The 443110-nt window shown below is 33.4% G+C and overlaps 4 protein-coding genes and 1 long non-coding RNA gene across 5 annotated transcripts in view; 3 read left to right on the top strand and 2 right to left on the bottom strand.

The window, feature by feature from the left end:
- The first annotated feature begins 18216 nt into the window (after positions 1 to 18216).
- On the top strand, positions 18217 to 51930 carry LOC114331695 (lysosomal acid phosphatase-like). Its single transcript, XM_028281318.2, has 6 exons — positions 18217 to 18341; positions 19216 to 19332; positions 22279 to 22383; positions 31162 to 31449; positions 45513 to 45777; positions 51248 to 51930. Exons 2-6 carry the CDS (start codon positions 19246 to 19248, stop codon positions 51709 to 51711), a joined length of 1209 nt encoding a protein of 402 aa, XP_028137119.1. The 5' UTR covers positions 18217 to 18341; positions 19216 to 19245; the 3' UTR covers positions 51712 to 51930.
- A 13379-nt stretch (positions 51931 to 65309) lies between these two features.
- LOC126887088 (uncharacterized) lies at positions 65310 to 68723 on the bottom strand. Its single transcript, XM_050654423.1, has 2 exons — positions 68495 to 68723; positions 65310 to 67809 (listed from the first exon to the last, which is right to left on the bottom strand). The coding sequence occupies exon 2, from the start codon at positions 67788 to 67790 to the stop codon at positions 65397 to 65399; it is 2394 nt and encodes a 797-aa protein (XP_050510380.1). The 5' UTR covers positions 67791 to 67809; positions 68495 to 68723; the 3' UTR covers positions 65310 to 65396.
- Positions 68724 to 70858: 2135 nt separating this feature from the next.
- LOC114330315 (protein Wnt-1-like) lies at positions 70859 to 388118 on the top strand. The gene is made up of 6 exons (XM_050654422.1): positions 70859 to 71029; positions 349987 to 350122; positions 355158 to 355278; positions 367976 to 368244; positions 380308 to 380570; positions 381249 to 388118. The coding sequence occupies exons 1-6, from the start codon at positions 70950 to 70952 to the stop codon at positions 381448 to 381450; spliced, it is 1071 nt and encodes a 356-aa protein (XP_050510379.1). The 5' UTR covers positions 70859 to 70949; the 3' UTR covers positions 381451 to 388118.
- LOC126887087 (uncharacterized) lies at positions 105238 to 108200 on the top strand. Its single transcript, XR_007698956.1, has 2 exons — positions 105238 to 105595; positions 107725 to 108200. It is a non-coding gene; the product is annotated as an uncharacterized LOC126887087 (long non-coding RNA).
- Positions 388119 to 429259: 41141 nt separating the features above from the next.
- Positions 429260 to 443110, bottom strand: part of LOC114330316 (uncharacterized) — a 29986-nt gene continuing 16135 nt past the window's right edge. Inside the window, exons 3-4 of the mRNA XM_028279641.2 lie at positions 442186 to 443110; positions 429260 to 431529 (exon numbers count right to left, since the gene is read on the bottom strand). The exon at positions 442186 to 443110 is cut by the window's right edge and continues 1831 nt beyond it. Of these exons, the coding sequence (XP_028135442.2) occupies positions 431151 to 431529; positions 442186 to 443110 (1304 nt within the window). The 3' untranslated portion in view covers positions 429260 to 431150. The remainder of the gene's footprint in view (positions 431530 to 442185) is intronic.

The raw sequence follows: 443110 nt of genomic DNA, 5'->3' as shown, positions 1-443110 counted from the left end.
AGTATGGTTAGAACGACCTCTAACGATGACAGATGAAATAAGTGTCGATAACGATTCAAGTAAACTGTATCCAGGTATAAAGATATCAATCGGGCTATGCTTAAGAAAATATTCCACCAACGCATCTCAGTTTACCCGTCTGAATCGCCATTATTTTGTACTCTGTCTGTCTGGATCAAAACTAATCCGGCTATTTTTATTTTGTTTTACACTATACTCGGTATTAGAGTACACAATGATAGCGGTTCAGATGGGTAAACTGAGATGCGTTGGTGGACTATTTTCTTAACCATCGCCCGATTGGTATATTACCTGGCTGAGGAGTTTACTTGAATCATTATCGACAGTCATTTCAAGAAAAAAAGCTCAAATTATGTAAAATGCGTACTATGCGAAAGCTATCATCCAGCCCAATATTTCAATAGTTCAATATACAAAGAATAACAGCAGAAAAAATATCCCGCAGTTCGTCCAAAGCAAGCTAACTCTAACAATATTAAATCTAAATAATATATCATTATACAGCCCAGTATCACATATGCTCAGGTAACATTAAACAAAACACAGGACCTTCCTAGCACAAGTACGCAGCAACTTCAAAATTAGACATCACACAAAACCAACGAAGCTATGTTCGAGCTGAAACAAATGATGGAGGAAATCATTGAACAAATAATTATTATGATGATAAAACTTTTGAGTCCAGTAATCGCTACAAACTGTCCAACAAGTTCCTCAAATTGGACTCTGGAATTCTAACAGGCTAACCTAACATGTCCAAGAGCTCAAACCCTTTATAATCAACAGGCGGATCTGTAGTCATAATCAGGAAATAAATTAAGCATCGCGAGCATAGAAATACCACTAAAGGACTATTTGCAAGCCACTAGCATATCCCTTGAAGATAGGGAATGGCAATTAAGAATAGCAGCTATCTACAGCCCACCACAACATAATATAAACAAAAAACAATTCACACAGTTCTTTAGATCTCCTGGAAACAGATTCTTGGCAAATGAAGACTACAACGATAAATATAGTCACTGGGGATCTACTAGACTCATTTCTCCAAAAGGAAGAAAACTTTATATTGTATTTTATAACTTATACACTGAGAGAACAATTTCTTTTCTCCTAAAACACCGATTTCTTTGAGCAATATTTCTTAAAAGTTAACATATCCTATTAACCTAAACATACCGGTTCACATATAAAGAAACGAGTTTTTTAAACACAACTCAATAATTTCTTACAGATAATTTCTTCAATACTAAGAAATACATTAATGGTTAAATTTAATTTTCTTATCCTAAAGTTTTTATTTCTTAAATTGAAAACTACAAATATTTTGCAGTATAAGAAATATAATGTTAAGTTAATCCATATTTATATTTGTGAACAAGAAATTTTCTTGCAATCAAATAAATATTTTAAACCACAAGAAATAATTCTTCAGAAATACCCTCTGTAGTAACTGTGGTTATAAAATAAAAACTTTGTCATTAATGATGAAATGTTACTTGCAAAGAGAGTTTCTTCCGCAAAAGAATTGCGCAGATTAACTATTTATGATTTAGTCGTCAGTGTTTGTCAAGATGGCGTGATATGTTCATGTTCATATATATGGATGTTGGATTTATTGGTGTACTTTAAAAATTAACGGATATTTTGAAGGTACGTACATATATATAGGTATTAAATAAAAGTAAATTGAGTAATTTAAGATGTAATAATAATATTGTTGCGTATCCGAATGGTTAAAAAATAAATATAATAGTATCTTTATATGCTTTTTAGGTATAATGATGGACGACTCTGAAATAAAGGAGCTTATTATTCTAACTGGGAAATATGCCACAATTTAAAGCTGGGACAGAATGATATAATATATAGTTTCAGAACAATATTAAGAAAGGAGTTATTAACCAACTGCGGGACCTTCCAGAACTTCATACATGTAAGTACCTTTTTAAAAATGTGTATACATGTATCAACTATAATAGGTTTCTTGAATGTATCGTCTTCTATAAAAATATACAATATAACGCTATATCAAACATGGCGGGTGCAACGCTGAGGATTTTTTCTGTTAATTTATTTGAGATAAAGAAATCAGTTAGTCGAAAAGAAATATATGTTTATGGTTAAGAAATGTTATTGCCGAAAACCGTGAATTAGTTAATATGTATTAAATGACTTAGATGTAAACTAATAATACATTCCCGTAATAAAATTTCTTAATGATTAGGTATGCTGTCTCTTTTAGATTATAAAAAGTAAGAAAATTACATATTTTTATGTCTGCTTCAATGTTTTACATTGGTTGTATTTTCCCTCTTGTTTTAGCTAACAATGTTTATTGTGTGACTTAATATTATACAGATAAATAATTAATATTTCATTAACAAAAAGAAAAAAATAAACAAATATATATGTAGGTTAAATAATGCCATATGTTTGAACTAAATATGATTGATTATTATTAGTATTAATAGTTCTTACGTGGGGCCGTGTATTTATTTTTTTTGTATTTCCTAAATTTGTCAAAATAAATATCTATATCTTTATAAAAAAATTTTATTAAAGTAAGTTTACTCTTTCTACATAACGATTTTGTTTTAGTGAATTGCTGATATACAAAGTGCTATTAACAAAAGAAGGAAAATTTGAGGAAGTTGGATTTGCCTCTCCATCCTTTTATTGTTGTGTAGAAGCCAGTGGTTTAAGGGTGGAGAAAATATTTGTATGTAATAATAACGTTTTATATCTTGTTTTATTAATAAATAATGATTTTACCTTAACACAATGATTTATTTCGCCGTATGTAATATCACTTTATTTTCAAGAAATATTAACTTAACTCTAAATATACGTTTATCTCTGCGAAATATATTTCTTAACATTAAATAAATAAATTATTAATAGTAAAATAATAATATTCCTTACTAAGAAATATTATTGCTCAGAAAGAATAGTTTTCTAATGTGTAGAAAATATATTTTTATGACTAATAAAATTAATTAACATCAAGTGTAATTTCTTTCTGATAAATGGGTTTGAAGTTTGCCAGAAAGTGATAGTTCAATCATGTTTAAGATATATTTCTTTGGCTATAGTAGAATTTATTTGAAATATTTTAGAAAATTATATCTTACATACAAAGATATATTTCTTAGGCAATATGCCAAGTCGATCTTTCTTAAATATTAATAAAGTTTCTTTATGTCAAGAATTTTTTTCTCTCGGTGTAACAATAATTATTTGGAGATAATGGATTACGAGGCCCAGCAAGACAGACTTCTTCGTCTACTGGAAGAAGTATCATCTGGCAGTGAATAGAGTTTCACGATATTCGATAAAAATATCGATATGGTATTGATATCGTATCGAAAACCAATACGATACCGATACAATACATAACTTAGTAATATTAATGTCGATACGATACTCATTATCTGAAATCAATACAATACTATTGTATTGTCGATACGCTTGCCTCGATATTATAGAAAATATCGATATCGAGAAAAAAAATAAAACGTAAAAAATATTTAGATCATAATTATTTATTACATAAAAGTATAAGTGATCTGCAACCCAAGCATCAGCTGTTATAATATTTTACACTTGAGTGCATGAACTTGAAATTCTTGAGAGTGAGTAAATGTTTGTTATGATTACACTGTTTATATCATGTGGCATTTGTGGCAATATTATGGAAGTAAGTAATGATGACTCAAAAATAATTTTTAACAAATACTGAATTGCGATTTATTCCGAATCTCCGGGGATTTCCCTATACTTTCAAAAGTAGTTTTCAAACAATACAGAATTAGTAAGTATTTGTCGACTTTCAAAGAAGCATTCAGCCATATTCAATCTTTATAAGAATATACATATACGTTATAAGCAATATTCGTAATTTTTTTAGAAGAATGTCCATTTGCCAAGCATGCAAAAGTGGCTATAAAGGGCCTACACAGCTCAGATGTATAATCCTTTTTATGTCGATATTTTATCGATTATTGTATCGATATCATATCGAAATCAATATCAATACGATAATTTTATAAGAAAGTATTGCCGATATCGATACTCGATACGATACTTCATTGGCATAACCAATACAATACTCAATACTTAAAAAGTATCGATATTGTATCGTATCGTAAAACTCTAGCAGTGAAATAGTGACTGATTCAGAAGATGATTGTTCTGAGACCGGCAACTTCAATCATTGCGAAGTCCAATATGGGTCATCGAATACCGAAGAGGATGCTTCTTAAGTGTAAAAATGACAATAAGTCAAAATACTATTGTAAAAAGTGCCATGCATTTTTATGTCTCAAACCTGTCCATATTTACTGTGATGAATGTTCAACTTAATCGATTATTTTATGATTTTTAGTTTGTTTCAGTATTACTTTTTATATTTCTTTAAAATAAATATGTCATGGTTTATTAGGGGGTAAACAATTTTTTTTTTATAATTAAACATTTCTTTTTTGTATCAGAATGTAGGGTTGTAAAGAAATGTCAAAAAATATTGAAATAATATATTATTTAATATCATTTTCACAGAAACGTATTTATAAGAAGATAGTTAATTAATAAAGACGAAGAAAATATTTGAAAATATACAAAAATATATATTTATACTTACTTACTTAATCCAGAACTCGTCTACCTTTCGGTGTGAGTTGTTACGGAGTTAGGTTCTCCGTCGTTTTCTACCACATTTCCTTCCATTTCCTTCTATCCATGGCCAATGCTTTTGTTTCCTCCCATTTTGTTCCTCTTTTGTCGGCCGCTTCCCTCACTTCTTCTGTCCACGTCTTTCTTGTTCGTCCTCTCTTCTTTCTTCCCATATCTCTCGCTTCATATATCTGTCTTACTATTTTTTCTTCTCCTCTTCTCAGTACATGTCCGAGCCATCTAAGTTGTCCTTGTTCGATTGTTGTTGTAACTGGGTGTATTTTCAGATTTTGTCTAAAGGTTTGATTTCTAATTTTATCTTTCCTTGTTTTTCCCTCTATTGTTCTCAAAAATCTCATTTCTGTGCTTATTAGTCTATTCTTTTGCCTTTTTGTTAATGCCCAAGATTCACAGACATAGGTTAGAGTGGGTTTTACAATCTTTTTTACTATTTCGGTTTTTATATTCTTAGGTATTTCTTTTTTTTTTTAAAAGTTACTCTTAATACTATTGTGCAGCTTACCAGTCTTTCCAATTCTTTCATTTATCTCATCTTCTAATTTTCCATTCCGGCTTATGATTACCCCCAAATACTTATATCTGTCTACCTGTTCAAGTTGCTTTCCATCTACTTCTATTTTGTGTTTTCCGTTTTGTCTTCCAATTATCATTGTTTTTGATTTTTCTTTGTTTATTTTCGTGTTTCTGATTTTTAGCTCTTCATACAAGATGTTTATATTTTCTTGTAATTGTTTTTCTGACTCCCCAATGATCACCAGGTCGTCTGCGTAGCATAGTTCTGTCATTTGTATCATTCTCAACTTCCAATATCCTACATTATATTTTCTCCATTTGTGTTTGCAGTTTTTTATTACGTCATCTAGTACTAGGTTAAAGAGTAGTGGACTCAGGACACAACCCTGTTTTAATCCAATGTTGCTGTCGAATACTTTTGATTTTTCATTTCTTGTCCTTACATATATTTTCGTTTTTTCATATAAACTCTGGATGCATCCTATTAGACCTTGTTCAATTTTTCTCTTCTCTAGTATTTTCCAAATATCTTCTCTTTTGATTCTGTCGAAATCTTTTTCCATATCTATGAAACATGCATGTATTTCTTTTTCTGTTTTAAGAGCTTTTTCTATTATTTGTCTGATTATGAAAATCTGATCATTCGTCCCTCTTTCTTTTCTGAAACCACTCTGGCTCTCCTCAAAGGTGTTCGCTAGTTTTTCTTAGCCAGTTTTCTAGTATACTAGCATAAAGTTTTCCTACTGTGCTTCCTAGTGTTATTCCTCTATAGTTTGAGCATTCTTTGCTATCTCCTTTTTTATACAATGGTGTTCTAATGCCTATCTGCCAGTCTAGTGGTACTTTCTTTTCTTTCTTAGCTTGGTTCATGATGTTTAATAATTCTTGTTGTCTTTCTTCATTCATGTATTTGACCATTTCTGCAGTTATATCGTCATGTCCTGGTGCTTTTCCCAGCTTGATTTTGTTGATTGCATTTGTTAATTCTTTTTGTGTTATATTTTCTATCTGTTCCTGTTGCTCTTGTGGGGTGTGTTGATTTTTGTTTTGTTCTAACTTATTTCCTTCTACTTGTTACACTTCCAAGAGTTCTTCAAAGTATTCTCTCCACCTCTCCGTAATCTCATTCTCTTCTGTGAGTATGGTTCCATTCTTATCCTTCACGTTTTTCAATGTATTTGGTTTTGGTTTTCTCATGCTCTTAAGTGTGTTATAGAATAATTTCTGGTTTTCACCGAATGCTTTTGTTAATTTATTTCCAAATTCTACCCACGTTCTGTCTTTGTTATTTTTAACCATCTGTTTAACTTCTGTTCTTTTCTCTTTGTACTTGGCATAGCTTTCTTTCTTTCTGTCTGTTAAGTATTTTTTCCACAGTTGTTTCTTTTCTTGTACTATTTTTTCTAAGTCTTTTGTCCATCATGCCGTGCGTTTTTTGGGGTTATTACTTATTTTTGTTACTCCACGGCTCTCTTTTGCAGCTACTAATAGACCATGTTTATAATCTTTCCATCTTTCTTCTATATTTTGGTACTTATTTTCTCTTTTCCTATGTTCCTCTAGACATTTCTGGTATCTCTTTTTAACTTCTATTTCTTTCAGTTTGTAGCTTCTGATTTTTTCTTTTATTATTCTAAAGCTCATTTTGACTAGATGTATTTATATTACATTTATATATAAAACGTCGTCAAATTTCCAACCTCTAATCCGCACTGAAGATGGCCCAAGGGCAAAAGCAAAAACAGAAAGCCTAAATTTTCACTGAATATCTTTAAAGAGTTTTCCAACCATTTCCTGCATATAAATATAGATCATGAAATCCAAATTCATCAAAAATCTCTCTATCAAGATAACAACGGGACAATGATTAGGTAACCAACAACCTATGGTTGAACGTCACAAACTGAACTACATGAGCAATATAATGATAATGCGTAATGAACAACGATACGACCTGCTTTGGACTATATAATCCGGTCAACTTAGACATCAAAATACTTGGCAAATAACAAAAATTGCCGGAGAGCCAAATTTTGGTGGAGAGCTAGGGTATACCATAACAAATAAAGTTTAAAAAGTCCCCATCGATCCCATGTGTGCGTCAAAAGTTATTTGGGGTCAAAGGTCAAAATTTGAGATTTTTTGTATTTTTTTCGAAAACGGTAAGTTTTATAAAAAAAAACCTCAAACCAAAGTTGTAGATCTTAACATTCTCTACAAAAATTGTCCTTACAATTTTTTTCCTAAGAGTTACCATTCCTGAGATATCGTGATTTTAAAAGTTACTTTATACATTATATGCACATAAGCCACGTATATACATATGTGGCCCTTAAGACAAGTATAAATGCCTATTTGTGTCTCTTTTATATAGTATAGTATCTTTTCTTCTTCTTAGCCTTCTATCGTCCACGTTTGGACATAGGCCTCTCCCAACTCCTTCCATCGGTCTCTATCCTGAGCAACATATTTCCAATTCGTTCCGGCTACTCTTTTAATATCATCAACCCATCTCATCTGTGGTCTTCCTCTCGGTCGTTTACTTTGGTAAGGTCTCCAATGTTGTATCGTGGCATTCCAACGTTGGTCTTTTTGTCTAACAGTGTGGCCTGCAAAGCTCCATTTAAGTTTGGCAACTTTTGTTGTTATGTCCTCGACTTTTGTTCTTTGATCTTACCCAGTCGCTCCTCTTTTTATCTGACAGTCGTATACCTAACATTGCTCTTTCCATAGCTCTTTCTGTTGTAGCTAGTTTATTCATATTTGCCTTGGTTAGGGTCCAGGTTTGACACCCATATGTCATGATAGGAAGGATGCACTGGTTGAACACTTTGGTCCTCAAATATTGATGTATTTTGCGGTTCTTAAGTATCCAACCAAGTTTTCCAAATCCTGCCCATGCTAGTCTTGCTCTCCTATTAATTTCCGCACTTTGGTTTTCTTTGTCAAGTTTCAGGATTTGGCCTAGGTAGATATATTCCTGGACTTTTTCTATCTCACTGCCATTTATAGTTATGCGTCTGGGGTCATCTGTGTTTGTCATTATTTTTGTTTTCTTCATGTTCATTTTTAGACCGACGTATTGGGAGCTGCCTGCGAGTTCCTCTATCATAATTTGCAGTTCCTCGAATGAGCTCGCTATAATCACAATGTCGTCAGCGAATCTGAGGTGATTTAGCTTCTTGCCATTAACGTTAATGCCATAGGTTGACCAATTTGTCGTTTTGAAGACGTCTTCTAGTGCTAGGTTGAAAAGCTTTGGCGATATTACGTCTCCTTGTCTCACGCCTCTCTTAATAGGGATGGGATTTGTATTTTCGTCTAGTTGTACTATCATAGTTGCATTTTCATATATATTATGTATTAGTTGTCTATATTTCGAATCTATTCTACAATTATTAATAGCTTGTTCTATGGCCCACATCTCGATACTATCAAACGCCTTTTCATAGTCTACGAAGGCAAGAAATACGGGTAGTTGGTATTCATTTGCCTTCTCTATCAATGTTCTCATTGTTAGCAGATGGTCTGATGTACTATATCCTTTGCGGAAGCCAGCCTGTTCCACTGGTTGGTAATTGTCCATTTTGTAGGTCAACCGGTTGACCGGTATAGTTGTAGGTCAATCGGTATAGTATACTATTCTGAAAATATTTCTTCAAAAGGTAATCAGTCCCAAACTGAATTTCCTCTATCCACGTGGCCTTGAAAAACATTTGGCTATACCATTGTTTAAAAAAGAACAGATTGTCTATTATAGGCAATGGCTACAGTATTGTCCGTAGGTCTGGTTCATAATATTATCTGTTTCTTTTAGTGCTAAAGGTTCAGTTCAAGTGAATATAAGTACTTATTACAAGCGTCTACCATTTAGTACCGTTACCGTTATTTGTACAATTTACTACGACACTACGGCTGCGACACTACGTCCGCAATGTACAGAAGGGGCAAAACGTCAGTACTTAAATTATTCGAAAAAAAAAAGATTTCACTGACTGCTGTAAAGTTTTTACAGAACTTGATTCTACACCGCAAACAATAATTACGGAAGGAATTCGCTTTCTTCTTGCGGTTTATGGAGCTCCAAAAAAAATTAATTGTCTTGATAAATACCGATACTTAACTTTTGTAAAAAATACGCGAAACAAGAAACAAGTACAACTATCATGTCTTCCTCCAACATCAGCATCTGCTTTTCAACATTTGTATCGAGTATATTATCAAGTTCAAACATGGCTAGGCAATGAACTGAATCCAGAAGACTGGGGTTGCACTACTCCTTAATTAATTAGGGAAAACTCCTTAACACTATTTTTTTGCAATTGCAAAAAAGGTTGTAGTGCCAAATGTGGATGTAAAAAAGTCGGGTTGCTGTGTTCTCTAGTGTGTACCAACTGCCAGGTCAGTCTTGCTCAAATGTCCAGTTTAGTACAACAGAGGAAGACTCCTGTGATTTTAATTAAGAGACCAATGACTCAGTCACATTTGAACAATTTTTGAACATCCAGCAAGAGGAAGAGGAAGAAGATGAAATCGAAGAAGATTTGACTGTTGAAGTAGACTTTCAAGAATATGAATCTGATTAAAATATCTAAAGAAATCAAAACAATAGTTAACCTAATAATCAATAGCAATATCAATAATAATAAGGTAATATCTAGAACTTGACCGGTATTGTTTCCTTAAATTATCCTAAAATTGTCAAAACAGTTAGTGGAGTAGGCCTACAGGGGAAACCACGGTAAAAAAACGCGCCGAGTACACTACCTCACAGGTGGTGTGGAAACGTGTGCATTTCATGTATAATGTGACTCTTTGAATCGCGATATCTCAGGAATGGCAACTCTTAGGAAAAAAATAGTAAGGACTATTTATGTAGAGAATTTTAAGATCTACAACTTTGGTTTAATGTTTTTTTTTGATAAAACTTACCGTTTTCGAAAAAAATCCAAAAAATCTCAAATTTTGACCTTTGACCCCGAATAACTTTTGACGCACCCATGGGATCGATGGGGACTTTTTAAACTTTATTTGTTATGGTATACCCTAGCTCTCCACAAAAATTTGGCTCTCCGGCAATTTTTGTTATTTGAATGTCTATATAGACCGGGTTAATACTTCAAAGCAAGGTGTATGGGAAAAGAGATCCAGGAAGAAGAAGAATATCATGGCTTCATAACATACGACAATGGTTTAACGTGACCACTACCGGACTTTTTACTTGACCGGCAGTGGTCAAAATAGCAAAATCAAAATAGCCATGTTACTGCTACTGCTCAATATTTGTAACGGATAGGCACCATAAAAAGAAGAAAAGATGTTTCGTTTTCTATTTTAATATTACCCTTTTGATTCCAATACAAATTCAGAATTATTCACAGGACTGTATTATATGATCTTTCTTTCTTAGACTCTAGGTCTCCTAGCTTATCCCACGAACTTTGTCAAATGCTTTTTCAAAATCTATAAAACAGATCCGGTGTGTTTCGTGATTTACATCTAGAAATCTATGTGTCAGCGTGATCAAAGCGAAGAAGGCTTCTCGAAACCTAGCCCTTTTCCTGAATCTCATCTCTGTATATTGCTGATGTCAATTTCTAATATTTAACAAATTCAGCTGTGGGTGAATCCTATTGTAGAAATATTCTTAGCAGTTGAGTCATTAATGATATTGCTCGATGTTCTGAACATTATTTTCCATCTTCTTCTTTTAGTAATGTAACGAATATAGACAACAACCATTATTGAGGTATAATTATTATATTATTTTTGAAGTATAACACGTTATAAAAAGGAAACAGTAAACTGAAAAGTTATATAACATTCTTCATACTAACATATTTGTCACATTTATATAATACTCTAAAGTATCTACACAAATATGTGCAACCATGCATTATTTTCTAATTACTGTTAATTTTATAATATATTAACCTTCGAATACTTTCATACTTTCGACTAGACTAGCTGTAAATTCTAAAACATTATCTTGAATAACAAAAGTATTAAGCGCTGTTGGTCTGGCCCATACGACACTTAAACATTTTATAAACTAAAAACTATTTTTCTATTTCTATGTTAACCCTTCTCAAATTTATTACAATCGTTTATATTTTCTTTTAAGTGTATAGTGCAAGTGATTGAAGTTGTAACTATATAGATTCGTAACTAGATGTCGTAGATTCTTTTTTAAGTGCTGTCTTCTTTAACCCATCAAGGACGGAGTTTAAAATTTTTTGAAATTAGAATAATTTTAAACAAATTTATTAAGTAAATTATTATTTATGCATAAAACAACAAGAAATAATTATGTATTTTATTTATTTTTCTCAAAACAGTATGTTGCCATATGGCAACGCTAGTCTCCTGTAGGATCAAAAAATAAGCACATGCCAAAAAAAAATGAATTTATTTTAATTAGTTACAAAAGTAAATTTTAAATTAAAATCGTGTGTGAAAATTAACGTTGCAGCTTATACATAGTCCAGCCTTGCATTTACTACACATTGTGCGCATGATGGATTTGCAGTTTTCAGCGGCACATCTCTTCTTTTTTCCATCAGGGGTGTTTGTTAATAAATGTCCTATATTGTCAAAACGCACGTCATCGGAAACTCTGCTAAACGATCTACTGGAGATTCTTAAACTTGGACGACCTCCCTGCCTTTCCGGATTCTGTACCCTTGACAAATATGTTTTCACAATATCTCGCTTGAACTGAAGCTGCGTCATAGTATCACCTGATTTTCTTTTTAAATTCCAACTGTTTTGCACTGAACAATCAATTAACCAAGTAAAAATGCACCACCACCATTTTTTTCCACGGATTCCTATACGATATCTGGATATGTTTTTATCCATAAGATCAGTGCCTCCCATTGCGGAATTATATTTCGCAATAACGTGAGGTCTGCCTATCTGTATGTTCTTTATCGGCCTGGGAATAGCGCTTTACTTCATTCACAGGTGAAACCCCATATAAGGTTGATGCGACGGTCACTATGCTGTTATCTGCCCACCTTACTAATATTATCCCGTTTTCCTGTTCAACTGCTGAATCAAACTCACCTCTTTTCTTTTTTTTTTTTTTTTCATCTCGGCCTTTGACATCAGAGGGCAATTTTTCGGTAGACGATTATCTCTAATGGTACCTGTAGCAGCATATCCCATTTGTTTTAGATGCCAAAGTAAACTGAACCCTGTAAAGAGATTGTCAAAGTACAGGGAATAGCGCAATTTTTGTTTGTCTTCGGGCAAATTTTTTAGCATGCAAATTAAAGGAGAAGCTGCTTTACCAAACACTGGGTGATATTTAGGATTAATGTTGGGATCAGTTCCTTGATATGGCATAAAATTTACTAAATAGCCAGATTTTGTGTTTAAACTCCAGACTTTATATCCAAACCTTATAGGTTTGCCCCTAATAAATTGTTTGCATGAATGCTTTCCATAATACTTTATCATGGATTCATCGTAGCACAGTTCTTGTTCAGGAACATAATATTGCATAAACTTATCCTGTAACTTTTTAATTAGGGGTCGTAGTTTGGCAAATTTGTCACCAGGATTTAAATTGTCATTATCCCCACAGTGGAAGTACCGGAAAATAGTCAGAAATCTGTCTCTTCGGATGGCTTCTTTGACCAACATGTTACCCATAGCTCCACAGGAGTCCCAATAAAATTTTTTACCAGGAAGAGTGTTGTAACCTGATAGAATTAGAATGGCAGGAAAAACTCGCATTTCTTCAATACTGGTGTTGAGATCGAAAATATTTGTCAGTTTTGCATACCCTTCAGTTTCCGTTATCAAAAATTTTACTAAGTCATCGTCGAAAAATAGCTCGAACATTTCCGTAGGTGTTAAAGTTTTAAAGTTTTCATAAGTAGGTTGTGGAAAAGGTTTGATTGTTGCTTCAATATCGCCACGAATCCAAATGACTTTTGTCGAATCAACTTTTAAGTATTCTTCTTTCTCGACACTTTCAAAATCTATCTCATCAAACAGATCATCTTTGATCCCCATTCGCTCTTCGTCTGTGTCATCCTTGCTAGAAAGAACAACCTCGGCCTGTGCGAGAAGTTGATTTCTTGATAAGTTATCGACAAGTCCACCACCGTCTTCCTCGCCAGAGTCCTATCTGTCAGATCACCCTCTGGAGGCTCAATGTAGATTTGGTTCACGTCTATGTCATCATCGTACGTAATTTGTAATGCCTCTTCAAGTGTGAAGTCTTTCCTAAAAAAAAAACAGTATATTACAAAAGTCGATAATAGCGCGTCCTAGCGTTGCCATATGGCAACACTGATATTTAGGATGTAATATGACAAATAAAAACAAAAAGAATCAGTCTCACAATGTGAAGTATTTTAAATACGTTATTTTGACTTTATATTATAATATAAAAATCAAACACTTATAAGGAATTTTAATATTATTATTTTACTTACGCAAATCTAACGTCCATCTTGAAGTAACAATTTCACAAACGCTGTCAGAAACAACTGATTTACGAAACTAATTTTGGATTTAGCGACACCATTAATTAGACAACCAACTTAACAACGTTAACGTACTAACTAGTAGCGCCATCTCGAGCTTTCGGTCTCAAATTTTCGTGTAAGAATTAATATTTTAAATAGTGTTTTGCGTTGCCATATGGCAACGCCAGTCTTTGATGGGTTAATAAGATTGGCTATGAGAATACAGTTATCCCTCGCAGAGGGTAAGGATTGTTGCGGGAGGTAATGAGCAGATTAGCTCATACAGCAATGTCATTCAAGATAGCGAGGGCATACAGATACCATCCTGATACTCAACTAGGGGCCGGTTGTTCGAACGCTAATCAACAATGATCACTATCAAATATTTAATTACTGTCACAACTGTCAATGTCAACTTTGGTTGGATTGCTGAAAACGTAATTGATTATAATTATGAGATTAGTTAATCAATTAGCATAACAATTATTATTATAATTGATTAACTAATTTCATAATTGTAATCAATAATTATGTTTTCAGCAACCCAATCAAAGTTGACATTAACAGTTGTAACAGTAATTAAATATTTGATAATAATCATTTTTGATTAGCGTTCGAACAACCGGCCCTAGATCAGCCTCAAGAACACCTGATAATCAGTAAACTAGAACGAGCAGTGGATGAGATTTCTGTTGGAAGTCAAAATCAACTCCTGTAAAAAAGGTCGTTTAGCTCAGGGACCCTAAGGGAAAACTGTGCTAACGAATATATCTCTACTAGTTCAGAAAAATGAGGAAAAAAATATCCTGTTAATGACACAACCCCCTCCAGGCCGAAACCAAATTTTTTGAGTAGTATGGACATAAATAATAAAAACCTATGTTTCCTGCAGCCAATTTTGATGATATACATAATAAACAAATGAAGATCAAAAAACGTTAATTTTTTGCTTTTTTCGTCTATCACCAAAAAGTTAAGCATTTTAAACAAATTTGAGAGTAATAAACTCATAAATCGTATAAAAGGCTTCAATATGGCGTTCGCTGAATATGTCTATCCTTATTGGTTGCTTAGAAAATTGCAAAATAAATCATAATTTTTGAGTTTTTATAAAAATTCATAACTTGTGTAAAAATTAACTTAGAACCTTCTTATTACATGAAATTCCGAGACTTGTGGTGCTTAAATAAAACCCTAAATTTCAAAGCAATCCGTCAAATAGTTTAAAAGTTATTTAATTTGTTTATCCCAAATTAATTTTTTGCAACACTATAAGTCAGAAAATGATGAAGTTACAGTAATACTTTGGATAGTATATGAAAGAAGAAGATTTACACTATTAATTCAATTAAAAAAAATGACAAAAAATAATTCCAAATATTGCAAAATTATTTTGCAAGAACATGTGAATTAAAAAAGGGGGGCTAACTTCGTCCCTTATTGTCCAAGGACAATTGTTTTTCTTTCTAAATGTGTATAAAAATTCAGTCTTTCTAAATATGAAAAAATATTTTTTCTACGGGTAACGGTTAAAAAAGTATTCTAATTGTTTATAAGTAAGCAAAAAATCGACATGTCTTTGCAAAATAATTTTACACTGTTTAAAATTACTTTTTGTCATTTTTTTAATTAAGTTAATGGTATAAATGTTCTTCTTTCATAAACTGTCCGAAGTATTACTGTAACCTCATAGTCTTCTGACTTATAGTGTTGCAAAAAAAATGAATTTGGGATAAACAAAATAAATAACTTTTAAACTATTTGACCAATTGCTTTGAAATTTAAAATAATTTGAAGTTAAACTGACAATTTTTTTGGTATAGACATTTAAAGCGAGAATAACTTGTCAATTTATTCCAAGAGTGTGTGTGTGTTTATGTTTTATTGGCACTGGTTTAAGCAACCAACTGGCCAGTCAATGTGTTTTGAATTCTCTCTTTTACAAAATATATGCTTAGTATCTAAATTTAAAACTATTAGTACTACTGTTTTTTTTTACTCTGTTTTTTTTTATTATTTTTTTTATTATATTTTTTAACATTTTTTTTATTACATTTTTTATTTTTTTTTTAGTTTTTTTTTTTTTTTTGTATATTTTTTTATCGCGCTAAGACCTAAACCCGATTCAACCTCGCGGAGGTTTAGATCTTAGTAACTTTTTATTTTATTTAATTATTTTTTTTTTTATTTTTTTTTATTTTTTTTTCTTTTTTTTCTCAGAGCTTTAATTTTAAACAATTAACATGGTTGTACAAAATTTTATAAACATCTAGATTGTTTGATTGTAAAAGGTATATAAGATTAAAAGGAAATTGTACATTAACTTGAACTAGATTGGCAAAAAAGTTTGATATTTCAATAAAATGTAAAGGACATTCTAATAGCATATGTTGTAGATCAGCTAGCTCTCCACATAAACATTCATCATTATCTACAAGTCCTATTTCTCTTTTGTAGGCTGGAGTCAGACAGTGATTACTTCTTATTCGACAAATAGTTTTGATAAAGCCTTTGTTGGAAACTTGATTAAACCATGTCTTGATGGGAAGTGTAGGCTGGATTTTTTTGTAATAATTTCCTTTGTCTGAATTATTGTATTGTTCCTGCCATTTCGTCCGTTTGATAGATCTCATAATAGAAATTATGTCTCCCATAGGAAGTTGATAAGTATGCAGAGTGGATTCCTTCGTTGTTGCTTTTTTAGCCAGATCATCTACTATTTCGTTGTTTTTTATACCAATGTGTGCTTTTATCCAACACAATATTATATTTTTGCCCGATTTCAAAGCTTCACTGTTCATTGCTATGATGTCACTGATGATATAATTTTCTGCAAAATTATGTACATTATATTTCAATGTCTTTACAATGCTTTGGCAGTCTGTAAATATAACATAATTGAGTTCTTTTTGATTAATACATATTTTGTATGCTTCTTTGATTGCAATGAGTTCAGCTGTGAAAATTGTCATTTTATCAGGTAATCTGTTGTTTATTTTTATACTTTTTTGTGGATAATATATAGCATATCCAACTTTTCCTTCCATTTTTGAACCATCCGTATATAATTTCTGATAACTCCCCCAGTTTTTTTGTACACACTGAAGGTGGTCTATTTTAGTAAGGAAGTCTGTCGCACGAATATTACTTAAATGACAGTTAACTGGAGATAAATAATCTTCATAATTTATTCCAAGAGTAAATATTTATTTGGTAAATAAATAGAATAAATTTTATTTGACATTAGTGAAATGTAGAAGTGTCAGTTTTATAAGTCGGATAACTTTATTCATCGAATAAACTATTATTTTTGTCGTTGGTGCAACAGGCCATTAGTCGTTTAAATATTGTTTACATTTTAGTTTTAGGTAATCTAGGTCTACTAGATTTTGATAATACCGTCGACTCGCGTTAATTCAAACCTGCGATAATTCGAATCTCTCTATAATTCAAAGTTATCACGAATTCCCTACAAAATCTCTTTATATTTCGAACTAAATCAATACATTTTTATACACTTGGTAATTCAAACGAAAAATATCATTACTACATAACAAAACGACGCGTTAATTCAAACTCATAGGCGTCCAACACTCGACAATTCAAGTTGCAGAAATTGTGACAAGCAGCTAACTGCAAATTTCACGGTTCTGACAGCTATTTTACTGATTGACAAAGCATGGAGAGGTGTAACACTCATAACTATTCTCAACTGCTTAAAAAAATCCGGTTTCTTAAAAGAAGATCAGGAAGATGTGTGATTTTTTCTGACTTTGTTCAAGTGGATGAAGATGTTGCTGTCTCAGGTTCACTAACCGACGGCGAAATTTTATCTGCGACATATACGAATGAAAAAAGTCACGATGAAGATGAGTACGATACATCAGAAGCTTTGGCAGAGGTGTCAGTTAAGGAAGCAAGATCCTCATTCGATACCTTACAAACCTTCTGTCTACAAAACGAAAGTGATAAAAAAGCATTTTAGGCACTTTTTATCTTAAAAAAAATGATTGAGCAGTCTGAGCAGCAGCAATGTGTTTGAAGCAAACCCGTATAATACAGTTCTTTCCAAAGATTGATTAAATCACATTAGGAATACATACATGTATGTATGTACACGAACGTACCTCTAAACTTTTGTCATCGTTATAAAATATGTAGCAGATAATAAATAATCAACACTTAATAATTCGAAGTGTTATTTATTTTCTCTCACAAATTTCGAACCATTTGATATTTCAAACACTCAATAATTCGTAATATTTTAAGAGTCCCTAGTGTTTTGAATTAACGAGAGTCGACTGTATTATATTAACTTTGTAGATTTTTAGAACAAATTTACATTTTTCGTATTTAACGCATTTGTGTCCTCTAAAATGTGTGTCAAGTTAGGTACAATATCCTTCTTTTTGAAAAAATAAAATAATTTAAAATAAATGTGCCAAGCCGGTTGTGTCGCAAGTGGTACTTAGTTCAATAACACCCAGTTCTTGAAGAAATGTATCAACTATGTAATCGTGCATTGGTTTAGTTGCAGTTGATTCGGTATTAGAAGGTGTATTATATTTATTTGATTTTATTTAAAGTTAAAGATTAGTACAATTCTGGCATTTTAATAATAAATAAAAGGTAGGTAAATATGAGCCCTAATTGGTCCTAATATGAAGAATCTTTTTTCATACATCTATTTTTGATGCACTTGCCACTATTCTTGCTTTAATTTAGGTTACTTTAATGTCAAAACAGGATGTTTCGGTTAAATTTTACTCTTTATTTATCTTTCATCGAAGATCACTTTCAATTTTTCCTGTCTCTAGTTTTTCCCCTGCCATTCTCTTACTCTTGCCTATATTCTTCAACTTCTTGCAGCCGCTTTTATCTAGGTCTTCCCCTTTTCTTTCTTCCTCCTGGATTCCATTTTAGTAGCATATATCACTGCTTCATCTGCTACCCGCCAGATGCGCCCTAGTCATCTAGGGTTAGTGTTTTTCCCTCAGCTTCCTTCCGTGATTTTCCATTTTTGTATTACTTCCTCCAATTCATCTACTGTTGGCCCTTTTGAGATTTCAATTTTTACTTCTTTTTCTTCTTCCGCTGTGTTCTCTTCCTCGTTTATTTCTTCTCCAATATACTTCTCCAAGAAGAGATCACTGTAGTAATCTGCCAATATCTGCTATATTCGTTGTCATCTATTATGACTATGTATTTCGTCTTTATTTTTTATTCCGTTTGTTTTAATTTCGTATTTTTTGGTTTGTCCTTTAATATTTTTATAAACAAATTTCATATTTTTATTTGTTCTTTCCTGTTATATTCTTGCAGTTTATTTAGCATTATAACCAATCATCTTTTCTTTAGCATTATAATTTTCTTAACGTTCTTTCTAGAGAATTTCGATTTAAAAATGTCTTCTAAAAAGAATATACAACAAGTAAAGTAGTGGGGTCTCACATTCTGTTTATTTTGTTTTTTTTTTTGTATTCTAAATATTTTACTTTTTAAGGGTTAAAAGTAAATAGGATAAGAATCAATAATGTTTAGAACATGTATAAAAGTGCTTATCTGTTTGTTAAGTTTTATTTGGATAGGAGAAACCAATGAACTGATTGCCTTAGTGACGGTGAGTTATAACTACTTATTTTTATTTATTTATATTACCTACGATCTTTCTTAAGGGCGTAGGCGCAAAATTTCGCGCCAATATGTTTTAAACGCATTCATTTTTTTCGAATCCTGAGAAAACTAACAAGTATTTTTGAAAAATTTAAACGCAGAATAAAAATTACATTTTTACCGAGGACAACATGTCCCTTAGAATATCCAAAAAGTTTCTTTTGAATGAGATATTTGAAATTAAAAATCACACTAAATTTTCTCTTTTTTATTTCACCCCTCTAACTTATTAAAATAAACATTATAGAAGTTTTCAGGGACTTTCGGCCCTCGGTAAAAATGCAATCTTTCATTCTAAGTTTAATTTTTCAAAAGTACCTACTTATTAGTTTTCTCAGGTTTCGAAAAAAATGAATGCATTTAAAACACATTGGGAAATTTTGCGCCTACGCCCTTAAGCGTCCAATTTATTCCGCAAAACAGACCTAAAAACATATATTTATGAATTTGGAAAATATTTGTACGAAGAAATAACACCTTGCATTCTGTCTTATTTTGTTTTGTTAATTAGTGCAGTCACTGAAGGTGGATATGAGCTATTACCTCCGATTTCATTGAACCTCCATAGATTTGCATGGAAATTGGTGACTGGTTAGAGGATATCTCAAGGAATAAAGGTGACATGATGCCAACTTGCGCGTTTACCCTGGGGTGGATGCCACCCCTTCTCGGAGGTGAAAATTATTTTATTGAAAATAACCCCATAATTCGATAGAGGGACCAATTCTAAGAAAAATTTGTTATATAAAGTTATTAAAATAAATCAAAACTTTTTGAGTTATTGAAGATCAAAGATTTTAATTTTTCTTGCATGTTTTTAACCAATTTTTCATCAATAACTCAAAAACTATAAGTTTTTACAAAAAGATATTATTACCAAAATTGAAACTAATAAAAAACTAAATAAACCCTGTACTAGAAAAACCTTTTAATGTTAACTAAAAGTGAGTTATAGGTAATTATTAAAGTATTCAAGCTGAAATAACGGGAAAATGATGCATTTTATAACATAAACTTATTAAACATTTGTCAAAGTACTTAAAAATATCTATGAAACGAACCCCCGAACATGTTGATGGCATTAAAATTTATGCACCAAAATTTTTTCAAAATTTATTTTTTAAAAATGTTTCCAAAAAATGTTATTGTTTTTTTTTTAATAACTCCATCTACTTTTAAAATATCAGATTTATCTAAAAACTGTTTGAAATTTAATTCCAAGGGCCATTTAACTACGTTGAATTTAATCTTTTAGACCCCTTATTTTTTTTAAAATAAAAGGTTAAATGGCCCCGGTTGCATGGTTTTCACAGCAAAATTTAAGATTTAAACGTTTCTATCTCGATTATTTTTTACCCTATGGAAATAGTAAAACAGGTAAAATATTTTACACATAAAGAACTAAAATTTGGGTATATATCATTGAGTATTTTTGGAGTTATTATCAAAAGAATATGAAAATTACAATAATTTTAAAAATTATGATTTTTTTTAAATTATATCTTTTTTTCAAAAATATGCATTCAAACTGGTCAAAATTATTGAAATCATTACTTATGCTAATATAAAGAAGTTCTTGTAAGGATTACTATAAATTTTAATTTTTGTGGAAACGGCGTACGTTTTATTTTTCACTTTTTTCTAAAAAAATCGAAAGGGTTCTTTTATTTTCATCAGAACTTGCTTAATTTTGACGCCATTAACTTGTTCTGAAGCTCATTTAATAGCTATTCTGAAGTACGTTGACAAATTATTAGCAGGTATATTTTATACATTGCTTCGTTTTCCCGTTATTTAAGCTTAAATATTTAGATTTGGGTACTCGTCGAAAAAAATTCACATTCAATTGCCAATAACTCACTTTTAACTAACATTAGTTTAGTTCTTTAAGTGAGGAATGTATTCAGTTTTTTATTATCATCAATTCAGTAATAATAACTATTTTGTAAAAGCTTATAGTTTTTGAGTTATAAGTGAAAAACCGATTTAAAATATGCATTTTCTTTACTAAAAAATTAAATCTTTGGTCTTTAATAACTCAAAAAGTGTTATTAATAACTTGATATAATAAATTATGCTTATAATTTGTCCCTCTATCGACTTATGGTATTATTTTTAATAAAATAATTTTCACCCCCGAGAAGGGGTGGCATCCACCCCCAGGGTAAAAGCAAGTTGGCATCATGTCACCTTTGTTCCTTGAGTTATCCTCTAATTACTCACCAATTTTCATGGAAATCTATGGAGGTTCAACGAAATCGGAGGTGAAAACCTTCAGTGACTCCACTAAATATAATACTTACTGAAAAATATTATCTTTTAACAATCTAACATTTTAAACGACCATGCAGTTATACCTATACTGTTGTACGGATTTGAGCCGTGTACTCTCACAAACGCCACCTGCAAGAAAATTGAGGCTTTCATCTCAGTGTGGCTTTATCGTCAAATCCTGAAGATATCTTATACCGACCACGTTATTAATCACATTATTAAGGATACAAAAGAAAAAGAGCTGTTACCATAATACCTGAACCATAATAGAAACAGCCAAAATAGAATTCCGTGGTCACATCATGAGGAACAACGAGATTATATGAACTGCTGCAACTAATTTTACTGGGAAAAGTAGCAGAAAAACGTGCTCCAGGATGGCAAAGGATTTCCTGTCTGAAAAATCTTCGTACGTGGTTCAACACAACAACCACAAATCTTTATGGAGTAGCAGTTTGCAAAGTACAGATTGCCATGATGGTCGCCAACATCCGAAACGGGTAGGTACTACAAGAAGAAGAGCCGCGTACGCACTGAAGTATTTTATGTTGTCATTTAAACATTATTTTGAAATGCATGATTAGTAACTTTGAAATAAAAACTTCTAAAAATATTTTAGCTTTTTCGTCATGGGGCAAGAACACCAATTCGTTTATATGAGAATGATCCCTACAAAGCAGTATCATCTGAAATTTGGCCAGAAGGTTTTGGACAACTAACTAATGTAAGTACACAGAGACCAATAATTAACCGTCCAACGTAATATGTAGCAGCTTAGATCCTAATAATGATGATAGGGAGTATTAGTCCGTTCTTTAACGGTAAAGTATTGCAAAACCTCTAAATTTTAAAGAACCGCTTGGATTGACATGAAATTTGGCACAAACATAGCTAACAAGTCATAGAAAAAAAAGTGATATTGTGCCGATATGTGCTTTTGCCCTGGGGGTGGTTTTCACCCCCTCTCGGGGGTGAAAAAATATTCGTCCAAAGTACGTGAGGAAATGGATAAACTGGCTAATTTTAAGTAACTTTTGTTCTATAGACTTTTTTTCACTACGTCAATACTTTTCGAGTTATTTGCCCGTGAATATGTCCATTTTTCAACAAAATAACCACGCTTTTAGACGGTTTTCGCAAATAACTCAAATAGTAAGTACTTTGTCGAAAAAACAGTCTCAGCAAAAATATAGCCTGTAAAAAACTTAAAAAAATCTTGTATATATCACGTCTCTATACCTAGCAGAAACAGAGTTATAGCTAATGAAAAATAGGTTCATATTCGTCAAATTACAAATGGAATTACAAACGTGAAATAACCAAAAATGAAGCACATTTCGGGGAAAACTTATTAGAACTAATTTAAAGTGTTTATAAAAAGCTTCATTTTAGTTTTATAAAAAAAATTTCTAGCATCAAAAGTAAACAAGTTACGCTCAAAATAAACTTATTCCCTTTTTGTTTTGGTAAAAAAATCGAGAAAATCACCCCTTAACTAGTATCTTAAATGAACTTAATCGTTACGACTTCACCAGTTTCTTGACTCGTGTATGTATTGTTTATATGATCTGTAAGTTTCATCGGTTCAAAGTCCTTATTATTGAAAGGGCTTATTATTGATCACGAATGTATGCAAATTTAGAAACACCAAATCTTAATCAATTTTTGTCTAACAGAAAAACAAAAAAATACATGATATTCAGAAAAACAATGCTGACTTTTTTGTTTTTCGAGATTTTTGGTGTCTCTAACAATTTTTAAGTTATTTTGAAAAAAAGCATATTTTTCAAAATTAAAATTTTTAAAAATTTTACTTTGAAGCCAATTTTTTTCAAAAATAAGCACTTTGAATCGATAAAACTTACAGATCATATAAACACAACATAAGTAAAATAATTTGTGGAGCGGTAACGATTAATTTCATTTAAGTTGCTAATTAGGGAGTGGTCTTCCCGATTTTTTTTTTCCAAAACAAAAGCGACCAACTTTATTTTGAGCGTAACTTGCTTCAATTTAATGCTAGAAACTTTTTGTAAAAACAGAAATAAAGCTTTTTTTAAACTCTTTAAAAAAGTTATAATTGATTTTCTCCAAAAGGTGCTTAATTTTTGGATATTTCACGTCGAAATATTCTATTTGAAATTTGGTGAATATGAATCTATTTTTCATTGCCTATAACTCTGGTTCTACGAGATCCAGAGACCTAACGCGTACACCATTTTTTTTACTTTTTTATAGGTTATATTTTTGCTAAGAACCTTTTTTTCTACAAAATACTTACTTTTTGAGTTATTTGCGAAAAACCGTCTTAAAATGTGGTTATTTTGTTGAAAAATGAACATATTCACTCGCAAATAACTCGAAAAGTGTTGACTTGGCAAAAAAGCTCTAAAGAACAAAAGTTACTTAAAATTAGTCAGTTTACCCATTTCCGGACTTATTTTGGACATATATTTTTTCACCCTCAAGAGGGGGTGAAAGTTACCCCCAGGTCAAAAGCACACATCGGCACAATATCACTTTTTTTCTCTGACATGTAAGCTATACGTATGCCAAATTTCATGTCAATCCAAGCGGTTCTTTAAAATTTACAGCAAAGACCGTAAAAGAACGTACTATATAATGCTCTATTCCCCGCAGCTATCATTGTTGAGACTTCTTTTTCTATACAAGAAAGAACTGCGTGTTTTTTTATCTTCCATTCATTTTTTCATTTAAGTAACTTTCGCAATTATAATATAAATAATTGTTATATAAATTAATTGTTGGAAAGTTATTAAATAATTAAAAAATAGTAAAGATTAAATAAATCAAGGCGTTAAAATGGTTAAAATACTGTTATGGTAAAATTATTACTTTTCTTAATAAAAAAAAACTTAATTATAATAAAAAAAAAGAATATGCATTATCATTAAACCATTTAAATATTTACACGTATAGATTATGCTATTTTTTATTAAGAATATTAGATTACTATAATTAAGTTGAATGACAAACGTTAATATATAGTCCTGTCGCCAGTGGGGGTACAACGGGCTCCTTAATTCAGATGGAGTTATTCAAGTTCTTTTTATGTATTTTGACCCGTAGAACACGAATTTTTTGGGTAACAGTTGATCCGGATGTCGATAAGATTGTTATAAACAAAGAACTTGAGGAATCGCATAACAGCGATAACAGCGATTTGTATTTTTTGGGTCATTCTAAGCAAAAAATGTTTTTATAATACAAGTTTTTTCGTAGGATGCATAGTTTTCGACATAAACTCGGTTGAACTTTCAAAAAATCGAAAAATTGCAATTTTCGGACCCGAATAACTTTTGATTGAAAAATAAAATAGCAATTCTGCTTACCGCATTTGAAAGTTCAAGTCAAATTCTATCGGTTTGGGTTATTTTCATTGCTAAAAATTAATTTTTTTATTGTTAAACAAGCCTATAAACACATAGTGCTTGAATGATGTTTTCAATGCATTTCTCATTTGAAATCGAACGAGTAGGCGAGCATACAGACAATTTCTACGTATAAGTCTGGATCCCGCGTATGAAAAAAAAGTTGATTAATAGCAAGCTGAAAATTTGTTAATAGCTTAAGGGTGTCTAGTCGGACAAACTTTGATATATGGGAACACTGGAGCAGGGGAAGTTTTAATTGTGGAACAGGTTAAAAATTTGGAACGTTCAGACCACGAAAACGGCACATTTATTTTATCCGACAGAACAGACTTAAACTCTCCGAACAGATTTTAAACTCTCATGCAAAAATCAAACTGCTATTTATTACCAAATGGGCGTTTTAATGAGTGGAACATGTAGAATATGTCAAATGACAGGAATTATGACAGGTGATAAATAGCAGTCTGATTTTTGCATGAGAGTTTAATCTCTGTTCGGAGAGTTTAAGTCTGTTCTGTCGGACAAAACAAATGTGCCGTTTTCGTGGTCTGACCGTTCCAAATTTTTAACCTGTTCCACAATTAAAACTGTCCCTGTTCCAGTGTTCCCATATATCAAAGTTTATCCGACTAGACACGCTTAAGCTATTAACAAATTATCAGCTTGCTATTAATCAACTTTTTTTTTCATACACGGGATCCAGACCTAGTAGATTAAGTACATAATGCATTGGGCACGGGAAGAAACACTATGTGTTTATAACTTTATTTAACAATAAAAAAAAAGAATGTGTGTGTACCTTGTACGCACGTAAGGAGTTATACTTCTATTATATGATTTCAGCGAAATAAAATATTTTTAACAGTTTATTTTTATTTTATTAAATATTAAACTGATTTGAATAGTCACCTACCACTTTCCAAAAATCCAAAAATTAAAAAAAAAAGACAGCAATTGTCCGCATTTGAACCCGGTACCTCTCGATTCGTAGTCGAATGCTGTACCAACGAGGCTACGAAGGCATTGTTTTGACGGTTTCTCGGACTTTATGACAAAGCACGGTAACAAATTGACGAAGTGAAGTATTAAATAAAAATGTTTTAATAATACGTATTAAATTACTCTCGAGGAAGACAAATCCAAAGACACAAAAATTATAATAAATATATTTACTAAAAACACTAATATATTTTTTCCACACCTTTTTTGGACTGATACATATAACTTAAAAGATTGAGCAATGAACAACATACTGTCTCTGTGCGCATGCGCGCAGATTAATAAAAAATCACTCCCTATCGCGCCTAAAGAAGTATAACTTCAAAAGTTAATTTTTAGCAATGCAGATAATCAAAACCGATAGAATTGAACTTTCAAATGCAGTAATAAAGCAGAATTGCTATTTTATGTTTTAATCAAAAGTTAGTCGGGTTCGAAAATTGTACTTTTTCGATTTTTTAAGTTCAACCGCGTTTATCTCGAAAACTATTAGACCTGGATCCCGCGTAAGAAAAAAAAGTTGATTAATAGCAAGCTGAAAATTTGTTAATAGCTTAACTGTGTCTAATCGGACAAACATTGATGCACGGGAACACTGGAACAGGGGAAGTTTTAACGGTGGAACATGATAAACGTGTCGTCCTGACAAGTTTATGATGGTGAAAAATAGCAAGTTGTTTTTAAGTTTATTCAACAGCCAACGTTATATACTATAAGAAAAAATGTTTCTCCGACAAAAAGGTTGGGCATTTTAACGAGTCCGACACGTAGAACATGTCACATCACAGGAACTATGTTGGTGATGAATAGCAGTCTGATTTTTGCATGAGAGTTTAATGAAAGGTTAAAAAAGCAATTGGAAGTTCTGTCGGACAAAATTAATGGGAAATTTTCCTAGTCGGACATTCTAAACATGTAAGATATAGACAAAAATGTTGGTGATAAATAGCAAGCTAATTTTGATTTGTTTATGTACAAATTATATTTTGTAACGCAAAAAGTTATATGTCGGACAAAAAGTTTGGGCAAATCGAAGGAAATAAATAAAAAAACATTTTTTCAGAATCACTTAGTCACATATTGATAAAGCTATTTTAGTTGTATGTTATTATTTATATTCACATATTTGCATGTGCATATATATACATGCACACTCCAAAAACAGTGAGGTAAGTATCAATGCATGTATATATTGCAAAACAATTACTTTTTTGGGTGAAGCTTGTTCTAGATATTCTCAAAATGACAATAGAAAATGTCAAAGAACATGTGAAAGCAATCTCTTAGGGTTTTCTAATTAGGTGCATCAGAAAGTACGGAAAATTTCCTACAAAAAACGTTGTATACATTTTTTTCCATACTCAAATCTTAACCCTGTAAACGACATTGAAAAATGTGAAGAGTCTAAAACTTTGGTGCTTATAAGAATAGACGTAAATATGACACATTATGCTTAGAAGTATGTATTAGAAGGCTGCATTTGTCAGTGTGACACTTTGTGCTATACAAAGTAGTATTTGAAAGTACATGGTCTCTGAGTTTCTGTTTGCCACGTGTGTTGGAAATTAAAATTTATATTAACTATGGAGTGTTTTTGTGTCTATTTTTGAGTGTCAACAGTTTAAATTTTAAGTCGCCAAATCAAAAGTGAAACCATTCAACGGAACATTTTTGAGTAATTTTCGAACATTTTACAAAGTTAGTAAAATATTTGGTCATCAATTCAATGATATTCAGTTGCCAGATAATTGTGAAAATTCTATTGAATATTATTCTTCGTGCTATAATGCTTTGCTTGATTGAAAAAGGGTACCTAAATAAATTATTACTAAAATTGTATAACGTAATTTTTCTCAACTTTCTACAAATGAAATAATAATGTAATTAATATGTCACATGGCTAGAAATAATTTGCTGCCAAAATAAATCGAATAGTTTAAATTTGAAGTTACGATTGCAATTTATTATGAATTATTGTCAAAAGTGACAGTTTTTCTTAAATGGAAATGTATTCATAGACATAAGGGTAGACAGGGAATACAGTGCAAAAAGTCGATAGGTGGTCTATCTATCTCTTTTAACCAAGCGATCCCGCGCATGTGGCAGACAAAGATAGCTACACCACTCAATCCATAATATAATTTGCCTGATCTACTATAAATGTATTACAGTGAGGTATCTAAATGATGTTGAGATAAATCGAAAGATATCGATTGTAATTGATTGCAGGTACTTTTGACATAGAATAATCACCCCTTATTGAAATTGCAAAAATTATTTTTTTAAATTGTCCGACTACAAAATCTACCCCTTATTTTTTTCCGACAACAGTCATTCTTGGTAAGGAATAATTTACTTAATTAAATTTCGTCTTTGTCGGAAAGCTATTTATCACCAGCATTTTTGTCTATATCTTACCTGTTTAGAATGTCCGACTACGAAAACTTCCCATTAATTTTGTCGGACAGAACTTCCAATTGCTTTTTTAACCTTTCATTAAACTCTCATGCAAAAATCAGACTGCTATTCATCACCAATATAATTCCTGTGATGTGACATGTTCTACGTGTCGGACTCGTTAAAATGCCCAACATTTTTGTCAGACAAACATTTTCTCATATATTACATAACGTTGGCTATCGAATAAACTTAAAAACAACTTGCTATTTTTCACAATCATAAACTTGTCAGGACGACACGTTTATCATGCTCCACAGTTAAAACTTCCCCTGTTCCAGTGTTCCCGTGCATCAAAGTTTGTCCGACTAGACACCTTTAAGCTATTAACAAATTTTCAGCTTGCTATTAATCAACTTTTCTTTCTTACGCGGGATCCAGGTCTATATGCATCCTACGAAAAAACTTGTAAGAACATTTTTTGCTGAGAATCACCCAAAAAATACGAAAAAATGTTTTGTTTTGCGAAAAATCGCTGTTATGTAATGCCTCAAGTTCTTTGTTTATAACAATCTTATCGACATCCGGATCAACTGTTACCGAAAAAATTCGTGTTCTACGGGTCAAAATGCATAAAAAAATTTGGGTAAGTCCATCTGAATTAAGGAGGCCGTTGTACCCCCCTGGCGACAGGACTAATATTCGAATTTGTAACAAAATGTGTTTTTTGCCTGGTACCTATGTCATTAACTAATCTTATTTAAATTGGTGATAGCATTGACATAGATATTTATGTTTTAAATGTACACTGTTAAAATTTATGACGATATAAAATATACACAAAAAGAGGTTCCGTACGATTACGTGGGTGATCACCATATCATAATAAAGGACGCTTCAAAAAATGGGTGAAACTTGGATTCTCTATGGGATAAAAATGGCCTCTGAATTAGGAGCAGCCTATATTCACCATAGGATAAATTTAGGCTCTAATTGGATGAAATAAACACAAAATTTAATATGCAAAAAAAGCAGAAGATACAAAACTAATCTTACCCTGAAAAGCATCTTAAAACACGTCTAGAACGTCTTTACATCTTGATGCGTTGATTACGTCTACATAACGGAAAATAAGATAGGATTGGGAAGACCCAAAAAATTTGGGACATCTTGGATTTTAAAGCACCCTATGTAACGCACAGCTGGCACAGCTGAATGTGGCTGCATTTTTATGTTTGTGCATCACAGTGTTGCCATGCTGTTTTCTATATATTTCTTTCATAATTTCAATCAATGTTAAATATACCTACAAGAATAATAGAATAATAACATTTACTTCTCCGTCATTATACTAGGTATAATGACAAATGAGGTGTCAAATGAAAGCTTACAATACAAGGATGGTACTAAAGGTGAGAAATTTGACATAGGCTGTCTGTCCGTCTGTCCGTCCGACCGCGAATATAACTCCTTCCTCACTATACCAGGTAGAATGACAAATGAGGTGTCAAATGAAAGCTTATAATACAAGGATGGTACTAAAGGTGAGAAGTTTGACATAGGCTGTCTGTCCGTCTGTCCGTCCGACCGCGGGTATAACTCATCCGTCACTATACCAGGTAGAATGACAAATGAGGTGTCAACTGAAAGTTTATAATCCAAGGATAGTAGTAAAGGTGAGAAATTAGACCTAGGTTGTCTGTCCGTCTGTCTGTCTGTCCGCGAATATAACTCCTCCGTCACTATACCAGGTCGGACGGACAGGCGGACAGACAGCCTATGTCAAACTTCTCATCTTTAGTACCATCCTTGGATTATAAGCTTTCATTTGACACCTCATTTGTCATTCTACCTGGTACAGTGACGAAGGAATCATATACGCGGTCGGACAGACAGACGGACAGACAGCCTAGGTTAAATCTCTCATCTTTAGTACCATCCTTGGATAAGCTTTCATTTGACACCTCATTTGTCATTCTACCTGGTATAATGACGAAGGAGTTGAGTTTGCAAACAGACAGACAAGACGGACGGACGGACAGACGGACGTGGACAATTCAATGTTTTCACATTTTTTCAAAATTGGTGAAAACAACAACATAATAAACTTTACTTAATTGGTGTTTCAAAACTACTTACTTTTAACACATTAGGTACACAATATTACAAGGTTTCTAGCAAGTTAAACGTCACAATGATTTAAAATAATCAAGTAAAAACCTATATATACATAACATATTAGAACATAAATAAAATACACAAAAATGATACATTTCACACACAAATATAATATCACAAAAAATTGTAACGTGATAGTATGAAAAAATATAGGATACGGCAACGGTGTTACATGTGACGGTCGGCCCGGGTCGCATTCAATGCCAATATCTACACAGACATATATTAGGGTGCTTTAAAATCCAAGATGTCCAAAATTTGCCTGGGCAAAATGCAATTTCCGAATTTGACTGAAAAATAGAATTCTAGCATAGTTTTAACGGGATGTTTTTCGGTAGAAATATATCCCGTTAAGGGATTATATGTATAGAGTAAACAGACCCTAACGGAAGTTTAGCGGCTTGTTTTGAAGGAAGTCTGTAGTTATATTATTTGAAAACAAAAGCCAATGGCAAGTTAGCCTCTTTTTTTACCAAATACCGTTAATATCGTCCTTTTCTATATAAAAAATAAACCAAAACACTTTTTCTTAGCTAGGTAAGAATCAGCACTACGAGCTTGGTCAATGGTTTCGTGAACGATACAAACAATTTTTACCAGGCCGATACCACAGTGATTTTCTTGCAGTGATGTCCTCTGACGTAGACAGATGCTTAATGTCTGCTGCGGCACATCTGGCTGGACTGTACCCACCGAAGGATGATCAGGTCTGGAACGAAAGATTATCTTGGCAACCAATTCCCATCCACACAAGGCCGCAGATGGAGGATATGCTTATCGCTTCTGAAAGGCCTTGTAAGAAGCATGATCGGCTTTATCAAGTAAATATCTTTTTTATCAATTTGACAGTTAATTGAAATTTCATTTATTTTTACTCCAATAATAATTTTATCTATACCACTTCATTGCTAGATTATTTTTCTGAGATAGATATAAAAAGGCGTTTTCGTGTTCATCTACCTTTGGTAAGTTCGGTTTGTTCTTAAAGACCATTGAATACGTTTGGCCAACTTCTTCTTTTTCTAGTGCTGACTCCACTAATGAAGTTTGGCTATGCTATAACCATTGCAAATTCGTCTGTATCTTTTGCTTTTTCTTTGCAGGACTACTTTTTCCTTCGATTTTACCCTTCATAATCAGCTGTAACAAATCGTACTTATCATTTTTAAATATGTACCCCAAATATGTTGTCTTTCTCCTTTTAGTGGTGGTCAAAAGTTATCTGTCTCTTCCCATTCTGTTCAAAATCATTTCGTTGATAATATGATTGGTATTTTTAAAATCCTCCTAGAAAACCACACCTCAAAAGCTTCCAGCTTTCTCATTAAGTCAACATTAACATTCCAAGTAGCTTCGCTACCATAGAAAAGAATAAACTGGATATAACATTTTACCATCCGATATCGGATTTGAAGATGGAGTCTTTGGTTACTCAGAAATTTCAAAAAGGTTGCTCTGTATTGCTCTATTCTTGATCGAATTTCTGATTTCGGATGTAGATCTTCCCTAATCCAGACTCCTAAGTATTTCATTTTATCCACTTGTTCAATATCTTCATTTTATATCTGGATCCTTGTTATGATTTTATCCCCCTTACTGATAACCAAACTGTTCACCAGTATCGTTGATTGATGCAGTGCCGGATTTACCACTAGGCCGACTAGGCCGCGGCCTAGGACCGCAAACAAAAGGGAGCCGCAGCGTTTTGTAAAAAAAAACTTTTTTGGTAAAAAAACTTTTACTAATTGAATTGAAATCAGTAAAAAAATTTTCAAATAAGAGAATGGCTATTTTACTAAATCCGTGGTACCTAAGACATTTTACAACGTTTTGACAAGAGTAGCAAAACATTGCAAAAACTGTTACAGACTTGAATGTGACTTGCAACATACAAATCTCTAAAGGAGTACGCATTGAGTCTGAGAGACAACTTTGATTCCAATGAAAAAAAAAAGAGAAAAAGAGTTGTCTAAAAATAAAACCTATATCCTTGAAATAAAAAGACGCCCGAAAAGAAAAGCTCTCCCGCCCAGGCTAAGACAAAGAAGATGAATCCACTCAACCCCACTTTAATGGCAAAGAAGACTTAACGATTAATACATGTAATGTTGTAATTGAGACGCTTTATTTAGAATTGAATGAAAGGTCTTAAGTTTATTTCAGTCTTAATGAAGAATTTGGATTTTTAAACAACTTATCGTCAATTTCCAATGAAGCAATCCGGGTAAAAGTTTCTATTTTGACTAAAAGTATCGAATCGACATAGGTGGTGATCTTGGAGAAGAGTGTGTACAGTTCAAAGGCGCAGTCCTTTTACAAAAATGGCGGAGATTCAAAATGGCGACTATACATTGTGACTAATAGCACGATAACTTTTGAACGAGACCAAAGAGATTTCAACCAAATTTGGTATATAGGTTCTTTTTTGATGTATAAGATCGAGGTCTTAAACCGAAAGAATCGGTTTACCAGAAGTTGTGTTTTTCCTGGTTTTTATGTGAAAATATGCTGTTTTTTTTTTTCAATTCTTTCACCTTGTATATATTAATTTTTCAAAAAGTTAATACCACCATTGAAAAGAGCGTAAAAATATTTTTTAGGAAATATTTTTAACTATTTAGTTATGTTAATTACCATTTAATAAATGCAAAACCTATCTTCACATATGTACCTAAGTGCGGCAGATTGGTGAAAATATTATAAGAATTATTGTGCATTTAGTGGTAGAAGCATATAATTTAGACCAGATATACTACACATATAAAGAATCAAATTTAGATACGAGGCCATCTCAGTTCTTGTTCCTTTTACAAAAATGGCGGGCATTCAAAATGGCGACTATACATATGTGACTAATAGCACGATAACTTTTGAGCGAAACGTCAGATTTCAACCAAATTTGGTATATAGGTTTTTCTTTGATGAATAATATCGAGGTCTTGAACCGGAAGAATCGATTTACCAGAATTTGTGATTTTGCTGTTTTTTTATGTAATAATATGTTGTTTCTTTTTTAATTCTTTCACCCTGTATATATAAATTTTTCAAAAAGGTAATAACGCCATTGAAAAGAGTGTAGATATATTTTTTAGGAAATATTTTGAACTTTTTAGTTGTGTTAATTACCATTTAATAAATTATGCATAACCTATGTTCAGATGTACCTATAGGCGGCAGAGTCATTTTGAATGCCCGCCATTTTTGTAAAAGACTAAATCTGAGATGGCCTCATATCTAAATTTGAATCTTTTTATGAGTAGTATGTGTGGTCCAAATTATATGCTTCTACCATTAAATGCACAATAATTCTTATATTATTATTTGCACGAATCTGCCGCACATAGGTACCTACATGTGAAGATACGTTATGCATGTATTAAATGGTAATTAATATAACTAAAGAGATCAAAATATTTCCTAAAAAATATTTTTACGCTCTTTTCAACGCCGGTATCACCTTTTTGAATAATTAATATATACAGGGTGAAAGAATTGAAAAATAAACATATTTTTACATAAAAACAAAACAGTAAAAACACAAATTCTGGTAAACCGATTCTTCCGGTTTAAGACCTCGATATTATTCATCAAATAAAGAACCTATGTACCAAATTTGGTTAAAATCTGACATCTCATTCAAAAGTTATCGTGCTATTAGTCACATATGTATAGTCGCCATTTTGAATGCCCGCCATTTTTGTAAAAGGAACAAAAACTGAGATATGTCTATTAAGCTAGAAAGACCATTTCATAAGGGAGCCATAAGACACACCCCATATTTTTTTGCTATTTTATTGCTAATTTATTACGCAAATTAAAAATTTATTGCTTCATCCCCTTCAGAGAAACAGGTGGCCATTCCAGCTTAATATTAAGCTAGAAAGGCCAACATTCATATATCCGGAACAAAAGTAGATAGAGAGTTGCTTCTGGTGGCCTATTTTATTGCTAATTAATTGCTAATTTATTACGTAAAACAAAAATTTATTGCTTCATCCCCTTCAGAGAAACAGGTGGCCATTCCAGCTTAATATTAAGCTAGAAAGGCCAACATTCATATATCCGGAACGCAAGTAGATAGAGAGTTGCTTCCGGCGGCCTATTTTATTGCTAATTAATTGCTAATTTATTACGCAAAACAAAAATTTATTGCTTCATCCCCTCCAGAGAAACAGGTGGCCATTCCAGCTTAATATTAAGCTAGAAAGGCCAACATTCATATATCCGGAACGAAAGTAGATAGAGAGTTGCTTCCGGCGGCCTATTTTATTGCTAATTAATTGCTAATTTATTACGCAAAACAAAAATTTATTGCTTCATCCCCTTCAGAGAAACAGGTGGCCATTCCAGCTTAATATTAAGCTAGAAAGCCCAACATTCATATATCCGGAACGAAAGTAGATAGAGAGTTTCTTCCTGTGGCCTATTTTATTACTAATTAATTGCTAATTTATTACGCAAAACAAAAATTTATTGTTTCAACCCCCTCAGAGAAACAGGTGGCCATTTCAGCTTAATATTAAGCTAGAATAGCCAACATTCATATTTCCGGAACGAAAGTAGATATAGGTTAGCTTCCGGCGGCATATTTTATTGCTAATTAATTGCTGAAAGATTGAGTTTACAAAAAATTATTAACTCACCCCCTTCAACCCCTACCGTTATCATCATTCCCTGGAATCCACAAAAAGTGAAAATAACCAGTTTAAAGAGCTAAAACCAAGTACGTATTTTTTGCTCATTAATTACTACATGTCTAAGCCAAAAATGAATGTTTTGCTTCCTCCCCTAACGAGCCACAATGGCTACAGCGGTTTAATACTTAAGGCTGCAATACTCAACACTGCTATTTCAGGAAAGATAGCAGATAGAGGGTCGCTTCTGGCGGAATATTTAATTTTTAATTAATTGCTGAAAGATGGGTTATACCAGTATTTACAAACTCACCCCCTCCAACCCCTACCGTTATCATCGTTCCACGAATTTCACAGAGCGTGAAAATAATCAGTTTAAAAACTTAAAACCAAGTAAGTATTTTTTTTTTCTAATTAACAGCTGCAGGTCTACGCCAAAAACTAATTTTTTGCTTCATCCCCTAACGAGAAACAATGGCTACTGCGGTTTAATTCTTAAGCTACAATACCCAACACTCCTATTTCAGGAACGAAAGCAGATAGAGGGTGGTTTCCAGCGGCATATTTTATTGCTAATTAATTTCTGAAAGATAAGGTATACAACAATTTGCAAAATCACCCCCTCCAACCCCAACCGTTGTCATCATTCCCCGGATTTCACAGAAAGTCAAAATTACTAGTTTAAAAACCTATGACCAAGTGGGTATTTTTTTCCTAAGCAACTGCTGCAGATCTACGCCAAAAACGATTGTATGGCTTCATCCCCTAACGAGCAACATTGGCTACTGCGGTTGAATACTTAAACTACAACACTCAGTTCTCCTGTTTCAGTAACGAAAGTAGATAGAGCGTCGCTTCCGGCGGCCTATTTTATTGCTAACTAATTGCTTATTTATTACGCAAATTACAAATTTATAGCTTCAACCCCTTCAGAGAAACAGGTGGCTATTCCAGCTTAATATTAAGGAACAAAAGTAGATAGAGGGAAGCGGGTATTTTTTGCTTATTAATTGCTACAGTTTTAAGCCAAAAATGAATGTTTTTCTTCATCCCCTAACGAGCCACAATGGCTACTACGGTTTAATACTTGAGGTTACAATATCCAACAGTCCTATTTCAGGAAAGAAAGCAGAGAGAGGGTCGCTTCTGGCGGCATATTTTATTCTTAATTAATTGCTGAAAGGAGGAGTATACCAGAATTTGTAAACTCACCCCCTTCAACCCCTACCATTATCATCGTTTCCCGGATTTCACAAAGACTGAAAATAACCAGTTTAACGACTTAAAACCAAGTGGGTATTTTTTCTAATTAATTAACTTCTACGCAGGTCTACGCCAAAAACGAATTTTGTGCTTCATCCCCTAACGAGCAACAATGGCTACTGCGGTTTAATACTTAAGCTGCAATACCCAACACTCCTATTTCAGAAACGAAAGCAGATAGAGGGTCGCTTCCAGCGGCATATTTTATTGTTAGTTAATTGCTGAAATTTGTTGTATATAACAAGTGACAAACTCACCCCCCATCCCCAATCGTTATCATTCCGCGGATTTCACAGAAAGTGAAAATTACCAGTTAAAACCCTAAGACCAAGTGGGTATTTTTTTCCTAAGTAACTGCTGCAGGTCTACCCCAAAAATGATTTTTTTGCTTCATCCCTGAAGGCCATCGCTGAAGGGCAACAATGGCTACTGCGGTTGAATACTTAAGCTACACAACCCTAGTATTTCAGGGGCGAAAGCAGATAGCTGGTCGCTTCTGGCGGCCTATTTTATTGCTATATTATGCAAAATAAAAATTTATTGAAAAAAATGAATAACCATTTTCAATTTCGAAAATGAATAACCATTTTCAATTTCGTTGCAAAACGAAAATACAGCCGAACCATATTCTAGTCCAATCAGAGAGTGCTGCAAGCACCTCTACCGGTTTCGAAACTTATTAGTCTCTCATCAAAAATTTATTGCTTCAACCCCTTCAGAGAAACAGGTGACTATTTCAGCTTAATATTATGCTAGAATAGCCAACATGCATATATCCGGAACGAAAGTAGATAGAGAGTTGCTTCCGGTGGCCTTTTTTGTTGCTAATTAATTGCTAATTTATTACGAAAAATAAAAATGTCTTGCTTCAACCCCTTCAGAGAAACAGGTAGCTATTCCAGCTTAATATTAAACTAGAATAGCCAACATTCAGATTTCCGGAACAAAAGTAGATAGAGGGTAAGTATGCAACTTCCTTAAAAAAACGAATTTACTAAGAGAGTTGACCATAATTTTTGTACCTATGCGTGCTAATAATAAGCTGCGAAAGAATTTAAGCATAGGTTTCAAAAAATTAAAGCAAGTGTTGTTTATTTAATTTTAATTTATTTTATCTTTAATGTACATTAGTAATCTGGGCGCTATTTTTTTGTTTCTTTAACGAAAAATTATTTTTCTAGTAAATTATCGAAGCCCATCCAAGATGTGTTTCCTCTTCGATAGGTATAGGTTATGTAGTGACCACCTCGATTTTCATTAAAATCAGACAAACTGGTTCCTCCTACACCAGTGTATCCGATAGCACCCATTAATACTAGCTGATGATCGTCGTCGTGGGGTGCTTAAATTTTTATGGAGTGTCTTTAATGGTATGGTTTTAATTTCTTCATGTTCATTATAGACTTGAAAAACCGCAACATTGAGAACTAGAATACATAAGTGGTATGTTTTCTCCATCTTCCTCTATGGGGTTGAAGCCTGGAAAATGACAGAAGTAACACAAAAAAAATCCAAGCATTCGAACTCTGGTGCTACCGTAAAATGCTCAGAATGTCCTACATGAGCCATACGACAAACGCGGAAGTCTTTCGGAGGATGAACAAGGAAACAGAGCTTATGATTATAATAAAAAAAAGGAAAATACAATGTTTTTTCATCGTAAGAAATCAAAAGTATGAACTGCTCCAACTTAACGAACATAATCTTAAGCAAAATTAATAGCAAAAGGAAGAAGACGCAACTCTTGGCTTAAAAACCTACGACAATGGACGAATATGAACAGGATGGCTGCAAATAAGATAAAATGGGAAAATGTAATGGTCAAGGTCCTTAAGGATAAGGCACCTTAAGAAGAAGATAAAATATATGAGTAATTCCACATAAATTCTCTAGATTTCTGTCACCGATTGTGGATTTTTTTGAAATTTAGGGGCATGCTTCTGAAACCACTTTTTGTTCGTTCTCTAGGACCTGAAAGTCAAGCTTTTTTGGGAATTGAAATTGAAACTTATGTCGCAATCTGTCCGAATTATCTTTCCTATCCTTGTTTGCATTCATTAAATGCTATTTTGTAAATTGTTTGGTACAATATATCAACACTCTCGATGTAAACTTGCACGCTCAAGAAGATGGCCTTAACATAATTTGTCTAAAGTCCAAAGTAACGTTCCTATTACCTATTTTTGAAAAAGAGACAAGTGTATTTTAGCATGTTTTTAAAGCGAAGGAACATTCCTACTAGCTATTTTTGAACAAGTGTATTTTAGAATTTTTGCGTTTTTCTGTACTCCGACTATAATTTCAACACAAAAAAAGATACAAGAAATATTTCCATATGGCATAAACAGAATTTACCTAAAACCGTAAGGAACTATCCTATAAGCCATTTTTTTAATGAGAAATTAGAGTATTTTAGCATGTTTTTTTTTCATTTTTATGCATTTATTTGTAGGTACTCTGGCCATAAATACAACGATAAAAAGTAACAGGTAGGTAATTTTTTCGATGTAAAATATTACACTGAAAACATGATACTAACAGAATTTAGCTAAAGCCTGAAGGGAGTTTCCTATAACCAATTTTGGAAGGAGAGATTAGTGGATTTTAAGATGTTTTTTAAGCTTAATTACTTTTTCTACAATCCGTTTTGATGCGCCATTTTGGTGGTGATTTAGTTTGAGATTTTTATCTGAATACAATATTAAGAACAGTAAGGGTATTCTCTTAAATTACTTTTAAGTATAAAAGTATTATTTTTAATCAATTCATCACGAGAACGGCACATCAAGATGGATTATAGAAAAAATCCACTAACATCTACTTTAAAAATAGCTTATATGAATGTTCCTACGAGCATTGTATTAATTATTCCATTAGTGTCATCTTCTTTATCCTGCAATATTAAATCCAAAATGTTACCTGATACTTTTTTTAGGGTTGATATTATGGACAGAGTGCAAATAAATACATAAAAATGAAAAATGATGCTAAACTACACTTGTCTCTAATCTATCCTTCCAAAATTGGTTATAGGAAAGATCCTTCAGGCTTTAGCTAAATTCTGTTAGTATCACGTTTTTCAGTGTAAAATTTTACATCGAAAATGTTACCGACCTGTTACTTTTTTATCGTTGTAATTATGGTCAGATTACAAATAAATGCATAAAAATGAAAAAAAAACATGTTAAAATACTCTAATCTCTCATTAAAAAATAGCTTGTAGGATAGTTCCTTACGGTTTTAGGCAAATTCTGTTAATACCATATGGAAATGTTTCTTGTATCTTTTTTTGTGTTGCAATTATAGTCAGAGTACAGAAAAACGCAAAAAATTCTAAAATACGCTTGTTCAAAAATATAGCTAGTAGGAATGTTCCTTCGCTTTAAAAACATGCTAAAATACACTTGTCTCTTTTTCAAAAATAGGTAATAGGAACGTTACTTTGGACTTTAGACAAATTCTGTTAAGGCCATCTTCTTTAACGTGCAAGTTTATATCGACAGTGTTGATATATTGTACCAAACAATTTACAAAATAGCATTTAATGAATGCAAACAACGATAGGAAAGATAATTCGGACATATGACATAAGTTTCGATTTCAATTCCCAAAACAGCTTGACTTTCAGGTCCTAAAGAACGAACAAAGAGTGGTTTCAGAAGCATGCCCCTAAATTTCAAAAAATCCACAATCTGTGACAGAAATATAGAGAATTTATGTGGAATTACTCATATATTTTATCTTCTCCTTACGGTGCCTTATCCTTAAGGACGTTGACCATTACATTTTCCCATTTAATCTTATTTGCAGCCATCCTGAATAGTCCTGTGGAGGTCATATTCGTCCATTGTCGTAGGTATAAGGTATAAGCATATAAGCTCTGTTTCCTTGTTCACCCTCCAAAAGACTTCCGCATTTGTCGTATGGCTCATTTAGGACATTCTGGTCATTTTACGGTAGCACCAGAGTTCGAATGCTTGGATTTTTTTTGTGTTACTTCTGTCATTGCTGAGGCTTCAACCTCATAGAGGAAGATGTAGAAAACATAGCACATGTATTCTAGTTCTCAATGAGATATCCAGCTGGAGGTTGCATAGAACGTTTTGTATTTTGTAAAACACTGTACGTTCCTTTTCCAGATGTGTTCTTACTTCCAGTGAGTGGTACAAACTTTCATCAAGGTTGCTTTCAAGGTACGTTATTCTTGTTACTCCTCACTCCTTCCAGATCTTTGTTTTGTCACAGTGTGAAGGTCAATGTTTTGTCGACATTGACCTTCACACTTCTGTTTAGGTGCTTGCTAATAACCACCCTTTTTGTCTTTTTTTGTACTGAATTTCATTCCAAATTCTCTACAGGTATTTTATAAAAAACAAAAGTTAATTAATTTACATTCATTGCAGGGGATGTTGTGGTTTTCAAGTCTATAATGAACATGAAGAAATTAAAACCATACCCTTAAAGACACTCCATAAAAATTTAAACATACCCCGCGACGACGATCATCGGGTAGTATTAATGGGTGCTATCGGATACACTGGTGTAGGAGGAACCAGTTTGTCTGATTTTAATGAAAATCGAGGTGGTCACTATATAACCTATACCTATCGAAGAGGAAACACATTTTGGATGGGCTTCGATGATTTACTAGAAAAATCATTTCTCGTTAAAGAAAAAAAAATAGCGCTCAGATTATTAATGTACATTAAAGATAAAATAAATTAAAATTAAATAAACAACACTTGCTTTAATTTTTTGGTACCTATGCTTAAATTCTTTCGCAGCTTATTATTAGCACGCATAAATGCAAAAATTATGGTCAACTCTCTTAGTATATTCGTTTTTTAAGGACGTTGCATACTTTATTTTAAATGTACAGATTTTAGAGAATCTGCCAATATTACCATTTAGTTATTAAAAAACGATATACAAAAACTGAGCATTGGGTCACGTGCTACAGATATGTGATAATGGGTATCGACAATTTAACATGGACTCTAAAGTATAAAAAACTCTACAAATCAATATTGAACTGTACAGATATTCTTAATGAGCATTTAAGAAAATTATAAATGAAATATGAGTGTTGGGTACTGTGGGTTCATTATAAAACTGCAGTAGCCATTCTTGCTCGTAAGGGGATGACGCAAAAAATTCATTTTTGGCGTAGACCTGCAGCAATTAATTAGCAAAAAAATGCACACTTGATTTAAATCTCTAAACTGGGTATTTTCACATTTTGTGAAATTAAGGGGATGAAAATAACATTAGGGGTTGGAGAGTGAGTGTCTGTGAATGCTTCTATACCCCACCTTTCAGTAATTAATTGGCAATAAAATATAGCGCCGCAAGCGACTCTTTATCTACTTTCGTTCCTGAAATATTAGTGTTGGGTATTGTAGCATAAGTATTAAACCGCAGTAGCCATTGTTGGTGGTTACGGGGATGAAACAAACAATTCCTTTTTCGCGTAGACCTGCAGCAGTTGCTTAGGAAAAAAATACCCACTTGGTCAGAGGTTTTTAAACTAGTAATTTTGACTTTCTGTGAAATCCGGGGAATGATGATAACGGTGGGGGTTGGAGGGGGCGAGTTTTTAAATTGTTGTATACCATATCTTTCAGAAATTAATTAGCAATAAAATATGCCGCTGGAAGCGACCCTCTATCTACTTTCGTTACTGAAATAGGAGAATTGAGTGTTGTAGCTTAAGTATTCAACCGCAGTAGCCATTTTTGCTGGTTAGGGGATGAAGCGATAAAATCGATTTTGGCGTAGACCTGCAGCAGTTGCTTAGGAAAAAAATACCCACTTGGTCTTAGGTTTTTAAACTGGTAATTTTCACTTTCTGTGAAATCCGTTGAGCGATGATAATGGTAGGGGTTGGAGGGGGTGAGTTTGTAAATTCTGGTATACCCAATCTTTCAGCAATTAATTAGCAATAAAATATACCGCCGAGAGCTACTCTCTATCTACTTTCGTTCCAGAAATATGAATGTTGGCTCTTCTAGCTTAATATTAAGGTAGAATAGCCACCTGTTTCTCTGAAGGGGTTTAATTTGCGTAATAAATAAGTAATTAATTAGTAATAAAATAGGCCGCCGGAAGCGACGCTCTATCTGTTTTCGTTACTGAAACAGGAGAATTGAGTGTTGTAGTTTAAATATTTAACCGCAGTAGCCATTGTTGCTTGTTAGGGGATGAAGCAATAAAATCGTTTTTGGTGTAGACCTGCAGCAGTTGCCTAGGAAAAAAATACCCACTTGGTCATAGGTTTTTAAACTAGTAATTTTGACTTTCTGTGAAATCCGGGGAATGACAACACCGGTGGGGGTTGGAGGGGGTGTGTTTGCAAATTGTTGTATACCATATCTTTCAGAAATTAATTAGCAATAAAATATGCCGCTGGAAATGCCCCTCTATCTGTTTTCGTTCCTGAAATAGGAGTGTTTTGTATTGTAGTATAAGGATTAAACCGCAGTAGCCATTGTTTCTCGTTAGGGGATGAAGCAAAAAATTGGTTTTTGGCGTAAACCTGCAGCTATTAATTACAAAAAAATACCCACTTGGTTTTAAGTTTTTAAACTGATTATTTTCACTCTTTGTGAAATCCGTGGAACGATGATAACGGTAGGGGTTGGAGGGGGTGAGTTTGTAAATTCTGGTAAACCCATCTTTTAGAAATTAATTAAAAATTAAATATTCCGCCAGAAGCGACCGTCTATCTACTTTCTTTCCTGAAATAGGAGTGTTGAGTATTGTAGCCTTAAGTATTAAACCGCAATAGCCATTGTGGCTCGTTAGGGGAGGAAGCAAAACATTCATTTTTGGCTTAGAACTGTAGCAATGAATAAGCAAAAAATACGTACTTGGTTTTAGCTCTTTAAACTGGTTATTTTCACGTTTTGTGGATTCCGGGGAATGATGATATCGGTAGGGGTTGAAGGGGGTGAGTTTGTAAATTCTTGTAAACTCAATCTTACAGCAATTAATTAGCAATAAAATAGGCCACCGGAAGCAACTCTCTATCTACTTTCGTTCCGGATATATGAATGTTGGCCTTTCTAGCTTAATATTAAGCTGGAATGGCCACCTGTTTCTCTGAAGGGGATGAAGCAATAAATTTTTGTTTTACGTAATAAATTAGCAATTAATTAGTAATAAAATAGGCCACCGGAAGCAACTCTCTATCTACTTTCGTTCCGAATATATGAATGTTGGCCTTTCTAGCTTAATATTAAGCTGGAATGGCCACCTGTTTCTCTGAAGGGGATGAAGCAATAAATTTTTGTTTTGCGTAATAAATTAGCAATTAATTAGCAATAAAATAGGCCACCGGAAGCAACTCTCTATCTACTTTCGTTCCGGATATATGAATGTTGGCTTTTCTAGCTTAATATTAAGCTGGAATGGCCACCTGTTTCTCTGAAGGGGATGAAGCAATAAATTTTTGTTTTGCGTAATAAATTAGCAATTAATTAGCAATAAAATAGGCCACCGGAAGCAACTCTCTATCTACTTTCGTTCCGGATATATGAATGTTGGCCTTTCTAGCTTAATATTAAGCTGGAATGGCCACCTGTTTCTCTGAAGGGGATGAAGCAATAAATTTTTGTTTTGCGTAATAAATTAGCAATTAATTAGCAATAAAATAGGCCACCGGAAGCAACTCTCTATCTACTTTCGTTCCGGATATATGAATGTTGGCCTTTCTAGCTTAATATTAAGCTGGAATGGCCACCTGTTTCTCTGAAGGGGATGAAGCAATAAATTTTTAATTTGCGTAATAAATTAGCAATAAAATAGCAAAAAAATATGGGGTGTGTCTCATGGCTCCCTTATGAAATGGTCTTTCTAGCTTAATAGACATAACTGAGATGGCCTCGTATCTAAATTTGAACCTCTATATGTGTAGTATATGTGATCCAAATTAAATGCTTCTACCATTAAATGCACAATAATTCTTATAATATTTGCACGAATCTGCCGCATATAGGTACATATGAAGATACGTTTTGCACGTAATAAATGGTAATTAACATAACTAAAAAGTTAAAAATATTTCCTAAAAAATATTTTTACGCTCTTTATAATGGCCGTGTTAACTATTTGAAAAATTAATACATTCAGGGTGAAATAATTGAAAAAAAACAACATATTTTTACATAAAAACCAGGAAAAACACAACTTCCGGTAAATCGATTCTTCCGGTTCAAGACATCTATCTTATACATCAAAAAAGAACCTATATTCCAAATTTGGTTGAAGTCTGAAGTCTCGTTCAAAAGTTATCGTGCTATTAGTCACATATGTATGTCGCCACTTTGAATCCCCGCCATTTTTGTAAAAGGCAAAATCTGAGATGGCCTCCCATCTAATTTTGAACCTTTATATGTGTAGTATATATTGTCCAAATTATATGCTTCTATCATTAAACGCACAATTCTTATAATATTTGCACGAATCTGCCGCACTAATTTATTTTCTTAGGCATATTTAGGTTTTCCTCTGTACATCTGTCTATCTATCTATATTCAGGTTTCTTAAGCATACTTGCTCTTCCGGTATGGATCTATTGAGGAGTTAGAGAGACCTATCATCTCTTGCATTATTCTTGTCTGAGTATTCTAGTCTGATTTTTGGATCCATTTGACCTTTACACTACTTCGATAGCCTTTTTGTCTTCTGTCTAGGATCTGACCATCGACCACTAATGAAATTATGGTTTCAGACTGAATCTGCACAGGATATACCTATATTGATTTAGGATTTAAGATCATCTAAAAATGAGGAACCATAACGAATTTTGCTTTTGAACTGATTTTAGACCCATTAAACTGGTCCTAGTTGTATTAAGGTATTGTTGCTATATATCTGGTCTGCTTACTAGGTTAACATAAAGCCAAGATATTTTTGACCCATCTAGTGATTGACTATCATTTTATATGAAATATCTGAAATATTACCTATATATTATTGTGTTTTAGGAACTATTAAATTCGAAATCCTATTTGACGTTTTTAGAACAACAGAGAGAAATATTAGATTATCTGTCATTCCATACAGGAGACAATGTAACAAGTCTACGTGATGTGTTCCTAATAAACGACAATTTATTAGTTGAATCTAAATATTATAATCTTACGTTACCGGATTGGACGAGAAACGTCTTTCCACAATTATTAGCTCCATTGGCACAACTTTTCATTGCGTTGCCTGCGATCACTCCAGAGTTAGGAAGGTTAAGATCAGGTAATTTTACTGTACAATTAATATATTATAGTTGATCCAAAAGATGGCATAACCCAGACATCCAAAGTGAAAGTTATCCTTCAACACCAAATTGTTCTATATGGTCCACACAATGTCAAGAAGAGTCACACCATTTTGAGCGTCGGGTTTGGGGGGGATAGGGGGGAGAAATCGGTAAATTCGTAGTTTTTTAAGTTTTTCTACATTAATTTTAAATAAAAAAGGTCCTATGCATAATCTTTCTAAAACGATTGGTTCCAAAGTTACGGAGGTAGTATAGTATAACTGGTCCAAAAAAAGCCTAACCCAAACATCCAAAATAAAAGTTTTCCTCCAACACGAAAATGTTCTATATGGTCCACATATTGTTCAGTAAAAAGTTACACCAATTTGAGCGTCCGGTTTGGGAGGGAGATGGGAGAGAAGCCGGTAAATTAGTAGTTCTTTTACGTTTTTCGTCAATATTTCTAAAACTATGCTCTAGCGTAAACAATGTTATAAACAAAAATGTTCTACATGAAATTTAAAACAAAAAATGTTTTATACATAATTGTTCTAAAATCAACAGCTCCAGAGTTACAGAGGGTGAAAAGTCGAGGTTTTCGATACTTTTTATATTTTTTGGGCAATATTTATGATATAACTATACCAAAAACCCAGACATCCAAAGTGAAAGTTATCCTCCAACACCAAATTGTTCTATATGGTCCACATAATGTTAAGAAAAAAAGTCACACCATTTTGAGCGTCGGGTTTGGGGGGGAGAGAGGGGAGAAATCGGTAAATATAAAAAGTATCGAAAACCTCCACTTTTCACCATCCGTAACTCTGGAACCGTTGATTTTATAACAATTATGTATAGAACTTTTTTGTTTTAAATTTTATGTAGAACATTTTTTTATAGAACATTCCTTACGCTAAAGCATAGTTTTAGAAATATTGACGAAAAACCTAGAAAAAACTACTAATTTACCGACTTCTCCCCTATCTCCCTCCCAAACCGGACGCTTAAAATGGTGTAACTTTTTACTGAACAATATGTGGACCATATAGAACAATTTGGTGTCGAAGGAAAACTTTTACTTTGGATGTCTGGGTTAGGCCTTTTTTTGGACCAATTATACTATACTACCTCCGTAACTTTGGAATCGTTCATTTTAGAAGGGTTATGCATAGGACCTTTTTTATTTCAAATTTAGTGTAGAACAATTTTGTGTAGAGGGTTGTTCATGCTAAACCGCTTAGTTTTAGAAATATTGACGAAAAACCTAAAAACTACGAATTTACAGATTTCTCCCCCCTCTCCCCCCCAAACCCGACGCTCAAAATGGTGTGACTTTTTTCTGAAAATTATGTGGACCATATAGAACAATTTGGTGTTGGAGCATAACTTTCACTTTGGATGTCTGGGTTTGAGTCTAACTATACCATACTAAATACATTTCGCCTCATATTATCAAGATATAACTATGGAGTTATTGAACTACCACGTCATAGTAAAACTAATCCAGTAGTTTGAAATCTATTTTACTTTTAAACCAAGTTCAGAAACTCAAAGCAAGGAAGAATTCTAAGAGAACTTGGATGTTATTTTATTACAGATTAAAAAATTAAAGAAGTATCAAGAAATATACTACCTTTTTTCTTCTTGATGTGAATATCCATGACAAATGTTGGCGATCATCGTGGCAATATAAGATGTTCTTCTTTTTGCTGGATCCCGCTTTCCAAATATTTTTCCTGACAGGATGGCTTGAAGCAGGCGCGGATACAGGGGGGTCAACGGGTCCATGGATTTATTTTATTTAGTCTATAAGTGTTTTTTTATTATTTAATATTTTTTTCTGTTAACTCTAAACTTTAAGCCATCAGTACAACACTAAATTACACGAAAACCGCTTCCAGAGAATTGAAAGAAGCCATAAAATCTAATAAAACGCCCTTCTCTGAAAAATAATCTGCAGGCTCATTTGTTTGGGTGCCGGTGGAACCATAAACAACGGAAATATGTTTCTCAATTCAAAGAATAACAAAAATGATATTTGCGATACAATAAATATATAAAAATTTGTATTTTACTAGATAATCCATGCGTACCTACCCATTGATGGTAGAAAGGTTAATCTTTATGGTAAATAATGACCAGTGAGATTAATAGTCGTGAATTGTCTATCAATCCTTTTGATACCGTAGGTATCTGGGATTATATAGTGTATTTTATCCTTAGAGTAAGTGTGAGTCGTATGGCTAAATCTGGAAAATATAATTGAGATAAGTCTGGCCCCCTATTATGAATTTCTAGACCCGCGCTTGCTTTTGTAGGACAGCATATCTGGATTCATTTCGCATAATGTGTCCGAAGCATTGTAACTTTGGAGTTTTGATGGTGGTCAAAACCTTTCGGTTCTTCTCCATTCTTCTGAGGACCTCCTCATTTGTCACTCGGTTAGTCCACGGGATTTTGAGTATTCTCCGATAGGGTCACATCTCAAATGCTTCCAATTTTCTGCACATATCTTCGTTCAAGGTCCACAATTCGACACCATACAAAAAGACAGAGAAGACGTAGGATTGCAGCATTCTTACTTTTATACCAAGAGACAGGTTGTGGCTTTTGAAAAATGCTCCCATCCGGTTGATTTCGCGCTCTCATGTCTTAGTTGTTGGGCAATTTTTTATTTATTATGGTGCTGAGATAGTTGTAGTCCTTCACTCTCTCTATAGGGGTTTGGTTGACGTAAAGTTGACCTTTTTATTATCTTTTTCTTGCTAATGATCATTTGCATTACCATTGCGAAAGACCCAATTAGATGTAAGCTCGTGGTAGAGGGGGAACCCATAGAACAGCTAAACCAGTTCAAATATCTAGGTGTAGAGTTATCAAGTTATCATGACCCAGCCAAAGACCTAAGAGGACAAATTAACAAGGCCGCTGTCTTGTCCGGATGTTTGAGAGATGTGGTCTGGAATAACCCATATATGAGAATGGACAGCAAAGTTAGAATTAAAAGACTTGCATCAGACCTGTTATGACCTGTGGCATTGGATCAAGAGAAGACACCAATAAAACCAAAAGCATACAAACAGCCGAAATGAAGACACTAAGAGCAATAGCAGGGAAGACAAGAAGAGATAGAATACGAAACAACATCATCAGGGAACAATGTGGCGTGCAAGATGTAGTCAGATGGGGCAGGCAAAGACGAAGAGAATGGTACAGTCATGTAAAAAGAATGGAGGAGCACAGACTACCAAGAATTGCGCTAGAAGGAAAACCAGCAGGCAAGCGTCCACCGAGGAGACCACCAAAATGATGGAGAGATAGCTGGCAGTCTACCTCTCAAGAAATACTTCAACGTCGGAATTAAAAGATCGACAGATCTACAACAAGTATAAGAAGAGAAGAAGAAGATTTTTCTCTCAAATATACCAAGTGGTCTCTCGTCGATTTGAGATATGTCCATGTTTCAGCCCCATATATGTATCACAATCGGCCTTATTAAGATCTTGTGAATGTTGAGCTTTACTGCACGTTTTAGAATTTTTTTTGCAGATGTTTCTGAAGGCCATGGAGAGTTCTGTTTGCTATTTCTATGGGTCTCTTTAATTTTGTCGTTTGTTGTGTTTATTGTGTGTACTACGGATAAGATATGTGAACTCTTTGGCTTGCTCAAAGGTAGATATAGTTGTTAATTTGGATTATCTGTTAAAGCTTTTGAGGGCATAATTCCAGTACTACGCGAAATGCCAGGAAAAGACTGATCTTATACCCATCCCACGGGGAGAAGAGTGTTCCTCTTAACCTTGAATTTTTAATTTGATCGGTATTTTATACTTTTTTACTTTACTTAATCAGTAGACCCATTTGTACCTTTCGGTGTTGGGCGGTTTATAACACAATTCATTAAATTACAATATTTTACAATCTTCTGAGTTGTCCTAGCTCTTAACGAACTTTCTCCATTCCTTCCTATTGGATGCCATCTGTGTTGCTTCCTGCCAAGTTTTACCCTTACTCTGCAGTATCTGCGAAATGTCACTGTTCCATTCATTAAAGGGTCTTCCTCTTCTGTTCTTCCCTATTGGTTTGGCGTCCCACACTCTTTTTACTTGTCTATTATTGTCCGTCCATCCGGGTTAGATGTCCAAACCATGCCAATTTTTTCTCCTTGATTGAGTCGAGTATCGGTTTGATTTTGAGTCTTTCTCTTATTTCTTCATTTCTGATTCTATCAGTTCTTTTTACTCCGATCGTTCTTCTGAGGTATTTCATCTCTGCTGCCTGAATTCTGCTCTGATGTCTTTTGTTTAATATCCAATTTTCTGCTTCATATGTCACCGTAGGTCTATATATTGTTTTGTATATTGGCATCTTGGTCTTTGTTGATATTTCTTTGTTATTAAGGAATCCTCTATTTAGTGCTTGGAATAGTTTTCCTGTGTTTTCCATTCTGTTGTTAAGATCGTCCTCGATGTCTCCTTTGTTGTTGATTACTGTTCCTAAGTATTTGTATGAATTTGTCTGTATTATTTTTTGTTGGTCTATCATTACTTCTATTTGATCTTCCGTCCCTTGTTTCCTTGATATTTTCATTATCTGAGTCTTCTCTTTGTTTACGTTTAAGTTGTATTTGCTAGCTTCTAGGTTCCATTTCTCTAAGTTGTATTTCAGTTTTTCTGCTGTTTCCGCAATTAATGTCCACAATTACTATGTCGTCTGCAAATATTCACATCTCAGCGTTTATCATATGCATTCTGTTACAACCGATGCAGTATTTCTTGAAAGTGTTCTTACATTCTTTCACTATCTCATCTATTACATTTATGAATAGCACTGGGCTGAGACTTCCCCTTGTCTAACTCCTTGAGTTGTTTCAAATGGTTCTGACTGTATATTTAACATTCTTACTGTATTTGTTGTTTTCATGTATATACTCTTTGTTGCTTCTATCAGTTCTTCACTTACTTGCTTCTTCTTTAGGCTTGTCCATATATCTTTTCTTTTGGCTGAGTCGAATGCTTTTTCCATGTCTATAAAGCTCAGATATATTTCTCTACTTTTCTTTAATGCTTCTTCTATTACTTGTTGCATGGTGAATATATGGTCTTGTGTCCTTTCCTGAATCCACTTTCTACGTCCTCTAATTTATGTTCTATTTCTTTTCTGATTGGTATTTTATATATTTTGATATATTTCGATATCCCCCGACCTTGATTGAAAACTTAGTTATTATTTTAAAATTACTATTGACGAAACGCTGAAAATAAATTTTAAAAAACACAGATACTGCTTTCTAAGTAATTTTGCTGTGTAAATAAACATTGAGATTTTGTTTATTCTTATTCGAAGATTTTAAGATGCAATTATAATGTTTATAAAAAACCCCGAGGAAACTTTTATGATATATAGAGTGGAAAATAAAAATACTACAATTTGTTGGAATTTTATTGATACTTTTTTTTATTTTAGGTCCATTAATAGACTACATAGCGACGTTTTTGGAAAACGCCCTAAAATCAAATAACACCCAAAAGTACCTAATCTTATCAGGACACGATTTTACCATTGGCACCTTGTTAACAACCCTCGGATCAAACGACCACCCCCTAGCAGAATACGCCTCTTCTCTTATTTTTGAACTCAGAAAAACCAAGGATAACGTACCATTTGTAAACTTGATGTTCAGAAATAGTACCAACTTGTACGGAATCAAATTGAAGCAGTGTGTATTCAATTGCGAGTTTAAGCAATTCAGTCAAATCATTGCTCCAGTAAGAACGAATGTGTCTGTCTGGGAAAAGGAATGTTCTGATGTAGTGTTTTCGGATAGACAATTTTTCTTGCCTCATGTTAGCCCTTTTAATCAACTTCTACAATACAGTTCAAGAAGTGGCCTACCACGAAAATTTCATCACGTATGGCCATTTCACTAAAGGCCTTGATTTTCTTTGAGTTGGCCCATTTTTATACTACATTTGATTTTTAACTGAGTAATAGTGCAGGTTTTGTGGCAGAATAATTTTGTCGTTCGAAAGAATATGTGATTAAAAAGTTACCGATATTAAGAATTTTATCTTGATTATTTTAATATAAAGAAACTAATTTAACTATATTTTTAAATAAATATAAACATTTTACTTCGTAAAATATAATATGGTTTTATTTATTCCTCCTTTCTTTTACTAAATAATTTATTGGACATAAATTTTATATTTTGGTGGAATGAAATCGAGCTATTTGTTTCATCCACTATTTTCTCTGAATTTAGACAACCCATATTTCATATACTTGCATTTTGTGTAGCTTATTCGGTATACTAAACTACACTATATTATATAGACATATTTGACGAAATTATAATATGAAAAGTATTAGTAGGGAAGGAAAGTACCTATGCTAAATTTGCAGTTACTCGAGCGTTATGGGAACCTATTGGGTCGTGAAGATTAGGTCCTAAAACCATAAAGTGGGGTACTTTCCATTTTTTAATTTAATTTTCCATTTCCAACAATCCTTTTTTCTGATTATAGCGCCATCTACCCATAATTCGAAAAAAACTTACCTTATCTTAATCTGACGATTTAGAGTTTTTCTAAGGATATATTTTTTTTTCGAGCCCCCCTTAACGAACTCCCCTCTATTATGAGCCAATATATGGTAGAGGTACATTTACAGGGTACAAGGTCTCTCTCCATGTAATAATCTAACGCGCTCGAGTAACAACAAAAATCTCCGCTTGGGCTCCCCTACGATATATTACACGAACGAGATACAGATAATAACAAAAAATTGTCAATAAAAAATATGTAACAGAAATTCACAAACAGGAAAACAATAATCTAGCAAGTAACCGTGACCAGAACAAAAACAATATACAGGGAGGCTCGGAGTTAACCATGAGTTAACCAAAAATTAAGTCTAATTATAATAAGTACCTAATAGATAAGTAAAACAAATGAATAGAACAGAACAGAAAACGATATATAGTCGAACCCGCTTATTGGAATAGCCTTCGTACTAAGCAAAAATATTCTTATAACCGGGATATTCTAATAACCGATCATTGGTGGCTAGCCGTAATAAGTGTACCGAATATACGTAATAATAGAACATACTATGTTAATATGTATATGTATATGGTTTTAGGTCTTTTTATGTCAATAATACAATAGCGTAACGTATAAAAAACCAAATTACATTATATTATGTGGATGCATACAGTAATTAATATGAAATGTATGCAATATATAGATTATGTAAATATTTTCGTATTAAAATACATAATATATTTAATAAGAAAATTACTTATTTAGTCTTGAAAAATAATCGGTAATTGTAGCTTGTTTTTTTTTTGTTACATAAAATACTAGTCACTTTGTTGCTCTGAATTTTGAAAATTAGAAAAATTTACAATGCTTTGGCCACCCCGAAAACGTTTTATAACTTTACAAGCTATTAGGATGGGCGAACTGTTTCTTAAAAATTTTATTACAGTCAATGGATATAATCCTGTTCTGACTATAATTAATTAATAATTAAAAAATGATTTTTTTTCATAAATTTGACTGACGTGTTTAACAAAAAAAATTAACAATATCGGTAAGTGCAAAGCCAATAGGATATGTAAACATAGGGGTGCCTATTTTTATCCTGTCAAAACGATTAGGTTGTCACGTTTAAACAGGTGTCTTGTTCACAGCTATTTGCACCTACTTGTTTAATCTATCAACCAAACACAAATAAAGCACTGTTTAATTGCAAATACGATGATATAGGGTTGCCCTTAAAAAGCCTGTTCTAAATGAGGGTTGCCTAATTTTTAAAATTTTACAGCGTCTACTTATGGATAATTGAACATATTTATGTAAAACTTTGTTATTACTAATTTTACGAAAAAAAGTTATTCTTTATAAAAATTTCTGAATGATGTAAATCCTATGATTCAACCATCAGATGTCAAATTTTGTCAATTTTATACGAGTTATGTCAAAAAAAAATGTTAATTTCGGTCAAGAGTGACTTCGGCCTTTATTTTTCACAAATCAAAAATTGTTATTATGAAAAGGTATTAATAATCAAAAAATATGTTTTAGTGCGCAATTACATCATTATAATTAGAAAAAAAATTTCAAATTTTTCTGAAATTAAATTCCAAACTTCATTTTTATTTCTTACAAGTAGGATAACTCTTTTATTATTAATTTTGCGAAAAAAGCAATTGTTCATAAAAAGCTTTGAATTGTCTAAAACCTAAGGTGCAGCTATCATCAATTTTATAAATTGTATATGAGGTATGTCAAAAAATATGAATTTCGCTCCGGAGAAAATTTATGCAGAATATTATGCAAATTATATCCTTATAATTGGAATATTCTGAAATATAAAGGTATAAAAAAACTCTTGAGCGAAATTCATTGGCAAAATTGCCAAAAAAGAAAAATCACTGGCAAAAACTCGCAATATATGTTTATATTGCAACTATTACAAGTATAATAGGTACCATGAAATATCCAATAATTTGAAAATTTATTTATATTAGATTAATTTAAAAAAAAACTGTAAACATTAAATATTTAAATATATTATAATATATTATTCAATATAGATGCAGCATTTAAATGTTGTTATAAATTGCAACCAGAAAGCAACACATAGTTACTTGAAACTTTTATGTTTTTTCAAGAATGTAAATAAAAATGAACAAAGTGAGTCTTCGAAAATTTTGAATTAAAAAATAAAAAAACCATTAGGTACCAAAGGTATTTTTCCGAAAATCGGTCAGGAATTTAGACATTTTTGACAACTTTTTTAAAAGAAACGTTCGATATTTTTTCATACTTAGATGTTGTCTGGAGACGAAAAATATCTGGATGGAAATATTATTTCCTTACTGTAAGAAATAGTATATTGTACAACAAGTGAGAAAAAAGACATATTTCTCACGAGCGCAGAAATTTGTTAACTAGCCGAGGGCCGCAAATCAAGCGAGGGAGAAATATATCATTTTCTCATGTATTGTACACTGTACTTTTTCTATGGATGCGGTTTTGTCAAGAGTTCAAACTTCAAAATTAAATAACTTAGGTGCTTTTAGGTATATTATTTGCATAAATTGAAATAAAATATATATACATGTAGGTATTTAATATTGTTTAAAATTTCTATACGTTATTTATTTGAAATTCTAATTAACAGTTATTTTTAAGCAGTTTTGAAAGGTGATTCCTGCTAAGTTTTGGGTTTTGTTTTAACACATTTTGTTTGACAACATTAATTGTGTTTGTATTGTACATGTTACCAAGGAAACGGTGATCATACTCGTATGTATGTAAACCGTAGGAGAATCCCTGAGAAAAAATATTTCTCACTGCAATGGCCGACTTTTCTCACTGCATGAGAAATTGTTCGTTTTGAACGTATGTAAGTAGTGAGAAGTTGCACATTGTATAGCATCCATACAAAAATATTTTTACCTTACAGCAGATTCGAAATACTGCCAAAAATAAGCAAATGCCTCACAGACAATTTAATATTTTTGTTTCTATAGTTAAAAAAACCTGTATCTTGTGTAATTTGAGTCAAAATAATAATATGTCTATTTAAAATGTTCGATTTTCGAAAAACAGTATGTATACCTTGCATGAAAAGCCACATTCCCGGATCCTGTATTGCCTTGTCTCGGCTTGCGCCTCGACGGCAATATTTACATCGTCCGGGAATGTGAAGCTTTTCCTACTAGGTATACAATGTACTATTATTCAGTAGAAAGATTTTATTATTCTAAACCATAAGTATAAATATTACATTTGTAAAACATTGGCTCCAGTGATTTTTACTCTACATCAGATTCATTGGAACTAAAATTTTCAATATTGCCTTCATTACATTCTCCATTATCTTCCGTCATTTTTAGAATATCCTGCACTTTCAAAGGCGTTTAGTCCCCCATAAATCCTGTTGGTTTTAAATAATCATCTAGATGCCAACCACAGTTTTCAGGCTGGAGTTTTGTACATTCCGACTCAGTTGCATTAAGCCACATGGAATTAACAAAAATCGTTCGTAAAATTTTTTGTTCTAAAGATTTCCAGCATGGTGGTATAGTGTTGGAGTCAAAACTTTTAATTTTTTTCAAAAACTGTTCGCTGTCTTCTTTAGAAGTATCAGTTTTCATAAAAATACGATTTCTTGCATCATTTACTTTGTTGCATTTATTCACGGCATACATTTTAGCGATAAACTCTAAAAAACATAAAAGTTTCAAGTAACTATGTGTTGCTTTCTGGTTGCAATTTATAACGACATTTAAATGCTGCATCTATATTGAATAATATATTGTAATATATTTAAATATTTAATGTTTACAGTTTTTTAAAATTAATCTAATATAAATAAATTTCCAAATTATTGGATATTTCATGGTACCTATTATACTTGTAATAGTTGCAATATACTTGCAATATAAACATATATTGCGAGTTTTTGCCAGTGATTTTTCTTTTTTGTCAATTTTGCCAATGAATTTCGCTCAAGAGTTTTTTTATACCTTTATATTTCAGAATATTCCATTTATAAGGATATAATTCGATATTGCAACATATTTTTAATGCTGCATAATTTTTCTACGGAGCGAAATTCATATTTTTTGACATACCTCGTATAAAATTTATAAAATTGATGATGGCTGCACCTTAGGTTTTAGATAATTCAAAGCTCTTTATGAACAATTGCTTTTTTCGCAAAATTAATAATAAAAGAGTTATTCTACTTGTAAGAAATAAAAATGAAGTTTGGAATCTAATTTCAGAAAAATTTGCAATTTTGTTTCTAATTATAATGATGTAATTGCGCACTAAAACATATTTTTTGATTATTAATACCTTTTCATAATAACAATTTTTCATTTGTGAAAAATAAAGGCCGAAGTCACTCTTGACCGAAATTAACATTTTTTTTGCCATAACTCGTATAAAATTGACAAAATTTGACATCTGATGGTTGAATCATAGGATTTACATCATTCAGAATTTTTTATAAAGAATAACTTTTTTTCGTAAAATTATTAATAACAAAGTTTTACATATGTTCAATTATTATCCATAAGTAGACGCTGTAAAATTTTAAAAATTAGGCAACCCTCATTTAGAACTGGCTTTTTACGGGCAACCCTATATCATCGTATTTGCAATTAAACAGTGCTTATTTTTGTGTTTGGTTGATAGATTAAACAAGTAGGTGCAGATACCTATGAACAAGACACCTGTTTAAACCTGGCAACCTAATCGTTTTGACAGGATAAAAATAGGCACCCCTATGTTTAAATATCCTATAGGCTTTGGACTTACCGATAGTGTTAATTTCTTTTGTTAAACACGTCAGTCAAATTTATGAAAAAAAATCATTTTTTAATTATTAATTAATTATAGTCAGAACAGTATTATATCAGGCACCCCTAGTTTTTTATAATGTTTAACATCCTAATTTACATACAGGGTGGGGCATTAGTCTGACAAAGGCCAATTACTCGTTTGTCGTAAGAGATGCGAAAAAAAGTTATTTAGGTAAAAGTTGGGACACTGATAGGATCATAATTTAAAAATATTTTCAAATATACAGGGGCGTCCGTATTGACAGGGTGACACAAACTTACGTTTTTTTAAATGGAACACCCTGTATATTTTTACATTTTTGGATTCTCCTCAATGTTTCATTTCTTAAAATATATGGTTTTGTAATATTATACGAGGTAGTTTAAAAGTTAATTACGTTTTTTTGTTAATTTCGTAGCAACATCTACATATTCTACATCCCTGTAGAATTGTAGTGATTTAACATCAAATTTTCTATTTATATTCAAACGATTTTTAATATAGTCTGCTATGGTTAAACATTAACAGTATAGCGAAATGTTAAATTTTAGTATACAGGGTTGGTCGAAACTCGGAATGAGGATTTTCTGAGTTTTCTTAAATGGAACACCCTGTATTTGAGTATTGTAATGAAATGATATTTTATGCTACTTTTTTATTTCTTAGGCATTCCCTATACCTAAGTGCTTTAATTTGTAAGTTATTCGTGATTCTTTAGGCCAAACATTAATTGCAAGAAAAATTACGTGAAATTTTATTAGGTGGCCGTGAAAATATTCAATCAAAAATAATTTTTCGAAAAAAAAAATCATGATAAACTAGCCTGATCCTTAATTTATTAATATTGGATGAGATATCCAAATAAATTCGTAGTTAAGATTGTTGGTGCGCAAAATATTAATAAAAACATACAATATTCTACCTAGTCGGCTATGACACTATTTTTTTTTAAATTTGGCATTATACTATTTTTATAGTTCCAGTCCCAGTTGCTTTGTTACCATTACTAATATGAATTTTTCTAACTAGGAACTGATTAATAAGATTTTTGTGCTAGTAGAGTATAACAAAAATGTGCTACTAAATAGCAATAAGAATTTTTCATCAAAAATTCCCTGATAGACGACAACTAAGAAAAGAAACGTTTAAAAAGATATACTAGAATGGTTTCAATGGACTGGACACTTAGATTGTGATAAATCTGATCGAAAAAAACTATTGTAAGTGAAGAAAGCAGGAATTAAATGTAATCCTTAGTGTCACTCAGGATGTGCATATTAGTACAACCGTTCTTACAATCTAAGTATCTAGTCTGTTGAAACCGTTTTAGTATACTTCCAAAAGTTTCTCTTTTTGGTTATAATTTTGGCTTAAAATTTTTATTTTAAGTAGCTCATTTTTGTTATACTCTCCTAGCACAAAGTCATTTTAATCAGTTCTTCATTAGAAAAATTAATATTTGTAATGGTAACAAATCAACTGGAACTATATAAATAATAAAATGCCAAATGTTTAAGCAAATTTTGTGTCATAGCCAACTAGAGAGAATTTTGTATGTTTGATTAATATTTTAAGCCCCAACAAACTTAACTACGAATGTATTTGGATATATCATCCAATATTAATAAATTAAGGATCAGGCTAGATTATTGTGGATTTTTTTCGAAAAATTATTTTTGATTGGATATTTTCACGGCCATCTATTAAAATTTCATGTAATTTTAGTTGCAATTAATGTTTGACTTAAAGAATCACGAATAACTTACAAATTAAAGAACTTAGGTATAGGGAATGCTTCAGAAATAAAAAAGTACCATAAAATATCATTTTATTAGAATACTAAAATACAGGGTGTTCCATTTAAGAACACTCAGAAAATACTCATTCCGAGTTTCGACCCACCCTGTATACTAAAATTAAACATTTCGCTACACTGTTAATGATTAACAGTAGTAGACTATATTAAAAATCGTTTGAATATAAATAGAAAATTTGATGTCAAATCACTACAATTCTACGGGGTGTAGATGTTGCTACGAAATTAACAAAAAAACGTAATTAACTTTTAAACTACCTCGTATAATATTACAAAACCATATACTTTAAGAAGGAAACATTGAGGAGCATCCAAAAATGTAAAAATATACAGGGTGTTCCATTTAAAAAAACATAAGTTTGTGTCACCCTGTCAATACGGACGCCCCTGTATATTTGGAAATATTTTTAAATTATGGTACTATGTCTGCCCCAACTTTCACCTAAATAAATTTTTTTCGTATCTCTTACGACAAACGAGTAATTGGACTTTGTCACACTAATGCCCCACCCTGTATAACATAATTTGTTGTCCATTAAACAGATCGGTGCAGTTCGACCTTATATCGGATCTTAGACTATGCGTTTTTCTAAATAAAACAAAATCGATCTGACAAGACATTCTGTACCTACAACATTGCACATTGCATAATCAGTGATGGATGACATAAACCAAACTTTTAAACATTCGAATCTGATCTTAGAAAAGTTTATAGAAATCTGTTTTACATATTTTTATCTCTTCTTTGTATGAAAACCTCTTTAAAAACACTTCTCCGAAAAAGCAAAGTTCAAAAGCACCGCCTGACTGTGTGTTTGGCCCTTCGAACATAGGAGTGTGAAGTTCTAAAAGTGCCAAACTATTTCCGTCTTTTCGTCGGTCTTTTTGAAACGTCGCGGTGTTTGAATAATGTAGAAAACGCTTTATTTGACTAACCTAAGATGTTTACATTGGACGAGCTGGAGATGTGGCGAGAGGCGCCCCCCTGTTTTATTTCCCAATTTTACAAATTTTTCATTCGGAAAATGTAAAGCTTGTTGGAACCACATTTGCATTGGTTAAGTCATTACATAACTGTAAAAAATCTTTATGCCTCCTAATTAAAGACGAAATTTTATTTACGTCTCATTTACGCCTCCTAATTAATACAACATTTTAACAATCAGACTAAGATTTGTTGAATGAGTGAAGGGAAAAGAAAAGTATTTTTGAAGTGTGTAAAATTTAATTTCATAGTTGAGCGCTTTCTATTCAATTCCAGTTGAGCCATCTTCACAGCCATGGTCAAATGGTTCAAATACCTACCACTAAAAGGTCCCATTTTTAAATTGAAAAAATTAAACTTGGTCGGAAGTTAAAATTTTTATATGTAAATTTTTCTTAAAAACTTAAAAAACATAATATAACAGCACTTGAGGACTTTCGCAAACAACACATTAAAAAATTTGATCATGGTTAAAAGAGAATACAGTAGAAAAAATGAAAGAATACCCATGAACGAACGAACACATAAAACACGCTGTATTTTCCTTTCAAAGAATTGGCCAGCGCGAGTACATGTAATAATTATTATTACAAGTACTTGCGCTGGGCAATTTTCTTTGTGACACGGTGACAGGAAAATACAGCGTGTTTTATATGTTCGTTCATGGGTATTCTTTCCTTTTTCCGACTGTATAAACTTTTTAATTAAGGTACTAGTACACTTTAGAAGAACAAAAATAAGCATTTTTTCAAGATTTTTTTTTCAGAAACTTTATTAAAAATGAACATAAAAATTTTACATGTTAATATCTAACTCTTAGAGAATACAAAAAATTTATCTTCTTTCATTTATACAGGTACACAAATATTGTAGAGGGCGCCAAATTAGAGGACTCGAAAAAAAGTAGTTGCGATGGCGGACAGTTAATCTCAGGATTGGGATTTCTGAAACAAAAAAAATCGTACAGCATTTGAAAAAGGAAGGTTTCTTACGTGACAATTTACCACGGTTAGTGAAAAATTCCCCAAAAAAAAGATTTTACGGAAGTTTTAAAAAATTTTGTGAAAAATTCGCCCGTTTTTTTTTCAGTTTTTCATGGTTAAAAAATATTTATTTTTTATGTTTTGGTCAATTTGCAGTAAATTGTCACGTAAGAAACCTTCCTTTTTCAAATGCAGTACGACTTTATTGTTTCAGATATCCCAATCCTGAGATTAACTGTCCGCCATCATTTTTCGAAGCCTCAACTTTTGTGCCCTCTACAATATTAGTATACGTGCATAAATGAAAAAAGATATATTTTTTGAACTCTCTAAGGCAAGCCGCACAGCAAAGAAACATGAAACGAAAAACATGAAACATGAAACGTGAAACATGTTTCATGAAAATAAAACACTGCTAAACAAATCTCAAAGTCCGCCTACCAATGAAACGAGTGTGATTCATGCTCATGACACATTTTTATTTTCGGAGAGTTTCATAAATGGCCGGATGTATATTTGTTTAGCAGTGTTTTATTTCCATGAAATGTAATTTACGTGTCATGTTTCTTTAATGTGCGGCCTGCCCAAGAGTTAGATATTAATATGTAAAAAGTTTTATGTTCATTTTTAATAAAGGTACTGAGAAAGAAATTCTAGAAAAAATGATTATTTTTGGTCATCTAAAGTGTACTATAGTCCGTCTAGAAAGTATCCGGAATTTTATATTTTTCCTAATTTTAATATATTTCCTTTTTGTAAAATTTTAAGACAAAAATAATGCATCAAGTAGGTTATGCCGATAGTAGGTTATGGACAAAATCGCATGACAACACCATCTGTCAAATATTGTTGTTTGTAAACAGATTTAAGATTTGTGAAATAATGTCGCAAGTAGAAAAAAGAAAAGTGGTGGAATATTTGTAAGAAAGGGTCCGAAACGTTAAAAAATTAGTGCAATTGACTGAACTCGGAAAAAGTTCAGTGTATGAGACAATAAAGAGGATAAAAAATGGCATAGATATGAGACATAGACCAGTTTCGGGTAGACCGCGTAAGATTCGCGGAATCAATTTAAATGCTTTAGTCGCTTTAGGACGACAAAATCCGCGCCTAGGGTTTCGAAAATTAGCGAACAGATTTGGAAATCCACGAAGAATTAAAAACGAAGAATAGATTTTTGTCAACGTTTTCGAGAAGATAATTTTAATAATGTCTTTATATCTGATAAAAGTTGTTTCCAGCTTGGTGCAAATCATCTAAAAGTCCTATCAAGAGAAAATGTTACCGTTCAAATTTCCAAATTTCCCACTAAAATAATAGTTTGGGGAACAATATCTCAGCGTGGTGCTACACCTCTCTACACTATGGTGTATAGTTAATGGTACTGTTGATAGTGCGAAATATTCTGACATCCTAAATGGTTTTCTTCTTAAAACGGCTCATGTTTTATATCCAGAGGGGTGTCGTTTTGAGCAAGATAATGCAAGATGCCATATTTCTGCTTATACTCAAGCTTGGATGCAAGAACACGAATTGGCAACAATTCCGTGGCCAGCAGCATCTCCAGATCTTAGCCCCATTGAAAACATATGGGGACTGATGAAGACTGAAGTGGAACGAGCAGCTCCACGAGATAAAGAAGGTTTAATTCGGTCAGTTTTACAGGGCTGGAACACCATTACCGAAAATTATGGCCTTGACCTAGTTTCGGGTGTACCTGGACGTTTAGTTAAGTGTTTAGATTTAAATGGAGGTTGTATAAGTAAATGAGATGAATTATTTGTTGAAATTTTATATTTCAAGTGATAGAAATAAATACCGTAAAATTATAATTCTGCTTTCTTTTTTCCGGATACTTTCTAGACGGACTATAGTAATTAGGTCAAAAATATAGCAGTTCTTATTTAAAAATATACTAAAAATAATATAAAAACGCAAAAATTTTGTCGACACACCATGAAACAAGAGAGAATGTCAAACTTGTCTCAAATTTCAAATGTCAATAGAAAAAAACTTTTAAAATCTCTCCAAAGCAATAATAAATTTTACAATGACGTTATAACCCATTTTGCTACTTCGAAACAACATAGACGAAATACGACTTAGGGCCGGTTGTTCGAACGCTAATCAACAATGATCATTATCAAATATTTAATTACTGTCAATTTCAACTTTGTTTGGGTTGCTGAAAACATAATATGAAATTACTTAATCAATTATGTTAATAATTGTTATGTTAATTGATTAACTAATCTCATAATTTTAATCAATAGGGGGAATGATTACACCAATAAGATATCAAAACGATGGAACAGAGGTAGCAGGGTAGATGGGACAATCTCAGGATGGCCGATTACTGCTGGAGTCTTCAAAATGATCGGTTTTTAAAACCTTTGGAAAAATCACATAAAAGGAAGTTTTTAGGTGACGCCAAACAACAGCTTTATGCAATGATGCTGGTTAGGTTAGATGAAAAGGTTCAGGTTTTTTGGCTGAAATGTTTGATGAGTTTTGTGGCTATCTTATTGTAGAGTAAATATATTTCTTTTATTAAACGATTTTCTTTACTACAATAGTTTGCATCAAATCTTTAGATATTAATTTGACTGACTTTTCTTCAATGCAAATGAATGAAAATTTGCAGACATATGCATTCGCGGGACAAATAGAAAATGATATAAAAACCTTAAAAATAAAAAACTGGAGAAAAAAGCACGAAACAGATCAGAGTGGAGAAGAATCCTGGAACAGGCCAAGATCCAGAAAGGGCTGTCGAGCTAATGATGATGATGATGCATTCGCGGGAACAATACACGAATAGTCAATAAATTTTTTAAGATATTCTTCTTTAGCGGCGAATCGATTGAGGGTAAAACTTGATTGATCCCCGCGCATGCGCACACCGACAGTATGGTATTAGTGGTTATACGGGCTCTGATTGGGTGTTGAAATTTTGAAATGATCTGTCAATAATTGTTCAATATGGAGGTTATCGGTAAATAAAAATATTGTATAATATTAGTTTTTATTGATGTGTGGACAGAAATAAAATCAAATTTATAATTATAGTGACTTTTTAAATAGTTTTGAAAAGCCGCAGGTAAGTAATTCTAAATGTTTCAGTTGGAAATACCTAATAGTTTCAATGCCTATCTATTTGGAAAATGTAAACAAAATAATGTAGTTACCTATTAGTAGGCAATGCTTTAATTTACATAATCTGATTACGAACAAACTTTCTACAAATCTTCATCTCATATATCGTTTTCTTACTCTATATTTTGTTGTATTTTATTTCGACAAAAATCAAACTAATAATTTTATTAAATTCATATAAATTTATGGTGTAAACGTTTAGTTTGTGTATATTCCCACATGACGTATACGAGAGTTTGGTGCAGTTTGAAATGGCGTCAACTTTCGTACGGCGCGGTAGACGTGAAGTGGGTTCAAGCCCCAAGCAAGTTATTATTTTTTTATTTTTTTTTATAGATTTTATGATTGTAAGTATACTATTATATAATTTTTGAAGATATTCTTCTTTTTTGAAAGTGGTAGATAAGAAAGTTAGTTTGATTTTTAAATAAAATAAGTACAAATAACCTTTTAAGTATATTTACTTCGTTTAAATTACCTATTATATAATAGAAGAATATCTTCTTACGTGCGTACAAAGTACACACACATTCTTTTTTTTTTAAGATATTCTTCTTTAGCGGCGAATCGATTGAGGGTAAAATTTGATTGATCCCCGCGCATGCGCACACCGACAGTATGGTATTAGTTGTTATACGGGCTCTGATTGGGTGTTAAAATTTTGAAATGATCAGTCAATATTTGTTCAATATGGAGGTTATCGGTAAACAAAAATATTGTATAATATTAGTTTTTATTGATGTGTGGACAGAAATAAAATCAAATTTATAATTATAGTGACTTTTTAAATAGTTTTGAAAAGCCGCAGGTACGTAATTCTAAATGTTTCAGTTGGAAATACCTAATAGTTTCAATACCTATCTAACGTAAGAGCACCGAATTCCGACCGGTTATAAGTGGTATATATAAAATTGTTTGAAAGATCAATTCCGAATCATTGAAATTTAAAGTAATTCTGTCTATAAGCTATTATGCATTATTAATTCTTACTAGAGCCAAATTTATAATAATAACAGTAGTCATTTCAACAAAATTGCTTATTTAAGAAACCAAATGCAAAAATTTCGCAAATAGCCGTTTTCCGTCCACATTAATGATTTTTTCCCAATTCCGTCCACAAGAGTACCGTTATCCGTCCTATTTATTTAGTTATGACAAAAAAAACCCATTATGAATAATTTTTAAATAAATTTGCAAAAAAATGGCCAAAAAACAAAACAAATAATTTAAAAATAAGTTTTATTTAAGTACAAAGTTTTGAAACGAACTTAATGACTGCAAATGAATTAAATAATAAAAAAAAAAGACTTCATTTTTTTAGGTTTTCAATTTCTGGAACTTCATAGGCGCCGCGTTTATTTATGAGTGAAGGTCTCGCAATCTTACAAACTACATCATCAAAGTCATAATTTAAAATGTCATCTCTATCTGGCCATTTCCAGTACTTTCCATTCATAGTCATACTTTTAACTCTCAAAGTATCATTGCTTCGTTCCAGAACTACACCAGGGAAATATTCACTGTCGTACTGAACCAACACAAAATCGTCCTTTGAATATATTTCTATATTCTTTTTATTTATGTTTTCCGTATTATTATTACCAGTATCTATGCCTGGTGTGTGTTTTGGAGGACACTTTTTCTTTTTTGCTTGTTGAATCTCTGTTTTTGCTTTCCTCTTTCGGATTCGTTCACATTTCTCATTTTCTTTTTCCTCTTTTTCTTTTTTGAGTCTTCGTTGATGTTCCATAAATTCATCACTTATAGCTACTGTAGGATAAATCTTTGGTTTTTTCCTTTCCTTGGTGTCTTCTGTGCTATTATTTTTTTTCTTTGCAGAACTTTCCGGCCAAAATAGTGCTTTTTTGAAAGGTGTTGGATATTTACTATTATTCTCTGATGTTGTTGTAATTTGCTTAAGTGGGGTTTTTTCTTGATTTTGTACTTGTCTTTTTTGATCAGAATAAACTATACCTATTGAATCATCTTTTAATGGGCTATTACAAGGAGTTGTGTTTACTATTTTGTTCTTAGGTGGTGTTTTTTCTTGGGGTGAACTTACTGCTAAATAATAGTCTATATTCTCACAATCATTGTTCTTGGATGCTGATGGACCAGGTTTTGGCGAACTAGAATTGCTATTCTGTGAAGGAATTAAGACCAATGCTCCATCTGCTTTGACTGTAGCTTCAATTGTATCATTATTGCAAAACCAAAAGTTTTCATCGAAGTGTATGTCAACAATGGTCTCGTTAGCAGCATTAATTGGCAAATTGTTTTCCAAAGTTTTATCATGATCGACATTTTGTGGATGAAGACTCTTCCAGAAATCATACAATGCTACATATTTTTCTTCTAGTTGGGCCGCTGATTCAGCAATCCTAAAACGGTTAACAACCTCTGGCTTTAAACGTATCTCTACCTCTCGAAGTAGTTTAGAATCATAAACATTAACAGTTGTAGTGGATGTTGATTCAGTTATTTTATCATCAGAATCTTTTTGTTCTATTGGTTTTATTAATTTTGAATAATCAATGCGATTTTCGTTAAACGGAAAGAGTCCACATGATTCAAATGCACTTTTTATTATCGATGTACAGACTGTAGCCTTCAAAGTTTTGTCTAAGAGTTTTGCAAACTCAGCCCGTTGAAGTTTTCTTCCGTTATTCTCCATACGCCAAGATCGAACATCTTTTCGCCAGTTATTTTTAATGGGATAAAAAACACCAACATCTAACGGCTGTAATCGGTGAGTTGCGTTGGGGTAAAATGCTGTTAAAATAATACCTTTTTCTTTGCAGAATTCAGTAATAGGCAGATTGATGTGGGAAGAGTGTCCATCCAGAAACAATATCACTGGGAGTGGAACACTGTTCTTTTCCAACCAGGGAAAAAATACATTTGTAACGTATTCATAAAATGTCTCACTTGTCATCCAACCAGATTCAGAGTGCCCAACTCCCCACTGGTTTGGCATGTTCGTTATTATTGCAGCTGACACATACCGTTTGTAGGGATACAAAACTAATGGCGGAGGTACAGAACCATCAGCTCCAACAGTTAGCAAAACTGTAAGACATTCTTTTTCGTCATTAGCTATGCGACTGTATACCTTTTTTGCACCTTTTCTAACCAACACTTGTTTTTCTTGAGGGGATAAATAGAAACCACTTTCATCACAATTGAATATTCTCTTGGGGTTTTCAAGAATGTGTAAAAAATTCATTTTTGTCATATAATCCCGAACTTGGGTAAACCAATTTCTTATATTTTGTTCCGTAACTGCGGCTCTACAAGAAGATAGTGATTGTGGAACACGTTTTGAAATTTCTGGATGACGAGCGAGAAAACCATTGTACCATTTTTTACCAGGTATGTAATTTTTAAATGGGGTTTTTCGTTTCAAATTTTGAATTAGTTTTGAAACAGAATCAACAAGTTGAGATCTTGTTACCGGGAATCCCACGTTACCCATTTCGATTATCCATTTTATAATCAAGTCTTCTTCGGAACTGGACAAAACTGTTGGCCCTCCAATATTGCCCGGAGTTTTGTACTTTTCTTTCATAGTATCTAACAAAGTACTTTTAGGCACATTGTATATTTTGGAGGCTTGTCGAATACTTAAACGTTTCAAATTAATATCTTCTATAGCTTTTTGGATATTCTCTCGGGGATACTTCATCCGCTTTTTGTATACCATAGTTGCAGATAATAAAAAACTGAAAAAAAAATATTTTATTAGTTTTTATTTTATGGGGTCGGTAACAGGAGTTTGAGGTAGCTCTGTCCGTCCACCATGGACGGATATAGGACAGAAGGTTCCTGTGTCCGTCCAATTCCTTTAAATGAGTTTTACTAATTAGATAGTCATTTTTATCATACTTGATAATACAAACTGAGAGGAAGAACTACCATAAACATTTTTTACAAATAAAAACTAAACCAAACTTACACATTAAATCTAGAATAGGTAATAAATGCATCATTCTTGGGTTAAATTTTAAATTGAATTTTCGAATTCACTTAATAGTTGACACTAATTTTCTTAAAATGAGTTGTACCTATAATAGGTCGTATTTAGGTTTTTAAACGGAGCAAAATATATATTATGGTTAAAATATGTCGGATTATATTATTTAACTAAGACTTATATTTACAAAGCGTTTGAAACTGAAGGAGTTAATCCCTAATACCGTCCGCTAGGACGGTATCAAGAACCCCTTGATATTCTGCATTACCCTATTCCGTCCACTTTAATTTCGGTAATAAAATCTATTGTTCGAAAAAAATTACAAAAATATATGTATATTTACAATAAATAAATATGAAAGATTCTAATAAATAAGTAAAAACATAACTGTTAAACGTAGTATCTATAAAATATGGAAAATAAGTATTCCTTACCTTTATGTTTTTTTGGAATCAGTATAGCTTAAAACAAGACATGCACTTGCAATGAACTGAATCGCACTGACAACAGTAAACGTAAAATGTCTGCGTGCTAAAAGTAGAATGAGTGGGGATATAACCTATCAAAAATTCTACTCGGCCGTCTGATTGCGACGAAACTCTGAGGTATAGAGCGCAATTTCTTTGTCGGACGGAATTGGGAGACCGGACGGTATACGGTGCTTTTACGTTATTTGGAAAATGTAAACAAAATAATGTAGTTACCTATTAGTAGGCAATGCTTTAATTTACATAATCTGATTACGAACAAACTTTCTACAAATCTTCATCTCATATATCGTTTTCTTACTCTATATTTTGTTGTATTTTATTTCGACAAAAATCAAACTAATAATTTTATTAAATTCATATAAATTTATGGTGTAAACGTTTAGTTTGTGTATATTCCCACATGACGTATACGAGAGTTTGGTGCAGTTTGAAATGGCGTCAACTTTCGTACGGCGCGGTAGACGTGAAGTGGGTTCAATCAAGCCCCAAGCAAGTTATTATTTTTTTTTATTTTTTTTTATAGATTTTATGATTGTAAGTATATTATTATATAATTTTTGAAGATATTCTTCTTTTTTGAAAGTGGTAGATAAGAAAGTTAGTTTGATTTTTAAATAAAATAAGTACAAATAACCTTTTAAGTATATTTACTTCGTTTAAATTACCTATTATATAATAGAAGAATATCTTCTTACGTGCGTACAAAGTACACACACATTCTTTTTTTATGTTTATTAATTGTTTAAATAAAAAAAAACTATTTTAATGGAAAATGCTTAAATTCTCTTGTTTTTTACAATGTAGAAACTTGAAACTTCTACGGATTGTAGCTAATGATATCAACTATACATAATTTCACTTTTTATTACGTTAATTGTTTACGTTATGCTTTTAAATCAAAAACAAAACTTCAACCAAAACTCGAATTAAAAAAATTCGTGTTTTTATCGTAGTCTTAGAAAAACCACCGGTAGAGACGTTTTGTGCTACAATTAATATTAGAATTAGTTTTGTCGTATTAATTAATTAAACGGAAAATGCTTAAATTCTCTTGTTTTTTTACAATGAAGAAACTTGAAACTTTTACAGATTGTAGCTAATTATATGAACTATACATAATTTCACATTTTACGTTATGCTTCATAAATAAACAATAAAGTTTCAATTTTTTTGCCGATTCTGACTACTTTTCATGTTTGTAATACATCATACGTTTTATACATATCTTAATAAACATGACGATATATTTTAATGTTTGAAAAGTGTAAGACTAAAAAGTAAAAAATAAAAAAATATAAAAAAAATATTTTTAAGAAACGCCTTTCTTTTGGTTGCGAGTGACTAAAATAAACATAATTATTATAAAAAAATCAACTAAGAAGCAAAAAATAAAAAAAATTGAAAAAATTTAACACATTCGTCAAAGAAAAGCGTGGTGCGAAAACCGTTTATTCGATGAAGGCAGTCACGCTTTTCTTTGACGAATGTGTTACATTTTTTCAATTTTTTTTATTTTTTACTTTTTAGTTGATTTTTTATAATACTTATGTTTAATTTTAGTTACTCGTAACTAAAGAAAAGCGTTTCTTAAAAATATTTTTTTCATATTTTTTTTTATTTTTGTCTTGTTTTTATGATGGGTAGCAGCACTGCTTTATATTATCCGATATTTTAAAACTGTAATCTGTGTGTATTTTGTTAAAATGATCTGATAAAGCAATGCTGATGGCATTTTTAGATTCAGCAGAGCAAATTACCTAAAAACAGTGAAAACATTTCCGGTAGCTGATTGTGTGTTTACCAGTGTAGTAGATTAAAACATATTACAGAAGCTAGGTATTATCTATTTACAAAAATGTGAAAATTGGGTCAAAATATATCGATCAAATTCAGAATTCTGATTCTGCTACACCAAAAGGGTTGGCATCTATTGTTTGTTATACATCTCAATTGACTCCCACTATAACATCCAAATTTCTAAATAGTATAATGTCGTTTCACAGGCATCTTCAGCAGTCAACTTAAAATATTAAATATTTATTATTCAAAAAGTAAAACTTTGAGTATGAGGAACATTTGAATCGAGCTGCCTTTTGTCATAAACTTCGTTCTCGGTTCATAACGATTGTGTACATCGAAAATTGCACGTGCTCCTCTGGCGTGCATCTTCTCGGGGGGCGGGCCCCTCTCCGGGGGCGCCCAATGACACGACGCGACGTCGTCGGAGCGTCCGCCCTCACCGCCTGCGGTGCGTTCGCGCCTCAGCCGCGTCGGGTGGCGGTGGCGGTCAGTTCTGAGCCGGTTCCAGTGCAAGGAAGTACTCCTTGGCTTTGGCTTCTTGTTAGTGCTCGAGAGTGCGTCTCGTGGTGGATTTGTTGGTGGTGGTGAAAGCCGCGGCATGCAGCGTCCCGGCAGCGGGTTTGTTGCTTGCGTCGTTCTGTGGACGATTTTTCTTCAGCACACGGATGCCGATTGGTGGTAAGTCCGGCATTTCCCGAATAAATAATTGCAAAATATGTCCTTAACATTTGACAATTGTTTCTTCGGATGACCAAGAGGGGTAAATTTTGACCCCAATGTATATTTTTATTTAATAAATTCAGAAATATTCTCAATTTTAAACTTATTATTTTTTATTTGACTTTAATATCATTCTAGATACCCTCATATTTTGTAATAAAAAAAATCGCTATATTTTACGAAAAAAAAATCGCTATATTTTACGAAAAAAAAATATTTTCTGAATTTGGGGTCAAAGACCAACTCCCTTGGCCTTCCATGTTCTAATTTTATATTAAGTAAATACCGTCTATTATGTGGAATTGTTTGTAAAAAACATTCCAATATTGAAAAAAAATTGTTTGTTAAACCTGTGGCGACGTAAACTAGTCCATATTTTAAAATTTCTTTAGTTCTAAGTTCAGAATGATTATTCCTGTTTTTGCCAGTTGTAATTAAAATAATGTTTTGCTAATGTTTATTTATCATTTATTGATACAATACCAACATTAAAATTACGAATACATTAGTTTATTTCTTAAAACAACTTAATTTTTTAGTAAATTGTCATTTTTGACGGGGGTCGTTTTTTACCCCCATTAGTCATCCGTGTAACAAAAAAAAAAGGTTGGTCATCGGAAGGTTAAAGCGTCTTTTAAATATCTGCTTAGAAGATACTTAACATTTCTCAAGAAAGTTATCAAAAAGTAATATGTTACAATGAAGTAAAAAACCTTATAATAAAATATTACTATTTTATATTAAAAAATCATCCAAAAGGATTATAAATCTTAAAAGCGCTTTCTATCAAGTCGGACCATCATCAGTGAAATCTAGAAAATATTTCCGCGAACAGTGGCGGATCTAGAAATTTACCTTGGGAGGGTAAATTTGACTTAGAGGAAAGTTTGATGTCAGCTAATATATTTTTATGTTTCAACAATTTTTTCTTTAATATTGTGTTCTTAATGGGGTGTTCACGTAGGTAGGTATCACGTAACGCAATTTTTGAAGATTTTTAAATTCCCGTCCAACCTGCGTTACGTAATACTTGAACGGCCCCTTAGGGGGGAAATTGCCTCGTAGATCCGCCACTGGAATATACAGAATCGTCCTCTTAAGCTTCATTCACTTGGAATATTCCATTTGCAATATTTTCCAAGAAACATGCGCAAATTTTAGTTTGATAATTTGGACAAAGATATAAAGATTATATATCTGAGCTTAACAATGCTTCCTACCAATCATAATTAAATATCTCTTACTCAATTGATTTCAAATTAGTTGATTGTAAGCATACCTTTTTGCCGATGGGGGCGCGGAATCTATATCATGCCGAAAGGCGCTTCTACCATGGGGGTGATTGCCACCCCATCTCGGGGGTGAAATTTTTTTATTATATTTTAATCACAAAAGTTGGTAAAATCGTTCATTCTAAGCAAAAAACGTACCATACATTTTTTTGATAAAATTGATAGTTTTCGATTTATTCGCTATCGAAAAAGTTAGTTTTATATCGACAAAATCAATGTTTTTAATACATTTTCTGCTAATAACTCCAAAAGTTTTCGTTTTATCAAAATAACTTTACTTAACAAAAATGAAAAATGTACCTTTGAAAAAATAAACAAAAGCTTTTTTTTTATTTTCTTTAAGACCAATAGTAATCGAGCTATACTTTATTATATGTTGGCTCTTCTTTAATAAATGCTAAATATTGTAGTTTCATAATCAAAAGACGGGAAAACTATGTATTTTTCGAGGGCAACTTGTTTAAACTAATTTAACGTACTTAAAAATATCTATCTCCAGAAATAAGAAAAAAGTCAATAGCTCAAAAATTAAGTGACTTATAATGAAAATAATGTCAGTCCCTATTTTTTTCAACGAAAAAGTGATCGCAGGCAACCCCCTAATCACCACCCTAATTAAAATTAGTCATTGACCTTATTTAGTATTTTTTATTTATGTATTTTTAATAGGTTCAATAAGTTTGACCGGCTTAGAATGATTAGTTTTTAAAAAAGTGGAGTTAAAAGCGAATAACGAATTTTTGTAGTTTGGAAAAAAATGGCCTTTTCTTCAGAATAGCAAGATTTGCATCAGAGATTCGAAAAAATGTTTAAATATAAAATTATAGCTTATCTAATTCCCAAGAACCTAGTTTGCAAGAAATTTTTCTACGTCAAAAATTGAGTGTGAGCTATTGACAATTAAAACTTGTATTAGTACCATGCAAAAACCACCTTTACCAACCCTTTCAAAGTCACCTCTTTTTGCGACTAAGGATTTTAAAAAGATTTAATATTAATAGACTTATAGACCGTGTAAAAACCTATAAACTTATTTTTTACCAAACTTTCTAAGATAAAAAATAAAAAAGTGACGGTTAAAAAATCAATATATTTTTTTGAAAAAAAAAGGAGAAATCCAATTGGAAGCATAATAATGTAAGTTATCATCGGTGCTTTAGTGCTTTTAGTGATTGGCCTTATTTATTCTTATTTATTTATGTATTGTTAATAGATTCTAGAAGTTTGACTGGCTTAGAACGATCAGTTTTTAAAAACCTGGAGTTAAAAGCGAATAACAAATTTTTGTAGTTTGGTAAAAAATGTCATTTTCTTCAGAATACAAAGATTAGCATCAGAGATACGAAAAAATGTTTCAATATAAAATTGTAGGTTATTTAATTCCCAACAACCTGGTTTGAAAAAAAATTTTCTACTGCAAAAATTGAGTGAATCGTAAATGAGTATATCGAAAAACATTGATTTTTTATATACAAAACTAACAGTTTCGATAGCGAATAAATCGAAAACTATTTTTTTTTTTCCTTACATTACGCATCAACCACGCAGGGTTATTAGCGTGTATGGATTGTGTTACAAAATTATAACTTAAAAATAGATTTTAAACATAACAATAGGAGATTATAAAAAGCTGTAAGTCTATACAAAGTAAAGTAAAATACTATATTTTTGGTAAGAGGTTGCAGTCTTTGAGGAATGTGAAGATGCTTTTTGTATCACTGTCTTTTCCGAGTGCACTATTTAATGTTGGTGGTATGTTGCACTTTTTTCGTTGCACTTTATACTTCGGACACTGCAATAAACAATGCTTTACGGTAAGGACACTTCTACACAAATCACACACAGGTTGATCGGCACGTTGGAGTATGTAGTCATGGGTTAATCGAGTATGGCCAATCCGGAGACGAGTGAAGATTACTTGCTCTCTTCTGTTTTTGAATTGTGGAATTTGATTGTGGTTAATGTCGACTTCGTATAGCTTGGTTGATGAGTCCCTCCATGTATCCTGCCATATTTTAAAAGTATTTACTTTGAAATATGCTTTCAGGTCGGTGTGTAGGGTTTTCATGTTCTCTTCTGCGTTTGGGTTATTAGGTGCATTCTTTGCTATTTTGTCCACAACCTCGTTACCTTCGATTCCAGTATGAGATGGTACCCAAATAAAATTAACTTTAATATCCATATTTTCTGCATATTTCAGTTCCTTTTTAATGAAAAGTAGTAGTGGATGATCAGAATAGAGTTGTTTTAATGCCAATATTGAGCTGAGAGAATCTGTGATAATGATGTTTCTCTTATTATTTTTGTTAACTATCAGAGCCAATGCCTTTAGAATAGCAAACAGTTCAGCGGAGAACGTTGTTGTATATGAAGGTAACTTATAAGCTGCTGTGTAATCTGACGAGTAGATTGCTGCGCCAGTTCCTTCTTCGTTTTTGGAGGCATCGGTGTAAACTTTGAAGCAGCTACCATACTTGCTTAATATTTTAAGAAATTCTTGATTGATTTGACTTGCAGGCGTTTCTGATTTGTTTAGTCGTAATAAGCTGGTATCAGTAGAGGGAAAGCGAATTGTCCAAGGAGGGGTTTGGATTGCGGAAATATCATAGGTGTCTGGAAAATGAATACCTATTTTTGATAAGTAAGTTTGTATGCGGTAATAAAAAGGGTGATCAGTTCTATTTGAGTTTTGGAAACAACTTTTAAAGCGGTCAGCAAATACGTTGTGTATAACTGGGTTATCTTGATTAGAGGATACTGCAGCGGCATAAGAAAGACTTAGATATTGTCTTCTAAACGTGAGTGGGATCTCTCCAGTCTCCCAGTATAGAGTTTGTATTGGACTTGTGTGGTGTGCTCCTAAGGAAATTCGAAGACCTGTATTTTGAATCACATCTATTGTTTTTAAGTACGTCTTTTTTGAGGAGTTGTAAACGATTGAGCCGTAGTCAAGTTTGGAACGTACTAGGGCCTTGTAGATATGTAGTAATGTAGACGAGTCGGCGCCCCATTTTTTGTTTGCAAGTGATCGTAACAAATTTATTCCAGGCTGACATGTCTTTTTTAAATATTCCAAATGTATTTTCCAAGTTAGTTTTTGATCAAATATCATACCGAGAAATCTAACTTCGTCTACATATTTAACCTGTGCTCCATTTAAGTATAAGTTCTTGAGTTGTATTTGGTGACTTTTTGTAAAACACACTGCTTTCGTTTTAAGGGTGTTAAACTGAAGTCCACTTGTGGATGACCATTCTTCAATATGATTTATGGCTTTTTGGACATGGTTATGGATGGTTCTTGGGTTCTTTCCTCTACAAAGTATAACCAAATCATCTGCATATAGCCTAGCTTTTACAGGATATTTAATCTTTGCGGTAATAGAGTTCATAGCTATAAGAAACAGAGTTGTGCTAAGGTTCGAGCCCTGTGGTATACCATTTTGTTGATTTCTTGTTGAGGAATATACGCCATCTACTCTGACTTGAAACTGTCTATTTTCTAATAAGTTTGATATATATTTGAGTATATTACCTCTAATTTTCCATTCGCTAAGAGTTTTTAATATTGATAATTTCCACACTGTATCGTAGGCTTTACGAATGTCGAAAAATATTCCGATACAATGTTGTTTAATTGCAAAAGCCTCATGTATTTCCGATTCTACGTCAATAAGATTGTCTACAGTAGAACGATGTTTTCTGAAGCCACTCTGTTCTGGTATAATTAATTTTTTTGATTCCAGATACCACATTAGTCTGTTATTTATTATTTTCTCTAGCATTTTGCCCATACTACAAGTAAGAGATATTGGCCTATATGTTTCGGGATCTGATTTTGATTTACTTTGCTTAGGAATAGGAATTATTATTGAATTTCTCCACGATTTTGGAAATAAACTTTTCGAGAAGATTAAGTTGAAAATGCTGAGTAAGTGTTCTTTAGATGGGTAGGTGAGGTTTTTTAGAAAAATAGTGGGTATATTATCTGGTCCAGGGCACGAGTTCTTACAGTTTTTTATTACCGCTTCTAATTCATCCATCGATATTGGAAAGTTTATTTCACTATTATTTTGATCTTCATAATCTATGGTATATCTTTCCTCATTTCTTTTGTTGCTTAAGAAATTTGGTGAATAGTTTGCGTCGCTTGAATTTTTTTCATAAACTAATGCCAGTATATTTGATATTTCCTTTTGGGATTTATATATTATATTATTTTGCTCTAACAGATTTATTGACTTGTGTGATTTTGCACCAGATATTATTTTTACTTTTTTCCATACAGTTGTCATTGGAGTAGAACTGTCAATTGTTGAAACGTACGTTTTCCAAGATTCGCGCTTAGCTTTTTTGATAGTAAATCTGGCTATAGCTCTTAATCGTTTAAATTCTAAAGAGTTTTGTTCATTTTTCTGTCGTTTGAATTTATTAAACGCTTTTTTGGATTGTTGTATTACTTGTCGACATTCATGATTCCACCAAGGAACTGGATGGAATTTACTATTGAAGTTAATTTTTCCAATATTTTTATCTGCTGAATCTATTATTAGTTTTGTAATAAAATCTACCTCTTCGATCACATTACTATTTTCATTTATGGCATGCAAGTTGCGTTCGATATGATTTTGAAATTTCGTCCAATCCGCATTTTTTAAGTTCCATTTTGCTTCTGGTATAGCTGTAGATGCATCTTCGTTATGGATTAAAATAGGATAATGGTCGCTGTCGTATGGCTCTGGTAATACATCCCATGAAAGTGTATGCGTTATTGATGGTTCACATATAGATAGGTCGATAGCAGAACCCTCGCCCGTTCTTATGTCGAAACGGGTATGTTGTCCATCATTAAGTAAATTTAGGTTGAGTTTTTCCAGAAGTACTTCTATTTTTCTACCAAGATGTGTTAATTTTTTTGAACCCCATAAAGGATTATGTGCGTTGAAGTCCCCGACAATTAATCGTGGAGTAGGTATTTGTTCTAAAAGATCCGATATTTCGTTATGGTTAAGTTCTTGATTGGGGGGGATGTATATGTTACATACGGAAAAACTAGTTACGTCTTTGATTCTGACTGCAATTGCCTCAATGTTTGTTTCTAGTGGTATTGCTGTGCTATTAATGTCGTCCTTTATGTATATGGCTACTCCTCCACTGGCGATTTTAGCATGTTGTCGATTTTTAAAGAAACAATTAAAGTTTTTTAGTTTATGTGCAGTGTTGTTTTTAAAATTAGTTTCTTGTAAACATAGAATCATTGGTCTGTATTTTGAGATTAGTATTTGCTACATTTCTAAATGGGTGTAATACCCATTCAGATTCCATTGAATTAAACTAGTGAATGATATTGATATTTTAATATGTGTCCGTAGAGGTGTCGCTTTCTGGTTCGGTATGGAAGTCCGGATCCATCTGTCGTAAAATTTTATTTCTTATTCGGGTGCATGTGCTTTTAATTTTTCGGTCAATTAGTTTAGGATAAATTTTTGTCAGTAGGTCTGTAACTTCAGAAATTTCATTGGTATACATTTTTGTAATGCTTATTGGATCGGAAGCGCCTGTACAATTTTCGAAGAAATCTATTAGTTGATCATAGTTTAAGGGATAACTGGAATTTTGGTCTCTAAATAATTCTTCTGTGGGTTTCAGCATTTCCTCTAACGTCTTTTTTGGTTTATTGCCTTGGTTTAATTTAGTCTTTTTCTCTTTGTTTTTTGTTACTTCAAAAGCGTGTTCTGATGAAGGAGTTGGAGAACGCTCAGAAACTGTGCGTTTTTGTGATATTGGATCTGTTTCTATTTGGTTAGTTTGGAGTTCTGTGCTTAGTGTTTCATTTTGTTCAACTTGATCGTTAAGTTCGGTTTTATTTTGTGGGATGCCACTCGTTAGTTCTTTAGTCGCCTGATTGTAATTATTTTCAATAGAGTTCTCACCTGATTCTGTATTTTGAGGAATTGAAGTGGTGTCACCTGATACAGATGCCTTTGTTGGACAGTCTTTTGCTGAATGCTTGGTGTTTTTGCATATATGACAAGTCTGGTTGTCTAAAGATATCCATATTCTATATGATGTCTCCTCGTGGGTTATAATAAAAGAATCGGGTAAGGTATGGTTGGTTAAAGGGGATATATAGGTTTGTCGCCTAAAGCTTAATATATGCTGGAACTCAGGACTGGAAGTCCCTATACGGAGAAATGATAAGGGTGACAAAAGGTTGACACCAAGTGCTTGCAATTCGGATTCTAAGATTGAGTGTGGAATAGATGGACATACGCCTGAGAGTACTAGTCGTTGGCTGGGTGTGATTAGTCGTCGTGCTTGTAGGAGTTGTTGATTAACTTTGATTTTTCCGTGGTTGATAATAAAGTCGTCCACTAATTTTTCATTTGCTAAGTAAATGCACATTCTGTTGTTGGATAACTTTGAACAGAAAATAATATTTATTGGTCGAATAATTTGGCTTAAACTGTGGAGGTAATCTTCAATTTTGGTGTTGTCAATTGCGTCGAACACAATTGCTTGGTTTCTTGATGGAAAAACATTAGCGGTTGGTTGTCTGGTTACGGAAGAGTAGCTTTTAGGTTCTAGAGATTGTTGGTCTGGTGTAGAAGTAGGTTTAGTTGACGTAGATGAGGATGCCATGATGTAGAAATTGATATTTTGTATGCCAAAATATCAATTATTTGGGGCCAGTAAATACTGGCCTATTTTTGAAGTCGTCTATAATATGTATTTAAATAAAGTCACCTTACCAATGTTTATCGTTAAAATAACACATTCACAAAACGCGTTTTTAACTTTTGCAAAAACTGTAAGCGAATATTAATTAGAATTTAACGTCTTTACTCGTCGGCTGGTATGATAAGACTCCCGAAAACTATTAATTTTATCAAAAAACTGTATAGAACATTTTTAGCTTAGAATGAATGTTTTTATTAACTTTTGCGGTCAAAATATAATAAAACATTTCCACCCACGAGATGGGGTGGAAACCACTCCCATGGTAAAAGCGCCTTTCGGAATCATATAGATTTTGATCGTTGGACTATCCACTACTTATTCTCAAATTTTCAAGCAAATCGATCCATTCTGTAAAAATTGCGAGGTGAAAAGCTTCGGTTCCTGGCCTAATTAAGTGCCATTAACGCTATTTTTTATTTTTTTAGTCGTATCATACCTATTATGATACTGCTCAGGCGCGGATCCAAGGAGGGGTCAATTGCCCCCTCCTTGAGACTTCGCCTGGTGTCACCTTTTCTTTTAAGAAAGAGATAATTACGATTGAAAATAAATAGTGGGTTTTGTGTCCTGTTGATAATTGAATAACGGAATGAAACATAAAACAAAATTCCTTCTCCAAAGTACGTGTTCTCGGTCTTACTGTACGGTATCGAGTCTTGGACTGTGAATAAAATCGACCTACTTATCTAAATCGCCTTGAGGCTTTCGAAATGTGGTTCTATAGAAGAATTTTAAAAGTATCTTGGGTGAAGAAGGTTCGAAACTAAACAATACTAGAACGTCTCAGTAAGACTACCGAGATTATAGAAGGCATCAAGAAGAGAAAAGTGGAGTATTTTGGACATGTAATGAGAAGTTTCAAATAAGTATAAGTTGCTACAAAATATTATGCAAGTGAAAATAGAAGGCAAACGCAGTCCAGGACGAAAAAGCACTTCGTGGTTTATTTAGGGTGGCAGTGAATAAAATTAAGATATCTATGATGGTAACCAACGTTCTGAAAGGACATGTTACATGAAGAAAAATAAAGTAACAGCCCATACCGAAAAAGAATCCTGCGTACGCGAGTGACGAGAAAATTTTTAATTCATTGCTCCCTCCTTGCAAGGTTGCTGGATCCGCCGTTGATACTGCTCATATAAAAAAACTGTCTATATAGTAACTAATGTATACAGTTGTATTTGCATGTTGAGTGAGTTAATCTTAGGGTTATCTATCCCAATTCATATTTTATCGTTGTATCTGATTTGCTTTATTGATTTGTTGATAAAAAGTGAACTGTGTATTTACATAAAGTACTAGAAAAAAGCCTACTTTATTGATATTTTATGAATAAAAATCATATTTATGTTTTGTTACACTTTTTCATACCTCGAAAATGAATAATATTTGCATATGCAGGTATGTACATAATATATTAGTAAAATCAATAATAAAAAAATTTAAGGCACTCATGGGAGTGCCGACAGAAGTGAAGACTTCTACTAAAAGTGTGAAAACTAAAAATTTATTTCGCCGAGGCGATGACGGTCGCTAATTTAATACTTTTCCCCATCCAAAAGGTGCACACCGTCCCTAGAGAAGTTTTCACTTCAAAAATATACAATTTGTACATCAATAATTGGTCAAGAAAATAAAAAATCATAAATTTAATATAAACGACAAATAATAAATATGGTCATTAGTTAAAAAGATTAGGATTTTCGTAATAGTGTAATGTAATAGTACATAATAAGGGTACAACTGTAATTTGAATATTTTAGAGTAATTATTGGAGAAAATGAAAAGTTATAGATATTTGTCTAGAATTAAAAATGTAATTCTTTTTTTTTAATATTTTTATTTCTCCTAAATATGTAGCGAAAACTAATGGTAGGTGAGCCCGAGCGGGGATTTCTGCAGTTACTCAAGTGCGTCAGATTATTACATGGGGAGAAACCTTGTACCCTGAAAATGTACCTCTACCATATATTGGCTCTTAATGCAGGGGAGTTCGTTAAGGGAGGAGGGGCGACCGAAGCAAAAATCTATCCTTAGAGAAACTCGAAATCGTCAGATTAAGATAATGTAAGTTAAGTACATGCAAAACAGTGTATATTTAAAAAATCTGACGATTTGAACGGGGTGTAAGGAAATGGGTGAGTCCCAATTTCACAAGAAAAAGGGAATATTTCGCGAAATGAATGACAGATCAAAAAACTAAAAAATACATGCTCAATATTTTTCAAAAATCTATCGAATTATACCAAAAATCCCGCGATATTTCGCGAGATGAACATCAGATCGAAAAACTGAAAAATACACGTATTCAATATTTTTGAAAAATCTATCGAATGGTACCAAACACGACTCTCCACGGAGGTGGGGTGGGGATTACTTTAAAATCATTGCAGAATTTGATTGCTTACGTAAAAATAACTTTTATTCGAGATATTTTTTTGAATTATGGACACATGGCGCTATAATCTAAAAAAAAAAACAATTGTTGGAAATGGAAAATTAAATTAAAAATGGAAAGTCCCCACTAAAATGGAAAACTTTATTTAACTTTTTTTGGTTTTAGGACCTACTCTTCACGACCCAATAGGTCCCCATAACGCTCGAGTGACTGCACATTTAGCATACTTTGCTCCCCTACCATAACTTTTCATACTGTGTAAATTTTATTGCTCTCATTCCACCTATGAATTAGCCGGTAATAAGTAATTTCATGTGTTGAGAGGTGAAAGATAATATGAATTACTTCAAATCATATTAAGTAGAAGGTAAAGTACAGGGAAAAATATCAGCAGAAAGACGCCTGGGCCTCGATTTTTGACCCTTCGCTTCGTTATCGAACGTATGCGCTGCGTATGCTAAACAGATACGAAGCGAATACGTTCGATAACGCAGCGAAGGGTCAAAAATCGAGGCCCTGACTCGTAGTGATGTTGATTATAGTTACTTTCGAGTAATCGTTACAAATCGTTATTTTTGTATAAAGTAATCATTTACAGTATTCGTTTCTTTGATTATTTTGATTACTTTTGTATTTGAGTACCGGTAATCATATGGAGAATCACATTTTTCAGTACATATTTTGTATTAGTAGGACATTTTGATTACTATGACTATGATTACATTTGTATTTGAGTACCGGTAATCATATCGAGAATTGTATTTCTCAGTATTTCGTATAAGATCCAATATAACAACGACCTTCACCGATCTATTTAATGGATAGAAATTAAATGATATGTAATCTATTATGTTAAAAATTATTAAAAACAAGGGGTGCCCGACATAATTGTGTCCAGACTAATAAATATTTTATTAAAAATGATTTTTTTATAAATTCTACTAATTTTTGGTCCGGGCAGATATTATTTTAGATTTTTGGATCATAACAATAAAATACACATAGACACATAGATTTTTAGGGAAATAGTAAAACAGGAAAAAGTTTTCAATAGAGAAATGGGTGGAAATGCATAATTGCAGTATAAAATGCATCTAAAAGTACATAAACATTCATCCATGATTAAATTGAAGAGCATAGGACTCAATGAGTCTCCCTGTCTTATTCCGGTGCCTATATCTATAGATTCTGTAAGTTGTCCATCTATTCTGACTTCCATGTTCTTGTTATGGTAGATTTTTTCAATAGCTTTTATGATATCTAAGGGAAATTCTCTATTATACAGAAGATGGATTACATCTATGAGTCTTAACTCTATGTACTCTGTCAAATGCTTTTTTTTAAGTCAATCAGACATAGAAATGCTGGTCTATTATACTCTAGTGATTTCTAAGTAATTTGCTTTATGACGAATATTGCATCGTTACACGATCTTCCAGTACGAAACCCTGATTCACTAGGTCTTGTAAAAATTTAGTTGTAAGTTTTAGGGTAGTATTTAACAAGTTGATACCTCTGTAATTTTCTGGCTGCTTTTATCTCCTTTTTGAATAGTAGAATTAGTTCGCTTGTTCTCCATTTTTCCCGTATTTTATTGTGTTTTATGATTTTGTTAATTAATGTTGGTAATTGTTCTATCATTGCTGCTCCACAATATCAGTAATCTCGAGTAATCTGTTTGCATCAATTAAGTGTCAAAAACAAACCCTCGAAACTCTAGATGACGTACCTTAGCAGTAACCCTGGGCACCCAGGTGCTTCGGAAGTCGGTTCTGATTGCATATTCGTGTTCAGTGACCCCAAATACCCCAAAATAAGAAAATCTGGCCCTTAATAAATATACTGATTTTAACATGTTTATGCATTTTTCGATGCGTTTTACACACTTTAAAATGTAATACATAATGCATTTCCACCCATTTTTCTATTGCAGACTTTTTTCCAGACGTCATCCTAATCCTAAATACAATGCAAAAAGTGGCAAGTCTCTAGGTACCTACTATATAGGGTGAGGCAGATAACTCGCCTATTAGACATATCTCGAGAACTAAAGGCAACAGAATCATGAAAATTGGAATAAAGGGGTTTTGAAGGATGATCTATTAAATGAAAATATTTTTATCTCTTTTATCTATACCGGAAGTTGCTTATAACTTCGTTTTTTTAAATGGGACACCCTGTATATTTTTACATTTTTGGATTCTCTTCGATGTCTTCTTTCTTAAAATATGAGGTTTTGTAATATTATACAGGGTATTTTAAAAGATAATTACGTTTTTTTAATAATTTCGTAGCAATATTCACACCCTGTAGAATTGTAGTAGTTGGACATCTAAAACTCTACTTACGCTCAAATGATTTTTAATATACTCTACTATTGTTAAGAATCGTTAGTATAGCTAAATTTTTAATTTTAGTATACAGGGTTGGTCGAAACTCGGAATGAGTATTTTCTGAGTTTTCTTAAATAGAACACCCTGTATTTTTGTATTGTAGTGAAATGATACTTTATAGTTCTATTTTATTTCTTAAGCATTCCCTATACCTAACTGCTTTAATTTGTGAGTTATTGGTGATTCAAGCTAAATATTAATTGCAACAAAAAATACGCGAAATTTTATTAGGTTGGCCGTGAAAATACTCAATCCCAAATAATTTTTCAGAAATAAATACATATTAATCCAGACTGGTCCTTAAAATTACCAATAATGGTTTAGCTATCAAAATATCTACGTAGTTAAGATTGTTGGTGCGATTAACAATTAAGCACAAACTAAAGCAGTTAGGTATAGGGAATGCTTAAGAAATAAAAAAGTACTGTATACTAAAATTAAAAATTTAGCTATACTAATGATTCTTAACAATAGTAAAGTATATTAAAAATCATTTGAACGTAAGTAGAGTTTTAGATGTCAAACTACTACAATTCTACAGGGTGTTAATTTTGCTACGAAATTAATAAAAAAACGTAAATATCTTTTAAAATACCCTGTATAATATTACAGAACCTCATATTTTAAGAAAGAAGACATCAAAGAGAATCCAAAAATGTAAAAATATACAGGGTGTCCAATTTAAAAAAACGAAGTTATAAGCAACTAGGAAGTTGCAAAGAGATGAAAATATTTTCATTTAATAGATCATCCTTCAAAACCCCTTTATTCCAATTTTCATGATTCTGTTGCCTTTAGTTCTCGAGATATTTCTAATAGGCCCTTTATTTGCCTCACCCTGTATTTAAAAATAGATTTATTCCTGTGTTTTTAGTGTTAAATGCCCTGGTCTAATAAAAACAATGCCATATCTACATGTAAAATTAAAGTTGATACTCATAGTCTAGAGTCTAGAAATATTATCATTTCTACATTTTTTCCACTCAATCTAATAAAGCTAGGCATTTTTTTCTAGGCCTGATAAGAATAGTATGTATTTTTTATTAAAATCTAATGCGTTGCATTTTTATTTTCAAAGGAACAATCTGTGAATTATCTACCTCGACAAATCGTATTTTATCGTAGACATCTGTTTCTGGGTGCATGCCTTGGTAAATGATTTACCTCCCTCTGCCTCAGCTACTTCTCAGCGCCCTGTAATTCTGTAAAACTCTTCATAGCCTTCGCCTTTCATAGATAAAATTTTAGTTAACTGGACTGATACCGAACACTCGTGGAATACCGGTCCGATTCCGATATCAACCGAGTGTAGATACAATACTCAAATAGGTACTCGCTCTGATACGATTGGTACGAAGTAACGAAGTAAGCAGAGTAATCAAAGTAACGATTTGCCTCTCTGTACAGTAATCGTTACTTTCGGTATTCGTAAGTAACGAGTACCTACTTTGTAACGAATAGTTACTTTTTCAACATCACTACTGACTCATGGCTGAAAGACCTGAAGACATGGTTTGACCGCTCATCCGCAAAAATTTTTCGTGCAGCCGTTTCCAAAGCTATAATTATTACCATTTGGATTGCCAACCTTCGAAAGGAGATGTCGCAATAAGATGAAGAAGTGATTTCAAACAACTTTATGCTTCTTCTAAAAACGCTTTTAGATAACCTTGTATGAATTCATTCATACGATTGATTATTTATTCATAATTTTATTTTAGAATTTTTTTAAAACGATATCCAGATTGGAAGTCAAAATGTCAAAATAAATGAAAAAATGCAATTCTCGTTACAATTAATTTAGTCGAGTTAATGAAACTGAAAAAATGGCAAGACCTCGCAATTTTTTCATCCAGCATCGATTTGTACAAAAATTTGGGATTAGACTCATTACACCCTCTAGTTCATTTTCTATATTGAGCCGTTGCACGCTTTTGGTATTTTAAGGGTGAAAACTACCCCTAATTGTAAAAAATTATAAAATTACATTTAAAACTTTAATATTGTCAACAGTTGGTTCTTATTAATTACATAATGATTGTTTTATGCTTTAAAATATACTATTATAATATATCAACCCTTAAACCACCCTTGTTGGAGCTATATATAAAAAATTTACTAACCTAAAAGAATAATTTCGGCTTAAATCGATTTACATAAAAATTTGGGATTTGGATCATCTCACCCTGTACTTCATATTCTATATCATGCTTAAGGGCGTTGATTATTTTTAGGGTGTGTAAACTACCCATTATTGTCAAAAATTATATAAAAACATTGTAAACTTTAATATGGGTAAAATTTGGTTTTGATTGGTTAAATAAGGATTGTTTTATACTTAAGGATATAATATCATAATATTTCAACCCTTAAAAACCACCCTTATTAACATTACAATTTTTATAAGTAGATAATTTAATAGATCTATACAGAAGAAAAAGTAGAATTAAAGAATTACAAAAACATTTATTTACACAAAAATACGAATTTACAAATATGTACAAATACAAATAGTTTTTAAGTCATCTTCCAGTATACGAACCGGTTCTGGGGCATTATACATACCTACATTGAAAATTATCCATAAGCGGACTATTCGAATTTTTCGAACAAAAAAATTCGTTTTATAAACCTGGCTCCTTTATTTTTGGGGTTAAAAAGTTTTTTCAAAAATGATTTTGTAGGATTTTTGAAGAGTTGTAAGACTATGTAAACTAAATTCCGTAAGATCCCTTAGTTTTTAATTGGGGTGGGTTTAAAGAGCACGAATAAGGGGGTGTTTTCTCGTAAATAGAGGTTTTAAACAGCTATATCTCGCTAACTGTTCACTGTAATGAAAATATATGCACAAGAGAATATTAATTATCAAAAAAGCTACAATTTAGTTGTTCATCATTTTTTTCGTATCTCCAGTATTTTCGGAGATATTTTGAAGTAAACGGTGAAAAATGGGAAATTCCAAAAAATTTATTTTTTTTTAACTCCGATTTTTCTAACATTAGGCCTTTTAGATAGGTCAAACGTCAAGGGTGTATTGATAATACGAATATAAAAAGAAATGCAGAAAGTTGAAGACCAATTTTTAATTAGTAGGGTAGTTAGGGTGTTGTTTTCACTGATTTTTTCATAGAGGAAAGCAGGAACCGATCTTTTTTTGATAATAAGTCGCTTAATTGTTAGGCTAGAAACTTTTTATAATTATTTTTGGAAAGGTCTAACTGTATAATTGAAAAAAGATTATACAAGCTCTCCTCGAAAAATGCACAGTTTTTTTTTGTTATTTGGCTTTAAATATTTCAAATTTTGCATTTGACGAAAAAAGCTAACTTTTAACATGCCGTATTTCGGTTTGTATTAGTCCTAAAGATATTACAGAAAAAGAATTTGGTTTGTGTCACTAAAAGATACAATTTTGATATCCAAAGTTTTTTCGATTAAATGCATATTTTTTGAGGTATTCTCAAAAAACCCTCTAAAAAAGTCGATTTTTTCGTCGAAAAACTGTTACTTTCAAGCGCGAATAACTCGAAAAATATTAGTTTTATGAAGAAAATGCAAAAAACATTTTTTTTTCTTAGAATTACTGTTTACATCGATTTACATGGTTAAAATGTAATTAAAATTCCCGCCCCGAGATGGGGTGGCGACCAACCCCAAGGTTTTAGTGTACAGCGGCATGATATAGAAAATAATCCTTAGACTATTCCCTACCTTCTGTGAAAATTTGAAGTAAATCCATGCTGGCCAAAAAAGTTGCGAGCGAAAATGCTTCATTTTCTCGACTAATTGTGGTTTCATATAAAATAATATTATGTAACCACATGCCACAAGAAAACAGTTTCAGAACCTTTTTGATGGCCAGTTTATAAAATAAGTTATACCCAGTTTATCTAAACTGCCATAACCAGTTATATTTAAACATTTTGGATAATATCATCGTAATTATAACACCGACTTCATTTTTGGGCTCAGTCCGGTTCAGACCACACACCTGAACGCAACCAGCAACCATTGATTAACAAATATTTATATATCAGGTCTGCTCGAAGACTAAGTGGAATGTCATGTCAGATATTTGTCCTGGGTCAAATGTTTGGTTTTATTTCATTGTTTCAGAGCCAGCAACTGAACCTCTCACTTGCGTGCATCTGCCTGCATTTGGTAGGTATGTCGCTTAGCATTTTGTAATCCTAAGCGAAGCAATAACTTTAATGCACTCCTTTTATTTTGACTTCGAGGATAATTTTAAGAATGCATGAATAATCTTATAAATCGATTATAACAGTAATTAGTGTTAAAAATCCACGAGGAAAATAAAATTCCTGTAGCTGGCTATATACCATAAATCACAAAAAATACAAGATCTTTTGTAAAAGGTATATTTAAAAGACCCCAATAAGGGTTACATCACAAAACGTTTTCGGATTAATAGGTAATCCATCATCAGTGTTAAGTCCTAAAATAGTAAGTATAACCTAATTAATAATAGACAATGTTATAAAAGTTGACTAAGGTTAAGAACTGACAGAGGCCATACTTACAATAGCATGCATGCGTGAGCCACCAAAAATTTATGGGTGAGAACCCTTTAAAAGATCTTAAATGATACTACATATTTTTATTAAAACAGATGGATGTTGCAAATATTCCTGAATATAACCCAGTGCAACACAGGACTCTAACCCACGTGGATGTGATATGCAAGGAATGAACCTCACATATTGAAAATTGAGTGTCAACTGAACTGAAAGGTGAAAGAACTTTAGAAGTATGCCAGTGACAGATTGTCAATGCGACGTTGTGAAATGTGAACTATTTTGTTCACAAAATATGTGAACATCAACATAAAATTTAAATTCCTTGGCTGAAGTAACAAAATAGTTCACAACGTCACATTGACAATCTGTCACTGGCATACTTCTAAAGTTCTTTCACCTTTCAGTTCAGTTGACACTCAATTTTTAATATGTAGGGTTCATTCTTGGCATATCATATCCACGTGGGTTAGAGTCCTGTGTTGCCCTGGGTTATATCCAGGAATATTTGCAACTGCAACATCCATCTGTTTTAATAAAAATGTGTAGTATCATTTAAGATCTTAAAACTTTTAAAGGATTCTTACCCATAACTTTTTGGTGGCTCACGCATGCATGCTATTGTAAGTATGGCCTCTGTCAATTCTTAACCTTAGTCAACTTTTATAACATTGTCTATTATTAATTAGATTATACTTACTATTTTAGGGCTTAACACTGATGATGGATTACCTATTACTCCGAAAACGTTTTGTTTTGTGATGTAGGCCTTATTGGGATATTTTAAATATACCTTTTACAAAAGATCCTCTATTTTTTGTAATTAGTGTTAATCATTAAGAAGTACGATCTACGATCTACTTATCACTGGCGAAGCGTCCATGTAACCACTGTTACCATTGGTAATAGTTAAAAATCTTGCAAATAAATATTTTATGACTGCTATGAAATAATTCCATTTATATTTTTTACCAACATAAATATTTGTTAATACGTAGTACCTTCCTAATTCAGTAAATAGCCAACTAGACGCACGAAAATATTGGCGAGATTACATGTGAATACATTTGAATCAGTTGCACGTTATTATACTTCGTTACCACTTCTAGTTCTGGTAACGAAAGATGATTCTCGCTATCGCTCGGGACTGAAAATTTTGAAGGAATGACGGCTCCACAGACGGCGCGGGCACGCTGTGTATATCAGTATTGTAACCATTTTACAATGTGGTAACGTTAGTTTAGTAGTTATTCGTGCATTTGAACATGGAAGAATGTTGCTGCGTAATCGATCAACTACTTGAAAAGTCATTACCCTTGTATATTTTTTTTATATATAATTTTGAAGAAAAAAATGAAATTATTGAAAATAGAAGATTTAAAATATAAACACTAGTTTTCAAAATATGTTCTGTTTCCTACTTGTTTATTTTTTATGTTAATTTTATTGTAGAATAATCTGTTTAGTTTGTTTATTATTTATTGTTATACCTATTACATGCATATAATATATGTATACATAATTACATGCATATGATTTGGGAATAGTGATTTGTTTAATTTTATCCCACATGTTGAATTGATTACATATTGGATTGAAAACAAAAACAAGTTTTTAGTTTGTGAAAACTGTCATTATAGATAGCAGTGCGTGAAGGGTTTAGTTTAAAGTGTGCGTGAAGTAACAATGTATTTTAAATGGGATTTACTTCTTCGCACACTTTCAATGGGTTTTTTGGCACACTTTCATATAATCAAGTATCCTTAACTTTCGCGTTGTCATGGTGATGACAATGACTTACAATATGGTCAGAATCCAAAACAAAAAAAAACTGTCTCTAAAAAATACTTTTTGTTGCTGCAATCTGGAAAACTTCAAAGAATCCTTTTATTTTCTACTAGATAAATATTACATATTTAATATATTGATATATTTTATCCATTTTTACAATTTGTTGTTTTTCCCAAAAAATATTTTTAAAAACTTTGATGCAACAGATAATAACTAATACACGAGTACAGATAAACAACAAAAGCTTATTAATAACGTATGTATTACACAGTAACAGGCTCTGTAGTTTTTGTTTCAAAATATTACACATAAAAGTACCATTTTTAATTTGACTTTTCAGCGCTCAGTGTTGCCAACCCAAATATTTGTTTCCAAAGTTAGCCGTTTTCATTAGGACAATTTGTGAAGATGGCCTGTATTATATTAAACAAGAAAGGCTTAAGTGTATGTTTCTTTTCAGCTGATTTTCAAACAATTTTTACTGTGGTAATGTACTTCCTATTGTCTCGAAATGATTAAGGTAAATATTATTCTGTTGACATTATATTTACATATATGCATAAAATTATACATTCTTCTAAGTACAGTGACACACTCCTTGGAAAACCACTTTGGACGATGACCAAGTCTCAGGAGAGGTATAGTGGAGCGAGAAAGTGATATTTAACGATATATTATAAATATATTTATGTATAAGGATCCTCATAAGACAATGTCATTTTCATAATATATGGGAAATGTAATTCAAACTACTCAGAAGACTACTTTCTGCTTAAATAATGATGATCTTGAGATGTGAGTTTAGAAAGTATGTGCAAATTCAAATTAATTAGTTTATTTGAATACATATAATTAATTCGTAGAGCTATTTTATGTTCTATGTCAGGGGTTGGCAACCTTTTGAGTCGGAAGAGCCAAAAATTACAATTTAAAAAATTTTAAAGTTTTTTAAGAGCCACATTTTTTTGTCAACGATAAATAGTACTCGCATAAAGTTCTTTGATAAAAAAAAATTAATATATTTATTCATAATTATGTATATAGTGTATTTCACATATATATTTTCTTACATTTCATTTATTCAAGTAAAAAATTAAAACAAAAATATTCACTTACTACACTAACTTGTACTTCAATGACAAACAATTGAGCAAATAATGTCAATGGGAGCGTTGGCTTTGCATGGTTTTAAAAAGTGTGGATAAATCTGGCTCATAACTTGTTGTTTTAAGTTCCAAACACGACTCAAAATTATCATTTGTTAGTTGGTCTTTTAGTTTACTTTTAATTATATTCATGCAAGAGAACGCTTTCTCGCAAGAATATGTCGATCCAAAGATAGTTAGCACTCCAAATGCCAAACTTCTTTACCTCACTGTATGTAGTACCAGCAATCTGGAAGACTATTCCATGCGTCGAAATATAAGTCCCTCAATTCGAGATATTTCTTTCAAAGCTGTCCACTTTTATTGCGTTACGTACATACATTTCTGGACCTACAACTCTTCCAACTTGCTTTTCAATTCTTTAAATTTTCCACTCCACAAAGCTTTACTTTTTAAATCGATCAATTGCATTTCTAAAGATCCAGTATCAATTATTCCAAATGGCTCAACGTGGATTTCGTTACTATTTGTGTTGAGAGGATTTACTATGAATGCTAGAGTGGTTCTGAATTGTTCAAATCTGCCAGCAAATTCATCTTTAATTTTTTTTGTAACTGTGCTGAAGTAATCAACAGTTGCACTGGTTTTATCGCGATATTTTGGTATTTATTTATTTTGGTAAAGTAAATAATATTTGCGTGTGGAACTAAAGAGCCGCAGCTTCACATCCAAAGAGCCGCATGCGGCTCGCGAGCCGCAGGTTGCCGACCCCTGTTCTATGTCATTGACAGTAAATGCACAACACTTGTGACAGCACACAAACTGTTGAAGTCTGTTTTGACCCACGATTAGTAGTTTACCGTGAGTATACGTTGCTATAAAATATTACTTTAGCAAATTAAAATAATATACGACGACACTTTTCGATAGAACTCTTTATTGATTACTATATGTGTTTACAGATCTAATTTTCGCTGGCTACTGAATACTACTAAAAATACAAAACGACTCCCCACCAGTGTTGCCGATGTCACGATATGAAATTATGTTAAGCGGTTGCTAAAATTATCAGATTTTGCCAAAAATTATGTTAAAATTTTTTTGGACAGAACTTGGAGAAAATTTCAGTAGAATTGCTCCTAATTTTTCGGTAGAAATCGTCAAATTTCGGTTGATTTTATTTTTTACTTCTTTTGCTATCACATTGCAAAAAAATGATAGTTTATTATACTTCTATAGGTACAAGTATTCAAAAATAAACTACCTTCGTCATAATATGATGATCAATAATCATCATTCATCATAAAAATCACTCATCGGTTTACGTTAAAAATGTATTTTCTCGGCTTTTTATAAAGCAATTGTCTTCATTTTTTTTAATCCATAAGTTATTTAGTTTGATATTAATGATATTTTTTATATGAAAACCACAATCCTCAATAGTATTCACTATTCAGGTAGGTACATTAGTCCCAAAATCAAATATAAAAGGACAAAGGTGGTCATAAAATTGATATCTGTATCTGCTGAACATGTGTCGCAAGTCGCAAGCTAGTAAATGCAAATGCAAACAAATTGAAGAATTCTTGAAAATTTACTAAACTCTATTGCCAAATCTATCCGTATAAAATTATGTTAAAATTATCAATTATGTTAAAAAAATATTTATTATCAGAATGCCATAAAAATTATGTTAAAATCTGATAATTATGTACAAATCGGCAACCCTGCTCCCCACCAGCAATCCCTGATGGTGGGGAACACAAAAATGTCTATTTGTCCTACACAATTTCATCTTGGGAAAAACGTAATTACAAAATCGAAAATCGTCATAACTGTCCTTCACAGAAGCTGACAATAACCGCTTGAGTCGCCTAAGGCCGATGCCACATTATGCGTTTTGACCGGATGCGTTTCCGCCGCATCCGGTGGAAACGCATAGTGTGACAGATCGGTCCGGTTGCGTTGGAAACGGATGCGTTTTGAGTCATCGGTACGCGCTTACAAACTGCACCAGACTAAACGCATAGTGTGACAGGTCGGTCCGGTTGCGTTGGAAACGGATGCGTTTTCACCGCATCCGGTCAAAACGCATAATGTGGCATCGGCCTAACTGTTAATTTCCAAACACCTACTTTCTAAAGAGAAGGATTATGATACAAATGACAAATGTTCCTCAGAAATATATGTAAATAAATGTATTTTAATCTTTTAAGAGATTGCTGGAAACTAATTTACCCAAACTTTAAGAATTACTGATTATGCATTTACATCGTAAAATAAAATCGACAAACAAAATTAACAAATTAACTAAACTTAAAGGAGACGGAACAAAGTCAAAACAGAAACTATGGCATTAGTAAATCTGTAATAGTCGAGTCAGAGTTTCATAAAATATAATTGTCGTATTTCTTCTTCTTCTTCTATTAGTTCCATGACCGCTATCGATCCTTGAATATAATATTGAGACCGGAAAAAAAGAGGAGGAAGAGAGGACTAACATTTCTATAAAAGACCAGAGTTCAGTCGGCTCAGTTAATAGCAGTATGTGAGGCTCCGTTGTCTAGAGTTAAAGAAAAATATCAACGATGGATGGAGCAATGTTTTAGAGGCTCTAACTTCGTTTTTTAAAACCATTTATACCAGCGGACATCTACCTAGTGGTTGGTCCAATTCATTGTTCGTAGCTCTACCTAAGAAGACAACAGCAAAAACCTGTGCTGATTATAAAACTATTAATTTGTTAAATCATTTACTGAAAATTTTTCTCAAAGTAATACATGGCCGTATCTACAATAAATGCTAGGAATACCTAAGTGACATACAGTTTGGCTTCCACAGGGTTTAAAACGAGAGAGACATTGTTTGGGATAAATTCATGTACTGGCTCAAATACCTATGTCGTGATATATGATATATCTGTAGAAATATACAGTTGTTTTATTGACTTCCAAAAGGCATTTGATCGTGTTAAGCACTCAATATTAATCGAAGTTCTAAAAGACATTGGCTTGGATGGCAGAGCCAGTGGCGTTCTGAGCATGGTTCCGCGGGATCCGTGGAACCAGCGCCCGGGCCCCTCAGGGGCTTTAAGGCGCTTTTTGTTTCTTTTGTTTCTAATTTGATGGGGACATTTTGAACTACACAAGTACACACCAGAAAATGCAACTGCTTAATAAATCATAATTTTTGTATAGGTAATTATAAATAAAAACAAAGGATACTTATTCATCAAAAAATTTGAAAACAAAATTTATTAAGAAACACAGGGAACGCTTTTGTTAGGTTCCTTACTCATGTCACCTACTTAACGAAGTTCTTGTTTCAACACTTGTTTAAAGACTAACCGCCGGTGCCTACCTACACGTGCTAACTCAAACACTTGTATTTTTTTTATATTAGCACGATCCATGAATAATTTGTAGGTAAACTACAAAGTTGCAGAAATTCGGAACTGAGAAACTGAGATATTCAATAATGCAAGTTTTATACGTCGTTTTTCATACTGACTTCAAACAATAGTCCATTGTCTCACAATAAAGCACTGAAAAACGTTTGTTTTCTATACTTCCACAAAATTTATTACAACTATGTTATTACTACAGCTGTTTCGGCAAAGTGCCTTTCTCAAGTGATATATTTTACAATGTGTTTGCCTTTTTAAGTCTTTAACTGAAGAGGTTAAGAAGTGGGGAGCTGTTTGTCTCGAGTTGGTCATTTAGAATTATATCTGTATTTTTCAATTTATTAATTTCCATTGATTCTAAAAGTGATAGCTTAAGGCCTTTATTTTAAATATGTAGAATTTGCAACTCTTCATTGAAAGAATGATTATGATCTAGAAGGTGAAGTGCGTATGTAGAAGTGTCTGTTTTTCTATTGTTGAAAGCCCTTTTGTGTTCTGCTATCCGTTTGTCAAAAGTTCTGCCAGTTTGACCGATGTAAGTTTTCGGACAGTCACCACAAGTTAGTTTGTACACACCACTCTGTAGTTGCTTTCTCTTCCGGCTTTTATTGTTTTTAATATGTTTGCTTAAGTTGTTGTTAGTTCTGAAAGCTGGTGTTATTCCTTTCTTTTTTATCTATCTGGCTATTTTTGTTGTTATTTTGCCAGTATATGTGAGAGAGCAGAAGGTACTGGGTTCTTTCTGTGGTGGTGGATACACTAATTTCAAGGCTTTCTTATGGAGTTTTTGGTTTAAAATGTTGTTAACTGTTTGTTCGTTATAGCCATTGTTTACTGCTATTTGTCTAATGATATTTAGTTCTGTCTCGAAGTTATTTTTTGTCATAGGAATTTCTGTCAGTCTATGTATCATGCTATGGTAGGCTGCTAATTTGTGTTGTGTAGGATGGGATGATGAATTGTGTATAGTTGTGTCAGTATGGGTAGGTTTATGATATACGGAGAACTCATGTTTGTTGTGTAGTCTGGTAATCGTTACATCTAGAAAGTTTATGGAATTATTCTGTTCTGTTTCTATTGTGAACTCAATATTACTATGAAGTGAATTAATGTATGATAGAAATTGGTCAAGTTGTCTGTTAGTTCCTGTAAAGCAGACTAGTATGTCATCCACGTATCTCCACCAATATATATAAATTTTGTGGAAGTATAGAAAACAAACGTTTTTCAGTGTTTTATTGTGAGATAAAATGAACTTCCATCAAGTAACGGTCGAATCCATCAATTATAATAGTCCATTGTTTTTTAAAAAAGTTTCTAACGTCAAAAGTAACTAAGTTACGATCAAAATAATGTTGGTATCTTTTTTTGGTGGGTAAAAAAAAATCGTGAAAATCACCCTATAATTAGCATCCGAAATGAAATTAATCGTTACCGCTTCACAAATTACTTTACTTATGTATTGTTTATAAGATATGTAAGTTTCTTTGGTTCAAAGGGCTTATTTCTGTAGTTAATGTGCTTAAACGAGTCACTAATCACGAGTGTATGCAAATTTTGAACAGCCATATCTTATATAACCAATTTTTGTCTTCAGGAAAACAAAAAGTCCAAAATATTCACAATAGTAAAACCTATATTTTTTTACTAGTTGAGATTTTTCGTATCACTAATAATTTTTATGTTGTTTTGAAAAAAAAAACAATTTTCAAAATAAAAAAAAATTAATTTAAAACCAAATTTTTTTCAAAACTGAGCACTTTGTCCGATAAAACTTACAGATCATATAAACAATACTTGAGTCAAGTAACTTGTGAAGCAGTAATGATTAATTTCATTTGGGATGCTAATTAGGGGGAGATTTTTACGATTTTTACTTTATCGTACTACATACGCAGTATGAGTATAATAGATAAAGTTATAGGATCGTGCAAAAAAAAATTTTTCAGATTTCACTTTTTTTCGACGTTTTGAGTCCCCCTGAGTCTAAAAAGCAAATAAAAAATACATGTCGGAAGTATGTACGTACGTATGTACGTACGTATGTCGCCACCGCCCAGCAAAAACTACTGGACCGATTTCGATGAAATTCGGTATGATTAAGTTTAAGAGAATTTTGTCGAGAAACTAAGCTTTTGAAAAAAACCTCTCAACGGGGGGCCGAAATAGGGGGGTTATTTGGGGCCCATTTTTGCAAATTTTGACCGAAACGAATGAAATTTAACTTAAAGTTAGCTCATCGATAGGTAAATAGAAATACGAAATTTGACATTTCCAAATCCAAAATGGCGGCCAGCATGGCCGACCGCCCACCCGATACATTTCCCTACCAATCTAAAAACTTGTTTAAGATAAATTTAATTTGAAAAAACATTTATATAAAGTAAAGATGGGGCTATAACAAGAATATTATCGTTTTTCAGAAAAAGTTATGGGTTGCCTATATTTAAGGGGTCAAAATTTGACATAAATTTGAACTAAATTTTCTCAAAAATGACTCCAAGGAATTTGTTTATTTTTTGATATATTTTTGATATCCTATCAGTAAATTGAATAACATTGGTCAGATTTCTTAACTCCTCATAGGAGAGGAGTTACGAATTTTTTATAAAAAAATATTCGAGTGCCCATAACTACCACTGTAATAGAAACTAAAATTTGAAATTTGGCGGACGTATATAGTACCTTGTTATCTATTAGCACAATAAATTTTACCCACAATATGGCTTCCGGTTTAACCGGAAATAAAAAAAAAATCTTAATTTTTTACATACCCCTGTATATTTTTACATATTTTGAAAGAATGTAAAATTACCTTTCCAATGACATAAAACTCGTTGCTGTAACTCAAAAACTCGAAAAGTTACAAAAAATTTAAATTTTGCTAGAATCTTGTGTGTGTCCCCTCTCACCCGATCATAGCAGAGCATTATTATAGGGCAGTCAATGAGGGTATTTAGCTCCGAATTCCATCCTACTATATCGATGTACTTGATATTTTCACAGTAAGTAGGGAATAGCTCAAGAAACAAAATCTACCCTATATACTATGGCGCTTTTATCTTGGGGCAATTCCCACCCCTTCAAGGGGGTGGAAAATGTATTGGTCAAAATAAGCATGGTTTGGCTAGAGAACCTATTTTTAAGCAAAAACTGATCTATACTTTTTTTTGAGAACTCAATACTTTTTGAGTTATGCGTAGTTGAAAATTGGCCATTTTCATTTAAAAATGACACGTTTTCGGACGGTTTTTTGTGAATACCTTAAAAACTATGCATCAAACTAAAAACGCTATATAATTTTTCTTTTTAATTATAAATAACAAAGAGATTCGTACCTTCGTAAATTTTCTATTTATAATACAAAAAGAGATATGGTAGGTCAAAAGAGTTTGTTTTTTGGTGCATGCTCAAAGTGCTCATGCTTTTGTAGTGTTTGAAAAGGCCTTTAAAACGAGCACCGTTAAATGTCGGTTACATTTAAACTAAGCGAGATATGGTGCAAAAAAATATATGACTAATGTACTTTAAGCAAAAATGAGAAGTACATACATTTAACCCCTCATTCACCAGAATTTAAATGCATTGTTTTTCTTTTGCAATACCTCTTAATGTAGTGTTATTTCTACTTTCAAAAAGTTGGACGGGGGAAAAAATAAGATCAAATTATAGAGCGCATTTTTAAATTTTTTTAAAATTCTTCCTTTTGCTCCATGCAATTCGAAAATAAAAATGTTCTATCCCCGAGAAGTGGTGAGAACCGCCCCCATGATAAAAGCGCCATAGTATATAGGATAGACTTTGAATTAGGAGATTGGGCTTTGGGCTACTCCCAAAATTTCATTACAATCCATGCAGTAAAATGCAAATATTGTAAACTATTAATTTCTCAGAAACCTGGACTAATTTGAAATGAAAGTATGACTAACATTCTATTGATTTATGCAATAATCTATAGTGTGTCCCCGAACATTTTCTCAAATGCGGGAATTAATGATGCGTAGAACCATAAAATATTTTCAAGTATACAAGTTGTTTCTAAAATATCAAAATAACGAGTAACTTTGTTATTTTTATAGAATGCCAGTATCTAGTACGATAACGATAATAGATCGGTACGATAAAGTTCTCGGGCGGCCCTTCCGTCCAGCGTTTTTTTACCAAAAAAAGGGATCAACTTTATTTTGAGCGTGACATACTTAATATTGATGCTAAAAACGAAAAAAAAAAAACAAAAATAAAGCTTTTTTAAATAAAAAGTTTAAAAAAGTTGTGATGAGAAAAGTGCTTCATTTTTCACGTTGAAATATTCGATTTGGAATTTGACGAATAAGAACCTACTTTTGATCCACAGTGTGTGTTTTTATTGGGCGGCGGGCCCGCATCCCAACTGGAACCAGGGCTCGCTGATCTATCGGCACTGGTAACGCCACTGGGCAGAGCCGTTCGCATAATTACTTTGTATTGGAACCAAACAACATCAGTTTTAGTAGACGGTTTGGAATCACAAGATCTTAATATTAAAGGAGGAGTACGACAGGGATGCCTCTTGCCTCTTCAACGTTTACTTCGAAAGAATTTTCAGAAATGCACTCACGGCGAAATTAGATCTAGGATAGAGCAAGCCCGAGCCGCTTTTAGAAGGATGTCCAAGGTATTATGTAACACAAACTTAAAGGACATCGCACACATCTTATGGAAAATATAATGTCACTCAAGTTCAATAAAATTTATACGAATAGATTCGTTTTAAATTAACGGTCAAATCTTATCATTGCGCCAACTCTTAATTATGATTAATTACGGCGCAAATTGCAATTAAAGTTTATCGAAATCACATTTTTGGAGTCAGTAAAAGTGTCACTATTGCTCTGGGTGCTATTCAAAAGGAGCTTAAACCCCGCTGGGCCTAAGCGGATTAGTGAAACTAATCCGCTGATTTATGGAGTACCGACAATTTGGGTATTTTAAAATATTTTTTCTCTCTCTAACTTATGTAGGTACCCATTTGATTTCAGATTTATTTATATCAATTTCTGCTCTTATTATTGAAAATATAGAGTTGGCGCAATGATAAGATTTGACCGTTAATTTAAAACTTATCTATTCGTATAAATTTTATTGAATTTGAGTGACATTATATTTTCCATAAGATGTGTGCGATGTCCTTTGTCATTGAGGATCCGCCTACTTTGCTGCTACGTATTCTCGATTTTACTTTATGGTGTCGAGTGCTGGACTGTGAATAAAATCGATCTAAATCGCATTGAGGCTTTCGAAATGTGGTGCTATAAAAGAATTTTAAAAGTTTCTTGGATGGAGAGGATTCGACACCCCACAATACTAGAACGTTTCAGCAAGACTACTGAGATTATAAAAAGCATTAATATAATCTGAGAAGAAGAGAAGCACCAAGAAGAAAAAGCTGAAGTATTATAATATAGGTTGCTAAAAAATATTGTGCAAGGGAAAACAGCAGGCAAACGCAGTCCAGGACGAAGAAGAACTTCATGGTTGAAGAACTTGCGAAATTGGTATGGTGTTGATACAAGCATGCTATTTAGGGTGACAGTGAATAAAATTAAGATAGCTATGATGGTAACCAACGTTCTGAAAGGACATGGTACATGAAAAGGAAGGTGGATGGAGCAGATGATGTTCTACCCAATGATCTTGATGGCGGAAGAATATTAAAGGGAAGACTGACATCTCAAGTCCTGAAAGACAATCGGTATACAGGAAGAACACTTTGAGAAAAAATTACCAGGAGCTCCAGGTAGGAGGTTTAGACATTGAGCTTGCCCTCCATTACTTGTAAAAACATTTTCTCAAAAAAAACTCAAAATCTATATTTCATATTATGGGTTTTCAAGATTTGGCTCTAATAATGGAAATTCCATAGTGAACGGGCAATGGAAGTGATATATTTTATTTACCTCAGGAGATTCTTAAAAGATGGCAAAAATCGCACAACGTTTATTAAAACGTTATTATACAGGGTGAGTCATGAGGAACTGTACATACTCCTACCTCGTATAGAGGCCCCTATGGGGAATAACAAATGACCATTAAAAAGTATCTGCTCCCATTGTTTAATAATATACAGGGCGAGTTTCGCATTTTGACAAAAACTTGTATTCGTCATAATTTTTGAACGGTTAGATCGATGTGTCTCTTATTTTGGTCAATCGTTACACTATTACCACCTAATCAACTGATTTAGTCAAACTAGAAAAAAATCAGGTCTGGCTTTAAAAAATTAGTTCGTTTTGGTCTTAGAAAAAATTTCACCCTGTATACGCTTTTTGAAAACTCTAATATGAATTTTACAAATAAGACAAATAGGCAATTAAAATGGCATATTTATTGTTTTCCCCACACGACTACTTAATTTTTTATAAAAAAATCAAATTTGACTATGAATTAAAAGTTTGGTAAAGTGAACCATAGATTTAAAAAAATTAACTTTTATTACAAAAATGAGTTTTTTTGAACAAATATTTAATTTATGTTACCACCCAATCAACTGATTTATTCACACTAGAAAAAAATCAGGTCCGGCTTTAAAAAATTAGTTCGTTAGGTCTTAGAAAAATTTCACCCTGTATACGCTTTTTGAAAACTTTAATATGAATTTTACAAATTAGACAAATAGGCAATTAAAACGGCGTATTTATTTTTTCCCCACACGATTACTTAATTTTTTATTAAAAAATCAAATTTGTCAAAATTGCAATTTTACCATAAAAATAAAAAAAATGAAATAACGTTTTTCTTAAAATTAAAAGTTTCACCATTTTTTTTTTTTCTATAACACGTCTAGATCTAAAACTCCCCATACACTTCTCTTTGGACTCTATAGTTTAACATAGACGTGATCAAATAGATAAATTTTAAATTTTTTCTCTTAATTTTTGCAATTTAACTTTGCAATTCACGAATCTGCACCTTTTATTTTTAAAAATTCATAACTTTTACGACAAGAAGACTGAAAGTCTACAACAATTTTCATAGTCTTCACAGTGGTAAGAGATTGCTACCGTAATTTCATTTTTTTTTTCATTTTTAGGTTAAAATTCCGATTTTGACAAATTTGATTTTTTAATAAAAAGTTAAGTAATCGTGTGGGGAAAAAACAAATATGCCATTTTAATTGCATATTTGTCTAATTTGTAAAATTCATATTAGAATTTTCAAAAAGCTTATACAGGGTGAAATTTTTTCCAAGATCAAAACGAACTAATTTTTTAAATCCAGGCCTGATTTTTTTTCTAGTTTGAATAAATCAGTTAATTGGGTGGTAACATAAATTAAATATTGGTTCAAAAAAAATTAATTTTTGTAATAAAAGTTAATTTTTTTAAATCTATGGTTCACTTTACCAAACTTTTAATAATTATTCATATTAAAATTTGATTTTTTTATAAAAAATTAAGTAATCGTGTGGGGAAAAAATAAATATGCCATTTTAATTGCCTATTTGTCTAATTTGTAAAATTCATATTAGAGTTTTCAAAAATCGTATACAGGGTGAAATTTTTTCTAAGACCCAAACGAACTAATTTTTTAAAGCCGGACCTGATTTTTTTCTAGTTTAAATAAATCGGTTGATTGGGTGGTAACATAAATTAAATATTTGTTTAAAAAAATGAATTTTTGTAATAAAAGTTAATTTTTTTTAATCTATGGTTCACTTTACCAAACTTTTAATTCATAGTCAAATTTGATTTTTTTATCAAAAATTAAGTAATCGTGTGGGGAAAAAAATAAATATGCCATTGTAATTGCCTATTTGTCTAATTTGTAAAATTCATATTAGAGTTTTCAAAAAGCATATACAGGGTGAAATTTTTTCTAAGACCCAAACGAACTAATTTTTTAAAGCCGGACCTGATTTTTTTCTAGTTTGACTAAATCAGTTGATTGAGTGGTAATAGTATAACGATTGACCAAAATAAGAGACACATCGATCTGACCGTTCAAAAATTATGACGAACACAAATTTCTGTCAAAATGCGAAACTCGCCCTGTATATTATTAAACAATGGGAGCAGACACTTTTTAATGGTCATTTGTTATTCCCCATAGGAGCCTCTATATGAGGTAGGAGTATGTACAGTTCTTCATGACTCACCCTGTATACTTGGCTTGGTCTGTGTCACTCTCTCCGAAAATTTTGTAATCCATTTTAAAAATAGTTCTAGGCTACCTAGGTACCTGAAATTTTTAGAATAGCTTAGAACTAGCTAGCAATGCAATATTTAACTGCTATTATACAGGGTGATTGATTAGTAGGGTAAAGCTCCGTAGATCCGTTATAGTAATGTATAGCGATAAAAGTTAATACTTAACAAAAATTGTAGCCAACTTTGACCTTCGCATTAGAAAATTAGTTAGAATGTTACAGGGTGTTCGATAACATAGTGGCAGATCAAACTTATGTTTTTTTAAATGGAACACCCTGTATTTTATTTTATATTCGACATCTTCTTAACTTCTCCACTACAAAAATATAAAGGTTTGGTATATGTTATACAGGGTAATTACAAAGTTATAACAAATTTTATATGAAAATCGTAACAAGTTCAATTCCCTGTATAAATAAAAATAAGCACAACGGCCATGGTATATTGATGCCATATTTTTTTATTTATTGTCAAAATTTTCATAAATGATTGATATTCCTAATTTTCTTTATATTAAATACAGGGTGAGTCAAAACGCAAGTACATTATTTTCTCACTAATTTTAAATAAAACACCCTGTATTTTATATAACTATCGAAAAGCACTATTACCGTACTTTAATTTTTATATAACATTCCCTATGTCTAAATTTATTAGGTTTTGAGATATGTTCATTTTTCAGAGCAAATTATTAATTACGGGTCTAAATCTTTCCAAATTTTAGGTAAGCCATGACTGAATTGTCTACAACTGACAATTTACGATTACTGGTTATCAATCCGTAATCAAAGTTGACTACAATTTCTGTTAGTAACTTTTATTGCTATCTATTACTACATATAACGGATCTACGGAGCTTTACCCCATTAATCAATCACCCTGAATGGATAAATCGATTTTTACTTTATCGTACTCCATACGTAGTATAGTATAATAGATAAAGTTACAGGATCGTGCAAAAAAAATTTTTTCAGATTTCACTTTTTTTAGACGTTTTGAGTCCCCCTGAGTCTAAAAAGCAAATAAAAAAAATGTCGGAAGTATGTACATACGTACATACGTATGTCACCACCGCCCAGCAAAAACTACAAGACCGATTTCGATGAAATTCGGTATGAGTAAGTTTAAGAGAATTTTGTCGAGAAACTAAGCTTTTAAAAAAAACCTCTCAAGGGGGGCCGAAATAGGGGGGTTATTTAGGGCCCATTTTTGCAAGTTTGGACCGAAACGAATGAAATTTAACTCAAAGTTAGTTCATCGATAGGTACATAGAAATAAGGAATTTCACATTTCCAAATTCAAAATGGCTGCCAATATGGCCGACCGCTCACCCGACACATTTCCCTACCTATCTAAAAACTTGTTTAAGATCAGTTTAATTTGGAAAAGTCGTTATATAGCCTAAAGATGGGGCTATAAGAGGAATATTATTGTTTTTCAGAAAAAGTTATGGGTTGCCTATATTTAAGGGGTCAAAATTTGACATAACTTTGAACTAGATTTTCTCAAAAATGGCTCCAAGGAATTTGTTTATTTTTTTATATATTTTTGGTGTCCTATGGATAAATTGAATGACATTAGTCAGATTTTTTAACTCCCCATAGGAGGGGAGTTGTGAATTTTTTATAAAAAAATATTCGAGTGCCCTTAACTTCCTCTGTAATAGAAACTAAAATTTGAAATTTGGGAGACGTATATGGTACTTTATTATCTATTATCACAATAAGTTTTACCCAAACTGGTTCCGGTTGAACCGGAAATGAAAAAAAAATCGTAATTTTTTAGATCCGCCCTGTATATTTTTACATATTTTGAAAGAATGAATCTTTTTGATCTTAAAAAATTAATAACATGTTCAAGTTCAGAATGTTTTGATTTTTTTAAAACTATTTTCCTTGTGTGCGATATATCACAGAAAAAAAATGTCAAATTATGTTTTGCTTAAAATGCGTACCGTACCGCATACCTCGTATACGGTAAACAGTTCCAGAAGACAATTATTTATCAGAAAGTATCCATAACAGCTCGTTTGACCGTATCCTATCTTTCTTTATTATGTGTCCCATTTTCAACACAATCGTCGGTATGCAGCTTTTTCAACTTCTACTTAACAAAATCTACGTCTGTGAATAATCTCCTTTTGAATTCTTCCTTATAAATCAGATGGCCTTACCAATAATCAATTTGATACGGTGGCTATTGTAGCTGCGTTATTTATAGTGAAGCGTTTTACATGTCTGCTCTATGGGGACAAGGAAAGACTATCTATAGAGATACTGTGGGGTAGAAATGGGGCTAGTAGAAGGAACAGACACGCAAACCTTCATGCGAACGGCAGCTCATTTTTTTTGTGCGGTGGCGGGTCGTAGATTCGTTGGGAGGGGTAGGAGGGTTTAAAGAAGACTAACTACATAACCAAATAAGCAAAGGATACTTACACAGACTTGAGGACTTTCCTACTATTTAAACAAATTGGGACGCCGTTCGAAAAATCCTCAAATTCTCATATCGAGTACTTACTGGAAAGCAACTGGGGGACATTCATCGTAGATTCCTCGTTGGGGTTATAGTGGGCTACTTATTTATCATTATTGGCTTCTATGCCATTATATTTTCTTCTGTTCTAAAACTTATTCACTTGTATTAGATATCTGTTAATAATTTTTTTAAAAAAAAGGTTACAGAAATAAAGATGTGTACATTTTATAATGTTTATTTAAAACTTACTCCGAGAATAAACATATTCTCAAAAAAGAAATGAATAATAAAAACAAATATATGGTTTTACAATTTTTAACCTTATTTATTTTTAGCAGTGTACCAAAACTAAAATTTGACATGGCTGTCAAAAGTCACTGCCATTTTACATTTACTTTACAATAAAATATTTTCCATGTTGAAAACAAACATTTAATTATGTAAAACCTTTACCATTAATATCCACTTGTGAATTTATTTAAAATAAACATTATCATACCTTAAAACAAAAATCCATGTCACAACACTTGGAACTTCAAAACTTTCCATTCGAGATTGGAGGGAGGGAAGATATTCAAATCATTACTAAACTGGATAAAATCGATACCAAATAATATCATCCGGGCATTTCTTACTGGAACATGAACAAATCCATATATCATAAAAATAGCAACAGCTACATAAAGGACAGGAACCAGGAAACCACGCACTTCTTTTTTATACCACCGGCAAATCTAACTGCATAACAATAGAACTGTTTCACAATAATATATCCATTAAAATGCCGTGAAACTATTGTCATTATATTCGTTGACATTTACTGGGCAAACTGCCAGTCTTTCACTTCTTTTACCATAAAAATAAAACCATTTTGCCGGCAAAGTGCGACTTTCTATGAGTCTGTTGGTTGAGTTCTAACAAAAAGATGTTTACTGAAGTGATGTACTTTTAGAACTAACTTTACATCGTCACGTCTCTCTCGCGTCCAAACGATGCATTTCTTCTCGATCGTTCGGCCAAAACTATTGACCAATCGTCAACTACAACTCAAGGATCTTTCAAAATGCAGACCAATAATAACATGGGATTTAAAGAAGACTAATTAAACATACTATTCTCTTGTACGATACATACAATACAATACCAGTATACTACGGTTTACATAATATGGGGTTATAAGTTAAATACACTATGATGTATGAAATGGTACATGCCTATACAATCAGCAGCATGACCAAATCAACACCACAACAAAATGTGTACATACTTACACCTCTTTGGAAAAATTATTAACATTCGTAAACAAAATTTATAAAAATGGGCTCTTTTGTGGGAACTAAAAGACTGAAACAGTTTCGGGGGCACTAAAAGACTTGAAACAGTTTCTAGGGACAAGACAAGAGGAATCTGGGCTAAACTACTTGGAAAGACTGGGGCGATATTTACTCGGGTCAAACTTCAGGGTGTACGTTACAAGTATTACAAGTGTAACACTAAGTGGGAGTGGCTAAAGACATTGGGGACTAGTAGATAGGCTAACTACTAGTTGAACATGTCTACAAGCTAGACTTGTAACAATGGGCATACAAAAAATGACAAGAGTCGAGCTTCCATGTTGTCATAAACACCTGCACCACAAACTGAGATCGGCTGCCCAAGGGGACGGGCATTGCCTAACAGTTGTAGTACAAATGAGACCGAAAGGAGGCTAAAGGGATATGGTAGTGGGCACATGCTAATGGGATCAGGGGGGCTAAAAATGGATCGAGCCCCACGTACAGGGCGCTATTTGTAGCGTTCAACTGGACAAGACAACAACTGGATACTGAAGGAGGCAGAAAAATGAATCGGCCTCACACGTTGGGTGCCAGTTGAAGCGTTTTACCTGTCTGCTCTAATGGGATCAAGGAAAGACTATCTATAGAGATACTGGGGAGTCGAAATGGGGCTAGCAGAAGGAACAGACACGCAAACCTTCATGCGAACGGCAGCTCATTTTTTGTGCGGTGGCAGGTCGTAGATTCGTTGGGAGGGGTAGGAGGGTTTAAAGAAGACTAAACTACATAACCAAATAAGCAAAGGATACTTACACAGACTTGAGGACTTTCCTACTATTTAAACAAATTGGGACGCCGTTTGAAAAATCCTCAAATTCTCATATCGAGTACTTACTGGAAAGCAACTGGGGGACATTCATCGTAGATTCCTCATTGGGGTTATAGTGGGCTACAAATTATCATCATTTGGCTTCTATGCCATTATATTTTCTTCTGTTCTAAAACTTATTCACTTGTATTAGATATCTGTTAATAATTTTCTTAAATAAAGAGGTTACAGAAATAAAGATGTGTACATTTTATAATGTTTATTTAAACCTTAATACCTTTTTATTTTTATTGAGAATAGACACATTCTCAAACCAGAAATGAATAATAATAACAAAATACATGATTTTACAATTTTTAACCTTATTTTTAGCAGTGTACCAAAACAAAAATTTGACATGGCTGTCAAATGTCACTGCCATCTAATATTTACTTTACATAATATATTTTCCATGTTGAAAACAAACATTTTTAATTATGTAAAACCTTTACCAATAATATCCACTTGTGAATTATTTAAAATAAACATTATCATACCTTGTTAAAACAAAAATCCATGTCACAACACTTGGAACTTCAAAATTTTCCATTCAGACGGGGCTGGGAGGGGAAGATATTCAAATCATTACAAAACTGGATAAAATCGATACCAAATAATATCATCTGGGCATTTCTTACTGGAACATGAACAAATCAAAACATCATAAAAATAGCAACAGCTACATAAAGGACAGGAACCAGGAAACCACGCACTTCTTTTACCGGCAAATCAAACTGCATAACAATAGAACTGTTTCACAATAATATATCCATTAAAATGCCGTGAAACTATTGTCATTATATTCCTTGACATGTTAGAAATCCATTAGTTCTTTTACTATAAGAAGAAAACCATTTTGGCCGGCAAAGTGCGACTTTTTGAGTTCTAACAAAAAGATGCTTACAGAGCTGATGTACTTTTAGAACTGGCTTTACATCGTCACGTCTCTCTCGCGTCCAAACGATGCATTTCTTCTCGATCGTTCGGCCAAAACTATTGACCAATCGTCAACTACAACTCAAGGATCTTTCAAAATGCAGACCAATAATAACATGGGATTTTTATCGCTCAAAACTTAAAGGAAAAACACCAAACCTTTTAGAGGATTCATTCTCGAATAATGAATGATTTCACAATAACTATCTACGTAGTTGGTAAATGCTACTCAAATAAATAGGAACTTTCCTATGATTTTACTTTGTTGCGAAAATATTCTGAAATATTTCGAACAGGAGCGGCTTAGGAAATTTTAAAGATATTTAAACTGACAAAATAAATTAGAAAAATTGATATTTTTCTTGGGATAGGATTAAAATTAATGGATATTTTTTATAAAATATTGTAGTAGAAATCCATCTGCTACAATAGTCGACCACAGAGATACCTTTCTACACACATAGGAAAAGTCTAGGGATATTATTAAAAAGAGGCGTAATTTCTTTTGATTTGTAGTGTTTAGTAGTAATATACAAAAAAATTGTTGAAATATCAAAAATAACGAGAATGTCTTTCAGAAATGTCAAAAGTATCGAGAAATCACAAAATATGTCGCAATAAGAAAAAAAAAACAAAATGACTACAAAGTATCGTGTCCACCACTGGCGAAGCGTCCATGTAACCACTGTTACCATTGGTAACAGTTAAAAATCTTGCAAATAAATATTTTTCTACGACTGTTTAATAACATGCTCATTATTCGCTATTTTTCATAGATAATAGCACCCATTACTGTACCCGTGAGTAATAATTCATTACTCACGGGCTGAAGTTACTCACGGGTCATTACTCACGGCCTGAAGTTAGATTCAAGTGGCGCATACCACTTTTAATATTAATCGTATATAAACTGCAAATAAAATTACTTAAACTTGTTTATTTAATACAATAATTATTATAATTTATACCAATAATTAACTTCGAAAAATTTTTAAAGGAATTTTAACTGTAACAATAGAGAGATTTTGCACCTCTTAAAATAACCGCTGATTTTGGCTCCGCTATGGTTAACTTTATTAAGCATAACGATTACGGCAACGTTAAAAAGCAGAGTTTTTGCAGCCTGTGAAGTAGGTTTTTCGTGTCATCGTTATCGTTATTTAAACATAACCTCACTTCACAACGTTATTGTAATTTTAAGCATAAACTTGAACAGTTTTTAATATTTTAATTTATAGGTCATCAAAATTAGAATCTATGTAAATGCAATTTTACTAATTTTTTTACATTCTGGCAACAAAGTAATTTAACCATTACTATAACGATAACGATAAGCACTACTTTAAATCTCCGTAAATTACGGAATCCCTTATGTTTAATAACGATAACGGATCATATATTCGCTACTGCGCAGACGTAGTATAACGATAACCATAACGGAATTGCAAGATAAGAGGTGCAAAATCTCTCTAATTTCAGTATATTTTGTACGTTTATATCTTGTTTACATACTAAAAATTTTGACGTTTTTCATTTAATTTAGTGACAGTGACATTAGCGCATTTTGTTTATGTTAATTGGAATTTATAACTAATATTGTGTTTGTTTTTCAAGTTATATTGTGTTAAATATGTTATAACATGTATAGTTATATATTATTATATTATATATAGTTAAATGTAAATATACATTATAACTATATATTATGAAATACGTCCACCGACAACAGCCATTTCCTATTTATTAGATTCACTGACAGTAGGTACAAATTTAAGCTTATAATTTTTCGGAAACGAATAGAACTTATATTGACTATTTCTAGTTGTATTTTTATAATAAATAAGAATTTAGTGATAGTAGGCAACCAATTGTTCAGCCACGTACTAGGGGTAAATAGCATTTAGGTATTTCTGTAAATTATTTTTATAATTTAAATCTCGAGTAGTTCATAATTAAATTTTGTACTAATTAAAATAAAAAAAAGTCGTAGAAAAAGTATAGTATTCTACTCGCATGTAATGGCTATTACTCACTCTGATGAATTACGACACTCGCATACGGCTCGTGTCGCAAACTTCATCATCGTGAGGAATAGCCATCATTACAAGCTCGTTGAATAATATACTATTTATGACTACTGTGAAATAATTCCATTTTATTTATTTTTTATTTTTCAATAGAAAAATATGAGTGTTAATAGTAATTCACTAAAAAGCCAACTAGACGCACGAAAATATTGACGAATTTATGCGACTCGGTTGCAGGTTAATGTTACCACTTTTAAATGTGGATACAAATGAAGGTCCATCGGCTATTGGTCGGACGGTCGGAGACAACTCGTGTATGAAAATTTTGAAAGGCGAAGGCGTAAGCGCGCTGTGGACATTAGTAGGCACGTTACCACTTTTTGGAATGGTTACAATGGTTACTTACCTATTACAGTGTGCGTGCAATTAAACATGGATGGGTGTCATTGACGACTTTTTTAAAATTTTTGACACTATAATTATCCAACTTAAAAATAGGTTTTCTAATTTAAAGTAAAAAAATTTCAGATAGGGCCTTTCATCAATTTGTACAGCTATATGGACAAAAATTTGACACAGTAAAGTTAAAAAACAGAATTGACAGTTCTTTATAATGATTCACATTATATTTAAAAAAAAATGTACAAGAATTGTATCAATATTTAACGACTTCAGAACTTGATAATGCATTACTCTCTCCTCCTCCTCAGTAGTTTCCTCATTGCTGAGTGCCGTGATTCCCTATAATACGAGCAACTATCTCTTTCCATCGGCTTCTGTCCTGAGCTTCCCTCATGGATTCAGAGAATGTTTTTCCACTGGCTTTCTGTACTTGATCCGTCCATCGAGTAGGTGAGCGACCTCTACTTCTGCGCCCTTCAACGTTTCTCGAAATTATAAGTCTCTCAAGATTATCATCACTTCTTCTTGCAATATGGCCGAAAAATTTTAAGACGGTGGAGAGGCAAATAGAGGAAAGTCGAGTCTGAATATTAAGCTCTTGGAGGATTGAGTGATTTGTTCTGTGTTCCGTCCATGAGATCCGAAGCATTCTTCTCCAGCACCACATTTCAAAGACGTCAATCCTTTTTCTGTCGCCCGATTTCATTGTCCATGTTTCGGATCCGTAATTAAATATGGGAAAAATTAAGGCACGTACTAATCTTATTTTGGTGTTCTTCGACAAGGAGCGATCTTTCCAGATTTTCGATAATCGACTCATAGCGTTTTTGGCCATGCCTATTCTCCTACGTATTTCTGTTTCACAAGATCCTGTATTACTGATGTAGGATCCTAGATAATTGAACTCGTTAACCACTTCAAACTGGTCCAAGGCTCCTGTTGTCTGATTGGAATTCCTGTTGTCTATTGGAATAATGATTTTGCCTTTGCTAAGGAACCCTTTAAATTGGCAAAACTATTTTTAATAATTCCGTCTAGAAGTGCATCCGTTGAAAGAAGTTTTTCAGCAATGAAACGGATTAAAAGATGCCAAAGAAATACCCTATTGCAAGACCGAATGTCGTCATTTTCTTTAATTTTCATTGAGTAACGCTTATTAAATGGGTTAATGACAGAACCCTCTTTCTACTGATCCCTCTGTCTGATCAGTGTCTTATACATTCTGATTTTTGTTTTTCTGCTGATGTTTTTGGATCTGAGTAACTATAGTATTCCTTCCAAAAGCTTGATTACCCTTCTGGATTCTCTCCTGTATTCTATATTTTTGCTACTAGGGAAACTATTGTCACACCTAGCTAGTTGAACTTGGTTATTTCTTCAAATTTATATTTTCCCGTTATAATTAGTCTCCTTCCAGCTTCCCCGTTGAATTTCATATATTTGTTTTTGAAGTTAAACTTCTTTAGGCGCGATGGGAGTGAAATTTAAATGAAATATATAATTTAATATCAAAAACCTTGTTCCCCGGCGCAGACGCATTATACCTTTGCTCTGATTGGGTGTTCAAATGATTGTTCAATATGGAGGTTACGGATAAACAAATATTGTATATTAGTTTTTATTGTTGTGAGGGCACAGACAAAATCAAGTTTATAATTGTAGTAACTTTTTAAATAGTTTTTAAAAGCAACAGGTACGTACTTAATTTTAAATATTTCAGTATTGTAATAAAAAATTACATGGGTACTTACCTATTTGGAAAATGTGTGTACCTATCTATTAGTAGGTAATGCTTTGATTTACATAATTTGGATTACCAACATGATTACCTTCCCACATGACAAGTACGTGTAAGTGGTCAAGTCGGGTGACGGGTGTGTGTAAGTGTATTTCAACACGCGGGTTCGAATCCCAATGCAAGTTTTTATTTTTTTATTGTTTTTATACATTTTATGATTGTTATATAATTTTTTTCAGAAAATGCGTATTTAGTTAAAATTTTTGCCAACAATTATTGTTCAGAAATCATTTTTTTGGTGCATTTTTTAATGTGTTTGTGTGTATTTTATTCTTTTATTTTTTTAATTTTTGTTATTGTTTTAATAAAAATGTTTGGAAAGTAGTAAGTATTAAAATTAGTTTAATATTTAAATAAAATATAAATAAACTGTTTAAAGTACATATATTAATTTCGTTGGAATCATATAATAGAAGTATAACTTCTTACGTGCGTACAAAGTACACACACATTATTTTTTGTTTTCATTAATTACTTATCCCACCTTTTTTGCTTCTACATTCTACATCTAGCTTGTTTATGGCTTTTATTAACTCTTCTCTTTTCTCTGCTACAACTGTTAAATCATCCGCATAAGCGACAATTTGTGTTCCATTCAGTATTATATCCTTTCCGTTTAGTTTTGCTTCTCTCAAGATATGCTCCAAAACTAGGTTAAAAAGCGTAGGAGAGATCGGGCTCCTTGCTTCACACCACCAATGATATTAACTTCGTCTGATATTGTTCCCTGAAATTTGATTTTTGCTTTGGAATTCTGCAGGCACATCTGCTGTAGTTTTGTCAGTTTGTTTGGGATTCCTATCTTCTTTAATATCCTGCCCATTTGACTGTTTCTATGGACTAATAGGCCAGGGTAATAAGACAAAAATATACCCTGTTCGTGACACTTCAGCAGCCAGGGAACTGAAGCGTTTTTTCGACAGGTAATACCTATAGGAACAAATTATAACTATTTCCTGCGTAGGATCTGGAGGCCATTTTTATTTATAAACAATTAACTGTCAAAAAATGGCATTTTCCCCTTTTTTTTTAAATAAACGAAAAACAGTTAAACTTATGATTTTTTAGTACAAATATCTTCGAGATTATGGAAAAAGCTTTAAAATGACGTATTACAAAGTTTGGTATACTCATTTATTGTTAATATAATTGCGAAAAAAGGTCGGAATTGCAAAAAAAATATTTTCTCAATAACTGTTGTAAAAATTAGTGTACAGCTTTTAAATGTTTGTCAAATGAGGGTTCTTTGGTTCTTAACGTGTGATAAAAATTTCAAAGCGATTCATTCAATTGTTTAAATTTTGTTCAAATTGTTTATCCCAGAGAGCATTTTTTTGCAATAACATAAGTTAGAAAAAAATGACCTTAGAACAATTCCACAGGTGTCAAATGAAAGAGCATGAGGGACCGTTTAAGTATTACGTAACGCAGGTTGGGGGGGGGGTCAAAAATCTTTAAAAATTGTGTTACGCAAAATAGGTAAACTCCCATAAGAGTGCGTTACGTAGGAGGGGAGGGAGGGTTAAAAATCTTCAAAAATCGCGTTAAATAATACTTGAACGCTCCCTGAGCTACATTTTCAACATGGTTTAAAAAAGTGAATTAAAAATGCATTTATTGGTAGTAAATAATTATGCAAAAGTATCGTCAATTTTTCTTTATACACTTTTTAAATAACTTTTTTCCAAAAAAATTAACTTTTTTACCCTGTTTTAAGTGCACAACTACCAAGTAATGTTATCTATATATCATAAGTGATAAAAAATTGTAATACATATGTATAATTTCTTATATAACAAAATAAAATGTTTATAAGGAAAGATTTACGATACTTTTGCATAATTATTTATTACTAATAATTGCATTTTTTATTCACTTTTTTTAAACCAAGTTGAAAATATTGCTCATGATCTTTCATTTGACACCTGTGGAATGGTTCTAACGTCATTTTCTTCTGACTTATGCTATTGCAAAAAAATGCTCTCTCGGTTAAACAATTTGAATAAAATTTAAACAATTGAATGAATCGCTTTTAAATTTTTATCACATATTAAGCACCAAAGAACCCTTATTTGACAAAAATTTCAAAGCTGTACACTAATTATTACGACAGTTATTGCGAAAATAATTTTTTTGCAATTTCGACCTTTTTTCGCAATTACATTAATAATAAATGAGTATATCAAACTTTGTAATACGTCATTTTAAAGCTTTTTCCATAATCTCGAATATATTTATACTAAAAAAACCATAGTTTCCCTGTTTTCCATTGATTTTAAAAAAAAAATCAAAAATACCATTTTTTGAGACTAAATTGTTTATAAATAAAAATGGCCGCCAGATCCTACGCAGGACATAGTTAGAATTTGCTCTTATAGGTATTATCTGTCGAAAAAACGCTTCAGTACCCTGGCTGTTCAAGTGTCATGGAAAAAACCTTATTACCATGTACTATAATAACAAACTAATTTATTGACTTTATGGTAGGGGAGCCCAAGCGGGGATTTTTGCAGTTACTCAAGCGCGTCATGTTATCATATGGGGAGAAACCTGGTATCCTGCAGATGTACCTCTACCATTTGGATTTTAACACAGGGAAGTTCGTTAAGGGGGCACGAAAAAAAATATATCCTTAAAAATACTCGAAATTGTCAGATTAAGATAAGGTAAGTTAAGTATGTACATGCAAAAGAGTGTATATGTCAAAAATCTGACGATTTGAGCGGGGCGTATGGAAATGGGTGAGTCAAAAAGTTTCACAAAAAAAAGCGAATATTTCGCTAAACGAACGTCAGATCGAAAAACTAAAAAATACGTCTTCAATATTTTTCAAAAATCTATTGAATGGTTCTAAACTCGAATGACCCCCACGGATAGGGGTGGGGGGTAAATTTAACATTTTAAATACAAACCCCGCGATATTTCGCACAATGAACATCAGATCGAAAAACTGCAAAATACACTTTCAAAATGTTTTTGAAAAATCTAACGAATGGTTCCAAACAAGACCCCCCCCCCCCCGGAAATGGGGTGGGGGCTAAATCTTAAACAGGACCCCCAAATTTTTATTGCAGATGTGGATTCTTTACGTAAAAATAAGCAACTTTTATTTGAGACATTTTTTCGAATCATGAATATATGGCGCTATAATCGGAAAAAACGATTGTTGGAAATGGAAAATTTAATTAAAAAATGGAAAGTCCCCACTAAAATTTTACTTAACTTTTTTTAACTTTAGGACCTAATAATCACAATCCAGTAGGTCCCCAGAACGCTCGAGTGACTGCAAATTTAGCATACTTTGCTCCCCTACAATTATGTATTCATTAGTTTTTTTTATATAAAAAAATAGTTTTCTTTATATTACTTTTTCTAAATAAATTTCTCCCAACAGGAATAAAACCATACGTTTATTTCAAAAAAAGATAAGATTGCATTATATATACCCGGCTAATAGGTATAAAGGACTAATAAAGAGAAAACGTTCATTAAATTAAATGGTAAAGATGGTTTCGTTCTGATAAGCTTGTTGAATATATAGAGATATGCTCAATTTATATCTACTTAATCTTGAATTATAGTTCTATTTTGTTCTTTTGTTATTTCAGCCAGTTGCTACACTTTTCCGTTTATATAGAGGGTTAAGCTTGTTATAAATGAAGAATTCTATTTCTAGAAGAAAGTAGAAATAACCATGGGTTGTGTTATTTGTGTATATTTTTATAACAAGATAGCAATACAGAGATTCAAGATACTTGAGTTGAATTGAAGTAATAATTTTCAGAATATAATAAATTCATAATTTTCAAAATTTATTAGAACGACTAATACTTAGTAATTAATAATTTTTACTTTTTTTTAACGATAAAATAGTGAAGCGAGCAATAGTAAGAATTGAAAAAGAAACATCTGAAGAAATGGAAATAAAGAGAGGAGTCAGGCAAGGCTGCATACTATAACCTCTATTATTTAACGCTTATTCTGAAGAGGAGGTAATTCGAGAAACTGTAGAAGATGAAACAGTCGGCATAAGAATAAATGGAGTCTTAGTTACCAACATCAGATATGCAGATGATACAGTAATAATAGCCGATAGTTTACAAGACCTGGAAAGACTCATGAGTGAAATAGTAAGGTGTTTTTTATATTTTCTTAAGATTTGTGCTTTAAAGAAAGTAAAAAATTCTAAACAAGTTAGATGGTATTTTTAACTCCTTTTATGGGAGTGACTCACCATAAAAAATGGCTTTTGTACAATCTCACAGAAAACGAACTAAATATGGCGTAGGCTTGCATGTTTATATTTTTGAAGATAAAAACGCTGTAGTAGATTGACATAACGAAAAATAAAGTAGAATGAAATGAAGAACCAGGTTTTTGTTTAGTAAATACAGTTCTATAACGTTTTATTTTTGGCGTATAGGTAGAAACCCCTTTCAATTACTAGTCTTTATTGTAAGCTGTGGTACAATCCACACCTTACATTATTTTTATAGGCCGTACAGTAAATAGTATCCCCCCGTTAAATGCGTAAATTCCTTTTTCGTCGACAAACAAAAGTGTCATAAACTACTTTCGACTTATTTTCTTTGCTTTTCTAAACGCACTTGGTTTATTTTTTCTTGGCAAAGAAATTTTTATTAGATCTCCATAATTAGAGGGGTCAACGCACAGTGACTTGGAAACTGCCATTCTCGCTCTCAGCTTAAAGCAGCTATTGTTAAATAGCGCCTAATGAGATTTAGCACCTCGCTTTCAGCCATTATTGTGCCAGTAAATGATATATTCTCTTCTCTTGAGTTAATTTCCAGACTGTAGATTTGTTGCAAAGGTAAATAAGTAAAATAATTGTCAGTCGACTTTTCTCCCAGTGAAATATACCTTTATAGGAACAATAATTGACATACGTTTATGTAAATATACGAATTGTTTCTTGGATTTTGGGCACATTTAATGTAAATATTTGAATTTTTGCAATATAATAAAGGGGCTATGATGTCAATTTAATTATTATTAAATAAAAGTGTAGACGATTGATTTTTTTTTTTCAATTCGAGCTCCATTATTTTTCAATCCACTTGAGCTCCACCAATATTGAGAAAACTAAGTATTTTGAAAAATTTCAACTCAGAATGAAATATTACATTACCTAGGGCCGAAAGTCTTACCTGAAAATAACCAAAAAGTTTTTTTTACCTAGCAACCCACTTTACAGCTCAGCTCATTTACATATTACATATATAGCTCTTCAAAAAACCCTACAAAATCATTATTGAAAAAACTTTTTATCCCCAAAAATGAAGGAGCTATGTTTATAAAACGATTTTTTTTTCGAAAAATTCGAGTAGCCCAAAATTCGAAAGAAGACGAAGATGACAGCGATCTTGATGAAGATGACTAAAAAACTATTTGTATTTGTATTTGTAAATTCGTATTTTTGTTTAAATAAATGTATTTGTAGGTAATTCTACGTTTTTTCTGTATATATTTATTAACTTACTTATAAACATTGCAATGTTATTAAGGGTGGTTTTAAAGGGTTGAAATATTATAATATTATATCCTAAAGCATAAAACAATCATTTTTTAACCCATCACAACCAAATTTTACCCATATTAAGGTTTACAATGTTTTTATATAATTTTTGACAATAAGTTGTAGTTTACACCCCTAAAAATAATAAATGCCGTTGAGCATGATATAGAATATGAAGTACAGAGTGAGATGAATCTAATCCCAAATTTTTATGCATGCAAGCCGAAATCATTCTTTTAGGATAAATAAATTCTTTATATATAGCTCCAACAAGGGTGGTTTTAAGGGTTGAAATATTATTATATTATATCCTAAAAAGCATAAAACAATCATTATTAAACTAATAAAACCAAATGTTGAACATATTAAAGTGTAAAATGTTATTTTATAATTTTTTACAATTAGGGGTAGTTTTCACCCTTAAAAAACCAAAGCGTATAACGGCTTAATATAGAAAATGAACTAGAGGGTGAAATGAGCCTAATCCCAAATTTTTGTACAAATTGATGCTGGACGAAAAAATTGCGAGGTTTTGCCATTTTTTCAGCTTAATTTTCTGGCCTAAAAAGGCCCATTTTTTGCCAAAAATGTCAAAATTTTGTTTCTATGGTGATGCGATCAATTAAAAACATTAAATGAACCGTTGCTATTGTTATAAATGAACGTTTTTTATTATTAATGTTTATTTCTTCCCAATTAAAACCACTATACAATGACAAAATTTAACAAGCATACAAAATGCAACTGTCCGGATTTTTTTTATTAAGAATAACAAAATATATATAATATGTACGTATCTTCTATAATTTTTTTAAGGCTGCATCTAGCCATCTAATATACTTCTACCAATCTTCTACACCCACAAAATAAATAAGCTGGTATTGATGTTCACGCTAACCACTCAGCAGCAGGTAAATAAAATACATCTATAGTGTGATTTTGTTTCCACTGTCTGTCGGCAGATATTTAAGATCCCATTTAGGAATCGACAAACTTATAACAAGCCATGAAGACAGCCTCATGCTTCTCTACAACTACAACAAAAGCTGCTTAAGAATGTACACGCCGCGCCGAAAGGCAATTTAGTGGTTTTTGTGGGCCAAAGCACAGGGGTGGAGTTTTGGTTTCGATTTTTCAGAACCATTCGTCTTTGTAGATGGTAATAAAAACTATTATTTTAAGGTTACTATTAAGCAGCAATGAAAAGATTTACCCAGCAATCTTCTCTGATTTAAAACTTTTTTGGTATTCGTCTTTTATTTCCTGGGACTTCATAATCAGCTGTTATTTCTATTGATTTATGTTGTGTTTTCCGTAACCATTTTAACCTAAACCTACACACACCAAAACTTATATGGAATCACCTGATATTTCTTATTATTTCGTGCGAATTTAACAAAACGAACACACGAAGTCAAACAATATTTATTTTAAAGCAATTTAATAACACATACATAACAATTAAATAAAACAATAAAGTATTTAACAAACAAATTGAAATTAGTTGTTTTAAAGTCAATAGCATAAAAAATTTCAATGTAAAACGAATTATGTTTAAATTGTTTTTATTTATTGTTTTTGTTTTTTTTTGTAGTCAGTGTTTTCACCTCTAGTCCTTATGCAAACTTCAGTTTGAGTGGGCACGCTCCTAATCAAATTATCAACATTTTGTTGTGGTAGGTTGCTCCATCCTTCAAGAGCAGCTTGTAATAGCCGTGAGGTGTTTTGTGGATTATCCTGGCGAGCTCTAATTTTTCTTTTAAGCATATCCCACAAATTCTCTATAGGGTTAAGCTCTGGTGAGCAAGCAGGCCACTACAAACAAGAGATACATTCTGCTTCATTGATGTCTCTAGTCACTCTAATGGTATGTGGAAGTCCATTATATTGCAAGAAAATTAAATTTTCTCCTGTTGCACCTCTCCAGAGAATAACTACAGGTTATCGACATACCTGTGAGCAGTTAAAGTTGATTGGATGAAAATTAAAGGAGTTTTTTTACGGATCACAATTCCTCTCCAGAACATTGCACTTCCTCTTGTATATTTGCTAACAAAGCAAGGAACAGAAAAGAATGGCGGAAAATCCTAGAACAAGCCAGGACCCAAAAAGGGTTGTCGAGCTACTGATGATGATGAAGACTAGTTGAATATTACGAAGAGCACTCCCGAATTATGATTTACAATATATACACTTTGTACATCTTTATTTGGGATTTACAATGTATAGGTATACGTTATAGTCAAAGCCCGAATTTCAGGCGCTCCTAGGTTTGACTAGTGAATCCTCAGGTTTGACTGATAGTCTTAGTCAAACCCCGAAATAAATTCTATTTTCGGCCTTTCACTAGTCAAACCTAGGAGAGACTAATTTGGTCAGGCAAACGTCGAAACTTAATTTCATGAAATCGGGCTTTGACTAGTCAAACTCCAATCAGGTATTAATAGTAGATTATACCACGAGTCAATAATGATGGCTATTATTCCCGAGGAATATTTACGAACCGAGCCGCGTTAGCGGCGAGGGAGTAACATTCCGAGGGAATGAGAGCCATTATTGCGAGTAGTATACTCTACTTTATCTACGACAAATTAATTAATTTAAGATTTTTAATGAACAACTTTATTTGTTAAAAACATTAAAATTAGTAATAGTACAATTAATAAACTGAATTGGTTGAGAATCATCATTAACTTTAGTAGAGTTTTTAATACAAATATTTACATAAGGTATTAAGGTAGATGCTGTTGCTGTAGCTAGTTCTACAATTGCTGGTGGTGTACAATTAACAGATTCTTCATTTTCGTCCATCTCAACACAAACTGTCAAATATACTATTCGTTTGACAGTGACACTTTTTGAGGTTGATTATTTTGTTTCCGTGGTGAATTTTGTGATTGTTGTGCCAGAGGGATTAATAGCTATTAATCCCGCATTATTAATCCCTAAGGGATTATTATATGGCATTATATTGCAAACACCACAAGTATAATACATATATTATGTATCAGTCGTAGATAAAATATCATAATTTGTTAGATTGGGTTTAATAAAACGTCATTTTTTAATTTTAAAATTAATTTTTTTTTATATTGCCGTAATTAAAATAAAAAGTTGGTCTTTATTCTTACATGGTGAAACATTATATAACACTTAAAATTGCACAATACGTTAACCTTTTACATAAATAGCTTTGAAGAGCATATTTTTATTGAAGTACATAGTACTTTAAAAAGACTTATCCTCTTTAGAATCTTTTGCAATGATTTCTCTTAGAGACATCTGAACGTCTTGCCCTTCTTCGACATTAAGAAAAGTTATATTTGCATTCTTTTATTTTTTGTCTCGAAAAAAATGGGGTTTATTGTATGGTTTTTCATCCCTACTCTGTATAAACCGTCAACTGTTTTATCTTGTATAATACCCAAAAAAATTTAAGCACCTCTTTTAGCTCTATCAAAGCTGGGAATAGGTATGGTTATAGTTTTTTCGATCGTAATGGGCCGAATTTTTTGTTCAGTTCAGTTTTCCCAGTTAATTGTTTCACAACATTAGCCTGATGAAGACCTTCAATCGCCGCTTCTTTATATATTTTATTTTCTATCTGTGCACAACGCATGCATGTAACTTTATTTTCGAAGCCTTCATAGTATGCACCAAGTATGCTACAAGCGCACACAACATGTGCGGAGTTCAGTAGTTTTTTCACCGTTTGAAGTATATTCTTTCACAGTTTACGTCCCCATTACATATCCAAAGTACTAGGTTTATATTGAAACGTTTTTTATTAAGTTTTTAAGGTTCTAGACAAAACTTACTCGGTATTGTCCACTGTACAATAAAACAATTAATTTAGTGTGCACAAAGTTATATAAGAAACATTATAGAAATGAATAGTTAAGTAAATCTAAAATTCCAGCACTTAATAAGAAAGTTGCCACTTACTAGCATCATCATTATCAATTTGTTTCTCACCAGACGAATTCATAGCGTTTTTAACTCTTCCTCTATCTGAAGAACCTGTCTTTACGTGTACGGTACAGTACAGATCGACGTTTGACCGAGTCTGTCAGTCATATCTAGGATTGCCAAGGCAAAGCCCGAAACAGATTATTTTTATTTCGACGTTTGACTGAAATGTTAGGCACTTCTAGTTTTGTCTAAAAATATTTCAGTCAAAGGCCGAAAATGGAATTTATTTCGGGCTTTGACTAAGACAGTTAGTCAGACCTGAGGATTGACTAGTCAAACCTAGGAGTGCCGGAACTTCGGGGTTTGACTATATGTAACATATACATTGTAAATCATGATTTGGGAGGGCTCCTTGTAACATTCAACGTGTCTTACTTTGTTTATTTCTAGTGCATCTTTATTGAGATTTTAGTATAGAGGCTGTATTAAGTCTAGAAAGAACTTTGGCAATCAAAACTGGTTTGAGAGGTACATTCTCTTATTTTAAGCACGTCTTCTGATGAGTCATTGGATACATTTCTAGTTGGTTAGTTCTTGTTGGAAACCGCTGGCTTGTAAGGCTTATCGTACAACGATTTGTTGTGTTCTGTTTCAATCTGATAATTCGTTCTTTGGCACTTTCATTCATTTGTTGTTTTTTATTGTGTCAAGTCTTTGTTTCGTTTTTTATGCAGAAGGAACTTTGGCAGTCACAATTGGTTTGAGAGGTACATTCTCTTATTTTGAGCAGGTCTTCTGATGACTCATTGGATACATTTCTAGTTGGTTGGTTCGTGTTGGAAGCCGCTGGTTTGTACCGCTTATCGTACAACTTATTTCTTGTGTTCTGTTTCAATCTGATAATTTCTTTCTTCAGCACTTTCATCCTTTTGTTGTTTTTTACTGTGTCAAGTATTTGTTTCGTTTTGTATGCCTTCGGGTCTGTTGTTATTATTTTGTATACTAATTTGTTCATTTCTTGAAATATGAGGGTTTTTTTGTTTTGGAATTTTGTTCAATGTTACACTTTCTGTAGTCAATTTTGTTGTCTGTGTAATTTTTGTGGCAATAAAATACTCTCTGTTTTAATCATTTGGATATTTTAATTATTGTTTATTAACTAAAAACTATAAATTATAGAAAAACGATGGTATAATTGATATAGGTGTAGACTGAATATTATTCATTACACTGTCCATCCTTTAACAATACTAAATGAACCCAACAACCAATTATACTGTATTTTCGGCCAACAAGCGCGCAGTTGTTTTAGTTTATTTATCATGTTTGGTAGACAGTTCTAAGAAATTGAAGTGAAATATGTAATTATTTCATGTAATATACGTATATTACCATCACTTACTAACTAGACTCTTTGATCTTAATAATTAGTTAAAAATATGGTGCGGAGGATGCTGTTAACCATGGAAAGCTAACCTTGTACAATAACAATTGGAAAAATGGGGTTATTTATAATCGTGTTGAATTTTACACAGTGAAAATGGTCAGTAACATTATAAGGATGATTTAAGAAGTTTTAGGCTCAATACTGAAATATTTTTTATCTATTGTTTGTTTTTATACCAGGAAGAGTAAACTAAAAACAAAGATTCACACCCAAAAAAGTCTCTAGAAAAATCACCAAATACATTTTCTTTTTTGGTTGACCATGTCGTCATTCGACGGTAATCCATAAATATTATATTATACCTACTAATACCTACTACCAAAGAGAAAACAACTACAAAGTGGTGTTTACAAACTAACTTGTGGTGACTGTCCGAAAACTTACATCGGTCAAACTGGCAGAATCTTTGACAAACGGATAGCAGAACACAAACGGGCTTTCAACAATAGAAAAACAGACACTTCTACATACGCACTTCACCTTCTAGATCATAATCATTCTTTTAATGAACAGTTTCAAATTCTGCATATTCAAAATAAAGGCCTTAAGCTATCTTTATTAGAATCTATGGAAATTAATAAATTGAAAAATACAGATATAATTCTAAATGACCACTCGAGACAAACAGCTCCCCACTCCTCAACCTCTTAGTTAAAGACTTTTAAAAGGGCAAACCCATAGTAATCTAAATCACTTGAGAAAGGCACTCTGCCGAAACAGCTGTAGTCATATAGTTGCAATAAATTTTGTGGAAGTATAGAAAACAAACGTTTTCAGTGTTTTATTGTTATACCTACTAATACGTCGCTAAGGAGTTCTAAAAACAACTCTTTTATATAACAACTCTTTTTAAGGGAATAACGCAGAAAACAAAAAATCGCCGATTTAACTTAATTACCCTATGAAATGCCAGTAGTGTCAAAATTTCATAAATGTTATTAGTGTCAAATTTTGATAACAGTGGAGTAAACTTGCCTGAGGTTGGACCAATTACAAACAAGCATTATGGCATAGTAAATTTGAATTACTCCTCTTGGTTTAAAAACAGACCATAGTGTTATTTAAATCACATCTTTAAACGAACAACCAAAATATCGAGATTAGATAAAACAAAAAAAAAGAGTTACAAAAATAATCAATGAGTTGCAAAATTTGCAACTTCATTTAATGAAAAAATCTTCACAAGAATCTCTGGAGCTTATCACGACCTGAATGCTTACCAATACTAAATGAGCATCGAGGTCAAATAGATGTATTAGAGAAATCAAGTATACAAAGAAAATAGACTGACAGGTTGTCTTAATACTACTATATGGCGACCCTACATATTAACATTGAGATGAAGTCAAGAATTTATAAAGCCAGTGTAAAACCAACAATGACATATGCATCAGAAATAAGACCTGACACATTCACAATACAAAGACTACTGGAAACGGCTAAGATGAAAGTACCTAGTGACAAGAATTACAGGAAATACGCTGAGAGATCGAAAGAGGGAATATATTAGAAGACAATGTAACGTACTGTGTATAAAAGAATGGACACTAAATAGAAAAAAAAAGAATGAAATAACGACCAAAGAAGAATGGGAGATAAACGTGTGGTCAAAATAACAAGAAATAAATCACCAGTCGGTAGAAGAAGTATCGGTCGATCGCGCAAAAGATGGAGTGGCAACCTTCTATAGAGGAATCAATCCGCCAAGGAACAAGCCGAATTGCTTATAACAAGGAAGAAGGTGAAATAGTTGTATAGGGCTAGCGATGTAGTCCTTCTTCTTCTTCTTTTTATATAGACATTCTTCTTCTTTAAGTACCGTGCCCAAATTTTTAGGCGTGGGTAGCTTCCATAACAATCTGCCGATATCGTTCTCGATCTTGTGTGGCATGTAACAATTGATCTGCTGATAAGCCAGTCCATTGACGAAGGTTTCGGAGCCATGAATATTTCTTTCGACCAATTCCTCTTTTTCCGTCGATCTTTCCATTGAGTATTAACTGCAGCATCCTGTATCTGCTACCTCTCATTAGACATTACTCTGTCTGTTTTTCAATGTGCCTCCAGTAAGTTGTCATTCCATATTTTTCGTGGTCTTCCCACTGATCGTCTTCCTATTGGGGAACCGTCTCTCGCCGTCCTTACTACTCTATTTGTTGTAATTCGGCTTATGTGGTCGTTCCATTCTACTCTTCTGCTTTCCACCCAGTTATTAATGTTTCCCCCTTGCATCTCCTTCGTATATCTGCACTTCTAGGTCTATCCCACAGCGCCTTACCATCGATTTTTCGCAATGTTTTCATCTCTGCTGTTTCTAGCATTCTTTTTGTCCTTTCTGTATCAGGTCGTGTTTCTGCCGCGTATGTCATTATTGGTCTGATGACTGTTTTGTAAATTCTGCCTTTCACTTCTTTTCCTATGTTTTTATTTCTCCATATTGTTTCATTCAGGCAACCTGCGGCTCTGTTTGCTTTATTCACCTGATCTTCCACTTATGTTTCGAGCTTTCCGTAGCTGCATAGTATGATGCCTAGATATTTAAACTCCATGACTTGTTCTATTATTTGACCCTCCAGCTCTAATTTACACCTTATTAGATCTGCTGTATAACCATACATTTAGCATTTTTGGGGAAATGAACATGTTAAATTTTCTAGCGGTTATATTAAATTCGTGCAGCATACGTTATAAATCATCGTCACTTTGAGAGATTAGTATTGCGTCGTCTACATAGCAGAATATTTTAAGTTGTTTTTCTCCCATTTGGTATTCTTTTTTTGTTCTTACTTTTTTTGTTATTTCGTCCATGATCAGGTTGAACAACACAGGACTCAGAGAATCTCCCTGTCTTATCCCATTGCCAGCTTCAATTGGGTCAGTTAGTTTTTCATCTACTTTGACTTTTATTGTGTTGTTCTGGTAGATATTGTGTACAATAAATGGATAACGTCCTTTAATTGAACCTTGTCAAATGCCTTCTTAAGGTCCACGAAACATAAGTATGCCGGTTTGTTGTATTCTAACGATTTTCCTTGAATCTGCCTCATTATAAATATAGCGTCGGTGCATGATCTTCCCGACCTAAAACCTTGTTGTTCTTCTGCTAATGTTATAATTTTATTCAGTTTGTTTGTTATCACTTTGGTCGTTAATTTTAGTGTTGTGTTTAATAAATTAATTCCTCTGTAATTCTCCGGGTCCGATTTTTCTCCCTTTTTGAAGAGAGGTATTAGGATGCTTGATCTCCATTCTTGTGGTATTCTGTTTTGTTCTATTATTTTTTGGATCAGTTTTAATAATTGTTTGGTCAGGTCTTGTCCTCCATACTTTAAAAGTTCATTCGATATTCTGTCCTCTCCTGGTGATTTTCTGTTTTTTAATTTCCTTAATGCTTCCGTTACCTCTGCTTCTTCAATATTTATTTCTTCGTTTGTTGTCACTTCAGGTGTTGGTGGTTCGTTATAGGTTATAGTTATCTTTAGCAAACAGAGATCGAAAATAGTCTGCTTAAGTTTCCTTCTGAATGTGTTTCGTTTTTATTAGTTCGTTCATCTCTTTTCTTTGTCCTCTGATCATTCTCCATATTTCCTTTTGCGTTCCGTAGAAGTCGTGTTCCATCTGTTTTGAGAAACTCTCCCAGTGTTCTCTTTTTATTTGTCTGACTAAAGTGTTTTGTTTCGTTTCTAATTCTTTTATAGTGGTTGTATGCCTGTTATGTTTGTTGTGTTCTGTATTGTAAAAAGGCTTTCTTCTTTTCTTCACATTTTATCTTCACTTCCTCTCGAAACCATGGGGTTTTCTTTTTTGATATATTGGTATTCGTTACTTTCCTCTCTCCAAGTGATTATGTTGCTGCGTTAATTATGTTACTTTTGAGTTTTTCCAGCTTTCCTCGATGTTATCGTTTTCTAGTATTTCATTATCAGCAATCTTCTCTGATATTATTTTTCTATATAAGTACTCCGTGGATTCCGGACTTCAAAGTCCTTCGACTTTGATTTTTATTTGTGTTGGTGCCACTCTCTTAGGTGTGAAGCATTTTATGGTGATTCTAATTTTACATAATACTAGGCTGTGGTCACTACCTACATCTGCTGAGTTGAGGCATCTTACGTCAATTATTTTTGATGGATGTATTTCTCTGTTAGTTACAACATAATCTATCATAGATCTTTGTCCACGGGTATTATTGAATGTATATTTGTGTTGGTCTTTGTGGTCAAAAAGGTGTTGTTTATTCGAAGTTCGTTATTCGTGCAGAAGTTTATCATCAGTTCTTCATTTTCGTTTTTGACATTCTCATTATGTTTTTGTTTAATTCCAGGTATTACTTGGTTGCCTATTCGAGCGTTAAAATCCCCCAGTATTATCAACTTTCCTCTAACTTGATCTACTACTTGTTGCAATTGATCATAGAATATTTCCCTTGTTGTTTGGGGCTTACTATTTTCTGGGCCGTATACTCCGGTGATGTTCAGGTCTTCCTTCTCTATTCTAATTTTTGCTGCGACAATCCTTTCTGATATATATTGACACTCTTTGATGTTATTTTGGTATCTTTGGTGTATTAGTAAGGCTACACCCTCTTTGGCCCTGTTTTCTTTTGCTACTCCACTGTAGACTAGTATATATGTACGAGTAGTATATAAATATGTACGATGTAGTCCAAGAGATTAAATCCCAGTGTCTAAGATGGCAGGCCATGTCCATAGACTCCCTAATGACCGCCTTGCCAAGCTAATCTGGGAGGAAGCCCCGACAGGAAGAAGACCCTTAGGATGTCCAAATGTCCATGAATGCGATGGAGAGATAACATAAATATGGTCAGTTTTAAGAATAATGGGCTACCCACTGACTCAACTTTCATGGACTACCGTTCGAGATGGAAGCGAGTTGTGCAGCCAGCCAAGACTCACCCCGGGTTGTAGTGCTACAAGAAGAAGAATAATGAGTTGCAAGAATGATATACGGCCTCTTTCAATAGAAACTTCCGAACATTGGGAAACTTCCGAACTTTGACAATTCTAGTCTTATTGTTTGAAGCTACATCTTCAAATTGGATCTCATTTACCCAGTCTGTTCGTAGTTCGTACCTCCATATTTTTATTTCTATAAAAAAACATTATAAGTTTATCTTCTCTACATCTCGCCAGTGTTTACTATTTGCTTTATTTGTTTAATTGAAACAAAATTTGTCTACAAAAAAGGTAACTCCACCTCTGACGATATCGTACTAACAGGTAGATAAGACGATTTGATCACCCTACTAAATATCTCAGAGAAAGATACCGACTTAAGTCGGGACAATACATAAGATTGTACCTATTCATAATAAAACTGTAATAACTTTAAACCCGGTTGGTTACAATCTGTTGCTATTCTTCTTTCGTTGTACAGATTTATGTTTGAATGGAAATTGTAGTTGTTGCAGGTAGCAATTACATTAGTTGGGTGTATCTGTTGCATTCGTCCAACGATATTTTTTCTATTACTTTTAACGTTCTTTTAATAACGACGTTTCTGATCAAGTATTACCTGCAGTAATTTTTTACACAACACAAAATATATTCGCTTTTTAGTAGTCGAGAAACATCTTGAAAGAAGCGGGTTTAGATGATAGAGACTTAAGCGTCATATATAATTTATATTACGAGTACAACCAAACTGCCAATAATAAAGTGCATGACCAGTTGACAGAGGCAGTCTCCATAGATAGAGGAGTGAGGTAAGGATGCTGTATATCCCTGGTGTTGTTTAATATTTATATTCTGAATATGTATGTATATCTTCAAGCAAGGGCTGAGAGAACTCTCTCTTCAATCCTGACCCCCAGGAGGGAGTGTAGTGGTCGACGTGATGTCGTGTATTGTCCGTCTCCAAAGATCTCTGTCTCTGGTCATTTCTTTTAACTCATGCATAGATCTTTTGCTTATTCCTGTAATTTGATCTATCCATCTTGTTGAGGATCTTCCTCGCGATCTTCGGCCTTCCACCTTTCCTTGTATAATGAGTCTTTCCATGTTTTCTGTGTTGTCTCTCATAACATGTCCAAAGTACATTTTAATTGTTGGAGATGGACTTTACTGGAGAGCCGTTGGCTAACTTTTAGCTCTCTTAAAATCGAATTATTTGTTCTATGGTCGGTCCAAGGAATTCGTAGCATTCGTCTCCAACAGAACATTTCAGTGGCGTCTATCTTTCTTCTTTCCGAATTTCTCAGGGTCCAAGATTCACATCCGTAAGTCAGTATTGGGAATATTAAGCAGTTGATCAACCTCATCTTTAACGCTCTTGAAATTTGACAGTCCTTCCATATTGTGGTCATTTTTGCTGTGGAGACTTTTGCTAGATCACATCTACGTTTTATTTCTTCCTGTAGTGACCCTGTGTTTGTGATTAATGATCCCAGATATAAGTATGAGCTCACAACCTCAAACCGATCAATTGTGGTTATATGTGGATGATTGTTATGTAGTCTATCCACTATCATGATCTTTGTCTATGATATGTTTAATTGGAGACCAAATATTTGACTTTCGTTTTCAACCAGTCGTATAAGATCAATCAGCTCTGCTTGACTATTTGCAAGAAGGGCTGTGTCATCTGCGAAACGTAGGTTGTTTATTTTATGACCATTTATTAAGATGCCTTTTTCCCATCCTTCAAGTGCTCTTCTCATAATATGCAGGAATGCGTATTAGTCAACGGAATGCGTCTAAACAAGATTAGATATATGCTGAAGACGCTGTAGTTTTTACAGATGATAGTCTAGATGGTTTACAAAGAATAATGTCGCGCATATCAGATAGAAGTAGAGAACACGGACTTGATTTCAATACGAAAAAAACAAAGTACATGGTAGTCAATAAGCGCGAAATATTAAATATACAGCTTTTAATTAACCAACAACCAATTGACAGGGTGGAAAGCTACACATACCTTGGTACCAACATAAACAGCCAATGGGACCACTCAAGTGAAATAATACAATGCATAGGAAGGTCTCCCTTCAGAAGTCACGATTTACCACTTGCTACCAAAATCTCTATCATCAGATGCTATGTATCTTCTACGTTATTATACAGAGTAGAGGTTTGGACACTTCCCAAAGCTTTTTTAAGAAAACTCGAGGCATTAGAGATGTGATGTTAGATACGCATTTTAAGAATTTTGTGGGTGGATCGTGTGACTAATGTTGAGGTCCTACTTAGAATGGACAAGGAATGCGAGATAATTAACACCATCAAAGAGCGCAAACTAGAATATATTGGCCATGTTATGAGTAATGAACAGAGATAAATGAGAATATCTTTAGGGAAAGGTATTTGGAAAGAGACGGCCAGGGAGAAGAAGAATATCTTGGCTTCAAAACCTGAGAAAGTGGTTTAATACATCGACAACCGGACTATTCAAGATAACAGCAAGCAAAGGTAGGATAGCCATGCTGATTGCCAACATCCGGAACGGATAGACACCGTAAAAAGAAGAAGAAGAAGTAGTCGAGCAGATGCATAGTAGATGCATAGCCGCGCCGGTCTAAGAAAGCGGTACTTTAGCCCAATAAATGGCCGTTTTGGAGTGTAATTTTCAGGGGCAACTCCGAATTGCATGAAAATTTGGATTTAGGTTCTACTTACCCTCCACTTCAAAGTTGAATTTGTCCCATTGGTTGCTTTTACTTGGGGGGTGACAGTCACCCCTTCTCAGGGGGTAAAAACGCGTGTTTAAAATAAGCCCGGAAATGGATAAATTGACCGATTATAAGCAACTTTAGTTCTATAAAGCTTTTTACGTAAGTTAATACTTTTCGCGTTATTCGCAATTGAAAATGTTGATTTTTCGACAAAAAAACTACGTTTTCAGACCGTTTTTCGCAAATAACTCTAAAAGTAAATATTTTATCGAAAAAAATATTCTAAGCAAAAGTGTAGCTTATAAAAAAGACAAAAAAAATGGTGTATCAGTAAAGTATATAAATTGAGAAAAAGCAAAGTTGTAGCTCATCAAAAATACGTTCTTATTCGTCTAACTCCAAATCGAATAAGTCAACGCGAAATTACCGAAAAATTAAGCACTTTTTGGGAAAAGCTTATTAACATTTTTAAAGTACCTAAAAAAAGATTTATATTTGTTTTTTACAAAAGTTTCTTTGGTCCCTTTTTTTAGTAAAAAAAATTGTGAAAACCCCCCTCTATTTAGCACCCTAAATAAAATTAATCGTTACCGCTTTACCATTTATTTTAATTGTATGTATATTGTTTATATGATATGTAAGTTTGATTGGCTTGAAGTGCTTATTTTTGAAAAAATTTGGTTTTATAGTAAAACAAAATTTTCTAAAAATTTTTGAAAAATTTCTTTTTTTCAAAATAACTTAAAAAGTATTAGTGATAAGAAAAATCTTAAAGAGTAAAAAAATATAGGTTTTGTTATTATAAATAAGCTAGTTTCATTTTGTTTTTCCGCAAGACAAAAATTGGTTAAGATATGGCTGTTCAAAATTTGCATACACTCGTGATTAGTGACCCGTTCAAGCTTTTTTAACTATAACCCTTTCAAAAATAAGCACTTTAAACCGGTGAGACTGACAGATCATGTAAAAAATAGATAAGTAAGTAAATTGTTTGTAAAGCGGTAGGGATTAATTTCATTTGAGGAGCTAAACATGGGGAGATTTCCATGATTTTTTTCCAAAAAAAAAGAGGGCCAACTTTGTTTTGAGCGTAACTCGCTTATTTTTAATGCTAGAAACTTTTATGAACAATTCTAATAAAGCTTTTTATAAACACTTTAAAAAAGTTTAAATAGGTTTTTCCCAAAAAGTGCTTAATTTTTTGGTGATTTCACCTTGAATTATTCGATTTGGAATTCGACGCACAAGAACATATTTTTCATGAGCTACAACTTTGTTATTACTCGATTGATAGACTTTACTGATACATATTTTTTTCAGTTTTTTATAAGCTACACTTTTGCTAAGGATAGTTTTTTCGATCAAGTGTTTACTTTTTGAGTTATTTGCGAAAAACCGTCCGAAAACGTAGTTTTTTGGTCGAAAAATAAACATTTTCAATCGAAAATAACTCGAAAAGTATTGACTTACATAAAAAACACTATAGAACAAAAGTGGCTTAAAATCAGTGAATTTATCTATTTCCGGTCTTATCTTGAATATATGTTTTTTCACCCCCGAGAAGGGGTGACTGTCACCCCCCAAGTAAAAGCAACCAACGGCACAATTTCAACTTTGAAGTGGAGGGTAAGCAGAACCTATATCCAAATTTTCATGCAATTCGGAGTTGCCCCTGAAAATTACACGGTATCGCCGTATTTCCCGTTCATTTACTGGGGTACTTACTGATCACTGCTTTTAAAAAAATATGATACCTTTTCCTTAGTGAACAACTTGGGCTTTTAGGATTAATAATGCACACACACATAGTCATCATCATCATCATCAACAGCTATTCCATCCATCGTCGGACGTAAGCCTCCCTTAGGTGTGTCCATTCATTTCTGTTTGCTGTTTTTTCAGCCATTCATGACCAGCCATTCGCTTGATGTCATTAGTCCAGCTGATTTTAGGACTGTCTCTACTTATCTTACTTGTCCTTGGCCGGCATCCAACAATTCGATCCGTCCAATGGTTTTCTTCCATTCTTCCTGTGTATCCTGCCCAGTTCCATTTTAACATGGTAATCTTTTGGATCACATCTGTTACTATTGATCGCCTTCTTATTTCTTCATTTGATTTGCAATCACTTAGCTTAATGTTGAGCATTCTCAGTTCCATAGGTCTGTATATAGATCCCATATTTCCCTTCCCCCACTGTAAGGGAGAATAAAATAAAGAATTAAATCATTTTTTGAAAAAGACTTTGCTTTTTCGTTTGTTAAAGCGATCAAATTATTGTTGAGATATTAATGCTTGGCTGCACCAACAGATCTTAAGCTTAAGACATACCTTAAGCTCAGTTTATGAAACATACGAACTGCACCATTTAGTCTTAGATCAATTTTTAACTTGAACCGATGTTAATCTCAACTCCCCGTTATTCTCAGCGTAAGTTGCTGTTTGAGTTTAAGACATAGTCCCAGATAGTTATAATCTATAAGCTGAGCTGGACTTAGCAGGAGCTTAAGATCTGTTGGTGCAACCAGGCATAATAGCCTTTAAAAATGTGAAAAAACGAGTGTTTAACGTATTATTTTCTAAATTATTAAATTATTTGTTTTAGCTTAAACTCAGGAGACATAAAATCAGTGTCTCGACTGATTGTGTCAATTTTCTGAATAAATCTGTTATGTTATTGGATTAATGGATTATACCTTAACGCTCATACAATATTCCTAAATCGCGTGTGAAAATTGTGTCATTTTCGAGTTAGTCATTTACAAAATATGTTTGAATAAAAATGATTCATCACATAAAAGAACAGTAAATATGAGCAATATGAAGAAACTTAAAATAAAACATTTTTTATATGTAGGTATATTTTTTATCGTTATATTATTTTTACTCAATAGTGTCTATAAAGTCTGCAAACAAATTGCTTTACATTGTGGAAATAAAATTATATACAAGGTGAGTTAAAACGTTGATTGAATACACGTGTATTCAGCAACGGTTAAAAGTATTTGAACATAGACTAGAGTCTGACATACTAGTGTTTGAACATACAGCGTGTTACAGTTGATTTTTTTTCGTTTTTTGAAGTTATACTTCTTTACCGGCGATAGAGGGTGATTTTTTTATATGTTAAAACCTATCAGCCCGGCGCCTGCGCATTATAACTTTGTTCTGATTGGATGTTCAAATGACATGTCAAAAATTATCCGATATGGCAGCTGTGGTTTGGAGGTAAAAGTAAAGGTAAACAAATGTATAATATATTAGTTTTATTGTTGTGAGGACAGAAACAAAAAAGTTTATAATATTGTAGTGACTTTTAAATAGTTTTTAAAAGCAACAGGTACGTAATAATTGTTAATGTATCATGGGTATAAACCTACCTATTTGATCTGCCAAAATACATAGTATGTAATACTTTTATTTATATAATTTGATTACCATCAAAATTTCTATCAATATTCACCTAATATATTGTTTTTTTACTCTGTTTTGTTGTATTTTTTCAATTCTAAATCATTTCAATTCAAAATTAAAATAATTTGATCAATTTTCAAAATATCAAAATATCACAAGTTTAATCCGTTTAGTTAGTCGATCTTCGTAAATAATGACACAAAGTGTCCGTGGCTAAGCGGAGAAGGCGAATGAATTCCAATACCAACCGCTCTTATCAGCGCTGGTTCGAGTCCCAATAGAAACTTTCTTTTTTGTTTTTTTTAATACATTTTATGATTGTAAGTATATTTATTATATAATTGTATTTTAAGAAAATACGTATTTAGTTAAAAAATTTTTCGACAATTAATGTTCAGACATCATTTGTGGCTTGTTTAATGTGTTTGTGTGTGTTTTATTGCTTTATTATTTTAATTTTTGGCACTGTTCTAATACAAATGTTTGAGAAGTAGTAAGTATAAATTAGTTTAATATTTAAACAAAATATAAATAAAAAGTATATTAATTCGTTTAAATCATATAATAGAAGTATAACTTCTTACGTGCGTACAAAGTACACACACATTCTTTTTTTTTTTTTCTAATAATTTCACTGTTCATATTTTATATTACCAAATTATTTCTTTACTGTATTGTTATATTCCTATTTGACATAAGAAATAAAAGTCTATAGTTATATTTAAAATTCAAATAAAAATAAAGGTTTTCGTTTTTCTCGACCGCGGGCATGTAAATTTGGAACACTCTGTATAAAACAAATTATGTATAGGTAGTTTTTAAGAAAGTGTTTCGGAGAACTGTTTACGAACCCCAGGAACAATGCGACTCAAGTAAACAATTAGAGTGATGTTTAAAAAGAAAGTGTTCGTGGAAAGGTGTGAATAACCACCGATAATTCATATTCTAGCAATTAAGATAATAGGTTATTAAATTTGTAAAGAGGGTTAATGTGGAAAGTAAAATTGAAATGGGGAATATTATTTTTTCTTGAAATCCATTAAGATATTTAGAAAAAGGAAAGTTTGTGTTGGTAAATACGGATAATTGAAAGTTGCTTTGGATTGGTTGATTTTTGATTGCGGGAAGGGGTATTAGGAAGTAGGAGAATGAATGAGCAATGAGAGGTAGTATGTTTTGAGCGATCGAGAGGCGAAGTCGAGAGTTTTCGAGAAGAGTGTACAAAAAAGTGAAACGCCGAGTGATAGACCGAGTCGAGATAGTATATAACTCCTTGAGTCTAGAGTATCCCGGTTTTTGTTGAAGTGTTTGAAAAGGGTAGAACACGGCATCAGGAGAAGGCAGGAACGAGGACTGTACGAGGCTTAGTTTTCAAAGGACCAGAGGCATTACTGGAAGACTTGGACGAGTCTTTGGATCGCAACCCAAGCCAATAGGAAACGTGTTTTGTGTGAAGACATTGTCAAATCATCAGTAAAGGTCAGTCTATTTTGTTATGACATGAATGTATGGTTTGTGTATTAAATAACACATTGAAAATTGAGCTACACAATCACTATAAAAATTTCATCAAACCTCAATCAATTTGTGACTGATAAATCATAATAGTTCATTATAAATAAAATAAATTTGGAGACAAAAAGAAATAAGATTCCCATTTTTGTAACTGTTGTATTAAATAAAGATAGAAAGATAAGATATAAGAAATATTAAGCAGATACTGCCATTTAGATAAAATAAACGATTTTTATAATTTCTAATTGAAATCCGTATGTGTGTATTATTTTACTCTCTTTTATATATCCCGATTAGGAATCCACTGAGAAATACTTTGAAGCCACGAAAGTAAGTAATTGATATTATAATTTAGCCCTGAGATTGACACTACATTGGTATTTGATCTGTTTGATTAATGAGATAATTATTGATTAATTAATTAAGATAAATTACATCTGAGAACATCATTAGATTTCAAAAGTAAGATCACAACAGTATATACCAAAACACTACATCAACTGTGTTACTACTTGAGAACAATCTTATTAATAGAAGTATTAGCAAATATGACGAGACCGTAGTAAAGAGCACTAGGCAGTCTTCAGAAGAGACCAATTTACTACCGACGAGGTCTTCGCTCTATCTAAATCAATTGCTACAAAACAGTTACAAACACAACTTAACCATACATGTTCTGATCGTCATCATCATCTTTGGCTCGGCAATCCTGGATCTGCTGTGGATCCTAGCCTACCCTATTGCTGCTACCTGTACCTTGTGTTGCATATCTATTGTGTATGAGATTTTCGATGATTTCTTCTTCGACTTTCTTTATTCCGCTATTGTTGGTATGTTCTTGTTCTTCTTCGTTTAGTATTGGCAATAATTGCAGCAGTATTTTCAATCCAGCTGGATTTTTGGAAGATTGGCCTAAATCCAGCTGGATCCAGGGCGGATCCAGCAAAATCTCGAATGAAAATAAAAACAAGAGTTTAATGTTTTTTTGTCTGTATTCTAAATTTCTAATCAACAGAAACATGAATTATTTAGATTTTTGGAAGTGAGACCTTAAAAAACATATTTTATCTATCGTCTAACCTACTTCGCACAGAACTGCACATATAGCCGGTGGCGGAGAAAGCCCTTTCAGCCTCTATGCTGGTCATCAAATAGTCATAGACCATGGACAAATGATCGCCTTTCACTCACTGTCTCATAAACGGCCATTTCCTTTTCCAAAATCTTTTCGTAATCTTTTAGAGAACCAGTTTTTTTTAGTTATAAATTTTTTCTCCTTCTCGTTTCAATTAAATCTCAAGTTCTTGTTCCAAATTAAACTTTACGGGCTCCGGATTAGTTGGCCCATCTTCTTCCATTATATCCTCTTGCACTAGTTCCACAATCACTTGTTTATTTATACGACAACAAATTTTTCATCTCTTGTCGCATTGCATTCTTTTTCGGCATGGGGAAATAACCAGGATTGTTTAGTCCTTCGTCATACTTTTTTGGATTTTGTAAGTACACTAATACCCCAGGCTGTGGGTGAAAAAACGTGATATAATTCAGGAATTTTTGAAACCTATCAGGTGTTGTAGAGGACGATGCCAGGAATAACTTCTACTAAAATGTAACCAAAAATATTGTGCGCTTTTTTTTTAATTGCAATTTTCATTTGTTAAATTTGCAATTTTTATTGATTTTTAATTTTGTAGCTTAGGATATTGATTTTCGAGAAAAAGTTTTTAATAGAAAATTGTAGTAAATTGAAAAACCTACAATTTGAGGTACGGTAAGTTTAATTTGGTTAATTGGTTATTGCAAAACAGCCTGCGAAAGGTCCAAAATGGCCGTTTTTTACAATTGCATTATTTATTGTACAAATAATTTTTTTTTATTTTTTAAAGCTTTAAAATGAAGATCTTTCGATTCCAAACATAAAAAAAAATTGTAGAGCCAGATTAACGAATTTGTTGCTTAGATATTATAAATTGTTTATCCCAAGAGGTCAAATGTCGAAGGCTATAACTTTTTGAAAAAAAATCGTAGAAAATTGGTGAAACATCCAATCTTCTTCGAAAGAGTTATATTTTCATATTCTGATGTAAATAAATGCGTAAAACATTTTAAACCTCTAATTTTTGGATTTGAAAATAAGGGGGCAAATTTCGTTATAAACATTTAGAGCTGAAGTGGCCCTGTACATCCTATGAGTTTTTAACTTACATATTATTGTTGCCAAAGATTAAACGAAGATTTATAAAAAAATAAAAAATTTCTACGACCAACTGAAGCCGAGATAATTTTTGGGTTTGAAAATAAGGGGGCAAATTTCGTTATAAACATTTAGAGCTGAAGTGACCCTGTATATATCCTATGAGTTTCTAACTTACAGATTATTGTTGCTAAAGACGAAACGAAGATTTATAAAATCATTAAAATTTTCTACAACCATCTGAATAGTGCCTTTATTTATAACAATTAAGAAATTATTTTACAGTCATTGACTAAAGAAAGACTATTATCTTAAAATAAAAATTATTATAAAATATAATTACATTTAATTATTAAAAATTATTTTTTAAATCGGTGCTTTTGCAAGCGGCCGAATTTTGCAAATCGCCCGGCTCGCTTCAAATCCGCGCGCTCGGAAAATTTTTACGTAACTTGTATTAAATTTTGACAGAAAACAATTTAATAATATTACCATTATAATATTTACTGTCTATTTACCACTGTATTGGTTTTTCTTGATAAACTTTTATATGTGAAATCCAAAAAGAATAGTCACTACAAGAAAAAAAAGTTTTATATTGTATATTATAGTAAGAAGTAACATTATTATTATTATATTTATATAACAATGAAAAAATTAAAAATATAGTTATATATTTCATATATATGTATCATTTTTGTAATATTATTTCTATAATATAAAAGTTTATCAAGAAAAACAAATACAGTGGTAAATAGACTGTATATTATAATGGTAATATTATTAAATTGTTTTCTGTCAAAATTTAATGTTACGTAAAAATTTTCCGACCGCGCGGATTTTAAGCGAGCCGGGCGATTTGCAAAATTCGGCCGCTCGCAAAAGCACCGATTATAAAAATAATTTTTAATAATTAAATGTAATTATATTTTATAATAATTTATATTTTAAGATAATATAAGTCTTCCTTTAGTCAATGACTGTAAAATAATTTTTTAATTTTTATAAATAAAGGCACTACGACTTAAGAAAAAAAAAACAATTATCTCGGCTTCAGTTGGTTGTAAAAATTTTTATTTTTTTATAAATCTTCGTTTTGTCTTCAGCAACAATAATCTGTAAGTTAGAAACTCATAAGATGTGCAGGGCCGCTTCAGCTCTAAATGTTTATAACGAAATTTGCCCCCTTATTTTCAAACCTAAAAATTATCTCCGCTTCAGTTGGTCGTAGAAATTTTTTTTTATCAATCTTTGTTTCATCTTTAGCAACAATAATCTGTAAGTTAAAAACTCATAGGATGTACAGGGCCGCTTCAGCTCTAAATGTTTTTAACGAAATTTGCCCCCTTATTTTCAAACCCAAAAATTAGAGGTTTAAAAATATTTTACGCATTTATTTACATCAGAATATGAAAATACAACTCTTTAGAAGGAAATTAGATGTTTCACCAACTCTCTACGATTTTTTTTTCAAAAAGTTATAGCCTTCGACATTTGACCTCTTGGGATAAACAATTTATGATATCTAAACAGAAAATTCGTTAATCTGGCTTTACATTTTTTTTTATGTTTCAAATTGAAAGATTTTCATTTTAAAGCTTTAAAAAATAAAAAAAATTATTTGTACAATAAATAATGCAATTGTAAAAAACGGCCATTTTGGACCTTTCGCAGGCTGTTTTGCAATAACCAATTAACCAAATTAAACTTACCGTACCTCAAATTGTAGGTTTTTTAATTTACTACAACTTTCTGTCAAAAAGTTTTTTTCTCTGAAATCAATATCCTAAGCTGCAAAATTAAAAATCATTAAAAATTGCAAATTTAACAAATGAGAATCGCAATAAAAAAAAAGCGCACAATATTTTTGGTTACATTTTAGTAGAAGTTATTCCTGGTATGGTCCTTTACAACACCTGATAGGTTTCAAAAATTCCTGAATTATATCCTGAAATCGACCTATTTTTTACCCACAGCCTGGGGTATAATGTACCTATAATTTCAGAGAGGCGCCGTTCTGCGATTCCTGGCTAGAGGAAGTCTCGAGTACTGGCTATTTAGTTTGTCTAAAGTCTAAGACAAATTTCATGGTTGTGTCGGCCGTTATCAAAGTGGACTCTCTTCTCCAAAGAGCTTCTACAGCCAGTTTCACCGGTTAAAGAGTCGCGATCAAGTCATTGATTGTTGACCACTCGCCAGCAGAGAATATTATCGCCGAATCAATGTCTATCAACGTTTTATCTATGCAAACTTTAGACTGTAGAAACTTTCCAGCATACTGAACTACATACTGCAAGCGCGATAGAATGGCAAGTTACCGACTAACGGCTTTGAATAAAGAGGCTAATGAAGACGTTAAGTAGCTTTCTTCGAATTTGACACATTTGCTGATCCGCGTGCTGGATGCAGCACGGTTTGCTGGATCCAGCATGTAAAAAAAGTGCTGGATCCAGCAATTGCAATCTCTAATTGGCAATCAAAGCCTGCTGCATTATTTTCTTTTTTTTTGAGAACGAGTTCCGAAGTTGAAATCGAAACGTCAAACATTAGTTAATGAAAAATGTAAGTTTCATTACACCAATAATTGTGGCTCGATCCTATATAAACATAAGACGTAAATTATTATTACATATAATTGTGGAGAACCAAAGTTTATCTTCAATTGCCAGTGTAATTACCACAAAAAAATAAATACTATATAGCTAATTTCCCAAGAATGTTTGTTGTACCTTGATTCTGGTATTTGTTATTGTTGTTTTTTCTTGATTGTTGTAACATTAACTGACACGCAACCTCATAAGTCATACATAATTGTCATAGTTAGATATTTATAGTTAATATTGAACAAAGTACGTTCACAATTTTTAATATAATATGCTTTTGAAGGTAATATTGCGGAATATCATATTTATTAACTGAATGACATGGACGAAACTTTACAGAATCATAAAACATACTCTTGAAAATTATTTCCAATGGTCCAATGGTGTAGTAATTTATACACTCACCGGCACAAAATTCCGCCACCCAAAATTTGTCATTAAGTTTGACAATTTATAACTTTATTATTGGTGCTCCGATTTTCAAGATTCTTGCACCAGTTTGTAGGTACATGTATTGATATGGTTTAGTATTATTTCGGTAACAAAAAAATTTGGCTTGCATGGCATTATACAGGGCTGAATGGAAGCATTGTATTTTCTCCTAACTTTAAAGAATTCTGTGGAAAAATGGAAGAGCTGATTTTGTTTCATAGTCCTGTCATACTATGCCGGAGGCACCTAAACATTCCGTATATGTATTTGGAACCTAGGAGTTTTCTATTGGTTCGTTGCAGCACGCGGTCATATTTTAACCAATAGGCATCGAGGTTTCAATCGCATATACGGAATGTTATTCGGTGCCAAATTCATATACGGAATGTTAAATATTCGTACACCGAAAAAGATAAGTTTTTATTAGTCTGTTAAAAGGAGATTAATTTTAAAATACTTGTTACTGTATTATTAAATAAAAATAAAACAATTATAGTAATTGGAATGTTATTTGGTGCGAAATTCATATACGGTATTTTAAATATTCGTAGAACAAAAAGACGATTTTTATTAAAGGTTTTTAATAGTATATTATGCACCCAGCATTTCATGATGGTCATTATGAAGTGAGTATAAGGGATACGAAACGAGCCGCCTAGCGGCGAGTTTCGTATAGAGTACGAGCTTCATAATGATAATTAAATGCAAGTTGTATACACGATTTTTTCTATGATCATTCACAAAAAAATATATTCAAATTTATTAATTTTGTAACGCAAACAAATTAAGTAGTTTATCAGTCTGACAGTTTGTTTACATATTGAGAACTGTCAAAGAGAATGTATTTGATTCGCCATTGGTTACTGCGCGTGTGCCACCTTTATCACGAATGTCATATCGCGATTGTATTGGTTAAAAATCTGTATCCTAATGAAAATCTGTATCATAATGAAGTTCATTATGATACAGGTAGTGACATCATAATAAATATATTATAGTATGAGAATAGAAAAATTATTGTTAATGTATTATTAAAGATCCATAAGGAAAAAGGTTTTCCTGTAGTTGACTGTATACCATATAATACAAAAAAACGAATAAAGTCCTTTATAAAAGGTCTATATTTAAAATCCCTAAAAAGGGCTACAGCACAGAACTAGTTTTCGATTGGTTGACCAATCATCATCAGCGCTTTCCTAAAATGAATATATCCATATAAAATGGTGCAAAGGTTTTAAAATTTTGACTACGGTTAAAAAAAGTTGTACGTTATACTCACTTGACCTTACCATGCTAACCACCAAAATATAATATTACAAATTTTATTTACATATATTACATAATTACAAATATTTTGGTGGTTAGCATGTAAGATCACGTGAGTATAACGTACAACTTTTTTTAACCGTAGTCAAAATTTTAAAACCTTTGCACCATTTTATATGGATATATTTGTTTTAGGAAAGCACTGATGATGATTGGTCAACCAATCGAAACTAGTTATGTGATGTAGTCCTTTTTAGGGATTTTAAATATATACCTTTTAAAAAGGACTTTATTCGTTTTTTTGTATTATGTGGTATACAGCCAACTACAGGAAAACCTTTTACCTTATGGATCTTTAATAATACATAAACAATAATGTTTCTATTCTCATACTATAATATATCAATTATGATGTCACTACCTGTATCGTAATGAACTTCATTATGATACAGATTTTCAATGAGATACAGATTTTTAACCAATAGAAGCGCGATATGACATTCGCGATAAAGGTGGCACACGCGCAGTAACCAATGGCGAGTCAAATATATACGCTTTGACAGTTCTCAATATGTAAACAAACTTTCAGACTGCAAACTACTTAATTTGTTTGCGTTACAAAATTAATAAATTTGAATATATTTTTTTGTGAACGATCATAGAAAAAATCGTGTATACAACTTGCATTTAATTATCATTATGAAGCTCGTACTCTATACGAAGGCGGCTCGTTTCGTATCCCTTATACTCGCTTCATAATGACCATCATTAAATTAATGCTCGTTGCATAATATACTATTAAAAACCAGTCTCATTTTAACTGGCTTTAATAAAAATCGTCTTTTTGTTCTACAAATATTTAACATACCGTATATGAATTTCGCACTAAATAACATTCCAAATACTATAATTGTTTTATTTTTGTTTCATTAAACAGTAACAAGTATTTTAAAATCAATTTCCTTTTAAGAGACTCTAATAAAATCTTATCTTTTTCGGTGTACGAATATTTAACATTCCGTATATGAACTTGGCACCGAATACCATTCCGTATATGCGTTTGAAACCTCGCCGCCTATTGGTTAAAATATGACCGCGTGCTGCAACGAACCAATCGAAAACTCCTAGGTTCCAAATACATATACGGAATGTTTAGATGCATCCCTGAGGCATCACTAAAATTTTGTTTTTTGAATTATCCTAATATCTCTTATGTTGTAAGAGCTGTACCATTTTTTGTAAATAAAAACACTGATTGACTCATAAAATAGAGATTGGATTGATAAGATTAGAATGGCCCGCATGCAGCCCAGAACTCAATCCTATTGAGCAATTATGGGATGAATTAAAAAAAGCTATTCGCCGTCATCCTAGGCCTTCAGAAAATTTGGTACAGTTATGGCCCTGGTAGAGGAACATCGGGCTATTCCCCAGGCAAGGATAACACATCTCTATTCGATGCTAAACAGATTGCGAGCAGTCGTTGCTGCAAGAGGTGGACATACCCGCTATTGAATTGTTTTCTTTTGTTGTTAATTTTGTTTTGTTTTGTTAATTTTGTTTTGTTTTGTTAATTTTAGTGCGCTTGATAATTTTAATGAAATAAACCTTCAAAGCAAGTTTTTATTTACAGCTCTTACAATAAAAGAGATATTCGGATAATTCAAGAAACAAAATCTTAGTGATACGTCCAGGATAAGACAAAAGGAGTATGAAACAAAATCAGCCCCCCAATTTTTTCACAGAATTTTTTGAAGCTAGGAGAAATTACAACGCTTCCATTCACCCCCGTATAATGTCATCTAAGTAAAAAAAAATTTGTTACCGGAATAATAACAGAACGACATCAATACATGTACCTACAAACTGATGAAAGAATCTTAAAAATCGGAGTACAAATAATAAAGTTATAGATTGTCCAACTTAATCAAAAATTTTGGGTGGCGGAATTTTGTGCCGGTGAGTTTAGATGAAAGAATTACAATGAATGTAAAAACCACACACTTTTCAGCAATTATTTTTTTAATATAAAGATTTAGATACAGTAGAAAAATATGTATTGGCTCATTGGCTGGTACTTTCAATCGGGTCAGGGAGCGTTCAAGTATTACGTAACGCGGTTTTTGAAGATATTTGAACCCCCCTACGTACACCTTAATGGGGCGTTCACGTATTACGTAACGCAATTTTTGAAGATTTTTAACCCCCCCTCGCCAACCTGCGTTACGTAATACTTGAACACTCCCTCACAAATGAGGAAGTCCTTAGAAGAATGGGGAAGAACCGAGAGGTACTAACCACCATCAAATCTCGAAAGATGGAATACGTTGGACACATTATGCGAAATGAATCCAGATGTTCCCTCTTACAAGCCATCCTGTGAGGAAAAAAATTTGGAAAGCAAGGTCCAGGAAGAAGAAGAACATCCTGGTTAAAGAACCTCAGAACCTGGTTCAACACAACATCTGTGCAGGCAGCTTTTTCGCGTTGCAGCAGGTAAAGTGAAGATTGCCATAATGATCGCCAACATTCGTCACGGATAGGCACAGCAAGAAGAAGGTACTTTCAACTTTCCAATCAGAACAAAGTACTGCTTTACAAACAGATATTGAAACCGGTGTGTACCTATAGCCTACAATTATGAGGCTGTACGAAAAAAAAAAGAATGTGTGTGTACTTAGTACGCACGTGAGAAGTTATACTTCTATTATGTGATTCCAACGAAATTAATTTGTACTTTAAATAGTGTATTTATATTTTATTTAAATATTAAACTAATTTTAATGCTTACTACTTTCCAAAATTTTTATTAAAACAATACCAAAAATTAAAAAAATAAAAGAATAACACACACACACACAGACATATTGAAAAATGCCACAAAGAAATTATTTCTGAACAATAATTGTTGGCAAAAATTTTAACTAAATACGCATTTTCTGAAAAAAAAAATTATATAACAAATATACTTACAAACTAATTTTAATGCTTACTACTTTCCAAAAATTTTTATTAAAACAATACCAAAAATTAAAAAAATAAAAGAATAACACACACACACACACACACAAACATATTGAAAAATGCCACAAAGAAATTATTTCTGAACAATAATTGTTGGCAAAAATTTTAACTAAATACGCATTTTCTGAAAAAAAATTATATAACAAATATACTTACAATCATAAAATGTATAAAAAAATAAAAAAAAAATAAAAACTTGCATTGGGATTCGAACTGGCGTTTATTCGGGTGCTTAGGATTTGAAGTTGAAGCCTTTACTCATTTAGCCGCTTACACGTACCTGTATAGTTCTGAATTTAATCAAATTAGTTTGATTTTTGTGGAATTAAAATATTAAAATACAACAAAACATAGAGTAAGAAAACAATATACTTATTAGATGAAGATTGGTAGAAATTTTGTTGGTAATCAATTTATGTTAATCAAAGCATTACCTACTAGATAGGTACATACATTTTCCAAAATAGGTAAGTACCTATGTAATTTTTTATTTACAATACTGAAACATTTACAATTACGTACCTGTTGCTTTTAAAAACTATTTAAAAAGTCACTACAATTATAAACTTGCTTTTTTCTGTCCTCACAACAATAAAAACTAATATTTGTTTTGTTGATAGGTTTTTGTAATTACCCAATCAGAGCCCGTATAACGTTTGAGCTGCGCTCAGGACCAATACTTTTGATGAATTCGCGCACATATAAATTTACTCCCAAAGCACCTAAAGAAGTATAACTTTAAAAAGCAATTATAGAAATTTAGAAACGCTCCATAACCGAATACTAAGGAATATTGTAGGTGCTCCTTGGTACATTCAGAATGACAATTTACGTAGAGATCTTAAAGACGAATCTATTCCAAATGAAATTAAGAAAGTCGCCAGGGAACACGAAGAGAGGCTCTATAAGCATCCAAACCATGAAATACTGATACAAGGAGTACATGAAAATGACAGCTTCTTGTCAGCCAAGCCCCACATGAGAAGGCTCAAGAGGACTACTAAAGTCAGTGCTGTGCTGTTTACCCACAACAAAGAAGTGGGCATTTCATGTCAAAAAAATGCTAGGATGGATCAGGTGACATCTAGATTCCAAACAATTTTAGGAAAATTAGGTTAAAGAAAAAATGCTGATTAATCTTGTAGATTAATCAGTATATAATACAACCATCTATATAGTGTTGACTTGGCTCTTCATTTCATTTGTTCATCAAATAAATGTAGTCTTTCAGTTCTCTTATCACAATCTCATAGATGAGTATCAAACCAAGTTGAGTTGCTTTTTTAAAAACAATTATTGTTGGAGCAAGTTTAAAAATAATAAAAAAATTAATTTCACAAATTGTGTGAAAAGTGTAACTTTGTTTATGCAAAAAACTTGACTTGATAAAAATAGAGATACTGCAAACATAAAGTTTGGGCGTTAGAATTATTTTGAGGAATACATATTTGTAGACTAACAAAACTAAGTTTCAAACAAATCCATCCATAAATTTGATGTATTATTTATTTACTACTAAGTCAACAAACACTTTTAGTCTGCTGGTGATTGATGGAAAATTTATTTTCAAAATGTTAACATACTTTTAGAATGAAAATGTTATGCAGTTTTCAAAACTAACAATAACAAATCAATTTTGACCATAAAATGTAAGATTGAAGTGCTGCTTATTATACAGCATTTTTTCGGTAATTTGTAATTTTAGGTAGGCCATATTTCGTAGGTGTAATTTCAGGTGATCTTCTTCTTTTTACGGTGCCTATCCATTTCGGCTGTTGGCGATCAATATGCTATGCTTAATCTTTTCTTGCAGCTAGTCGGGACAGTCCGTCTGTAGACGTATTGAACCATTTTCTCAGGTTTTGAAGCCAAGATATTCTTCTTCTTCCTGGTCCACTCTTTCCAAATATGCCAAATTATCCAAATATGCCCTGACGAATGAGTTGCAACAAGCCATATCCCTGTTCATTTCTCATAATATGGCCAAGATATTCTAATTTACGCTCTTTGGTTATGTTAGATAATAGTCTCGTATTTTTCGCTCATTCTACGTAGGACCAAGGACGAATCAAGGACCCCAAAAATTTGAACTTTTGGGGGGATACCGGGGGATCTGTGAAATTTTTTTTTAATTAGTGTTAAAATGGTGAGTTTTTCTGGGGTATTTTTCGCACACTTTTGAGTGTCATAAAGACATTCAAAGCTTATCGTTATTAACATAGAGTTAATAATAGCTTATCGTTGCGTAGTAACATAGAAAACATAGCATCTGATGATAGCGATTTTTGTACTAAGTGATAAATGATGACTGATGTTGCTTTCCATATGTGCGGTTTTATATCAGTATAGTGGTCCCATAGACTGTTATGTTGCACTGCCGAAGCGTCCATGTAACCACTGTTACCATTGGTGACAGTTAACAATCTTGCAAATAAATATTTTATGACGATGAATAATTCCATTTACCTATATTTTACCAATAGAAATATATTATTATATTATGTGTTAATAGTACCTAATTCAGTAAAAACAGCCAACTACTCGTAGACACACGAAAATATTGGCGAGTTTATGTGACTCAGTTGCACTTTATTATACTCTGTTACCAGTTTCATTTGTGGTTACAATGGTTACATCATCGCTGTCGCTCGGGACCGGCTAGTGTCTGAAAATTTTGAAGGAAGCGACGGCCGGTGTGAGCGCGCTGTGTATATCAGTAGCCCTGTTACCAGATTTAAATTTGGTTACAGTGCCTATAAAAAGTGTGCGTGCAGTTAACCATGGATGAGTGTCGCTGGATTTTGAAGAAAAAAATGAAATTATTGAAAATGAAAGACCTATTTTAAACAATTTAAAAAAGGAATCAAAAAAGTAGTTCGATATTTTAAATTTAGTTGGTACAGTGAAAATCGTTGGTTATGTGGTTGCAAGAAAAATAGACTGTATTGTTGGCCGTGTCTTCTGGTTTCTACAGAAAAAATGGGTGGACCAGGTTCACGATTTAAATAGTTTTAGAGTTTTAAAAAGGAGACATGAAATTTCTCCATTATCTACATGTAAGATGTATACCCAATTTGATTCAGTTTGGCAAAACAAGAATCAGAAGTTCTCTTAACCAAGCTTTTAAAGCAAATATTGCTAAACATAATGAGTTTGTTAAAATAATAGATAGGTATATTCTTCTTCTTCTTTCTCGAAACTCCTTATGCCCCTCAGGGGCGTCGGAGGTTTTATTCATCCTCTATCCATATCTTCCATTTCTTGCGGTCCTTTGCTAACTCTTTTATTTGTTGATGTGTTTTTCCTTTTTCCTGTCCAATTTCTATAATCTGATCGATCCATCTCTTCTTTGGCCTCCCTTTCCTTCTTTTACCATATCTTTTTGATTCCATCACCTGCTTTGGTAGTCTTCCCTGGTCCATTCTGTTAATGTGTCCATACCATTTTAATTTTCTTTTTTGGGTCTTGGTTATTATCGATTCCTGTTTCAGTCTTTGTCTAATATCTTTATTTCTTATTTTGTCCAATTTCGTTTTTCCTGCTATTTTTCTTAGCTGCTACATCTCCGCTGCGTTTATTGTACTGTATATTTTTTGCATTGTTTACCCATGTCTCACTTGCATATATTAAAGTTGGTACATATATTGCATTGTATACCTTCAGTTTTATTTCTTTATCTATTTTTGAAGGAAGTGAAGAAACGCATATTAAAGTGTGTAAATAAATTTTAATTTCCTTAGCTAAGCGCTTTCGACATACTTGTCATCTTCGGAGCTAATGGTCAATGTATAAAAAAAGTACCTCTACTTGGAGTTGTGTAGGTGTGCATCATATTAGTAAATTTGTCTGCTGTGGTGGAAAATGAAAACTCCGGATGATGAAGAAATTAATTAAATAACTAATAATTGTCAAACATTAATAATAATTATATGTTGTAACGTTTAAGTGGTTGTTTTATTAATTTTTGTTGTGGTTGTTATTTAATTAATTTCTTCATCATCCGGAGTTTTTATTTTCCACCACAGCAGACAAATTTACTAATATGATGCACACCTACACAACTCCAAGTAGAGGTACTTTTTTTATACATTGACCATTAGCTCCGATGATGACAAGTATGTCGAAAGCGCTTAGCTAAGAAACTTAAAATTTATTTACACACTTTAATATACTTTTCTTCACTTCCTTCATTCATTCAAGTGTGTACAAAACTTATCAGTCTTTCAATTATTTATTTCTTCCCGGTATATCCTTAGCACACTTATAATAGATACCGTATGTTTTTTGGACAAACAAGAATTAGCGTTTCGTGGTCATTTTGAGGGCGACGACTCTGACAATCGAGGCAATTACAGGGAATTGTTAAAAATTTTGCCAACATCTAGAAACATCAATTGTTTTTTCGAGAGTTTGAAGTGATATACAAAATGATATTATTGAAGCTATATATACATTTAGCCATATCTTCATTTTTTTAAATAAGATTTTTTGCATCTGGTTTTGGTAACACTTTAGAAGAAGTCACGCGTCGCCACTGTTATGTTGGTACCAGGGTGTTGGTACCAACCAAAAACATTTTTTTGGTTGACCAAAAGCCCTATTTAATATTTCTTACTTACTAACTGCCAGTCCAGTTACTGACCCAGTCTGTATTCTTTATTTATATCTGATATGTGCGACGGTGTGAATAATAGGCATTCCTCTAGTTCTCCAGGTGCTTGCTCGAACACATGTTCAGGGTACATGCTAGTAACACCGGGGACATAATGCATCCTCTAGCATCCTTTAGCCTTTTTATTTTTATCTTTCTAGCTCTTTTAGCCCCTCTAGCCTCTCCTAGCATCCGTTAGTCTAGCGAATAGAGCATCTCGGGTGCCTAAAGCATCACGGAATCCAAATTGTGTCCATGGTACTTGTTCTTTCGTATTTTTTATAATATATTCTGCTGTCTATCATTTTCAAAAACATAAATAAGTGGCTCATTAGGCAAATTATTCTGTAGTCTTCGAATGTTTTTCCACTTAATTTTTTGCTATACCTAGATATAAAGGACGACTTTAGGCAGTATAGGGGAATTTTTCCAGTCACATACAGTATGGTGCAAATGTCTGGAACAAATTAGATATTTCGTAAGCTGGCAACTTTAAGGAAAAATCCTAAAAAAGGTCGATTTTTATTTTTAAATTATGATTTTTTGACGTATATATCATACTAGTGACGTCATCCATCTGGGCGTGATGACGTAATCGACGAATTTTTTTAATGATTATAGGGGTTGCTGCTAGCTCATTTGAAAGTTAATTCAATTCTCTATGCAGTAATATAAACATTAACATAATTATTTATACAGGGTGTCAAAAAAAAATTTTGACCTAAATTAATTGACACAAAAAGAAGAATGTATGTAATTTATTTAATTCTAAATACATTCTACTACTGTCAGAAAACTAAAAAAAAATTTATTGGACAAATAAACATTGCTCTTCGCCTTAATTCAGTGTTTAAGTGATGTTTAAATATTTTAATTTAAGCAAAAAGCAATGTTTATTACTTAAATAAACATTTTTCTCTGTCTTAACAATTATGTTAATGTTTATATTACTGAATAGAAAATTGAATGGCCTTTCAAATGGGCTAGCACACGACCCCTATTCTCATTTAAAAAATCAACGATTACGTCATCACGCCCAGATGGATGACGTCACGAGTATGATATATATTATGTCAAAAAATCGTAATCTGAAATTAAAAATCGACCTGTTCCAGGATTTTTCCTTAAAGTCGCCGACTTATGAAATAACGAATTTATTCCAAACATTTGCACCGTACTGTATGTTCTGTTAAATGTATGCACAGGATCTTTCGTTTTTCTAATAACTGACTAAACTTTTTCGATGGTAATCGAGATGCTGTTCGGCATTCCGTGACTTCAATAGTATTCTGCCTCTCACCTGCAAAAGTTACTTCCACATATTTCTATATTTCTATACGTATTTCTATTATTTTAAGTTATACTTCTTTACGCGCGATATGAGGGTGAATTTTAATAGGATTAAAACCTTTGATCCCGGCGCAGTCGCATTACAACTTTGTTCTGATTGGATGTTCAAATGACATGACAAAAATTATCCAATATGGCAGCTGTGGGACCGTGGTTTGGTTATGTATGGTTGTTGCGTTTTAAAATTTGTAGGAAGAGAAACAACAAACAAAAAGTTAGTTAATGGTTATACTGCCTTTTTAAATAGTTTTCATATTATATTTTTGGACTTATTAACATAGAAGAGATGATTGTTGCATGCCAATGTGAAAGTCCATCAAACTGTGACTACTATGAGTGCCGCAAAATTACTGATAAAAAACCTATTAGCTCGAAGGCGTAGAGAACTGTGGATAACAACAATCAACCAGGACGATCTACGATCTCGCTTATCCAAAGCTAAAGAATCTTACACTGGTAAGTGTTTTAAAAATAGTTGATCAAATTTTGTTATGATATTTGAACATAGCCACTTTGCACGATGCAAGTGATTGCGAAATTTATTAGTCGTTATACGGGTTCTAATTGGGTGTTGAAATGATCTGTAAATAATAAATAATTGTTCAATATGAAGGTAAACAAATGTATAATATATTAGTTTTGTTGTTGTGAGGACAGAAACAAAAAAGTTTATAATTGTAGTGATTTTTAAATAGTTTTTAAAGCAACAGGTACGTAATAATTGTAAATGTATCAGAGGTACCTACCTATTTGAACCTACCAAAATACATAGTATGTAACACTTTTATTTACATAATTTGATTACCATCAAAATTTCTATCAATATTCACCTAATATATTGTTTTCTTACTGTATGTTTTGTTGTATTTTTTCAATTCTAAATCATTTCAATTCAAAATCAAAATAATTTGATTTACATAATTCAAAAATGTCAAAAGTTTAATCCGTTTAGTTAGTCGATCTTCGCACATAATGACACACTGTCTCCGTGGCGAAGCGTTTAATGCGAGTGAACCCCAATACAACGCCAATACCAGCCGCGCTGGTAAGTTGGTTCGAGTCCCAATAGAAACTTTTATTTTTTTATTTTTTTTTATACATTTTATGAATGTAAGTATATTTATTATATAATTTTATTTTCAGAAAATACGTATTTAGTTAAAAAAAATTCCGACAATTAATGTTCAGAAATCCTTTGTGGCATTTTAATGTGTTTGTGTGTGTTTTATTCTTTTATTATTTTAATTTTTGGCACTGTTTAATAAAAATGTTTGAGAAGTAGTAAGTATAAATTAGTTTAATATTTAAATAAAATATAAATAAAAAGTATATTAATTTCGTTTACAATCATATAATCATATAATCATATTATAATAGAAGTATAACTTCTTACGTGCGTACAAAGTACACACACATTCTTTTTTATTCTCTTAGCTAGTCTGCATTTTTGATCTTTTTATTTATCCTTGTTGTATAACGTCGTGTCCTGATCTTTGAACTTTCACCGCTTCTCCATCATATCAAAAATCATCAAATGGTACCTTTCTACAATAGATCGTTGTCAGCAAAATCTATCAACACCCTGTATAAGACCCCACTGCGTGAAGTGCTTATAAGGTATAATGTTTTATTAAAGATAACAATCTCAATATTCAAGTATCTTATTAACAATCTTAAATAGTTAAGAAAGTTTTGATACAACTTTCATCGATGTTTTGTTGTCTTGTCGGTAGCTATTGATGGCTTCTTTAAAAAATGTTAATTTCCGGTTGTAAATGAATATCTTACCTATATTAATAAAACGCGTCATTTGATAAGGCCTTTTTTATTTTTTACTGTTCTTCGAATTATGGTTTGATAATTATATCGATTAAAGTGATGTTAAGGATAATATTAATTTCCTGTAAGCTAGAGGAAGCTTAATTAACGTGAACTTATTTACGAGTAATGTGTTCATCCAACAGTGTAGTTATTGACATTTTTAAATATTTACAGGAAAAAATGTTAAAGCTATGGCAATAGAAAATATAAAATAAAGCAGAGAGAAGGTAATAATCTACGAAGCATTGAAAATTTGTTCTTATACCGGGTGTTTGGTAAATAATGGGCCATAGCTTAACCTTCGATTCCGGAGGTTAAAATAGGTCGACTTAAGCTAACTTACCTTAGTACGAAAATTGATAATAACCGAAATACAGGGTGTCAAAGTTAAACTTTTATTTTATTTATTCTTGAATATTTCCTAACTCTACATACTTTTTGAATCAAAACTTTTATTCTCTTAATATTTTTACTTAAAAAAGGTATACTACATTCATCTCGTTAAACGCAACCGTTTTCGAGATAAACGTATTTTAAATCTGCGAGGTAACATAATTTTTTGCATAATATCATTGTAGTTACATCCGAAAAATAACTTAAAACCATAAAAATTTACAAAACTGTATCGCAAATTTCTTCAAATGGAATTTGTGATGCAATGACATAAATATGAGACTAGGGCCCAGAGCACGCCAAATAGAATTCTATTTTGCTGACGTCACAAAATAGAATTTCATAATGGGAGAATCGACGGTTGCTAGGCAACGTGACGTCACTAAAATAGAATTCTATTTGGCGTGCTCCCACAGCTGGTACAATTATTATGGTTTCAAGTTTATTTTTCGGGCCTAACTACAATTATATTATGCAAATATTTTTATGTTGTATCGCAGATTTAAAATGCGTTTATCTCGAAAAGAGTTGAGTTTATCGAGATGAATGTAGTATACCTTTTTTAAGTAAAAATATTAAAAGAATAAAAATTTTAATTCAAAAAGTGTGTAGAGTGGAGGATAAAAAAAATTTAACGTATTAAATGAGCGCTGAAAGACTTATGTGGCGCCCTCTGGATAATACATCATTTTTGGTGGCAAATTTAGATTTCCCATCCTAAAAAACCCCCGCTTACCAAATTTCGTGTTGTTATCACATGCCTGGCATGTTATCGGTTATTATCATCTTTCGTACTAAGGTAAGTTAGCTTAAATCGACCCATTTTAAGCTCAGGAATCTGAGGTTAAGCTATGGCCCATTCTTTACCAAACACCCTGTATAGAGAAAAAACGAATAATGTAACTTCTCCTTCTATATAGGTCATACCTACACCACGAACATTTAGAGTTAAAATGGAAATCGAGTACTCTGTTGAGTACGACTAAATCTGCGTTTGTGGTTCATCCTCCGTAGTACTTCTTCATTGGTGACTCTGTCCGTGGTATCTTCAGGATCCATTCTGTACAACCATAGCTCAAAAGCCTGAAATTTCGATAGAGTTTCTGCCTTCAATGTCCACGTTTCTACTCCGTATAGAAGCACTAGTACACGTAACATTTAGGGAGCCTTATTTTTGTTTTTAGGGTGAGGTCATGGCTCTTTAACACAGAGCTCATAGTCAAGAATGCACTTTTGCCTTTCCAATGCAACATCTAATCTCTTGAGTATTGTCCCACGACTCCAGTACTATACCTTTTGTATATCGATCAGTACTATACCTTTTGAATATCGATCAGTACTATACCTTTTGAATATATCTGACATTCCGGAGAGAGAAAACAGAAAACAGTCAACTAGCCACATTTTCTGATGATACAGTAGTCCTCACAATAGGAGCAACTATAGAAGAACGAATGTACGGTAAACCTAAAAAATTTAATTAATGGTATATAACGCTGGTCAAAAAATAGGGTATAAAGTTTAATAAATAAATCAGTTCATATTAACTTTACTAACAAGAAAATCAATTAAAATCATATCTTTCAATTATCTTAAACAACAGCATTGTTCCTAATATGAAAACAGCGAAATACCTAGGTTTAAATCCGGACGTAAAATTAAAATGAAAGGAGCATATTAAAAAAACTGAACAATTGAAGATAAAGTACAAAAATAATAATATGTATTGGCTGATAGATAGGTACTCTCAACTTTCCATCCAGAATAAAGTACTGATGTACAATCAGATATTGAAACCGCTGTGGATATATCTATCTATCTACCTACATAAGGATTTTTACAGCTGTCGCCGCCTTCCTTCTTTCAACCAAAGTCTCCATTCGTTTCTTTTCTGCCATTCTCCGTCTATAAGGTCTCGTCTTTCCATGGCCTCGTCCACTTCATCCCTCCATGATCTTCGGGGTCTACCTCTTCTTCTCTTTCCTATTGGGCTCCAATCCATAATCTTTGATATCCATCTTGTACGATCTGCTCTTATCTCATGTTCATACCAAATTAAACGTTTTTCTTCGATGTATCTGAGTATGTCTTGTTCTACTGCCATTCTTCGTTTTGTCTTCCTCATTTCTAATGCGATCTATTCTCGTCACTCTGCAGCTCTCATAGACTCAATTTCAGTTGCTGTAACTTTGGACCTGTTACCTGTTTCGTTTGTTTATTACCCAACTCTCTGCTCCATAGGTCATTACACTACGTACCAAGGTGTTAATATATTCTCTTCTTTGTATTTCTGGTAATCTGTCTATCCCACAGTACCCCGTTCATCTGTTTAATACATGTTCTTGTCTGTGCTAATCTACTGGTTATCTTTTGCTCGATGGTTCCATTCTTTGAGAGTATGAATCCTAAGTATTTGAATTTTTCAGTGCCGTTAAGTTCCCTATAATCGTCCATTTCAAAGTTTCGCACTGGTTCTTGTTCTGTTGTATTATAAGTATTCTGTCTTTTATAGGTTTATTTCTAGTCCATTTTTTGTGCATTCCTCTTCTAATTTTTGGAGCATATAGGTAGAGATTAAAAATTTTTGGAAAAATTGGGTGCAGGAAAAAACCTGTTTTTTTCCGGAAAAAAACAGGAAAAAATGGAAAAATACGGAAAAATTTACATTTGTTACAATATACTAAACAAATTTTGCACCCCTTAACAAAATCGATAAATTTAGTAGAATTCGATAGATCTATATTATCAGAAGTGCCTTTTGTCTTTAAGTAGGTATATAAAAGACAAAATATTAAAAAAGATTCGCTAATAAGTTAACCAGACTACTTCTCTTATCGAAAGCTTGCTAAAATATGTATGTTGAAAAACGCTATGAATTTTGTTTTAAGCTGATTCACTTTGCAGCCTCTTGATGTTCGCTTTAAAGAAGAATAATTGAATGAAGACCAACTAATGGAAGCCATAGACTTCATTTCTGAAATGGCTTGTTCACTAAGGCCCGGTCTTTTCACCTCCGAATATCTAGTTATCGGGAAGTTTATTTGACAGATTTAAATGTAATCTGCCGGATAAACTTCCCGATAACTATTTATTCGGAGGTGAAAAGACTGGGCCTAAACCTAGATATAGGGAAGAAGGTGGCAAATCTAGCCCAATTTAGAACAAAAACTGAATTTTCGAAGTTATACTTCTTTAGGCGCGATTGAGAGTAAAATTTCATAATACTGCGCGCATGCGCACACAGACAGTATGCCGTTTAGTTGCTAAATCTTTCTAGTTATGTATAAATATATCAGTTCAAGAAAAGGTGCGAAAAGAATATATTAGTGTTTTTAGTAAATATATTTATTACAATTTTTGTGTCTTTGGATTTGTCTTATTCAGGATTAAGATGAGTATGTATTAATAAAACATTTTATTGCATATTTATTATACCTTGTCTGTTTGTTACCGTGAATTGTCATTAGCTACGTCCGAACCGATACAGACACAATCGTCGTAGCTTATTTGGTATAGCATTCGGCCAGAGATCGAGAGGTCTTGAGTTCGAATCTAGTGCAATCCTATACTTTTTTTTTATTTTTTTGAAAGCGATAAGCACAAAATTAGTTTGGTGTTTAAAAAAAATTAAAACAAACTGTTTAAAGTATATTTATTTTTAAGAAATCATATAATAGAAGTATAACTTCTTACGTGCGTACAAAGTACACACACATTCTTTTTTTTAGTCGAAATTCTTTATGGGATAGTGCAAATATGTAGTACTAATCCCGTTATATGGTAGCAAGGTTTATGCACATCGCAGCCACTTATATGCCAATTGCCTCCCGAATTTTAAATGGACCTCCATACTCCATCTTCCGCCTCTTCAGAAAGAAACTGGTCTTTACACGGCCTCATATATACAAGCAAAAAAAAATATGTTATCACAGGATAAAATTTATAAGTTGTTGATATTCATTTAAATTTGGTTATAAACGAAAAACAGATATTTATTTACGATACTAGACTAGATCCACTTTTAAAAGAGACTGACAAAAATCATGTTGTGTTATCCGTTCAGGATGGTGAAGGGGAGATCGAGTCTGAATCAGATGCTTGGTCTGATGATTCAGATTCAGACTTAGATAAAAATATACCACTGAGCAATTTGGTTAAATAATGTGCTTTCTACCTTTGAAGTTTCGGTTTTGACACTTACAATTAAAGTCTCTTAGTTTAAGTACACTTAAGTCTCAATTAAAAAATACTTTCAAATTTTCCCATTTTTTCCAATTTTTCCAATGGTCTGGAAAAAAACGGAAAAAACCTGTTTTTCCCAATTTTTCCCGTTTTTTTCCGATATGTTAATTCTTTACATATAGGACAGATCTTCTTCATCTTGAGCCGTTACCACTTGGTCATCTGCAAAACTTAATGTGTATTACAAGAAGTTGTTCCGGATTGGTATTCCCATCCCTTCATATTTCCTTTTCCATGATTTTAATATTTGTTCCAGGAATATCTTGAACAGTGTCGGATATGTAGACCATCCCTGCAATAAGCCTTTTGTGGTCATAAATTCGCTGGAGTATTTATTGCCGGATTTAATAGTCGAGGAAATAAAGCTGAAAAAATGGCAAAACCTCGCAATTTTTTCGTCCAGTATCGATTTGTACAAATATTTAGGATTAGGCTCATTACACCCTCTAGTTCATTTTCTATATTGAGCCGTTGTACGCTTTTGGTTTTGTAAGGGTGAAAACTACCCCTAATTGTAAAAAATTATAAAATAACATTAAACTTTAAACTTAAACTTAAACTTAAACTTAAACTTAAACTTAAACTTAAACTTAAACTTAAACTTAAACTTAAAAAAAACATTAAACTTTAATATTGTCAACATTTGGTTCTTATTACTTACATAATAAATGTTTTATGCTTTAAGATATACTATCATAATATTTCAACCCTTAAAACCACCCTTGTTGGAACTATATAAAAAATTTACTTATCCTAAAAGAATAATTTCGGCTTGCATCGATTTACATAAAAATTTGGGATTAGGATCATCTCACCCTGTACTTCATATTCTATATCATGCTTAAGGGCGCTGATTATTTTTAGGGGTATCTAAACTACCCCTTATTGTCAAAAATTATATAAAAACATTGTAAACTTTAATATGAGTAAAATTTGGTTGTGATTGATTAAATAATGATTATTTTATACTTTAGGATATAATATCATAATATTTCAACCCTTAATAACATCACAGTTTTTATAAGTAGATATTTTAATAGGTCTATACAGAAAAAAAAGTAGAATTAAAGAATTACAAAAACATTTACTTACACAAAAATACGAATTTACAAATATGTACAAATACAAATACAAATAGTTTTTTAGTCATCTTCCAGTATACGAACCGGTTCTGTGGTATTATACATACATTGAAAATTATCCATAAGCGGACTATCCGAATTTTTCGAAAAATAAATTAATTTTATAAACATAGCTCCTTCATTTTTGGCGATGAAACGTTTTTTCAAAAACGACTTTGTAGGATTTTTAAAGAGTTATAAGACTGTGTAAACTAAATTCCGTAAGAGCCCTCAGTTTTTAATTAGAGTGGGTTTAAAGGGCTCGAATAAGGGGGTGTTTGCTCGTAAATAGAGGTTTTAAACAGCTATATCTCGCTAACTGTTCACTATAATGAAAATCTATGTACAAGGGAATTTTAGTTATTAAAGAAGCTACAATTTAGTAGTCCATCATTTTTTTCGTATCTCCAGTATTTTCGGAGATATTTTGAAGTAAAAGGTGAAAAATGGGAAATTCTAAAAAATTTATTTTTCTTTAAACTCCAATTTTTATAAAATTAGGGCATTTAAATAGGTCAAACTTCTTGGGTGTATTGATAATATAAATATAAAAGGAATTACAGAAAAGTGAAGACCAATTTTTAATCAGGATGGTAGTTAGGGGGTTGTTTGCACTGATATTTTCATAGAGAAAAGCAGGTACCGACATTTTTTTGATCATAAGTCGCTTAATTTCCAGAATAGAAACTTTTTATTATTTTTTTGAAAGACCTAACTGTATACTTGAAAAAAGATTATTTAAGTTTTCCTTTAAAAATGCAAAGTTTTTCCGTTATTTTACTTTGAATATTTCAAATTATGCATTTGACGAAAAAAACTAACTTTTAGCATGCCGTATCTCGGTTTGTATTGGTCTTAGCGATATTCCAGAAAAATAATTTGGTTTGTGCTTCTAAAAGATACAATTTTGTTATCTACAGTTTTTTTGATTGAATGCATATTTTTCGAGGTATTCTCAAAAAACCCTCTAAAAAAGTCGATTTTTTTCATCGAAAAACTGAAAGATATTTTGAAGTAAAAGGTGAAAAATGGGAAATTCCAAAAAAAATTTTTCTTTAAACTCCAATTTTTATAAAATTAGGCCATTTAAATAGGTCAAACTTCTTGGGTGTATTGATAATATAAATATAAAAGGAATTACAGAAAAGTGAAGACCAATGTTTAATCAGGATGGTAGTTAGGAGGTTGTTTGCACTGTTTTTTCATAGAGAAAAGCAGGTACCGACATTTTTTTGATCATAAGTCGCTTAATTTCCAGAATAGAAACTTTTTATTATTTTTTTGAAAGACCTAACTGTATACTTGAAAAAAGAATATTTAAGTTTTTCTCTAAAAATGCAAAGTTTTTCCGTTATTTTACTTTGAATATTTCAAATTATGCATTTGACGAAAAAAGCTAACTTTTAACATGCCGTTTCTCGGTTTGTATTGGTCTTAGCGATATTCCAGAAAAATAATTTGGTTTGTGCTACTAAAAGATACAATTTTGATATATACAGTTTTTTTGATTAAATGCATATTTCTGGAGGTATTCTCAAAAAACCCTCTAAAAAAGTCGATTTTTTTCATCGAAAAACTGTTACTTTCAAGCTTGAATAACTCGAAAAATATTAGTTTTACGAAGAAAATGTAAAAAACATTTTCTTCTTACTTTTTACATCGATTTACATAGTTAAAATGTAATAAAAAATTCCCGCCCCCGAGATGGGGTGGCAACCACCCCCAAGGTTTTAGCGTACAGCGGCATGATATAGAAAATAATCCTAGGACTATTCCCTACCTTCTGTGAAAATTTCAAGTAAATCCATGCTGGATGAAAAAATTGCGAGCCAAAATGCTTCATTTCCTCGACTATAACTCTTACCCTGCCGTTGTTGTAAAGGTATTTTACGGCTTCTATTAACAGTTGAGTTATTCCGATTTCCTTCATCGTGTTCCATAGTCGCTGGGAAACATGAAGAGAGGCTCCATAAGATAAGCATCCCAACCATGAAGTACTCCAGTTTCTTGTCAACCAAGTATCTATCCTCAAACCGTTTATTTGATGAAGACGCGCCCCACGCTTCTCTTTAACGAATGTGTTAGATTTTTTCAATTTTTTAACGAATTTGTGAGATTTTTGTATATTTAATCTGTCTAACAGTTTTTTCGAATAATCCTGAGTTTGGATTTTTTTTTATTTTTTTATAATAATTTTAATTTTAATCACTCGCTTAAACGTAACTAAAGAATAGCTTTTCTTAAAAAATTGTTTTCATATTTTTTTATTTTTTACTTTTTAGTCACACTTTTCAAACATTCAAATATAATATCGTCATGTTTAAAAAAAGGATGTATATGATAGACACATTTTTTGCATTTATTTCAACATTTTATACATACACTGTACATTTTCTGTAATTTCTTCATACATTTCTTAAATCAAAATCCATATTTACACCCATTACAGTTTTCGCAGTCTTTCCATCTCTTCTAATGCTTTACTATTGCACGGTGTAGACCCTGTTAATTTCTCGCAATGCAGTTCTTCGATGCGCAAGCCGTCTAATGATCGCACTCGGCTCAATGCAACGTAAACCTGTCTTTCCGCAAACACTTTCGGGCCCAAGTTAATTGTTTCGGGCCTAAACAATAATTAACGTAGAAAATGAAATTATGTATAGTTCATATAATTAGCTACAATCTGTAAAAGTTTCAAGTTTCTACATTGTAAAAAACAAGAGAATTTAAGCATTTTCTATTAAAATCGTTTTTGTCTGCAAATATTCATTCATTTACATTGAAGAAAAGGCAGTCAAATTAACGTCTAAAGATTTGTCCCAAACGATTGAACTAAAGAAAAGCGTTTAAAGAATTCCATTATAGACCAGGGCGCATCTGTAAAAATATTAGTACATTTGGACGTTGAGAGGTGACTCAAATTTTTTTGCAGAAATTGCTTAAAAATAACTCAAGTAATAATATTTGAGTTATCCTCCCTCTCAAAAAGGTCCGGAACATTGTTTAAATAATCAAGATGTCAAACAATTAAGGAAAAATTCGATTTTTTTCTCCGTTTTTTGATTATAACTTTAAGAGTATTCATTTCCGAGAAAAGTTGTATTGACATAAAAGTTGTGTAATTAAATTTCCTACAATATAGAGTTGGTTGAAAATTTAAAAAATAGTCACCCTTGTTGCAAAATAGCAATAATTGGAAAAAAACTATACAAAAACAAGTATTCGCATTTTACGTTTTTCAACCATTTATGCTAACCTTAGGACCTTCAAATTTCATCCAGAAAAACTGTATGATACAGTTAAACAGTACTGTCAATTTCATTAAAATCGGTTCAATAGATTTTGCAAAATAAATTTTGCAATCCAGCTTTCGCAAAAAAAATTCATTTTTTCAAACTGTTACAGGACTGAAAATAAAGCAGATAACAAGTTGAATTTTTTTTGCTTATAGAAGTGTACTGTACCTTTCATTTGCAATTTGCAAAACTAAAATCGATTAACTACCACGGCGTCAGGAATTTTTTTAAATAAACATTAATTATTGGAGTTGCGCGCAGGACACCGGATAGTTTGCTCTGATTGGGCATTCCAATGACCTTTGATAATTATTGATACATTTTAATTTTTATTACATTTCGATATAAATAAATAAATTTGTTTATTGCAAAATAAAAACACATACTCTATCCTTTGAAATAACACTTTTTTTAGCAAAAACTTTCTTTGTTCATATATTTTAACTTGAGAATAAAAGTTTATTATTTTTAAACATATACAATTGTTTAAACAATATTTCACAAACAATAATAAAATTAGTTTGATTTTTGTGGAATTAAAATATTAAAATACAACAAAATATAGAGTAAGAAGATAATGTATTAGATGAAGATTGGAAGAAATTTTAGTGGAAATCAACTTCATGTGAATCGAACACCGCTGTCCTGCGCGTAGCACCAATAATTAATATTTATTTAAAAAAATCCCTGACGCCGTGGTAGTTAATCGATTTTAATTTTGCAAATTGCAAATTAAAGGTACAGTACACTTCTATAAGCAAAAAAAATTTCAACTTGCTATCTGCTTTATTTTCAGTCCTGTAACATTTTTAAAAAATGAATTGTTTTTGCGAAAGCTGGATTGCAAAATTTATTTTGCAAAATTTGTTGAACCGATCTTAATGAAATTTACAGTATTGTTTTACTGTATCATAAAGTTTTTCTGGGTAAAATATGAAGGTCATAAGTGTAGCATAAATGGTTGAAAAACGTAAAATGCGAATACTTGTTTTTGTATGGTTTTTTTCGCAATTATTGCTATTTTGCAACAAGGGTGACTATTTTTTCAACTTTTAACTAATTCTATACTGTAGGAAATTTAATTACGCAACTTTTATGTCAGTACATCTTTTCTGGGAAATGAATACTTTTAAAGTTATAATCAAAAAACGAAGAAAAAAATCGAATTTTTCCTTCATTTTTTGACATTTTAATTATTTAAACAATGTTCCGGACCTTTTTGAGAGGGAGGATAACTCAAATATTATTACTTGAGTTATTTTCAAGCAATTTCTGCAAAAATTGAAAATTGAAATTTGAGTCACCTCTCAACGTCCATCTCAAAACAGATGGGCCCTGGACTATTATCATTATACTTTAAAAACTATTTTGTATATCTTCGGTATATCATAGTAAATATAAAACCACAAACTGTAGACTTGCATTCGTCAATAAATGATACCGTTGATAGTATCTGGTAAAACGCCTCATAAAGAGCCCCGTCTAAGGCAAAGACGTGGCTCATAAAAAAGTTATGACCACCACCGTCTACCGAGAAAAGGTGATGAATCGTATAAAGACCCCTACTTAGGGAATTTTCGCAGTAAAATCCGTGATACGACGTCGTTAAAGGTAAGTTTTCCCTACAGAAAAGTGCCGGTGCATTTTGGGGTTGCACACATAAACTCTACTTAGTTCTCTATAAATTAGTCATCAAGAAGAAAATAGCATTAGCCGGCAGGTTTACGCTGATGGTACGGCCAGTGACGTACTGGAACTTTTCAAGCGGCCCGGTGATTTTATAGAAAAGCGGCCTCCCGTCCTCATTTTACCTTTTTTACCCAGGATTTTTACTCGTTACAAAAATACAAATAACAAAAATACAAATTATTTGTAAATCAAACATAAAACTTTGAATTCAATGATTTGTTTTTTAAATTTGCTAGTTTTTTTATTTAAGAATAAGCAATCTTACAAATAATAAATATTTATGATCACATGTATGAAAATATTGTTGGCAGTAAGGCAGAAATCATAATTTCCTTCCTGAATATTAAATATGAATTTTTTGTAATTAAGATAAAAGTAAAATAACATTTTGGAAATTTTTTGTTTACGTACCTATTTAGTTGAATTTTAGTAAATCAATTATTATACAAGAGAGTACAAATACAAGTACAGTAGAAATGCTTTAATCTAACAACATTTAAATTGTAATACAATAATTATTTCATGATTTTTAAGCTCATACAAAGCTTCTTTTTCTATAGCCATTAGTAAAAATGTTTCCAAGTGATCTTGTGTTAAAGTACTTCTTAACTGATTTTTTATACATTTCAATGTTAAAAAGCTTCTTTGACAAGATACTTGTGTCACTGAAAGAGTCAATAAATGCTTATATACTATATTTAAATTTGGATAAGTACAATGATATAATGTAAGTTGTGCTTATGAAAAACAGCGTAACAGCAAGCTATATAATCTTTACACTTGTTAGTACCACACGGAGGTGAAGCTTTCACGGTATCAACAACATTGTCATTTGTTCCTTCATGTTCATTATCAGTTACATTAATAATAACATTTTTCATATTCTCTGTAGACTGAATATATTCAGTTTCAGATACGGTTTCAATTGCAGTTGCAGATATGGTAGGATAAAATGTCTTAACTTTTTAGTGAATGATTTAAATGCTGTTAAAGGTATACTCATTTTTTATTGTATCAAAATTTCTAGGATGTAGAGTGCCGGATGTAGATAGATGGCGATTTGTCTTGATCAAATCGTTTTTCGATACTTTTAAAAATTTGAATTGAAGTTTATCATTAAGTTTCTCATAATTCTTGAAAACTCTTGTACAAAAATTGTTCCATTTTTATATTCTGCAGAGTATCTACATATTTACTAGATGTTCGAAGGAAATTGGAAAACCATAAATATACTTGTATGCATAAAAATAAATATTATCTGTAACAATCATTTTTGTATATAGTCTTATTCATTTACTTAAATTGTATTTTACTGTTAAAAAAATATTTAAATTTTTTTTAAATGTTTTGTTAATATTATTTGATTAGAAATTAAAAAAAAGTTTTGTTCCATTTAAATTTTTGTGAAACAAACTTATTTGACCGGCCTCAAGAGGCCGCGGCCTCTCGGTGATTGCACCGTTTGATTTATATGGCCAGCACGCCACTGGGTACGGCGTGTGTTAAGGATTTAATGAATTCCTTTTAACAAAAAGTATAATTTGTAGCTATTCAATTTAAAAATTCTTTAGCTAATTACGATATATGCGCTCCAGAAGCTCTAAGGGTGTCTAAAAATAAAGCCTTTATAGACCAGACAGTATCGTCGCCACCGGTAGCAAAATTATTCCGATTCGATTTTTTTGCACAAACTTACTCAAAAAGAGGTCTTTATAACAGATGCACAGGTAGTGGAGTCACTGAAGGTGGATATGAGCTCTTAGGGGAAGGACGGGGAAGATGACGCAGCGTCTAAGATGACGCACCTCTGTATTTTATCAAGTACTTCACTAAATTCAGTTTTTATACCCGTGGCGCCCTCCTTTAGAAACTACTATTACTTTAAAACTTCATCGGTCAGCTTTCGTACTGTTTAGTATCTGTGAGGCAGAGTAACGCGATACACGTTGATTTCTTGTTATTTTTGACACTGCGAATATTAATGGTAAGTTGTTTAAAAATGGTTCCATTGGATTTTCTTCATATTCATGGGAGTAGGTGATATTTATTTTCAGTTAGCGAGGATTTATCTGTTAAATATTTGATGATGGATAATTTTGATAACCATTTTTTGTAGGTTATGCTGAACAGGCTAAGTTGACGCAGACTGCGTCATCTTTGCTGTTATAGTGCGTCATCTTTGCCTTTTCAGTTCATTACCTTAAATAACAATGGAGTATAGAATATTTATTATTTAGTGTCTATTTTGCATTTTGAGGCATCTTTTTCTTTTTTAGAAATGGGAAAATATATACGAAAAACACAGAGAGGATCATTTTCTGCAGCAGCTCTTAATGCAGCATTGAATGCAATTTGTAGAGATGGTCGTAAAATTCGGGAAGTGGCAAGGGCATTTTCAATACCAGAAGCTACATTGAGGAGAAAACTTAAGGTTAAAAATTTATTAAAGGAAGTCAAATCAGAGTCTCTTGGTAGAGCCCCATTGTTTTCGGCACATCATGAAAAGGAGATACTAGATCATGTTCTCAAGCTGGCCAATTTATTTTTTGGTATCACTTGCATAGAGCTGAGAACCATGGCATTTGCTTATGCAGAACGCAATGAAATTAAACACAATTTTAATAAGAATAAACAAATGGCTGGAAAAGACTGGTATCTAGGATTTATAAAACGAAATCCTCAAATTTCCTTGAGAAAGCCAGAAGCTACAAGCATTAATAGAATAACAGCCTTCAATAAAATAGAAGTAGACCGCTTTTTTAAAAATTTGGAAACAGTGCAAGAAAAATATAAATTTCTGCCAGATCGCATTTACAATGTTGATGAAACCGGTATATCTACGGTTCCTAAAGAATCATGTAAAATACTTGGACCCAAAGGAGTAAAGCAGTTTGGAATCATTTCTTCGTGGGAACGAGGGAAGAATATCACGGTAATAATGGCGTTCAGTGCCTCCGGTAACTACATACCTCCATTATTTATATTTCCCAGGAAGAGGATGAGCCCACAGCTTCAGAAAAATGGACCAAGCGGTGCGATTTACAACTTCACGGATAATGGATGGAGTAATACGTCTATGTTTTTATTATGGCTGAAGCATTTCCAAAAAAAAGTCCTGTCTAGTCCAGATAATCCCGTGCTGTTAGTATTAGATAATCACTCGAGCCATATTTCACTGGATATTTATAATTACTGCAAAGAGAATGGGATTATAATGGTTAGTATTCCACCCCACACATCCCACAAATTACAACCTCTTGATGTGTCATTTTTTTCTGCAATGAAATATGCGTATGGTCGCCATTGCAATTCCTTTCTAAAATCTAAGATCAGCAACTCAGAGTTTGAAGATAAAATTACTCCATATGATGTCGCCGAGATTTTTAAGTTAGCATATGATCAGGTGGCAAATATTGATAAGGCCGTTTCTGGTTTCGGAACGTGCGGAATTTTTCCGTTAAACTCTGATAAGTTCACAGAAGATGACTTTTTTCCTGCTGATAATTTAAACAATGATAGCTTGGATAGAGATGTTTCTCCTGAACCTGCACCTCAGGGAACACCTCCACTAATAACAACACCATCTATAAGAGAACCAGAATTACCACGTCCATCAACCAGCCGACAGTCTCCTTAAAGTCGTCACACAACCCCCACAAAACAAAATGAAATAACCAAACGTCCACATATTTCTCTTTCACTTATTTCTCCAGTTCCTTTGCCCAATAAAAAAATTAAAAGAAAATATGGACGACAAAAGCAACATTCTGAAATTCTAACAAGCACCCCTTTAAAAGAATTCTTAGAAGAAAAAGAGAATAAAAAAAAAGAAAAACTGGCGAAGTCGGAAGAAGGAAAGAAAAAAGTAACCAGACAAGTATTGGTTAATGATGCAGGATTAAAACTAAATAAAAATAAAGGGAAAGCCAAAGTACAAAAATTAATCAAACAAAAAATAAACAAAAAAAATCTTGGAGGATAGCGATACTGAAGAAAGCGATTTTGATGAAGAAGGTCTTTGCAATGACGATGAGTTGGATGACATAATCAACGAGGGAGGTGAAACTGATATCTGCATATTATGTGGAGACTTCGGCAAAAAGACGGAAACATGGTTCAGATGCACAAGTTGTGGACAATGGGTGCATAAAGAATGCAGTGGAGCCAAAAGTCCCGAAAACTACATTTGTGACTTTTGTTAATATGTTAAAAAAGCTTTGTTTACATTTTCTTACTTTCAGTATTAAAAAATAAATTTTCTTTTCATATCACTTGCGCTTTTAATATAGATACCTACATGCGCCATCTTCACCATCACTGTGCGTCATCTTTCCCTCGGTGGAAGGTAAGATGGCGCAAAAGCGTTTTTTTTAAAGCCGCATAAAAAATACTTCCTTTTATTGAATTTAAAAATAATCCTAGAAATTGGTTATAGAAATGTCCAAATTACAGGCTCGTAGCATTCAAAGTTAGCTTAAATATTTTTTACCCTTAAATAAAATGTATTTTGCTTAGGTGCGTCATCTTCGACGTCCTTCCCCTACCTCCGATTTCGTTGAACCTCCATCGATTTGAATGAAAATTGATGAGTGGTTAGAGGATATCTCAAGGATTAAAGGTGACATGGTGACAACTTGCGCTTTTACCCTGGGGGCGGATACCACCCCTTCTCGGGGGTGAAAATTATTTTTTTAAAAATAGCCCCATAATGCGGTTGAGGGACAAATTATAAGCAAAATTTGTTATATAAAATTATTAAAATAAATTAAAACTTTTTGAGTTATTAAAGATCAAAGATTTTAATTATTCGTTAGAAATTTGCATGTTTTTAAACGATTTTTCATAAATAACTCAAAAACTATAAGTTTTTACAAAAAAGTTATTATTACCAAAATTGAAGATAATAAAAAATGAAATAAATTCCTTACTAGAAAAACCTTTTAGTGTTAACTAAAAGTGAGTTATAGGTAATTGAATGTATATTTCTTTCGGCGACTACCCAAATCTAAGTATTCAAGCTTAAATAACGGGAAAACTATATTTTATGACACAAACTTATTGAGCATTTGTCAAAGTATTTAAAAATATCTATCAGATGAGCCTACGAACAAGTTGATAGCATTAAAATTTATGCTCCAAAAATTTTTCAAAAGTTATCTTTTAAAAATTGTTCCAAAAATATTATTGTCTTTTTTAAAAATAACTCCGTTAATTTTTAGACATGAGATTCGCCTAAAAACTATTTGAAAGTAAAAACTAAGGACTTTTAAACCATGTTGAACTTAATCTTTTAGACCCCTTACTTTTTTAAAAATAAAAGGTTAAATTACCCGGTTACATGGTTCTCGCAGGCAATATTTAAGCTTAAAACGTTTCTATCTCGGTTATTTTGTACCTTACAGAAATACAAAAACGGGTAAAATATTTGATATAGAAAAAACTAAAGTTTGATTGTATATCATTTTTTCGTATATTGAGTATTTTTGGGGTTATTATTAAAAGAAAATGAAAATAACGATAATCTGAAAAATTCTGATTTTTTTAAATTAAATCTTTTTTTGAAAAATATGTATTCTAAACCGGTCAAAATTGTCAAAATCATTATTTATGCTAATATAAAGAAACTCTTGTAAGGATTTCTATAAATTTTAATTTTTATGGAAATGGCGATGTTTTATTTTTCACTTTTTCCAAAATAATTCCAAAGGGTTCTCTTATTTTCATCATAACTTGCTTAATTTTGATGATATTACCATCCTATGGAGCTCATTTGATAGATATTCCGAAGTACTTTGACAAGTTTTTAGTAGGTATATTTTATAAAATGCATCGTTTTCCCGTTATTTAAGCTTGAATACTTAGATTTGCGTACTCTTCGAAAAAAATATACCTTCAATTAACCATAACTTACTTTGAATTACCAAAAGTGTAGTTCTTTAAATGAGAGATGTATTTAATTTTTTATTATCTTTAATTTTGGTAAGAATAACTTTTTTGTAAAAGCTTATAGTTTTTGAGTTGTACGTGAAAAACAGCTTTAAAACATGCATTTTTTTTTACGAAAAATAAAATCTTTGACCTTTAATAACTCAAAAAGTATTGATTTATATTAATAACTTATATAACAAATTTTGCTTAGAATTTGTCCCCTTATCGATTTTTGGTATTATTTTTAATGAAATAATTTTCACCCCCGAGAAGGGGTGGCATCCACCCCCAGGGTAAAAGCGCAAGTTAGCATCATGTCACATTTGTTCCTTGAGGTATCCTCTAACTACTCACCAATTTTCATAAAAATCGATGGAGGTTCAACGAAATCGGAGGTGAAAACCTTCAGTGACTGCACTAAGGGTGCCGGGCGGTGCCGTGGTCGAAAAATTGTTTAAACAATTTTTTTAAACAAATTCACAAAAATAATTTTTTCACTTCGAACAATTTTTTTTAGATAATTCTGAGCAAAAAGGTCCCTTGTCATTTTTCTCTAAAATTGATTGTTGTCGAGTTATATACGACTAAAAATTTGAAAAATGCGAAAATGGCCACTTTCAAGGCTTAATAACTCGATTAAAAATGATTCTTATGAAATTCAAAAAATGACCAAATCAAGTTTCAAATCCCTTCTTCACGGTCCTGAAGAGATTTTTGGCATTATTTTATAACAAAGCTGCTATTTTTAATTATTAACAATTAGCGCTATAGTTCAACTGTATCGTCGCCCCCGTTAGCGAAACTATTTCGATTAGATTTTTTTGCACAAACTTACTCAAAAAGAGGTCCTTATAACACATCCACAGGGTGCCGGGCGCGCGGTGCCGTGGTTGAAAAATTGTTTAAAGAATTTTTTTTAAACAAATTCACAAAAATAATTTTTTCATTGCCATAATTTTTTAGATAATTTGGGTTATTCTGAGCAAAAAAGGTCTCTTGTGAATTTTCTCTAAAATTGATTGTTGTCGAGTTATATGGCCATTTCTGCATTTTTCAAATGTTAAATCGCGTATAATTCGACAACAATTAATTTTAGAGAAAAACCTTTTTTGGTCAGAATGTCCTAGATTATCTAAAAAAAAATTGTTCGGAGTGAAAAAATTATTTTTGTGAATTTGTTTAAAAAAAATTGTTTAAACAATTTTTTGACCACGGCACCGCCCGGCACCCTGTGGATATGTTATAAGGACCTCGTTTTGAGTAAGTTTCTGTAAAAAAAAATGGAATCGGAATAATTTCACTAACGGGGGCGACGTTAAATCCTGGACTATAGCGCTAATTGTTAATAATTAAAAATAGCAGCTTTATAATAAAATAATGCCAAAAATCTCTTCAGGACCTTGAAGAAGGAGTTTGAAACTTGATTTGGTCATTTTTTAATTTCATAATAATAATTTTTAATTGAGTTATTAAGCTTTGAAAATGGCCATTTTCGCATTTTTCAAATTTTTAATCGCATATAACTCGACAACAATCAATTTTAGAGAAAAATGACAAGGCACATTTTTTGATCAGAATGACCCAAATTATGTAAAAAAAATTGTTCGAGATAAAAAAATTATTTTTGTGAATTTGTTTAAAAAAAACTGTTTTAACAATTTTTCGACCACGGCACCGCCCGGAACCCTGTGGATATGTTATAAGAACCTCTTTTTGAGTAAGTCTGTGCAAAAAAATCAAATCGGAATAATTTCGCTAGGGGGGCGATGATACTGCCGGTTTATTAGTAGATGGCCCTTCGCATGAAAATACTACTGTTTTACAAATTTCTATAGATACAACAGTAGTCAACCAGTGCTCCCCAAAGAATGTTGACATAAAGAACTTGATATGCCAAGGAGATACATCACGACGATAACCAGAATGAAATTTGGTCATGGATGTTTTCCTTCACATTTACATAAGTTAATCTGAATCTAAATGAAAGTTGAATCTGAAAATTGTGAACACTATGGCCTAAAAGGTGACTTAGACCATTTATTTTTTGGCTGCATATCAAACATTCTCTCTAGTTATTTTTGTCTTGTCAGTCCCCTTCTTGCAGATTTCTTCTTTGCATTGGTTTATCCACTTCATCTCTCAAAGATCTTCGGGATCTGCATTTCTTCCTTCTTCCTATCGGGCTCCACTCTGTTATTGTTTATTCAACGTGTTTGGTCTGCTCTTCTGAGATGTCCATACCAGATTAATTTCGTTTTGAAGCTATTTCCTTGTGGCATTTTTATAATAAACTATTTTTAATGGGAAATAAGCCACAATTTTTCCAAAAAAAAATGATTTGATTAACGTTTCGAAGCCCAAATCGGGTTTCTTTGTCAAAATACAAAATACAAAATACAGATTAATTTCTACTGTTCTATGTAGTCTATTACATCTGAGTTCATTCCCATTCTTTTCTTGTTATTTATTCTAACTCTTCTTGATACTTTGCAGCTTCTCCTTAAAAATTCCATCTCTTTTGCTCTTATTTTGTTTTTGGTTTCCTACTATTATCTAATTTTCACACCCATAAAGTGAGGATACTTCTTGTCATGGTGTTATAATATATTATTTTTTGTTTTGTTTTTATACTGCATGTTCTTATCCCACAAGACCGGGTTTAGTTTGCGTATGAAGTCTCTTGTTTGTCCTGGTCTATTTTTTTTATATTGTCTGTTCCTTTGACTTGTTTACCTTCATCTATTTCCAGCCTTTTTTATTTCTGTATTCTCTGTTGTTAGGTATTCAGTTTTCTTTAGGTTAATTTCTATTAGTCTGGGCTGATTATCGGAGAATAGGCCATTTTTGGGAAAAGTTATTTACCAGCAATTTTATTGCTGGAATCGAATCTTATCATTGTATATATTAATATATAGATATGCAAAGTCCGCAGATAGTGTGCTACTTTTTTTATAAACAAAATGGCGCCCTAAAATCGTGTTTTTTACAATTTTTACTCTATATCTCCAAAGATTTTAACTTTACACCAAAAACACTCAAATAAAAATTCACCGCAATTAAATTCTGCATAGAGACGTGTTTTTTCCGATTTACTTCGACGAAAACTTTCCCCGAAAAAAGCGGGTTTTTCCAACAAAATCTTTAATTTTAAACTAAACTTTTAGATAAGTAATTGTTAATCAATAATTAAATAACTTGGTAATGTAAAAGCCCTTTTTGTATAGATTATAATTCCAGAAGCCGATGGAAATTCAATGAACAGTTTAGCAACAATTGAATTGTTAATTAAAAATTTGCGGTCGCTATAACAACGACAATTATTAAGATGTATAAGAATAACTATGATTTTTTCATAGAAAGACATCATACCTATCTAATGTACTTTACAGAATTGAAATTGGACTATTTAGGCGCTCTCAGGAATATTTTAAAATTAAACAGAATTTTTTGGCTTATAAACAAATAGAATATTTCGGGAAATGTTAAACTAAATTAAATTGTGAAAATGGTATTCGAAAAACAGCGGCAGGACGCTTCTTTTAAAGGAAAAAACGTTTAATTATGATGAATAGTTCCTGAGATACAACCGGTCAAAGTTGACCGAAATTTACGGCAAAGATATAAACAATAGGATCATAATTTTCAAACCATCACCTTTTTATTTTTGCCCTCTTTCTCCACACCAATTTTCATATCCTTAAAATACACATAACATATATTATTATAATAAAAACTATCGATAATACGTGTGAAAATTGCCAAAAATAGCAAGATTCCAATCAAAAATTAGGTTGGAGAAAATGTAACCCTCAAAGTTCAAAATCGGTGTACGTTAAAAAAATGCATTTTCTCAGCTTCCCATGGAGCAATTTCCTTCATTATTTTTTTGTTCCCAAGTAACTCGAGTAGAGCCATCGAACTAACGCATTATTAAATGTCAGACTTGCTTTTGTTTTGTTATAATAAATTAATTTATTTTTATAACACAAAATTTTAATTTGTTTAAATAAAAATTGTTTAAATAATTATACAGCTCTAAAATGAGAATATTTATGTTTTTAACTTTAAAAGGTACACTTGTAGTAAGTTTATCTAAAAAAAAGCCTACAACTGGAAAAAATAATATGTAGTTTTCTGTTCTTATAAATAATTAATCTATTATAACAAAATAAAAGCACGTTTAACATTTAATAAGGCGTTAGTTCGATGGCTCTACTCGAGTTATTAGGGAACAAAAAAAGAATGAAGGAAATTGCTTCATGGGAAGCCGAGAAAATGCATTTTTTTATCGTATACCGATTTTGAACTTTGAGGGTTACATTTTCTCCAACCTAATTTTTGATTGGAATTTTGCTATTTTTGGCAATTTTCACACGTATTATCGCTAGTTTTTATTATAATAATATATGTTATGAGCATTTTAAAGATATGAAAATTGGTGTGGAGAAAGAGGACAAAAATAAAAAAGTGATAGTTTGAAAATTATGATCCTATTGTTTATATATTTGCCGTAAATTCCGGTCAACTTTCACCGGTTGTATCTCAGGAACCACTCATCGTAATTAAACGTTTTTTCTTTTAAAAGAAGCGTCCTCCCGCTGTTTTTCGAATACCGTTTTCACAATCTAATTTAGTTTAATATTTCCCGAGATATTCTATTTGTTTATAAACCAAAAAATTGTTTATAATTTTGAAATATTCCTGAGGCCGCTTATATAGTCCAATTTCAACTCTGTAAAGTACATTAGATAGGTATAGTGTTTTTTTATGAAAAAATCATAGTTATTCTTATGCGTCATAATTATTGTCGTTATTATGGAGACCGTAAATTTTTAATTAACAATTCAATTGTTGCTAAACTGTTCATTGAATTTCCATCGGCTTCTGGAATTATAATCTATACAAAAAGGGCTTTTACATTACCAAGTTATTTAATTATTGATTAACAATTACTTATCTAAAATTTTAGTTGAAAATTAAAGATTTTGTTGGAAAAACCCGCTTTTCCGGGGAAAGTTTTCGTCGAAGTGAATCGGGAAAAACACGTCTCTATGCAGAATTTAATTGCGGTGAATTTTTATTTGGGTGTTTTTGATGTAAAGTTAAAATCTTTGGAGTTATAGAGCAAAAATTGAAAAAAACACGATTTTCGGGCGCCATTTTGTTTATAAAAAAAGTAGCACACTATCTGCGGACTTTGCATACCTATATTATTAATACATACAATAATAAGATTCGATTGCAGCAATAAAATTGCTGGTAAATAACTTTTCCTTGTATTTTGCTAATTAGCCCAGAGTATATCTCATTCTTTGTATATTCCTATTCCAAAACTTATGGTATATAGGCATTCGTTGCTTACTGGTATACCCATTTCTTTGCACTTTCTTTTCCATGGTTTCAGGGTTTTTTTCAGGAATACTTTAAACAGCGTAAGGAATGTGGAGCAGCCCTGTAGCAGTCTCTTTGTCATCTTAAATGGGCTGCATATTCTATTGCCCGTATTGATAGCTACTTTGTTATTCTTGTAAAATGCTTTTACTGACTTTATTAATATTTGTGGAACTTCGATGTCTTCCATTCCTCACCATAGATTGGTTCTAGGTATCGAGTTATAGGCCTTCCTAAAATCTACAAAAGCCAGATGGATGGATCTATTTTTGGCCAATATTTTTTCTATTAGTTGTTCGACCGTGTAAATATGATCTAAGCATGTTATCCGCGGTGAACTCTGCCTAGTCTTCTCCGGTTTTCACCTTGATATGTATTTCTAATTTTTCCTTTATGATATTTTTATACAGTCTGTCCAGAGACGATAGAATGCTGATTCCTAGATAGTTTTTTGGAATATAAGTAAAACTTACTTTATGTCAAAGTCCTGTCTTTTGACACATACTGCAGTTGTTTCTGTTTGGATATATTATGTTTCATATTTAATTTCCTTCTAATGTTGGATATTTTCTTTTATCATAACTGCGCTACCTCATTACTTGCGCTACAAGTAGAAAACCTGGCCACATACTTAAGGCACGTATCCACTAGATTGGCGCTCCGCGCTCCCTGCAACTGTTCGAATCGATACGGCATGCGATCCTCTACATATGCATAAACCGCCACTGATTGGAGCGCCGAGGTGAAGCGCGCACTGTTGCACGGTTCGGGAGCGCCAACGTATCCACAATGTGGAGCAGTTGCAAGAGCGCGGATCGCCAACATAGTGGATATGTGCCTTATATACTCTGTCCCCATGTTTGACAGAGCGGAACACCCCCAAAAAACGCTTATTTCTCGAGATACTGACCACGGAGAGGTTAATGGCCAATTTTAGTCATACTGTATATTTTTGATGGTGCTGAAAGCGAAAATATGGTTTATTTTGAATTTCATTTGGGGGAACATTGTCAAAATCGCAAATTTACCCCAAAAATAAAAAAAAAATAAAATCACGTTTTTTACCTTTACCTCGCTACAACTCTGGTCAGTTATAATATTTTTTTTAATTTTTACAGTATATAGATAGTTCTAACATTTCTGAAGACAACGGTACCTGTTTCAAGCTTTTATTCTTATCCTGATAAAGGTTATGAATTTTTCAAAGGAAAAGGTGCGGATTTGTGCATTGCAAAGTTTAATCGCAAAAGTTGTGTGACGAAGTTTAAAATTTAGCTTCTAAATCACGTTTATGTTAAAACAGAGAGTACAACGAAGTTTTCTGATAAGTTTTAGATCAAAATATTTTATAGAAAAAAAAATAGTGCAACTTTTAATGTCGACATTAGAAATCCTAAATATAACGCGTATTTTTCGAGATACTGACCATGGGTGGTGAATGGCTAATTTTTGTTTTAGATTATGTTTTTGGCCGTGGTGAAAACGAAAATGAAATTTATTTTAAATTTTAGGTGGGGATATATTGTCAAAATTGCAATTGTATCCTAAAAATAAAAAAAATGAAATCACGTTTTTTGCGTTTAGCTCGCTACAACTCTGGTCCGTTTTAATATTTTTTGCTAAAGTTTGTACACTATATATCGCTCACTTTTTTGAAGACAATGGTTTCTGCTTTAAGCTTTTAGTCTTATTCTAGTAAAAGTTATGAATCTTTTAAAGTACAAGGTGCAGATTCGTGAATTGCAAAGTTTAATCGCAAAATTTGAGTGACAAAATTTGAAATATAAATTTTAAATTGAATTATTTTTAAAACATAAGAACAAAGAAGTTTTCTGGAAAGTTTTGGATCAAAATGTTTTATAGAAAACAAATGGTGCAACTTTTAACGTCGACGTTATAAATCCCCAAAATAACGCTAATTTTTCGAGATACTGATCATTGGTGGTGAATGGCTAATTTTTGTCTTCTTTTATGTTTTTGGTGCTGAAAACGAAAATCAAGTTTATTTTGAATTTAAAGTGGGAGAACATGGTCAAAATCGCAATTGTGCCCTAAAAGTAAAAAAAATTAAACCACGTGTTTCCTAAAATTAAAAGTTGCACCATATTTTTTCTATGACACATCTAGATCTAAAACTCCCCATAAAACTTCTTAGAACTCTATGGTTTAACAAAAACGTAATTAAATGGATAAATTTTAAATTTTGTCACTAAATTTTTGCGATTTAACTTTGAAATTCACGAATCTGCACCTTTGATTTTTTTAAATTCATAATTTTTATGAAGAAAAGACTGAAAGACAACAGTTGCTTTCATAGTCTTCACAAAGGTGAGAAATATATGCTGTAGAAATTTTAAAAGGAAATTTAAAAATGGAACAGAGTTGTAGCGAATTACAAGTAAAAATTCGTGACTTCTTTTTTTTTTCATTTTTAGGTTTAAATTGCAATTTTGACAATGTTCCCTCACATAAAATTCAAAATAAACCTTTTTTTCATTGTTAGCACCATCGAAAACATAAAATAAGACCAAAATTAGCCATTCACCGCCCATGGTCAGTATCTCGAAAAATAAGCGTTATTTTGGGGATGTATAACGTCTATATTAAAAGTTACGCCATTTTTTTCTATAAAACATTTGAAACTAAAACTTTTCAGAAAACTTCTTTGTACTCTATGTTTTCACATAAACGTGATTAATAAGATAAATTTCAAATTTTGCCACTCAACTTTTGCGATTAAACTTTGCAATTCACGAATCTACAGCTTGTACTTTAAAAAATTCATAACTTTTATTATGATAAGACTAAAAGCTTAAAACAGATACCATTGTCAAAAATGAATAACCATTTTCAATTTCGTTGCAAAACGAAAATACAGCCGCAACATATTCCAGTCCAATCAGAGAGTACATCAAGCACCTCTACCGGTTCTACCGGTTTCTTACCATTGTCTTCAAAAAAGTGAGCAACATATAGTGTACAAACCTTAAAAAAATATATTAAAATGGACCAGAGTTGTAGCGAGTTAAACGCAAAAAAACGTGATTTCACTTTTTTTTTTTATTTGTAGGGTAAAATTGTGATTTTGACAATATTCCCCCACCTAAAATTTAAAATAAATTTCATTTTCGTTTTCAGCACCGTCAAAAACATACTCTAAGACCAAAATTAGCCATTCACCACCCATGGTCAGTATCTCGAAAAATAAGCGTTATATTGGGGATGTCTAATGTCGATAATAAAATTTGCACTATTTTTTTTCTATAAAATATTTGGATCTAAAATTTTTCTGAAAATTTTCTTTGTACTCTCTATTTTAACATAAACGTGATTAGATAGCTAAATTTTAAACTTCGTCACTCACCGTTTGCGATTAAACTTTGCAATGAACAAATCCGCACCTTTTCCTTTGAAAAATTCATAATCTTTATCAGAATAAGAATTAAGAAATGTTAGAGCTATATACTGTAAAAATTTCAGAAAAAAATATTAAAATGGAACAGAGTTGTAGCGAGGTAAACGCAACAAAACGTGATTTTATTTTTTTTATTATTATTAGGGTAAAATGGAGATTTTGACAATGTTCTCCCACATGAAATTCAAAATAAGTCTCATTTTCGTTTTGAGCACCGTCAAAAACATACAGTATGTCTAAAATTGGCCATTCACCTCTCCGTGGTCAGTACCTGGTCATTTTGGGGTTGCCTGCCGCTCGCCTATAATGTCTAACACCCAGTGAGAACTTCCATATCAATAACAGTAGCTAATAAACCAAAAAATGTTACCGCTTTTGAAACAGTAACTGGTTATAAAGAAAACAAACCCTAATAAAAATTTATGAGTTGATTCCACAGAACAACTTAGACATGGCAGACGACAGTGCGTGTTAGTAACCCATTGATCGTGATCCTATCGAATTAATTACATTTGGAGCAATAAAATACCCCTACACACCTCAATGGAACGCTTAATAAAACATTAGCTGTATCAAATACATCTGCATTTGGTGATCGGATCTTGAACGAAAATGAAAATTGAAAGTAAAGTGGTCAATTTGCATAAATGGACGGTACCTAAGTGGGAAAGGTAATCAGTAGATTACTTTGTTAGAACAAACTACTCAAACGTTTAATTTACGTTACCGAGTACGAAATTATGCAAATGGCAAAGAACGTGGCAAAAATTGGTTTCTTATTTGCTATTTATACTCTGTTTGAAAATTATTGATAGCATTGTTTTTATGATGCAGCTGATAATCATCAACGTAATTTTATAGACCACTAACGAAGAAGACATAGAACCAGTGACCAGAGAAAAAACTGTGGAGGAAAATAATTGAGACATAGAGAGCCTTTCTGATGGTCCTTATAATTAAGAGTAAGAATGTAATGAACACTGTCGGTGTCAGATTTTGAGTCTGAGCTATGCGATTCTGCTTCTGACAGACTAGTAACTTTTCATTAGGAACATAAAGGGAACATTCAGGAGTTAGAAATGAATGAGGCCCACAATGGAAATTTGGAAGAGAACTATAGAACGAAGATTAGGGGGAAGACATTGATAGGAGAAGAACAACTTGGGTTTATGCTAGGAAGAAGGACAAAGGATGCCTTGTTGATAGTTCACAGAGAAATACGGCGAGAAGAAGAAGATATACGAAGAATGAGTCATTACCTGTTTAATTTTGTTATGTATATATTGACAGAGAAGGTAAGGAAGGGTGCACCTTGATTAATGCTATTTGCGTTAATATCGTGTTAGCGAAGGAGATCAAAAAAACGTTGAAGGAGAAATTGGAAGGTTGGAAAGAGGTGTTAAAGAGGGAAAACTTAAGGCTAGTAGGTCGAAAATGAAGTATATGTATGTGATTAAGAGGAACAGGAATGGTTGAGGATATCGAATTGCTTTGAGAGAGAAGAGGACGAATAGGAGAATTTAAATATCTTGGCTCCTAATTAACGAAAAATGGGACACTGGATCAAGAAATTGCTCATAGGATACAGGCTGGTTTAATTGAAATCGAATAAGGGAGTACTATTTAATAGAAGAAACCGGTGCAGGACTGCAAAGAAAGATATACAAGAGTGTAGTGAAGTCTGCGTTGGTGACGGTGGTGACCTGTATAAAGGATTCGGGAAAAGGTAATGGTGATAACTGAAATAACAATATGTCGCTGGATGTGGGATAAGAATAGAAGAGACAAGATCGAGAATGACATGATTAGGGAATGGGCCGAGGCGACTACATTCTCAAAAAAGTTCAAGAAAAAAGACAGCAATGATTTTACCAAGTCAGATGTAGACATGAGAACTATGTAAGACGAAGGATAGACTAGTTTGAAGAAAACCCAGGAGAAAATATAAGGGTTGTGTGGCAGAGGACTCGAGAAAGAAAGGTTTAAATGAAAATTAAGGGACAGCAACCCCTGCAAAGTAAAAAACTGTGTTGCGCCATATAGTGTTATTAAAGCTTCTCCATAGCTGGAAAGTGGTATTTTATATCGATTACTTTTTCAATGCAAATTTGTTCAATTTGTTTAACTCCTTCCCCTTCCAGTTTACATTTATTGGTGCTTTACGGATTACTACTGTTTTAGTTTTTTTTAATTGAAATATACAAGAATATCTATATTTCGTATAAGACATAGATAAGTCTTACTCTGTCAAATTCCTTGTCGATGATCAAATATTATAGGAATGGGGGTCTATTGTATTCTAATGCTTTCTCTGTGATCTATTTTATATGGCGAATATTATTATCTGTACACGACCTTCCCATACAGAAAGCAATGCAAGTTTATGAAGTAATTTATTCTTTCTTGAAAAATTTTAGTTGTAAGTTTCAGGGAAGTTGTTTCTTACGAAGAAAGAAATGTTCCATCATTATTTTTTTGAATAAAAATCCTAATGTGATGTTAAGATCGGTAAGTAGAGCTACATATTCTTATAGGGCGGCATTTGGCAAACTAAGCTACATCCTTAAAAACAAAAGATATCCACAACATCTTAAGACCAAGGTATATAATCAATGCGTACACCCTGTTCTCACTTATGTTTCCCAAACGTGGACGTTTATAAAAGCAAACATCAACAAAATCATAAAAATGCAAAGAGAAATAGAAAGACATAAGTTGTATATAAGACTAATGGATAAAAAGAGAAACGAGTGGATAAGAGAGAAAACAAAAGGGATGTTAGACAAGAAGTTTCACAATTGAAATGTAGATTTGCCGGACACAATATATAAGACAAAAAGAAGACCGATGGAACAAAATTCTTATAAAATTGTAGACCGCGGGAATATAAACGAAGCAGAGAAAGGCCACGAATGAGATAGGCAGATGATATCAAGAAGCATGTGGGCTCTAGGTCGATGACTGTAGCGACAGACAGAAGAACGGAAAATAATTAGGGAGGCCTATATCCAAAGATGAACCGAAGAAGGCTAAAATTAGATAGATAGATAGATATCGCCGCTTCGCGAGAACATAGTAAAAAAACGATTTTAGATGAGAGGCATTTTAAAATTTTATGGATATTTATAATCATATCCATAAAATTTTAAAATGCCCAACTCCGAATAATGGTAGGGGAGCTCAAGCGGGGATTTTTGCAGTTACTCGAGCGCGTCAAATTATCATATGGGGAGAAACCTGGTACCCGGCAGATGTACCTCTACCATCTATTGGCTCTTAACACAGGGGAGTTCGTTAAGGGGGGTCCGAAAAAAAAAATATTCTTAAAGAAACTCGAAATTGTCAGATTAAGATAAGGTAAGTTAAGTACATGCAAAAGAGTGTATATGTATTTAAAAAATCTGACGATTTGAGCCGGGCGTAAGGAAATGGATGAGTCCCAAAGTTTCACAAGAAAAAAGCGGATATTTCGCGAAATGAATGACAGATCGGAAAACTAAAAAATATGTTCAAAATATTTTTTAAAAATCTATCGAATGATACCAAACACGACTTCCCACGGAGAGGGGTGGGGGTACATTTAATATTTTAAATCCGAATCCTGCGATATTTCCCGAAATGAACATCAGATCGAAAAACTGTAAAATACTCTTATTCAATATTTTTGAAAAATCTATCGAATGGCACTAAACACGACCCCCCCCCGGGAGGTGGGGTGGGGGTTACTTTTAAATCTTAAATAGGAGCCCCCATTTTTTTATTGCAGATTTGGATTCCCTATGTAAAAATAAGTAATTTTTATTCGAAACATTTTTTCGAATTATGGATAGATGGCGTTATAATCGGAAAAAACGATTCTTAAAATTGGAAAATTAAATTAAAAAATAGCAAGCGCCCACTAAAATGGAAAACTTTACTTAACTTTTTTTGGTTTTAGGACCTACTCTTCACAACCCAATAGGTCCCCAAAGCGCTCGAGTCACTGCACATTTAGCATACTTTGCTCCCCTACAATAAGTTGTTACTTTAAAGAAATTACCTATACAATTTGGTTAGAAATATATCCAATTACAAACTGTGATAACTAGATAAATTTATAAAGTGTTTTTGTTAACCCCTATTACATTTGAGTCTTTTTCCTCAGAAACATTTACTTCAACTTTGTTAAAACGCTGACCTAACTAAAAAAAGGTCCTTATTTTAGAGATAATTTTCACAAAAACTAATCGTAATTATAAGATCGGTCGTCCTTGACGAGAAATCAACACACAAATTGTTTCACATTGTGCGCTATTCTGCGGCATAACTAACTTGGGTCTGTATTCATACGAAAATGTTAAGTATGTATTTAACTAATTTCGCGCTAAACAAATATAGACACTTGGTGCCATCTTTTAGCGACTATTATTATTAACGTCATAGGTCTTTATTCACGCGATAGATAAGTAGTTTTATTTGTAGTAGATCTGCATTAATAAGTCAATTTCGTCAAATTTTGACTTAAGCCTACGTTCTTGCGAAGCAGCGATATATTCTTAGCAGTTTACTGCGTCATATTATCTAGATCTCTGACCCAAAGTTTTAATGTTTGATTAGGAAATGGTATAGTATACCTACTCGTTTATATGAAAAAGTTTTTCTTTAATATAATATTTCGAAATTGTTCCACGAAATACGTAATTCATTTCAAGAGTTTGTTGTCACCGTTCCATAAGAACTAGTTAGTAAAGTTTAAATAGACGTTCACAAGGTGAATATTTAAAAATTAATTATTATTACGGTTCATGTGTTGCATAGTTGTGAGTTCACAGGCTCACTAACTCCAAATTACTTTACCGAATCCACCGGTTCGACCGACAACACTTATTACCAGCTCCTCTATTATTAACGGTCATGAGTCACCGTGGAAATACAGGTGAGCGGAAAACGTTTTTCTAGGGGGAAAACTCAGTGACGGTGTCGCAGTCATATACCTAATTTCCTTAAATTTGCAGAGTTTGTTTCTTTAATGAGTATTTTTACTTCAAAATTCATTTTTTGATCATGCAAGAGTTTTCGCGGAACTAAAATGTTGCTAATAAGACCTAACATGGATGGTTACTAACATGTGACGTTAAAAAAGGACAATAATTTGTATACCTTTTACAAAAAGTATACCTTTTTTGGAATACGTAATAGGCCTGGATCCCGTGTACCAAAAAAAGTTTATTAATAACCAGCTGAAAATTTGTTAACAGCTTAATGGTGTCTAGTCGGACAAACTTTGATGTAGGGGATCACTGTAACAGGAAAAGTTTTAATTGTGGAAGAGGTTAAAAATTTGGAACGTCAGACTACGAAAACGTCCCATGTATTTTGTCGGACAGAACTTCCAATTGATTTGTTACATTTAACATAATTCCTGTCATTTGACAAGTTCTACGGTTCGGACTTATACTTATTAAAATGCCATATTTGTCGGACAAAAATCATTTCATATACAATATAAATTTTGCTATTGAATAAACTTAAAAACAACCTGTTAGTTTTCACAATCATAAACTTGTCAGGATAACACGTTACAAAATTAAAATTATGTCCTACAATTAAAACTTCCTCTGTTCCAGTATTCCCATACATCAAAGTTTGTCAGACTAGACACTGTTAAGCTATTAACAAATTTTCAGCTTGCTATTAATCAACTTTTTTTTGGTACGCGGGGTCCAAATCTATAACAAATTTTATTTCGAGGTAACTAGTAGTATAGATAATATTGACAGCTGTATAAAGTTAACGTGTTAAGATAAATGACGCATATGGAGAAAAATTGTATTTTGCAACGATGTAATAAAAATGTATTTTTTTGGTGTTGTTCTGAAGCTATTTCCTTGTGGCATTTTTATATTCAACTATTTTCAATGAGAAATTAGCCACAATTTTACCAAAAAAAAAATGATTTTATTAAAGTTTCGACGCCCAAGTCGGGAGTCGTTGTCAAAATGCAAAATAATACTAAATTAAACAAAAATGTTGTTGCTTAGTAAAAAATTATTCTAATAATTTATTTAATCTGACTCGTTTATATCGGCAATTTAGACATGTATTTTAATTAAATTGTACGTTTTAAAGAAGAAGACGACTGGGACGACTTTACTAAAAGATAGTTCATTTTATTACATGAAATCAACCCAACTCAAGAATATCCGCCACAAAATCATAACATGTGATATGTCTTTAAAAAGACAACCAAATGCAACGGTGGCAGTAAAATTCTCGAGCTAGAGACTTCATAGTAAATCACGAGGAAAAACCAGGAAAAACCTCGTGATACTATCCCGACATCGTAAGTATTTGGGCTTACATTTAGTTTATTCTCAAATCTAATACCAAATTCCGACTTTAATATATTATATTATATTTTAATTATAAATAATATTAATAATACATATATATTATATAAATAATACTAAAATATAAAATATGTACTAACTCGATATGTTACTGACTTACTAATCGTGGTATTTTCTTTCTATTGACTTCCTCTTTTAATATGGGTAACCACATCCTACTGCATTCTACCGAGGAATTTGCGACACAATGGGTTTCATTTAGCATAATTAGAGCCGCTTCTTTGATTTTTCTCTTTTTACTATCTGTTTCTTTCAGGACTATACTTGAATCTCTCCACTGAACTCTATGTTCATTATCCCATGCGTGTTGACATATTTGAGATCTATGAAATTCTCTATTTTTATTATAAGACTGGTGTTCACTAATTCTAACGTTTAATGGTCTTGATGTTTCACCTAAATAAAATTGTTCGCATTCACAAGGTATTTTATAAATACAATTCTTTGTTCTTTCTTGTTCATTGTTAGGTTTAGTTTTAGATAAAATAGATCTCAATGTCTTTGTTGTTTTGAATGTTGTTGAAATGTTGAATTTATTTCCTACTGTTTTAAGTTTCTCGGATAGTCGTTTTATACAGAGAGAGTCTGTAAAGTGGAATAAATTCAATATCTCAAATACTAATTGTTTTTTTGGAAAATGCTCAGACCCGTCGATTAGTATTTCAAATTGTCCTTTTTGACATTCAATAATAATGTATACAGGGTGTCCCAATTTAGAGATATGACGTCATCGTCGATTTTCTTAAATGGCAACACTGTCATTTTGATAGCTAATTTGATAGGGTTTGTAAAGTTATACATAACTGCAAAATATCAAATTTTTATTCTCTACCATTTACAAGATAATAGAAAATAACAAAGTTATATCTGTAATTTGGAATATATTCAATAATTAAAATACTAACTGTTTTTTTGAAAAATGCTCAGACCCGTCGATTAGTATATCAAATTGTCCTTTTTGACATATAATAATAATGTATACAGGGTGTCCCAATTTAGAGATATGACGTCATCGTTGATTTTCTTAAATGGCAACACTGTCATTTTGATAGTTATTTTGATAGGGTGTGTAAAGTTATACACAACTGCAAAATTTCAAATTTGTATTCTCTACCATTTAGATGATAATAAAAAATAACAAAGTTATGAAAAAGAAGTAATCAACTAATAATTGAATTTAATTATTTCAATAAATTAAGCAAAAACTCATAATGTTGCCCTCAATTATTGTCAAATTGTCAATGGGCAACGTTATGAGCATTTGCTTAATTGAAATAAATAAATTCAATTATTATTTGATTACTTCTTGTTCTTCATAACTTTGTTATTTTTTATTATCTTGTAAATGGTAGGGAATAAAATTTTGAAATTTTTCAGATGTGTATAACTTTACACACGCTATCAAAATAGCTATCAAAATGATAGTGTTGCCATTTAAGAAAATCAACGATGACGTCATATCTCTAAATTGGGACACCCTGTATACATTATTATTATATGTCAAAAATGACAATTTGATATACTAATCGACGGGTCTGAGCATTTTTCAAAAAAACAGTTAGTATTTTAATTATTGAATATATTCCAAATTACAGATATAACTTTGTTATTTTCTATTATCTTGTAAATGGTAGAGATTAAAAATTTGATATTTTGCAGTTATGTATAACTTTACAAACCCTATCAAATTAGCTATAAAAATGACAGTGTTGCCATTTAAGAAAATCGACGATGACGTCATATCTCTAAATTGGGACACCCTGTATACATTTTTATTGAATGTCAAAAAGGACAATTTGAAATACTAATCGACGGGTCTGAGCATTTTCCAAAAAAACAATTAGTATTTGAGATATTGAATTTATTCCACTTTACAGACTCTCTCTGTATATGGTGTTGATACATATTTTCCTCGTATTATTTCTTTTGGATGTTATAGGATCCCATTCTACGTTGTTCTGTTCTATTCGATCCAATCTTGACAATTCCTGATTTATAAACGATATAGGATAATCATTTTTTTAATAAAACAGATGTTAACGATTGTTTTTCTTCTAACAATGAATTGTAAAGTCATAACTTTAATTGACTATTTAAAAAAAGGCATCCTTTAAGAACATTAGCGATTCCTAGTGGAGGATGCAATTCAGATTCTTAAATTCTTTAGCCAACATGGTCATCATTTTCCTTGCAGAGTGCATTTTAATTAATTATGTTTAAGGAATTATATTCCTCCTCCATATATCGCGAATTTAGTTTAGAGGTAATAATACACTCTCTCCAAGATGACCCACAAATCAGTTTATTAAAAAACACTACTTTAAAACATTTTGGACGCGTTTCAAAACAATACGAGCCATCATTAGCAACAACAAGTAACAACAAACTAAACAGGAACGAGAAAGAATCAGTAGGGTCAGTGTAATTAGAACACACCAGAAACATCATTGGAAAAGATGGATTCTCAACAAGAGGACTACTTCCTTAAATGATTTTCAATCAAATATCTTTTAAACCACAACACGTGAAGGAGTATAATTTTAAAATTTTGACGTTTGTGGTGTGCTGTTACTAGACTGAGCCGACTGATTCTTCCTGCTTCCTGTTTGGTTTATTGTTACCTGTTGTTGCTGATGATGGCTCGTGTTGAACCAAAACGGGTCAAAAATGATTTATATTTGTAAATTTTTTAATGAATTGATTCATCTTGGAAAGAGATTTTTATTAATTTATATTTGGTTTTATTTCTCATTATATTACAAAAATATTCCAATGTTCTACGTTTTGCTGTATACATTATTTCTCTTTCTTCTTTTTTAAGTTTTTGGAGTTCTCTTATGTTTGTTCATCCATGAAATTTTAAGAATTTTGCTATAAGTCGAATGCTTCTATCCTCTTTATTGTTACCTCAGTCAAGGTCTCAGACTTCTATAACATATTGATTTACTTCATATAACAATATGGAGAATAGCATGTCAACATTCTGAGTTTCAATTTCAAATTCAAATTATGTGTCTTGAATAATAAGATTTGGATGAAACCTGCTCTGGCTTTTTTAATGCTTGATTTTATTCGTTGGGATTGCTCCCACTGTTAATTTAATTCTGCATCCAGATATCTAACAATAAAAAACTGAAAATTTTGTTTTCAATACTTTCACAAAATTTATTACAAATGAATTTCACTACAGCTGTTTCGGCAGAGTGCCTTTCTCGAGTGATTTATTTTACTATGTGATTCTGCATTTTAAAGTCTCTAATAGAATATGTTGAGGAGTGGGGAACTGTTTATCTCAAGTTGGTCGTTCAGAATTATATCTGTATTTTTCAATTTACTAATTTCCATAGATTCTACTAGAGACATATTAAGGCCTTTATTTTGAATATGAAGAATTTGAAATTGTTTATTAAAATAATTATTATGATCTAGAATTTCTAGAAGGTGAAGTGCGTATGTAGAAGTGTCTGTTTTTCTATTGTTGAAAGCCCTTTTGTGTTCTGCTATCCGTTTGTCAAAGGTTCTGCCAGTTTGACCGACGTAAGTTTTCGGACAGTCACCACATCTAAGTTTATAAACACCACTCTTTAATTGATTTCTCTTTCGGCTCTTATTAATCTTAATGTATTTACTTAAGTTGTTGTTAGGTCTGAAAGCTGGTGTTCTGAACACCAGCTATTTCATTTAGTTTTTGAATATTCTTGGACCATCATTACTTGTATAATCGCTTAATGTATTCATTAATTTAATTAATATGATTATTGAATATTGAAGTTATACTTCTTTAGGCGCGATTGGGAGTGAATTTTTATTGTCCTGCGCGCACACACAGACAGTATGGCGTTAAGTTGCTAAATCTTTTAAGTTATGTATATATCAGTGCAAAAAAGGTGTGAAAAGAATATATTAGTCATCATCATCATCATCATTCATCAATGATGAATATATTAGTATTTTTAGTAAATATATTTATAATAAACTTAAAGATAAAACCCAAAGCTAAATTAAAATTTATGGTGACGTTTCAATTATTACTTTAATCATCGTCAGAATAATAAGTTTCTTGAGCGGATGCTTTAAAATAATTTTAAAGGAACAAACAATAATTAATGAAAACGTAAAAAATGACATTGACAATCATTGCATTAAGTCAATAATTTCAAACACGCTATGTCTTGTTGCGTGTTTAAGGTTGGCTTCAAAAGAAATATAATGCCTCCTTGATGCTGAGTTCCGTTGGAGAACTTGCATGACCAATGATTGAGAAGTCCTTACGACTAATAGGGTGGTCAGAATCAGTCATATGTTGGAATACCGCTGAATTTGGAACTGTTCTTGATCGTCTTCCTAAGTGAGGAGTGACACCTAAGTGTTCGCAACATCTGACATTAAAGTGACGTCGAGTCTTCCCGACGTACGTAGCTGCACAGCTACTACATTTGAATTGGTATATAATGTTAGATGCGAGATCACTAGGAATCATGTCTTTCACATGGAAACGAGATCCTATCCTTTCCAAAGTCGTGAAAGCAAATCTTAATTTTATAGAGGGAAACTACGGATGTTGCGTCGGATTTGTAAGCTGTGGTAACCAGTATATGGAAGTGTGATATAGATCTTTTCTTTGATTTCTTCTACTTTGCTGTTTGGTTGGAATTTGTTATTGAAAAAACGTTTGATGTATTTTTGTAAGAAGTTCAACGAAAAACTATTTTTACTTAAGATCACCTTTATGTTTTCTAACTCTTCATGTAGGAATTGCCAGGTTGAACAGATAGTGAAAGTGCGGTGAACAAGTATATTGATTAAACTTGTTTTGTATTTGTTGGGAATGAAGCTATCTGCGTTTATATACAGGCCGGTGAAGGTTGGTTTTCTGTATATTAAAGTGGAAAAACCTGAAGGTGATCTGAAGATGTTAGTTCCTAAGAAGGGCAGATTTTCATTGACTTCAATTTCACTAGTAAATTTCATATTGTGGTGTTTCTGGTTGAGATAATCTAAAAAATGTTGAATGTGATCGGTATGTTTGAAGATGAGAAAAATATCATCCACGTATCGTCTATAAAGAAGTGGCTTAAAATCAATTGAACAGTCAGCTAACCATGTTATTTCATGGTGACATAGAAAAGTGTTCGCGAAAACTGGTCCTAAAGGAGAGCCCATTGCAACGCCATCTATTTGTCTATACACTTTTCCGTCAAAACTGAATAGACATTCTTTGGCAGCTAATGTCAGTAGATCTTTAAATTTTGACTGCTTCATTCCTAAAAAGCTTGAATTGGAACTTGGAAAAAGTGAATTTATTATTATGTTGATGGTTTCATCTAAGGGAACGTTTGTAAACAGACTTTCAACGTCGAAACTGACCATAATTCCATCTTTGTGTCTGTCTTTTTTTTTTGTTTTTCGTTGAACTTCTTAGAAAAATACATCAGACGTTTTTTCAATAACAAATTCCAACCAAACATCAAAGTAGAAGAAATCAAAGAAAAGATCTATTATATCAAACTTACATATACTGGTTACCACAGCTTACAAATCCGACGCAACATCCGTAGAACAATTAAAAAAGCATTTTCCTCTATAGAATTAAGATTTGCTTTCACGACTTTGGAAAGGATAGGATCTCGTTTCCATGTGAAAGACATGATTCCTAGTGATCTCGCATCTAACATTATATACCAATTCAAATGTAGTAGCTGTGCAGCTACGTACGTCGGGAAGACTCGACGTCACTTTAATGTCAGATGTTGCGAACACTTAGGTGTCACTCCTCACTTAGGAAGACGATCAAGAACAGTTCCAAATTCAGCGGTATTCCAACATATGACTGATTCTGACCACCCTATAAGTCGTAAGGACTTCTCAATCATTGGTCATGCAAGTTCTCCAACGGAACTCAGCATCAAGGAGGCATTATCTATATTTCTTTTGAAGCCACCCTTAAACACGCAACAAGACATGGCGTGTTTGAAATTATTGACTTAACCCAATGATTGTCAATGTCATTTTTTACGTTTTCATTAATTATTGTTTGTTCCTTTAAAATTATTTTAAAGCATCCGCTCAAGAAACTTATTATTCTGACGATGATTAAAGTAATAATTGGAACGTCACCATGAATTTTAATTTAGTTATGGGTTTTATCTTTAAGTTTATTATTTTTATCAAGTTTAATGGTGTGTCCTTATCTACATAAATATATTTATTATAATTTCTGTGTCTTTGGATTTGTCTTCTTCGCGAGTAAGATAAGTAGTATTATTAAAACATTTTTATTTATACTTCACTTCGTCTGTTTGTTACCGTGAATTGTCATTATGTCCGAGAAACCATGTAAACAGAGAGCTCGTAGCGTTATTGGTAGAGCATTCGGCTAGAGATCGATAGGTCTTGGGTTCAAATCCGGACCATTTCTACTCTTTTTTTATTTTTGGAAAGTGGTAAGCATTAAAATTAGTTTAATATTTAAATAAAATAAAAATAAACTGTTTAAAGTATATTTATTTCGTTTAAATCATATAATAGAAGTGTAACTTTTTACGTGCGTACAAAGTACACACACAGTCTTTATTTTACTATGTATTCAGTGATTACAATAATTTATAATACTATGCAATAAAAACTAATAATCGAGAAAAGAGAAAATTTGATAAAGTGATTTTAATAACATACTGTCACTATCGGAATGAGTAGATAAAGAACATCTTTAGTATAAAGCAATGTTGACGATTTTAGTGCTTCCTTCAGTGTTTTATATCTAATCAAAAACTAAATATTCTATATATTTATTTCTTAATGATGCAGTAAAATTATCTATAATAGTTATTTATGATAAAAGTGTTAAAAGTACACGTTTAAGGCACGCATGTGAAAATTTGCAGAATGAGCGAAGCGAGTTCTGCAATTCACATGAGTGCCTTAAAAATGTACTTTTTAACACTCATATCATACAATATTTTTTTCTACAAACGTAATTACAGGACAATATCTACAAAAGCTTTTACTTGAACTTGACTGACATTCCATTTTTATATTTTTTTGACATTACATCAAAATTGCCTATACGGTCAATACGAACTACAGTGCCATAAAAATTTTAATATAATGCACTAGTGCCTTAAAGTAGAATTTTTAACGCTCGTATGGAGTGCTAAAAATTGCATTTTTAACACGGTTGTAGAAAAAAATTGTTTTAACCCATTAATTTATCTGACGTAAAGATCAGAGTATAACTAGGTTATCCCCAAAGAATAAGAGATAATAATCGACACGGGTAAACAATCCACAAAGCTGCCAAATTTGCCACAAATCATTGGCTAATTCAATATTTACCCTCTAAGTAAACTGTAATAATTGCCAGTAATTAACGTCTTGCTGATTCACGGCTTCGTTACTGTGTACCCAAGTTGATCCTGAACAAATACTTCCTTCCGCAAAGGAAAGAAAGAAGATGATAAAGAATTTTATTACACCACTACAAAAATGACTTAAAGAATAGGTATACAAAGACATTGTAATTTTTTCAAGCACCTAGATATTTTGTGCAAAATCGGTTTGCCTGAGAATTCGTTATTTTTTAGAATAACGAGTTCTCAGACATTTTTTGAGGATAATTGTAACAATTTTGATAATAATAATTTTAACTATTTATTATAGTTTTGAACAATTGTAAAGTCATGAAAAAAACTGTTACGAAACATCGAAAAATGTGATAAAAGTCATATACAGTAGGAAAAATGAAAGAGTGGCCATGAACGAACATATAAAACACGCTGTATTTTCCTGTCACCGTGTCATAAAAAAAATTGACCAGCGCAAGTACATGTAATAATAATTATTACATGTACTTGAGCTGGGCAATTTTCTTTATGACACGGTGACAGGAAAATACAGCGTGTTTTATATGTTCGTTCATGGATATTCTTTCATTTTTCCGACTGTAATAAAAGAGAAAGTTTTCACCCGAGGGACGAGGAATACCAAGAGAATCAGGACAACGTTCTACTCAGATTGACCTCAGGGCAATCTATCGCAAAAAATTTGTTTTTTCGAAAAAAGAATTCTTCTGAGTGACACTTTGCTCTAAAATTTTTAAAAGATTCATGAACATACATTTTCGTCTATTTTTACTTTATCGTACTATATACGTAATATAGTATAATAGATAAAGTTATAGGATCGTGCAAAAAAAAAATTTTCAGATTTCACTTTTTTTCGACGTTTTGAGTCCCCCTGAGTCTAAAAAGCGAATAAAAAAAACATGTTGGAAGTATGTACGTACGTACGTATGTCGCCACCGCCCAGCAAAAACTACCGGACCGATTTTGATGAAATTCGGTATGAGTAAGTTTAAGAGAATTTTGTCGAGAAACTAAGCTTTTAAAAACACCTCTCAAAGGGGGGCCGAAATAGGGGGGTTATTTAGGGCCCATTTTTGCAAATTTTGACCGAAATGAATGAAATTCAACTCAAAGTAAGCTCATCGATAGGTAAATAAAAATACGGAATTTGACATTTCCAAATTCAAAATGGCGGCCAACATGGCCGACCGCCCACTCGACACATTTCCCTACCAATCTAAAAACGTGTTTAAGATAAGTTTAATTTGGAAAAGTCGTTATATAGCCTAAAGATGGGGCTATAATAAGGATGTTATCGTTTTTCAGAAAAAGTTACGGGTTGCCTATATTTAAGGGGTCAAAATTTGACATAAATTTGAACTAGATTTTCATAAAAATGGCTCCAAGGAATTTTTTATTTTTTGATATATTTTTGATATCCTATCAGTAAATTGAATGACATTAGTCAGATTTCTTAACTCCCTATAGGAGGGCAGTTATGAATTTTTTATAAAAAAATATTCGAGTGCCCGTAACTTCCTTCTTAATAAAAACTTAAATTTGAAATTTTGCAGACATATATGGTACTTTATTATCTATTATCACAATAAATTTCATCAAAAATATGGCTTCCGGTTGAACCGGAAATGAATAAAAAATTTAATTTTTTTAGATACGCCCTGTATATTTTTACATATTTTGAAATAATGCAAAATTACCTTTCCAATGACATAAAATTTATTGCTGTAGCTCAAAACTCGAAAAGTTACGGTAAATAGAAATTTTGCTATAATCTTATGCGTGTCCTCTCTCACGCGATCATAGCAGAGCATTATTGTAGGGCAGTCAATGACGGTATTTGGCTCCGAATTTCATCCTACTACATTGATGTACTTGATATTTTCACAGTAAGTAGGGAATAGCTCAAGAAACAAAATCTACCCTATATACTTTGGCACTTTTATCTTTGGGCGGTTCCCACTTCTTCAAGGGGGTGGAAAATTTGTTGGTCAAAATAAGCACGGAACTGGCTAAAGAACCTATTTCTAAGCAAAAACTGGTCTATACTTTTTTTTTGAGAACTCAATACTTTTTGAGTTATGCGTAGTTGAAATTTGGCCATTTTCATTGAAAAATGACACCTGTTCGGACGGATTTTTTGTGAATACCTTAAAAACTATGCATCGAACTAAAAAAACTATATAAAACATTTTTTAGATTATAAATAATAAAGAGATTCGTTCCTTCGTAAATATTCTATTTATTATACAAAAAGAGATATGGTAGGTGAAAATAGTTTGTTTTTTGGTGCATGCTCAAATTGATGTATTCAACTTGAAATAACAGAGGAACGGCAGGTTTTGGGTGTATAATGCTACCAACACCTTTTGTAGTGTTTGAAAAGGCCTTTAAAACGAGCACCGTTAAATGTCGGTTACATACAAACTAAGCGAGATATGGTGCAAAAGAAATATATGACTAATGTACTTTAAGGAAAAATGAAAAGTATATACATTTAACTCCCCATCCACCATAATTTAAATGCATTGTTTTTCGTTTGCAATACCTTATAATATAGTGTTATTTCTACTTTCAAAAAGTTGAACGGGTTTTAAATGAATGGTTTTTGTAAAAAATGTGATCAAATTATAGAATGAATTTTTAAATTTTAAACCTCCCCCATGATAAAAGCGCCATAGTATATAGGATAGACTTTGAATTAGGAGATTGGGCTACTCCCAAAATTTCATTAAAATCCATGCAGTAGGATAATATTCGGAGATAATATCTTGTTCTTAATCTCGTGCATTGACTGGCGTAATCGAAATAGAATGAAATGCAAATATTGTAAACTATTAATTTCTCGGAAAAATGAACTAATTTGAAATGAAAGTATGACTATAATATTCTATTGATTTATGCAATAATCTATACATCTATAGTGTGTCCCCGAAATATGGCATCGAACATTTTCTCAAATGCAGGAATTAATGATGCGTAGAACCATAAAATACTTTCAAGTACAGAAGGTGTTTCTAAAATATCAAAATAACGAGTAACTTTGTTATTTTTATAGAATGCCAGTATCTAGTACCATAACGATAATAGATCGGTACGATAAAGTTCTCGGGCGGCCCTTCCGTCCAGCGTTTTTTTAGATTGTTTGGATGAAAATTGAGCTCAGGAAAAATATTTGAATTTTTCAAAACAATTCTAGGTTATGTAAGTAATTTTTGGCAAACTTCTAAATAAAAATAATTAGAATACCAAGTTTACCCACTTTCTCTTCGGAACATTCTCAAAACTCGTAAAATCGAAAAAACCCATTTTTTGGTGTTCTCCAATTTTTTAGTGCATAAACTCAACAGAACATCAATAAAAAACGATTTTGAGTTTATGTGCAATCGTATTTTCGTCTGAAAGAGAATCGTTTTTTTTAGAGAGAAATTTTGAGAATTTTCGTTCCAGAGAGAAAATGCTAAATCAAACTCAACAATTCAAAATAATGGAAAAAATACACGAAAAATAATTATTACAGATTGGTCAAAAATTACCAACATAACCAAAAAAAATTTTTTTTTTAAATTAAAATATATTTCCTGAGCTCAATTTTGATTCAATAAAACTAAAAAAGAATCAGATTATTTGCGGATATGAAAACGGTCATGAATTTTTTCAGATTTTTAAAGCAAAGCATCGCTCAAGAATTTTTTTTTACAGGATCCCTGGGGCCACCTAAGGGCTTTAAATTTTTTGTCAAATGGATTTTTAAATATATAATTTCGAGTGATCAATCCCAAAAAATAATCCCAAAAAATTACTTCTACCCATAAACATTTTTAAGGCGAATAAGAAAAATGCTCAAATTCTTGTATCCATAATTATATTAACCCATATAGACTACATTTTGAGACATAATAAACATAAATATAAGGTAAAACATATGAAGATTAAAAGAACGTTACCATTCAGGCACCAACCCGACAACAAAAACCTGATTATTTTCAACATGTACCTTATTAACTTCAACAACGTATCCCATTATAAAAGATCGCCATAACCACCCGATCCACCCTCGAAGTCTATTCTCATCCCCCATTCCCAGCCCTGTCTATATAATTAACTGATGTTGGCGCTCGATCTAACGATATGAAATTAATCTTAGGTAGAGGGTAGCACACCACCTTGTTTCCTCTTTCCAGATATTTTTTGATAGTTTATTTATTATTTAATCAACTTTTGAATGAAACTATTGTTGTGGAAAATAATTTTTTTTATTATTTGTAGAAAATTTCTTAGTAAATTTTTTATATCTTTTGTAGTATTGCGTACTCTAAGCTTTATACCAACGACCTATATACAGGGTGTCATAAGGAACTGTACATACTTCTACCTCGTATGTAGACCCCTATGGGGAATAACAAATGACCATTAAAAATTGTTTAATATATATGTTACAGTGAAAGTTGACGTTTCAGGGAAGGTTAACCTTTACTAGTCACGGTCGACTCTCGCTGGGCATCTTAGTGAAAGTTGAATTCTGAAATAACAAGATCAACTTTCACTAGTGAAGGTTGACCATTCTTAGTGAACGTCAACCTCCCCTACAGCAGTCTAGGGAAAGTTACACAGACGTACAAACAAGATCAACATCCACTAGTGAAGGTTGACAATTCCTATAATGAATGACAACCTCCTCTACAACAGTCTAGGGAAAGTTAGAGAGAAATAAAAGACTAATCTTAAATCACGTATACTTTTATAACAAAAGTAAATTTAGAATTTGAAAGATGAACAAATAAGAACAAAATAAAACGTGAAACTATAGTCTACAATTTAAAGACTATAATAGAGACGAAAATACTATAGTCAACAATAATAAAATTATTTGTTGCAACATGATAATGCTTTATGGCATTTGGAATTGCATAAAACATTGTTTTTTATGCAGTAACACTTCTTTGTTTGGCACTTCTTGTTACAACTGCACTTAAAAAATCCTTGCCCACTTCCGGTTGAATGAGTAGTAGCAACTGTTCGTAAAGTAAGTGTCTTTTCCATTGGAATTTCATCTTCTTTTATAATGTTCACTGGACAAGTATTAAACTGGGATCTGCAAATAAAAAGATACTTGCAGGCTTAAATGTAAAATTACTAATTATTATACTATGCGGTATTAAATACGTTCAAACAAGTTAAACTTCATAAAAGTATTAAAAATGTAAACTAAATTGACGACAGGTCAAGGTCGTTCGCCCGCCGTGCACATCCGCCAGATGTTCAACATTCCCTAGGCTGATTCCGTGAAGGTTCACCTTCCCTAGTGAAAGCTGATATATATTTTCTACTATCAACATTCACTGGTCATTTCAGTGAAGGTCGACAATCACTAGCGACGGTACACCTTGACTAATATTCAGCTTTCACTGTAACATATATACAGAGTGCATTGTGAATTTTGACTGTTTCTATTCGTCATAGCAGTGAGATACAGGATTTCCATCCTGTATCCATATAAGAAAACCATCAAAAATAGAAAACTTCAATACTTGGGTCATTTAACACGTGGTGACAGATATGAAACAAATGTCCTGGCTGAGAAATCTCAGAGAATGGTTTGGATGCAGCTGAACTGAACTCTTTCGGGCTGTAGTGTCAAAAGTTAGAATAGCAATGGTGATTGCCAACCTTCGTCATGAAGATGGCACGTGAAGAAGAAGATCCGTCATAACTTTTGAACAGTGTGTTCGATGTTTCTCATATTTTGGTCAAACGTTACACTACTACCACCTAACTAACTGCTTTATTCAAACTTAAGAGAAATCTGGACCGGTTTTAAAAAATTAGTTCGTTTGGTTTTGTCAGTAGGTGGAAACTCCATTGCCAATCAGGGCATAAACTAGAACTAAACGGGATTAAACGTGGATTAAACGTGGACCAAAATTAAGATCTACTAAAGTTTATACCTACTTAAGATTCACTTTGGAATATAGGTACCTGGATCGACACTGAAATAAGCTTAAGATTACGGCAGACTAAACGTTGGACCAACAATGGATCCTAATTACATGAGAAAAAGACAAAGTCAAATAGGCGAAAGAGAAGATAAAAGAAATACGAAAGGTATCAACAAAATATCTTACTCTTTACAGGGGTCTCCAAAATACACTACATACTCAATTATTGTTTTGTGATGCGTATTTTGTCATGTAGTATGGGGGTTTTACAAACGTAGGGTTAATGATTGCTAAGCTATGGAGAGAAGACGGTACTCAAATAATTAGGATAATAATTAACGGTATCATGAGAAAATAAATATTATCAAAAACAATTAATCTTATTTCATACGGTATTGCAACTTTTCGCAATAAGACATTGTTCATATGATACTGCAACCATTTTGGTTCAGGATTCAGGTTTCCATTGAACAGTTTATGTCATCTCTGATAATTACTCGAATAATTTAATGAGTTCTTTAAAAATCATTCGATTTAATTAAAGGAACCGCACGATAATAATCGGCATAAACGTACAAATTTAGTTAACTAACCCATTTGTCGAATTCATTCATTACAAAAACCTTGATTATTGACCAACCTCATCTCAATATAAATTCTTTGTTGCAGGTGAGTATCGAGAGAATACTGTACTTCACGTAGACTTATAAGGACCGAACCACTTCATAGTTAATATTAATGGATTTATAATTATTATTCAATTGGATTTTAACAGACTTTCACAATCGCGATTTGTCAGGTGCAGGTATGTACACTATTAGACCGATGAAATTATGATCTGGTATCTATTTAAATAGTTTTTGTATCTTCATTTTGAAGTAAGGATGTATTGATCTAGGAAGACTAGAGAACCAGATGTACTTTTTTTAGTTTTGGAAAAATATTGGAAAAACAAAGTATGCAGCAGCAAACTGTTTTACTTATTATTTATTTAATAGTTGTTTTACACAAAAATATAATTTTAACTGAACAAAAATGTATCTATATTGTCTTTTTATCAATAATTAGAGTTATAACATTGAATTGCATTAATGCGAGTATTTTTTGAAGTTATACTTCTTTACGCGCGATATGAGGGTGAATTTTTATATGTTAAAACCTACGATCCCGGCGCATGCGCATTATAACTTTGTTCTGGTTGGATGTTCAAATGACATGTCAAAAATTATCCAATATGGCAGCTGTAGCGCAGCTGTGGTTTGGACGGTTGACGGTTTGGTGATGTATGGTTGTTGCGTTTTAAAATTTGTGGGAAGAGAAACAACAAAGGTTAGTTAATAGTTATACTGCCTTTTTAAATAGTTTTCATATTATATTTTTGAAGTTATACTTCAAAATGTTTTAATTTATGTATGTATCAGTCCCGAAAAGGTGTGGAAAGAATATATTATGGTAGGGGAGCAAAGTATGCTAAATGTGCAGTCACTCGAGCGTTATGGATCGATCAGATCGTTATCGTTCAGATCTGCCTTCTTATATAAGTATAAGTAGGTATGTTCTTGAATAGCGTCATGAATAGCTTTGTAGAGACGATGACTCTTTGTCGTACTCTTCGCTGTATATATAATTTATTTGTTTCTTGTTCATAGTCTTACGTCTTATGTGTCGTCTTATGTGTAATGGTAAACTGATAGGACGGTAGTTTTTTATGTCTGTTATGGCTCATTTTTTGTGTAGGTACCTAATAAAATAATGATTGCATTGTCACATTTAGAAGGGGTGTTTTCTTGGTAAATACATTCGGTGAAAAGTTTAGCTGAAGCCTAGATGTCGTTTTAACTTCGTATGGTGTTATTTCTGAAATTTCTTCTGATTGCTGGTTTGTAATTTTCCGAACAAACTTGTTCGCTTTCATTAGTCTATTTTGGATTTCCTATGTCCCTGTACCTTTTGCATTTGCTCTAATCTCGTTTATTGTGAATAGAACATATTCTTGTTCTCGAGCATTAGGTATATGGTAATTGTTCCTCATTCCATATTTTTTCGACTAATGGCATTTCTTCATGCATGCGATTTCCTCGATATTTGAACATCTCAGATGGTATTTGGTCGTTGCCTGGACTTTTGTTTTTCTTTATCTCGATATGTAATATTTTTATACATATTGTCAATATGATTTGGATTTGTCTGTGTACTTGGATATTCTTCCTCGTTATCTAAGTTCACTTCCAGATTTTCTTGTCCATTTAGCAAATGTTTGAAACATTCCTTCCAACTGTTTAATTACCTTTCCCTTTCATTAGACTTTTTCCGAGTTGGTCTCTCATAAATACAATATCCTTTATTTTTAATTTTTTACCCACGAAACAAATTTCTTATATTTTATTTTTTAATTTTTCTTAATTTCTTTTAAAGGGTATGGTCATTACTTAAAATAGAAAATTATTATATTATCATTTTATACTACAACACATTTTGCAAAATATTTGAGGCAAAGGAAATTTTAACTGAACTACACATTTCATTCATCGCCTCCACTGAAATCAATAAAAACGACCTCTATTTAAATTTTTAAAATTGCTGGCCAAAACAACCGCCCAAAAACGTATTCTTAAATACTTCTAGAGAATAATTAAACAAGAAGAATCTTAATAAGTACTAGCTACTTAAAATTGATAATGGCACTAAACTTAAATACCGGACATCTCAAAATGATTTTATACGACCATAAAAGTCAGATAAAACTTGTTTTCATTTCTCTTATGGTGAAATATTAAGTGGGCATGTGAGTGGTCAAAGTATAGTCGAGGTTTGTGCAAGATGTAATGTATCAACCTAAAAATAATGATTCAAAGTTTTATTTCCGAAGAAATAAACTTTCATTGAGACCTATCTACTGGTTACGCCTTCGTGGTTTCTATTACAGTGGAACCCCGATAAGTCGGCCCCCGATAACCCGGAAGTCCGGCTAACCCGGACCGATTTTTATCAGACAAACATTACAACAATAAAAATGTATGTCCTTTATGCCGGATTTTCCAATTTCTTTTCAACATCTTAAAATATTTTCTTTTATCTTTCCTTATAAACATATTGTTCGAATACTATAATATCTTATATTTTTCAGGCTAATTTTATTTATCATAATAAACTTTCTTCGTAAAAATTTGTCGCTTTAGCGAATTCCTATGTAGTTCATTCGTTTCAATTTTCAATGTCAAACACATTATACAATGAGAGATAATGCGTATTTGTGTAATTTGATACATAATATACCTTAGTAAAAATGACTCATGGCATGGCCGACAACGCTCATTGTCGTGTTATCGAAACCAACAGGCATCTGTAGTATCCTTTATTTACTTGAAACTGTCTTAGCATTGTTTAGAAAAGACTATTAAAAAATTATTTTTCAAACAATGGTCTCAGTATTCACTCTTATTAAATAACATAAGTTCGTTCTCGTTGCGAGACGGTATTGTGTGTAGTAAAGTCGCATTGTTCGTTCCGTTCTGTAATCGTTCGTAAATATATTCAGATTTTGTGTTTGCGTGATTTTTTGTCTACATAATGGCAATAAAACTGAAAATGTTGTTTTTGTTTCAAAATGATAACAAAAGACAGTTTGGACAATCGGTGCAAAGCTAAGAAAGCTAAAAATGAGACTCTCGACGACGCTTTGTATGTGTGGAACGCGAACGTGGTTTACAAGTGTCTGTGTGCCAATTATAACGGAGTTTATCTCTAATCATACCATATTTTAATAATTTTTACCATTTTCTCCGGCTAACCCGAATTTTCGATAACCCGGATCGGCCGCGGTCCCGATTAATCCGAGTTAACGGGGTTCCACTGTACTTGCAAACCATATGAATGTTGGATGAAAGAAGACTAAAGGAGAGATCTAAAATTTGCATCACTACCCGTCTATGCAAGGTGGAAAAATTCCAACGAAAAGTAGCTCTACATAATCAGATAGAAGTAAAACTAATACAAAAGAATGTTATCGTGAAACGAAAACAAGAGGTGTATTATATTTCAATTTGTTCAAAGAGTGCCATAAACAATCTTACTAGTTTCATTTAGTTGAATAAACTAAAATAAACCGAGCCTACCAATACCGAATCATGACTACAGTCGAACCCGCTTATTGGAATAGTCTTCGTGCCAAGCAAAAATATTCTTATAACCGGGATATTATAATAACCATCGTTGGTGGCTAGCCGAAATAAATGTACCGAATATACGTAATGATAATACATACTATGTTAACATGTATATGTATATGGTTTTAGGTCTTTTTATGTCAATAATACAGTATTGTAACTATTAGGTACTTATTTATTAAAAAATAAAAATCGCATGATATAATGTGGATGCATACAGGCATTAATATGAAATGTATACAATATACATATACAATAGATGTGTAAATATTTGGTTACAATCGGGTACCCAATACATTATCATGTTGTAGAAATTAATAACGAAAATAAAACTTTACCACAAAAACCACGTGTGCCTGACAGCTGTTTGCTTTGTTTGGAAAACTTTTTCAGAGTAGCCAACATTGATTTGACGTCACGACTATCACGGTCCATTAGCTGTTGCGTTTCAATGCGGGGAAAAGATAAGGATAGAAGATTTAGCTTATAAAAAAGAAAGAGAGAGGGCGCCAACTATGTTTTGAAGAGAAAATAGTAAAACAAGACAGAAAGTTAAGAAATTAATAAATTCAATAGAGATTGGAATAAAATAATTATTTTTTAAATATAAATTAATAGAAAGGAGAAGAATCCAACTGTGGAAACTATAGAAATATATGCCTCTCATCAGTAGTGTTCAAGCTCTATACGAGAATAATAGAAAGAAGATTAAGAACAGAGGTAAAAGAAAAACTTGAAGACGAACAAACAGTATTCAGAGCCAAAAGACAAACCGTTGACAACATAAGCATACTACGAGATATAATAGAAAAAAATAATGATCGGGAACAAACATATATATAACCTTCATAGACCTTAAAGCAGCGTTCGACTCAGTAGACCGGAAAGTATTATGGAATACTATGGAGGAGCTGGGAATACCGAGGAAACTATTAGAGATAATTAAAAGTACGTACAGTAGAGTGGTGGGAAAAGTACAAATGGGAGATAGCAGATCACTAGAATTTAGGATGAACAAGGGGATAAAACAGGGAGATAGCCTAAGCCCACTCCTATTCGTCATAATTATGGATAAATTATTTAAAAATGTAAAAATACGTAAATATATACGTTACAATATGTAAAAATAGAAGGATTACTCCATGCGGACGACGTAGTTCTCATAGCATATAACCCGAGAAAGATGGAACAACAAATTGATGTATGGACTGAGGAAATAGAGAAAATGAAATTAGAAATAAACATCAACAAATGCAAGACGATGAAAATAGGTCAGCAGGAACAGGAGATAGGAGGCGAAACAGGAGTGTTCTGTAGAGGACAATAATTGGAGAGGGTGACGGCCTACGCGAGTACCTGGGCATGATAATATCAAATGACGGAAAGCTAGACCTAGAAATTGCAAATAGGACAAAGAAAGCTCCGAAAATATATTATGCGGTTAATAATACGATACTGGGAAAAAGGAAACTCAGCCACGAAACAAAAATACATGTATATAATGCAATCACAGTACCAACTTTTCTATATGCAAGCGAGACATGGGTCACAAATAAAAAACATGAAAGTGCCATAAATGCAGCAGAAATGAAGCAGCTGAGAAAAATAGCTGCAGAGACGAAGATGGACAGGGAAAGGAACGAAAACATCAGAAACGTGCTAAGTCAGGAACCAATAGAGAAAAAAATTCAAAAAAGAAAACTGAATTGGTTGGGACATATAACTAGGATGAACGAGAACAGACTAGTAAAGAAGGTGGCATATGCCAAAAGACAGGGGAAAAGAAGAATGGGCAGACCTAGAAAGGTGTGGATGGAGCAAATCGAGGAAATCGGGACAAAGAGAGGGAAAACAGTGCAACAGATGAAGGAAATGGCAGGAGACCGGAAGGCGTGGAAGAAATGAGTAAAAGATGGATAGGTGATAGTGATAGGTGATAAGGACCAAAGTCCGACGCTTCTATAGGGCATAAGGACAACGAGAAGAAGAAAAAGAATATAAATTAATAAAGATGTGACCGAACGTTTATAACGTTACATGATATACCATAAAGAGACATGAAATTGGTTGTTTCATACATGTTGCATTTCAGGCGCAACTACGTTAATTAAGAGGAAAATTAGTGAGACCTCTTTAATAAAAAAAACCTTTCTATAATGGCATCTTTACCAACTTACTATCTACATTTTATAATTCCGGACAGCAACGAAAATTATATTTTCAAGTACCGATAATTTGAACAGCCTTAATAACTGGTTTTGAGTTCTTGTAATAAATTTGAACTGGTTATTAAATTTGCCGGCCCATTTGATTTCTTCTTACACGTTACTAATTATACCGGGAGGGAATCGTCGGAGGAACAAATTCAATTATTACATGTTATCTTAGCATACCGAGTGGAACATAAAGAGTAGATGGTGAACTTTCTTTCTTTATTCGTATAATGGTAATAAATCCGCAGTCGAATCTTGTATCCTATTTCTTAAGGATCGTAACTAATATGTAAGGATATTTATGTAAATATCTCATTCTCATTACCCTTTGAAGGCTGATGACGCCTAAAGACGTCATACCGTTAATACTGTCAGGTGCGCATGACGGCTTCAGGCGTCACATGCAGATATGCGCAACATTCGTTTATAGGTTAGTATTTGTTTGACTTTGACGAAAGAAGCAAGTTGTTTTTCTACTGAATACGTAGATTAAAGTATTCTTATAATGGTAGGGGAGCCCAAACGGGGATTTTTGCAGTTACTCGAGCGCGCCAGATTATCATATGGGAAGAAACCTTGTACCCTGTTAATGTACCTACCTCTACGGGTCTATTGGCTCTTAATACAGGGAAGTTCGTTAAGGTGGGGCCGAAAAAAAATATATCCTTAGAATAACTCGATATCGTCAGATTAAGATAAAGTAAGTTAAGTACATTCAAAATAATGTAAGTATATTTAAAAAATCTGATGATTTGAGCGAGGCGTAAGGAAATAGGTGAGTAACAAAGTTTTACACAAAAAAAGCGAATATTTCGCGAAATCAACGTCAGATCGAAAAACTAAAAATAAGTGTTCAATATTTTTCAAAAATCTATCGAATGATACCAAATACGACCCCCACGGAGAGGGGTGGGGGGGTAAATTTAAAATTTTAAATACGAACCCCGCGATATTTCGCGAAATGAACATCAGATCGAAAAACTGAAACATATTTTTGAAAAATCGATCGAAAGACACCAAACACGACCCCCCATAGAGGTTGTGTGGGGGGTTACCTTAAAATCTTAAATAGGAGCCCCCATTGCAGTTTATTGTAATTTATTGCAGTTTTGGATTCCTTACGTAAAAATAAGTAACTTTTATTCGATACATTTTTTCGAGTTATGGATAGATGGCACTTTAATCGGAAGAAACTACTGTTGGAAATGAAAAATTAAATTAAAAAATGAAAGTCCCCTACTTTATGGAAAACTCAATTTAACTTTTTTTGGTTTTAGGACCTACTCTTCACAACCCAATAGGTCCCCATAACGCTTGAGTAACTGCAAATTTAGCATACTTTCCTCCCCTACTATAACGTCAGATTCATATTACGGATGAAACAATTCCAGAGCAATCGTGACCAAAACACTATAATGTAAATGCAAGGAAAAATCGAGTTAGCACCCAGGTCGCGTTAGACATATTTCGTCAGCAGTGAAAAGGTTAAGGTTTATACCAATATTAATTCTTTTTACACTTTTTATCTTTAATGTGACTCTTCTACTCCTTCCAGAAACTTCATACACAAATTGTTATCCTCTGGCTAATTGGCTCTGCCAAAACCCTTAAAAAAAAGAATGTGTGTGTACTTTGTACGCACGTAAGAAGTTATACTTCTATTATATGATTTCAACGAAATCAATATAACAGTTTATTTATATTTTATTTAAATAATAAACTAATTTTAATACTTACTACTTTCCAAAAATTTTTATTAAAACAATACGAAAAATTAAATAATTACACTTTTATAAAAAAGAACTTTTTTATAATAAAACCTTTTTATTATTTACAGGAAAGAATATAAAATTATTTAACGATAAACGATTTAACGATAAAATGTTTAAAATTCCAAAAATTAGACTCTAATAAAAATAGTTATTTTATGAAACAGTTCGTTAAGTATGCTTTTTGCGAACGCACGCTATATTTAGAGCACGAGCGACAACGGAGCGAGTGCTATAAATCGCGTAAGTTCGCAAAAAGTACTTCACGTACAGTTTCATACAATATTTTATCTACGATAAACAAATATAAAAACTGTAACTCTTCGTCACTGGAATTCATTTCTATTCTACAATTTTTAGAACTTTGACATTTAAAAATTCTAACTACTTTCAAACCACAAAACTGTCAAAACTTTTGTTGTAATTCATTGGTCATACTGTCATCACCATGACAACGCGAAAGATAAGGATTGCGACCATGACAACGTGAAAGTTAAAAACAGTGCGAAAGAGTAAATCCCATCTAAAATACATTGTTACTTCACGCACACTTTAAATCCTTCACGCACTGCTGTCTATAATGACAGTTTTCACAAACTAAAAACTTATACATAATATGACATAGAGTAGAAAAAATACTTTTTATAATATCACGGTTTTGTTATTGTACATGTACCTACATATTTATGTAGGGCACAACATATTTGAAAAGAATAATTAACATATAAAATATGAATTTTTAGTAGATGTATTAACTGTTATTTATAATTATGATTCCAAAAATTACACTAGTATAAAATAGTATTTTTTAAAATACCAAATACCACTGTTGTTTAAAACGGTATATATAATTTTAAGTATATAAAGTTTTAATTATTTATTAAAACAAGTAACAAAAAAGGTACGCAACAGCCGGGTTCCAACTGGGGACCTCTCGATCTGCAGTCTAATGCCACTTAGGCACCATCAATTTGTAGATATCGATTTATTAACGTACTTTAAAATATCATTGCAGTAGTCACATTTTTAAAATAGTTTGAAATTAAAAAAAAATGATTTATCCATACAGCGTGATTGGTCAGTAAAGCTTTGTAGATCCGTTATAAGTAATAGATAGTAATAAAAGTTAATAACAAAAATTGTAGCCAACTTTGATTACATATTGATAATCAATAATCGTAAATTGTAAGTTTTAGACAATTATTCAGTCATGGCTTACTTAAAATTTGGAAAGATTTAGACCCGTATTTATTAATAATTTTGCTCTGAAAAATGAAAATATCTCGAAAAATAATAAATTTGCACATAGGGAATGTTATACAAAAATTATAGTATGGTAATGGTACTTTTCGATAATGATATAAAATACAGGGTGTTCTAATTAAAATTACTGAGAAAATAATGTACTTGCGTTTTGACTCACCCTGTATTCAATATAAACAAAATTAGCAAAACAAACATTTACGAAAATTTTGACAATAAATAAAAAATATGACGTCAATAAAACATTGACCTTGTGCTTGCTTTTATTTATACAGGTAGTTAAACTTGTTACGATTTTCATATAAATTTGGTTATAACTTTGTAAATACCCCGTATAACATACCAAACCTTTATATTTTTGTAATCGAAAAGTTACGAAGATTTCGAATATAAAATAAAATACAGGGTGTTCTATTTAAAAAAACATAAGTTTGGTCTGCCACTATTTTATCGAACACCCTGTAACATTCTAGCTAATTTTGTAATGTGAAGCTCAAAGTTCGCTACAATTTTTGTTATTAAGTTTTATCGCTATCTATTACTATAGCGGATCTACGGAGCTTCACCCCACTAATAATTAATCACCCTGTATAATAGCAGTTAAATATTGCATTGTTAGCTGGTTCTAAGCTATCCTGAAAATTTCAGGTGTCTAGGTAGCCTAGAACTATTTTTAAAATGGATTACAAAATTTGCGGAGTCCGTGACACCAACCAAGCCAAGTATATAAAAAGATTTTAAAAAATAAAAGAATAAAACACACGCAAACACATTGAAAAATGAAACCAAAGAAATTATTTCTGAACAATTGTTGAGAAAATTTTAACTAAATACGTATTTTCTGAAAAAAAAATATAATAAATATACTTACAATCATAAAATGCATAAAAAAATAAAAAAATAAAAATTTGCGTTGGGAATTGAACCTGCGTCTATCAAGTTTAGATTATTTTGAATTCACCCCACACAGAATTTAATTACCGAGAGATGTGAATGAAGTGGAAAGATATACCTAGCAACTAAACGTTTTAAAAAAATTTTGACAGTTGCTTACTCTGTTAGTTTAATCAAATAAGTTTGATTCTTGTGGAAATAAAATACGACAAAATATAGACTAAAAAAGCAATATATTCTATGGAGATTTTTGTTGGTAATCAAATTATGTAAATCAAACCATTACCTACTAGCTAGGTAGGTACATTTTCCAAATAGGTATTTACCTAATTTGTAATTTTTTATTACAATACTGAAACATTTACAATAAGGTACGTTCCTGTTGATTTTAAAAACTATTTAAAAAGTCACTACAATTATGAACTTGCTTCTTGTCACTGTCCTCACAACAATAAAAACTAATATAGACAACATTTTGTTTATCCAGTATCTCCATTTTAACAATTATTGATAGATGATTTTAACACCTAATCAGATCCCTCATAACGTTTCATACCATACTGTCGGTGTGCGCATGCGCCAAGCAAAATAATTTACCCTCGTGCCTAAAGAAGTATAACTTCAAAAAAAAAGTTTTTATCCTATTGTGTTTGAGACTCAGTTGAAGTCAAATAACTTATACTAGGTGTATGTATATTAGTGAATCTACTTCTTCTTCTAAAGGTGATATCTTTAGTGATATTGACGACCACACAGTGGCGTAGCTAGCCCCACAGGGGCCCCATATTAAAGTTTGTCGCGTGATTTTTTCCACGACATATATGGAATTGTGCTAAAAAAATGTTCAACAAAAGAAGCAAAAACGCTTGTACAGAATAGAAAGGGAATATACTTTATTATCACAGAAAATTTTATGGACAAAACTTACAAAGAGTTGGAAAAACAATAACAAACACAGTTTACTGAAATTACATAAATCGTCAATATTATTACAAAATAAAAGATAATAAAATAAAACAAAACAATATATTGCAAAATTTAAATAAATTGCACATTACATAATACAACCTAAGAACTACGTAATACATATAACATCCAAATATAGATAATAATAATAAACCTAATAAACTCTACGAAAAATAAATTTGAATTGTTGAGACTCATTGTTTGAAAACAGATTCAGTTTTTCAAACCAAGGATGAATGGGCATTGAAAATGAGCTTTAACACAGAAGTTCTGTTCTTATGGTATAACACCGAGTGGACGGCAAGTAGAGGTACCTAAATACAATTTATAGATAAAGAACAGATCACACGAAAATATACCCAAACAATACACACTGTTACAAATATTCAAAGGTAAAGCGATTACAAAAATTGCAATTTGGCATTATACATTATACAATGTCTCACACACAGCCAAAGGTGAATGGACAATGAAAGTAACTTGAAAAAAAGCTCCGTTGTTATGGAATAACAGCGAGCGGCAGAGAATATAAAATAGATAAATATAATTTATAGATAGATAAAGAATCCATGACACGAAAATGTCGATAACCAAACAATATATACCTACACTATGTTAATAGTGAAATAATTGTTCAATTTTTTTAAATGGAATTTTATATCGACATGCCACGCTGGGGCCCCTGAATGTCGGGGGCCCCGTAAAATTGATACGGCTGATACGGCGATAACTACCTTGCCTTTGCGACCGTTATTGACCAATCTTATTCTATTCACAGCAGCTCGAAATAGACCAGGTGACGTAAGACCAGTCCACTTCCTAAGATGGGTCTGCCAAGGATATATGTCTACGTCCAGGGCCTCTCTTGCCCTCAATCTTGCCTTGTAGAATCAACCTTGTAGAAGTCGGTATTTACTATTAGAAATAACGTGGCTGAAGTAGGCCAATTTTTTGTTGCTTACAGGGTTTATAATTTCTTTGTGTTTTCTTAACCTCTGGAGAATATTTGTGTTAGTTGTGGTGTATATGTTATAGTCAAAGCCCGAATTTCAGGCACTCCTAGGTTTGATTAGGCAATCCTCAGGTCTGACTGACGGTCTTAGTCAAAGCCCGAATTAAATTACAGTTTCGGCCTTTGACTACTTAATCCTAGGAGAGACTAAGCTGGTCAGCCAAAGGTCGAAATTTAATTTTATGAAATCGGGGTTTGACTAGTCAAACCCCGATCAGGTATTAAAATGTCGTAATTTGTTAGATTAGGTTTAATAGAACGTCATGTTTTAATTTTAATATCTATTATTTTTATATTGTCGTTATTAAAATAAAAAAATTAATGTTTATTCTCACATGTTGAGGCATTATGACATTTAGAGTTGCATAATACGTTAGACCTTTTACACTTACATAATTTTGAAGAGCATTTCTTAATGCAGTAGCATTTTATAAAGCCTTGTCCTCCAAATTTGAAATCTTTTATACTAATTTCTCTTAGAGACAGCTTAACGTCGGGAACATCTTCGAAGTTACGAAAATTTTCTTTGCATTCCCTTATTTGATTTCTTGAAAAAAGTATGTTTAGTGTTCCGTATTTCGTACCAACTCTATATAAACCGTCAATTGTTTTACCTTACATGATACCCAAAATATTTTGAGCATCTTCTTTTGCTCTATCAAAGCTGGGGATAGGTATTGCTACAGTTTTCCGATCAAAATTGGAGGAACTTTTTTTTCACTTAATTGTTTCATAGCATTAGCCTGTGCATGAAGACCTTTAATCACCTTTCCTTTATTTATTTTAATCTTTTCTGTCTGTGCACAATACATGCATGTAACTTTTCTTTCAAACCCTTCATATTATGCACCAAGTGTGCTGTCAGCGCACACAACATGTACCACCTGATTACAAATTATGCACGTATGTGTGTCAGAGCTCTCTTTTTGGTAAATACAACAAACTTCCAATTTCGATCGGAAAAACTGCAACAATACCTATCCTCAGCTTTCATACAGCCAAAGGAGATGCTCGAAATATTTTGGGCATCATACAAGATAAAACAATTATTGACGGTTTATATAGAGTTGGTACGAAATACGTAACAATAAACACACATTTTTCAAGAAATCAAATAAGAGAATGCAAAGAGCATTTTCTTAATTTCGAAGATGATCCAGACGTTAAGCTGTCTCTAAGAGAAATTAGTACAAAAGATTCTAAATTTGGAGGACAAGGCTTTATAAAATGCTACTGCATTAAGAAATGCTCTTCAAAATTATATAAGTGTAAAACGTCTAACGTATTATGCAACTCTAAATGTCATAATGCCTCAACATGTGAGAATAAACACTAATTTTTTTATTTTAATTACGACAATATAAAAATAATAAACATTAAATTTAAAAAATGACGTTTCATTAAACCAAATCTATTAAATTACGATATTTGAATAGCTGATCGGGGTTTGACTAGTCAAACCCCGATTTCATAAAATTAAGTTTCGACCTTTGCCTGACCAACTTAGTCTATCCTAGGTTTGACTAGTCAAAGTCCGAACCTGTAATTTATTTCGGGCTTTGACTAAGACCGTCAGTCAGACCTGAGGATTGCCTAGTCAAACCTAGGAGTGCCTGAAATTCGGGCTTTGACTATAACATATATATGAGACTCTTACCATACGTCGGTAGCACCACATTTCAAACGCCTCTAATCGTTTTATGGCATCTTCTGTAAGATACCAGCTTTCTACTCCATAGAGAAGGATACTAAATACGTAACATCTATGAATTCTTATGCGTATATTGATTCTTAATGATAAGTTGCAGAGAATCTTCCTAAGACCGTTAATAGAACTTCCTGGCTCTTACAATATGAGTTTTTATTTCTTAGCTATGATCCCAGGCATCCTTAATATTGCAGCCCAAATAGCTTATTTTCTCCTTCTTCTTCTTAACGTACCCTATCAAGTCCCCTTGACGTTGGCGATTAACATGGCGAAACTGTCTCTGTCTCGAGCTATTCTAAATAGTTGCTCTGCTGTTTTTATACCTGTCCACTCCACCTATTTTCTCCACCAAGTATATATCTAACGGTGTATCGCTTATTGTAATTTGGGCGTTTATGTTGGTATTCTTACTAATGATTATGATCATTATTTTTGTCTTCTTAAAAAAGGTTAAGGCTTCTTTAAAGATGTTTTCAGAATGTATGTGAATGCCGTGTTAATGTTGGGTGCTTCAGGATGGTTTTCAGCTTTGCAAAAAACTGTTTTATCGTGGAGTACTATTTTCGGTCATACGGAAAAGGTTGCGAAAACGATCCAAGATTAAAATCAATAATGATTTTCAGCAATCCGGGGCAACCTGTCACACGGCCAGGGAGTCCCTTCGTATACTGCACGATCATTTTGGTCACCATCAGGTGTAACTAACGCCACCTGATACGTACCTACATATGGGGAATGCTGAAGGAGGCAGACCGATTCACCGTCTGACATTCCGAGATTGCGGACTAGAATTAAACATTATTTTCGTGCCAGAGGGCATCTTTAACATCTGTTTGATCGGAAACGTCGCGTCGTCGTGAATAATGTTTGCAAGGCTATGTTCGTAGTTCTCTGGCTATATCATGTATACTGTATACTAAATATAATTTCAATATTCATTTCAGTACTGTTTATTTTGCAGCGTACTCTAATTTCATATATATCCCTGTTATATCTATGTGACCAGAGCCGGATTTAAGGCAGTGGGGGCCCCTGGGCAGAATTGGTGTGGAGGCCCCTGGGCAGAATTGGTGTGGGAGCCTACCTCCTACCATTAAAAAATTGTTATTTTAACTATGGTATACAGCCAAATATAGAGTTTTCCCTTTTAAAAATTAAAAAAAATGTTGATCTACATTTATAAATATATTTTTAAATAATAAAAAATAAAAGAGGTGTAACTTGTTACCGTAAAATATTAAAAATAAACATTGTAAAATATATGGTTAAAGTCTGGGTACATTTTAGATTTTTGAATTGAAAATTCCTTAATTATGTCTGACATATCTATTAGTTCCTTTAAGACATCGTGTTTAATACTCATTATAGAGAGATAAAACGCTCTTGGCCCATCATAGACCGAAGGCGATTTTTAATTAACTTTAGTTTTGAGAATGATCACTCTCCACTGCAGTTAGAGACAGCAAGACTGGACTTTCTCTCTAGAATTCATACATACCTACACCATTTTTTTCACTTATTCATGATAAGCATTTATCCATGTTAGAACGGCCCTCCAATAGATCCTATCCTGTATTCTATTCAACATCACATTAGAGAAAATAATTAGAGAGTCAAAAGTTAACACCAGAGAAACAATAGTAACAAAAAGTGTACAAATATTGGCATTTGCAAATAATGCTGATATCATAGCTAGAAGCGAAAGAGGGATGATAGACGCATTTAATGCGATAGACAGAGCGGCACAAAACAGTGGCCTAAACATTAATGAAATAAAAACCAAATACATAAAGGCCAGCAAATCGACAGGCCAAAGAAACCTACAGAATCTGTCAATAGGAGACAATAATATCGAAAGCGTTAATGTTTTTACATATCTAGGTTCGTTAGTTACCGCAAATAACAATGTCAGTGAAGAAGTTAAGTCATCTAAGGTCTAACAATATCACAAGAAAAACCAAATGCAAAATATACAAAACCCTGATAAAACCGGTCCTTATATTATATGGATCAGAGACATGGACACTGTCGAAAAGCGATGAGAACCTATTAGGTACGTTTAAACGAAAAATCCTTAGACTCATAATATATAAGGGGGAGGGGGTGAAAGAAAATGACGAATGGCGTAGAAGATCTAATTTTGAATTTGAACTATACGCAGCAAAGAACGAACCCGACGTCATAACATCCATAAAGATCAGACTGCACTGGATGGGTCATGTTGAACGGATGTTGAAAACTGAAACACCAAAACATATACTGAGGCAGACACCAGTAGGGAGAAGGTCAAAGGGAACACCCAAATTTAGATACATGGAACAAGATCTGAAAACACTTAAGATTACCAACTGGAAAAACAAAGCAAGGAACAAAATAGAATGGCGGAAAATCCTAGAACAAGCCAGGACCGAAAATGATTGTCGAGCTACTGATGATGATGAATAACTAAAATAATAACACTACATAAGTATTAACTTAGTGAAAAATGCTATAGAACAAAAGTTGCTTAGAATTCGTCAGTTTATCCATTTCCGGACTTATTTTGAACTTATATTTTTTCACACCCGAGAAGGGGTGAAACTCACCTCCAGGACAAAAGCACAAATCGGTAAAATTCACTTTTCTTCTTTGACATGTTATTATTTATGTGGATGCCAAATTTCATGTCAATTCAAGCGGTTCTTTAAAACTTTCAGAAAAAAACCGTGAGTCAATGGACTATTATAGGTACCAGTAACAATGAGAGCACACAGCACAATTATATTTAATACGCACCTTATGAATAATTTTAGAAATTAGCATTTAAACTTGTATCCCAACTTAAATATTTTCCGGCCTGGCCTGACCATGTTTGTATGAGTAGCATGACTTTATTTAAATTTTTATATTTTAAAAGTCCCCAACCCTCCAAATACTAGATGATAGGAAACTTCTAGGCTATCACAAAAATAAAGTAAAAAACTTAGCTTTTTCAACAGGGGTAACAGTACGAAATAATAAAAACAGGTGAGTAATATTACTGCTTTACTAGATTATCGTAAATTGTATTACAGCTGACAATTATTATTCTTTCTGCAAGTAGCAACAAAGTCACAAAACAAATAAGTGGTTTAGTGCCAGATATTCAGATTTGCTTATGCCACAATTTTTGTCAACGGGATAATTTAAGGTCAAACTGGTAACCAAATTATGACTCAACAAAAAAGACTGAATTCCACTTGATTATGTTCTGAGTATTTTGCAATCCATGTAAAAAGGGTATTTAAAAAATATGCATGATGTAGATGTAGAAAATAAGACAAATAAATTATTGTAGGCGTAGGAGGCAAGTTTGGCTCAAATTTAAGTTCAAACTTTGTAAATGTGGTCAATATTATGGTCAATGTTGTTATACTCAGTGGCGTAGTGCCAAGTCAAGATAACGATAAATAAGAAATTATTTTTGATATACATACATAATTATGTTTGCATAAAACAAAAATTATTTTATTATTTTATGTGAGTAATGTACTGACTTTTTTATGTTTGGGATTTTGTGGGGGCCCCCGGAATGTGGGGGCCCCGGGCAGCTGCCCAGCCTGCCCTCTCTTAAATCCGGCCCTGTATGTGACACTTTAGCACTGGACAAGTTACTCTGATACATTTACGTATAATTTAATTCCGATTCTCATTGTCTGGTTGTTTCAACGATTTCTGTTTTCTGTCGGCACCAAACCTATTATTAACAGTAATATCCCTAAATATCTACGCATTGGTCACTGGTTCTGATATCATTATGTAATTGACTTACCATAAACTAAATTCATCCGAACTGTTCGTTTTATTAATTTTATGAGTCGACTACACATATCCCCATTTAGTAATCATACAAATGGGATGAATTTCATCTACTAAGAATTCGTTAACATATATTTTATGGCTTAATTGATAGGTTTGGGTTATTTTAAGCATGAACTTTATGGGGAGCTGTAGAGAAAACGTTGAGGCTAGCTTTCAATGGCTGTTATATTTGAGTGAGTTGTAGACATTGCGGCGCACGGGAAAGATAATGGTTTCTATACAGGTTGTCCATAGATCTATCGTTTTGGATCATACTCAAAAAAATAACTAATTTGTGCAAGAGAACTGAAATTAGATTTGAGAGTTAGGCTGGCAACGTGTTATATTTTCTCAACTCTGCTTTACGGGATAGAAGCATAGACACTTAACGCGTATAGGTACTGCTAAAAAGTTTTAAGCATTTGAATTGTAGGCATATAGAAGAATCCTGAAAATATCATGGATCGAGTATGTAACAAACAACGAAGTCATGAGAAGAGTCAATAAATTAATGGAAATATTGGAAACCATCAAGACACGAAAGCTGTAATACCTGGGGCATGTTATGCATAATGAGAGGTACAACATACTTCAATTAATTATACAAGGGAAAATCCAGGGCAAGAGAAGTGTAGGAAGGAGAAGAATTTAATGGTTGCGTAACTTGAGGGAATGGTACGGATGCACATCAATCGAATTATTCAGAGCAGCAGCATCTAAGATCGGTATAGCCATGGTGATTGCCAACCTCCGTTGCGGAGATGGCACGTAAAGGAGAAGAAGAAGATAATGTTATGTACTATTTTTGCTCTTATTGTTAAAATATTTTGGCATAAAAATCAAAATAAAAAAAAGAATGTGTGTGTGTGTACTTTGTACGCACGTAAGAAGTTATACTTCTATTATATGATTTCTTAAAAATAAATACACTTTAAACAGTTTGTTTTAATTTTTTTTTAAACACCAAACTAATTTTGTGCTTACCGCTTTCAAAAAAATAAAAAAAAAAGTATAGGATTGCTCCGGATTCGAACTCAAGACCTCTCGATCTCTGGCCGAATGCTATACCAAATACGCTACGAGGATTGTGTCTGTATTGGTTCGGACGTACCTAATGACAATTCACGGTATCAAACAGACAAGGTGAAGTATAATAAATATACAATAAAATGTTTTAATAATAAGTACTCATTTTACTCCTGAGGAAGAAAAATCCATAGACACAAAAATTATAATAAATATATTTACTAACAACACTAATATATTCTTTTCACGCCTTTTCTTGCACTGATATATTTATATATTTCGTCTAATTTACTAACCGTTGCACGTCATCCGCGTCATAGCCTGTGACGTCGCATGGTACCAACACGAAATATTTGGCGGTAGGTGTGTTCTTTTTTAGAATCATTTTGCCGAGTACACTGGAATTACAGCCACTAGATATATTTTATTATATACGAATAGAAATAATATTTGAAGATTTCTATTAATATAAAAATAAAAATGTATACCATTTTTATTCAGTTGCAATGCGAAGGCAAAACAATCTTTCTTTTCAATTATAATGCGGAGCGCAGTCCAGTCTTCTGAATCGCTAAGGGGGATTACCGAGCTGCAGACGGGGGATGTGAATTGCATAGTGTAGAATTCCTTCCCTTTGTCTTCACTGCAGCATCCATTTGGCTTGCAAATTGTAGAAGCCTTGGAGGTGTCACCAGGGAAATGTACCAATAAGTTTTCAATTTAAAAATCTTTTAGTAATATTTTTAATATTTTCAATATTATTAATTTTGCTATTAGGATAGAAAACTAACTTCATCTTTCAATTGCCAGATGACGCTAGTCACCTAATACCTTCACTTCGGTTGCAATGGGTGATAAAAACTCTCGACGCTAGTCAATTGGGGTATGGAGAACAGTGCCTACGTTCTTTCCGATGAGGCTCCAATAAGAGCCGAAAATCGCGATTCAGAGGACTGGACTGCGCTCCGTATTCTGATTGAAAAGTAAGATTGTTTTGCCTTCGCATTGCAACTGAATAAAAATGGTATACATTTTTATTTTATAGTCGTATTACTCCGTAGAGTAACCAGGTGCATTTTCCGTTGGAACTTTACCGAGCTGCAGACGGGGATGTGAATTGCATAGTGTAGAATTCCTTCCCTTTGTCTTCACTGCAGCATCCATTTGGCTTGAAAATTGTAGAAGCCTTGGAGGTGTCACCAGGGAAATGTACCAATAAGTTTTCAATTTAAAAATCTTTTAGTAATATTTTTAATATTTTCAATATTATTAATTTTGCTATTAGGATTGAAAACTAACGTCATCTTTCATCTTTCATATTTCTATTAATTTTAACCTAAAGAAATACACAATAATATGTTTCATTTAATTTGAATAAATGAATTATTAAGCGTTTTTATGAAGCACATTTGTTCGGAACCCACTGTAACTGTAATCGAATGAAGGTGACATTTTAGAATAAATTGGTAACATTTATTTGACAGTTGCGGTGATGACACTTCATATTTGTTTATATTCTTTACTATAAGTATCTGTTCTATTATGTTTACTGTTTTTATTATTTACTTTACTATAAAAAGGTCTTCTACTATAAAAATATAAATTTCACCTAATGTTATCATGACTTGGAATAATCGAGGTATCTGACAACTTTTTTAGTTGTTATTGTAGACATATACAAAGAAACCTATCGGCTTCTCCCAAGAGTTCGGAGCCGTTTTTTAATAATTAAACAATGCAGTGCAAAAACGCTTGCACTGCAAATCTTAAATGATTATAACTTAATTATTGTTCTCTATTTCTTAAGTTCTTATTTATTTACATTGAATATTAATTTGTTTTGTTGTATAATCCACGTTTACAATAATTATGTGATCTATTTGATTTAAAATGGATTCAGGATTTTTTTATATTTTGGCAACTATGTCAACTTAGATCTCTGGAGTAGATAATGACGTGCAACGGTAAGTAAATTAGACGGACTGTACATAACTTGAAAGATTTAGCAACTAAACGTCATACTGTCTGTGTGCGCATGCGCGCAGAATTATAAAATTTTACTCTCAATCGCGCCTAAAGAAGTATAACTTCAAAAATGATTGTTTCTTTTTTAATTATGTTTTGGATATGGCTTCTGATCTGTTCAAACGTGAGAGGTGCGGCTTAAGATTAGCGATATAGCAACACCGATAGAGATACTGCAAATCTGACAAAAAAAATCGCAAAGTTAGTGGTCTAACCAGAGTATAACTTCTTCTCTTCATGTTCAGATTTAGGCTCAAGTTGTAAGAATCTTACATTATTTTCTTATTACATAAAATAGTCGTATTGAATATTTAGTGTCCTTTACTCCTTTAGTTTAGGATTACCTAGTGTGGCAAATTTGTCTTCTATTTTCTTGACTAGTCTGCTTCTTTTTATCGAATGATATGTTTCCTGGAAATCTAAGAAAGTTTTGTGTACATCTCGGTTGTATTCCCAGTTTATTCTAATGCCTGTCGAATCGTAAATATTGTATCTATTGTTGACCTTCCAGTACGAAAGCCGCATTGGTAGTCGTTTAGAATCTAGAATACCTATCTTCCGAATAGAGAGTGAGATTCTGTAGCAACATAATTGATATGACTTTACGTGTTTTGTTAAAAAGCGATGTGTCTTTATATGTAGTTTCTAAATTGTTCTTCATTTCCTTTCTTATGTACATAGGGGTATTATAACGCTTCCATTCCATTCCCTACGCATTTTCTATTGTTATTTACCATTACCATACTCTCACAAATTTGTGAATAATTTAATTTAGGAGTTATTATAAGATGTAATGTGTATGTAATCTCGACGTCAACTAACCAATTAAGTGTTAATGTATTTTTAAAGCATTGATATACATTCTTCCCCTTGATTTAATCAGAAACATGTTTTATCAGATAAATATTTCTTTCCTTGTTAGACCAGTAAGGATCTGTTTTTAGGTGGATGTGAGAGGTGGCATTCAGATTTTTGCGGATAAAGTTAGGTGATAACTTCGTTAATATTAATTGATTTATGCTCCTTCTCAAATATGCCCGGAACATTAATAAAAAAAAATAAAATATTTAAAAATTTCAAAAAATTTCGTTTTTTTTTCTACTTTTTTTGCTTATAACTTTCAAACGATTCATTTTGGAACAAAGTCGTATAGTAATAAAACAAAGATAATTAAATTTTATATCAGATGTGATTGGTTAAAAATGTCTTAATTTATTACCCTTGCTGCAAAATAGCAATACATATAAAATAAGGGGGCAAAACAAGCCTGACCATATTCAATGATTTTCCATCGCTTAGGTTACAGTTGGAACCTTTCTAATTCGCTTAGAAAATTTTTGTAATGTGCTAAAACCGTACACCAAATTTCATTAAAATTGACTTACTAGATTTTGAATAATAATTTTGCAATCTAAACTTTTTTTAAAAAATTAAAATTTTTTAAAATCTTGCACAACAAAAACTAGAACATACAAAGATTTGTCAATTTTTTTTACACATAAATAAGCACTCCACCTATCTAATGCACTTTACAGAATTGAAATCGGATTGTTTAAGCAGCCTCACCAATGTTTTAAAGTTATAAACAATTTTTTGGCTTATAAACAAATTAGCCCTGTGGCCAGGAGAGGGTGCTACGGGCTCCTTTATTTAGATGGGTTTACCCAAGATTTTTATGTATTTTTTGACCCGTGAACACGATTTTTTTGGGTAACAGTTGATCCGGATGTCGATAAGATTGTTATAAACAAAGAACTTGAGGAATTACATAACATCGATTTTTCGCAAAATAAAACATTTTTTTGTATTTCTTGGGTAATTCTAAGTAAAAAATGTTCTTACAAGTTTTTTCGTAGGATGCATAGTTTACGAGATAAACGCAGTGGAACTTTAAAAAATTCGAAAAATTGCAATTTTTGAACGCGAATAACTTTTGATTAAAAAATAAAATAGCAATTCTGCTGACAGCATTTGAAAGTTTAATTCAAATTATACCGGTTTTAATTATATGCATTGCTAAAAATTAATTTTTTTATTATTAAACAAAGCTATTTGTTTATAAGCCAAAAAATTCTTTATAAGTTTAAAACATTGCTGAGGCCCCTTAAATAATCCGATTTTAATTCTGTAAAGTGTATTACATAGGCAGAGCACCTCTTTATATGTAAAAAAATTAGACAACTTCTAAATCGTCTACTTTTTGTTCAGAAAGATTTTAAAATATTTGAACTTTTTTAAAAACATTTAGATTGCAAATTTATTATGAAAAATCTATTAAGTCGATTTTAATGAAATTTGGTACACGGTTTAAGTATGTTACAAATAATTTCCAAAGCGAATTACTAAGGTTTTAAGTGCCACCAAAGTGGTTAAAAACATTGAATAACAACAGGCGTATTTTGTCCCCTTATTTTGTATTTATTGCTATATTGCAGAAAAGGTAATACGTTAAGACATTTTTAACCAGTCGTATATCATACAAAATTCAACTATCTTTATTTTATTTCTCTACGACTTTGTTCCAAAACGAATCGTTTTAAAGTTATAAGCAAAGAAAGCAAAAAAAATCGACGTTTTTCGAATTTTTTAAATATTTTAATTTTTTTATTAATGTTCCGGGCATATTTAAGAAGGAGCATAAGTCAATTATTATTACTGAAGGTGTCACCTAACTTTATCTGCAAAAATCCGAATGCCACCTTTCACATCCAAAAATAGACGTTTTTTCACAGATCCTTACTGGTTATTCTAAAAATTATTATTTATAATCCGTTCTAAACATTTTAGTCTTTAGCTTAACAACATACGGAATGTAACTAAGGTACAACATTAAGCCCGGAAGTAAATTAGCCAAAAGGACGTTAATCTAAAAGAATAATCTAATACCGGCTCTGTGTACAAACATCAGGTTCGCCGCAGCTACACCCTCTGATATAGTGTAACTAACCCTCACCCCAAGACCATGTTTCTTTTCAAATAAAACAAGTGCTAATTCAGTATTCCCTTTCCCTTATTTGAGTTTGCCCTCCGCCCCAATTAAATTATTAACGGAGTAGGCCTGCTTCCCGATACTTTTCAAGACGAAATCGTAAATTACACCTACAGGAAAGCCAGTCAGTCAATGGAAGATTTCTGGACTTGCAGAAAACATTTTTTTTTCATCGATTTAGTAAAATTTTGTGTATATTAGTTATGTGAATCTACGTTTGTGATAATTGTTAAGACAGGTTCGTAAGTTTTATTCCATAGAAAAAAACTCCCTTGACGAAAAAGAAGAAGAATTGATCTAGAATATTCTAACCGCCATCGAAATGTCCCAAAATCTCTCGTAGGATTTGAAACAATATTTGTCACTTTTTTGTTCTTGTTGTAATACTATCTTCAAAAAATGTTTATATCCTTAAACCCACATTAAAGTGGCATTATGGTATTCTTTCTAAGATATGAGCAAAACAGATAATTTCCACACCTGTATTAATAAAGGGAGGTCAGCCATTTTCTTTTCAAGCTTTTCCACAAATTATAAAAAAAAATGGGCCAGGATATCTCAGGCGGTAGCATGTCTGACTTTCACGCAGGTAGGCCGAGGTTCGAAACCCAGCCCCGGCGAGAACACCTAGACATTTTTAAAATGTCTATAGGCCCCAGGTCGACTCAGAATGAATAAAAATGAGTACCTTGGGTAAAACCAGGGGTAATAATATATATACGGTTGAAGCGTAGCACTGGCCCTGCTAACTTCCTTGTATACCGTAGGCGCTAGATATAGCAGACTACCCTGCTATAATCCCAAAGCCGCGTTAGCGGTATAAAACGGGAGACTATTATTATTTATAAAAAAATTAGGACACACTATAAAAAAAAATCTGCAGAATTTAACATCACGGGACATATATCTAGAAGGAATAGAAGGTCAGAGAAAAGATGGAATCAAAATGAGATCAAAAGATGAGATCAGAAAAGGAAATAGCAAAAGCATTTGCCAAAGAAACAGGTAACGGTGGGAGAAAATCTGATTTTAGTTTCATGTAAAATGGAAGAAAATATATAAAGGGAAAATAAGTAACAAATACGTTAAAAAACAAGCGAGAAAGATAGTAGATAGAGTAAAAATGTGGAAGATTGCGAAGAATCTCCTAACAAAAAATAGAAATAATGAAGGTTAGTTACAAACAATGGGAATGGATTAAGCATTAAGCAGAAATATGACCTCCTGCATTTCTAGTCCACCAAAACACAAAGAAACCAGTATATGGCGTCAGAATAGGAGTTTAAAAAAACGATAGAATAGATCTTTATATTCAATGCATCCAAAGGTCTGCTCTTAAGGCCAAAAACACTTTTCACTACGTTGCTTCTTGAAACCAATCTGAATTCCGTGTGGCATAGTCTCTGAAAATTCGAGTTTTTAACGCTTTCCCTTTGATGAAATAAAGATTTTGAGGCAAGAGCTTTCCGATGCATGCATATGCATAGTAGCCATTTAGCACCTATGGCATTACTTGTCCTGTCATAGACTTGGCCCCATTAGCACCTACAATATAGCAATGTATTGCGCCCAGTTGATATGTTATTTGTGAGTAGTTTGCAAAAAAGTTTCCAACAAACACATTCCGGTAATATTGGTTTCTAGTGGAGAACAACATAACACATCTTTCTTGGTGCCATTTTTCCGTTGTATCTCATAATTAAAACCTGGATACAGTTGGAAATATAAATGTATATTCATCTATATGTAGAGCGAAGTAAGTACAATTTTTACCATATGAACTAACAATTTAAGATAGTCATCACTGTACAATCTGTTTTTTCTGATATTGTTTTCATTTACGGACATATAGGCCTGGATTGGGGGCGACTGAATTCGAGTAGGTTTTGTATGCAGAATGTTAGTTACATATCCTATGCTATTTCGGTCCAGAAATTAACTGTATCGGTGTAGGATTTGTAAGCGAAATTTTTGATTATTATTGAGCAAATGTCTATACTGTTTCAGTCATGTAAGTAAAACTAATCAAATATTTACTAAGTGGATTTATTATTATAACATAAAATTTAGATATGTTTGGAAAATTAAAATGAATAACATATATTTGGATAATATTAAAAATTAAAAACAAATGAATAATTACTAATATACGAATATATACAGTATGTCACTGTAAGTTGGAACCATATGGAAAACTTTTTTATTATTGATTTTACGAAAAAAGAAACATATTCTTCATAAAAAGTTCTGCATGGTCTAAAACCGAAGATGCAATCATCTGATATTACTTTTGCATTATTACATCTGATATTACTACTAGTAAGTTTTATTAATAGTATATGAGAAATGTCAAAAAATATGAATTTCTGTTAAGAATAAAGTATTTTTAGAGAAAAAATTTCAATTTTTTTTTCAATTAGAAGAATGTAGTTGCATATTAGAAAATTATTTTTAAGTCCAAACAAATTTTCGTAATAACAATTTTCAATCTTGTGAAATATATAAAGGTACTTTACTCTTGAGACAAATTCATATTTTTTGACATCCCTGGTATACTATTGAAAAAGCTTGATATCAGATGATTGCATCTTCGGTTTTAGACCATGCAGAACTTTTTATGAAGAATATATTTTTTTCGTAAAATCAATAATAAAAAAGTTTTCCATATGGTTCCAACTTACAGGGACATACTGTATATATTCGTACATTAGTAATTATTCATTTGTTTTGAATTTTTAATATTATCCAAATATATATTATTAATTTTAATTTTCAAAACATATCTAAATTTTATAATATAATAATAAATCCACTTAGTAAATATTTGATTAGTTTTACTTACATGACTGAAACAGTATAGACATTTGCTCAATAATAATAAAGAATTTCTCTTACAAATCCTACACCGATACAATTAATTTCTGGACCAAAATAGCATAGGATATGTAGCTAATATTCTGCATACAAAACCTACTCGAATTCAGTCGCCCCCATGACTGAAATAGTATAGGCTTTGTAAATTCGCGGCCTGGATCCCGCGTACCAAAAAAAAGTTTATTAATAGCAAGCTGCAAATTTGTAATAGCTTAACGATGTACGATGTCTAGTCGGACAAAATTTGATGTACGGGAACACTGGAACAGGGGAAGTTTTAATTGAGGAACGTGATTTTATTCAGAGCCCCCGTTACCATATGTGCAAAGTGTGGAGTGCACACGGGCGCCGTCCTTTAGGGGCGCCAAAACCGAGGGTCAAAAAGTGCAAAAATATTTACAAAAAAAAAAGCAAAAATTAATTTTAAAATAAAAGTTGAGAAATTAAATAGTTCAGTTTTATTTTGTTTGGATCTTGGATGAAATTTTTAGTCTTTCTATAAACATAAAATAAAAATACCACTATAAAAATAACAAACACCCAACTGTAGATAAGAAATGAAAAACCTAACTATGCGCTGATTTCGTGTAAAAATTCCAAACACATTGGTTGAGCAATAGTGTGTGGGCGGTAATTCTATCTCATCGATAAGCGAACGATTCTGCGGCGCTCAAATGATGAATCGACAATATTTGAAAATCGCATACCTATCAAATAACTAATTAGACCGGACTGTATCGTCGCCCCCTTTGCGAAATTATTCCGCTTCGATTTTTTTGCACAAACTAACTCAAAAAGAGGTCCTTATAACAAATTCACAGGGTGCCAAGCGGTGCCGTGGACGAAAAATTGGTAAAACATTTTTTTTAAACAAATTCACAAAATAATTTTTTCATTTCGAACAAATTTTTTTAGTTGGGTCATTCTGAGTAAAAAAGGTCTCTTGTCATTTTTCACTCAAATTGATTGTTGTCGAGTTATATGCAATTGGAAATTTAAAAAAATGCGAAAATGACCATTTTCAAGGCTTAATAACTCGATTAAAAATTATTATTATGAAAGTCAAAAAGCGACAAAATCAAAGTTTAAAACCCCTGCTTCACATTCTGAAGAAATTTTTTCATTATTTTATTACAAAGCTGTTGTTTTTGATTATTAACAATTAGCGCTATAGTCCAGGTTTTATCGTTGCCCACGTTAGCAAAATTATTTCGTTTAGATTTCTTTGCAAAAACTTACTCAAAAAAGGTCCTACGATTAATAGTTGGACGATTAATGTAAAATTTGAAGATTTCGGCATGAAATTGGAATTCGAAATTTAGTAAAATTTCGGGAAAACTTTTAGAGAATTATCCGGCAATAAATAATTCGTTGGGATTTTCTGTCCGGGATTTTTTGTGGGGATATTTTGTGCAAAAAAATTGTGGGGAATATTTGTCCGGGATTTTTTGTGGGAATTTTTTGTCCGAGGATTATTTGTCCGGGGACTTTTTGTCCGGGAATTTTTTGTCCAGAGATAATTTGTGGTGATTTTTTGTCCGGGATTATTGGTCCGGGGATTATTTGTCCGGACCCCAAAAAAATAAATAAAAAAACATTATCAAAATACCTATGCCTATAAAATGACAAGGGGCGCCAAAATCCTTTTTTGCACACAGGCGCCAGTAGTTCTTACGGGGGCCCTGATTTTATTTGTGGAACGTGTCATCCTGACAAGTTTATGATTGTGAAAACTAGCAGGTTGTTTTTAAGTTTATTCAATAGCAAACTTTATATAAGACATATACATATAAAAAATGTTTGTCCGACAGATATGTAGTGCATTTTAATAAGTCCGACACGTAGAACATGTCAAATGAAAGGTATTATGTTGGTGGTAAATAGCGGTCTGATTTTTGCATGAGAGTTTACTTAATGAAAGGGCAACAAATAAATTGGAAGTTCTGTCCGACAAAATACATGGGACGTTTTCGTAGTCTGACGAAAACTGTAACCTGTTCCAAAATTAAACCTTACTCAGTTCCAGTGTTCCCGTACATCAAAGTTTGTCCGACTAGACACCGTTACGCTATTCACAAATTTTCAGCTTGCTATTAATAAACTTTTTTTGGTACGCAGGATCCAGGTGTAAGATTTTTTTTATTTATTCACGTCTAATAAAATAGTAAAGGAGAAAAACAAACGCAATACGTTTTAAGTGAACGCAGTTAAGTCACATTTTCCTGCTTATATATAGTTTAATCTAGGAACTAATGTAGTGCCTTCTTGATTAATTATTTATATGGGAAATAAGCCACAATTAAAATGAAAAAAATAATTTTATTAACGTTTCGACGCCCAAATCGGGTGCCGTTGTCAAAATACAAAATATTACTAAAATAAACAAAAGTGTTGTTGCTAAGCAAAAAAATTCTTCTAATAATTTATTTAATCTCACTCATTTATATTGGCAATTCAGACATATATTATACATTTTAAAGTAGAAGACTTTAAAATGATATTGCCAATATTTATGAGTTGCGTTCCTGGGACGACTTACTGAAAGATAGTTCATTCGATTACATGAAATCAACCCCAACTCAAGAATATCCGTCATAAAAAATTATAGCATGTGATCTGTCTTTAAAAAGACAACCAAATGCAACGACAGTAAAATTCTCGCGTTAGAGACCATAGTAAATCACAAGGGAAAACCAGGAAAAACCTTGTGATACTATCCCGACATCGTAAGTATTTGGTCTTACATTAATTTACTCTCAAAAAATAATACCAAACTCTGACTTGTAACATGTTTAAATTATAAATAATATTAATAATACTAGATATATATATATATATATATATATATATATATATATATATATATATATATATATATATATATATATATATAATACAGTGAAAAAGAAAGAGGAACAGCGAATGCATGTGGCGGAAATGAGAATGCTTAGATGGATGAGTGGAGTGACAAAGAAGGATAAAATTAGAAATGAGTATATTAGGGGAAGTCTAGGTGTGGCACCAATTGATGCCAAAATGAGAGAGCATAGGTTAAGATGGTTTGGTCATGTTCAACGTCGAGACGTTAACCACCCAATACGAAGAATAGCTGAAGTGCAGATTCCTGGAAGGAGTAGGAGAGGAAGACCAAAGAAGACCTGGGGGGAGACGATAAGGCAGGACATGTTGGTAAAGGGGATTAACATTGATATGGCCCAAGATAGAATTGTGTGGAGAAATGCAATTAGGGAAGCCGACCCCGCATAGGGATAAGGCAAAGAGAATGATGATGATGATGATTAATAATACTAGATATATAAGTAATACTAAAATATAAAATATGTACTAGCTCGATATTATTGACTTCTAATCTTGGTATTTTCTTTCTATTGACTTTCTCTTTCAGTATGGGTAACCACATTCTACTGCATTCTACCGAGGAATTTGCGACACAATTGGTTTCATTTAGCATAATTAGAGCCGCTTCTTTGATTTTTCTCTTTTTACTATCTGATTCTTTCAGGACTATACTTGAATCTCTCCACTGAACTCTATGTTCATTATCCCATGCGTGTTGACATATTTGAGATCTCTCAAATTCTCTATTTTTAATATAAGATTGATGTTCACTTATTCTAACGTCTAATGGTCTAGTTTTAGATAGAATAGATCTCAATGTGTTTGTTGTTTTGAATGTTGTTGAAATGTTGAATTTATTTCCTATTGTTTTAAGTTTCTCGGATAGTCCTTTTATATATGGTATTGATATTTTCCTCGTATTATTTCTGGTGAATGTTGTAGGATCCCGTTCTAAGTTGTTCTGTTCCATTCGATCCAATCTTGACAATTCCTTATTTATAAACGGTAAAGGATAATCATTTTTTAATAAAACAGATGTTAACAATTGTTTTTCTGCTAAAAAGGAATTTTCGTTAGAACAAGTAATTTTGGCTCTATCATATAAGGATTTAATGATTCCCTTTTTAACGTTGATGTTGTGATTTGACTTGTAATTGAGATATCTGTTGGTGTGTGTTGGTTTTCTATACACTTGAGTCTCATATCCAATATCCTTCTTTGAGATCAAAACATCGAGGAAAGGTAGGCTGTTATTGTATTCCTTTTCCATTGTAAATTTTATTGTCTCTTCTTGATCGTTTATAATATTCAGGAACGTATCCAACAATTCTGATCTATGAGGCCATATTGAAAACACATTATTTACATATCTCCACCATACTGTGGGTTTTAAATTTTGTTTAGAAATAATATTAGTTTCAAAATCCTCCATAAATATATTAGCCAATAATGGAGATAAAGAAGAGCCCATTGCTAGACCAAAATTTTGTTTATAGAATTAATTGTTTAGTTGAAAATAGGTATTATTGAAAAATAAAATAATATAAAAAAATATAAAAAATAAATAAAAAAGCTGAAAATAGTGCCTTCTTGGTTAAATACCGAAGGGAAATAAAGGAAGAATGAAATTGTGTAACGAGCTCATAAATGGTGTAAATAAAACATTTTTCCCTATACAATACGATGTATTGGTAATGTTATTAAATGGCGAATGAACTGGGTATGATAAGATGATGCGGTCGCCAACTTTTTTTGTCAAAAAGGGTCCCCGATTCTAAGAGAGTTTAGGAAACACTGTCCAGATGATTTAGATTAAAATATGTGTATAAACTGGGAAAATAGCATATTTCAGATATTCGGATGATATTATCGGACAGTAACTATAGTTTTAAAAGCCTCATACGCAAACTAACAGAATTACTTATGTAATTACATTAGTAATTTTCAAAAATTATCCAAACAAAAACAAATAATACTAGTATGTATAATATTTAAATATAATTATTTAAATTATTATTATTTAAATTAATATTTATAATTATTTAAATTAATTAATACTAGTATGTATAATATTTTAATATAATTATTCTAAACAAATATTTAAAATTTTTATTTTTCTATACTAAAAATCTCACCTGAAATTAATTATAACTGAAACAACGTTAATATGCCACTTAATTAAAAATTCATGATATTCGATAAATATTTGTTTTCGTAAGTTTATTATTTTTCGTGACCTGAACGATTGCGGTACTTTCTAAGCTAAGGGAGGTCACGAAGGTTAGAGTTTACGCGTGACAAAAAGTGCTAAATATCTACTTTCGTTTTAATGTCCAAGAAAACACAACAATTAATTTAAAAAATAATGACAATTTTTCATATACCGGGTGTGCTAAAAGAAGGGGTACGGTCGAGTATTTCGTAAAATTTAGATCAAATCAAAAAATGAAAAAAGCATGTTTAATATTTTCAAACATCTATTGAATGGTGTCAAACACGACCCCTACCTCGTCCCTCGGGGTGGGGTGGGGGTAACTCTGAAATCTTTAGTAAGAACTACCATTTTTTTATTACAGAATCGTAAAGGACTGTATTTAGTAGGTACCTACCATAAAAATTAGTTTGCAGACTGCTGATCTGTATTTGTTTTTCTATGATTACAGCGCCATCTATAACGAATCCAAAAAAAATCAGATAAATCTTGTATACTTTTTCACGTAGAATGTTAATTTTCAATAGAAATGTGGTTTTTCATTTAAATTTTAAAAGTTGCCCCCCTCCCCATCCCAGGTAATTTCTAGAGATTTTTCAGGAATGTTAAACACGCGATTTTTTGGATTTTTATTTGAAAGTGTATTTCACCGGATATTAGACCGTTTCCATAAGTTTCATAGCGTATTAGGATAACTAGTTTTTTCGATTATAGCGCCATCTATCAAAAATTTGAAAAATGTTTCTAATAAAAGTTCAGTATAAAGGAAAAAGGTTCTCAGTATGAGCGAAATATACAGAAGAGCCCAAAGACACAAACAAAAATAATAAAAATATAATAAAAACAGAAAACAGAAAAAGTACTTAAACGGAAGTCTGCAAAGGCACCATAAAGGAAGCTGAACAAGTAGGTACAAGTGTGCAGATGCAGAAGAAGTATAGAACCCGACAAGCAAAAAAGGAATAAAAAAATCTTAAAAAAGAAAAGAAACTCCTTCAAAACCAACTCCACCAGGACAAATATTATCAAAGAACAACGAAAACTAAGTAAAACAAGAGATAAAAGGAAATTCTACCAGAAAATAATCAAAAAGTAGAAATGGATTAAAACCGAGAGCAAAAACATGTCGAGAAGGAAATAGTTTGACAAAACAGGACAGAAATACTATGAATTGGGACAGCACATTTTAAGGAACAACTTCAAGGAGGCAGAAGAAAACAGAAAAAGGAAACAGATCAGAAAAAGAGGTAGAAAGTTGAATGATAGAGTCAAAGGAAAGTCATGAAAGAGAGAAAGAGAACACAGCTATAGGTAATGGATTTTGGGAAGAGCTATGACCTTGAAAATTTTACATATACTTGTGTACTAAATCGGCATAATTCGTAGCTCTTGTCAAAATCCAATATCTAATAATATAACTAAATATTTTCGATTCTAAAATATTGTAAAAGACTTTAAAGAGTCTGAGTAAGAACAGAGAGATATTGGGTTATATTCTTTGTGACATTTTCAAGGTTTCATTAGACATTTCACATTTCACATCAACTACCTATTGGGACCGTACAAGTTTGGAAAAACGACACCTGGATTCATAGCTCGGCAACTATTTCGCACTTTTATATTGCCTTTTATACTTATTTCGCCTTTTATTTCGCACTTTATATTGCATTTCGCATTATATTGGCAAATCATATTGGTAATGGTTGCTGGATAATTGTCAAGGCCGTAGCCCAAAAACATTATAAGAAGGAAAAGTAAGATTTAGGTTATGTTATTAAAAGGTAAACAATTGTATGTAGTAAATAAAATTAATTATTAAAATGCAGTACTGCAAGCAAAATACAATTAATTAAATATACTTTTATATAATAATTGCATGTCATATCAATATTGTGAGCAACATAAAATTTTTCTTCTTCAATGACAGTAGGTATGAAATATACCTCAATTTGACAATATCAATTGACAATATGAATTATTTAAGAAAGTTGCAAGCTTTCTCCGCTTTTCGCGCACGATCGTTTCTCGTATCCCCTCCAAGTACTTGCACACCGCGAATAGTCTATACAATGATTTGATAATGATTTTTCAAAAAATATATTTTTTAGCAAAACTGTTAGGAAAATTAAAATAATTTGGTCGCTATTGTCACGCCCCTCTTTTCAGATGTTATCGCTTAAAAGTAATCTAGTGACAACATTTTCACTGTCACCAAAAAGAAAATGTCTTTTTTATTTATTGATTGAAGAAAAAATAAATTATGTATATGTAAAAGACCCTAATGATTATATTATACCGCAAAGTACTACATACACCGAACTGATTCTATAACTCAATTTATTTTTCATCTCTGATTACATTATGCATAATCAGTGCTTGTACTACAGACCCTATTAGGAAATCTTGCAAGATACCTATAATTATTATAAATTCAAATGCAGTCAATTGCTTAAGAAATTATGTACTTTTTAATTACGGAGTTATTAAATTAGCTTTTAGCGGTTGTCGGATACATTTTAATCAACATTTTCTAATTTAATGTTTAGGCCAGAACAGAAGATAAATAGTCGTTCTTAATTTTCCTTTAAAGCAATTATTTTACATAATTAATAAATTAATTAAGCAATCATTAACATTTCCTGTCTTTCGAGTAATGCTAATTCTGCACCTTATATAAATCTAAATATTACATATATGATTAGAATAAGAGATCAGATCTGAGAATATAAAATATAAAACAACAGTAATATAGACATTAACGTACACAGCAGAAACTAAAGTCTTAAATACTTATAAAGAATTATTAGTATGATTATGGGACCCAAGAGAATCAACCAAAACGAAATAAGATCATTTTTCTTCTTCTATTGGCATCATAACCCTGGATGTATATTTGCCTGTTCTGCTATGTCCTTCCATTCAGATCCCTCTTGTGACCTTCTCCTCCATTGTTTTATATTCATGGTTTTCAGGTAGTCTTCTACGTCATCCAATTATCTCGTCCTGGGCCTTTCCTTTTTTAGCCTTCCTATCGGCTTCCACTGTAATATCTTTGTCGTTTTAGTATCTTCTTGTCGCTGAACATGTCCCAGCCATGACAGTATTTGCAATATTACAATATACTTTTACTTTTTTTAGCATCTTTCTCTCGAATGTCCTTGATTGGGTGTCCTCGAGTTGGGTTTCATCTGTTTTCGTCATTACCCAGGTTTCACAACCATAGGTTACTACGGGTCTAATCAATGTTCTGTAGATAGTCATTTTGGTTCTTTTATCTAATAATTTCGATGTCATCAATCTTTTATTAGCCTAGTATGTACGATTTCCACTGGAAATACGTGCAATAATTTCGCTACTTACGTAATTCTTCTGATTGCTTTCTGTGTCCAGATATGTGAAGGCATCCACACGTTCAAAAGTATAGTTGTCTATTGCTTTATAATTTTCATTCTCAGGTGTTCTTTTGATGGCCATGTACTTAGTTTTTGTTTCGTTTATTTTAAGCCCTCTTTTTTGTGCTTCAGGATCAATTTCCTTGAACGTCTCCATTAGTCGTGTCTTGCTTCTACTAATAATGGCGACATCGTCTGCATATGCAGTAATTTGTACTGTTTTGGTATTTATGTGGCCAGATACATTGGTTTTTCTGATGACTGTCTCAGGAACTAGGTTTTAACAGAATGGTTGAAAGTGCGATCATAAATGCGAAATAAGATCATTAATGACTGTTTAAATAGATACTATACTGAAAGTAGGAAATACCTAGGAGAGTGAAATACGTAGGAGAATAGAACACCAAAATAAGATATACGTGCCTTAATTTTTCCCATATTTAATTACGGATCCGAAATATGGACAATGAAATCGGACGACAGAAAAAGGATTGACGTCTTTGAAATGTGGTGCTGGAGAAGAATGCTTCGGATCTCATGGACGGAACACAGAACAAATCACTCAATCCTCCAAGAGCTTAATATTCAGACTCGACTTTCCTCTATTTATCTTTCCACCATCTTAAAATTTTTCGGCCATATTGCAAGAAGAAGTGATGATAATCTTGAGTGACTTATAATTTCGGGAAACGTTGAAGGGCGCAGAAGTAGAGGTCGCTCACCTACTCGATGGACGGATCAAGTACAGAAAGGGAGTGGAAAAACATTCTCTGAATCCATGAGGGAAGCTCAGGACAGAAGCCGATGGAAAGAGATAGTTGCTCGTATTATAGGGAATCACGACACTCAGCAATGAGGAAACGACTGAGGAGGATACTGAAAGTATAGCACACGTAATCAGGAAAGCAAAAAATGCAGCTTAAAAAGATTAACAAGATGAACACTAGAAGGATATAGACTAAAAAAGAGAACCAAGATACGATGGCAAGATCAAATTAAAAGATACTTAAGAGCCCTGGATATAAAGATCTGAACACAGACACTACTCAATACACCAATTTGGAGGCAAGATATTAACAAGGCCCAATTTTTTTCAAAAATACAAGCTACATTTAGCCACAATTTCTTTATAAATGTAAATAAAACATTGGTTTTAAGTTCCAGTTCCAACTATTTGTAAAATCCTCCGGCTAATTAGCCTAATCAGCCACTTTTAAAAAACTTTTCTTTAGAATACTACACACAAGATTAATTAAGGCATGTGAAGGGTAGGGATGGGAAAAACCTACCGGTTTTAACCTCAAACCGGTTTTTTACTTCGCAATAACCGGTTTTACAGGTTGTTTTTTTGTCCCGGTTATAACCGGTTTTTCTTTTTAAAGTAAGAACCGGTTATTAGGTTTTTAGGGTGATTAGGATTAGGTTAGGTATTATTTTTCATCGCAATCATAATTATTATTCTCAAGTAATTATTCCAAACAAAACCATAATTCAAATTTTATTTTATAAATACAGAAGCAAACGGAAAGTACAAACTCACATCAGCAAAAACAGTTAAGTTCTATTATAATATTTCGTTGAAAAGGCATTTGTGATCATAATATTTACATAAGAAGTGATCTTGTAGTTGAAGTAGACGCAAACATCATCTATTTTTCACACTTGACTCTTGACATTGAAAGTGGGTGAATGACTTTTTCTGATTACCAAAAATAATGTTTGACTATGAATATCGAATTACCGATTACGAATACGAATCTCCAAGGATATCCCTACGTTTTCAAAACGATACACCCATACAGGAAGTATTAAATAAATGAGTTAAAATGTACCTATTATAATATACAAACGTGTTAAAAGAAATACATGATAATTTTTTTTGATGGTAGTAAAAATAAAATATACATTGCATTATCCAATTTATTTTTAAGTAAAATATTTATGTTGATTTTAAATCCCATTTGAAAGTGTCTGGGAAATTTTTTATAAGTTGAAATGGTTGGGTTAAATTGTATATTATTGGAATATGTATATGTATATTAAACTTACGCTATATTATATTTAATAATTATCAATAAATATATAATAATAATAAAATAATAAATATATATAATAATTAATAGAATAAGAATAAAATGGTTTTATTAAAAATTGTGTTTTATTTATATTGATATTGATGTTCTTTCGATAGTACTAATTTTGATCATATTGATATTGAGTATCTAGTCGAGTGGAGTATCGCAAACTAAAGTGCATTGTAAATGTAACATTGTAACCTATTGGATTAAAAAAACCAAAAACCGGTTTTTCCACAAACCGGTTTTTTTGGCCGGTTATAACCGCCAGGTTTAAAATGTAAGCAAAAAAAAAACGATATAATCGAAAACCGGTGTTTTGTCAAAAACCGCCATCCCTAGTGAAGGGTCAGTTTGGTTTCAAACAAGGACTGGGCACGAAAAAGGGGATTTTTAGCAGGAAAACATTAATACAGCACTGTTTAGGAAAGGATGTTTCCCTGTTTCATAGATTATGAGAAAGCATTCACTAATGTAAAACACAAAAACTAATGATTATAATATCTACAATAGTTGAAACTGGATGCCAAGGATATAAGAGTTATTGCCAATCTGTATTGGAATCAGACAGCAACAGTTCGTTTTCAAAAGTTAAGGCAAGGTTTTATACTTTCCCAGTTTTGAATCCAAGTTATATATTCCAAGTTTTGAAATGTGGTCCTTGCGCCAGATGCTTACAATATCATGGAACAACATAGTTAGAAATGAGGAAGTATCAAAATGATCGGGCCTTCACTCCAGGATAGGAAACTTTTTGATTATGAAAAAAGTAAGAAAACTGCATATTTAGGGCACATATTACGAAGAACAATTCACTATTCAGTGTATATAAATATAATAATTTAAGTCAAATATACAGGGTGTCCAGAAACTCTACCGAAAAACGAAGATAGGAGATTCCACAGATAATTTTAAGATATTTTAACCCAATTCATCTAGTCAAAAAATGCTTCCTAAGGGAGATAGAGCTCTTTGAAGATGGCGTCTTGTAATTAGTTTTTCTTAAATGACTCCAGAACGCTTCTATTGAGAAAAACAAAGATTGGTACACATATTTATCTTCCAGAGATGAATCGATTCCGTATGAATTGCGAATTTCTAGTACCGGTCATAGGCATCCGTTTTGGGTAGGGCAACAGTTATTTTATCTCATAACTTTTTTACCTTTAATTTTTAAGCATTTTTGACTCTATTTAGAAATCCGAAAACTGGTATATTTATTTATATTTCAGAGATGAATCGATTTCATTAATTGCGAATTTCTAGTACGGGTCATATGCGTCCGTTTTGGGTAGGTCAACGGTATTTTATCGCATAACATTTTTGTCTTTAATTTTTAAGCATTTTTGACTCTAGATTATTAAATTATGAGGTATTCTAGTACTAAAAGTTACTCTTGCTTTAAGTTGGTAAAATACACGGTTTTATTCTTGAAAAATGTTTTTAATTTTTTTTCAAATTGAAAAAACTAAAATTTTCAAATCGTTTTTTCTAGAAAATTGTGTGTCCTACCGACTTAAAGCAAGAGTAGCTTTTAGTACTAGAAAGCCTCACAATTTATTAATCCAGTGTCAAAAATGCTTAAAAGTTAAAGATAAAAAAGTTATGTGATAAAATAACCGTAGCCCTACCCAAAACGGACGCCTATGATCGATACTAGAAATTCGCAATAGATGGAATCGATTTATCTCTGGAAGTTAAATATACGCACCGATTTTCGCTTTTCTAAATTGAAGAGTTCTGAAGGTATTTAATAAAAACTAATTACAAGACGCCATCTTTAAAGAGCTCTAGCTTCCTTAGGAAGCATTTTCGGACTAGGTGAATTGAGCTAAATTGTCTTAAAATTATCTGAAGAATCTCCTGTCTTCGTTTGTCGGTAGAGTTTCTGGACACCCTGTGTAATAATTTTAATCTTGACTATCAAACATCTCACCTGACAATACAATGTACTTACGGTGGACGCCTATGCAGCAATGCACGGCATCTTAAGAAGAGGAAGAAGAAGAAGAAGAAGAAGAAGAAGAAGAAGAAGAAGAAGTCGCTAAGTATCTTTATATTTTACTAGAAGTAAAGTAGATACTAATGATACACTAGAGAGGGAATATGTATTATAAGGAAATTTGCAGTTTATAAAAAAATTTCGGTTTCATAGACAATACTTATCGGGCCTAAATAAAAATACGCATTATTTCTTATCTTATCGAAACCATTAGACAGTGACTTCCGGCTTTCGAGCTATTAAAAAGTACAAGACATGGTCGGAAATAATAAATATTTTATGAAGTTTAATTACTTGCACTTTTATAAAGCGCAATATAAGTTCGCATATAAACTGCTCGTCAAAAGTTAGGGATATAGAAAATTATGCTGATTTTCATAGTTGATTTTTTCGCAAACAGACGGATTCTGCTTTTTTTATTTTAGATTTTTCTTTAGTATTTACACAGTTGTGAAAAGGTTTACTCAAACTTATTTTTTGTACTTATACCGGGTGGAAGAAAAGAAATGTTTTTCTTATGTTAAGTTTGAGACACCCTGTAGGGAGAACGAGGTACAAATGTGAGTATACATCAGAATCGTATTGTAGTCTTATATTTTGTGAACATGTTGTTGTTTGAATGTCCCTGATATCTTTAGAAACAAAAAATAGACGGTTTTGTAATTTAACATATTATGTTTTAACCGAAACACAAGTTTGAGACACCTTGTAGGGAGAAAAAGGCACAAAGGTATACCTCGATATTATGTTGTAGTCTCGTATTTTGTGAATATTTTAATTTTTTAATTTCTCTGCAATCTTTAATAACAAAGAAACTAGACGGTATTACTCTTTAATACGTGTTTCTATGTTTCACACGTGTGATGAGATGCATGTCGTCAGTTAAAACACATATTAAAGAGTAATTCCGTCTAGTTTCTTTGTCATTAAAGATATTAGAGAAATTTAAAAAAATAAAATATTCACAAAATATGAGACTACAACATAGTATCGAGGTATACTCACCTTTGTGCCTTTTTCTCCCTACAAGGTGTCTCAAACTATTGTTTCGGTTAAAACACATGTTAAATTACAAAACCGTCTATTTTTTTTTGTTTCTAAAGATATCAGGGACATTCAACAAACAAAATGTTTACAAAACATAAGACTACAATACGATTTCGATGTATACTCACATTTGTACCTCGTCCTCCCTACAGGGCGTCTCAAACTTAACATAAGAAAAACATTTCTTTTCTTCCACCCGGTATAAGTACAAAAAAAAAGTTTGAGTAAACCTTTGCATAACTGTGTAAATACTAAAGAAAAATCTAAAATAATAAAAAAAATAGCGGAATCCGTTAATCTGTTCACGAAAAAATCTACTATGAAAATTCAGCAGAATTTTCTATATCCCTAACTTTTGACGAGCAGTTTAATAACAGTCTCATATTAATAAGGAAACTAAATTAATCATTATAACTATTTTACAACAAGAGGTTATTTGTTAGTGTAAAACTATTTTAATTGTTGAACTAATAATACGTAAGTAGCATCAAAAATGTCTTTTTTCTTTACGATTTTCACCTAGCTAATACCATCATCAGTGGCATCACAGCTCGTTTCGTTTTGAGCCAAAACCTTCTTCAGAACAATCCTTCATTCGTCCCTGTCTCTAGCAACTCTTCTCTCCATGCTCTAACTCCAATAGATTTTCATTCTCTAAGTTGTCTTAAAGTAAGATCAAATTCATGATCATCTCCAGAAGATTGGATGCATTTCAAAACTCCACCATAACATTGAATACTAAGTCCATTGAAAGAGTGAGCAAATTTAAATACCTGGGAACGTGGCTTTTTGAAGACTGGGCATCGAACAGGGAAGTAAAATGTTGAGACTAAGGTTTACTAAATGCTACGTTAGGGCTTACATACATACATACATAATCGGTTGCCTCTTTTACCATTAGTTGTCGAGGATTCCTCCTTTATATAATACTCTCTGCAAATTTACGCCACTTCTTCCTATCTGCTGCTAAAACTTTTGCTTCTTGCCACGATGTTCCTCTTTTCTTGAGTATTTCGTTTACACTAGTGTTCCAGCTTTTCCTTGGTCTGCCCCTCCTGCTTTTACCCACTGCTTTGGCCTCCCATGTCATTTTCACTTGTCTCTCACCACTCATTCTTATCATGTGTCCAGCCCATTTTAACTTCTTTTCTTCAACTTTTTCGTTGAGCGATTTTACCTGTAATTCATGTCTTATATCTTCGTTTCTTCTTTTGTCTAATCTTCTTGCTCCCACCACTTTTCTTAAGTATCTCATTTCTGTAGCTTGTAATCTTTTTCTTTGTCTGTCATTAAGTACCCAGTTTTCTGCCCCATATATTGTAATTGGCATATATACAGTTTTATATACTGTCATTTTGGTTTTCCTCGATATTTCTTTTTTGTTTAGGAAATTTTTATACAGTGAATAATAAGTTCTCGTAGCCAATTTTATTCTGTTTCCAATTTCATCTTCTTGTGTACCTTTGTTGTTTAACATTATTCCCAAATACTTAAAGAGGTCTACTTGCTCGATTTTTTGCCCTTCGATTTCAATATTTACAGTTGCTTCTTTGTTGGCTATTGTCATTACTTTAGTTTTCTCCATATTTATTATTAAGTTGTAGTTTTTTAGTTCTTCAGCCCAGATTCTAATGTTATCTGCGAGAGCCTTTTCAGTTCTTGCAACTAATACAATGTCATCAGCAAATGCACAGGCTTCAATTTTTATTTGTTGCAAATTTCTATACCCTATAGCGCATTTTTTAGTTTTTTTCCAACACTTTTTAATAACTTCATCCATAAGGGAAATAAATAACAGTGGGCTCAACACTCCACCTTGTCTAACCCCGTCGTTATTAGAAAATTCGCCGGAGATTAAGTTACTTGTCCTGACCTGGTTTTTTGTGTTGACATACAAACTCTTTATTACACTTACAAGTTCTTCATCTACTTCCTTGTTTTTCAGGCTTTGCCATATTCCTTCTCTATTGACCATGTCAAACGCCTTTTTCATATCTAAAAACGCCAGGTACAGTGTATCGTTTTTTAACAGTGTTTTTTCAGTAATTTGCTGTAGTGTGAATATATGATCTTGTACGCTGTGTGATGGTCTAAATCCACTTTGTATATCCGCCAGTCGAGGCTCAACTATTTCTCGTAGTTTCTTTTCTAGGATAATTTCGTAGATTTTCAACGCTGAGCAGAGAAGTGATATACCCCTATAATTACTGCACTCTTTCGTGTCTCCCTTTTTGTGTATAGGCAGTATTATTGAAATGTTCCAATCCTCTGGGATTTTTTTGTTTGTCCACGCTAAATTTAGTAGGTCATGTAATTCTTGTTTACCCTGTTGTCCAAGATATTTCAATAATTCAGCATCTATTCCGTCGATCCCTGCTGCTTTACCAACTTTTAGTTTTTCTAGTACATCTTCAACTTCTTCCATCTTTATTTTAGTTTCATAAACGTCTTCTTGCCCTCTTTCAGGTGTTTCGTCTGTTATCTGTGTGCGATTCTCTGCTGTTGTATTTTCATTGTTTAAAAGTTCCTTGAAATATTCTCTCCACCTTTCTATAATGGGCTCATCCTCAGTTATTATATTTCCGTTTCTAGCTTTTATCTGCTGTAGTTTAATTTCCGTTTTACTTCTCATATTCTTTAATACTCTATAAAATAATTTTGTATTTTGGGTACTATTTTCTTCCATAGTTCTTCCAAATTCTTCCCAGGCGTTCTGCTTTTCTTGTTTTATCCTTACTTTAAGTTTGTTGCGCTGTTCCTTGTATTTATCGTATGCCTCTTGATTTCTTTTTTGTATGTACATTTTCCATAGCCTTTTCTTTTCTCTGACTTCTTTTTTAATATCGTTGTTCCACCAGCTTGTCTGCTTTTTATGATTAATTCTACTGGTATACCCGCAAACTTGTCCTGCTGTTTCTAATAGTATTGCCTTAAATCTGATCCACTTTTCTTCCACATTTCTACTTTGTCTTCTCTTTTCAATCCTTGCAAACTGTTTTTCTGTTTTTTCTATATACTCATTTCTTGTTTGCAAGTTTCTCAGCTTATAGGTTCTTATTCGTCCGCTATAGTTTTTGTTTTGTATCTGTTTTCGGTCCTCGACTTTGTTGTTATTCTTGAATACTCCTTCTAGTAGATAATGGTCACTACCTATATCATAGCTTCTTTTCACTCTGACATCTTTAACTTTACTCCTTTTTTCTCGAGGAACAATTATGAAGTCTATTATTGATTTTTCATTTCGCTGGGGCATTGCTCTTGTTATCTTGTGTATTTCCTTGTGTTCAAAGAAAGTGTTGGCTATAACTAAATCATTATCTATACAAAACTCTAGCAATCTTTTCCCGTTTTTATTAATTGTGTGTTCTCCGTGCCTACCTATAGGTCCTTGCCATTTCATGTTTTCGTTTCCCACTCTAGCATTGAAGTCTCCCAATATTATGAGTGTTCCCTCATAATCTTCTACTGTCTGCTGTAGTTGTTCCCAAAATTGATTTTTGTCGTTTGCTTTGTCACTTTCTCCAGGTGCGTATATTACAATCAAAGTTATAATATCGCTTTTACTACAATTCATTGATACTTTCAATAGTCTCTCATTGATGAACTCCCAATTTCTTATACCTTTTACTTTATCTTTGGGTATCAAACAGGCTACTCCTGCTCTGGCCCATTCAGTTTCCTTTACACCACTGTATATTAATAGATTTCCATCTCCTATTATTTGTGTCCCAGCTCCCTTTTTTTTTGTCTCAGTGATGGCTATTGCAGCATAGTTTGTGTTGCTAAGGGTTTCTACTAATTCTAACTCTTTTCCACTTATTCCTCTAACATTCCATGTCGCTGTTCTCCATACCTCTCCTTTCTTATCTATAACTTTCAGTTCCATTTCTTTTTCCGTTTTCATTGCCGAATTTGTCATCGTTTTGTCCGCCTCTGCTTTTATTAGTTTTTTGGATTAGCTCTGTTGCTCTCTTTTTCAATTGTGCCAGTTTCCATATTCCATTTCCATATTTCATCGTTTATAATGATCTTCTGGTATTTAACTTTTACAACATTACCTTTTTGCCTCTGTTCATTTGCATATTCTCTTAGTTGTTTTTGAATCTTTCTTTCTTGGATCGTATAGTCATCATCAATAAAAAGTTTTCTTCCTTTAATATGTCTTAACTTGTTCTTATTTTTCATTATGTCTGCTTTATCACCATATGTACTCAATTCTAACTTGCACATTCTCTTATTCAGTTTCGTTATCTCTTTTATCTCACACTTTGTTCCAAGAAAAGTTTGCAACTGATTCTCTATATCTTCTTTTAGCTCTATAGTATCTCCTGCAGTTTCAAATCCGGTGATAATAATGTTATTTCGACGTTCTTTCTTTTCCATAGCTTCAAGTTTATATTCTAGCACCCTGATTTTAGTTTTCATTACTTCATTTTCTCTTCTAATCTCTTTTACTTCTTCCAAACTCTGCTTCCATTCACTTGTTAAATCTTTGACAATTTTTATTAATTCTTTACGCTCAGTTCTCATTTCTTTCATTTCATTTGCTATCTCTCTCATTCCGTTTGTTACTTCTTTAACCATCTCGCTCATTTCATCCATTCCGTATTCCTCTGATACGCCTATGGAATGTGTAATCTGTGTTGCCTATCTGCTAGCGCCAACGATCATCTACAATTCAACCTTGCGTTCAACCTTACGTTATTTTGATTTCAGCCTACCTCGAATATTATTAGTCCTATTGTGTCACTAACACTCTCAGCACTTTGTTGTAGTATATTATTTGCTCACAGTTCACTCTTACAATTTCTAATTCTCGATATTTCCGAAATTCGGATGAAATATCAGAGCACTCATAATTGCGTTGTTTATCAACACAGTGGCGTACCTCCTGTCTAGGGCTTACAATACCGAGCCAAAATCTCAATACCGGTATTTGGTATCAAATACCGGGATCCCGGTATTAAAACCGGTGTATTATGAATAAAAAATATACACGTTAAATTTATACTATCCTAAGTTATTATATCGACTTGTTATTAAATAATATATATTATGAAACATATTAAATTTTGTTTTGAAATGAGTAGATGTTGTTTATAACATTACATAGAGAGAAGAAATGATAGATACAAAAAATGTGCAAATAGAAAAAGTATATATTTGATTCTAGAATAAATTTTGCATATACATAATAGGATAGTACTTTTACTTATGGAATTTGCTATTTGTAAATTAATTTAACTTTAAAATATATTAATACAAAGATTAATTTACTGTGACAATTATTTTATATGGATTACTTTGTATTTAGACCGCCATATATTTTCAATTATTAGTAATAATTCAGAAAATAAGTGAGCCTAATTTATACACAACAATACACAAAAAAAAGAAAAATAGATCTAAAAATGTAAAACATATTCTGAATAATCTACCCCCTCTGTGGCTCAGTGGTAAGATCGCATACCTTTAGATCGAAAGGTCCGAATGGTCGTGAGTTCGAATCTCACCAGGGTCAGAAATTTTTCGTTTATTATAAATTAATAAATGAAAATAGTTTCTGTCCTTGTGGGATCGGTACTCACCGGAGGGACCGCAGACGTTCGGATACTATTAGCGTCTCTTTGCAAAGACAATGACGTCGACTTTACAAAGTAACAAGACACTTACTCAGCACACACACTACACATGACACTAGGTACCTGACTGCAAAAATTCACCGTACTTATCATGCCAATAGCCATTAGTTGTCGAGGCATTAGCTAAATCTCATTTTATGTATTTGTATAGACGAGATTTAATAATTTGGTTGTAGAAGCTGATATAACCCTTCGCCTTAAATTAACGACATTCACGCTTTTAGAAAGCGCTATACTTGACTTGTATGTGTAATAAACGTGTTTAATAAATATTTTTTACAATGATATTGGTTGTTTATCTTCAAAAATAATTTCTTGTAATAGCAAAAAATATCTTAGAAGAAAGTTTATTGTGCATCAATTCACTTTTTATAAATTAAGCTAATACCGAAATATCGGTATTTTTATTATAAATACCGGTATCGAATACCGGACAAAAATCGTCCGGAATTCCGGTATTCGGGATCCCGGAATTCCGGTATTGTAAGCCCTAGCTACGTGCGTTCGTATGCTATATGGCATAGAGGGCTGGGCACTCAAAACGAGGGATATAAACAGATTAGAAGCCTTCCAAATGTGGCTTTATCGCCGTATCCTAAAGATACCATGGACAGCGAAAGTCACAAATGTAGATGCCCTTCAAAGAATCAACCAAGAGCGCCAACTTTTCGAAAACATCAAGAAAAGGAAAACGGCGTATTTGGATCACATCATGCGAAACGAAAAATACCAGTTCCTTCAACTTATAATCCAGGGTAAAATTGAAGGCAAGAGAGGAATAGGACGCAAGAAAATGTCCTGGCTCTGAAACATAAGGCAAAAGGCAATGGACAGGGATTAACGACATACATTCTCTGATACACATTGCAAGAAATAGAGAGTTAATGGAAAATGTGATCGCTATCATCCATTAGTGGATTTGCATCTGAAGAAGAAGAAGTTGTCTTGATCCTCTAAGTTGTCTTAACTCTCGGAATTTTACGTCATGTTCCCCTTAGTTATATACAACTCAAAGTTGCAACGCCTGTTTTATATGCCTCACAATGTTTTACTCCGTCGATCTTCCTTGGATATAGTTCTATATATTCATTATGATGGTCACATTTACGTCATGAGTCTGGGTATCCTTTTTTTGCTAATTATTTTGTATAGTTTCCTTGGAAATATAAGAATGTGTGTGTGTGTACTCTGTACGCGCGTAAGAAGTTATACTTCTATTATATGATTTCAACGAAATAAATATACTTTAAACAGTTTATTTTAATTTTATTTAAATATTAAACTAAGTTTAATGCTTACCACTTACCAAAAATAAAAAAAAAGAATAGGAATGGTCCGGGTTTGAACCCAAGACCTCTCGATCTCTAGCCGAATGCTATACCAATAACGCTACTAGCCCTCTGTTTTTGTAGTCTCGGACATAATGACAATTCCCGGTAACAAACAGACGAAATGAAGTATAATAAATATACTTAAATGTTTTAATAATAGGTACTTATCTTACTCCCGAGGAAGACTAATCCAAAGACACAAAAATTATAATAAATATAGTTACTAAAAACACTAATATATTCTATTCACACCTTTTTTTGCACTGATATATTTATACTTGAAATATTTAGCAACTAACGCCATACTGTCTGTGTGCGCATGCGCGCAGAATAATGAAAATTTACCCCCAATCGCGCCTAAAGAAGTATAACTTTAAAAAGTAAAGTGTGTATCAAACTATACCGTATAGTTTTACACTCTCTTTTCATATTACTCTTCTACATTTATAATTAAGAGATTTTGCAACGTATGTCATGTGATGAGTGTTGACTAATAAGCCTAATGGGTCAAGTATTCAAGTTATTTCTTAAAGTTCTACATAATCGAATACGTAGAAAATGCGAAGAAGATCTGAGTGAACTACAAATAGGCTTTTTAGAATGATTGGGAACCAGAGATGCTTTGTTTGCGCTGTCAGAACTGGCTACCCTGTAGCCCTGATCTAAATTCCACATAGAATTTGTGGTATATTGTTGATCATCAACTCAGAAGCCGATGACTGCCACCTGTCTCTTCTGATCATATAGAAGTTATGGTGAGGGAAGTTTGGGATGAAATTGATCAAGACCAACCAAATATTACGCTTGATTTTAAGAATGCCTATTCGTTTTGAGGAAATAATTAGAAAGAGAGGCGGAAATACATATTCATTATTATTCTTAAGAGAGGGAACTTTTAAAAACTATGTATGTTATGGTAGGGGAGCCCAAGCGGGGATTTTTGCAGTTATTCGAGCGCGTCAAATTATCACATGGGAAGAAACCTTGTACCCTGTAAATATACCTCTACCATATATTGGCTCTTAATACAGGGGAGTTCGTTAAGGGGGACCCGAAAAAAAACCTATCCTTAGAAAACTCGAAATCGTCAGATTAAGATAAGATAGGTTATAAAGTACATGCAAAAAATCTGACGATTTGGGGGCGTAAGGAAATGGGCAAGTCACAAAGTTTCACAAAAAAAGCGATTATTTCCCAAAATGAACGTCAGATCGAAAAACTAAAAAATACGCGTTCATTTTTCAAAAATCTATCGAATGATACTAAACACGACCCCCACGAAGATGGGTGGGGGGTAAATTTAAAATTTTAAATACCAACCCCGCGATATTTCGCCAAATGAACATCAGATCGAAAAACTGCAAAATACACATATTCAATATTTTTAAAAAATCTATCGAATGGCACCAAATACGACCCCTCACGGAAGTGGGGTAAGAGGATACTTTAAAATCTTAAATATGAGCTCCCAATTTTTATTGCAGATTTTGATCCTTTACGCAAAAATGAGCAACTTTTATTCGAGACATTTTTTCGAATTATGGATAGATGGTGCTATAATCGGAAAAACGATTGGTGGAAATGGAAAATTAAATTAAAAAATGGAAAGTCCCCCACTTTATGGAAAACTTAACTTAACTTTTTTTGGTTTTAGGACATACTCTTCACAACCCAATAGGTCTCCAAGTTTAGCTTACTTTCCTCTCCTACTATTATGATCTCTCAATATTTAGTTATTTTAAATGGCAATAAAGTTTATAGTCCAGGAACCAAAGCTTTTCACCCCGCAATTTTTACAGAATGGATCGATTTACTTGAAAATTTGAGAATAAGTAGTGGATGGTCCAAGGATCAAAATCTATATGATGCCGAAAGGCGCTTTTATTATGGGGGTGGTTGCCACCCTATCTCGGGGGTGGAAATTTTTTATTATATTTTGACAGCAAAAGTTGATAAAAACATTCATTCTAAGCAAAAAATGTTGTATACTTTTTTTGATAAAACTAATTGTTTTCGATTTATTCACTATCGAAAGTGTTAGTTTTATATGGAAAAAATCAATGTTCTTCTATAGTAAACTCATTTACTATTCACTCAATTTTTGTCGTAGAAAAAAATTTTTCACACCAAGTTCTTAAGAATTAAATAACCTACAATTTCATATTAAAACAGTTTTTCTTATCTTTGATGCTAATCTTTCTATTCTGAAGAAAATGGCATTTTTTACAAAACTACAAAAATTCTTTCGCTTTTAACTTCAGTTTTTTAAAAACTAATCATTCTAAGCCAGTCAAACTTCTAGATTCTATTAATAATATTCAAATAAAGAAGAATGAATAAGGCCAATGACTAAAAACACCGCTAACTTACATTATTATGCTTACAATTGGATTTCTCCTTTTTTTCTCAAAAAAATATATTGATTTTTAACCGTAACTTTTTTATTGTGTATCCTAGACAGTTTGGTATAAAAGAATTTTGTAGGTTGTTACAAGATCTAAAAACCTATTAATATTAAATTTTATTAAAATCCTTAGTCACAAAAAGAGGTGACTTTGAAAGGGTTGGTAAAGGTGGTTTTTGCATGCTATTACAAGTTTTAATTGTCAATAGCTCACTTAATTTTTGTCACAGAAAACTTTTTTTTATACCAAATTCTTGGGAATTAAATTAGCTACAATTTAATATTAAAACATTTTTTCACATCTCTGATGCTAAACTTTTTATTCAGAAGAAAAAGCCATTTTTCCAAACTACAAAAATTCGTTAATCGCTGTTAAATTCATATTTTTAAAAACGAATCATTCTAAGTCGGTCAAACTTCTCGAACGTATTAATAATACATAAATAAATAAGATCAAATAAGGTCAATGCCTAGTTTTAATTAGGGTGGTGATTACGGGGTTGCTTCCGACCACTTTTGCGCTGAAAAAAATAGGGACTGACATTCTTTCCATTATAAGTCACTTAATTTTTGAGCTAGAGACTTCTTTTTTATTTCTAGAGATAGATATTTTTAAATTATTTAAATTAGTTTTAACAAGTTATTCTCGAAAAATGCATATTTTTCCCGTCTTTTGACTTTGAAACTACAATATTTAGCATTTGACAAAGGAGAGCTAACATATAATAAAGTATATCTTGATTATTGTTGGTCTTAAAGAAAATTAAAAACACAGTTTTATTTATTTTTTCAAATAGTACATTTTTATTTAGTAAGGTTGTTTTGATAAAACGAAAACTTATGGAGTTATTAGCAGAAAACTGATTAAAAACATTGATTTTTCGATATAATACTAACACTTTCGATAGCGAATAAATCGAAAACTATTAATTTAAAAAAAAAATGTATAGAACATTTTTTGCTTAGAATGAACGTTTTTACCAACTTTTGTGGTCAAAATATAATAAAAAATTTCCACCCACAAAAGGGGGTGGCAACCACCCCCATGGTAAAAGCGCCTTTCGGCATCATATAGATTTTGATCCTTCCACTACTTGATCCACTACTTATTCTCAAATTTTCAAGCAAATCGATCCATTCTGTAAAAATTGCGAGGTTTTGTCCTATTTCAAGCTCCATTACTTGGACTATTATGTGAGCAATGTTTTCTTTGTTTAAAGGTTCATAAAAACTTGTTACATTTACAGTTTTTTATAATCTTTGATAACAGAGATATCGAGATGACTTTTTTACGAAGAGCAATGAGAAATTATTATTATAGAATTATTTAAAAACTCAATGACTAGATGATGATGATGATTATCCATCAGTATTTCGTATTTCACTGTTTCAAACTTGTTTTATTTCTTAAATTTATAAAACGATGGTATAATATGCTCCTTGGAAAGTATCGACGCACCTGCCGTTTGGAAAACACGTAGACTTAACAAATCCTAGTAATTATATAAACAATATCTAAACTAAAATCTGACTTTGAATTAATAAGAAAAATCTTTTAGATTATCACGAAGTTAAAGCGGGGTGTCGAGTGATGAAGAAAACAAACACATGCTTCTAGTTACATCTGTTTCAACAAAAACTAGATTTAGGCACCTCTATATGAATGTGATCAATCAAACATTTATAAATAATGTTTTATGAGTCGTAAAAGCCGAATTTGTTATTACACTTAACCGCAACAAACATCGATGAAAATGTACTAAAACTAAAATTCCAAGATGTCGGACTGATTCACGGTAGTGAAGACATTAGCCAGATGTAAATACAGCTCAACGGTTCTTCTAAGTATTTTTTCTATTTTTGTTTTGTGATATATTGATTTTGGCTCTTCTTTAAGTATTTAAATATTTTATTTACAATAAACTATTAAATAAACTATTTCAAAAATGACAAAGCATCGGGAGTGGATAAAATACCACCAGAATTAATGACGGCGCACTTACCCTGTCAGTGGATATGGTTTACCTATTATTGAAAAAAATATGGACGGATGAAAATATACCTATGGAATGGAAAGAAGTAATGATCGTAAAATTGCCAAAGAACGGAAACCTCGCTTTATGTGAAATTTGGAGACCAATCACCCTATTAAATGTTGCTAGCAAAATAATTGCGAGGATCATCCAGAAACGAATAAAATACCCTATAAATGAAAAACTCAGAATAAATCAAGCAGGATTTCGACTGAACAGCTCTTGTATGGATCGTGTAAATACTTTAAGAATCATGTTTTAAAGAGGTAACGGAAAAAATGGAGAAATTTTTAATAATTTTATAGACTTTGAAAAAACCTTTGATTCAATAATTAACCGCAAAATGATGTGTACAGGGCCGCGCCGTCCATAAGGGCGAAGAGGGGAGGCGCCCCCGGCGACGTATTGAAAAGGCGCCGGCAGGTGCTGAAAAAATTTTTTTTGGCAATATGTACCGAACTTACCAGAATTTTTTTTATTATCAGAAACAATAACCAAAAGTAATGACATTGACTAAGGACAAGAAGGATTTTACCCATTGGTAAAATCAAACCAGAAATATTAGCAATATTTTATTGTAAAATTGAAAACTTACCAATCGTAGGTAAATAAAAATAGCAACTAATATTACTTTGATCCCATAAGTATACGAAACCTTATTTATCTCAATAATCTGAACTATATGTTTGTTCTCTGATAGTGTAATCGTTGTTTTTTGTAAATAACGAAGGAACAGCAGTTGGAAAAGATGATATTTCTGGGGAAGTGTGGAGAACATTACAAGAGACAGGAACAAGGTGGCTAACAGGTTTATTTAATAGAATTAGAGAAGTTGGACAAATGTAAGACGAATGGAGAAGCAGTAGGTATATTAGTACCTGTTTACAAAAACATGGGATATACAACAAAGTACAAACTACAGGGCCATAAAACTACTTAGTCACACCATGAAAATATGGGAGAGAATAATTGATAGGCAGATACGTGCAGAAACCTAAATATCCGAGAATCAATTTGGGTTTATGCAGGGCAGATCAACAACAGATGCAATTTTCATTATAAGGCAGCTGATGAAAGGAATAAAGAAACGCTTATATGCTAAATCTTGAGAAAGCATATGATGATAAAATTCCTCGAAAGATTCTGTGGTGGGCACTCAATAACAAAGGAGATCCGGATGAATATGTAAATATTGTGAGGGATATGTATGAGGGAGCAACAACTAGTGTTAGGGCAGGTGTGGAAGAGACTGATAAATTTCATGTGGGATTGTGTAAATAGGATTGCACGTGTACCAAGAATCATTGCTTAGTCTTTATTTGTTCTTATTGGTTTTGGATCAGATAACAGCGAAGCTACAGGGTAACATAGTGTTAGTATGAACTAGTAAAAGCGACTTAGAACAAAAGCTGGAACAGTGGAGACAAGCTGGAAAAGAGTTTAAAACTTTTTGAAAAGTAATAGTTTTAATTTAATTACCTGCGATCGGTATTACAGACTAATGGGGAAATAGATGGAGATGCATGTAGTGGAAGTATCTTTTATAGAGTTGGATGGATCGATGGATGAAGTGGAATGAAGCTGAAGGGAAAATTATATAAAACAGCTATAAGGCCGCTATGATGTACGGAACTAAGTGTTGCACAGTTAAAAAAAAAGAAGAACAACGAATGCATGTGGCGGAAATGAAAATGCTTAAATGAATGACTGGAATGACAAAGAAGGATAAGATTAGGAATGAGTATATTAGGGGATGCCTAATATTGGGGACACCAATAGATGCCAAAATGAGGGAGCATAGGTTAAGGTGATTTGGTCATGTTCAACGTCGAGACGTCAGTCACCCAATACATAGAATTCTTTAACTGCATGTTCCTGGAAGGAGTAAGAGAGGAACACCAAAGAAGACCTGGGGTGAGACGCTTAGGCAGGACATGTCGGTAAAGGGGATTAATATCGATATGATCCAAGACAGAAACTTATGGAGAAATGCAATTAGGGAAGCTGACCCCACATTGAGATAAAGACAAGCAGAATGATGATGAAACAAATAGTTTGTAGGTTTTCGCTTTGTGCATGACTGTCGCGACACCTAGCGCCTTCATCTGACGTTTTTGTATCTCATAACTTGACGTTAAGCATATGATAAATAGGTAACAGTTATATACCATTTTTGACAAAAATTTTTATACAAACAATGACAATGACATTACAAAGATAGCTAAAATATTGACATATTTCGTCACTACTCACGCTGGCATCGTTTCAAGGTACCCCAAAGCCTTGGCGCGGCCCTGGATGTGTAATAATACTGAAATAAACTTACGTGCATAGAAATCGGTCCACTTAAAAGTTTGGTCATTTTTGATGTCTCGTATTTACTAAACCTGTTGACCGATTTAAGTGATTTTTTTAATATGTTATAGCCTGATTCTTTAACAATATCGCTGTAATAATATTGTTGCTAAACAGGAAATTTTTATTGTATACCGGGTGTACGAATCAAACTGTGTTTTTTTCTCAAAGTTCGCATCACCCTGTGGAATATTCTAGCATCTATAAAATACTGAAATTAAAACCCAACTACAGCTTCAGGTTTTCTTAATATTATGTTTTTTTACTCATTCGTTTATGTTGGATAATAAAAAATTTATGTACTTTAACAACTAGACATGTTCTTCATCAATACACGGTATTTCTAGATAAATGCGACAAACTTTAAGGGGTAATTCTGCATGAAAAAATAATGACAGTTTGCTTTATAAACGTATGTTTGCAAATGTTTCGTTTCCGAGATACGGGATGTTGAATTTTTTCTTACAAACTGACGATTTATTTATTGTTTTAAAACCGGTTGAGATATGCAAATGAAATTTAGTGGGTTTTAAGACGTGGTTATTGCACATTTTTTTACATACAATAAGAATTTAATATTCACCATTAGCGCGCATACGGGTAATATCACCGATCGTATTACCCGTATGCACGCTAATGGTGAATATAAAATGCTTAATTTTATGTCAAAAAATCGGCAATAACTACGTCTTAAAACCCACCAAATTTCATTTGCATATCTCAACCGGTTTTAAAACAATAAATAAATCGTCAGTTTGTAAGAAAAAAATCAACATGCCTTATCTCGGAAACGAAACATTTGCAAACATACGCTTATAAAGCAAACTGCCATTATTTTTTCATGCAGAATTACCCCTTAAAGTTTGTCGCACTTATTTAGAAACACCGTGTATTAATGAAGAACATGTCTAGTTGTTAAAGTACCTAATTTTTTTATTATCCAACATAAACGAATGAATCAAAAAATAGAATATTAAGAAAACCTGAAGCTGTAGTTGGGTTTTAATTTCAGTATTTTATACATGCTAGAATATTCCACAGGGTGATGCGAAATTTGAGAAAAAAACACAGTATGATTCGTACACCCGGTATACAATAAAAATTTACTTGTTTAGCAACAATATTATTAGAGCGATATTGTTAATAATTTTGAAAGAATCAGGCTATAAAATATTAGAAAAATCACTTAAATCGGCCAACAGGTTTAGGAAATACGAGACATCAAAAATGACCAAATTTTTAAGTGGGCCGATTTCTATGCACGTAAGTTTACTACGAAATATTAGTTAAATATATTAGGACAATAAGGTCCTCCTTCACGACGGATGAACTGCAAGAGTTGAGCATGGAGGTGAACTATCCAAACAAATAAATATTAAAAAATGAGTTAAACAGGGATGCGTTCTGTCACCTACGTTGTACATAGTAATAATGGATTGAATAATGAAGCAACCCTAAAATATAAGAAAAGGACTACTATGGGGATTATTTAACAAATTAGAGGATCTATACCTAGCCATTGGGAGATGCTAGGAATCTATTCCATTAATGCATCAACCATTATTTACCCATCTAAACCGCTATCATTTTGTACTCTGCACCGAGTAAGAGCATGAAACATAATAAACATAGACGGTTGCGTTTCGATTCAATTCGAGTCTATTACCATCCTCTGACACGTGTTTCTAGTAGTGATGTTGATTATAGTTACTTTCGAGTATTCGTTACAAATCGCTACTTTTGTATAAAGTAATCATTTACAGTATTCGTTACTTTGATTACTATGATTACTTTTGTATTTGAGTACCGGTAATCATATCGAAAATCGTATTTCTCAGTAGGTAGGTATTTTGTATAGGTAAGCAAAGCACAGACAGCATACTATATGTTAAATAATATATGGAAATCTAATGAGATAAAACTGAACACCAATGTAAAAATCTTCAATAGCAATGTAAAGGCAGTACTTTATATTAGGCAGTATAAAGGCAGTATTATACGGATCACAAACTTGGAGAATAACAAAACACAACACTGGAAAGATTCAATCCTTCATCAATAAATGCTTACGAAAAATTTTAAGATTATTTTGGCCCAACCGAATCACAAACTCATGACTTATGAAAAAAAAAACGAAACAAGAACCAATACAAAAAAATCAAAACAAGAAAGAGAAGATGGAAATTGGTGGGCCATACTCTGCGGAAACCAGACACAGATATAACAAAACAAACATTGGAATTCCAACCTCTAGAAAAACTTAAACAGAGGAGGCCGAAAAATACATGAAAGAAAACAATTATTAAAGAAGCAGAAAACGTCGGCCTAACTTGGAAAGAAGTCAGAGAAAAAGCACAAGATCGGAAAAAATGGAGTGTGACAGTAGATGCCCTATGTTCCAGTGGGAACGAAGACGATAAGTAAGTAAGTAAGGTATTTTGTATAGGTATTCCGATATAACAACTACCTTCACCAATCTGTTTAAGGGATAAAAATGATTTGATTACTATGATTACTTTTGTATTTGAGTACCGGTAATCATATAGAAAATCGTATTTCTCAGTTTGTATAGGTATTCCGATATAAAAACGACCTTCACAGATCTAGATAAAAATATGGGGTTCTCTCATTCGATCTTTGTTAATGACATACATTACATATTTTACGTATACCAAGATACCTCCCTCCGTTTCATCTTCTATCTTCTCCTCACCCTCACACCCTTAAAACGCTAAAACACTTCATACCGATAACGATATTCGATAACACTCGTAAAATACTGGTCCCGTCCGTTACTCGCTGGGATACGATTGGTAGAAAGTAATCAAGTATACTGGTTGTACCAGTACACTTACACTATACAATAGTCGTTACTCGCTCTGATACGTTTGGTACGAAGTAATCAGAGTAATCAAAGTAATCAAAGTAATCAAAATAGATATAATAGTCGTTACTCGCTCTGATACGATTGGTACGAAGTAATCAGAGTAATCAAAGTAACAAGTCGATATTCGTAAGTAACGAGTACTTACTCTAGTTTCTAGGCCTACCCGTCATCAGAGAGGCTCGTAAGAAGACTGAACTTAATCAAAACGCGCCGGCTGGTTGTAAATATATTGAAATATTATACCAACGCATGCCTTTAGCGACCTCTAACGAGGAAAGATAAAGTTGGTGTCGATAACGATTAAAGTAAACTGTATACCCACGCTTAATCAAGACGATGCTAGGAATATATTCCACTAATGCAGGTAATTAAATGTTATAGAGATAATAGCGTAATCATGTTTAGACAAAGGCTTACCAATATGCCTGTTATTTCACTCGACATCGGTAATCGTTACCTATGCAGGTTTCACACGCGGGTAATATTTTAATGTGACTTTCCCAAACCAATGTTTTGTCAAATATAAAGGTGAGGAATTTTATTTCTTTCACAAAGGTCACACTCTTCTTGATTTTTTGTTGAATATTCTTGCTGTAGTCGGTAGAAATACAATTATTTTAAGAAGGAACCGTTATTTTTGAGGCTATTTTATTTTCATTTCCTTAAAAAGTATAAAACATTAAAGTTTTTCGAACAGAAGAGACTTCTTGAAGCTAGAATTTTATTCGAAACGTTTTTCCAGTCGGTAAAAGGCAACTCTCAAAAGAATTACACATATCTCAGATTTGGAACGCTTTGTGATTCTTCCGATTCAAGATTATATAAATAATGTCGGCTGGCAGTGAACGAGCAAAAGAAAAGTGGACACAGTCTAAGGACAAGGGTGTATTGTGGGGATCATTACTTTTTACGACTCTCGTAAAATGTAAAGGAAATAATTCGAAATCCCAGTTCCCTCGAACGTTTTCTGTAACAAAACCGTGGACAATGGCATTTTTCCCGGTACAAATCTTATATTGAAATGTAATATTTTCCAGAGGCGTATCCAAAAGAACAATGTATTTATACGGCTCATACAAAGTAATGTTATTACATTACTTTGTAAGCGAATCATTGAGAGGTCAGTTAAATCAATTAATAAGTTTTATCTCACGGATCCTTTAAATTTTAATGGGGTATATAATATTAAAAACTTACACAGTAAAATTAACAGGCAAGAACTGGACAATATTAAAGCAAATTAACTGCGAAATTATTAAAATAATTTCAGAGTTGTGTGAATTGTATTATTAGCGATATAGATAGCAATATAGAGAGAGGTTCGCGGTATTTTTCACCACATCTATTACCTTTAAGTGGAGAAATCAGAGAGAAATTCGTCCGTTCGGAACATTTCGAAGGAAAAGCAACGGAAAATGAAAACAACGTAATTGGCGGATCAGAGGAAAATATTGAGGAAACAGAAGCTATATAGGAAGAACTAGAGGAAGCAATGGAAAGATAAAAACTGGGAAAGATCTGGGTGCAGTGAAAATAGTTCCGAAATGGTAAAATATATAGGAGAAAGGCCAAAGAAAAGTGTATGCGTGTAAAATTTAAATCTTTGTCAAAAAGGAACGAATATACAGAAACAATTCTACTACCGACAATATCTTCTTAATTCTCTTTATTGTATAACAAATAGTCGAAAAACTAAGAAGATTTGACCTTATTTTCGATTAAGTACGATAGACACGATAGACATAAACTAATTGAAATTTTGGAAAAAAAAAGGAGACGGTATACAATAATTTCATATTTTTTGAAACATTACCTTTACGTGAAACTCTACTTCAATTTTTTCGGATATATGGCTATAATCGTATACAGGGTGTAACGAAAATACAGGTCATAAATTTAATCACATATTTTGGGACCAAAAATAGTTTGATTGAACCTAACTTACCTTAGTACAAATGTGCATATAAAAAAAGTTACAACCCTTTGAAGTTACAAAATGAAAATCGATTTTTTCCAATATATCGAAAACTAATAAAGATTTTTTATTGAAAATGGACGTATGGCATTCTTATGACAGTAGCATCTTAAGAAAAAATTATAGTGAAATTTGGACACCCTATAAAAATTTTATGTGGGTTTAGGTCCTTTAAACCCCCCAAACTTTTGTGTACGTTCCAATTAAATTATTATTGTAGTACCATTACTTAAACACGATGTTTTTAAAACTTTTTTAGCTCTTTGTACTTTTTTGAAAAGTCAATTTTTATCGAGATATTTTGAATATTTGTCAAATCCACCACATATTTGTATATGGTTAAGTACGATTATGGAGACTTTGTAATAATATTAAAATTTATGTATGATTTAAATTTTTAGGTATATTTTGAACTGTATTAAAAAAGAAGCCATATCTCGATAAAAGGTGCCTTCTCGAAAAAATACAAAGAGGCAAAAAAGTTTTAAAAACACTGTGTTTAACTAATGGTACTGCAGCAATATTTTAATTGGAACGTACACAAACATTTGGGGGGTTTAAAAGAACAAAATCCCCATAAAATTTTTATGTAAACATATTAAAAAATAAGTCTTAACTCGATAAAAACTGCCTTATTGAAAAAATACTAAGAGGCAAAAAAGAATATTAAATTTAACTAATGGTACCACAATAATAATTAAATTGAGACGTACACAAAAGTTTGGGGGGGTTTAAGGGAACAAAACCCCCATAAAATTTTTATGGGGTGCACAAATTTCACTATAATTTTTCTTTAAGATGCTCCTGCCATAAGAATGCCACATATCCGTTTTCAATAAAAAATATCTAATAGTTTTTGATATATTCGAAAAAATAGATTTTCATTTTGTAACTTCAAAGGGCTATAACTTTTTTTATGTGCATATTTGTACTAAGGTAAGTTAGGTTCATTCGAACTATTTTTGGTCCCAAAATATGTGATTTAATTTATGACCTGTATTTTTGTTACACCCTGTATATCACGTTGGGCGCCAATAAGTAACATTCGAACTACCACAGGTATGGAAAGTTGGGGAGTTAATGTATAACAATAAGACTTCAACTAACTATGACAACCAATAGGGAACTTGACAATTTTTTTTTATTTATTTATTATATTTGTCTACATATAGAAACAACACATATCAAATATCAACCCTCAAATCACAATATTTAATTTACAATCAACATTTAAAGTTGTGATCGCCAGCTATCCAACACGAAAAGCGCAGCACGCTATGGGACGTCACGCTGCTCGTTCCAGGATAAGAGAACAAAGAACTGCCAACACTGGAAGATTGTTTGTATTTAATTCTTTTTATCTGTGCTTTAATATTATTAATAATAATAATGCAACACAAAAACAATATTACAAATATTATATACTTTCCATCTGTTCCAATACCACTTATAAAACGCCCTGAATACTATGTATTCCTGTAACTCAAGATCAAAATCGTCGTTTAAAATGGTTAAAGGCATGCAAAAGAAATGAGAAAGATATTTCACAGAAGACATGTGAGCAGACTATTTTCATCTACATATCAGTTCAGTAAGTACTTATTTTATGTTCACTTATTTGCTACACAATGCAATAATAATATATGTAATGCAATTATATAATACCTAATATAATATATTATATTAATGCAATATACAATATAACAGGTATTTACTATAGTATTACAAAGAACCTTATGTTTTTAATACTTATGCTTTTTTAATTCTTTACGATTTTATGATTCCTTATGATTTTATCACATAATGTACCGTTGCAGCGTTGCAATACTTATCGCTTTCGCCCGTTTATAGGGACGACCAACAAACTGTTTGACGTCACAACCGATTCTGCCCGTTGAAAGAATAATTTAAATTCTGCAGTTTTTAATTGCTTATATTTATTTCATAAAAATAAAATATGAGTTTTTTTGTAAACTGGGGTCCTTTTAACAGCATTAAATAACGTTTATCAGTAATATTTCTGGAATATAATTTTTATGCAAGTTTTTTATTGTTAAAGCTTCACTTAGCTAAGTCACGCAGGTGTAAGTTCGTCTTATCTTAGTCGAAAATTAACAATGAACCTTGGAAGGGACAAATGAAGTATAAAATTGAGTAATCATATTTATTTAGTATAAAAAAAGTATAATGAAATGACATTCTAATATTAATTAGCAAATCTCTGCCTATAGCTTTACAATAAAATGATACTTCTGGCAATGTTGGATTGCTTGCTTGCTGTGGAGGATGAATATGGACGTAGTTGGCTTCAGACGATGTGGGTAGATCTAGGTGTTAGCCATATGAATGACTTCAAGTAAGCTTTGTGCTCTTGAAGACAGCTGCAGTCTTTAGTTCGTTAGGTTGGTCGGTTTATTCCACGTGGTTACCCATCGTCGACTATGTAGGCTTCACGGGGCTTCAGGTCTTTCCGAAACGGGGGACAGAAATTAATTATTAAGGCCAAAAAGCTCAAGAGATATTAGACGATATAGATGAATTTTGTAGAGAACCAGAGTCTTAAGTAGACAAAAGATATGAAAATTATAAAAACATTCCTTACCATAAACTGATACTAACATGACGGGAGGGAAGGGAAGTCAAGAGTTGCCAACTGACAAATAGAGTGTGCCAGTGTGGCGTAGAAAATTTATATATGACTATGTTTAAGTTAGTCAAGTATCTTTGAATACGGGTAAGATAGGAATAGAATAGTTAGCTGATAAAAGAAAAGGGGGCCAACTATTTTTGGATGAAAAATATTAAAACAAAACAGAAAATTAAGAAATGAATGAAATTAATAGAAATTGCACGTGACGTTTATAACGTCTTTATTTATACGTCCATGGTTACAACGCATATTGAGAATTAGCGAATACTTAGTTCTTTTAAAAAATATACGCCTCTGCTCTTCTAACCTGTAGCCGTACGAGAGGAGAGCTAGGACACAGCGATCATTTTCCTTCTCGGTATGTGGCAGTGCAGTATTCCCATCTAAATTGTGAATGCCTGCGGGAAGTTTATGGAAAAATGATGAAAAGAAAAAACAAATGGGCCGTATAGGGTGGCTACTCCGCAATCAATTATCTCGGTAGATAAAACAAACAGTGTGTTGTATATTAATAACAAAAATACCGAACACGCAAGGTAATTATGGAGGTGAGATGTTTTCAGAACAGTTTTTTTATATAAGTATATGTTATAGCATAACACACATGTTTTCAATACTATGCGAATAATCTAATTGTTTTTAATTATCTTCGCATTATTCTCTTTGGTAAATAATAACCTGTTATCCATCATAACCAAAATACGTTATTGGGAATTCTTAATCTAATATTTAGTAACTTATTGTATATTGGCAGCTTACATTTCCGTCCAAGGAACAAATACATTTTTTTTAATGAATAATCATTTTCAATTTCGTTGCAACCCGAAACTGTAGTCGTATATTGTAATTATTCTAGTTCAATCAGAGAGTACAGCAAGTAACTCTACCATTGTTTTTAATGTGGTAGAGTGTAGAGATGTTGAAAAAGTATCTATTCGTTACAAAGTACTCGTTACTTACGAAAACCGAAAGTAACGATTACTATACAGGGAGACAAATCGTTACTTTAATTACTTCGTTACTTTGTACCAATATATATACAGAGAGGCAAATCGTTACTTTGATCACTCTGATTACTTCGTACCAATCGTATCAAAGCGAGTAACGACTATTGTATCTACAACCATTACACTTTCTGCCAATCGTATCCCAGCGAGTAACGGACGGGACCGGTATTTTATGAGTGTTATCGAATATCGCTATGAAACGTTTTAAGGGTGTGATGGTGAGGAGAAGATAGAAGATGAAACAGAGGGAGTTATAATGGTATACGTAAAATATGTAATGTATGTCAAACAAAGATCGAATGCGAGAACACTATATTTTTATCTAGATCTACGCGATTTGCCCGATGTAGATTAGATAGTAGATAATTCACAAATTCACAAAATGAAAATAAAAAAAAGCCGGGCATTTTAGATTGTAATATTTTAATAATAAACCACATTATCCTTATATTATCAGGTTAACACAAACAAATAGCTTAGACTTACCGGAAAAATGTGGAAATAATAATGTTTCTACAGTATGATCAACAATTTTAATTTTGTATTGTATGTATTGCATTGGGTTTATTAGAATTAGACCCTACGAGCTTACCTACTGGGAAATACGATTCTTGATATGATTACCGGTACTCAAATACAAAAGTAATAATAGTAATCAAATCATTTTTATCCCTTAAACAGATCGATAAAGGTCGTTGTTATATCGGAATACCTATAGGTACAAAATACCTCCCTCCACGATTTTCGATATGATTACCGGTACTCAAATACAAAAGTAATCAAAGTTACGAATACTGTAAATGATTACTTTATACAAAAGTAACGATTTGTAACGAATACTCGATTTTATGTGCTATTAGACTAAAAACTTAAACTTTTTTCTTTTAAACATTTTTTTTTTAATTTGAGCTGAAGGCTGAAGTTCTTTCCTTTTCTTTTTAATATGTTCTTTCCATTTTAAACGAACATGCCAAGGTAGCATGCTGAGTTGTAGCTTTATTGTTTATTACTAATGTCTACCTGGTTGTTTTTCAAATAGGTAAAACCAACAGGTATGTCAGAAGAATGTCAGAGAATGGACCAGGATACGAAAATTCGAACAACTGTTCAGAATAGCTCAAGACAGAGACAGTTAAGACAGAGATTTGATAAGGCGTGTTAAGAAGAAGAAAATCAACATGAACTGATTTGCCTTCATTGATTTTTATTTTCTATTCTCCTGTCCATTGGTTTATCTTGTTGCATGACTTTTGAAATTTTTCTCTACTTTCTCTATAATTTTTCCCACATTTTCCCATTTTAGTGCGTTTATTGATGTCACAAATTAAATGGAACTGGGTAGAACGTAGGACACGTGGTACGGCAAAACAACGACAGGTGGACGAGAAACATTGTACATTGGAGACCACGCGAGCACAGCCGTAGTAGATGAAGACCACAAAAACGATGGGTAGACGACATTAAAGCCAAAGTGGGGAGAAACTGGCACCAAATGGCACAAGACAGAGAAGAGTAGAGAGCTCTTGGGAGGCCTTTGTCCAGGAGTGGATGCAAACAGGCTGAAGAAAAAAAAAGATCGATGTCTTGGAAATGTTTCGATTTTGAATACTTATATTCCGAGCTTTTTGTTATGATTATATTTTTATCGTAGTTTCGTTGATTTTGACTAGATATTGGACCTCGTGGCTCAAAGCGGTTACAGGAATAAACCGTGTCTGACTCCTCGCTTGATCCCTATATATCTTAACTTTTGCCGTTTATTGCCAATAGAGATATAGACCAGTAAGGATCTGTTTTTAGGTGGATGTGAGAGGTGGCATTCAGATTTTTGCGGATGAAGTTAGGTGATAACTTCGTTAATAATAATTGATTTATGCTCCTTCTCAAATATGCCCGAAACATTAACAAAAAAAATCAAATACTTAGAAATTTCAAAAAAATTCGTTTTTTTTTTCTAATTTTTTTGCTTATAACTTTAAAACGATTCATTTTGGAACAAACTCATATAGGAATAAAACAAAGATAATTAAATTTTCTATCAGATGCGATTGGTTAAAAATGTCTGAATTTATCACCCTTGCTGCAAAATAGCAATAAATATAAAATAAGGGGGCAAAACAAGCCTGTCTTTATTCAATGATTTTCCATCACTTAGGTTACACTTGGAACCTTCCTAATTAGCATAGAAAATTTTTGTAATGTGCTAAAACCGTACACCAAATTTCATTAAAATTGACTTACTAGATTTTGAATAATAATTTTGCAATCTAAACTTTTTTTAAAAAATTAAAATTTTTTAAAATCTTGCACAACAGAAACTAGAGCATACAAAGTTTTGTCAATTTTTTTACATATAAAGAAGCACTCCACCTATCTAATGCACTTTACAGAATTAAAATTGGATTATTTAAGCAGTCTCAGCAATGTTTTAAAGTTATAAACAATTTTTTGGCTTATAAACAAATTAGTCCTGTGGCCAGGAGGAGGTGCTACGGGCCCCTTTATTTAGATGGACTTACCCAAGATTTTTATGTATTTTTTGACCCGTGGAAAACGATTTTTTTGGGTAACAGTTGATTCGGACGTCGATAAGATTGTTATAAACAAAAAACTTGAGGAATTACATAACATCGATTTTTCGCAAAATAAAACATTTTTTTGTATTTGTTGGGTAATTCTAAGCAAAAAATGTTCTTACAAGTTTTTTCGTAGGATGCATAGTTTTCAAGATAAACGCAGTGGAACTTTTCAAAAATTCGAAAAATTGCAATTTTTGAACGCGAATAACTTTTGATTAAAAAATAAAATAGCAATTCTGCTGACAGCATTTAAAAGTTTAAGCCAAAATATACCGGTTTTAATTATTTGCATTGCTAAAAATTAATTTTTTTATTATTAAACAAAGCTATTTGTTTATAAGCCAAAAAATTGTTTATAAGTTTAAAACATTGCTGAGGCCCCTTAAATAATCCGATTTTAATTCTGTAAAGTGTATTAGATAGGTAGAGCACCTCTTTATATGTAAAAAACATTAAACAACTTCTAAATGGTCTACTTTTTGTTCAGAAAGATTTTAAAAAATTTGAACTTTTTTAAAAACATTTAGATTGCAAATTTATTATGCAAAATCTATTAAGTCGATTTTAATGAAATTTGGTACACGGTTTAAGTATGTTACAAAGAATTTCCTAAGCGAATTACTAAGGTTCTAAGTGCCACCAAAGTGGTTAAAAACATTGAATAAAAGCAGGCGTATTTTGACCCCTTATTTTGTATTTATTGCTATATTGCAGAACAGGTAATATGTTAAGACATTTTTGACCAGTCGTATAGCATACAAAATTCAATTATCTTTATTTTATTTCTGTACGACTTTGTTCCAAAACGAATCGTTTTGAAGTTATAAGCAAAGAAAGCAGAAAAAAATCGACGTTTTTAGAAATTTTTAAATATTTTAATTTTTTTATTAATGTTCCGGGCATATTTGAGAAGGAGCATAAGTCAATTATTATTACTGAAGGTGTCACCTAACTTTATCTGCAAAAATCCGAATGCCACCTTTCACATCCAAAAATAGAAGTTTTTTCACAGATCCTTACTGGTCTAATAGTAGAGAGAAAGTTTCTATGATATTTTGATTAATAACGCAAAACAATACCTTCAGTAGAGCTAGTGGTGCTTAAACAGGAATCCTGTACCAAGTTATAAATAATATCTAACGGAAGGGTGCCATAGATTTGTGAATCCGTTGGCAGTATTCAGAATGTGGTTGCCGCTCACAATCTAGTATCTCGTAATAGTCAAAATATGTTTGACTATTTCAAATTATATATCACAGAGTCTGCTGCTTAAACCTCTTCATGAAACAATTTCAATGTGTAGAGGCGTTGTCTTTCGACTAGCCAGTATTAGCTAAGGAAACCTATTATGTTTCTGAGCCGGTTTCTGTCTATTTTCCGCGGTACTTCAGCACTAGTGACCTTACGTTATTAATAGCAGTAGCAATGCAGTCTTCCGTCCAGTCACATACAGTGCTTTTGGGTACTCCTAACACTTCGTCAGTTCTTTCATTACCTGTCTTCTTAGATGTCCTATCACTCATCAGGACACCATTATGCTCCACCAGGAGAAATTCTTGACTGTGAATTAATTTACTATTAAGTTCATAGTACCAATGGAACAACAAAATTTTATGCTAGACAGAAACGACAGAGATGAGAATACTCCGAAAAATATCAGGCAAAAGATTATGTAATGTAGAAGACATTAATATACACGAGTAACAAAACAGAAACAAGAATGGAACAAACACATTAGCAGAATGGCAGAAGATAGAATAGCAATAATAGCATGAGACATATTAGCCAATGTCGAAGAAATGTTGTAAGACCAAGAGATGTTGTGATAATTTAAACAATGTAGGAGGCTAATATCAAAGTTAGGAGTTTATATTTATAAGAAAGAAGAAGAAGCCTTTTTATTGCGGTTATTCAAAAAATTGTACTCGTTTAATGAGTCACAACTTTTAACTGATGTTAACTAAGTTACAGTTAAATGAGATAATTAAGTTTTACTTACTTTTATTCAAATCGAATTTTTTCCCGCTACATTAGTTCCATAATATTTTCCATTCCAATTTTTATACTTTTCGATGAAAATTATATTTTGGATAATAAATAGTCAGCCAAAATATCTCTAATACAGCTTCTAATATTTTTATCATTTCTCGTTGTAAACATACTTGAGCTAAAAAGAGCAAGAAATAATCCAATTTCCTCGTAATGGAGTTGATGGCTTTCGGTTGTTTCCTCTTTATACGTTGTTTTTAATCTTTGGAAACTGATACACAATCGGATTAACTCAACAATATCAGGAGCTTATACGCTACCCTTAATTTCTATTTAATACTCTACTTATAGGGGATGAGCATGAAAGTAGCTTGTATTCTTTAGCAACACATCACTTTTTTGTTTGTTTGTGGACGCCCCAATTTAGATTCGAGATATTATAATCCGATGGGTTAATTATAATATCTATTAATGCTGTAAAAACTACACCTTGTTCAGAGTTTATGTGGATATTATTTCATCATATATATTGTTATGATCTGCTTCTTATTAATTTTATATTAATTATTATTTATTTGATTAATTATTTAATTGTCGCAAATCATACATAAAAAATGAATAAAATAATCTCAGGGTGCCTTTTTATAATATTAAAAAAATGTCTCAATTATCTTACGTTATACTTATCTTCTCTCGTGGTTTCAGTATCTCTTAGTTGATCCTAATCGGGGTAAAAATAGGAAAAAGAAATAAAGCAAAAATATAAAATAAACATACAGAATTGTCTTTTATTTATCAAATCAATACTCTAAAAATCTATCAAATCTAAAACCTGTGGACACAGATGTCCGAATGAAATTTTTACCACTTAAATTTATTCTAGTTATAAAAAAAACAATTTATCGGTTTGTTCCCGATGACTTTGGTAAAACAAACTAAACAAAACAAATTTATGTATTCGCAAGATTACCTATATTTCCTATTTACTTTTTGAAATATTGGAATTTTAATTCATATGCTTTTTACTCAAAAGTTTAGTTTCCGAACATAAAAATATCTTTCACATAAATTGACTGACCTTTTGCTTCACTCACTCTGATGTCTTCTCGTGACCCAAAACAGCTCTCCCTCGTTGACTATGTTAAAGGCTACTCATCAAAGCCCTCTCCGTTCTCCAGCTTCAAAAACTATCAGCATACCAGCACCAATTCTCCAACAAGCCGGGCCTCTTTTGACACGTACTCGATTCAAACAAAACTCCAAAATTTCTCTGCTCTCCTTCTCACAATAATACAGAATCAAAGAGGTATTTCATCTCAATTTGATCTGTCTCTCGTTCCACTTTTCAACACTATTCTCCACTATCAAACAGCCACTGGTACTTGCTAACTATCTATCCACGAAAACGTCGTACTGCTCCTCAGCGATGCCAATAACATAATGCCTTCTTTTTCAAATTCACTCAACATCCAAACCACTTTTCCCCTTCCAAAATGCCAAGAATCAGAAACATTTCTCTTTTCCATTCGACAAACAAACAGTCATTTTCAAAATTATTCCGACCATCCTAATTACTTTCGGGGAACCCTACAACATTTACTCGGGGTGAAACAAAGATATTAAAATTCCAAACTTTCTTTTAAACCATTTTTCTAGAAAATGATAATTACCTCTACCTGTGGATTCTATAGTTCCCGTAATAAACAATCTTTTTCCATTTTAAACCTGAATACATCGTCCTTTTCACTTTAATTATTCACAAAAGTCTTTAATGGTTCATCGGAAAGCTCATTAAAAAAGAAATCCACTTACATCCAAACTAAATTCTAATAAATATTTACAGATCAATATACAGGGTGTATCAAATTTATGTGCCCGCGTTATTTAAAAAAAATTTAATTTAATTTTTATTTTGCCTTTGATTGATAAAATTGAAAACACAATAATATTTATATCATATTATTTGAAGACATTGGTAAGAAAGCAAGTAAATAAGATATAATAATACATAATAAATGAAAATGAGAGACATCATATATTTCAATTCGTTCAGAGACGACCATAATCCTCTTAATAATGTTTCACCATCCTTAGGAATCATCGGAGAGACTCTATGGTCTGCTCTGAACGAAAAGACAAATAATTTATCTTCCAATTCCGAATTAAAACAAATAATTCGATGAGGAAGCTCTAGCGACACCTACTTAAAAAGTTCGTCTGCTTTAAAAAGCAACGAAGTATGTTTGTATAATTTAAATATTTGTCAAGAAGATCTAAGGAACGAAGGTACAAAAGCAATTCTACTAATGGCATTGTAAAGCAGCTAGTCTAGAAACTAAGAGAACTTGACATAATTCACGATTACGATAGATACGAATCCGATAGACTCAAACTATTTGAAATTATGGAAAATGAGGAGGCAATACCTAATAATTCCTTATTTTTGAAACATAACCTTTACGTCTGCTTCAATTGATGCGCTTATTGTATAAAGAGAACAAGTCCGCAATACTTAGTTTTGAGAATGACAAACAAAACTAACTAGGTTAGAAACCTGAAAATCTATCAAATTTTATTATACAAGTGAAATATAGAACGAAACTAATAAAGTGACATGTGATAGAGCAAATTTGGCTTTGAAAACTATTGACTTGTTGCCTTTATAAAATAAATGAATAAAAGACGATATAGTGCTGCTTATCTACAGGTAATAATAATTGTTCATTTATTTAGAAAAAAAATACGTTTATTTTTACAAACCAGACCTAAAGTACATCTTAAGACTTAGAACTTAAAAAACTAATCAATATCATATTGTTCATTGGTCGTCGGCCAGTCTTTAAACTGCTCAAAAAAAATTTATCTGCTTCGGGAGTGTAAGTCAAGACTTTCATAAGATCGCCCAGTTTTTTGGCACTTTTCCTTCGTAAGCCATTTTATTTGATAGATGAAATAACTTCATCTATGAACTCTAATGCTGTTAATAACTCCAGGACTGTCACTTGAATAAGTTAAATGCTTGTATGTATTTTGATATCTCAATTTTTTTTGTACCAATGACGATTTCCTTTGCATTTTTTTTTAAATAGGCTGGCCTCCATATTGTAAAGTCTGGAACTGTATGTGTATCTACCACTATTAGAGTAAGATCTGGTCTCAATGTTTTTGTATTTACTATTAATTATTTAATATAAAATATAAAAAGACTTAAGTTAAACAAAGCAGCAGGATATGATCTCATTACTGCAGACGTCTTGAAGCATCTTCCGGAATGTGGAGTGAAAATATTACATCGATTGTGTAATGAAATATGGCACACAGGCGTCTGGCCTGAGGATTGGAGAAAGACCATAATCATACCTCTTCATAAGAAAGGTTCAACAAATAATTGTAACAACTACAGGCTATTAGCTCTAATATCACACGCCAGTAAGGTGATCCTCTACATACTGCAACGGCGTCTAGAAAACTTCATAAGTTGGCAAATAGCACCTGAGCAGGCTGGACTTGTAAAGGGCAGAGGTACTAGAGAACAAATCCTTAATGTAAGAAACATCATAGAAAAAGCCAGAGAATACCAGATCCCGATATTTATATGTTTCGTAGATTATACAAAGGCCTTTGATAATGTTAGATGGGACAAACTATGGAACATATTGACGACAATCGGTGTACCTAAACACTTGACTCACCTTATTAGCAAACTGTACCAAGATAACCTGGCATATATTCGAATGGACGGATACCTGTCTGACAAATGCCCTTTGGAGAAGGGAGTACGCCAAGGATGCGTTTTATCTCACTTATTATTTAACATCTATTCGGAGTTCATAAGGCGCAGAGTCTTGGATGGTTGTGAGGGAGGAGTAAACCTAGGTGGTGTTAAGATATCTAACTTGCGTTTCGCAGACGACACTACGCGCAGAGTCTTGGATGGTTGGGAGGGAGGAGTTAACCTAGGTGGTGTTAAGATATCTAACTTGCGTTTCGCAGACGACACTACACTTCTAGCCTCTACTCCAGAAGAAATTATTGAATTATTAAAAAAACTCGAGGTAGAAAGTGCTAAATTTGGACTCATGGTTCTTCTTCTTTTGCCCTTTAATTCGTCCAATTCTGAACATAGGCTTCCCCCAGTTTCCTCCATTCGCTTCTGTTTAGTGCTTTCTGTTTCCAGTGCGTTCCTCCTATCTTTTTAATGTCGTCTCCCCATCTCATCTGGGGTCGTCCTCTTGCTCTCTTTCCTGTCCATGGTCTCCATTGTTGTATCGTGCTATTCCACCTATTGTCCGTTTGTCTAGCGTTATGACCTGCGAAGCTCCATTTTAGCCTGGTTATATGTTGACCTGCGTCTTTGACTTTTGTTCTATTTCTGACCCAGTTGTTTTGCTTTTTATCTGTCAATTTTACTCCTAACATTGCTCTCCCCATCGCTCTTTGTGTCTTTATTATTTTATCCATGTTTGCCTTGGTCAAGGTCCATGTTTGGCATGCGTATGTGAGAATTGGGAGTATGCACTGGTCAAACACTCTTGTTTTTAAGTATTGTTGTATTTTTTTATTCTTTAGGACCCATTTTAATTTTCCAAATCCTGCCCAGGCTAATCTGACCCTTCTTTTTACCTCCGCTGTTTGGTTTTCCTTATTTATTTTTATAATCTGTCCCAAATATATATAATCATTAACCGCTTCTATTGTGGTGTCGTTTAGTATTACGTTTCTATTGTCTTGTGTGTTTGTCATTGTTTTTGTTTTTGTTTTGGCAAAATTCATTTTTTTTTTATGGACTCATGGTTAACTACAACAAAACCAAAATCATGGTTATTGATCGCCAACAACAGTTTCCTGAAACCCAAACTATTGCGGGATGCGAGGTAGTCTCATCTATGATATATCTTGGAGCTCTAGTTAACAACACAGGCAGTTGTGAACCCGAAATTAGAAGACGCATTCAACTAGCAAGAGCAGCAATGAGTGAACTAAACGGGGTCTGGCGTGATCGTCACATTACTATGACAAACAAAAAGAGACTCGTTTCAACTCTGGTCTTTTCCATATTTTACTATGCATGCGAGACATGGACAGTCAAAGAATCAGATAGACGACGTATAGACGCCTTTGAAATGTGGACATGGAGACGCCTGCTTCGAATTCCATGGACGGCTCGCCGTAGAAATATCTCGGTTCTGGATGAAATTAAACCGGATCAGCGTCTCTCCAGTACCGTTTACTCTAGAATTTTAAAGTTCTTTGGTCATATCCATCGAAGTGATCACAAAATGGAGCGGTTGGTGGTCCAAGGAAGGCCTCAGACTCAACGCCAACGCGGAAGATCTCCACAGCGATGGGCGGACATTACTAAAAAGCTTCTCAACAAACAGTATACTGAGGCAATACATGTAACTGATGACCGCGACCAGTGGAGAAATATTATCAATCAAACTGTCCGAGCTGCTGAAGCCCAATTATGAACCACAACACATCTACTAAGATGTTAATGACTATGATGATGATTAATTATTAACACATTTTGCATTGTATGTGTTACGGCTAACCGAAGTAATAAAATAAACAACTGTAAACAAAATGACAGAAACGACGGTGGCACCACAAGAATTACTGTATAAAAGTAACAACAAGTCCCAGACTAGTTTCCTTTCTTCTTCTTCTTAAAGTGACGTTTCCTCAGTGGAGGTTGGCTACTACAATTGCAAACTTTTCTCTGTCTTCAGATGTTCTTATTAGTTGTTCAAAATTCAGCCTTGTCCATTGTCGGATGTTTCTGAGCCACGATAGTCTTTTCGTTCCTAGTCATTTCTTTCCCTCGATCTTTCCTTTTACTATAAATTGAGCATATTGGTACCTATTATTTCTCAGTATGTGGCCTAGGTATGATGTTTTTCTACAGACACAGAGCATCTACGATGATTCCTAAGGCAGGTGAAACGTACGTAAGGGGATGATGGTCATCTCTCAACGAATTGAAACTCCCATTTTCAATTTATATTAGCTTACTTCTATCTGAGTACAAGGAACCAAGATTCGTTGGAATTTTTACTTAGATGAGTAGACAGGTAGTGAAATGCAATTTTAAGTTTCCCCTAGTATTCTTTCATTCATCATTCGTCTGCTTTGCAAGTATTAGGAAACAAGAATACGGAATTTACCAGAAAAGCTTCGGACTTTTAAAATAAATAAAATTCTTCTTTATTATTTTCTAAAACTAGCAAATAAAGACCAATAATGACATACGCATCAGAAACAATAGTCGACACAGCCACAACACAAAAGCTACTGGGAACGGCAGAGATGAGAATACTGAGAAGAATTATAGCAAATACAATGAGAGATCGAAAGAGGATTGAAGACATTAGAAAAAATGTAATGTTTATTGTATAAACGCATGGGCACTAAATAGAACAAAAGAATGGAATAACCACATCGTCAACGATGAACTAAAAGTGCAGCTGCCTTTTAAGAGCACAATGGCTACGTAAAGAAACTTACATGGCAAACATCTAGAGATCTACCTATATCCAAGCCAACAGCTACACCAATGCCATAAGTATCATTTCTTCTTGTAAAGCTATGGGCAGGATTTGCTTCATCATCATCAGTAGCTCGACAACTCTTTTTGGGTCCTGGCTTGTTGTAGGATTTTCCGCCATTCTGTTCTGTTCCTTGCTTTGTTCTTCCAGTTGGTAATCTCAAGTCTTTTCAGATCTTGTTCCACTTGTTCCATGTATCTAAGTTTGGGTCTTCCCTTTGACCTTCTCCCTACTGGTGACTGCCATAGGGACCGTTCAAGTATTACGTAACGCAGATTGGGGGGGGTCAAAAATCTTCAAAAATTGCGTTACGTAATAGTTAAACTCCCATTAAAGTGCGTTACGCAGGAGGGGAGGGGAGTCAAAAATCTTCAAATATCGCGTTACGTAATACTTGAACACTCCCATAGGCGTAACCAGGGGGTGGTTTTGAAGGTTATAACCCCCCCTTTTGGATGTACTTTGAGCTCTACACGCTTAACACCATTATTATTCCATACAAACCCAGAGACCTTCAAGTAGATGTAACCCCCCTTAGGATCATCCTGGTTACACCTCTGGTGTCTGCTTTATTATATGTTTTGGTGTTTCAGTCTCCAACATCCGTTCAACATGGCCCATCCAGCGCAGACGTCCGATCTTTATGGATGTTATGACGTCGGGTTCGTTGTATGCTGCGTATAGTTCAAAATTATATCTTCTGCGCCATACTTCCTTTTCTTTCACCTCCTTATATACTTGTCTAAGGATTTTTCGTTCAAACGTACCTAATAAGTTCTCATCGCTTTTCGACAGTGTCCATGTCTCTGATCCACAATTTGCTAGGATTTGCTTGTTGATGTTAAAATCTCATTCCATTTTATTTTTTAATGTAAAATAAATCTAAAATATCTAGGCATTATACTATCTAGCTACGGAAGGCCCCAAACAGAAGTGGAAGATCAAGTGAATAGAGCAAACAGAGCCGCAGATTGCCCGAATGACACAATATGGAGAAATAAAAATATCGGAAAAGAAATCAAAGGTAGAATTTACAAAAACAGTCATCAGACCAATAATGACATACTCAGCAGAAACACGACCCGACACAGAGAGGTCAAAAAGATTGCTCGAAACAGCGGAGATGAAAACCCTTCGAAAAATCGATGGAAAAGACTCTAAGGAAAAGAGCTAGAAGTACAGATATACGACGGAGATGCAAGGTGGACAACATTAATAACTGGGGAAGAAACAGAAGAATAGGAAGACGATCAGTGGGAAGAGCACGAAAACGATGGAACGACAACTTACTAGAGGCACATTGAAAAAACAGACAGAGTCATGTCTATATAAAAAGAAGAAGAAAAAGAAGAATGTAAAATAAATATGCATTTTTCAGTTTTTCAGTTAAGATAAGACCTTAAGAACTTACACCTGAGTGACTGAGCTAGACCAAAGATGGGCGCTAAAAGCAGCAACTATAAAAAAATTATAGATGTAGAAATGTAGGTGTATCGTATCGAAGCAAATTCAGGATACCTTGCACGTACAGAGTAATCAATACAGATATATTGAAATGAATGGGTAAAAAGATGGAATTATAAATAAATGTTTAAGGAAGATAGCGTCATACTTGGAGTAGCCTTCTCCCACTTGTATGTAGTAGAAGGGTTATGTAAAAGAAAAGATACTGGCTGCCACTATTACATGCCGCTCAACATAAAGTAGCATATCGTATGATGGTCATTAATCTTTGGTAGAAGATGGCACATGAATAAGAAACTACAAACATTTTTGTAACTAGTATGTGTTCCTGTATAATTAAATAATAAAATACTGTCCTCATATTTTACACACTGATTTCCATCCAGCTCTCAGTCTATCACTAAATCTGTCATATGTCCCTCTTTTCATCACCCTTCAGTTCATTGCACTTTTTTATTAATACTTATCTTGATGGTACATCATAACCTGCTACCAAATCGGTGGTAACCAAATAAAAACAAATCTTATCTTAAATCCCGGCACCAACACCAACACCTTACATCAAACTAATAAAGACAATAAATCACATCTGGTTTACATCGTCTCAACAGAACCTGTCACTTTTGTGTGTAATTTGTTACTAGCTATCTCTACTCATTAAAGAAATGCTTTAGCTTTAGAGGGTTAATAGACAAAGTGCGTATATATGATAAAGACATAAAGATACCTTGTTGGTATAATAAATGTGTTTGGACTTAACGTTAATATAATAATTGACAAAGTAGGAAGATATAAGCTTTGCATTTAATTGTCTAGTACAATTTAAAAATAATTGTCCAAATTGCACAGTTTAACAGTTTCTATATTAGTCCTTCTCCTTCTTCTTCTTTTTGAGTACATGACATGACTCTGTCTGTTCCTTCAATGTGCTTCTAGTAAAGTCTAGAGTACGGTTTGAAATCGGCCTAGCTTCTTACTTGGCGCTTCTTCCGTATTTTTCCGGATTTAATCTTCCAATTCAACGTAGCAACAGAAATTTCGTGTTGCATAGCAGCTTCATTTTGGCAAAGTCCCCCGTTCGCAAAGATTTGATTCCAGATGTCATTGGCTCACCTGGAAATACACATATTCTTTCTTAATGGTAGCAATCAAGTATAATTACAAGTGAGGCGAACTGAAACGATAGTTCACTTTGCCCCATCTATTAACATTTCACATTGCCCCAAATGGATTTAAAAGCAAACTTGCCCAGTAAAATTTTTTAACCCTAACCTAATAATCTATATTTTATATAAAAGATAGCTAAGTATGATTGCTTTTGTGTGTTGCTTTCAAAAATATGTTTAGTTAAATAAGATAGAAGAACTAGAAATTACACTCACCTGTAGATTTTACAAATAGTCGTCCAAAAATGTATATATAGTGATATTTTCAATAACATCGACAGACGACCGTTAAAAAATGATCGATAAGCACGTACTACTTCTAAACATTGATTGGATTGTAAACAGTGATGGCTCCGTTTGCGGAAGAATTTGAAAACGAGCTATTTCGCTTTACCCCACTATTTCACTTTGCCCTTCCCTCCCCTACTTCTAACTCTGTCCCATAGTATCTTACCATCGATTTTTCTAAGCGTTTTCATCTCTGTCTTTCTAGAATTGTTCTACGGCTCTGGTTGCTTTATTCACTTGATCTTCCACTTATGTTTCGAGCTTTCCGTAGCAAGATAGAGATAGTGTGCAGCCTAGATATTTAAACTTCATCACTTGTTCTATTATCTAATCCTCCAGCTCCAATTTGCATCTTAGTAGATTTGCTGTCACAACCATACATTTTGTCATTTTTAGAAAAACCATGTTAACTCTTCTGTCGGTTATATTAAATTGGTGCAGCATACGTCGTAAATCTGCATTGCAGATTATTTTAAGTTGTTTTTCTCCCATTTGCTATCCATTTTTAGTTCTTACTTTTTTTATTATTTTATCTATGATTAAGTTGAACAATAGAGGACTCAAGGACTCCTTCTGTCATATCCCATTGCCAGCTTCAATTGGGTCAGTTAGTTCTTCTTCTTTCTTCTTCTCTACTGTTACATGGAGGTGAAAAATGGGCAATTCTAGAAAGAGATAAGTCTAAATTTCAAACTAGGAAGATGAAAGAAGAAGATTTTCTTTTCTTTAGGAAGTAGTAATTAGTAACTGGTGAGTAACAATAATTAGAAAAACATAAAAATGTTTGATGGATTCGACCGTTACTTGATTGAAGTTCATTTTATCTAACAATAAAACACTGAAAACGTTTGTTTTCTATTCTTCCACAAAATTTATTATAACTATGTGACTACAGCTGTTTCGGCAGAGTGCCTTTCTCAAGTGATTTAGATTACTATGGGTTTGCCTTTTTAAAGTCTTTAACTGAAGAGGTTGAGGAGTAGGGAGCTGCTTGTCTCGAGTTGGTCATTCAGAATTATATCTGTATTTTTTAATTTATTAATTTCCATAGATTCTAATAAAGATAGCTTAAGGCCTTTATTTTGAATATGCAGAATTTGAAACTCTTCATAAAAGAATGATTATGATCTAGAAGGTGAAGTGCGTATGTATAAGTGTCTGTTTTTCTATTGTTGAACAAATAGGGCTTTCAACAATAGAAAAACAGACACTTCTACATACGCACTTCACCTTCTAGATCATAATCATTCTTTTAATGAACAGTTTCAAATTCTGCATATTCAAAATAAAGGCCTTAAGCTATCTTTATTAGAATCTATGAAAATTAATAAATTAAAAAATACACATATAATTCTGAATGACTAACTCGAGACAAACAGCTCCCCACTCCTCAACCTCTTCAGTTAAAGACTTTAAAAAGGCAAACCCATAGCAAACTAAAGCACTGAGCCGAGGCATAACTCTAGATGGTGAAATCTATAATGCCGAACTTCCTCATGGCTCCGACCCTACAATCCCCACCCCAAAATATTGCAGCAAATGCTGCATTAACGGACACTCCATCGACGAATGCCCTCAAAAAGCATTCGTCTGCTCCCACTGCGGCGGCAACCACAAATCCAGCGCCTGCACCAAACAGCAGGAACCCAAATGCCCGAATTGCGGCGGTGACCACCCCGCATACTCCAACAAGTGTCCACAAAGACACACCATCCCCTCCGCCCAACACGAAATACAGCCACTTACGATCGAAAGATCATTCCCCCCTTTCGAACTCCCTACAGAAACAAAGAACATCTTGTCTATTCAGACTGCTCTGTTGCTTAACTTGTTGCCCGAACTTCGTGAACATATCGCTGCAATCACGGCTAATCTGATTAGCCAAGTCTACGACCACTCGACAGTGGTCCACGGGTACGGGAGCAATGTCACGGTGACTTTCCGCTCCAACCACTAAACACCCTCCCTTTATGGATTTCACCCTAGGCACAGTCAACTGTCAGGGTCTCTCCAAAAAGAGACCTCTCATCAAGAATATCCTGTCGAAGCATAACATCCAGATCCTCGCACTCACAGATACTCTGTCGAAAAACGATCCACACTTCGCAGGATATTCGATCATCCATCGAAGCCGCTGTCAGGTTTCACGTGGGAATGGTATTCTCGTGAAACACGGAATACCGCACAACACACACACATTCCCACAAAATTTTCGTCCACCTGATGTGGACTTCCTGGCAATTGACGTGCATATCCCCAATAACGAAACCCTCACGATAGTCTCTTACTACAAACACCCGGATCAACCACTCAACAGGCATTTGCTAGAGTACTTTTCGAGGCTCGGCAAGGCTGTGTTGATGGGCGATCTAAATTGTAGACACACACAGTTTGGTGATCACCGTCAAAACCCAGAAGGCATCCGCCTCACGGATTATCTACTAGACCTTCCCATTTCAAGAATCACCAACACTGAATTCACGTTTTTGAACGCCAATGGGGCCTCTATTGTCGACCACATCCTAGTTACTAGTAACATTCTGGATCGGTTCGGGGATAGATGCCACATAGGCGATTCAATAACGTCAGACCACGTACCTCTTCTTGTCGACACCGACATACTCATTCCAAAACAACCAAACCCTCCAAGATCTATAAGAGACTATCGTCACGCTAACTGGACTGAATTCCAAAACTTCATCACACAAAATCTCCCTATGTTAGGCGAACTCGATACTAACGATAGTATCGACACCAGTGCAACCGATATCGAGAACCTCATCACTGAGGCGATCACGCACGCAATTCCACTCAAACAAATAACCCATACGTCACCGGCACTTCCACAATACATCATTGCCAAAATCCAACAAAAACGACGTCTTCTACGTCAATACAAGGCCAACAGAAACCCACTAATCAAAACAGAGTACAACCGGATCTGTGCCAGGATAAAGAGGGAGATATCTGTCCTAACGGCTCGCCGATGGGAAGATGCTACCTCAAAACTGGACTACAGAGACGGAGGTAAATTCTGGCAAAAATTCAAAGTCCTAACAAAACAAAAAGTATCTCAACCATCCCATCTGTTGGTCAATAATCACATAGTCAATTCCCCAGAAGGGAAAGCCGAAGCATTCAGAAATTCGCTTCAAAACAATTTTCAAACCCCAGATAACCCGAACTTTGATCGCATATTTAAATTCAACACAGAATACATTGTAAATGTTACTCTCAACCACTACATTCCAGTCTATGATCCTATCATGGACCCCCTCACAGACAGGGAAACGGAGAGCTTTTGCCAAATCGGCAAAAACAGCGCTCCCGGACCTGATGGCATCAACCGAAGGTGCCTCAAAAAACTTCCAGAGAGTATCATTCCTCTTCTAACTAAAATATTCAATGCATGTCTCAAAAACAGCCACTTTCCTACTCCTTGGAAAGTGGCCAACACCATCATGCTTTTGAAAAAAGGCAAACCCCCAACCGACGTGGAATCCTATAGACCAATTTCATTAATCAATACTCTGGGTAAAGTTCTTGAGCTAATCCTAAAAGAGAGGCTCAATGACTTTCTCGAAAACCACAATATCATACCAAAGTTCCAATATGGATTCCAGTCAGGTAAATCTACTAAACATGCATTAATAGATTTCACTACCAAAGTTACTCAAACCATCAACGATGGTTCATTCGCCATAGCCACATTTCTGGATGTGCAGAAGGCTTTCGACCAGGTCTGGCACGACGGGCTTGTTCGGAAACTTCTGGACATCGGGCTACCATTGCAATTTACCAAAATTGTACACTCCTACCTCCACAACCGTACTGTCAGAGTTAAAATAGGTGATCAAAAGTCCACCCCCTTCACTCCACAAGCTGGAGTTCCCCAGGGTTCAGTCCTAGCACCGCTGTTGTACATCATCTACAACAGCGACATCACTAACCAAAATATCCCAGGTACTCGGCTGTTTCTCTATGCAGACGACACGACTCTGCTCTCAACAACCTCTCGATACAACCCACGACTCCTCTTCAGAAGAGCCCAGGCTCTGTTGGACGGTGTCGGCGAATGGTGTTGTAAGTGGAGAGTCACGCTGAACGCGAACAAAACAACAACAATTGTGTTTCGCGCCCCTTCTGTGTCAAATAGAATCATACGCAATGAAGACGACCAATATCCACTGAGACTGTTGGGAGAAAGACTTGTTACTAGCCCGACTGCAAACTATTTGGGAGTACTGTTTACCAGGACTCTCAACTGGGACGCAGATCTAAAAGCAACTTTAGATAGGGTAAGGAACAGGGCCAGACTTCTCAACGCTCTCTCGGGAAAAATTGGCAAGACACACAATAAGACTCTCATTCACACTTACAAGACCTTTATTCGACCCGTCATGGAGTACAAATCGTGTATCTACTCTCTTTGTTCAAAACAAAAACAAGAGAGGTTGTTGAGAACAGAACGAAGAATCTTGCGTAGATGCAACTATGAGCACTGGCGATATCCCTCAAACGAAATCCATAACATCTCGAACACCCCCAAAATCACCGAGAGAATAAACTCTCTGAACAGGAACTTCACAATCAAAGTAATCAACGGCCCCCCTTCCGACACACAAGAATCTCTCAAATGTTCCTGTTCATCTTCCGGCCACGTACTCCACCGAAAGCCCAAACGCAAAAAGATTCATGTACCGTCCGCTCTAATGCAAACATGCATTGACGAACTCCCGGTGGAGTACGAAAACATCCTTGAGGCTACCCCGTTAGCCTACCGTACCCACCTCTAACATTTCCTCTTCCCTACCCCGAACAGGGAGAAGTTGGTTTTTTGCGGTTTCCCAACTTCATTGCACAATTATACCTGTTCGTCCCAAGAAAATAGCCGCAACTATTTTCTCCACTCGAACGCACACTGTCCACGCTGCACTCAAAGCCACCTCCTGACCGCCGACGAGGGACGCAGGTTCGCCTGTCGTTGTACAATGGTTTCTAGGGAGACTGGTCGTGAAACACGGAATACCGCACAACACACACACATTCCCACAAAATTTTCGTCCACCTGATGTGGACTTCCTGGCAATTGACGTGCATATCCCCAATAACGAAACCCTCACGATAGTCTCTTACTACAAACACCCGGATCAACCACTCAACAGGCATTTGCTAGAGTACTTTTCGAGGCTCGGCAAGGCTGTGTTGATGGGCGATCTAAATTGTAGACACACACAGTTTGGTGATCACCGTCAAAACCCAGAAGGCATCCGCCTCACGGATTATCTACTAGACCTTCCCATTTCAAGAATCACCAACACTGAATTCACGTTTTTGAACGCCAATGGGGCCTCTATTGTCGACCACATCCTAGTTACTAGTAACATTCTGGATCGGTTCGGGGATAGATGCCACATAGGCGATTCAATAACGTCAGACCACGTACCTCTTCTTGTCGACACCGACATACTCATTCCAAAACAACCAAACCCTCCAAGATCTATAAGAGACTATCGTCACGCTAACTGGACTGAATTCCAAAACTTCATCACACAAAATCTCCCTATGTTAGGCGAACTCGATACTAACGATAGTATCGACACCAGTGCAACCGATATCGAGAACCTCATCACTGAGGCGATCACGCACGCAATTCCACTCAAACAAATAACCCATACATCACCGGCACTTCCACAATACATCATTGCCAAAATCCAACAAAAACGACGTCTTCTACGTCAATACAAGGCCAACAGAAACCCACTAATCAAAACAGAGTACAACCGGATCTGTGCCAGGATAAAGAGGGAGATATCTGTCCTAACGGCTCGCCGATGGGAAGATGCTACCTCAAAACTGGACTACAGAGACGGAGGTAAATTCTGGCAAAAATTCAAAGTCCTAACAAAACAAAAAGTATCTCAACCATCCCATCTGTTGGTCAATAATCACATAGTCAATTCCCCAGAAGGGAAAGCCGAAGCATTCAGAAATTCGCTTCAAAACAATTTTCAAACCCCAGATAACCCGAACTTTGATCGCATATTTAAATTCAACACAGAATACATTGTAAATGTTACTCTCAACCACTACATTCCAGTCTATGATCCTATCATGGACCCCCTCACAGACAGGGAAACGGAGAGCTTTTGCCAAATCGGCAAAAACAGCGCTCCCGGACCTGATGGCATCAACCGAAGGTGCCTCAAAAAACTTCCAGAGAGTATCATTCCTCTTCTAACTAAAATATTCAATGCATGTCTCAAAAACAGCCACTTTCCTACTCCTTGGAAAGTGGCCAACACCATCATGCTTTTGAAAAAAGGCAAACCCCCAACCGACGTGGAATCCTATAGACCAATTTCATTAATCAATACTCTGGGTAAAGTTCTTGAGCTAATCCTAAAAGAGAGGCTCAATGACTTTCTCGAAAACCACAATATCATACCAAAGTTCCAATATGGATTCCAGTCAGGTAAATCTACTAAACATGCATTAATAGATTTCACTACCAAAGTTACTCAAACCATCAACGATGGTTCATTCGCCATAGCCACATTTCTGGATGTGCAGAAGGCTTTCGACCAGGTCTGGCACGACGGGCTTGTTCGGAAACTTCTGGACATCGGGCTACCATTGCAATTTACCAAAATTGTACACTCCTACCTCCACAACCGTACTGTCAGAGTTAAAATAGGTGATCAAAAGTCCACCCCCTTCACTCCACAAGCTGGAGTTCCCCAGGGTTCAGTCCTAGCACCGCTGTTGTACATCATCTACAACAGCGACATCACTAACCAAAATATCCCAGGTACTCGGCTGTTTCTCTATGCAGACGACACGACTCTGCTCTCAACAACCTCTCGATACAACCCACGACTCCTCTTCAGAAGAGCCCAGGCTCTGTTGGACGGTGTCGGCGAATGGTGTTGTAAGTGGAGAGTCACGCTGAACGCGAACAAAACAACAACAATTGTGTTTCGCGCCCCTTCTGTGTCAAATAGAATCATACGCAATGAAGACGACCAATATCCACTGAGACTGTTGGGAGAAAGACTTGTTACTAGCCCGACTGCAAACTATTTGGGAGTACTGTTTACCAGGACTCTCAACTGGGACGCAGATCTAAAAGCAACTTTAGATAGGGTAAGGAACAGGGCCAGACTTCTCAACGCTCTCTCGGGAAAAATTGGCAAGACACACAATAAGACTCTCATTCACACTTACAAGACCTTTATTCGACCCGTCATGGAGTACAAATCGTGTATCTACTCTCTTTGTTCAAAACAAAAACAAGAGAGGTTGTTGAGAACAGAACGAAGAATCTTGCGTAGATGCAACTATGAGCACTGGCGATATCCCTCAAACGAAATCCATAACATCTCGAACACCCCCAAAATCACCGAGAGAATAAACTCTCTGAACAGGAACTTCACAATCAAAGTAATCAACGGCCCCCCTTCCGACACACAAGAATCTCTCAAATGTTCCTGTTCATCTTCCGGCCACGTACTCCACCGAAAGCCCAAACGCAAAAAGATTCATGTACCGTCCGCTCTAATGCAAACATGCATTGACGAACTCCCGGTGGAGTACGAAAACATCCTTGAGGCTACCCCGTTAGCCTACCGTACCCACCTCTAACATTTCCTCTTCCCTACCCCGAACAGGGAGAAGTTGGTTTTTTGCGGTTTCCCAACTTCATTGCACAATTATACCTGTTCGTCCCAAGAAAATAGCCGCAACTATTTTCTCCACTCGAACGCACACTGTCCACGCTGCACTCAAAGCCACCTCCTGACCGCCGACGAGGGACGCAGGTTCGCCTGTCGTTGTACAATGGTTTCTAGGGAGACTGGTCGAGAGCAAAGCACGGACAGTACACGTAAATGTCTATGGAACCAACAACAATCCATCAAACTTTCTTCTCTGTTGACTTCTAAGCCTTCTGGACACCACCGTCCGGCATAACCCAGGATCCAAGAACACCAGGACACGGCGCTTGCCCCAGTGTGTTTTTCGGACTGTTTGCTTTTGCTGCCAACACAATACATTCACCTCAAACCCTGAAGAGGACAAAATCCTAAACGGGGAAGCACATTGAACGCATTTCTTCTAAACATTATCTAGACAAGCAAATCAAACAATGTGGCATGGCAAACTAAATCACTTGAGAAAGACACTCTGTCGCAACAGCTCTAGTCACATAGTTATAATAAATTTTGTGGAAGTATAGAAAACAAACGTTTTCAGTGTTTTATTGTTAGATAAAAATGTTTTAGTTAAAGACTGGAAATATGACAAAAAAATGATCTAAACGCCTTTACACTACTCATTTAAAAAAACATTTCAATTAAAAATAATACAAGATACAAGATACACTATAAAAATAGCTCTTTTATGTTGTTAATTTCAATTAGGTGACTCTGTGCAACATACATCAAACCATTTAAGATCCGATAATTTATATAAATAAGTTGGATGAGTGATGAGTAGAATGATATATCGCAGATTTAACAGATTTATAAACATCACGTCGTTCTTTATACCGCAGGGAAGAAAGCTGCTTTCAAACACAGCAATTAGATTTCTAGACTAATATACGATTATAACGAGATAGTAATTTTATCAAATAAAATTGTAAAAATTAGGCCACACATAGTGCAGAATGTGTATCAAGGGTTGCGTTATTCGTGATTCCTAATTTGTTTATTCATCATCAACCCGTACGCGTCCACTGCTGGACATAGGTCTCCCTCAGATCTTTCCATCTGTCTCTGTTTTGTGCGGCTTGCATCCAATTATCGATAACATGCTTCAGATCGTCGGCCCCTCTGGTTGGTGGTCGTCCTCTGCTCCGTAGTGCTTCTTCTCATGGCCTCCACTCGACAATACGTTTTGTCTATCGGTTGTCTGACAATCTGGCGACGTGTCCTGCCCAATTCCACTTTAGCGACGCGATTTTTTTCGACAGCGTCTGTTGTTTTTGTTCTACGGCGTATTAGGTCTGGATCCCGCGTATGAAAAAAAAGTTGATTAATAGCAAGGTGAAAATTTGTTAATAACTTAAGGGTGTCTAGTCGGACAAACTTGGATATATGGGAACACTCGAACAGGGGAAGTTTTAATTGTGGAACAGATTAAAAATTTGGAACGGTCAGACCACGAAAACGGCACATTTATTTTGTCCGACAGAACAGACTTAAACTCTTCGAACAGAGATTAAACTCTCATGCAAAAATCAGACTGCTATTTATCACCAAATGGGCGTTTTAATGAATGGAACATGTAGAATATGTCAAATGACAGGAATTATGACAGGTGATAAAGACAGTCTGATTTTTGCATGAGAGTTTAATCTCTGTTCGGAGAGTTTAAGTCTATTCTGTCGGACAAAATAAATGTGCCGTTTTCGTGGTCTGACCGTTCCAAATTTTTAACCTGTTCCACAATTAAAACTGCCCCTGTTCCAGTGTTCCCATATATCAAAGTTTATCCGACTAGACACCCTTATGCTATTAACAAATTTTTAGCTTGCTATGAATCAACTTTTTTTCATATGCGGAATCAAGACCTAATTTTTCCGTTTGGTATTCGGTCTCTCAGGGAGGCACCCAAGATCTGACGCTCCATAGTAGAGTTGCACAAGTTTGACTTGAATGTTTGAACTTGACTTGAGTTTGACTTAATTTCAAGTCAATCCTTCTGACAAATATTTCAAGTCAAGTCAAACTGGTCAATCGTACAGGTTTGAAAATTCAAACTGTTTGTCAAACTAGTTTGAAAGAGTTTGAAAAATAATTTATTTAATAGATATACTTTTTTATCGAGATAGACATATTAGTTGCCAATTAAGATAAGAAAATTAATAATACAATGAGTGCCACATAAAAGTCAGAATTTTCAATGTGTTTTAATTTAAAACTTTTAAATGTAGATATTTATTTTTTTCAAATCCTGAGAAAACTAACAAGTATTTTTGAAAAATTTAAACGCAGAATGAAAGGTTGCGTTATTACCGAGGGCCGAAAGTCTCTTAGAATAAATAAAAAGTTTGTTTTAAATGAAATATTTGCAATTAATAACAACACTAAATTTTCCTTTTTATGCTCACCCCCGTAACTTATTAAAATAAACATTATAGAAGTTTTCAGGGATGTTCGTCCCTCAGAAAAAATGTAATCTTTCATGCTGCGTTTAATTTTTTTTTAAATTCTTATTAGTTTTCTCAGGATTTGAAAAAAATTAATACATTTAAAACACATTGAACATTTTGATAAGCGACATCTTACGCCTATGCCCTTAAGGGTTACAATAAAATAAGACTATTTGGTTTTTCAATGGACAGCTCAAAATAAAATGATTTGGAATTTTTACGACTTTCTTTTATTAAAAAACGCATTTATTTATCTTAGGACCAGTTCGAAAAAACATGTGGTACCAAGCTGCTAGTTCACTCGAAAATATGTACCACAATACAAAAGTTAGTATTGCTGTATATTCGTTAGTATTTCTGTAAAATTCAAAACTAACCATAGGGTTATTAGACCTGAATCCCGCGTGCCAAAAAAATGTTGATTAATAGCAAGCTGAAAATTTGTTAATAGCTTAACGGTGTCTAGTCGGACAAACTTTGATGTACGGGAACACTGGAACAGGGGAAGTTTTAATTGTGGAACAGTTTAAAAATTTGGAACGTCAGATTACGAAAACGTCCCATGTATTTTGTCGGTCAGAACATCCAGTTGATTTGTTACCCTTTCATTAAACTCTCATGCAAAAATCAGACTGCAAAAATTACTAACCAACATGATTCCTGTCATTTGACATGTTCTTCGTGTTCCACTCATTAAAACGCCCAGTTGGTGATAAACACCAGTCTGATTTTTGCATGAGAGTTTAATGAAATGGTAACAAATCAATTAGAAGTTCTGTCCGACAAAATACATGGAACGGTTACGTAGTCTGACGTTCCAAATTTTTAACCTTTTCCACTATTAGAACTTCTTTTGTTCCTGTTCCAGTGTTCCCATACATCAAAGTTTGTCTGACTAGACAGCGTTAAGCTATTAACGAATTTTCAGTTTGCTATGAATCAACTTTTTTTTTGGTACGCGGTATCCAGGTTTTATATCTACAATTAAAATTTTTTTCGGATACAGGCTACAAATGTTGAATGTAAATTAAAAAAAAATTAATGTATAAATATGCATTAAGTTTTCTTAATAATTATCCTAACTGGCGCGTTAATTGCGTTTTATTTGTCTGTCTGCGGTTTAAATATCGTATCAGCCAATACATTTCTATGTTTATTGAAATTTGTCAAAAAAAATTTTTTGGACCTTGTTGGGAGGGGGGGGATTTCCCCTACCCCTTCCCAACCCCCGTTGATTGATCCACCACTGAACAAATAAAGGCGTAGGCGGTCTCATTTAAAATTGAAAATAAACACGTTGCGTAATATTCAAACTTTTCAAACTGTTTGAAGATGTTTGAATTCAAGTCAAACCTAAAGATATCTAAATCAAGTCAAGTCAAACTTTTTTATACAAAAAGTTTGATGTTGAAGTCAAGTCAAGTTTGTTGAGTAAAATCAAACTAGTTTGACTTGATGCATCTCTACTCCATAGTTACGCAAATCTTGTTCACTACTTTTTTTGTGAGTGTTAATGTTTCGACACCATAAGTGAGTACAGGCAACACGCACTGGTGAAAGATTTTCCTTTTGAGGCATATGGGTAAATCCGATTTGAATACATAGTCCAGTTTACCAAACGCTGCCAGGCTAATCCTATGCGACGTGGAAGTTCGCACGTCTGGTTATCACAGACCCGCAATATTCTATAATGAACATTTTGACAGACAAAATGATATTCGTCTCATGGTCACTAAATTTTTGGAAACTAATTAGCTGAAAATTATGTTCTTCTTCTTCTTCTACGGCACTACAGCCCAAATTGAGCCTTGGCCTCCTTTATTTTTTGCCTCCACCCTTGCCTGTCTGTGGCTGCTCTTCTCCATACACGGACTCCTAAAAGGGCTTGTGCGTCGCTGTTTACTGTGTCTTCACAGCGCTTTCGTGGCTTCCCAACCGGTCTTTTTCCTTGCATTCTAGCATTCAGTGCTCGTTTTGGTAGTCTATCCTCTCCCATTCTTATCACATGTCCGGCCCATTGCAATCTATGTAATCTAATGAAGTTTGACAGGGGCGTTTCCTTATAAAGTTGATAAAGCTCGTTGTTGTATCGACTTCTGAAGATTCCGTTTTCCCTCACAGGTCCTAGTATTGTCCTAAGTACTTTCCTTTCGAATGTGTCGAGTTGGTTTTTGGATGTTTCTTTCAGCACCCAGGCTTCACTGCCATAGCATGTTATTGGTCGAATGAAGGTTTTATAGATTCTCATCTTTGTATTTCGGTGGACACTTTTAGACCGAAATATATGGGAGAGGGCAAAATAAGCTCTGTTCGCCTGCGTTATTCTCTTCCGTATTTCTTCATCTTCTGATCCGTCGGTATATATTTCTACTCCCAGGTATGTAAACTTTTCAACCGTTTCAATGTCATCTTCATGTATAATGTTTTCTGGGACTATATTTCTTCTCGTCTGAGTCATTATTTTTGTTTTTTCTGTGTTAATTTCCAGACCTAGTATTTTTGTTTGTGTTTTTAACTCTGCATATGTTTCCTATGCTCCTGTTGATGTTCTACTCATAATATTAATATAATCAGCATAAGCGGCCAGTTGAACCGTTCGGTTTGTCAGTAGATTTCCTCGTCCAGTTTGCATTTGCCTAACCGCATACTCCAGTGCCAGGTTAAACAATGTTGGGGCCAGCCCATCTCCCTGTTTTAGTCCCTGCGAAATGTTAAAAAAGTCTGTCCGGTGGTTTTGTATTCGTACACATGCCTGAGTTTCATCCATTGTGGCTTTAATGAGTCTTATTAACTTGTGTGGTATTGCCAATTCAGCCACTATATAGTATAGTTTGTTCCTTTTGACTGAGTCGTATGCCTGTTTGAAGTGTACAAACACGTTGTGAACATCAACATCGTGTTCCCATGCTTTACTCAAGATCTGTTTCACTGTGAATATTTGCTCCAGTGTCGATCTTTCCCGTCGGAAGCCCGTCTGATACTCTCCAATAATATTTTCTGCTAGTGGTTGGAGCCGCTGGTTTATAATATACGTGAGGACTTTATATGCTGTACATAGTAGAGAGATTCCACGGTAGTTTTTGCACTGAAGTTTGTCTCCTTTTTTATATATCGGGCATACTATACTTTTCTTCCAGTCGTCGGGTATTTTCTCTTCTTGCCATACGTCTTTGATGAGCGCGTGGATGTGACTTGCTAGGTGGTCGCCACCTACCTTATATAGTTCTGCTGGTATTTCATCAACTCCCGGAGCTTTATTGTTTTTCTGTGCCTTAATGGCTTCGAAAACTTCCTCTATGGTTGGAGCTTCTACTCCATTCTCTTCTACGTAGATCATACCTATTTCATCTTCCATGTCTACTTGAGTTCCAAGTAGTGTCTGAAGATAATGCTTCCAGGTTTCTGTGACTTTCTGTTGGTCACTGATTATTTGCCCACTTTTTTTCTTTACATAGACTGAAAATTATGTTATTGAAATGTTATTCTGCTACATTCACACCTGTAGGTACTTATTGCTGCCCACTACGAAATGTTAGTTGGTTGGTATTAGTATTTCAGGAAAAACTAATCTTCTATGGTTTTCTAAAAATGTAACTGCATATCAGGCCAATACTTCCAAATATGTTCTAGCGTAAAAAGTTAGACCTGAAGATAATATCCATGTTCTTCTTTGGTCAACACAATCTCCATACTCGAACCCAATTGCACATGTATAGGAGGCTGAAGGAAAGAAAAATGAACTACTCTGATCACATACTAAGAAATGAAAAATATGAGTTAATGCGGTTAGTTATACAAGGGAAAGTGGGAGGAAAGAGAGGACCGGAGAGACCACGTCCTGGTTGAAAAATTGAAAGCATTGGGGTGGAAAAACAAGGATAGAACTCTTCAGAGCAGCTGCAGACAGAGTTAAATGGGCCATGATGATCGCCAATGTCCTTAAAAGATGAGTCACATGTAGAAGAAGAAGGAGACTGGTTATATGTAAGAATTATTGTTAATGATGGTAAAATTATGTTTTTGTTTACAGATGTGATGAATTGCAACTAATTTTCAATATAAATAGAAGGTGTAGGTATGTGTTATACAGTATTGGGGGTATACCAGATACAGAATCTTTTGGTTATATTCTAGATGTTTTTTAATAATAATGTGTGCAATTATAATAATAAATGTTTTTTTATCGTTATCAAACTTTGATCTTAGTTTTATTAGAATAAAAGCTTTATTATTTAAGGTTTTTCAGTCACAATTTGTTAATTCATGATTTAATTCCCCGTTCAATAATTTTTTAATATTAATTTGTAACCTTAAACACCCTGTATTAATAAAAATAAAGAGCAATCTTAATGAATACCTTCCATCATAGTTTATTATTTGTTGATTGACGTAATGAAAAGCCTTTAACAATACATCCCGGTTAGAAAATTCTTAAATCATATTCATAATAATTAGAGAATATCATATTGTTAGGAAGCTGTTCTCTTCCTTTGTACCTCTGGCCAATCTTCAATTAAAAAGCGAATTTTAAAAGTGAAACAGGATCGTATTCAGATAACATATTCTGTTTCAATATTTACAACCATAAAATTCATCCGCTAGATGCTACAATTTATTGTGTCTTAGTTTATATTTTTTGAAATTATACTTCTTTAAGCGCGATTGAGATTGAGGGTGAATTTATATTGATCTGCGCGCATGCGCACACCGACAATATGGTATTAGTCGTTGTACGGGCTCTGATTGGGTGTTGAAATGATCTGTCAATAATAAATAATTGTTCAATATGAAGGTAAACAAATGTTGTATAATATATTAGTTTTATTTTTGTGAGGACAGAAACAAAAAAGTTTATAATTGTACTGACTTTTAAATAGTTTTTAAAAGCAACAGGTACGTAATAATTATTGTAAATGTATCATAGGTACCTATTTGAACCAACCAAAATACATAGTATGTAATACTTTTATTTACATAATTTGATTACCATCAAAATTTCTATCAATATTCACCTAATATATTGTTTTCTTACTCTATGTTTTGTTGTATTTTTTCAATTCTAAATCATTTAAATTCAAAATCAAAATAATTTGATTTTATTCAAAAATGTCAAAAGTTTAATCCGTTTAGTTAGTCGATCTTCGCACGTAATGACACATTGTCTCCGTGGCGAAGCGTTTAAGGCGAATGAACACCAATACCAACCGCGCTGATAAGCTGGTTCAAACCCCAATAGAAACTTTTATTTTTTTATTTTTTTTTTATACATTTTATGATTGTAAGTATATTTATTATATAATTTTATTTTCAGAAAATACGTATTTAGTTAAAAAAATTTCCGACAATTAATGTTCAGAAATCATTTGTGGCATTTTTAATGTGTTTGTGTGTGTTTTATTCTTTTATTATTTTAATTTTTGGCACTGTTTTAATAAAAATGTTTGAGAAGTAGTAAGTATAAATTAGTTTAATATTTAAATAAAATATAAATAAAAAGTATATTAATTTCGTTTAAATCATATAAGAGAAATATAACTTCTTACGAGCGTACAAAGTACACACACATTCTTTTTTTTTTTAATAAATATAAACTAATGTACAATAAGTTATAGACTATAGACAATCCACAAGAAAAAAAATTCGTGTAGTCGGTTGTAGACCATTCATCACAAAAAAATTATTAAAATCCTTTATAGTAAGGTATAGTTAGACCCAAACCCAGACATCCAAAGTGAAAGTTATCCTCCAACACCAAATTGTTCTATATGGTCCACATAATGTCAAGAAAAAAGTCACACCATTTTGAGCGTCGGATTTGGGGGGGGGGAGAGGGGGGAGAAATCTGCAAATTCGTAGTTTTTTACGTTTTTCGTCAATATTTCTAAAACTAAGCGGTTTAGCATGAACAACCCTCTAAACAAAATTGTTCTACATTAAATTTGAAATAAAAAAGGCCCTATGCATAAACCTTCTAAAATGAACGGTTCCAAAGTTACGGAGGTAGTATAGTATAATTGGTCCAAAAAAAGGCCTAACCCAGACATCCAAAGTAAAAGTTTTCCTTCAACACCAAATTGTTCTATATGGTCCACATATTGTTCAGTAAAAAGTTACACCATTTTGAGCGTCCGGTTTGGGGGGGGAGATGGGGGAGAAGTCAGTAAATTAGTAGTTTTTTTACGTTTTTCGTCAATATTTCTAAAACTATGCTTTAGCGTAAGGAATGTTCTATAGAAAAATATTCTACATAAAATTTAAAACAAAAAAGGTTCTATACATAATTGTTATAAAATCAACGGTTCCAGAGTTACGGAGGGTGAAAAGTGGAGGTTTTCGATACTTTTTATATTTACCAATTTCTCCCCCCTCTCCCCCCCCCCCCAAACCCGACGCTCAAAATGGTGTGACCTTTTTCTGAACATTATGTGGACCATATAGAACAATTTGGTATTGGAGGATAACTTTCACTTTGTATGTCTGGGTTTTTGGTATAGTTATATCATAAATATTGCCCAAAAAATATAAAAAGTATCGAAAACCTCGACTTTTCACCCTTCGTAACTCTGGAACCGTTGATTTCATAACAATTATGTATAAAACATTTTTTGTTTTAAATTTCATGTAGACCATTTTTGTATATAACATTGTTTACGCTAAAGCATAGTTTTAGAAATATTGACGAAAAACATAAAAAAACTACTAATTTACTGGCTTCTCTCCCATCTTCCTCCCAAACCGGACGCTCAAAATGGTGTAACTTTTTACTGAACAATATGTGGACCATATAGAACATTCTGGTGTTGGAGAAAAACTTTACTTTGGATGTTTGGGTTAGGCCTTTTTTGGACCAGTTATACTATACTACCTCCGTAACTTAAAAAACTACGAATTTACCGATTACTCCCCCCTCTCCCCCCAAACCCGACGCTCAAAATGGTGTGACTTTTTTCTGGACATTGTGTGGACCATATAGAACAATTTGGTGTTGAAGGATAACTTTCACTTTGGATGTCTGGGTTATGCCATCTTTTGGATCAACTATACTATACTATTATATAAGGTATATTTATATTAAAAAGGCCCTTTCAGGCTACATTACAGAACGTTTTCGAAATAAAAATTTTAGCATCAGTGCTAGTTACAGCCAAGGCCTATAAGTACAATGTTGAGGGCCCCGGGGCAAACATGATCTGGGGGCCCCCTACCGGTGAGTCTGAAGAGTTCACCCCCCGGGTCCGGAGAAATGTTTGTTGACCAACGCAGAGTTACCAGTCTTGACCAAGAGTTAAATAATTTTGCAAGTGCCATCAATATAACAGAAAGACAAGAAAAGGCTTTATAGCGACAAACAAGTCAAATACAAGCAATGAAAGAAGAAAATAAATGGTTTTAGTGCGACGAAATAACTAATTTCACAAGTTAGAATTTAAATATTTATGTTAAGGTCTCGAGGGCCCCAGCTTAGCTCAGGCCTCAGGGGCGCCTGTTCTGTTCCAATTGCATTTTAGTCGAAAAGACTAATGTCCCATGCGAAAAATGAAAACTTTATGTTCAGGTGCCCCTGTAACATCTTTTTAAAATTATGTCGTTTGAAAATATTTCTTTGGGATCGGCTTTTAAAATAGGTATATATTTTTATTTTTCTTGTTAAAATCTATGTACGGCCAACAAACGGGGCCCCACTTCTTCGGAGGCCCAGTGGCACTTGAGCCACCAAAATATATGGGTGAAAACCCATCAGACCAATAATGACATACGAGGTAGAAACACGACCTGACATAGAGAGGACAAAAAGAATGCTAAAAACAGCAGAGATGAAAACCCTTCGAAAAACCGACGATAAGACATCTCGGGATGGAGCTAGAAGTGCCGATATACGACGGAGATGCAAGGTGGAACATAAATAACTAGATACGAAACAGAAGAGTAGAATGAAACGACCACATAAGCCGAATGACGACAAATAGAGTAGTAAAGGCAGCGAGAGACTATAGGAAAATGATCAGTGGGAAGACCACGAAAACGACAATTTACTGGAAGCACATTGAAAAACAAGCAGAGTCATGTCTACCAAAAAATAAGAAGAAGAAGAACACTTTCACTGAAAACTAGGTATCGATTCGTGAAAATCTATATTCTCAAACATGTATTATATACTTTTATATGGAATAGAGAAATGTACAATTAATCTAAGTACTATGAGAAGGTTGGAGGCCTTCGAAATTTGAGTATTTGGAAAACTTCTGGAAATACCATGGACTTAACATAGAACTTTATAACATTATCAAGAAGCACAAAACCAGTTATCTAGAACAGCGTTTCCCAAACTGTGCTCCGCGGAGCATCTACAGGTGCTCCGCTGTATGGCGATAATAAACCGTTGGTATTTTTGACCGGTGAGTTATTCTTATGGTGGCTACCAACAGGTAGTGATCAGATCCCCATTCTGGTCCCCGGTATACCCTCACGTCTGTAGTCTTGAGTCTAGATCTTTCTCATTGGATTATGTAGTCAATTATTGACCGTGGTTTTTTTTGTAGATTGCGTCCATATGAATTTGTGGATATTCTTGTGTGAGAAGAACCCATTCATTATTTTTAGCGATAGGAATTGTCAAAAATCTCTCAGAATCGGTGAAAAATATAAACCTGGATAGCTTTCCACTAATCACAGAATTTAGAGAAGAATTGGAATCGGACATACCTGAAGCTGTCTTAAACGAGTTCCACAGTCATCTGCTAAATTTACTTGAAAACTTCTATAATTATTTTCCTGAGGAATTCCACGACAAAATTAAAGACAATTTCTGGGTTGCAGATCCATACCTTGCAATGTTAAAAAACCATTTTCCTTAACATCTCAACAGTATGAATGCCTGATAGATTTGCTAGTAGATTTTTGGTGACAACTCAAAGACGAATTCAAAATTTTGTCAGATAAAGCGAAAATTATTCTTCTCCCTTTTTCAACAACATACTTACGTGAATCAGCATTCTCTGCCTATGTGGCCACTAAAACAAAATATAGATCTCGACTGAATACGGAACCTGACATTCGATTGCAGTTATCCCAAATTTAACCGGATATTACTAACCTGTTCAAATCAAGGCAGCCTCATTCTTTACGTTCTGAAGCTATTTTCTTGTGGCATTTTTACAATTTTAACTATTTAATGGGAAATAAGCCACAATATTATTAAAAAAAATGATTTTTATTAACGTTTCGACGCCCAAATCGGGTGCCGTTGTCAAAATACAAAATACTACTAACATAAACAAAAATGTTGTTGCTTAGTAAAAAAATTCTTCTAATAATTTATTTAATTTGACTCATTTATATCGGCAATTCAGATACATATGATACATTTTAAAGTAGAAGACTTTAAAATGATGTTGCCAATATTTATGAGTTGCGTTCCTGGGACGACTTTACTGAAAGAGAGTTCATTCGATTACTTGAAATCAACCACAACTCAAGAATATCCGTCACAAAAAAATCATAGCATGTGATATTCTTGAGTTGTGGTTGATTTCAAGTAATCGAATGAACTATCTTTCAGTAAAGTCGTCCCAGGAACGCAACTCATAAATATTGGCAACATCATTTTAAAGTCTTCTACTTTAAAATGTATCATATGTATCTGAATTGCCGATATAAATGAGTCAAATTAAATAAATTATTAGAAGAATTTTTTTTACTAAGCAACAACATTTTTGTTTATGTTAGTAGTATTTTGTATTTTCACAACGGCATCCGATTTGGGCGTCGAAACGTTAATAAAAATAATTTTTTTAATAATATTGTGGCTTATTTCCCATTAAATAGTTAAAACTCATTGTTTACATTAAAATGAAGACATTACGTTTTTTAAGATTTTAGAAATAGGATCTGTGAGTTTATTTTATTTTTGTTTTTCGTTATATGTAATTAAGTTTGGCTCGCGTGCCGGTGCCGGTGGTTCGGAGTTCAAATCCTACCGCAGCGCGCCGGCAAGAACAACTAGACATTTTTAAAAATGTTTATAGGCCCCAGGTCGACTCAGTCTGAATAAAATGAGTACCTTGGGTAAAACCAGGGGTAATAATAGGCGGTTGAAGCGTAGCACAAGGCGTAGATATAGCAGACTACCCTGCTATACTCCCAAAGCCACAGCGGTATAAAACGGGAGACTATTATTATTATATATGTTTGCGATTGAAAAAAAAAATTAATTAAGTGAATAGAAAATGTAAGGGTTAATATACCCCCCCCCCACTAATATCTCTCGTTCTCTGTGGAGGATTCAAGCGCAATATGGTAAGTGCTCCCTACAGAATGTCTGTCCTGAATAGTGCTCCTCGACCAAAAAACTTTGGGAAACGCTGATCTAGGACATGTAGTCCGGGGAAGACATTATGAACTCTCGAGGTTGTTGATGAAGGGGAAAATTGAAGGAAGTAGAGATCCCGACAGGAGAATATACTCATTGTTCAAATACAGCAGAGAGAGGAAGGGTCTTGATACTCCGTCCATATTGAGAGCCGCACAACATAGAGAAAGATTTGACACAATTGTTGCGCACCTTGCGACTTACAGAGAAGGAGAAATATGAAAAAAGATTTTGTTTTAGATTCAGCTATTGTATATATGGAGTCAGGTGATAATATGTTCTGACCGCGAAAGATGTTTAGAATTTGACACTTAGGTTTAGTAACTGTCCGACCAATCGATATATTTACGAAGTTGTACTTCTCTCTATTTTGGTTAATAAATTTTCTATTAAAACCATATCATTTTATCTTAGAGATAAAAATGTAAGTACTTCCTTTTTTTATATGCCTTTCCCTATATATAAATTGACCAATTTGATCAAAATTTCTACTTCTGAAGTTGTAACTGAAAACAACGATTCCTACGACTTCTTACGCTATGTTTTAAGGCTCGTTCTCTACAGTTTTCTCCTTCCATCCTGTTGCGTTTATCTTCTATGTATTCTCTTATTTTTGTAATTTTTGGAATTGCAAAATGTATGTAATATTACAATACGGTTTTTTGGACGGTAAACTAATTTGTGTAGATTATTTACGCCTGAAGACGGTCCTTGATTGGTTTGTATTTCGGAACGGAAAGTTAAAATATATGTTGTGGCTAACAAAGAGCAGCTGCACTCTAATTCTATGTTATCGGTATTAATATATGTATTAGGCCACTATTTAGATCTTTTAGTACGCAAATAAATTATAAGTAGATATAACTGTAGTCTTAAGATCTTTCCACTAGGTGTACATAAAACATTTCATTTATCAATGTATGCGTTTCTGTTGCCTAACAAATTCATTTCTAATTGTGATAGATAGCTCAGAAGAATAATCAAAATAACAATTTTGGAGGGTATAAAACAGCTTTTATGGTACGGGCATGTAATGCGAATGAATGATGAACTTTGGCCAACACGGACCTTAAACTATGTTCCATGGAATAGGAAAGGAAAATCAGCATTAGAATGGAGAAAGGGATTAATCATGGATGAAATCGTCAAAGGCAGTGGACATAGAATGGGAAACAAAAAACTAAAAATACTCTGTTGCACACTCGATGCAACATTAATAGCCCAAGGTGAACATAGTCTGCAAATATTGGTCCACAGATTTAATACAAGAGCAAACGAATTCAATATGACAATTTCATTTCAGAAAACTAAAACAATAGTACCTAATCAGTAAAGAACCAATATGTAAAATAGAAATTGATGGCATCAGTATTGAAAAAGTAATGGAAATAAAATACTTTGAAGTTACATTGTCCAGCTACAGAGACTTGCACAAATAAGTAATCAATTAAGTACAAATAGCAAATAGACAGGCAGCATGACTTATTTAATCACACTAGTACTCCCATCTCTTCCGTTTCCAGTAGTCTTTGTGTTGTGACTGTATCGCAGTGTTAATATTATTAACACTAAGATGAAATAAAAAATTTATAAAGTCAGTGTACGAACAATAATGACATAATCATCACTATTCTCTTTGCCTTATCCCTATGCGAAGTTGGCTTCCCTAATTGCATTTATCCACACAATTCTATCTTGGGTCATATCAATGTTAATCCCCTTTACCAACATGTCCTGCCTTATCGTCTCCCCCAGGTCTTCTTTGGTCTTCCTCTCCTACTCCTTCCAGGAATCTGCACTTCAGCTATTCTTCGTATTGGGTGATTAACGTCTCGACGTTGAACATGACCAAACCATCTTAACCTATGCTCTCTCATTTTGGCATCAATTGGTGCCACACCTAGACTTCCCCTAATATACTCATTTCTAACTTTATCCTTCTTTGTCACTCCACTCATCCATCTAAGCATTCTCATTTCCGCCACATGCATTCGTTGTTCCTCTTTCTTTTTCACTGCCCAACATTCAGTTCCGTACATCATAGCCGGTCTTATGGCTGTTTTATAGAATTTTCCCTTCAGCTTCATTGGAATTTTTCTGTCACATAACACACCACTCGCTTCTTTCCACTTCATCTATCCAGCCCTAATTCTACTGCATGCATCTCCATCTATTTCTCAATTACTCTGTAATACCGATCCTAGGTACTTAAAACTATTGTTTTTCACAATCATTTCACCATCCAAAGATACCATTTTATTTGTAGTAGCTCCATCTTTAAATGAACATTCCAAATACTCTGTTTTTGTTCTACTAAGTTTTAAACCTTTTTCCTCCAGAGCTTGTCTCCACTGTTCCAGTTTTTGTTCTAAGTCTCTTTCATTATTTCCTACTAACACGACATCATCAGCATACATTAAGCACCATGGAATGTTACCCTGTAGTTTCGCTGTTATCTGGTCCAAAATTAATGAGAATAAATACGGACTAAGCACAAAGCCTTGGTGCAATCCTACTTTCACATGAAATTTGTCAGTCTCTGCCACACCTGTCCGAACACTAGTCGTTACTCCCTCATACATATCCCTCACAATCTTTACATATTCACCAGGGACTCCTTTCTTATTGAGTGCCCACCACAGAATCTCTCGAGGAACTCTATCATATGCTTTCTCAAGATCAATGAATACCGTATGAGCGTTTGTTTCTTTACTCCTGTATTTTTCCATCAACTGCCTTATAATGAAAATTGCATCTGTTGTTGATCTACCCTGCATAAAGCCAAATTGATTCTCGGATATTTCTGTCTCTTCACGTATCCGTCTATCAATTACTCTTTCCCATATTTTCATGGTGTGGTTAAGTAGTTTTATAGCCCTGTAGTTTGTGCATTGTTGTATGTCTCCCTTGCTTTTGTAAACAGGTACCAGTATACTGCTTCTCCATTCGTCTGGCATTTGTCCGACTTCCATAATTCTATTAAATAGACCTGCTAGCCACCTTGTTCCTGTCTCTCCCAATGCTCTCCATACTTCCCCAGGAATATCATCTGGTCCTACCGCTTTAGACCGCTACCAATAATGACATAATATGCATCAGAAACAATATCCGATACAGTCACAAGACTACTGGAAACGGCAGAGATGCGAGTACTGAGAAGAATTACAGGAAATACGCTGAGAGATCTAACGAGGAGTGAAGACATTAGCATTAGAAGACAATGTAATGTCTTCTTCTTCTTTACGTGCCATCTCCGCGACGGAGGTTGGCAATGATCATGGCTATTCTGATCTTAGATGCTGCTGCTCTGAATAGTTCGGTTGATGTGCATCCGTACCATTCCCTCAAGTTAGGCAACCATGAGATTCTTCTTCTTCCTACGCTCTCTTGCCCTGAATTTTCCCTTGTATAATTAATTGAAGTATGTTGTATTTCTAATTACGTATAACATGCCCCAGGTATTAAAGCTTTCGTGTCTTGATGGTTTCCAATATTTCCTTCCATTCATTTATTGACTCTTCTCATGACTTCGTTGTTTGTTACATGCTCGATCCATGATATCTTCAGGATTCTTCTATACACCCACAGTTCAAATGCTTCCAACTTTTTAGTAGTCGACGTGTTAAGTGTCCATGCTTCTATCCCGTAAAGCAGAGTCGAAAGAATATAACACCTTGCCAGCCTAACTCTCAAATCTAATTTCAGTTCTCTTGCACAAAGTACCTTTCTCATTTTATTGAAGTTTGTTCTTGCTTTCTCTCTTCGAACTTTGATTTCTTTGGAGTAATCGTTTATGTGATTAATTATTGTGCCAAGATAGTTACAGTTTTCAACTTGTTCTAAAGTTTTACCTTTAATTGTCAGGCTTTTATCATTATTTTGGGTCTTTAATATCCTCATATATTGTTCTTCATACTCAACTATCTTTTTCATTAGCTTTTGGAGGTCGGGAAGGTTGTCTGCTATTATGATAGTATCGTCCGCATATCTAATGTTGTTAATTGGCGTTCCATTTACCTTTATTCCAGCTGTTTCTCCCTCAAGAGCTCTTTTCATAATTTCTTCAGAGTATACATTGAATAGTAATGGTGACAATACACTCCCCTGTCTCACTCCTCTTCTAATTTCGAACTCTTCTGATGTGTGTTCGTTAATGCGTATGTGTGCCTGTTGTTTATAATATAGATTTGTTATAATTCGAAGGTCATTGTATTGTAATTGTTTTGCTTTGAGGACGTCCATTAGCTGTTTGTGGCGGACTTTATCGAAAGCCTTGTTGTAATCTATGAAACATACGTACATATTCTGGTTCACATTCAAGAATTTCTGGATTAGTACGTTGAATGCAAAGAGAGCTTCACGGGTACCTACGCCTCTACGGAATCCAAATTGGGTTTCTTCGATATCCATATCAAGTGTTTGGTAAATGCGTTTATAAATGATCTTTAAAAACATTTTAAGTGTGTGAGACATCAGGCTTATCGTGCGATGGTCGGTGCATTCTCTAGAATTTTTTCTTCTTTGGGAGGCAAATAAATGTTGAGGTCAACCATTCATTGGGGTGTCACCCGATAATGTAGCGTACCATTGTACAGTGATAATTTGTATAACGACAATTTGTATAGTGATAATTCATAGCACACCAAAGCTAAAAACCATGACCTGGCAGGCATCAGCCCTAAACGTGTATCTACCAGGTGACTCGAAAAGTGCATAGTTTAGGGGAAAAATAAACTTTCTCCTGTAAAGCTTAAAGGGTACCCCCCGTTAAGATAGGCAAAATGCCCTCACTCCCAGAATTCAATTTTATTAATTTTTTTACGTTCTATGCAACTAAAAAATGAGATAACGCGGATTTTTAGCTCGTCACCCCCCTTACCCCTCCCCCACAGCCAAAAACGTAGATTTTTAGATTTAATTTTTTTTAGTTGGGTTTAAATTGATTTAAAAATTTCAAAAAATTCACAAGTGTAGCTGAGGCTTTTACGAAACATGTCCATTTTTTATGGACCCATAGGTCGAGTGTACATAACCTCAAATTTTTTTTTAACTTTTTTAAAACCTATAACGTTTTTTTGGAGGGGGCTACAGGTCCATTTTTTTTTGCATTCTATGTATTTTATCAAAACCTATCTCTCTGATTTTTTTCAGATTTTTTCGTCAGGTGCGCCATGTTGAAAAATCAAGAAAACTGGTTTCTTAGGGGGTTTTTGGGGATTTTTTCCATTTTATAGACTGCAACATAGATCAACTCAAGGTTTTGTTAATAGATTATGTATAATTTAAAGTAACTAAGTATATTAGGATATTCAAAAATTAAGCGAAACACTTTTAAACCCCCCAAAAACCATGCTATTTTAAAGTTTTGTAAGGATTTTTGCGGGTCTAATTATATTTTTTGAGATCGATAGAGCCTGAATATTTTTTTTCGTTATATGTGATTGAAAAATAAGACTAATCACATTTTTAGCCCACCACCCCCCTCCCCCTACCCCACAAAAACTTCAATTTTTCTCTTTTTTTTTGTTTAGTTAGGTTGCAATTAATTTAAAAATTTTATGAGGCTTTTACAAAACATATCTATTTTTTATAGACCCTTAGGTCGAGTGTACAATACATATAACCTCAAAATTCCTTTTTTATTTTTTTAAAACGCATTTTTGACTTCCAATCGATATTTTTTTAAAACGTCTAATGGATTTACATCTCTCTCGCGGACGGCCGGTTCAATATGTGCTAGCGCTCATTTTTAATTGTTAAAAATAATAGTAATAAAATCAAAAATTTCTTCAGGCTCCTCCAGGGGGGGGCGACTTTAAACTTTGAGTTGGTCACTTTATGACTTTCATAATAATAATTTTTAATCGCGTTATTAAGCCTTGAAAATAGCCATTTTCGCTTTTTTCAAATTTTAAATTGCATGTAACTCGACAACAGTCAATTTTATAGAAAAATCACAAGAGACCTTTTTTGCTCAGGTTGATCCAGAGAATCTCAAACAAATTTGTCCTAAGTGAAAAAATTGATTTTTTGAATTCGCTTAAAAAATTGTTTAACAATTTTCCGACCGCGGTACTGCCTGGCACCATGTGGATTTGTTATAAGGACCTGTTTTTGAATAAGTTTGTGCAAAAAAATGAATCGAAATAATTTACCTAATGGGGACAAGCATACAGCATGGACTATTTGCATTATGAGCCAAACGAAGATGGTTCTGAAAACATTAAACGATAGATACTGTTGTAGATGCGAGTTGCGCAAACGGCAACATAACCATAGGCTGTTGTTCGCATGTAGCTGCCATAATATAATATTTATCGCATGGAAGATATTTTACAAAAATCATCAAGCCAGCAGAATATCTTACAAAACTCTTTGACAATACAGATGTTATACCTGTAATAGACGAAGACAGCGATGAAGACTTTAGAACTGAATTGTAATACCAACGAATATACTCTCCGAATACTCTACGAGTATATACGGAGCTATATTTTATATTCTTTGGTAATACTTTCCTTATTCTTTTATGATGTTTTACGTGGCAGTAAACGTGAATCAGAATGACATTAAATAGGCGGAGCAGAGATATAGGTTATGTAGATGGAACAAGCACATGTTTGATGAATAATTAGAATATGTATAATGGAAGGTAATATTAGGATCCCTACTAAATACAAACTAACAAAGAACAAAATGTTTTGATTCACAAAACGACAAGAAGTAGGATATATTAAAATAATGTATTTTTCTTAAATTGATTATTCTGTTTTATTTTTGTTTTTTGTATCCTACCCAAAAGATATCACAATGACATCTTTACTTTATATAAAAATATTGCAAAAATTTGAAATTATTTTGTTAAATGTAGTTTACTTGAGGACAAACTGAGCAACATATATACTGAGAAAAAAATTAAAACGAAAAAATGATGATTTATTGGGCAGGTTGAAAGGGAGGAATGCTAAAATTGGGCTAAGGCTTATTTTTTAAACACATCAAACGTAAAAAAATGGAAAAATATTCAGGCTGTATTGATCTCAAAAAATATTAGACCTGGATCCCGCGTACCAAAAAAAGTTGATTAATAGCAAGCTGAAAATATCTGAATAGTTTAACGGTGTCTAGTCGGACAAACTTTGATGTAGGTATGGAAACAGGGGAAGTTTTAATTGTGAAACGTAATTTTAATTGTGGAACGTGCCATCCTGACAAGTTTCTGATTGTGAAAACAGGTTATTTTTAAGTTTATTCAATAGCAAATTATATAAAATATTATATATATACCTACACTACCTAAAAAAACCTTGAATTAATCTATTTTGAAATCTATAACATGGATAAAATCCCTAAAAACCACCGAACAAACCAGTTTTGCGGATTTTTGAAGATGGCGCACCTTACGGGAAAATCTGAAAAATGTCAGAAATATAGTTTTTAATAAAATACACAAAACACAAAAAAAATAGACATAAATCCATCACCAAAAAATATACGTATTAAAAAACAAAAAAAAGAGATTATAATAATGTACTTACACTCAACCTTCGGGTCCATAAAAATAGATGTTCTGTAGAAGCCTCAGCTGTGCGTGTGAATTTTTTGTAATTTATAATTTTTAAAAACATTTTTAATTTATAATTTAATAATTATTAACTATTCTAAATGGGAAATAAGCCACAATTTAACTAAAAATATGACCATTTAGAATAGTTAATTACAAAATTGCCACAAAGAAATAGCTTCAGAATAACATTCATAATTTAATTGCAAACCAACTTAAGAAAAAATTGAAAAATTGATATTTTTGGCTGTGGGGGAGGGGGAATAGGGGAAGTGGGCTAAAATTGCGATGAGTCCTAATTTTTTAAAATCATATAGAACGTAAAAAAAATATTCAGGCTGTATCGACCACAAAAAATATAATTAGACCCGCAAAAATCCTTACAAAACTTAAAAAAAAAACATGGTTTTTGGCGGCTTTAAAAGTGTTTCGCCCAATTTTTGAATATCCTAATATACTCAGTTATTTTAAATTATACATAATCTATTAACAAAACCTTGAGTTGACCTATGTTGCAGTCTATAAAATGGAGAAAATCTTCAAAAACCCCCTAAAAAAGCAGTTTTCTTAATTTTTCAAAATGGCGCACCTGACGGAAAAATCTGAAAAAAATCAGAGAGATAGCTTTTGATAAAACACACAAAATGCAAAAAAAATTGGACCTGCAGCCCCCTTCAAAAAAAAGTTATAGGTTTTAAAAAAGTTAAAAAAAAATTTGAGGTTATGTACACTCGACCTATGGGTCCATAAAAAATAGACGTGTTTTGTAAAAGCCTCAGCTACATTTGTGAATTTTTTGAAATTTTTAAATCAATTGAAACCCAACTAAAAAAAATTAAATCTAAAAATCTACGTTTTTGGCTGTGGGGGGAGGGGTAAGGGGGGTGGCGAGCTAAAAATCCGCGCTATCTCATTTTTTAGTTGCATAGAACGTAAAAAAATTAATAAAATTGAATTCTGGGAGTGAGGGCATTTTGCCTATCTTAACGGGAGGTACCCTTTAAGTATGTGTTTGAGTAAGTCATTTAAAAGAAACTGTACAATGACAGGCGATTCTGAACAGCATAAGACCTTGGCAAGCGAGGGGAAAGATTAGGGGTTTTACCTAAAATTATTTTTTTGCCTCGAACAAAGTGAGGACGTTTGAGTTTGCATAAATTCATTATCTCGAGAATGGACAAATTTGAAGAAAAATTCTCAGACATTAACATAATTATTTATACAGGGTGTACAAAAAAAATTTTTTTATTAAATTAATTTACACAAAAAGAAGAAAATATTTTTTGTACACCCAGCATAAATGATTATGTTAACGTTTATATTACTGAATAGAGAATAAAATACCCTTTCAAATGAGCTATTACACAACCCCTACTCTCATTTAAAAAATCATCGATTACGTCATCACGCCCAGATGGATGACGTCACTAGTATTATATATATGCCAAAAAGTCCTAATTTAGAAATAAAAATCGACCTGTCTGAGAATTTCTCTTCAAATTTACCCATTCTCGAGATAATGAATTTATGCAAACTCAATCGCCCTCACTTATACTACAGTATCGCGCCCGCTTGATTAGCAATGAAAAATCAAAGGGGTTTTCGATATTGTATTACAAAAAACTCTTCGAGATTTCATCAATCGATGTTTAAAGAATATCTACCTACCTTGACAACATTGAAATTTTCAGTTAAATGTCCGATTCAGGGTTAAAAATGGCTGATTTCGCGATTTTTAAATTTTTATTCGCTTATGTCAAAAACTTTTAACCTAAGAGAAAAGTCACTAAAGACCTTTTCTGTTTGAAATGATTCAAAAACCCTAAAAAACTTTGTTCGATGCAAAAAAAATAATTTTAGGAAAAACCCCCTAATCTTTCTTCTCGCCTGGCAAGGTCTTATGCTATTCAGAATCACCTGTCATTGTAGACATTTCTTCTAAATGAGTTACTCAAACACATACTTGAATTTAAACTTTACAGGAGAAAGTTTATTTTTCCCCTAAACAATGCACTTTTCGATTCACCTGATAGATACACGTGCAGGGCTGATGCCTTGGTTTTTAAGGTCATGGTTTTTAGCCTTGGTGTGCTATGAATTATCACTAGACAAATTTCTAGCCTTACAGGAAGACCGTTACTCGGAGGGTTCACTAGCTCTTAGACTATATTTTCACGCGGGTCTATTTTATCTCAGACTATGTGTTGCGTTACTAAAATAATAGCGGTCTGGATCGCTGACGAACAAGCAAGAGAGGGCGTTAAAGACTACTAAATCAAAAGATAAATGATTGCACTACTCGCCAGTTCTTACATGTGTATAAATCTAGCGATTGTGAACCATACCTAATTGTAGACCACCATGAAGTCAAGCCTTTGCGTGTAACCCAATGTTTAACTGCCTTAAAAAATATGTTTTGAATTGGTTTTGTACGTAGTTTTTAGTAAAACTATAATCTGTGTATGTTCTGTTTACGTGTTTTTACGTTAGTGCTTATATACTTTAATTAAATACAATTAATTTAATCGGCCATTACTTCTAGTTGTATCGAAGGTTGACCATCATATTGAATATAATAATGTGCTGAGGACAACATAACATACATCTTCTCCTTCTTGACTGCAAAGGGGTGAGTCTTCTCCGCATCTACATCTACTAATGATATTTACTTACCGAAGTTACTGAAATGCTTTCGTCACAACACATTCTACAAGGACAAAAAGACGGAGGCCAAATAGGATCTGCTAAAAGATAGACAAGGACATCTTTATAAAAATAATTTACGCCAGAAACAACTAACAATATATAGTCTAGTAAAATAAAATTACAATACATGTTAATCAAAATGTAAATTCGTACAGGTTAAAACAAGTTTTATATCAAAGTTTAGGTGGGCACAAAAGATATTTTCAAGAAAGTATCCAAATCATACAAGGGGATCATTGTTTAAATAATTAAAAAGCGGTCATTTTTGCAAAAAAATTACTTTTTTAAATGCTGAGGTCATACAATTACTAATAAAGGTATATAGGATTATTTTCTGCAAAGTTGAAGGGTAAATCTTTGACATAAGACTTACCAAATTAAATTTGACCCCCTATTTATTTAAATAATTATACATAAAACTTTAAAAACAAATTTGCAAAAAAATATTTTTAGCGTTTTAAATAAGCACTATAAAATATCTTATTTTACAGGAGAAGTTGCGCTATGTTATCAGTATTAACAAAAAAAAATTGGTCCAAAATATTTAATATTTTTGAGATATTGAATTTGTTAATTAAATGTTACTCTATTTTCAATTGCAAAAACGCGGTTGTTGCCAAAGAAATATTGACCTGTATTAAATCTTATTATTTTTATTTTTATGTATATTTTCTATAAATGTATTGATAAATTCAAATTTCAATTAAACTGCCCCCTAAAATGGCATTTGAAAAATATTCAAATGTGTTTATAACTTGTTTTTTTAATAACGTCGGGGGGATTAAATATTTTGAAATGCCGTTTCAATAATTGGGTTCCTGGGAATTTTTCACTAATTAACAAATTTTTTTGTCTTTTTTCCTCTTCTTTTTTTTTCTTGGAGTTATATTACTACGGGCCCTTTTAGGGTTAAGTTTCATTAAGAATGTCGAATCTCTAAGTTGAAGCTTCTAGACCTAAAAATATTAAGATTGGTCTAAAATTACTTAAATTAAATGTGGCTACTTACTGAGTTACAGTTTATTTAAAAATTTAAAAATTATTTTTACCAAGTACTTTCAAACTATTTGACGTATCCTTATCATACTTGGCAGAAAGTGTAGGTACTACACAGTCTACTAAATTGTGATAAATAAAAGTTTCTAGCTACTACCAGAGGCGTACGACAGGGGATATTTAATGGCTGACCCTTTCCAAATTCTACGCCACTGAGGGAATTACTATTTTAGCGAAATTTTTAGATTCTCCAATACTTTCTATGTAAATAATATACTCTTTACTGGTAACGATTAAGTCAATAGTTTTCGAGATATTGGACGTTAAAAATGAAACGGCATTTTGATTCATTCATTTTAAACTTCCAATATCTCTCAAACCGATGACTTTATCGATACCAATAAAGTTATTTACATACAAAGTATTGGAGAATCGAAAAATTTCGCTAAAATAGTAATTCACTCAGTGGCGTAGAATTTGGGAAGGGTCAATCATTCACTATCCCCTGTCGTACGCCTCGGGCACTAGCTAGAAACGTTTATTAATCACACTTTAGTAGGGCGTATAATAGCCACACTTTCTGCCAAGTATGATAAGGATACGTCAAATAGTTTTAAAGTACTTGGTAACAAATTTTTTTAAATTTTTAAATAAAACACCCTGTAACTCAGTAAGTAGCCACATTTGATTTAAGAGATTTTAGTTAAATCTTAATATTTTTAGGTCTAGAATCTACAACTTAGAAGTTCGACATTCTTAATAAAATTTGACCCTAAAAGGGCGCGTAGTAATATAACTCCAAGAAAAAAAAAGAAGAAGAACAAAGGACAAAAAATTTTGTTAATTAGTAAAAAATTCCCAGGAATCCAGTTATCGAAACGCCATTTCAAAATACTTAATCCCCGCGACGTTATTAAAAAAACAATTTATAAACAAATTTGAATAATTTTCAAATGCCATTCTAGGGGGTAGTTTAATTGAAATTTGAATTTATCAATACATTTATCGGAAATATACATAAAAATTAAAATAATGAGATCTTAAGAAGGTGAATATTTCTTTGGCAACAACCGCGTTTTTGCAATTGAAAATATAGTAACATTTAAAAAACAAATTCAATATCTCAAAAAATATTAAATGTTTTTAGACCAATTTTTTTTGCTTAATACTGGTAGCATAGCGCAACTTAGTCTGTAAAATAAGATATTTTATAGTGCTTATTTAAAACGCTAAAAATATTTTTTTGCAAATTTGTTTTTAAAGTTTTATATACAATTATTTAAATAAATAGAGGGTCAAATTTAATTTAGTAAGTCTTATGTGAAAGATGTATCCTTCAACTTTGCAGAAAAAATCCCATAGACCTTCATTAACAAGTGAATTAGTACCTCAGCAGTTAAAAAAGTAATTTTTTTTTGCAAAAATTACCCCTTTTTAATTATTTAAACAATGATCCCCTTGTATGATTTGAATACTTTCTTGAAAATATCTTTTGTACTCACCTAAACTTTGATATAAAATTTGTTTTAACCTATACGAATTTACATTTTGACTTTTTTTTATTTTATTAGGCTAATATTATAGACATGTCAATACGTGAAAAAGAAATTATTTAAAACCTGTAAACCGAATTCCACCTTCTTTATGAGCTACGTGAGCTACGAAGAGATAAGAAAAATAAGGAAAAAAGGGAAATAGAATCGAACAAGATGAAAAAAAAATAAGACGACGAAATGAAAAAAAGAGGAAAGAACGCGTTATAGACAATACCGACTCGTATTCTGATAAGGATAACATTTAATAATTTTATTTTTTTTTTTTTCATTTTATTAAGTGCAAATTTACAATCTACTCCAATTACAACACAGAGTATTTAGCAAATAGTAGCAAAGTCTTGAATCCTGGCATGCTTTGGGCACCATCCATCGATGGTTCTCCAATACACCTAATCAGTTAGGTCCTCTGGCCATGTCCTTTTCAGTCTTCTTCCCACAAGTGGCGGCTGGTAGAGTTGTTGAATAGTTTGACTTTCATGGGCGAAATTTCTTTCTTGGGCTTTGGTTGCCTGGAGTCTAATAACATCTTCGATGAATGGTATCCCAAGGTCATTATGGATAGTTATATTGGAAACGTACCATGGTGCATTCGCTATCATGCGCAGCGTCTTTGATTGAAAAGTTTGCAGTATTTTAGTGTTGTTCGGTTTGCTGCAGCCCCATAACTCTATACCATAACTCCATATCGGCTTTAGTATAATTTTGTATAATAATACTTTGTTTTCTAATGATAACTGGGATCTTTTACCTAGCAGCCAATACATTTGTCTGACTTTTAAATTTAGTTGAGCTTTCTTGGTTTTGATATGGTTCTTCCATGTCAGCTTTCGGTCCAAATGGAGTCCCAGGTACTTGACATCTGATTTTAAGGGGATAGGAATGTTGTTAATATGAACATGTGGACAGTCGATCCTTCTTGTTGTGAACGTAATTTGTGAAGACTTTTCACCGTTTACTTTAATCTTCCATTTTGTTAACCATGTTTGAAGTGAACTTAAATAGTTTTGCAGTTTGTTAGAAGCTCTATCTGGGTTATCGTCTGATGTAAGGATTCCTGTATCGTCGGCAAATGTGGCCATAGTAATGTCATCATCAGCAGGTATATCAGCAGTGTAAAGGAGATAAAGGAAGGGACCGAGGACACTACCTTGAGGTACTCCGGATTGTATAGGATGATATTTGGAAAGTGAGGTATTTACTTTGATTTGGAAAAATCGCTCGTTCAGATATGATTTTAATATCAGGTATATTTCATTAGGCATATTCTTTTTCACTTTATACAACAGGCCTTTATGCCACACCTTATCAAATGCTTTTTCTACATCAAGGAATACTGCCGCACACATTTTCTTTCCCTCTAAAGTTTCTTTTATATAATTTACAATCCTATGGCACTGCTGTATTGTTGAGTAGTTCTGTCGAAAGCCAAATTGATGGTCAGGTATTATGTTATTTATGTTTATTCTTTCGAGAATTCGGACTAAAAGAAGTCTTTCGAAAATTTTTGACATTATTGGTAGAAGGCTTATAGGACGATAGGAGGAGGGTTCTGTAGGCGGTTTGCCCGGTTTCGCAATCATAATTATTTGTGCGTATTTCCATTGAATAGGAAAGTGACACAGTCTTATCATGCTGTTATATACAATAGTTAGCAGGACTATCGCTTTTCTAGGCAAATGCTTTAGTACATCACCATTAATTAAGTCATAACCTGGAGCCTTATGAGGGTTTATTTTATTTATCGCCTTCCAGATAATAATTTTTATAATAATGAATTTTGTTATAAAATAGACCATGATTTTATTTGATTTCGTATTATTCAACGGAAAGTAGCAATAGCATTCTTTATTGCCTCATTAACCTTTCATTATGTTAGGAAACCTTCTTCGTGATAATACTTTAAACGTCTTCGTCTACGAAGTCATAAAATATTGTTTACTATAGCCATTCATTCAAAAATCTCGACCGGTTGTCATTTATATTCCATTTCAACTGTATTTAAAACGCAAACAAACACCGCTGATGACATTAAAGCAGTTGTTTTAAATGCATTGCCTAACAGTAATAATAAATTGTTCAACAAATCTTTGACACACGGGTCTCGAATTGAATGGCCATTCGTTGTCAACAAAGGTGAAGATTTTGAAACGGTGTTAGAAGACGTGTGCCACGGCATATACTTTAGTAATCCATTCACTAATTTATTTCATCTTTTGTTTGGTATTTTATTAATATTTACTGAGGCATTTCTTTTTCTCGAAAGTTTTAACTTTTTAAATTCTTCCTTTGCTTGCTTTCTTACGTTTTGTCCATCAGCTAACTTTATCTAGTTGTGGATTGCGAATTTGCGAATCTTTTTCTTCTTCTTCTTCTTTTATATAGGCAGTACTGCCTGTTTGCCTTCAACGGTGCCTTTCATTCTGCCCCTAAGTTGTCATTCCATCTTTTCCTTGGGCATTCTATACTTCTCCTGCCTAACGGTAACTTGTCCCTGGCTATTCTTACTATCCTTGATTCAGATATCCTGCTTATGTGCTAATTCCACTCTTCTTTTCTATTCTTTACCCAGGTATTTATATTGTCTACCCCACATATGCGTCTGATTTCCTCACTTCTTACCCTATCCTGTAGTCCTTTTCCAGCAATCCTTCTTAAGATCTTCATTTCGTTGGTTTCCAGATGTCCTCGTGTTTTGCTTGTATCTGGTCTTGTTTCGGCCATGTAAGTCATAACTAGCCTAATAACTGACTTATATATTCGGGCCTTTGTTTCCAATCTTAGATGTTTGTTTTTCCAAATTGTGTCGTTTAGGCATCCGGTCGTTCCACTGGCTTTAATTATTTGGTATTTTACCTCTTCTTCGATATTGTTGTCGGCTGATAGATTAATTCCCAGATATTTGAAAGTCATTACTTGTTGTATAATTTGATTGTCTAACTCCAATTTGCATCTTATTGGTTCTTTGGCAATTACTAAGCTTTGCGAATTTGCGAATCGAGGATGAAAACTATATATTTTTTTTATTAACAAAATCACATCAGCCAAATTGGCTATTAGCGAAACAATAATAGTAGCGAACAATAATTTGTACTTATTACATTTATATGTTTAGATAGCGTTTAAAATGTTAATCGAAATTATAGTCCTGTCGCCAGGGGGGGTACAACGGCCTGCTTAATTCAGATGGACTTACCCAAGTTTTTTTTATGTATTTTGAACCGTAGAACACGAATTTTTTGGGTAACAGTTGATCCGGATGTCGATAAGATTGTTATAAACAAAGAACTTGAGGAATTACATAACAGCGATTTTTTGCAAAACAAAATATTTTTTTGTACTTATTTTTTGGGTGATTCTCAGCAAAAAATGATCTTACAAGTTTTTTCGTAGGACGCGCAGTTTTCGAGATAAACGCGGTTAAACTTTCAAAAAATCGAAAAAGTGCAATTTTTGAACCGGAATTACTTTTGATTAAAAAATAAAATAGCAATTCTGATTACTGCATTTGAAAGTTCAAGTCAAATTCTATCGGTTTTGATTGTTTGCATTGCTAAAAAATAAGTTTTTATTTGTTAAATAAAGGTATAAACACATAGTGTTTCCCGGGCCCAATGCATGCGTTTTAATGGACGTAATGTAAGTAGAAATTCTGTATGCGCGCCTACTCGTTCGATTTCAAATTAGAAATGCATTGAAAACATCATTCAATCACTATGTGTTGATAGCTTTGTTTAACAATAAAAAAATTAATTTCTAGCAATGAAAATAATCAAAACCGATAGAATTTTACTTGAACTTTCAAATGCGGTAAGCAGAATTGCTATTTTATTTTTCAATCAAAAGTTATTCGGGTTCAAAAATTGCAATTTTTCGATTTTTTGAAAGTTCAGCCCCGTTTATGCCGAAAACTATGCATCCTACCAAAAAATTTTTAAAATAATTTTTTGCTTAGAATGACCCAAAGAATACAAAAACATGTTTTGTTTTGCGAAAAATCGCTGTTATGTGATTCCTCAAGTTATTTGTTTATAACAATCTTATCGACATCCGGATCGACTGTTACCCAAAAAATTCGTGTTCTACGGGTCAAAATACATAAAAAAAACTTGGGTAGGTCCATCTGAATTAAGAAGGCCGTTGTACCCCTACTGGCGACAGGACTATTAGGAAACTTTTTTGGGAAACTATTTTGATTTGACATACATATATGGTACCTAACTGGTATAGGTACCTAAAATATATGTATAAATACATAGTTTGTTAGGTATATTGTACAACATGCGTTTTGTCGTTAATGCTTTTTTTTAATGTCGTTAATGTCGTTTCAAAAAATGCTTTTCTCTAATAAATGTTTGATTGTTAACTTTTCTTCACAGTTGTCACATCTTGGTTCTTGTTTGTTGGAAAACACATGGCTATTAGTTAATCGCGTATGACTCAGTCGGAGTCGAGTTAATATTACCTGGTGTCTCCGACTCGTTGGTAATGTTGGCCAGGGTTTTATAGATTTTTTACTATCGCGTAGTTTGGCAGATGACACTTTCCACTTTTCTTCCCACATATACCGCACTTTACGTTTGACCGCCGCTTTCACATCCGCACTCGTAAATGTTTCAGTACACTCCGCACTATCACTAGCTGCAGCTTCTTTTGCAGCGTTGTCTGCCTCTTCAATTCCTTGAATTCCAATATAGGATGGTATCCACAGATAATTTTTCCATTCAGTTGAGCGGTATGAACTTCTTGCTTTATCTTTATGACCAAAGGATTAGTTGGGTATGATCTTTGTCCTTTCTTAAAAATCGGTATTGTGATACTGGTGTACCAATCTTGTGGTATCTCTGCTCTGTTTAAGATTTTGTTAAACAATGTTGTGAGACAATTAGTGAGTTTCTGACCGCCGTATTTCAGCAGTTCGTTCGGTATTCCATCAGTACCTGGCGATCGTCTATTCTTTAAGTTTTTCACTTTTACTAATACTCATAACTCACATCATGTTCTACGTTCTCACAGCTATAATATTTCCTCTATACATTCCATTATGATTACATTAAACTCCCAGAAATGTTCTCATCTCCAGCGTATAATTTTCAGGGCAGAAACAGCTTAAAATTGGCTATAAAGTCTTCGAATTATACAATAAACACACATCCATAAATCTTAAACGACACTACACTTTTATGCTTATATAAAATTCCTCGATAGAAGAACCTCGATTACAAAAACAATTTCCAGAAGGTATAACCAATGAAAATAATAAAAAGCACGGCACTTTTATTAGAACGATAAAAGCATACTCATTTTATGGTCACTAACATGTAATATACATCCAGGGACGTAACAAACCTAAAGTTTTTTAATGTATAGGTAGTCACGGACAAAAAATATTGAGAAAACTTTTTAACACACAAGCACAATAAACCTGGTCTCACGATCATGTCTCAAGAGACGGTACCTACTTCTCTGCTACAGACATACTGTGCTGGTCTAAAGACGACTATTCATCATCATCATCCAGCCCCTTACGTCCACTGCTGGACATAGGCCTCCCTCATTGTTGTCCATTGTGCTCTATTTTGAGCACTTTGCATTAAATTTCTAGACATTTTCTTGAGATCGTCAGTCCTCTACTTCTTTTGTCTAATCTCGGTCTCCAGTCAAGTAATCTCTTCGTCCATCTCCCATCACTGATTCGGGAGATGTGTCCAGCCCAGTTCCATTTCAGGGTGGCAATTCGGAAAATTACATCGGTAACTCCTGTTCTTCGTCGTAAGTCTTCATTTCTAACTCGGTCACGAAGCGATATACTCAGCATTGACCTTTCCATTTTCCTCTGGGCTATTTGCAGCGTTTTAGAAGTTGTAGATGTCAATGTCAAAGTTTCGGCACCATAAGTCATCACAGGCAACACACATTGGTCAAATGTTTTACGTTTTAAAGAAATTGGTATATCGCTTTTAAAGATGTCCTTGAGTTTTCCATAGGCTGCCCATGCTAGGTTTATTCTTCTTCGTAGTTCGCATGTTTGGTTGTCTCTTGTGATCTTTATTTCGTGTCCAAGGTATATGTATTTTTCCACTAGCTCTACTTCGTTGTCTCCAATATTGATATTTCCGCTAGGTACTAGGTTTGTCATGAATTTTGTTTTGGAGATGTTTATTTTAAGACCTACACTGGCACACACTAACTGAAGTTCATGTAGCATTGTACATATCTTCTTAAGGTTGTCAGAAAATAAAACTATGTCGTCTGCGAATTTCAGATTTGTTAATTTTCTATCGTCAATATTCAGGCCTCGCTCTTCCCAGTTAAGTTTTCGTTTAAAGACGACTATTACGTTGTACATAAACGCTGCCGCTGCTGTGGGAAATACACAGAGACATATTAACAATAGACCAGGCTAGGGATATACCACTCAATGCATCGGGATTTAACGCCAATATCAAGTACGGTGGTCTAGCTATCTTTGTATGTCGTACGAGTGTGAGCGTATCTACCAAGAGGTGGGAGTAATGGAACGACACAGACACAGAGGCGGCGGCCATCATATGCTAGAGAGAGAAAGCTAAGCGCCGGTAGAGAGAGATAGATAGACCACCGACCCGAACTGCATCGGTGGAAATAACGTAGTAGACATCACAACATGAGGGCTATAACGTCAGCTGACAGCTGCCAACTGTCAGATAATTCTGTCAATTCGTTTTATTTTCGACTGTCACAGTTCTCAGTGCTTCTATTTTCTTATCTTTCAGGCCGCCCCTTCAACTTTTTGTGAAGAAGGGGCATAGAAGAAGGCAGGGAAGTTTGTTTGGCCGGTTGTGGCCGGGTATCCATATTAATGATTGTCAGTGGTGGGCATGCCAACTCTATCTTGTTTAATACCATACATATTCTGGAAGAGACATGGAACACATTTCATATCTTTTCTTTTTAGAATGGGTTCCATACACACTCTGTAGATTCTTCTTCTTCTTTTTCTTTTTTTTTATATAGACATGACTTCGTCTGTTTTTTCAATGAGCCTCCATTAAATTGTCGTTCCATCGTTTTCGTGGTCTTCCCACTGATCCTCTTCTTATTGAGGAACCGGGTTTCCCGCTGTCCTTACTACTCTATTTGTTGTCATTCGGTCATTATATTCGGTCATGCTGTCATTATATGGTCATTGCATTCTACTCTTCTGTTTCTTACCCAGTTATTAATGTTATCCACCTTAAATATCCGTCGTATATCTGTACATCTAGCTCTGTCCCATAGTGTCTTACCATCGATTTTTCGAAGCGTTTCCATCTCCGCTGTTTCGAGCAATATTTTGTGTGTATATCATTATTGGTCTGATGACTGCTTTGTAAATTCTACTTTTCATTTCTTTTCCGATATTTTTATTTTTCCATATTGTGCCATTCAATAGAAGTAAATCCCTAGGAACAATTAATGAGCAAACAATGCCTTCACTGACACTAGAAAAGCTGTGATTCTCATTAGGTTGTATTTAGTGTTGCCAAATTTGATATAGTCGATAATGACAAGGTGTCCATCTTCATATTGTACATTGTACAACCGTATACACCATTGGCTGCCTTGTTATTTCCTCTCCTTGTGGAAAAAAAGCTTGTAACATTTTTCATAATCAACAATATTTGTCCGGGTTTTATAATATCTATGAAGTATCATGATATGATTGAAGTGAAGATTTAATATTTTGTCGTATGTGTTCATATAATCTCTTACATATTTCATTGCATATTAACACGCCGTATTCACTGATGTGTATTCTAATTTCCTTCTAATTCCTTTTAATTTTCTTTCAAGGAATGTATGTATGTCCTTGTATACTTCATCATTTAACCCAAATAATGATGTTTTATTCCTGGGTTTTGGCGCATCTATATCCTTTGGTTACTAGTGTATAACTCGAGATCTCATGATCCAGTTCTGTTATAAATTTTTTAACTGCAGGAAAATTTCTTGAATAAAAAAGAATGTGTGTGTACTTTGTACGCACGTAAGAAGTTATACTTCTATTATAATATAATTTCAACGAAATAAATATACCTACTTAACAGTTACAATACAAAAAATTAACAATAATTACCAAAAATGAACCAAAACTTAACAATGCCAAATATTAAAAAAAAAAAAGAAAAAAATATGAATCGTCCGGGATTTGAACCAGCAATCTCGCGATTTTTTGATCTCTGGTCCAATGTTCTACCAACAAGGCCATCAAGCCGCATGCTACTTACCTTTCAGATATACATAATTATACATCACGGTGACAAGTGAAATATAAAAATAGATGTTTTATTATTTTACGCCCAAGGAAGACAAATCCAAAGACACAAAATTATAATAAAAAACCTTTTAAACCACCTTTTTCAAATTGCGCAAGTTGTATTATTAATATCAATGTTAATAAATGAAATATAAATATTTTGACGTTTCACAATTTGACAATTCACTTTTAACTGCAGTGCCTTAAAAATTTTGAAGCACTAGTGCCTTAAAGTAGCATTTTTAACGCTCCTATGGAGTCCTAAAAGTTGCATTTTTAACACGTTTGTAGAAAAATATATTTAAACACACTAATACCCGCTTTACATCAACAATAAATTGAACAAGAAATTGACCAACTTCTTCAAGGTCAAATTTGACTTATACAAAACACAATTCTACATCCAATTTTGCCGTAAATAAAAAGAAAATAAAGAAATTTGACAAAATAAAACATATCCAATTGTTCTATTTCATCAAATTCCTTTATTTTCTTTTACAAACCATACATTTTGTACACGTCAAATTTGGCCTTGAATAACTTTGTCAATTTCTTGTTCAATTTATTGTTGATGTAAAGTGGACATAATATATATTCTTTCCACACCTTTTCTGGACTGATACATACATAAATTAAAACATTTTGAAGTATAACTTCAAAAATATAATATGAAAACTATTTAAAAAGGCAGTATAACTATTAACTAACCTTTGTTGTTTCTCTTCCCACAAATTTTAAAACGCAACAACCATACATAACCAAACCGTCAACCGTCCAAACCACAGCTGCGCTACAGCTGCCATATTGGATAATTTTTGACATGTCATTTGAACATCCAATCATAACAAAGTTATAATGCGCATGCGCCGGGATCGTAGGTTTTAACATATAAAAATTCACCCTCATATCGCGCGTAAAGAAGTATAACTTCAAAAAAGCAGCCTCTAGCCACGTTTCCCATCTTGTCAAAATGGGTTGTGGAGGTAATTGTGTATTAAGCAATTTTTTATAAGATTGAATTTGGACACGCGCTTTCAGAATTATTTTTAAAATGATTTAAAACTACTTCTTCTACCAAGTACTATATTTTGTAACAACAATCAGTAGGTATGTACCGCACTCTTTTTAAAGTTGAAGGAGAATTTTGACAACTACCTCAATAAAAGTGTCATTACAATGCACATCGCTCATCCGGAAGAAAAGTGTTACAACTCAAAAAACAACTTTTTTCAGCGAAGACAAAAATGGATTTTTTAGATCTTAATTTAACTGTCAGTTTTAAACGGTAACTGCTAAAATTTATAAATTAAATACGAAGAATATGGATAAGTGAATGTTTCTAATTAGACCGCACTGTATCGTCGCCCCCGCTAGCGAAATTATTCCGATTTGATTTTTTTGCACAGACTTACTCAAAAAGAGGTTCTTATAACATATCCACAGGGTGCCGTGGTCGAAAAATTGTTTAAACAATTTTTTTTAAACGAATTCACAAAAATAATTTTTTTTATTTCTAACAATTTTTTTAGATAATTTGGGTCATTCTGAGCAAAAAAGGTCTCTTGTCATTTTTTCTAAAGTTGATTTTTGTCGAGTTATATGCTATTAAAAATTTGAAAAATGCGAAAATGGCCATTTTCAAGGCTTAATAACTCGATTAAAAATTATTATTATGAAATTCAAAAAGTGACCAAATCAAGTTTTAAACCCCTTCTTCAAGGTCTGAAGAGATTTTTGTCATTATATTATTACAAAGCTGTTATTTTTAATTATTAACAGTTAGCTCTATAGTCCAGGATGTATCGTCGCCCCCATTAGTGAAAATATTCTGATTTCTTTTTTTGCACAAACTTACTCAAAAAGAGGTTCTTATAACATATCCACAGGGTGCCGGGCGGTGCCGTGGTCGAAAAATTGTTTAAACAATTTTTTTAAACAAATTCACAAAAATAATTTTTTCACTTCGAACCAATTTTTTTGGATAATTTGGGACATTCTGAGCAAAAAAGGTCTCTTGTGATTTTTCTCTAAACTTTCTAGTTATCGAGTTATACACGATTTAAAATTAAAAAAATGAGAAAATGGCCATATAACTCGACAACAATAAATTTTAGAGTAAAATCACAAGAGGCCTTTTTTGCTCAGAATAACCCAAATTATCTAAAAAAAACCGTTCGCAATTAAAAAATTATTTTTGTGAATTTGTTTAAAAAATAGTTATTTATGATATGTGTTAAAAGTACACGTTTAAGGTACGTATGCGAAAGTTTGTAGAATGAGCGAAAGCGAGTTCTGCAATTCACATGAGGGCCTTAAAAATGTACTTTTTAACACGCATATCATACAATATTTTTTCTACAAACGTAATTACAGGACAATATCTACAAAAACTTTTACTTAAACTTGACTGACATTCCATTTTTATATTTTTTTGACATTACATCAAAATTGTCTATACGGTCAATACGAACTGCAGTGCCTTAAAAATTTTAAAGCACTAGTGCCTTAAAGTAGCATTTTTAACGGTCGTATGAAGTGCTAAAAAGTGCATTTTTAACACGGTTGTAGAAAAAATTGTTTAAACAAGTTTTTGACCACGGCACCGCCCGGCACCCCGTGGATGTGTTATAAGGACCTCTTTTTGAGTAGGTTTATGCAAAAAAATCTAATCTAAATAGTTTCGCTAACGGGGGAGACGATACATTTGGACTATAGCGCTAATTGTTAATAATTAAACATAGCAGCTTTGTAATATAAAATAATGACAAAAATCTCTTTAGGACCTTGAAGAAGGGGTTTGAAATTTGATTTAATCACTTTTTGAATTTCATAATAATAATTTTTAATCGAGTTATTAAGCCTTGAAAATGGCCATTTTCGCTTTTTTCGAATTTTTAATCGCATATAACTCGACAACAATTATCGACCCAAATTATCTAAGAAAATATTGTTCGAAATGAAAAGAATATTTTTGTGAATTTGTTTAAAAAAATTGTTTAAACAATTTTTCGACCACGGCACCGCCCAGCACCCTGTGGATATGTTATAAGAACCTCTTTTTGAGTAAGTTTGTGCAAAAAAATCGAATCGGAATAATTTTGCGAGCGGGGGCGACGATACAGCCCGGTCTAAATTGTGTAAGAAGCAAAATCTAAAAAACTATGATGTCTGATTTAACAAAAATGATCAACATTTTAAATTATGTCACTTTTCTTTTAAAATATTGGTCACTTTTTTAAAATATCTACGACCCTTCTCGAAATATAACGGTTTTCGTGATAAATAACGATACGTTTACTGTGAACGTCAGAGCATAAGTGAAAAGTGTCATTGTTCCGGAATAAAAATATTCAATTTACCGCCAAACGAATAATGACACTACCGTCATCTTACGGAGTTAAAAGTAACCATCTATGTGACACTTTTTCTGGTAAGAGTATAGGATTTTTGGAGTAAATTTAACAAGAAATGGGCCGACGTAGCTAAGCGGTGGTGTGCTTGGCTCGCGTGCCGGTGGTCCCGAGTTCAAATCCTACTAGAGATGCATCAAGTCAAACTAGTTTGATTTTATTCAACAAACTTGACTTGACTTGAAAACCAAACTTTTTTTGTAAAAAAGTTTGACTTGACTTGATTTCAATATCTTTAGGTTTGACTTGAAATCAAACTTCTTCAAACAGTTTGAAGTTTGAATATCATATTGCGCAACGTGTTTATTTCCAATTCTAATTGAGCGCGTTTGTTTTGACTTACATATTTGGATAGGTCTGAATCTGGTACTCCACAAATTAGTTTGTAGTTCATATTATTAAGAAGTATATGCTTGGCTTGTTTATTACGTTCGTTTTGAAGTGTGTGCTTTGTGAAATAATATCTGAACCTGAATATTTTTCGGCTCAGAATAAGTACCAGATCAAATTGAGTCTGATTTTGAAGGTATTCGCAGTGCAAAAATTAAGAGAAAAAAATCTGCATACTTGCATTATGTAAAAATAAAGAACAGCGTTATAAAATGACAAATAGTGAACTAATTCTTTAAGACGACATTGCAAAGTCGCAAAAAATTCATTAAACCTACTCTATCAAAAATATAATATTTTGTTGTACCTTCATCAATTTTTGTTAAAGGCGCCGTTCAAGTATTACGAAACGCAATTTTTGAAGCTCTTACAACCTCTTTATCCAATCTGTATCTTTTCATCTTTTGTTGTAAAGAAAGGTCCAGCTATTTATTGCAAACACGTGTTACTGTGCTTTATCTGATTAATAAAATTTTAAGATTTTTTCGCTTGAATACTATTGTCCTACTGTTTGGGTATTGAAAAGTTGGGATATTGTGATTCCGTAGTTTTTTTTATTTAAGTTAAAAAACAATGTTTTAACGCGCTGTTCGAACCCCCCGTATAACGCGCCGTAACGTTTTACATGCGTTACGTACCTAATACTTGAAAGCTTCCAAAGTAGATTAAATTACACTTGGTATGATAAAAAAACTATCCAACGAATTCTTTGTTTTAATCTAGTAACACTCAAATATAAAAAAGTTATATCGATAAAGCGAAACTTGCCAGCAAGCAATTCTAAGCATACAGGAAACATTTTCAAAAAATTTCCCCTATTTTGATTATAATCGCTTCCTGTATCAAGATACTTTTATGTGGCACTCATTGTAATATTAATTTTCTTATCTTAATTGGCAGTGGCGGCTCGTGACCTCAGTATGCGGGTAGGCTACACATATACTTCGGGTAGGCGAGAAAAAATATCGTACAGTTTGTAATACATTTTGAGCCGTCTTGCAATACTAAATGTAATCTATGAGCGCAACAATGTGTAAAAATTGCTTTTGGAGCATCTACTTTAATTTTTGATTGTAATCCGTTTAAAGAGCCAGCCGCCATTACACTTGCACCATCGTAAAATTGAGCAATTAATTTATTTTTGTAATCATATGGCTCAAGCACGTTTGAAATTAAACTATATAGAGCGTCTGCAGATCTATTATCGCTAACATCAAAAAACCCTAAAAATCTTTCTGTTACCTGACCAACTTTGTTAACAAAACGGATTGTTAAAGTACACTGTGATTTTTCGGTTATATCTGTAGTATCGTCAGCTAGTATAGAAAAAAATTGACTTTCATTAATTTCTGTTGAAATTTCATTTTTTACGTAATCGGCAAGACAATCTATTAAATCATTTTGTATTGTTTTTGACAAACCCGTGAACACCCCTTCTATTTTTTTAACATGATCCTGGATTTCCTGATCGCGTTTAACTACTAAATTAAAAATTTCTTTAAAATTACCCATGTTTGAAGAATTATGGCTCTCATCAGGACCGCGAAATGTAAGTTCTTGTTTTGCTAAAAGAATTGTAACATCAATTTCTTCAACTTCTTCAATCTTTTTCAACTTCTTCATTATATATCTTATTAGATAGAGAAATATGTCCAGCGAAAGCACTGTCAGTAGTTTGTTTATTTTTTTCTAACCGTTTTAAATCTAAGCAATTGTTTAAATGTTCTTTCGAAGATTCATGTTTTTTTACACTAGCTGATAAATTTTTCAAATCTGAATATCCCTGACTCACCCAAACATTTTGCTTCAAATTTGAGAGCAACAGAAAAGTGAATTTTTAAAATAACTTCCGCTTAGCCATTTATGATTTTCAAACCATATTGTTTTAAACGATCTCGAAAATGGTTGATTGTCTTTTGTCTTATCTGTGGATAAAATTGTTAAATTTTGTAAAGGCCGGCCCATTGAAATAATTACTAATCTTTCTTGATTTTGGCGCCTTGAAAAAGGCGTCTCGATCAAACTGCATATTACATCGTTTAAAATATTCATATTCGATGACTAAAGTTTTTCCACCAATAAAACTAACACACCTACGTTTCAACAACGTCAAATATTACTTATTTTATTTATGTATCAAATAATAATTTACTATTCGAATAAATTGATAAGTTAACAATTAACCTCGCTTTAAATTTTTAATTATCTATATAATCTAATAACACATTATTCAGTTTTCATAAACAAATTTAAATTGTCCTACCTAGTTTTATTCAATACTTAACCTACTAATAACAGCCAAAATCAAAAGACAATTATTTTAAAACAGTTTCACAAGACACAAGAGAAGCAACTGATAAAATTTTGTAGGTCCGGCTATAAGACTCTGTGCCTATCCGCCCGTTCAAAATCGTAGAATACGGTCGCTACGGTAAACAGAGAGAGATCGCACGTCAATTCGGTGTTGGCGTCGTTCTATTTCAGGCTACGTTCCCGAGTGCCTGACCAAGGAGAATATAGAATCTATACAGTACTACTGATACTACAAGGAGCGTACAATAATTATAACTACGGAGAAAATTTTTTGGATACTTTTAAAAATAATTTGGATAATTTTTGCTATTTTATTGTAGATATTGTGTCAAAATTTATAAATTACAATTTTGAAATAAGTAATTTATATTAATAATTTATATTATTGTACTACATTTGAAGAGGGTAGGCGGCGCCTACCTTGCCTACCCCGACGGGCCGCCCCTGGCAACTAACATGTCAATCTCGACAAAAAAGTATATCTACTAAATAAATTATTTTTCAAACTCTTTCAAACTAGTTTAACAAACAGTTTGAATTTTCAAACGTGTACGATTGAGCAGTTTGACTTGACTTGAATTATTTGTCAGAAGGATTGACTTGAGTTTGACTTGAAATTATGTCAAACTCAAGTCAAGTTCAAACATTCAAGTCAAACTTGTGCAACTCTAAATCCTACCGCCGGCAAGAACAACTAGACATTTTTAAAATGCTTATAGGCCCCAGGTCGACTCAGCCTGAATAAAATGAGTACTTTGGGTAAAAACCAGGGGTAATAATAGGCGGTTGAAGCGTAGCACTGGCCCTGTTACCTTCCTTGTATACCGTAGGCCCTAGAAATAGCAGACTACCCTGCTATACTCCCAAAGCCACGTGAGCGGTATAAAACGGGAGAATTATTATTATTATTTATCAAGAAATTTGTAATGATGCATTTTTTGAGTTGTATCACTTTTCTTTTAATCCGGTCAACTTAGACATCAAAATGCTTGGCAAATAACAAAAATTGCCGGAGAGCCAAATTTTGGTGGAGAGCTAGGGTATACCATAACAAATAAAGTTTAAAAAGTCCCCATCGATCCCATGTGTGCGTCAAAAGTTATTCGGGGTCAAAGGTCAAAATTTGAGATTTTTTGACAATTTTTTTCCTAAGAGTTACCATTCCTGAGATATCGCGATTTTAAATTTACTTTATACATTAAATGCACATATAAGCCACGTATATACATATGTGGCCCTTAAGACAAGTATAAATGCCTATTTGTGTCTCTTTTATATAGTATATTATACTATTCTGAAAATATTTCTTCAAAAGGTAATCAGTCCCAAACTGAATTTCCTCTATCCACGTGGCCTTGAAAAACATTTGGCTATACCATTGTTTAAAAAAGAACAGATTGTCTATTATAGGCAATGGCTACAGTATTGTCCGTAGGTCTGGTTCATAATATTATCTGTTTCTTTTAGTGCTAAAGGTTCAGTTCAAGTGAATATAAGTATACTTATTACAAGCGTCTACCATTTAGTACCGTTACCGTTATTTGTACAATTTTATAGTTTTAAAAATGTCTCAGTTTTGCTTTATTTGCAATAAACTTTTAAGTGAAACTAAAACAGTTGTGGTTGATCGTGGAATGCCAAATTTAATCGAGGCTAGTGTCGAGAGAGGTGATGAGTTTATTGAGTATTTAAGAACTCAAAAATCCGTTACAATACACGTGAATTGCAGAAACTCGTACATTCGGAAAACTTCAATCACTGCAGTGAAAAGACAACGTGAGGAGGAACAGGCTAGTACTTCAAAAGTAAGTCCACCTCATACTAGAACGCGAGTAAATAAATCACATTTTTGTTTAAAAAAATACTGTTTATTTTGTGGCAATGAAGCCAATGAAGAATCTGAGATAAAGAAAGCACAGCATCTTCGAAAAATAATTCGTAACGTGACTAAAATTCAAAGAATCCCTGTTGAAATTAGCTAAAGATCGTTCTGATGATTTTTCGAAGGCTGTTCTTGAACGTATTAATTTTGAGTATGATTTAGTCGCTGCTGATGCAAAATACCATGACAGTTGTTACAAATCTTTCTTAAAACCTAATACTGGTCGTAAAATTGGCCGTCCACAAGATAAAAGTGTAAACTCTGCGATGGAGAAAATGTTTCAATTCATAGAAACGAGTGATGATTGCCAGTTTTCGTTGGATGAATTAAGGAATGTTTGTCAAGATGTAGTTTTAGATGACAGAACTATAAAAATACGATTGAAATTGAAGTGTGGTAGTAGAATTATTATTACAGAAAAACCTGGAACCTTCCTCCAACATCAGCATCTGCTTTTCAACATTTGTATCGAGTATATTATCAAGTTCAAACATGGCTAGGCAATGAACTGAATCCAGAAGACTGGGGTTGGAAATTAATAGATAATACTCTGGAACCGATTAAAACCTTACTCCCACCTGCTCCAGAAAAACTCCTTAACATTATTTTTTGCAATTTCAAAAAAGGTTGTAGTGCCAAATGTGGATGTAAAAAAGTCGGGTTGCTGTGTTCTCTAGTGTGTACCAACTGCCAAGGTCAGTCTTGCTCAAATGTCCAGTTTAGTAAAACAGAGGAAGACTCCTGTGATTTTAATGAAGAGACCAATGACTCAGTCACATTTGAACAATTTTTGAACATCCAGCAAGAGGAAGAGGAAGAAGATGAAATCGAAGAAGACTTGACTGTTGAAGTAGACTTTCAAGAATATGAATCTGATTAAAATATCTAAAGAAATCAAAACAATAATTAACCTAATAATCAATATCAATAATAAGGTAATATCTAGAACTTGACTGGTATTGTTTCCTTAAATTATCCTAAAATTGTCAAAGCAGTTAGTGGAGTAGGCCTACAGAGGAAACCACGGTAAAAAAAACGAGCCGAGTACGCTCCTCAAAGGTGGTGTGGAAACGTGTGCATATTATCATGTATAATGTGACTCTTTGAATCGCGATATCTCAGGAATGGCAACTCTTAGGAAAAAAATAGTAAGGACTATTTTTGTAGAGAATTTTAAGATCTACAACTTTGGTTTAAGGTTTTTTTTTTATAAAAGTTACCGTTTTCGAAAAAAATCCAAAAAATCTCAAATTTTGACCTTTGACCCCGAATAACTTTTGACGCACACATGGGATCGATGGGGACTTTTTAAACTTTATTTGTTATGGTATACCCTAGCTCTGCACCAAAATTTGGCTCTCCGGCAATTTTTGTTATTTGAAATGTTTATATAGACCGGGTTATTTCGGATGAGTGATATAATATGCTTTTTCAAAAAATAATATTCTCTCTACTACATTGTCGTCTGTCGTCTCCGTCCCTGACTAAAGAACACTTTTATTGCCCCATATTACTGGAAAAACGCTATTCACACATAATTGCTCATCTCATGGGCCATTAGAACCTTCATTTTGTAGACTTTATGCTTTCATCAAAACGGTTTTGGGTCATTTCGTATTAAAAAAGCCATACTTGCTTTTACTTCCGAAATGTTTAATCAAACAGTAATATTTTATACTCGCAGTAAAGTGCCTTTTAGTGATATCCATTTCAAATTAAATTTCTAGGTTATTGCGTAGTCATAGTTATTATCATTCTCTTTTGCTTATTGGAAAATAAAAAGAATGGTTGACAATAAAAGATATATAAAAAATTCCTTCCTAAATTTAAAAATCTTCTTCTTTGTGTGCCGTGCTTCATTTCAATCGTTGGCTATCGACGTATTAACAAGCTGATGAAATGTATCTCGGTCGGCAGCTAAACGAAACAAATCTTCGACCATTCGACCTGTCTGTCCATTGTCTAATGTTACGTAGCCAGGACAGTTGTTTTCTTCTGATCCCCAGCGTTTTCCTTCGATTTTTCCCTGATAATGCAGTCATTGAAGCGTAAAGTAGGTTTTTACATCCGAAATTTTTTGCTATGAACCGATTTACATGAGATTTTGGAATTAGGCTTATCTTACCCTTAACTTCAAAAGTGATATTGACGCGAACTCCGTTTTTTATTTTTAAGGGGTGAAAACAACCCCTTAATGGAAAAATTGACATTGAGCCATTTTATTGCCAGAAACCGTGTTTAATAATAGAGAGTGACATTGTGAAGTGTTTTCTCACAACACAATAACCTCATGTTTTCACTGTCAGAAAAACGTCAAAGTGAAAACCGATCTTTTAAATTGCTCTCTAAAAAATATTTTTTCGACGTTTTTTTCTACAGTTTTATAGTAGTAATCATAGAAATCGGACGTACGGTGCCGTGGCCGTTAGTAGTCATCCGCTATGAGAGAAATTTTTTGGAAAATACGAAAATATGTATGTATACACCGTTCTTAGGCCAACGCCCTTCGGTAGGGATCTATGGAGGAGTATCACCAAGCCGGAAGCCCTTATCCCTTCCCGTACCGCTCCTCCATAGGCCGATCAGACGCCAGTTTATTCCAGATCAGCCGTAGACTCTATTGAGTTTTATACTACGGCGTTGGCCTTTTATAAATTTCATGACCTAGCTGAGGCTCGAACCAGCGACCGCAAATCGCAAATCCACTAAACTTGTCGATCGACTGAGCCCCAGCTAACTGGACCGTCAAGACCGACCAAATACGAAAATATACATTATTTTAAGCTATTCTCAAAAAAAAAATTTGCGGATTATCCATTAGTTTAAATAATATTGTTGTTAATATAATTGTTGTTAGTATATAATTGTTGTTAGTATAATTGACGTTGCTGGATGTTGCCAAATCTATAAAAATGTTTAGTTTTACAAGTAACAAATATAGACGCATTTTTGTGGGGAAATGGACCTAACCTAACCAAACCTGGACCGTACGGGCATCGGTACAGGAGGGATTTTTCTCGATTTATCTTTGAAATCTAGGGATTTTTAAAGTGTGACATACCTAATTTTTATATTTATTGCTAGTGCCACCTACTATGCAGTAATTAAACAATTCAAATTTAACAATACAGTTTTCTTCAACTTTGTTGGCATTTAATGTTGTGTTACAAATTGACAGCTGACAATGACATTTTCTTATTTTTTTGTTAACATTGACAGCTGACAATGGCATTTTCTTCTTTTTTTGTTGACATTGACAGCTGACAAATGGTAATGACAGTTTCTTTTTTTTTGACATTGACAGCTGACAGTGACATTTTCTTCTTTTTTTGTTGACATTGACAGCTGGTAATGACAGTTTTTTTTGTTGACATTGACAGCTGACAATGGCATTTTCTTCTTTTTTTGTTGATATTGACAGCTGACAATAACAGTTTTTGTGTTGACATTGACAGCTGACAATGACATTTTCTTCTTTTTTATTGACATTGACAGCTGACAACTGGTAATGGCAGTTTTTTCGTTTTTTTGTTGACATTGACAGCTGACAAATGGTAATGACAATTTCTTCTTTTTTTGTTGACATTGACAGCTGACAGTGACTTTTCTTCTTTTTTTTGTTGACACTGACAGCTGACAATGAGTTTTTTTTGTTGACATTGACAGCTGACAATGACATTTTCTTCTTTTTTGTTTACATTGACAGCTGACAAATGGTAATGGCAGTTTCTTCGTTTTTTGTTGACATTGACAGCTGACAAATGGTAATGACAGTTTCTTCTTTTTTTGTTGACTTTGATAGCTGACAGTGACATTTTCTTCTTTTTTTGTTGACATTGACAGCTGACAATGAGTCTTTTTTGTTGATATTGACAGCTGACAATGACATTTTCTTCTTTTTTTGTTGACACTGACAGCTGACAATGACAGTTTTTTTTGTTGACATTGGCAGCTGACAATGACATTTTCTTCTATTTTTGTTGACATTGGCAGCTGACAAATGGTAATGGCAGTTTACATAATAAATGGCAGTTTACAATTAATAAACGGGCAGACTGCAATTGCGCGCAGCGGTCAGAAAGGAGGAAGACCTAACCCTTCGGTTCAAACCTAACTTACGGGTAATAGAGTGAGAGAACCGCAGGAGGTATTTGACCGCTGCGCGCAATCACAACCCACCCTAATAAACAAAACATAGTTTAATTTGTATCTCTCCATTGACCTCACCGTACATAAACGGCGACACTGTCTTTCTTTGCACAAACTGTTTTTTAATTAATCAAACACTTTGCAAATGTTGGATTAATTCTAAATCGCTTTTTTGTGTGATATTATTAATATCAAAACAAGAAGTTACATCCATTTTTCGATACTAAACGTGAATGACAACTAATCTTGTTTTGACAAATTTTCAAATTCCAAAGATATTTTGATTTATTTAAATTACATCAATATTTGAAACAGAAAACCCTACGAAAAAAATTGGCAACCTAGCACAGTCGTTGTCGAATGTCGATCTAAATGTCATAAACATTTTGTGATTTTGTGTCTTTTGTGATTACTTGATTGCAAAAATGTTGACAGAGAGAATTTAAAATTTTGTTGGATTATAATATCTTCAATATAATCCAGTATTCTAATAAAAATAATGAATTATACCGCACTAATATGCATTAATAAGATATAAATAAAAGGTCAGTACCTACAAATATAAAATATACACTTCTATTTGGTGAAAATATGTCTGAAATTAGTAAGGTTATGTATGGAAAAAACCAATTTTCAAAGTTGATTTTTATTTCAATGAATGAGTAATCCGCAAATTTTTTTCGGGAAAATAGCTTAAAATGATGTATATTTTCATATTTTCCAAAAATTTTTACCCGATGCGAATGACTACTAACTGCCACGGCACCTTTTACGACTGCAATATCGTTTGCTGAAGCGCCTACAACTGCAATATGAGTGTCAATAGCGGAGGTAGACCTCCTGATCCACCGCCCAGAAAAACTATTATATTCGATAGTCAAAATGATGCCGAACAAATGGAACTTTCTGTAAGTACTCCCATTCCAATAAATTTGACAACCAAAAACAACAACAACCAGTATCCAAATGATCCAAATACAACGAATATGAATGTTAATAATGAAACAAAACAGAACTTAAAAGAGGTAAGGCAAGCATTTTTATTTAATAGTAATGACCTGGGACCATATCACGTTTACATCGAAAACAGTGCTAATGATTTTAAAGGTAAATTAAATTCTTTGAAAATTGGTGAAATTATTTTGTCTAACTTTCCTGAAGCAGACAATATGATTTCCAGTATAGATGCCATCGGCCGAAATAGGATTAGAGTCAAATGCAAAGACTATAAAACTGCAAATAATCTCATTAAAAACAAATCTCTGGAAATTTTTAGATCAAATAATTTGGATCTATATATTCCAAAATTTATTTTACACAGACAGGGAGTTATTAGAGACATAGACATAGATTTCTCTGAAGAGTATATAAAAAGTAAAATAAAACAGTATGATAGTCATTGTATATTTGAAATTGCAAACGTTAAAAGAATTACGCGTAAATTAGAGAAAATTGTTAATGAGGAAAAAATTGTCGAATATGTCCCTACTAAATCTTGTATTGTGACCTTTAAATCGCAAACGTTACCTAAATATGTAGTCATAAATAAGGTTATTAAAGAAGTTGAAGTGTATAAGCAGAAGGCTCTGTTATGTTTTAACTGTCTTAGGTACGGCCACCTAGGCAGTCAGTGTAGGAGTCAGCCAAGATGCAATAGATGCCAAGAATCTCATAATTTAAAAATTGTACAAAAGTTGAGTTCACACAAGTATGTTTCAGCTGTAAGGGGAATCACTTGACTACGAATTTAAGCGCGTGTCCAGAATTCACACGACAAAAGTTAATAAAAGAGACGATGGGTTTAACAAACGTTAATTTTTACGATGCAAATAAAAATATACCAAAGAATTCATATGCTAGTATTCTTAGGTCAAATATAACAAACAATGATACAAATTTTTCACAAAATTCACAATCTTCTACTTCTACCCAAGGAAATAACTTTGCTAAATTTATATTTAATCCTCACACCAACACCAGTAGGCCAAATAAAAGGCAAAAGCCAAATAGTCCAGACCCAACTGATATAGCCAGAAAAGAAATAATATCTGTAGTTTCCCCTCCAAAACATTCTGAGGGAATAGTTAAAAGTCAATTCTATCAACAAAACTTAAACGTTGCAGATTCACAGTCAGAAGAGTTAGATTCTTCTGTAATAAATGTCATTTTAGAATCAGTTCTTACAATTGTTAATTCAATTAAACAAAATAATAATTTTAATATTTCAAAATCTGATGTAATTCAGTTAATTAGTAACCATTTTAACCAAAATCTAACATCAAATCGCAGGCCTAACTAAAATAAGCATATTACAATGGAACTGTCGTTCGGCTGTTGCTAATAAACAGAATTTAGAATATTTACTCCATCAGAACGACATCAGTATAGCTCTATTATCTGAAACCTGGTTCAAACCGGGAAAATATTATAATTTTAAAGAATTTAATTGTTTTCGAGCTGACCGCCCTGATGGATATGGCGGATGTGCCATCCTTTTGAAATCTAACATAAAATGTGAAGAAATAATTTTTCCAAATACGTATTCGTTTACATATAAGTGTATTTCCATTAAAATTTCACCTTTCAGAAAACCTTTACATATAATTTCTTTATATAATGAACCCAATAATAAAGTTTCAATTCAACAATGGATAAATTTTTTAGAAAATATATCAAAACCATTTATAATAGGAGGCGATTTTAACGCACACAATTTGGCGTGGGGTTGCGAAGTTGATGATAGATTAGGTAAAGATCTTCTAGATGCTATAAAATATTGTAATTTAGAATATTTAAACGATGGGTCTCCCACTCTCGCTATTTCCAAAAAACCTTCTGCTGTAGACTTAACCATTTGTTCCCGAGATATTGCTTCTTATTTCCATTGGAATACTCTACTAGAACCTCATGGATCTGACCATGTGCCAATCATTATTTCATCACAAAGTTTCTCCGCAACAGAAGCCACATTCAGTAGAAAACATAGAATATGGAACCTTAGCAGAGCTAATTGGATGACTTATGCCAGTACTTTGGAAGCAATGGAAGTTCCATTAATCTACGAAGAATTTTTAACACATATAAACCAGGCAGCCAACATCGCTATTCCAAAATATTCCTCCATTAACGAAAAAAACAGAAGCCATATTCCGAAACCATGGTGGAATAATCAGTGTCAACTAGCAGCTGAAAGTAGAAAACATGCGTTCATTAATTATAAACAGAATCCAACGCTCCAAAATTTAATAGAGTATAAACGACTTGACGCTGTTGCAAAGAAAATCTTCAAACAGAAAAAAAAAGAAGAATTGGATTGATTTTTGCGAAAGCCTAAACTCAAGAACACCATTAAAACATGTCTGGCGAAAAGTTAATTGTTTTAAAAACCGCAAACAAGCCAACAGAGTACCTATTGATCCAGAAGATACATGGTTGCAAGATTTCCACAGAAAAATTGCTCCGGCATGGGTTCCAAATGACGACACCGTACAAGAAGATATTCAAACTGTATCCAGACAAAACCACAATTTTGACGAAAATTTTCATCTATGGGAATTGCATCGAGCCCTTGAACAAAGAAATAATACTTCTCCAGGTATAGACAATGTGTCATATTCGCTGTTGTACAACTTACCGATCGAACATAAAATTTCACTACTAAACATTTTCAACAATATTTGGACAAATAAGATACCAGTACCAAATAGTTGGAAAGAATACCTGATAATTCCTATTAAAAAACCTGGCAAACCAGACCGTGATACAAATTCTTACCGACCTATCTTCTTGTCTTCATGTCTTTTAAAAACATTCGAAAGAATAATTAAAAATAGATTTGAACATTGGTTAGAACACCGCGTTAATTTCTTGGAGAAGTGTACCTACTTAATAAAATTTCATGACGACGAAAATATCGTAACTAAAAAGATTTTTTATTTGGTTTTATTAAGCACTTTCGTGGTTTAAAACGAATTTAGCAAACAGATTGTTACAACCAGTAGTAAATTAGCCAAAAACCTTTATAGTGACATTGCTTTCAACTCCCAAGAGCAAGAGAAAAACGTCTCCATATATTTCCACAATGTCAATTACTTTCCTTTCTAATTTTACATTAAAGCATATTTCCGACACAGTCACTCAGCTGTGCGTTCATTTTGTTCTCGGCTTAAACTCATTTTGTGCCATTTGTGTTTTGCTCCATTTATTCATAAATAATAAGCAGTATGTTTATTAATACCACGTGTTGTGTTTTAAATTTAGATTACTCTACTCTTCAGATTAATGGGTAAAGTAGGTGTGTGTGGCATTTGCAGTAACTTAAACATTTAGCCAGTGGCATGTCCGTATACAGAAAGGTTTGATGGTTTGAATGCGATATCCCTACACAATGAAAAAGGAAATTTTTCAGAAATACAAAAACTACTTTTAATTTTAAAAATTAACACTATTGTTAAGTTCTAGAATCTCAAGTAGAGTCAACAAAACCTCACTTCGTGATAGTAGACATGTAGTTAATCAACACCCGTACACACACACACCATCCATCCAATGCCACTACAGCTCAAACCAGGCCTTGGTCTTCTTCAGCAAGCTTCTCCAATCATCTCGATTTACTTCTGTTCTTTTCCATGAATGCGATGCAACCAGGCAAGTTAAATCATTCTCTCAGATTCCAATGCCATTCTTCTAGATACAACACAATCAACTGTAGCAATCTGCATCTTGATTCTCTCATGGCATGTCCAAAATATTCAAAATTTTGCTTTTTAATAGTTTCAACGACCTTCTGATTTTTATTAACTCTGCGTAGGATTTCAACACTGGCTTTCCCCGATAGACTTAACATTCTACGATTACAAAAGCGTTCACATGTCTCTAATTTTTTATCTTCAATTGTTTCTGATAGGTCCCAAAGCTATAGAGTGGCATTATTAAAATATAGCAGTACAGTAGCCTTAACGTAAGGCAGGCAAACAGAGCTTATTTTGCACTATCCCATATATTTCGGTCTAGAAGTGTCCACCGAAATACAAAGATGAGAATCTCTAAAACCTTAATTCGACCAATAGCGTGCTATGGCAGTGAAGCGTAGGTCCTGAAAGAAACATCCAAACACAAACTCGACACATTCGAAAGGACAGTACTGAGGAGAATACTAGGACCTGTGAGGGAACACGGAATCTTCATAATCGATACAACAACGAGCGTTATCAACTTTATAAGGAAACACCTGTCAGACTTCATTAGAATACATAAAATTGCAATGGGCCGGACATGTGATAATAATGGGAGAGGATAGGCTACTAAAAAGAGCACAGAATGCTAGATTGCAGGAAAAGCGACCGGTTGGAAAGCCAAGAAAGCGTTGGGAAGACACAGTAAACAGCGACGCACAAGCACTTTTAGGAGTCTGTGCATGGAGAAGAGCAGCCACAGACAAACAAGGGTGGAGGCAAAAAATAAAGGAGGCCAAGGCTCAATTTGGGCTGTAGTGCCATATAAGAAGAAGAAGTAGCCTCCTAGATTTTTATCGCATAACACTTCCATTAAACTTATTTAAAAATTTGCCTCCAGAGATTTCTACACGTCTGGTGGATATATCAGGTCAGCAGGGCCTCTAGATGTAGAACTCACAGGAACGAAATCAGAATTCTCTGTATAGTTGCATGTCATATAAATATGTAATCTTGTCTTGCTAAATTTAAGAATAATATATATGCCTTCCTCTGGAAAACGCCTTGAAATGCATTGAATTTAAATAAAATGTAGTAGTGACGCCACTGTGACAGGATATGAAACTGAGTAATGATTTGTCATTTTATACAGACTGACCATCCTCACAATATTTAGGTGAGGTTGTTATGGATCAAAAGAAATTCATGCGAGCTTTACTGGAAATAATTACATTAAAGTGTGGTAATATTTGTCATTCTAGTCAACAACACCTGTTAGGCAAAGTTCTCGAATAATTTATTGAGTGCATACAACTACTTCTCTTCTATACGATAAATTATAGATGCAATGTAAGAAATGATTGATACAAAATTCAGTACTAAGTAGTTTTTTATTTCAAAATTTTCTTAGTGAAGATAAATTATATAAAAGGGGTTACAATTTTTCTGTGCGAATTTATATTTTGCAAACAGGTAATTTCATTGTGAAGAGAAACAAGAGCCGTCTTATTTTAGTTAGTTCAGAGAGCGCAAAAAGCACCCTAACTAGTTTCAACCATTGTTAGGGTCTCATCAGAGAGTGCATATTTGATTCTCTCTGAACCACTAAAATTGGCGCTGCCGGGATCGGTTCACAACGAAATAACATGATGTCATGGATGCCGTGGCGGCATCTACTAAAGACGAATGAAAGTTTTACTTTGAATATTAACATTATCAAAAATAAAACTTTATTAGAACTAATCTTCTGGTTACACCATTCGTGGCTTCTAAAATTTGCAAGCCAACGAATTGCCGGAGCTAAGAAGGCCGAGGGGGATTTATCAGGTTGCATCTCACTACCCGCCTCTCCAGCACGGTAAAATTTCAACAAAGATTAGTTCCCAATACTCAGATTAGGAGTAGAACTAATAAAAAAAAAGAATGTGTGTGTACTTTGTACGCACGTAAGAAGTTATACTTCTATTATATGATTTCAATGAAATAAATATACTTTCAACAGGTTATTTGTAATTTATTTAAAGATTAAACTAATTTTTACTTACTACTTTCCAAAAATTTTTATTATAAGCATAAGAAAAATAAAAAAAGTTAGAAAACACACGGGATTCGAACCGAGGACCTCTCGATCTCCTGTCACGCGCTCTACCACTGCGCTATACTCCCTTTGCTTTGACAGGTTACAAGATTTCTCATACATACTGACAAATTTAATAGACCAAGTGAATTATACAAAAATACTTTAAATATACTTACCGTAAAATGGGGTGAGATTGATCTCCCGGGGTGACATTGATCATTTGTCGTTGTATCACATATATGTAGATACAACCGGCCACAATGTAAAATTGTTTCTGGTTGTGGCACTATTCATTTCTTGGATATTGACTATGATCAGTTCACGTCGTTGTTAGTTTGCAATTGCCATTGGGAAGAAGTTTTGTGGCTTTGAAATTAACCATAATTTTTGGCCTATTTTTATACTTTGTGTACTTTTGATGGTAGAGAAAGAACAGAGGTAAGTTTGCTATTTCTAGTGTTATAAAATTATTTTGTATGGTTCTGTAATAATAATTTTAAGTATCTAGCATTTTAACTAACGCCAGCTTTTTTAAGATGGCGGATAATATTGAATGGGGTGACATTGATCAAGTAATCAATCTAACCCCACGTTACGTAAGTTCCAGAAATTAATTTATAATTTTTGTCACAGATTTAAGAATATCAATCACAATGGGAAGAACGTACAAAAGACAATTAGGCACTAGAACGTATGGCAATTTTAATGAAGAACAAGTTAATCAGGCGCTGCACGATGTATTGGAAAATGGATTATCGCTAAGAAAAGCCGCAAAAAAATTCAAATTGTCCTACGGAACTTTAAATAACAAGTACCATGGAAGGAAGATTAAGAAAAGAGGTGGACAATCTGTATTCACATAATATGAAGAAGAAGTAGCCATTCTAGCCATTATAGAAGTAGCCATTTTAACGTGTGCAGATTAGGGATATCCTCTAAGTGCAATGGATTTGAGAATGTGCGTTAAAAGTTTTTTGGACAAAACTGGTAGAAGTGTATCTAGTTTAAGGAGAATATTCCTGGAATTGACTGGGTAAATAGCTTGTTGAAGAGACACGGAGGTATTGCTGGTAAAAGATTAGCAACTAATATTAAAAAAAGCCGAGCAGAAGTATCTCCGGACCTGATTAAAAAATACTTTGACAATTTAGAACAAACGATTGAAAATGTTCCAGTTGAAAATATTTTTAATTACAACGAGTCCAACATCTCAGATGACACCGGAAAAAAATTGTGCATCTACCGAAGAGTATCTACCTATGTCTGTCAGGTAAAAGGAGTTTTAGAAGAAGAAGAAATCGAAGTTCAAGGCCTTAAATCAGCAGGATCGAGGAAGATTTTCAAAATAATTAAAAATGACATATCCACTGTTCCCTTCAAGGAAGTAGTTGCCTTACTACCAGATCCAACACTTGAGACGATTTCTGATAGGATACAAAAATATCATTTTCGCGGAGAAATTAATATAAAAGAATGTTAAATCAAATTTTTTTTTATATATAAATTGTTCTGAATTACATTTTTAGTTGTTAAAATATGTTTTTTTTTGTATAAATAAAGAATAGTACAATAAAAATAGTGTGATCATTCTCACCCCGCATGATCAATCTCACCCCTTTGTAAAAATTCGAAAAACTGTCTGACCGAATTAGTCAGGGTTAAGATTGATCATATTCTATTTAAAAGCACTACTGTTTCATGCTATAAAATCATCATGATCAATCTCACCCCAGTCACGGGTCTAAGATTGATCACCCTTTTTTTATGAGATAAGTGTATTTTTTTAATAATTAAAACAAAACTAGTGTTAAATCACTACTCTTTAGATATTATTATAACACGTGAAGTGTTTAAATATAGAACAGTAACAAAAACGTTTAAAATATAAATAAAATAAAGGTAAAATTGATCAATCTCACCCCATTTCACGGTACTATTATTATTAAATATCTTATTTCCCAGGAAGACAAATCCAAACACACAAAAATTATAATAAATATATTTACTAAAAACTTCTTCTTCTTTAAGTACCGTGCCCAAATTTTTAGGCGTGGGTAGCTTCCATAACAATTTGCCGATATCGTTCTCGATCTTGTGCGGCATGTAACAATTGATCTGCTGATAAGCCAGTCCATTGACGAAGGTTTCAGAGCCATGAATATTTCTTTCGACCAATTCCTCTTTTTCCGTCGATCTTTCCATTGAGTATTAACTGCAGCATCCTGTATCTGCTACCTCTCATTATATACCCCAGATATTCAAGTTTTCTCTTTTTTATCATCTTCATTAAGTCACCTTCGCCTTGACCTACTCTGTTTAAGACTTCTCTGTTTGAAATGCGTTGAACCCAAGATATTCTGAGCAATCTACGATACGACCACATTTCAAAGGCTTCTAATTTGTTCATCATGTTAACCTTCATGATCCAGGTTTCACATCCATATAGTAATACAGGATACACATAACATTTTAGGAACTTGATTCTTAGTTGTAAATTCAGCTGAGAGTTGCTCAGAATAGATCTAAGTTTCATAAATGCTCCTCTTGCAATTTCTATACGAGTTTTAATTTCTTCATCCGGATTTAGTGTCTCGTTTATCCAACATCCTAGGTATTTAAAATGGTTAACTTTTGTTATTGATTCATCACTGACAATTAGTTGCATAGGGCCGACGTCTTGTTTACTAACCACAAGTAACTTTGTCTTTGTTGCATTTATGTTAAGTCCGTTATTGGAGCATTCTCTAGTGACTCGATCAATAAGGAATTGAAGATCTTCGATATTTTCAGCCATGATCGCGGTGTCGTCTGCATATCTGATGTTGTTAATAGTTTCTCCCCCGATTCGAACTCCACATTGTCCTTCCAAGGCTTCATTAAAAATTATTTCTGAGTATACGTTAAACAAAGTTGGGGATAACACACAACCCTGTCTGACACCTCTTTGAATGCAAATTTTGTCTGTTTCTTTGCCGTCTACCAGAATAGAAGCTTCTTGATTCCAATATAGATGTTGTAAAAGTCTCAGATCTTTATCATCTATTCCAATCATTTCTAGATATTCAAACAACCTATCATGTTGAACTCTATCAAACGCCTTCTCAAAATCTATAAAGCAGACGTAAATTGGTTTCTGTACTTCCCATGATCGTTGAAGTAATGTTAACATTGAGAACAAAGCTTCCCTTGTTCCCAATCCTTCTCTGAAACCGAATTGTTTGTTTCCCATTGTCTCTTCATATTTCTGCTTGATTCTATTAAGAATTATCTTAAGAAGTAGCTTGAGAGAGTGGCTCATGAGACTAATTAGTCTAAAGTCTTTACATGATGATGTATTAGGTTTTTTTGGGAGTGGAATAAATGTAGACTCCAACCATATCTGTGGCATCATTCCAGTCTCGTATATATGGTTATAAATGTTTGTTAATTGTGAGACATTATCGTCATCCAGAAGTTTGAGCCAGTCTGATGGTATTTGGTAAGGGCCTGGAGATTTCCCATTTTTGCTCTGTTTGATGGCTTTCTCTACTTCCGCTTTTAAAATACTAGGACCAGTATTCGTATACTTTGTGGTGTTAAGTGGTGGCCTCGTATCCAGGAAGAGCTCTTTTATATAGTTAGTCCATTCTTCCTTTTTTTCATCCAAGTCGAGAATTATGTTACCTTTGGAGTTTCTCATAAAGTGAGGAGTTCTTTTTCTCTTACTAAAAACACTAATAATATATTCTTTTCACGCACACCTTATTTGCGCTACATAAAGATGTAGCGACTAACATACTGTCGGTGTGCGCATGCGCCAGAGAATGTAAAAATTCACCCTCGTGCCTAAAGAAGTGTAACTTCAATAATAAATAATCATTTCGTTGTGAAGCGAAACAAGAGCCGTCTTATTTTAGTTAATTCAGAGAGCGCCGAAAGCACCCTAACTAGTTTCAACCCTTCTTAGGGTCTCATCAGAGAGTGCATATTTGATTCTCTCTGAACCACTAAAATTTGGGCTGCCGATATCGGTAATGCGTTTATCTTATTCCAAAAGGATCTACTATGATGTTTATAACCTTCATTGGAAGCTGAATACGTTAATGTTGTTCTGAAGCTATTTTCTTGTGGCATTTTTATAATAAATTACTTTTAATGGAAAATAAGCCACACTTTTACCAAAAAAAAAAATGATTTTATTAACGTTTCGTTTCGAAGCCCAAATCGGGTTTCGTTGTCAAAATACACAATACATACTACTAAAATAAATACTGAATACGTTAATATATGCAAAATTGTTTAAAAAAAATAACAATGTTTATGTAAAAAAAAGTTCATACAGAAAATATTGGTAATCAAATTCGATCAGCACATTCCTTGCAGCATGCGGTTATTATGTACAATACACAGCCAAGACTTAGAGAATTTATAAAAATATCTGGTATTTCTTCAATATTTGCAATAATCTCTTATGTTTGGAGCAAGTATTGGGTCCCGCTCCAAAAGAATTCCAGCGCATTTTGTAGCTATTTACGCGCTCATATCCTAACTCACTTATCGCCAAAATTACACTCACACTTAAAAATATTAAAAGACATCAGAGAACTGCTACAATAGACATAAGCAAGCTTAAAGAACCCAACGTAAAAGAATGCCTTCAACACGAACTGTAGAGAGCTGAACATAGACACCAATGACATTGACGAGCACTGGGAGCAACTAAAACATTGCATACTAGAACCTTGTAAAGATATACTAAAGACTTCCGCACAAGAAGAAAAGAGGAATGGATGAACAACGAGATACTGAATATGGTGAAACAACGGAGACAATATAAGAACAAAGATGACAAGAAATACAGGGAGATTAACCACAAGATAAGGAAGATGATAAAGCAGGCAAAAGAAAAACACTTTGAAGAGAAATGCAAAGAGATCTAGGACTTCGAAAAAAGATACGATATATTTAACCTAAATCTCACTGGTGCACTTCTGGATAGACACGGGGTTGCTATAACAGAGACCGATGAGAAAGTACAACGTTGGGCAGCATACATCGATGAACTGTTCGATGATGATAGAGGGTACCTGGAACACATAGAACTTACTTCAAGAGAAATAGGTCCAGATATTACAAAGGAAGAAATAATACATGCGTTAAAAACAATGAAGAACAAGAAAAGCCCAGGACCTGACATGCTTCCTATCGATCTTTTAAAAATTATAGTTGAGCAGCATATTGATGTTTTAGTGGTACTCTTGAACAAAATTTGTAGCTCAGGCACATTACCCAAAGAATGGTTGCCGTCGATCTTTATTTGCCTCCTAAAAAAAACGCAAGAGAATGCGGCGACTACCGCACCATTAGTTTGATGTCCCAGGTGCTAAAGTTGCTACTGAAAGTCATCCATAACCGAATATATCATAAACTGGGCATAGACATTAATGATACGCAATTTGGGTTTCGCAAAGGCCTGGGAACTCGTGAAGCTCTTTTTTCACTTAACATACTTATACAAAGGTGTCTGGACGTCAATCAAGATGCATGTTTTATTGACTATAATAAAGCATTCGACAAAGTACGACATGAACAATTAATGCATGTTCTGGAATCAAAGAAGCTGGACTACAATGACGTCAGGATTATATCGAATTTATACTATAAGCAACGAGCAAAAATACGTGTTAACGACCAGCTGTCAGAGGAAATTGAAATCAGACGTGGAGTGAGACAGGAATGCGTGTTGTCGCCAATTATTTTTAATGCCTACTCGAAAGAGATCTTGAAAAGAGCTCTTGAGGGTGAAACAGCTGGAATAAAGGTAAATGGAGTTCAAAAATATTAAGGATCTTCAGAGGCTGATGACCAGAATAGCAGAGTTTGGACAAGAATACGGGCTAACAATGAATGTCAAGAAGACAAAGTTTATGAGAATATCGAAAACTCAAAGAAATAACGAAAATCTCTTCATAAACGGATCCAAAATCGAACGAGTCGACCAATATGCATACCTTGGAACAATGATCAACTCCACAGGAGATTACTTACAGGAAAACAAAATCAGAATAGAAAAGGCCAGAGCAAATTTTAACAAAATGAGAAAAGTGCTCTGCACAAGAAATTTGAAGTTGGAGCTGAGTTAGGTCGGCTAGGTGCTACGTTTTCTCGACTTTGTTTTATGGAATGGAAGCTTGGACCTTGAATGCTGCATCAATGAAAAAACTAGAATCATTCGAGCTGTGGGTGTACAAAAGAATTCTGAAAATATCGTGGACAGAACACGTCACAAACAAAGAGGTTCTGAGAAAGATGAATAAAGAAACGGAAATACTAAATACCATCAAAACAAGAAAATTGGAATATCTCGGACATATTACACGTGGAGAGAGATACAGCTTGCTCCAATTGATTATGCAGGGAAAGATTCAAAGAAAGAGAAGCATAGGGAGACGCAGAATATCGTGGCTGCGCAACCTCTCAGGTTTTCAGCTTTTCAGAGCAGCCGTCTCTAAAATACGAATAGCTATGATGATTGCCGACCTCCGCCGCGGAGATGGCACTTAAGGAAGAAGACCCTAACTCACACTGGGAATCTCATGACTCCTGGAGCTGGAATTTACTTTGTTGTATGTGTGTGTGTGTGTGTGCAACTAAACGCTAAATGTACGATTTAAACATACTTTACAATAAATATAGGGCAACAACAGAGGCCATTTCCCATCAAGGGTATATAAATGGAACATAAAGTTATTAAAAAATAATTACACATTCGGTCGTGTGAGGCCTGTGAGGACCATTAGCGGTACATTTTAAGCTCCGTATATCTTTTTTTTTAATATTTGCAGAGAAATTATATTTTTATTAGTAGAAAAGGTATATAGGGTTTCAATTTTATAAATAAAAAATTACCAAGTTTATGATGTACATTCATAGGGGTGAGGCCTGTGGAGGGTTTGAAGTCCGCAATTTTACTGTTTTTTGGTACTAAACAGTACAATTAATAATTAATAAAAAACACTCAAATTTGATACCTAGGTACTAACTTTGGTTTACTTTAATAGATACAGTATACCTTAAGAATGGTGATAGTACCTATAATAATAAAAAAAATAGTGCTTATTATCCAAAATCTTCTTCCGGACTAACATTTTAAACAAATATCCCAGTGTAAGTTTATGATATTTAACTACCGTGCATCCTGTCTTACCCACACGAACAATGTTATTGTAAATTATTTTTTATCAGAAGCAGGTGTTTCCCACTAGAAAAGTCTCAATATTTCAATATACATATCATCAGCGGATAGAACCGAAAATTTGATAAACTGAACCTTTTAATCCTTTAGATAGTCTATTCTTTCACAATTTTTACTTAGGGATTTAAATAACTAGTCAAAGACCAACCAGTAACTTTTCTATAGATCCTAACTTACTCTCTTATTTAATCTAAGAATCACCCAGTGTCATAGGCGTAACCAGGATGATCCTAAGGGGGGGTTACAACTACCTGAAAGGGGGGTTACAACTACTGGAAGGTCTCTGAGGGCTATGGTGTTAAGCGTATAGAGCTCAAAGTACATCTCAATGGGGGGGGTTATAACCCCCCTGGTTACGCCTATGCCCAGTGTTCTAACTTTTAAAGCAATTTCTTCTTGTGCACCAATCACAATAATAGCTTTCTCACTTAACTTGTACTATGCACTACACTAACTCATATGGCTTTGTCCTCTTGAGTCTTCTTTTTTGGCCAGAGCTATCAAGATGCTGAATGGACATTTTGATGCTGTGATGTCAAAGCCTTTCTTTGTGCCTGCAGGCGATTTTTTGTATTTCTTCATCAACGTACCCCAAACCTAGGCCTCTGTGGATATCTTGGTTGCAGATACACCAAGGTGCATTAACATTGAACCTCAATACTTTATATTGAGAAATCTGGATTATTTTAATATAAGTCTTTTTGGTACAGCCTACAGTTGGATGATATACGTCCACTTAGGTTTTAGAATCTGGTTGTAGCGTAAAAGCTTGTTATGAATTGAAGCCAATACATCTTTTTGAATCTGATACCCAATTCTTCCCGTTTTTTCTTTACGTGTGCCGTGTACAATTCTCTGCTCCTTAGGTCATTATACTACGTACCAAGGTGTTATACGTACCAAGGTGTTATACAGGGTGTCCCGAAACTCTACCGACAAACGAAGACAGGAGATTCCTCAGATAATTTTAATACAATTTAATCCAATTCACCTAGTCCGAAAATGCTTCCTAAGGGAGCTAGAGCTCTTTGAAGATGGCGTCATGTAATTAGTTTTTCTTAAATACCTCCAGAACCTTTTTATTTAGAAAAACGAAAATTGGTATGCGTATTTACTTTCTAGAAATGAATCGATTCCATCCATTGCGAATTTCTACTACCGGTCATAGGTGTCCGTTTTGGGTAGGGCAACGGTTATTTTATCGCCTAACTTTTTTGTCTTTAATTTTTAAGCATTTTTGACTCTAAATTATTAAATTGTGAGGTATTCTAGTACTAAAAGGTACTCTTACTTTAAGTCGATAGGATACACCGTTTTCTAGAAAAATCGATTTGAAAATTTTTCGTTCTTTGAATTTCAAAAAACAAGATTAAAAAAGAACTATTTAGAAAGATGAAAACTCTTACATTTATTTATATTCCAGAGATTAATTGATTTCATTAATGGCGAATTTCTAGTACCGGTCATAGGCGTCCGTTTTGGGAAGGTTAACAGTTATTTTATAGCATAACTTTATTGTCTTTATTTTTTAAATATTTTTGAGACTAGATTATTCAATTATGAGATATTCGAGTACTAAACGTTACTCTTGCTTTATAGACCAGTAAGGATCTGTGAAAAAAACGTCTATTTTTGGATGTGAGAGGTGGCATTCGGATTTTTGCAGATAAAGTTAGGTGACACCTTCAGTAATAATTATGACTTATGCTCCTTCTCAAATATGCCCGGAACATTAATAAAAAAATTAAAATATTTAAAAATTTCGAAAAACGTCGACTTTTTTCTGCTTTCTTTGCTTATAACTTTAAAACGATTCGTTTCGGAACAAAGTCGTACAGAAATAAAATAAAGATAATTAAATTTTGTATGATATACAACTGGTCAAAAATGTCTTAACGTATTACCTTTTCTGCAATATAGCAATAAATACAAAATAAGGCGGCAAAATACGCCTGTTGTTATTTAATGTTTTTAACCACTTTGGTGGCACTTAGAACCTTAGTAATTCACTTAGGAAATTCTTTGTAACATACTTAAACTGTGTACCAAATTTCATTAAAATCGACCTAATATATTTTGCATAATAAATTTGCAACTAAATGTTTTTAAAAAAGTTCAAATTTTTTAAAATCTTTCTGAACAAAAAGTAGACCATTTAGAAGTTGGCCAATTTTTTTACATATAAAGAGGTGCTCTACCTATCTAATACACTTTACAGAATTAAAATCGGATTATTTAAGGGGCCTCAGCAATGTTTTAAACTTATAAACAATTTTTTGGCTTATAAACAAATAGCTTTGTTTAATAATAAATAAAAATCATTTTTAGCAATGCAAATAATTAAAACCGGTATAATTTGACTTAAACTTTCAAATGCTGTCAGCAGAATTGCTATTTTATTTTTTAATCAAAATTTATTCGCGTTCAAAAATTTAAATTTTTCGATTTTTTGAAAGTTCCACTGCGTTTATCTCGAAAACTATGCATCCTACGAAAAAACTTGTAAGAACATTTTTTGCTTAGAATTACCCAAGAAATACAAAAAAAATGTTTTATATTGCGAAAAATCGATGTTATGTAATTCCTCAAGTTCTTTGTATATAACAATCTTATCGACATCCGGATCAACTGTTACCCAAAAAAATCGTGTTCTACTAAATAAAGGAGCGCGTAGCACCCCCTCCTGGCCACAGCACTAATTTGTTTATAAGCCAAAAAATTGTTTATAACTTTAAAACATTGCTGAGGCTGCTTAAATAATCCGATTTGAATTCTGTAAAGTGCATTAGACAGGTGGAGTGCTTCTTTATATGTAAAAAATTGACAAATCTTTGTATGTTCTAGTTTTTGTTGTGCAAGATTTTAAAAAATTTTAATTTTTTAAAAAAAGTTTGATAGCAAAATTATTATTCAAAATCTAGTAAATCAATTTTAATGAAATTTGGTGTACGGTTTTAGCACATTACAAAAATTTTCTAAGCGAATTAGGAAGATTCCAAGTGTAACCTAAGTGATGGAAAATCATTGAATAATGACAGGCTTGTTTTGCCCCCTTATTTTAAATTTATTGCTATTTTGCAGCAGGGGTGATAAATTAAGACATTTGTAACCAATCGCATCTGATAGAAAATTTAATTATCTTTGTTTTATTCCTATACGACTTTGTTCCAAAATGAATCGTTTTAAAGTTATAAACAAAAAAAGTAGAAAAAAATCGATGTTATTCTAAATTTTTAAATATTTGAATTTTTTTATTAATGTTCCGGGCATATTTGAGAAGGAGCATAAATCAATTATTATTAACAAAGTTATCACCTAACTTTATCCGCAAAAATCTGAATGCCACCTCTCACATCCACCTAAAAACAGATCCTTACTGGTCTATTAAGTTGGTAAAACCACATCGTTTTTTTTTTACTTTTTTTAAATTTTTTTTTTCAAATTCCCACAACTAAAAACTTTCAAATCGATTTTTCTAGAAAGCGGTGTGTCCTACCGACTTAAAGTAAGAGTACGTTTAAGTACTAGAATACCTCACAATTTAATAATCCAGTATCAGAAATGCTTAAAAGTTGAAGACAAAAAAGTTATGCGATAAAATAACCGTTGCCCTACCCAAAACGGACGCCTATGACCAGTACTAGAAATTCGCAATGGATGCAATCGATTCATTTCTGGAAAGTAAATATGTATACAAATTTTCGTTTTTCCAAATAGAAGCGTTCTGGAGGTATTTAACAAAAACTAATTACATGGCGCCATCTTCAAAGAGCTCTAGCTCCCTTAGGAAGCATTTTCGGACTAGGTGAATTGGGTTAAATTGTCTTAAAATTATCTGAGGAATCTGCTGTTTTCGTTTGTCGGTAGAGTTTCTGGACACCCTGTATATTCTCTTCTTTGTATTTCTGGTACCTAATCTGTCTATCCCACAATACCATGTTCATTTGTTTAATACATGTTCTTGTCTGTGCTAATCTGCTGGTTATCTTTTGCTCGGTGGTTCCATTCTTTGAGAGTATGAATCCCAAGTATTTTTTAAGTACATATTTGGTCTTTTCTTGGTTTATTTCCAGTCCATTTTTTTTTGTATTATTCTTCTAATTTTAGGAGCATAGGTATAGTTAATCTACTAATGCTAATAATTTATCATTTGCTTTCTGAAATAATGAATTTATTCCATACTTTCGCATCATACTGTATAGTCATTACATTTATTTGTTAAATGAGAACGTCCCTGTAGAAATGCGTTACGGAGAATAAAAAAATGCGGAAGAACACAAGATCAAATTACAGAGCACTACAAAAACCGGCACTAATTAATTCAACATATACCTAACATGGGGTTGTGCCTAAGGCTTCCAATAGTAAAACATTTTCAAGGGTTACTTCAGGCCCCATTGGCTCGAATATACGGCCATTGTTGAATCTTTGTTGACTAACAATGAAGTCATTATATGAGAATTTGCATTCAACAACTAATCATGCGAACTGCTCTTTATATAATGACCAATCTACAGATCTTGTTTCGCTAACATGGCGCTTTTTTCGTAATTAGTCGTGGATCTACGGAGGAGTCTTATGGAAAAGGGTTATGACATATCGAAAAGTGTGCTTCCGTTATGTTGAGCATGGGACTTGCCTCTGGACTTTATTGAGAGTTTGAGGGAAATAAAATATAAAGTCTACTCGAGAACTCTAGAGAATACTCAACGTTTCGCTAATAAAGTAAGAGCATTTTTATGATTTTAAGGGACCCAGTGACTGACATTTTATAAGAAAATATGTGAAATGAAAAGCGAGTTTTAAGGCTATTGTAGGTATTATTACTCATACAAAAAATAGAAGAAGAAAAGATAGCGTAACTAAACCAATAGGGAACTTGCATAAAATTTTAAATTCGAAAAAAATGTTATAAATCACAACAGAACATAATTTAAAACATGTATCAAAGATAAAAATGTTTTGTTTGTCTTTCGTTTGGCCCCTAAAGACGATTAAAAATTCAAATTATACCAACCAGCCCTAAACGCGTCGTGACGTCATTCGGTTATGTTTACATTGTGCAACAACAAAGTAAACAAAATTGTATATAATTTTGAATTAGGCATTATAAACGTCAGTAGAAAACACAGTTCTGTGACGTCACAAGTGTTTTTGATCGTTTGAACTATTCATAGAAAACTTGTACATTTACAAAATGGTTTTATTTTCCATAGTAAACCTTCTTTCCTTTCCTTCAAAAACTGTATCAAACTCCAATCTCAACAAACTGGTATATATTATTACAATGACATACGATAAATATCATTAGAATATAAATATTTTTCCCTTATTTCGCGACGATGAGCTGGCCAAATACCCAAGTAGGTGGAGGCCAATAAACTAAAGAAGGAGAAGAAGAATATACCTAAATATAACCATAATCATAACTATATAATAAAACTATGTGAACTATTTTATACTGCAGAAGACTTTAAATTTGTATTTCTAAATTATTACGAGTTTTTGAAGCATGAAATTTTGGAAATCTCATTTTTAAACAAATCTGAACATTATTATGTAATAAAAAAAAGTTCCGTATTGCTTTTTAAAACTTTCTCGACATAAGTTAAATACACTATAATATAGTCTTTAACTAATCACTTCCTATCTTTCAATTTAAATGAAACAAAATGTGTGTGAGGTATCATCGCAATTTTTAATTCATTTGAAAGGACTCTTGATGACATGACGTGAAATATAGTAATTTTTCATAACTACATGGTATACAGCCAACTATCAGAAACTATCCCGTTTTAATTTATATTTTAAATAATATTTAGATCAGAAATATACTCGCAAGATATACATATTATGCTACTTATATTTTTTGCTACGACTCTCTCTTACATTATAATGAATGCTTTATTTTTTGTACAGATTTGTGGTCTTTAATTCTTCGTTATGTATTCCCAATTATTTGTGCTTTACTGTTCTGAATTATGATGTCTATACTGAGTCGTAAGCATATTCAAGCAAGAGGATTATTTACTGTATTGTTTCTGTAAAAAAATACATAACGACTGCTTGGATATTGCTAATTTATCAAATAGAGAAAGTATTACTACACGCGTTGAAATCAACTTAGTGATATACCATTTGAGCCACAAGGTCTGCAGAGTTAACTGTCCGAAAACCAACCCTGTCTGCTCCAAAAGCAATAAATCGTGTACGTTACTTGAGCCATCACATCCAATCCGCCACTCTATATGAACAACTGAATAAAAACTAGAAATATAGTCGTCCGCCGCCCCAACAAAATCAAATCGCGTTGAAAAAAGCAGACAAGTCTGCAGACGAGGCTGGCGAAAGATATCGGTTTGTTAGTGAGGTCCCAGGTGGATGATCGGAACTAAACTCGTCCCCAGGCGAAAAACTCATCTGTTTTCGAGCCCTTCTCACAAAATTCGTATTGCTCCCATCACTGCCACCTCTTTGCGACTTACTGGAGCGAATAATATACCGATTTACAAGACAAACAAATCCTGCAGCATCCATCAGCCGCTTTATATTTATCTGCTGTTGATATAATTGGAACGGGATCGATTGTTATTTCTTGTGACAGGTGCTCCAGTAACAAAATAAAGGGTATTGACCAATTACTCATATAAACAATAACGTGTAGTAAGCAGGATAGAACAGTAATATGAATAAGGGGATATACCGGGTGTTGAATTGTCAAATGGGCCATAGGAAACTCGATGGGTAATCCTAATTTGTTGAATTCCTGCTTCTCTAATTATTTTAGATCAAAAGTCGTGAGATACTATTTGCACAAGACTGAAATTTGTACGGAGAACAAATGTTTAAATTGAGCTATATTAAGAATTAAACACATTCCAAAATTTTGCGTAACTATAATACTTATAATATACAACTCATTTTTTTTGTTGCAGGCAGCTTGGCTTTTCGAATATTATGACAAACTCAGTGGAGTTAACGACGGCTGAGCATATAGATCGTTGCATGAAATTGGATTATTTTGTGGAACCTCAACGTCAACTCTGTGCTAGATATGACAAAATTTTACCGGTAAGTTACATTCATTTTCTGTATCTACTGTTGTTTGAGCTTTATATTGTGGATTAGGTCTTGATGATTTTCCCGTCAATATCACTACCCTCTGTGTGTCAGTGGTAAGAGCGCCTACCTTTCGACCTAAAAGTCGTGAGTTCGAATCTCACCTGGGTGGAAAATTTTTCATTTATTAAAATTTGATAAGTAAAAAGAGTTTCTATCCTTGTGGGAACGATACTCACCGGAGAGACCACAGACGTTCGGGTACAATTAGCGTCTCTTTGCAAAAACAATGGCTTTGCTAAGTAACAAGACATTTAGTCAACACACACACTTCACATTACACTAGGTGCTTGATTGGAAAAAATACACTGTACCATGCCAATGGCCATTAGTTGTCGAGGCATTAAACTAAATAAAAAAAATCACTCCAGCCTAAATCGAGCGTTGGCTTCCTTCAAACTGCACCTCCCACCTTGCCTACCCCATGACGATCTTCTCTAGGTTCTCAAAATATTTCGAGTCCGCCGCCAATTATTTCTAACATCGTTTGAACGTGTCCATACCATGTTAACTGTTTCTTCCCGCTTCTCGATATCATCAGCAATGGTCCCTTTAATAGCCATCATTTCTTGAATGGTATTGTTACTTACAATGTCTTTTCTTGAAATCATGGGTAATATTCTCAATATGCATTCACTTCAACTTTTTTTATCTTCTTTATATTTTTTTGTTGGTATCCAATTTTCCGATCAGTATAACAAACTACTTTTTACTTAAAGTTTCGTACAATATGTCAAATTTTCCTTTGTTTGTAATATTTTTTCCATAGAATGCCATTAACACCTTCGATGCGTATGTCGCTCATCGGCGACATCCGGTGTCCCTCTCCAGTGCTGATGTCCATGATGAGCGACATGTGCTGACTTACATTACATCACAAAAATTATTTCAGGTTCTGGGAGAAATACTTAAAAAATATACGCAGCGAACGTGTTAAGGCAGTATATTGCCTCTTTTAGCTGTTGTTATTCCGCTTTCTGTTTTTGTTGTCCGTTCCGGTTATCAAACTTTACTCCCTGGTAGTTGTAATCTTTACAGTTGTATTGTCCTACCATTGTTCAATGTATTGTTCAATATTAGATCACTACATATAGGCCAGGGTAATAAGACAAAAATATACCCTCTTCGTGACACTTCAGCAGCCAAGGTACTGAAGCGTTTTTCCGATAGGTAATACCTATAGGAACAAGTTATATCTATTTCCTGCGTATGATCTGGCGGCCATTTTTATTTATAAACAATAACTATCAAAAAATGGCATTTTCCCCTTTTTTCCAATCAACGGAAAACAGTGACACATATGATTTTTTTAGTACAAATATCTTCGAGATTATGGAAAAAGCTTTAACATGACGTATTACAAAGTTTGATATACTCATTTATTGTTAATATAATTGCGAAAAAAGTTCGGAATTGCAAAAAAAATATTTTCTTAAGAGGAAACAGTAGCGATCAACAGGTAGCAAAAACGCGTTCCAAGATTGCGGCTGTAATTTTGAATATTTTTTGAGATATTGGGCACACATATTCGTAATATAATAAAGAATGGCGGTAAGGGGCCCAATTTGAAAAATATATTAATATGTGGAAATTACTCTGTAATTAAATACAATATTAAAAAAATGAGCCTGTACCGCCATTAAGAAGAACAAAAAAATACACTTTCTTCAAATAAACTTTTTTATCCGATGCCTAGATTTTGTGTCATTTTGGAACTACTAAAATTTTTTATTTCATTAGTAGTTCCAAAATGACACAAAATCTAGGCATCGGATAAAAAAGTGTATTTGAAGAAAGTTTATTTTTTTGTTCTTATTAATGGCGGTACAGCGAATCGGAATTCACAAAAAAAGAAGTAAGTAAAGCAATACAACAGCTGAAAAGAGGGAAAGCAGCTGGAATAGATAACATTACCACAGAACTACTGAAAGCAGATAGAGAAACATCGGAAGAAATCCTGTATGTACTAATAAACAGAATATGGCAGGAGGAGAGAATACCTGATGATTGGAAAAAAGGTATAATTGTAAACATACCCAAGAAGGGAGATCAAACGAATTGCAACAATTGGAGAGCAATAACACTACTTTCTACAGTGAGTAAAGTCATGACAAGGATGATACTAGAAAGAATGAAAGAAACTATAGACCAGTTGTTAAGACCAAACCAAGCGGGCTTCAGGAGTAATAAAGCATGCACAGATCATATTAACACATTAAGAAACATTGTAGAACAAACAATAGAATGGCAGAGCAAAATCTATATAAATTTCATTGACTTTAGACAAGCCTTTGACCGGATTAACAGAGAAAAAATGTGGGAAATACTAAAGAGATATGGAATTCCATTAAAATATATAAGAATTATCAAAATGTTCTATGAAAACTATACCGCACAAATCATGCACAATGGGAAACTCACAGAACCAATCAACATAGACAGTGGAGTCAGACAGGGGTGTATTCTATCTCCAACCATATTTTTGATCTTAATTGACTGGGTCATGAAGAAGGCAACGAAAAATAAAACAGGAATTAGATGGAATGCTTTCGGTCAGCTTGAAGATCTAGACTTTGCAGATGATATATGTCTGGTGTCCGAAAAAAGACAACATATGCAGAAAAAAACAGAAAAGTTGACAAAAGAAGCAAGAAAAATAGGACTAGAGATTAACACAAGAAAAACCAAACTTATGAAGATAAATACGGAAAGAGAAATGGGTATATTTATTGAAGGAGAAGAAGTAGAAAATGTACAGAAGTTTTGCTATCTGGGAAGCATAATTGACGCTAGCGGTGGAATAGAAGAGGAAATTAATGGAAGGATAACTAAAGCCCAAAATGCGTTCTATATGCTGAAGAAAACATGGGAGTCCAATAAATTAACAACCAAAACCAAAATCAGGATATTTAATACAAATGTAAAGAGCATTTTGCTATATGCAGCAGAAACTTGGAAAATAGAGAAAAAGATTATACAAAAGGTTCAAACATTTGTAAATAGATGCCTTAGACGAATATTGCAAATATATTGGCCAAATCGGATAAGTAACAAGGAACTTTGGAGAAAAACTAATCAAGAGCCGATAGCCAAAACGATAAACAGACGCAAATGGAAGTTTATTGGACACACATTAAGGAAAAATGAAGATGATATAACCAAACAAGCCCTGGATTACCAACCAACTGGAAAAAGAAAACAAGGCAGACCAATGACATCCTGGAAAAGAAATATTACCAGAGAGCTAGAAGACAATGGGTTAACATGGAAAGAAGTGAAAGCCCTGGCCAGAAACAGAGATGAATGGAGGGGGACTGTAGAGGCCCTATGTTCCAAATGGAATCAAGAGGAGTAAAGTAAGTAAGTAATGGCGGTACAGGCTCGTTTTTTTAATATTATATTTAATTACAGAGTAATTTCCACATATTAATATATTTTTAAATTGGGCTCTGTACCGCCATTCTTTATTATTTTACGAATACGTGTGCCAAATATCTCGAAAAAATATTTAAAATTATAGCCACAATCTTGGAACGCATTTTCGCTACCTGTTGATCGCTACTGTTTCCTCTTAATAACTGTTGTAAAAATTAGTGTACAGCTTTAAAATGTTTGTCAAATGAGGGTTCTTTGGTGCTTAATATGTGATAAAAATTTCAAAGCGATTCATTTAATTGTTTAAATTTTATTCAAATTGTTTATCCCATAGAGCATTTTTTTTGCAATAACATAAGTCAGAAAAACATGGTTTAAAAAATTGAATAAAAAATTCATTTATTAGTAATAAATAATTATGCAAAAGTATCGTCAATTTTTCTTTATAAACTTTTTGAATAACTTTAAAAAAAATTAACTTTTTTACCCTCCTTTAAGTGCACAACTACCAAGTAATGTTATCTAATATATTATAATTGATAAAAAAATTGTAATAAATATGTATAATTTCTTACATAACAAAATAAAAATTTTATAAGGAAAGATTTACGATACTTTTGCATAATTATTTATTACTAATAAATGCATTTTTTATTCACTTTTTTTAAACCAAGTTGAAAATATAGCTCATGCTCTTTCATTTGGCACCTGTGGAATGGTTCTCGTCATTTTCTTCTGCCTTACGTTATTGCAAGAAAAATGCTCACTGGGATAAACAATTTGAATAAAATTTAAACAATTGAATAAATCGCTTTGAAATTTGTATCACATATTAAGCACCAAAGAACCCTTATTTGACAAAAATTTCAAAGTTGTACACTCATTTTTACAAAAGTTATTGCGAGAATAATTTTTTTTGCAATTCCGACCCTTTCTCGCAATTATATTAACAATAAATGAGTATATCAAACTTTGTAATACGTCATTTTAAAACTTTTTCCATAATATTGAAGATATTTGTACTAAAACAACCATAAGTTTCCCTGTTTTCCATTGATTTGAAAAAAAAAGTGAAAAATGCCATTTTTTGACACTTAATTGTTTATAAATAAAATAGGCCGCCAGATCCTACGCAGGAAATAGTTACAATTTACTCTTATAGGTATTACCTGTCGAAAAAACGCTTCAGTACCCTGGCTGTTCAAGTGTCATGGAAAAAACCTTATTACTCTGGACTAATAGACTTTTCTCTAATACAGAGATATTTGGTGTTTTCGATGTTGACTATTAAACCCGAGATTTCTTACTCTTCAATAAACTTGAGGATCATGTACTCATTATCTTCCTTATCGGTTGATATAACTGCTTGATCATCGGTAAACTTTAACCTATATAGGGATGTGTTTTCGAGTTATATTCCCGTGCGTTGAATTTTTCGTTTCCACTGTTTTAAAGCTACTGTCACATAAAGTTTGAACAATATCGGCGATGTAAAACATCCCTGTCTCAAACCTTTATTCACTGAGAATTCATCCGATATATACTTTCTTATTTTTACATAATACTTTTAAATCAACTAAGTAAACATACCTACTAATACAGTTTTATTTAGATTTTAGGGAATAGTGCTCGACTGGCTATAGAAGAATGTCAGAATATATTCTCGTACAGTCGATGGAACTGTACCACATTCATAGAAAAAAACAATACGTTTGGAAATGTTGCTACAATAAGTAAGTAAACCTCAATAATTTTATCATAAATTTTGATCACGGCATGATAATGTTTTACTTTACTCATTCCAGTTCTTCCTGCCTTATATCAGCTGTAAATTATCTCGGATTATCCATTTTAGGGTCAGGCGCTTTTCCGTTCTTCAAATTTTTGCTGCTTCTGATCCCTGCATTCTTATGAGGGATGTCACTATCCGTACATTAGTGCCTATGTTTTCAGTATTTACAAATGTGCCTTATTTATCTTTACTGGTTTCAGGTTCAGGTATACTCTGGGCTAATTAGCAAATTACAAGGAAAAGTTATTTACCAGCAATTTTATTGCTGGAATCGAATCTTATTATTGTATGTATTAATAATATAGATATGCAAAGTTCGGAGATAGTGTGCTACTTTTTTTATAAACAAAATGGCGCCCGAAAATCGTGTTTTTTTCAATGTTTGCTCTATAACTCCAAATATTTTAACTTTAGACCAAAAACACCCAAATAAAAATTCACCGCAATTAAATTCTGCATAGAGACGTGTTTTTTCCGATTTACTTCGACGAAAACTTTCCCCGGAAAAAGCAGGTTTTTCCAACAAAATCTTTAATTTTCAACTAAACTTTTAGATAAGTAGTTGTTAATCAATAATTAAATAACTTGGTACCGTAAAAGCCCTTTCCGTATATATTACAATTCCAGAAGTCTATGGAAATTGAATGAACAGTTTAGCAACAATTAAAAGGTTAATTAAAAATTTACGGTCGCTATAATAACGACAATAATTATGATGCATAAGAATAACTTTGATTTTTTCATAAAAAGACACTATACATATCTAATGTACTTTACAGAATTGAAATTGGACTATTTAAGCGGCCTCAGGAATATTTTAAAATTATAAACAATTTTTTGGTTTATAAACAAATAGAATATCTCGGGAAATATTAAACTAAATTAAATTGTGAAAACGGTATTCGAAAAAGAAAAAAGAAAAAAATTTGACCGGAATTTACGACAAAGATATAAACAATAGGATCATAATTTTCAAACCATCACCTTTTTATTTTTGTTCTCTTTCTCCACAGCAATTTTCATATCTTTAAAATCCTCATAACATATATTATTATAATAAAAACTATCGATAATACGTGTGAAAATTGCCAAAAATAGCAAAATTCCAGTCAAAAATTAGGTTGGAGAAAATGTAACCCTCAAAGTTCAAAATCAGTATACGTTAACAAAATGCATTTTCTCGGCTTCCCATGGAGCAATTTCCGTCATTCTTTTTTTGTTCCCTAATAACTCGAGTAGAGCCATCGAACTAATGCATTATTAAATGTCAAACTTGCTTTTGTTTTGTTATAATAGATTAATTTATTTATAAGAACAAAAAATTACATATTTTTTCCAGTTTTATCCTTTTTTAGATAAACTTACTAAAAGTGTACCTTTTAAAGTTAAAAACATAAATATTCTCATTTGAAAGCTGTATAATTATTTAAACAATTTTTATTTAAACAAATTAAGATATTGTGTTATAATAAATAAATTAATTTATTATAACAAAACAAAAGCAAGTTTGACATTTAATAATGCGTTAGTTCGATGGCTCTACTCGAGTTACTTGGGAACAAAAAAAGAATGAAGGAAATTGCTCTATGGGAAGCCGAGAAAATGCATTTTTTTTTAACGTATACCGATTTTGAACTTTGAGGGTTACATTTTCTCCAACCTAATTTTTGATTGGAATTTTGCTATTTTTGGCAATTTTCACACGTATTATCGATAGTTTTTATTATAATAATATATGTTATGAGGATTTTAAAGATACGAAAATTGGTGTGGAGAAAGAGGATAAAAATAAAAAGGTGATGGTTTGAAAATTATGATCCTATTGTTTATATCTTTGCCGTAAATTTTGGTCAACTTTGACCGGTTGTATCTCAGGAACCGCTCGTCATAATTAAACGTTTTTCTTTTAAAAGAAGCGTCCTGCCGCTGTCTTTCGAATACCGTCTGCACAATTTAATTTAGTTTAATATTTCCCGAGATATGCTATTTGTTTATAAGCCAAAAAATTGTTTATAATTTTAAAATATTCCTGAGGCCGCTTAAATAGTCCAATTTCAATCCTATAAAGTACATTAGATAGGTATTGGGACCGTGCAAGTTCGGCAAAGCGACCTCTATTTCTACGCTCTGTACTTTTATTCGCACTTTTAATTATATTGGCCAATTATATTAGTCCTGGTTGCTGGATAATTGTCAAGACCATAGTCCAAAAAAATAATAAGAAGAAAAAATAAGATGCAGGTTATGTTTAGCAAACGTAAACAATTGTATGTAGTAAATAAAATCAGTTATTAAAATGCAGTACTGCAAGCAAAATACAATTAATTAAATTTACCTTTATATAATAATTGCATATCATATCAATATTGTGGAGCAATATATAATTTTTCTGCGTCAATGACAGAAGGTATGAAATATACGTCAATTTGACAATTTCAATTAGGCATTCCAAATCACGTGATATAATATGGCTGCTGGATGGCGAAACTGTCATCCATAGGCGTATCGAATGTTTAAACCACTTCATATTTAATTTGCTATCACAATTTCACAAATTTCGCTACACAATTAACAAAAAAACAAAACCAAACAGGATATTCTTTACAAATTTGTCAATATTCAATGTAAACATTACATACGCCATGACCACCCCCCTTAACTGTGTCTATGGCCATGTCAGTTTAGCCATCCACCGACCACCACTGACAGTTCATTGGAATCCCTAATTGACAATATGAATTATTTAAGATAGTTGCAATATTTCTCCGCGACTCGCGCACGGTCGTTTCTCGTTTCCCTTTCCAAGTACTTGCACACCGCGAATAGTGTCTTTTTATGAAAAAAACATAGTTATTCTTATGCATCATAATTATTGTCGTTATTATAGCGACCGTAAATTTTTAATTAACATTTCAATTGTTGCTAAACTGTTCATTCAATTTACATGGGCTTCTGGAATATTAATATATATGGAAAGGGCTTTTACGTTACCAAGTTATTTAATTATTGATTAACAACTACTTATCTAAAAGTTTAGTTGAAAATTAAAGATTTTGTTGGAAAAACCCGCTTTTTCCGGGGAAAGTTTTCGTCGAAGTAAATCGGAAAAAACACGTCTCTATGCAGAATTTAATTGCGGTGAATTTTTATTTGAGTGTTTCTGGTCTAAAGTTAAAATCTTTGGAGTTATAGAGCAAAAATTGAAAAAAACTCGATTTTCGGGCGCCATTTTGTTTATAAAAAAAGTAGCACACTATCTGCGGACTTTGCATACCTATCTTATTAATATATACAATCATAAGATTCGATTTCAGCAATAAAATTGCTGGTAAATAACTTTTCCCAAAAATGGCCTATTCTCCGATAATCAGCCCAGACTAGTAGTAGATTTTCGAAATGTATTTTTCTATTTTTCTGTTGGTATTTACTTAATTCGAAAATTTGCTAATTGTATTTTTTCACTCTCTTACTTTGCTGGCTTCTTATAATATTCTTACATTCCCATGTCCCAATTAATTTAATACCTCTCGTGTCCTTTTCAGCGTTAATTTCTCTTCTCTGTCCTATTTTCTTTTAGTTCCGCTCATTTACATTCTCTTTGCCAAAGCCATCATCTTTTGTGTCTTGGTGTACTTTCTATTATTATTTATGTTTTTTTTTTATTGTTCTGTTGGCTGCTGCTTTTACTATTCAATTTTCTCACTTCGCCAAATATTGATTAAACTGTGAATTTATTGTGAAGAATTAGATATTACTCTGGGCTAATTAGCAAAATACAAGGAAAAGTTATTTACCAGCAATTTTATTTCTGGAATCGAATCTTATCATTGTATGTATTAATAATATAGATATGCAAAGTCCGCAGATAGTGTACTACTTTTTTTATAAACAAAATGGCGCCCGAAAATCGTGTTTTTTTCAATTTTTGCTCTATAACTCCAAAGATTTTAACTTTAGTCCAAAAACACCCAAATAAAAATTCACCGCAATTAAATTCTGCATAGAGTTTCCGATTTACTTCGACGAAAAGTTTCCCCGGAAAAAGCGGGTTTTTCCAACAAAATCTTTAATTTTCAACTAAACTTTTAGATAAGTAGTTGTTAATCACTAATTAAATAACTTGGTAACGTAAAAGCCCTTTCCGTATATATTATAATTCCAGAAGTCTATGGAAATTGAGTGTACAGTTTAGCAACAATTAAAATGTTAATTAAAAACTTACGGTCGCTATAATAACGACAATAATTATGATGCATAAGAATAACTATGATTTTTTCATAAAAAGACACTATACCTATATAATGTACTCTACAGAATTGAAATTGGACTATTTAAGCGGCCTCAGGAATATTTTAAAATTATAAACAATTTTTTGGTTTATAACAAATTTCTCGGGAAATACTAAACTAAATTAAATTGTGAAAACGGTATTCAAAAGACAGCGGCAGGTCGCTTCTTTTAAAAGAAAAAACGTTTAATTATGACGAGTGGTTCCTGAGATACAACCGGTCAAAGTTTACCAGAATTTACGGCAAAGATATAAACAATAGGATCATAATTTTCAAACCATCACCTTTTTATTTTTGTCCTCTTTCTCCACACCAATTTTCATATCTTTAAAATCCTCATAACATATATTATTATAATAAAAACTATCGATAATACGTGTGAAAATTGCCAAAAATAGCAAAATTCCAATCAAAAATTAGGTTAGAGAAAATGTAACCCTCAAAGTTCAAAATCGGTATACGTTAACAAAATGCATTTTCTCGGCTTCCCATGGAGCAATTTCCTTCATTCTTTTTTTGTTCCCTAATAACTCGAGTAGAGCCATCGAACTAACGCATTATTAAATGTCAAACTTGCTTTTGTTTTGTTATAATAGATTAATCTAATCCCAGAAAATCCCAATAGTTGGCTGTATACCATAGTTTAAAAAAACCTATACAGAAGTAAAAACTTCAAATTGTATTTTGGTATAAAATAGTTTATTTAAAACTTCTAAAAGTCATCCACATGGATTGCAAAACGTTTTCGTTCTGAACAGAACATCTTCAGTGCATTCCGCAAAGTAGTTGTAACTAGCACACCAATGAAGGTGGTAACTTCAAAATATATGGCTTACATTATACCTTATGATAAAATATTATGACTATAAGTCGATGTTACTAGATTAAAATATGTATGTGCCTAAAGAGCAACATGCTTCCCTGCTCGAAAAAACTAGGTACTTGCCATTTGAATTAGCACAGACCAACTGATGTAAAATGAAAAGGAATGACAAAGAGTGACATGACAAGACAAGGTAAAGTCAATTTTTGGTTACGAACTTCAAAAAGTGTAGTTTTAATTTTTTGGATTTTAATAAAATGTAAAGGTAGGTAATAGCTGATTGAAAATATAATTAAAATTGTTTAAAAAATATAAGTTGAGAATCTATTGTAAAGTCTAAATAGCAACTCTCTAATCCAGAAAAAACTTTAGGTTTGTTGGAAATAAGATCGGTATAAGTCATGGTTAGAAGCTTGACGTCATTGATTGTTAAATTTACCCTTTAAATTGTTTAATTTCACCTTTAAATTTAACAATCAATGACGTCAAGCTTCTAACCATGACTTATACCGATCTTATTTCCAACAAACCTAAAGTTTTTTCTGGATTAGAGAGTTGCTATTTAGACTTTACAATAGATTCTCAACTTATATTTTTTAAACAATTTTAATTATATTTTCAATCAGCTATTACCTACCTTTACATTTTATTAAAATCCAAAAAATTAAAACTACACTTTTTGAAGTTCGTAACCAAAAATTGACTTTACCTTGTCTTGTCATGTCACTCTTTGTCATTCCTTTTCATTTTACATCAGTTGGTCTGTGCTAATTCAAATGGCAAGTACCTAGTTTTTTCGAGCAGGGAAGCATGTTGCTCTTTAGGCACATACATATTTTAATCTAGTAACATCGACTTATAGTCATAATATTTTATCATAAGGTATAATGTAAGCCATATATTTTGAAGTTACCACCTTCATTGGTGTGCTAGTTACAACTACTTTGCGGAATGCACTGAAGATGTTCTGTTCAGAACGAAAACGTTTTGCAATCCATGTGGATGACTTTTAGAAGTTTTAAATAAACTATTTTATACCAAAATACAATTTGAAGTTTTTACTTCTGTATAGGTTTTTTTATTAATTTATTTATAAGAACAGATAATTACATATTTTTTCCAGTGGTAGGCTTTTTTTAGATAAACTTACTACAAGTGTACCTTTTAAAGTTAAAAACATAAATATTCTCATTTGAAAGCTATATAATTATTTAAACAATTTTTATTTAAAGAAATTATAATATTGTGTTATAATAAATAAATTAATTTATTATAAGAAAACAAAAGCAAGTTTGACATTTAATAATGCGTTAGTTCGATGGCTCTACTCGAGTTACTTGGGAACAAAAAAAGAATGAAGGAAATTGCTCCATGGGAAGCCGAGAAAATGCATTTTTTTTAACGTATACCGATTTTGAACTTTGAGGGTTACATTTTCTCCAACCTAATTTTTGATTGGAATTTTGCTATTTTTTGGCAATTTTCACACGTATTATCGATAGTTTTTATTATAATAATATATGTTATGAGGATTTTAAAGATATAAAAATTGGTGTGGAGAAAGAGGACAAAAATAAAAAGGTGATGCTTTGAAAATTATGATCCTATTTTTTATATCTTTGCCGTAAATTTCGGTCAACTTTGACCGGTTGTATCTCAGGAACCACTCGTCATAATTAAACGTTTTTTCTTTTAAAAGAAGCGCCCTGCCGCTGTCTTTCGAATACCGTTTTCACAATTTAATTTAGTTTAGTATTTCCCGAGATATTCTATTTGTTATAAACCAAAAAATTGTTTATAATTTTAAAATATTCCTGAGGCCGCTTAAATAGTCCAATTTCAATTCTGTAGAGTACATTAGATAGGTATAGTGTCTTTTTATGAAAAAATCATAGTTATTCTTATGCATCATAATTATTGTCGTCGTTATTATAGCGACCGTAAATTTTTAATTAACATTTTAATTGTTGCTAAACTGTACACTCAATTTCCATAGACTTCTGGAATTATAATATATACGGAAAGGGCTTTTACGTTACCAAGTTATTTAATTATTGATTAACTACTACTTATCTAAAAGTTTAGTTGAAAATTAAAGATTTTGTTGGAAAAACCCGCTTTTTCCGGGGAAAGTTTTCGTCGAAGTAAATCAGAAAAAACACGTCTCTATGCAGAATATAATTGCGGTGAATTTTTATTTGGGTGTTTTTGGTCTAAAGTTAAAATCTTTGGAGTTATAGAGCAAAAATTGAAAAAAACACGATTTTCGGGCGCCATTTTGTTTATAAAAAAAGTAGCACACTATCTGCGGACTTTGCATATCTATATTATTAATATATACAATCATAAGATTCGATTCCAAAAATAAAATTGCTGGTAAATAACTTTTCCCAAAAATGGCCTATTCTCCGATAATCAGCCCAGACTAATATGTACTTCTAACAATAAAACACTGAAAAACTTTTGTTTTCAATACTTTTACAAAATATGTTACAAGTTAATGTCACTGCAGGTATTTCGCAGGCAGAATGCCTCTCTAAAGTGATGTAGTTTACTGTGTGTTGTGCACTTTTAAATCTTTAACTTAATTCGCATCCTCAGTAATATAGAGGCACAATTCAAAAAAAGCAGATTGTTGGGAAATCGCGTTTAAAGATTCTGGTTTCCAATATTACAGCTATTTTTTCAAATAACATTCTTATTATTTAAGTTATAAATGTGAAATTTGGCAGATTTGTTATTTGATAATTGCACTATAAATAGCGATGAGAAAAAAATAATAATATAAATAAATTACATTAATTACATGTAATGGAAAAAAATACTTTCAAGTTAGTCCCATATATTACAAAAAAAAACATAACAGAAATAAGGAACTCGTTAAGTTTGATCCCTTATATTATGAATGCTCTGTCACTGTTTATGAAAAATAGCGATCTATTGAATTATACCCATTTATTTATTATATTTTCTATAATATAACGGCTCAACTAAGAATTGTTCTATAGAGGGTGTCCCGAAAAGATTGGTCATAAATTATACCACACATTCTGGGGTCAACAATAGATCGATTGAACCTAACTTACCTTAGTACAAATGTGCTGATAAATAAAGTTACAGCCCTTTGAAGTTACAAAATGAAAATCGATTTTTTTCAATATATTGAAAACTATTAGAGATTTTTTATTGAAAATGGAATGAATATGGCATCTTATGGCATGAACATCTTAAAATAAAATTATAGTGAAGTTTGTCCGCCTCATAAAAATTTTATGGGGGTTTTGTTCCTTTAAACCCCCCCAAACTTTTGTGTACGTTCCAATCAATTCATTATTGTGGTACCATTGTTTTTAAAACTTTTTTGCTTCTTAGTCTTTTTTGACAAGTCATCTTTTATCGAGATAAGGCTTCTTTTTCAAAATATACATAAGAATGTAAATTATAAATACATTTTCAGATTATTAACAGGTCTCTACAATCGTACTTAACCATATAAAAATATGTGGTGGATTCGACAAATATTCAAAATATGTCGATAAACACTGGCTTATCGAAAAAGTACTAAGAGGCAAAAAAGTTTTAAAAACATTGTGTTTAACTAATGGTGCCATAATAATAGTTTAATTGGAACGTACACAAAAGTTTGGGGGGGGTTTAAAGGAACAAAACCCCCATAAAATTTTTATGGGGTAAACAAATTTTACTTTAATTTTTTTTTAAGATGATGCTGCCATAAGAAAGCCATATGTCCATTTTCAATAAAAAATCTCTAATAGTTTTCGATATATGAAAAAAAATCGATTTTCATTTTGTAACTCAAAGGGCTGTAACTTTTTTTGTATGCACTATTGTTTATGGTTAAGTGAGATTCAATCAACCTATTTTTGACCCCAGAATCTGTGGTATAATTTATGACCAATCTTTTCGGGACACTCTGTATAATACAAAATTTTAAAACACAAACTGACCAGGATATTCGTCATAGAAAGACATGTTACCGATTGCTACCTCGTAGCAGTAAAAACAAGAGGTGGGCGGGAGAGTAAGAGAGAGGCACACATATATTTACTGAACCATTTAATGTTCTTTTATCTCTCTGTCAGCGCTAACCGGTAGAGAATTTCATTTTGTGACCAGATCATTTAAAATCACAGTTTACACAAATTTTGAGTTAAGTCGGATTTATAGTTTGACGTAGCGTAGACGTAGACGCAATGGAGACGCACTGTAAAAGATCAACACTGAATTTTGTGTACTCGTGTTTATAAATGAACGCAAGCGCCTGACGGAACGTAAGAGAAACGTAACGGAACGGAAGAGATGACCAACTTTCATCTTTTACAGTGCGTTTCTTACGTCTGGCCAATCATAAGGAAGAATAATTTTGTTCTGCCACTCAAAGTGGACCCGCAACCTCAACCCTTTTGTAAAAAGTTGTTTGTCAACATATTCAAATTTTGTGAATTATTTGTTAAATACAATGGATGTTAAGTTATTAATTTAATAAAAATATATCATAGTGTAGTTTCAATATTTCAGATAAATATAAGTTGTTCATTTATTAGTCTGTTAATTCGGGGTTATCCATACACATACAATAATTAAATCCAATGAACATTTTAAAGACCAGGAAATGAAACAACATACTTGGAAATTCCACGACACCAAGGAGCATACCTTCGTTTATTTTCTAATCCATTGTAACACACAAAACGGATAAATATTATAATAAATAATAGTATAAATAAATAAACACAAAGTTTGTTTACGGTTATGTTGTTGAATTAAGTCATTGTTTCTACTCATGCGCAAAAATTCCGCTACGTCGAATTATACATTGACATTTTATTTTCTTACGTCTCCAGTCCGTTTCTTACGTCTCCGTTGCGTCTACGTCTACGCTACGTCAAACTATAAATCCAACTTTAAGCCCTTATATTACTGAGGGTGCGATATGTTAAGGAGTGTGGAGCTGTTTATTGTCTCAAGTCGATCATTTAGAATTATATCTGTATTTTTTAATTAATTAATTTCCATAGATTCTAATAAATATAGCTTAAGGCCTTTAGTTTGGATATGGAGAATTTGAAACTGCTCATTAAAAGAACGATTATGATCAAGAATCTAAAGGTAAAGTGCGTCTGTAGAATCTGTTTTTCTATTATTGAAAGCCCTTTTATGTTCTGCTATAAGTTTAAAGGTTCTGCCAGTTTGACCGATATAAGTTTTTGAACAGTCACCATAATATGTCAGTTTGTATACACCACTCTGTGATTGTGATCTTTTGGCACTTATTGATCTTAATGTATTTGCTGAAAAACAAAAGTTTTTCAGTAATTTATTGTTATAGTCGGAGAGATAGAAGCGGATTTTGTGCGTGATAAGTAATATGGAAAAACTATACGGGGACATGTTGAATTAGTTGTGTACATGACTTTCACCAACGGCCGGAAACCAGAGTTGGGGCCGAGGGTAGTTATAAGGGGTGAAAGTCGCGAATTTTATTATTTTTTTTATGACGCTCATGATCGAGATAGTGCACCAAAATTTGGGAATAAGTAGGTCATGACGTAACTAAGTAAAATCTCTAGGGGCGGAACGCTGCGTGGCCGACAAAGGGGTGGGGGTAGGGGTGAATATAAAAAATATAAAGGGTGTTTTGCGCTGTTCGTGATTGAGATAGTGGACCAAAATTTGGGAATAACTAGATCATGACAGTACTAAGTAAAATTTCCAGAGCCGGAAACCAGAGTTGGAGATGAGGGTAGTTATAAGGTGTCAAAGTCGCCGTTTTTATTATTTTTTTTTGTGACGCTCATGATCGGGAGAGTGCACCAAAATTTGGGAATAAGTAGGTCATGACGTAACTAAGTAAAATCTAAACGGGTGGCACGCTACGGGGCCGACAAAGGGGTGGGACAGGGGTGAATACAAAAAATATAAGGGGTTTTTTGCGACGTTCGTGATTGAGATAGTGGACCAAAATTTGGGAATAACTAGATCATGACAGTACTAAGTAAAATTCCCAGAGCCGGAAACCAGAGTTGGAGATGAGGGTAGTTATAAGGGGTCAAAGTCGCCGTTTTTATTATTTTTTTTATGACGCTCATGATCGGGAGAGTGCACCAAAATTTGGGAATAAGTAGGTCATGAGGTAACTAAGTATAATCTCCAGGGGTGGAACGCTGCGTGGCCGAAAAAGGGGTGGGGGTAGGTGTGAATATAAAAAATATAAGTGGTTTTTGCGACGTGCTAGATTGAGATAGTGCACCAAAATTCGGGAATAAGTAGACCATGACTTAGCTAAGTAAAATCTCCAGAGCCGGAAACCAGAGTTATGGATGAGGGTAGTTTTAAGGGGTCAAAGTCGCAGTGTGTATTATTTTTTTTGTGATCCGGCACAACATTTGTCCCCCACGCAGCGTTCTGCCCCTGTAGATTTTACTTAGTAATATCATGATCTACTTATTCCCAAATTTTGGTGCACTATCTCGATCACAAACGGCAAAAAAACCCCCATATATTTTTATACTCACCCCTGCCTACCACCCCTTTGTACCCCAAGCAGCGTTCCGCCCCTGAAGATTTTACTTAGTTACGTCATAACCTACTTACTCCCAAATTTTGGTGCACTATCTCCATCATGAGCGCCACAAAAAAAAATAAAAAAACCGCGACTTTTACCCCTTATAACTACCCTCGTCCGCCACTCTGGTTTCCGCCTCCGGGGATATTACTTAGTTATGTCATGGTCTACTTATTCCCAAATTTTGGTGCACTATCTCAATCACGAACGTCGCAAAAAAACCCCTTACATTTTTTTATATTCACCCCTGCCTCACCCCTTTGTCGGCCACGCAGCGTTCCACTCCTGGAGATTTTACTTAGTTACGTCATGACCTACTTATTTCCAAATTTTGGCGCGCTATCTCGATCATGAGCGTGACAAAAAAAATAATTAAAAACGGAACTTTGACCCCTTATAACTACCTTTCTTCCACACTCTGGTTTCCGGCTCTGGGGATTTCAATTATTTATGTCATGGTCTACTTATACCCAAATTTTGGTGCACTATCTCAATCACGAACGTCGCAAAAAAGCCCTTATATTTTTTATATTCACCCCTACCGCCACCCCTTTGTCGGTCAACGCCAGCGTTGAGCCCCTAGAGATTTTACTTAGGTACGTCATGACCTACTTATTCCCAAATTTTGGTGCACTATCTCGATCATGAGCGTCATAAAAAAAATAATAAAATCTGCGACTTTGACCCCTTATAACTACCCTCGGCCCCAACTCTGGTTTCCGGCCGTTGGTGAAAGTCATGTACACAACTAATTCAACATATCCCCGTATAGTTTTTCCATATTACTTATCACGCACAAAATCCGCTCCCAGCTCTTAGACTATTAGATAAAATGAATTTCAATCAAGTAACTGTCGAATTCATCTCTTATCTGGCTATCTGAGTAATGTTTTCATTAGTTACAAAATGTACCTATATCAAAATAATTGTTACGTTTTAGGAAGCAGAGAAGCAGCTTACCTCTCAGCGATTTCAGCAGCCAGTGTCGCTTATGCTGTTACCAGAGCATGTTCGAAAGGTGAATTAGCTGAATATTGTTCTTGTGATAATAAAATAAAGAAACGGAAAACGCAGAAATTCAAATGGGGAGGTTGTTCCGACGACATCCGATATGGTGAAAACTTCAGTAAACAGTTTTTGGATATACGAGAAGATCCCAATACTGCTTTGGGACTTATGAATTTGCACAATAATGAAGCGGGCAGACGTGTAAGTATTAATGTCAATAAACTGTCAGAAAACACTATTATAAGCTCTATTAAATAACCTTACCAATGTTTTTTGTTGACTATAATTTTCTTGCATTATATGTTGCATGTTGATGATGAATAGTTTTGCTTATGTAATGACTTCATATATTTTGTGACGAATCTGAATGTTTAAGATTTATTGGCACTCTTTTTGGAGTTTCCTAGAATTCAGTATTTATTTTTTTTTTTTTGTCAAACTGTTATTTACGTTATCTTTCTGTTATTCATATCCGTACCCACCCCAATGATGCTCCCGATAATGAGCAAAGATGCCTTCATATTGTTCTTGTGCACGATCGGCTTATTGCCACCAACAATCACTCTTTGTCCACGTAGGAGTAATTATCCTTAAACATTAGGCGCCCCATGTTGGGCGCCAGAAAGTATCATCTCCTTGCTTTTTTTGTGTAGACATGACTCTGTTTTCCAATGTGCCTCCAGTATGTTGTAGTTCCATCGTTTTCGTGGTCTTCCCACTTATAGTCTTACTATTGGAGAACCATCTCTCCCCGTCTATACTAGGTACTCTATTTGTTGTCATTCAACCTGTGATCATTCCATTCTACTCTTCTGTTTTTTACCCGGTTATTAATGTTGTCCACCTTGCATCTCCATCGTATATCTGCACTTCTAGATCTATCCCATAGTGTCTTACCATTGATTTTTCGTTTTCATCTCTGCTGTTTCTAGCATTATTTTTGTCCTTTCTGTATCAGGTCGTGTTTCTGCTACGTATGTCAATATACCAGTAGGTATTGTAACAAAATAATTATTGACCTACCCTCGTATACCAGCTCCCGTCTCCGGACAGACAGAACACTATCGATGTTTCGAGATACGCCGATGCAGCGCCGATGACGTGCAAGCGGTCGAGTCACATGGACATAGCTGGAGATATATAGATATTTCTGGAATATCTGTATCGCATATATAAATAGGACATATTTGTAAATAGAGTTAGTCTTAAGCTAAAGTTTGTAAAGTAAACTTGTATAAATAAAAAATAAAGTCGTATATAAATTACGAACCGCTAGTTTTATTGTAATTAGAAGTAATTACACTAATCACGCTACAGTTGGTGTCGGTGTTCGGTTAACTTAGTGCGATATAAATAAGTGAATTACAGAGAGACTTTAAAAGACTTTTGGACTTTATTCGTCGGGAATAGTTAAAGTGCGTTGATTGTTCGGTATTCGGAAAGACTTTTAAAAGACATTTTGGAAAGTACGTGTGTGCCGACCAAAGATGTTGCTACGAGAACTTACAGTAAAACAGCTCCGTGAACAGCTCGAGGAACGGGATCTGGACAGCAGTGGGCTCAAGATAGTTCTACAAGCACGACTCGAGGAAGTCCTAACGAAGAACGGAGATGATCCAGAGACGTTCCACTTCCAGTCAGCAGAACAAGCAATCTTATCGAAATTAAAAACTGTTTCTGAAACGATTGATGATACTTCTAAGATAAGCAACGAGAAATTTGAAAGTGTTTCTCAAAAGATCGATGAAACTTCTAGACAGAACAACGAGAAATTTGAAAGTGTTTCTCAAAAGATCGATGAAACTTCTAGAAAAAGCGACGAGAAACTTGAAGAAGTTAGTAGAAAAAGCGACGAGAAATTCGAAAATGTTGCTAAAAGATTCAATGAGACTTCTCAAATAATTAAAGAGGTCTGTAGGCAAAACAACGAAAAACTAGAAGAAGTTTGTAAACAGAACAATGAGAAATTTGAAGAAGTTTCTAGAACATTCGATAAGATGCAGAAAAGTGTAGAGAGCGTAGAAGAAAAGATCAAACAGCTAGAGAGCAGGATAACCGATACAAAAGTACAACCATCAGTTAATGCAGCAACGTTAGATCCTTTAGTGAAAGATGAACTACCGAGAGACGAAACGTCGCATAATATGAGATTCAAATTACCACCATTCGATGGAAAGTCCTCTTGGTCCATATATCTTAGACAATTTGAAGCTATTGCGACCGCCAATCATTGGACCGAACAGGAAAAGGCTGTTTCCTTGACTGCTGCTTTGCGAGGTGATGCTGCAGATATATTAAGATCAATTCCTAAGGGTCAAGAAAAATGTTACCAGACCTTGTTCACTCGTCTAGAAAAACGCTATGGAGATGCCCATCTACAACAAGTATACAAAGCACAACTGAGAAATAGAAGTCAACGAGCAAGTGAGAATCTGCAAGAATTTGAAGCAGATGTGGCTCGTGTGGTGCGGTTGGCTTATCCGGAGGTGCCAGACAGCGTTTTAGAAGAAATTGCGGTAGATACCTTTGTCAATGGGCTGAAAGATAGTGAACTACAGAAAGCTTTACGACTAGCAAGACCGAAAGTTTTAGATGAAGCACTTGCTATTGCCTTGGAACACGAAGCAGCTAGCCAAGCTTCACGAAACAATCGAGTAATAACCGTGGAAAAAGGCGATAAGAGAAAAGATGAACGTTTGGTGGAAATGGTACGGAGGGTGATTCGTGACACGATGCCGAAGAGACGCATGAAGAGGGCTGGAAGAGTTGGTTCAAATACAGGTGCTTCCTCGATACGGCCATGCAGTGAAAGTTGTAATCACCGGCTTAAAGTAGATGAACAGCTTTGCCCTGTGAGACGAACTACCGTCGTTAATGAGCAATGGCAGCCACAACAGTTACAAGAAGCCCAAGAAGACGATCCATGTATAAAAAGAGTATTGGATTGGATGCGTCGAGGTGAGAGACCTAGTTGGCAAAACATTAGTGCATGTAGTCCGGAAGTCAAGGCCTACTGGAGCCAATGGAATTGCCTGATACTAAAAGATGATCTTCTGTACAGAACCTTTGAGAACGATGATGGTACAGAATCTAAGCTTCAGTTGATTGTACCTAAAAGTAAAGTGTCAGAAGTATTGCGTCAGTTGCATGACGGTACATCAGGTGGACACTTTGGTATTACGAAGACTCTGCAAAAGGTTCGAGAACGGTTCTATTGGGTGAACTGTAAAGATGATGTAAGAAGATGGTGCCGGAAATGTGAACTGTGTGCATCCGGTAATGGTCCAGTTGGTAAAAAGAGAGCACCCATGAGACAGTACAATGTTGTAAGTTCTATGGAAAGAGTAGCAATCGACATTGCAGGTCCATTTCCAGAAACCGATGCTGGAAATAAATACATTCTGGTAGCCATGGACTATTTTACGAAATGGACCGAGGCCTATGCATTACCGAATCAAGAAGCTGCTACCGTTGCAGAGGTACTTGTTAAAGAATTCTTCAGCCGATTTGGTGTTCCCTTGGAGATCCACTCCGACCAAGGGCGAAACTTTGAGTCAGCTCTTTTCCAAAACGTTTGTAAATTGATTGGTGCCAATAAGACCAGAACAACACCCCTGCATCCTCAATCAGATGGAATGGTCGAGAGGATGAACCGAACGATGGGTAAACACTTGTCCAAAGTTGTATCTGAACATCAGCGAGATTGGGACCAACACATTCATTTATTCCTGATGGCCTACCGCTCGGCCGTGAATGAAACTACAGGTCAAACACCAACCTGCCTGATGTTGGGTCGTGAAGTTTGTTTGCCCTGCGACCTAGAGTTTGGCTGCAGACCTTCCGAGGAATATGTTGCAGGCGAAGAATACGTAGACCGCCTGAAGTTACGAATGAACAACATTCATGAACTTGCCCGACAACACATCCAGATAGCCAGTGACAGAATGAAAGATCAATATGATTCTCGCTGCAAGAATGAAAGCTTCGAAGTAGGTGATCTTGTCTGGCTTTATAATCCACAACGTCGTCGAGGCCTGTGTCCTAAACTGCAAAGACAATGGGAAGGTCCGTATGAAGTTAAGAAGAAAATAAATGACGTAATATACAGAATTAAGAAGTTACCAAACGGTAAACCAAAAGTTATTCACATAAATCGTCTTGCACCATATGCTGGCTCAAATGAAACAGAGGAAGCCCGAGTCCTCCAACAGGAGATGAAAGATGCACCACAGCCAAGTTTTAAGGAATTTATGTCAAATTACGCAGAAAGAAAGAGTGCTAGATTCGGCGTGACCACAGAAGTTCAGCAAGATCTGTTTGGTGTTCCAGAAAACGTCTCTCTAGCCCACTGTGTTGCACAAGACCTCGAGATGACTAAAGGAATCTCGTCCGTATTCAATAGAAAGTTCGGCCGCCTGGACGAGTTAAGGAATCAACAACCTAAAATTGGAAGAGTATTGCGATTGGAAGATGGTCCTCGATCTTTGCTGTATATAGTGACCAGGAAGTCTTATACGGACACGCCAAGCTACGAGAACATATGGCGTGCTCTAACTAATTTGAAGAAAATGGTCTGTAATTATGACATCAAAGATTTGGCTTTACCAAAAATTGGCCATGCAGTAGAAAATCTGGATTGGAACATTGTGAGAAGCATGCTGGAAGTGATCTTCAGAGAAACTGGCGTACGGATTACTGTGTGTAGCATGAACCCGAAGATGTCATACCCTTCAAAGACAGTAGACTGTTACTTCTTTTCTAGGAGTGTATGCAGAGCTGGAGAATCCTGTAGATTCCGCCATCCTGGGCCATCTAGAGTTGCTGATCGGGACGCTCAGATCTTAAGAGGGGAGCAGTGTAACAAAATAATTATTGACCTACCCTCGTATACCAGCTCCCGTCTCCGGACAGACAGAACACTATCGATGTTTCGAGATACGCCGATGCAGCGCCGATGACGTGCAAGCGGTCGAGTCACATGGACATAGCTGGAGATATATAGATATTTCTGGAATATCTGTATCGCATATATAAATAGGACATATTTGTAAATAGAGTTAGTCTTAAGCTAAAGTTTGTAAAGTAAACTTGTATAAATAAAAAATAAAGTCGTATATAAATTACAAACCGCTAGTTTTATTGTAATTAGAAGTAATTACACTAATCACGCTACAGTATTATACTGATGATAGTTTTGTAAATTCTGCCTTTTACTTGTCTTTCACTAGTTCTTTTTTTATTATTTCATCCAAGATCAGGTTGAACAATAGAGGCCTCAAGGAATCTCCTTGTCTTATCCCATTGCCAGCTTCAATTGGGTCAGTTAGTTCTTTTTCTACTTTTACTTTTATTGTGTTATTCTCTTAGATATTTTCGATCGTTTTAATTATTACTAGAGGTACCTCTCTTTCGTAAAATAAATGGATAAGGATAAGGTCCTTTAATTTGACTAGTGTTGCCCAAAATCGGTCTTGGTCTTGCAGTCTTGGTCTTGTTCTTGCGTTTTCGCAAGACCAAGACCAAGACCAAGACCGCCTAATTTTAGCAAGACCAAGACCAAGACTTACCGTGCAAGACTTGAGCAAGAACAAGACTAAGCCTGCGAGACTCTTGCGTCTTGCAGTTAGAACTGAGGGTCGTTTTAGGGAGTATATAAGTTCGGCTATATTCTTAGATACTCTATCAGAAACAAAAAAAATTGTATTAAAAATTTTGAAAATTGGACTTATGCGCATTTTTTAGTCATAGATTCTTTCTCAGCAGCAGTGGCGTAGCTAGCCCCACAGGGGCCCCGTATCAAAGATTTTCGCGGGGCCCTTTTCAAGAACTGATATAAGGTAGTGCTAGAAAATGTTCGATGGAACACCGTACTTATGTGAATGTGTACTCTTTTGTATGGTGTCTAAGGTTAGACTTTAACGGATACCCTTCTCAAAAACCTGGAAGCCTTTGAAACCTGTGTATCGGAGGATCCTACGAATAAGTTGGGTGGATAGAGTTCGTAACGAAGTTGTTATACATTGGAGGGGAAAAATTACGGGAAGTCATCAGAACAGTAAAAACTCGCAAACTTGAATATTTTTTTGGCCATGCTATGAGGTGATATGTGCTATCCGGATTATACTACGGGATGGAAGCGTGGACACTGAAGAAAATTGACGTGAGAAGACCGGAGACATTCGAGATGTGGGTGTACCGAAGAGTGCTAAAGATCTCATGGGTAAATAGAATAACCAACGTAGAGGTAATGAGACAGACGTATGCATAAGGAAAGAGAAGTACTTCTAACAATTAAGAGAAGAAAACTGAGATATATGGGACATGTGATGAGAGGAGATAAATATCTAATACTCCACTTCATTATGTAAGTAAAATCCAGGAAAAAGATTTATAGGAAGCTGATAGCTGGTTTAAGAGGAAACAGTAGCGATCAACAGGTAGCGAAAACGCGTTCCAAGATTACGGCTGTAATTTTGAATATTTTTTCGAGATATTTGGCACACGTATTCGTAATATAATAAAGAATAGCGGTATAGAGCCCAATTTGAAAAATATATTAATATGTGGAAATTACTCTGTAATTAAATACAATATTTTTACAAACTACTAAAATTTTTTATTTCATTAGTAGTTCCAAAATGACACAAAATCTAGGCATGTGATAAAAAAGTTTATTTGAAGAAAGTGTATTTTTTTGTTCTTCTTAGTGGCGGTACAGGCTCGTTTTTTTTTAATATTGCATTTAATTACAGAGTAATTTCCACATATTAATATATTTTTCAAATTGGGCTCTGTACCACCATTCTTTATTATATTACAAATACGTGTGCCAAATATCTCGAAAAAATATTCAAAATTACAGCCGCAATCTTGGAACGCGTTTTGGCTACCTGTTGATCGCTACTGTATCACCTTAACTCATGGCTGAAGAATCTTAGGGCATAGTTTGGATGTAGTAACAACGAATTATTTAGAGCCGCACTCTCAAAAGTAAAAATCGCTTTGATAATTGCCAACCTTCGAAGCGGAGACGGCACCTAGAGAAGAATGCGCCACCCAGAGAATTATAATATACTCCATTTAATAATAAAAGGCAAAGGAGACGGAAGAAAAGGGTCAGGTCGAAGAAAGACGCCATGGCTTAGAAACTTAACAGAGTGGTTTGAGAAACTCCAGCTTCCATTTTCCGAGCTGCCGCCAACAAAATTACTATAGCCAATTTGATAGCCAACACTCGATAATCGAGCACGGCACATGAAGAAGAAGACATGTGTGAATGATTTTATTCCACTTTAAAATTCCTGAAATTCAGTTACTCATCAGTACCAACTAACCAGCATCTAAAAGAATTACTAAGAAGTGTTGTCACCATTTATTCACTAAGGTTTAAAGAATTATCAAAAGAAGTAAAATAAATTTATAATATTTAAATTTAGTACAAGTAGATTGTACTTTTATTTACACGTGTTCAACAAATATTCTGTACAAAATTCTGTAAAAAAAATTTTAACACCTCTTTTGCATAACGGCATAACTTTTTAAAACGCATTTAATGACGGCTTCTAAAAAATTTCAAATTTCTATCAAAGAATATCAAGGACCTTGGCCACCCCTGTTACAGACGACAATTAGATAAGAATTAATTATTGTTTCATTAGTAGATAGAGATCTAGATCTAGTACTTACCATTGCAATCTAAATCACTTTGAGAATCTGGTTGATGAAAAAATGAAGAAATTTTGGGTATTATCTTCTTCAAAACTTCTTCCTTTTTTTGTTTAATTTTTCTTTTCATCGCTCCACTCAGCTACACTCTTTTTATTTCACTAATTTTTTTCACTTCACAATATTTTCAGAATTTAAAATTTAAACTTTCTGAATCGACTGCACAAATTGAACCTAATAAACCTAATAAACTCTAATAAACCAAACTCAAAAAATAGATTTGAAAACAGATTCAGTTTTTTCAACAACACTTGTTATATAAGCCAAGGGTGACTGGACAATGAAAAAATGGGCTAAGGCTAAACAATAAATAGATTAAGTACACGCAAATATACCCAAAACAATACATATACACACTGTTCCAAATCGTCAAGGATTAAGCGATAACAAAAATTGCAATTTGGCCATTTTACAGTGTGTCACCGCCAACGGTAAATGAACCATGAAAAGTACAAATCATCATCATTCTCTTTGCCTTATCCCTATGCGGGGTCGGCTTCCTTAATTGCATTTCTCCACACAATTCTATCTTGGGCCATATCAATGTTAATCCCCTTTACCAGCATGTCCTGCCTTATCGTCTCCCCCCAGGTCTTCTTTGGTCTTCCTCTCCTACTCCTTCCAGGAATCTGCACTTCAACTATTCTTCGTATTGGGTGGTTAACGTCTCGACGTTGAACATGACCAAACCATCTTAACCTATGCTCTCTCATTTTGGCATCAATTGGTGCCACACCTAGACTTCCCCTAATATACTCATTTCTAATTTTATCCTTCTTTGTCACTCCACTCATCCATCTAAGCATTCTCATTTCCGCCACATGCATTCGCTGTTCCTCTTTCTTTTTCACTGCCCAACATTCAGTTCCGTACATCATAGCTGGTCTTATGGCTGTTTTATAGAATTTTCCCTTCAGCTTCATTGGAATTTTTCTGTCACACAACACACCACTCGCTTCTTTCCACTTCATCCATCCAGCCCTAATTCTACTGCATGCATCTCCATCTATTTCTCCATTACTCTGTAATACCGATCCTAGGTACTTAAAACTATTGCTTTTTACAATCATTTCACCATCCAAAGATACCATTTTATTTGTAGTAGCTCCATCTTTAAATGAACATTCCAAATACTCTGTTTTTGTCCTACTAAGTTTTAAACCTTTTTCCTCCAGAGCTTGTCTCCACTGTTCCAGTTTTTGTTCTAAGTCTCTTTCACTATTTCCTACTAACACGACATCATCAGCATACATTAAGCACCATGGAATGTTACCCTGTATTTTCGCTGTTATTTGGTCCAAAACTAATGAGAATAAATACGGACTAAGCACAGAACCTTGATGCAATCCTACTTTCACATGAAATTTATCAGTCTCTCCCACACCTGTCCTAACACTAGTCGTTACTCCCTCATACATATCCCTCACAATCTTTACATATTCACCAGGGACTCCTTTCTTATTGAGTGCCCACCAAAGAATCTCTCGAGGAACTCTATCATATGCTTTCTCAAGATCAATGAATACCATATGAGCGTTTGTTTCTTTACTCCTGTATTTTTCCATCAACTGTCTTATAATGAAAATTGCATCTGTTGTTGATCTACCCTGCATAAAGCCAAATTGATTCTCGGATATTTCGGTCTCTTCACGTATCCGTCTATCAATTACTCTTTCCCATATTTTCATGGTGTGGCTAAGCAGTTTTATAGCCCTGTAGTTTGTACATTGTTGTATATCTCCCTTGTTTTTGTAAACAGGTACCAGTATACTGCTTCTCCATTCGTCTGGCATTTGTCCAACTTCCATAATTCTATTAAATAGACCTGCTAGCCACCTTGTTCCTGTCTCTCCCAATGCTCTCCATACTTCCCCAGGAATATCATCTGGTCCTACCGCTTTTCCTTTCTTTATTTTTTGAAGCGCTTGAGCCACTTCCTCGTTGGTTATTTTGGTGACCATTGCTGCTACTGTCTCCGTTGACTCTACAGGCTGTCTGTCAAATTCTTCATTTAATAAGTTGTCAAAGTACTTTCTCCATCTCTTTTTGACATCCCTTTCGTGAACTAGTATTTTATTATTTTCATCTCGGATACATCTAATCTGATTAAAATCTTTTGCTTTCTTTGCTCTCTGTTTGGCTATTTTATATATCTTCGTTTCGCCTTCCCTGGTATCAAGTTGATCGTATAGGTTTGAATACGCTTCTGCTTTAGCTTTTGCTACTGCTACTTTCGCTTCCTTTTTGGCGACCATATAGTTTTGAAGATCTATGTACGATCTGGTTTCTTGCCACTTTTTATATAATTTTCTCTTCTCTTTTATTTTTCCTTGTACTTCATTTGACCACCACCAAGTCTCTTTATCTTCAAACTTCTTTCCTGACGTTTTCCCAAGTATTTCAATAGCCGTCTCTCTAATAATATTGGCCATTTTTCTCCAAATTGTGTTAGGGCTTCCTTTCATATTCCAACATATTTTTTCTACTATTCTTTTCCTGAATAGACCTTCCTTCTCATCTTTTAGCATCCACCACTTGATTTTTTGTGGTCCTCTCCGATATTTTTGTTTAGTTTCGCTTTTTACTTCGATGTCCAGAACAAGCAGCTTATGTTGTTGGCTTACTGTCTCACTAACTATTACCTTGCAGTCCTTGCATTCACGTATGTCTTCTTTCCTTATCATGAAGTAGTCTATTTGGGATTGATGTTGTCCACTTTTGTAGGTAATAAGTTGAGTTTCTCTCTTTTTAAAGAATGTGTTAACAATCGCCATATCCAATGCTGTTGCTAATTCTAGCATGTCATCTCCAGCTTCATTTCTAGTTCCAAAGCCTATGAAACCTATGAACCATGAAAAGTACCTAACTTGAAAACAAAAATAAAGCTTCTTTGTTGTTATGGAATAAGGCGGCAAATGGATATACAATATACATATTATGATTTACAATACAATATTATAGATAAAGACTCCATTATACGAAAAGGTCGACATCCAAACAATACACTGTTTCAAAGCGTTTTATTAGGGAAATTGTAGAATATTTTGTTCAATTTTTTCAATGGAAGTTTTGTTTCGACATGCAGCGCCAAGGTCCGGTATAATATTCCGGATATCGTGTAGACATAATACCGAAATATTATTTTAACGATATAGGTACACTTCTCCAAGAAATTAACGCACCACCCATCTTTATTTATACGTCCATGGCACCACCTTAAAAATGAGTCATTTTTAATGTCTCAAATTTCCTAAACCTGTTGTTATTTAAATTTAAGTGATTTTTTTTAATATTTGGTCTTATTCTATTCTTTATAAATATCGCAGTAATAATAGATATTGTTGCTAGACAGGTCAATTTTGTCAGTGTATACCGGGTGTACCAATCAAACTGTGTTTTTTCTCACTCTGTGGAATATTCTAGCATTATGCTAACTTATTATTCTAGCATGCAATAATAGCATACTGAAATTAAAGCCCAACTAAAGCCTCATATTTTCGTAACATTACGTTTTTTTATTCATTCACTTATATTGGATAATAAAATAGTTATGTACTTTTTTAACTATCCATGTTTTTCATCAATACAGAATGTTTTTAAATATAGTCTGTTCGCTAAACTCAGACGCAACTTTCTAGATATTTTAGTCGGTAATTTTGAAAATTTTAGTAAAATTAACAAAAAATAATTACTAAATAGTTAATAATTACTAAATAGTTAGTAATTTTGCAAATTTTTGCAAAATTGGCAAAAAACAAAAAAATTATCGACTAAAATATCTAGCCAGTTGCGTCTGAGTTTAGGGAACCGACATAAGTATGGCAAACTTTAATGGGTAATTCTGCACGAAAAACTAATGACAGTTTACTTCATAAACGTTTACTTTATAAATGCTTTGTTTACCAAATAGGGAGGGGTTGAAATTTTTCTTACAAACTGACGATTTATTTATTGCTCTAAAATCGGCTGAAATACGCAAATGAAATTTTGTGGGTTTTAAGAGGTAGTTTTAACTTTAGTTAGTTAGAACATAACAGCGATCACTTTAGATCGTGGGTTCAAACCCCACCCGGTGTCAGTTGTTTAGATATTTATTAATTTGGCTAGTCTTTACTATGGCTATGATATTCAAGCTTAAAATGTACCTCTCTGTTACGTTGTTCTAAGATATGCAATAGGCTAGTGGGCAACTGCGAGACTTGCAAGACTCTTGCTGCAAGACCAAGACCAAGACTGGGAGCGCAATACCAAGACCAAGACCAAGACCAGGTGTACTGCCGCAAGACCAAGACCAAGACTGTCTAAGTCTCGTCTTGGTCTTGCATTTGGGCAACACTAAATTTGACCCTGTCAAATGCTTTCTTAATGTCCACGAAACATAAATATGCTTTATCGGTGTATTCTAATGACTTTTCTTGAACCTGTCTCATTATAAATATAGCGTCGGTGCATGATCTTCCCGACCTAAAGAAATTATCATGATTTACATTATTAAATAAAGCATACAAATTTATTTAACAAAACTTTAAATCTTTCTAGAGTGTCCGCTCCAGAATGCAGCGTACCTGCAAATGTCACGGAGTCTCCGGGTCCTGCAGCATGCAGATCTGCTGGAGACGACTACCTCCTTTCAGAAAAGTCGCCGAGGGCCTCTTCCAAAGGTACGAGGGCGCCTCGCATGTTAAATTTGTCGAGAGGCGTAGGAAAAAATTGAAGGCAGTAAGTCCGGATTTGAAGAAGCCCATCAGGACTGATCTGGTTTATTTGGACGACTCACCGGATTATTGTGAAAAAAATGAGACGTAAGTAAATCTTTATAACTCTATAGATTATCACGTTTTGTTTTTTTTTTTATTGATAGAAGGTAGCTTTTGGAAAACATGTATATGACATGATCGTAGACCAATGACACTGTACATCAGTTGACGTACAAAGCTATCACAGGTGTTAATGGAGTTGAAACGAAAGGTATCAGTATATACATGCACGCCAAGGAGAAACAACAATTAGTACTTGTTCTGGGCTAGAGATGAACGGATCGATCAATACTCGATCTGATACGGAACAATCAATACTTGGTCGCAGCGCTAGGATGGTTTGGCCTTAACTCAACACTTTAAGATCGGGTTTTGGAGCTGTTACTACATCAACACTTTAGCAGAAGTGGTTAGCCTTCAGTCAATATCCATGGGCCAGTGGAGTTGTTACCAGATCAACACTCCGGCAGAACTCTCCTTCTGTTGTGGCGAAGCTCGTTTTATATCGTTACCGGTGATCCACCTCCGCCATGAGCACTTCATGGTTTTGGTTGTCTTTTTACCTGTCTTTTTAGGCAATGATATTAAGCTAACATTAAGTTTCAAGACTTTGAGATCTATTTTAAAAAGCTTTTGAATATTTTACATAACTAAAGCTTTATATAAAGTTATTCTACTTTTTACATTAAAGCTGTGATATTAACTGATTTTAAATATTTGCAGATTAAATATCCTCGGTACTCACGGAAGGATCTGCAATCGAACGAGCCATGGAATGGACGGTTGTCGTCTTCTGTGCTGCGGAAGAGGCTACCAAACTAGAGTAAGGGAGGTGGAAGAAAAATGCAACTGCAGGTTCGTCTGGTGCTGCAACGTTGTATGTGATATTTGTAGGTCGAAACGGGAAGAGCACGTATGCAACTAGATCTAATCTGAAATTTGTGTATATTTGATTTTTGACTGATGATAAACAATAGCGTAAATGTTAGTGAAATGTTGACGATTTAAGCATTAAAATTTTCAGGGTTTCCTTAGTTTCATATTTTTTCATTTTGTATAGTTTAGGACTAGCTTACGATATACTCTTTCCCTCTTTTTCCTAACGTTGCTCTTTTGATATTTTACAGAAGATTTACAGCAATGCCTGAGATAGTTTATAGTATTATTGAAACATTCACCAACACAGCTTTTCACATTTTATAAAGGGCTCAAGGTTTCCAATCAGAATATATATACACCTCAGTCTCATCTTCGTATAATTTAGAAGGTGAGAAATATGATCTAGTCTTCCATTTTTTTAAGGCAATGAATATTATACACAGGCCAACAAATACAACGTTGACTTACATTCACGTTCAATGATATAGAGTTATTATCCATAATTTTATGTGTTGCATATATGCAACAGATACGTTACCCTAGGTAAAAATTAAATTATGCAGCTTTGAAACATTCATGAAGTAAAATGAACCTTATTTTATCCATAACAATTTTTTATAAGCATCCATCCTCTATATCCGGCAGGATTCCTCTATATTCTATAGCACTCCTCTAATCCGCAGGTAACTTTCATCCGTATCTAAAATAAACTCTTCTTCTGGCAGTGGATGCTCTAATTTTGGTGCTGTGATTAAATGCTTCTTCAGGTTTCAAAGGCAGCTTGGCAGTCTCCATCCCAGCAGTAATCTCTTGCTTCCTCTGTAAGTCGCGTTAATGGCTTAGCGATATCTGCAAAATTCCTAATCAACCTCCGATAGTAACTACATAGCCCCAGAAAACTTCTCACTTGATGTTTGTCAGTCGGCTCTGGGCATTCCTTAATTGAATCGATTTTTCTCTTATCCACGGTCACTCCTTCTTTGTTGACTATATGACCTATATAATATTGACTTTACTTTAAAATAGCTGGCACTTCTTTGTGGTTAACATCAATTAGGTAGCTAAGTCGATTAAAAACGTCTTCTAAATTCTGCAGATGGTTTTCAAAAGTCTCCCCCAAGACGATTATATCGTCTAAATACACTAGACTTGTTTTCCAAGATAACACTTACACATTTTTCATAAGCCTTTCAAATGTTACAGGAGCATTATAGAGTCCAAATGGCATAACGTTGAATTGCCACAATACAGATCTTGTGGTGATCTTCTCTTTATCTACTGGGTCCATAGCATCACCTTTATAAGGTGCACACAATCAAATAGTAATAGTAAATTTTAGCCTAGAATTACCAATTTATGGAAACAAAATGATTACTGCATAAATCGTCAAAGTTTTTCACTAAACCTTTCAACTTGACTGCTTTCCCCGACAGATTACATTTTGTATGTATCGAATGTATGCATATGTGAATAGTGTATGAATGTTCATGTACAGATATGTGCCAAAGTATATTGCCAATAATCATGTAGATATTTTAGTATGTGTGACGTTCTTTCCTATTTATACGATGTAACCAGCTTCTTCGAATGACGAACTGCAATGTAAACTCTGCACTTTTATATATTCCTAACGTAGATACATTATTTGTAAGTTGTCTTCAAGAAGTATACGACTATGAGATCTTTTGTTACAAAAGCAGTTTTAAATATATTAAATTCTTTGTGGTTTTCATACGCTTTTCTAGCTCGAGGCGCCTCAGTCGTTTCAATAAATATAATAAACCAATAATAATAAACGATGCTTTGTAAAGAAAGGAGGAAGGAAAGAAAGATTTAGATTAAATTCGATTCGGAGCCACCACCATCGGCTGACCAAGGTTTCTGCTTTTCAGCATCTTCAGAGCCGCCTGTTGTGTATCCCGAAGCGAACTGAATCCAGCCAGAGCCGGATTTAAGGCAGTGGGAGCCCCTGGGCAGAATTGGTGTGGGGCCCTACCTCCTACCATTAAAAATAATCTGTGTTATATAGCCTACTACAGGGTTTTCCCTTTTAGAAATAAAAAAAAATGTTGATTTACTTTTGTAAAAATACATTTTTAAATAATAAAAAATACAAGAGCTGTATCTTGTTACAGTAACATATTAAAAATAAACATAGTAAGATGTATGTCGGACATGTCTAGTTGCTTTAACATATCGTGTTCAATGCTCATTATAGATAGATGATTCAAACGCTCTTGGCCCATCGTAGACCGAAGTCGATTTTTAATTAGGTAACTTAAGTTTTGAGAATGATCTCTCTCCACTGCAGTTAGTTAGCATCAGAACTAAATATAAACGAAGTGTCACCTCAACGTCTGGAAACGCATCATTCACATTATTTTCTTTTAGCAGTGGGTACATTTGACGTTCTTTACTTATTTGATGAGCCGATTTCCTCTTTAAATGAATTTAAAAATTCTACAAATTGTACCAGTTCGACACCTAGGTATTCATCTAAATCATAGCTGTAAATGTCGGTAAGCTTCAGTGAGAGAGCTTCAATTTCATTGGGAGTTAAATTTTACAAATGATGTAAAAATCCATAATTGGAATGAATGGATTCATATACAGAAGTCTCTGACTTAAATAGGAAATGAAGTGATCTATAATAGTGATAAAATTTTAAGTCCTAAATTTCTCTGATGTTGCCATTTCAGTATCTGGAGATGTTCCAGAATCCAGTGGAGTCAGTCGAATATTCCTTAAAAGAATATAAATTCTTTAAGTGATCTAAGTGCCGCCATACCTGAATTAAGGGCAATATTTGGATTTTGGAGAATACGACTTTTGCTGTTTGTCCTATCCAAGATTTCATTCCAAAATCGCTACGAGTTTTAAATTGTTGCTCATCGTGTACTGAAATTTTGGATAATGCTCCTTTAATCTGATTATTACCTTTAACTAGCGCTTTCGCTGCATCACTTCTAGATGACCATCTAGTAGTATTTACTCTTTTAGGAGCAATAATATTTCTGCCACGGTCGGCGTTGCTCTCGAGACCCAACTTTTAAACATTCGATTAACAAGTTGTATCTATGTATATGTAGAGGAAGTGAAAAATACATATTGTTCTTCTAATAAATCAAAGAATGCTATGGCAGCAGGACAACACTCAGCTGCAGCTTTTGCAACTAAATTTAGAGAGTGGGCGGCACACGGAATCCACAACGCCAAGATATTATGTTCTCTAATTTTAGCCCGAACACCATTTTATTTTCCATAACTGACGCGTTGTCGTAGGACTGTCCCCTGCAGTTTTTCAAATCGATGTCATGTTCTTGCAAGAATGTCATTAGATAATTAAATAATATATCTTCTGCTCTATAACCGTGATTTGGGAAAAATTTGAGAAATATCATAGTTAATTGGTTATTAAAAATTTTTCTATGTGAATAATGTGCTGATTTTTTACGTTTGACGTTTTGTGGGGCCCCCGGAATGTGGGGGCCCCTGGCAGCTGCCCAGCCTCCCCCTTAAATCCGGCCCTGAATCCAGCTGTCGAGCTATGCATATTAATAAAATATTAAATGCGTACGGACGCGGCTTAACACTGATGATGGATTACCTATTAATCCGAAAACGTTTTGTTTTGTGATGTAACCCTTATTGGGGTATTTTAAATATACCTTTTACAAAGAATCTTGTATTTTTTTATTCTTTTTTCTATTTGGTGTCCATTCGTTTATACACTGTACGTTATATTTTCTTCTGTCTTCGCTCCTCTTTCGATCTCTCAGAGAATTCCCTGTAATTATTCGTAGTACTCTCATCACCGCTGTTTCCAGTAGTCTTTGTGTTGTGGCTGTATCTGTATCGGGTCTTGTTTCTGATGCATGTATCATTATTATTGGTCTTGCACTGGCTTTATAAATTCTTTGCTTCATCTCAGTGTTAATATGTCGGTTTCGTCATATGGTATTATTAAGGCATCCTGTTAGCTTTTTGTACTTGATTTGTCGCTTCCTTGACCAGGTTTCCGTAGCTGGAAACTGCAATTCCAAGGTATTTTATTTCCATTACTTTTTCAAATTTTTTTTTGTATCTAATTGGTTCTTTACTGGTTACTATTGCTTTAGTTTTCTGAGATAAAATTGACATATTGAAGTCTTTTGTTCTTTTGTTAAATCTGTGGACTAATCTTTGCAGACTATCTTCATCTTGGGCTATCAATATTGCGTCGTCTGCGTAGCAGAGTATTTTTACTTCTTTGTTTCCCATTCTATATCCTCTTCCTTTGTTGACGTTTTTGATGACGTTGACGTCCATGATTAAATTGAAGAGCACATGCCTCACTGAGGTTCCCTGTCTTATTTCGCTGCCTATATCTATAGGTTCTGTAAGTTGTCCATCTATTCTGACTTCCATTTTGTTGTTTTGGTCATAAAACGTTAAATTTATAATAAATTCACATAGTCGTATACTAAATCGTTTATACAAGAAGTCGTTTATACAAGAAATCTTCCTCGAATGTAATTGATTTATTTGTACATATATAAATCCACGTTTTATAAGTTCTTATAATTGTCATAGGATTAACAGTATCTTTAAGTGTATAAAATAGTACCTATGTGGATACAGAATTTGTAAATTGACGCTTGTAGGTTAAGTTGAAATATTCAGGTTGACCAGCGAAAAAGAGATTTTTATACTTAGGTACAGCTGGTTCCAAAAAAAAACTGATACGACTCTTAAAGTGTATTTTGTAGAAAATTGAGCAGTGTATTTTGAAGGATAAATACTTATTTACATACTGTCACTGTCACTGCCAAATCTTAAAATTTGTCAGATAACTTATTCTGTTCAACCTCAAAAAATGGCTCCACATGCTGGCAAAGAACTAAAATCAAGAATTGTAACGAAATTATAGAAGATGGTTGGTCACTATCTGCCGTAGCGAACCATTTTAACATAAGCAGAACAACCGTTTTTAATATTAATAAAAGATGTAGAGAACAAGAAACTCTCGAAGGAAAGCAAGGTTTGGGAAGAGCTCTCTGAAAAAGACAATTTCATAGTTCCTTTCACGCATATGGACCGAAGACTACAAGCTGTTATCACTGCTGATGGAGATATTAAAAAATATTAATTTTATTTTTGCATGCCTAAATTTAGTATAGTTTTGGTCTTCCAGACCCTCGCTTTTTATGTAATCAATTATTGTTTGTTTGTTTATTTTAACTGACTTTGACAGTTTGTCATAATAAATATAATAATGTCATACCAATCAAATAATACCTACTCAAAATAATCAAATCTTACTGAGTCGTATCAGTTTTTTAGGAACCAGCTGTACATAAAAATAGTTTTTATTTTATTAATTAAAATTTTTCAACACTATCATTTGATTGCTCATTACCTTTCAATGTGGGGACAAGATTATAATTGGGACTATTCAGAAAAAGCTAACAGTAAGATAACAATCGAAAAAAAAAACATGAAAAATGTAACTTAGCTAATATTGACATTCATTGAAGAAGAACTCAAATGTATTAACGAAAAATCTATTATAAATAGAATAAATTGGGAAAATGAAAAACGAAAAGTGTTGAGAAAGGCGAAAAACAGAATTATAAATCATAAGAACCAAAAGGAGAGATAAAATATAAAATGGAAGGTAAAAACTTACGGATAATACCATATGATAATACCATAATAAAATAACGAGCGATCCACAATTATTGGGATCAAAGCTATCCGTGCAAAAAATTACGATGTCTTGTTTTAATCAGAAAGACCGCCGGAGTGTGACGTCACGGCCAACTGCGGCTATATTCAGTATTGTTATGATCACTGTTCCAAACAAAGAATAAATATTGAAAACACGTTGAAAAGATACCCAATCTCAAGACCTTTTAATTCGTATAAAGTTAAAATTTTGCTTCCCCTGCTATTTTTTATGTTCAATTATAGTGTTTTTTAAGTTGGCGTACGTACAGTGACAAGTATCTGTCAACGTTGACGTAAACTGGAAAGTATATCTGAATTAATAATAGACATGCATTGTATAGCTATCTCTGTCATTCAGAGCCACCTATGGTGACAATAATTTTGGATCACACGTTATATTCTAAAAGGGCAGGCGAAAAATTTCGGCTCCATTGCTTTTTAAATGCATTCATTTTTTTCGAATCCTGAGATAATTTGAAAAATTAAAACGCAGAATGAAAGATTACGATATTACCGAGGGCCGAAAATCCCTGAACACTTCTATGTTATTTTAACAAGTTACAGGGGTAAAAAAAAGAAAATTTAGTTTGATTTTAATTTCAAATACTTCATTCAAAAGAAACTTTTTGTTTATTCTAAGGGAGTCTTTCATTCTGCGTTTAAATTTTTCAGAAAAATTTATTAGTTTTTTCAGGATTCGAAAAAAAATGAATGCATTTAAAAAGCACTGGAGCCGAAAATTTGCGCCTATGCCCTTAAATAAATTAAGTTTATTTAGCAGGTCAAAATTAATTTGAGAATAAAACCAAATAAATCGCAAAAATTTTGCTGTGCAACCTGTTTATATAAATACTTCATATTATAATAAGTTCTTACGTGTAACTATTTAGGTTATTTCTTATTTTTGTTAATATATTGAGTATCTAATTTTCTATACTTTTAACTTAATCGTATTTGTACAAAATATTTACTATTAGAATGTCCATATAATTATTACTTTTTAAACTTGAAATTTTCTTGACTCCTAAAACACCAGCACAATTTTATTTATCAGCCAATTTTGTAAATAGAACAGTAGAACACATAATATTTGTACTTAACTTTCTGGTACTCAGAAGTTTCGTTCTGACTTTACTTTCAAAAGACAAGCACAATACGATAATTTATTCGAAACGATATTTTAATCGAATCGAACTAATTTAAAAACTCCCTACCTACGTTTTTTCCTGTTCAACTAGACCAACAAAATTCGAATCGTGTAGAGAAGCTCATCTAGATACAAGCGCCACTGACGTTCGATTCGAGTTTTTCATTTGCAGTGACAAAATCGAATGTAAATTTGGACGTATCGGGTAAAATTTTCGAACGCGATAATACGATCGAATCGTCTGAACGCGCTTAAAACCATGTGCTTAAAACTGAGCAACTTGGCATTTTTATCGATTTGAACAAACATCCGAAACCGTACTGTCTGTTAGTTTATTGCTTGATTTGATTTTTGTTATAGCTCATTTTAATGTCTTTCTTTTTTAACTAGGTCCATTTTCCGTTGGAATTTACCACGATGAGAAGACGGGGTTGTGAATTGCAAATTTTATAATTCCCTCTTGTCTTCTTTGCAGCATCCATCTGGTTTGCAATTTTTAGAAGCCGTGGAGGTGTTTAAATATTTTATTAGGTTGAAAACTTTGACTTTTATTTAGCAGATGCCGCTAGGCACCTACTACCATCACGTTAGTTGCAATGCGGGGACTAGCTGACTGAAGATTTTAACTTGGGTCAGAGATAGCAACCTATGCCTCTCTGATGAGCCTCTAAGAGGCGAAATCGTCGATTAGAGTGCTGGTTTGCGCTCTCTGAACTAAGTGAAAATTAAGGCAGTTTTGGCTTCGCATTGTAACTGAATAAAAATGGTATACATTTTTATTTCCTTTCTTTTTTGTTGGAATCTGCTTATGAACTTTTTCTATTATTTATTTTACTTACTTGATGGCAGAATTTTTTTTCTATCTTTCTTTAAATGTAGTACAGAATAATTATTGTATTAATTACGATAGTTTATGTTGTACCTATTGATGCTAAAATATGATAGCACAAATTTAAATAGTAATTCAAGGTCCAAATGAAAATCTTTAAGACAAAGAATTAGTAAGTGTTGAGTTCGGTTTTTTACTATTTACTACTACATCTGATTTCAGTTCTTCCCATAAGAAAAATTTGTAAATTTCGGTATTCTTATGCATTTTCTTCTAGAAACTGTTGTGTAAACTTTCAGTTCTCCATTATCTTATAGGTATCGAGGTGTCTTACATTATTGCTTTTATATCTTTATTTGTTTATACAGATGTGTCTCTTATATCTGTGTGTCTATAAATGTATCTATGTAGGGGAGGGGCTTGTACCTTGGGCCACCCCATGTTTCTTTTAATTTGCTCGCGAACTGTCTGTGTTTCTTATCTCAAGTTCTTCTACAATCGTGGTCATTCTGTGGTTAGTTGTTGAACGTGATTAGAAATCATTTGCGACTATCGTAAAAATATAGTGTTTTATTTCGTGAAAAGTAACTATTTATAGGATAGATTAATTTTTGTGTTAACAGATATCGTAAATTAAATCAAATGGTGTGTATGCCTATACTAACAGGTAGTTAAACAACATAGTGAGAAATATAACAAAACTGTTTTATAAGGTTAAATTCACATTTATTTTCTTTTTGGCCGAGTCTTTTACCTTGACCCGCTATAACGGCTTGTATTGGACCGTAAAACATTAATGGGAAAAAAGAAGACACATTTTTATGTTGCACAAGTAACTGCTGTAAGTCCCCATTTAACGGTCCAGTATCTGAAGAGAATTCTGAACAGCTACAAATTTTCTGGCCCAAGTGGTGAACAATTTGACATTGACATTGAAGAGTAACTTGAAGATTGAAACTTAAACCACCAAGTCAGGCTGGGTTGTCTGAAAGGCAAAAAGGAGTACATGTGTTTGACTTAGATTTTGAGAGGTTCATTGTTAAATAACACAATTTTTTATGTATATTTTTAAAGGTTTAAGGGTGGTTCAACGTACAAGACTACGTGTTTCAAGGTACAGTACTGGTTTGTACCTTGGACCAAATTAGCTATAATTAATAAAATTTTAAAAAATGTGTTTGGTTTTGTATTATTTAAATGGCCTTTTAATATAGTATATATACTATGGTGTGTAAACTACAAGTTAGTCCAAAAATGTTTCCTTGAAATTTGAAAACTTAAAAATAATTGAGCTTAGAAAAATCCGGTTCAAGGTACAAGCCTCTCCCCTACACATTTATATGTCTGGTCATTAATTTCATTATGTTCTTTTTTGTCATCACATCTGTCTATTTTTTTCTATTTCCTTTTAATCATCATTCAACCTTCGTTTGTCTACTGGACATAAGATCTCCCTCATAATTTTCCATCTGTTTCAATCTCGTGGCTCTTGCATCCAATTCCTAGGACAACGTCTCATCATCAGTACCTGTTGGTGGATGACCTCTGCTTCGGTAGGCATCATTGTCTTGGTCTCCATTCCAGTATCTGAGTTAACCATCTGTAATCTGTCATTCGAGCTATATGACCTGCTCAGTTCCATTTCAGTGTTGCTATTTTCTCCACTGCTTCAGCCACTTTTAATGGCTCTCCACTCCATCCACCTTTTAATATTATTTAATAATATAAATTGGCTGGTAGATAAAATACACTCGCCCACTTAGTTTTAAAAGACTCTGCACTGATATTAACGACTAACTAGTGATAAATTGTTTGCGAAAAAATTTATAAAATGTTTTATAATCCCTATTCTTTGATGGTGTCGTAGACGATTTAAGATAGTCGATTTTGTATATAATGACATAATGTTGTAGGGTTCTTCGGGAATTGATGTAAAAAGCAAGAACACCACAGAAAATAAAAACTGAAACTCATTTTAATGTATAAATCTCATGCTAACAATGACACGTTAACTTTAAATAGCTATAAAGAAATAATAGATCTACCAGAAACTTAACATGTGTTCACAAATGACCAGTACACTATTAAAAAAAACTTACTTTTCGTGTCCGGAACACCATCAACTTTAAATTCTGTACTTCCGATGGTTGGTCACACTGATGGCCCTGTCATTTGCTAAAATTAGGTCTTCTTTTGTGCAGGTCTTTATCATCTCTGTGCATGATAGCAGATTGTGACTATTCTTGACCGCGCCACAGTCGCAGGTATCGTTCTCCTGGTATCCCCATTTTTTTTCAGGTTACTAGCACAACGTGAAACGCCGGTTCTTAGTCTGTTTAGTGCTGTCCATGTTAAATAAAGTAAATTGAGATCTTAGTCTACTTGGCTGGTAGTAGGTAGGTATAATACTAATAGTCATACAAGGAATTTTTTTTTATTATTTATTAAATTAACAATGCACCTAATCTTAAGACTAACCAGCATTTTACATTTAACTTAATCTACTACTGTACTGTCCTAGGTATTCCCAACGGTTCACCTTAGAAATTAATAATTATTGTTGCACACATCACTGTTGTGGCTAGGTTCACTGTCCGAATTTAAACTGACACTGACATTTTTATAGATTTATCACTATCACACAAGTTCAAAAGGTTTGGTGCGTTTGAGCCTGCGGACTAGGTTTTGATTATCTAAAAGTTCTAACACTTCCCTGTTTGTATGGTTGTGGAGTCGTTTTTCGTGACCCTTGGCAATCTTCTTTATTTCTTCTTTGATTGTTGCTATACGAAGTTCCCGATGTAGGTCTTTGTTGCGGATATACCATGGAGCGTTGACTATGTTTCTTAGTATTCGGTTTTGGACTCTTTGAAGGCAAGCATAGTTACTCTCACTAGTACAGCCCCATAACTGTAGACCATAGGACCATACTGGTTGGAGCATTTGTTTGTAAACTAATACTTTGTTTTTGATTGTAAGTTGTGAGCTTCTACCTAATAACCAATATAACTTCTTGTACTTCAGTTTTAGTTCTTCGGTTTTCTTTCTGATATGTTCCTGCCACTTTAATTTGCTATCCAAATGTAGCCCTAGATATTTAACTGTTTTCTTGTACGGAACGATTTTATTGTTTATTCTAACTGGGTGACTATTTATTCTTTTGTAGGTGAAATCGATATGGGCAGATTTCCCTTCATTGATTTTTATGCGCCATTTATTATTCCAGGTGTTTATTTTGTTTACTGCATTTTGCAGGTGTCTAGTTGTTTCTTCGAATGTTTCACCGACTGCTAGTATTGCAGTGTCGTCTGCAAATGTTGCCAGTTTAATATTTTCTGTAACAGGTATGTCACAAGTATATAATAAATATAGTATGGGTCCCAGAACACTGCCCTGTGGGATTCCTGCGTTAATTGGCCGTAATTCTGAATATTCGCCTTCCTGTTTAACTCTAAAAGTTCTATCTTCCAAATATGATTGTATTAGATGTACAAATTGGATGGGAAGATATCTTTTTAATTTTAGTAACAAGCCTTTGTGCCACACTTTGTCAAATGCTTTTGCTATGTCTAGAAAAATAGCTGAGCATATTTTATTCTCCTCCAGAGATCTCTCTATAATATCTGTTATTCGATGAATTTGGTCTATTGTTGAATGTTTATTGCGAAATCCAAATTGGTGGGAAGGAACAATTTCCCTGTGGTCGAGTATAGGTTGCATTCGTGCTAGCAATATCCTCTCAAATAGTTTGGATAAAATTGGTAGCAGAGATATTGGTCTGTATGATTCTACCTTGTTGGTTGGTTTCCCTGGTTTGGGAATCATGATTAATTCAGATGTTTTCCACGTTATTGGTACATATTGCAACCTGAATACTGCATTTATAAGGTTTGTGACTTTTACGATGGCCTTTCTAGGTAATTGTTGTAGTATTTCTCCTGTTATTAAGTCAAATCCTGGAGCCTTTTTGGGATTGATATTGTTTTTGATTACGTTGGTAACCTCTTTAGGAGTAGTAGGCTTTATTACGTCTTGATCAGTATTGTTCAAATCAATTTCAGTGCTTTGATCATCTTCGTTTTCGGCTTGATGATTATTTCCCATTTCGTTATTTTGGAATACATTTTCCAAGTATAAAGCGAAAAGATTTGCTTTTTGTTTTCCATCTCTTGCCCATGTTCCATTTTCTTTTCTAATCGGCGGAATCTGTTGCGTTGGTCTATTTATTCTTTTTGTACATTTCCACAACGAGTAGTCAGTGGTTTGGTCATCTGTCAGATCATTTAGGTATTGGTTTACTGATTCATTTTTAATTAAATCTATTTCCCTTCTTAACTGTTGGGTGAGGTTGTTTAATATATTTTTATTTTCTGCAGTTCTGCTTTTTTGCCATGTCTTCCTGGCTTTTCTTTTTCTTTGCACCAGTTCTCGAATTTCTTTGGGATAATTTTGTCCTTTGGTTTTTCTTATAATTTGTTTGGTATTATTCCAAGCTGCTTGTTGTATATTTATGGTTAGTGTCTCTGTTTCTTCATCAAGTTGTTCATTAGTTTTGATTGGTACATTAAGCTCAATTCTGTCACTTAACTCCTGTCTAAAGCTAGACCAGTCCGTTCTCTTATTGGTTAATGTTGGGTTATTTTCTCTTAGTATTATATGCTCACTGATTGTGAGTAGTATTAGAGAGTGATCAGAACTGGGACCATCAACTTCTTCTATTTTCATAAAATTTGTTGCAACTTTTCTTGAAATGAAAAAGTCAATTAAGTCTGGTATTTTATTTTGATCAGTGGGCCAATATGTTGGTTTTCCAGTTGAGTGCCATTTACCGTTTATCTTTTCTTTTGCTGCATGTAGTTCTCTACCCTTTGTATTGGTTAACCTTGAACCCCATACAGTGTTTTTAGCATTAAAGTCTGCACCAATAATAAATTTTTCTCCAAGCGTGTTAAGCAAATGGACATAATTTTCTTTTTTTAGATTGTGTTTGGGTGGAAAATATGCAGCTGCTATTGTTACTTCATATTTTTTTGTTTTGACACTTATACTAGCTGCCTGGATGGCTTCAGTCTCTATATTTTCTCTTTCGAGGTGAATTAGATTACTCTTAACGATTATTGCTGCTCCTCCACTAGCTGTGTTTCTAGGGTGAAGAGCTTGATATATTTGATATCCTCTCAGTTTAATATATGTTTGTTTAGTGAAGTGTGTCTCTGATATTAAACATATATCGATTTTTTGGTTATTTAAGGTAAACAGCATCTCCTGCTGATGTTGCAAGAGGCCGTTTGCGTTCCAATGTAAAATTCTTAACTCTTCCGCCATTTTATCGTCTACTAGTTTCTATGCTATTTAATCTTTCTAGGATTTTTTTATTGAATTCTTCTTGATTGTTCATGCGTTCTATTAGTATGTGTAGCATGTTTGATATCGAATTGAGATCATTCTCTACTGGTTGTTTTGGCTGGTTAGAGGCTATTTGGGCATATGTTTGATTTTGGTTAACCTCTCTTGGATGGATTTGCGTAGGATTCTCCATGTCTGCTGCCTTGTTTTGTAGTTTGGTTGTAGGTCTCTGTTTGTTTCGTAATTTTTGAAGAGATATAGCAGTGGTGCAACCTCTATAACTAGCTGGGTGGGCACCACCACAGTGTATGCATTTGGGTTCTTTATCTTGTGGCTTCTTACAATCTTTTGTTAAATGTTTTCCGATGCATTTTACGCATCTCGGTTCTCTTCTGCAATAATTTTGTGTATGTCCGTACTCTTGACACCGTTTACATTGTGGAATCAAATTCGGTTTTCTGAAAGCTTCTATCGTCACTTTCATGTTTAAAATTTCGGTAATTTCATACACTTTTTTTGTATTTTCCTCTTTACTAAAAGTAAGTGCAAAAAGTGGCAGTGGCGATTTGTCCTTTCCTCTTAGTAATTGGGTTACGTTTTCTATTTTATATCCCTTATTTTTTAGGTCTTCCGTTATGTTCTTAACTTGGCAAGTTTGATGCAGTTTTCTTGCAACCACTTTTAGAGGTCTATTTTGTTTATCTTCAAACGAATACCATTCGAGATTTGTGTCATTTAGAGTCTTGGTTAGGTTTCTGTAGCTATTTTCGTCTTTGACATTAATTTTTATATTTCCACCTGCAAGCATGCTAGTTTGATAAGATATTTGCTTACCTGATAAGTGGCTGACTAGGGTGTCGTATTTTTCCAATTTGTTTATAATGACTGGTGGTGGTTTACGTGCCGTTTGTGTCTCATCTGGTTTACTTCTCTGTTGGTGGGAGTGGGGCTGTACTTCCTTTGGGGAGTTGCTTATCTTCCTTTTTTTTGAATTTTGGACTCGAATCCATTCCGTTTCTTTACTCAGTTCTTCGTCGTCTGTGCGATATTCTATATCTTCATTGTGCTGTTGTTTTTCTTCGCCTATCTTCTTTTGTAGGGTATCTATTTGGATTTTCATTTGTTGTATGACGATATGTAGATTTTCTCTTTCTTGTTTTTCCTGTATCCAGGCGTTGTAGAACATCTGCTCATTTTGACTTCTGGCTTGATTCTCAGTAAAGAGCACTTGATTTTGTTGAAAAAGTAATGTTTCACTTGATGTTGTCGGTAGGGAAACCATATTGTCTTTTTTCATTTTTCAGTACACCCATCTCACACTATGGCCCGAGATTGCCTGGACTATTCCAGGCCATATATTCCATGAAATATTTAACAGTGTAACTATTTATTTGTGCAGATAAAACTTTTGTATCTTATCACAGTCGAATTTTAATTTTGCAAATAAAAACTTTCTAACTTTAATAACAATCGGTTTTTAATTATCACCTTAATTACTGTAATTATGGCTTAATTCATTTGCTAACGATACGATGTGATGTTTATTTGTCGAAAGCCAAATGAATACTATACAAGGAATGTCTTCTATCTGTCTCCTGCTTTTTTCGTTCTACCTCTGACGTGATTTGTCTCCTGGTAGGTGGTATTCCAACCAGAGGATAGACCTCTTCGATAGATGTCGGTTTCAGGCAACCCGATATTATACAAACCGTTTCATTTAGAGCCACGTCGACATTTTTAGCGTGAGCAGACTTTGCCCACACTTGTGTCCAAACTGCGACTAAAGATTAACAAAAATAAGACCAAGAAACTAATAACTTAGTCATATAAAATGAGTGAAAAATAATTTATTTTCTTTTTAGTCATATATACTTTGAACAATAAACATTCAGAATCTTAACCTGTACCATCAGTTGCACTATACTCTGGTTATCACTTAACTAACTCGAAGGGTTTCTTCCTATAAGGAGCTGGATGGCCTCAACATTGACGTGTTGAAGAAATCGTTGTTCGTGGCCCTTCGCAAATTTTTCACTGTTAATAGATTAAAGTTGGCATAACCAAATTTCACGTATTATTTTTTTCTATCGTGATAGACAATCATATTGGACATCAGTTTCCCATAGTTTTTACTTTTTTCATAGTATCTAATTTGAGCTATTACAAAGATGTTTCACAATAAACATCTCGATGTAAATTTCATTAGTGAAACTCTTATTGTATATTTGTCACTTAAATAAATATGTATTTCTTAAGTAAAAGTTTCGTAGTTAATAATAGATGATTCTAACGAATAGACTGAACTGACACATAAAGTTACGAAGATCACCAAATTAAAACTTCCAATAAAGTCTAATATTATTTTGAAAGAAAATTTTTCTGCTTTTACCACAATTCTCTAAACACCCTACACATGTCCACTTACTTAATTTATTATAAAATATATAAAGTACACAGTATTAAAATATGTTTCTTGTGTCAAAGCTTGTTTTATTTAAGACCCTATATAATCTGATGTAGAAACTTGGAAGAAATACTGCACAGAACTCTATAAAGCTGAAACTTCTAACATTAATCATATAACAGCACTGCAAGTCTCAACAACAACCCTAAAACCAGATATTCTAAGGTCTGAAGTCGATGAAGCCATAAAACACCTCAAAAGAAATAAATCACCTGGTTGCGATGACATCACGGCAGAACTTTTACAGAACATGGTCTCCAATTAATGTGGAGTCTGTGCAATCATGTATGGAGAATCGGCAAATGGCCCAGTGATTGGTGTACCGCACTATTTACTCCCATTCATAAGAAAGGCGTAACCACAAAATGTAGTAACTACCGAACCATCTCACTAATTTCACAGCCAAGTAAAATTCTGTTGAGAATCATCAAGTGTCGCATGCCGACATACCTTGATAGACAAATACCACAAGAACAGGCAGGCTTCGTGAAGGGTAAAGGCACAAGGGAACAAATTCTTAATATGCGACAACTCATTGAGAAAGCACGAGAATTCAAAATTCCGATGATCATCTGCTTTCTGGATTATCAGAAGGCATTTGACTGTGTAGACTCGATAGTTTTATGGAAAGTTCTACATGAGATGGGGGTTCCTGATCATCTGTCAGCTCTGGTGAAAAGCCTATATGAGAACAGTGAAACCAGAATAAGAATTGAAAACCATAAGTCCGATCCTTTTAAAATAGGTAGAGGAGTCCGACAAGGATGTATTCTACCTCCAAGTCTTTTTAATTTCTATGGGGAATATATAATAAGAAAAGCACTCGACAAATGGAATGGCGGTATTTCTTTCGCAGGAAAGAAGATCTCAAATCTCAGATATGCAGATGATACAACATTAATAACTGCATCCGAAGAAGAAATGTCCAGCCTGCTGCAGCTAGTCGAAGAAGAAAGCAATAGATGTGGTCTCAAGATCAATAAACAAAAATTATGATAGTAGATTATTCAAATTCACTTCAGACAACAGGAGCCTTAGACCAGTTTGAAGTGGTTAACGAGTTCAATTATCTAGGATCCTACATCAGTAATACAGGATCTTGTGAAACAGAAATACGTAGGAGAATAGGCATGGCCAAAAACGCTATGAGTCGATTATCGAAAATCTGGAAAGATCGCTCCTTGTCGAAGAACACCAAAATAAGATTAGTACGTGCCTTAATTTTTCCCCCATTTAATTACGGATCCGAAACATGGACAATGCAATCGGACGACAGAAAAAGGATTGACGCCTTTGAAATGTGGTGCTGGAGAAGAATGCTTCGGAACTCATGGACGGAACACAGAACAAATCACTCAATCCTCCAAGAGCTTAATATTCAGACTCGACTTTCCTCTATTTGCCTCTCCACCGTCTTAAAATTTTTCGGTCATATTGCAAGAAGAAGTGATGATAATCTTGAGAGACTTATAATTTCGGGAAACGTTGAAGGGCGCAGAAGTAGAGGTCGCTCACCTACTCGATGGACGGATCAAGTACAGAAAGCCAGTGGAAAAACATTCTCTGAATCCATGAGGGAAGCTCAGGACAGAAGCCGATGGAAAGAGATAGTTGCTCGTATTATAGGGAATCACGACACTCGGCAATGAGGAAACGACTGAGGAAAGGAAAATAATCTGATGATACATCTACTAGTTATGGAAAATAGGGGTTTTTTGAAGAATCGGATCAACAGGTCTGAGTCACTTAAGAGACCCTGTTCTCGGGTCATTTGGATCTTTACCGATGGAACTATGTATACTCTTAAAAGCGCAGACTTATCTTCGAAATATATGCATATAGAAACCTAGGATATGAATTCATATCACTTGACATTCTACTAACTCACACATAATTCAAGAAAACAAAAATTTAAAAAGCATACGCCAGAATTAGAAATAAAGATGGAAACAATACTACGGATAGAACCAAAATGCTCGAGATTTTCTAATCCTTTTATCGCGAAATGTATGAGAGCACCAACGAAAGGCAAGATCAGCCCCTGCCCAAAACCCCAAACCAAGGATCAGAATTAATGCCAGAAATATCACCATACGACGTCAAAATGACACTTTTAGAAATGAAAAATAACAAATCCCCTGACGATGACGGAGTAATGATCGAGGCGTTCAAACAAGGTGAAAATAAAATTATCCAGAATTTGGCCAAACTTTTCACCGAATTTATCTACCAGGGAAAAACCTCTGCTCAATGGAACAATGCAGTCCTTGTTTTATTGCACAAGAAAGGTGACATAACAGACCTAAAAACTACCGTTCTAGTAGTTTGCTCACATCTATATAAATAAAAATGAATGTTTGTATGTATGTATGTACCCTATAGACTCACAAACAATACATTTGATCGTAAAATGACCTTAACCAAAGTTGTTGTGCATGAACCCGGGATGGTTTCTGAAGTGGTACGATCTACCTAAGTGAGAAGGGGGCTTGCCCCCTCGAAATTTTTTACAAATTTTTTGAACAAACTCTTTTTTCTTAATTTTGTACGATGTAAAACCAAAATATACATAGAATCCTAAATTTTCACTTTTTTATCTTTAACCGTTATTTTTTAATAGCCATTTAAATATTTTACATCTATGTATATATTATATAAAATTCTCTTTCGCAGGATTTGTTACCGTACTCCTCCGAAACTGCTTGACCGATTTTCATGAAATTTGGCAGTTAGACTCCTTGCTGAATTCGCTATCCAACGGTATATAAATCGTCTCTCTAGCTCTTAGTTTCCGAGATAACAAAACGAGACCGTAGGACAACACGAGAGACGACATTAAGCACACGAGAAGAACGAGCGAAAATTGTACTAAAATCCGTGAAAAAATGAAATTTTTAACTTTACGATTACTATTTTTAATGTACAAAAAACATTCAAAAATTTTGCCGAATGACCATGTCTCTGGTATAATAATCAAATTTTTCGCAAAAAACTGGCGCAAGAACACTTCGCTCTCTGTCTCAATAGGTCCGTCCGTCAGTTTACTCTTTTTAATGCTTTTAAAATTTTACCAAAATACAGAAGCATAAAATCAAAGGCTATTGTTAATCAAAAAATTTTTCTATAAAATATTTTGTAGAACACCTACGTTTTTTTAGAGTTTATACAATTATTCCAGAGAAAAGCAACTGCCGAAAGGCCACATTTACTCGAAGTCAATTGCTCGAATAAAAAAGAAAATTGTATATCTAAAATATTTATTCACAATAATACAAAATATAGACATAAGAAAGATAGTATAATAGGACAAATTATATGATATTCCACGTATATAATCGTATATTAATTTATGCTGAAAACATCTTTATTATAAATCCTAAATATGTTTGAGCTTTGAAATATAAGAAAAATAACGGCGGAAATTTATTTCCGCTCTAGAACAAGAGCAAAGTTTAAATGAACTAAAAATTGAACAGTGTAGTCCTTCTCAGAGGCATTTTTCAGTATGTCACAAGTGACCGCAAAAAAGGTAAGTCCGTGATAATACACATTTATAACATTTATTATAATCTGACATTTAAGTTAAACGTGACAATTGTCAGAATCGTAATCAGCCAAATATGAAAAGGGTATTGCAGTTTAACCCTTGAATTTGCAATTTGGTATAAAAACAAATCAATTGTGTTTATTGCATTTATAAAATGGTATTTTCTTTGATTTGTATAGTCTTATAAATTGTACAGATTATAGTCGTATATATAATTCGTAAATCATTTTTTGTTCGATTATAACATCTATAAACAATTAGAATAAATGTTATAACAAACTGTGATCACGGACGTACCTTTTTTCTATCACTTCCAACTTAATGCGTTAGAAAGAAATCGAAAAACTGTAATGCACTGAAAGATGCCTCTGAGAACGAGTATCCATAAGTGGCAAACAACCTCAAAATGGTCATAGAAGATATAGAGATAGTGTTGAAAGGTTATTGCGTTTAATAAACAATTATTATGAACCACAAATTAATATCTGTGATTATATACGTGAAATATTACATAATTTGTCCTATTAAATGTACCTCTCTAATGCCCGGTTGCACCAACAGATCTTAATCTTAAGTCGAGAATATCATAAGAATTAATATAATATAATTATAATATATTACAATAAGAATACCATAATATAATAATAAATATAATTGATAATAAGGTAAGAATCTAAAATTATGGTGCAACGTAAGTGATACTCAAGGAGGCCCTATTTATAAGTAGAGCTTAGCTAATCTGGAACTTAAGATCTGTTGGTGCAACCAGGCATTATATACCTACAAATTTTATATTATTGTGAATAAATATTTGGACATATAATTTTCTTTTTTATTCGAGCAATTTGTATTTCGATCAATTTTTATATCGAGCAATTCATTTTCGAGCAGTTGATTTTGAGATATTGATCTCTAGCAATTGCGTTCGACCAATTGATCTAGAATTAAAATTATGCCACATTATCTAATTATGACACATTATCTAAGGTGCAACGAAGTTCACCGGGTCAGCTAGTAATATATAAACTTTTCAAAAAAATTATCAAAAAAAGACTAGAGGCTAAGTTAGATTTCTATCAGCCTAGAGAACAAACTGGATTTAGATCGGGATATAGCACTAACGACCACTTACTAGTGACATTGTCTAGTGAGAAGAACCCTATAGAGAAATCTGCAGAATAAAACAAACTATTGGCACTGATATTCGTTGACTACGAGAAAGCATTCGATACCATGAGCCAGCAAAAAATGTTACAAGCATCGACAGAATGCCGAATAGACCATCGCTACATTAACATAATCAAATATATCTACCAAAATGCCAAGGCTAGCGTAAGACTACACAAGAAACAAATAATAATGTGTATGAAGCGTACAGGTTAATGATGACAATAATAATCTTAGGTTCAGTTTCAGAAGAGCGAAGAATATAGCAATAATAAAAGAGAAGTGCAAAAGTTTAAACGATTCTATTATTAAAAAACCAGTGATCGTGGCAGGCAAAATAAAAAACACGAGTAATTTGAAGTATGTTTTATTTCACATAAGAAATGATGAGACTCCAAGACAATACGTTTGTTGCAAAATCAAGAAGAATATCACATAACTGTTGCCAAATTCCATCGAAGATTATTCATGGACTTGGAAAAGGTTAAGTAAAAAAAAACATTTCATCCATCTATTGTATAAAAACGATACAAAATTTATTGCTTAAATTATTTCCTATAGAAATGATTATCTATGGAACCAGTTCAATTTTTTACGTTTTGTTTTGAATCATAAAAATTAAAATATATTAAAAAATATCACTGGCTACAATTTATCTTATAAAGATTTATAAAACACCAATTACACGAAACAATCCATTTCAAAAGTTGACTTGCTTCAAACTTAGTAGACCTTGGGCCCACACCTTAAAAAAAATTACCTCCCTCGTGAGAATGTTTTTATTCAGTTATTCATGTTGAGTCGGAAAACTTTTCTATTTATCGGAAGGGGAATGTTTCGTAAATATAAAATATAGAGGTTTCTAAACTTTGGTGCGTCCGAAACTGGAGCACCCTTAAAAATTTGTCCGACAATTAAATTATGTAATAGTATTTTTATCAAACAATAGACCAAGTCCTAGCGCTAACTAACTATATAGAAACAGGTTTTCAAAAACAACTAAAAATATCTACTGTTTTCATTGATTTATCAGCAGCGTACGGTACCGTGTGGAGACAAGGTGTAATATATAAATTAATGCGAGCGATTCCATGCAGAAAGATTACTGATGTCATTAACCCAGATACTCCTACTGTCCGTTAAAACATACGCTTTACAAATTCCTGTATTATTCGACTTTTACTATTATTCACTAGATGTCACCATGTAACCTGCTTTTTAAATATACATCAGTAGTTGTTTGCATTATCTGCAGTCGACGGTTAGCCAAAGTAAGGTGTCGAAAGTTTGCAATAAATATTACCGCACGTGGTGAATACAAGATGAATAAAGGGAAGTAAGTATTTTGAGGATACTGTGAGCTTATTTTCTCAGAAAGTTTTAACATTTACTTTCGTTTTTGATTATATTTTACTATAGTTATTACTGTTATCAATATTTATTCTTTTTTATTGGAAAAATAATGCCCAAAAACGACTGTATGTTATAACATACGGTAGGATAATATGCTACTCAGTCATAACACTTTGTAACTTTTTAGTTATTGGACCAAACCATTGACTCTCAATGAGTTATTAGATGATATTGAACACCTGGATGATCCTGTTTCATTACCTGATGGTATTATTGTCTTCCCTCCATCTGATAAATATGATACCGACGAAGATTCCGGGGATGAAAACCACATTGATATAAATAACCTCCCAGGTAGTCAATTAAGAGTACAAGCTGAAGTTGTTTTTGATAATGAACCGTTGGAGGATGAAGGACAAAGTGAAATTATTACTTCGGATTCAGAAGATATTGCAATTGAAGATTCTGATAGTGAAGATAACCTCCCGTTGTTTGTGCGTGCGTCTCGCTTTGTTGTAAGTCAACAACCTCACAAGTCGAAGAAAAAAAGAGAGTATTCCTGGAAACAACAAAATATTGATCCCAGTTTTCCCGACTGGAAGCCAGTAAGTGAACCAAAAAATTTTCTCACGCCTTTACAGTTATCTTCCCTTTTCATTGATGATGAAGTTGTGGACCTAATTACACATTTTAGTAATCTATTTGCATCTCAACACAATCGCTTTGGAGATATCAATCAAAATGAAATTAGGTGTTTCATTGGGATATTACTTTTAAGTGGATATCACTCATTTTCTCGAAGGTCTATGTACTGGGAAAACAGCGACGACGCAGGGTGTAAGTTGGTGTATTCAGCTATATCGCGAGATAGATTCAATTTTATTATGCAAAATATACATGTCGCTGATAATACCCAATTACAAAAAGGCGATAAATTTTCTAAAATGCGTCCGCTATTTGACATAATCAATAAAAAATTTCATATGTTTCGTCCATTTGAAGAACATCACAGTGTTGATGAAGCGATGGTCCCTTACTATGGGCAGCATGGATCAAAACAGTTCATCCGAGGCAAACCCATTAGATGGGGCTATAAACTGTGGGTCGGAACCACAAAACAGGGATATGTCGAGTGGTTTGAACCTTATCAAGGGGCCACCACTCCACTTTCTGATACATACAAGGAATTAGGATTAGGAGCCAGTGTCGTATTGTCATTTGCCGATAAATTGCAGTCTGATAACCCAGGTACGCCGTTCCACTTATTCTGTGATAATTTTTTTACCTCACTTCCATTAACAAATGAGCTAACAGCAAGAAATTTAAAATGCACTGGAACAATTCGAGAAAATCGAGTGCCGGGTTGTCCTCTAAAAAATTCCAAGCTTTTAAAAAAGATCGGAGGGGTGTATTTGAATACTCACTCGTAGAAGACGACAATATTATCATATTATGCATCAAATGCTACTTCACCACTGCCAAGCCTACAGGTGAAAAGATATTCACAGAAAGAAAAGAAAAGTATACTCATCCCACAGCCATTTATGATAAAAAAATATAATGAACATATGGGAGGAGTAGACCGTGCAGACCAAAACATAAGCTTATACAGAATAGGTATCAGAGGCAAGAAATGGTACTTTAGTTTATTTTCGCATTGCCTTGATATGGCAGAGCATAATGCCTGGCAATTGCATAAAAATACTGGTGGGAAAATGGATCATCTAGCTTTCAGAAGATGCATAGCGTCAGGATTACTGGAAATGTATAAGAAAACTACTAAACGCGGACCGTCAAAAAAAAGTCAACTTACACATTTTGAGTCAAGGTACGATAGATTAGACCATATCATCATTTATCAAGAAAAACAAACAAGGTGTGGTGTGTGTCATAAGCAAGCAGCGTTCAGATGTAACAAGTGCGATGTTGCACTTCACCCTAAATCATGTTTTTTTAGTTATCATAATAAAGAATAACTAACCCTAAATCATGTTTTTTTAGTTAAAATAATAAAGAATAACTTTAATTTGTATACTTAGTTTCATTTATTATATAATGAAATCATTGATCCAGTGGATTTAGGGCAGGTAGATCATGCACAGATAACATTTTCTGCATAAGGCAATTACTAGAAAAACGTTCTGCTAGAAATCTAGTAACTCACATGGTATTTGTAGACTTAAAAAAAGCATACGATACCGTTCCCAGAGAAAAAAAATGTTTGAGGTATTACAACAAACCACTTTAAATAGAAAATACATCCAAACAATAAAAGATCTCTATGCTAATGCAACAACAGCAATTAAAATTGGAACGAAACTTTCAAATACCTTTGAAACTTCGAAAGGCCTTTTGCAGGGATGCTGTCTGTCGCCCACTTTATTTAAAATTTACCTTACACATGTGTTAAAATATTGGACTAGGAAATGCCAAACAATGGGGATACCAGTAGGAGATTCTTATTTGTATACGTTGCTATTTGCTGACGACCAAGTTGTGATTGCTGCTGATAAAGATGACGCCAGTTACATGATTAGAAAATTGAAAGAGGAGTACCAAAAATGGGGTTTGGAAATGAGCATGGAGAAAACTGAATACCTTGTAGTCGGAGGTGATACTGAAGACTTAGAATTAGAAGGGGAATACATAAAAGGATGTGATGAATTTAAATATCTAGGTTCAATTTTTGACAAAAACTCCACATGCGATCAAGATATAGAATATCGAATAAGCCAAGGAAGAAAAGCTATAAAACAGCTAAATGGCATTTGGTGGAGTACAGGACTGCAGAATCAGACAAAGAAAAAAATCTACCAAACTATCGTGGAAGGAATTGTCCTGTACAACTCGGAAGTGTGGGAAGTAAAAGACCGACAAAATAAAAGACTTCAAGCTTTAGAAATGGACGCGCTTAGAAGAAGCTGCAGAATATCTAAACTGCAGCATATCCCAAACGAAGAAATAAAAGAAAGAATGGAAGTAGAAAAGGATATTATAGACAGAATAGAACAAAAAAGATTAATATGGTACGGGCATGTCCAGAGAATGGGACCAACAAGATGGCCCAAGAAAATGATCCAGTATGTACCACCCGAGAGAAGAAAAAGAGGCAGACCGAAGAGAACATGGATACAAGATGTAGAGAAAGCAATGAACAGTAGACAACTCAACGAGGAAGATATTCGTGACCGAAAAGCATGGCGAATAGGATGCGGGAAACGGCGAATGCTGTAGAACACCCGATATATATAAATCATTGATCCTTAAGCACCTTGGATTCCTACTGTTGGTTATAACATACACCTGATAACTCAAAAACGGCTAACCAAAATAAAAAAATTTATTTGTAAAACTTTTTTATAATTGACGTGGAAATCCATTCATAGCAGAATTTATTAAAAAATTTGAAGTCAAAAGTTTCAAGAGTATCTGGGTTAATACAATGCTATGCAATAGAAGTTTTCAAGTCATCATGGGCGATAAGACCAGTACCCAAATGAAACTGAACAACGGTCTCCCGCAAGGATCGGTGCTGGCCCCTTTACTCTTTAGCTTTTGTATAGCAGACATGCCTGAAACCACATCAAAGAAGTTCGGGTATGCAGATGACTGGGCACTTGCTACGAGCCATGAAGAATTGGAAACTACTGAGAAAATATTAACAAACGACCTGGTTACCCTCGGGAGATATTTCCGTCACTGGAGATTACAGCCCAATACCTCCAAGACGAAAGTATCATGCTTTCATTTAAACAACAGATTGGCTAATTATCAATTAAAAATCCACTTTGAAGACAGACTCCTCAATCATACTAAATACCCAAAATATCTAGTGTGACACTCGATAGAACGCTAAGCTTTAAAGAACATCTTACAAAGACGACTGCAAAACTTAGAACACGCAACAATATTCTACAAAAGTTATGCGGTACCACATGGAGTTCCTCAGCGACTACGCTTAGGTCGACAGCGCTGGGACTCGTGTATCCCGTTGCAGAGTATTGTGCACCGGTATGGCTCAACAGCACACACACCAAACGTGTTGATGCCCAACTAAACCAGGCTTTGCGTATTATATCAGGTACAATCAAAGCCACGCCAACGCATTGGCTACCAGCACTAAGCCACATAGCCCCCTCACACATCCGTCGAGAACATGCCCTTGTCAGGGGGTATAGAAAAATGAACGCCGATCCTGTGCTCCGCTCTCACGTTGGTATTAACGACAGAGACATAAGTAGGCTTCGCTCAAGAAAAAACCCGATTCTGCGAGGATACTAATTGAAAGGAATTTCGAAATAACCGACCGTTGGCAAGAAGATTAGGAGACCAATGCTCCACCTGACATCCGGAATATGCCATGTATTACAAGCAAGCCAGAGGGTTTCAATCAATCAAGACGGATCTGGGCGACACTTAACAGAATTAGAACCAACTGTGGTAGGTGATCTGATTCACTTTTTTGATGGGGAAAAATACCTTCTCCAAATTGCGATTGCGGTGCTGAGAGACAAACGATTAAGCATTTGGTGGAGGAATGCCCCATCAGATCGTACAGTGGCAATCGGTCAGATTTTTTAGTGGCGACCAATGAGTCAATTGAATATATTTCCCAACTAAATTTTCGTTTATAAAATTTTTTTTATTATTTTATAATGTATTGTTATCTTTATTTGTATACAAAAACTGTGATATGGCCATACGCTCAATAAATAAATATCAAACAATCCTGCAAAAAAATAATCACTTATCACTTCATATGGGGGACGCACGCATCATAAAGATAAGAGTCATAATTATACCCTCACAGCTGATTTTTGCAGAATTGTTTGATAAAAATATTTACAATTAACTGGTAATATTGTCCGACAAATTTTTAAAGGTACTCCAGTTGTCGGACGTCCTAATGTTTAGAAACCTCTATGTTTAAGAAACGTCCCCTCCCGAAAATTTACCGAAATGGAAAAGTGGCCCGACTCGACATGAATAACTGAATAAAAAACTCTCATGAGGGAGGTAAAAATTTTTTTAAGGGTGGGCCCAGGACCTAAAATCTTATATTGTAAAATGAATATAGTCCAGAGGACTATATCCATTTTTTATAATACACACACCGGCAAAATTAGCCGAACACCTTAAAAATGGGATATGTTTGATGTCTCGAATTTCCTAAACCAGTGGTCCGATTTGAATGATTCTTTTAGTATGTTATAGCTTTATTTTTATAGCCTATAATTGGAATATTGGTCGACTTATTTAATACAATATACAGTACAGGAATCATTCCCAGAGATTGGCTGCTGTCAACGTTCATAACACTGCCAAAAAAACCAAACGCAAAAGAATGCCAAGACCACCGGATAATAAGTTTAATGAGTCATACACTCAAAATATTTTTAAAAATTATACACCGGAGAATACATAACAAACTTGAGCAGGACATAAGCGACACGCAATTTGGATTTAGAAATGCAATGGGAACGAGGGAAGCCCTGTTTGCTGTATATATGTATTTACTTAATCAGCCAGTATATATGTGTTTCTTGGATTACAACAAAGCCTTCGATAAGGTCAGACATAACCGCCTTATCGAATTACTTGAAAAGAAAAACTTAGATATGAGGGACATCAGGATCATTAGTGCTATCTATTATAATCAGATCGCTGTGGTAAAAGAGAACAACGCCTTTTCAAATGAAATACAGATTGAGAGGGGCGTCAGACAGGGCTGTGTCCTGTCTCCTACTTTGTTCAATTGGTATTCAGAGGAAATAATCCAGGAAGCACTAGAAGACCTAACCACGGGAATAAAAGTAAATGGCCGACCAATCAATAATATACGGTTTGCCGACGACACTATTTTATTAGCCGAATGTCTTGAAGATTTACAACAAATGGTTGACAGAGTGGTAGAAGTCAGCCAAGAAAACGGATTGTCCCTAAACACAAAAAAGACACAATTTATGGTAATCACAAAAGCTCAACAGCGCCAAGAAAGCATAACAATACATGGAGAACAAATTAAAAAGGTTGAAAAATATAAATATTTGGGTACAATAATTAATGAAACTAATGAGTACACAGAAGAGATTAAAGCAAGAATAGGACAGGCAAGAAATGCTTTCAACAAACTGAAAAAAGTACTCTGTAGCAGGGACATTACAATTTCTTTAAAGATAAGACTTCTGAGATGCTACGTGTTCTCCGTATTATTCTATGGGTTGGAGGCTTGGACATTAAAGAAGGATGTTTCGGACAGATTAGAAGCCTTCGAGTTATGGGCCTACAGAAGAATATTAAGAATAAGTTGGGTGGATAGAGTCACGAACATCGAGGTGTTGAGAAGAATGGGAAAAGATAAAGAGGTTTTAAATACAGTTAAAGTCAGAAAACTACAATATCTGGGACATGCTATGAGGGGCGAGCGTTATAACTTGTTACAATTAATAATGCAAGGAAGAATACAGGGTAGAAGGAGTCGCGGAAGAAGACGCATCTCCTGGTTAAACAATTTGAGAGCTTGGTTTAATTGCACTTCTGCTGATCTCTTTAGAGCAGCGGTATCGATAGTGCGAATTGCCGTGATGGTTGCCAACCTTCTTAGAGGGAGATGGTACATGAAGAAGAAGAAGCCTTATTATTTAAGAATATCGTTGTGATAATATTGTTGCTATACAGGTAAATATCATTTTATACCGGGTGTACCAATCATACTGTTTTTTTCTTAATGTTTGGAACACCCTGTGGAATATTCTAGCATATGTAAAATATTAAAATTAAAAATTGATTGTAGAGTTAGGCTTTCTTAACATTTTCCTTTTCGATTCATTTAATTATGTGGGATAATAAAAAAGTTATATGCGTTAACAACTATCCATGTTTTTCATCAATAAATCTTCATAGTAGGGGAGGAAAGTATGCTAAATTTGCAGTTATTCGAGCGTTATGGGGACCTATGGGATTGTGAAGAGTATGTGCTAAAACCAGAAAAAGGTTAAGTTAAGTTTTCCGTATAGTGGGGGACTTTTCATTTTTTAATTTAATTTTCCCTTTGAAACAATCGTTTTTTTTTTTCGATTATAGCGCGATCTATCCATAATTCGAAAAAATGTGGCGAATAAAAGTTGCTTATTTTTAAGTAAAGAATCCAAATCAGCAATAAAAATTGGGGGATCCTATTTAAGATTTTAAATTAAATCCCCACCCCACCTCCGTGGGGGCTCGTGTTTGGTGCCATTCGATAGATTTTTCCAAAATATTGAATAGGTACGTGTATTTTGCAGTTTTTCGATCTGATGTTCATTTTTCGCCGATATTGTATATACAATTTGTAAAAAAACATGCAAAAATAAATACTGAATATTACATACTTGATTCAAATGCATGTGCGCTCAGCGTTTGACATTAAAACCCCCCTCGAAGCTAGTTCAGCTGAAATCCACGGGAGGTCGTCATTGTGACATCGCTTAATAATTTATTTATTTAATACAACTATTGAATTACTTTAGGCTTGTTTATTAAACTAAGCAGATAATGATGGTAGGGGAGCCCAAGCGGAGATTTTTGCAGTTACTCGAGCGCGTCAGATTATCACATGGGGAGAAACCTTGTACCCTAAAAATGTACCTATACCATATATATTGGTTCTTAACAGTGGAGGCTCGTGAATTTTACAATAGGGGAGGCTATACCTAACTGTAAAATATCTAGACAAATTGGCACTAGCAAAAAAAATCCGCCAAAAAAATCTAATTTAAGGCCCCATTTTTTTGAGCATTTTTCATTTACATTTTATAATATCATCATAATTCATAATATCATATCATTTTAAAAATAGTTAGTCAAATTGTAAAAGTGTATTACCAAAGTTTGTGTCGTTTATTTGTTAACAATTCTATCTCTGTAACTAGATATGCATATCAAAATAAATACAGATTTGAACTTTTGCAGTCCATACAGGTTGCAGGTTCACATTTTTTAAGATACTCAACTGATTTTTTTTAATTCTAAAAGCGGCCTACTGCGAATCCACAAGCATGGTAAATTACCGATATTTTGTTTTGCATTGCAGATATCGGAAAAAGTTATTTGAACAAGTTGTTCCAAATATTATTTTAACCCCACATACCAAATTTCATCACAAAATTCGCACTTTTAGTTTTTTCATTATTTGTAGTCAGGGATCCTAAAATTGCAGAGGAGGCTGCTGGCCGATCAGCCGCCCTTGCCCAATCTCCGGGCAGCGTGTGCGTTAAACTATAATGCAGCTCTAAGGAGACCGGGTCTCCGTAAACGCTGCTGGGCTGCGCAGACCATTAGCAAGTGAGATTTTCCGGCCCGCTCCAGTTTTAGGATCCTGACTACAAATAATGAAAAACTTAAAAGTGCGAATTTTGTGATGAAATTTGGTATGTGGGGTTAGAGAACATTATTTGGAACAACTTGTTCAAATAACTTTTTCCGATATCTTTAACGCGAAGCAAAATAACAAAGTAAACAAAACAGTGTAGTATGTGTAAAAAATTTATGGGGAGGCTAAGCCTCCCTTGCCTCCTATGACCAGCCGCTACTGGTTCTTAACACCGGGGAATTCATTAAGGGGGGACCGAAAACAAATCTATTCTTAGAAAAACTCGAAATCGTCATGTTAAGATAAGGTAAGTTAAGTACATGCAAAATAGTGTATATGTATTTCAAAAATCTGACGATTTGAGCGGGGCGTAAGAAAATGGGCGAGTCACAAAAAAAGTGAATATTTCGCGAAATAAACGTCAGATCGAAAAACTAAAAAATACTTGTTCAATATTTTTCAAGAATCAATCGAATAATACTAAACACGTTACCACACGGAGAGGGGTGGGGGGTAAATTAAAAATTTTAAATACGATATTTCGCGAAATGAACATCAGATCGTAAAACTGCAAAATACACGTATTCAATATTTTTCAAAAATCTATCGAATGGCACCAAACACGACCCCCGCGGAGATGGGGTGGGGGGTTACTTTAAAATCTTAAGTAGGAGCCCCCAATTTTTATTGCAGATTTGGTTTCTTGACGTAAAAATAAGCAACTTTTATTCGCAACATGTTTTCAATTATGGATAGATGGCGCTATAATCGGAAAAAACGATTGGTGGAAATGGAAAATTAAATTAAAATATGGAGAGTCCCACAGTTTATGGAAAACTTAACTTAATTTTTTTTGGTTTTAGCACCCACTCTTCACAATCCAATAGGTCCCCATAACGCTCGAGTAACTGCAAATTTAGCATACTTTCCTCCCCTACTACGAGGTTTTATTGATGAAAAACATGGCTAGTTGTTAAAGCCCATAACTTTTTTATTTTTCAACGTAAGCAAATAAATCAAAAAAGAAAATAAGAAAGCCTAAGGCTATATATAACTGAGTTTTAAGTTCAATATTTTATGTAGGCTAGAATATTCCACAGGGTGTTCCGAACTTTAAGAAAAAAAAACACAGTATGATTGTTACACCCGGTATAAAATGAGATTTACCTGTCTAGCAACAATATTATTACACCGATATTCTTAAACAATATGGCTATAACATACTAAAAAAATCACAAAAATCGGATAACAGGTTTAGGAAATTCGAGACATCATACATGTCCCATTTTTAAGGTGTTCGGTTAATTTTGCCGGTGTGTATATATTCATTTATATATACATATTTTCTATAGGAGTCTATATTTTTGCTGGAATCACTTTAGGACCTTGTATTAATAATCACATTATGGGAGCAAAAAGCAAAAAATTATCAATTTTTTTCAGATTTTGTTGAATAAAAAATTAAGCACAAGGTTTTCGACTGGTGCATATCGTGATTATTGACACATCTTGAAGGAATTCCAGGAAACAAATAGACTCCTATGTAAATTTTCTCCTAAGTAAAAAAGATAAAAACATTTAATTCATCTATTGTATAAAAACGATACAACATTTTTTATCGCCTAAATTATGAAACATACATGTCATATAAAGTAAAATATATTAAAAAATATCAGTTTATGCAATTTATCTCATAAAACTGTATGATTTCGATAAACGAATTTTTTCAAAAGTTGACTTGTTTCAAACTAAGTCTTATTAGTCGAGTTATACGATATAGGGTCGATCTGCACCGATTTGTTTAATAACTAAAATTTATTGGATATGTAATTTAGTATGTTCACCATTATAGAAAACAAGGGGTGCCCGATCTAATTTTGTTCTGACTATAATTAATTAATTAAAAAATTAATTTTTTTATAAATTAAAAAAATCAGCCGATGCACATATTATATTAGATTTTTTGGATAATTCTAAACAAAAAAGGTCTTTCGTTTGTAAGTTTATCTTTTTCGATGTATAAACAATTTAAAACTGAAAAAAAAAGACGAAAAATGAGTGATTTCAAGGCTCAATAACAAAAGAAAAAAATATCATTTTTGAAATTCCGAAGTGCTAGTTATAGTACAACGACCGCTACCATCCAGTGTATTCTACCACGTGGAATCAACACGAGGCTACGCCGCGTCGCAGCGTTGAACATTCTGGACCTAATTGCGACGTATTGGACAGCAAGATCAGCAATTATAAAATTATAAAACACCATGTAAAAATCAATATTTTTCAGTCTGATTAAAATCTCTAAATAAAAGTCTAATATAAATGTTAAAGTAAAGTCTGATTTTAAATTATTGAGTTGTATCTAAAATCTTTGTTTGTCGAAATAAAAGTTTTAATTGTGAAGTTTAGTTTTTTAAAAAAGTGTTTTTCCAAAGAACATTCATAATTTGCTTAAATTCAAGTTCAAACCTTAGTCTATCAGTTCTTATTTTGGACTGGTTTCATTTTAAAACATGGTTTTTTAGTTGTTAATGCAGCCCGATCGCCCGTCTTCCCACTAGGAACCTTCCTCATTAACAATTAAAAAAATATATTTTAAAATAGCTTCAGAACAACAAAATAAAACATGGCAAAAATTCTTAACGGGACCTGATTGAAGAAGGTTTGAACTTGAATTTCGGTACTTGACGATTACAAAAATAATATTTTTTTACTTTTGTTTTTGGCCCTTGAAAATCGTCATCTTTCGTTTTTTTTTTCAGTTTTAAATTGTTCATTACTAGAAAACCACCAACTTCAATGAAAAATTACAAACGACATTGCAGAGCTGGGTAGTATCCGGATACTTTTTATGTATCCGAAAGCTGTATCCGGATACTTTTTAAATTTTGTATCCGGTATCCGTATCCGTGATCAAATTTTAAAGTATCCGGCATCCGGATACTTTTTTTTGATATTCGGATACTTTTAAATATTTATCGCCCGCCGATAAGGCACCTAACGTGGCACAACACTGCCATTCCTTCAATCCAGATGTGTCTAATATGTTAAATCCCATTTTTCGTACTCGTCACCGTTATAATATATTATTATATAGCTAATGGAGCTTTGTTTTTACCTAATCATGCATTATAACCTAAAAAATGCATTATAACTGTCGCCAAAACAAAAATGGAATTGGAAAATTGCAATGAATCAGATGAAAGTGGAGATCAAAATTTGGATGACTTTTTTTATTTTAGCAATTTTCGAGACCAGCAAGTGGACAACAGCTGTACTATTAATTATACACAGAATGAACAGGGTTCCAGCATCAATAATAAAACTTCAAAAGTACAGTTGGAGTTGCTAAGATATTTTGAGGACAAAAGAACCAATTTGAACATCTTAAATGAATACCCAATCTTAAAAAGAGTGTCAATAAAGTACAACACATGCTTACCTTCGTCAGCACCAGTTGAAAGACTTTTCTCTTTTGCAACTATGATTGATACGTCTAAAAGAAAAGCTTTAAGCGATGAACACTTTGAGGTATTGGTACTTACAAAGGCAAATTCAAAGGCACTTCACTTCTGACTTCGTCAGCAATTGGAATACTTTCTGTATTAGTAGGTTTTTATTTTAATTTAATGTTTCCTTATAAGTTTTTGTTCTAGTTGTATTATTCATAATCATAAGCAATAAACAATTTTTTGAGTACTTTCTGATTTCTTTCTCCATCATTTAATGTATTTTTGTTATTATATATTACATTAAAAATACATGCACATCACATAGTTCTATTACTAACAATTTATGTCCTTAAAAAAGTATCCTTCAAAGTATCCTAGGAAGTATCCGAAAAAAATATCCGGATACTTGTATCCGAATACATTTTTAAATGAAAGTATTCGTACATTTTTAAAAAGTATCCGGATACATTTTGAGTATCCGTATCCGGTATCCGGACACTTTTTTTCAGTATCCGACCCAACTCTGCGACATTGTTTGGAATGTTCCAAAAAATCTAAAATAATATCTGCCCGGGTCGAATTATTTTTTTTAATTTATAAAAAGTCATTATTTAATTACAGTAGAGCGTCGATAATCCGAACCCTGGTAATCCGAACGTTCGCTAATCCGAACTAAAAAAAAATTATAAAATTAAAAAATATGATCGCGGACCGAATTTTTGGATTTAATATGACAATATGGGCAAAATATGACCGCGGATTTTTGTTTTGTTTATGCAGAAATACATACGAGTACAATATATTTGTTTATTATGGAGGTGTTTTATTCCTTGTAACTAAAATGTATGTACATATGTACTATGTTTATGAGCTTTGTATATATTTTGAACATAATATGTTCGATAATCCGAACAATTTGATAATCCGAACTACCCCTGTACCAATTAGTTCGGATTATCGACGCTCTACTGTATTAATTAATTATAGTGAGAACAAAATTAGATCGGGCAGTCCTTGTTTTTTATAATTGTTAACATACTAAATTACAAATATAATAGTGTTTATCCATTAACCGTATTGGTACAATTCGACCTTATATCGGGTCCTCTACTTTACGGGATCCGAGTTTAGGTCGAGCTCCACCCATCTGTTTTCCGGATGAAATATATTTTTTATTAAATTTCACACATAGACAAATATTACTTGCATGGGTTGCCTATCAAAATTTTGTCATAGCTATCCTTAAGGGGGGCGTAGGGTTTGAAATCAAGATTTCAAGCATATGTTTGTGAATTTCTTTTGAAAGTATGGTAAAATTATTTTATTTTTTAATTAAATAAGCATATTTAGTAGGTACAATTCATAAATTATTTAAAAAAAACATTCAAGGAATAATATTGAAAAATAAGTCAACAGTGGCAAATTTTTAAAGACACTTCAAAAAACAATGCATTTTGCTGTGGACATCAGAACTCATCATTGGATCATAAAGAAAAAATTCAAAAAGACTTTATTGGCTTATGACTTTCTCGAGGTAACGCTGTCGAGTTTTTTTAGTTTTATCGATTTTTGGTACCACTCAGAAGTCAAAACAATGATTGTTTTGCAAAAAGGGTTAAAATCAACATATTGTAGCAAAAGAATAAATCACCAGCCGCAAGAAGCAGCTCCAAACGGTTCCATCTCCAGAACATTCTGGCGAAAGCACGATATACGTGGAATCGGTGGAGAAAGACGTGCGGTATGTGGAAGGTCACACAATAGCTAGAGGTGGCGAAGTCTGGAATGATCGAGAATAACGTTATTTGCTATTTAAGCGGAGCGCGCTTTTATTTGAGTTTTAGTTTAAGCTAGAGATTTGTAAAGAAAACTTGTATAAATAAATTAATAAAGTCGTATATAAATCCGAACGCTCGTTTGAATATTACAATATTATTTATTTTTGCTAAACAAAAAATAAGAACGAAACAAAAAATATCTCGCCAGCGTTGCCTCAAGAAATGTCTAAAGCAAATATTATATACAAAATTCCAGGTGGATCGGTTAAGTAGTTTTTGAGTTACAATGTTTACCGCCTTTGCAAAAAGCAGTTTTGAGAAAAACGGGTTTAAAGTATGTATTATCAACTTTTATTTTCAATTTCTTTTTTGTCTATCAATTCGTAAAGTGATGCACACCGGAATATGTCTTTGATTCGCGAAGTAATTTGCAAAAGAAAATGGGAACAGCTGTTGACCGTTGTTCACTACGTCCAAGTGCGCTGGCGCGAACCTGCTGCAAAGCGAGCCGAATGTAGGGATATTCAACACTATCTCCCTATCTTCGACTCGCATTGCAGCAGGTTCGAGCCAGCGAGTTTGAGCGTAGTGAGAAACGTTCAACAGCCGTTCCCATTATTTTTTGTAAATTATTCCGCGATTCAAAAACCTATTCCGGTGTGCATCATTTTACGATTTGACAGACAAAAAATAAATTGAATATAAAAGTTGACAAAACTTTATACGCGTTAGACATTGTAACTCAAAAACTACTTGACCACCTGGAAGTTTGTATATATTTGCTTTAGACATTCCGTGAGCCTACGCTGTCGAGATATTTTTTTCTTCGCTTATTTTTTGTTTAACAATAATAAATATGTTGGTTTTCACCCTGTGACGATAATATAATTTTATCATCTAGAGTACGCCAATGAATTTAGTAAAACGTGTTTTTGTGCCGTCTTGGACGATATAAAAGTCGGATCGACAAGTCTAGTTGATTATTATTCTTGGAGCGTTGATCGAAGAATAATAAACAACAGCGAGGTACAAGAGGTGAGTTTATGTAGGTAGTAGTTCCCGACCCTTTTCCGCTGTCGTGTTGGTGAGCTGAGCGAATCCGACAGTTTTTCTCTTACCTATCCTTATACGAGCGGTGATCGTATATCTCTAATATGTCTTTTCATCTGGCGAGCTGAGCGAGATTCCCTTTCTTCCCTTTCCTTATACATTCATGTCGTATTAATAAAAGCAATTCCTATTTCACGCGATCGTCAAAAGCATTCATTCATGTACAAAATATCGTCACATCGGCCCGAACAGAAAGCTCGATGCGTAGATTATAAATATATTTTATTAACGAAATTAACGAGTAATTGGATTGTGATTCCAAATAAAATGTCTTAAAAAGTGAACTCTTTTCTTCGACTGATTTAGTTACCTGTAGCAACAACGCAACGACCGCGTTACATTGGCGCCCGAGCATTTATTTTAACAGGGTTTAAGACATTTAAACAAATATATTATAAATATGGCGGAATCAGAAGGTACGTTAGGCTTGGAAATAGAGGATGAGACGGTAGGCTGGGTATATAAATTACCTAAAGAGGAATTAAGCAACGTTATGGCAGAATTTAACTTAGATACGACAGGTAAATTAGACGATCTTCGATCAAGAATGGTCTTACACTTACACTCAAAAAAGACCGGCACAGTTACCAATATCGAAACTGAGGATCCTAAAACAGATGATACACAAACGGAAAATGAACACAGTCAAATAATGGACACAGTTAGAAAATGGGGCTTACATTTTTACGATTCAAAGACCCCACAGAATTTTTGGAGAGGCTATACTAACTAAAAAGCTGTTACCGGATTCGAGACGATGCTTTATTGAAAGCACTACCAGAAGTATCTAGGGGAAAAGCGATACTATGGTTCCGAAACAACGTCGACTCCTGGGAAAACTGGAACAATTTTACGGAGGATTTTAACTTGGCTTTTAAATCAGCAAACTGGTTAGACCATTTGGAAGACCAAATCAGAACGAGAACGCAGAAAACAAACGAACGGTTTAAAGATTTTCTATTAGAGCTTCAAACGCTAATCAGAAGGTACGGCAAAATGGACAAAACACAACAATTAAAAAGAATTTACAAAAACATGCACCCAAATTACAAATTATACATCAAGGAAAAAGATGTCACGTCCGTCAAAGACCTTATACGCCAGACTGAAGAATACGAAACGAATCAAAGTAGCATAAGTAAAATAGAGGTAGACAACAGTTCACAAAAAAGAAGCTCCCGTTTTAATATAACGGCCCAGGAAACATCAAAAAACAAACTATTCAACTTCGATAGACGAACATGCTGCTGGAAATGTGGAAAGAGGGGCCACAACCGTAATACATGCCGTTCAACGCCGATACTTTTTTGCAGTAGATGCGGAACATTAAATATCTCACACAGAGATTGCAGTTGCCCCAATCCGGGAAACGACACAAGGGTCGAGACACCCAGAGGCATCTCGAACCCAAACCAGAATTAAGGTCCTCTGTCACATCTTGCCGTAACCAGACAACCAATTTTGACAACAGACCGCATTGTTCACTGACGTTCATAAACGGAGAAACGTTTCAAGCACTGTTAGATACTGGATCACAGAAATCTTTCATCGGGGAAACAGCTCGGAAGACACTGTTAGAAGATGACATAACCGAAAAAGAGGAAAGAACAGATATTAGGCTTGCAGACGGTAGCACTCAAGAAATAAGACACAGCTATCATACCATATGCCTAATCAATGATGAATGGCGTCAAATTAAGTTTTATTACATGCCAAATATCTCCTCACAAGCGATACTAGGCATCGATGACATACGGAAATGTGGATTCTGCATTGATTTTTCGGAAAACTCCAACGACAGTAAAGACAATACAGACGTCAACACCGAATTTGCAACACAAGTCGATGAATTGGATCCCGCAATACAGGAAAGAGATACAAGTGACTTCACAGAAAGTACTTACAACGACGGTGTGGCAAAAAGCAAATTCAACATTAAGCCCACTTTAACGCAAGAACAATAAAACAAATTGAAACATTTCTTACAAACAGAAGTGACCAGATTTGATAAGATCACAGGAGTAACCCCATTAATCAAACACACGATTAAACTGACACACAACACTCCAATAAAACAAAGATATAGACCGAGAAACCCCGCCATGCAAAATATCATAAACGACGAGATAGACACCATGTTGAAAGAAGGAGTAATAGAAGAATCTAACAGCCCCTACAGCTCGCCAATTGTCTTAGTAAAGAAGAAAAACGGTAATTGCCGATTTTGCATAGATTTCAGAAGTATCAATGAAATTTTCGAAAAAGACGCCTATCCACTTCCGTACATCAATCACATACTAGACAAATTAAACGCAGCAAAATACATTTCAACATTGGATCTAAAAAACGGTTATTGGCAAATACCACTGGCAGAAGAAAGAAAGCCTTTGACAGCGTTCATAGCACCGGGCAAAGGATTATTTCAATTCAGAGTTCTTCAGCCACGTTCCAACGCCTATTGGATTCGGTTATAGGACCCGAAATGGAACCTTATGCATTCGCATACCTAGACGATATCATAGTTCTAGGAGAAACGTTTCAAGAACACATGCAGAACTTAAAACAAGTATTTAAACGATTACAAGATGCAAAGCTAAGAATTAATGCGAGTTCTGCAAAGACGAGATCGTATACCTCGGTCATGTAGTCAATATTCAAGGCATCAAAACTGACGAAAGCAAGATTAAGGCCATCATCGACTACCCAGCCCCAAAATCTATCAAGCAACTAAGGAAATTCCTAGGAACCACATCTTGGTACAAACGTTTTATTCACGATTATTCTACGAACATAGCACCACTAACGCAATTATTAAAAAAGAAACAAAAGTGGATTTGGGGTACAGAACAATCGCTTTCGAGAAAATTAAGAAACTACTGACACAGGCTCCCGTTCTAATTTGCCCAGATTTCAGCAAAAGATTCTTTCTCCAAACAGACGCATCAGACTACGGTCTCGGAGTAACTCTAATCCAGAAAGACGAACAAGGACACGATCGAGTCATAGCTTACGCCAGCAGGTCTTTGTCAAATGCGGAGAAAAACTACAGTGTAACAGAAAAAGACCTATTAGCTATCGTATACGGAATAGAGAAAATGCGACCATACTTGGAAGGGTATCAATTTTCAGTCGTAACCGATCATCAAAGTCTAAAATACCTACAAACCATAGAAAATCCGTCAGGAAGATTAGTCAGATGGGCTATGGCATTACAACAGTTCGATTTCGACGTAATTTACCGCAAAGGAGCACAAAATCACCTAGCAGATGCCCTCTCTCGGGAACCAGTAGACTCAATTAGTACCATTACATTCGGAGAACTACAAGATGTTTGGTACAAGAAGAAATTAGAAGAGGTGAAAACTGACCCACAACGATTTCCAGATTATATGGTAAAAGACAATCGGGTGCACCGACTACACTTTTCTGGGATAAATATGACTACAAAGAAACAGATTTATCCAACCCAAAAAATTCGTTGTTTTGACTTCTGAGTGATACGAAAGTCAAAAATAATTAAAACTAAAAAAAACTCGATAGGGTTACCTCGAGAAACTCATAAGCCAATAAAGTATTTTTAAATTTTTTTGTTAAACATGATTCAATGATTAGTTCGAATGTCTACAGCAAAATCCATTGTTTTTGAGGTGTCTTTCAAAATTTGCTACCGTTGGCTTATTTTTCAATATTTTTTCTTGAATTTTTTTAAAATATTATATGAATTGTACTAAATGTGCTTATTTAATTTTAAAATAAAATAATTATACCATACATATAGAGTGTTGATTTCAAACCCTACGCCCCTCCCTCAAGGATAGCTATGACAAGATTTTGATAGGCAACCCATGCAAGTAATATTTGTCTGTGTATGAAAGGACACCGCACACATCTTATGGAAAATATAATGTCACTCAAATGAAATAAAATGTACATAAATAGATCGGTCTCGAAATTACGCGCATTTTTTATCATTGCAAACTCTGTATTTTGCTTAATTAGGACGTAAATTGATATAAATAAATCTAAAATCAAATGGGAATTTAAATGAGTCAAAGAGAGAAAAAAGATTTTCGGAATCGCCACTATATAAATTAGGATTATAGATAATAAAGTAGGTATAATTTGACCAGGCGTACAAAAGTATCAGTTCCTCTAATCCTCTTAACTCACTCAGGGTAACCCCTTGTGAATAGCCATCAGACTAATATTATTTATGAATGACACTTTTATGGACTCCAAAAATGTAATTTCACTAAACTTTAATTGCAATTAACGCATTAATTAAGCAAAATACAGAGTTGGCGCAATGATAAAAAAAAGCGTAATTTCGAGACGAATCTAGTCATGTAAATTTTATTGAATTTGAGTGACATTATATTTTCCATAAGATGTGTGCGGTGTCCTTTAACTTAAAAAAAATGTTTCACCCGGAAAGGGGCTGTCCATTAATCACGTGAGGCTCGAGGGGGGGAGGGTTCCATAAAAAATCACGAAACATCACAAGGGGGAGGGGGGTCTAGTAATAATATCACGTGTATTTATTTTTTAAGGAAAATGCCCGAAACTCAACTGAAAAGTGGCGTTACATGTATTTATTTTTTCGTCAAATGCACACAAAAATCGAAAGTGGCATTGGTGTGACTGACAAAAATTTCTCATTTCTCATTCGTTCATAAACCAAAAACACATTAATTTTCTTTGGTTCCTCCCAAATTTCTGTAGCGACACGGGATACTTTACATGGTAATTATTTTAAGTGCCTAAGATAAGACATGACTCTTACGAATTCTTTTGTTTTGAATGCACCTCCAGATGTTTCCACTTAGGAATACTGGTCAGGACTCTGCCGTACTGCCGTCTTCGATATGGGCTTTTAGTCTTAACATAAATATGTATTATACCTACTATCTGATAAATTGGTAAAGTGGTGGGATTTATTCTGTTGTTTTGGCACTGAATATCTACGAATCTATGTAAGAATCGGAGGCACATTTCTGCTTGGATCTTGACAATAGAGTATTTGACATATTCAAACATATGTTTATTGTTACAAAATTTTGTGCAGGGTGATCAAAATATTATACTACATATTCTATTAACAAACTCAATATTTTAGCTCTGGGCTCTTTAGCCCTTCGGGATACCTGGCGACCTCCCGAAGTAACACAGCCTTAACGCGGTAAGGGCGCACTGCCGCGTCTGACGTATAGTACGTCCCAACTCGTGGGATTTGTATGGAACCATTAAAAAAACCAAAGGAACAGGAAAAAAAAGAGGACGACTACAGGCAAAAGAAACAGGACGAAGCTAAGACTAACAAAAACGAGAATGGGGAAGAACTGTCGCACGACGGCAAAAAAACGGAAGAAATAGAGGAGCGAAAGAAGTTTGAGGAAGAAATGTTAAAGAGGCATCAGAATCAGCCAAAAATAAATAGGTCGGGTCCCATAACACACTCGACATTATTGGACAACATGCTAGAAGAAACTAATAGAGAAGAGGAAGAGAAAGAAGAAGATGCAGAGGAGAGGGAACCCTCGGCGGAAGCAATAGAAGTTGAAGGAGAGGAAAATAAAAGAGAAGAGCAAACGGAGACACACTGGCAAAAAACTGGAGATAGCATTCTTCAAGCCTTATTGTTTGACGACGAGGATTACGAAGCAATACAACAGTCCAAAAAAAGAAAAGGGGATAGCCTAGAGGAAAATGAGAGATTCAAAAAAGAGAAGAGGGAAGAGACCGCCGAATACCCCGAGGAGACAGAAAATGAAAGGATCCTGAGAAAGCTAAAACAAGTATTGGAAATATTAAACAATAAAGGTCCCATACAGGGGGAACACAAAATAATAGCTAGAAATCTGATTGGGGAAATATATAATCAGAACAAAACTAGCCTAAACCAAAGTAAGAAGACACAAGCGGAGGAGGAGAGCATTAGATGCGAACAATGCAAAATAAAAATAGAGCGAGAAAAGCAAAGAAAGGAGACTGAGAAGATAATTGAAGTATTAAACAAAGGGGGGGACATAAATGACTTCAACCAAATATATGAAAAGAGGTGGGAGGAAACAGTCTACGAAAAAACAAAATGGGAACAAGGGGGCTTGCAAGAAACAATAGCTAAGAAAGAATGCCTGATAGTAACAAAAAATGAAATAAAAGAGGGTGGAATAGAAAGCGTAATACGCACTATCAGAGAAGAAGTGCATGAAATCATAGAGGGTTGTCAAGAGGGAAACGTAGAGTACATAGAAAATGGGAACAGAAGCTCCATGGCAACTGTAAGGAGAGAATGGTATACCTATGTCGCAAAAATTAAGGATCAAGGTATATATGAAGTGGCGGAGAAGGCCCTAAAACAAATTAAAGAGAGGAAGGAGCCGCCCGAAATAATACGGGTAGCAATTAATAACGAAATAAACAAAGAGAAGGTACGAAAGGCCCTGGAATTCGTGGGTAGGAGGGAAAAAATAACGTGGGAGATAATTATACGAGGCAAAGAAATGGATAAAGAAGTTAAAAACGAGCAAGAGGAAGCCCTCCTAATTAAAACCGGGAGCAAGTCATATACAGACGTCTTAAAGGAGATGAATGCGAAAATAAATATAGGAAAAATAGGAGTGAAGGTTGATAGACTTAAAAAAACCGAAGGGGGGGACATCCTCGTGAAGCTTAAAGGAAGGGGGGCTGCAGAAAAGCTAAAAAGGGAGATGGACACGAAGATGTCCGGTATTAGTATGGCAGTAAGGCGCAAAGAGAATTATTTCACAATAACTGGTCTGGACCCAGGGGTCACGGTGAAAATCCTGCATGAAGCCATACAAGCATACACCGGAATATCACAGGACGAGGTAGACATAAAAATGCTACGAACAAACCAGCACGGAGAACAAGTGGCAACCATAGCCGTGCGCCCTACGAAAGCGGAGGAATTGAGACGATACACTACGATAGCGATAGGCTGGGTGTTCTGTCCCATTATGGAGAGGTACACCCCGATGAGGTGCTACAAATGTCTCCATTACGGGCATAGCACATTTGAATGTAAAGGGGAGAGCAGGGTAGCGTGTTGCTACAACTGCATGAAAACAGGGCATACGGCAGTGCAGTGTGGTAACACTGCATTCTGTCTCACTTGTAATGAAGAAGGTCATCGCATGGACCGCATGCAATGCCCAGCCTATCGGGCGTGGGTGTATGGTAGGGGAAGGGAAAGGGAACCCCCAAAGGGTGCATAAAGAAAAAAATAAAAGTAAGAAGGTGAGAGATGGTTTCCTGGAGAACAGAAATGGACCCCTATACAGCCCACCTGCGAAACAGGAGGCCACCTCTCACAAACTTTCACGGAAAACACCTTATGCTTACCACTATTTCAATTTAATAAAATTTATTTATACACTCTATTTATTTAACTTAATTATTGAATTTTATTTATTTTATTTATTCATCTATATATACTATTTATTGAAAATTTCTATTTATATACATTTTATCTATATACATTTTATTTCTTTTATTTATTTATTTATTTTATCTATACCTGTTTATTTATTCACTTTAGTTTTTAGACATTTTAACCTAATAATAGGATGCGAATCCGCTGCAGACGAGACCTCAGGGAACTGAACCTAAACGGACCTCAAGGATCAACCTGGTATAAGGATACTGCAGGTGAACGTGGGCAGAGCGCGCAGATCGCACGATCTTGTCCACGCAAAAGCCTACAAGCTAGAAATAGATCTGCTCATCGTCCCCGAACCAAATAAGAAAATTACATCGGTCGGTGGGTGGGTACAAGATAGCCAGCAAAACGTGGCGGTGCTCATTAGGAATGGGGATGTGGGAGTTCGTGCCATTGTCAGGGGGGAAAATCATGTCCTCATCAGACTTAGGGACTTCAGCCTCCTGGCATGTTACGTGTCTCCGAACATCCCTCTACCTAGATACAAAGACATAGTAGATGAGATAATGAGTACCGCCGCGAACGAAAAAGAAATTATGATCGCCGGGGACATCAATGCAAAATCTAGGTTGTGGGGTTCCCCCATAAACGACAAAAAGGGGGAACTCTGGAATGAGTGGATAGCCCAGACTGGCCTCCAAGTTCTAAATAATAATAAACCTACGTTCGTAAGGGGGGCCAGTCAAACACATATTGACGTTACTTTTGCAAGCGAGGGGCTATCAAGAAGAGTCCACGATTGGGATGTTCTCGACGATCAGTTATTTACCTACCACCGATACATCAAATATGAAATAAAGGTTAAAGGGGGAATAAGGCGGCCGATAGGACACACTAAAACATATTTTAACACAAATACGTACCTATCGGAGGTCAGAAAAATAAATGAGGAAGAGATTTCTGACCTTGGCCAACTGAGAGGAGTACTCAAGAGCGCAGTAAAGTTGGCCACCGTGAAAAGGAAAAACAACCAAAAAACTCCCTACTGGTGGACGGATGAAATTGAAGATCTACGGGAGAAATGCCTCAGAGCTCGAAGGAATTACACGAGAAGCCAGGGCAACCTCGAGCTCAATGAAATATACAAAGAACAGAAGAAAAAATTAAACAAAACAATAAAACAAAGTAAAAAAGAAAAGTGGCAGACCCTGATTAAAGCTTTAGATGAGGATATATGGGGCGACGCATATAAAATTACCATGAAGTCCTTGAAAATAATGGCCCCATATAAACTTGACGAGGACCAGCGGATGGAATCAGCTGAACTCCTCTTCCCCACGAAGACAGTCCAAAACTTTGTCAAGATTTTTCCAACAATGGTAGAGGAGTTCACGGAAGATGAAATTAAAACCGCTGGTCAGGAGATGAAGAAGGGGAAAGCTCCCGGCCCCGACGGGCTGCCTCCAGAGGCAATCAAGATAATAGCAACAGAGAAACCAGGTTTGATCAGAAGAATATGTAATGACCTACTGCAGAAGCAAGAGTTTCCCAGGGACTTAAAGGAAGCGAACTTAGTTCTACTCCTGAAGCCTGGGAAGCCCCCCGATTCGGCAGCCTCTTATCGGCCAATATGCCTCCTGGACTGCCTTGGTAAGTTCTACGAAAGACTTATCAAGGGGAGACTGGAGGGCGTGTTGGAAGATGAGAGAGCGTTATCTAATCAACAGTACGGATTCCGGAAAGGCAGATCGACAGTAGATGCCGCAACCTGGATAAAGGACTCGGCAAAGGCAAGCAAGAAAAGGTGGGTAGTCCTTGTTCTGTTGGACATAAAAAACGCTTTTAACTCAGCAAACTGGGGCCTCATTGTAGACAGAATAGTCGAATGTGGAGCTCCGGAATATTTGTCCAACATAATAAAGGACTACCTATTTGAAAGAACCGTATGCATATCAAAGAAAAAGAAGATGAAAATGACCGCGGGAGTACCCCAGGGGTCAGTCCTGGGACCCTCACTATGGAATATATTATATAACGGGGTACTAGAAATAAACAAAGAGAGAGGAGTAAAAGCGATTGCATACGCGGACGATCTGGCCTTACTAGTCGAAGGCGATTGGGGCATAATAGAAAAAGTAAACCAAGCAATAAAGAGAACCGAGGAATGGATAGAAGAAAACGATTTAAAACTTGCAGTAGAGAAAACTGAAGCGATAATCTTGAGGGGACCGAGATACAGAAACAACATAATATTCGAGTACAATGGCTCCGAAATAAGACCCCAAAAGACCGTGAAATACTTAGGCATCACGTTAGACGATAGACTAGCATTCGGACAACACGTTCAGGAAGCATGTCGAAAGGCTGAAAAAAGGACCTCGGTACTAAACAAGTTAATGCCAAACATAGGGGGCCCAGGATCACAGAAAAGAACAGTTATGTTACAATCCATTCTATCGATACTATTATACGGGGCCCCGGTATGGTACGAGGTCCTCCGGATGAAAAAATATAAAGACATGCTTCTCAGGGCACAAAGGAAACCTCTGATCAGGGTGTGCAGCGCGTACAGAACCGTATCAACCATTGCGTTACAGGTGGTGGCTGGTTCTGTGCCGGTGCACATCCTGGCTGGAGAGAGAGTCCGAATGTACCAACGGGGCACCGGGGCAATAGGTTCAGGACCATTAGAAAGAAAGAGAAGTATAGAGTTTTGGCAGAGGGAATGGGCAGCCGAAGTCGAGAAGGCGGTCTGGACGAGATCCTTGATCCCGGATGTGGTGAGGTGGTGCGGGTGTCGGCATCGGCGCGTCAACTACTACTTCACACAGTTTTTGACGGGGCATGGATCGTTCAGAAAATATACCCACCGTATAGGGAAGACCGCTGACGATCTGTGTCCCGAGTGTGGGGTGGTTGATGACGCGCGGCATGTCGTGTTCGTGTGCCCTGCGTACCATGCGGGGCGTGCCGAGCTGCGGCTGGGTCTGGGATCCCCTCTAGGTGAGCCACACGAGCTAATGGACAAAGCCATTAATAGCAAGAGAGACTTCGACCTGGTCATTGCTTTTGTCACCAAGACAATGAAACACAAGGAAGAGAAGGAGAGGCGTCTGCAGACGGGATGACCACTATATTTATTTATTTAAAAAATGTGTTTGTGTCGTGGCGGGCAGTCAGAGGGGGGAGGACCCTTTACATCCAAACCACACTGACTGTCTATTTTTATTCTTACACGGTTTTATTTATTTATTTATTTATTTATTTTATTGTAGTTTATTTATTTATTTACTTAATTTTATCTATACAAGTAATCGTCTTTTGATCAATTTTATCTTTCTATTCCCTGTTTATGTTCTCTATCTTTACTTTTCCTTTCTCTTTTGCTTCTTTCCTATTCTTTCTTTTTCGTCTTTTGATCAATTTTATCTTTCTATTCCCTGTTTATGTTCTCTATCTTTACTTTTCCTTTCTCTTTTGCTTCTTTCCTATTCTTTCTTTTCTCTTTCTTCTCTCTTCTCTAATTCTATCTCCACTTTCTCTTTTCATCTCCTTTTACTCTAGTTCTTTCTTTGTATGTTATACCATGTTTTGTATCGTTTTGGGACAGTCAGTGGGGAAGGACCTTTTACATCCAACCTACACAGACTGTCCCATCTAAATGTCAGAATGAATGGGTGGACGAGTAAGTGTGCATAGATGAAAGTAAGGAATGTTTGGGGTTAAATGAAAGAAAGTATGAATAGGTGGATGAGACAGCGTGGATAGATGAAAGTATGAATGACTGGAGTTGCTCGTAACTGCCAACTGACATTCTCTGGTTCGTTCCATCCTGGGCTGGGGACACCCCGGTCGACCTATCCGCGCACGGGTTGAGCTAGGCGGTCGCTTCACCGGCCTGTCTGGTGCGGAGCGTGTGCGGAGGGCGGCCGAGCGGCCAACCAATCCATGGAATGCACGCTAGAAGTGCCGGAGGGGAGCTATGAGTAAGGTCGACGGATCAGATATGCTCGCTAAGAGCGGTTCCAGACCCGTCGGCTGGAGAAAGAGGAGGTGGGTTTAGTCGGTAGGCGGCTCGTGATACAGAGAGGGCGGGTCAAATCCGACACACCTGGGACACCTTCCCAGACGGTCTTAAGAAGATTCCCACCTCGAAAAAAAAAAAAAAAAAAAAAAAAAAAAAAAAATATTTTAGCTCATGTATTAATACTTCAAAAGTATTGCCCATGCCCTACACAACTTTGTCAAGCATGATCTAGAGCAATATTTATCTTTACAAATGCACCTGGTATAAGCGCGTTCAATCGCGTTGAGAGAAGAATGGCGCCTTTCAGCCGGGAATTATCTGGACTTACACTTTCGCATGATTCTTATGGAACTCATTTGGATGAACAAGGGAGAACAAAAGATCATGACCTTGAAAAAAAGAATTTTTATAAGGTTGGTGAAGTTCTCTCAGAAGTATGGAGTAATATGGTTATTGACAGCCATGGCGTCGTAGCAGAGTATGTCAAGCCAGCTAACATTGTTGAAAGTTTTATTCCAGATCTGTCTTCCCAGCAGTGGTATAGCGAGCGTGTGTGAGAAAGTCAATATTTGCTTTAGGTATATAATATGCGGAGTTCTATACGATTCATTCTTTCGGAACGCTTCGTTATACCTCCTTACCCGATTTTGCAGTCGTCCGGTGGCTTATATATTCCAGAGCCTCAAGAGCATGATGACAAGATCCATTATGCTCCATTTCTTCTGCGACGGTCTCTCGAAATTACTCCAACGTATGAAGGCTTCAAGATGAAAGTATTTCTCTGTAGTCGTGACATAAATCTTGATCTGAGAGTGCGTATGCTGCGGTGTTATATCTTCTCCACTTTATTATACGGAGTTGAGTCATGGACCATCAAGATGGGCAGCATTAAAAACATTGAAGCTTTTGAGATGTGGTGTTAACGTAGAATGCTCCATGTATCGTGGGTGGACCACGTGACGAATGCCGAAATTTTACGTCGGATCGGAAAAGGATGTGAAGTTGTACTTACTGTTAAAAGAAGAAAGCTTGAATACTTTGGCCATGTTATGAGAGGTGACAAATACTCGCTGCTGAGACTGATCATTCAGGGTAAAATCAGGGGTAAGAGAAGTATCGGTAGGCGCAGAATATCTTGGTTAAGAAATCTAAGGGAATGGTTCGGCTGCAGTTCCATCGACCTATTTAGGGCAGCCGCCAGTAAAATAAGAATAGCTGTGATGATTTCCAACCTCCGATAGGAGACGGACTTGAAGAAGAAGAATGAAGGCTTCGGCAAATTGATTTATGACCTGTATTGCCCTAGCCTGCAGAAGGATCATCAGATATTTTTGAAAGGACATGCCAGCGGTGTGCACTGGACTTCTGTACAAAGAAAATAGCTAAAGCGCATGTGAATACTTGTCACAAGCAACTGAATCCGAGCAATAACACTCTAGAGATGCACAATGTTCGTCCTTCCTGCATCCTCACGCGACGATCGAACGGTAGATCGAGAGATTCTCTGCGTAGTGCGCGAAAATAATGACGCCGAGTAGCTTGATGAAACTGATGTTAATCTTCAACACAAAGCACTGTGCCAACAACTGACTTGCTAGATGCTTATCCAGTTATTGGTGTTAAAAAAGTCTTGCTCATTAGTGATCCGAGGATACCGTACATTAAATAATGTTTATGTATAATACATTTAGTATTTTATTTAATACTAATTTAGTACAAAAATGTTTTTCGCATTTTTTTCATTATTTTTGTCAGTCAAAAACAGCCTGCAACCTTTCTGTCTACCTCTAAACGTTATTATTGTAGTCTTTAATTTTTTATAAAAAAAAATAGATGATACTTATCTACCTAGTAGATCCTGTAGATCCTAAAAAATACACGTGATATAGGGGGTAGGGGGGTAGGTCTTAAACCTCACCATGTATCACCAATGGGGAGGGGGGTTAAAAAATGCCAAAAAAAACATCACGTGATTAATGGACGGCCCCAAAGCAGATGGGTGAAGGTCGACCTAGATTCGGATCTTAGACTATATATACAGTAAAATGAATATAGAAGCTAATGATTACCCATTAGCATTCCTCATCTTCATTAATAATTCAAACCTCCTGTTGGTTCTAACTTTCTGAACAACCTCCCTTCTATTTTCCAAAGAATTCCTCTTCGGCTGCGCTTTGCTCGCTGCTGCTTTTATCTGTTCTACTCTTGAGCCCTTTGTATTACCCGCAGGACCAGCTTTGAATCCCAACCTGGATAAGCCTTTCTTTTCGGCCATTACAGCTTTGGGAATTTTGGATACGACTACTTTCTTTTCTACGGGTTTTACAATCCTAACGCTCGACTTGGATGGGGTGACTTTTGTTTTGGTCTTGCTGATCAACATGTTTGAGGTCATCTGTTCCAGTTTCTTTGGTTTTTGAAGGGGACTCTTTTTGGGACTGTACCTAATAACATAAGAGAATATAGGTATATATCAATAATATAAATATTAAAAATGAAAATGAAAGACAATTTATGTTTACCTTTGATTCAGAGACGATACACAATCTCCAGACAGCTGTTTCTATCTTAAGACGTCCTCAGTGGAGCTGCGTGCACATCTCAGAATCAAAACGATACCAAACTGTCTATTTAAGGCTATGGGTACATAATTCGCAAATATTTTACGTGTATCCCTACTTTATCTGCCTTTACACGGCAAATTACGTGTAGTAAAATTCACACTGGTATGGATATGTAAACATTACTAGAATGTCATTCTACTTGAAAATGTCATCATTAATTTAAAGAAATGGCTTTTGAATGTTTTTGGATAACTGTTATTTTTATAATTGCAAATTATTAATTCAGTTAAAAAATGTGATAATTTTTTCACTAACTATGTATTCAGTGATTGTAATAATTTATTTCTTCTTCTTCTTCTTCTTGTAATAGGACTATGTCCTGTTTCTTCTGTTACAGTCTTTGCTGCGATCCGGAGCTCCAACTCTCGTACCATCGTTTTTTGGGTCTTCCTATGGGTCGCTTGGTGTTGGGCTTCTGTGTTTTCGCCCAATGCGCCATACGTTCAGGGTCCATCCGATCTACGTGGTCCCTCCACATGCGTCGTCGCGCTCTTGTCCATCTCACTACGTCCTGAACGCCTAGCTCTCTCAATGTGTCTTCGTTTCGTACTCTATCTCTGAGTGTGATACCTCTTATGGATCTTAGGGTTTTCATCTCTGTTGTTCTCATTATCTGTTTGGTCTTTGTTGTCTCGGCCCTTGTCTCAGCTGCGTATGTCAGTACGGGTCTAACACATGTCTTATGACTTTGCTTTCGGTGCTCATATATTTATTCCGCCAGATTATATCCCTCAGGAAACTAGATATTCTCGCTGCTTTCATTGCCTGCTGTTTTGATTCTTGTCACAGATGCCTGTCGCTAGATATTTCCACACCTAAGTATCTGCAATCTATTACCTGTTCGATTATATGGTCGTCCACTACTAACTTACATCTAATTGGGTTCCTGGATATTACCATCGATTGGGTTTTCTCTTTGGATAGTGTCAGGTTATACTTTTCGGCGGTTATTTTGAATTTTTGTAGTAGGCGTTGTAAGTCATCTTCGTTCTCGGCTATTAAGATTGCATCATCTGCGTAGCAAAGTATTCTCATGGTTCGGTTACCCATTTTGTATCCCTGATTCATTATGTTAACACTACCTATAACTTCATCCATTATTAAATTAAATAGGCATGGACTGAGGCTGTCCCCTTGTCTAATGCCTGCATTGATTTTGATTTCTTCCGTGAGCCCGTGTGTGGTTTTAATTCGTGTTTTGTTGGATCTATTGAGCTCTTTGATTATGTTTCTATACCTCTGACCTATGTTTTTCTTTTCAAGGATACTGAGCACGTCCTTTAATCGTACTCTGTCGAATGCTTGTTTCAGATCTACAAAGCATGTGAACATGGGCTTGTCGAATTCTATTGATTTCTCAACTAATTGTCGCATTATGAAAATAGCGTCTATTGTAGATCTGTTTGGGCGAAAACCCTGTTGTTCTTCCGATACACCGGCTTTCTTATATATTTTTTGGGATAGAATTTTTGTCAATAGTTTTGATGTAGAATTGAGTAGTGTAATTCCTCGGTAGTTCGTAGGATCTGTCTTTACGCCTTTCTTGTAGATTGGTATTGTTATACTCTCTCCATTCCTCTGGTACTGTCATGTTGTTTACAATTTTTTGGAATAATGTTGTTATCTCTTCTATTATTTTTGTACCTCCGTATTTAATTAATTCATTTGGTATATTATCCGGACCTGGTGATTTTCTATTTTTTGATCTTTTGATTGCTTCGTTTACTTCTTCTTGGGTGATGTTGTCATTCTCTGTTTCTTCTTGGTGAGTAATTTATTTGTACAATAATTTACTTTAATTTACTGTAATAATTTATTTGTACAACAAAAACTAATACTCAATCGAGAAAAGAGGAAAAGTGCTAAAGTGATTTTTTAATAATATATTGTTATGGAACGCTTACAATTTTGAACATCTTTAACAACAAAATACTTGGATCACAGAATATATTATTATCCTGACGTATTCTCTGCTTGGATCTTCCACAAATAATGCACAATAAATAACTTTTTATTAAGTTAACGTATTAAATCAATTATTTATCAAATACACTATATATCAATAATATTTAATCAATAACTTAAAATATTCCCGATGCAATGTCAAATATTTAAAATTGTCGTGATTGTCACTGATTGTCAGTGTCTGACTGACAATATATGCTGACAATATTATATTCGGCTGAGTGCGTTGTAAGACAGAGATAGATTTGGAAAATATTACCACGGCATTGTGTTCATTTTTTTCGAATCCTGAAAAAACCAATAAATATTTTTGAAAAATTTAAACGCAGAATGAAAGACTAAATTATTACCGAGGGCCGAAAATCCTTTAGAATAAATAAAAATTTTATTTTGAATGAGATATTTGAAATTAAAAATCACACTAAATTTTCTCTTAGTTTTTCACCCCTGTAACTTATTAAAATAAACATTATAGAAGTTCTCAGGGACTTTCGGCCCTCGCTAATAACGTAATTTTTCATTCCGCGTTTAAATTTTTCAAAAATACTTATTAGTTTTCTCAGGATTCGAAAAAAATGAATCCCCATTTGAATAGCATTGCAGCCGAAAATACGTACCGATCCTCTTAAGTGACATTTCAAAAATAGCTTAAAATCCACTTTAAGACGCTGTAGCGACAAGTCCCAGATACAAAATTCATTATTAAAATAATATTAAATAATTATTTAAATCTGAAACTTTTCTTATTGGAACCCCTTCCTGGTAACATCCTTAATCTCTTACTTTTACAATTTATAAGACAAGAGACAACGAATAAAATATTAAAAAGTTTATTGATTTTGATGTCAAAAAATAGTTGAAATGTTACATTTTTTATGCCTTACCTTGCATTTGTTAGAGGAGTCAATTTTATTTTTTTTTATATGTAGGGGGGATCAGTAGAAGCTTAAATTCAAGTTTTTGGGGTCGCCACCCTTGTCCCCCAGCCGCCATCTTGGAAAAGGGGTGCAAAGGGGTTTCGCGCTGTATCTCGTAAACTACCAACCCTACAGAAAATTTAATTACACATAATATGTAGCAAATTAAATTTTCTACAATTGTGTTTCTATTAGTTTTTATCGTCAAGTGACCAACAAAAAAGATATAAACAAAAATAAGTAAAAATTTTTTAACAAGTTTCCTCTTGGAAGTTATAATTTTTTTTAAGTTCATTTTACAATAAAATAACATTATAGCCATTTTGTAGAGGGGTTTTAAGCTAACAATTTCCACTATAGAGGTGTTTAATTATATTTATTTATCTAGGTTTTACAGCGCTCCAAACTTGACCAGATTCTCGAATGCTCATAGGGATACAATAAAAACAAAACGTTAGGCTTACTTTTCTATCTTAAGGCTATGGGTACATAATTCGCAAATATTTTACGGCTATCCGTACTTTTTCTGTCTTTACACAGCAAATTACGTGTAGTAAAATTCTCATTGGTATGGAAACTGCAGATGTAAACATTAGGTTGACAGTGACATTGTCATTAGAAAGGTAGAGATGGCTATTTCGGTTTCGTTCAGTTTTTGAATGTTCTTGGATAACCTTTACTTGTATAAATGATAGGATTATTTTTTCACTAATTATGTATTCATTGGTTACCATTATTTATATACTATACAAATAATCGAAAAAGAAAAAAAGTTGTAAACTTATTTTAATAATGTCCTGTTACCATGGAAAGCTTAGATAAGGTTTGAACATGTGAAGAACTGCGTTGTTGTATAAATGTAGTATTACTCAATTAATTTATAAAGACTTTATTTATTTCTTTATTTCTTTATTTGCGCAAATTAAAACATGGGACGTTGTTACAAGAAATGTGTTACTGAAAAGCGAAGAAATAGACGGTTAGCTCAATTGAAGTAAGTACTTTTTTACATAAATCAAATTAATTACTTTTGTATTTTTCAAATTAATTTTAAATTTAGAGTAGAGTGAAAATATGATCTATAAAATCTATCGGTAAACCAATAATTTTCGCATTAAATTTTATTCTCGTTTAAAGGAGTAAACTATATGTTGGATTGTTGGAAGTTTTTGCCGATTGTAGATATGTTTGTGGTCATATCAAATGATCACATCAAATGATTTATTACTATGATCACTACAAAGCGTAGCGCCAGCCGTGTCTGCATTACACCAATCGTGATGGAATTAGTTTTCCATGTGCTTGTGATTTGTAAATTCACATTTTTACGTACCAAATTATTAGAATTGTACATGAGTAAAAGTGAGTGACTCAGATCCGAAGCGATAAAAGAGTTACGCGAGGATAAAAATGAACAATTGTTATTTGTTAATCTTCTTCACAATTATTAAATTTTATTTGATAAAATAATGACCCCAAAAATTAGGAATCTTCTTCTTAGTTTGTAAATTTTTCTATGACACGCATTCATAAATGCTGCCATATTGTAACAAAAAAATACCTACGCCGAAGACGTCCACCCACCAACTTCACTTAAACTGAAGCAAAATACTACTAAACAAGCACATACTTCAAAAGCGTAGTACATTCTTCTATGTAGGCTGGTAAGTAGTAGCAAATACTACGGAGAAAAGCAAATGCTTTTTAAGTGTAGTGAAATCTTCAAAAATGTAGTACGTACTTAAAGCATTAGCATTTACTACATTTTATGCCACCATGGGCACTTTACTTTATAGCTAAACTCGTACCTATTTACGGTTATCGGGACAAACTCTTATAAAATAATACTTTTATTTGAACGACTTGAAATACTTGGATTTTCCATAAATAATATATAAACAATAAATAACTTTTTATTAATTGTACGCCTTAAAGCCATTATTATTTTTCAAATACACTATAAATACTATTTAATAAACAACTCTTTGATTGATTTTATTATCATCGTAAAAGCGTTAAAAAGCAGTAGCAGAATGAACTGCTATATCAAGTTAAGCGGGTCGGACACATCTCTACTTGTCACTGTCTTGAGATTTGTCATAACATTTTATTCGAATGAGTGCATTGTATGACAAAGATAGCGAATGTTCTATTTCCACGGACATGGTGTCCATTTTTTTCGAATCCTGCAAAAACTAATAAATATTTTTAAAAAATTTAAACACAAAATGAAAGACTAAATTATTATCGAGGGCCGAAAGTCCCTTAGAATATATAAGAAGTTTCTTTCGAATGAGATATTTGAAATTAAATATCACACCACATTTTCTCTTAGTTTTTCAGCCCTGTAACTTATTAAAATAAACATTATAGAAGTTCTCAGGGACTTTCGGCCCTCGCTAATAACGTAATCTTTTATTCTGCGTTTTAATTTTTCAAAAATACTTATTAGTTTTCTCAGGATTCGAAAAAAATGAATCCCCATTTGAATAGCATTGCAGCCGAAAATACGTACCGATCCTCTTAATATTTTTTTATTCATACAATTTATTATGATTTTAACATTCCTATGCTACTAGTAATCTATTTTTGACCTTTCTCCTTACTATAAAACTTAGAACCCTAAGCATATTATATAGAAAAGGCCCAAGAAGTTGTTTGAGGACAAATTCGCCGCTTCAGAAGAAGAATGACGCAACCGCAAAATGCAAAATTCTTCAGAAGAGCAAAAAAACTATTTTTAAACATTTAAAATGGAATTAAATGAAGAGTAATCGTCCAGGAGCATCGGTATGGCGTTTGTTTTTTGACAACGATGGCTTTTATTTTCATCGATATTGGCTCGAATTTCATTATCTTAATTTAATCCCCCCTTTTTCAACCCTATCTACAGTTGCGTCATTATGCATCTGAAACAAGGTCTATCATAGCGCGTATTTCAGTAACGACGCAACTAGTGGCTCAGCACATTTTTACAGTTCGGTCTTTTTGTATCATCTTTACATAGTATTTTAGAAGTTAATTGCGCAATAAACAGGAATTGGCAAAATTAACAGTTACGTCATTTTTCTTCCGTACCAGACTGAATATCTGTGTGATATTACTTTTATTATTATAATTTATCCTAGGTGGCACAGCAGTCGGTACCCCTCTACTTAACTTATTCTTACAGTTGTGCTTTTTGGCTATTTGGTCACGTGCAGTCGTATTAAAAATTGTGAAAAAGTATTTTGAGTTTTATAGATAATACTATTGAGAGTCTTGTGGGTAAAATTTATATTTTTGTGATTAGATAAGCATTTTGTGTTTTTTGTAAGAGCGCATCATGAGTGGTGGTTATTTTATTTGTAAGAAACCTCTAGGGAAAATTATTTGTCAGTGAGAAAATCGAGCCATCTTTACTCACTGTTGTCAGCAAACGTTTTTCGTCTCTTTATATGGCGGAAATAAAGACGATTCTCTGGAAACCCTGAGATACAAACGATTCGCTAAAACAGCGACAAAAAATGCATTTAATCTCTTCTCACTTCCTCACTTCAACACAAGATGCAGCCCGTTTCCACAGACTCCGAGTGTATCACCAGATTCAGTCATGGCTCGGTATACATTGTGATCCAAAAAATTGGGGCTGGAAAAAGCATGGAACATTTAGGATACCAATCCAAACTTCTAAGCCTCCAGTACCCCCGAGCTTATGAAATTCATCTTTAGCAGATGCAATGGAAATTGGAAGTGCATGTGGTTGCCAAAAAGCAGACCTCAAATGTTCAGCAGTGTGCCTCTATTGTGGTGCTGAAGTTGCAGCAACAGCGTGGACATATTAACATTAATTATTGAAGAAAATGAATTGGTAGATGAATTACCGACAATGACTCTAATTATACCACAAAAATTCACCTCGGATACTGACTCAGATCTTGACTCGCAGCCTGGACCTAGCAAGAAATAAAAAAATAATAACTATGATAGATATTTTTTAACATATAATAATAAATAATATCATTTTGTCTAGAAATTGTCCGTGGATTAGGCCTATAGACTCTACCTCATAGGTGGCCGGGAAAAGGATCAAAAATAGCTTAATAATAGCATAGGAATGCTAAAATCATAACAAATAAATATATTGGTTTTGTTTTTATTGTATTCCAATGAGAATTCGAGAATCTGGTCAAGTTTTCAGCGCTGTAAAACTAGACAGAGCACTAGATAAATACATAAAATTAAACAAATTTATAGTGGAAATTGTTCGTTGAAAAATCCTCTATAAAATCGCTATGATGTTATTTTATTGCAAAATGAACGGAAAAAAGTTATAACCTCCAAAAGAAAACTTCTTACAAAATTGTCTCTTATTTTTGTTTATAACTTTTTTGTTGGTCACTTGACGATAAAAAGTAATAGATACAAAATTGTAGAAAATTTAATTTGCTACATTTTATGTGTAATTAAATTTTCTGTATTGTTGCTAGTTTAGGAGATACAGCGCGAAAAAGTCCTTTACACAACTTTTTCCAAGATGGCGACCGGGGGACAAGGGCAGCGACCAAGGTTCATAAATAGACAGGTTGCATGGTAACTTTCCACCAATCAGCATCAAGAATCTAATGGCGGGAGTGACGTCACCCAGAATGCTGCATTTAAATTCATTCACTTCACTCATTGAAATGAACTCGGAAAGTAGGAATGTATTGAAAATGTGTATATTTAAAAAAATATGTTTTGATTTTTAATGACTATTTATTTCATATATTCTTTAAAAAATGTGGTAGATACCTGTAAAGTTACAAAAATCATAGAATATAATTGCAATTAAATATATGCAGTAGAATAGCATTACTACTTAATTAAAGCAGAAGGAGATTCTTTCTTGTGTATATATGGGACTAAATCATTCAAATATCCTAGGTATATTAATAATGGGTTGAATACAATTTACTTTTTTAAATGATTTTGAGTAGGTATATAATAATTTTGAATTTCGGATAATGCATGTAGTACATTATTATAAATTCCTCCTAACATGTAAACCATGGTGAAAAAGAAATTCAAGTAAAGATTTATGTATCAAAATTAGTAGTTTTCCCTTAAGTTTAACATAAGAGCATCTGATTACGTTAGGTACTGGATCATAATATCTAAAACCATCTAAAACTATTAAAACATTATGATTCCATTCAATAGGTACCTGTGAAGTTTTACATTAACAGTAAATTATAAAAAAATACAATTTCAGTGCAATAAAGGGAATTTTCCCCATTTTATATATTCATTTAGTTTATAATTGTTTATTCAAACGATCTTCAGATGGCTGCAATATTGGTTATAATTTTATATGAAACAATTACATATAATAGATCTATTATCTATAGAATTAATTAGATATATTGTTCAATAAGTCTAAGCAGATTGTAACCTATACAGATGATGTAAACTTAATGTGAAGAACCGCAAGAGACATTACAGAACTGTAATGTCTCTATACAAGAATGAAGAATGTCCTTTATTATACAATACAGCAGAAAGAAAATCCAGTAAGTAAGTAGGTACTTATACAACCACATTAAAATGTATCTTAACACTTGTAAAAGAGTTTTGGGTTTAAGTTATTATACTAAAAACACTTAATGATATCTATAGATACATTAAATCTCAAGATATAAACACAAATTAAAACACTAACGATATTTAATAACAAAATATAGCCTCCAAACCAGGTATCCTATTATGTTTACAAACAATTCGTAAAATTGATCGTCTGGGTGACGTCACGATGACAATATTTCATTTGTCAATGTCAAAGTTACCATACAACCTATGGTATAGGGACCTTGGGCAGCGACCCCAAAAAACTTAAACTCAAGCTTCTACTGCACCCCCTACACATTAAAAAAATAAAATTGACTCCTCTAAGAAATGCAACCCTAAATGCAACATTTCAATGGACTATAAGACAAAATATTCACTAAAAATCTCTTCAAGAGCAGTCCTACACTTATCTTAGTATATCTGTGAAAAATCATCGATTTCACGTAAGAATCTTATATACAGAACCGAACCTTAAGACCGAACTTACATTTGACGGACTGGTTTTCCATAAGCATAATAGTCCAGAGAAATAAGGTTTTTCTCGTGACACTTCCCCCTCCAGGCCGAAACCAAATTTTTTGAGTAGTATGGACATGTATATTATTAACCCATATGTTTCCTGCAGCCGATTTTGATGATATACATAGTTATAAACAAATGAACATCGAAAAACGGTAAATTATCGCTTTTTTCGTCTATTACCAAAAAGTTAAGCACTTTAAACAAGTTTGAGAGTAAGAAACTCATAAATCGTATAAAAAACTTCAATATGGCATTCGCTGAATATGTCCATCCTTATTGGTTGCTTAGAAAATTGCAAAATAAATCATAAATATTGAGTTTTTATAAATATTCATAACTTAGGTAAAAATTAACTTAGAATCTTCTTATTACACGGAATGCCGAGACTTCTTGTACTTAAATTATATTTTAAATTTCAAAGCAATTGGTCAAATAGTTTAAAAGTTATTTAATTTGTTTTTCAAAAATTAATTTTTTTTTGCAACACTATAAGTCAGAAAATTATGAGGTTACAATAATACTTTGGACAGTTTATGAAAGAAGAACATTTATACTATTACCTTAATTAAAAATAAATGACAAAAAATAATTTTAAACAGTGTAAAATTATTTTGCAAAAACATGTCGATTTTTTGCTTACTTATAAACAATTAGAATAACTTTTTAACCGTTACCCGTAGAAAAATTATTTTTTCATATTTAGAAAGACTGAATTTTTATACACATTTAGAAAGAAAAACAACTGTTCTAGGAGATTTAGGGACAAAGTTAGCCCCCCCATTTTTTTAATTCACATGTTTTTGCAAAATTATTTTGCAATATTTATAATTATTTTTTGTCATTTTTTTTAAATTAAATTAATACTGTAAATTTTCTTCTTTTATAAACTATCCAAAATATTACTGTAACTTCATCATTTTCTGACTTACAGTGTTGCAAAAAAAATTTATTTTGGATAAACAAATTAAATAACTTTTAAACTATTTCACCAATTACTTTGAAATTTAGGGTATAATTTAAGCACCATAAGTCTCAGCATTCCGTGTAATAAGAAGGTTCTAAGTTGATTTTTACATAAGTTATGAATATTTATAAAAACTCAAAATTTATGATTTATTTGGCAATTTTCTAAGTAACCAATAAGGATAGACATATTCAGCGAACGCCATATTGAAGTTTTTTATACGGTTTATGAGTTTATTACTCTCAAATTTGTTTAAAATGCCCAATTTTTTAGTAATAGACGAAAAAAGCGAAAATTTACCGTTTTTTGATCTTCATTTGTTTATAATTATGTATATCATCAAAATCGGCTGCAGGAAACATATAGGTTATTATTATAGATAACCATATTACTCGAAAAATTTGGTTTCAGCCTGGAGGGGGATGTGTCACCAACACGATATTTTTTTTTCCTTATTTCTCTGAACTATAAGGAGTGTTGCAAAGTACTTTACCGAATAAAAAAATATACATGTTTGCTTACCTCAACAATTTCCTGCTCTTGGGAGATTTTATTTTCAGCGTAGGTGACTTGATTTTCAAATTTGACGATGAAACTGTTAAACTTGTTTCTGGCTTCGGTTTCTTTCCAGACAGTAACTGTTGCGCCCTCAGTGCCTTTCTTTCACTCATTTCTTTCAGATTTTCCAATTTATCATACGCTTTTTGATGGATTCTTGCAAAGTTGGGTAGTTTTATCCTCCTTAGTCCACTTTTGTTTTGTTTATTTGTTTCGGCTGTCTCGTCGAATCTAAGATGTTTTTGGGTGTCTTGTTTTATCGGACTAATAGTTTCGGTAAATAGTACTGTTGATTTTCTTGGACTTGACTGTCGATCGGTCCTTGGTACTTTCTTAGTAGAATTTGATTTTTTAGTTGAATTTATGAAGGACTCTTTTGGAGAGTCTATGTGTTTTATAGGACTCAGACTAGTTTTTGATGTATGTGCTTGAGGCTCAAAGCTACCTGAACTATCTAGTAGTGCTGTGTCTTCCCAAGGAGGGGATACAGAGTGCAATATACCTGAATCATCTAGAATAGACACTCCCAAAGATCTATTCCATGTTTTCCGTTTTTTACATACATACTCACTAGGAGGACGATGTAAACTACTACTTTCATCTACTGATTTTGAACTTCCAGTTTCAGAAAGACTCCCGGTACTCTTATAGAAAGAACTGGAAGAAACTTTCGACGAATGTGGTGATTTAGGGTATATTTTCGAACCTTCCTGAGCATACCACAACGATGGACCAAGGGCTTCCCCATTTGGAGGAGTTACATTCATAGATTCACTGGACGATGGCTGAACCTCACTGGTTTTACGTTTTGACCTCAAATTAGGAGTCATGAAGCTTACTGATTTGCTTTTGGAAGGACCACACAAAGATTTTGATCTTCTGGCTTGTT

Source organism: Diabrotica virgifera, chromosome 6 (genome assembly GCF_917563875.1).
Source record: "Diabrotica virgifera virgifera chromosome 6, PGI_DIABVI_V3a".
Lineage (NCBI taxonomy): Eukaryota > Metazoa > Arthropoda > Insecta > Coleoptera > Chrysomelidae > Diabrotica > Diabrotica virgifera.
This window is presented reverse-complemented; position numbering and strand designations above follow the sequence as displayed.

Excerpts from the sequence above, each read along its gene's own strand:
- LOC114331695 (XM_028281318.2), top strand. The coding sequence starts at position 19,246 with ATGTTTAGAACATGTATAAAAGTGCTTATCTGTTTGTTAAGTTTTATT. Across the intron at positions 31,450-45,512 it reads AGCATGATCGGCTTTATCAA|GAACTATTAAATTCGAAATC; the intron begins GTAAATATCTTT and ends ATTGTGTTTTAG. Across the intron at positions 45,778-51,247 it reads GTTAGGAAGGTTAAGATCAG|GTCCATTAATAGACTACATA; the intron begins GTAATTTTACTG and ends TTTTTATTTTAG.
- LOC126887088 (XM_050654423.1), bottom strand. The coding sequence starts at position 67,790 with ATGGTATACAAAAAGCGGATGAAGTATCCCCGAGAGAATATCCAAAAA.
- LOC114330315 (XM_050654422.1), top strand. The coding sequence starts at position 70,950 with ATGCAGCGTCCCGGCAGCGGGTTTGTTGCTTGCGTCGTTCTGTGGACG. Across the intron at positions 350,123-355,157 it reads GATATGACAAAATTTTACCG|ATTTTAGGGAATAGTGCTCG; the intron begins GTAAGTTACATT and ends AGTTTTATTTAG. Across the intron at positions 368,245-380,307 it reads ATAATGAAGCGGGCAGACGT|AGTGTCCGCTCCAGAATGCA; the intron begins GTAAGTATTAAT and ends AAATCTTTCTAG.